The following is a 488,864-nucleotide window of genomic DNA, read 5'->3' on the forward strand; positions in this document are numbered from 1 at the left end:
TACATTATGTTTACATTTAAAAGGATGATTTCAGAAGACATGGGGATTTTGTTATACAATTTTTTCTATTTAAATCACCATGGAACACAGTTTAAGGAAAGGGAAAGGGCCTGTTTTATACAGACCAGGATATTGTCCTCCATGTTTTGGCGCTGTACTTTGTGTGAGACCAAATGAGTCTCAGTCTTTGAATCAAAACCCAAGATTCCAGCATCACAGACCCTTGAGAATGGAACAGCTTTCTCTCTGTGCTGCACACTGCCTCGCTATTTCAACGAGGTCTTATTTTCATAGCACAATACTTATAGGAATAATTGTGACCTTTCCCAGAATACCAATTAACTCCATTGGCGTAACTTTCATGGTGCCCACCCAGATAGAGACCGTTAAGGTTGGAACTGTGGCACTTTCCATACCACCAGCCTCCCTTGTACATGCTGCTGCAGTTGCAGTCACAGATGTCGTTGTCACGGTCTTTTGCAGAAAAGGAAAGATTATTATGACCTGATAGGGAATCACCTGTGAACAGAATTTAAAGAAACAATGGTGAAGACATGGGGATGTTCCCTAATTCGCTCCGTTATAATGTAAACAGCATAATTCGCTTTCCTTTACTCCTCCAGAAAGAAAGAAAAAATCACTCTGATTACAGAGCCTTCCTGGACTCTAAATACTGTAAAATAAAAGTTTAGTAAACGTTATTGAAGGTTTTACTTTAAATAGAAAATAAAACCTTAACTTAAAAATTGTATTAACTTTAAAAGTATTGTACTATTCTAAATTGGTTGAAAAACAAACAAAACATTTGTAGTATGAACAATTTGCCATCAGATCACTGAAAAATGTTTTTGTACTTTTTCAAAATCCAGGGCAAAGACGAGTCAAAACTAAAGTTATATAAGTTATTAAGAATGAAACAAACTAAATGTGCCATCCTCTGACACATGAATAACCTCTTAACATGTTAATAAACTGAGTGAACACAACAGGAATCTTACCAGCACTTCCATCCTGAAATCCACCCAGAATCAATCGGTAATTCTCAGCTTCCCCCAGAATCTTAAAAGGCAGGTATTTTGCAAAAGTGGAGGCATTGTCAAAGTCCTTTAAATCTATCCTTATTTCATAATTCCCTTCAAAACAGAACAGACAACACTACATGTCAGAAGCAGTCGCAAATGTGTCCTGTTGCTTTCATAGAAGTTTATGGTTGTAGTTTCCCGGTTGTTTTCCAGATGACACACTGGGGTTCTGGGTTCAATTCTAGACCTGGGGGGCTATCTGTGTGGAGTGTGTATGCTTGCCCTGTGTTTACATGGGTTTCCACCCGCTGCTCCAGTTTCCTCCCACAGTCCAAAACCATACTGTAAGTTTGATTGTCTTTTAGGAAAATTGGCCCTGGTGTGAGTGTCTGTGTGCCTGCCCTGTGCTGGACTGGTGTCGTGTCCAGGGTGTATCTTGCCTTGCGTTCAATGCTTGCTAAGCTCCAGTTCCCCCATAACCCTGAACTGGAAGAAGCGGTTAGAAGCTGGATAGATGGTTGTCTTCTGAAATCATAAGAAAGTGAATGCAGGGGAGGAACATCAATGTTGAACACTTTAATTGGCTACACAGTGTATGCATATTTACTGTATATGTATGTGCAACATTGCTATGTTTCCCTGTGCCACTTCCTCTCATTTTGTTTCTTTAAAAGATAGTGAGGTGTACAAAAAGATGAAAAAAAATCTTTACACGAAATAATTGTTGGGAAACAAATGGAAAAGAGCAATTCATATAGAATAAACATGCGCTGTGTATTGTACTTGACATTCTCGACCTTGGGATACTCAAAATATTCTACATTGTTCCATCAGTCAGGTCTGAAATATCTGTGCAAGAAATGATTATGGCATAATACCAAAGTGAACTTGGTCTGAGAATGTGGCTCTGTGCCTTGTAGGCTCTCATAATCAAGAGAGACAGACAAGAGACAAGAACAGCTAAGGAAACAATTCCAGTAAGAGCAAGAAAAGAAATGGCCTCTAGAGATGAAAATTGCACAGTTAGGGTAGCATTAAAAATTTAATGTTTCATCCATTCTGAATTTAACAATGGTACTGGTGATTCAGGGGACAGAAAGGGGTTCTTAGCAGATAATATACATTATTAATAATGAAAAATAAAAATGTCCATTCAACATTATTTTATTTGGACCAGGATTACTTCTTTGGCAAAATATCAGGTATAGAAAGGAAATCACATACTGTAGGTCCTTATTAAAAATGTCAAATAAATACTAAAATATTTTTATTTGTAAAGCAGATTAATAAATTTCTGATTTACAGATACAACTGTAAAGAAAGATGTTAAAGTTAAAAAGGTTGCAGATTTGGGTGAAGAAAAACGAGTTGTCTTCTTAAAATAAAATATTCAGTTTTGTGTTTTGTTTTGCCTTTGTGCAGTGATTATGTTCATGCAGTTCCTGTGCTGACCCAGCCCTGTGGCCAGGCTGGCAGACTCACCTGAGCTGGTCAGTGAATGAATGTGGTCATTCCCCAGCCAGAACTCTGACTGCTGGTTACCAAACCCTCGCTTGTAAGAGGCCCAGTCTCTGTAAAAATCTAAAGTTCCATCCACCCTCCTCTGGAATACCTGAAAAAGGAAGATTCGAGGAAGAAAAAAGAAATCTATGTGATGCACTAAAATGATATGCAGTAAGTACTGTACATGCATTATATACTGTACAGCAGTTTTAGCTTGAAGCAATTTATTTGTTTATACTCTGGCTATTCCTAATATGGTGACAGTTGCTTTGGAAGAGTGAAACATGATCTATACATGGATAGAAAAAAGCCTAGTTAACCTTCTGTTATGAAACAAAATGTCAAACACCTTCTCTGTTTTCCTAAATGCTACATAAAGTTCTGCTTTCTCCATTATGCCCCAGAAAGGCAATATTTATAGTTTCCCTCACAAGCCAGCCGCCTCCGTCTGTCTCCATGTCACAGAACACCCTGATGTCTTTGTCTCCCTCTGTCCTCACTGTGTACCAGCCACTGATGTAGTTCCCCTGGTCCAGCAGCTCCTTACAGTTCCGAGCCCCTGGAAGAACGATGACATCATGCTGGCAGCTGCCGAACCACCTCCTCATTCACTACTATGCAGTATGTGCAAGACAAATACTGTAGCTGAATTGCTTTGAAATATACTAAAGTATCTTAATAATAGTTTGCCAGAGTATTTGTGCAGAAACAACATTTTACGCTTGAGGTAATTCGTGAAAACTACATTGTTGTAACACTGTAGCTTATTAGTATGTTTTTTTAAGTCAAACAATGTCACCTGTACTTGTAACTATGAATATACTGTAATAGACAACATTGCGTTCCCACATAGAATATAGTTAATTCAATTGTTCCCCCTTGTGCTATATTAGCTACAAAGAATTTAATAAAAGTTATCATGGCAAATTTGGGAGCTTCCTATTTTTTTTCCTGAGCATTTAGGCAACATTTGAGCAGTAGTGGACCTAGGATCTATTTAAATAGAGCTTTTTTATTTCTGAATACTTTTTCTGAAAAGCAAAATACATGTGTATCCAGAGTTTGAATGGATTAAATTGATTTTCTTTACATCCAACTTGCATAAAGTTAGCTATCATGCAAATAAACCTATGAAATCATTTTTTTTCCTGCAAGTGAGTGTGCTGGACCTTATAATCATTGTACCTGTGCTTCTCTGATCCCCTGGTTCTCCTTTCTGTCCTGTAAAAAGATAAACACATCTGTAACTAATTTTTGCTGGCAAGTATAGATTTATCAGTACTTTTTGTGATTTTTCAGGCCCGATGCTAAAAACAAACTTGTGTATCCTGTACTGGTGAGTTGCTCCACAGCAAGAATAAAGGAAAAGGTAATAGCTCTCTCTTCCTGCTGTTTAATGTCTTACCTCCTTATAAGTGTAAAACATTTTCTTCCCCTTAAGTAGCTTAATCTTCTTTATTTGATAACTTCTTTTGTAACAAAAACAAAGTAAACATCCCATAAAGTTCACTTAAAATAATCAGGGAAGGAGTGTCTGACCACATATAGGCAAATTAACTATCTAAAAGGTTTTGTGTTTTCTTTCCCTATTTGTTATCTTTTTTTTTCCTTTTCAAAACTCTCATCTTTCAAAGATGTCATTGTGCTAGGCTGTATGATATGTGTTTAAATGAAATATTGACTGCTCTGCACATGATCAATGTTACAGACTCTTGTCTTGCAGATCATTTGTTTCCAGCTATTTCACCCTACAATGAGCAAATTGCTGAGCATCACCTAGAGAGCAGGCATTGTATAGTATTGGAAACGTACCTTTGGATCCAATAGGGCCGATCTTTCCAAAAGCTCCTGGTTCACCTTTCACACCTGAAATGTAAAATACAATTGAGACAAAGAGCCCAGTAGCGTCAGACCAGTGGGCACTGATAAGAGTAAACCATGCTAATCAGGAATTAATAGTTTGAGTCCAGGCTGTCAGCCATTTTTGCTTGCAAAACTTGTGAAGAAAGCAAAAGACAATAGGAGAATATGAAGGACTCAAAAAATTTTTTTGAAGGGCCTTTTTAATTTTGAAGCATATTACTCCAATTACTAAACTACTGATGTGTGTGATCTCCATATCTTTAAGCAGTGAATAGCTTTAAGTCTTTCAAAGCCTATGACTGATCACGACTACAAAAATGGCAGCTTTGGTTTAGAGAATTCTAGTTAATATTGAAATGTGGGGGGAATCTACTTTGAAATCACATACTTATTAGTTAGATGCTGGATCAATGCAGTTCTTACCTTGAGGGCCTGGCAGGCCTTGTTCTCCCTTCATGCCTGGAGCTCCAGGAGTACCTGGTATCCCTGGGTGTCCTGGGCAGCCCTGAAGGATGGTCAGTCTGTCCTTGTCATTCAGGCCAATAACCTTCACCTCTGTAACACAGAAGAGCTCAACTTCACTAGGAAATCATGAGGAGGACAAGGATTAGAGGAGACAGATTAAAGCAGTGGGACAAACCCATTTTGTGTTGATGAAAAATTGGCTGTTATGAACATAAAATGGCTCATTAAAGGACTGTAACAGTCCCACTGGGACAGATAATAATGATAATAATATCACTTTATTAACCCTTTATAATTTCTTGCATTAGGAACTTGTCTTTTTGCATACCCCAGCTTGCTCTCCATGAGACACACAGACAGGGAGAGAAGCCTGGGGTCAGAGCACAGGTTCAGCCATTATACAGCACCCCTGGAACAATTGGGGTTAAGAGCCTTGCTCAGGGGCCCAACAGAGTAGGATTCCTCTGCCACCTGCAGGACTTGAACCAGCAACCTTCTAGCCACAGGTACAGAGCCTTAGCCACTGCTCCACCCCAAAACAGGCTTGTCCCTGGGTGGGCTCGAACCACCAACCTTTTAGTTAACAACCAAACACGCTAACCGATTGCGCCACAGAGACGCGCGAGATGTTAAAGTCTGTAACAATGAATCAACCACTGTAAGTATTGGTGTAAAGACTGAATGTTTAATGCTTAAAACAGTCGAGAAGAATTCATTGGTAAAATGAGATGTGGATAGTTGAACCAAGCTTTTGAAATAGTCTGTCGGTTCATCACAGCAAAACAATCTTCCATCTACTTCAGGTTTAACATTTCATTGTTAACTAGATTAAGTAAGATTCTTATTTCTAGGGTTCAAAAGTGAAACAATCAAAAAACACCTGATCTAAGGCATGCTTTGAAAAAGTCTTCTGATTCTTGCCCTTTTCCATAGTCTTTCATTTGTCATTCTCATATATGGTGTGTTTATCAATGTCACAATTGTTATTTCTTAATTTTATTTTTGATGTCTGATGGAATCTCATTTCCACCACATTCCTACTACACTTTATACAATCAAACTAAAGATATATTTTCATTATAGGTTTTCATTAATTGTAGCACAAACAACAACAGGTAATAATATCTAATAATGCACAGTGTAGAATATCATAATAAAAAATGTACAATAGTTTTTACATAAAAATACAAATCATCTTAATCTGTCTTACTTACCTGGACAGGTGTTCTCTGCACCAGAGACCACAGTGAAACACAAGGAGAGAACAAAGATGGTTTTACGAGCCTTTTGGAGAATCATCCTTCTGACAGTCAAGATTTTGTCCTCGCTCTATCTCCTCTGTCAGGGTGATATCATCTTGCGATGGACAGCTGTATTTATATAGTCCAGTAGTCCAGCCTCCTGCTCAACAGCAGTTTAACTGTTGTTACGGAGGAAGGCGGGAGTTGTGTGTTTGTGTTGCTTTACTCTGTTCAGTGGGTTGCTTTCATTCACGCTAAATCACTTAAGGAAAAGTGGTAAAAAATAAGGTCTTGGATTTACCAAAATGGTACTCTTCTCCTGACCACAAGTTTTATAATTCATGTAAGCTAATAATTTTGCAGCAACTGCATAACTGTTGGCTGTTGGGTTTGCTGTTAACCCACAGAAGAGTCAGTCCCTGCTAGGAGGCCAAAGTGTCTTGAGATTTGAGAAGCTACCACGTGGCTCAAATGCAGTCAAGAGAGCGGCAATAATGTAGAAGGGAGAATGTGATGTAAGTGAGAGTTCTTAGTTGTCTCCTCCTCAGCTGTTTCAGTTGTTGTTAATACAAAAGACGATTCTCATGATGCCTTGACTTATCTGTTTTAGAACTTGGTGAACCATTGAATTTCCTTCTTATTTAGAGTCACTGTTTAGTTTTCAGTCTTCATATCCAGATTGAGGAGAGTCATTCCCACCTCACAGCCTCAGCTTCTGTAGGGTCTTTTTCAAGATTAGGTGTGGCAGCTATCCTAGAATGGGCACAGTATACAAGCAGCCAAAAGAGTTATTTTGTGTTCAAATGCCAGCTGTGCCACATTAATTTCTAGGGGGAAAATTATCAGTTATTATACCCTATTATCAGTAAACCTGGATTTTTTGTGAGTCTGCTAGGCTATAGGGCTCCTCCAGCACTGTGAGGGGAATATTTTAGCTCTTAACAAACAAGGAAGGTCAGAGGAAACACATTTAAAGAAAAAGAAACCTGCGGCCAAGAATGTGAATGGCTGTTTGTATTGTATCTACAGCAACAGTTGTTACCTAATCTACGTAAAGAAACGTGTGGTTTCGGTACAACATGCAACAGCAATATCAAGGTAAACATTGCTGGCATGTTTATTAGAAGCAATCTGAACATTTTGTTTTTTAGAAAAACAGTAATGTTCTGGGAAATTCAACCTTTGTCCTTTTGAGAGCTGTAAATTATAGGTCTCTTGGAAGGACAGAGGTGGAAGCTGGTTCCAGAGGTCAGTTGACTGATGAGAGCTGAGACTGGTGCAAATGTGGGAAACAGGCCAGTGTTAATTACCAGGGGACCTGTCCACATGTTGTTGATTTTGCTTGTTCCCGTAAAGTTGCTCCCAGAGTACAAATACTATGCAAGTCTCTTGATTAAACTGCAATCATGGGAAGAAAAAAGGTTATGTGCTCAGTCTGAACTGCTGACAGATCATGGTCCTGACAAGAGGACAAGAAAGCTCCCTCCACATCTCCCTGTTGAGCAGGAATCAGATCCCCTTTTCTGTCACAGCGCTGGTGACACTACAGAGTGCTGCTGACCATGGTCCCTGCTGCCTCCACAAGCTTGTCTGTCTGGTGTCTGTCTCCTTTTTGTAAAAAGGAATGGTAATTAATTATCCTTAATTAATGATTTAACCACCTTACAATTTCAATAATTTATTTGGATGTGTTCTGTATACAAATCTGTAATGCAAACAACTTGGTGAAATATTGTTATTACATGAGCATGTAAGCCAAACGGCATGGTTAAAAAATGTATTAGATGAGAATGAGCCACACCTTCTGTCGGGATAGGCTCTTTGTGGAACCCCTCTCCTCTGGGATAATTAAGATGCTTAGGATAAATAATCTGAATGAAATTGATTTCAGACTGTGTCTAGGCTCCAGGCTAGAAGGAGATAGAGTGCATGGTCCAGAGGCCAGTGTTCACTTGCAATGGGTTGGGCTGGTTTACAGGCCTCCGGGGGTCAGTGAACTAGGAATGCTTGAGCCAATATAGCTTAGACTGAACTGAGGGGAGTTGTGGGTGCTGAATATCTGTTTGGTAGATTTTGTCAGGTTCAACGGGGTTGAAATCCACTCCTGAGGAGCAAAATTGGCCAGTAGAACCAGGTCTGTCTGGAGGTGTTAGTACCTGGAAAAAATTAGCATTACTTTGCAAGGTAGCAGAGTATCTTCTCTCCACAACTGAGAGAGGAGGCTAGATGACATAGGTTCAGAGTCCTGAGTACACCCTGTGCTTTATCTATCACACAATTAGATTGAGGAATGAGACAGAAAAACTGTCTGGGACATAAGCGTTGGTAACAGAGAGGTGTCCTGGCCAAACAGGATCAGTCAGGATAGTTAGTGATGAGATAAGTTGATGTTTGTTACTGAAGAGTAAGAGTGAAAACTTGCAGAAGTGATTTCAGTGAAGGTTTAGTGAAGCTCGTGTTGTGTGGAGTTTATTGGGTTAAATGCTTTAGTACAGTTGGGTGTGTAAAAATGAATAGTGTCAAGTGAATTAAGAATTAGGTGACAAAGAGTTAATAAGATCGTGTTTTTTTGCCGTGTGACTAATGAAGAGCTAATGAGAAGATGGAATATGACCAACTAAAGAATGTCTCAGAAAGAAGAGGACTGTGCAGTCTTAGAGACCATAAAATAAAATTAAAAGGCCAGTGAAAATGCAAAAAACAAAACAAAAGTTGTATGCTTCTAGTGAAGGATTTTTGATAGTGTATGTGATATCCATTTTAACTTCAACTGTAAAATATTTCCTGAATCACTTGTTGGACACTTTAGTCAGTCAACTTGAATAATAATGCCAGGATGCAACGAGATGGTCTTTCTCTATTGAACAGATGTAATGTGTTGATTTACTGGTTTGGTAAATCATTGGTTTTGGTTTCTTTGGGTCAATTGCAGTGAATTGCGATGATCATCCCCTGCTTCACTTTCTATTGCAATGAGTGGTGTGTCCAGAAAAGAGCTATATATGTGTAAGGAATTATTCTTTATATAATAGTATGGCAATCGGTACCCCCCTTCTATCTGTTTCCCTTTATTAAAACAGGAAGCAATCCATAGTCTTTCTTTTTCCCCTCCTCTGTGTCCAGTCCAGAGCAAGTCTGCTTTCCCTCTGCCCTCCCATTTTACTGTACCTGCTCAGTTACAGGCACGCCCGCTTGATTGACAAGGGCAATTAAACTGACAATGAGCCTGTACTGTAAGTCGTCTCTACTCTGTCTTTCCTAATGCCGCCGCTGCCAAAAAGTGGTTTGTAGTAATGGGCTTAGGTTACAGTTACTGTATGTGTATGAAATACGACAAAGGTAAACCTTGCACACTTTCAATATTTATCTCAATATATATCTCAGAACTTTATATAGCATACTATAGGCTCCACGTGCACACAGTAAGAAGGTGTAATATTGATGGCACCCTTCTTTAAAATTAGAACATGAGAGAGAAGTTGGTCAAGTGTATTGTGGTTGAAATCCAATTTTAGTTTAATTTTACAATAAATTTCACACCGACAGACGCTTATATCATCATGATATTTCAGTAAGAAGTTGCTACTACATTCTGAACTTTTATCCTGCTTAGTATTATGCTAAATTGCTTAGTCTATTAGAGTTGTCCTTAGTCCTGTACTTCAGATTCCTCTAGAGGACAGCAGCTGTTATTTTGGGTTCTCTGAAACTGAGAACATTTTTTAGACGTTTATTGCAATTGGTATTAAACTAACATACAGATCTGCGTACTAATTATGGGATGATCCTTAGAGCACTGCAATTAAAGCAATTGTTGACCACATCAGCAAACATAACTCAATCTTATACAATATGACCTACGTCTCATGATCTAATTATAAAAAAGTGTCATCATAATAATACACCTAATAATGATACATGTAAAACCTGTAACATGTGATAGAGAGCTCTGAGATACAGACTGAGATAATTATTCTGTGGATGGAAGTGAACTGAAATCTAGGTAAATACACAAGGGAGGTGACTCTTAATGTGTCTAATCACATCTGGTGCCACTTAAGTCAATGTGTTGTGATAGGACTACACATGGTGGTTCAGCGGGGATATGGGGGAACAGGGGCACTGTAGGTAGAATGTTATTTTATGTACAATAGTTAAGTTTAAGGGTATATTAAAGGAATCATAGACTGCAGTTGAGGCTCCAGCAACTTAATTTATGCCAGATCAGGGTCATTATCGAAACTGCAGCGACCCAGCTCCGAACAGTCAAGATCCAAAAACATACAGTAAATTAAAAAACACTCTCAGATTAAATCCAACCAATGTAGCGTTTTCCGTGGATGAACATGTACATGTAGCCTGCCATAAGAATTATAATTCGTGTTCATTTAAGCCTATTTTCACAGTACTGTGCTGTATCATTTCTAAATGAAAATTAAAGACACTGTGATATGCCACAAGATCAAATTCAAACCCATAGCAGCTGTACTCATTTCATGGAACATTAAAATTAATAGCATATCACTTAAGTAGTTACCCTGCCCTTATTTGGAGTATTTAGCTTACATATTTTAAAACCTAACATTAAATTACCACGAGCCTTCAGCAATATACGACAAAGTATATACGGTCACATTATTATACAGGTCAGTACAATAATTCTGAATTGGAGCCTCCTTCAGTTTGCACTTGGTTGAACAACAGCTTGCTCCTTATTACCCTACCAAAAACGGGATCAGTTAGTCTCTGTCACACCCTCTACATCTAGAGGGCGCTCCTACTCTGTCCTGTTGCTAGTTCCCCTGTGCTTTCTTTGTCCTTTGTGTGGGGCTATATATTTCCGGTTCACCCTTTGTTCCTTGCTCAGCATTGAGGGTTCGGATGTCGAGACCCACCTAGCACCATGTCGCCTCCTCCGCGGCCTGAGGGCATAGGTTTCTACCCGACACCATCTGACCTCCTGAGCCCGGGCTAACCTCCGTGTTGCCCCCCTTTGCTGCTACACATAGGGTCTTTATCGCTCTCCTGGCCATTCCACGGCATGCCTTTCCGACATCAGTGACAGCCTCAATCTTTGTTCCTCAGGTTTTCAAGAAATTATGCATAGATAGTACATTACTAGCTGGTATTCAGCTTAGTAAGCAGCTTCAACGCATTACTAAGTCAGTACATAAATGAGGGCAGTTTTATAGTGTGGAAATACATTCAGAACATAGATCACTTCTTCACCCAGAGTGTTGTGTAAGTGTGGAACAAGCTACTCAATCATGTTGAAGTTGATAACCTGGGTTCTTAAAGAATCAGATGGATGAGCTATGGTACTTTGGTTATTTAGGTAATAACTACTAAATGGATTGAAAATCCTTCTCACTTGTAACTGTTCTTGTATCTTTGTAGTTATGTCTGATTTAATCAATCTTATTAACTTAACTTCCTGACATAATATTTAAGTACTTCTGATTTTGTGTGTGTAATATTAAAGCACAGAAAAGCTTCAAGTTATTCTGGTGCTGTGACTCACGGCCTCTATCCTGCGTTAGATCTAAAAAAAATCTGAGGAGTTTTACAGAAGTACAATCTTGTGCTAAAGCTTATTCCAGAAATCTGGGGGTAAATGAAACAGCTGTCCCTGGAACTGAAATAGAAGCACCATGCAACCAAATTTACGAAGCTCAATTTGATAACGTGGGATTGCAAAATTGTCTTGGCTTATGTTTGCCAAGCAGATGGCACAGTTGTTAGCTTTGCTGCCTCATAGCACTAGAGCCCTTGGTTCAGTGGGCAATGTTTATCAACGACTGCAGCCAAATAGTACTTGGTTTGCTGAGTTCATCAAGTCTTAGAGTGAGCAAGGGTGAGCCTGGTCAGCAGTGAGAAGGGATGACTTTCCCTTGAAAAACATGTAGCTTTGTTAGACCAGTAGGTGCCGCTCTTCTGGTCCAGTATGGTATAACTTATACCTGTATACTAGATTATGTATACATCTGGACTGTAGAAAACGCTGTCCTTCAGATAAGAGTTTACAGAGTGGTTCTTGATGACCTCTTCATTAAAAATCCCATGGAATTTTTTAAAAGGGTACAGGTGTCAAGAGCAGTGTCCTGGTTAAATTTCTGAGATTGCATGACCTGGCCTTCCTCAAATCACCTTTTAATTCAATTGCCAAAGCCTGTTACAGCTCTTTCCTTCCAAATGTCAGTTTAATAATTGACTGAGGACATGCCTCCTCCTAGTGGCAAGTTAAAGAAATTGTCTTCCTCTTGGTAATGTTTGTTCAATAACTCAGAAATGCAGCAATGCTGACAGCTTTCCCAAAGTTTCTTCGGAGTGATTTTAAAATATAATACCAGGCTGCTGAGCATGTGCTAATGAAAAGTCTGTCAATTTCACCTCACATCTGACTGAATATCACGTGATATTTGCGTAAATATCAAATGTTCTTAGAAACAATTCTGATTCTGTGTTTAAAATGAGTGATGATAATTCCTTCCTTTTTAAACAAAAAGATATAATACCTGCAGCATCTTTCTGTTAATGAGCCAAAATGCATAAGAAGCCACTGAATTTTACGTTTATGAAAATGCCACAAAGTAATGCAAAAATAATAGTATTTGGATATTTTTTCTCCTCAGTAAACTTGCTCAGTTAGGCCTCATTCGCTGTTTCCATACTAAAGTGCAGTACCTGCAGTTATAAAGGCCATAAAATGTACCATAGAAAGTTGTAGCACTGTTTTTCTAAAATGCTTCTGCATCTGATGGTTTGTTGCATGTTCAGTTAATATATCATGAGTACATGTATATATTGTAGCGCCCACATGGGACACTTTAGTGGCTGTCCCCTTTAGCTATGCACATGCAAGGCATGCTGGGAACAGCGCCTGAGTGGCAGGACTTAGGACTTAGCTAGTATTGTGGCTTTGAAATGAGAACAAAAATCCAGCAATTAACAATCATTTTGTAATTAAATGTAACTTGTTTTACATCAGACATTGGCAATTTCTTATTTATTGGTCTCTCTCTTCCTTCCACATGTGTAAGAGTTCCCAGTAAGGTCATTGAGACTACAGGAATTACTGGGGTTTTCATTGTGTCTGAAAAATTCGTACAAAAACCAGGAGGTGTGGGGGTCCCCCAAGGTCCAAATTGGGAACCTCTTGAAAATCGTCTTTGAACAAATCAAAAATGTTTCTTGCTGAGTAAATAGTTCAGTTAGTTAAATAACAGACAGATTTAGTGAAACAAAACCAAGACGACAGTCGCTCGGGACTTTGGTGTTAGGTCCAGAGCAGATATAGTATTAAGTTCTCACACTCTATTTAAATTACGCATTTCTTTCTTGGTGCTGTATTACTTGGAGTTTACTCAACTCTTTTATTTCATATCCATTTTCCATCAGAGCTTCCAGCAAAGTAAATAAGATTTTTGGCCTCCTAAGATAAAATAATTAATCTGCTGCAACTAATAATTCAATAGTTTTAACAATGCCGTATAAGACAGAGGCAATAAATTAGATCGTTCTATTGGCTGAAGGAATGGAAGCCTGACCTGCAGTGTGGACAAAGTGACCAGAACCTTTGTGTTCGTCTGAAGGAGCCCAGGAGCTACTGCAAGAGTGATGGGCTGAGGGGCAAAACATCAAGTACAAAGACCATAAAACATAATTGATACAAACTGTACATTACATTGTAAATTGCACCACTCCGTAGCTGTGCTCCAAAAATGAGTCTGATGAAAAGTGTTAGGAAAACCTGTTCTACTAGGTAATCTCTATTACTTTTGTCATTTAATGTGCGACTAGATGTATAAACTGAGTCAAACTTTAGTTGTTGACTGAAATGCACGCTCATTATAACACCATTTTTACAACAATGTTCAGGTGATTGACAAATTATCTAAAGAATATACAGTACATGATTGAAAAAGATACATTTTAAAGAACTTTTTTCAATGGTTTCCATTGTTTCAGAATGATTTGTTGGGGTGAGGAACATTTTAAAATCTGATGACTGCAGTGCTTCAGAGATACATTGCAGAATTGCTCTGTTGAAACCCCAGCTAGGGTTAGGGTTAACATTCCAACACTACTTAGACAATTTTAACTCTCACTGCTGGATTTTGGGTCCCAAGTGAACTTTAGGATGAGTGGTAATTTGCTCCTATCTGAAACTTTTTTTCTGTGACTTTTGACAGCTTACAATATATTGTAAAATGCACCATTCAGTAGCTAAGCTCCAAAAATGAGTAAGATGAAAAGTGTTTGAAAAACCTGTTCTACTGGGTAAGCTCTAAAATGTTGTCATTTAACGTCGCATCTAGATGTACATTATGCTTAGGTGAGCAGACATGGTGGAGTTCTGTATCTGCCCTTTTCTTGATCCTGTATATAAATCTCCCTTAATGCAAAAGTTTTTAATCATACAGTATGCCCCAGACTTCATAGAGTAAAGTATCACCTGGCCTCTGTAACTGTGATTATAAAGAGCGAGAGTATCAGATTTGTGAGGATGAAAGATGTTTCCAGGCTGGTCGTTCTCCATTTTACCTGCCTCGGTCGTCATCATACTAATCTTTCTTTTTGTGTTCTTTCAGGGGGATTCTGAAAACCGTTCCAAGAAAGATAGCAGCAGCCGAATTCATCCTTAGCATGGCCTCACACATTCTCCCACCGCTCAATGGTTTAATGGTGCTGTATTACTCAGCTAATTTCTTTTTAAATCCTTTCAGTTCACATATTGCTGCCTTTCACACTTCCCCTCGGATCTTGTTTCTTGGCATTAACCTCTAGACCTTTGTCAAAGCTTTTTCTTTCACCTAATTGCTCCTTCTTCTCTACTAATCCATTTAGCTGTTTAGGACAAAGTTTTCTGAAACTTTTTCTTTAATTTAGGTATAACTTGAATACCTAAATTTCTAATTTACTAGTCTCCTTTTATCCCACTCTTATTCCCTCAAAGTCCATTTTCCTGCATTAGTAAACCACTGGTTTAAACTCTAGGGTATCTACTAGAAATGTTATAGTGTTTACAATTTCTTGGTATCTCTTACTCATTCAATTGCTTGAAACAGCCTGATTCATTTTTATTGGAAAACAGCATTTCAGTGTTTTCATGATTTGATTATATTTATAAATATTTCAGCTTCCGGATTTCTGCTCTAGACAGGCCTGTCTTGCACTAAATGAGGAAAGCTTCAAAACTGTCATATGAAATATTTAAATACATTAGTGCACAACAAAAATACAGCATTGTGTTTTGTAATTGAAAAGCTCATTGGGCACATTTGTATTGTAATTTGCATTTTAAATAATGGGCAGATCAGTTTGCTGATTTTTAGTGATTTCTCCTGTGATAACAATATACCGTACAGACCATAGATCCATCCCCCAATTATTGTCAACAGTTATTGCATGGGAATTGTACAACACCTCATCTGAGATCTGGTGATCTGTTTCTTCTGATTTAACTTAAGTCCAGGCAACACACAATGGGTCAGTGAAACTCACTGCCTGAATATTGGAGATTGTTAACAGTTTCAAAACCCAATTAATGACATATCTTTTCACTGCAGCTTGTAATATTTAATTTTGTCTTGGTTTTAATGTAACTGAGTTTCTTTCTGCCTTTGTTGTGGATTATATATGTTCCACTGTACAGCCTTGGATTTCTTGACAAGATTTTACAAATAAAAGTCTTATAATAAAAGTAAACTATATTTTAAAATACCTAGCATGATGAATGTCAACTTATGCAATAGCATTTTTAGATTGTTTTACATGTTCTCTAGCACCACTGAAGTAAAATCCATTCTTCTTTTCACCTTAAGGTGACCTTGATGTGGTTGAGGCTGTTGATTTGGAGGGTGTCATGGTGGCACAGAAGTTAGCAACGGTGCCTTGGAGAGCTGGGAGCTTGGGTTCAGCTCCTGGGGGGCTGTCTGTGTGGAACTTTTATGATTTCTTTATATTTTATATTGGTTTCCTCTGGGTGTTCCAGTTTCCACCCACAGTCCAAAAACATACGGGTGGGATAATTGGCTTATGGAAAAATTGGCCCAGAAGTATGAGTGTGTGTGCGTCTGGCTGCACTGCAATGGACTGGTGTTCCATCCAGGGTATAGCCTACCTTCTGCCTGTTGCTTGCTGAGATAGGCTCCTGATCTTCCGTGACCTTCAGTTGGAAGAAGATGTTTGAAAGTGGGTGGATGGATATTTACATACATTTGTGCTTTAGCCTGCAGGTAATGAACATGCTATTTCTTTCTTAGCCACAAGATGGAGTCATAGCTGCAGGAAAGAAGAATAAAACAATGTTGTTTGCAATCTGTATGCTGTTAGGAGAAACATCGTGATCTTGCAGAATGAAAATGGCATGGAAAACCTTAATGAAAGCCTTTTTCCCCTGGAATGGTTGTCATTCCTTGTTATTTTTTTTCTTCCCTATTGCATTTGAGTTGGCCCCATCTCGGATTTCAATTCCTCCTGAGCTCAAAGGGCGGGCAAAGAAAAATCTAAGCAGCGTGACTTTTGTTCTCCCAGACGTTGAACGCAGCAGTGAAGTATCCCTTCAATCGGCCTTTTCATATTTAAAAACACAACCAGCCACACTGGGAGCTTCTATGTCTAGGATTAAAGCTGACTTTTTTAGAAAGGCCTTTTATCTTCGCTATCTGCTTTTTTAACTTTTTTTTGTAATGTTGCGCGATGTGCTTATTACATACTGCAAACACTTTGAAATGTGTGCTTTCAACGGTATTAAATAAAATAAAGTTTATTCATAAAATATTATATATAGTATTATGTATATTATTAATACTAGATTATATACTAATAATGTAACTAATGATATATTACAGATGATGGATCTGAATTACTGTATATACTGCAAAAAGGCTGCCTGTAGCAAGTGCTTTTTATTTTGTCTTTACTTTTGTGTTTCTGTTCTGACACCTCGAGAGCCCCTGCCCTCACTCTGGACAAAGAAAGAGTTTGCAATTTTGGGCTCGTATTTTGCTGTGGCGTCTCTCTCTGATGCCAGATCGCCTGTGCGCTGGAAGAGCCTCTGCACAGCTGTGTTTAATGTGGTTTCAATGAACTCAGTTTCCACAGAGACATACAATGGTCACTGTGACCGCACCTTCGAAATGCGCTCACTGCACAAACAGTGACACCCCTATGCAGACAGCAACAACAAAAGACCCAGACTCGAGTCTACCTGCAGCTTTGTTAAAAATGATAAAGCATGGGAGATTAGCGATATGGCTTTCAAACTGTCCTTTTGGTGTTTCTTTAAAGAAACAGCCTTTGTGTTGGAAATATAGCAAGATATTACATGAATCCATTTATCTGTGATGTGTGTGAGTGCTCAATCTAACAATTGAACTGGTTTATAAATTGCTTTTCTATTACATTTTTCATCTCAAGGGATCACAAAGTGGGGTGGCACGGTGGCGTAGTGGATAACATTCCTGCCTCATAGTGCTAGGGCCCTGCATAGAGTCTGCATGTTCTCCCAGTGTTTCTGTGGGTTTACTCTTGGTGCTCCGGGTTCCTCCCCAGGACATACTGTACTGCTAGGCTGATTGGCTTCTGGGGAAACTTGCCCCGGTGGGATTGTGTGCGTTTGTGTCATGGACTGGCGTCCTGTGCAGGGTGAATCCCACCTTGTGTGTGTTGCTAGGGTATAGGTTCAAGTTCCCCGCGTCCCTGCATTGGCCGATGTGGTTCGAAAAATAGATGGATGGATCACAAAGTGCTTTACATCCAGGAGGAGGCCATATCACCCTGCTGCACATGACTGGTAGCCCACTAAAGCTCAGCAGGTGTGAGCCTGGCTAGTACCTAGCTGGGAGACCTGGAAAAATTAAGGTTTCTGCTGGAAGAGGTGTTAGTAGGGCCAGTAGGAGGTGCTAGTGCCCCAGTATAGTGACAGGCTCCATCCCTTGAATAAGATGTAAAACTGAGGTCCTGACTCTCTGTGGTCTTTAAAAATCCCAGGTTGTTTCTTGAAAAGAATAGTAACCCAGACATCCTGGCCAAATGTCACGAATTACAAACTCCTTATAATCCCGGCTTTATCACTCTGTTCTCCCCACTGAAACTGGTGTGTGGTGAGCATACTGGTGCAGTATGGCTGCCATTGCATCATCCAGGTGGGGGATGCATATTGGTGGTGGTGGAGGGGGGTCTGTAAAGCGCTTTGAGTGGAGTGTCCAGAAAAGTACTATATAATTTTCTACGCAGTGGTGTGCTGGGGCTCTGGGATTAGAGCAGTAGATTCCAAAAGGCTGAACAAGCTCATCAGGAGAGCGAGCTCTGTCATTGGGTCTGACCTGGACCCCTTGGAGGTAGTGGCTGAGAGGAGAATGATGTCCAAACTGGAGGCCATCATGGACAACTTCTCCCATCCCCTCTATGACAGGCTTGCAGGAATGAAGAGCACGTTCAGCAATAGACTGATTCATCCACGGTGCGACAGGGAGCGCTACAGGAGGTCATTCTTGCCGTCTGCCATAAGACTGTACAACGCATCCACCTTGCGTCTTGGCAGAGGCAACAGCGACAGTGACCTGTTTCTGGACTAAACGCATATACACATATACTGCTACATCTGTTCTCTTTCTTTTTCTTTTTCTTTTTCCTGTTTACAACCACTTTTGTGCAATATATGCCAGGGACCTGTGCAATACATTTATATTTATATTTATATCTATGGTTACATCTATATTTATATTCATACGTGTGATACGATTTTCTGTGTACTGTTCTGTTCTAGTTTCCTCTTGTGTGTCCGGACTGTGAGTAACTCTTGTATTGTATTGTATGTATTGTACTATTAGTATATAATTCGTTACACTGTGGCTGTGTTGTGTGTGTTAAGCTGCTGTTGCACTGCAATTTCCCTCATGGGATCAATAAAGTATCTATCTATCTATCTATCTATCTATCTATCTATCTATAAGTGTTAGGAATTATTATTATACACCAGCAGCCTAACTATATAGGAGATCAGGAGGAGATGTAACCTGTTGAATTATTGGGGGAGATTTACAAAGGCCTGAATGTTTAGTGGAATATACTGTAGCCAAGGACACCATGCTAGCACCCCTAAACTTTTCAAGCTGAGTCTAATATCCAAGTGCTAAGGATCTAGAGAGGCACCTCCCCTGTCAGCACAGTGAGGCATTGTCTTGGAAACTCTTGTCCAGAAGGAAAAACACCACCTACTGGTCATTAACACCACATACAGATTTCCCATCCCAGTATTGCACTGAACAAGTTGAATTAAAAATATTTATATTTTAAAATTTGAATTCTAACCAATTCAAAATGAACATGTGCCAAGAATTAACACTTGGATAGTAAGGGAAAAAGGAGGTTGTCTCTCTACAACCAGGGCTATGAGCTGGCATCATTAACTCTGTTCTCCTCCCCACTGATAGCTGGTGTGTGGTGAGTGTACTGGCGCACTTTGGCTGCCATTGGATCATCCAGGTGGGGGCAACACTGGTGGTGGAGGTTCCATTACCTGTAAAAGCACTTTGAGTGGAATTACCACAAAAGCGCTATATAAGTTTGAGGATATTATTATTATTATTATTATTATTATTATTTTATGGTAAGTCACCAAAGATAATTATTTCAAATTAATATTAAATTCAGATAATACAGAATGCTTTGGTTTTAAACACTGCACTACGCACTACTGATTCTGACCAATAGGCGTCGACAGCTGGAATTTGCTCAATACTCGCAAGTAATCAGTCCCTTTTAAATCCCACAGGAGATCAAGTTATTGGGTACAACATTTTTGTAATTGCTTAAAAGATACGTCCTAAAATGTTAAAAGATATTCAAATTATCAAGCGCAAATATTGTTGAGCTATAGCATAAAAATATAGTGATGAAAACACGTTTCACCAACTTGGTGAAGTTCCTGTAGTAAAATAGGTAACCTTCCCTCCCCCCGTAGCAATCAAAGTCCTTTGCATCGCTAGACCCCGTGGGTGACGAGGGTAATAATGAAATCACAAGGACGCCTGCCACTCTGCGCTGTCCGGCTAACGTCCAGTGACCTGTCCTCTCCCCAATTGCTCGTATTGAAGGCTTCCCATGCACGGTTCCCAACAGGCAGCCTTTTGAAAAAAAAAAAACTCCCAAGTCTGCAAGTCTCCCTTAAAAAAGGTGGAGTCTGGAGCCGGACGGGATAGTGGGAGGGACGATTGACTCAGGGGAGATTTGGCCAAGTGACAATGATAGAAGTGCCAAGCAGAGTTTGGAGTTTTCAACAGCAAGCGGTGGAGAATGAAATATTGGGGCTTTCTGTTATGAAGGACCTAAATCCAGTTCAGTAACCCTTCAAACACTGAAATTGTAAACATGGCCGGAGCCGGGGACTCGTGGATTGGGTGACTTTATGCAGGAATTTCAAATGAATAACTTGTCTGGATGTTTTTGTTGGAGACGAGACGGCTTCCCTGGATTTAATGGAAACAACCAGTCTGCGCACCACCTTGACGTAAATTGTAATCGTACTTGGCAGATCTTTCAGTCCGGAGGTGAGTCCGATAGGAATTGTACAGCGTGCTGTGGCGTGTTGCGAATTCCAATTTTCGCTTTACAGAGTTAAACATTTCATGGAAAAGTTAAAAATCACCGGCGGGGATAGGTTGCGTACCTGGTTGAAGTCTTAAGGGAGGCACGTTTTAATCTTGCTGTTCCAGTAAATCCGAGTTATTAAAATGATGCCATTAATTGTATTTTAGGAAGAGTACAGTATGTCAGTTTGGTTGTCCAAGACTCCTTAGACACAGCAGCGAGGGTGTGTAGTTTTGTGTCAGTTAGATTGTCTACTGATTCAAAACGGAGGAAACTGTTCACGATCCATATCCTAGTGGATTCCTTTTTTATGACCCTACCAGAAGGTGCCCAAGAGACGTACTACTGTAATATATTTGGGGTCGGGTACATCCATCCATTATCAGAAAGTCCCTAAAATGTAATAATTGAATGAAAAGATCGAACTGCAAGCCTTTGATGTTAGCTTTGTGGTATTGACCTGTTAAATCTTGAATATGTTAATCATATTGAAATTTACACGACCAAAAGGAGGACATAAATATACCACTTGTTCGGCGTGTTATATGACCTCTGTCGGAGCTTATCTCTAGAACGTGAGTTAATCCGCGTGTTTACTCTTCTACTGCCTTTAACATTAAGGTGCAGTTTTTCTCTCAGTTTACACGCTTCCAATGCAAGTAGAACAATCGCTTTCGGACCATGCCGTTCATGAATAATACCACAACTAGAAATGATTCTTCAGCTCTACTGATCTCTCTACTTAAACAGTGTAAGCACATTTTTTCAGCTCAAAACTGTCATGTGCGGCACGATTTGCCTTCCCCGCAACTGCTGTGTAGTAAATGTCATATTACTAATGTGTAATTTCCCGAGAATTCAACACGCTATATACTGTAGGTGTGTTCTATTTATTTAAGACATGAAAATCGCATTCCCAACCCTAGTAGTATACGTGTTCCTGGGTAGAGTGGCCAGAGTCTGGAATTGCGAAATTTGCCAAAATGTAGTATTTTGAATGTGGAGAAACGATTGAGTTAAGAACGGAGTTTATTTCAGGATAAGGTACTGTAGTTCAGTTTACATTGAGCTACCTCGCTAGTTTGTTTGAAAGGATCGGATACCCAAGGTGCATTGGGTATTCTTGAGTCGCAAAACTAGTATCTGACAAAAAAATCTGAGTCAGTGCGCATCTTGCGGATGATGGACTCGTAATAATGTACAGTAGCGAAGCAGCTGAGAAGTTGATGTCAGCAGCGTAAATTGCTGCCTGCTTGTTAAAATCAGCTGACAGGCTCTGCGTCAGCGTTATTCCCAATTGACACAAAAAGTGGCAATACTATAGCATCATGATTAATAGGGGTTATCACTAAAATGTTCTCAGCCTGACTTTAGTTCTGAGGCTACTGTTGTGTCACAAAATAGCCTCAAACAATAATCTAAGAAGCATTACTGTTAGCTTTGAATTGATGACCAAAAACAGCTGGACGAAAATCTGGCACGTAAACTGGTCGGAAGGAAACTCGAAGGGTGACTCTGATTGCTTTCATTAACAACACAAAAAAAATTGTCTGTTGCTGGAATAGAGTGCAATTCAATATCGAGGAAGTTGCTACTTGTTATTGTGCAGTTGCAATTATACAGAACAGCGTGCTCGCAATTTTGTTTACATTTTTTAATACGGAGCATGAATTTGCAGAATGGTGTGGAATGCTTTAGATAATAAATAACCAACTGGATTTTGAAAGTTCAGGAGGTAACCAGGCAGATATGAGCATTTCTTTATTTAAGGCAAGGTTACATCACCAGGTTCCTCCTTTACCAATCACCAGGTTACTTAGGGGCAACAATCCTAACCACAGCACCACTGTGCTGCCCTTCTTCTTGACCCTCTTTATCTTATTTGGTTGTTAGCTGCATATCTGTCCAGAATAGCATCACTGGCACCCGACACCATGCTCCAAGCTCTTTATAAGCACTTCTTTTAAGTACTTCCTGTTTTAAATCATAAGAGCACCCGTTGTTAATTTACACTTGCCTTTTCCTGTTCTTTTCCCCTTCTTGAGACTGACATAGATTAGGCCAGCACAGTGATGCAGCCCGTAGCTCTAGATTCCTGAGTTTCCATACTGTGTGGGGTACCTTCTGTGTGGAGTTTGCACGTCTTCCCATGTTCATGTCCGTGATTCTCCAGGTGCTTCGGTTCCTCCCTCTCCCTCCCCCTCCCACAGAGAGGTTAAGAGGTTTATTTCAAGCCTGGCCATGAGCAGGAACAGCCTCTCAAGAAGCCGAGTTTAAAAGTAGTTATGGGCTTGACTTCGCCAGTGCTACACTTCAGTTCAGTTGCAAATGCACCTAAAAGTATATTTAAATGGAAGCTGTGCTGCTACTTGTGTTTGAATATAATGAACTACAAGTATTTGCATTTATGTATAAAATAAATGATTAGCAAAGGGGGTGGGATGGCGGTGCATTGGTTAGTATTTCTGTCTCGCAGAGCCAGGGCCCTGAGTTCAGTTCCTGGGGTTCTATCTGTGTGGAGTGTACATGTTCTCCCTGTGTTCTCATGGGTTTCCTCCCACAATCTATAGACATGCTGGTTGGTTAATTGGCTTCTGGGGAAATTGGTCGTGGAGTGAGTGTGTGCATGTCTGTGCCCTGTGAGTCCCATCCGGGGTGTACTGTACCCTGCCTTGTGCCCATTGCTTGCCGGGATAGGCTCCAGCTTCCCCATGACTTTGTAATGGATAAAGCAGTTAGAAAATGGATGGGTGGATTAGAAATGGTTGGATCCGCCTCTGTTTATTCATCAAGATACCATGCTGTCATTTTCAGTTATAACTAACTATTCTCAACCTGTGAAGTATGACGTTATGACAGTTTGGCAGGTAATTGAAATTATGTCGCTGCCATTTAGGCCTATTGGATACTTTATTCTCCCAAGTAAATCGCCAGCTGTACTTGTTAATGTCTATAAATACCTTTATGGAAGAAGGCTTTAGGAGGCTAAAGAATAAATAGATGAAGCACAGCAGTGCGTTATGATAAAATTCTGTATCTTGCTTCCTAATTAAACAAACCTGACACTTATTGGCTATATGATTACAGTGTTTATGTTATTATTTTATAAACTGTACCTCTTTTTATGATTTGCAGATTTATCTACTGTATTTATTATTGCATTCATGTACTGGTTAGAATATTTCTAATGCTCTAAACCAGGGTTGCCAAGCACCCGGTTCTGCAGGACCGGATCCTGTAAGGTTTCACATTGTAGGTCTCTAATTCATTGTTACTAAACGCCGGGGAATGATAGTAATTATGACCAATAAATTGAATAATTAGCTAAATTAAGGCCTGTCGTCAAAAGCTCAGTGAGAATGAAAAACCAGGAGCTTCGCAGAGTTTGGGTGCCCCTGCTGTTAACTGCTTAGTACTCTTAATTGTATACAGTATGGTTATCGCTTGCTTCCCTGTTTACTGTTCCCATACTCTTCAGTGCGGTTTTATTGAAATGGCTAATTGTTGCTGGAACATGCCTACTGCAATGAAATGTCTTTGCCTAATTATAAGCCTCTGTATTGTGGTATAGCACATTTTGGTCATTTTGGATGTTTTTCTGTTTGTTGCCAGTTAGGATTTGGGAGTCTGATTGCATGTCTCCCACTTCTTCAGAGAAACTTGATTTTTTTTTTCCCCAAAATGTCCTTGCGACAGTTACCACCCAGACATGGAGTGTTTCAGAGAGCTGGAGTTCGACAGTTCCTGATTACAGCCCCAGCATTTGGCTGTGGGATGATGCATTTCCATTGCATGCTCTCTAGGCCCATGTGAGGTAAAGTGTGGAACTGTCTTCCACAGAACCTCATACCGCAGGAAGTTTTGTTTTGTGATGAGTCTATGTGGGTTGTTTTTTAAGCACAAATTTGATACTCACTTGAGCTTTCTCCAGCTGCACGTTTTACTACTGTATGTCCGTTTCCAATTTCAGTGTTGCTGCTGCTTTTAAGTGTGGCCCATGAACCTAGTCATTACCCTCTGTTCTTTTATGGAGTAGTTCATGGGAGTTCAGTTTCTGACATTTTAAAGAGTTAACTAGTTAACATATTCCTTAAAATATGGTCAAACACACTAACATAGCCAGTAGCCAACTGTCCAATATCTGAAACAAAATCTTTCTGGCCAGCTTTAGGGATGTTAGATTGATTTCATGTTGTTGGCTTCAACTTAATTCTCAGAGTCCAAAAATAAAATTGAGATACTGTAGTTGTAGCTAAACTAGATCTCGAAGATCCCTAAGCAGCCCAGTCACCTATTTTCCTAACTCTTAAGCAGCAGATAATTTAAGACATACAGTACGTTTAACCCAGACCCTGTAAAACGTTTTCAAATCTATACTGTATATCCTACAGTATGTGAGGCAGCAAAGTGGTGCAGTAGTGGACCTGAGCTGGGGTGGTATCTACAGTATGTGGACTGTGTTTGTTCTCCCTGTGCTTGCTCTCTGTTTTCCTCCCGTAGTCCAAAAACATATTGGTAGATTAAGTCGTTTCTGGGAATGTTTGGCCTTGGTGTAAGCGAGTGTGTGTTTGTGTCTGTGTGTGTGCCTTGTGTGTGTTGCTTATCCAGATAGACCCTGGCTCTCCTGCGACCCTCGAATTGGAAGAAGCAGTTCGAAAATGGATGGATGTCCTATACAGTATGTAGACCAGTTAAGTTAAAAAAGTCTTAGGTGGAAAGAAGAGGAAAAGACACTGCAGTCCTAACTGAACCAACAAAATAAATACTTCAGATGGATAAATAAATATCAGCAGTGTCTGTGTGCTTAACTCTTAAAACTGCATGGCCAGTGCAAAGACGCCTACAGGAATCTTTGCACAGACTCGACTATCATCATTATTACAGTGATTTATAACCCCAATTCCTGTACGGTAGACCTCCAGGGTGCTTTTTGATCTTAAATACATTACGGTTCTTAGGAATTCCAAAGGAAAACATGCAAGAAAATAACCATGCTCGTTATGATACCTTTTTTAGGAACATGCAATGCAACAATGCATACTGTACTCTAAATGGGCAGAGCGGGTTTTTTCCATGACTGCAGTGGATGACTGTGGCGTGACTTGATGAATATCTGAGGGAGCAAGAAGTGGAGGAAAGAGCTGAATATTTCCTAATGGGCCAGTATTTCTGGCACAGCTGTGGCGGTATTCAGTCCAAGATAAGCTGCATCTCATTACCATTATCGCAGTCGTCAGAGCTCTGCCCATCAGTTTAGGTAAAGGTAAAGTCCACAACAGAGCCCAGAGGGTCATCGAGACAGAACTCATCCTGGTTACTGTAGCGTTAAGCAGACTGAGGACATGTGACAGATAAGACATCAGTCCAGGGTTTTTTTCTGTGCTGGTGCCACCTTATACAGCTGGGTGGACTGATTAGGTACCTCACTCAAGGGTAATTCAGTGGGGACTCAAACCTACAACCTGTCAGTCATGAATCCAAAGGCTCACCCACCATGCTGCGCTGTCCCTCACCCACCAGTGTATACCGTAATGTATATTGTGGGATAAAGATGTTCATAGCTTTACCCAGCTTGGTTTGTTAGTTTCGCAAAGACTCAGGTAGAAAATGATGAAACGAGGTGGAAGAAAGCTTGTTCTTCTCAAACTGTTGCATAACAATTCCATAAAATGTAAAGACAAGGAAAGCTCACACACACTCTGTTTAATCCAGGGTGGTAACGAGTTGGAGGCGATAGATTCAGATGTCATAAAGGCCTCCTCTGAGTGTGCTGTCACATCTGTGTCGTTTTGCCTCCTTATTAACTTTTGAAGTGACAGCGTGCACCATTACAGAGTGTATAGCCTGTCTGTTAAAAGTGCAGAATGGGAAATTACTAGTTGGCACCATCTTACCCATCACTACTGGTCCAAGAAAGTGAGGGGGTGATGCCGTGTAGAGGGTTTCGAACTTTCGGGAGAGAAAGTGGTGGATTTTATTGCAGTATCTACATGTGCATTGGAATTCTTATTCACTACCACTTTTTCATGCAGAAATTATTACTGGTACACCTAATTTCATCCTTCAGGAGGAGGGGAAGGGTGCTGGATCCACCATTCCTTCCAGTAGGAGGGCAATAAAGATATGGAGAAAGGGAGTGCTGTGTATGGGTGTAGTGGGAAGCTATGGGGGGAAAAGGGGGTGAGTGGGGTTGGGGAGAGGGGTATGGATGAGAGTCCCCAGAGTTCGTAACTGGTGCGATGCACAAGCATCGGTACCCCTAGCACAGGTTGATCTGCAGAAAAACACCAGTGATGTCTACTGGAACACAGACTGTTTGGGTGTGGTTGTTAACCAGAACACCCTTCTGTGTGTAAACATACACATGCAAGCAGGTCTGTGTAAAATACATGTGCAGTTAATGTGTGTTGCAAAGCAATTATTCTGGGCATGACTGGAAAGACCTCCCTTTGTTTTTTACCATCCCCTCATCCCTTCCGCGGTTGAAAATCAGTGGTCTGCGTGCTGCCGCTCCTCTTGGGTAAGTTATACCTGCTGCCTTCATGCATGGACCTGGCATGAAGTACGTCTTTCTTATCTTTTGTTAATGAAAACATTGTATCCAGAAACTCCACTGTTATTGTCGGAGCTTCAGTGAGCATTCCCTTTGAAATCCGATATGTGCCGAGTACCCAGCAGCTCCAAAATCAAAGGGAAGGGGATTTTTTTCTCTCTCCAGGATATTATTCTTACACACTTTGTTCGTGTTCTGTGAGTTGAACAATGGGAAGTCCGGGAACAGGTCACTCCTGTAGGCTTCCTGCAGGAAAGAATGCTTTTGCCAGGCATTCAGCCAGCTTCTCTTAAAGCAGGGATTAATTTCTTGGTAAGATTCCCAAATGGTACAGGGGCAAGGACTTGGGATTTTTTGTCTCTTAATACAGCATTAAAAATAAAATAAAAATAATGGTGCTATTAGTAATGTAAGTAGTCCTGTGTAGACCCTAGTTTCCATCTTTTTACACAAGAGTTGTCTGCAAAGAGTTGGAAAATTCCTGCGTATTTTATGCGCACAAGTTGTTTTATGTTTTCACAAGAACCGATGAAGTCCAAGGGAAGTGTCTTGTATTTTTACAGATATTATGGTTCTAATTTGATGGGTTCAGGTGTTTAAACTGGTCCATTTGTACTTCAGCGCCTGTTCAGACTCTGTCTTTAGATTATGGGATTCATCGTTAATGTCTGTGTCTTGTACCACATTCCATGTGTCTGGTGCAGTGCTGGAAGCCAAGAAATTATTTCATTTTCCCTTCAGGATCAAAGTACGGTTTCCCACCACAAATGTTAGAAAAAGAGCATAAATATAAATGAGAGCAGCTAGTGTAAGATTCAAAAAGTTGTAATTTGCACTCGTTGCAGCTTTGCCGTGCCGTACTTATCTTTAAGTGGTTTTGCAGCACTAAGACAGACTCCACCATTCCGTACGTACCATTGTGTTTTCTAATCATGGTGTGTCAGATTATAGGTGAGGATGACACGTTTCAAACGTTTATGAGTAGCTGTTGTAGACCAGCATTTATTGTCAGCATTACAAGTCTGCAGTCTTGAGGTTTCTCTTATAGGACATCATTTTTAAGTGACGTTTTTCGTTTTTTCAGGGTTTTTGTTTTTTAGAAGATATTGAAAACCGGGAAAAGGAGCCTTGCTGTGCCGCATCCCCAAACCTGGTACCTCTGGGGCAGTCTGCACTGAGGCCAGACCCATTCGGTGTTCCAACCAACACCTTTTCTGGATCAAAAAGGGAAAGGTGTTGGCCTGCCAAGGTATGCGATTGAAGGCGACACAGTCCTGCCATTTCAGTAATTTAAGATCAGCTGCTTTCCTAGTCCCGTTGCCAAGACTTGCCAGCATCTGATCTGACCTCGGAGATTTCCCAGAGAGTTTGAGCAGCCGCCCCTTCACCATGGCTCTTTGAGGAATTGGTTTCTGTGCTGCGGAGAGAGACTGGGATCTACTACACATCGGGATCATGGGGAAGGAACAGGATCTCCTTCAGGCTGTGAAGAATGGGGACCTGCCATCCGCCCAAAAGCTGCTAGCCAAGATCAAGGCCGGCCGAACTAGTAAGTGCTCAAGGATCTGTCTCTTTTCGGTACTAGTCAAAAATAAGGTAGCTGCTGCCATTTGTAGCCTCTGTAGATCAGCACCGAACAGCCCATGCGCTTTGCAAATGAAAGTGTGCACCATGATCCTTCTGGCTCTGAGTTTTGAGTTTACTCACCTTGTTGGTGATGGCAGTCGTGATGTTAACAAACCAGTGTGTTCACACTTGTGTTCTCCCTGTGCCTCCTTAGATCCCTGCTCCACAATGACTCCTTCTTCAGCTGACTCTTGATCTCTTTGGAGTTTGGAATTTAAGGTTCTAGGCTAAAAACTGTCAATGAACAGTATAATTAAGCAGGAAAACTAAAAGGCGCTTGAAAAAGGATGTGGGGCAGATTTTATGAGATGCTTTGTGAATGAAGCTGGATGTGATACAAGTGCTGTCTTGGCAGGTTTTGAGGTTAGAACAGTAGATGGGAAGAGCTACAGTATGCGAGAGGAGAGTTCTGAATGGTCGGCTTTTGTCAGCGTGAGAGAGCAGGAATGCAATGAAAAGCTTTCAGGACCCCTGTTTTTCACCCATCGAATTTTTTTTTTTCCAAAGCTGAGAGATCAAAAGTTTTTCAAAGCACATCAGGACAGTGTGTTAGAGGTACTGTGAAAGTGCCAGCTCTTCAAAATTATATGCTTCCATTCCCTGTAACCCTTGCGATGAGAGGTGTCACAAGTGAGTGTTTGCCTGTTTAACATCTTCGGGGAAACTAAAACCTTCTTGAGATGAAATCAAGGATTAAAAATCTCACAGAATGTTTTAATTGTTTTTACCCCAGGACTGGTCCCTTGTAGCATTTATTGAACTCTGATCAGCTGATTAAACATTTTTTCACTTTTCATTTGAGAGAAATGAGCAAAATAGATGGATATATTTCTCCCTGTTTTCCTTTAAAATTAGTGTAGACTAACCTAAGCATTATAGGTCAGCTGGTGATGCCGAGTTGTAGGAAATCAATCTTTTTGGATTAGTTTTTAATTGCTCTCCTTTGCCTCATGATCCAGTGCTAATTAGCTTGCAGTTTAATGTAGTCTTGACCTTCTGCTTTTAAGTGCTTACCAAGCAGTCAGCTCATTCCTTTCTTCTGTTGCCAGTTATCATACAGTTTAAATGAGAGAAACAAAAAATCCCAAGTGCTTTGGGTATTTTACTGTACACCCATGTAGCAATAACCAGCTGAGCAGTTGATTGTATGCAGTGTGTTCTCATATTCTATTGGCAAACTTAAATGGCTACTGTGAGTGGGGCTGGACTTTGCTGTTTTGACATAATGAGCATCAGTATTTTTTCTTTTTCTGACCACTAGAACTGGGCTTCAGCCCTGTGTATCCTCCCATACAAGACAAACAATAACTTGACATTGCCACCTTTTATAAAAAATCTGTTCTTCTGATTAAAGGAATAGGCCATCCTTTAATAAGAATTAATTGTTGGAGACATTGTTGTTTTATACTGTAAATAGTGGTTAGAAATGGCTGAAAGCAAAATGTTCTCCAGACCTACAGTATTTGCCCCAATCATTTTTCACATCATGTCATTAGAAGTCTTTACAAAACAGTTCAAGTCAGCATCACAGTGGTGCATCCTGCCTTTGTGGAGCTCAGACAGCCTTTCACCCTCGTCTCCTCTCAGTATGCGGAGTAAACTCTCCTCGCGTCAAATGACCCAGCTCTGATCGGCTGGTGAGTTTGGGGTGGTGATACGCTCACTGCCTTTCCCCCGTGTGAGTCATGCTACCCTCCCTTACCATCTCAAGACGGACTCCTTATGAGCCTTTGTGGAAATGTCCAGGAACGTGTCATTTTTCATAAATATTCGGCCCGCTGATTGAAGATGCCTAAAAACTGCAGGACCGGAGTTCTGCAGGATCAGGGTTGGAGATTAGAGCTGTAATCGGCATCAGTGTGGATCTGGTGTTTGAGTCCTTATTAAATAATTTATCCCTTCACACTTTCGAGAGCTTTTCCCCAACGTCTTGTATAGTGGTGTAAAGAATGACAGCTCATGACAATTTTATTAACATTTTGAACATGGGAATTATGCATGCCAGTGCGCTGCTGTTACTGAATTATTGATCTAAAAAAATTCCTGCAGCGAAAGGGTGCAGCCTGGGAGACAGAAAGGTGCCATATTGATCCTGCCTTATTCCTCTCTCTCTGGCGGGGCGCAATCTTGGGAATCTGCGGGGGGATTGTAGCAGCAGAGCCCCAATCGGATTACAGCGTGGATTTTGAAGTGCAGCAGCTAAGAGCTCAGCAGCCGGCCTGACAGGCACGTCACTGCAATGACAAGGCCCACACCTGCTGGGCGCTATTCTGGGTCAGGGATAAGCCACCTTCCTGCAAGATGGAGGAACCATTGACTGAGGTGGGGCTCCGGGGAAAGTGGAAGGTGGAAGGGAGGCTTGAATGTGAATAAATCCTCTGGCATGGCAACTCTTTGGAAGGGGCTTGGCTCACATGGTGGAGTGCTCGCTTTACTTGCGAGAGGTAGCGGGATCAAAGCACCTCCGGGTGTGAGTTTGGAGCTTTGTGTGCCAAAAAGTCCCCTTTAGCTCTTTGGAACAGTTGAAGTTTAAGTCTGGTTAAACATAGACATAAGAATGGTTACAAATGAGAGGCCCTACGGCCCACGTATCCTGTTTGTAGCTTGTCGGTCACTGATCCAAGGATCAACTCCAGCCATTTCTTTAAAATGAGCCAAGGTATCAGCTGGGCAGCTTTTTCCAGATTCCCACAACCCTTTGGGTTAAAAGGTGTCTCCTGTTCACTGTTTTAAATGCGGTTTCCACTTGTGCCCTCATTTTGAGTTTACCGTTTGAGTTGAGGCTCCGATTCAGATGATTCCGTAGGACTTTCTTCCTCCCTGTCAAATGCCAGCGTAATACAGTAATGCATCCTCAGTAGAATGCCTAGTGTAAAATTCAACAGACACTGTTGTAACAGTGAAGAAAACGGGAAGATTGGTGAGCCCGGGTTGGATGCTCTTAATTGCAGTGAGGCTCAGTGCATCCAATTTTGAGTACAGGGAGGTAACGAAGTTATCTGGCTCACCCAGCTTGCTAGTGAAATGAGGTGATTGGGAACATGTTCCCATAAACCACAACAGTGGACACTGAATGGCTTTGTACGTTCATGTCCTGTGTTGCTACACACCCAAGCAAGCCATTAAGAGCACATGTGGTGGTCCTGCTGTGCGTACTGAGGATCTCTTTCATAATGGTGTTACTCCAGGTTTACCAAACATCATCTTCACAACTCATTTACATGATATCATTGTTTGCCTAGGCCAGGTAAGGCTATAAATATCCTGTATGTACATCTTTGGTATCCTTGTGTTGACTTTTAGCTTATTTTTTCCTGATAACTGCTCATACCAATGCCTGCTTTGCTACATGGTTAAGACTTTATTGAGGGGGTTTGTTCCTTGCAGGCTTAAAGAAATGTATACTTCGCATCTTGTAAAACTTTGGAAGTGTGTATGTTTACTCTTTTTCTTAACATCTTAACTGGCTACCCCAGAATGCTGTGAGTGGAGCCAGGTAAGATGTTAAGATAAAGAGTTTCAAATAAGATTATTTCTAACAAATATTTTTTAAAATAATACTCATTAACACATTCTAAAAAGGATTAGTTGCTTGGAGACATAGAGTGACAGGGGGCTGGAGCTGCATTCACCAAGCTCTTTCCAAGACATGACTTTGCAAGAGACATAACGTAACAAGCAAAGTCGGTTAAATGACCTCCATTCGTTTGCTGGCTGTCTTGTGTTCTTATATTCTTAGGTCGTGCGTGCCCCAAGCTGCTGGAGTGCCAAGCACTGTTTGGGTATTGGCACAGACAGCAATTCAAGACGCTGGCTGTCCAAGGGCCTGTCGGTGTAAGGATTTCAGCCCATTTTTTAAATACATCTTTGGCATCAGGTTTGCAAGAAAAATAAAACCACACACATTTGTCATCTTGGCTTTGGGCTACCCTAGTACACTCGGAAAGCTGATGAAGGAGTGATTTCCTGCAAAGCTCTGGGATATTTTGTTTTGCCTCAAGCACAGCTGCCTGTGAGCAGATTTAATGCGTGTGCTTGCGTCCTTCCCCTCTTTGATCAGAGCTCTAGGAAGCCAGCGAAATCCCTCTTTTTTTTTCAATTACAAACCACAGAAGGTAAGCTCCTCCAGCGTACACTTTGTTTTGACAACAGGGTTCTCTCAACAATCTGTTTTGTTCCGCTTTGATTGGTGAATGCAGACGCAGGGCCCAAAACTTTGAAAAGCACAGAACTATAATCATAACTCCTGGCGGTTTCATTTAACAAATGTCAGGGCACTGTTTGGGAAGGAGAAAAAAATAAAAGAAAGCTTTAAATCCTGTGATGATTCCTCCTCGCAACAAAAACCCAGGCAAATGTGGACCTGATGTAAAAGAGTAATGCTATGGTTGAGAGTGGGTTGACCCAACCAATATGTCAGTACCAGTCCGTTCAAGGGCCCAGTCATACAGTGGTCTTGAAAACGTTTCCCCACTGTCGCCGTGTAGTTCAGCTTGCATCACCAAAGCCAAAGAGTCAATAATGAATCTTATATCATATTTAGACCTGCTTTTCAATGGTAATATTTATTTAAAACAACTCGGTATTTACAAAGGTAAGCATGAAATAACGTGGTGTATAATTATGTTAATGTACATTAAATTGAGATTGAATGGATGGTTTGAAACGCATCTCTGCTTTTCGTGTGTTTTAGCTACCTCGCTCATGTATTTTACATGGAATTTTATTTCTGCTGGAAGTTTTTTTTTATTGATTTTTTGTCGACAAGACAGGAGTGTGAATCAGTGGTTCCTATTTCATTTTTTAAACATTTTTAGTAGGCTTGTCACCTGGATATCTGTGGTTCTGGGCAAGACGTTTGCTACCATACATAAACACACACATCACTGAGCCCTTCAGCTGTGCTCTGTCTGTGCACAGAGTTCATTGAAGTCAGCCCTGTTTACATTGGAGGAGAGATAATTGCTGGCCTCTCAATAGTCTGACAGATTACCCCTTTGTTGAGATTAATGCTCGCTTTAATTTACTGCCATAGGCTTACATGTGTACTCAGTGCTCCTCATAGTATTTATGAGAAACAAACCTCTTTCACCCTAAACACCTCCATCACTAACACCCTGCCTTTGACATCTGGCACTGTGGGGCTGCCGCCCCAAAACAAAGATTCAGCCTCCTCCTCTTCCCAAACTCCCAGTGGCGTACTGGGGAGACCACAGATGGTGGACAGTAGGATTAACGTACGCGGTGGGTGAGTCGAGAATAAGAAGGAGGTCGAGCTCAGACAACTTTCATAAACATGAGCCCCCTGTCCCCCTCCCCACCCCAGCTTCTGAGCTGTGCAGGAGACTGAGGGGGTGGAATTCTGCCTGCATATTGTGGTCTTGTCTCTGCCCATAGCTTTCTTTCTGTTGGTGGATTAAACCGGAGCTATTGTATTTCACAGAAATGAGAAATGAGAAAATGAGAAATGATGAAAATCCGATTTTTAAATATGCAAGTGGTTTTAAATACTCCGTTCTCTCCATCACAGCAGATGGCGTATGTATTTATGACTATGGGAGAATTTCTAGAAGGGGTTAAGTACGTGATACTGTAGCTTAAACCCCCATGTAATCCAGCATAACTCCTCTTTTATTAAAGCTCTAAGGCATGTGATACTAGAAATCCTTTTGTTTTTGTAGGTCTCAGTTTGTGTGCTTCCGAATCTTTTTATTTGGTTATAAAAGAAGTGATTATTTAGACTATGGACACAATTTTATAACTATACTGGCTGTCTCTCGAAGCAGCCTTGTGTCCAAGCTGCATCATGGGATACCTCTTTTGCTCTTGAAATCCCAATATGGAGTTTTCCATTTTAATTTTCCATCTTTCTGCTGAGAAGCTTTGTATATTTGGTCATTAAGTATCTTATGGCATGATTTGGAGTGCTATGCAATTTACTCTGGGTCGAAAGGTTGAGTTTTTGCAGTGGCTTTCCTGTGTTATAGATGTTAATCAAGACTCAGTTATTTTAACCAAAATTATGATCTGAACTAATAAATACAGGAGTTTTTTCCAGTCCAGATGTCTATAAAAACCATAACATTCACATTTCTTTAGAAGATCAATGTGAATTGTTCCTTAATCACCCATACCACACGACACCATCCAACCAAGAGATCACCTCTTTCTCAGAAGGATTGGAGGAGTGAAAATGTCTTCTTATCTGTGCGTGGGGACCTTGCTGTAGCATCTTATTGTGGAGCAGATCTGCATCCTTACCTAGGCTGACTGGTTAAAGCTACATACAGTATCAGCCATAAAAAAGGTTTTGTATTTGAATAAAAAGATATGACCTTGTCATCACAGCACTATTGTTCTAATTGCAGTCAAGCACGCAGAGAAGCTCTCATTGGCTGGTTTTGTCTTGAATTTGCTTAAATGTAAAGTACACGAGGTGTGTCTTGCATGTGATTCTGATAAGTTATTTAAAAAGAGCCTGTATGTACACTAGTAGGTTACGTGGAGAGCTTTACAGGGACATTATTATTAATTTGTCTGGCAGATGCTTTTATCCAAATCCACTTACATTTTGTAAGTTGTATTACAACTTACACTATTTATACAGCTGAGGATTTTACTGAAGCAGTGTGAGTGAACTGCTGTGCTGTGTACTGCACAACAGCATCTCCCCAGACAGTTCTGAATCCAAAGAGCTGGCCACTCTTCCACACTGCTGCCTATCCATCACACTGACACTTGTATCAATATCTGTGGAAGCTGCCATTAATCAGCAGTCTGAGGTGTTCAGTGTGGCAGATGTCTGTCTCTTACATCTGAGTTGCTCTGAGTATTTGACCGCTTTCTGATGCATCTTTAAAGACCAGGGTCTGTGTCAAAATTAATTTGGAATTCCAAATGCCACTTGAAAAAAGGTTTTAGATTACATGGAGGCATATTAAGCATACAATATTTTTGCTGCATATTTCTTTATCTAAGACATTTTTGACACTTCTATCAATTTAATTCCCAAATGTGTTTTAATTTATTTGTAGAAATGTTGGCGTTCTGGGCTTCATGCTCACAGAGTTTCTGTCTAATTGTCACATTTGCATCTACTCGATGTACTTCCAACTTTGCTCTTTTGAAAAAGAGGTTCTGTGGAGGCCTGAGGACTGATTGTTTATTTAAGATTATTGAGTACAGAGACTTACACGTACAGTATGCTGTATCTGTCCTTCTGACCAAGGCTGCAGTGCTTCTCCGTCACGGAGTCCGAAGTCTGCCATGAGAGAAATCTGTCCTAGTGCTCCATTGGTGAAGCAGCTGCGGCATGTACAGAAGATGATATGGGAGGATACTGCAGGGAGTGACTTGTCTCTTAGTCTGCAAGACCCAGGATAAAGCAGCTGTCACATAGTCGTCCTGGCTGCAAGAGGCTGGAACCAAACCAACTTGCTGAAGAGATGAAAAGGCTCACACTGTGCCGGTCATTTCCCCTGTCTCCCTGTCCCGCCTGGTTGCTGGTAAATTATTTATAGACCTGATGTACTGTTTCAGTACTCTCCCTCTCTTCCCAACTGGCACACCTAGCCTGGCACGCTTTGGATAGAAACTGCAGAATAACCGCCAGGTCACAAGTTCACTGCTCGCCACGCAAACCTGTCCATATGGCATGCGTTCAGTTGTGTACAGCTGATACGACTCGATTAATTTATTTTACTGTAATTTGCTTCCCAATCATCCAGGCGTGTTGCAAAGTCTGACCTCTGACAACCAGCCCAGATGATTAGTGAGACGAGAAGCAGGTTGCTTAGGTTTTAAAATCTTATCTTGCTGTCTGCCACATGGAAAACAAACACGTTTAAATAAATTAGGCCTTTTTTGTCATTTATCCTTGGGGAAGGATGAGGAGACCATGAGAACCACTGAATAATGTGGTGATGGTCCTCTTTTAGTAGTAAGAGTTTAAAAAGAGCTAAGCTTGTTTTCTACAAGGCTTTCAAATATTTACTGTATAGATGACTGCTATCCCATTCTTCTGAAAGGGTTGCTTGTAGTCGGGGATATAATGAGAGTAATGACGCACAGGCACTGGGTTCCTGTGTTCAATTCTGGACCTGGGGTGCTATATATGTGGAGTTTGTTTATTCTACCCATGTTCATGAAGGAATCCCACAGATGGTATGGTTTCTTCACCACAGTCCAAAGCCATTCTCATTTTGTTTAATTGGCTCTGGTGTGATTGTGTGTTTGCCCTGTGATGAACTTGCGTGCTGTCCAGAGTGTATCTTGCATTATGCCCATTGCTTACAGGGATAGGCTCTGGCTCCCTCATGACCCTAAATGGGATGAAGCAGTCAGAAAATGGATGGATGATGCACAGGATTGAACTGCACATTCTGTCGGTTCTACCAGTTTTCCCATAGCATTGCTTTCTGGGAATAATATTTCCTGGGAAAGGGAATGGAAGTTTGTCTCCTCTTCCTCAAGCCAACCAAGGCTTGTCTTTTCCAATGTCTTATAGATGACTGTGTCCTATAATAAGAAGTTGTAATATGTACTGTACATTGTGGAACCAAGCCCACAAGACGTGCACAGCAAGTCCTGATATGTGTGTTCTGGGAGGGCGGCGGTATAACCATTGATGGAAATACCCTCCAAGCTCAATACATTACCACACAATTATGATCACAGCTGAAGGAGTGTGAAGTTACAGTGAAGGTACAGCCATTTAAGTATCGTAATACATCATGACAGTCTTGATGGGCTTCCTTGCCAAATAAAGAGATAATTACTGGTGGCTTACTCTGCCACAGGGGAATGTTAAGTGACTCGGGCAGATAACATCCTGATGTTAATGATGAATTTGTGTTTGTTCCCTGTGCCAGCACTGTCTCACGAAGGACAAGTGGATACCTGCTGTGCGCAGGCCTGTGGAAATGCACACATCTTTTATTGTGGTCTAATGCATCATTCAGGAGAGATATCAGAATTCACTAATCTTACATTACAGCTTTTTACAGTATAGTTGTGTGGGGGCACTGAGGCATTGAGTGAGGAGGAGCTAGAGGAACAGTAAAAGCACAAAAGTTATGAACACCTGGTATTACAGTTAATTACCATCATAAAAGCACGTACTGGGAACTTTGTGGCTTGCCTAGTGGCTGTATGATAGAACAAGCAAGAACTGTGCTGTTCGGTTCAGTTCCGTTATTTCCATTTGTTTTTTCATGTTTGTGCTCTGTCACCGAAACTGAGAATTAAAGGCTTTGCGATACACCTGACTCCCTGGGGTTAAACAAAACATAATTAAAAAGCCCCAGTTCCAGAAGGGTTAAAATGTTACGAATGACTGTGAAATTCCTTTATTAATGTTGCTGCTGGTGTGTGGGTGCTAACTTTGCCACTGATGCAAAAAATTTCTCAGCGGGAAGTTAAACACACAGATCCTGTTGCGTTTATACAGGATCAGTGGACCAAGACTAATTTGTTGCCAATCCATACTGCTTCTTCTGTAAGTAAAGATTTTGTGATAGGAGCTAAAAAGAACAGAATTGACTTGTCCACTTGAGTCCTGTTTGAACCCAGGTTACTTGAAATGTAACAGCATCTTTGACCTTTTTACAGCTTTCACCCTTGAATTTAAAAGCAAGTCAATTTGAAATGAGTTTGTCTCTGTTGGGGATGGACAGGAGAGTTTGTAGCTGGCTTTGATCCTCATGTGATGTATAAATACTTTCAATTAAGTACTGGCTAATATAAAAAGATAATAGCCTTGACAGATCATAGTTCCAGTCAACAGATGCACTTAGCTTGAACCCTTTTTAGGTTTGTTTTTTTAAGCTTTGTTTTTCTATCTGTTTGTTTTTTTTTGCTTGGCTGCTAATTTATCACATCAAAAGGGCAACTAAAGAACATTGCTTTTTCCAAACTTCCTTTTGAACCTGGATAAACAGTAGATGTCGGTTTCCAAAAGAATAAAGCCTGCACTGTCTGTACAGGTGCACCCGTACAAGAAAGAAAGGAAGAAGGTTATTTCTGTCTCCTTTCTGTTTGTGTGCATGAGATATCAATCCTTTTATATCATCCTGCTTGGTAATCAGAAAGACGGTCTGTAAAGCTTCAGATGATACAGTTGTATCCCGGTCTTTGTGTCTTTCATCTGTTTTGGATGATGAAGCATTTATGAAGGTTCATGCCGTAGACAGGTTCAGTGCCAGCAGAACTGCAGTTCAGCAGTCACTCTGTACTGTCTCTGTTCTGTGCTGGGTTTCTTTCAGAGCTCTTGGCTCCACTTCTTTCACACTAGCCATGACCCCAGCAGCTCCTGCCCAGCTTATCCACTCTGCAGCCTTCAGTCCCCTGTCGTGGGTGGATCTGTAGAGTGAAACATGTACTGTAGGTTTCCCTTTTGTAAGACTCCGAGTTCCACGAGGGACTTCATTGAATGTAGTCCTGGAAATCCAGAGTAACCTGCGTGATTGCTTTGTTTTTTCGTACTGCAGTTTCCCACTAATTCCTATACAGCCCTTCTTTCTGGTTTTGCTGTTCTTTGGTTTCACTGTTTTTAGAGTAAGATATTACACTAGACTAACCTAAAACTAAGATTTGTCAAAAGTTTTAAGTTTTAATGTATTGAATCATTGTAATGCGATGGTTTATTCTAGTATTTTTTTGCCAGTTAAGTCCCTATATTTAGGTTTCTGAGGCTTTGAAATTCTCCAGCCAAATGACATCATTGACTCTCCTGGTATGCTATACCACAGAAAGTGCATCTGATCTTTAACTCTGCCAGAGGCATGCTCAGATCCTTTGTATTTCACAGTTAAGTGGAATTTTAATGCAAGCTTGAGGTATGAGCCAAGTCTAAGGAATACAATGGAAAGAAAGCTCAGAGTATTAGAGATGGCTCACACTTGTTCTATATATTATAAGTGCTAAAACCTTGGTTTTGGCTCTGATCAGTGTTGCATTAGACTTGCGGTTTCATTGAAATTTCATGGTTGAAAGTATAGGTCTTGTGATCTGCATACATTTAAAGTCACCAGTCCTGTTCTCATCTAATTATTCAGAATATCAAATGCTGATTTAAGATGGGATGGAAATTGCTGAGCTCAGGCTTGATGTCTGGGTCAGTCACAGCTTTTGTTTTCAAGACACATTGCTCCCCTGCACAGAGTGACATAGATGTGGAGGTACACAGTTTAATTCAATTTAAACAAAATTTCTTTTTTTGATTGCATTGACTTACATTGCATCTTGGGATCAGCAGGGATGTATGAGAGCAAGTTTTGTGCCATTCAGGAATGCAGTGAGGGGCTGTAGGCCTGGGGCTTCTCTTAACACAGGCAAAGGTATCATCTTAAAGGACTTGCAAAGCCCTGTGATGGGTCCCACTGTAGGGAAACAGAGAAATCAATCTGTGTGCTCTGTCCTGATTACAGATGCTACAACTGTAAAGGAAGTATTGTGATGGAAACACAAAATACAAAAAACGTGACACAAAAACACCTGCTTCTGATAGTCTGATGTTGTGCCTACTCAGGACACTGACATTTGTACCATGTATGTTAAAATTGTTGATTGCAATGTTTCTGAGAGCATCCAAGGTTTTGTGTCTGCATTCCACAGCAAGTATGATATTAAAGAGGTCATCTGGCATACTTCAGTTGCATCTTAAGACAACAGCAAGCATTGTAGCTCCGAGAAACTGTTGCTGTTTACCCAGACATAAGCACTCTGAGAAGGGAAAGGTCAGAGACAGGCTGACATGCTTAACTAGGCTGTTAAACTGTCACCTCATCTACTGTAGGTACACGAGCTGCTGAGGAATTGCCTGTGGTGTCCAGATGAGACAAAAACAGATCAGGTTACTTGAGTGGGATTGTAGGGGTGAACCTCACCGCAGCTGTGAATAAAATAGGTGTAGAGGAAAAGCCTATTATGACAGTGGGATAGGGTGTTGTTTCCTGGTATCCTGAGAACAAGCGGGCCTTGCTGCAGAAGGCTTTGTCTCTCTCTCTCGCTCCCTGGCTTTCTCACGCACTGTCCCCAGCTCCGGGAAACACGCCTTCAAAGGGCCAGGCTAGCTCTTCCGTGTGCTGAATGAGTGCTCTCCAAATCCCATTCCACGCCAGTCACAACACTGCGCGGAAAAAGCTGGACAAATAGAGCCAGTGACTTCATTCCTTCCCTTTTGTGGGAAGAGCTCACCACTGCGCTGCCTGGAAATCAATTTCACGTTTGCTCGGCTCCTAACAGGCCCTGCCTGTGTATGGAGAACTCGTGGCAATACAGTCCCTTCGAGCTGTAGGGTCTCCGATAATCTGGCAGTGGCGGAAAGTGGGGGGGTCTTTTTCAAGATGCCTATTTCAATGGGGACCCCTAACTGAAACTGACACAGTTTAAATCGTAGGGGAAGTAATGTTAAAAGATGCAGTGTACTAAGAAGAATGGTGCGGACAGTTCTGTTCATTGTGATGCAGTAAGGATGCAGCTCCTAAAAGGACTAGAATGAAAGCAATTGGAGCAGTTCCTCCTCTCAAAGGTGTCAGACGTGGACAGGTTATAGGAAGTGAATTTGTTCGGACTTGGAACTAAATGGTGCACCTTGAAAGTGAATGAGCAAAATCAACCCAAGGGACTGTTCCAAACCCCGCAAACAATGAAGAACTCCGAAGGGGGGTACACAAGACTAAAAACAAGACATATTTCTTTACACAGGGAGCCAGGAGATTCTGGAACTAACTTTCAAAGCTAAGGAACACAAAGCTATGTCCTTCTAGAAACAATACAGTATTGTCCAGCAGACGATGGGAACCTGGCAGAATTCAAGCGTCTGCCCATGACAGGTCGCCAGTCCTTCACAGGACACAGGCTGAAATGTTATTAGTAGTTCTCCAGGAATCCCCAAGTTTATCTGATAAAACAAATATCTGATAAGTCTTTTCCTCAGGCATCGTTGCCTTTGGGTCTTTGTCATTGCTGTTTTAAAACTGCCTGCCCAAAATTCAGTCGCTTCCCACAGACAGACCCCACCTCGTCACTGAGGTACCGTCTGGAGAGCTGGCTGCAGGAGACGCTTCGCTGTTTCTACAGCGGCTTTGTGCTACAACACAAGGACTGAACATGACACTGAAGGGAAAAGCAAGTCAAAGCAAAATGTCACACAAGCGTCTTATGTCAGATTGTGTTGTTGTTTACATGTTTTAAAACAAAACAACGTACCAGAATGCAGCTTTCGTTTGGATGCTGTTTTGTCTAGTGCAAAAACAATATTTTTTTATTCTTCTGACCACAGATACAGTATATTGTGTTGGAATTGTGCATTAGGAGTACAGGAAACAGGAATGCTGTTTCTAATCTCTGATACAGCCCTTTCAGTAGCTGCATGTCCGACCAACTTCTAAGCCTCTGTCTAGCTGCTGCAGTATTTTGCTGCTACAGCTGTGATTTGATCAGTGCTTGGGGATCACCTGTAGCCACTGTAATCTGATTTTAGTTGGCAATCAGTTTTCCAGTGTCTCATTTAGCCTGTTTACTAGTTGTGTGACCTGCCCAGGAAATCGTTTATACAAGGTTATACAACACATTTGCAATGACATATAATTGATTCCTGAGACATTCTGTGCATTATTCCTGTGCATTATTGTGAAAAACGCTGTCACCTTCAGTGTTCGGTGTATTTTTTGTTCAAGACATGAGTAAGACGACACTAGGTACAAGATGATATTGCCTAGTTTTAAGTACAGTACTTATTGTCTTATTTTAAGTACGTTTGTGGAGAAACATATGGAGTAGAAATATATGGCTTGCCGTATATATGAGTAGAACTATAGTAGAAAGTGGATTTGTATTCATCTATGTGTTCAATTGAAAATCTGGCGTTTGTGGATCTGCAGAAGTTTGCTTTTGACAAACGGGCATCTTCTGCAGTTCGATAACCCACTGAATTTCTGCATTAGATGCTCTCAGTTTAACAGCAAAGAATATAAGTGCCTCTAGGAGAGGCTGTGTCTGACCCCCCCCTGCTGGCAGTGCTGTGATAATATTTTCACAGTTTGTCAGCGCAGCAGTTGCTGTGCCAGGGGGTGACACCCCCCACCTTGTTCCTTTCGGAAGAGACGAGTTCCTGCCGGTCGCGGGGGCCCAGCTGGGTAAACGCACATGGCGCAGGCCTCCGGGCCTCCCTTCTTCAGTTACTGTTTACCCCGGCTCCATAGCAAAGCGCCAGCCTGCTAAACGCATTTAATGACCATTGCGGCTTCAAGGCTCACAGTTTAAAGTGAGTCACAAGCATTGTTTGCGATCCCGATTCCCACAAGCCGCAAGCTCACTCTTCTGAGAGTGTGTACCTCTGTCTCCAGAGGAAGCCAGCCTTCCAGGGTTTCTTCTTCTGTTTTCTCTTCCACATCGCGACTTTAACCAAGCCACACCGTGGCAGAGAGATCCTTTTTTTAGATTATTCTACAGCTGTGCCAAGGAAAAAGATGCCTATTTGTGACCTCCTCATTCTGTTATAGAAAGTGCCACTCTGTTAAGCGATCTGTCGAGTCCTCTAACTTCACAGATAATACTTTTTTATGAGCTACAGGAACTGCTACAAATTATATTGACAAAGCTTGTTAAAAGTATTTTACAAGTATGTGGAGGCCTTCCGCCCCAAGTTATAGGTGCTGGCAAGCATCCTTCAAGGTTAGTTGCACCTGCATAAATACTCCAAAGGTTCTTTTTTCATAGATTCTGAAAAGTGGGCGTCTCCGGTGTGTAGCTTTTAGCTGGTAACCGTAGGGCAGGAGTGCTGTGGATTGACGTGCATCTGCTGGGACTTACCTGTCTGTCATCAGCATCTCTGCAGAGCATGCTGTCAGGAGCCGTGCTTGGCTGTCGTGAGGGTGTCCAGACTGTGTTGTGATTTCTGTCCAGAGTAAGAGTGATATTTAAATGAACAGCCCTGTGATGGATAGTACAGTTTGACTGAAAGCCAGCCACAAAATGGAGCACCCGTAAGCACAACAGTTTTTGGTAGCTATATGTTGTGCATCAACAGAAGTGGTGTAGAGGCTAACTTTTAGATTTTAACTTTTATTCATTTTAACACTTTAGCTGCTGCATGACACAGGCTTAACGTTCATATTTTGGGAAAACGCAGTTCCAAATGTGGAAACGCTTATGCTTTGACACAGCTGATTTATGGCACTGAGACAGTTGCACTGCAATTTGAAGGGGGTTGATCTGCTTCATTAGAAAGTTCGATAACATCTTGCAGTAGGCTGTGCTGAAGATCTTTATTATAATACAAGGTGGACTTGTTATATAATAAAGAACTCTCTGGTTCTCTGCATTCCTCAACCCAGAATAAACACTGCATGTGGTGCCTTTCCTCAATCTCCACCTTTGCAAATTGACTCTCGAGCCAATGAGTTCTGATAAGGCCCCTCCGTCGCGTTTTGATTTGAGCTTGATGTGTGCCTCACGGCTCATCCCTCTGTCATTTGATTGTGGGGATTCAAATAAATCTAAACAGGTGATGCAGGCCAGGAATAGCAGCCGCATTGCTCGCAGGAGTTTTCCTGCTTTGGCTTCAGCTCCCAAGTGAGAGAGGGCTTATCGCATCTCTCCTGCTTTAGAATTTGTGCAGCTTCCTCCTTTAGTTTTGAAGTGTGTGTTTATACGACATGTCTATGGGTAATGACAGATGCCAGCAGTGTAATGAATGCATTTGTAGCTTTAATCATGTCACTGCTTTGCTTTAGATCCAGGCCCACTGTCCACTGCCAATCAAGAACATTTCATATTTTAGCTCCACTGCATGCCTTGCATTTTAATAACCAGTGGTCTGATTCTAATTTGTTTTTCTCATGCTTTCCATAAACACACCTGATTTTTAGCATCACCATTAATCTTCTTTGACAGTACACAACTCACATTTTCTGTCAAAGGAATATTTGTGTAATTATTGAAAATAATTTATTTGATTTTAACAGTTAAGTTAATGGTTTTTTTTTCCATTTCCAGGACCTGCCTCATTGCTCACACTCCTTCTGTTCATTTGTCCTCTCAAAACACATATCATGTAGGGCAAAATGGTTTATAAGAACTGTTACCACACTAGAGCTGCGGTTGTATACATACTTGTACATTGTTTCTCTTACAATATACTTAATTGAAGTGACGCATTTATTCATACCGTATAGCTGCTGTTTCAAAATGTTTGAATTGGTCCTTTGATGAATACTAAACCACGATACACACCTTCTATATTGCAAAATAAGCCCTTGATAAATAGGTTTCTATTAAATTACTTACATTACATAATGACAAGGAGGCTTCAAGTGTGTTGACAAATGGGGCACAGGGAAAGAAGGACCAATTCTGGCTGATGGCAGACAGGAGACGAAGAGCAACATGAATCTGACTAGCTTTCAAAGCAGCTCTGATATGAAATTGCTCAGCTCTGTCATTCTGTTTCCTTCCAGCACATTGTTTATGGTATCCTTGAATACATCTGACATTTTTGCCATAAATGACTAAACTTATTTAGATGCATCTGAAGTAAATCTGATTTTAACAAGCATACGTGTGGGAAGGAGCCTCCGGATGACACAGACGGGACGCCTGTTCTAGTCGAAAGACTAGGGGTGTGTGTCAGCATAGATTAGTTGACCTTCCAAAGCTGTCACCCATTTTGAAATTTCACAATGGCTATAAAGTTTTAGCATCAGGCACATACCTGTACCTGTATAAAATGTTTATGATTTTTTAAAACAAAATGTGGTAACAATCTCTAAATATCTGGCACCTGGATTATGAACAAGAGCCTTCAGTCGGAAACAAATGGGTTACTTCTGTAAGCTTTAAAAGGGTTTCCTTGAGCATTCCAACAACTGTAAACAAGGGATTGGACTGTGAAGCAGCATAAAGCAGAAGACTTAATCAGGGGAATTATTTTACTCTGTTATTTTTTTTTAAGTCTCAACGATGCTTAAGATCTCCAAGGTTAAAACAGGCGTTCAGTCGTTTCACTGCGACGGTGAGTGCACTGCCGTCACAGAGGAATATGGTCAGCAGACATAGATATTGTTTTCCAGGCTTGGTGCCAGTGGTGTGTGTTTATATCTGGTGCCCACGGAACGTGTCGCCTTGTGTTTGTTCCATGACGAGAGCACGTCACAGCTCTTAAACACACGCACAACATGACAGGTGTGGAGAGGTGCCACCCTGAAAAGTGTGTTCCTGACTTTCTATATGTCTTATTGTTGGGTTAACAATGCAGTTTTAAGCTTGGATTTGAAACAAAAAGCTTCCAGTATACAGTACCACAATATACAGTAACACCATAGTTTAACTCATTCAAGTCAGGAAACAGAGTGTATTCCATCAATTCAAACCGATGATCTATTAAAGCTGGCCTTCAAACCTAGGCTGGAGAAGGGCAGATGTTTTTTCTTTGACTACATTCTCTCATCACTTTATCGCAGTTGAGCCCTTTGCAATAAAAATAATAATTTAATCTGGACAAACTGTTTGATTCTGAATTCTATTAAGTGTAAGAAATGAAAAGCAAATTGCCTGCACAACATATTTTCTAATATGTATAGAATGAGTTAAAATAATGACTGCCTATTGTTTGAATATTAATTGAAACTTAAATACTGTGAAATGGCTAATATTGTGCATTCTTATATACAGGTAGGGATCATGTTGGTAGTTGGTAGATGTAGATACGAGTGTAGAGCAGAAAGCACTATAAATGCAAAAGAAGATTCCCATTTGGAGCAGAGTAGAAGCACCATTTTGATCATGGCACATTCGATCTGAATTGGATTTGTAATTACAGGGAGCAGAACCCGTGTCCTTTTCAGATAATAGCCCCCTAACCAGGGGGAGGAGGGGTCAAATCCCATGTGTGACACTCCTGCTATACATTTGACCAAGGCATTTTATCCAATTCACTACAGCAGACCTGGCTGTAAAAACCATTTGTGAAATTATAACTGCTTATAACATATGTCTTCGGCAAATATGAAATTGTCACTTTGAATATAAGCATTAGCCAGAATAATAATTCTAATAAGGGTGGTAGAAAATTGAATTACAAGTCCTGATGGGAATCCCAGAGTCATTTGAATTCTGGGAGCAGGAGCCCATGACATCTCCCAGCTTTCAGGTGCTACCTAATGAAGTCATTCCTCTTATCTGCTGCAAGAGGGGACAGCTAGTCACAGGTGGTTGTCTGCACCACAGCATCATTCTTGCATTTAGTGTGATTAACACTTGGGAGTTAACTTTTTATCGGGGGTAAATTCTGTCTTGATTGAAAAGTGTTTCTTTTTCTCTTTTGAGTGGCACAGTAGCAATGTGGTTATTGCTGTTGCCTGATAGCTCATTGGTCTGGGATTCACTTCCAGACTGAGCTGCCTTCCATGTGTCTGTGTGCTTTTTTCATGCATTTCTCTTAGGTAATCTTTTAAAAGAATGCCGCAAATCATTCAGACAAAACTCACTCTGTGTCCCTTTGCTTCTTATTTTAGATTGGAGACACTCGTTTAAGACTGCCGGTACTGCAGATCTTACTTCAAAGATTGTTTAATACTAAGAGACCATTAACAACCCTGCACTGAAGGCTACATCACGTATTCCCTACTCTTATCACAGTCAGTCATCTGGGGACTTTGTTAGCAATGATGAAGATAATGAATGACATGTCTAATTGAACATACTGTAGTGGTCCATTGGGCCTGTGTCTGTGGCTTAAGGGAGTGAACAGAAGGAGACACTAGCACATTGCCAAGGGATTTGAACCCTAAAACCCTGGAATTATAAGAACTATCCTTCAATGGTGTGACCATATTCTGTACTCAGACCACATGAAATAGCATGTCAGTTTAAACAGAAACTGTAACAAAGTTAGTTGATTGGCAGTGTAATAGCATCAGCACCAAGTCTCTAACAAATGTGCTGACAGCATAAACTTCTTCCCTGAGGATACTGGACACATGAAGTCCCTCTTTTTTAATAGGGTGGAAGAGAACCACATGCAGACTTCCCTCTGTGGCACAGTTGCGGAGTCCTGTAGTAGGGTCGCAGTCTGAATTATTTAAGGAATTCCTCCAAAACAACCAGGCTATTTTCAGCCACATTTCCTCAGTCAAGTCCTCAGGCTGTAGTGAGGTAGTTCCTTTGTCATTAATTCGCTAGTCTGGAGTGCCCCATGTAGAAGCCAGATGTTTTTCTTCAGCTATATTTCCTTACTACTTATTTTTAAGGCAAAAAAGGATGTGGCTGAGAAATTACCCCCTGTTCTTTTTTTGGTTTGGCCCGTCTCTCTGCGGTTTTCAAGCACACAGCTGGCTTACAGATCCACCCAAACTGTGTTGGGTGGGGGGGGGGGGGGTGGTTTCATACTGTTTTGCAGGACTGAGTAGATTGGGGGTAGCAATTGGGAAAACTGGCATCCTTATCTATGTGACTTGTACCTTGGACTGGACAGTTATCCCAACTGGACAATTCCGCAGATGCGCCAGTTGGAACACGAGTTGTGCAGGATTTCTGAATATGGAAAAGCAAGACATATTTAACACAGGAATGGAAATATATACCAATTCCCTCAACCATATATCGCTGTGTTAATGTTTCTTGAATACGTAAATCCTTCTTCGCCACAGTTGAATGAAGAGACAAAATGTCAAAATGACTTATCCAGTGGTAATCTGATGATGTGGAGTTGTCAGTTCTGTATGAGGTTTCCATGCAGTGATCTAGGAAAGGAAAACTTTCCTATTGGAATTGTAGCTGTGGTCATTCAGTTCCTTTAAATGTCATTTCAGCATTTTCGGTTTTCCAAACAGCAAGATAGAAAATGTTACCCCTTGTGTGAAACGGGAAGACTGGAATGCTAAACTGTATCTGCGGTTTCAAAATTGGCAATGGAGGAGTGCGACATTGCAGACAACTGCTTTACCCAAGAGGTTCCTTAACAAATAATTATATAAATGTTGTTTTTTTACTACTGTTTAAGTATCGTAAGTTAGGGAAATAAGTTTTAAAGCCAGGATATTTAATTTTTGTTGCCTAAAAGATGTTTTAAGTGACAGGGTGCAGTGAGTGCACACTTCTGAGTCAGAAAAGTCAAATCAATTTCACGCTGCTTGAAACCACAGGAGTGTATGTCATATTGAGCATAAGTGGGTCCTGGTATTTCTATTGGGATGGACAATGTGTGGCAGGGATTTTCTATCCTGGAGAGGGTTTCTAGTTGATCATTTAATCATCTAAATCTTACGCCTTTGAGCAATGTAATTCTAGTGGGTTAAGTGGGAGATTTCTTAAATTATGCAACCTGGATATCTGGTACAAAAACTACCCACCAAGGCCAGATTTCTTTCATCTGAAGTGTTTAATTTTTAAAGTATCCCTCATCTTTAAAAGCAAAGTGACTGAGAATTAATTTGCTTTCAGATGTGTTTGTCTGGGGAGGCACAGCCTGGGGCCCTGGGTTCAATACCAGACCTGAGGTGCTATCTGTGTGGTTTATATGCTTTCCCCGTGTTGCATGGGTGTCCACTGAGTGCTCCAGTTTCCTCCTACAGCTCGAAAGACATACTGGTAGGTTAATTGGATTTTAAGAAAATTGTTCCTGGTGTGAGTGTGTGCGTAACTGCATTTGGACTGATGTCCCATCCAGGGTGGATCCAGCCTTGTGCCTGTTGCTTTCCAGGACACAAGAAGTGGTTAGAAGATGGGGGGACGGATAGATGTGTTTGATGGCAATTGTGCTGAACCCCTAGTCTCTTTCTTTACAAAGGCTCTCAAGCTACTGTTAATCTTCAGGCTTTTGTTTGTGGGTATAACTTCAAGGACACATCTATGCTGCAAAGTTTGGGTGGAGACGAAGATACCCTCGTATCGTGCTTGATTGCATCAGTATTTAAGGAAAAATGTCTGGCCAGGTTACATTTTGCCTGTGTGAAAATTGTCAAAAGAAATGCTTAGCACCACTTCTGTGTTTCTTTTATAAACTGGCATCTTTACAAGGCCTTGCATCATGACTGTCGTCTGCTTCAAGTTATTGTACTGGAATGAATGTAGCAAGTGACATAGTGACATCTCTGTATTGTTACACCCCTAGTAATTGTGTTTGTGTTGGGCTTTGTGAATGTGTTGGAGCAAGGACATTCGTAGATTACAATCTTTCTTTAGTAAAAAAAAGTCGGCAACAATATTGTTATTGTTGCTTTACATTCATTAAATGCCTGCTCTGCACAAATTGTTTTCAAAGGAACACACCTCTTCAGCCTGGCTATGTTTCTCCTGACAGGCCTAAGCAGCTGCTGAGCTCTGTCAGTCACCACTGAGCTTAACTCTCAGTCTTTCTCTTTTTCAGTCTTCCTGGCTCTTTGTCACTCTTTACAGTCTCTCCCTCTTGCTAACTTTATTTTCCCTGCCTTTCTCACTCTGATACTCTTGACACTCTTACTCTCTCTTTTTGAACTCTCTCACTCGTTCTACACTGTGTAGACCCCAATATACGGTTGCTGTGGGAACTACAGTACATTAAGTGTGATGTTTACTGTGGAAAATACATGGCAGACTAAACAGTTTAACTGTGTTGTAGGATTTCTTTCTTTTCAAAGGCAGTGTTGACTCCTGTTAAAGAAAACAGTCTAAATTCAAAACCTCTTGCCTGTCATTGATGTGGATGTTTTGCAAACATTTGAAAACCTGACAGTGATTTAAAATGAGTCAAAACTATTTGAAAGCTTTTGTGGGATGGCCCTGTATTTCTGGATTTGACTTTGTTAACAGGTGTCTTAGTTTTCTGGTCAAATCACAAATTCAGGCATCACATTTTGGAATCCTCATTGGAGCCAGTGAAAGAGAATGAAGTTTTCTCCCCAGGAAAGGTGATTTCTATGCATTAGGAATGTTTTTCCTTGGATTAGCTGATGAGTTTATTTTTACCAGTTCCAACCTGTATGGGATACAGCACACCCCTGGGTGTTAAAATGTGTTTCTGACAAGGTTTTTAAAAACGTTTGAGTGTTCAGCACTTTTGTATATAGCACATGATTCATTTTTGTGGCTTTTTCATCCTGTGATAAAACTTGATAAGTAGTAGTAAAGTCTTTAAAGGTCTAAAAGGCTGGACATGTTCTGCTGACTCCTTATGATTGGGATAAAATTAAATTTCACGTCAGGAGCACTTAATATGTCATGATCTGTTCTTTGAGGTTCTTTGCTGCACCATTGAAAAAGCTGTAACATTACTTACATCACAGTATCCTCATTTGTTTTAATATCCCCTGTTTCTTATGTAGTGTTTCATGCTCTGAATGGCGTACCTGCACCTGCACCAGGATTTTCAGAACTTCCTCTCAAGTGTTACTACAGCTTGAGCAGTCCGAATGCAGCGGGCACTCTGGGAGGGCAGGCTACAACAGAGACCACAATGCCTTCTTGCACTGTGGGGCTGTAACACCTATGAAACAGATGAATTTCCAGTCATTCAAAACTGAGTTTTTTGCTGTGAAGAATCACTCACAAAAGCACAGCACATGGAAATGGGCCTGGGAAGAGACTTGTACTGCAGTGCTGAAGTTGGTTTGAAGTGTTGGAGGCAGGGGTTGGATGAAAGCCTACTGAGTGACAGTCAAGTTCTGTGAGGGGCAGTCTGACACCAGCAGTGATCCATCAGAAATCTTCACCAGGCCTGGAATCGGTTTCTGCAGACATTGCTGTTTTTTCTTTCTTTTCCTTGCCTATAAAAGTTCTTATTCATGTGGTTTTAATGTCCTGGAATATAAGAGAGCGATTCATAGTTTGGCCTTTTGTTTTTTTTAAAAAAAAACATTTTCTTCTTTTAAGAACACAAGAAAGGTTCTACTTGAGTAAAAGCCATTCTGTGCGTGAATGGATCGTTGGAGCAAATCGTCCTCTGTAACAGGTCACATCGCTTTCAGTTCTCAAAGCAACTTCAGAAGGAGGCTTCAGTGGGGGTTTTTGTTTCCCTTTTAAAAGAAAATGGTCCACTTACAAAAAGACTGAGTGTAAGGATCAGAGGCAGAATATTGAGTCTGTTTAAGCACCACAGCTTTTCAGAATGTCTTTGTAGGATAATAGGTGACCACTTTCTCATTTGTTTTTTAAGCGAAAGGGGTAAGCTGCTTGTTTAAAATGGGACATGTCGAGTTTGTGAGACAAACCTTTCTTTTTCCTCCAGCTCATGATGTCTGACAGGGAAGTCAGGTTGCAAGGTTAGCTCAGCAGCCAGTCTGTGACATTCACAGAGGTGAATTCTTTGTTTGCTGTAAATACATGCGCTGTTCTTGTCATAGGACGTGAAGCAGGTGAGGTGGCACAGTGGCCTGAAAGGTCTGAGGTCACTTGAGGCTTGAGACAGCTGCTGTATGGAGCTTGCACATTCTCTTTATGGGTTTTCTCCTTCCTCCCAGAAACATACAGTAATTATGATGTTCAATGTTGCCTCTAAGTTGTGTCTGCATGTGAACTTTGCTATGGGCTAGTCTTGCACCTAGGAGTACAATGATGACCTGGAGAGTGCCCTGGGTATTAGCATTCTGAAAGAAGTACCTGTAGGGTATAATAGCAGTGCCCAGCTGGGACTTGGAACACTTCTGGTCTAGAATCCTGGACACTGCTCTGCTGTAGGTGCAGCAGTGCAGTAGTTATCTAAGGCAGTGATTCTCTTCCTAGTCACAGTTTTATTTCCAGTAGTTTCTTCTAGTCAATCTCCCGAGCTCATGGGCCCAGCTAGAACATCACCCTGCCGTGTTTTTATACAGATATTCCCAAAAGTTGAAATCCAAAACTTACTAGTGCTAAATGAATTAGTGTGTCTGCTTCTCAAGGTAAAAGGTAAAAATCACCACAAATGATGTATTTTTGTTGTAAGGAAGCTGCATCAAGAAGAATACAGGTAAACAAAAAGAAATTGAAGCCATTCTGCAGAATAGTAAAGGCGTTTAGGCCTGCTTTGATAACCCCCAGAGACACCATTACCAGAGAGTAAGAAGCTTTCTATTCGATTAGCTAGAGCAGGGATTCCCAACCGGGGGTTCATGACAGTACTGCAGGGGGTTCATGAGATTGTAATGGAAACGTCAATGTCAAATTAAATTCAATTTTTAAAATATATATATGAAAGTAAAATATATTACATTAAAACAATCAAATGTAACACTTTACCGTGACTTTATATGCAAAAACCGACAACAGAATTAGCTAATAGAATTAGCCCTACATTTATTGAAAGGTTTGATTTAGTTAAAATCTCAGTGGGGGTATTTGAGGCAAATAATTTAGGTTGAAGGGATTCAGCTGACAAAAAACCTTGGGAACCCCTGAGCTACAGAATGGGAACTTATGTAGAATAACCTCCTATTTTATATGAACAGGCTCTTCTAAGAGCAAAAAAATCTATTTCTGCTGAGATCTGTCCAGCTACCTTCTTTGCTTTTGTTTTCAGGTTAAATTCCTTTTCAAAAGCATGGCAATGAAATTGTAAGTTGAGCATACTGCCAGTCGTTGTCATTGTTTTTAATTCTTCCCTTTGCTATCAAATTTCATTTGGGCCAATGTGCGTGTTTACTGTACTGTGGCCCCACTCGCATTGCAATTAGAAACCTGTAATTTTCTTCTTTCCAGAGCTGTGGGCCCAGGAGTTAACCGTCATTAATCCACTAAACTTTCAAAGTCAACACGCTTAGTGGGAAATGCCTCCCACTGTTTTTGTGCAGCTCTGTCCTCTGTATTCAGACTGAAGGGTTCATGACCATTATAATTTTACTTAACATTTGCAGACAGTGGAGTATAGAGATGTCCACTGCTAAGGACATGTTTTCTTTAAGCTTCTTTATATACAGATACATCTGGAAAACAGTTTCATTATTATTTAAAGACATGGCAGTAATTGCTCCAACCACTAATGCTGGAGAGATGTTCACTACAGGCTCTTGTTGGATGTGTGTCCATCATCAGTCTCGTACTGAACCAGCAGCAGAGAGAAGTACCTGATGGAGGCCCAGAGCAGCTCTTGCTGATCAGTAAAATCAGTTCTAGCAGTGACTGAATTTTAAGTAGCTTCAAGAGAGCCAAAATGTTTTATTTGTAGACAAGGTGTGAGCTCCTTTCTCTTGGCACCAGAGTTCAACTACAGATCAGGCATTATCTTGACGTTCTTTTTTTTTGTATGAAGGAGATTGTTATCCCATTCTGGCTCTTTCAGCGTAACGATCCATTTTGCCACACCCATGCAGTGGAGCCTTGTACAGTGTGAGAAGTCATCAGGCACTGTGGAACTGTGGAACAGCGATCAGTCTCACGAGACTGAATTATTTTTTCATTTTAGTGGTGAATTGAGAATGAAGGAATGCTGACTGAAGTCTTACCTGAGCTACTGGCAACACCAGGTTCTGCTGTAGATTGGTCTAATACAGTACATGCTGCTAGTTATAAGTCTAGTTTGGGAGGTTGGTGGCTTCTTTGATTAATTTTGACAGGGCTAATCACAATGCAACATGTCCAGGCTCGCTGGCAGGCCCCTGGCCTCCTGAAGCTGAGTGTTGTTTGTGTTGCAGAATGTCAATAGTATAACCACACTTTGAGATTATCTTCAGTTTTTGGGACTGTTCATCTGCAAATGGGTTGTAAAAAATGTATAGAGGACATGCCTTATTTAGCTTTTTTCTTTTGCAGTGTTTTGCCAGGCTGGCGCAGTGGCAGACGATGGGCCAGTTTGGAAAACAGCCTGAGTTCATGCTGCTGGTTTCGTTTAACACCCCTCAGTGAGGTTGTTTTTCCAACAAATTAGACAGTCGTGCAGTCTAATGGCCCAAACAGGCATTTTTGCACATATAGCAAAGACTGAACTGCTGTTTCCTGTTAAGCTAAATAGACAAAATGTTGGTTTTTATTTTGCGTTAACGTGATTTAACAAAATGGTATGGTATTTTCTTTTTATCATTATGTTGTTTTGTTTACCTTCAATTATGTCCTCAATACCACAGTTTAAACATGTTTTTCTTTGATTTCTGTACTCACAATTCCCATGTGTCTGTGAAAATCCTGTAGGCCAAATCATTTTACTCTCATTATATAGTCCAGCTACATGTATAAGAATCATGAGATCAATGTTTTTTTTACCTATGATGGCCATTTTAAAATACGATCTCATATTTTCAACCTTATTCTGCACTGTAATTTGGGCTAACAATGTAGAGGAGAGGTTAGAGCTCTGGACCCTGGACTGGAAAACCCCAGGTACAAATGCTTAAACAGGTACTTTACTTTGCTTACTGAATTCCCTTTTCAAGTTGATGTGTCAGATTAAATAAAGGGTTAACTTAAAAAATACTTAAACAAAAATGAGGAATAGTTTCTAAACCAAACGTGTAGTGCGTCTTCATTCTTCATTGATTCTCAAGTCAATTTTAAATCCAGTATTCAATCTGTATTTTTAGTGTATTAAAAGTAATATTAATTTTTTAGCCATGTTCGCTGACCAGTGAATGAGAAATCTAAAGAATCTGTACCTCAGGTAGGATCCTTATTGTTGACTTTGACAAAGCATGGCCTGGAGAGATTTCAAGATGGTGAAAGAAGACAGAGGCAAGTGGAGGCAGAGGAGAACTGCATTGCAGAGGAAACTGAAAACTTACACGAGCAGCTTTGTTCCTCATTGTCACGTGATGTCATGTTCAGGTCTGCAGGCTCTGGGATTTTCCACCTTAAATTTATTTGCATGCAAACACAGTATAGCAGCATAAATAACTACTGATTAACTTCCCCAAGCCTGTTACCAAGAAGTACTCAAAGGGAAGCAAATATGTAGTTACTCCAAGCCAAAGTAATAAACTCTTGTTTTCTGATACCCAGTGCAAGGTGGAGACTCTTAAGGAGCTGTTTGGACTGTAAAAGTAATAATATACAGGGTTGAATATAAGACTGTTGTTGCAGAGCAGTTTGTGTTGACAGTGGTAATTTAATCCCTGCCAGGCATTCCAAAAAGCAATTCAAGCAGAACCAACAGAAGATGATGCATGACACACATTGTGATATGGAACATATATCAAATCTTAACTACCGTAACAGGAAATTGTACAGGATATAAAGTATTCCATGAACAGCTGCTTTTGCAGAGGACCTGCCTGCAGGTATACAGTGCCAGCTCCAGAATACTGAAGGAGATCTCACGATTGTCTGTCTGCCAACCAGCTATGAGCAAGCACTCAATCTGAATTTTTCAATACATACTTTTCATCATGACATTTTTCACGAAGTTCCACTAATAGGCAAAGTTATCATCAGGACAATTATTATTTTTTCTTGTAGCAGATGCACTGGCATTTTAATGAAGACCTAATATACCTAATGTAAGTTCATTATGCTGATTACAATTTGTCATCGGTAGAGGTGATCAAAAGGGGCTCTAACGTGAATGTCCCAGGCTAGTCATCATTGTAGCCACTAGTAGACACAACACAAGTGTGACTCATGCTTTACACCAGATTGGGTTCTTTCCCACTTCTCTTCTAGAGCCTGGTTACGCATGAGTCTATTCACTGGTCTCTGAGCCCCCGTTGTCACCAGTTGCCCCAGCTCATCCCACAAATGTTCAGTAGAGTTCATGCCTAGTAAGTAGGCACTCATGACATAACCATCACGTTCACCTGGCAGGAAAGCTGCCGTTACACAAGAAGCACGAGGATGTGTGTTGTCCTGCTGGAATGTTGTTGCAAGGAAACCCACGGGAAGAGGAGCAAGTGACGTCCCAAGACATGCGCAGTGTAGTGGCATACTGTCAGGTTGCGCCCTACTGCTCCACATGGAGATCTGTAGCAACTAGACACTCCTGCCCAGGCCATCCCACGGGCCCAATGATCTTGGAGTCATGACGCGAGGTCTCCCACACCGTGGGCTCTCACAGATAGTCCGTATGTGACCTGGGAAGTCTTGCCAGAAAAGAAATTTCTGGCCGTGAAAACTCCACATGGCAAGCAAAAGTGCTCTGACTAAGCCTAACTTAGGCTTTTCTTGGTGGTCCAAAGTGATTTTTCCTTTGTTTTCAGTAATTTTCACCATGCTTGAAGTTCAGTGGGTTAAATGACTGTGTCACCTGTAACCAATCAATTCTGTCATTAGTGAGGCCATTTAATACTCAGGCAACAGTCAAAGGCACAGTCAGCCATGAAAGATCAGTTAAACTAATGGCAAACATATGATTGACATCTATACTTTTTTAAAAGCTCGCCTGTGTAAATAGTGATCAGTTTTTGTCTTAGGCTCCGTATAGTTTTCCCAGTTCAAGACTAAACAACTTCCTTGCAAATGAGATGCAATAAAGAAAGGAAGCTGGACAACACTGGGTAGTAACTTAACAGTACTGTCGGCAACAGGGACTTGCATCCATAACTTGTCGGAATGTCTGGACTCACAACCGACAGGTTATGGCTTCAAGTCTCTGTGCTGAGACTGCTGTGGTATCCTTGGTTGAGGTGCCAGGCACCGGTGTGGAGTTGTTGGTGAGGATTGTGGACTCCAGACCAGAGAGTTTTGGGTTCTGACCTTGGGCAGGATGTTCCTGTTGCACCCATTAGGTTTGTGCTTCATTCACATCGCATTAGTTACTGGCCTACTATGCTAAAGGGTCTCCAGCTCATCGGTTTAAATGGGAACCTGTTCTGAGCTGGTATAATTAAGGAGTGCTAGAATGTCACAAACACAAAAACTATTTTTTTTTCATCCACCTAGCTGAATAAACAGCGACTGGCATTTCTGGTATGTATTTTTCCTTTTTCTAAATTAATCATGTTTTAGCTTCTGTGTGTACCTGGGAGTTCTCTGTACCTCCCTGAGTGTCTGCAACACACTGGAATCAGTCCAGCGCTCTCTTACTCTCACGGAAAGGTCACTGCTGTCTCCCCCCTCAGGTGATGTTGTGTCTGCAGTTAAAGCGAGGCTGTCAGCTGCCTGCCTCCCTGTGGAATCTGACTTCCAAAATAAAGTTTTACCTCCATTGACGGGTGTTGAATCCTTAAAATACTTTGATTAGTGCTATGGACACTAAACCTTACAGACTCAGTGATTCCTTTAACACTGACCTTTCTACTCTGCAACCACTAATTTAGTTCTTCTCATCTCCCAGAAATAAAGTTAACTTTAGCAGTGCAAATGGCACATGGGAATAGCCTGTTTTATTCACCATATAAGGTATTGTGAATGTTAGCTCTACAGGCCCACATGGTTCAGAGATGATGTGGTCCATTTGACTTGACCAAGTGGTCCAAGATTCCCCCATTTCATTCATCTTTAGAACCCCAAACAACCACAGAGAATCTCACTACATGGCAACAAAAACACTGCTTTTGGTTTCTTAAATTTCTATTGCTAAGCTGAAGATAAAAAATCTTAAAATCTTACATGCAGAAAAATGGAGACTGGACTATTCCACCATTACCCTGGCAGAATTATTTTTGCAGCATTTTTTACAATCAGTAATATTATATTATCAGCACTGGGGTTCCAAACCGAGGGTGCTATCTTTGTGGAGATTGTATGTTCTCCCCATGTTCACATGGGTTTCCTCTGGGTGCTCCAGTTTCTTTACACAGTCCAAATAATGTTACAGTATGTTATGGGGCTTCTGGGAAAACTGGCCCTGGTCTGAGTGTGTACGTACTGTATTTGTGTCTGGACTGACATCCCATCCAGGGTGTATCCTCCCTTGTGGACGATTCTTGAATGATCTGGTTCTTCTTCATCGCTGTACTGGATAAGTGGTTAGAAAATGGATGGATGTAAACTAGATCTCCACGCTGTTAATGGTCCCATAACTCTTCCTCTAGGGGCTAACTCTTCCATCCTGAGTCCAGTGCACTAATGCACCCTTACCTCTGTCCTTACAATGTGTGATAAGCAAGGACATTCAGAATCCTAAATGGTACCGTTAACTTCTGTCAGGTTATGCCATGGTGAGGGATGAAAAAAGTTCTTGAGCTGAAATTCTGAAACATTTAAGGCTGAAAAGAGGAAATTAATCTTTTATTCAGAGTGTCATGTGGAATCAATATACAGAATACATATATTGAGCGTGTAGAACAAACCACAAAGCCCTTTTCCTGAGATTAGTCTTGAAATCACAGGAAGAGGCCTTAGGATCAATAACTGTGACGATTCAAACATTCAAGTTGGGTTTTGTTTGAAACCTTTCAGGTGTTCTTAAGCATTTCTAAGTGTATCCTTTACTCAATCTCAGTTGCTAAATTAATTCCATAAATTGTATAAATTAAGAAGAGAACTGTAATTTCTGGATGAGGTGTTTACTACTGTATATCTTTGCAAGGGCTCTGACAGAAAAGTCTGATCAGAACAGCTGTTTGTCCCTAGAAGATGTCTGTGCGCTCTGTTTAGCGTAAAACTCTGCACCCAGGCCCTCTGTATACTAACACTGAAGGGACCCCACAGCAATCTGAGATGTTTACTTTCTGAGAGCTTCAGGTATCAGTTTGTCATCCAGGGTGCGCTGCTTATCGGCTCTGGAAGGGTGAACGCACAGGGAATTTCGAAAGCCCCCAGTCAAAAGGAATACTGTGCCACGGAAGAGAGAGAGAGCAAGAGAGTGGTGGGTGAGTAATGTCAAGAATGTTGGCTCATGTTTTAACTTGAATTCTTGGGGCGCCAACAGCTAGTTTAGAGCCACTATCCTCCTCCCCAATCCCCCTGCAATTTGTAAAGTTTAGGTGCTGGCGCAGGGCCCGAGTTATGCCTGCAAAGGCATGTGGAAATGAGTACGCCTTTGTGTATCTCCTCACTCATCTGTAAGTGACTGTCTCGGAATGGTGAAGGATAGTGTCCAGCAACGCGGTACTGAACCAAGACTTTTCTCGAGATTTTTAGAGTTTCACCGAGACTCAGTTTCTCGTGAAAGCGGCTTGAAAGGTTACCCACTGCAAAGCTGAGGTACCCTGGAAGCTTTCTTCTTGAATAGCATTTCTTACCACTTAGAAAACAAGGGCCATGATGATAAAGTGTTTCTGTTTAAGAAACCACTCGCACTCATCCAATTGTATCTAATTTTGCAATCTAAATCTACATTCTAGGGCCCCTGCTTGTGTATTGTAAAAGATTGTGCAGTGAGAAATGGTGTGTAGCTCAGTCTGGGGTTGTGTGTGTTTGCATCCAGTGTTTTTAGGATCTTTCAGCTCCTACTGTAAGTGTTTCAACCCACCCAGGAGCTTGCTCACAAATGTATTGACTACATTCATTCTTTCCTAAAGAATGTTTATTTTTAGGCTTTTAAGAGCTAATCATTGGATTATGAAAATCCACTATACAAAGAAAAAAAAACAAGAACAGACCTGAAACATTTGTGAAACTGCACACTAGCGCCTTACAGTATTATTTACATTCTGGCTTTACTATGGACCAAAACCCAGATTCCACTGTGGCTTGCAGTAAGCTGGTCTCGAGAGACACATTGTGAGAAAGCTTATTAGAGTCATACAAATTCCTGCACAACGATGGTGGAGCTTGTGGGATGGGTAACTGTAGAACGTTAGGACGTTTTTTCAGAAGTCTTTGTTCAATTCCCCTGGAGGTCTGCATTTTACGATATTAATATGGTGACCAGTTCTGGTTTACAGCAACTGACTTGCTGCTTTCACTTACCCTGCTGTATCATTTCTATGCTGTCCACGGTGCTTTACTATAGTAAATGGATAATTCCGTGTTAGTATGCTGTGCGTATTAGTGTTTCTTCTGCTATGTTAGTGTAGAACTTTGCCAGTGAAACGTTGTGAAAGAAGGTAGAATTGCTGTAAGAGACACATCGAAAACATGGCAGAATTGTGAAATTACCACGTCAATTTGCCAGGGAAACTCAAATCAGGGCTAAACTGAAACAGCAAATGGCAAACTGAGCTGTAAAGATAAATCATTAACAAGATGCAGGGGGATGTTAGCCAAGTGCCAGTTATAGAGTAACAGGAAAAAGCCAGTGGCTTGCTCCAGTAGTGTGCTTAGGTGTACTCTAGACACTGGAGCAGGCTGTCACTTGGGGAGAGTGGAGGTTTGTCTGACAAGTAAGTGATTTGGCGTCATAGCCTAGGGGCAGCGCTGAGCTTTGCTTAACAAGCGCCAGCCCAGCGCTGAGAACATGCGTGCGCTCTTGTTTGTGTCACTCGGTCCTAACAAGAGCTGAAATTGATCCTGACAGCTGGGCCAGGTCTGGCCTTTCCTCCCGGCACTCTGGAGCAGAAAGGTAAAAAGATTTATTCAGAGTCTGGCTCGGCTACACCCAGATACCTGTCGTGATGCAGACCTCGCTTCAATAGCTCAAGTGTTTGTGGATCTTTGAAGGGCTGGGTTAAATGTTTAATCCCTTGCTTAATATTTCCATGTTTGCCCCAGTGAAATGGATATACTGTAGATGCAGTGGCTACTGTTCCTTTGTGTATATATAAAGAGAAGGTCTAAGAATACAACACATTTGTCTGCCAAATCTCATATTCTGGAAACACAATGCAAATCATCTGGTTTTCAGGGACAATAAATTCAAATACTGTGTCAGAACTGTGGACATTCCTGTACTCAAATAATTTTACAGTCTAATGTTTTTTTTAGAAAGATGATTGATGATGAAAGGACAATGAGAAATAATCTTTGTCCTGTAGAATTAAAGATGGAAAGATATAAATCCCTGAGGAATATCATTTGTGAAAGAAATGGGACGTGGAATTGGGAATCAGCAAACCAGTGCTTGTTGTCTTTGATGCAAGTGTGCAGCTGCTGTGTTGTTGCTGGTATTGGGCTGAACAGCTCCAGGTGAAACAGCAATAATAAAGCAAAGTCTTTTCTGTTGCATCACCAATACGGGCCTGTACATATCAGCATTGGTTTAACAAAACCAAAAGCACCACTGAAACATACCTTAGACTACATATGGGTACTTCTTTACTATGCAAAACAAATTAATTAAGGACAACAGTTTGTCTTTTGGTGGTATTATAAAGCACCACTTAAAGCAATTAATTGGCATGTTCAATGATTTTGCAGTGTAGCAACACAAGTTATACTTTGTGAGATGCATACACAGCCAATTCTGTGATGGCACATAGGATGTGGAACTGTGGAAACTGTGATCCGTTTGTATGCTGAAATACTTATCACTTTTGCTCTGTAACAGCATCAGGCCAGCGTAGAGAATTGATTCACTTTTCTTGGAACCTATTCATGTTGTATGTTTCGAAATAATGATTTTTTTTCACTTGCTTGCAAAACACAGGTTTCTGCATGCTCAACTAAGTGTGTGTGTACTATGTTTTAAGTGAGAATAATGGTTAGTACATACTGATGAATTCTCTGTTTAAACTTGGAAATAAAAAAAAAAAGTTTTTCTCAGGCTCCAAAGCATGATGCTTTTTTGTCAATTAGAGCTACTTGAAACAATAACTTGATTGTCTAGTTTTAGAAAGTGTTGGATTAAAACACAATTCAAAGCATCTATGAATCTTAAAGTACAGTACACATCTTGTATTATGATAACACTTTTCCAAAGGCTTTTTATTTCTACCCTGTTGAAAACAGTCTTGATGTATTGGGGCCATAATTTACATTCTAAAGATGAAACAAAGTTTTGGTTTTATTGCAGTGCTGATGTCTCTGTGTATGCTTGATGAGCCAGTAAATTCTGTTGTATGAACTGGAATAATTAGGCTTATTCTGTGTTTCTGTAGTCTTGCGTGACCAAAGAGTGCAGAACTTCTGGATGGAGCACAGACTAGTCTATTTCAAGTTCGCCTCCAGCTAGGTAGGTACAGCTGGCAGCTAGGTGGACTGGAGCAATTAGTGTAGAGCGTTTTAATCAAGTATCCCACACCAGTATCTGTCCATGCCTTGGTTGCTTAGAATACCTTAATTGCTCATTATGGATATTCTTTACTGTAACTCTTTTGCAACCTCCTTATGCTAAAAAAAAGGGTTAAATTTAGTTTAACTTAAATCTAAACCACTGGTCATGCTGAAAATTAAGATAAAAAATGGCTGATATGCTGAAAGAATGATTGGAAGTTAATCCATCCGCTTGATCATTTTCAGTAACCATTTAATTCTTAGAAAGTCCAGAAAGGGCTGAGTAATTTCACAGTTTTTTTGTCAGGTTGTAATGGCATATCATCTCAGTCAGGGTCCCTCACATTGAACTGCTACTTCCTTTTAAGAAAGCGAAATTCAGATTCCCAAATCATCTTTTCTGCCTCATTGCCATTAGTCTCATCAGTCTTACCTGGAGATCTGGTTGATTTTTCCAGACGATGCAAAAAATATAAACACTCCCATTGGGAGTGAATGCTAGACACATGGGGGAAAAGGCCCATGGATAATTGCTTCCACTGCTGAACTACTGTAGTACAGAAGATATGCTGGCAGAGTCTGTGCTGTACCATAGTAAGTGCAGCATGAGACAAATGAATGTTTTGCTCCATTTCAAGAGCTTGAGGCCCTGTTCTCACTCAGCAGGGCCCATCTCAAGAAGCGCTTACCCGCCAGAGTGTTTACATTTGATCCTTCTGGTAAGAAAAACAACAGGTTGAGGCTGTAAAATGTTGCATCAGTCTTGGGACTGGCAGCAGGAAGCTTAGACTAAAATGGTAACATCGGAAATTTTGTTTTTCCACTTTGCAGAAATGAGCAAATAAACTTTATCGCAGTGGAATACAGGTCGCAGATGTCTCACAAGTGGATATGGCATCCTTTGCCTGATGGGCACTCACTTTTATCTCCGGATGTTTAATCTCTCCCTTGGTGCGGGTTTGGTTTAAGTGAGGTTCAGTTTAGAGGAGCTGTTCAAGGCCCAGGAGGAAAGGGAAAGGGGGGGAAACTGTGGTGTGGGGGGGGTTCGGTTGATAAAATTTGGAAGGGTCAGCCAGCCCTGTGCTCAGAGAGGCCTTGTCATCAGCAGGCTTGCTGTTTTCTCCCTCTCTGGCCTGTGTGTCTGAGTTGGCCTGTCACCTCTGGAGTTGCCAAGCAGAGTGAATGGGGGCTCAATTAGGGGCTTGCGGGCCTCTCAAATTTTTTTTTTCAGCCACAGTTCCTCAGCAAAGGAGAGGGAGAACAAATCTCCTATAAACAGGAGCCGCTCCAGGAAAGCGGACAAGTTTACACAGGCGAGGTTGGAGGCAGTTTACAAAGGGAGCTGCCTTTTTCAAATCGTCTGCCGTTGTGGGGGGGCTCTCACAAAAGGCCATTTTTCAATTCCAACTTCCCAACCCCCTCGCCAGATTTCAAAGTAACCTACTCCTTTTTTCTATCCTTTTCAAGGAAGAGGAAGAAAGAGGAGAGAGGGTTAAGAAAAGAATGGCTTTGCTGTTGGTTGTAGAAAGGTTGTGTCAGTGGAACTGTGGCGCTGGTCTGTTCCTAGATGCGTTGGATGCCAAATATTCCACTGTCCGCACATTTTTGTGCAGTTTTTGTATAAACGGGAGCCAACTAGGAGACACTGAGTTAGTCTGAGGCAAAGAGTGTTAGATGGGGTTGTTTGCAAAGCTGTTGTGGAGTCCAGGCACAAGGAAAGGAGAGAGACTGAGACTGAGGCACAGAGGTGGAGTTTGATAGCTGGTCTAACTGGGACAGGAGGCACAGACTGGTGTGGGTCAAACGGAAAGTGGGCAGGTGGCATTGCGGCCGTGAGAACCATGGGACAGGTGGCGTTGTGTGCGCATGAAGGTGAGTGATCTTTAATCCCAATCCATTGTTTCAGCACTACAGCATTGCAAGGAATATGTGGGAACATTCCTCACTTTACCTGCTGCAGAAGCCCCTGCTGTCTTGCATTACAGTATTTCTGCCACTTACTCCCTTGGGTGTCAGCTATGTCTTTCAGTCAGGCAGACCACCCTGCTTAGTACAGCACTGTACAATTTAGTTAACTGGTGAATGTACAGTATTAATGATGTTACATTATGCAACTGTATCAATTGCATTATAGCAACATAATGCAGCTGTATTATTAACTATGGTTTTTAGCTAAAGATGGCAAAAAGATGAATCATTAGTAGTCGGAGATACATTAACACAAGTACTTTTCATTATGATACCCTGCGTGGGATGTATTTGATGCTGATCTTGATTTAAAATACACTTCCAGTGCATCAAAAATGTTGTGGGTCCCCTAGTTTGGTCTTTATTTCTGTATATTTTAGATCCATAACATATTTAGATCTTCATGAAAGTCTGATTTCATTAACAACAGTAATTATCCTAGTGTGAATAAGTATGTGATCAAGTAAGTGGTGGCACCTCTTTGAACAGCGATCACTTCGGCTAGATGTTTCCTGTGATTGTTTCTCATTGTCTCACAACAGCTATTAGAACTTTTCACCCATTCTTGTTTATAGAACTGCTTCTATAGGGATTCAAGGGGTTCCTTGCATTAATATTTCACTTTAGGTATTGCCATAAAAATATTATTTCATCAAAATATTATTTCCAGATATTGACTCAAGCAAGCCAGAATATCAAATTTCATCTTCTTCATCCAATCTGCTTAGATCAGTTTGTATGTTTAGAATCACTGTTTTGCTACATAACCCTCTTTCATCTCAGCTTCAACTGACAAATGGATAGCCAGATCCATTTGCCATCTGGAGTCTCCTCCTGAATATGCCGATACAAGACTGAATTTGTGGTTCTGTCACTGACGTCAGGCTGAACTGGTCCTGAGGCAGCAAAGCAGCCCTAAGCCATGATACTACTACCACCATGCTCGATGGCTGGGATGAGGTTCTTCTGTTGGTAAAACCAAGTGCTGCCTTTCACTTAAAATGGTTATCATTGTAACCAAAAGGTTCAACTTTTGACTCAGTATTCCAGAGAACATTCTTCCAGTAGTCTTGTGGTTTGTTCAGGTGTTTTTTGGTGACCTTGAGTCGGGAAACTGTTCTTTTTAGTGAGCAATACTTTCTCACTGGTTATCATCCTGTACTGTAAAAAATATTCCTGTCCAGTCTTTTTCTCATGATTAAGCCATGAACACAAGCCTTAGTGAGAGAGGTCTGTAGATCCTTAGGTGATACTCTGGGCTTCTTTGAGATTTCCTGGATGGTTTTCCCTGTCGCTCTTGGAAAGATCTGGGTAGGATGACTGGTGCTGGGCAGAGAGATTTTCTTGAAAATTTTAATCAATAGACTGTTTGACAGCAAATATTAAGAAATGCTTTTGTTACTCTCCCCAGACTCAAGAACATCAACATTTTTTCTTACTTCCTCTAAAATGTCTTTACCGTAGCCCAGTGTACTGTATTTATGCTAACCTGTATGATAATGACCAAACCACTTAAAGTTTCTGGCCATGATATAGGACGGGGCCTGTGCATCCTCCATTCTTGTTTATTTGTCACCCATGTATTTACCTACCCGATTCTAATCACCTTAATTGTGCTACATAAACTATGGGTTTACATATTACATGATTCTTAATTATTCCTTTTTTCTACTTCATACACTGTTATGCATCAAAACACTCTGAACTGGTCGATATACAGTAAACACTTTAAAGGATTTTAAGAAAAGTTATCAGTGTAAGAAACTGTAATTCCTACAATTATATTGGGGATTCAGAAATGTTTTAATTGCACTGTGTATAGATATACTATATTTTTGAAGTAACTACCTTGAAAGTGGTTCTTGCTGGGTTTTCACTGTGTGAGAGTGTAGCTCTCATTTCAATTTGACCTTCTCCCTCCTCTTTACTGTTCTTGAATGTGCGCTGATGAAAGCTGTGCCCAGTCTATAAACTGTCAAACCTGTATTTTCCAAACGGCACATTGTTGTAGGAGGAAGTCAGTGTCGCCAGGCCGAAGTGTAAAAAGATGTTGAAATGAGGTTATCAGCCAGCTGCTTGCTTGGTTTTGTGCTGTGATTGACTGATTGAAGGTGTTGATAATGAATACAGCCAAGCCCACATTGTACAATGCTGTTCCTGATGACTAACTCTAACTAGCAGGTATAAAAATATCTGCTGTGTGCTTACTTGCCATTCTTTTCAGTTAACAAAATACATCACTCAGGATAATCATGTGTATTGTCAAGTGAAATTCTAAGTATGTATCTGAAGTACTGAGGTAATCCTAAAAAAAAAAACAGGAAGCTGGTAATTCTGTGTTGAATATGTGGCGCCATAGGCTGTTTGGGAATGATTGAGTCCTGTAATTCGTTATATTGTCAGGTCCTCTTGTTGGAGACACACATATGGGCTGCTGAGGGGGGCTGCCACCTGTTCACTATTTTAGGAAGCTGTTCCATTATTCAGTGGTAACATATCGTGTTTTCCGTTTAATTCAAAATGCAATGAAGTGTGTTCCATATTGTCTTCCATTTTAAATTTCTAGAAGGATGAATCCCCAGATTTAATTTTCACAGAGGACATTGCACCCTCCACCCTCAGCCTTTATGGAGAAGAGCTGACAAGTGTGTTCCTAATTTTAAAGCTCTTCAGACTTGCACCAGAGTGGCTTAGTTAATAAAAGCTCTTGCTAAAGAGTGCAGACAAGGCGCAATAGTTGTTGGTTTCAGCCTGAGTTACTGGGGTGTAACTTCTGGACTGTGACCATGATTCCCACAGTAATGGTTCCCAAGTGGCTGAGTGCTACCAAGGTTGGACTGGCCAGGAGCTGCTTCTCCAAACAGTGGACTTCATTCTTAAAACAGCACTTGGAAAACTGCTGTGTTATAAGGGAAAAAATAGAGTAGGTTCCTTGTTATTCAGTGAAAGATTTTTGTTTTACCTGTATTTTAGTTTTGTCACATGTAGTCAACGGGACTTCCAGGAATTATTTATTTCTGTAATAACACCTTTCCCAAGGCCATGTACTTTAAATAATGTAAAGTGCCTCAGGCAATGCTATGATCATCATATCAGAAATAGTGCTTTGAATTGTGCAGTATGAAGTACTGTAGTTGTATTTGCAGGCAAGCCCCAAAATAGGGACTGTAACATTAAATCAAATCCATAAGTTCCATAGTGAAGGAGAAATACTGAGCGAAATACTGGGTGATTACAGGAAAAATAGTGTTACCTATAATACAGCGGACTTGACAAGCTTGTACTTGAATTCAAAGTTCAGGAGAAGGTGTTGGTGAACTTTTTTTATAACTGTTCTCAATAGGGTTTTGATTTACAGAGCTCTTTCATGTTGAGCATTGCCTCAAAACTCTTTAAAATATGAGCTTAATTGCATAACAGGGCACAGTACAGCAATTGTAAAGTACTACAGACAAGTGCAAAAATGCAAGGTTTTTAAAATTTCAATGTCAAGAACAAAGTTGAGCAATATGTCATATTTCTACAACTAGGTGATGGATTTGTAGATAGAAAGACAGTTTCTGTCTCTTTGTGCTTCAGTCATGTACTGTATTAGGAGTGAATTAGTATAGTTTCTCTATAGTTCCCTGTGGCAGTGCTGACACAGGGAACAGGTCTGCAGATGTTCATGTAAATTAAAGATAAGCAATGGACAAGTTAAACAAAGGAAATTGTGCAAAAGTGATTGGTGGTTTACTTTATGGTCTTGACATGTTCATGTGAGTCATTCCCAAAAATAAAAATCTAGAATCAGATTTGTCAGTAGATAACCTTGTGTGATTCGTTGCATTTTGTGTGATTTTATTACATACTGTGTACTGCATACATACTATAAAACTGCTGCATACGTTCCACAATTATAATAGTGAACCTTATAAGTTTAAATAGAGCATCTGGTGGCTTAGCCCTGTGTTACATGCCAGGCGAGAAGAAGATTGTTTTGCAGATTTCTAAATTCTGATAAAGATGATAGGTTTGGATTGTGAGACTTTTATTATTCCTGTCTTTTTGGAAGGTACTCGATTCTACAAGTCAATACACCATCATAGTGATTTGTGAAGAGTGAGTACCAGCTGAACTGCAAGGTCGGTGTCAGTGGCTTGCTGTCCCCCTTTCCTTGACTTCCAGTGGAGTTAAGGAAACAGGATTGGCTTACCCAGCAGAGGCTGGTGTTGATGTGATCACGGGGCTGAGACCGTACAGTATATCACTCACGTGACCTGCGCGGAAGGGCCCACGATGGGACTTTCCCATTGGGGTTTATTTTCTGCCCCGGTAACTGGTCGGATCTGTGGTTTTCCAATTGGTGACCTGTAAAACAAGCAACAGGGACGTGGCTTCTCGGAGGGGTGAACAGGCCAGCAGGCAAGGACTTTCAACATTAATCCAGAAGCAGGAACACCTTGGTGGTTGACCACCCTGCTCCCCTCGTTCTTCGAGCAGATCTCACACAAGAGTGATTTCGCCGGCATCTGTTTCTGACCTGCTGCACAAGACTCACAGGGCAGACAGATGAACAGAACGTGTGAATGTAACCACCACACATGAATTGATTCAAGGGCTTCTTTTCTTCTTTTTCTCATTTAATTACATTCTCTCAGCAGGGCTGGGACTCTGTCTGACTCAGAACTGCAAACCAACAAAAGACAAAATCTCTTTTACTTTATTTTCCCTGTAATAGGCAGCCAAATGTCTACATAAAAATGAAACCCTTTAATGTTCTCTCTTAACAAGCTTACTAACTTAGTTCTGGCTTTTCAGTTTGCTTAGGCTAACTGGAGTGGGTCTGAACCTATTCTTCCATGGGCCTTGCCCCATGTGATTGTGGCGATGGTGATGTGTTGAAAACTTGTCACTCTCTTTACTTCAAAAGTGCTATGTTTCCCTAATTTATACAGAGCGTAAATAAAGCTCTGGGTGGTTTGTAATTCCAAGATTTGTAATATATCATAGCTGATCTTAGAAATTGCATTTCTTTAATTAGGTTTTAACTTCTTTCAATGGCAAAAGTGCTGTCCTGTTTTATTAATCTACCACAACAGTCCCATAGACAGCACAAACTAATATGAGAGTAATCTGATCACGTCGGCCCTTTTTTAGAGTTAATTTCATCTTAAAACCACAAAGAGGCCCTCAGAACAGTCATTCCAGTAAGCTTCCCTAACTAGACATAAAACACAAGCATGTGGATGATTGCTGTTTTTGTACTGGGTTAAATTACACAACTATTTCTACAATAAATGGAAATGAAACACAGAGAGATTGTATTTACTTTGTACAAAAAGTAAGGCTGGGAATGCTTTTTCTCAGATGTTTAGTTATTTTCCAGTCTAACTTTAGTTTCTGTGAATATCCAAATATTTTTACGCCGTTAACTATCCTGCAGTCCAGTCCATCCTTCAGATCATATGTTTCAGCAGTGAGGCTCTCTCCTAAATTCAGACTTGGTTGTCCTGCATTTTTGTGGCTCACAAACCAGCATCCGATAGTTTTTTAGTCTCAACAACTGTTGCAGAGAACAGCAAGAAGCCTTTTTCCTTTCCATAAACAACATTAAAAATAACTTTGAACAAATGTGTAGCAGATGGAAAGTTCAAAAGATCAGCTTGCCGCAATATTTAGGGTCAGAGTTGCGTTTCCTCCTCTGAAGACATTCCTCTTTCAGAGAGGGGAGGTTGTTTTGATTGTTTTGCTAATTGATGAGTAGAAGTGCCTCCTAAATTAAAGTTTATGTGGCATGTCAGGATCAAATCGCAGATAAAATGACACGTCCCCAGTTTACTGTGGAGTATCTTCCTATCTTTTTGTTGAATCTTTCCTTGTTTTGTTTCTTTGAAGTAGGCCTATTTTTAGGCTGCAAAGGAACAAATAATAGGTTTATTCCATGCTGAAAAGAGAAGAAAGAATACACAATGTTTCGGCCGTGTAGCCTTCTTTAGGTCGAAACGCTGTGTTTTCTTTCTTCTCTTTTCAGCATGGAATAAACCTATTACTTGTTCCTTTGCAGCCTACGCATGCTGGGACAGCTACCCACCTGAACTATTTTTAGGATGCTCTTTAAAATGTACCACTAGTTCACGGACAGGGGTAGCTATATGGTCCTGCCCCGTGTGCAACGGGAATTTCCATCTCCACTAAACCAAAATTTCAGAATACCCAGAATACAGTTTTTCTCTGTGTTCAACTGGATGCTGCAAAGAATACAAAACCATTCATTAAGCAACATGATCAAAGATGTAACCGCCCAGAGCTGTGTGAAGTTCACAGAAAATGTGTTTCTGGGTATACTGCTGGGTATACTGTAGTTACTGGCTCTTCGGTGCACAGGAAGAGGGTTGCTCCATATTTGGCTCCATCATAAATAAAAATGGATCAGGAGATGTGCTGCTCATCTGCAAGAAATAATTCAGTCAAGTCACCAATTTGATCTGCTGGATTTTATTTAATGCAGCTCTGTAGAATTTACATTTACTTTGACAAATAAGTAATGCAGTGGCTTATTCCATGGAAGAGGTATTGTATTTTTGTAATTATTCAGATTGTAAGTGTCATCATAGCATCCTGTGTTGAATGTCATTTTTTAGAGGTGTGTGTACACTATTACTGTTTCCATGGGATTCAGGCCAGTTTTGCTTAGTGCTTTGTATTGTTCACTTCCTTTTTGATTGTCCCCATTTGTTGTGGTGTGTTCATGGTGTAAGACTGAAAGTACCATTCCAAGAAATTGCATTCCAGATTTCCTGTAAAACATTTCGCAAGGCTGTTAGGTCTGTTGTATTTCTCCTGTTGTTTTCTGGATTTACCCACATGGCCTTAAATGTTAATGTCAGCACTTTGTGGTGGCCAATGAAGTACTTTTAGAACACCAGGTTCCACTTTGGTTGCCAAATACACTTTCACTGTATCTGAAGGTGTCATCCACAGATACGGTGTACTATTCAATGAAAAGTATCTTTTTTGCAGCAGATTGCGCTGCCTGGTTTGAACTAAGAGCTATAAGAGTTTGGTGTGACAGCTAGTGGCTACAGAAGAGGCAGTTGTGAAACTTGTGCAAGGTGTGATTAGTGAAATCCTGTCCAAAAGGTCTGCCACCTCACGTTTTAAGCAGATCTTTTTGTAGGTGCGTTTATGCTAAGTAAAAGACTAGCTGCCTGGTGTAAAGAGAAGCTACTCTTGCCAGGTCATTTAGAGCTTTGTGGGAACCGCTTTTTCATCGGTTTCTGTGGAGCAAGCATCTGTGTTTGAACCCCTTGCATCTGTGTTATCCCTAAAGCCATGCACATGAGGTGGGGATAGTGGACAATAGGTGTAGGCGAGTAGGAGGAGTGACGCGTAGATTAATTATATCCATCCTCTGCTTGTACGTGCCTTCTGTCCCATCAACATTTCTAACACAGAGAAGTGGAAAATCCAAGCTGACAACTTGATGCTTGCAGATGCCAGCTATTAAATAAAAGAAGACCAGATAAATGTCATCTGAACACAAGCTTTCCCTGGGAAACTTGGCATCATTTTTTGTTCCTTGTTTTTAAAAGGACACAAAACCTGCCATTTAATTGAATCTGCTTTGAACAGGGTAGGTTAATGTAGCTGTTTTGACATGCGATATTTGTCACGAACTCAATTTGATACTCAACAGAAAAAGAACACAACGTCCCACTTTCATCTTTATCTAATGACATGGAATGGGGAATGGAGAGGGCTCCAGGTTGATAGAGTTCTGCTAAGCCTGTTATTTGTTTATTGAGTTTGTATTTGGCAAGCCAACCCCAAACTATGCAGCACATATCTGGTTTCTAGATAGAACAAGGCTAGACCCTCTCTGTAGTGCAAAAGAAAGTTTTCAGGGTTTCTTTCCTTGCCTGAGGCTGTCATGTCATAAGTAACCCTGCTTTGACACACCCAGTCTACCACAGGGCATGCCAGCACCACAAATAGTAATTGTTCACTATGTAGAGGTTAATTAATGTGCTTTCTTATCTGCAGAACAATCAATACAGGATATATCTTGAAAACTCTGGACTGAAGCCCATGTGGTCACATCTTGATGCTGGCCTAATGTTGTGCGGCTAGAAACTACGATGTGGACTCTCTGCATCGCTCTTCTGAAGGACTGTTTATTATACTTCACAGTACCTGGATAGGCTCCAGTACATTAAAATATTACTGTCGGCAGACTAATGTTCAGTTAGGATTGTCATTGGTTTAGATTCAGTGGGTGGTTTCCCTGATTATAATTATTTAAGAAATAAATAGGAATGATATGAGTTCTTTTTGCTGTAGGGTTGTTAGTAATTTAATGATCCCATAACAACCTGGAGGGTACTCAAACTGAGCACAGCTCAGCACCCAGACTTCTTTTCTTGCCCTTAACATCCAATGAACTATCTGTGATTACAGTTGTGACTGTTTGAAAATATAGACCATTCATGCAACTCAAAACAGATCATTTTTGGCAGTATACACCCTACCATCATTGAATTGACTTATGTTTTTGGCTGCCCCTAATCTGTACCCCTTGAATAGAGTCAGGGAATGAGGAGGGCTTCTACACATGTTAGTCTGATACTTCTGATAGCTTTGCCATCTGCAGTGCTTGGTGTACGCTCACAATATCTGCCAAGTCTTTCCACAGGTCCCTAGAAACAATCTACTTTGAGGACAGTTTGTGGGTTTAGACTTTGGAAGCAGAATGTATAGTAGCTAATCTAAAATATAATATATTTCTGCAACTGTCATAACGGTCACTGGATTTAGAATAGCTGCAAGACAGATTACATTTCACACATGCAATAGGTGAAACCTTTCAAATAGCACCCAGTCCAACTACTTGAGACTTCATGTTCTTAAGCTGTTGGCTGTAATGTCAGTCACTGCTAACAGGCGCCTTAACAGAGAATGCGCCTTCAGATGTTTTTTTTTCCCTTTCATCTTGAAGAAAGGGTTAAGTTGGCATGGATGATATAAAGCTGTCTAAATGGAAATGGCATGAGTGATCCATGCAGACCACACGTCAAACAAGGAAAATAGCATGAGTGCAGTTATGAAAGAGTGAGAAAGATTAAGTTGTTCACTTTGAGCTCATTTAAGTTCCAAATCTTTCTAAAGCTGGACAAAAGAGCTTCCCTGCTGACCGTGGGAATGGTTACAAAATTCTGTCCAGCAATGGGATTCATCTACAACCATAATGGCTTTGATTAAATTTAGAGGTTTCGGAGCAGGTGGAAATAGTTTTAATCATATCGCAGCCAAGAAGAATGTCCAGGCAGGGAAGTATGTGCCTGTGTTGAGTCAAAAGAAAGTGTGGAGAAGGGAAGGAGAGAGACAATAAGATTGATTATGTCTGGCAAGAGTGAGGTCTCCTAACAGCAAGGGAGCTTGAAACCCTTAGTGAGCTGATATTTCAAGAACCATTGAGCCCCTGCAGGGCTAAGTGACAATATTGTCTTTAATTAAAGCAACAGGACTCTGATGGATTGGAGCCATAATTACAGCAGAACAAAGTTTGAGTGCACAGCCCAGTCCTTATCTCTGGGCCAGTCCCTTCAGCCTGGCTTTTAATGTGCCCTGACCTGGCAGCAGAGGTCGAGCCCTGGTCATGGGGTCAATCAACTGGCCCCAGTGGAAGATTTAAGATTTGGAAGCAGCCAGTCAAATCAAAGCCTCGCAGAGGAAGTGAAGTTGCGTGGGAAAACCAAACTTAATGCACCTTGCCGGCGAGGCAGGAAAACACACAGCACATTTTTCATCAGTTTCCCAGCTTCCTCTGCCGACACAGCACATTCCTGTGAGCCTGCAGCTCTACCTGTTGGTTTCAGAAAGGAGTTAGAACTTGAGGAGTGCGGTTTTTCTAATATCCAAAGAAAACAGAGTGAGAACCTTTAGATCACAGAGTTGGACCTAATCTACATTTCAAAGTTAAACTGGCTATTGGTATTTATACTGTACAGTATGTGCAGGTGACCATTATTTTTTCATTCTTACTGTACCTCTCAGATAAATGAGTGGATAACGTCTGTCTTGTGCCATGAATTGTAGTTGCTATTAAAGTCCTAGCAATGATGGCAATAATACGCTGACAAGTGTAGATCAGGGGAAAGTGTTGGTAATGAGTTTGTTAGTTTCTAAGTACTGTATGAAACCACCCTAAACTAAGTGTTGCTCATTTCTTTAATTACCCGCAGTGCAAGAAGAGCCAGGAACTTTTCATTTGCCACAGGTGCGTGGGTAACCAACACTACACTGAAGAGAACTTTTGTTGCATGTGTGTGTTTGTGTGTGTAAATTGTCCCAGACCACATGGTTGGCTGTGTGCATGAGAAAAGCCTGCTGTGCCTCATTTCACGTAGTCGGCTGACTGGCATTTCCGTCTCTCAGATTGGCATCTTCAAATGGACTGAGAAAGCACTTATACTTAGTGCTGTTATTTTGACAAACATGAGAGCAATGCATTCAATCAACAGTAAATGATCTCCAAGAAATCAATTTAGCACTAAGGACTTTTAGTTAAGAAAAAATTAGCCTAAACAAGACTGCTCAATTCTTCTGCTAGTAAATTAGCACTCTGTCATGTTTTCAGGGTAAAGGTATTTGGGGTATTCTTAATTGTTTCTTAATGCGTATTAGGGTGTCCCAATGGAGAACTGTAAATGGGAGCTGTGTAATTAAGTTCGCTCTTCCCAGCTGACACAGGGTGAATGCTGTCTAACCTTTCCCTGCCAGCCTATTCAAACCACATTCCTGCTAGGAGCCAGCTTGTAGTGACAGCTCATAAACCACACACATTCTCAGATGTGAGTGAGAGAGAGCTGGGTGTTTGTAACACTGTTCCACACTACTAAGAAGGTGAGAAAAACAGCAATAGGTCTGTGAACTCTTGGCTCTCCTGTAAAAAAAAGATATTACCCCACTTATGTGAAATCTGTTTTCCATTAACGTTAAATGGTAACTGTCCATCATACTTATAAAGCAGAAAGCACTGGCTCTCCAACAGTAAGTGTCCCTCTGTTTCTGGGGCAGTGCTTCCTGTACCAGCTAATAGTAATACCCTGCCTGCATCATGCTGTAGATTCTGGAAACTCCTGAATACAATTCAACCAAAGGAATTTAAAGAGAAATGAAACCTCTCTTTTTTCAGCCAATGTCTGGGGAAGATGATGGCTGTTCTCTGTGATTGCTTCACGCCAAGTCATATTTAGGACATCATTGTCCAGTCCTCATGGATCTCAAACTATGCTACACCTACCCAAGAGGTCAAGCCATGAGGACAGAAGAAAGATTAGCAAAATGAAGAACCTGGTAGCTAATATGCTTACATTTTAAACAGCGCTTAATGAAAACATGATTTGATTACATTTTTCGTAAGGAGAGAGAAAAATAATTGATTGGGAAGAGTGATCCTTCCTTTGTGTAGTTTGTCAGGCTATTCCAGTTATTTAGATACCATAACATTAATATGCAGTGCTGCATTTAATATAAACTAAGAACACAAAGCTTTGTTTAAGTGCAGGATTCCTATCCTCTTGTGTTGGGTGGATTCATTTCTTCCCCCAATACTTGTTCTAACCTCCTCAAAGCCAAAAAGTACCAAGCAGTTGTAATCTGAAAAGTTTTAACACTGATTAATGAGAAATGAGTAGGTGAGTTTTGTCTGAGAGCTTGGTCAGATTGATTTTGTTTGCCATCTCTTTGTGACTTCTTGACGAGAAAGAACAGATAGAGAGCAGAGAGAGGTCATAGCTGCTTCCTCACACACCAGCACCCTGATCATTCATGCTGGGCAGCTGTCATGATGATTTGGCATTGCTCCACAACTTTCAGGATGCAAGCACACCTTCTTATCTCCAGCTTTAGGCCTGGCTCAGACAAGGCGCTTAGATCATGAAAATGAGTAGACTGTCCAAAACGTTGCACCTTTTTCCATGTCCCAGTAATACAGGATCAATGTTTTCATCAGGGTTTATAATTTCTGCTTTGGTTCCAGTCCTCCATGTCTGTGGATCATTATTTATAAAACAAGGATGTGTTCTTTTTCTAAGAACTTTAAAAGTTTAGTTTCTGCTGTACAATAACATGAACCTGCCTGGAACAATATGAATTCTGTAGGGACAGCAGTCTTGTACTTTTACAAGGCTTGCACTGATCAAATTCTGCAAATAAGACATGGATTATGTTAAAGTTAAGGTGAGAGTGTTTGAGAGTGTCCAGCTGAAATTATGTTTTAGAAACAGGTTTCCTCTTTTTTGACCCATCATTGTAAACTGGTCTTACTTGCTCTCATTGCTACTGTACAGCCCTGTCCTTTCACTAGAAACGGATCTGGCTGGCTGGCCTTGCTGTAGCTTAACAAGATGTTCGACAGTGTTGGGAATCGCAGTAGTCCCTCCTCTGGCAGCAATGGCTCCTGTCCTACCTCAGAATTATTTATGTAGGATTTCTCCTGCAAACCATGATGCCAAGGGCAGTGAGAGGGAAAATGATTTATTGTTTTTCTTTGGTTTTCAGAAAATTGAAAATGAATAAAAATTTGGTTTATGAAAAAAGGCAGCCCCTATAAATCAGTGGTGGGTTCCGCGTCAGTAAAGCAATCAAAGGTGTCATACCAAGAGGAAACTGGAATGCTGAAGTCGGTCAGGCTTATTACTGTGGCTTTGAAATGTGTTTGTTGGGTTTGTGACAGATCTTTGACAGATACTTCACATACCCTCAGCTTGTATGCCTTCTCTTACTTCCATGCAGAAAACACAGATGTTCTTGTGGTGTGAGCCTCCAAAAACAACAGCCCACTTACTCCATCAGACTTGGATTTTAATTTGTTTGCACTCAGATGACCATCCATTGCAACGTGCGTCACTGTGTGTAAAAATCCAAAAGAAATGAGAAAGCAGACAGTAAGCCTTCATTCAGTAATGCAAGCAGAGAGATTCCTGCCACTGCCCTGGAAAAGGATCAAGGAAAAATGCACAGAAAAAATCCTGGTCCACACACATACTGTAGGTGAAAGGAACTGCATGTGTTTTATATCTGTGACAAGTGTTTTAATTCCTGAAAAGCACTGACAAGCCCACCCAGCAAATTCCTTAATAGTTAACAATGAGACAAGGACTTCGGGGCAAAAGCGGAATTAGTGCATTTAGGATTTAGAGTAGAAGGCACCTATTTACAAATAGAGAGGTAGGTGTCAGGAACAAAGTTCCCAGTAGTGTTGTGTTGTGTTGTGTTGTTGAAGCCATCTCCCTGGGATGTTGAAGCCATCTCCCTTTCGGGGATCTTGGAAAAATGAATTACTACTTGAAATCGAGCAAGATGGATGGCCTCCTCTTGTTTCTTGTGTCCTCACGTTCCTAGGAGTCTGTTTACTCAAGCATTTAACCCAGCACATGTTATTGATTTCCATGTAATTGGCTGCATGAGATCTAATTCCAGAATCCTCAGGTGTGTATCTGGCTTTGTGGGTGGTCTTCCGTTCCGCACATTCAGTGATAAGTTCTAGGACTCGCTTCTAAATGACCATGTAAAAGTGCTTCCATTGTGCTTCCATCCTTCCACTACTTTGAATAAAAGAGTTGGAATAACTTTGAAACCATGTGTTTTTTACTAAAGTTAAAATGTATGCATTGATCATAATAATGAACATATTACAGTGTAAAATTATTTGTCAGTGTTATAAAACCCGTGCAAATCACTTTTCTTATTTAAGAAAAACATGACCCGAGTGCTGAAGCAGACCCAGTCCTAAACAATGACTGTGCATTGTCTTAACATACCACCATGCGAACATTTTTTTTAGTTTTTTTTTATTTTAAATGACAAAACTGAATAAAAGAATGTAAAAAATCCCAGTTGTCGTAAGAAAATAAATTGTTGTACTAGCTCATTGAAGTTTTCAAAATGTTTTGGTCCAGATATCTGTAATTTAGCAGCATTGTTTCTTTTTGTTTTAGATGAAGTTTCAAGGCTTTTTGCGGCCTTAATAAGATAAAGATACCAGAAAGCCAAGCTCTTTTTACTCTTTTATTACTGCATTTCTAGAAAAAGTAGCTGATCCCTTTGTATTTTACATTTTGAAAATCTGGGTGAGCTAAATGTAGTGGCCACCTTGTCTTTCTCAGTGCAGGGCGCTCTTAAAAAGCCCCGTTTCTTATTTCTTTGTGAAACACTCTTACTCAAGATCTGTAACTACACATGATTTTGCCATTAAAAATTGCCATTGACTCCACTCTGTATTTTTATGGCTGTGCTGGGCTTTGTCATATCTGCAGTAGTAACCCTTTCCCCCTGTTGTGTTTTTCCAGAGTTGCTGGGCTCCACAAAGAGACTGAACGTCAATTACCAAGATTCTGATGGGTGAGTCCACAACATACTCTCTGAATTATACTGTACCTAGCTGCTGCAGTATATCATCTCGTCCTACATGTCTGTTCTAAAGGAATGTCTGAATGCCTTTTAGAGAACTATGATTTTAACCTTTCTAGCTGCAAAGTGTTAGTTTCATTTCTCCTGGCTCAGTCTGTGATATGTTCTTCTTAAACAAAAATGAAAGGCTGGATTCTCAAAGTACCTGTTTTAGAGGTCAAACCTCCCATTATTAGTGGTTAAGGAGATGAAAGACAAAGATGTCATCAGCAGATGGTCTCTCTGTTTTTACAACTGCAGGTGTGTACTGTAAAAGAAAATGTCAATGTCATAGTGTGAACATGTGAACTTTTCTGTCAGGCTTCTGAATGAAACACCTGTGACCTGTGAGCCTTGCTTGGAAACCTTGTAGCGGAGGTGTCCTGCCATTGTGACACTGCAGTGTCTGGCTGTGAGCTGCATCTGCCTTCCTCTTGTTGTGTCTGAGCTGTAATCACAGAGCCCTTCCTCTTGGTGCTGCAGTACTAACAAAGGAGAACTCCCAATTTGTGCTCTTGTCATTATCTATGAACTGAGTCTTTTGTCCTGCACTGGCGAACCCAAATAACTGAAACTTTGTAGTCTTTAACACAGGAGACTGCAAGGAGACCTGACTCAAGGATTTTACAGTAAATACTAAATAGCAACTTCACTGCCAGGTGAGGGGAGTAAATGACTACATTTATCATAGCATATGAAAATATCCAATCTAATAAGGCATCCTGGGTAAATGGATTCATAGATAGAGGATGTACTGTACTATCTTTAAAGCATTGTTTTGTCACAAGGACAGTGTCCTACATTAAGTTGTTTTCATTAGTTAGGTCCAGTTGATTAGCTTTTTAAAGTTAGCTTGTTAGGAGTCTTTTAATATAGATTCTAGAAGAACACCACCAGGCAGCTCTTATATAGTGCCTTTCATCTATTCAATCACAAAAAATATACCGCAGTGACTCCAACTGGAATATCAGCTCTCCACTGCAGTGCAGGTACCAGTTTAGAATGGGCAGTGGGAGGGATAAGATAAATGTTATTATTCCCTAGGGTAATTTTTTTATGGACACACAGCACTTTTGTACATTTTGATACATCACAAAACATTATTCATCACATCTGTTGCACATTCATAACTTGTTACAGCAATCATGACGTTACACATATGTAGTTTGTTAAGATTTAGTCCGTTTATACTGACACAATAGCATTCTTTGATTTATTCCTTTAATAAATTGATACATTTCTTTGTATTAATTCCTTTAATATATAAGGAATATTTGAAGGAGTTCTGGTCTGCATTGCTGTGAACAGATCCTGTTTACTCCACTGCATGCTGCTTCACTAAGGAAGAAAGCACTGCTTATCTGTTAGTGCTTGCAAGCCTCGTGCTCTTTGTGCTGAAACCCTTGTAATGACAAGGCTGTCAGAGAGCAGTACCATGCCTTCCTGGGCACTTTCAAGTCATGAATTACTGAGATGTGAGTCTGGGAAACATGCATTCACTTAAAAAGGATAAATGTTAATGTGATTCATATTCACATCCATATGGCTGCCAGAATTTTACTTTCTGTTTTTTTTCTGGCTAGAAGCTGCCTCTGATTTCTCCAAAAAGAGAGAGTGGCGTGCTCCACCAGGGGATCTTGCAGATCTAAAATGGGTAAACTGAAGTGTCAAGCCCAAAAGAGGGGATCTTGTGCAGTTTAGATTATAATGTTGCCATTCACACCACTCCTCTGACATTCCTAGCATGCACGGTAATCTTTCATCAACTGCCAAACAGAGCCTGATTCTTCAGACACTTCTGATCTGGTTAAGAAGAGTTGGAAAAATAATTGGGGAACAGGAGGGAGCAGGTAGGAAATTGTGTGTGTAGACAAATTGGTGTTAAAGCAGGAGCAGGAAGCTGTGTTATTCTAACCCCAAGGCACTGTACTTTCCCCCTTGTACAGAATAAAAATGCTGACTGGGTCTTTTTATCTCTCATTACTGGGTACACAGTTTCCAGTCTTCCCCCCCCTCCCCATTCCGTTATAACGTGTGTATCCAAGGAAAGAAAAATTAACATCTTGCTCCCAGGCACATGCTTGATGGCTTTGATGGAAGAAAAAGACAGCAAATGAAATGTGATCACATCTTTGCCTTGCAAGCCACAGAATGCCCTGCTTTTGACTTTAGGTCGGCAGTCTCAGTCAATTTGCAGAGATGACGAATCCACCAAACTGGACAGTTGCTTTTCTGCATTCAGTGTTAAAGGCTGACAGTAAAGGCATTGTTCTCTAGAGCTCTGTTGATATTAAAATGAGCCCCCACCCAAACATACGATATGCTGCAGTTTTCTCACGACATTTCTGTGCCTCATGGCACAAGTATCTGGAATTAGCAAAACCAGCTAGATCGGGACCTGCATGATGACCAAGTTAGTAGTCACAAGCTGCTGCTGTGTTATTGTCTTCTCCATTTGTGCTTGGTCTTGTCTTCCCATACTCTTTCTGTCAATGTCACTCAAGCTAGCATTGAATGAATAATGAGGGTGTCAGTCGACTGTACAGTACCGTATATGCACTTGTCATATTCAGGGCTGGGCTTTTCTGTGTAGGTTCTAAATTTTGACGTCTTCAGTTCTTGCTGTTTCTTCCCACATCTGAAAGTATACTTCGGAAGGACTGATGAGCAGGTTGTGTCCTTCAATGCACACTGTCCAGCCCTGATTGTTCTTGATGTTGATCTGAATCAGTTAGGGGTGTTCTGATTCCTTAAACTCAAGAGGGGACAGCTCAGCTTGGGCGCTGTCGTCTGACCTGGCATTTTTTAGAGTGTAAGAAAAACTAAGGAGCCTGGCTATTTTACCCCATGCTGGGAAGTTCTTCATTATCATCATTATGATTAATAATCACTTTGTATTTCTAATTCAAGGGAACACAGCCTGTCTTCCTTAAATCAAAGCTATTTTGGGCAACACTTCCACATGTTTCCCAACTGTTTCCAAATCTAAGCCTAAGGGAGGAATAAAAATCTCATATGTGACTCTTTACTACTTTAAATGAGAAACCAATATAAAATTGAAAACTATGACTAGACATAGTCATCTCAGACCCCTCTCACCCAGCTCATCATCTCTTTCAGCTTCTCCCTTCTGGAATACGTTTCAAATCCTTCCTCTCAAAGACTGCCTGCTTCAACCTCAGCTTCTTTCCCACTGCCATATGAACTCTGAATTCACATTGAACTCTGAATTCCATTGTATAATTTATGCTGCTGCACAGAAAGTTGTTTACATATGTACTGTGTGTGACGATGTTTGTCTGTCTTCTTTCCTATTTAAATTTGTACTGTATATGTTGTATGTATGTCTGATCTGTGTTCTTGCTGTACCGATAGCAAATTCCACCAATGTGGTGTGTGGCAATAAAAGATAATCTAACATAGTACTGTAGATGGCTGAACTTTAACTTATTTCACTGATGATTTCTCCTTTTATGTGCAGTGCTTGCCATATCTAATAGCTTCCTAAGGGGCAACAGGCAGGAGCATAGTACTTTTATAATTCATCAGTGTCCCTGGCACTCATTCCTCTTGCAAACTCAATGCACTACAATCTGACCTGCCTAGTAAGCACACCTTTTTTATCCTCAGCTCAACACCATTGCTGGGTACAGATCTGCACTGACAGCTTCATAAGTGTTTCCAAAGCATTTAATCAGTGAGGAGTGCTGCCAGTGGCAGTTTAGAATCCCTATGCTTCGGAAAGCACTAGGCTCCCGAATTTCCAAGGAACTGGTATCCCATTTAAGGTATTATGATTGCCATCAGTATAATGGCAATTTATAAAAAAGAATTGAAATGCCAATAATGGCATGTTACATTAACTGTAACTGTGCTCCTGCTACATTTTGAGCTTGGTAAACACATGCTTGTGCCTGGTGGCTTTGCTTGCCTGTGAGGGCAATGCGGTGGCTCTGTGGCAAAGGATCTGTGCCTGTGGCTGGAAGGTTGCCAGTTCATATCCCGCGGCTGGCAAGGCCCCTGAGCAAGGCCCTTAACCCCAACTGCTCCAGGGGCGCCGTACAAATGGCTGACCCTGCGCTCCGACCCCAAGCTTTTCCCCCTGTCTGTGTGTCTCATGGAGAGCAAGTTAGGGTATACGAAAAGACAAATTCCTAATATAAGAAATTGCATTTGGCCAATAAAGTGATCTTGAAAAAGAGCCTGGTGCAGGGGGTTATACAGCACTTTGAGGCTGGAATCACAGGTGTTGGAACTGCTGTGTGAAGTTGGACTGTACCCCTTGTCTTTTATGATGGGTGCTCTCTGTGTCTGTTGTTGATCTGAGGAAATACTGTTACTATTGGATAAAAATACATGTCACGATCCGCTTTGGGAACCTTGCTAGAGTTCGTGAAATCCGACAAAATTTGTTGGAATCATCTTGTTCATCTGTTAATTAGTAATTTTTTACCACCTAGCCTTTAAGAGGATTTTTAATAAGCTTGTTCCACTGAAACAAAGTGGTGGTGGTCCCTTCAGAGCCATTTAAACTAGTCCTGAGGTTTCCCTCCTGCTCTTGAGTGCAGGTTTGAATGACTCAATCTTTCTATTTCGTTTAGCAGAGACTTCATCTAATTAACAGAGGAAAGCTGAACAGTAACTAGCCTAAGATTGTGTTCAAACAGGCTAGTAAAACCAGTTTTACTATTGACACTTCATTTAAAATAGACATTTTGCCAGGTTCTGTAAAAATGTTGGTTTTTTTTCTGAACTGGAAAAAAAAACTGACTGCTCCACCCTCTTTAACTCCATGAATTTGATTTGGATTAGAGCTCCAGTGTATTTCCCAAGGCATTCTGCAGGGCTGTCCCAACTTTGCTTTTGTCATTATGTTTTGGAATACTTTATTTTCCTGTTGAAGTGTTTGGATTAAAAAAAAATATATATATATTTATGGCTCATCATACTGTAGCTGTCCAGGGGTAATGATGAGGGTTTAAGTACATTTTAACAGAGATAGCTTCTCTAATAGGATTAGGAGCAGCATATTTATGGGAACATGGTGGGTTGGTACTGTAGCTTTGCAGCCTTACAGCTCCAGTGTTCTGGGTTCGAACGAAGCCTCAGGCACCTGTTTGTGTAGTTTGCATGTTCATCCCATATTTTCCCTGGATTTTCTTTGTTGGTCCTGGGATGGATTGATGTCGCATCCAAGGAAGGAAAAGTTTCTACATTAATCTGATGAAGGAAGGATAGAGCATTATATTTAAAAATGTAAATAATATCTTGTGCATGTGAAAATATAAACCTGCACACAAGAGAAAAACAAACATGGTTGGCATTTAATCAAATACTTTAAACAAGGATATCAAATTAAACCAAAGAAAGTAATAATACCACAGTATAACATAATGCCGTAATAATAACATGCAACAATACCACAATTTAAATAATCATTTCAAGGAAGAATACTACAGAACAAAGACGTTTTAAGTATGAACCATGATACTCTGTCAAAATAAAACACCTTACTGTCGGTGTTGGAGATTGACCATCCTGAACATTAACAAAATTCGGGCAGTACTGATGCAAAGACCTGATCAGCCTCTGGACAGACTGCTGTGGGATGTTCTGCTTCTGTGCAGCTGCAGCCAGCAGGTGAAAGTTGGCCAGTTGTGGTTGTATTCTGTTGATAGTATTAAGCTGTGTGAACACCAAAGCAACATTTATCAGTGAATACAATCTTTTACCACTCCCCCTACCATTACCACAGATGTTCTGCGGCCCACAAAAGATAGAAATTACATCTCTTAGACATTAACATGTTACCCCTGAATTACCTCCGAGCAAATTAATCATTTTCATGTACAGGTCTGGAGCTACAGTACCATTGTTCATTCTACTGATGCATGGGTAAAGTCTTTCTGGGATTTCTCATGGCATAGTCTGAAATTAATTCAGTAGATGGATGTGGTTATCCTTGGTCTGCGTCATGACTCCCAGCCTTCCAGGACTAAGTCTGTCTATCACAGCGCTGGTGCTGATTTGCGAAGCAGAACATCTTATTGTCCTGACAAGTTCTCTTACAAACAGTCCACCATTATTCTCAATGGGAAGCAGGAAATCTTCGTTACCCAAAATATGCAACGACAGACTTTAAAAGATTTAAAATGATGCCTCTTAACCAGTTTAATGTTGAAGAGTTATTTATTGGCAATAAAACTGGCATTTTTATTATATCAAATGACTTGACCTCAGAATTTTAGGAATGCTAATATATCTTAGACAGTCAACAAACCTATCTACTCGCTGTTTAATGTGTAAATAAATGCGTGTGCTTAATGAGCTGTCTCTATAAAGCTTAGATTGTTTTCTTTGTTCAACTAAAGATAAACTAATCCTTCAGAGTACTTAAAATCCTTAGTACCTGCAGTTTTCACAAGTATGGATTTCCTCTTCCAACATTGAAACATACTGCCATTTGTAAGTCCTGAGTGGATTCCAGTGGATGATTTCTCATGCAATAAAACACTGAGTCATGGCTCAGGAACAGCTTACAAGGCCTGTGCCAGCTGACACTGCCTGGAGCTGTACGTGGTCATGTATCATAGTGATACATCATGTGCAGTTTGTATCATAGATTATGAACTGAAAATGATTACTCACCACAGTGAATGGGTAATACATCATCATTCAACTGGGGGTACCCCTTTTGTCCCTCAGAGCTCTTGGTTATAGAAAAATGTGGTCTGCTAATTGTCACCTTTTAGCTCACTTTGAGCTCTCAGACCTCAGAATAGCTTTTCTCAAAAAAAGTGTTCAGTCCGTGTTCCCAAAGCAACTTTTATTTCCATTTCTTCCCTCAGACCTAAAGAACGTTGTGTTTTCTAACTCTTTGGACTGAAGTCCAGTGCGTTTCCATGGAAAACCAGACAGAATGCTGCAGTTTGAATTGAGAATGCAGTGTGTGGGAGATGGGACCAACTGTTGTCTGTCCAAGAGCCTAAAAACTAAGTGTTAAGCAGGGCTTTCTGTAGCTTTCCAACAGCCAATTTTTTTTCTTTCTGTGACAAACACACCAACCATTTTTGCTTTGTTCTGTTGCCCTTACTTGTAGCACTGCTACATTTTCACATAATGTTTACATACCTTTGTTTATATGTTCTGAGTCCTTTTTTCTGGACTTCTGTCTACACTAAGCATAGACACTGTTATTTGGCAGTTATTCGTGTTTTGTTGCCTGAGTATTAAGCACCTTTAATACGAACAGATGTTGGAAGACTCCAGTAGTGGAAAGTGCAGCATTACGTTACATTGTAAGTCATATTGTACGGCACTTATATGGCAATTTTATAAACACTCCACTCAAAGCGCTTTACAGGTAATGGGGACTCCCCTCCACCACTACCAGTATGCAGCATTCACCCGGTTGATGCGACAGCAGCCAAAATGTGCCCTTACTCTCACCACACATCAGCTATCGGTGGGGAGGAGAACAGAGTGATGAAGCCAATTCATAGAGGGGGATTATTAGGAGGTAAAGGCCAATGGGAAATTTGGCCAGGACGCCAGGGTGACACCCCTACTCTGTTCAAGAAACACCCTGGGATTTTTAGTGACCACAGAGAGTCAGGACCTAGGTTTTATGTCTCATCCAAAGGACGGCGCCTTTTATAGTGTCCCAATCACTAAACTGGAGCGTTAGGACCCACAAAGACTGGAGGGTGATCGCCCCTCCTGGCCCCATTTACACCTCTTCCAGCAGCAACCTTAGTTTTTCCCAGGAGGTCTCCCATCCAGGTACCCAGGCTCACACCTGCTGAGCTTCAGTGGGTTATCAGTAGTGAGTTGCAGGGTGATATGTCTGCGGTTCATTATCAGAATAAGCTCAGATATTGTACATTGGTAATTAGTATTGTACATACTGCATATCAATCTAATCTATGTACTGTACCTCTGTCCACAGGGCAGTTTTTTTTTCTGGAGTCTCCAAAAAACTTATACTGGTTCCTGTTTCCTGGTAGTAGAAACCTAGGGATTCCCTAAGTGGGAATCTCCAGTTCCACATTGCTGGCCTCACTGATGGGATGATGCTCAGCTGAGCTTGATGCGGTGGTAGGTTAATAGCCCGTTGCTGAGCAGAGGGAGTGCCCGTTGCTCCCGTTATGTGCTGAAAATGTCCAAGAATGTGGACTTTTTCCTGGGCCCAGGTCCTAGTTTCTCCCGATTCCTTGTGACGTCAGGGTAGTCTGCTCAGGCCCTTTTGTGCGTTGCCATTGAACTCCCTGCGAGTGTTCGAATTCCAGGGCGCTCTGCTATTCAGGGCTCCCTATTCACAGCCCCCCCTCTGCGTGGCAGGGGCTCGCGGACCTCTGAGTGGGAGGAGGCCCAGGGAGACCTCTGTTCTCCAAACAGTGAGCCCTTTCATGGGGCCGGAGACCTGCCAAGGCTGGGCTGGAGAGGGGAAGGGGAACAGACAGAGGGGGGATTGTACAGCCAGCCTCACACCTCCATCCTGGCCTGCTGTGGCTCTAGTTCCCATGATTCCACCTGTGGACCCTTCATGCCCTTCAGCTTATAGAGCGCCTTTCATGACAAGCATCCCTGAGAATTGTCCAACAAAACTGCACTGAACCAATTGTTCAACGGAGGAAAAAACCTTGGTTGAGGAAGGATTTGATTCCTTGTGTATCACTTGTCAAGCTGTTTCCGTTTTGCAATCGAGTGGGGAAATGACTATTGTATTGCTTTGAATTCCTGCCTTTCACATTTGGTCCTGTCACTTAATGCTAGTTAAATGCATTAAAGGAAAAAAGAAAAGAAAACATCAAAATCACAATAATATTTAAATCTCAAGCTGAAATGATTCAACTGGCTTAGAACTCGTAGTTTTTCTTGTGTTTTGTTGTTTGGCATGCCTGTATTCCAGTAATTAAGACATCTGTATTTCCTGTCTGACTGGCTTTTAACTGCAGACATTAAGTGTTTTGGAGATTTAACTGAAATGCGGTGATTTTTGTTTCCTTTGCATTACCATAATGAAAAAGATCTTTTCGTGCTGTGGAGCTAAACGCAGCTGAATTGAAGCCATGAACAGAGCTCTCAAAATCTGCTATAAGATAAGCTGACAAAATAGACCCACCTGATACTGTTGTGTTTCCTGGTTTTTGGGGTAATGCAATGTTTTTTGGGAGGGGGGGGTTATTCAACAGTTCTTTGTTATTCAAACTTTATTAAGCAGTGTCTCTTAGCGCATTGCCACGCCATAGGCCCAGCTTCCCAGTTCATTTTACAAGCTAATACTTACATAAGAGAAAAATGCAAATGTGTGTCCGAGCTCCTCAACAAGATAAATGTTTCACAAGCACTAGAACTGAAAGAAGAAAAATGCTGCACTTGATTAGGAAGCACCTACCTCTGAATAAGCTCCACAGCTGTTTTCTATCTTTTAAAATAAAGGGCTCATGAATTCATGGTATTTTGATGAAGGAGGATTGTGTGGGAATTTAGTACCAAAGCCTGAGGAAGGGAGGTGACTCAGATTCTTTCATTTCTTCAGACAGAGTGCTGATGAACTGTTTTTAAATTTTTAGCATCATTCTAACTCCCATCGAAAAACATCAACCAAATAATTCCAATTAGTATTTTAGGTAATTCAGATGCTCTCACTGTAAATAAACTGTCAGGGTATGAAAGGGAGTTTTAATGCTCAGAGCCTGTAAAGTGCCTTTTAACCATGTATTTGCCATTTATTTGCAGGTGGGATTTGATTTAACCTTGAGGCCTAAAGCTACTTTTGCAGTGTTTGCTTTTTTAAACACTTGCCATTGTGAAGCAGTATCTTGAAAGAAGGCTGGCACTGTGCATTATCCCTGTGCATGTACAGTGTGTACAGTTAATATACAGTAAATTGCTTATACTGTATTCGTGCTCCTCCTAGTTTACAAAATCCCTCCAGTGATATTGGAGTTGTGTGACCCTCTCACTTTTAGGGAACACCACAGTAGTCCTGATGATTGAAATGCTGAGCCCAGAAGAGTCGCAGTTCTTTTAGTTCAAGCTCAAACTTCTTATTCTAAACCCAAACCTACAGTACAGTATGTGCTCTTTTTATTATATTGGGTGAATACTAACTTTTAAATCTGTCTACAGTGAGTTTCTAACATGTCAGTCTCTCATCATGGAGGCAGCACATGGTACTTCACAGACTGGTCCAGTAAAATACCCAGCTGTATAACAGAGTGCAGATGCTTATTTCAGAATGAACAGTAAAACACAAACCGGAGGGCCCACGTGGAAACTACATGGAAGTGTTCTGAAAACCAAGAACACCCCCAGTCATGATGTTGAAATTGGTACTCTGATGCCTCTCAATAAACAAATGGGTGATATCATTGTATTAATTAACTTCTAACCACCAAACTGACTACATGGGCTGAATTGTATCATGAGTCTGAGACTTATTTTTAGACCTCAGTTAGAAAGCTATTCAGGGACTAATGAGTATTTTTGGTGAGGAGTGGGAGTGGACGCTGTTTGTTGCTTTGTTCATTTCCTTAAAATTACTTCTGTCTCACTTAAGATGTTAGTTCAGTTTCATGTGAAGTATCTGAAAATGAAATCGGCTGTTAAGGACATGAAATGCAGAAAGGGACAATATGGTGCTTCCTATTGTTCAGTCATGGCTTTATCACCCCCATGAACCGGAAAGCAGAACCCACCACAATGTCTTGGCTTGTTCCATTTTATTTATGCTGCATATTGGGAAGATACATTTAGTTGTATGTACATACTAATACTTTGTATATAGTTATATACATTACTCTGTATATAGAAATGTTTTGGAATACTTCAAAAATTTACCCTTATACTTTTGTTCTCATTTCTTGAAAAACATCTGAGTTTAAAGAAGGATGACATAGGCAATGACTGTTCAGTATTGGGTTACTTACAAATAGGAAAGAGTGCCCTTGATTAGATAGCAGTTAGATTTGCCTTTGCTTTGTGTTCAGCAGATACAATATCTACAGGTTTTCCCCAGGGGTTATGTTCTGGACTGATGCGTGAAGGTAATTTTTGCCTTTAAAGTGGGCGGTAGGTGCTTTGTTCAGTAAAGATAAAGGTATTGCAAGGTGGGAGCAAAATTAAATATTCTGTGAAGAAATAATCAGGTAGTGGAATATATTCAGCTGTGGACTCACCAGAACAGCTCTGTGGGAGAGTGAAAGTGGAGGGAGCAGCCTTGTAAAACTGTTGATTTTCAGCTCTGTGTACTTTTGTCTGCTAGCGTCTCTGTCGCTTCTGCAGGTTACACTGCAATACTCCCTCGGATATCTGTGGAACATTTTGTTCCGACAATTGATTGAAATATTCTAGATGCTGATATATTTAGTAAACTAATCAAGTTTCCAGATGATACAAAATTAGGAGGATCAGCAAACGCTGTTAGAAGCAAATGAAATAAAAAAAAAAGATTTAGATAAAATTCAACACTGGGCAAACATCTTGCAGAAGATCTTTAGTGCAAGGTTTTGCATGCAAGTATTAAAAAACAAACTGATTTCTAACACTGGGCTGGAAAAAGCAATTTATGAAAAAGGCTTGTGTGTTTGTTTTGACACATCCTTTACATCTTTTAGACAATGGTGGAAAGCAATATACAGTAAGACAAACAAAATGGTAGGCTATATAGTGATGTGGAATTGGATTAAATGAATGTTGTGTTAAATTTATACAATGCACTAATGTAGAATGTGGAGATGAACATGTGAATTAGAATATAATGTACAGTTTAGGTCACCATGTCACCGAGTCTTGAACAGAGGAGTTTAGGAAGAGACCTGATACAACTATTAAACATCCTCGAAGTCCAGGCTTAGAAAAGAAATATAAAATGAATATCTTTGGACAGCTAGCTGCAGTTTATTTAGTTTTATAAAAAAAAAGCACTAGAGCTAAACACTGAAAATCATACTGACAGTATTTTACACCCTTCACTGTGGTTATTCCAAATGTATCTGTGCATAAGAAATACAGTAGGAAAGTCTTATAAAAGTGTGGGGTGATCATAGCCTTGATCAACAGCCTTGATCCATTTATTTTTAAATTTTGTCTGATATGGTCAAAGAGATTCATTCAGGAAGGTCTTCCTGTACAATTTAATAGTTCAATAATTCCATAGCTACTGTATGGAGATGTATGGTTCAATTTATTCTTTATTATAGTTTCTAATGATTTTGTATAATGAGCTCTTATGTCTTGGACAATATAATCTTTACATTTTTATAAAGGGCAGTATCTCTGTATTTGTTTTTGTGGGTCTTAGGTCTTCAGTAGTCCAGTAGTGCAGCCGTTTGAATTGAATTCCAATTTGTGTGGGATTGGACAATCACAGGAGCTGTCTTTTTATTGCCCACCACCTTCAGTTAATTTTAGTATTAATGTGAGCTGAGCGTTAGTGTACTCTGCGTTGTGAGGGAGTGAGGATGGTTGTACAGTACATGTGTTGGCATGAGTTGGCCATTGACATGTACTGTAATTAGAAAGCCTGTCTGTGCAAAGCCATGGAGGCTGTCATGCCATTGCGGTGAGTGTCGGCGAGCGGCGGCGCAGTCACTGAGTCAGCAGGAGCCCGGGAGAGCAGGTGGAGTGGGAGAGCTGTGTGAGTCACATGGGCGACATGCTGTGAGGCAGGAGCAGGCCTGCCCGTCTCCGCAGCCCTGCCAGGCACAGCGCAGCCCGGCGCCCTGACCGCACTGGCTGGCAGTCTTCTCAGAGACTAGGACAAAGGCTTGGTTCGTGTACGGAGAGCACTCCCAGTGGAACTTTCCAGCGGAAATCAATGCTCAATGTAGTTAGAAGCCAGGCTTATTCAACAGCATGGCTGGGTAGTTTGCTCCAGGGATCCACAACCTACCCACCCATCCTCCGGTTCATCCATTCCTTCTCGAACTGCTTCATCCAGTTCAGGGCCATGGGGATAGGCAGAGCCAGTGCAAGACAACCCCCTGACGAGACGCCAGACTATCACAGGACAGACAGACAGAGATGCACGCGCTCATGCCAGGGTCAGTTTCCCCAAGAGTCAGTTAAACCAGTAATACATCTTTGGACTGTGTGAGGAACCAGAGCACTCAAGAGACAAACAAACTCCACGCAGATAGTACCCCAGGTCTGGCATTGAACCCAGTACCCTAGCGCTGCAAGTCATTAATGCTTACCACTGCCCCACTCTGCTACCTCCATTCTCCTGTCCTCATACCTAAATTCATTTCTTCATCATGTCCTCTTGTGCCCTCCATTGGCCCTTGTTTCGTTCACACCTTTATACCTGGGGATAAAGGTCAAATGAATCCCGGAGAAGCTGCTAGACAGGGACCAGAGGTCACAGTGGATCTGAAGTATGACCTTGGACTGAATGAATCCAGCTGCAGGGCTTCTCTGCCCTGGTGGTCACAGGTGCAGTTTAAGGACTAGATGGACAGGTTGTGATCTGCGAAGTGGAAGAATTGTGTCGATGCAGTAGAGGAGCTGTAAGAGGGGAGGAAGTTCTGACTCCACCAAGATAAAACACAGCAGTTCTCTGGACTTACAAAAACTATGAATTCAGTTACCACTGCTTGAACAGTTAAACAGTTGTTACCATAAGTCCAAAAATATACATTCCCATGAGTTCTGGTGATTTTATTTTTACAGTGAAAAAGAGCAGTCAGGCAGGTGGCCATCTTACCCATTATCAGTCTGCTAGTCCTCATGGTTTCTAGCAGTTGTAAAGTTTAAAAATAAATTGAGGTTAAAAACCTCAAAAAACATCCCAAAAACACATTAAGGAAAAGCCAGAGAGAACAGATGTACTGTACACTTGGTTCACATTAGGCTTGCCTGTAATCAGCATGTAAGCTTCTCAAGACAGCTCTTTCTAAATTAAACTCCAGGAAAGAGGGGTTAAGCATGGCGTGTTACCTGAGTATTCGTCTTAATTGATGCAAAAGATACCCTGAGAGCCCTGTCTTGTCTTTCGCTCCTACAAACATTTGCTTGTTAGCTGTCATAGAGAGAGTCTGAGCGGTCTAATATGAGACCTGCGAGTCTTTAAAGGGGGATGTCTCATGAACGTCTCTAGTACTCAAGCAGAATTCTTATCTTCCTCCAAAAGGTTGTGTAACAGAGAGCATTCAAAGCAGCGAATGTGTCCCTTTGGTAATGTTACCATTATAGCCCCTCTTCAGAATCCATATCTGCAGCTCAGCCATCTAATTTGAAGAAGCTTCTTCAAATGAAGTGCCCTTAATCTGAGTAATCATAAAAAGCATAGGCTTTTTATGACAGGTTGTAATGTCTTATCATATTAAAAAAACTGTGTAATGTCTAAAGCTTGTTTTGAAAATAATAATTATCCCGTTTCTTATTTTATTTTGTGCATAATTGACTTTTGATTTTGTTTTTAAAAGCATATAGAGGCTTTTCTATTTACTGCTTTGTGATTCCTGAGTCCTGTAGCATAGGAGACTCGTCATAATTCCGAGCTGTGATATTGAATTTTATAATCTTGCAAAAAGAACATCATAAAGGTTACAAATCAGAATAGACAATTTGGCCAATCTAGCTCGTTTGGTGGTGAGCAGCTAATTGATCCAAGAATCTTATTCAGCTGTTTCTGGAAAGAAACTGTTACATTGCCTTCAAGAACATAGCTGGATAACTTGTTCCAAACGCCCAGAACCCAAATGAGCACTATGCAAGAGGGTGGTTTTGATTCATCACACTCTGGGTTATGGGCCCAGTGTTCTTTTTGATGCGCCAATCTGCTGTTTTTAGAAGAGAAGGCAAGAAGTCAGCATTTTCAATGACCCAAAAACAAACCGGTTAGAAAAAGGGATCGTATCTGTCAAGATAGTTTAAAAACATAAAGTTCAGTTAAGATCCCTTAGTGGCGTTTCATGATTAACGCTTTTCATGTTGGGTCTCAATGCCCAGTCTTAAATTATACATTATTTCTAGTTTTCTCCTTCCACTGGCTATATACAGTAGCCATATGCCATCACCCTTAGATGTTAAAATCTCCTTTTTATGAAATGTGAAAAATAATTGCTGGATTGGAGGAAGGGAGGGGATTCAGCCCAGAAGAAATGGATTCGTATATCCAGGGCCAGCTGTTTTTGTATGAGGGTTTAACAGACAAAACACACTGGCTGAAAATTTCTTAGTTTATGTTACCATGTTATGAACATGACTTAAGTGAAGATGTGAATACAGAGTCAGAAGAATGTTAATGCCTTTACCATATCTGAATGAAGCCCTCCATAGTAGACCAGGTTTTAAGAGCATTGGAACCAGACAGGGTACAATATCCGGTAGTCAGTTTTAAAATCCCCAGGAATGTTATTTCAGCAAGTATGGATGTTCAATTTACTCTGTCTGGAATAAAAATAAAACATATTTACAATATTGTAGGGAGATTTGTGTGCCTTTTGGCTTTGAAAAGGTGAGGTGATGCTGTAATTCAGCATAGACACAATAATTGGTGTGTTCAGACCAATACGATGTTTTTTTGTAGTATTTATGGTTTTTCATTTATCCAGGAATGACAGATTCCTTCCCAGAAAGAGGTTAACAAAACACGGCTCATAACGTGAAGAACTGTCTGTAAGAACTATGCACAGTTTGGGCATGAATAACATTATAGTAGCCGTGTTAAATGCTACAGCACTTGTTCTCAACAGTCATTCACCATATGGAGCCTCTTCACTGAAAAGAATATACCGTTTCTATATGTGTTTGTCTCCTTTAAAAGGGAAGATGGTGGTGGGAATTGAGGTAGGAAGCTTTATGCAGGTTTGCTTTGAGGTCATTGTGGTCTGTATAGATGACAATGCAAAAGTAAAAACAGGTTAGCAACTTGACTGGCACATTGTACTAAGACATTGTGTTAGGAGGTGGCTTTAAACTATAATACCAGTGTTAATTAACCAATTATGGGTATTTACCATCAGTTTTTGAATTTACAATAGGTCACCATGTGCATTTAATTATTAAGAAAATGTATCAGTCAGATTTGTTTTTTTTTTGCTCTTGAATGGCGAGCTTCAATGGCTAATAATATTTAGGGCTATTTGACACATTTGCATGAGAATGTAAAAGGAGGTCATTGCAAATTATTGTGGGTTTGTTTTCCGGAATAAGCTTTATTTATTCACACCCCCAGATAAAATGGGAACAAAAATCATCATGAAACAGAATGATCGTAAAACAATTCTAAAGATGTTACTGTGTCATCATCATTTCTCAGACATGTTGGAGTTTGTCATAACGGAATTTCAGAAAATCAAGATTCACATTTGTCCACACCTTTTCATATCTCTCAAAATAAAATCCACAAAGAAAAAAAAATTCACAAACAGAAACATTATTTTCTTGGTAATTGTAATGGGAGCCTCTAGAACTATATAGAGCCCTCCAACTGAATTTTGTGTCCTTATAGTTATTCTGAAAACGGTTTTGGCATATGTTGATTAACATATTCTAAGAAAAATGGTGTCTGATACCTTTTGTATGTTGCCCCAATGACACTATGTTCCAGATTCCCCTCATTATTTCATGAGAAGCCCCAATTGTGCAGTTTTTGACCATAAAAAGCCATGCTTTGCAGTCCTAAATTGAAGTAGCCTATAGCCTATATAAGATACAGGGGGTCAGAAAAAACTTTTGAAAGAGCAAGAGAAATCTACAAGCCATCCCTTAACTATTTATAATTTTACACTCAATGCATTTAATACTTTAATTCCGAGTTCCTGTCGTCTTGGCTGAACTGATGATATAATGCTTTTTCCCTGATCCACAGCATTGCAGTGATCCCATACTGGCCATCAAAATCATGGAGCATGGAAGGCAGCTCCTTATCCATGAGCCCAGGTCTCACCCTTTTCTCTCCCATCTCTCCAAAACCCACAGGTTTTCAGCACTGCACCATGCAGCCCTCACCGGCACCACTGACCTCATCTCACTGCTCCTGGAGGCCCAGGCCACAGTGGACATCAAGGACAGCAATGGTGAGACCAGATCTCCTGCCGGAGAGCCACATCATACAGGTCACAGTGGAATAATACCGACGTAAAGATCAGGAAAGGCCACACAGCCCATCAGTTACATTAAAGAGCTGAACCTCTGGCAATTCAAAACTGTTCAGATTGCGCTTAATCCACACACTGTAAGATACTGTGGCTAACGTCTTATAAAAATGAAAGAGAGGGTTTTTTGCCAGGTCTATTCTAAAAAGCAATGACACATGTCTACCTGGGAAGCAGTGTGGAGCAATGGTTAGGGTTCTGGATTCCTAACAGGAAGGTTGTGGATTCAAATCCCAGGTGAGACACTGCTGTTGTGACCTTGAGCAAAATGTTTGACCTGAATTGTTCCCACAAAATATCCAGCTGTATAAATGGGTGCAAATGTAAGGAGCACCCAAGCAAATACATTTTAGAATATGAATTCCTTTAAGAATCAGGGGCAGTTTTATTATTGAGCCAGATACCAGTTTGAACTGTACCCCTTGAAAGAGTATTAGAACAGCAGGAACTACAGTAGCAGTAGTTTCACAGACCATCTCACTCATCTGTGCCATAGAAGTAACCAAGTGACCTAGGAGGCTGGGGCTACCTTTTATATTGGAAATGTCTTCCTATGGTGCCATTTCACAGGATACAACTTATTCCTCAGTCGGGGGATTAAGGTCAGGTTATTCTGTGTTCTTCATGACACTATCTTCCTCGGGATTTAGACGCCTTGAGCTCTCATAACCCTAAACAGTCCAGAAGTTAGATATAACCAGGTTGTCTAAAACTACATCAAATGAATAAGTAATAATGCCAAATCTGTCTTTGTTAAACTGATTTTCACAATTTAAAATTAATAGAAATTCATACAATGATTAATACATAATAACAAAAGTTGTTTTCTTTAAAGAGAGTTATCCATCCATCAGTTTTCAGGGGACTTTATCCAGTACAGGGTCGGAGCCTCTCCCGGCGAGCAACAGGCACAATTTAGGATACACTCTGGAGGGGATGCCAGTCCATTTCAGGGCACACAGACAGATAGAAACATGCACACACTCAAGCCAGGCCCAGTTTTCCCAGTATGTCTTACTGCACAAAGGAAACCAGAGCACCTGGAGGAAATCCACACAAACATGGGGAGAACATACAAACTCCTCACAGATAGCACCCAGGAACTGATCCGAGGGCCCCAGCACTGCAAGGCAGAAATTCTCACCACTGTGCCATCGTGCCTTCCTTAAGAGACTTGTAAAAGTCATAATGCATATTTGTTAGATATATTTTGTGTCTGTTCTCTGAAAGTTTGATGCCTTAATCAACCAGGACTTGAAGGTTTGCTTCATAAAAGTTTTTTTAAAGGTGTGCTTTTGCAAAAGTTCAGTTTTATCATTTTAAAACTTTTATTATTAATTATAGTGGGAATTTTTCTTTTGATTCTACTGTTTTTAGATAAAGGCCTCCTGTTTTTTTGTTATTCATCCGTCTACCTTCTAGTGCATGATTAGACAGCACATGTTTATTAAACCTGAAAAAATGATTCAACACTCAATTGCAACCATATCCTGATGACTAATTCTATAAATTGCCTAAATCTCTCTGCCCTGTTCTCATGTTATGGAATTGGTTTCATTTGGATAACTACTCCTTGCTCTAAAACAAGGATCATCTGGAAGAATTTTATCAGGACAACCTTAAATGCACAGCAATCCATCTACTTTCAGACATGTGGTAAAACTTTGCGTCAGCATTCGTGAAAAAGCAGACAGCTAGACAGACATCAGTTACGGCCTCAAAGGTCATCTGTCAGAAATAGATGCTGAAAAACAGAGCCTTCAAATAGAGCCAGCTCAGACCTCATTAACTACTCCATCTTGTTTTCCCACCAAACGTCAGCCGTGCCTTTGAAAAGCATTAGACTGGGCTGTTGGCAGGCTGTGATTCTCAGTGAGTGAGAGGGGTTTCTGTGGTCACATGCCACTGGCACAGCGTTGCCCGGAGTGGCCAGCCCTGTGGTCAGCTCGTCATTAACGCAGGGCGGGGCAGGGCTGGCGGGGCTGAATATGTGTCTTTGCTGTCCCACAGGAATGAGGCCGCTACACTATGCTGCCTGGCAAGGGAAGGCCGACTCTGTTTTCATGCTGCTGCGTGCTGGGGGCTCTGTTAACATGCCGTCGCAGGATGGGCAGATCCCCTTGCACCTGGCTGCCCAGTATGGACACTATGAAGTGGTAGGTATACACAACAGCACTGTCTTATTGAGGGCCCCTGCTTGCAGGTAAGAGTCTCTCAGTGCAGTGTGCCAGCATGCAACTTGAACCTCTTTAATGTGCAGTTCAGCAGCACTCTGTTTCATCCCCACTATTCTGACTTCTGCGACAGAATCTGTGCAGAAATCAGGCAGAATCTGAGGCCCAGATTCCTTAATTCCCACATGCGTCTTGGAAGCATCTTTCAGGAATCCTTCCTTTCTTGTGCGTGAGAAGTCCCGCAGCCCCTGCGTTGCGTGATTTCAGTTTTCACCGGCATTGCTGACTTTTACTGGAGTGTCATGAATCCCTAAAAAGTGGACAGATTGGAGCTCTCTAGTCCAGGACCCTGAAGAACTTGCCAGTGCTGAACCAAAGAATTGGCTGAACCACAGGAGGTCACTATTGTAGCTAACAGGTTGCTTTTTAAAAAAGTATTTATCCATGGCAGAAAAACAGAAGTATTGCAGCACGGATTAATAGTCATGTGTGACAGACCTGTTCTGTACACCTACATACTGTACACTTTACTACAGCCAAGGCATGCTGGCTCTTATCATGACAAAGCATTGGTATAAGGCAATAATAAATAATGGTCTTATTTCAGAGGGATGAGTGCCAACCACTGGTCTTCAGGTGTTGTGGTTCTCATGCTTATTCTTAGAGATCTCTTTTCCAATAACAACTGAAGCCCAGCCTTGCACAGCTCCCAAAACCTCATTAGCTCATACTAGAACTTGATAAGCCTGATCTATATATAACAATACCTGATTAAGCTGCATCATTTTTTTTAATTGAATGATAATGGGATCCTTAAATTTTGGGAATAAGATTAAAGACTCTAATTACGAAAATACACAGGAGAGATGGCATCCCATTAAGCAGCAAAGTTTTTAACCTTGGGGTAGCCAGAAGGTCTCAGTCCTTTATAATTAACTGTAAGGGCTTGAAGGCTTGCAGGGCTGGGGTCTGTTGGCTTGTGGTGTAGTGCGTTTGGGTGTACACTAGTGGAGTACCGTGGAATATACCCAAGCTCCTTAGCTGGTGTTAATTGCAGAGCTCAGGAGGAGCAAAGAGATCAGATTGCTTGTGATTCACCAAACGGAGCTTTCTCAACCACAGAAGACTCCCCTCCGTCTAATCCCAGTGCCCCATACTGAAGCTGCATCTGTTAAAGGGGGTCTGTGCTGGAATCCTGTCACACACGTGGGGATTTTCAGAAAAGGTCCTTAACAAGCACAATGCAGGCATGGCTGGAATGAGGCCAGACTAGAGCACAGTATCAAATGGCTTATAAAGGTTAAAGAGACAGATTATAGACAAGGAAATACATGATTTTACACACTTGAATCTAATCAGTGATGTCAGCTATGTTGTTTTTACAACTAATGTTAGAGATCTAGGTCTAGATTTGACTAAATCTCCCCCCTCCCATCAATTGAGTATTCTAGTTACTGTATATCTTTCGAGTGGACATTCTGTTTGCCCAAAGTTGGTTATATCTATGTAGTGGAGAACCACCATCGAAGACTCTGTTTGTTTGGTAGGTGACTTGAAGTTTCAGACTGAATTTGGGTCTTGTTTTAAAAAAGAGTAAAAGCTGTTCTTCAACAGCCTGGTTTCTCTTAAGAAAAGTGTAAGAAACATAGTATTAAGAAATATTTTGGAAACTGCTGTTTTGATATACGTCAGTATTATTTCACAGTCATGCAATTAAGTAATACAATACATTGTTAGAGGTCCAGATCTTTGTTACAAAAAAATACTCTTGGAGAGTTTTTAATAAAGAAATTCTCATTTGTAGTGATAAGTGGAATGTATCATTGTTGTTTCTTTATTTGCAGAGAATGTTTCACTGGCATTTTCACCTTTTACAGAGTATTTGTTGTTTTTTTTTGCTAAGCATTGTATCTTTAGAGTGGGGTCTCAGAATAGTCTAGGTGTCTGGCTTGGCTCCTGTGATTCACACAACCCTGGCTTGCGTGTGTTAATATTTTTGTTAATGGCATGTGTCAACACTCCTCTGCCCCTGCTCTCTCTTGCAGTCTGAGATGCTGCTGCAGCACCAGTCCAACCCCTGCATCGTCAACAAAGCCAAAAAAACGCCCCTGGATCTCGCCTGTGAGTTTGGCAGGCTGAAGGTGAGCTGAGTTTTATCAGATCTCTTAAGTGCCAGCGCCCTGATCGTGCATATTTAAAATTCCTATATGATACGATAATACTTTCCTGATTTCCCAGAAATTTTACACCCCTGCAGGTATGTTTTACACACAAGAAGCTCATCAAAATATATTAACAGTACAAGTAAATATCACATTAAAAATAAATATAACGTAAAAAGAGGACATCAACCTGTACATAGTCATTACGCAATACTACACATCTAACAAAAACCTGCAGATTTACATCTTCCGCAATCACTCCAAGCTCCTATAATTGATTGCACTTGCCCATACCCAGTACTGTTATTATTAGACATGTGTAATATTCAGTTAATAAGCATAATCTGCTTCAATGCTGATTATGAGAAATGCTGAACTGTATTAGAAAGAAGAAATCGGCACTGTTAAGACTCATACGTAAACAGCCATGATGCAAAAGGAGAGGAGGTCTCTCGGCTCATCTAGCCCCTTTGGTAGTCAGTAGTCAATTGATCCAAAGATCTCATCAGCCAGACTTTAAAAGAAACCGAGGTATCAGCTGATGTCATAAGATAGGGCTTCAGTCTGTGGTGTTGCACAGGGAGTTACAAGAGCTGCTGCACGCGTTATATATTTTGATTAGGGCCCCCAATTTGTTTTTTCATTAGCCATTTTTAGATGACTTACTGTCAAACCTAGCAGAAAAGAAAGAAGGTGGATAATTTAGCATACAACCTTTATTGTATGTAGAACAACACGTCCTGGAAAAAAGAAACAGTAGCTTTTAGGGTTCATATCACAGTAAGCTTGAACACAGTACAGTGCTTCAGCAGTAGTCCTGTGTGTTTAGCTGTGTGTGATCAACAAAGCCGGTGATTGATTCCATGACCAGTGTTGACGGGAGGAGAAAAGGGGTCTGGGGGAAATTTGCTGGGGATGTGGCGTCTTCTCTGACCTGGGTTCATCCTCACCGTCTGTGACAGCTGCTCAAACAAAGCCTGAGGTCGAGGGATGGGCTCCATTGTTCTCCCAGTCTTCCTGAGACAAAGGCTGTGATAACGAGAGCCTTTCCATCTTCCGTCAGGCCTCTGTCGTGAACTTTAGCTGGTGAACTGTGAGCTTTCGGATTCATTTGGAAGCACAACAGACACCAGCCATCCTGCAGTCTGGTTTTGTAGAATCAGTCATTTCTTTATTGCAAAAGGATAATTAATTATTTGGAAAGCACATTTTTATTTCATGTTCTTCCTCAAATCCCATTGTGGCCTTAAACGTGTCAGATTGACAAGCTAGTCGTTCTTTGCCAGCTGTCAATGGTATTGATCATGAATGTTTGCTGTTATAAGGACACAGACGGGCAACTAGGCATGGTGCTCTGAAGAACTCCACCAGAGATTTTATTATGTCAATAACCCTGGTTTACCAGACTTTCCTATACTTTCCTATAGGTTTGACATGCTTTCCAATTCAAAGGGCTGTGCCATTTATCTCCTTCAAAGTTCACCTAGAACTACAAACAAACAATTCCCAGAAGTATAAGAACACAAGAAAGAATACAAACAAGAGGGTGGCAAAAGTCATCTTGCTAGTTTGGTTTCTAGCTGTGTTCCAGAAATAAAGCTGCTCAGTGCATTAGAATTCTGGCTCATGATGGAAACTACAAGAAAAATCAAAAACAGAAGCTACTTGGTTGGCAGAGTAGTCTGGTGCTTAAGTTAAATGGCTAGTCTTGGCAAAGTCATTTGGAGAGAAGGTGTCTGCTAAACAATTGATTATATTTTCACAGAAAGTCTGATTTGCAGATGACTAACAATGATGTTTTAAAAATGGATTTGCCGAGAATAAAATTGCAAGTTACCATTTCCCAGAATGTACAACATTTATCCAAGGAATGTGAGAATATACAACAAAGCTGTTAAGAAATTGTAATAACATAATTATATTACAACCTTAAAAGCTACATTCTGGGAGGTGACAAGTTATGTGAAAGTCTACAGCATATGGATAGAACTGAATTGAGACCAGAGGAGGGTATAGAAGTGAATACAATTGCAGATTCAGTCAGTGCTGTGTTCAGTCTCCTTCCTTGCTATTTTAAGCCCAGGCTAAAGCCAACACAAAACACAAATCAAAGTGGTTCAGAGCATTAAGACTACATTGTATATTTATTTGTTGCACATTGAGGTCACAGGTTTATTGATCCAACTGCCCAGCCCTGCTGTTGAAGCGCATACCCCCAGGGACCCCTTAAGAAACAGCTTGATGAGATTCTTGCACCCAGAACCTCCTGGCAGACAAATAAACAAGATAGCCCATATGGCCTTTTCTAATTTGTAATTTTCCGTATGTCTTTGTGTTCTTGAAATCATAAGCCAGCAGGGCAAATAACACAGAAATTCGCATTGATGATTTATGGTTGATCTATAGGACCTGCTGGACCAAGAGTGGCCATTCCTGCTACAGTACCAGCAGGCACTGGAAGCACAGAAAACCTGAATGACTTACTGTTTTTTCCAGTATCATGCATGACTGTTCTCAGACCCATCACATGCTCAGTCTTGTCTGTGTCTAAACGAAAACAGCATATTTTCAACACCTTTCCAATCGTGGACAAAGAATGGAGGCCAAACAAGTATAGATGTGTAATGGAACAAGTAGTAGGTTTATTCCAATACTGAAAAGAGGAGAAAGAATACAAACGTTGTGTTTTCTTTCTTCTCTTTTCAGCATGGAATAAACCTATTACGTGTTTCTTTGCAGCCTGCGCATGCTGACGCAGCTACCCACCTGAACTAGATGTGTAATGGTTTTTACGAAGAGGAAACAAGGTTGCAGGAATTGCTTTCCCTTGGGAAAATTGAGTTTATGGAAAGCGCAGCATGTTCCTTTGCATTCTGCCTTCTGCTTTTGCTGTGATCCTTTAAGAAATGTGTTTTTGAAATTTGTGAGATCAAAAGGCTAGTGTTACAAAGTCTGATTTCCTCTTGCTCATTTTATTGGCCTTTACGAGCAAGAAAGCACGTAGGATCTGACAGCGTGGTTTATTTTAATTGCAGTTGTTAGGGATATCTTTAGACGTTGGCACATGTTCGCTGACCCACTGTGGTATTTAATATGTCCAGATTCTATCTCCATGCTCTGTATCAGCTGCTCCGTTCCGTGCCAGGCGTGGTCTAGGAAGCTGTAACCCAGTGCTCTGTGCTAGAATCTCCCTTCAATCACAGATCAGCCTCCCACACCAGCATTCCCACTGAGTCCTGTCAAACTCGGATGTCAATTATTGTTTGCCTGAAGATACTGTTTAAAAATAAAAGAACAGTGACCAGTCTGACCAGTAGTCACTACAATTGACTTAGTTGTATAGTGGTTAAATAAGTAGCCTAGAGAAAGAGGCAGTTTAATAGTGCAACATACCAGGAACAAAGTGTAGCAAGCACAAGCAAATCACATGGGTGAATCACAAAGCCTAGGGCCTGCAACTACTGTGAGTAAGACGCATACAGTACTTCAGCTATACTACTTCTGGGATATTCGGTAATACAAACACCTTCTATATTGCCAAGGACTTAAATAAGCGAATGGGTCATTGTTGGTGCATCATTGTCAATAACCACTCAAGGACATACTGTATACCGTGTCCAGAGTTTTGCTGAAGTGACGCAAAGAATTGAACTGCAAAGGCCTTGATTATGAGACTGACCCATTTCTAACTCGTAAAACTCCCTTTCAATGAAAGTAGCATGAGCGTAAGACAGAAATGTGAAAAATGATTGTGATGAGACTACAGGCTTCAGTGTTACTTTCGGTTTACCTCTGTCAACGGGACGGGGTTGCAGTAATCCTCTCCAGACTGCAGTGATCCCTTCTTCCATCCTGAGAGCATCGATATGTTAATCAGATTTTCCATGGATACGGCCTGTTGTGGCAGGGGGAGTGGGGGGGTTTATTGGTCTCAGCCTAAGCCCAAGCTCAGCAGAATGCTGGGATATGAGCCGCCCGTGGCGCCAGGAAGAATGATCTTGGGCCAGCCCTGCCCGGCAGCTGTGCCCATTCGGGGGATTAGCTAGCGCCAGGCAGAACATGGAATGAGTTTGTCCTGAGGCCCTGAGCTCAGCCATATCATTACACTCACATGTGCAGAGAGGCATCAGGGGCAGCGCAAATCGATCCCCCTCCCCACTTCATAAGCAGCTGGAGAGACCTCATGTACTGTATACTTCAGGAGACTTGCTCAAGTGCTTGAGTCACAACAATTACTCAACAAGAGGTCTGCCTTTTCAAAATGAGCACTACAAAAAATAGTAGCATTGTCTAGTTTGCCCACCATGTCCCTGAAGGTAATGATCTAAATATGCACCTTTTACATTACCTACTGCATCAGGCCCTGCTCTGCTTTGCCCCGACAGGCCCTGCGTAGCCATGTACTATACTCTACATCCCTGTAGAGTCCTATAGAGTACAGCATATGTCTAAGCTACCAGATAATGCTGTCGTCTTATATGGGAATTTTGTTTTAATCATGCTTGGAGTCCAGGTTGTCACCCTAATTTGGGAAGTGTCCTGACTCCCAGGAACAGCAAGGCTGGTATCGCAGTTCTTGCAGAACCCTGACTGTGACTTGGGGCACATTCCTGGGCCTCAAGCTGATGATGAGGAGCACACACAAACCTCCCAGCAGATGTGTTCAGTAGAAAGCCAAAGAAGAATTCAGTCTGAATAGGATGCTTTAAGCCTGAGGAAAGCGTTGTAAGGTTCCTGAATGAGCTCTTATGACAAATGAGTTACACAACAAAACACATTTTCCTGAAGCAGACAGATGGAAATCTTAAGAGTTAAGAATGCAGATGTAAGGCTGGTCAGAGCTGATGGGAGATGACAGATGAAAACGGTGATGAGGTATGTGCTCCTGGGTTTGAGCTTCTTGCAGCTCTTGATGTGATAATATGGTTAGTATTGGTTAGCCAAGTATGGAATTTCATAGAACGGGGCCACGTCTGCTGACTGATCAGAGTCAGGCTTTGCTTCGTTGAGAGGCTCAGTGCGAGTTTGATGAAGAGTCTAGAATGAAGAGGGAGACTCCTCTGTAGACTGACCCTCTCTCTCTCTCTCTCTCTCTCTCGCCCCTCCCCCAGGTAGCCCAGCTGCTGCTAAGTAGTAACATGAGTGTGGCGCTGCTGGAGGGAGAGAGGAAAGACAGCTCCGACTCCAGCTTCAACACTCCCCTGCACCTCGCCGCGCGCAACGGACACAAGGACATCATCAGGTGAGCGAGCCCCCCTGTGCACCCACCCCTTCCTCTCCTTCTGCCCTCCGGTTCGTCTCTCTGTCGCCCCTCTCGCCCTGCTCTCCCCCCCCCGTTTCCCTCTCTGTCTGTCTCTCGCTTTCTCACAGTTCAACCTAATCTGTTATTTCACCAGCGCAGGCTCTGGGAAAGTATTTTCCTCTGCCCCAGCAGTAAATCTAGGATTTGGCGTGATGCTAATGCAACTCCCGAGTGAGAGAGGGAAGGGGAGGGAGTATTGTGAAGAGCAAATTGCAGTAACGTAATGCTTATCAAGAAATCCCTGTGGGTTTAAACACAGGGCTTATGCAGACTATATAAGAATTTAAGCACTGGACTTGATTCTCAAACCATATGAGGCAGTTGTTTACATAGTATTTGAAAGAACTGAATGCGTGTTTTGGTTTGGCTGTCCTGGCCGTTCAGCACAGCAGTGACAGTTATGATTCTTGTACATTGCCTGACTGATGCTGCCTTCTTTACACAAGACTGCCTGCAGGTTAAAGAGAAAAGCCTGTTCTTGGCACTGCCTTTGACTCCCTCTGAGTGCACCTCCTGGTGTTCTGTCCTTCGCATGAACCATTTCACAAACCTGTTGTTGCTCTGGATGAAAGTGTGTCGCGACTGCTTAATTGCTTGAATTTTCCTTGTCTGCTCCTGAGTCTCGCAGACTACATCTGTTCTGGTTTTAATGGAGCTTTAATTTACGCATGGTAATGGATATCTCTGTTGGACTGTTTTCTTAATCAAATCTCTTAGCGGATTTTTATGCACCCAATCCATAGTTTTAGTTTACCTTAATATAGTTCAATCAGGTGCCAAGACATTTGCTATCAGAACTCTCTTTGCTTTATCTTTGTTTAAAATAGGTTCCTTCCTTATACAGTAGCTGTCTACTCGATGAATGTCAGACAAGCAGTGAATTAAGTTAAATGTTAATTTCTATCCCCACCTGTTGTAAGTTGAAAATAGATTAAAAAGTCAAATGATCTAGCTGTTAAAAACAAGGAAATAATGTGTTTTAGCCTGAGAAATAAGGAGCAGTAGTTACACTGAGAGAATGAACTGTGATGCAACACTCTATATGAAATGAGAGTAGATTGATGGCTATCTATACTAGTTGCATTTTTTATGTTTTTTATGCAGGTCTTTTGTGTGTAAATCAGCAGAGCACGTCCTGTTCTGTGTGTTATGTTTGTTTTTACACAACTCTCATACTGCTGCAATTTTTGTGTGACCACCTTTATTCTTTGTAGAGGTGATAGACTCTAATTTCACTTTCTAAGCTTTCTAGGTTATCAAAGCACCTACAAAGGTCAGGTTTGCCTCCCAATTTGTTTTCCCCAGAACCAATATTTGCATTTCCCACTTAGTTTGTGAGAGGTTATATTATATAATGTATTACACAGTTGCTCATTTGTAGCATTTTTCGCAGAGAATGTGGTGGAGGGGAGTGCCCATTACCTGTATAACGCTTTGAGTGGAGTGTCCAGAAAAGCGCTATATAAGTGTAAGGAATTATTATTATAATTATTAATCTCCTGTCTTACCTACTGTTGCATTCTTGCCGTCCACCTAGTCCATGCAAAAATATATTAATTTAAAGTAATCAAAACCAGGCCTCTCTCCACCCTCAGATGAAGTACACTAACTGCTGTGTAAAGTGTGACGTCTGTTGATAGCTATTGAATAACTAGCTAGACATTTTAGCCAGAAAAGAAGTAGTATCTTTTTCAGTGTCATATGGATGATTCCTATTCTTATGTCTCTCCGTATTTAAGATATTAAAGCCTTGGCTAACCACAAAGCACAGCTACAGTTTTAATAGGCAAGGTCAGGATCCACTTACTGAGACCATTATGGTGATGTCACTTAAAAACCATTCAACCTAGGCTTGCATAGGCTCCCTATGTTAGAGAAGTCCTGTTTTATGTACAGCAGCTTTGATACTTGTTTCAAGCTCTTGAAGGTGAGCCTGTGGTTTGCTCCACAAGCACCTGCGGTCCTTTATGCAAAGGATACACTGGTTCAGTAGTCATATACGTGGTCTGCTCATGTCGTCATTGTAAGGGCTGGTTTCTGACACAGCAGTCTTAAGGCTTGACCTAATTTACCCACAGGGCTTTGTTCCAGAGGCCTGATGCATCCAGGCAGAGTTAGTCCCTGTGCCACTGAAGCTTCTCTGCATTTTGTTCACATCAGGAGAGCTTCAGGAATGAGGTGGCCGCACTCCATTGGAGTGTTGTCTGGGCAAGGTCTACAACAGAGAGAGAGAAAATAGGACCAGAGCAGTTAAAATATAATTACCATTGTTGTTCCTTATTCAGCAATAAAATTGGTTTATTCATAGCTAGTATCAGATGCAGGTGACACGGAATGTCAAATGAATGATCCCACAGTTCTCCAGAACCAAGGTTTCCACATTTCTGGCCTAGAGATTTCATAGGTCTCAAAAGATCAATTAACAGACCTGTTTGTGGATGATTGTCAACTATTCCTGCACAAAACTACATGATTTCCTGCTTTCTTGACCATTTTTTTATACACTGTTTTTAATTTATTCCTTTTGTACGTTAATATTTAAGAGGAAATGAAATGCTATACAGCTCTCCTATATGAAAACGGACAAATCTGATGGAGAGAATCTTTGGCAATCTCCATGTTGCAGTCCCAAGTGTAGACATTGCGAGGGGCTGCAAAATTCTCTTGTTTTAGTATTGAGGGGCTTCTTATCACTGAGAGAGCATGGACGTTGCCAAAGAGTCATAATGCTGTGTTTGGAGAAGTTCCAGGAGTAAAAGTGAGGTTCATTCTATGTGATGTTTCACGGTCTAAGAAGTGCTTAAAGATGGGAATATATGGAAAATGCTTTAAGTAGCTGATGCACCCACCTCTTGAGAGGGATAATCTTGTCCATCCCAGCAGAAATGGATTTTCTAAAGCTCTCTGATCAACACACTTGGTATGTACCGTATGATTATTATCATTCATCTGAATGGTGATTTCCCCCTTATTCTGAAAGGTCTTCAGGTATTAATTTCCTACTGGCAGCTTCAGTACAAAAAATCCCCCATAGTGCCCAATTTCGGCAGCCATTGTTGAAACATGAAATCAAGTGATGGGATGACTTAAAGATCAGAAGTCAAGTAGCGGGCTTTTTCCCAAAGCACTCCCTTGAGGATTTAAGCGATTGAGCTAAAATGAGATTTTCCACCTCCTCGATCATCTCCTTTTCTCTGCACACCAGCTCAGATGGATATTTTGAACTGTGTGATACTAGATGGCAGATTTCCTAAATAAAATGATCTGTTTTAAAGTACAGAATTTCATGGGACCTAGTTAAACAGAAGCCTGACAGGAGCTCTAATGTGCTATTACCATCTGCTGCAGAGTAAATACCTCAAGATAAATGTCAATATCTTGCTTTAATGCTAATATTTCAGTGCAGAAATTAGGTGAGGTTGGAGTTATTGAAGTTATATCATTAGTTAAACATCTCAGAAATACAAAGAGCCTCCGAGATCCCCTTGCCCAAATGGGGCTGCATTCTCCCTTTCCCAAAAACAGCAAGAACACTGAAATACAAGTGTGACAAAGCTGATAGTGTGCAACCTAGGTCTGCTGGTCCTCTTCGCTGCTGTAGTATAATCTGTAGCTGATGCAGAGGGAGCTCTGAAGCCTGACATATTCTGGGGGCAGCCGGAGGGGGGTTGAGGTACAGCTGCCTAGGGCTAATGTGCTGACAGCATTCCTACAGCTCCAGCCGTCTGCTGCAGAGCTGCGTGTGATCCAACACTCCTAATTCTTTTAAGTGTTAATCTGAGATGGCAATGTCAACAGAGCACTAAGACAAAGGTACATTCCTGCCACCTCTACATTTCACACAAAACAGTATGGAAAATCCCGGTCTTTCCTTAAATAAGGAAGAACGGAGCATACGGCTCAGAGCTCCTACTGCACTGCTCTCATGTCGGGAAATTTTTGGTCTGGTTGTTGGGCTTTGTTTAGTGTTTCTGCTTGAATGTTTTAATTTCAGTGACAACATCAGTCCAGTTTTACTTTGAGTAATGCCTTTTCACAGTGAGCACTATCTGTAAAAATGCTTTCAGCATCACAAGCACGGCAAGTGTGCAGTTCACAGAGGGCAAGTGATCTGGTTTCAACCAGAGAAAAATGTTGTAATTCCTTGCACAACTAGTTTATATCAAGCCCAGAAAAAAAAAAAAACCATATAAAGAAGTTGTAAGAAGGAAAGGATATAAAAATGTTTTAATGGCCTAAAAGCTTGAAGGAAAGAGGCATAATGATAACAAACACAGAAATGATTGTAAAGGTAACAAATTACTGTCATGTCAGGGAGAGTGCAGAAGATTTATTCCTTTTCTTGGCAGAAACTTTAACTGCTTCATAAAATCCAGAGTGTGGAAGAGACACAGCTGCGTCAATAGCATCAAATGTCCTGTCATGTCTGAGAAAACGGGTGTGGAAATATATTATCATCGCAACAGATATTCTCCAGTAAACATAGCAGCTCCTGATAACGTATCGTGCCACACTTTCAAAGCTTCTCTGTGCTTTTGGACAGTTGGTTCTGAGACATCTTCTCAGAAGCAGTTTCATTATAGAGATGTTGATAACCTTCTGAGAATCAGGAGAGAAATGTGCAAAGTGCGAAAAGAGTAACTATTGACTTAAATGACCTATTTAATGAATTTTTGTGGCGCAGGAAGACATTTTGATACATGTAAGAGATCTTCAGGAATCTGGATTAGTCAGAGAAAGATGTTTGTATAGGAGGAAAAATTGGGGATCTTGAAAACTATTTCTCAAGATGAAGGAATGCTCCAGTATGACCCTGAGCTCCTCCTTGTTCCCAGGCTGCTGCTCAAAGCGGGCATCGACATCAACAAAATCACCAAGGCTGGGACGGCCCTGCACGAGGCCGCCCTCTATGGGAAGACCGAGGTAGTGCGGCTGCTTCTGGATGTAAGTACAAACAGGCTGCCGTGTGCTTTGCTGACAGGTCGGGCTGCCCTAAACCCACACAAAATAAATCTAAATATCAGCACTTATTTTCTTGTTCATTTTCCTTGTCATTACCTCCTGAAGTACATGCCTGGTGGCATTGTGAAGACAGCTATGGTATCATGAACTATATTCATATAATTAACATTTGATGTTAAAGTAGGTAGAAAATACAACATTACAGTGGCAGTTGGCTCTCAGTAGTTTGGTAGTGCCACTGTAACATGTCTGCTACAGTGCTCAAGCCCTGCATTTGCACTGTGTTGTAATGGGCTGTCGGTAACACACCAGTCTGGCACCACCATGCAGACTGGTATGAGAGTCATGACGCAGTGGTTAATATTGCTGCCTCACAGCTCTGGGGCCCAAAGTTGAATTCCAGACCTGGGGTGGAGTTTGTATGTTCTCCCCGTGTTCACGTAGGTTTCCTCCACATGCTTTGGTTTCCTGCGACAGACCAAAGACAGTGGTAGGTTAATTGGCTTCTGGTAAAACTGGTTGCGTGTTAATGTCTGTGTGTGCCCTCCAGTGGACTGACATCCCATCTAGGTTGTATCTCGCCTTATGCCCATTGCTTGCTGGGATAGGTATCAGCTCCCCTGCAACTCTGAATTGGATAAAGCAGTTAGAAAATAGATGGATGGATAAACTCTGCTCCCCTTGCCAGAATTTGTGAAAAGGAGAAATTGAGGTAAAGGAACTTGCTCAATGGTACAAAAGTCTTCTACATTGTGAACTTGAACGTAGTACCCTACAGGCCAGAGCATAAACCACAACTCCACAGCCTGCCATGTCACCTATCCCTGGCTTGCTTAGATATGCAGAACATATCTAGGGGCTCCAGCAGAACCTGGCACTGCTGGAGCAGTACTGTCAGACCTGGGCACTGACAGTCAATCTGGACAAGACCAGAGTTATGGTTTTCCAGAAGAAAGCCAGACCTCAGGGAAACAGGTACAAATTCACACTGAACAACAACACATTGGAGCACACATCCAGCTACACATATCTCGGTCTCACCATCAGCTCTTCCGGGAGTTTTGACCTGGCAGTGAAGGCACTGAGGGAGAAGGCACTCAGGGCTTTCTACGCAATAAGAAGGAGGCTCTTCAACATCAACCCACCAACAAGAATCTGGCTCCAAATATTTGAAAGTGTAATCCAACCCATTGCCCTATACGGCAGTGAAGTTTGGGGTCCCCTCACAGACCAGGATTACACCCAATGGGACAAACACCCCACAGAAACTCTGCACATGGAGATCTGTAGAATCATCCTCCGTGTGCAGAGAAAAACTCCTAACAACGGGTGCAGGGCCGAATTAGGCCAGTACCCACTATTGATAAACATACAGAAAAGAATATTAAAGTATTGGCTACACCTAAAAAACAGTGACCAAAATTCCTACCACCACAAAGCCCTGCTGAGCCAAGAGCTGAGCCCAAAACAGAGCCCCCTGAGCCAGCTGGTCCTGAGGCTCACCGACCTGAGCCACACCAACACTAACCAGCCTCAGGACAGCACTGCTAGAGCACCACAACCCAGACTCAACCACATCACAGCACAGATCAAACAGCAATATCTCACACACTGGGACACACACACACAAACACAACATAAACTGGAATGCTACAGAACCTTAAACAGACAATACACACTAGCTGAATATTTGACCAAAATAAAAAATAACAAACAGAAACAGACCCTGACGAAGTACAGGCTCAGTGACCACAACCTGGCCATAGAAACTGGGCGACACAGGCAGACCTGGCTGCCCAGAGAGGACAGGCTGTGCTCCCACTGCCAGCAGGGAGAAATAGAGACAGAGGTGCACTTCCTACTGCACTGTGACAGATACTCTGGGATTAGAGAAACTTTCTTCCCGAAATTCAGAAATCTAATCCCAGAGTTCCCACACCTGCCAAAACCACAACAGGTCCCAATCCTACTGGGAGAGGGAGGAGGGAACTCAGTTGATCTGGCAGCCCAGTATGTGATCTCCTGTCACAGCCTGAGGAACAGTGAGTCTGTCTCCCAATAATGCTCCAGCCGAATACAGTATATGTCGATATTATATAATATGTCTTTGCTGTAAATGTCTGTAACATGTCTGTAGATTTTATTTTACTTCTATTTTTTGTTTTGTTCTATGTTAATTTTATTATTTTTATTTGCTTTGGCAACACTGATTGTACCTATCGGTCATGCTAATAAAGCACCTTGAATTGAATTGAATATGCAGAACATATGCAGTATTTATATGATTATGTAGAGCGCTATTTTTGCTCTCTCAATGCAGTCTTCACTATACAGCTTCACACAGTATGGAATATTTCTTGTGAATATGACCTGTGTTTTGGGCAGATGACTGCCAGTATCTCTGGAGGGTTCGTTATTAAACCAAATTGTCTCCTGGCAGGCGGGCATTGACGTGAACATCCGCAACACCTACAACCAGACAGCCCTGGATATTGTCAACCAATTCACCACATCCCATGCCAGCAAGGACATCAAGCAGCTCCTTCGAGGTGAGGCTTTGTCACAGTGCTGCCCTCTGTGGGATGGAGGGCAGTAGTCCTGTTTTGTGTTAACAGTGAGTTCGCCTGGATGGAGCAGGCATGGACCCCTGACTACAAAACCTCCAGCAGTGATTTGTCAGTGTAGTACATGGTTTTATTACCACCTTTTTTGTTTTGTAAGGCTAAATTATGGTCACATTCAAAACCTACATAAATGGTTAGTTAATTTTTAGACAATTTCCCAGCCACGGAGTTGGCATGCTTCTTTCATTTTATTTTCACATTTGGCAGTAGCGCCTTGAACCACCATTAAAACTGAAAGAATAGAATGCTGTCATGTTTGTGTATGAGAAGCTGCCATGTCCTCCTCTAAACTCTAAACTGTGTACAGATGTCACACTTTGTTACTAATAGGTAATAAACAGGAATGAAAAAACAGCCCAATCTTTAACAGCCTCCTTTCTTGTATACTTCTCTTGCTTAGTCTTTCCTTCTTTTCTGTCTTCCTCTAGTCTTTGGGTATTATTTTGTTTTTTCCCCACTTTGTTCTTCATTGATCTTTCTTTCTTGTTCTCTCTTTCCTTCATCAACAGTATCCCCTGTCATGGCATTTATATGGCTGGGGCCCCAGTATCACTTTGTCTTTGCTGCATCACAGTAAACCCTCCACTGCTGACTGTAATTTGAAAAGCAGCTGTCTGTAGCCCACTGTTAGGTAACGCTGCCCTTTCAGCTACTAGGCAATCAGAATCCATGCTTTTGGGCAAGTGTGTTTGGAGAGAAAATACCTTCTGTGGCTCACTATGTGTTTTCTACTTCACCTTACTAGTAACTTTGATGTCTGTCCTTTGATATTTGAACTAAAGGGGTAATCAGCAGTAATATTAGAGTCTAATAATCAGCACTAATAATAAAGTAAATATTAAAGAGAGTGGAGTTTACCAATCTGAGGCAGAGGCCCTAGGTTCTTTTTCTTTAAATTATTTGCTGTTTCTTTCAGCTGACAATGTGCTCTTTTGATGAGCTCAGGAATTTATGTTTTACTGAAAAAGTGCAAGAATGACAGGATTTCTCGTCAAGTAATAAGAGTTATGACGATATTAGTGTTTGATGGATTGCTGGTCACTGATGTGAATGTGTCACTGGAAGAGTATGACCACTCTAATAGACCGAATTGGTCGTCATCTGAGTTACCTCCTTTTTTTAAGAGATACATTGTAAACAATACACTCAGCCGTGTTCAGCCAGCAATGTTATCACAGAACAGGGCAACAGTCAGTTGAAATCTTTGGGTGACAATCAAAACAGGATAGGATTATATATAATAAAAGCTGAATTCCAGTCATGCTATTAATGAATGCTCACCTTCCCTCTGCCTTGCAGCGGCTTGGTTGGATGATTAAAAACATTGTTTTCCGCCTGCATTTTCCAGAAACTGTATTTCATGACCTCATGTGTACTAAGCCTCCCCTGCGACTGTGATAGTTGCTGATGGTTATTCTTGTCAATCAGGCTCTCAGGTCCTGTACCCACGGGCATAAACAAAGGTTTGATGGACAGCATTCTGAGAAGTTATTGCACAATTCCCCTTTTGAGAATGTATCCTCTTTCATGCTCTCTGTCTCCTTCGCTCTTGCTCTCACAGATGCATCTGGAGTTCTGCAGGTGAGGGCCCTGAAAGACTACTGGAACCTCCACGACCCCACAGCACTCAACATTCGTGCAGGGGACATCATTATGGTAAGCACGAGCACCAAAGGCATAATTGCATCTTATGGCATTATTAAAGGTCATACGTCCTGTGCAGAATCAGTACTTGGGACTGCTTTGAGTTCAAATGCTTCTCCTTACAAGCCAGTTCTCCTGATGTGTTTTGCACGCATTCAGTGTTCAGGTTCGGAAGAATTTCTACACAAGCCAAGGCGTCTTAGCCGTGCAAGTAGGCTTAAGCAGAAGCAGGAGGTTAGGATCATAGTGTGTAGAGGAAATCTCTTCCAGGCTTCCAAGAGGCTCACCCTTTAGAAACAGGGTCCTGTCCAGAGTGCTGAATGAGTCCCTCAAATGTGGAGATTGCTGATTCAAATCCAGACCTTTAACACTCATTGACATACTGCCCCAGAGGTGCCAATAGTATTGATTGGGATTGGTGTTCTGATTACACAAATGCTTTCCAGACCATTTCATGTACAGTATAGTCTTGGCGTATAATGTTTAGAAACTTTACAATAGTAATGTTTTATATATGTTGGTATTGTCTTGGTATGTTTTCAACTGTAACTCACTATATGTTTCAATGTGTTCTTTGTAGAGCTCTTTTATAAAAGCTGGCAGCCAGGGAGATTGTTGTTTTATTATATAGGTAGACCAGAGGACGATTTCTGTTCATTGTTTTTGTTGTTTTCGATCCAAAGCTGCAACCTTTGCTTCAGAACGTTGAAATCTCTCCAAGGTCGTTTGCTCTGAACACAAGGCAGGCGCTGCGACTCCTTTCTTGTGACATTTGAACGAAGAGATGCTGCAGGAGATGGAATATTTTCTCGCCAAGTAATTTTCTGTCCAGCCCGGGCGTGGGAGGAAAGAGGTGCGCCTTAACAGGGAGAGACAGGCTGTGGCAGGCCCAGGCCATCAATCACTTCAGCAGCCCTTCACTTGCTAGTTCTGTAGTGCAGTTTCTAGTATGATTATATACAGTATCTTTTTCTTTCAGTTCAGCTAATTTCTGATTTTATGGAAACAAATTTAAAAGCATGTCCTCAAGGCATTCAGATGTATATGTTGTAACACCTTGGAAGGAAATGAACTGCAATAAATTTGTATTTTAACTGTGCTTGTCCATTTCTGGGCAGAGCGGGGGCGATGCATTAATTAGCCTTGCTGCCCCACAGTACTGGAGCCCAGGGTTCAATGGCGAACCTGAGGTGCTGCCTATGTGGAGTTTGAATGTTTCTCACCATACAAACACACGTGTTCTCAAGGGGTTTCGCCAGACTCTAAGGTTTCCTCCCACAGTCCAAACCATGCTGGTAGATTAATAGACTTCTGGGAGAATTGACTGTGTTTCTTGTCTGTGTGCGTCCTGTGATGGACGTGCATCCAGTGCAGGGTGTGCCCTACCCATTGCTTGCCAGGAAAGGCTTTGACTCCCCTGTGATCAAAGATTGGCTGTCGTGGGTGGAAAATGGATGGGTGGATGGAGTGATGCTCCTGCTTTAAGGTAGCCTGGCTGTCTGTGCACTTGGACGCATTGTGGCACTGGTTTCAGTAGCATGGAGACCTTTGCAGATAGGGCTCATTGGCTTGAAAGAGAATCTAGCTATGGCTTCTCGAGTCTTATGACCAATATTAAAATCATCTTCTGAGTTCATGGTGTAAATACTGTATGGTTTGTCTTCCTGTGCAGAAACGGCTGTGTGCACGCTCTATTCCCTACTTGGTGTTGTATCTCATGCATTCTCTGTTCACCAGAGCTGCCTGCTTCTAATTTATAAGGGCTCAGCAGCAGCAGTGTGAGTCCAGAAGCATATCTCGGGGTTCTCTGGTTGATATACGGGCTGTGTTGTTTGATCACTCAAAGACTGTTAATAAAACTCTTCCAACAGTCACTTAGGACAGGGGTAATACCCCTTGACTGGAAAATCACAAAACATAACATCCATTCATAAAAATGGCCGCAAAGTCATATATCTATTACATGTAAGTCATTGTCATCATAATGGATACTTATCTACAGAATCACCTGTATACAGGAGCTTCTAGGATATAATCAGCAGAGAAAGAATACTCATATTTAGTTGATATAATTAGCAGCATACTACAGGGATCTGTATTAGAACTACTGATCCTCCTTATTTACTGTATATCGATCTAGATCCTGGTATACTTGATAATCAGCCAATGTTCAACAATAATGTCAGACTAAATCCAAGACTGAGTAAAAATCTGACCTTTTTTACCGAATGTAAAAAAGTGCAGTGTTTCATGTGCAAATAGCAGAGATATACACCAGAGCCGTAAAACAGAAAACACTGCCCGTGGACCCATTGGAAATTCAAATCGACAGTGAAACAAAAACCAGAGGACACTAGCGGAAACTAGGGGAAAATGCATTAAAGCTGAGAACAGGAGGCACAGTTTTACACACAGGCGTTAGGGAGTCTGGAACAAATTATTGAGCACAGTTGTCAAAGCTGATATCCTGTTCTCTCAAATCAGTTAGCTACTAGCAACCAAGCAAGCTGTCTGGGCTCACTAGCTGCTTTTCCTCTTTGTAACCTTTCTTATGTTCTTACCAAGGAAGCCTGCAGGAGTGCAGAATCCAGTTCGCTTTAAGTCCAACGTCCATTGTGGATTATAATGTAGAAAGAAATAAGAGAGCACAGTTCCAGCAGTTCTACTTTTGCATAACTGTGTAGTGTGTGTGTGTGTGTGTGTGTGTGTGTGTGTCAGTGTGGGATATGCGTATCGTTGTCTTTCCAATTTTTTTGGCAAGGCAGCATTGCCCATTCTAAAGGTGTCTATCATGTCCACAAACAGAACCTGGCTGGGCTTCTGCAATTAGGAAACAATGCTGGATGCACTAAAACTAATGAGGGAAAACATAAGAAAGCAGGTTATTCACTGGGAACCTACACATGAATGGGCTTTTCTGGCACGAGTTTCCAACTAAATAGCGTCAATGGTCTGTACTGAATGCTCTGTGTGTGCTGTGCTGCAGTCTAAGTGCTTTCTTCCTGAGCTGTGGCTCTGAGAACAGGAAAGCCGTTCTTATCACACCATTCCTGCATTGAACCGGACATTTAGCTGATGAACTGGGAATGTGGCACCTATGCACGTCCTTGCACTCAGCAACTTCCATGGGCCTCTCTGCTTCCTTATACAATAGGAACTTCTTCCCCCCACCCTCTCCTTCAGCCATCAGTGGAATTTGAATGGCCTCAGTATTCCCACTCGACATACTGTATAGCACTGGTCGGGGTATTTTAAATATGTGCTGTCTTTCAATGAGGTCAGTAGTCATTTCTCTTGGTACATCAGTTGAGTCACTCATAGCAAGCCTGTCTATCTGAAACGACCGATTGAGAAAAGAGGGAGTGCGAGTTAGAAGGAAAACGGTACTGTCAAAGGGGGCATGTTCCTAGGGAATCATTTGTGAGGTAGGCTTTAGTCGTAGCGTCACAGATTAAAAAAAATCTAAACTAGAAGCAAGGGTGATTTGGGAGAAATGAACTGTTCTGTTGTGTTTCATGAAAGTTAAGAAATCCCATTGAAAGGTTAGGGAATTCTTAGCAATAGTGGCGCTCGTGCTCTTTCTCTGTGTTTTGAGAGGCGGTCTGGGGGCCGGTGTGTTTGGGGAGTTCGGGGGCTGGTAATGCCTGTTGGCAGAGATGGCCTGTCCTAACCCTTAGTGCTCTGTGCTTTCCTGCCTGCAGGTTCTGGAGCAGCACATGGATGGGCGCTGGAAGGGGCACATTCATGACAGCCCAAGGGGCACTGACCGCGTGGGCTACTTCCCCCCCTCCATTGTGGAGGTCATCAGCCGGAGATCAGGTCAGCGGTCCCCACGTATCCCGCAGGGGGAGCCCTTCCCCGCAGAGGATAAAAGCCATCAGGGCTGGGACATGTTCAGTTTTTTTTACAGCTCTCCATCTCTATCTGGAGGCATCTCCACCTCTAGTTAACGTCATTGTTGCCATTCGGTACAATAACATCTACCCGTCTGAAATGTAATCAGTGAAAAGGTGGAAGTCTGCTTCTGTGTGTTTCAAAAATATCGCAAAACCATATTTGCCAAAACAAAACAGTGAAGGAAACAAGGAAACTGAGAAGAAAGTAATAATAATTTAAAATCAGTTACTGTATGGTGACAGTAAGACCTTTCATATAGTCATATTGTTGTTGCAAAACCTTGTTTGGTCCAGTGGAGGAGCACCTTTGCAACACTGATTCCTCTATTCCTTTCTTTCTTTTAGCTTAGAGATCATTTCTGAAACTGCTATGGTTTGTTTGCATGAATAACAACAGTGTCAACAGATCAATGAGCAGTGAGCAGCCACAAAGAAGAGATATGGGACTTATTGTGAGAAAAAAGAAACATAAAATGTGGTTCTGATAACCATGTGTTGACAGGGGCTGTGAGCTGTTCAAAGAGGAATAAGATTTTTAAAGTAAGGACAAGAGTCATAATGCATAAACAGCTCCCTCCATAGAGAGAGAGTCCGCCACCCCTCATGCACTAATAAGATTAGCAGGGCCGAGACAGGAGCTGTCAGGAACTAAGATCACTTATAAAACTCACTCCACTGGGAGGCTTAAGAAAATGCACCACCCTGTTCTTTTTCCTTTAAAAAGGACCATATATTTTCCCGTTTTAGTAACACACAAAAGCAGACAAATCATTTTTGGTGTCATGGGACATGTCGTAACATTGACAGCAGCAATTTCCTGTAGCCATAAAGCTAAGAGGCCTCTGGCAATACTTTACAACGGCTTTGGAAAGCAGAAAACCCATCAAATGGCTTACATGAGTATTAAAATATCTCACAGATGTGTGTTTGAAACAATTCAGTGGTGGTGCATCTCTGACTGCTCTTAGAAACGTTTTCCAAAAGCCGGGCTGAAGATGACTCTGTGCTTTTCATTTTCTTGTTCTGTTATTAGCAAGAGAAATATTTCTATCCATTGTGCCCCCATCTAAATCTCCTTAGATGATAATGTGATTTCTCACAGTCAGTCTAGAACAAGGTTAATGCATGTTCACTGACAGAAATGAATGAGTTCTAATACACAGAACTGGTAAGCTGAATAACTTATGAAATTGCCTGGTTTTGCAGCCCAGTTGCTGCTTGCTGTTTTCATTTCTGACTTTATCAGTTTGAATTGGGAAGCTGCTGTGCCTCAGTGTTTTCAAATTCATACAGCTTTATTGACATGACTGGTAAATTACAGTGTTGCCAAAGCATATACAATCAATATAACATCTACTTCCATTTCCTCTCACTAGTTTTCTCTCACTAGTGGTTGCCCAGCTCCCAGGGTGACCTCTGTAGCTTGCCCAACACCTGTGTATTCAGCTCATGTGACAATGAAGAGTTAAAGTTCTTCTTTAATGCAGTGAATTTCACTAACAACTGTGGAGGCATATAGACTGGATGTAAATGAAAACTGAACACGATAAGCCCTGAAGAAAAATGCACATCTTGTGATTTGGTGAATAAGCAGTCCAGCAGGCAGCCAACAATCTGTTCAGACTGTAAATGAAATATCACTTTGAATGGCAAGATTAACATCAGAGGTGACATTTAATTGATTATTGTTCATTGGTGGTCTCCTGAGTGTCTTACCTAGTAAAGTTGCTCACTTATAACCCAGGTTGACTCTCATAGTCAGCTCATCACGGGTTCAAATCCTGGCCATATCCTAAGCCTACTGATTGAGATTGCCTAAGCAGTAGCAGCAGCAGCACACTGGGCTGAGTACCACCATTACTGATAACGTGGCCATTGTATCCTGCTGAACTTTGATGTCTGCAGTGTGCCATGTGTCTATGAACTTGGAGTGTTGTCAGTGAGAGCTGTGTTGGTTCTCCTTTTAATTCTATTATTAGCTGCTGTAGGTTCAGTAGGGCTTGCAGTGAGGAAAATATCTGGCCGTTGCAATGAGCTGAGTCAGTTGAAAGTTGGTGGTTCCAAACTAATGGAAAGGGCTGGCAATCTCATACATAGAAGAATACAAATTAGTTTGCATTTCTTTAGCAAGTCCCCCTCCTGCATATTTTCTGATCCACCATTTCCTGAACACCTGCTTCCCACTGATCTGTTTTTCCTTCTTCCTCCAGCGGGGGGCACCCTGTCCCGCCACTCCTCCCTGCCCACCCATCGCCAGCAGTTCCTCTCCAGACCCCCCCCTGCCAGCCTGACCTCCCCTCAGACTGACGACTCCTACACGCTGTACACAGCCCCCCCTCACCTGGCCTTCACTCGCACTGGCGGCCTGGATGACAGCACAGGTAGGCCAGGAGCTGACAGGGAGACCCACAGAAAAGACGTGCAGAATGACACTCTTGATTTCTAGACACCTTGAGTGTGAAGAAGAAGTGCTTTTGGCAGAGTTTGAAGGATATTCCCTTTGAAGATTTCTCAGCATCGTCAAACTTTATTTTTACCAGTGTCTTCTGGTTTTGGACAGACATGAAGTATGGTATGTGTACAAAATACTCAGTGTCTGCGAAGTTATTTACATATTTTACACACAGAAACTCACAAGATTGTCCGCTCTGTGTTCACTTAGCTTTTCTTTTAGGCCTCTGTACTTCAGTTCCTTTGAGTTCTGTGTCAGTGCAGCGACTGAGGCAAATTCAGCAGTCTAGTGATATGAGGACTGCAGCATTTCGCATTGTACAGCCTGTAAGGACTGAGTTAGTGTGAGCTAGACCTTGAGAACTCCAAACCAGGTTATATCCTGGTCCTTCTGTAAGGATGACAGTCCTCCCCTTTTGAATCTGTTCCTTGACCTCCCTTGGGAAGCAGAGTACAGATCTCCAGGGTTTGATTGAAGCCCAAACATCTCTTATCTTTCCCCCTTTGAGGTCAGGCTGCAATCATGATTGCATCTACAGCTCAGAAGCAGTAAAAATTCCAGCAGCTTTATTGCCTTTATCCTTCTGCAGCTATGTGGCCCATGTCATGTTTTTATGTCTCCACTCAGAGTTGCAAGGAAAAGACTCGAAAAGCTGTCTGTGATTTTGTGTGCCATCTTCTGTCAGTGTGTGCTCCATTAGTGTCTGTGGAACTGGGTCACAGAAATCTTCTACTGCTTAAGTGTAAATGGCTGCTTAATCTCATCTGCTGCCGATCTTATTGATCTTGGCTGCTTCGTGGGTATAAGTAATAGCTATAGTCACAATACAGCTAAACAGAAGGTAAATGTATTATTATACCAGCATATATTTTGTGCTTGAGATAACCTTAATAACTATGGACATTTAATAAACTGTAAATGTGAAAGACAATTCATATGAGTGATGATAAAGGCATAGTGTTTATTATGATAGTAAATCTAATGGATGCAATATTCTGAGCTATTATTAAGAAGTACTGTATATACAGCTCTTTTTTGTAGTTTTCAACTCTTGAGTTCTGAGATTTGAGTACTCGCTCTCTGACAGACTGCTTTTGAGATAATCACAGATGCTCAGATTGAGTGTCTTAGGTCTGATTGGTTTGTCATCCAATCATGAAGACTAATTGCTCAGATGCTTTTCCTACAGCATGAGTAGAGCCAAGGCACTGTGACAGGAGAGTCCTCTATGTATGTGATGCAGACTATGTCATTAGTAATCACATCTTTAAACTACCTATACCCTCATCAATAACATCTTGGGATTTGGGAGTACCTGTTGTCATCATTGTCGCAATCTGTGCCATCACCACTCAACCCTGTTCTTTGATCTCCTTTCACTAACTGTATTTAATGATTTATAACAAACAATCAATCATCTGTTTGCCCAGCCTTACACTCCTGGTCATCACTAATTCAGACTTTCATGTGTGGGTTAAATGAAGTAGACCTTGATCATATCACAATACAGCATACTTGAGCTATGGGTTGGGCTTCAAAGACCCTGTGGGTGTCCTTGGGAGAATGCAGACTTCAGCAGGAGACTTGCATCCAGTCCTATATTACTGCAAAGCTTCTGTTCTTTACATTGTTCACTAATCATGTTTTCAAGCACTGTACAGTGGCACACTTCCCAGGGTTTTAGTAGAGTAGTAAAAGGATTCATGAATCTGTTGCTCCAGGACCACATTTTGGAGGATCCTTGATGCAGGATTATAAAACAATAATAAAATACCTTGCACAAAAGGGAGCTGACACAGACATCCGTTATTGCAGCTTGCCCATGTGCAGAAACCTATAGCCATCCAAAAGTAGAAAAGACTTACAGTATAGCCATCTGAAAGTGTCTAGAAGATGGTGCACTTAAGCATCTTATGATTTCAAAATCTCAGTTTTATCTGCAGGCTGTCCAGGAGAAAATAAATAAACAGAACACCTTTATTAAAGCAGGAGAAGGAAATGTTTGGGTTTCTAGCAAGACCATTTACACACTGACACACCTGCAACCTGGTATTCTTAACTGGAGAAAGGGGTTAATACATCGCCCCCCCTTTTTTGTGCAGGAGGAAAGCATGTGGCCACATGGGACATGCGCTTTTGAGCCCCCTGTGTCCCCTCCCTCCTCCCCAGCCATGCCCATCGTCTATGAAGTCTTTGTGTTCAATAGGTACACCACCTGACAGCCCCAGTTTCCTCCTCTCTGAGCCAGCCAGTCCCAGTGAGGACGTCTGGGTCCTGAGGAGCTCAGTCATTGGTAAGACACTTCCCAGTGCCCTTCAACCCCACCCCTACCTGCCCCCATTTCCATGGCTGCCGTGCAAATCACCCCCAGGGTAGGTAGATCTGCCTGAATTGCATCTCCCTGACACCTCAGCTTCCTGACGGGTACCACCCAGCTCCCAGATCCCAGGATATTCTGAGTGTGATCTGCCTCTTAGCACCACTGTTCATCAGCATGCTAAGGCCTGTTAGAGACCCAATAAGTCATTACTCACTCTCGCTCACTTTAACTGTACTTATATTTGCATGAGATATTTACTTCATTAAATAGGAAATAGGTCATCGAAGTAACCTAAAACTAACTTTCTGTCATGTTAAAACAGCAAAGTGTACTGTGTTCTGGAGCCTCATAACTGTGGGAGAAAATAAAAATGTCCACATGCTGATTATAGTCTCAGTAGTTTAGTGGAAGCTGTTTATACAGTACTGTACATACGGATTGTTTTATACTGTACATAAGCAAGCGGCAAGTTCTCAGTTTCTCAGAGTTTCCTGGGATGAAAGATTCAGGTGCCCCCTGCGCTAAAGTGTCCCAGCCTGGCTGTTATTACCCCGCCTGCTGCTGTACCCTCCTTTCCTGTGGTAGTCCCCTCCTCTATCCCCCAATTTCCTATACATCACTCTCTCCCATGGAGCGAAGCTGTAGAATGTTCCTGGTATTATACTGCTCCTTGGAGACACAGGAGATCACAGTATTGGTGTAGGGGACTGGTGCATCTACATGATTGGCTGATCAACATGTTAAGGCCAATAGTAAACCACTAATGAAGTACTGTCTTCACAAAAGAGTGCCAATATGCTGATTTAACACTCAAGATAAGGGTGTGGTCGGCTAGCACCTGGTGTTTATAAATGTACTTTTCTCTGTGTATTTAATAATAGTGTGCCTTGGCATTCTAAAGCAAACAGACCAAAAAGCAATGTTGAACTCCATACTGAATCATACTAAGGATTGAGGATGTACAGAAGGAAATGACAGAATAAAGAAGATGAAAGCTGTTGTTTGGGCAGAATTTGGGTTGGTTATCACAGGTCAGATACATAGAGGTGTTGTGACAGATAAAATGAAGTTTGCCAGATTGTGGTCAGATTTCATTACTGTGTTCAAGAAAAACTAATTAAGCATAACAGTCACAGAATCTATAATATGACTATACTATAATCAATATGCTCCCATGCTTATTGTTACTGTTAGCTTAATACTTCCTGTAGTCCAGTTTAGGTGACCCTTATTATTTCATACTGTTTCCTCGTAAGACTTTAATTCAATACCGTACCTTATTAATTAGCTGACTCATAGTTACTTATATTAAAGTTGCCTACTGGCTCTGAATAATTTTACTTCCCAACTCCACAATTATGGGAATCTGTTAATAGCCCAGGTGGGTGTTTAATGAAGTTCTTTTATAATCAGTTGCTGTAGTCTTCTCTCCTTTAAAACAATTTAATTAAATCTTAAATATTAATTAGTGTATCCAGACCCACTTTAGATTACTGGGGAAAAGTCAGACCCAAACTCACAGTCATATCAGTACTGTTCTCAAATCATCTGAGCCACCCAGTCTGTTTGTGCTACACCATTTAACAAAAATGATAAGAGTTTCAGAACTTTGCTAAATATTTAAAAACCTGTTTGGTTGGTGAGTTCACTTAATGAGGGTGAGAAACTGCTTTTTTGCATTGCATTTAACACACATTAGGCAGTATAAGTTGGGCAGAGCTGCTTATCCAAGACAGCAATACTTACTCAGAGAAAGTCTTCTGTGTCTCTCTGGAAGAAGTGACTCCTGGCCTTCTAGGAAAGATTAAACTGCTAGCAAAAAAGCAGAATTATTTTGCAGACAAATCAAGGTCATTTGTTCTCTGATTGAGCTTCCTAGGGCTGTTGGGAGCAGTGCTCCCACACACTGAGGATGAGGTCAGGTTGTGCTCTCCTCCGAGTAACTGAAAAATCCACAAAGAAATGCAATAAGTAAAAACGCCAAAACATCAAAAAGGCTTTGAAAGTTTTTGGCTGCTACTTTCAGTCCACAATGCTGCTTCCTTGACTCCTCTTGAAAAAGCAGCATCATTTTTATAAGGCGTAAGGGAAGCTATGTGTCCTGGCCATTGTGGGGCTGGGCTTGCCTGCCAGCTGCTTAAAGGTGTCAGGGTAACTTTGATCCACCTGGTTTACAGAGATCACGGTTTGGCCTTAGACTTGTCACAGGGCAAATGGCCCATTGGAAGTGAAGTTCAGTTCAAGGTACAAGTACATTGGAATTCCTATCCGTGCTTGTTCACTCAGTGTACAGACAGGTGAAGACAACACTCCATAAAAACGGTGATCGAGTGGTGCAAAAAGACAGTGTCTTTGTAGTATGTGGTATACAATGCACTACAACATACAGTACAGTATTGAAAACAATATGCAATTTACAAAATATAAAATACAACTTTCAGCAGTCAATGGCTATTAGGTTTACATAACTGTTTCTGAAGCTGGTGGTTGAAGTATGCGTGGTGAAGTGCATTTTCTGTCCTGCAAGCTGTGGCTGGATATTATTTAAGCGTTGTTCCGGCTTCGAGGCATGTTGACCGAATCCCTCGCAGTGCTTGTGAGGGAGCCCGGCCTGGCCAGCATGTGTCTCAGCCTTCTCCTCTTTCCTCTACCTGTTAGCCGGAGACCGGAACAGCGTGGGCAGCACAGGCAGCGTGGGCAGTACCCGGAGCGCGGGCAGCGGGCAGAGCACGGACAGCAACAACGGCCAGGCGCCTGGGGGCCTCACGGATGGTGCCAAGGTGAGGGAGCACCATCGAATGCTGGAGACTAAGGGAATAGTTCATCGTCATAGTTTCACTGATAGGGAATAGTTCATCCTCATAGTGTCTATTTTGGTGCTTTAAACGAGAGCATCGGAGCACAGTGCAGGCCTAGTGGCTTATCGCTCATGTTAATTGCACTCAAACAGCCAGGTCACTAGACTGAATCGGTGATGTACTGATGATTTCCCTTGTTTTGGGGGTGGTTCCATAAAAATAAAAACAAGCAGGAGGATGCCATTTGGCTCCTCTAGTCTGTTTGGTGGTTAGTACAAAATTGATCCAAGGATCTCATCCAGCTGTCTTTTGGACTTATTCTTTCGGGTAAAGAAGTGCTTCCTGTTTTCAATTTTAAATGTACTTCAGTGTAATTTCTGCATCTGTCCTCCGATTTCTGTGTCACTGTTCTTCCTGCTGCGTTGACTGTCAGTACCTTTGAGGATTGTGAATGCTTGTATCAGGTCCTCTCGTCAGTCTTTAGCGTCCGGGATGTTGTTATGTGCTTCTGAGCGATGTTTAGGAAGCCATCTCTTCAAAAACCAGTGGGAGTAGCATTTTAAATGTTTCTATTTGACCTTGATTATAAAGATGCCAGTTTCCCTTTCATTGTAATGCGGTTATCTGGTGTCCATGATTCCTCCAGCACCCAGCTGTCTCTCCCTGATAAATGGAAGTGATTAGATCAGCTAACAGGCTATAAAGCTTTAGTGAGTCCCTACACCATTAAAACTAGGGGCTCTTTGAATGGGGCAGCTTGAAGGCAGATGCTGCATCTGCTCTGTTAGTGTGCATAAACTGGTTTATGACCGCCTTTATTTATAAGTGACTTCTGCTCAATATTTAAGGGTATAGCTGTAGTGTAATGTCACTGATCCCCATTGAGTGCTAACTGGCTTGTGAAATTAGTGCCCGTGGAGTGATTTCCTATAAAGCTCTCAGTCCACATTTGCTGTGATCAAAAATAGTTACTTTCCAGCACATAGCCAAAGGTCACGGTATTGTTTCACCGGCACTTATATTGTAATAAAGATTAGTTCATTTTTAAAGTTTTGAAATTAATTTCAGAATTATCATTTGTACTATTTCAGACAGAAAACATGACATTTTATTGGTTGCTGATAGCAAACATCAAGATGGAAAGCTGAAGGTTTATCCCTGCTGTTCTAAACAACTATTTTTCAATGCAGCCAGCGCCCTCTGTTGGAGACCAAGTGCAACAAATCAGTGCTGGTTCTGACATGGCAAAACAGGGGGAGCAGCCATCAGGTAAGCAATCCTTTTTTTTTTAAATACAGGTATGCATAAAAAGGCTTTTTTTTCTGTGAATAGTCAGCAGCCAAGAGAAAAACTCACCGGGACTGTCCAATATTGTCCTGAATTTAAAAAAGTCTGCTGTGCACTCTCGCCTCTGGAGAGTGAGAATGAATGTTACCATTCATCCTAAATCCAGAAACATAAATTATTGGCTCATTGTGGGCATTTGTTTTCTGATTGTTCTTGGCAGATTGGAACAAAATAAAATGTAAAACAGGTTTTCTCTCAAATTATTCCAAATTAAAACCATCATAAGCCAATGGAATTCCAAGTGTGTATAATATACATATCTTTGCATTTGTTGTGACATACATCTTTAATAGAATATTGCAGATTTATTAATAGGATTAGTAGTCTAATTGGCTTCTAGGAAAATTGGCCCTGTTGTCAGAGTGTGTGTGTGTGGTGTGTGTGTTTGTCTCTGTGTGCTCTGCAATGGACTAGTGTCCAGTTGAGGGTGTATCCTGCACTGTGCCCAGTGCTTCCCAGGCCACCTTGACCCTGAACTGGATAAGCAGTTATTGAAAGTAATGTGATGTGGATAGTAGTTTGTAAGGATTGTAGTCCACAGCAGCAGCTGATTGGTCATGTGGTTTTGCAGCCATACTGTATAAAGCCTGTCACCCGTACTTGTGAAAAATGAGCTTAAACTCCATAAAAAGACAGGATAAAGGTTACTGTGAAACACACTTAGGAACCCTTATGTGCTTTAGCAAAACAGCCCTTGAAAAACTCTTCTTGTAATTCTTTATAGACCAGAGATAGGAATATATGGTTATAATAGAACACCTATAGGGAATCATATGTTTAATAATAATAATAATAATAATAATAATAATAATTTCTTACACTTAAATTGCGCTATTCTGGACACTCCACTCAAAGTGCTTTACAGGTAATGGGGACTCCCCTCCACCACCAGCAGTGTGCAGCCCCACCTGGATGATGTGACGGCAGCCATAGTGCATCAGAGCGCTCAGCACACATCAGCTATAAGTGGGGAAGAGAGCAGAGTAAAGAAGACAATTCATAGATGGGGATTATTAGGAGTCCATGATTGATAAGAGCCAATGGGAAATTTTGCCAGGATGCGATGCCTTTTCATTTATCATGAAAAGGTTCTTATTTATTGCCTTTGACTTTTTGAAGGTAAAATGCTAAATTGTTACAGTAAAAAGATGCATCAATATCAATTTTGCCACCAGTAACTGCTGCTTGCAACTAGATTTGATTATTTTTGGTGCAGAATTTCCTTTTAATCTGCAGTGTTTCTTACCCTGTCTCATTAAAACAAATTCAATTCAATTGTATTCAGACCACTTAATATCTACAATACAGACCACAATGAAATCAGATCTGACCGGCTAGACAGCCATGGAATAATTATACTGCAAAGAGCTAAGACTTTAGAATGACAGTACTTCTTGATGAACAGGAAAGTAAAGAAAAATGTGAAATTCATGCCACCCCTTTAAGAAAGTCCAGTGAAGTCGGCTCTTTAAGACCACCTCGTAGGCCGGGGCTGTGTGGGAGAGTTGTTTTGGGCTGCTCAGACAAATACAGTGTCGGGTTTCCAGCCCAACTTCAGAGAAGGAGAGAGGGTGCCGTTCTGAGCACAAGTCTTCCAGGTATACTGTAGTCATCCAAGTCATTTGTAGGCTGGGATATTAATCACTGGGGCAGTCGGGATGCGTGTGGCATTTTTTAGGAATGGTAAGACTCTTTACTGTCCCTTCCATTTCTTCCCTAGATGGCTTCTTCAGGTTTTTTAGAGGTTTTTGTTCTTATTGTGATGAGCTGTCAGCTACTAAGAGGCAGGTCTGTTGCTGCATACAGATTGTGATGCTGTTTGTTTTCAGTCCTGTTTCTCGTTATGGTTATCATGACAAAGGGTAAAAAACAGCTCAGCCTCAACTTCATGAGTTTACCAGTTTACTGAAAGTACAGTGAGTAGATGTATTTAACTAAATCTAGCTTTTGCCCATTAAGGGGGTCTTGTTAGACTTCATTTAACTTTGCCTGATTGTTGCACTTGTTTTGTGAAATCCTGCATGGCGCTTTCAGGATATAATCTGCACGTTTGTTGTTATTTAACACACTTTCCTTTCACCACATAGCAATTGGCAACTTTCGTTTCTGTAATCCAGTGGCTCTCAATCCGAGAGGACCCCTGTGTCTGCTGGTTTTTATTCCAAATAGGCCCTTAATCACCAGTGCTATGTTTACGGTAACTGATATGCTTGTGAATTTAGACTTGTGTTCTGCACTCTCTTTGGTTAAAAAAATCCCCTAATTAAAGTGCATCAATTTAAAAACTTCCAGCACACTGAACTCTATACAGTCTCTCCTCAGCTTACAAGTTGAGAATTGGCTCCCTTATTTCCTGCTAAACAGCTTTTAACTGGTGATCAATTGATGATGAACAGACCAGTGGGAGTAACACTATCAGACTATCTCTCCTAATTAGCCCATGCTAAAGTTTTGGGGTGGTTCAAAAACCAGCAGACGCAGGGGTTACCCATGACCAGGATTGAGAACAACTGTTACAAACAGTGTACCTGAAAGACTGTCCTACAGTATTTATCATGAGTTCCCTTGCTGACTGTACTGTGATTCAACACTTGTGACACTGAAGAGACAGCATTCCCCTCTGATCCCTACTTCCCTCTTTTGGAAATGTTCATTTTGTTTTTGGGTCATCTTTTGGCTAAAACGAAGTTCATATACCACCGATCTCTGAGAACAGTCTGTCATTATCACATTGATTTCTTCCCACATTGCAGAACGTGGCACAGGTCCGTTTGTTTACAGTACGTCTGTTTGCCTACAATATGTGTAAACAAGGTATTGTTTTAGTGCGGAAATATTTAAACTGAACATAAAATTTCCTTCTACCCTGAGAGTGTCAGGGAGGTGGTAGTATGTAAAACCAGTCGCATCAGGAAGTGATGACATGGTTAAAAGAAGAGATGACACCATGTGACATCATTGAGAGTGAAGAACCTATTAAAAGGAATCAATACAGGAGCAAATACTGAAAATTCTGAACCCGAACCAACAGGGTTCCCTTAAGAAAGAGAGGAAGGTGGAAGCAGTAGATACTACTACTAGAAGATAGCAAATGTCTTTATGGGAGCCTTCAAGATGACGTCATCCCATAATTGATGAAAAAGGGTTCTTGTTTCTGCTGCTGCACATGATTCCTGATAACATTTTTAGATTTTTTTCCCATGTTGTGGTCCATATTAATTATTCCACATTCATGCATCTTAGGGAAATGTTAGTATAGGATGTGGTAATATACTGTAGTAACTCTTTACCAAGAGCTAGTTCATAGATGCATTTAAGGGGAAAAATGACAAAAATATTTATATTCCATTCAGTATCGAAGTCCAAATTGAAAAATTGAAATGTACAATCGTTTGTATATCCTCAACTTATTTTCCAGAGCTACAGTGCAAAATACTTATTGTATTTTTTCATGATATGCGCAACACAGCCTGCAAACTATTAACCTAGCCAGTCTATGACGTTCAGAAGTGAGAACAGTCTGTGTCTGTGGGCTTCTCTGTGCAGGATGGCCAGATTGTGTTATTGTGGATGAAGGAACACAAAGTCATGTTTGGTGTTGACAGTCTGTGCCTTGGGCTCCTCATTCCTGTCTGCAAAGTTGTTTTCCTATGAAGGTGGAGACAATTTGTTACCATGGCGAAAGTTCAGAAAACCTGACATGTTTACAACGGAAAACACAGCCTCAGGTAGTTACGGCACATTCCTGTGGACCAGGTCTCTCTTACTGTTTTCTGGATCGCTTTATACACAGAATCAAAGTGAAATGATTAACGTTTCCATTGAGGGAGGGAAGAGAGATGTACATTCATTAAAACTTTAAATGAGTAGCTATCCCGGGAATTGACAGAGCTTTCATCCCCTCTGAAGTTAGGGCCGAGGTCAATTCTTTTGTTTCTAGCTATCTTGTTTCCCTTCAGAATAAAGCATATTCTGCTCTTTTATTCTTGCAAAGTTGAATTAACCACACATATGAAACCTATTTAAATACTTTCCTGTTTTCAACCATAATTGTTCTGTTGTAAGACATTTTTCATAAATGGGGAAAACTAATTACAGCTCTGTCCAGTTTATGGAGACACATTTGTATCTTATTGAAGATATACAAATAAAAGTACTGCACAGTTGTTGCTGTAAAGGTCCTGTCTACAGTATGGCCAGGCATACCTGGTCAGCTGTATTATACCCCCTGTATCAACCCCTGTTGATTTGTAGTACAGACCAAAAGTCACACAAACAGAATGTGGCAATTCCCTGGATCTTCCTCGGTGGAAATACTATGTAAAATATTGTGCCTATAAGAATAGTTACACTGTGATACTAAATTCATTAAAATCTAAGGCTTTCCTACCTGTACTTACCCAACTTACAGTAAGTCAAGGCACCAGTTACACAAAATAGTTATTGCAATACCTACAATAAGTAGTAAATTAAATACATTTTCCCTCATCTAAAATATTGCATTCAACGTGTTCAACTACTCTGTGCAACAGCCTTAAACTCTTTGAACACTTAAGGGGAAAGCTAAAGACAAATGTATGATGAAGGACTGTATAACCGGCCTGTGTTCCTCAGGTGAGATGCTCTTGCAGTCGTTAGGGACCGAATATCCATTACTACAAAGTGTGCTGGATGTGCATCTTATCCAAGATGCTGGCTCTAACCAGGGGAGTTTTGAAAGTCAACATTGCAACCTTTCCCATGACTGAAGGCACCTCAGAAGTGACTGTTTGTTCATTATGCTTGTACCAGATGTTAGCCATAGTCATGAAACAGAACTCTTGTCAGTCTTTGGCCTTTAAATTCAAGTAACATTTAAGGGAATATATAAAGGAAAGTGTAGTTGAAGGCACCTACTGTAGCTTGCCACTCAGTGTACTAAGAGGGCACAAACCAGAAATGATGACTCTGTTATTGTGCTACAACTAGTATTGTCAATCAATCCGAGCACATGATTAACTAAATGGTCAAACTCCTTTGCTTCCTCCAAGTTTAAGAGCTGAGCAATATATGATGGTTGAATGAAGGTTTTTGTTGAGGCTCCAATCCATCCAAGCTCAGGCTGACTATTTTCATGTTGTTTTATTTCCATCCATCCATTTTCTAACTGCTTTATTCAACACAGAGTTGCAGGCCAGCCACAGTCTGGCAAGCAGCAGGCACAAGGCAGAGTACACCCTGGACGGGTTGCCAATCACACAATTAACACTCACACCAGGACCAATTTTCCCAGAAGCCAGTTAACGTACCAGGATGCCTTTGGACTGTGGAAGGAAACTGGGGAACCTTGAGGAAACCCCCATAACACAATAAAACATGAGGAGAACATGCAAACTTCTCACAGATAGCGCCACAGGAATTGAACTCAGGCAGCAATGCAACAATGCTAACCACTGTGCCTTCGTGCCTTCCTATTGTTTTGTGCCCTTTACAGCTTTGGATTTCCTGAGAATTGAACAATCCTCTTGTAATCCTTCAAAGAAACATTTTGAACCCTAGAGAGACACATAACAAGATCCATTAGGAAACCATGGTGGGGTGAAACACTGCACAGAACACTCATACTGCGAGTGGCACAGCAAGATTCTGAAATCCGAGGAACTTTGTGAGTCTTCGGTCAGCCTCGGTTGCGAAGTGGCATTGGCACAGGTTGAATGAGATAAGTAGTGAATTCACTGGCAGTGAATCTGGACATTCTGGGGTTATCTGCCAGAAAGTTAATGTCTTTTGGCTCGATGTCCTTTGGAGTGATCGTCCTGTAATGAACTGTGGGTCCTGTGATTTCAGGGGGGTTGCGACGGCAGAGTCAGAACAGCTTGCGGTCCGGGGAGCAGAGCTTCTCGTCCCAGTTCATCCGGCCAGAGCAGCTCCTGGAGGGCAAGGTGAGAAGCAGCGCCAAAGCACTTTTCCTTTTCTTATCATTCATATACTGTCGAAGTGTGCCTCTACGTCTACATGAAGACTATGCTTACGCCATCCACACTGTGAACTTTCATGCCCCCTGCTTATTTTCACACGCAAGCCTGTAGTACCTGTGGGTATATCTTGTCCGAGCATGGAGAGAACTCGCTGGCAGAGGCTATTGCTCCTAGTCTTTGAGGGTTCTGCCAGCCCTTCATTGCCTCTGTTCCTGTCCTTTCCCTGCAGGATGCCGAGGCGATCTACCAGTGGCTGAGCGAGTTTCAGCTGGAGCAGTACACTGCCAACTTCCTCAACGCCGGGTACGATGTGCCCACGATCAGTCGCATGACCCCTGAGGTGAGCAAGGAAGCCAGACCATACTGCCCAAGATAAACTGGCAGTGACTGTGGACACAGTCAATAGAATACAAGTTATTCCTGGTCCTATAGGACCGTGCTGTGTGTGTTCAAGTAGAGTTGAAAAAAGTTAATTGAATTTATGCACAGGCTGACTTTTCTCTGAAGGGCACTTTAAAAATGCATCCCCTGTGTCTTAACGGATGGTGTCTGATTTTCTGTCTAGGACTTGACTGCCATTGGAGTGACCAAGCCAGGCCACCGGAAGAAAATCTCCATTGAAATCAGTAACCTGAACATACCGGAGTGGCTGCCAGACTATATTCCAGTAAGTCCAAGATCATTCAGTCTTAGAGATGTCATTAGTAGTTAAAAAAGCAAGGATTTGGTGGAGTGGGATGTATGCTGAAGGGTATAGATAAATATGATGAATGAAAGTTTATCAATGTAGCTCTTTTCTTTGGCTGAATTTTGATTCACATTCTGTACCCTGAGCTCTTAGATCACGTCAGCCTGTGCATTTAAAACACATTTACTGCTAAAGCACTGCTTTATGTTAAGGCGGTCTGAAGAAATCTCCTGTTCTTCCCGTTCATCTGAAAATGAAGCAATTATTTACTAGATTACTAGATCTTAATCGTTAGTCCTAATAATAGATAAAGATATTCTGATGAAACTAATGACACAAAACGTGATTCTCTTTCAACAATATTTATCCTCAAATGATGCAACCTCCAGTATCCATGTGTGACAAAGAATGTGAACCTCTAGATTCAGCAACTGGCGGCTCCCCCTTGAGCAGCAGTGACTGCAGATAAACTGCAGGTAGCTGTTGATCAGTCTCTCACATCAGGTTTGAGGAAGAACTCAAATTTAGTTATCTAACAGTTATATCTGGGGTTCACAAGCTTTTTCTTGGCACTGTTTGCAGTAGAGTTAAAGATGTTCTTCCCAGGCCATTACCTTTTCAGGACTTTCCTTTACTGTCTTCCTATTACATGGCACCTGCTGTCACTACAGTACTGCTCATAAGTGGCAACACACCTGTGCCCAGCTGGCAGCTGAACACTATTGTGATCTGTCTGGGATCCTTAGTCGTACTGCAAAGTGCCGTAAAAAAGCAATTACAAAGTAACAATATATTGAGCAATAGGAAGGACAGTTTTTTTACATGAGATTATAAATCTTTCACAAAACAAAGAAGAAAGTAGTCATGACTTTTTAGCTTTTTTCTCATCCATAAAATATAGTGCCAACATCTGGGGATGCATTTGGGGATGCAAGGATGGATGACTGTTGCTTTGCTGTTGTAGCATCCTCTGGATTTTATTTCACATACACCCTTAATTATATAATCAAATAATTTGTTTGGATCAGATCAGGCAGTTTCTGAAGTCTTTGCCGATTGAAAAAGTTCCTGTATACTTTGCAGGACATAACCAGGTGTTTCGAGGACTAGAGCCCATCCTAGTCCTAAAAGTTTAATAAGATAGGGTGGAGTGATGGTTCTTCTTCCCCGCATTCTCGGTTTCTGAAGTGTCAGGTGTGAAACTGAGTGTCAAACTGTGTGGTATGGAACCGTGTTCTACAGTATGAGGTCCGATTGAGAGGACCTCATTGTGCCCATGTAGCCCCTTTGATAGTTCGTACAGTATTTAATTCCAGTAGTTGATCCAAGCATCTCATCCAGCTGTTGCTCAATGAAGTCAAGGTGTCATTTTCGACAACATGGCATGTCTGCTTGTTCAACACTCCCAAACCCTTTGTTTAAAGCTAATGAAAGCATTTCTAGTAGTGTTCTCTGGTATATGTTTTACATTACATTTACAATCCCCCTTAATCCCTGCTCCCTGCCTGTCACAGAGTGACCTGGGCGAGTGGCTGAGTGCCATCGGGCTGCCCCAGTACCACAAGAAGCTGTCGGAGAATGGCTACGACTCCATAAGCATTGTCCGGGACATCACCTGGGAGGACTTGCAGGAGATTGGCATCACCAAGCTGGGTAACATGAGAAGAGGGGTGACATTTGTACTGTAGATCTTTCCTGCTTTGTAGCACAGAAAGTGTGCTACAGTAAACTAGTCAAGCACAGGACATCACAGGAAATCACAGGACAGTATGAAAAAGCACGGAGAGCTGGGAAACTCTTAAGAACACATGGTATTACCATGAGAAAAGCCTGGGATCATGAAAGAGCACTTTCCTAGTTAGCATAAGAATAGCGCTACATTTGACCCAAAATATAGTCAAACCTGTTCAGATTGTCCATGTGTTTTTGTCCGGTAAAACATTTTATATAAAGCACATTGTGTATTGAAGTCTTTTATGCACCATAACAGGAAGACTATAGGAAGAAGGAAGTATTTTTGCATCCCTGTACTCAATTATTATAACTGTATTTACTGATCAAGATCATTAAAAAATGTTACTATGGCAATGCTTTGATAGTAGAACATTTGTTCATGGTACTGTGGGAGGTTTTCATGTTTGTTCTGTCTCCAATGAACATTATAATATATTACACTGGCTATGCATCTGTCAGTGTCTAGGGCCACAATGCGATGTATATTCATCTGTGATTACAGCTTTGAGCTTTGCCTTTCAGAATTTGGAGTTCCTTGTGTTTAAATAAAGCTTCCCTGTGTCCATCCCATCAGGCCATCAGAAGAAGATGATGCTGGCGGTAAAGAAGCTGTGTGATATCCAGAAGGCACAGAACCTGGCAGAGGCAGGAAGCAGGACCTTGCGACGCAAGCTGCCTGGTGCCTTGGAGCTTGTGACCATTGAGCCACTAGAGGGTGGGGACTGCCCTTCCCCCCACACGCAAAAGATGCTGACTTTTCAGGACAGCGAGCTGAGTGCGGAGCTGCAGAGCGCCATGTCCAATACCTACAGTGGCTGCCAGGATGGGCTGGTCATCAAGAGTGTTGCTGGTATCTCCTGCAGCCAGGAGAGCATTGGCACCCGCTCACGTGGCTCTGGGCACTCCCAGGAACATCCGCTGGCACGCTCTGCCCCTTCCAGCCGCTCGCAGGAGAGTCTGGGCAGTGGGGACAGCAGCAGTGGTAGCAGTGGGGGCCGGTCCCGGACGAATCAGGACACTTTCCGCCTGGAGGGGACCAATGGGAGAGCTGGGGGTAGCCCCGTGAAGGAGCGCAACATTCCAGAGGGACGGGACCAGCGCCCTCTTCTGTCCTCCAAGGTGGGGGTACCGTCCAAAATGGCCCTGCTCCAGCAGAACCCTACTAGCATTACTCCACCACATACCCCGGGGAAAGTGCCAGGGGGTTTTGTGTACCCTCCTGTTCCAGTGAAAGCCAAGCCCAATGCCTCTCCAGTCCTGCCTTTCCAAGGATCACCCCAGGCATCTCCAGCCCAGAAGGCCTTCACCTATCTTCACTCCCACTGTGGCAGCACAGACCTGGACCGCAGCCCTTTCACCAAGCCTCTAGCAGGTGCCGTGCCTCTGCTTAGCCAGCGTGGGGCTCCCCTGAATGGAGATCTCTTCAGGCCCAAGAAGCGCTCGCAGAGTCTGACTCGCTATGCCCTGTCAGACGGAGAGCCGGACGAGGAAGAGATGGCTCCCACAGGAAACCTGGCCTCTTACGCAACCTTGACCCGCCGCCCCGGGCGCAGCCAGCTGGTGCACCTGCAGGCCGGCCCTGAGCGCAACGTCAACCGCAGCCAGTCCTTCGCCATCCGGGCCCGTAGGAAAGGCCCGCCTCCGCCCCCACCCAAAAGGCTGAGCTCCGTGAGCGGTGTTGTCACCTCCGAGCTAGCAGATGCCATGACACCCGGCGGCGTGGAGACGGAGAGCGTGGGCAGTGTGAGAACGATCACCGCCATGCTGGAAGTCTCGGGGAGCTGTCCAGTTGGAAAGGCTGTCAATGACGTTCACTTCCGAAAGATTGACAGGTCCCTCCAGGACCCAGCCAGCCCTGCTGAACCCGGGAGCTTGCCTCTACCTAAGCCAGCCTTGCCGCAGGCCACCAGAGAGCATGTAGGGAGCAGAAGAAGGACACTCAGTGAGCCAGGGGTCTCAGAGACAGACAAAGTTGACATGGATGGTGAGGCGAAATCTGACACAGAGGATGAGAATAAGTGCAAGCCATCCCTGGACAGCTCCTCTTCGCCCCACAACAGCTCGAGCGAGTGCATACCTTTCGCTGAAGAAGGGAACCTCACTATCAAGCAGAGGCCCAAGACAGGTGGACCTCTTAAACCCGAATCCTCTGCTGAAGCAGCAGAGAAGGCCCGTGCTTCTAAGACCCTGGAGGTGCCGGAGTTCAACTTAAAGGAGTCGGACACTGTGAAGCGGAGACACAAGCCCAAGGAGAAGGAGCAGCAGCATCAACCGCCCACTGAGAGCAGGGAGGAGGCTGCCTCTGTCCCCATTGGGCCCCGCTATGCCGAGGCGCAAACCGTCAACATTGTGCCTGCCTCAGGAGGTGCAGACTCTGGGAATAAGCGAAATTTTGAGGATGATGACGACGTGGGCTTCCGCATCGCGGAGATCGAAAAGAGCTTGCAGTGCCTTGAAAAGGGCACATCAGGGAAGCCACAGAAGCCACCTCTTTCCCCCAAACCGGCCAGCCCTCAGAAACCAGTGGCAGACAGCAGCTACACTCGACACAGCACCCTAGCAACCTCAGGTACTTCCCCGGCTACTTTCATGCCTGGAACAATGTTCTTTCTTGTTCAGCCACCATGCTGACTTTACACCTGCTTCAATAAAACAAACAAACCAATAAAGCCTTGTATCTCATAAAGATTTCTGGTTAAGAGTCTAGACTCTCACTTTCTCAGAATGAGATCAAAAATCACACAAAGGTTGTTTTGGTGCTTTTGTAGCTCATAAAGCCAGAAATTGTTTTGATAGCTGTGCAGTAGGAGTCTTTTTTCCATCCCTACATTTTGGATTTTTATAGCTACATTTAGCAGCAGCAGTGATAGACATGCCTCTACTCCTCTTTGCAGAAGCTGGGACCCATGCAGTAACCCTCAATGTTGTCCAGAGCCTGGCCTTTGCAGCTCCCACAGCCTGCAGCCCACGATCGCCAGTACAGACCCCTGCCAGCAGCCTTCAACCACACATGGTACCCCAGAGTCAGCAACTAAAAGCAGGAAAGCCCCAGGCCTGTCTGTTGGGCCCAGCTCCGGGCTCTGTCTTGGTGCAGCGGCGGCTGGAACAAACCAGTACATCTCTTGAAGCAGCGCTGAAGGCTGTGGAGAGAAAACTCACCCTGGAGGACAACACTGATGGGTAATGAGAACAAACACACCTTCCCTGTACTGCACTGAGAACTACAGTATGCTGTGTGTACTGCAGTTACTACATAATGCTGCCCATCTGAGTTTTATCCATGAGATACAGAAATCCTTATTATTTTTTGTTCCAGGTTAAAAGATGCAGTATTGTTGCCTTACTTAACAAAAAGATTCCAGCAATATGGGATGTGATTATTCAAGCAAATACAATTATTCTAACAAAATATCAAACATAAGGGGCCTATATAATGTATTGCAGAAAGTCATATTAGCAAAATGGCTTTGTAAAAATAAACGCTTGTCTCTCAAATTCAGTGTCCTTTCTTGTGCTAGTTCAATATCTACAACCAACAAGTATGAAGGTGTCAAGTGAATCAAAGTTCAAAAAGTCACTTTCTGACATGAATGCATATCTATATGGCCCGACTCCATTCATATCCCCACAATCCATTTTAAGGATAGTAAACAAATTGGGTCTAAACTGGACTGGCATTACAGTATATACAGTATAGCACGAAGGCCAGCTATGCTATGTGCATACCTATGCTGTGTGCTACTAGATACAATAAGACCATACAAATGTACACGACTGCTGTGTTCCAGGTCTCAATAAACACTGTTTAATCTTACTGAGGAGTGACTGAACAGTAGTTAGAAATGTACAAAATGTCTGTACAACTAAATCAGTCTGTACAGGCACAGTTCATTTAATCAGATTGTACTTTTTGCTCTGTATTTATAATACAGATTCTAAGAATCCCTCAGCGATTCAACAGCCTCTGTAGGAACTGACTGTATTTCTTTGGCAGTTCATGTTCAACAAATCACAATCATTCAATGGACTATTTAATATTAATGTGGGTAAGCATGTCTAAGACTTTGTTGTCAGGATCTATAAAACTACACCTGTCTCTGAGATGGATGTACTGCAGGGATCATTTCACCTGCAGTCTCATCATTCTAAAAATGAGCTGCTGTATTGTGTATACACCCACAGTTAGTACAGTAGATGTACAATAATTCCTCATTAAAATATCTCTGCCTGCTGAATGTACCTGTAGTTATCTTTGGCACAACCACTAGAAATGTTGACCTGAGTTTTTTTTCTATATTTTAGTGGCACCAGCACAGTCAGGTCAGCCGGGAACATTCTAGATGACATTGGAAACATGTTTGATGACCTCGCTGATCAATTGGACGCCATGCTGGACTAAGACAAGGGGTCACCAGGCGCGCTGAACTGGCTGAAAAGCCCCAGGATACCCCCACTGCAAAACAGCTGTCCTGCCTGTGGCAGCACTTAATGTCCTCTGTATGAGTATAATTGCAAAGGCTTATTCATTAGAAGTTCTGCCTCAACCCACTTCCTTAGAACAGACCAGTAAGGAGGGGATCCCTAAAAGCATGGAGTATCCAGAGTTTGGGCAGCAGATTGAGAGGATGCCCCGTGTGACCTGAAAGACACTGTCAAAACAGAGAAAAGGGAGAGTAAATTTCTGACGATGGGAGATAGAATGTACCCCCCACCCTCCTGTTTTTGGCAATACGTCAACACAAGCACTTACACAGTTCTGTATCATGCTATAACATGACCAGAGCTGTCATGATTTGAAATACAGGGATTTTCCTAAAATGCTACATTGGGTGTAGACCACCGAATGTGTGCTTGCAGATCAGGAACAAAAAAAAAAAGCCTTCATTTTAAGGACGCATTAATTTTTCTTATGTGAGTCACTGCTGCCCTAGTTCCTTGTAGAATTGTGTTTTCTTTTGAAAATGTTGGCACTTAAATGCGAAAAGACTGAAAATGTGTTCTTCTGATAGTTCCTCATTGAAAGGTATTCTGCCAGATAGATGAAACCTTTTTAGCGAGCTCCGAAAGAATCCATCCCATCCTTTTTTCCTGTGTCAGACACGTGCTGGATTCAATGCACTGAGTGACATCACACTTCTAACTCTGGAGGGGGTATCAGTGGTGATTTTTACTTTCTGTACTGAATCCCATCTCTTTTATACAGTTTGTTCCCTAGCTGAAGTTTTTGGGGCTCTGTCAGGACTTTTCTATTGACTCTCCTGCTAAGACCAAAGCGTTCACTTGCTATTCTACTGTGCTTAGTATAGGTTGAATGGTCCAGAATTTCACCTTTCCCTTCTCAGCTACAGTAAATGGAAATTGAGAGGGTATGCCAATTCAAGCTTGAAAAGAATCTTGAGCTTTTGTATGTGTCATCTCATCCTCTAATCCTAAAGTTGCCTCTTTTGTAAGATGATACAGTATGTAAACATTTAAAGCAAATATCATTATTTTTTAACAAAAGTGATCCATTCCTTTCCGTTAAAACGTGTATTTAACTTTATTCAATGGATGAATTGCACAATGGACTTAAAAAAGGACTGTAAAGGATAGCAGTTCAGAAGAAACAATAGTAAATTACTTTTGTCTTTGACATATGTGTACAGCATGTGTTCTCTTAGGGCTAAAACTGAGTCACTAAAATAAATACTTTAATTAAAGCTACAAAAATATATTTAACAGGGTAGCGTGCTGAGCTGCTAATTAATTCGGTCGACTGAAGTGCTCTGTGCCACCTTGCCCATGGGCACTGTTCAACATGACATGCCAGACTAGTTTATGAAAGCGGCAGAGAACAATATCTAATATGTTGAATATACACTTATTTAACTCTTTTATTTTTAACTTTGAAAGAACGTTTTCATCTTTATTTTGGCTTTTAAGTAAAAGAATTTGAAGCATACTAGATAGGGTTCAATTGCTCAGAGATCTTTTTAGATCAGGACATAATAAATATTGTAAACGAGGCTGTTAGGCTTACAGTACCTTGCTCGTTTGGTCACTCAGTCATTCCCTGAAGCATCAGAGAATTGGCTTCAACACCTCACATGCAGCATAGCAAGAAGAATTTGAAACATGGGTCTGCAGAATCAGAATGTCAGGGAATTACACTACCTCTACAGCCTCACTAATTACCCTCCCAGATAATCAGAGAACCATTAGGTCCATCCAGTCCAAAGTGGTGAGAAAAGCTGAGCACACAGCATGTTTTAGGACCCTACCACATTCAGGTTATTGTGATCAATTTTGCTGTCATTTAAAAATGGCTACATTACATTTATGACGTATAAATCTTAACAGATTTATTATGTTATTTTATGTCACAGTGCTATAATAAAAAATGAACTTGTGTTGAAGAGCAGCAAAAAAACTGTAGTTAACGAAAGCAATGCTCTAGTTTCAATGGTCATTCATATGCAGAGGAACATGGAATTATTGGCTATCAAAAGATCACACTGTGCTTCCTGACAGTGGCTAATTAACATCGTTAATAAATGCATTATTGTAAGAGGAGACCATTTGTCCCACCTAGTTTCTATTTGGTAGTTACAGTAGTAGCTAGTTTATCCAAGAACCTCATCCAGCTGATTCTTGAAGGAATCTCATCTTCTTTAATGATGCAGCTGCTTAAAATGAGCAGAAATGAAGGATGACAGATTGTGCAAAGTACTATACCTTGACTGAAAACGTCAAAAGGCCCTGTCATGATATTATCTCTTTTTCTTAATGAATTGCATAAAAACATGAAACCTGGAACCAGCATATGAATTCACTGGAGCTTGGTGTAGGAAAAAAAAAGATTCAATTTCATGGTCTGTGTTATATTTTTATGGCATTAAAATTGGTAGGGTCTTAAGTAAATCCAGCAGTTCCTAAGGACTGTAAAGTCGTAGCGGAAAAGTCTTTTCCTTTATTTTACTTGGGTTTTGGAAAAATGTCTAATGTGAAGGACATCAGCATGAGTGTTAGTGCACACGTGACTGGTGCATTTCTGAAAGTAACAGCATACCCGGCTAATGTGCCTCTACAGAATGCTTCAGGGTTTCATAGGCAGAGGCTGTAAGATACAGTAAATGCCATGAGGAAGTGTAGTTCTATAGTACCTACAAGAAGCTACTGAAACAAAGGAAGAGACTACTCTTACTCAAAAGGATATCTTTGAATGGTTATCAGAATGAGTGCTGTAAACATGCTGGAGGTAGACCAATATGCTATAAGCATGGTCTCTAATGTTTTGATCAGGCAGTGAATTTAGTGTAAGTATGCTTCCATCTAGTACTAAGTTCAGATAAATAATAGAACTGACACCATTTTAACCAACTGTGAGCATTTGAACGTCCGTTAAAAGTCACTTCTGTTCCTGGCTGATACTGGTAACAATACTTAATTTATGATTTTTTAAAATAAATCTGTACTATCAAGTATATACTATACTATATCTCCTTATTTATAAGCACATACTGTACAGTACAGGGTCAGTTGTACAGTAAACTATAAAGACCATGTTGGTAAATCATTTACATCCTTTTTGCTTTTACACCTATTTTTCTGATAATAATAGGACACAGAAAAGCTAAAACAGACAGCCTCCAGCTATTTTAAACATTTCTTTTAGGTTAGGGTTTGTTAAGAAGAACTTGTTTGTTCTTGACACTCGATTGTGCTAAATGCAACATGATGTAAAAATCTTTATAAATGTGTCCCAAAATGCTCTATATTTCTGTGCTGGAAGAAAAAAATATTTTCAAGAAAATTCTTAGTCTTTAATAAGTGTCAGAACAGGTTCTGTAAATATTTACCATTGTACACAAAAGTACACAAAAGACAAGGGCCAACAGCCGAGCATTATATAATCAAACAACAAGGGTTTTAAGTCACCAGGAATGTCATCTGATGAATCTTACTTATATTTATTAACCCAGATCACAATGTCTGATTATATATTAATTCTATGAAATGTATGGTTACTGTAAAAAGTTCACAGAATTTAGCCAGTTGAGAAAGGCTACTGATTACAGTTTTTTTTTTCAGAAACAAGATCTGTTACTGATGGTACCATTGTGGTACTTAATGACTAAAATTATCAGGCTGACAACAGTGTACAGTGTGCTGTTAGATGAACTCACAGCTGAGTAAGTAGCAATGTGTAAATGAGCTTTGTGTCCAAAATGGTGGTAATTCACAAAAATAGAAAATTATTTTCCTGATGTACTAGGATTAACACAGGGTGAGTGACTGGCTCAATGTCATATAGCTGATTTTAAAAAAAGTTGACATAGTGAACCAGTTATAACTTTCTTAGTAAATCACAAATTAATTTCCTTTTAAAGCAGAGGGGTTTTGTAAGCCTTGTACAGCATATACACTATCAGGCCATCCAATCACCTGTTCACAGATCAGAGTGGGTAAAACTCTCATGAACACTGCTATAGAAATATACAGACTGGCCATTAAATAAACATAATCCAGTCTCTTTAATGCTTAAGTGCTACAACTGTTATTAAGATGTATCCTATTAGTGAAGCTTTATATAAATCATACGCAGAATTTAAATAATTTGATTAACATTTCTGTTAATACTTAGTTTATGTACTGTAAAAGATACAGTTATCAATCCTGACATGAAACATAATTTCATTCCTGAACATGACATAATGCTACAGCATTGAAACTGATGTGCTTTGAAGCTGGATAGCTGACAATAATAAAGGCCAGGAATGACAATTACTTCTGTGTAGACAGAGCACCTTATTTATGAAAAGTATGTTCGCATTCAAACCTGCATGTAAACATATTCAAAGTCAAAAGAGCTGAAGAACACTGTATTGACTGACTGGCTTATTTAACAACTAGCAGCTAAATGTTTTCACCGTGAAAGATTTTTTTTTATTGTGTTATGTTTACTGTTTACCATTAAATGAGATTTATATTTCTAACCTCATTGTATCATTTGTTAATTAAGGAACACACAGTGGTTCCTGGTGTTCACAGCCCAATCTACCTTGTACATACAGTATGGCTAATCTTGTAAAATAAGTTATAACATGCCATGGGATTAAGTGTTTTGTGTATTTTTTTCCAAAATATGTATATTAATTTTGGCCCAATATTTCTAACCAATGTTTGTAATTGACAGTCTTTTCTGACGCCTTGTTTTATACACTGAAATTATAAATAAATAGAATGAAAAGGGTATGGAACTGAAGTTGAATGTATTGCTGTTGCTAAGAGCTATAAGGTTAATGGATCTGGATCATTTTGTCTTGACACTTTGGGTTATTACTCAGGACATTTCGGCAAACAGCCCAGTTCTGAAAAACACCGTCCCTACCGAAATCCAGGTCTGGCCCCTAAGAGTCCTGTTGTGAAGCAATGTGTGTGGCCTCTTCACCCAGGGATACTCTATTGGACTGAGGGCCACTATAAAGGAGCCTTTAAAGAAAGTGTAGGAAAATGACAGTAGCCCAGATCCTGCCATTACTGTGCTAAGGTATAAAAACAGGACTTCAGACTTTCTTTTTCCAGCGTTGTTTGCTCAGGCAGTCCTCCATCAACCCTGCCACCTCAACCACCTATGTGGCAGACCTTTGTCTCATTTTGTGAACAGAACAACCTTCTCATCACAAGGCCAGCTTGTTGTCTATGAAGTCAAGTAGATTCAACCCAAATACATTTTTTAAGTGTTTATTTTATTGCTTCACTTGTTGGGGGTATTGTCTGGATCTCCTGAATTATTGATTGGAATTTCTGTTCTGGTGCTTCCAGACAATGAATATAAGCACCTATCCCCTATACCCCCCTCAAAATAAAAACTTTGCAGTGGATGCAAGGCAGGGTACACCTTGGATGGGATCCAGTCCATTGCAGGGCACACACACACACATCAGTGTCAATTTACCCAGAAGCCAATGCTTTGGACTGTGGGAGGAAACCAGAGCACCCAGAGGAAAACCCACATGATCACCGGGAGAACATTCAAACTCCATGCAGATTGCACACCAGGTCCAGAATTGAACCAAGGGCCCCAGTGCTGTGAGGCAGTAATGCTAATCACTGGACAAAAGTGCTGTCCCTTTCAGGACCCATGTTATTAAAAAGTTATAGCTGCTCTGGAAATCAGTTCAGAAAAGAGTACCCAAACCTGGTACATTCCCCTCCCTGAAAGGAAAGTCCTACATGGACAGCTCCTGTAAATATTCAACGTCTGAAAAAGTGTTAAATGTCAACTGCATGGACTTTTGCAGAAACCGGCAGTAAAACCAACCAGAGGACGAATGAAAATTATTTACAAGTGTTTTTAAAACTGAGAACAGGAGGCACTTTGTAGAAACAATTGTGTGAACATGGAACATGCCACCCAGCCATGTTGTCCAAGCCCATACTCTTTCAAGAAACAGCTACACTCTTGACAAGATCCTCAGATCAGTTAGCTACTACCAAGTGTGTTTTGTCTGGCTTCCTCTCGTTTGGAACTGTTCTTAGCTAAAGTTTTGATTGAACCAGTATCTAATTTTCCTAGTTAAAATTCTAGCAGAAAAGGTTCAACTGCTACTTGCTGGTGATCAGTGAGTTCTGTTGTGTCCTCTTTAGAGAAAGCTCATTAGAACTGAAAATAATTAGACATCAAACAGAGTTAAGTGCCAGATTCAGCTGTTTATTTTCTGATAACACTAACATTATCCTAAAATCTTTATCCATCCCAAATCCTTTCAAACGTAATTAAGGCAAGCCACAATGGACGTACTGTAACATACTCCTTCCCCATGTCATGGACGGCAATACAACAAATATAATTATTGATCATTTCCTAAATCTTGCTGCAAACACAAATAGCTTTGGTGAAAAATGTGTCTGCAGAATTTCGACTTCATATGATTTTGTGGCCCGGTTGTCCTGGTAGCACCACACTGCGAAGCAAGCGGAATGTTTTCCTCACACGCTTTAAAAAGTCTTTCGTCTTCAATTCCGTTAGCAATGCCAAGATACTCAGTTCTCTCCGAAAACAATCTCCACTGCTCTGCAATTTCAGCAATATGCCACATACAGTAGGTCCCGTTAAAGTGGACACAATTTTACTTTTGTCCACCGGCAATATCTACTGTAGCTTCAATACATGAGCTTCCAAAGCCGGCAAGCAACAACTAAACTAAAACTTTTCTGTACTTTTTAATTTCTCTCCCTCAACCGCGAGTCCTTCTTCCTCCTCGACAATTTTAATGTGCTCTTATAATGATCGTTATTAAACCAACATAATCGCCAAAATCACAATTTTTTTTATTTTCTGACATCCCAGTCACCAACATACAATCTTAATTTACCCACAATCCTTTCAGCACTGGTTAGGGTTAGAACAAATTTAATGCCTGCAATCCAGAATGTTTTAAAAACCCTGTAGCGAAAAGTTCATTACAGCGTCACCTTTGGCAAAACATATTACATTCTGGCGTACACACGATGAACTATTTCGTACCATTAATTCCAGTTCGGAGTATTGAAACCAACTGCTAATTTATACGGGACTCAATTGCAATACGTTGGTTATTGCACCACTAATTGAACTTAATACAGGAATGTGGGAATACTGATTCTAGTTGATGACACGTTTTAAATTGTTTTCTGCTCATTTTTTCCAATTTCCTCATGAATACACAAGTAAATGCAATATTTGAGCCTTGTAGAAAAGTGAAAACATTTAAAGGGTCTGATGAATAAACTATTACACAAACACACGCCACATTTTTCTTATTTTGACTTCTCTTGCAACAGATCGCAATCCTCAAGATTTAGTATCTCAAGAGTCATGGAGCATCCTTGAAACGTCTTTGCTGTTCACACGGTAACTTCCTGCTTAGAATAATAATTGAACGACAAGATGTTGGTTCTGGGGGCCTAACAGGAAGAAGTCTAGTGGTACTGTATTTACGAGAAGAGCATTTTCAGAACCTGTCAGCTTAGTCTCGTCACCTACTGTACACCTGTACCGCGAAGCGCGTTTACCGTGGAAATGTAGCTTTTATTATCTCAACAATTGCTGCCTTAGCTTTGCATCAGGAAGAAACTACTGTTTAATTTTGGCTGTTGGCTTTACCGTGATTAAAAGAAAATATTTTATGTTTATTATCCATAAACTACAATGCAGGACTAAAAATATTTACAGCCACCTCAATATCTTTTGAGTTTTTTTATTTTAAAAATGTTAATTTTTAAAAAATTAAATTATTCCAGACATTTAAAATTAGGTAAATCCGCTGTTCTATGTATATTCAACCTAAAAATCCTCCGAATTGAAAAGGCTGCTATTCCAATCTTTTTACCATTGGATAGGGATAACTGGGATTTTTTTCGTGTTGCACTGTGATTGGTTTCCGTACACCCATGCCCCTTTCTGATTGGGTAAGGTGTCAAGGCAGGCGCGCACTGTGATTGGCGATATAGTCTTCACGGCTCCTCGAACACGATTGGCCGCTTTTTTCCTGAGCTCGAAAATTATTGGTCAGCTCTGTCTACAGGTCTGATGGAAGGCGTGCTGGTCCATAGAAGTCGCGGCACAGGCGCTGCAGCGGTTACTGAAAAGCAAAAGAGGTTTGCAAAGCGAGGTTTTGATACTGGTTAGTGTCTGTCAATTCATTTGTTTTTTGAATTGCTGTGTATCGCTATGAAAAGGAGGGGGGCAATTGGAGGGTGCAGAAAATACTGTCAAGGTGACTGTCTTTCTGTTACATCAGCGGACGCTGCGGTTCTGAGGTCCTAAGCCTTTGCAAGGTTATTCACTTTGATGCTCCAGCTTTGCAGTTGGTTAATGCCACTTAAAAAGTCAGGTGTGCCAAAGAAGGACTTCACAGGAAACGGCAGTGGTTGTAAGTTGCAGTTTTTATGTCGGCTGTTTTGCAGTTGGGTGGATGAGCGGTTTTCGTGCTTGCCGCAGTTCAAAACAGCCACCGCTGAAAAGTGCAACTGTGGAGTCTTCTCCCTTAAAGCTGAAGTGTTGGAAGACCGTGAGGATTTTCAGATTTTAGAACTGTAATTTCTGTGGTGTTTTTAAAGGCGATAGTAGCCCATTGGTTAACTGCCCTTTGAAGTTGTTTAGCGGCGTTCATACACCAGGTGAATGGAATTGTCTAAACAACAGTGAATTCAAATGCTCCAAAGCCACTGGTCTCTGCATCTTATATTCTTAGTTTAAGGGTTGGGAAGTTCCCTGGCTGTTTTTAGAGCGTATAATACAAAAATATAAAGCGTGCCTCTAAATACCGAATACCGAGGTCACGAAGAATGCTCTAGTAGCATCAAAAGAAACGCTCAAATCACATTATTCATCTATTGAATACATTGTTTGGTTAGTGTTTAAAATGTTTGGGAGTCATTTTGATTGATCGTTCGTGATTAACGGTGATGCATTTGTGGTGTTTTGACTGAAGAAAGACAAACGTGGAAAGGAACCAGTTTGGTGTGCCATTTATCAACAGAACAACACCTTCATATAATTGTGCCACTATCTCAGATGGGCTGCCTGGTACTAAGGTTCTCATGTCTGGTTTAATAAAGGTTTTGTCGACAATCAGATGGATATCGGTGAGTGTTGTACTGATGTGCAGAACAATATGCTAATTGTTGTGTACAACAGGCCAGTGTGACGATCTGGGTAGGAGTGTGGCTACAGAGCTCTACTTGGTGGGATTGATGGAAACCTGTCTGCACAAAGCCACATTACTCAGGTCTTATGACGCCACTTCCTGTGAGCTCATCCTGAAGTGACAGCATCCCAGCAGGACAACACACGTGTGTGTGTGTGTGTGTGTGTGTGTGTGTGTGTGTGTGTGTGTGTGTGTGTGACAATGAAGCTCTTCCACGGTCCGAGACCAGTGAATGTGCTTGTCCAGCCTGTACGAGAGAAATGGTACAGAATCCCAGTGGCCAGCATGAGTCACAGGTGTACAGTGTCCTGCATTGCTAATAGCCTGTGATTTTCCCAGTAGACCCCCTGCTGATCAGTCCCTGTTGACAAATCTAAATAAGCATAATAAATGTGGTTGTCTTTTCAGTAAAATGCCACTACACAATGAAAGCAATTATGTACCTGATAACTTTGTGAATTTGATGCAGTTTTAAATACGTTTCTGATGCTTTGTATAAGTGTGAGTGTGGAGAAACTTCTGAGCCACCAGGTTTGTAGGTAGTCAGTTTTACATGCTCAGCATAGTCAGCTGTGGAGAAAATATAATGAACTGTAAGACATTGGCAGGGCTAAATAGATTATGTAATACATCATTTAAAAATTATTTAAATGGATTATTGTATGTGTGACGCCATGGCCTGTTCATTTCCACTCTGAGGCTTAAGTCTCCTGAAGGCTCTGCAGTTGACGTCTATGCTTGCTCAATCATAAAGATTGTCCATTGTTTGGTGATTATAGTAAAAACCTAATGAGCACAGCAAGAACGGCTTTGTGGCACTACATCACAAAGAGAGCACTGTGTGCCTTTCAACACGGAAAATTGTGAATAGCTGATTGCAAAGCAGTCTTAATTTCCAGTGTACTTTATGCACGTTGCTTTGTCCTACATGTTATTCATGTACTAACAAGTAGAGGCTAATTCCTGTCTAATTAAGGCCCTACAGCCAAAGTATTCATTAAATTTCAGCTTTGAATTGACCTCAAAGTGTTCAGTTGCATCTTGTAAGCAGATGCAGGTATCCATCTAACAGTCACCTCTATCTAATCTCTAACAATTGTCGATATCGTATTGAAATTCTGAAAGTCCAGAGTGATGACAATCAGCCTGGAGCTTGGGTTTCCAAATCCCAGGAGTTTTCCCACTGTAGCCCAGGCAGGATCTTTTCCAGTTGCCAGCCTTGCATGCTCCCACTAGCCAAATCACCAGTGGCTTCATTTTGTGTTGAAAAATGCATTTTGTCTCGCTGGCAATGAGTCCAAGCTCCTGGTGGCATAGCAGAGTAAAGCTCATATTATTTTATTTCTGGACGGCCTGAGGTGTGCTTTGCAGTTGGTGAATTTCAGGTTTGAAAACGGCTCATGTACTGGCTGCATGTTGATTAGAGTGTGCTGAGTAAACAACTGAAGAGGATTGTTAATATTTCTCATTTAAAGGTTTGAGTGGACTTTTCGGAGGGCCATTTCCTGTGTGGGAGTTCTTGCTGTTTGCTCCCCTGTAAAGCACCGTGGTGCTCCTGCTGTTACAGGTGGTGTCTCCCTGGCGTGGTGAGGGCCATGGCGGTGGCAGGCGAAGCCTCCTGGAACGGCCAGTCCCTGGGGAAGAAATTGACTTTGGCCCTGGGGCTCCCCGTTGGGGCTGCCATCGGTTACCTTCTCTACCGGCGGTACAGGAACAGCCAAGGTAAGCACTGTCCTGCCCGAAACACTGTGTGGGTTCCTGGGATCTTCCATAAACATTGCACTGTAGGTTTAACATCCGAATGAAATGCATTTCTGTTTGTAGTGTCTGATAGCGTTTGTGTAGCTACAAAACCCTTCTGTGTGACGCAGCCTGCAACATGTTTACTATTTTTCATTGATATAGGGAGTGGAAGACTTGTAAGTTCCTTAGAACTGAGCCCCGAACTACACAAATAGTTATCCCATAGTCTGGAATGGTATCTCCTCTGGGTGTTTTTCTGTGTCTGCCCAATGGCGTGTCTCCCTTATGTACAGGCTTTGGGTATTTGATGTGTGGTGGTTAGGTCTCAGGCTTTGGATTTGGGGAAGGTGAGCTGATGTATTTCTGTGAAAGAAGGGGTATGTATTTAATTTCAAAGGCAATAGCAGTGTATCTCATCACTGAGTTCCTATGCATTACTTCTGTGAAAGTACTCCATTGGAGAGCTTGCGATTCCTGGAGATGTAAACACAGGTTGAGTTCAAGCCTTGATTGTGGCCTTGGTTGGCTGTTGCTGGGACTTATCCTGTTGTTTCCACTAGGGTTGTGCTGGGATGAGTCAGCAGGGACTTGCTCTTTTCCAGCAGAACAACTTGACTGACCTGTGGATTTCACCTTGACTGGCTCAGAATGCACAGGCTAACAATGGGGATTTTCAAGAGCATGCACTCTGCACCAGCATGCATCATGCAGGCTGTTCTCCTCAGGGGGCTGGTTTGTGAGCTGTGTTTGTGCTCTCCAGGAATGAAGTGCAGTGGAGAAGGAAGCACCAGAGCCACAGTGACCATTCCGGTGGAGGCATACAAAGCCATTGCCAGCCGCAAGAGCTGCTTCCTCAATCTGGTACAGTACAGCTCTGTTCTGTAGAGTTGCACTTGGGCCTGAGCATTGTTCTTCTTCAAAACCCCTGAAAATCTGATTTCGCACACTGACAACACTTGTGCATGTGTTCACAATTCCTAAAGTCCTTAAGTGCATTGCACATTTCTTAGCAAGTCAGGTAAGTACAAAACACAATTTAATATTGTAGGTTAAGATTTATCACAGCTGAATGTTGGATTAACTTTAATATTGATTATATTGAATGTAAAAGTGATGCATTAAATGCTTAGTATGTGATTATTAAATAATTTTTTTTAAAGCGACTAAGAAAAACAACATAAGAAAGAGATTACAAACAAGATGAGGTCATTGGGCCCATCCAACCTGTTTGGTAGTTAGTACTAGCATACTACACCACAACAACATAAAGAAAAATATTTTTAAAAATAGGAGCTCTCAGACTGAAAGGTAAAAAGGCAAAAGGGAGGCTAAATAAGATTTGAAGATGAAAGAAAGCTGATGAGTTTGTTGCCATTTTGGACTAGCAATGTACCCTGGCTGTACTTTTTTTCTGCAAACCATTTCCGCGTGTCAGTACGATAAGTGCATCTCGGCTTCAACCCAGTCTTTTAAGTGTTTTTTTGGCTGCAGTTACAGTAGGTTGGCCAGCAAAAGACTTCATGACTGCAGCTTACTAGTAACTCAGGAGAGCAGTTGGGGATTCAGAGGCATTGTCGCATCTGAAAGCTCCATTAGTCAGGTACACTAAACATCACAGCACGTTCCTCAAACTTGATAGGTAGGTAGACCCCGAGGACGTCTGTGACAGAGGGTTAGGGTCTTCGTCTGGAGCAACTGGCATGAGGCTCTCCAACCCGAGAGTGGAGTGAATGGACGGATTGTACAGTCGGTGCCAGGAGGAAGAAAAGAGGGTGCAACTGTACCAGAGTCTATAGCTCAGGGTGGCACCCAGTTTGCATGCTGATTTGGTGAAATAGTGATGTGTTTTCTCCCCAGTTATTTAAGTAGTCTTCAGATACTGAATTCATTGCAATTTCAGAGGTTAAGTGGATACTGAAAGGGCCCCAGGTACTGTAAGTTGACGGGCCATGTACAGCTATCCTCAATGTTCTAAGCAAGCTATCTGCGGTCTCTCCTAGAGTCTGGCCATTGAAGTGCTGCCATCCAGAAGAAGTAGGAGGAGCGTGCTGCAGTCGTGCATGTAGGCAGTGCGTGGGCTGTGTTGTGTTGAGTGTCCTGCTCTGTGTGTCCAGCTGTGCCAGGAGTCGGGGGCTCAGGTGGAGGTGGACACGGAGATGGCAGGGAATGCTGAGAGGACCTTCCTGATATCAGGCTCTGCTGAGCAGGTGTGCAGAGCCAGGGTTGCCATCGCACAGCTCGTGACTGACTGCGAGGCTATCACAGACATCATTGAGGTGCCTCAGACTGCCTTTGGACGAATCATAGGTAAAATACATTGTAAGCTTACCTGTCCAGTGTGCTGCAGACCTCAATTCTGGAGCTTGCAGCACTCACTCAGAATTGACTGTAGGACAGAAGGGGCAGAGTGATACTTAGCTTTCTCATTGATAATTGATAAGTTTACATGCTGTGCTATAAGCTGTGTCTGTTCTGTTACTCTTAGCTGTCTGTATGCTGATTTCGGAGTCGAAAGCAGCAATTGACCTGATCACATGCCTCAGTGGCCATTCCATTTGATATTTAAAGTTCAAATAAGTGTGTAAAGAGCCAGAATAGCTCAATGGGTTAAATCACTGTCTTGGATTCCTGTAAGAATCCAGGATTCAGGTTCAAATCCCATCTCCAGCTTTCAAAACTAATAATTTTGAGTGGTGCATTGGTTATCATTGCTGTCTCATAGACCTGGGGTTCCATCTTCTTGATTTGTTTCCTCACACAGTCCAAAGATACAGTGGTAAGTTAACTGGCTTCTGGTAAAATTGGCCCTGTTGTGAATGTACAGGTACAGTATGTGTCTGTGTGTGCCATGTGATGGACTGGAATCCCATCCAGGTTATATCCTGGCTTGCACCTTTTGCTTACTGGTATAGGATCCAGCTCCCCTGCAACACTAAATTGAATGAAGTGGTTTGAAAATGGGTGGGTGGATAAGTGTGTAAAACAAAACTAGAGAGTCGGTAAAACTGCTTCCCTTCCCATCTGTGTTATCGGAAGTTGGTGTAATTGATAATTATCCTATCCAGTATATGATGTGTGGGTTGCCTGGACTATTGTCAGGAAAATGCTTGAAATGTGTGAAACAATTTTCCGGGCCTGACAAAGTAGTGAGAGTGTGCCAAAATTTGTGGGCTGTAAGTCTTTACGTCACGTCTCCAGTCGTCTCTTGATTTGTACACTTCAAATCCCACTTGACCATAAATAGACTCTCAGTGCAAGCTTTGTGCGCGTGATCATAAATGGCAAATGTTTAGATTTGGGCATTTCTGTGGTCTGTTTTTTACAAGGTCTCTGAATTTTGCAACGCAGTCCCTGGCACAGATAATTATTCCAACCTGTTTGTATAATTTTGAAATGTAATCGGGCAGATCGGTCAGACATAGCTGTATATTCTTACTATATTTATTGCTTGCCAAGAACCTTCTGTTCTGTATCTTTTATGCTACAAATGGACAGACTGCTTCCTTTAGACTGTCATACGTCATACATTGTAGATGTTACGCTAATAATCTTTTTCTTTCAACCATCAATTCTTAGAAGACCCCTAAAATACCTGCAGGTGTTTGTGACTCTCTGAGTGTGGAGTTTACCTGTCCTGTACTATGTATGGTGATGTCTCTTTGATTGCTCTCTTGCTTGATGGCTGTTTACAATTAAAATCTTAAAGTGCTGGACTATGGTTAAAATGGGGAAATCGAATACGCCAAATCCCATAAGTATTAAACACAATTATAATTAAGACCATAAAAACACGTGTGTTTAGATACAGTTTTCTGTTTTTTTCTGATTTTCTACTTTTAATTAATTTCCTTGTTTCGCAGGACGTGGGGGGGAGTCCATTAAAGCTCTGTGCCGGAATTCAGGGGCCCGAATAAATTGCCCCAAAGAGAAGGGAGGGCGTCGCCTGGGGGAGAAGGGCTCAATTATCATCACCGGGACCAGGAAGGAGGTGGAGATGGCAAAGGTCAGAGACACCGGAGTGCGCAGTTCACACACACCATGTTTACGCAGGAGTGACACACCTAGAGCAGGGTTCCCACGGTCATTGAAATCCTGGAAATTTTTTCCAGACCTGGAAAAGTTTTGAAAAATGATAAAATATCCAGTAAGTTTGGGGAGACTCATGGAATTTTTTTTATTGACCCAAAATTTTCATGGCTATATCATGTAATTTTGTTCGGAAGTTAGCAAACTTTTAAAAAGAGGCTGCGGCTTTGCCGTTGCTGACATTACACCTTATAGTGTCGCGTCAGACCCTCTTGCGGGAGTTTTATAGTGAGCCGTAAGTTAGCCTAGCGTCCGTGTCTAAATGCCAGGTGAATGTGTTTTCAGTGACCTCCGATTAGCAGATTGGAAAAAACAAGGTATGGCTCCAAAAAGAGGAAGACCCAGAACCTGCGAGATGTAAATTATGCAGGAAAATAAGTTAGGAAAAGTTTTGGAATTTTGTTGATAAAAATAAGTGGGAACCCTTCTCTAGGCCGGGGTGCCAAAGCAAGTAATCTTTTGAATCTTTTTGGGTCATAGGAAAAGTCACACACATTAAGCTTTAATGTACACAGTCTTTATTTACTGAGTGGGGGCAGACCAGAACAACAAAACAAAGAAAAACAAAACCCTACGCCCTTCTTTGAGCTTCTAACCAAATTTACAGTAACTCACTAGCATCATTGCACTTATGTCACACAGACTCATAGCTCCACTGTTTAACTAGGATTCTGTCTCTTGCCTCTGCTTCTCTTCTCCCTGCTGGAGGCCTCAGCTCCATGGGTTTTAACAGCTGGCTAATGGTGTTTTCCCAGCTGGTCATGTAACTGAGGGCAGCAAGACATTCCCCACAACTTTTGGGGGGAATATAATTCAGGACAGAGCTGTCATTTTTTCTTGAATCCACCATCCCCTTTCACTAGTCACATGGAAATAGCACCTCAGAACTGGAGGAGTCTGAGTTACAGTGAAGAAGACATGTTTGTAGTCTGTCAGGCTGTTTACTGAATACACTTCACTTTTACTTCACTATTATGATACTGATTAGTTAACATAACATGACTTTATTAGCCCTATACAATTTCTTGCATTAAGAATTCATCTTTTCGCATACCCCAGCTTACTCTCCATGAGACACAGACACATTAACATTACCACGCACTAATATATGCTAGAAAATCTCCTAAATGATAAAAAGTATAATCAGGATTGTGTGCACTCTTAAGTTTTATCTTATCAGTTTATCTTTTGAGCCCAATCTGGAGCTGCCAATCTGTATTGACTAATTCCAAATCAAACACCAGCACGGAGCCAATTGGGCACTGCTGTTTGGAGTGCCACAGTCCCAAAGTAAATGCTTGGTACGTGATCCAGGCCCAGACGTGCAGTGTCTGGACAAACGGAGCCCACCTCCTGCATGGAGCCTTTACAGGGCACGAGTTGAACAATATTGATTGCTGGAGTGAGTGTATTTAGTGCGATAGGTAAGTGTTGCAGTCACGGTAGGACATAGTATTTGTTTCATCAAGTGGACCATCATTCTCCTTGGGGTGAAGAGGAATATCATTGTAATTAATCTGATGCATTGTCTTGTGAACATGACAGCAAGCTTTTTCAGCCCAGGGGTATTCACAAGACAACATGCACCACGCTGTGTTCCCAGGAGCTGATTATGGAGAAGGTGTTGGAGAATGAGGTGATCCGCAAGAGAATTGCCAGTGCCTCTGCCCAGCGGCAGCACAGGAAGCAGCCGGTGGGACTGAAGCAGCAGGAGGAGGGCTGTAGCAGCTGGCAAGGGCTGCCCTCCAAGGGGGATAAGGGCGGTGATCGAGTCGGGGTTCCCCAGGCTAATGGGACCCTGGCGGCTGCTCAAGTGGGCCAGACCGATGCCAAGAAAGAACAGGCCAACACCAACGCAGGTCTCGAGCTGGTGAAAGAGCCACCCCAGCAGATCTCCAAATTTGAAAGCAAGTAGTCGCCTACCTCAAAGTCAGCTTTCTACAGTTCATGCATGGGAAGGGAATAGTAATAAAGAATTCATTCATCTTGGCGGAGAGAAGATCAGCCTTTTATGTAATTTTTGGGGGCGAGAGTCAAATAGCAAAACCAACTTCAATTTAAAATTACCATAGTTACATTGTTGAAGAATGTTCTTTAAAAGCATCTTATTTAAGCAACTAAAAGCAACAGCCTAGTTAAAAGGGGAAAGGCGTACTGGAGTATTATATTAAAATACTTATCACATTTGCTGAAGCTTTTTTCTGTAACAAGTGTCCATATCATGGACGTCAAATCCTGATAGCTGAGAACAAACGGGCTTTATTTTGAATCCTAGAATTCTGTGTTGATCGATGCTGTCATGTCCGCAAGAAAGTCAGTAGTTCTCTGCTCCCTCCCTGGCAGTTCCCAGTCCAGACCTGAGCTTCCAGCCGGATGAGCACCTGGAGGTGTACGTGTCGGCCAACGAGAATCCCCAGCACTTCTGGATCCAGATCCTGGGAGTGCGCTCGCTGCACCTGGACCAGCTGACCAGCGAGATGAGCCACTACTACAATAATGGAACTCAGGATGTAAGTGCTGCCCTACGGTCCTGAGCATCCAGAGTATGGGCACCCCTAGTATTCTTGGTAGATCAGGGACCTCCAGAACTCCATTCAGCTGGGTCTCTGCGTGTATCACTGAAATGACCGGTCTGACACCTGTTCAGAGATTGTGAGAAGTGAATACATAAAGCTAATGAAGGATATTGCTGTGCTTATTCATGTCAATAATGATGCTTCGACAACTTTTATTCTTCCTGTTAATGCAGCATAAATACATAACATTTTCAGTAAGCTTAATCTTTAATTGAGCCATGTGAAGTGTTTTTTTTATCAAGGAATTTAAGATGTTTGACTGTGGCAGAGTTAGTGTATTCAGCTGATATTCCTAAACTTTACTTGATTAACTTTTGCATTCATGAAAATTATAGAGTCAAGGAAAAATACATTTTTCAGTAACCTTTTATGGATCATTTGTACCATTTTAGTAATTCAAAGGAAATTTAATTTCTCTCTTGCCAAGTAAATTATTTCCTTTTCTCTGCAGACACCTAATTGGTCAAAGCAAAATCTGACCACCGTTCTTCACCTATACTGTATGTCTCTCTCCCCATCCTGGGGGAAATGGAGTCAAACCATTTCTGTGGAAATGGTGCGGCTGTGTTTCTTGGTCTTCAGGTTTTGAAAGGCTGCAGTGGAAGCTGTGCAGGGTTCCCACAATGCCTCGAGGCTGAGCTGCTGTTTGTTTGAGCCCTTAGGAGAAGATCCGGAGCGTGGTGGTGGGTGACATTGTGGCTGCCCCATACAGACAACATGGGACTTGGCACAGAGCGAGAGTCCTGGGCTTCCTGGGGAATGGGCTGGTGGATGTGTACTACGTGGACTATGGGGACAATGGGGAGATCTCTCCTGACTGGCTCCGGAACCTCAGGTGAGGAGCTAGGCCGACACTGCAGCATCGGACCCAGGGAAGAGTTGAAGTGTGAACAGGATTTTGTACCAGCTGACAAGAATTGTCTGAGAATTGAGTTTAAATCGTTGCCTGCCACTGCAGATTTAATGTGAATAAAAAGTCTACAGTTTGTAGGACCCATAAGTCAGACTGCTATGTGATGAGTCAGCACTTCAGCACTTCTATAAGTTACGATTAGTATTAGCTAAAATATATGCCAAAGAGTTAGGGAAGTATGAAATCATTTTTGTTGGAGGGAAAACAGTGTGCTTGTTTCTGGTTCACGTGACAAAAAAACAAGAATATATGATTGCATCCTGTTTACATTACCATTGGATCTTGGTCTTCTAGTGTAGATCTGTGTATACATTTAAATTTGTTAGAGTGGTCTGGTTTTATTGTATATTAAAGCTCAGTTTACTCTGGAACATAATCTGAGTCCTGGTATGTGACTGAAGGAGCAGCCTCACCCCAGGGAGTAGTGCTGGTCCATGGGACAGGGGGGAGAGAAACACTGAGCATGTTACAGGGTGCTTTTAATTTGTCTAACCCAGGGCCTCTCGGAAGTAACGCATTCAGAAACCATTTGCATGCCTTCTTTGCATTAAAATAAGACGGTTTACAGAATCAGACACTGAAAAATTTATAATCCCTTCACAAATACCTGCCTTTGGAAAAGATCCAGATATGTCCATGCCTATGTTCCCAAGATATGGAATGCTGATCCCACAATAATCAGGGAATCTGCTATTTTAAAGTCAAATTTTTAAAGTCTAATCAAAAGTGCTTTGAGATTATTCATTGACACTACGGAAGGTGCTTCAGAAAATTACTCTTGATGTCACTTTTGGGGATTTTAAATTTCCAAAATGAAATTTCTATATTAGTACCTCAATGTAGCTCACATGTTGAGTTTTGTTCTAAAGACGCTTCAGAGTTTCTCCATCCTTTTTCAGGAGTGATTTCCTGAGCCTGCCTTTTCAAGCCATAGAGTGCAGTCTTGCAGGGGTGTGCCCAGCAGGTAAGCTTGCAGCCACAGCCCAAGCACTGGGCTGAGCTGATGCCACAAGAGGTTTGAAAGTGTATTGTACTTGAAAACAAATGCTGATGACACCTTGTTGGTTTCAGGGGAGACGTGGACAGAGGAAGCGCTGGAGGAGTTTGACCGCCTGACCTACTGCGCACAGTGGAAACCTCTCCTGGCCAAACTGTGCAGCTATTCCATGACGGGAACGTCCACCTGGCCCAAAGTCCAGCTGTATGACTACAGTAACGGAAAGGTCAGGGCCTTTTCCGGACTTAAACTTTTGACTACATTTTCTGTGCCCTTTTTTGTGTATTCTACTGCCCGTGTTGTACTTTGGGTTCATTTGAGGAGATAAAAGGCGTGCAAATGCCTTGTAATAGGTTCTGTTACCTCCTTATACATATTTATATCTCTCAGATCTAGCATTTCCATTCTCATTATTAAACCATATAAGAAAGGTGATGGGTCCAGGTTGTGGTACTCTCTGCCTCCCAGTGGCTGAGCAGCCCTGGCTCCATGTGTGATAACTGGTCCCTGCTGTGCCTCTTCAACCCTGCTTCGAGTAATGTTCCTTCAAGCTCGGGTGCGACCCGTGTACTTCTCAGCGCTCCCCCTCTCCTTCCTTCGCAGGCGCTGGACCTGGGTGAGGAGCTGATCCGGCTGGGTCATGCCGTGCGCTGCCGGGACATGGGGGCCAGTGAGGAGGGGGTCCCCCTGGAGAAGGGGGAGAACATGTCTCTGCAGAAGGTGCTGGTGAGTCAGGCCGAGCAGAAAATGGCAAAAAAGCTGTTAGTTTTGGGCATGGAGGGTGTTTTTTTGGAAATTGTAATGTATAACCAAGCAATACAAATTACATGGTATTAAACCATCACCTTTGCATCCTTATCCTTAATAACCACACATTGCAGAAGCTGAGTTTTTCTTTTTTTCAAATCCCGTGCTCAGCTGTATGTTACATTTATAGCTGCATAACTGTCTATACCCTCAGAGTGGTCTTAGTTACTTGTTTCTTCCTCTAAACTTTTTTTTTTAGTTCTCACTCTGCACCAAATAAATGTGAGCACATTACCTTGGCACTAGAGTTTGGTTATGCAACTGTGCGCAGAGCTTCTTCTCTTCCTTTAGCATATGTTTTTAGCTACAGTATGAATTGCATTTAAGTTTTCTTCAGGCTTTAGAAACATGATCACTGTAGGTAATCAGATAACAAGAAGGAAGGAAGGAGATGGTTAGTTTGTTCCAACACTGTCCCTTGACCTACATGTTTAATACACCAGTGCCTTTTTAAACTTGATGTTTTTGTTTGCTGTAGGACGATGTGACAGGAGCTGCCTCTGAGTTGAGCTTGTCCTGTCTCAGTCTGTCAGGTACAGTCCCCTTCCTCACCGTCACTTTTATCACATGAAAAGGTGGTGCTGCTTTTTGATGCAACATTAAATTAGTTTCTGAATGCTAGTGCTGCATGCCAGGCGTAGTTTATCAGTTGAATAGGGTATAGAGTCTCACATTTTGGTATTTCTTAGAAATAACTTAGATATGCTAAACTGTGTTACTTATGTCCCGTGAGATTTATTGGAATTTAAAATTCTGATACAAATATCGTTGACTTTCATTTTCTAATATCTTCTTGTTAAAAATAATAAACATTTTAAGTTTGCACACAATTTGAAGACTAATGCAAAATCACTTTGGATTTAAACAAAACCCATTTTCACATACACACTTAGACTCTTAAAGCACTTTGTTTTAATTTGCTTTCTGCTACCTTTCTGCACTAAGTAGTGCTTTAGACTTCTGAATTCAGTTCCGAATTCATGGCAATACTGTATATTTGTCTTTTGTTGGTGTTCTGTATTTGTCAAACAATTCCAGTGTGAAGGTGCTTGTGTTTCTTTACAAAACTCTTCTGTTAAGCTGCTCCAGGTCAACACTGGGCCACACAGACTCTAAGTATGAAGACGAATGGGTTTTCCTCCAGTCCGATCGTCCAGCCGGAGGCCATGCGCAGCGATGTGGAGATCACCTCTCCCATCCTCCTGAGCTCTTTCATTGGACGGCTGGAATCCACGCCTTCCCGTGAGGGCATTAGCAAGTCGAGGGAATTCCTTTCCCCTAGTCCTGTGCATCCTGGGACCAGTCCAGGCCTGTTAAAAAGGCAGCCAGCCACTCCTCAGTCCCCTGCTCTGCTAAAGAACAGGAAGCCAAGGCATCCACTTCCCCTGACTTCCAACACTCTTGAAGTCAAAGACTCTCCTTCTGAAACATACAAAACCTTCGACCTTCCAGATCAACAGTCCAACGTGCCAATGTCCCCCTCCTCCGCTGTGGAGACTGTGACCTCCATTCTGCATTCCGTCGTTCTGTCTGATGAAGTCTTTGAACACAGCAGTGTCAGTACGGTATCTGACTTGGACACTTCAGCTAGTACCTCCCTAGGCCCTGACAGCAGCTTGTACTCCCCCCGAGGATGTCCCTTCTTCATGTCGGCTTCTGAGGATTCCTCCCTCTCCTCCAGTGAGACCTCGGCCTCTCTGGGGGACTCGGAGCAGAGTGTGACCAGCACCCACTCTTCCAGTGGCTTGAGCCCAGGCAGTTACCTTGTGGAGAGTCTGGTAAAAGAGGGTGACGTAGATGATGTTGAAATCCCGAGAAGAGCAGAAGGAGAAAACCAGGAGATCTTGGGCTCCTTCCTATTTCTCGAGCAAAAGGTTACAGTATCACCCTTGCCGAAAGCTACCGTCTCAGGTCTCAGCCACATCATCCTAGAAAAACAAGAGGTTTCTCATCCAGAAGGGGCTTTTTCCGGCTGTATGGAAACTAATTCTTCTTTCTGCTTTGCCATTGAGAAGGTAGTTGAACCAAAGTATTCTGGAATAGAAGTGCAAATTGAGGAGAAGGCCATTGCTGGTGAACAGGTCCTCTCTTGTTTTCCTGTTAAGACTTTCACCATTCCAAAAGGTGATGGTAAAGGATTAAGGGATCCAAATCTGAATGGTACAGGGGATATTTCTGTAAGTTTGGAAATTGCAAAAGCCCTTTGTAATGAAAGTTTGGAGGTTGCCAAGGTCGAAATTGAAGAGAAAGATCATTTATCAAGCAAGGGGGTGTCTTGCACTGAAGAACAGACTGCCTTCAGAGCATGTCATCAGGATTCACGTGAAGAAGTGAAGGATAACGAGGGGGTCATATCTGCTTTAAATCTGACGGACATTGACTGTGGGAAAAAAATGGAGAAAAGTGATGTTGAGAAGTCATCTGCTGCCTTTCATATGAATGAGGAATGTAATGTACCAGAACTGATGGCAAAAGTCCCTGGTCCTTCCTCTTGTGACACTTACTTAAGGAATGATCTGTCTTCTAAGCTAAGTACTGTGCTAAATCTTAATTCTGGAGTTTATCAAAGACTGGATGTATATGACCCTACAGACAGTGAGGAAGGTGATTTTGACATTTCAGGACATGTCAAGAGAGATATACCTGTAGCAGCTGAAGATATCAACAGGGACATTGAAGAGGAAGATCTCAGGAGTACAGGAGGAGGTGATTTCGAGGAGGCAGTGGAGTTTAGATCAAGCTTTCCTGATTTAAGGGCAGGTTGTGAAGAACTTGCGCTTGACAATCCTGAAGCTGCTTGTGAATTTGGTGAAGGTTTGGATTGTGGACCAGTTGAGCTTCCTTTTGAGATTAAAGCCCAGCCTTCTGAGGTCCTCCTCCAGGAGATGGAGGCCCAGATTGCCCTTGATGTAGCATTTTCATTCCATGGAGTCGATGTGGGTGCCTCAGGTAAACACTGGGTCCTAGTGTAAGTCACGTGTGAGCACACATTGGGTGTTACACAGAGGACTGGTAGCCTGTCTCTCTTCATTATCCAGATACCTTTTTTGCCACCTTCACCTTTGATTCAGGATCATCAGTTGTCTAGAGCAAATATTTGTACCTCTAATCACCAATTGTTTAATAAAAGTGTGCAAACGTCTATGTGCTGAAAAACTGCAATGAGAACCATTGTTATGGAAGGATTTAATGTATTTGCATTTGATGGACTTTTCGGTTTTAAAACTCTTTTACTGTTCTGTACTTTGTCTAGCAGGTTACTACTGTATGCTATTCTCTACTTCATTAACATGAAAATTTAGTAATGAATGCACTGTAATTTGCCATAAATTAAGATCATGGATTACTCATGGTGGCATAGTGGTTGACATTGCTGCCTGGCAGTGCTGAAATCCTGAATTCAATTCCCAGGCTGCTATCTGCATAGAGTTTGTGATTCTCCCCAAGTTTGTGTGCAGATCCTCCAGGCGCTCAGATTTCCTCAGAGTCTACAGACCTGCAGATAGGTTAATTAGCTTCTGTGAAAATTGGCCCTGGTGTGAGGGTGTGCATGTCTGTGTGTGTGTGTGGCCTCTGGACTGGTGTCCTGTCCATGCGCCCGTTGCTTGAGGGTATAGGCTCTGGTTCCCCCACTAACAAAATGGGTGAATGAATTAAATAGTGGAAGTTAAGGGAAGTGCTGTACCGCTTTGAGCATTTGTACAACATCTGTAATGCATCTGTAAGCATTATTTCTCATTTTTTAATATACAGTGTTAACATAGTTAAATTTGTGTACACAATCAGGGGAGTACAAGTGAAGTTTATAAGGCTGTTTGAAGTATGGTAGCCTTATAATGCCATAGTAGCCTTAGTGCTCATTAATTATTTTTTTTCACAACCCTGAGCACTCTCGACTAGATGAACGTTGCTACTCTGCCTAATTATTCCCAGCTATCTATACCAGTAATTGCTCATACTAATTCATGTGGGGAGAGCTTGCTTAAGTATCCGTAATACTTGGTAATTAGGAGGCTTCTCTATGGCTCAATGAACAAAGTCAAGTTGTGCAATCCAGATGTGATGAGTTACTGTGCTCTCCCAAGTGTCCCAATTGGCTGAGCTCTGCCAGGGATAGGGTTGGAGTTGGCCAGGGTGCTCATTGTTGTCAGTAGCTGTGTGCTGCTCCTTTAATTGTTGCTAAATCTCCTGTGAGGTATTGTGGAGATCTTAGTGTATCAGATAATGACTAGCTTGAATGATTGGGTGACAGGAAGGAGGAGCACGTCTGCCTTACTCTGTTCTTGGTGCCAGAGCAAGTATTTTTCATCAGTTTGATATTCTTGACTATCAGTGTTGACCAAACTGGTTTCTACTCATCATCGTATAGCCTGTTCTGTGAAATATGCTTTATCTCATAGGATGTGATATGTTTACCTGCAGAAATGTATACTGTTGAAGTGTTCCCATTTCTAGCACAGGTGAACTGTGCTTCAGTTAACGTGACAAGTTCCTTAAACTAATCCTGAATCTGTTTAAATAGTTGTTGACAGTCTGTCTACAAATGTTTTATAGTCTGTTTCTTTAATATACAGTAGCCTTTACCAATAAATCAAATTGCAATTCAGAGGATCATCAGGTCAAGAGGACTTACAGGAAAGTGCAGTTAGAACTGAAACAGGAAGGTTCTTTTTTCCAGTTAGATGGTCTGGAAGTTTGTTTAAAATTTGTATGAGAAATATTGATTCTGAGAGTTCGGTCAGTCCCAGATTGGTGATAAAAGTACAGTGGGTGCCATTTTGCTAGCCATGCTACCAAATAGAACCTACTTTTTCTGTAGTGCCTGGAGCTAGCCTGTGTGGAGGTTTGGATTCAGTATTAAGATAAGTTTTATTATAGACAGGGTGCATGTAAGAGACACTGGTAAAAGGTGCACTGAGGTTGGGCTGTGTAGAATACCTGGGGTGCTCCTTCTCATTGTGTCGTGTGATTTCCCTTTAGGGTCCCCTGCACACCTGAGCACAGATTCTTGTTCCTCTGAATTCCATAGGAAAGCAGCACACTGGAGCAACCATGATTATTTTCTGAAGATGTTCTCCAGTCCCCCCCATGCCTAGTGTGTGGGGCCCTTTCACAGGCCAGGTGAAGGAAGAGATTGGTCTTACCGAGTCTTGTGTCTTTCAGAAATCGCCTCCATTTCCGGGAGTGGGGATGATATCATTGAAGATGAATCAATCTGAAACCAAAGACCAAAGGTATTTGTTCTGGTTTTTTTTTCCCCAGGGAAAAATTGTGCTCTGTACGTATCCATGCCGCTGTAATTCTTGTACACAAAGACTTACTTCTGTAATAAATGCAAAGGGTGCTCCCACAAAGTATTAGTTGGTGGGGGGGGGTGCACACTTATGCAACCAGGGTCTTGTAGGTTTTTTAATTTCAATTATTTTTCCTGATTATCTACTTGTTTTTTCTCTTTAATTTTGTTGGTTGCAAGGTCACATTAAAGATGGAAAAATGTCTGACATGATTTATTTTTATTTCTGGCTTTACATCACAAAAACCTGCAATTTCAATGAGGGTGTGTGGACTTTGTATATCAACTGTGCCATATTTGTTCAAGTTCGTCATTATACTCATATACAGGTATATGGTATAACGAAATGCTATTTAGCTAGCTCTCGGACATAAGTAGTACAAAGAAAAAAACAAAAACAATACAATTGTATAACAAAGAAAGACAGAGACAACAGACGATGTGCGAGAAACAACAACAGCCGATGTGCAAAACAGCAAAAAGGTAACAGGTTATGTGCAAAAACATGTATCAACAGAATGAAATAAAGGGATAGAAATGATGGGGAGTGAGCTTTTGACATGTATGGTAGAGGTAGATTTTCATCGTGTGTTTGGGTTTTTGGTAAGAAAGAAAGAAGGCACTGTGAGGTTCAGATCATAGGTGAGAGTGAGAGAGGCTGGGATTTAATAGTTTGATAGTGTGGGGGTAAAAACTGAGTCTGGTAGTCCGGGCCCGAATGCTCCGGTACCGTTTTCCTGATGGTAGCAGATCATAAAGTCTGTAGCTGGGGTGTGTGGGGTCTTTGATGATGCTTAGAGCTTTCCTCAAGCACCGTCGGTCATAAATGTCCTGTATAGATGGGAGGGCAACCCCAGTGATGGACTGGGCAGTTTTCACCACCTGCTGTAGGGCTTTGCAGTCAGCAGCAATGCAGTTGCCATACCACACTGTGATGCAGCCTGTCAATGTGCTTTCTGTACTGCATCTGTAAAAGTTAGTGAGGATCTGGGGACATATCTTAGCCTGTTGCGCTTTCTTGATCAGACAGGTGGCGTTGAGAGACCATGTGAGGTCCTTGGTGATATGGACGCCAAGGAATTTAAAGTTACTGACCCTTTCCACTTCAGTCCCGTTGATGTGGATAGGGGCATGTCCGGTTTGCAGTTTCCTGAAATCAACGATCAGCTCTTTGGTTTTGCTGATGTTGAGGGTGAGGTTGTTGTCATTGTAAGGAGATTGACCTCCTCCCTGTAGGCCCTCTCATCATTGTCTGTGATCAGACATAATTTGTGATTACACTGTGTGTAATGCTGCAATACAGTTGTGTTAAATCTGTTTAACATCTACTGTGTTACTAGATAGCCAAGGCTAACTAAAAAAAAACATTAAAAAATTAAAAATGGCGATAAGTGGTATTTTTGGACATATAGTCCACACAAGGCTAAAACATATAATAATTTCAGACATAATTTTTTATTCAGCACTCATTTATTTTACTCATGAATTGTACATGTACGTCCATCTGTATGTATTTATGAAATAATTGCTAGTTGCCAGATCGATTTTTTTTCATTGAAACACCATAAAATCAGTTCAATATTATTTATATAGCTACTGGATTGAACATTAATCACTATTAGTATGAAGACGTAAAAAGCCAACACATATGGGATTTATACTGAGTTTTTTTCTAAATTAAAATTACAAATGGAGCCCCAGAGCTCCATGGAATCCTGTGAGTTCCCATTAATAACTTAGCTCCGTTATTATTATTTCTTATTGTACTTCATGAGTTGTTTTGCACTCTGTCTAGAATGCTGGGATAATTCTACAATAATGCAGTTATAGCCAAAATCTCATGAATTGTGAGTTAGATAATATTTTATAACATTGATAGTTTCTTGTTTATATGTATAATGTTTTTACATTCAGAAGCAGTTGAAATATTTGTGCTGGATCATTCAGTGGTGTGATTTTATAGCTGAACAACTGCATTCATGATGAGCAGGATTTTCCTTGTCCTTGCCTCTGTCAAATTATATTTTTGGGCAAATTATATAAAATATATTTTTTTACTTTGTGCCTCTTTTATACCCATCACATCCAGGCAGCAGACAGTTTACCTTCAAAACACTTCTCTTCCTCTCTCCAGTGTGTCGGGGATTCCCACGGCGCCCCCTGCTGACAACAAATGAAGTTTTGCAGTCTGACTGAACCTTGACCCCAGCGTGCTTGTGCCACAGCCATGGCAGAAGAGCAGAACCAAGTGCACCTGAGGCTCGGCGCTCTCCGTCTTTTTCTTTTTGGACTTTCAATCGTGAGAAGTGTTCCCTCGTTTGCCTGTGGAACCTCCTGTGTCGGCCCCCTGTCCTTCAGCTCTGGAGCTGTGTAAGGCCAGTCCCTGGGGCTGCAGTGCAGGGTTTCAATACTGCCATCCCTCACTGTGAAGCAGGAACCTCTTGAGAGACAGTCACAGGCAAAGAGTGTGTTCGTTTTGTTTACTGTGCACAATGGGAAGGGTGTGCCTCTGTGTGTGCTTTACTCTAAAGACACATGGAAGTCGTAATGGAGCGACTCCACTTTTCTTCATTTCAGAACAGATTGTTACAGTATTCCATCCTGTTGTATTGGTCTTCACTGTGTGAAAAATATGAGCTGCTGTACATGCAAGTCTTTAGTTTTATGGTTCTAATTATCCCACTGCTGTGTTTTTGGCAGTGGGGATTTTTTTGATGCGTTTTGTTTCTCTCATTTTGGAATGTTTGAATATATACGTACTGTAGGCAGACTTGCTGCCTCATCCGTCTGTTTCCAAGATTGGCGTTCCAGGGCTCAGCTCTGGGTACCTCTGTCTCTGCTGGTACACACTCCATTCTTGTTTCCTTAGAGACCCTTGCGGTTGTTTTGTTGCAGTGATATTAGTAACACATGAATAGTTGAGAATTGCAGGAAAGGTCTCGCTAAGGAAAAATGCACCACTGTGTACATGAGTCGCAGTGTTTATGGTTTGAATTATCTGTGTGCTGGTTGGCAGTGGAGATGTTTTTTTCTTGTTCTTTTCCTCTTGTTTGAAATGTTTAAATATAATTATATACAGTACATTGTGTGAGAAAGTAATTGGGATTTTCTTACATGTTTTCTCCATGTTTTTATTTATGTTGCTCAGAAAATACCATAGAAAACACTTATTTTTGGGAAACTTCATTTATAATTGTTACCATGTGAATAGTCTGTTACATCTAAATCTATTATACCTCTGTTAATTAATTCTTGGGGTTTGGATTTATTATAAAATGTGTCTCAAATCCTCATGTTGGGAGGGATGCATCTCTTGAATTGTCTGAAAAATTGATAATTTAATGCTTAATGCAACAGTTGTTGTAAATGGTGAACAGATTTTAAACTGCTAGGTACAAGCATATTTGGCAGAACTTAACATTAAAATAGAGAACTTTGTTTTAGAGTAAAAGGAGGGTGTTTATGATGGTGCACAGCAAAACATTTTGAAATGATGCTCGTCTAGTGATGACCTATGAAAAAGCTCAATTTTGATGAAGGCAAATGCCGAAAGGATTTTTTAACTAAGAATTTTGATTTTAGGGGAAAGTGGGCTTGATTTGTGGGGACAAGGGTGGCTAGTTACAGTACAAGTTTTTTTGAAAATCAAATGTTCATGTCTTCTGCTGTGAGAAGTTCTTCAATGAGGTTAATGGCAAGGTTGTAGAAGGTTTAAGGTTATTTGCACACCTTGTGATGAGGCAAACAAAAGATTGCAGTGTTTTATTCAAAGCAATTTGGTTTATCTCCCTTGGCTGAAGGCCATCCTCCTGGCAAGAAGAGGAGGGGGCTTGGACCATGCTGAGTGAGGACCAAGGGGTCACATGTACAGCTGGAGATGGGATAGAGGAGGGATGCAAAAGATAAATGGCAGGAAGAGAAGGTGATTATGTAGTATTTATCAACTTTTTATGTGCAGAAATCACTATCATCTCTCCAGAACCTTTGTTTCTAACTCCATTGAAATGTGTTAAGCGAGTGAATAGCTTGTGAGTGAGGCATTTTCCCCACCTGACCATCATGGCTCATTTGTGAAGAAAATCCCTTGCTGAGCTATCTTGGTGAACCTACAGGAATAGATGCAGATATCTCCAAACATGCTGGAGTACATTGCTTCTCCAGATTGCCTTTTCTAGTTATAGTTAAAGAGGGGCTTCTTACAATTTAGTGTTGAGTGTATGAGAAAATGTATTCTTGGTTGGCAACAGAACCAGAAAGATACTGTAGGTACAGGGGTGTTACCTAACTCCTGATGAGGAACAGCCAAGAGAGATAAGAAACAGCCACAAAAATATTTTATTTGTAAATAAAAAATTAAAAAGAACCATCTTTATTAACATTTTAAACAAATTCTTAATCATAAAATTTTACACTGAGACTTTATTATAAAATATACACCATTTTTTAAATCTATCACATGAACAAAATTGTCATTGCAGGTTTTGTGCCTATAATCCTGTACAGTACATCCCTGCTAGAATGACACAGCAGCATAGCCTGTTGAGCCTGAACAGAGGTCATGGTGGGACAAGGCAGAGATTTGGAGCTTGAAGCCTGAAGTGCATGTGTGGCTGATGTATCTTTGTCATTTTTAAAACTTTCTTCTGGTCCTATTTGTCCCCTAACTCCTGCTTTATTTCCAACACTTAAAATAACATTGAAATAGTGGAGTTTCTGTTTATTGAATTGTTGATGCAGTTTAAGGAACTGAGACCTTCATTAGTGAAGCATGAATGACAAAAGATCAGGCACATCAGGTCAAAGGTGAATCTGGTTTTTGCATGTTCCAGCATCATAGCTCAAGAATCTAAAATGTGAAGAATGAAGGCAAGTAGAAGAGGAAAAGGGTTTGTGCAGCGTGGGCTCCAGTATCCTTGACAATATGCAGCAGCATACAAGAAGGGTAACCACACTGCCCAAAGATGTCTTTTTCATAAGGAGCTGAAATAAGATTTACAAGAGCTGTTTTTTTTTTCACCTCTTCATACCCATAGCCAACATTTGAAAAGGTAAAGGACATGATATTCCTTTAAGAATGCAGTACTATACCAGATGCCCCATGCTTTGCAAGTTTGAGAGCTTTGATTTTAAAATCAATTTATGGTGGAGGTATTAATGAGATCCTGGCTCAGATCTAGATCAGGTTACAAATTAAGGAGAGCACATTTCATTGAAAACTAAATTCTAAAAAAATCATTTAACAATCTTTATCCTGTAATTGGCAAAGAAATGAGACCATGTAGCAAGAGCATCAAAAGAGTCAGGAAACAGAGCTGCTACTGCCCTCTTTTTCCATTTGAATATAATGTATGTGCTGCATTGCCCTTGCTGCTGGTTTATTAAAATATCACAGGAAGGAAGCAAAGAGCTGGGTCAGCTTGTCTGGTACAGGGACACCTGCCACCATTAGTCAGCCACGGCGGAGTCTTTTGCACAACAGGGAATCGGCACATTTCAAACTGACATTTTCAAAACATTTTACTGCGGTAGCAGCACAAGAAAGTCCAGTAACAACACTAACTTCTTGCCAACACCTTTGTAATGTCTGATTGAACAATGCTTTTCCCAAAAGCTGTGATCAGCTCGTAACTAAAACTCTTTGCATTTAAATGAACACATCTACCACAACCCATGTGGCGGTCATCACATGACAGCTGGCAAATGTTGCAATAGTACACGAACTCTGCTGTAGTCTAGGTGGCTTCTAGCCAGGCCAAAGCTTCTGTGTAAGGGTTATAAACCATATACATAAATTGCCCAAAGACATTAAAAATAGCAAATGAAAGTTCAAAATATACCTTAAGTGAGAGCATGTTTTCTTTTCCAATTTTACCAAGTATGGCAGGCTGAGATCATAATCTTTACCGATACTGTGGTGCAATGGTTAGTATTGCTGCCTCACAGCACTGGGGTGCTGGTTTTCAATTCCTGGGCTGCTATCCCCATGAGTCGGGGCATTTCCTTCAGGTTCTCCGGCTTCCTCACAGTCCAAATAGTGGTACAGTAGGTTACTTGGCTCTAGTGTGACTGTATGTGCGTCTGTCTGCCCTGCGATGGACTGGCATCCACTGCTTGCGGAGCTAGACTCCAGCTCCCCCTTATCCTTGTATTAGATATTGCCATTTGAAAAGGAATAGATAGCCTTTTACAGTCTGAAGTCAAGTCAAAGGATTTATCCTTTTCTCATTTTTAAGGGTTATTTTGGCATCCCTCATTAAATATTATTTATAACAGCCGATAAAAACAGCAAAACATGCCAGCAAAGCAAAAAATAAAAGGCTTGAGAGCTCTTGCCTGAAGGTCCCAATATACAGTACTGATGGACAGATGCATGCAGAGGCAAACTAACTCTCAAATACAGTACAATATAAACTGAGCTCAATTCCACTGGAGAGAAAAGAAGTAAAAAAAAATCATGCACGATACTCTAAGTGGTACTACCAACACAGTGAAGGACGTGTACTTCACAGAGAACTTTGCCTTTTGTTGTCACTGTCTGTTACTAACCTGTTTAAATTTTAAGGAACTTGAAGGAACTTTGCAGGAGTTTAAAGACTTCCATGATGGAGAGTAAAGAGATTAAAATCCAAAGCCATGAAAGGGCTTTTTTTAGTTGGCATGTTACTCAAGTTTTTTTACATTTCAAAGTTCATAAAATTTTAACATATTCAAATAAAAGACATCAACCTATTTTACAACATCCTTGAAAGTTGCAGTAAGACAGATCCACAACTACTGTACCGTAGATCCAAATCACTGAACTCAAAAGCCTCCAACAACCAGAGACCTTTGAGACACAAAAATTACAAGCTTTGAGCTTGTAAGCACTATACTTTCCCCTTTGGTAGCTATAGCTCTTGCAGTAACAATGCCCGTTTCTTTGCAAATAACACCATGATGATCTATTTCCAGTTAAATATAATACTACGCAACAAAAGATGACTTCTCTCAAGTTTTCAGTATCAATAAATATATATTTTTTGCAACAAAATTAACAATTAACATTCCTCAACAAAAAACACATCAATCAGACAAATCAATGCATATCTTGAGTCTGTGTTGACATTTCATCTCTATAGTACAATTTACTGGAGGCACTGCCAGATTTGAGCCTTAGCCTGAACCCACTAGGGTATGCGCTTCATGAAATGATTGACAATGCCCAGGTAGATATGGTACTTTGTGGAAAAGAAACTCAATGTTGAAAGCTACAGAAATGATCTCTTGATGTACACTTTAGCTGGGATGAGGGGGCCACCACTATTCCCAGTTCAGTATAAAAAGTGCATGAGAGAAGACGTCTTTGAAAATGAAGTAATTTAGACTTCAACCCTTTATGGTAAAAATCTATCAAAAAATGACAGAAAAGTTAATTACCACTTGCAGGAACAATAAGCAGTGCTTTCAAGATAGTATAAGGCTCTATTTTACATTTACCCTGCAAAGAGTCGTATTTCCAAACCAAAGGAGAGGTATGTAGAGTGTGAAACATTCAGAGTTCTTTCAGAGAGCTGTGCTTTACTGCATCACTGACTGGGGTTTGAAAAGCTTGATCGCAGAGCTACAACTCGGGTATTAAACTAACGCCAGTTTCACAAAAAATGCATTCTCTGTGAAGTGGCGCTCATTAATCTGTGCACAGTTATTAAAGAGGAAAAGACCTAATTTCAGGCCAGCGTGGCTCAGAAACTAGTTTATTTCACCCAATCTGCTCATGAGCATGAGTCAGGGCTCATGCCATCAGTCATTTACCACTCCATGCAGTACTCAAGCTCTCCTCATGATGGGGCTGTAAACAGGCAGTGAAGACAGGAAAGAAGGAACAAGCATTTGCAACAAGCCCCATTCTTCCCCTGAAAACATTCTGGATTCATTGGCTGTTTTTTTTTTCCTTTATAGAGACAAAATATAGGTTTTGGTCAGAATGCTTTGGGCTTTTCCTCTACAACCTAACAATTGTTAAAATACAAAAAAATGATATATCACGTAAAAATACCAACAGCGTTACTCTCCCCTCCTCCCTCTGGCAACACGGCATCATTAGTGTTCAGTGTGTGGAGAGCAGAGGAGGGCTGGGGCGGACTCTGTTCTGGCTGAGTGAGAAACAGGCGGCTCTCAAGTGCCTTGGACCAGCTGCCCTCACTGCCAGTGAAGGCAGCAATGCAGCATGAAAGGGGGGAGTCTCCAGGCTCCTCAGGGCCACGCCGTGTCCCTCATTCCTTCCTAGTCTCTCAAAGATCCTCAGAAGGGAGAGTTCATCCCCAGCTTGGTCTCAAATTGTAGCTTCTGCCTCTTCTGGTAGCGTACTCGCACCCTGCAGAGGGAACACAGAGAGATGAGAGGTACTTCACTTAAGTCTGTCAGAACACAAACCACAAAAGACACTGGGTATTTTTTATTTTTTATTGGACTCTTCTAAACCTTCACAAAGGGAAAGCACTATTTTTAAATTACCACTAGATTCGTGTTTAACACAACGGTTGCAGTATGCAACGTGCAACACTCCTAAACAACCCTCAAACTGTCCATCCTATAATGATTTGAGGCGGGGGTGTCCAATCCTTGTCCTTGCAGATTTTCTAGATCTTGGTACAGCACTATCCCTCAACCAATTCAGACAATAATAAGCTGATAAGGCAATTAAGAGCTAAGTTGAGATAAAGACCTGCAGATGAACCAACCCTCCAAAATCATACCAGGCTTTGACAACCCCTGGTTTGCAGCCTCTGAAAATTGTAGTTTTTTTTTCCAATAGCTAACGCAAGTAGTTAAAATTAAAGCCCCACTTTCTCTGTACTTGTCCCATCTCTCCAGTCCCCCCCTCTCGATCTCTGTATCGGACATCTCTCTGCATCATACCTGATCTCATGCAGTTTCACCACCTCATTCAATAGCACCACCAGCAGCAGAGACAATGACATCAGCAGCCACACCAGCAGGGGGATATCTTCCAGGGTAAAGGTCACAGAGGACTGGCGGTTCTTCCACACCTGGAAATCCACTGTGGCCTGGACCACCTGTCCCAGCAACCTGCAACCCCACAGTAGACAAGCCAGTTAAACGGACCTCGTCGTTGACGTCTACACTGTTCATTAGACAGACTTTTAATGCTATTTAAATCTGAAACATGACAAATATACAGTGCACTGCTATGCTGACTTCTTAGTATTTGTTTTTTGTACTGTTCTGGTCTTTACGCTTTATGTTTTTCATTCTGTATGCAAAACATTCTGTAATTGTCTGATATTTTAGCCATTTTACTTTAAAGTTTTTTTTATTTTGGATTTGTATTGAAGGTAGTTTTTTTTTACTTTATTGCTGTACTCAGATGACCCTGTGATGATAAACCAGACCTGATCCAACCAATTCCCCAAACGAATTACAGTACAAAAACACCTATACACAGCCTCTCATTAGCAACCACAGCACTTACAAAACACGATCGTGCTGCTTAGTTCATTTTTATTGGGTATTTCCCAAAGAAAATTAATGAAAAGTGTTTTAACTGCAAGTACATAATGTTATAAGGCTGTTGTCTGAACCAAGGTGAATGACAAAATAATGCTCTTGATACATAGGTCTGCGAGTCCTAGCAAGGCTTTCACTCTTGCTTTATCCCCTCTGAATCACTGTCTTAGCAGTACCTTTTCCTACAAGTGTCTGGCAAAATCTTTCAGGAGCTTTACATTAGCAGCAGCTTATGATGCCCTATCAGTGGACACAGACGTGCTGGACAGCCGACAGTCTCTGTTCAGGTGCAGCTGTTGTCTTGGTAGATGCTAGTGTGAGGTGAGATGCCTTGTGCTAAACAATACCTTTCCTCATACAAAATAGGCATTTTCTTAACAAAGAAATTAGAATCTTTTACCCTAGGTGCTTGCATAAAATAATTGGATTCTGTAAAACAACAAAAAGAATACAACAATGGGTGGCACAGCTGTGCAGTGGTTAGAGCCACAGCCTCGCAGCTTTGGGACCCTGGGTTCAAGTCCAGACCAGTGGTGCTATCTGTATGGGGTCTGTATGTTCTCTTCTCTGCCAGGTTAACTGGCTTCTGGAAAACTTGGCTTGTTTGTGTAATGTTGCTGCAGATATCAATTCTATCCAGGGAGTTGCATTCTTGGAAAAGTATAGGAAGTGCTTTTAACTTTAGACATAATATGCGAATAGAGTACAGCACACTGGCAGAAAAACCCAGAACAGGCACTGACAAGTACAAGCTCACAAACTCACTGTATACTATAGCTGTACACAGGCACAAAGAAACAGCAGGGCTGGTGCTGGGACATGCATGACAAGATTGAGACCAGAAGGAGAATACAGAGAGACTTACACCACAGGAACAGTCAGGCACCACCAGGTGTTGCTGAAGGGGCTCTTTCTCCAAAGGGGTTTGGAGCGGTGGACGTGACTGAGGGAGATCACCACTGAACCAGAGAGAGAACAGAGAGAGAGAGGTAGGGGAGTCACCAGCAGAACAACATGGAAGAGCACCAGAATTCGTAACAAATGACCCCATGCACATTGCAGTCAGGAGAAGGAGATGCTCAAAGAGATCTTCTGAAAGCATCCATCCTGAATGCCTTCTCTTGTGAAGCTACTGTAGCTGAGAAGTCCACACAATTGTATCTGCATTTTACAGGGGTTTGTAGGGAGAACCATGAAGACCTGGCTCTTCCACTGGCACAATGTGTGTCACCCTGGTAAAGTTACTTGGTCCGTCCTTGGGATGAAGCATCAATGTGTCATCAATATATGGTGGTCAATATCTCTATTGCTGTGACTGTTATTGCTTAGATCACTTTCTACTTTCTTTACAGTATTACAGTAAACTCATTATTGCATTTCTGAAGCAGTGCATTTAGATGATTTATTGGTTAGTGACTATGGATCTCAGCCAGTTTGCAAAAGTAAGGCACTTTTAGAACTCTATCACTTAGATTTACCATTTGACTACTGGTATTAAGGACGTGCTTGCTGCTCAGTGCTGTGTCTGTGTTAAGGAAGTGTTTGCTGCTCAGTGCTGCATCTCTTTTCAAAAGACACGTGAGTCAGTGCTGTATCAGTGTTATGGTTGCACTTGCTGCTCGGTGCAGTGTCTGTTAGGAAGGCATGTGTGGCTCAGTGCTGTGTCTGTGTAAAGATTGTGCTTGCTGCTCTGTGCTGTGTCTGTTTTCAGAAGGCACATGTGGCTGATTGTTGTGTCTGTGTATTCTGTAATAATTGTGGTCTTTATCGAGAGGTGCAGCACCTGTGTGAAGTGCCAGGAATCCCGCCATCACCTTCTGTATTAACAGCAAACCATTGGAGAACTCCCCATACCACTTGGGGGCATCCTGAACAGAACTGAAAAAACAGTGTCAAAACACACAGCGATTAGCAGACACACCAGACCACCAAAGGGGGTTTGCTGTGCCTACTGCAGATATACTGTAGCAACTTCATGTAGCAAAATCCTTTTCTAAGATTTCTAAAAACTATAAAGCTCTGTTGGGAAATCCATCATAATACTATCAATACTAAAACAGAAATATACAGCAGGTGGCCTGTTCTTCCCAAACCAAATTGATTTTGATTCTGGTAAATAGCTCAGTTTCTTCTTGAATGTGCAAAATAATCCACATTAATATGCTATCTATGACTTTTTAAAAGGCTATAGTAGAGCTTGTCCAGTTGGTTAATGACCTTATCTACTGAAGCAGACCTCCAGACTCTATAAGAGGGACAGCAAGTCACATCTAGCAAATGGCTAGCTACTGTATAATGTGACCAAAATAGAAGGTAACATACTAACAGGCAAAATGTCCCCAGTGCAGGAGAAGGCACTCACCTCTTGGAAAGGATGGAGCAGTTGGTCGAGTTCACACTGCCAGTGTTGCAAAACCCCTCCAGGGTGAAGCCAAAGCCCACCAGGTAGGCACACATAGTTAGGCTGAACTTCAGCAGGAAACACACTAGGAAATACTGTTGTGTCTGTCAGGACCAGTGAAAAACACACAACGTTCCCTTATTGTGCTGCAGAGCTCATCTATCAACTCAAAACTTGGGTGACATTTTTTGTGCACATCAGTCCAATTACTGCAAAGGTTGCACCCAACACAATGTGCCTATAGTTTGACACCAGGGTCCTTTACTAATCCTTCCACGGCTACAGAGAAACTATGCAACTGCTATGAGGTCTTGCACAATGTACATAAACATTACATATACCCTATTTACAGTGTATACAGTAAATGAACCGACATCTGTCACTGCTAAACTCCCACCCCAGGAAGAGCCAATGATCATTAGCCATCAGAAATAAGTGAGCAAGGAAACTCAATTGCTTTTTCCCCACAGCTAGATGAGCTGGTTCTAGAGAGTACAGTAAATGCAGCACACTGTATGGGCAGTGAGTGAAGGGCCACAAATTGACATTTGCCTGACATAACAACCAAGATACCTGATGTCCTATTAACTGATCACATACATTGATTAACTATGTGCCTCTGTCCACCACTGAAAGCCCACATGGAGCGAGTGAGAACAAAACAGAAAATGTACATAATCACAGCTCAGACACCAAACAATATGACAGAGAACATAACTGTAGATGGAAAACTGTCAAAAATGATGAACATTTCTTGAGCAGAGCCTCACAGTGTCCAGGTGTAAGGGCTGAGGAGTAGAGAGACAGAGTTAGTGTGCGACCCATTGCGAGTAAGAGGACTCACCTTCCTGGGAATGGAGTCCAGGTTCTTCCCTGTGGCCACAGTCATCACCAAGCTGTCAGCAGGCTTTCCCAGGAACGACACACTGCCACAGACACACACAACACAGACTCCCTTTGTTTTCAAAAGCATGGGGCACCAACCGTATATCATCTCACACTTTTTGACAAAAAATGTCTTGACAGAAAAATCTGTATTGCAAACATGTCAGTGATTTTATTATCTGCTGTGTATTTTGTGCTTACTGAACAGAGTACAGTTTTCAGTACAGAGTAATAAAATGTACAGTACCGTACATCTAAAACTGTTAAAAGGTAACTCTCTAATGTTTATTTTATTATTTACTGCACTGTGTACTTTTAAGTGTATGGTATATTTTGATGATTATTATTTTATTAAGCAAAATGTTTTTATGGTAATTGTTTACCGGATGGTAATTCTCTATATGCGTTTCGCGGCTCAGCTAAAGGTTACGCCCGACTTGGATAAAATTAGGGGTGTGGTGTACTTTAATTGGATGCACTGAGACTTAGAATTCAGTCTTGTAAATTACAGTAATCTGCTGCTGCAATGTGGTGCCACAGGAGGTAAAGAACTCAGGTCCCTCTTTTCTCAGCCTTTTCATTTCCAGTGGATCTCTAAGCTCTTTGCAGGGTCTCTCACCTGAGAAGAGGGTAGCAGAAGCAGGAGAGCCACAGCAGGTCAGTGATGTTGATGGGAGGAGGGAGCTGGAGGAGACAAGCCAGGAACTAGGCAGACAACAGACACTACTGTCAGAGTTTTTACACATTACCGTACATCAGTGCTCCGTGACAGCTGGAGATGGTTTCTAGAATAACTATGCAGATCTTACTTTTAGTCCTTTAAAAAATCATATGATCAGGAATGGCTCTAAACCACCAGAACGATGGGTCTTTTGAAATGAAAATGGTAAAATATCCAGGGCCGTGTTATCTCTGAGCCACAGATTCTTGTGGAATTTCCTCCATCTGTCCAGTGTCTAGAGTGGGGCAATCATTTACGCATTTCAAAAGCACTTTAAAGCTCTTCTCACAGGGCATAAACTTGGTAAATTTAAGTCTGACAGACTGAAAGCACTGAGCTCTGAGGCACATTCTCCTGGATCCTAGCCGTACTCTCCTAACCATTGTATTCCACATAACCAACATTGAAAAAGCAGACCTGACAACACAATCTGGCACCTGCTCACATCTTGCAATGTCAAACCCTCCTAGATTCCCTTTCAATGCTGTGCCGCACTCACCTGGATTATGACAAGGGTAAGCTGGCACTGCAGCAGGAAAAGGAAACATTTTCTGATGCCATAGGTGGTGTGGCGAGCCTGAAACAGAGGAACAGGGAGCTACTATCCGAGCCTGATTACACTGCAGTACCATGGCTCCCATGAGCTTCCCCAATGTATAATTATAGTTAAGAGCATCACCATATTCTTCATAGGTATGTGATCCAGTAACGTTGTGGCACTCCTGCTGATTTCCAGCAATGTTGTGCTGCAACATTGTATGGTCAATATTCAATGCACAAGAAGATCTTCGCCCCCACCTGAAGAGTGCCTGGTCTACCCAGCTCATGCCTATACAAGTCACTTAGTCCCCACTGTGGGTGAGGATTGCGGTCTTAACCCAGCAAGAGGATGGAGGAGTTTGAGAAGGTCATGAATAGCCTCAACATTTCCAAGCTTAGCCAGACTGCTTTTGCTCTACCTGCCAAACTTGTCCATAGCACAGACTAACAATGTACTGTGGCTGAATTGAGTTCAACCACACCAACCCTGCAGTGAAGCCTGTATATGTATATATGTGTGTGTGTTTTGCGGACATATGTGTTAATGGAAAACTTCATGAGTTTTATTAGTTCAAGGCTGTACTGTGTTCATGTATTATGATATTTATGAGGACCAACTTTAAAAAACAAATCCTCACAAATCAGGATGTTCTCATTAAGACACAAGAAACAAGGCACTGCAAGGACCAGTCATGACGTTTTTTAAAAGGCAAGTTACTGTTTTTTTTATAAACTAAATGTAATCATCTTTAAAATCTAAGAGAGCCAACAGAAATTATTATGTGTCTTACAATGGAGAAAGACTGAGACACAGTGGGAGGTCCTCCCAAGTGCAGAAATACATCCCTGTGTGCTGATACAGGTACCTGCTCAATGAGTTTGACCACACTGACACTCTCCTCCTGGTGGAAGGAAGCAGAGCAGGCCAGGCTGTTGAGGAGGCCGGACAGCTGCAGAGGGGAGAGCTCCTCCGAATCCACAGCCAGGCTATTAGTGGCTGCGTAGCCAAACGTCTCCCAGGAGCAGCGAGAGGGGTACAGAGGGTCCAAGGCAATGCTGTCAACACACATAAGTCAATGAGCAGACTTGCAGGCTTCAAAATAACTTTTTTATCCTTGTAGGATATGTTAAAAGCAACAATTGGTAGCAGAATGCAGGATCAGTGTTATTTCTAGGCAGGTTTATCTAGGAAAAGCCAAAATAAATCATTTGCTAGAGTTTTTCCAGAGTTTTTTAATACATTACTTAAAACTATGTTTATACTTGAAAATTCATACTTGCATCGCCAACTAGATGACAAATGATGAGCCAAGGCCTGCAGTGAAAACCACATTAACATGATCATATTTAATTTTATTAACCAGATTAGAATTACCAATTGTTTCTTTAGGCCATCATGCAATATGTCAATACCTCCTGTCCAGCACCGGAAAAACAATCATGGGCAGACATCATCCTCCAAACTGCCCCACCATTGTTCTTTTCATCTTTTGTCATGCTATGAGCTTCCCAGAGCACAACTGGACACCCGATGCCTACCAGCTTCCCGGAGCCCTACGGGACACTCTATGCCAACTGGGGGAGAGGGGTGTTTCTCACAGAGACGAGAGTTGCCATTTGCGAAGACTGGCTAGCTAATCCCAAAGATACCCTTCCAAGGTGTTCAGCCAATTACAGTACATGCCACCACCTGGAAAATGTTGGTCATAGCTGACTGATGACATGATCCAGGCTTGAACATGTATTATCTGAGCAATTAGGGACACAAAGAAGTTTCCATCCTCATCTGGGATTTCCTCTATATCCCTCCACATTTTTCACAAACTGACTATGGTTTCCCATGTTGTAAATTTACCAGTCTTTTACGTCACAGGCAGTAGCCTCTATACAATAGAAGACAATTACAGTGCCAATATTGTAAGCTTGTATGTTGTACACTAGTGTAGTAATGTGCAATGAAAGCACTGTAAAATAAAAGAAGAGTAAAGTTAAATGCAAAGCAAAAACCACTGCAAAAGAGGTTTATATGTGTAACCTTAAATCATCTTCAGTCCTTGATGACACGTTTCCCTTATTGAAAGGACTATATTCTTAATTGACCAATTACAAGTTTATCTAGCCTACAGAAATAGGCGATTTTTTATGTAATGAACCAGATATGAACACTGTACTTTCCGACTGCCTCAGTTATCACCAATAACGAAAGGCAGGATGCAGCCCTTCAGCTGCTCCAGTGCCCATACCTGACATCACTCTGCAGGAAAAGACAGCTGTTCCTGAAGTTAGCTGAGCTTCCCAGGCAGCAGGTAACCTCACGGTTCTCCTGCATGATCTTCATCATCTCACACATGGCTGCAAAAGGCAGATGTCACGTGATTATTAACCTAGAACCCCCCCCAGGGGACTGAAGAGGAAGGAATCCTCTGTACTCTGCACTGGGTATTCAGAAACAACCAACCTTTAAAAAAATACAGTCATGTTTTTTAAAAGAGTTCAGTACAGGGAAACAAAGAAGACTGTAAAGAATTGTGGCCTACTGACACTTACTTTCTGGGGTGCAGTCAGTGAAAAGGGGCACCAGCAGAGGCACGTTGTCAATGTTCTTCAAGTGGGGACGCACCTGGTGGATCCCCCGAGGCAGTTTGGCCTGGCAGGATAGAGAGTGGTGACGGGGGATTGTTGCACTCCGTCACTGATGCAGGCTAGCCAGGACACACAGTCAAAGACTAAAGCAGGAGATCATGGTACACACACTATCTAAGGCACGGAAAAAAGCAAATCCAAAGCAATCCTAAGGACTGGAAGATGCAATAACGTGTTACCCCAGGCAATTTGAAAAAGCAGAGCTTTGGAAAAATATTCTTAGAAATTGTTTGTAGTTTGTTACTGGAAGACTAAATGATAAATATCCATAATCAAAGAATTTGGGGAGAATATGACTGAGGCATTCAAATTCTTGAAAGTCATTTTATAAAGAGCACTATGAATTCACAAATGGTATTTAACTCCAATTCTAAAGTTGTGGACAGACAAAACTGGAAGGACTGGTTTATTGACTGGTTCCAATAGTAATTGATTGCATTTCAATGCCTCAAAAAATAAAAAGTTACAGGTTTGGTGAACAAACAACCAAGACATGACAGAGAACCTTCTGCAATTGAGCCTCCAATTTGTGAATTAGAACATTACTGGAAACCAAACAAGCAAGCTCTATGTAAAAAAAAGGATTGCATGAACTGCACTGTCATTTAAAACCTTTATTGATTTTCCAGAACCACACAGTCATATGTTTCAAGGCTGGTGAGATTCAAAGAGTGAGCTTCACGGGGCCTACCCGATTACAGTCCTCCAAGAAGCTGGGTATGTCACTGTCTGTTGGCTGGAAGCTGATGAGATCTGAGTGACCTTCCTCCTCCAACAGCAGAGGACCCTCTGCCTCATCACGAGAGTCTGCAAATAGAGATTAGAGACAAACATGCCACTGAGGCAATCAGAAGCACAGCTCAGACTACACTGAAGAAGGAGCACTAAGAATGACAACCTGTTCAAAGACAGAGAACTATGAAGAAGAGAGAAAAGATACAATGATGAGGCACCCAGCTCACAGCAGGCAGGCGGACAGCCTGCCCGCAGCAGAGAGGGAGAGAAAAGGCTATTAAGAAGGGAGCACCTTGATGCAAGTCATCGTGCAGAGAGCCAGCATGGCTGGGGCTGGAAGGAGGGAGGTCACAGCCTTGGCCATCACCATTCGGTGTCAGGGAGATGTGGCAATTCCAGCCCGTCTCCAAACCCATCTTCTCAGCAAACACCTGAACAACAGGAACAAATTGAAGGGGGCAGTCATAGCTTCCAGAACAAGTTCAAGATACTCTAGATCTTCCTTGGGGAAGAATCACAATTCAGAAAACATTCTCTGCATATCTAGTCTGTGCTGAAAGAAACACATGCAGAGTGGCTCGTCTTTTTATCAACAGGTAGCTCATGCAGTTTGATGTATGTAGTATCTACCACTGTTGCTTAGCTAAGGAACACCCTTTTCACACTTATTGAACTTTTGAGACTGAAAAAAAAAATTGCACATTACAGAAATCCTGTCATCATACAGTAATACAGGTACTCAAAACTTTTTATTTTCTTGTTAAATACTGAGGACTTTCAAACTACAACCACACACATTTCTGTGGGAGATCCTGAAAAAACAAGGTGACTGATGTCAGTGGGGTTCCTTTCAAGAATTAACCACTTCATGCATGAAATACAGAAAAAAAAATTACCCATAAATTTAAAATGACGGAAACTGTGGTGAATATTTTAATACAAATCGTACATTTTAATAGAAAACCTGGCATCCTTATGTGGGTCAACATCCAGAAAAGTACAAATGTTAGTAATAACCATACAAGCACAATGGGTCAAACTGCCTCTTCTCATTGGGAACTTTCTAAAGTTCTTCCTCTGAATAAAAAAAAACACTACTGATCTGGGTGATAAATGGATCTTGGGAGAGGAAATCTAGATTACCATTATCAAAAGTAACACACAAGAATACACAACAATTCAGCAACAATTGAGTATTTGATGAAATCCATCTCCATATGTGTTTGTGAAAGAAGAAAGGGTGAAACAGAGAGGTGACTGACAGCTGTTGTAGCAGTATGACTGTCACAACACGGCTTCTCACTGGCTCTGCCTCCCCGAAGGGTGCAAGGATGCCTCATTCCCATACTGGTACAGTACCTTGCTCCGGAGCTCATCCTCCATGGAGAAGTAGACAAAACGGATGCATGCATTCACAAGAGCATCGATCAGCCGCACGGTGTCCAATCGTGCCTGGAACTGCGAGGATACCATGCCCATGAAGATCTGCCCGCTGAGCGCCTGGACGCAGTCCTCCCGCTCCATCACCTCCCCGATGCCCTCTACACACATATAGTACACACAAGACACAGAGTCAGAGTGGGCAGTCAACACACGCACGCACGCACGCACGCACGCACGCACGACACAGAGTCAAAGTGGGCACTACCATAATTATTAAACAATTAACATTACATTACTGATTTCTAAAGTAAGTATGAGCTCCACTAATGAGTAAGGATCATTTTACCAACTAGCGCAAAATAGTGCCTGTTCTCCATACCATCAGAGCTCCAGCTGTTTCTGCGGCTGCCCTGCTTAATGGGCGTAGTCCCAGGCAGCTCGAAGCTGGTGAAGATAGCATTCTGGCCGGGCATCTGTGCCAGCTCCACACACTTGCCATTGAGCTGCGGGGAGAGTGTGCACTGCATGGGTTTGTAGGCGAAGGCGGAGCAGTACCCTGACAGGCAGGCCCTCTGATAGAAATCCAGCACCTTCTTCCTGCAAGAACATGGCAGCAGCATAAGAGGAAAACTCCAACTGAGGCCCTTCAGTACGGGCTTTCATTTAATTAAAAGAACAGATTCCATTTCTGAAATGAAATGAGAGACCGATGTTAATGTTGACCACTGTACTTTACGTCTGTCAGCCTACATCATCAGTCAAAAAACTACACTTCCAAAACTCAGCAGAATATACATGACAATGAATACTTGGGCAAACAAAACCACAAATCTCCAGTTTAAAAAAAAAAAATGCTTCCCAATATTGATTTAACATGTTGTACAAAGCCCCAGATGGAAATTGTTCTCCTACCCCTGTCCCACATTCTGAGCACCCAGGGTTTCTGCCTCTTCTAATAGAGCGGGCAGCGAGTCAGTGGACAGTGGGTCTCTTAGACATCAAGTGTCCTACACATGTAACTGGATTGAAACATCATAGTCTTTGTGTTTTACACAAAGGTTTACAAAGGTACTGTACTGTATACTGTAAGTATGCTGTAGTTGATTTCTGTCACTTCTATAAACATGTTTTAGCCAGAGGGTAATCTTTCTTTTTAAAAACATGCAATGCTGGGTACTGCAAAGGGTAACACACCTACATATTGTTAATGGTCACTGGCAAAGGAAAGCTAAGAAGGTGCCAGTGGCTGGGGCAAGATTGTCAGACAATACATCGAATCGTGAGGCCCTCGCGGTTCAGGGTTTCTCCGTCATGTGTCAATGACCAACTTAAAAGATTGCATTACATAGACTATAGATCTCAGTACAGAAACCTGCAGTGAACAGCCTACTCTTATGGCACAAAGCTGTAACCTTCTGTGTCTGCATCACCCACCTGTCGGAGCCAGAGAGGGGGTAGATATCTGCACCATCCCAGAAATCCGTGCAGGCCTCCAGGATGAGGTCAGCCGAGCCATGAGAGAGCATCTGAACATTATCTAGATGAGAGAAGGAGGTTGGGAAACAAATTCTAGGAAACACTAGATGGATTTTTTCCCATAATTGTTCTTCGACATTTAATGATTTCCTAATATTAAGATTATTAATAAGAACACTTAAGAAACTGTTTCCTCTGCCCTATTCATTATTGTGCATTTCCTGCTTTAATCACCCATTCCTCTTCCTAGAAACGCAAAATTAATTACTAATATCCCTTAATAGCTTATGCACAAAGACAACTGAAACATGAACTTTCATTAATAACGAGTAAAGGTTAATTCCATGCTGTAAAGAAAACGCAACATTTCAGCTGTGTTGTCATCTACACGTTCATGTCTTTCATTACCTTTAACAGCAGCAGTCACACCACATTACAATCCTGAAAAAGCAGAAGACAGCAAGCAAGAAAGAAGAAGAACAACTAAGTCTTCCCTAAAAGAAAATGTTTTGGGGCAGAAAAACTCCCAGCTACTGAAAGGGTTCACAGGACAGGCTACTCATGCAAATTCTTAAGGTCAGGAAGTGCTTATCTTGTAAAAGAACGCTACAGCCCAGAATCACAGAGGGAGACGGCCTGAGATGGACAGACCATGGGAGGAGGATGGAGGGAGGGAGGGGGGGAGAAGACAAGGGTGTGTGTCAGATGAGGAAAGAGGCATAGAGAGAAAAACATGCAAGGGGAGGCAAGCAAGCATATTGTTCAAAAAAGAAGGAGGAACTGAGCAGGAGGCACGGGTTCCAGGGCAAGGAGAGTGGTAGCTTACTGGTGGTGGTGTCCCTGACGAAGAGGCTGATCAGGTGGCTCAAGGGCGGCTGTCTCTTGTTGAAGTGGTTCAGTTTCCGGGGAATGGCCTCCTTGGTGGCCTCGGCGGAGGGCAGCTGGTATAGCACCAGGTGGTTTTCCAGTTTGAAGAGGTCCTTGGCTCCAGGAGTGAACCCTGTGGTACACAGACACAGGAGACGAAAATGGGACCTAGGATCAAGGACAAACTCATCACAGTCTTCAGGCCCTTGCAGCATTTCTCAGCTCCAGTCTTAGAGGTCTATTAACCTCTTTTTCATGTTAAAAGAGAAAAAGTTTCAGACATGATGGCAGATCCTGTCTGAACCATATTCCCCATAAAGCAGTGAGGAATGGTCTACCACCTTCTGAACTGCTGGTAAAAGAAATTGGTTGCATGACAACTGTATAAAGCAGGTATTTTGTGTGGGTTTTTAGAAAGTCTGAACTTTGAGAGAAGAAAGCAGACCATTTCACTCTGCTTTTTCTAAAGAATTCAGAGCCGCCATCTTGACTGAGCCTAATGCTCAACTGAATTTAAAAGGATAACTTTGAAATAACTTTAAGGTATGTTATTTAGCTATACAAAAAAAAAAACTAGAATGTTGACACTGAGAAAAGTGGGTTTGCAATGAACCAGAGTGATAACCAGAGTAATCTTCAACTCTGCTAAAGCAAAACGAGATACAAGACTATGTCAAAACCTGATATGCGATAACATAATAGTTTTTCATTGTGCAGCCCAGGGTTTCTAATGTTGGTCAAATGAGGTCTTATCTTGATTATAATATTACATATATATATTGCATCTGCATTTTAAAATGTTTCCCACAATAAAAAAAAGGCTTGTGTCTTATTGTCAATATATTTGCCACAAAACTTTGCAACAGGACCATGAACATTGTGTTTCACATATTCTTAAGTCACTACAAGTCTTTACATTAATAGTTAAAGCTTTGCAGACACAGGTGAGGATTGATATACATGGAACTATCCAATAATATTCTTATCCTCTTATGTGCCCAGCTTCTAAAATTAAGGCACCTGGCCAATGGAACAAATCTAAATGAAAAGAATTCAGAAATCTAACACTTGCACTCTATCTCCTTAACAATAAAAAATACCTTTTAAGGTTGAATTCAGGGAAATCTATCAGTTTAACTCTTTAACCTGCCTAAGGAAGTAGTAGCTCTTGGGGAATGAAAACCACAAAGCACAGGGGATCCAGAAATCAAGGACTGAGAAGCTCTGGGGTGCTGTCCAGCAAGTAACATTCAAAGCCCATGAAGCGTGATGGGTACCTATGAGGCGTGAAAGCTCACAGAGCCCCCAGGGCACGTGCACAGGCAGGACAGTGCCGTGTGTCTCCTGCAGCGCCATGTTGGACAGGTGGTCGGAGAAGCGGCACAGCTGCTCGGTCACATTGGCATTGCACAGGTTGAGCAGGATGTTGAGGCCCAGGGGCTTGAGGCTGGTCAGGTGACACTGCCAGTTGGAGTCATCAAACTGGATGCTGACGGGGTTCTGTTGATCTTGGGACAAGCTCAGCATCTCCAGGTGGTAATCGCAGACGAAGTCCTCTGCCTCACAGCCCAGGCCATCACATTCGCCACACACCTGAATCGTGCACACATGAACACCAAGTAATGTCTGTTTCCTAAGTTTCACACCAAGTACCTCCACTGCTACTAAGCTAATGATTTATAATACCTCGTTAGTAAATCTTCCTCATGCCAAGCAAAATTTAGGACACTAAGTCTTCACACAACTGCTTCTAAAATTATCTTCAGATGAATGCGAACCCAGAATTACATAAGCACGAGACACAGTGCAGTTTTATGTTTCACATTCAAAAGAATGATGCTTCTGGAATTCTGGAAATTAATGTGACTTTAATAGGTCTTCACCTTGCTCTTAGCACAGCCCTAATTTCATGGTAATATTTCCTTTCTGTCAGAATACTTTTTGTATTTTATAACCTTTATCACATGCATCATCAGCTCCTTCTAAAAGTTCTACAGAAAACTGATTCCATACAGTGAACTGCCAGCAGTTAATTATTATATAGAACATGTATTATTTAAATAGCAAAGCTTTTGTGCCATGAAAGTTATGCATTACTAAAACAATGCTTATCATGAAAAGTACCAGAGATTTCCCAACAGCTTCAAAAGGCCCAGCAAGCCCTATTACCATATTTACCAAATCACTGTTTTAAGAACAATTAAAACAAGTTGAGATGTTAATGATAATTGATGCAACTTTCTGTTTCTGGGCTACAAAGTCCAGTCAATGCACTTTGGGTGAGTATCAGGGTATCTTGCAGGGGTGGCTCAGTACCATGGAAGCTAGCACTGCTGCCTCAGAGAATGTGGGTGCTGGGTTCACCTCTGTCCTGGGGCACCTCCCGTGTGGTCTTATCCATGCTCTCCTGCATGGATTTTCCTGGGGTGCTCCAGTGTGTGTGTCCTGAGAAGGACTAGGATGCGGTCCTGCCCCAAGCATTTACCAGGAAAGAGAGGATTTCCAAAAATGGATGGATAGTACATTTTAGGCAACACCCATATCCAAGGTAAAATCAATGAAGAAAGGATGTGCTTATTCATATGTAACTTAGTGAGTGAAACCCCATAGGTATTAAAATTTCAAGTATGATCAGGTGTCACTATTGATAATGCAAATCTAGTCACAACACCAGTGACAAGGTTTGTAAGGAAACAGACTTAGCAAAACTGTTAACTGTTCATCCAGGTGGATGCTGCACATTGGTGGTGGTGGAGGGGAGTCCCCATTACCTGTAAAGCACTTTGAGTGGAGTGTCCAGAAAAGCGCTATATAAGTGTAAGCAATTATTATAATTATTATTATAATGTGACCTGATGCCAGATCTGGCCCCTGGTTTTGTTGTCTTGTTAGAGCAGGGTGGCTTTGGTACCTGTATGGGCTCCTCATCACCCCCCTCGGTGTCCCGGCTGAAGCTGACGATGGAGCCCGAGGGGTGCTTGGTTCGGCGGCTATCAGGGGGCCGTTTGGGTCGCAGGGGGTCCGAGGAGCGGGCAGTGTCGTGGGAGGTCTCACTGGGATCCTGTTCGTTGGCAATGTGAAGACAATCCGGGGCAGGCTGACACAGCAAGGCATCTGCTTCCTGGGCCTAGGAGTACAGCCAAAGTCAGGTTAACCCCTCTGTCCAGAGTTGATTCACCCAGGTGCAAGTAAATCCCAGCTCCCTACACACAAGGAAAACCTTTGCTAATGAGTATCTTATCTAATGTCTCTGCTATGTGTTTTTCTGCTATAATTCAATTCCACTAAAAGATCTCAAAAGGGGCCACCATGACTCAGATACAGCGCTGTGTGTATATATCCATCCTTACATTATTTTTATTCTATGTGCACAACGATATCTAAAAGTAAAGGAATCATTGATGTCCTCTTTCTTCATTTTACTTTGTTTTTTTTACTGCATGACTACAATGGTGATCTACCAAACACTACATGGCTTCCGTTGTGCTCTGTCCACACTGTGCCCACCTCATCTCGCTCCTCCTCTCCCTCCATTCGGCACATGGAGCCCACTGAGAGGTCATCTTTCAGGTCTTCCTGGCTGTCATGGGGCGGCTCCACCCTCCCGCTGAAGAACAGCACTGTCTCGGGGCTGGGGTTGGGCCAGGACAGGATTCCCTGTTTGTCCACACAGCACAACACCTGCACACAGCCACACAAGAACATCTGAAAGGTTACGAATTAGAGAAGACCCTCTGGGCCCACTTTCCTTCCTGGGTTAACAATAAACAATTGTTCCCAGGATTCTATTCAGCTGTTTCTTAAAAGATACAAAGGGATTAAGTTAAACAATACGGATAGACAACTTGTTGAAGACACCCAATCACCCTTTGTGCAAACGAATGGTTTCCTACAGTATCTTCTGCCTCTTAATTGCTTTTTGTCTCTTCTTGGTCCTTGGTCCTTCTTTTATTTTTAATCCTGAAGATGTCTACTGAAATCCAGTGAACAGAGAACATGCTCAGTTCATTAGAAGGTATCACAAATAACAGCATTATAGTAGTCAAACATGCTCTCCCTTCATCTTCAACCTTGCACTGCTAGAAAACATCCTTCCCAAGATTCCTCTACAAATGTCCAACTACAGCTATGTCCTCCAGCTCCTGCAAATTTAAGGATTATACAGCATCTTACCAGTTAACAGTAGCTGTTCCTATATCATTTTGTATGTGTTAATGATCCAAACATCTCCTTGGTCCAGGCATGATCTGTTCTGGTTCCAGTATATTTTCACTCATGTTAGTATGACACCGCATGTTCCTGTCTGTGCTAATCCATTCATTTCACAGTCTATTCCGTCATATCATTCTTTCCCTCCTTCTTTGAATTGTTTTTACTTTTTGTACCATCACTGTATCACGTTCACGTTTCACATCCATTTGTTAATACAGGCCAGATGAATACTTAGCTGGAGAATGGCACACCCTGGCTGTAATAAAAACACACTGTAGGCTGTAGGACTAAGAACACAGAACTGCTACAGAAAAGAGGTGATTAGATGTTCAGCCAATCTAGCCTACTTTGCATTTAGAAGCCAATTCATCCAAAGATCCCAGCAACTATTTCTTGAAAGAAGCCAGGGTATCAACTTCAACAACAAAGCCAAGTAGCTTGTTTCACACTCCTATGCCCCTTGGATAAAGCAGTGCCTCCTGTTCTCAGCTTCAAATACATTTTTGCATAGTTTCCACTTGTGTCCTTTAGTTCATGTTTCACTGTACTTTCTGAAATCTTTGGGTTGACTCTGTTAGTGCCTTTGAGGATTTTGAATACTTGAATCGGGTCTCCCCTGAATCTTTTCCCTTCAAGACAATAAAGGTTCAGTTCCTTCAGCCTGTCAGTGTAGGGCATTCCCTAAAGCTCTTGATGCTCTTCTCTGGATTGATTCCAGAGCAGCAACAGCTTTTCTATAACATGGAGACTAAACTATATACAATTTTAACATAACATCTGTTATAAAATGTACATTTTTGACTACATACTGTAACATTTTATTTGTCTTAATTGCTACCCCACATTCCTCATTATATATAATATCCACATTATTTGTAGATTATATAAATAATGTATCAACATAATCACCTAAGTGTTTTTCATAATAGCAACTACACTATTGCAATTATTACCCCTGCTTGAGTGTGCTTGATGTCTTCTGGGATACTCACAGTGACAGAGCCCAGGGTGTGCAGCAGGCTGGAGGTGTAGCACAGTGTCTGGGACTGGTCTCTGAGGACGCTCAGGAAATGCCTCCACACGCAGCGCAGCACCTCCTGTCAATCCACCAGAAACGCAAGACCGTCAGCTCGGATCGGGCCGAAGAGCCAGCACTTCAGCCTGTCTCTCAGCCTAAGCGATATAGACCCATAGGTTCTGAGTAGTTTACTGACAAAGCAAGAGCCACATGTTTGCCTCAGTGCTGCATGAATATCTGCTGCAGGTCCTGCAGCATGTGCGCTGGAAGAACAAGCCTAAAAGTAAAGCCTAAAGCGTGCTTTTCTGTTAAGCAGCTATGTGTTGCTCTCTTTTTTACAAGGGTTTGAAAGGTTTGCATGACCAATTGAATTTCTGTCTTTTCCTTTGAACTCCTAAGTCAAAGCTAGGAGTGGACTCAGCATTCCAAACTGTCAAGACCACTCAGCAAACTCTGTAGACAATCAGCGCATGAACATAAGGTCTACTTAAGAGTAATTGTGTAGCTTCGATCTCCTATAGGCTCATTGTGTGGATCCTACTGTACACGCCCAGCACCTACCAACGATTCCAGAATCACTGATCTCTGTAGTATCAAAAATAAAGCATGGTATCATCCTGCTGACAGGTTCTCATGCTCCAGGAATATCTGCAAAAACTAGATTCTTCCACAATGCAGAATCTAACAAATTGAATTCTACTGCAATGATGTTGATCTGGTGTGGTCTGGGAAAATGCATTCAACTGGACGAGAGACAAACGTGGTTCAAAGAGGAACATGGTAACAATGGCATTTCTGGAAAGGAAAAGGGGACGGTTAGACATGAACAATGCAGCGAGAGTTCTTTCAAGAGGTCTCTGTAGAGCAGACATCAGTGTTGTTTCACTGTCACAGTCGGTTCTTAACAACCAAAAATGAGCAATATACATGACACGTATACTGTACTGTATATAGCAGTCCAGGGCATGTTTAAACTAAGTAATTAAGACATCGTTGGAAAACAAGCCACACTACTATAAAAGAGGGAGCAGCCAATCCTGACTAAAAAGAACAAATTTACTTGATAAGCTGATCAAAACCGAGATGCGGAACAGATCTCATTGGCATGAGGGGTCAAATGGCTTTCCTTTATCTGTAATCTTCTATTTGTCTCTATACAGTACAGGACCAGGAGGCATCCAAACATGTCCAGATTTAAGAGCACTTTGTGGATTATAAAAAATAACTGGGAATTGCATTCAGAGATGAGAGCATCCATTAACCCACCCCGACTCGAAAGTTTCCCATTTGCGGGAATTGATAGTGATAGGAATTGCCTGCAATCTGCATGAAAGAAGTATATCAGGGCTCAGAAATGGACAATGCAGTTCCAATACTTACCATTAGCCATAAAGGTTGTTGGTTAACACATTTTGCTGCTTTTTCATATACGAGTTCAAGGCCAAAACCTAACTGTAATCATTTTCCACACAAGGAGAGGAGCACACCTTGGCCGAGACAGGACAAGTCCTTTCTGAGGTAGCAATCTAATTCCTAATGGCTAAGCAAACAAACAAAACTGCAGGCAGCCAGTCACCTAGCCACCCACCCTGACAAGAAAACGCCATTGCTGAGCTGATCTGGAAAGCCTGGCTGTCCTATTCAAAGCCAGCATGCACAAAGCAGATAACACAACAAATGATCAATATGAAAAATGTAGCTACAGTTATTTAAGTATCAGGCAGCACTAGGTGTTTTCTCCCATTAACAAAGAATCTCTCAAGATGCTCAAGACGTGCTTCCACATCCAATGCAACGTCAGGAGATGTTGAGCTGGTCACCACTTTTCATTTTCTGTTCAAGGTTTTCAATGAAGAAATTAGTCAATTTTTAAATGTCCAGACAACAGTGTCCATTTTGTGCAGAACAGCTACAGGCACACTTCCATCAACTGGCAAACCACTGAAGTTAAGGAGATGTGAGCCTGGTCAGTACCTGGATGGGTGACCTTCTGGGAAAGCTAAGGTTGCTGCTGGAAGAGGTGTTCTATGAATCAGCTTCTTCACTCTGTTCTCCTCTCACAGCTGTTCCCCTCTAGTTGTGATAGATGTGTGGTGAGCGTACTGTGCGCTCTGGTTGCTGCCATATCACCCAGATGGGTGGTGCACATTGGTAGTGGTGGAGAGGAGTCCCCATTACCTGTAAAGCACTTTGAATAGAGTGTCTAGAAAGATACTTTAGAAGTATAAGGATTATTATTTATTATCAAGGTCTAGAGTAAGGTGCTGTCAGTGTCATCAGAAATTTAGCAGCCTCAAAAGACAAGGTCTTGGTAGGCAGCATGGAAGTTTACATCTTAGGAGAAGACAAACTGGACTTGAGTGTTTCTCAGAAACAAAAACGGCTTTAACTGCAGCCATGTGGTGATACAAAGCACTCTTTAGGGAACCCAGCCTTCAAATATTAAATCTTGGAGAACTATAGATTGAGAACATATAGATTGAGCAGCCCTGCATGCAGCAGAGAGTCAAGAAACACTGGAGGACATGAGAAGCAAGAAATAAAATGCAGAGAAGTATGACCAACCTGTTTCCCGTTTAAACAGGTTTCTCTTCAAGGGTAGGGCTGTGTTTTGCTTCATGCCCTCTCAAGCTGTCAGTACTTCTGTCTTCTTTAACTGCTTTGACTCACACCAGGCTATTTAGCTTATTTCCCTTGTGTGTCTATAGCCTTAATGTTCAAGTTTTGCCCACCTAGGCCATTCTGATATGTCTGCAAGTTAGTTCTGAAGATGGTTATTTAATTCCTAACATCACGTCTCATCAAGCTGTAACAAGTGTTCTCCTTGTCATGTCACAATAAACTAATCTGCTGTTCTTTCAATTTTAACACTGTTGTTTTTCCTGTAGTGTTTCATTAATCACTGATTCTTGTGGGTGAGATTTCAGTTTCAGCCCAGGTAAACAGATAAAATGATTAATAAATATAGAGACCACAGATTTTAACAAATCCATATATAAATAACAATAAACAGGTGGAAAATGAAAATCCATTTGGTGAGAAATACATACTATACCTGTGCTATGGTCCTTATGATAGCGCTTTCATTTTTCAGTCATTTCCAACAATATTAACTAAAATAATGGGAGGACTAAGCGCTACAGGATTTAAATTGAGAAATTCATCATGACTAGAGTGCTCTGCAGGTCATGGAACAGTTTATGTTTATATACTGTGCCCATCCAATCTGTTGAGGGCCTTTAAAGCAATGCCTGGACAAAGAGTATCTGCAGACACGCTCACCTGTCAGAGCCCTTAACCTTTTGACACTGTCTTACAGAAGAAACAGCACTGTCTGGAGGAGTGGTGAGTCTCTCATTGCAGTCAGAGCTGGCTGCTTGCAGGTAATCTGCTGCAACAAGTCACAGGACTCACGATTTCTCTGACAACCAAGAGCTCCCTGGCTGAGTAGTAACAGCTACACTAGTCTGATAATTGTAAGCCGCTTTCTGGATAATCCTGGTCACCGTCAGGACATGAGCCAGGCTTGAACCAGCAAAGCAACAACTCTGAAGGGAGTGCAAAGACAGGGTGAACACACATGGTAGACCCAGTTTCACATTAAAATTGTAATGCCTCTTCTTCCTATACAAGCTGCTTTTCAGCCTGAACTACGGACAGCATCAGCAGCCTAAGACTACACAGAAAGAGTCCATCTGGGACATAAGTGATAATATTCATCTTAAGAACAGATCTTCATAATTATGTGAAAATTTATGAAACTTAATCACCAAGCTTATATCCATATAGTTACATGCCTTTATAGTTGAAATTCTAAAGCTGGAGCCTAGCATCTCATCATATTTCATACAGGTGTCAAAAGCAGCCTGTTTTACCTCAATGGTGTATTCAGTTATAAAACAAACAGCTCAAGATATTCAGCTCTGGGTGCTAAGAAGCCAAAAGAAAACAGATAAAAACTGCAAGCTGTATCAACAAGACAGAGGGACCCCTCTGAAGGGCCTATGTTGCCTTGCTCTGTATATGAAATAAAGCAGTTGTGCAGTTCCATCACCCATCATGATAACATCATGCTGTGCAAAGCCATGCAGGTATGAAAGACAAGCCTAGGGGAGGCAGATCTGAGGGAGCTTGAGTAAAAGGGGGCAGTCTAGAAAATGATGGGCACGGGAGGGTAGAGATTGAACTTTTGTTCTGATACAAATTGATTTAGACCTATTATTTGTCAAAGGGAAAGGGAAGGCTTTCCACTGGGAACTTTAAAGGAGGTTGAAAGTAGTTTTGGACATACAAGATCTTGATATTTTCTAACACAACGTATCAACCAAATATGTATAGCAAAAAAAAATAGTAATTCCTTGCATTTGTACAGCATCCAAAAGAATGCCAAATCACTTTATATATAGGAGGGTATCCATAGAAAGGCAACACGCACATGGGTGACGTGTGGCTCCAACTAGGCACCGGTAGTTCAGTGCATGGTAGACCAAGTGGAGAAGTTACAAATTAATCCAATACTAGAAACTAAGAGGCTAGACTGAGAAGGCCTGGCACAATCTCCAGTGTGGACAGAAAACTAATTAGGAGTGGGTCAAGATGAATACTTCATAAATAATGAATTCCATTCCTCTGTCTTACAGAAGATCGTCAAGTAAAAAGAATAATACACTGAACACAACAAAATAATATGTAGAAAACGCAGTGTATTAGATCAGTCACGAATTATGCAGCAGAACAAATGTTCACTATGAAAGGCAAGCAAAGAAATGAGTATGTAGGAACTAAAGACCCACTGAAAATGTAGATTAAATATATGATCTGCTGACACATGACTACAGTTTGTAAATTGAACTATGCAACGAAAACTGTCAGACTAGTGTAAGCAGAGCATATTCTAGTCAAAGTTGCGCATGTAAGCAGAAAAGGAACAACAGGTAGGCTGCATATGCAGACAAGTGCTCAACTTGTTGGGGTACAGGCAGGCAGAAAAATAGGCAGCTCTCTGACTTGAACCTTTGTCACTGAACAGCTGGTAAAGAACACAGAATCATGCCATAGAACCTCAAGACTCTTAAATCACCTGGAGTAGCACTCAAGACACTTAAATCAGCTGGTGGCATTTCATTTGAGTGGAAAAAACAAATAGCTCAAATAATTTAGGTGGAAAATACATAGGCACATCTGAAGTTCAAGAGGACTTGTAATGGTACATTAATAAAAGAGTAAAAACAGCATTTCTGTTGTGAGCACAGAAGAAACATATACTGTACACATGGGCTTTGAAGGCATGAGAGAAAATGGAGGCAGACACAGGCAGCAATCCCAGCTAAAGACAAGAGAAGTCAGGTAGAAAGGGAAACCTAACCAGGCTATGCAGCACAAGATCACACAGCGCAGCTGAGACCCTTGGGGCAGAAGAGTGGAAGAGCTGCAGGCAAGGAAGGAGGGATGAACAAAAGGCAGGGGAGAGGGTGAGGAGGTGAGGGGCTGGGTTGGATTGGGGGTGGGGTTATTCAGGGCATATACCTGTGAAGACACCACCTCCGTGTAGCTGCTTAGAGTGTCCTCTGAGAACTTAGCCAGCTAGAGCGAGAGAAGAAGCCGGTTAACAACACGGGCAGTGTGCTCCTCTGGGCTCTCTCTGGACACCAGCCCTGCCAGCAAGCAGGCAGTGTCCCAGCCATGCTGCTCCCAGCACTGCCACAAAACACACACACAATCCCTTTATCTGGATCATTATCCAGCGGTTTCTCTGGTTTTGCGCTCCCATACTTAGTTCGAAAACCCAATGCTTATGTCATTGTACTTTACTGAAGAGACCCACACCTGAGCCACAATCAATGGAGTTTAAACACTTTAGAGACTATAACAAATGTAGTGTTAAACTGAAATAAAAAGGTTAGGTAGTTCCTTTTGATGTCTTTTTTTTCAAAGAAAGAAGAAACAAAGACACTAATTTCCTGTTATTTTTAAAAGCCCAACACATTTCTCTGGGTCTTTTAAAAAAAATAGTTCCTGACTCAAAGGAATATTCAGTAGTTGTCAGTACTATTTACTGACTTGGGAACTCCATTCCTCAGTATCACTGATCTGTGGAATTCAGGAATGAGGCTCATAAAAGGCCAAAGGTTGCCTTAGGGAAAATTGCACCTATGAAGTCAGGAATGTCAGTTCCAACATGCACATTTATTTCCCATGTCCCATCTGAGATTTGCTGTCTCAAGACACTGCCACACCTGTACATTTAGATAAATGTCCCAGCCACCACTAAATCAACCCAGTCAATCCTAACCACCACTAAAGCACAGCCCTAGAGAATCAGACAGTAAAGATGTTTTCTCTAGGATCCAGGGATCAAAGTTCAGGACTGGGTCATGTGACTAGGATTCCAATCAGCACTGCCCAGGACCTTTGAACTTGTAACATGGGAAAACATGAACAGTGCGATGAGTGGGCAGGTCGGAAGAGCCTAAGTGCAAGCTTCCTCTTTCTCCCATTGTGGGTAGAGGGCCTATTTTATAACTAAATTTGATAAGTTCTATATTATAAACATAAGTACCGCCACTAAAAACAAATATTGCAAAAGGACATGAGACATAAAGGTACCCGTGGAAGGTATCTGACCTCTGAGGGTCACTGTGGTAATGGGAGATCAAGCCTATTTTTGATGACTGTTCCTCTCAACCAGCACCGAAGGCCATGTTAACACATCCTCCTAGCGAACACAGGCAATCCAGCATTGAGTAATCTGAATCCTGGAGAATTTAGATTGTTCACCAATTTCAGCAAAGAACCTTTCTGAAACTGGCTCATTAAAACTCCACCTTACTGAGTGTTAAAGAGAAATATAACACATGAAACTTCCAATCCACTTTCCAACTAGTATAGTTAAGCTGAAAACTTAAGTTCTTTACACTATGATGCATTCCGGTAGCAAATTTGTCTTACTGCGATTTTATATTCTTCTGTATTTATAAATACAGGCCCCAGCCCTACCACTGTTGGGAGAGCACGGGGCTGAGACTGAAGGGACAGGCAGCTCACCAGGCCAGTGGGAGAGGTTTTGTTGGACTCGGCCAGGACACGGGCCTCGCCGTAGGCGTTGACCAGGACCCACATCACAGGGAAGAGCAAGGGGAGGATGGGCAATACTCCCATCACCTAGAATAGGACAAGCGGGAAAGATTCAGGGAACAGCCAGCTCAATATTGCTACACACACACCCACTAATGCAATGAGGTTCCGGTGAAGCATTTGCACATCACTGTAATAATGGCTGAAGTAACATACAGACATGTTTCTTATGGTCTCTGAACCTGAAAGTCATGGGTTCAATTCCAGCGTGAGATCATGTTGCTGTACCCTTGAGCTTCACTCTCCGTATAGGCATCACAAATAAGAATTTGTTGTCAGCTGATCCATTCATGCATTTTCTCACCGCTTCTTCTAATTCTGGGTAGTGGGGGAACCAGAACCTATCCCAGCAAGCAACGGGCACAAGGCAGGGTACACCTGCTCAGCCCCTGCTCTGAGCAGCAGTGATGTTGACCACTGTATCACTATTCTGCCCATCCAAAATGACGTTTCTGGTTAAATAATGGACTCAGTTATATATATATAAATAATCAGCGTTCCTACACTCATGTGACATTTTTAAACTTCAGTGTCTAGCACTGATTTTTAGGTTCTCTTCCCCTCGTGATCCCTGAACACACCTGTGTGAAACAGATACTGGAGAAGTTCCTTTTTTGAATCCCTGATAGGATGCTGGCATCTCTCCACCAGGGTGACATCGACCTTGAGATCGAACGCCCCCAAGAATAAATGCAACCCAGCTTCAAGAGTGACTTAAAATGTTCAGTATGCAAACAATGTACAGCAGATTTATTTTTTTACTTCAAAAGCTGAAACAAGGAGCTAAAATTAAAAACCTGAGGCTGTCACTTAATTCAAGATTATTGACAACAAATGTCCTTGTCAAAAAGTTTCTAGACAGGTCAGGCAGATGTCTCGATGTCTATGGTTCACCTAGCTTCTATACACCTAGACTGTATAGTACTTTGCCTGTTTGGATAAGAAACTCAGTCTGTAAAAAAATCTAAATCTTTTAAAGATTATAATGCATAACCATAGCTATTTATTTTTACTTATTTTGTTTTTAATGTATGCAATAATGTGCAGAATCTTGAGATAAAATCTGAATGGCTGAGGAGATCCAGACATGTCTGAATCAGGTACCTGGAGCTGGAAGAAGTTGAAGCGGCCAGGTGTGAGCCCAGGGGCATCAACAAAGTACCGCACTGTGTTGGTAATCAAGAAAGCCGCCTGAGAATAAAGGGAAAATCACTGAGCCACAATGATAGACAGACTTAGTCCTGCACTGGCAGAGACAATCAATACTAAACAACAGAAAATCTAGTGACACAGAGGTCAGGATTCAAGCAAATCATACCTGCCTGCAAAGTGTAAACTTCTACTCATTGTAAAATTGAAACTTTCAAAACTTCTAAGCTGCTTTATGATGACACAGCTAGCAGCTTCATAAAGAAACAGTTATATATAGTCTCACTGTATGAGTCTAAAATACAACCATTAGACTCACCAACATCTATAGACACAGCTCTACGTCAGCTGATCACCAAATGCCAATTAATTGCTAGGATTATAAAGGATACCCATTTGTCTTCATTTAAAGGCAAGAGAATGGTAAGAATAAAAGCTTTAATTTGTGAAATCTTACAGCCTGATGAGTTCATACAAAAACAACTAATCAAAAAGAAGTAGGATTTGTTTGTCAGCCACCCACATCTCTTCAAAAGGTGTTCATTCTTCTTTAAAGTAAATGCCAGAGCTCTTCATCTCACAGAAAATGTAAAGGTGTGGAACACAGGAGATATATACAGTACATGCAGGAAGCAGCTCAACTTTTTACTTAAGCAGAGATACTCAAGTCATAAAGTGCCCGAGCTCAGCTCAGCACCTTTTCTAGGTCTCTTCAGTCTTCAGCAGCTTAATAAAAAGACTTAATCTCACTTCACTATGAGCTTTAAGGTCCACATATTGCTAGTTTAAGCTTAAACCAAGAACAGGAGACAAGCTTTTACTTGTAGAGTTGAAGCTTAAATCAAAGCTACCTAACCATGTAGTTGAAGCCAATGGAGTCTTTTAAGACAGGGTTGTATGGGATTGAATGACGAGCGGAAACAGAGTGCAAAATAAGGCTTCCTACCAGCATGGCGGGGCAGGCGAATTTGGCCATGATTGTCTGCACAGTGTACCTCTCGTTGTCAAGAGCAGTCACGGGGCGGCTCAGCGCCAGGTCCAGGCTGTTTCTGCAACAGGAGGCAAACAGGAACCGCTCAGCATTCAAAACACAACAACACTGTGGAATCTCCCCAGATCCACCATTACACCTGAATCTTACAGCGACCCTCCCTTTACACCACAGGGCTGAACAAAGGTTTGCCTCCTCTCTGGATTTCAATTTAAGGCAGGGATGTTTAAATTCAAGCTAATTGAAGCCAATGCTACAAAAACATTGGGACTTTTTTAACAATGTTAAGAAATATTGTCCAAATTGTGTGAATGAGAAATTACTTATTGTGAAAAATCATATTAAGGTGGCGTGACAGCACAGTGGTTTGCATTGCTGCTCTTCATATCTGGGGCCCTGGGCTCAATTCCAGATCTGAGGTTCTATCAGCATGGAGTTAATATGTCCTCCCCATGTGGGCTTCCTCCAGGTGCCCCGATTTCCTCCCACAGTCCAAAGACATACTGGTAGGTTAATTGGAGTATGGGAAAATTGGCCATGGTGTGAGTGTGTGCATGTCTGTTTTCATGTCTGCCTGCCCTACAATGGTCCAGATTGTATCCTGAATTGCACCCATTGCTTGCTGGGACAGGCACTAGCTCATCCGCCTCCTTCAACTGGATGAAGCGGTTAAAAATGCTGGATGGATGGATGAAAAAATATTGGAAATATTAGATTTCTTTCTGTTGCTGATCACTGTGGCGCTGCTGTAGAGAGTCAAGTGTTTTTTTTTGTTGTTGAGTTGCCAAGGCTGCGTGTGGGATCCTGAACAGTTGCTCAGCTACAGCTTTTACAACCGTGTGGGGATGTGAGTTATGATGACAAGGTTGGACTTTCACTTCATTTCTGAGGAATTTTCAAAAGTACTGCTGAATATGATGAAATGGAACCGCATAGTGCTGCAGTGCAGATAACACAGAGCTGCTGTTCTGGTGTAAGCTGAGACCTGGAAAGGAAAAGACTGCTTCTCTGTCATACACATGAGGTTGTGGGTGCCCACCTGACGCTGTCAAGGACCGGGGTACGGACCACCCTGAAGAGGCGGAACTGCTGGGGGCTCTGGGGACCCTTCTTCTCGTTGCCCCGGGGAGACGGGGGAGGGGAGAAGGGGGGAAACAGGTCCCCCGGCTCCAGGACAATGTGCTCGTCATCCTGAGAACAGACACAGGGCGCAGTGAGTGAGGGCTATCCAATGGTGTTACCATATACAACACACTGTCTTTGTTTGCCATGGCTGCCTCATGCTTTGCCTATCCCTGCTTTACCATGTTTTACCACCATTTGACAGTCATCTATTTTACCTATGAACATCACAGCACAAGTTAACAAGTTTGCCACAAGTTTCTTCGCTGTTTTAGAATCTCCTGCAGCTTGTGACAGCTGAAATGGATCAAGTTGATAAATTGCAGCAAGCCAATTTCCTCCGCAGTGTTTCAAAATCAAACTACATAGACTGACATTATTCATCTAGCTAATGTATTCATTTTAACTTTGCAAGGTAGGAATGAACAAACCAGAAAAACATGTTTTGGTTGGAGCAATATTACAGTATCGTCAAAGTAATTGAAGTACGGTATCAAACAATCATACGTCGTGAGTAATTACTTGTTCCAAATACCTCGTTCTCCTGCAGCATCAAAGGAAGGGAAAAAAACCTCTTTGCAAATGAAAACCATGAAAAGCCACATTTTGCCTTTATGGAATCAAAGCTTTTATCTTTCTGGTAGAAACAGAAGTAGTTTCTTTATATTCAACAAAGCCTTGGCCTTTAATCAACAGAGGCTCCTCAGAGAAGCACTAGGGAGGTACAGATCCTTTCAGCTACAGATCAATGTTACCCTCAGGCCTCTCTACACTCCATGTTTCCAGAAGCAGCTTAGTTGGCTGATCTAAGTGTGTCTCAGTACTTAAAGAAATGAGTCAACAGTCTACCTGTATTCTCCTTCGTATACTGGAAGTCTTTGAATTCAAGTACTGTGCAGCGAGAAGTCATTGGAAATTATTAACAATTATTTATTAAACAGGTAATCCATTAAAGCTCTATAATGATCAGAAGGATGCTTTAACATGAACAGTGTAGTTTTGCTACTGTACACTTAAAAACAGAAATGTTAATATAACATGATAAGCAGAGGTTAAATTCTAGTGTGAGGGAGAAAGACGAAAGTAGCAGGGATGCAAAGTGCAGGAGAATAAGGAACAGAATATGTGCTGGTGAGAATGCTCATAGAATGATACTCATTCCATTGTCATATGTCCTGATACCCAAATACTCAGGAGGAAAAAAATATACTCCTACAATGATCCTATTTTTTATTTACACAACTTATATTTATAAATGTTCCTGATAAATTAACCAAATTATGCTACAGTTTTAAAGATGGATTCTTCTTCTGGCTCAAACAGTTATTCCAGCGGCAGAATGGAAAAGTTGATTGGGCTGGTGGAGGAATGATACAGTGTGAGCCCCAGTGGAGACACACTCCAGCCACACCTCAGCCAGAGTGAAACTGTCCATGGGTAACGGGAACAGTAGAGTTCTCCTCTTTCCTTCCTCCAGGTGTTGCTCTCTCCTCTACCTTGTCTTTAAGTGTATCTTCATTAAATACTTCTCTTTAATGAACCCTATTTCACACAGGGGAAACACATGCAGGTGGTGGTGATGCAGCTGCCATGGTAGGGAAGGCACTGTCATCCAGGGAGCCCAGCCTCCCAGCAAATGGTAATTACTGCAAGCTCGCAGTGATATCAGCACGAGGTGCCCCACTCCTCTGAACGGTGCCAAGTCTCCTTGACAATCGCTCAGGTGCTTAAAACTTGGCGCTGGAGAAAGGCATGGAGGAGTGTCTCATTCTGGCCCGACCGCCACCGCCGTGAAACCAAGACGGGCGGAATATAGAACCGGAGACTGCAAATGTAACGGCTGCTGCAGAGAGAAAGGACATACCTTGATACCTCGCAGTGAGGCGAAGGACTCCTGGCCAGGTCGGAGGGCGATCACGTCTCCCTCCACCAGCACACTGATGGGAGTATTCACCAGCTGCCCATCCCGGTACGCCCAATGTAGAGACCAGGAGGGAGAGGAAGGTGTGTACAGATCTGGGTACAGTGAGGGGACCCACTTCACCGAGTCCCCACTGCGGAGCATGTCTGAACAAATCAAAAATGAACACAAATCACAGTACTGAAGTCTAGGGGAAAATAAGAGATTGGCATATATTCGAAACCTCCCTCTAGTCCTTCCCATAACCCCCCTTGTTGGTTTTGGATTTTGCTTTCCTTTAAGTTGGTGTTATGAGAAATTCTCATTTCAGACCATCCTGAACATTTCAGCTTTCAAGTGCTCTCCATTTTTAAGGGCTTCGTAATTAACCTTGAATGAGAAGATCTGTTTTCTATATAAAAATCATGGTTACACAAAACAGAAGTATTCTAACCTTTTGCATTGAAAGATAAAATTGCTTGCTGTCGTCATCTTTAATCAATTTATGTCTTTTGAGAATTTTTTTTACTCAAGGACAGCCAGATATGTCCTTGAAAAGCCACAGAACAGAGAGGCACATCAAATTGAAAAGTTAAGAAAAATTAGAAGGTTCTATAATTACAGTGCCTTGAAAAAGAATTCAGCCCCCAACTCTTTTTTTCACATTTTGTTGATCCAGATCCTGAATTTGAAAGAGAATTAAGTTGTATTTTTTGGCACCGATCCACGAATTATTGACTACCATGTTAAAACAAAATAAATGGTCCAAAACCTTTGAAGTTTACTAAAAATGAAAAGCCGTAATGTATTAAATGTAAAAACTGTGCAGTCCCTTTGTAACCGCAAACTCAAATTTGCAATAGATTGCCTCAAAAGTCATACAATTCGTTGATTGACTCCAACTGTGTAAGAAATTAGTGGATCACCCATTGACAGTTATCTTGTAAATATAAATGTAGCTCAGGGCAAGAAGGGCACTTATCAGAGAAGCTCCTGTGAGGCCAACTGTGACATTGAATGAGTTACAAAAGATAATGTACATGGATCAACAATCTCCAAGGAACTCCACAAAAAAGGCTTTTCTAGAAAGATTACTAGGAAGAAGACCTGGCTGAGAAAACCCATGTTCTTGCCCCCAAAGACTTTGAAACACATCATCTAGAAGATACTGCAGAGATGAGACAGAAAGTCTTGTGGTGTGATGTGGTTTGACGAGACTGAAGTGAAAACTTTTGGTGTTAATGCTAAGCAAATTAAAACACTGCACAGCAGCCAGGTAACACTACTCCCAGCACGAAGTATGATGGTGGTAGCACCATCTTATGTGGGTGCTCAGCAGCAGGGACTGGCAAGCTTCATCAGGATTGATGGGAAGATGAATGGTGCAGATTACAGACAAATCCTGGACAAAAACCTGTCACTCCTTGCCAAAAACCTCAAACTGGCAAAGATGTTTGTCCTTCAACAGCACAATGATCCAAAGCACACTGCAAGAGCAATACTGGAGTGCCTTAAAAGGAAGAAAAGAGATGTCCTTGAGGAGCTCAGACAGAGTCCCGACTTTAATCTCACCAAAATTCTGTGGCAAGACCTAAAGTTTGCTGTCCATCGCCACTCTCCAACTAACCTGACCCAGCTGGAGCTTTTTTTTTGCTAAGGAGAAATTAGCAAATATTGCTCCATTTCTATGTACAAAGAGACTTATCTATTATCTTACCAAAGACTCCTGGCTGTAATAACTGGCAGAGGTGGTTCAACTAAGTATTGACCAAGGGGGATGAAGACTTATTAAATGATGATATGTCAGTTTTTTATGTTTAATTCATTTATGGTGTACATTTTTTGAGGGGGAGGAGGGTGGGTGTTGGTAAATATGAATGTGTAAGACATGAAAAATAAAAATCCAGGCTCTGAGATTCATAAGTGTGGAAAACAGGGATTGGGACCGAATACTTTTTTAAGGCAATGTAAGTGCTTTATCATTTTAATTATGAGAAATTGTCACAGCTGCATACAGACGTGGCTTTAAATGTATTTGCAAACACTGTTTAAATACCTTTAACATTTTATTATCTCTAAGGTGAGCTCACCATCACAATCACACCAATAATCGTCCTTTAGCTCAGACTCAACTAGTCAGGATTTTTTAAACCTCTGAAGGCAACAATTGTGAAGTGGGTTATTTGATTTCATGCCTATTTGCATAAAGCTTTTGATGTAGGTTTAATCCAAAAGCACCTTACATATAGGTATATATCTTACCATGAACAGAAAACGCCTCCCATTACTTCCTTTTCTGTTGATTTTAATTGAGAGAAACGAATTGCACAAATAATGCATCAATTTGCAGTTCCCCGACCTCGCTATGCCAGCTCACCGCTTAGCCTGTCGATGATGGTCTGCAGCCGCCTCACCATCTCGCTCCTTTTCAGCCTATCCTGTCGCCCGATGAGAAAGAGGTTGACGAGGAGGAGGAAGAAGAGCGCCCCGGCATTCACCAGCTCAATCCCCTGGCTAGACAGACAACAGAACCACTGAGACACATCATGTGCATCTGCAGTAAAAAGCACTCAACACCTTTGCAATGAATGCCTTTCCTGCTATCAATGTTTGTAACGCAATGAGCAAGACTTATTACTGCAATTGTAAGTAAGTAGGCTTTTGTGTTCTATTTTAACTTAATACAAAGGTTATAAATTTTGAGCGGCAAAGTGGTGAGGCAGTTAGCAATGCTGTTTCACAACTCTTGAGCCCTGATTTTAATTCTGGACTTGAGGTCCTTCTGCGTAGAGTTTGCACAAGTTCACATGAGTTTTTGACAGATACTCCAGTTTCCTACCACCATTCAAAGAAATGCTTGGTTAACTGGCATCTCTAAACTGTCCCTGTGTACTTCCAAGTGCATGCCCAGTGCCAGACTGATGTCAAGGGTAGACATGCCATTTATCCAGTGCTTCCAGGACAGGTTGTTCATTGCTACAACTCTTCACAGGAATCTGTTCTGTGATTAATGGGTTCTACACTTCTATGCATTTTTCTGTTTTTTGACTGTGACCTCAAAACTGTTTATTCAAAATGTCTGTTTAACAAAAGGCATTTTTTCTACTTCTGTAAATAGTGACGTACCACTGAATTAACTAGTTTACTAAATAATTATGCTGTAAATTAAAGTTAGGAAACAAAGGGAAAAAATAAATAAGGGGCAACTCTAGTCAAAACCTTTGGACATCTAACAGGTGAAAAGTCCAATTTGATCAACTGACCAAACAAATACTTTATAATATGAAACACGTTAGTAATGTCACATTTATCTTCCATCTGCATTCACAGTGCTTGGTTAAAACCCTTAATCTGGTGCTGAAGTACCGATACATGCCTCATATACTGTACTCATACAGCATATCCATCAAGATTAGACTACTGTAGCATCTTACTTACTTGGGTATCTTGTGAGGTACTAAATAGCATTCAGCATGTCCAAAATCTACTCCTAACTACTCTTCTTCAGCACAGAACTCCCATCTACTGACGATTGCACTGGCACCCTGTGAAATATAGTGTGGACCTCAAGATTCTCCTGCCCATGTATAAAATACCCAATAGTCTAGCTCCAGATTATCTCAAGGATTAAGTGCTTGGGTGTCGTATAGCAATCTGAGATTTGGTGATTCAGGCCTTCTTACTCTGCCGAAGTCCAGGCTCCACGCATTGAGCTTAAAGACCCATAGTTGCAATAACATTTTAAAGTTGTAATTTAGATTTGTTTTTAGTTTCACTAACACTATTTGCTAGGCTTTTTTCAGCTCTTTATTATTTGTGAGCCTTTGTACAGCACTAGGTGTTTTTTTAACTGCCCCAGAATAGAATTCCTTCACAGTTTTTAAAGATATAAAACATGGCACCATTATTATAAAGTCGGCAAACTAAGTGCACTTTTCTCATTTTGTGTCATGAACAGTCATTTTTCCTTTGCTATGCTTTCTTTGCCAAACAATGTCAGCAAACCTAACACAGAAGGTCGTTAGGGCAGTGTGGTGGCTCTCGGGCTAAGGGTCTGTGCCTGTGGCTGGAAGGTTGCCCATTCAAATCCCGCTGCCGGCAGAGGAATCCTACTCTGTTGGGTTCCTGAGCAAGGCCCTTAACCCCAACTGCTCCAGGGATGCTAAACAATGGCTGACCCTGTGCTCTCTCCCTGTCTGTGTGTCTCATGAAGAGCAAGCTGGGGTATGCAAAAAGACGAATTCCTAATGCAAGAAATTGTATATGGCCAATAAAGTGATCCTATCTTATCTTACAGAAGATGTTTATTAATGAGACCTATATCTAGATACTATTCTGTTTTTCCTGACAGTGGTGCAGAATTCAGAAACACTGCTGTCTGCAGCTCCACGCTGTGCCTTACCTGCCCTGCGGCTGGCTTCCATGGCAACACAGCAGCCCAATCACCGCCACCAGTGTGAGGGCGGCTCCTGGCCAATGGAAGCTGGAGTAACGGTTGTTATGGTGAAGGAAGCTCTTCTCCCACAGTTCCTGCAACACAAACACAAACAATCACACATGGCAAGCAGCAGGTCATACAAAAAATAGAGTTTTTCAATTCACAGTATTACTTCTGTTGGGGAATATACACAGAGCGGGGCTTGAGAACTATAAAGTGAAAAAGAAAGTCCACAGATAAATTAACTTTTATTTCTGAAACCTGAATTTCTTCCTCCATCTCTCAGGCCTCCTTTTGCATATTTTCTGATTTCACTGATGTCTTTGCTCTGTGTCAGTGCCAGCATTCTCGTGTTCTTTGCCTACATTTAACTGAACACCCTGCCCTACTTGTGATTTCTGCAGTAGGTAACCTCAATAAACAAATTCAAGGTTGGCTTTTGGCTTCTCTCAAACACACTTTAGTTAAGGTCTTCGAAACCATTGTGAGGGCAGCGAACAACAAGGCCTTGCACAAGGAAATGTGGGTGTGTGCTGTATATGGGGGGGTTAGTGTGGGGTGTATAGTTTGCGTCTGTGCCAGTGGTTAAAATAATGGTGAGGAGCCAAGTGATAATAACTGGCAAGTGATTAAGTTATGCTTTACTAATGATTTTATTAATTATTTATTTATGATTTATTAATTAATTATTTATGATGTATTAATTAAATACTGTATAATGTTATTTTAATATATAGGGCAGCCCAGTGGCACAATGGATAGGCTTTGTGTTTAATTTTGAGGGTGCTATCTGCATTCTATATTCTTAAGATATGTTTTTTTACGGGGGTCAGCATGTTTTGAGTCAAATTGTTGTGCGAGAATGTTATATTGTGCAAGACAGTTCAGTGGTGTGTCTGTGTGCGAGTTGTCAGAGTTTTGCAAGTGAGGCATATTGCGAGTGCGGCCATACCCTAAAACTGCTCTTCCTGTGGCTGTGCTTCTGGTGCTGCTCCAGCAGCGCAGACAGCTGGTCCCTCAGGGTGGTCAGGGCTTGTGCTGTGGTCAGACCAAGCTTGGCAGCCACCTCCTCCTGGAAGACAAAACCCACTCTCAGCTCCAGAGCTCCGATGAACCACTACAGGAATAAGATTGTATTAGGGATTGTTCCCATACAGGTATTGTCCAGCTTTGTAAAGTGCAAAGCAAAAATCCATCCATCTGTTTTCTAACTATTTCATCCAATTCAGAGTCGTGGAGGAAGGTGAAGCCTATCCCATCAAGCAACAAGCACAGGGAGGGGACACATGCAGGGCAGGATGCCAGTCCATCTCAAGGTACACTCAGACACAAATGCACACACTCACACCAGGGCCAACTTTCCCAGAAGCCAATTAACCTGCCAGTTTGGGTTTTGATGGTAGGAGGAAACCACAGCACCTGGAGGAAACCCACACGTAAACTGAGAGAACGCATAAAGCAGCGCAAAACTTGAACCTAGAGACCCAGAGCTGCGAGGAATGACAATGCTCACCTCTACTCCATTGTTTCACTCAAAACAGAAATCCTTGAAAAAACTTCACTATTCACTAAGTCACCTCCAATGTCTTTATCTTGCTGCATCACAAAAAAACTTCCGTAGGATGGAGCTTACAGAATCACACAGCTTGAAAGGTTAAGGCAATTACAATATCATTACAATGTCTGGCAATGTCAGCCTCCCCAAACCTTTAATAAACAGCATCTGTTTTTTGTGCAAGGTGCTTCTGAACTTGCAGTCAAGAATGTCCTATGTGGGGCTTATCATCATTTTCTAAACGTTAACCAAGGAAACTAAAGACAAACCAAATGTTCTTTGCATTTCTCAGACCCTTTAAACTGTTCATTTGTTATTGTGTAAAAGTGTTCCTGCCTGGAATTTTCTGCAGCTGCCAAAAAGTCTCTCTTGTGAAAACCCTATTTAATTTCTTTTGAATCCTTGTGCAAAACATTGTTCTGTCCTTTGTAAAGTAATCAGATGATGAAAAAGTAGCTCTGACAAGTTTCTCTCAAAAATATATCTGTCGGAAACGCCCGTTAATTTCTTGCACAAACTTTCTAAGTTTATGTCTACACTTGGCCGCAGTTTGTACTGTAGATTATCTCTGGCAGCAACACTACGAAAACTGGTTTAGGACACTACTTGATTGCTATCAATATAGCTAGGCTATCACTTTTCTGTAGACTAGATACTGTTAAGTAGTTACAAACTATTTGGCAAAACCACTACTCTACACAATAACTCTGACCGATCACTGGTTCACTATTTAGCTTGGAAGCTTCACAGAGCTGCTAGAGGAAAATCCACTTTATTAACAAGAGCCACTTGAGTGGCGTAGCACAGAATGCAATTTATGAAGCAAGCATGAAGCAAGCATTTCACAGCACTTCAAAACCCTGCTAACAGCTGATCCTATTTTAATTAAAATCTAGCCATAAATAAGAAAACGCAGAGTCCGGCTGCAACTTAAAGACCAAGATCTATTTCTGCATTCCTCATGATAGCAGGCACTGTGCCAGTTCCCTGTCTCACAGCTCGCTTTTCCCAGCTCCAAATGTTCCTACATGCCAGAGAATTATCCTGAGCTGAGCACTGGAAGTGCTGGGAACTGTAAATGGAAAGGCTGCAGCAAAGATCCCACTGACACAACAGTTCTTATTCTTACAAGCTGTTTCAAATTCTTTTTACTCCAGAAATTCCTCATTCCTGCTGCTACCCATACCAAATATGAGCACTGTTCTTTAATTTAGCCCTTTTTGCCTTTTATGATTTAGAAGCACAGAAAATTAATTAATGTATATAGCATAGCTCAGCACTTAACAAGTCAGTTTGTTTTCCGTCTGCTAAAATCATTGTCCTCATATTGTACAGTATGTCAAGAGACCCCTGCAAAGTAAAGCCAGAAAATCAAATGGCTAACTTATAAATATTAATTACTGTAGGAACAGATTTCAGCGAAAAAAATACAGGTATGTTTTTCAACCATTTAAAGCAATTTTTTTAAAGCTCTTCTACTTGTTCTTTAGAAAACAACGAAAACTTCAGCATTCAGTGATCACTGAGAATATTTCCCCATTTAATGCAGTAAAAATACCCCTGAAACATCATTGTTCTTGCACTCAGCAAATGTTTCAAAGTCATTCCTGAATTTTGTGTGAGGCCAGATGTGATGGCAATAGACTATAGAGTATAGTATAGATTATAATACTAACTATAGATCTTCAACTAGAAGCCACCGCAATGGACCTCCCTCACCATGTGGGGTGTCAGGGGAAGGAAGTTAAGTTTGGTTCCGGTGTTGAATACATGTCCCTGCAGAGCCAGTTGATCAGCAATGGTGGAAAAAACTGCATTTGAGAAGCCTCTTTGTTTTGTTTCCCCCCCATGTCCAAAAGACCCACGAACTCTGTTGTAGCAGCTTCGCCCAGTCAGCCTGAAACATACAGTACCTTGTGGGATATAAGTTGTGTGTGCGGTCTTCCTGTGTGGCCACCATAGCCCCTTGACTTTGAGCAGCAACTCGCTGCTACACGAGGATACACATCAACCAGCAGAAATGTATTTGAAAAATGACAAGTTTGAGATCAACTGACAGCACAGATAATGAAATCAGCAGCTTTCCCTGCAAATCTGTTTCCAGGCAGCTGGTCAGTTGTGGGCTAATCAGAGGCGATTACTGGAACTGCCCTCTTCAATTAGGCTCCAGCTGAAATGCAATTAACCTCCTTCAGGCACAGCACAGTTCGACAAGTCACACATGCTGGCAGCCACACAAATTTTACAACTGATTGTACAGAAAATCTTTCGACTCCCGGGGAAAGTCTCTTCCCTGTAATTACTGTGATTACTGAGCGTTTCCAATAGAAGAAGTAACAGTAATGAAACAGACAGCCACTGGCTCTGAAAGGGCCTGCAGTCCCTTCAGAGAACTCGAATGATGGAGATAAATACTCCTCCTTCTAGATTTGCTTATACAGCTTAAGGCAACAGAAACTCGCTCTCAGACCACAGGGCCACAGAACAATCGTGTGTGCTGGCTGTATTTCTATCATTTGCCCTTCCTGGCGAGGGACTTCTGTAGCCCAAGAGCGGCAGTACGGATCTAAGGAAGACTGAAAGAGGAAACGACATCACCAGTATAGCACCATAACACCATCACGGACACTCCTCCCAGAGCCATCTGAGGGGTTCCTGGCATGGGGCATCCGGAGGCAGCGACATCTCCATCCCAACAACCCCCTTTAAACTATGCCTGTGATGAAACCTTGGTGCAAACCATTTTGGGGCAGCTGTTTTCAGGAATGTTTTTTCTTTAGTCATCTGAGTGCATAGCACCAAAGTTTATTTCTATCTTGAGATAAATGAGTACTTCTGTACAGGTCACCAAAGGCAACATCTATTTTAAAGCATTTTCAGATCTTTTGTCATTCATGGCACTTGGTTTTACAAGGATTTTTAAACTTGAACTTATGTGGGTGCTCAGCTCTGTTCTTTGTCAGAATTCTGTGCGCACCTGAATTATTTTGGCCTTACTCAGAATGCAAAAATGCCCACTGATGACAAAGGACACATTATTGACCATAACACCTGTGGTCTGTCTGTTGGTGGCTTACATGTCCTTGAACTGGGCTTTTCAGATCCTCTGGCCGTTTTTTATCTACATATCTTTTCAGTCCTATATACAGTATGTTATTACGTTTCACAACATCAGGTCTGATTGCATTTGCTAATCCATTTTAAAATTCTCCTGTCGGCGGCTCTCAGCCAAATGCTGGGATTCTATTATGCTGTACATTATGTGTTTGTTTTGGTGACAAACGTTTAATTGTACATAATTAACTTAGACGACAGCTATCAGTTAATTTAATTGACTTCAAGCAACATAAACAATCTATTGCAACAGGCTGTCACTGGGACAATACTTTTTGGGATCAACCTTTCTTCACAGCTCACAATCTCTTAAACTACCTCATCTTAAGAGGTCAACAGACCAATAAAATCAATCTTGAGTTTAACTCCTCACAAAACAGACCGTGTTTTGCGAAGCCTCTTCCAAACCATTACACATATATTTTATTTTAGTGCAGCTCACCATTTCATGCAATAGTTAGATATCACCAGATATCTGTAGTGATCACTAAAACCAATGGCAGACTCCTTGAATATTGCTCCCATGGAAATTATTTGTTAAAACTGTTGCAACTTCTCCATCCTCACTGAATTAATCATTGAATGAATGAATCACTGAGAATTGTTCCTTCAGCCCTTAAAACTACAGTTATTATTCTTTCGTTTAAAAAGAAGACTTTAACTTACTCATTATCAATCAGTATATAACTTACAATTTTTGTTAAAGGTTCTAGAACTAGCTATTGCCATTCATTTATAAGATCGTTTAAGGCTGGGTTCTGATGGTTGTATAGCACTGAAACAACTCGTTAGGGTTGCTAAAGATTTACTAATGACTGCTGCCTAGATAGGTTTTTATCCTTTCATGTCCTGCTGGAATACAGCAGGCCTTTGATGGTGTCGATGTATGTAAACTTTGCATACGCCAGAAAAAAAGAATAAAGTCCTTCTCATTTTCCAGTGGCACATTGATCTGGAATTCATACAAGTATTGGGGAAAGGGCAGAGAAGAGGAACAAGACTCACTTCACGGGATGAGTTATGAAGACAGGCTCAAGGCATTTAATACCTTCAGTTTCAGTTTAGTTTGGCAAGCAGAACAGGGACATAACTGGAAACATGTTGAAATATTTTGGCACCAAAACCATCTTTTTACACAGCTATGAAAGCACAGAATAAATGATCAAGATGCTTTGTGGAGTCACAGACAGTGGGAACATTCAAGTAAAACCTTGATGCTGTGATTCAATCACTTAGCATACAGAAAAATGTCAAGCACCGATGTCCCATTCTCATCAATAGCTTTTCTTTGTTCTTATCCCAGTTTCTGCAGTGCTAAGGGACCTGAGAGCACCAGAGTCCCTCCAGATGCCAGGCTAATCCACTCCAGGTTGGGCCAGGTTCACATAAAGCAGTCAGGACAAAGTACCTTGCTTCAGGATGCAACAGTAGTGTCTGCACTGAAACCATGACACCCAGGAAATGTGTTTTACTTAATTATCCCTTTACTTACTAATAATTTACTAATTTACCAATCCCTGCCCCATACACCACAAGGGAGACTCTACTAGAGGAGGGCTTTTTAACCTGAAAGACCAAAACAAACATCAGAGGAAAAAAAATCCAAACTGTCAAAAACATGAAAGGGATCTTAAATGATGGAGGGTTAAAAGAAGCATTTTTATTGTGGCTGTTTTTAAAAGACGATTTCTCACTAACTCCTCTGCATAATGATGGTTGTCTAGCAAGGGATCGGCAATGAAAAGCTGGTTCGAAAGATTTACGTGCACTGGCCTTGCCCGGAGAGGGTACATTGGCAATGGCTTTGGGGTGAACAGGACCCTCCGCAGACAGAGTCCCATTCACAGGTGAAGTAATAAGCGCAGATGTTCACTGGGAGCCAGATTCCCTCCTCGCACATGCAAGCTGTGCTCCCGTTCTGTCTCAGAGACTGCAATCCTGAGTCTAGTTACAGCACTGCGCTGTGCCACGCGCTAACAGCAGTGGCTAAAAATAGCCCTCTCCCACCGGGGAGCTTGGCTCTGTGAACCTCTCCAGCTAACACGCGAGCGCAAGGCTTGCCAATGCAGAAGAAAATGCAAATGCAAACCGGTACAAAGGTGTTCACCTGCAAGCATGGTGGATGCTCAGTGCAAGCCTACCTGCTCCATGAGAAGCCTCAAGAGACAGCCCCCCATGCCCTCTCCCAGATATAAAAGAAGGTATGCTGCTCCTCTAGCCCCGGCCAAGAACTGAATAAAACACCACTTACATCCTTTTTCCAGAGCCCTTGCCAGGCTTTTGTCTTTTTGAAGATCATTTCTGCAATCGCTTTCTCTAGCGCCGTTGTTCAGGCTGACGGGGTGAACCTGCTCGCTCAAAGCATCTCAGCGTCTGCCACTCAGCCTCCGTCAGAACTTGGATGCTGGTCCCCCACACCACCTCCCCCTGCAGCGCCAGATCCCACTCCCCGTTCCGCTGCTCTCAAATTTGGAGCGCCAGCGCTACGAGCACGAGGAGCAAAGAAGCGCACATCAGCTGAGCTCAGGAGCTGCGTGCGTGAGAGGGGTGGGACGGGTATCTGCAGTCGACGGTGTCTGGCTCCCAGGTCCCACAGAACAATTCATCCAATGAGCTGACTCAGGGAAGATCCGATGGTCAGCTCTAGAGCCCCGTTGACGCTGCTGCACAATGAGAGCAGTCCTGGATCCTGATTAGCCCTTCCCCTGCCTCCAGACATGTGCTGTTTGCATCGAGACAAGAGGATAGGAGAGGAGAAAAGGGGAGGCAACTGCTTCCCAGGGCTAGCTGCCCATGCAGCCAGCCATTAATCAATTCTAGCCAGCGCAGCACTTCGGCTTCCAGAGAAGAAGGGCAGTCGGGTGAGGAGAAAAGGAAGGCCACCCAGGGTGGGTGCCTGCCTGCAGGTTTCAGACACTAATGCTCCATTTTCACGGCTGTTTTCTGGCTACAGCTGAGCTGCCTAGTCTATACAAGGTGTACATTGAAAATATTTCCACTGCAGCTCCTTTACACTTCAGCAGGTGCAGAAATGGGGCCAGACAGCTCTGGGTGGGTGTGACTTCAGTCGACAGTTATAAAGGGAGGCACTCAGATTTAGGTGCACTTCACCCACAGTTCAAAAGCAGTGGAACAGAGGCAGGAGCTTTGGTCTATTCCAGCACTTCACTATATCATTTTGCTGACTTGCAAAGTATGCAACAGACTACGTGGACTAAAACATCTACTCAGCTCTAAAGAAGTCATTAGAACAAATGCAGGATGACAAATCACTTGGATTAGATGACTTTGTACACATTTACATAGTTTTCTTTCTGAGGATAAACATGACCACCCTTAGGTTTTATCCTTAGGCCAAGAAAGAAAGAAAACGTTTTTGAAAAGGTTGACAGGAAAAACCATGAGGGTGGGACTTCTGGATTTTTTTCTTGTTTCTGTTTTTTCTGTTTCAGGTGTGTGAAGCAAAGAAGATTGAACAAACAGAACAAACAGTTCTTGGATTTTGTGTCAAAGGTTCAGTGCTTTAGTCAAGCTGTGTTCCTTTATGAAAATAACACAGACTAAGAGCTGTGGTGTTCTCTAGGCTGAAGTTGCTGGTCAGACATATGATGGGGAATCAGGGGGCTCTGCTACAGTGCTACAAGTTGATGTTGGATCTTCCCAAAGTTCTGAGGACAGCGCGCTTCCAGACATCTGTGAAAAAAAGTACTGCTCTGCTTTGTAAACACAGCCCAGGACAGACATTTTATATGTTTTGACAACTGTTTGGAACAGGGCTGATATGTATCCAGGGACATGACAGTTATTTCCTCCCATGTGAAAACTTCTTGAAAGTTGTTCCCAAATGTCCTGCAAATACTTGGGGGAAAAAAATCGCAGCACCCAATGAGGAATGTGAACAGAGGTGCCAAGCAAATGAAAAATGCTTCGCTCTTTGTCTGTATCACTGCTCATGATGCTATTGCTAAGATATTATATACGCTGAAAAATGCAAGGTCTTTGTCGGCCATAGTTATAAAGCGCTGCAATCCTAGTGTAAGCGACAGGCCAGGATGCTTGTGTGCCACTCAAACCGTTTTCTTTTCTGAGGTTACCATGAATCAGTTACATTCAGTTCCTTCTGAAGCACTTTTGTAAGAAGACAAGAAAGTACAGGAACATAAGAAAGAGGACCCCATTCAGCCGATCGTGCTCACTGAGCTGCGGGTAAGCAACTGATCCGAGGATCTTATGCAACCTTCGATACGACACGGCTGAGTTCAAGTTGCAGACATCCCTGTCTATAGAGAAAACAGTCTTCCGGAGTCTTAAATCACTTCTCCTTAGTTTACATAAAATGAGTTAAATAAGCCATAGAGCAGTCTTAATTAAAATAATTACCTCAATAATAGGCAATCTGGCACACAAAATGGGCAATCAAATGGCACAATGGGATGTTTCAATTGAAAGGAATCAACAAAAAAGTGTAGTTCTGAAACAGGCCTATACTCTTTTCAGGTTCAAAGGACTAAAAAAACATTTCACAATAAAATATATTGCTTTTAAGACAGGAACAAAAAAAACTGACCTCTGGAACTGTGGTAAATGCTTTGATGACCTAATGTGAACTTCTGTTCTACTTCATCTCCACACAGATCTGAGAGCCTGATCATTTCAACCATCTTGGCATGTCTATCCCACAAGGACAGCAGTCCCACTCTCACACTGGGCGGGAAGCCTCAAACTGTCGCCTCACGGCTGTCAGCAGCTTCGAGACACTTTCAGCAGATGAGCAGCAAGCTCAAGGAACCTCTTGTGTTGCTACTCATTCCATTAGTGGCATTTCCTCAGCAGAAAAACCAAAGACCACCTGCCTTTTAAAGCAGTAAGTGAATTTGGCACATCTTGAGCCTCACCAGCCAGCGCTTCAAAAAAGTTTCAATGTACAAAGTTTAGCACCTGGCATGTGCTTTCTGAATCTGTGTATATGTTAGGATTTTTAATGTTTATCACGCCAAGCATGGTAGGGTAGTCCCTTATCTAGTGAGCTTGTCAACTCCACAATACAGGAGGTTTCCGGAGTCTTATTAAACTGTCAGATGTTTAAGAACCGAGTTAAAAGGTTAACTGTTGATCCTGTTCAAAAAGGTTACTCCTTTTCCATAGGTCTAATGCTCTAAATATTGTCTTCCAGGTACCCGAGACTCCTACTTTAACAACACATTTTACTGGGCTACATGGCAAAGGAGCACACAGGGAAGGACTTCAATGTTGCACAAGGGGCTAACACCCAGCAGAATAGCTGAACATACTTATTTCTGAGCAACAATCAAAATTTAACCCCCTTATTTTACTTCTTTTGGCTTTTCAAAACTTTTTGAGTTTAAACAAGCAATGCTAGCAGGTGAGTCAGCAGGCAAAATAACAAGCAGGCATTAATTCAAATAGCAGGTTTCAAGATCACTCCAAACCTCATGCGCATGCATCTGAAAAGAATCACTGAAGAAACTGAATAATATATAAAACACTCAATTCTGAAAAACTTCAAAAATCAGTCTTTCCAAGACAATATTAAGTAGTCGGAGGCACGTTAACCTACTAATTAACCTATTGACCACCCTATCTTAGAGCCACTAAGTCTTAAGAATTTAATTGTGTCCAACTTGTGACTTAATTCAATCAATTACTGATTTAATTTGACTTAAGTATTTACAGTATGACACCAGTTCGGCAGCCACTGATGGCGTTGAGTGCCCCACATAACAAAAATGATGTAGAGGGCAAACTGATTATCTAACCTTGTCAAATTGTATTTTGCACAATATGTTCCAAGTCAATATAATGAAACACACTTCATATGGAGAAATACCTTTCTCTATAGTATGCTCCTGAATACAGCTTATGCCATTTAGTTAAACACATTAGGCAGTCAGGAGCAGCCACTAACGTGTTTATCCATTGGTAAGCATAGTTGCAATGGCCAACGCAACTGCATGATGTCATTGATGACTATCCAATTTCAAACAAGGCTCTATGAATGAGAATGCTGCAATAGTACAGGAGATTCTTCTAAGAAGTTGAACACAGAAAAAGATGATGATGGTCAACTCACTTAGCAAGTAAATCAGTCTTCACAGCAACATCAATATATATTGGCATCCAAGAACTGATCTTGTAATTTCTGTTTACAGGGCAAACCATCACCATCTTCAAACTACAACCGAAACTTCTACAGGAACTATGAGGAGTATACAAAGACTGCATGCATGTCTGAAAATGTACAGAAAGTCGCTCAGTTCACTGCACTCAAGTCTTTGAATTGTCAGCACGAATTATAAAACAACATCCCAACCTAAGCAAAACAAAATGTTAACTGGGAAAGAGTTGAAGCAAAAGATTGAAAAAGTAACTTGAGTTGCAGAGACAAATTCTCCAAAACAGTGATATGTCCATCCTGCATGGCCTCACCTGTCTCTTATCCAGTTCCATGGCGGCAGTGTGACATCAGCATGCTCTGCCGCCCGCTGCGTTCCGGTCTCCGATGTGCACGGCTGCTCCTCCAGGCTCCGATCCCGGCAGGCAGGGGCTCTCTGACAGCAGGCGCCGGAGTCCGTGAGCCAGGACGGAGTGCGGCTGTCCTTGCCCCGCGGAGACCACCACGCCGAGTCGCTACGCGCAGCGCCGGGACACCAGGGCGGCTGTCTTCATGTCAGGGTTGACGCAGACCTCTGAAAGCACACGGTGGGGGAGACCAAGAGGCTCAGGTCAGCTCTATCTGCTGAGCTGCTACCGGAGGCATTCGGTAAAGGCCAACACGAGTGGAGCCTGCCCCCGCAGCGAAGGTCACCGAGCCAGAGATCGTCATGCCCCCATCTTTCCATGTAACACACTCCCAGAACTTTGTAAATCAATGCAATTTTTTTTTCATTGAAAAAGGAAGTATTTTCGTATGGGAAATCCATCCTGCAGCTATTTTCTAACCACTTCTTCTAATTCACCGTCGCGGGAGAGCTGGAGCCTATCCGAGCCAGCAACAGGCGTAAGACGGGGCACACCCTGGCCAGTCCATCATAGGGCAGATATGCACATACTCACACCTAGGCCAATTAACCTAAGTACCAGTATGTTTTTTTTGGGTCTATGGGAGAAAACGGTCTGGAATTCAGCCCATTATAGCACTGTAGCAGTGATGAACACTGGCTAGCTCCATCATTTTTTTTAGAATTAGTATTTTGGGTGCAACTTCTGGCACTTGAGTGCAACCAATTCGATTCAATGTTCATTATTCTCGTTCATGAGATGTGTAAGCCTGCGATGCACCAAAACATTAAAATCCTATTGCGTGGGAGCGAGCGGTCAACCGTTCCAGCTGAAGCGAAATTACAGCTCAGCTTTCAGGGAAATCACGCTTGCTGCCACAGTAGTTCGCACTTCATATTAACCGCTCATTTATTTTCAGGGAAAATGTAACGAGATGAGTTATCCCTAAATCCTAAATTGTATGGCAAAGTACAGTAAACCTCATAAATCAGGGAAAACTACTCATCTCTGATTGTTCATTCACGTTTAACAGCAGAAAAGCCTAGCGAGTTAGCCTACAATTTCTTTTTTCATTGTATGAAATGCGATGAAATCAGAAAATGTATTTTTTTACTTCTAGAAACGGGACATCAGCTGACACGTTCGGTGGGTTATATTTAGTGCATGTTTATGAGAAAACCTTTCCTCCACACACATGTCATTAAAAAAAATTAATGTCTCGTAATGTTGCTAAAACATGGTAGCTATTGAGATGCTTAAACGTTCGTCTGTCGTGAACCAGACGTCCGACGTCGTAACCAGCTCTGTACCTCGGAACATGCGCATTTTGAAGGGGGATACTGATTTTCAATAGTAACACCGGCGCAAAACAGGGAAAGCACAAATGTGGCATTCAGGTTCCAATCGACGGTGCAAGCGAGCACCTACAGTACGAGCCGCGTTTCCCGGCTGAACGACGAAGAAAAATGCCTTTCCCTAACGACCCATATATTCTATTCATATTCTGTTTAGAAAACGTTAAAAGAAAGGTGAGGGGTATAAATGAGTTTTCTTTTCATTTCGTATGTTCTGCATCACTGTGCTAATAGCTAGGAAAAACAGCAAAATGTCCAGTCCTGCTCCTGGAGAGCCGGGATGCCTAGCTTTTCTTTTTCTTATACCCGTCAGGACCTGAAGATGTTAAATTGGTCCATATAACACATGACAACATCTGTATAGGTAGTTAAGCTAAGGTAGCTGAGCTGGAACTTCAAAGACTCTGGCTCTCCGGCACTGGATAAACTTGTACAATGGACAGAAGACGACGACTCTCTACAGCCACGCCTGTTGTCCTACTCATCGTAACATAAACACCGCTGGTGTAGGCTACCACATCCCAGCGGTCAGAGAGCAGGTAAATGACATATCCACAACACAAAATACGAGAAACTACTGTATATACAACCTCAACCACAGACAGCTACTGTATGGTAGGAGATATCCATAATAAACACAAAGCAATGCTGTGTGCTTCACTAGTAACAGGCAGTGCCCCGAGGGATCGCTTTCACGGCGACTTAATGTGAGAAGTCCCAGAAAAACAAGCAGCAGCTAAGATGTAAACATGTTATTTTGTGTTTACACGGGGTAACCGTATCCGAGGAGAGTATTCGTATTCTGAGCTGCAATACTGTGGCACAGCTGTAGACAGCCGCGATATTTACAGCATAGTAACCGGAGGGATTGCAAAGTTCTGCTTTTACATGGATATATGCCTAGTCAGCCCAAACCAATTTATTTTACTGCTATTGTAAAAATCTGTTTCCTATTAATTAACAACTATGCACAAGCGATACCAACGTCTGTGCCCAGATGATATTAACTGAAAAAAATAAACCCAGCTGTGAGCCATTGGACAGGTGAACCTAATAGACCTCAGAACAAAATATACTGAGCCACAAATTACACTTTAGGAATCAGTCTGCCTTTTGACGAATGCTGTGCATTTACAGTCTTTTGCTGCTACTTACCCAGCATGCACGTTGACATCTATTTGACATTTATAGCTCTCAGGACTAATACATTCCTTTAAAGACCACTCGGTACACTCCGGCGACTACCATATTGGAAACTGGCAAATGTCAGGGAATAAGGAAACGCAAAGGCAGATGGATGCCTTGAGCATCTGATTGGCTGATGGGTCAGTAATCTCAGGCATGATTGGTCACAGTGGAGGCTGCATCGGTTTGACTTCCGCTACCTACCAGAGAGGGGCGGGCGAGTGTCGACAGTCCGAGTTCGTGCACAGCGAGTGAACTTAATAATACTGTAATTGTAGACAAAGACATTGAGAAGAAGGGGTATATTGTTGATCTGGGACTGCTCTTACTCTACCTCTTAAGCAAGACATACCTGCACAGTCAATGGGACGAAAATATTTTTTAAAATGATGTTTAACTTGATGTTTACGTTAAGTAGAAAAAATAAAGTGAACACATTTTCTGTATTAAATATCATGGCAATTTGTCTTTTGTCAGAGAATTCAAAATCCAAAATGCTCTTTTCCCTCCCTGTCAACTTCTAACTATTCACTCAGTCACAATGGAAAGCTGCACTGCTGGATACTGTATTTCCTGCAAATGATCTATTTTTAACAATGACCTTGGGGAGCAAGGCGACCTACGTGGCCCTGTAACTCCGTTATACTCACTGCTATGCAGATTTTTGAATTTCGACCAACCACTCTCTGGATCACCGGAACATGGAGATTACATTATAACTTCCTTCATGATAGATTAAAGTTTAAATCTCATTGTTCCCATTATGCAGGGAAGAATGCACATTGCCTGTTTGCTTAATAAATCTTGACAAGAGTATAATTAGAAACAGTATTGGTTCAAGGGAAGTCTTTAGAGAAAGGAGCCTATACATTTTGTTTCAATTTTTGTGCTTCAGGGAGAGGTAAATGAAAAACTTGTCCTTTATTGCTGTTTTACTGGAATTCCTTTAGACAGATAAGGGGACTGGCATCCCATCCAGGCCTTGTTTGCAGGCACAGACTCCAGCTCCCCCAAGACTCTGTATTGGATAAATTGATCAGAAAATGGATGAAGGTATGCATGATTTGCTACACTTTGAGCACAATAACATTTAATAAGATCTCACAGCATGTTTAAAGAGTGTTTATCATACATAATTAACAAATAAAGAAAGCCACAAGGTATCATATTCATCTTTATTAATTTAAATATAATATGAAAATAGGATAAATATAAGTTTGCACACTGGACATTAAGACAGAATCAAGTGGCATGTTATTCTTTATCACAAATATCAGTGTTTAAACAGCCCAAGAAATTAGAATAAAAATATATTTTTATGCTTACAGGTGCTTTTTGAGTGAAAAGGAGGAGAGAAGTCAACAGCAGTCAGCTGTCTAGAAGACCCTTGCAGGGAAAAATGTCCAAACACCCCCTTTTTTCCCAGAGAGACCTGTATAAATCACTTCAATTCAGGCATAGTTCTCTCACAGATCAGGTTCTTGGGCTTGAGTGACATTGATCCCATTTCTCAATAGAAATAGTTGACAGCATCATCATCTAGGGCACTCTGCTAACAAACCTGCTAAGCCCTTTAGAACAGGAGGGGCATTTTATGTAGATCTTCATTAGGACAAGGTGAGATTTGCCTATGCCACTTTAACTGCACAAATACACTTCTGGGAGGTAATTAGCAGGGATTTTCTCCTCAGGTGGGTGTGGGGCGTGAGCATACTACAGACCTTATCAAAGGTCAAAGTGTGGGTCTACCCATGGTCTGTTAAGGCACTGGGGGGGTGAGCATCGTTCACATGGTATGTGGGCAATACACCTGAGCAGCAGGTCAATCTCCTCCCAGGATGGACTCATGGTACTAAAAATTGTGTTTTGTCTCTGGTTTTCTATTTCTCCAAGAGTAAATCCTTTCCACCAATGAAGTGTCTGTGCTGTTATGGTGCCAACACAATTATATATAAAGTGTTCATGATTCTTATACACTTTGAGCAGAGCAGCACATATGTCCAATGCCAGTACAGATTTAACATTTTTAATTTGTAACACTTACTGCACTAAAGAGGGAAAGGGTATACAGATCGACAGTGGTACTGGACAGTCAGTGTCTCTGCTGGTTTTTGGTGAAGCTGAGCTTTAAATCCTGGAGGCTAACTGAAGATTTAATCAATTTGCTTGTTACACAAGTTTGGTTAAAATGTTTCTGCATTCAGTCCTGACTTTCGAGAACATTCTGTGCCAAGAGTACTGTTTCCAACACCTTCAGCACACAGCGGTTTAAGGCTCTCAATTTGTGATGAAAAGATACAAGCGGGGTTGACAAATTATCAAAAACTCTCACAATATGCTGTTGTTTTCCTTCTGGAGAGGAATCGATTACATTTCAACACAGCTGAATAAAGGGACTCCCCAAACTCAGGAATTGGTTCAGAGTAAATACCATTGCAAAGCCCAATTAAGAGCTAAAAGCAAATTTAACAATGTTGTTGCATGAAACAAAAAGCTGAAATCAATTAGCCTTTAATTAAGATCTGGGCTGGGGAAAAACCAGAAGAGACAGAGGTCCCTCATGTCCAGGGTGGGGAACCGTTGCTGTACTCTGTATTAACATACTGCGTAGTGGGCTGTGTGGAACAGAACTGAAGCCTGAGTGCAGTGTCAGGGCCTGACATTCAATACATTGAGTACATGGCAGCTTCCCGGGTGTCAGGCAGACTGTGGGGTGGGCTGGGGATTCGCGATGGGGGCTGGCGGGAGGCTACAGAAGGCACGGGCTCACGGTGGGTGTCTGCCAAGCTGGGGGAGCCAGAAGCCGTGCCGGCGGTGGAGCTGCCACTGGGGTGGCACACCAGCTCCTCCATGATGACGGCGATGACGTGGCACAGCTCCTTGGCCTGAGCACATGACACAGCACAAGCACAAATCACTGGTTAGACTGGCACTCCATTCACTGCCGGTTTCATTGCAGTCACCACAATGCACAAATAACACTCAGGTGCTTCTGAAGTACGGCTCAGAATCAGCCTGGCTGGGTTATGTGCAAGCTACATAAACAGTAATGTGTTTTTATGTTGAATATCTACCGTTAGCAAATATCTTAATTTGGACCATAATGTATGCTACAGAATAGTAATTTAAAAACTTAAAAGTTAGGTTTAGGTAAAAGTAAGATGAATTTAAAAAGTTTTTAAACTACTTTTAATTTGAAAAATGAATTCAATAACTAATGGGTAACCAACCCTTTATAAATCACAACATTAAACAGTCATTCTTATTTTCTATTCAGATATAGCTGTTAGTATTTGATTCTTTAAGGAATCTTCACCAGAGTCTTCGGACAGAGGTGTTTTTATCTAAGCACAACCAAAACTGCTGCTAAAGGGTCAAAGCAGTTTGTGATTATAAGGTTCCAGACCCTTGTTTGGTGAAATATGTATAAAACCAGGATGACTTTATTCGTTGTCTGCTGTGAATTTCAGATGATTTCAAAATAGTCACAATGACTTTGTGGTGGTTCCAAAATCTCAGCAAGACAGTTTTCCATATGTCCTGAAGGTGTGTGCATCTTTTATTGTTTCAGCATACATTTAGATTTATAGAATGGTCAAGCACACCATAGCCCATCTATCTAGCTACTCAAAATAACATTATAATTAATTTAGTGTGATTTGATCATGCGCAACATCACAACTTGGAACAGTCTATTTACAGTATCTCAGCTGGGTTAAGGCAAGACATTCAGTGCCTTTAGGGCTGTCAGATATTTTCCATATCATAACCAGGATTTTGTGAATCATTGGTTCTCCCTAATTTCTTAAACAATTTCAAATTCTTATGCGTGTTTAAAAAATTTCCTTTTCTTGTTTGCAACCTTTCTTATGTTGTAACAAAATGAAGATAAAAGTGAGACCTACAGTATATTGACAAATCCTCTTAGAATTTACACAAGTAAAATGATTGACATTATTGATCTTCGACCATCTGACTCCTTTACCTCTTTGAGGTGGCATGTCATCTTTTTGGGTGCTCTGAGTCCATAGTTGATCTCAACCCCTGGCAGCTTCTCATCTCTCCTAGGGCGCAGGGACCTTAGTGACTGTACCTCAGGCAGGGGGATCACCAGTAGCGTCTCCTGCAGGGATTGAGACATGAAGGCTTTTCAATCCCAGTCGAGAAGATCATGTAAATCAGGACTGAACTACATTTTTAACAAATAACAATTTGGATCAAGGGCTGAGGTCAGTGTGTGAGTGTTACAGGCAGGGCCTGAGTGAGTGTGAGGTCAGCATGTGAGACTGATACACGAGTGGGGCAGCACTTCTGTCATCGGTAGTGTGAGAGAGATGGTTCTTTCTGCTGGTACCTGGGAGTTGGGGTCAGCGAGAAGAATGCCCTCCTGGTTGACAGCCACAATGCAGGGTGAGGGACAGTGGTGGTGACTGACTTTGCTCGCCAGGAAGATGTTGGAGCCGAAGAGAGGCAGGGACCTGACGGACTCTGTGACGGAGAAAATGAGCATGAGGTCAGGGAAATGAAACGGAGAACTCGCACCACAGGTCAAGTACCTCTTATAAGAAACATCCTTCAAGGTTATGCTTTTTGCTCTTAAAAATATCATAACCCAGAACACCTGAAGGGTGTTTCCTCAGATCTGTAAGATCCATATTAATCCTGTTTCACTTTCTTAAATAAGACTTGAAATTAGTGAAAGAGCAGAGTTCATGGCTGCTTATTTCTGGTGAATATTTGTAAAGCTGGAAGACTTTTCAGGTGGTTAAGCTTTCAAATGCTATTAAAAAGTCAGTGCTAATTAATGTTCATATATCCCAAAATGCATTATATGTTCCACAAATATACATATAGTAATACATATAGTATACACAACAACTCATACACAACAACTTAAAAGTGAAAAATATTTTTTATTGTAGAAAATAAATGAAAAATGAAAAATAATGGAAGTAACTTGTTAACTGAAGTCTTCATCCTCCTGAGTCACTACCCAGTAGAAGCACCTTCTGCAACAATTATAGCCTTGAGACTTCTTGGGGATGTCTGTATCATTTTTACACATGTGGATTTGGGGACTTTTGCCCATTCGTCCTTGCAAATTTTCTCAAGCTCAGTCAAGTTAGATAGGAAGCATCAGTTAACCACTGTCTTCAAGTCCTTCTACAGTGGGGACTCCCCTCCAACACCACCAATGTGCAGCCCCAGCTGGATGGTGCAGCCATAGTGCACCAGTACACTCACCACACACCAGCTATCAGTGAGAAGGAGAACAGAGTGAGGAAGCCAATTTACCGATGGGAATTATTAGGAGACTCTGATTGGTAAAGGCCAATGGGAAAATTTGGACAGGAGGTCAGGGTTACACCCCTACCCTGAGTTTTGGAAAAGAGTTCTGAATGAAAATGTAGTCTCAGTGAGGCTTAGCTGCTTTGCCATTTATAGAGTCTATAAGAAGATGTGCAGTTGGAAGCTCAAGGAGGAGTTTAGGGTTTTGGTTTGTGTTATTTTCCTCCTATTGCAAATAAAGAAACTATTTTTTAACATGCGTGTATGTTTGTCTTTTTCTCCGATTCCTATTTAAATCAGAGAATTCCTGTTACAGCATTCCTGCCGCAGGTAGGCCACACTGCTGTTCTTTCTGCTCTCACATCCTTACTCCACCAGGGTACGTGTAGAGTATAAGCAAAAGCTGGAATTGACATTGGTTGATCAGTGGGACTACAGCAGAAGTCAATGCTTTCAGTATGGACATACAGTACTCACCAAGGAAGCGGATCTTGGCGTCAGTGGAGCTGAGTGTACGCAGGGAGCCCAACTGGCTGAGCAAAGCGGAGTGAAGCTGTTGGGTGTTCACACTGAACCCCACAGGCAGGTACCCCTTCAAATCATGTCTAGACAGAAGAACACAGAGCAGCTCTGAACATTGAATGGCAGGGTGAAGATGTGTGCCCACAAACACATTCCAAATCTAATGTTCTCTGCATTGTGCAGCAATTTGGGGAACACGTTTGTGGACCTGGAAGCTGCTTTCTTGTGTCTCAGGCTTGGCGGTTTCACACAATGGAAGAGAACATAAGCAGTAGGGGAAACTTCTCCTGCCTGACTTCAGGCCTGTGCACAAGATCTGTTTATGGCTGTGGTTTTCTTTGTTCGTATTGCTAAATCTTACCATCATCATGATGGCAATCTTGACAAAACAAAATAAGAACATTTGATCCAAGCACAATTTCTTTCACATTTTAGTTTTCATTCCATGACAAAACAATGTTGGAGCTGAAGAGTCTTTCAAAACTGACTAAAACTGATATAGAGAAATTCAAGATAATTCACATCCAGCATGTGCTTCACAAATCCGCTGTCCTCACACTAATAAAAGCTGGAGATCAGCCAGCTCTTGTTTAGATACCAGAAAATTAAGTCAGTATTTGATACTGGAGATCAGAAAATAAAAACATGCCCCGTGCTTTATAAGGAATCAATGTTACAACCAGATGTTATGCAACTCCCAATTAGCATTTGCTGGCACCAACAGATGCAGGTTTCGGCACTGGCAAGAGGAACAGCAGTCTCTTCATGCTGGTGTGGACACTTACTGTGAAGGCTCTGCACCCATCCCATTGGCACAATGCTGCAGGGCTGCCAGTGCCACCACCTGGTGGTCAGGCGAGGATTTATGACTGGGGAGCAGGAGCTTGCCTTCCAGGTAATCACTGAGGACCTGAGAGGGGAGAGGAGAGAGAATCAGCACACTGCCCGTTAGCTTCCTTTCACTATGAGATCCACATGTGTTTGTCCTGAGAGCCACCGTCAAGCAGCTGAGCTCAGAGATGTCAGGGGCACGCCTAATGTCACAAGCCTTCATCGTCAGTAAGTGTAAAATCATAGGCTCCGCATTCAGTGACATGGCAGGTCAAAACTGACATTTCAGAAATGTGTTTGTATTTCAGAAATGCAGCCTGGGACCTAAAATAACATGCATCCATACATTTTCTAACCGCTTCAACCAGCTGAGGGTCACAGGAGATCTGGAGCTTATCCCAGCAAGAAACTGGTGCAAGGCACATTACACCAGACTCAAACCAGGGCCAATTTCCCAGAAGCCCATTAACCTTCCAGTATGTCTTTGGACTGTGGGAGGAAACCGGAAACCTACGAAAACCCACGAGAACACAGCAAGAACATATAAACCCCATGCAGACAGCAGCCCTGGAATTGAACCCAGGGCCCAGGTGCTGTGAGGCAGCGATTCTAACTCCTGCACCACTGTGCCACCAGTAAAATTACATAGGAAATAAAAACACATTGAAAGTGAAATGCTGGTATTATTTAATTTTGAATTTGTACCCATTGGATCTTGAAAGAAAAAATGGCAGTTTGGACATACACAGAAAACAAAGAACTCTAAATGCACTGCATGTAACCACTGGGCCGCAATAAGGTACCTGTCTATAGTGGATATCCACATAAAACTCATTGTCAAAGTGCAGGGGCTCTCTCCAGATTACCCTGTGGAACCACAGAGTGATGGAGCCATCGTCCAGCAGGAAGTCAAGCAGGTACTCGTTGGGGCGGATGGGCCGCATCACCTTCCCTGGAGAGAAGGAGAACACACAGACAAGCAGAAATGAAGTTGAAGTTGAGGTTGAAGTTGAAGAGGTTAGTCAGTATATCAAAGCTTATGGTGATAACCTAGTTACTTTGATTCTTAGAGTGCAAAGCAGTGGTCATTGTGACGAGTTGGAAAAGAGAGTCTTCCAACTCTGGAAGAAAATGTCCTCTTCTCTCCAGGGCCTTTGGGTGGCTTCCAAATGGCTTAATAAAATAGAGAAATGTAGTGAAAGGGGACCTCAAAATACTGGGTTGGCCCCATCAGTATTTAGTATAAATCTTTAGGCTCTCTGTTTTAAACTTGAAATTCCGACCTGTCTTTCAGTCCTACATCTTCAAGAACAGCTATGTTTGAAATGTTTTTTGACAGTTGTGTTCAGCGTACAGTATCTGATTTTGTGTAATTAGTTGCCATGTCACTGCAAAGCGTTACTATGCGGGCTTTACAAGCCAAACTGAGTTTTGTAATAACCCCTGAAGAATGTCATTGTACTCCTTGATTATGTAACTGCCATTGTCGGAGACAAATCCAGTAAAATTAAAAACCTTTCAAATGTTCTTAAGATATTACAAAATGTGTAAAACACAGCTCATTCACATCTCATGACTCATCGTTAATGACACATACATGATCAGACATTTTGATTCAGTTCATGGATTTTCTTTTTTTTTTCAAATGAGCAATTCTGGGGAAGTAACCCCTCCGCAGTTCATCTGCTGTATGAATTTCGCACCAAATTATTACATGTTTTATAACTGATTTTGTTAAGGGAACATTGGCACAAGCCACATGTAACAGCATTTCAGCCTCTTTTTCTTTATTCTTCTTTTATATTTTCAGGTAGCTTCAAGCATTTTTTTAGGTGGCTCCATCTACAACTTTTGCCAACTTTTCTTGTTTTGAAGGTATTTGATTTCTCAGACATCTAGTGAATTATTCTGAATTGCTGATTGTTTCAGCTCTGCCCAAGACATTCTCATTTTATGCTTTTAAAATGGGATAGGTTGGCATGTGCCCATCCAATGGTCTACTGTGAATCTTACCCTTGTTGCTGTTGGCGTAGATGGCGAATTCCTTCATCTCAGAAAGCTGCTCCACACCCATCTCAGCACACAGCTCCATCATCACCTCCAGAGCCACCTAACGGGACACAAATACATAGAACACATGCAACACTCAGTGTCCTTCGGCTTCCATGTCTGCAGAACATACCACATGGGAGAGACTGGCAAAGAGCACAGTGTGATAGAAGAATGCTGGGAGAGACGCAGAGAACAGAGATGATTCCAAGGTACACTGAGAAACACCCTATCAAACTGTGAAGTGAGAAATACTGTTGTATTAAGTGTGACCGTCGCAGTTCCGCGCGGGCTTGTGCCCTAGCCGCTCCACCCTGTCAGTTTGTCCAGCAACACCTGGGCGTGAACCCGGGAACCAGCCAAGTGAGCTAAAGGAGACCTCCCACAACCCAGGCGGCTGAGGTCCCTGCTACGCGCAGGGAGGGCGATTGTGTCACTGTGCTGAAACTATCTCAGCTACAAAAGGAACAGAGTGAATATGAGTTTATAGGCAGAAAGGGCCTAGAGAGTGAGACGGGGAGAGTGAGTCTGGGACAGAGTAGACACTCACAGTGAAAGTGCGAATCTTGCAGGGGTATTCCACCCCCCCAGGCAGATAGATGGGAATCCTCCTGGAGGTCTTTCCAGCCTGTGGAGAAGAAGCGACAGTACAGACAGCTGGAATCTCACTCTATGCTACAAAGACGCTTCATATTTTATAACCCATAATACACCTCTGCTTCACTCACACTCAGAGGAGGTGTTGATGTTGATTTAGAACTCAGCCAGGAGGCGATCAATTTTTTTTATAATCCAACAAAAGATTTGTATTAAATTGCATGTGAAAATGAGAAATGACAACTTAAAACCTTAATGAAAACTCCAGTTAACAGCACACAATCGTGTACACGTCTGTTAAACAAGCCTACCATGCAACTCCCAACACCTTGTTGTTCTGTGTGTAGTCTAGTATGAAATATTCTTATGTACTTGTATGTAGTTTAACTGATTTTCTAAGCTTAATGTTTCATATATCTTAGTTTGTTACATTGTGACATTCAGTATTCAGATTTTGATCTGCTGAGACATCAAGGGCTGTACAAAAACAATTAAGCCTTTTTTTAAAAACTCTTTCATAGAATAACAAGAGCCAACACAAGTGAATGAGCTGCTGTTCCTCCTTCATTTTCAAGAGATGTTTTCAGATTGGCATTCTGTTGTAAGTTTGATGTACCCAGTGTCCTGTCTGAGTCCAAGTCCAGTGCTCATTTTTTGAGACTTAAAGATCCATCCACCTGCCAGCCACAAATGCCAAATTAATAAACTTAGGCTCACGATGTTTATTTTGATTTTGAACCCTCTCCTTTCAAAATCAATAATACATTGTCAATTTGACTTGATGGGATAGGTGCTAGCTCCCCATCAACCCTGTATTGAATAAAGTTGGATTGCATGGCTTGACACAACCACAGGCCCCTCTGTGTCACCACAATGTGAAAAAGACTTGAGCACCATCTCCGCTTACACTGTGCCATGCTTCTCTGATTGACACACTGTCATGCCTTGTACTGCCCCATTTGGAAGATCTGGGGAAGCAGGATCTCTCTCTCTCTGAAACCACTGCAATCTTAGCACATTCAATCCCAGGGGCTATGTGGGACACTTGGCATTGTCACAGCATCCTTGAGTAAAAGCAAATTCTATATATGATTTCTGTCAAGTTTTCCAAGCTCCCCTCTCACCAGGAAGGCTTCCATCTCCAAATTGGAAGGAACATATCTCCGACCTCCGTGGATGAGAGAGCGCCTAAGGTTCTGCTCACAGTTGCGAGCCATTTCTGGAAGACAAAGAGAGAAGATACTAAGCCCAGTGTCAAATCCAATAAAACAAAATACTACAGTTGTATTTATTTTTATTAATTCATGCTTATGCATAGTTGCTGTGTGGATTTAGGTAAATGTGTCCTGATTATTGAAAACGTAATAGCTGCAATTCTTATTCCCAGCACAATGTACTTTGTCAGCATTCTAGCATCTTTCAATAACTAATAACGAAACAGTAAATATTTGGGGCCAGTGTTTATTATGTTGTTGGTACCTAATCATTTCCTAGAATCATCTTTCTGGTCAGAAATCACAAAGAACAAGTGCACAAAGTTCTGGAAGCAGTAGAAAATGGCCGCCACTCTGGTCGAGCTACCTTGGAAACTGTGTCCGGGGTCACTGGCAATGTCACGCAGATGTCGGGTGACATATGGCCGCAGCGTGCTCGAGCAGGGGAAGAAGCCCGTCACTAAGTTCAGGAGCCGCCAACCCCGGGTACAGCTCTCCCTGCAGACATAATAGTGCCTACAGTCATTCACGCGCTTGGAAAGCATCGGAGTCAATATACCCAAAAAAGGTGCCAAGATCTCTACAAGGGTGCCTCACACAAACACACTGAGTCAAATACACACACTAGAGTGCACACATAAGAGTGTTATAAATACCATTAGCGTGCACATAGAATTGACTGCGCTGAACTGTCACAGTCTCCGAAGATCTTGATTACAGCACAGTAACAATTCTGCATTGTCAGAGAGTACCACTATAGAGTACAGACGCACACCAGGAGTGTGTGCAGTGACCGTAACAAATCCACATTGTCAGCAGTTCTTGCTGTGCTGCACAGTTACACAAAGTGTCCAAGGGTTGGAACTTACTTGTGAGGGTTGAGTGTGGTCTGCTTGATGATCTGACAGTAGATCTCATCCCTTAGACTCTCTTTCTCCTTGCCGAGCTACACACACATAGTTAGGAGGCATGTTGTGAAACTTGCAGGCTGTTTAAGGCACCAAGTCAGCAATATGCTCAATTTTAGTGAGCTGAGGATGGACTGGTGGCAGACAACTAATGGTCACTTACTGACTCCAATGTCACTACCTGGTTAGATCTTTACATCTACTAAAAAGCTCGTATGGAGGCCATTTAAAAAACCTGCACTACGGTTTCATGATTGGCATACACAATTCAGAGGACAAAGGAAAAGTATGGCCTATATCAAATCAAAACGTCAACACACCTGCAAATCACAAATTCTAAAATGTACCTGGACAGTGGTTCATGCTTTCCCAGGGAGTTCATGCATCTACCCATTGGATGGATGTTAGCCCGTTATGCCTTCTGGCAAACACCTTGCCCTGCCCTGTCCTTAGCTGCAGCCTAACCCTTCATCTAAAGTCAGTAGGTCAGAGATAGGCAGCAGTGATAGTGAAATTAGATACTGGATAGTAAAATGACAAAGAGGCAATATGAAAAAAGAGACTGACCTGCAGGATGCTTTTCACATAGACTCCCTCACCCTGCTGCTTCATCAAGGGCTGGTCCCCCATGAAACGCATCACATCTGCAAGGAAACACAGAAGACTGGGATGAAGAAAACCTGAAACTATAGAAATGCCAAGTGAAGCTCACCTGTAAAGGATTTTAGAAATGCAATCACAAAGCTTATTTAAATGATGGAACAGAACATACACTTGTGGAGAGTATTAATAGCATTGATGAGCAGGCCTGATATATAAGGGTTTCAGACTGTCAATGGGCGTGTACTCACTTGAGAAGCATTGTGCCGCCAGCTCATTGAGTTCATTGTCTGAGTAGAAGATCAGTGACTCCTGGATAGGAACCTGTGAGAGAGAAAGGGAGGAGAGAAAGAATGAGAGAGATGAATTGGATTCACAGAAGGCTAAGTCATTAATACAAAGAGGTGAGATTTTGTAAAGAGGGTATGGTCCTCTCAACAGGGTTACTATCACATGATCCTTCTCACAGATCTTTCGTTACTCTGTCCTGGACATTACTATAATTCTGTGAGAGACCAGAATAATCCTGGTGGGAACGATGAGTGGAGTTGAACTTGGAGATAGGAGAAAACAGAGGTGGCTGGAAATGAACACAGAGCAAGAGGAGGCCAGAGAAGGAGACATAGAAGGCACTTAGGAAAGAGCCCTTCTATTGAGCAAGAGATGATATACAGATGACAAGGCACTTTCCCTTCATTCTGTGACACTCTGATGCAGCCACTAATTCCTGTATACTTCCTACTGCAGATGATCACTTTAAAAATTGCCATTAGGAGGAACAAGGTCTTCTAAAGGAAAGGAATGTAAGCACCAAGTTTCTCCTAGTTAGAGGAAGATGACACAGCATTCATTAAAGGGCCAATATCCATTAGAAAATGCTGCCCCAGTTAAAGGAAGACAACTGAATGAAAGCAAAGGTTCTGAGTTTACATGCAGAGTCTGGACAGACGTACTGAATGAAAAATGTGCAGGGTACATTTTGGTCTTGGTCACATGGAGAAACGGAGCTGGTGAAGGATTCTAAATACAAACAAGAGATAGGCTCCCATAGAGGATGGGAGACAAGAGACTGAAAAATGCCCTGAGTAAGAGTGGCTGATGATATGGATTGGGAGATGCCAAACCTACCTTCGTGTACTGGACCATCTCAGATGAGCTCCTTCCTTCAGCACTCAGTCCCTTCCAGCCCATCCTGCAGACAGAAAAGGAAAACTGCTATGAGCTGACACTAACTACACTCAGAGCGCCACTGCACGCAAGAACACAGTTGGATAACAGCTAATCTACTAGGAAACTTTCTGATGCTTCAGCAGAAAATCACAAATCTAATAAGTTTTTGTAATTGTGATGAATGTTTATGCCATTAAAATATATGTTTTTAATTTTGATCGGACCTTCCTGCAAGAAAGGCAATCTGTTGAAAATCATCTTTCTTTGCCCAGGTCACATCAGTGGACCATTATTCTGTGGGTGTACCTTCCAATCAATATTGTCCTCCTCTTGTATAAATTCTGAACAAATTAAGCACTCACTTGATGGCAGCCTCTCTGAAGTACTTCATGGCGAATTCAGTCATGATATACTGGTTGACATCACTGTCGGATCCTGGCAGTGACCCCTCCCTCTCAAGCCCTGATGCTATGCTGGGAGCCTGAGTCTGCAACAATAGCCCACAGGGGTCAGCACTGGCCAGACATATTCTTTAAGGTAAAATGTCACTGTCTCCACACCTATTGAAGAATATACACTCTTCAGTAGGAATTCTGAATTCACTATCTTTCCAATCTATTGCAGATTTTTGCCACAACCAGCAGACCTCTACAATAGAGTGGATTATATAAATAATTAAGAAATAATATGATCCATGTAGCGGTTGAGGTACTGGTAGTCTTAAAGTTCTGCAACGGAGTGGAATGGAGGGACAGGCAAGCCCTGATGTACAATTACCTCCCCTCACAAGAATTACGAGCCGATATTTCTCCTTGCTTCCTGTTTCTGCCTAGAGGAGCAGCTTTTCAGTTAATGCTGCCATTCTTCAGGAACGACTCACTATACCTCACCCATCAGTCCTATGAAAGCTACTGCACTTGTCAAGAGAAAATATTTTAACCTGGAATTCTACAGTACTTTGAGGTTTGAGAGCTATGACTAATCCTGGATCACACCAGCTAAGTATAAGGGTAACGCCTTTCAAATGGTTAATCGTCTTAATAACATTTCCCATCACCCCCAAGCAACAGCCCCTTGGATCAGATTGGAGATTCTAATAGCCTTGTTCTCATTTTATTTTATTGCATTTACTTTTGCAGGAGCAATAATGCTTCAGTTTGACGAAATAACAGTTCTTAATGTTAGTAGGTGAACGTTAAGATATTCTAGTGAATAAGGTGAGTTAGTTACTGTGTGTAAGCTTTGTCAACATGAGGTCAGATCAAAGACCTACACTGTGCACGAGGGTCTGGTCCATTATTTCCCTGTCCCATGCCTAACTGAAGCCTGAGTGGAACCATTTTGCAGAAAGCCAGTCCTGTCTGAAGGGCTGTGGGTAAGATGGTTGACTCACCAAGGGTTTCTCTGGGTCTGCTTTGCCTTGTGTCTGTTTGGGCTGAGCCATGGGGGGTGCTGTCCTCAGGCTTTTCCTGAGCTCCTCTCGTCGGTCCAAATGGGAGCTATAATAGTCTGGGGGTGCAGCAGGCTGGGTGATCTCCGAGGGGAAGAGGCCAGAGCGCCCACCGATGGAGCCAAACTGCCAGCCTGCCAGCAACACAGGACTCACATCACTGCCACTGGATTGTGACAAATGTACTGAGGGTCTTTGAAACACTAGACTAAGTGTTTGTTGGTAGCACTGCGGCATGGTAGTTAGCACTTCTTCATAGCACCTGGGCCCTGGGTCCAATTCCACCCTGAGGTGCTTGCCTGTGTGTGTCCTCCCTGCATTCTGGGGGATGTTTGCTAGGTTCCTCAGCAATTTAATGTCAGAAATAATGCTATGGCCATCCATTAGTCTCAGTAAAATCAGGGTCAAATGCATCAGCGTGCAGAGTTCTGTGTTTTACAGCAGTGTGTTTGTGTGAAATGTGTCTGTTAGATGCATACAAGAGCATGGAAAGTGGAATGTGATTATTGTCACAGAATACAAATGAGCAGAATGAGGAAAAATAGTAACTCCTCACCTGGCTCCAGCCCCTCCATGTGCAGAAGCTTGATGATGTCACCCTTGCGGAAGTTGAGCAGACTTCTGTCATCCGTGACAAAGCTCTGGAGAGCGATCACATGATCTGAGTCCTGGGAAATGGGAGGAGAGATGGGGAAACAAATCAGGGCTTCTCATGCTGCATCACCAATGTGGGTGGCTTCTACAGCTTTGTTTTTGTAATTTGAGCTTGTATGCACTTTTATCAAACTATCAAACAACTAAAAAAAAAGATGTTTGTAAAATGCACCTGATTAAAACACCTGAAAACTACTTGAGCAATTTCTATTTGTGGAGTTTGTGGTGTTAGAGCTGCAGGTGTGTGCTAACTGACTAGTGAATGGGCACTGTAATTCTGGGTACGTCTGTGCCACCTTCTAGAAGAAAATGGGGTAAACATGAGTATAATAGTCCAAAGTGATGCTTGTCCTCTTAACATCATTTTATGCATTCTGCCTCTTAAAGCTTAAAGCTTCGCATTCCACGTTTTAGGAATTTGGGCAGCATGATGGAGTAATGGTTTGCGTTTCTGCCTCGCAGTACTGGGGCCCTACTTTCAATTTTGGACCTGGGGTGCTATTGGCATGGAGTAATTGGTTTTTGGGAAAACTGGCGCTGGCATGAGTGTGTCTGTGTCCGCGTGTGCTCTCGAGATGGATTGGAGTCCCATCCAGGTTGTATCCTGCCTTGCACTTGTTGCTTGGTGAGATGGATTCCAGCTCCCCTGTGACTCAGAATTGGATGAAGTGGTTCGAAAATGGAAGGGTAGATGACGAAGTGGTTGATGGACTGATGTGAATGCAGGGATCAGGTTGCAAAGCTAGAAAGAGGACCTTCAACACAGAGAGATCCAGATCCAGAGATCCAATCTGGTCACCAGGTTTACAGCATAGTGCCTAGCTTTGAAATTGAAAGTGAAAGGGCACCATCTGCTCAAGATGTATGTTGACCCCTAGGAAGAGAGGCATGCACACCACAAGAGGTGAAGAGCGATTCACAAGGCCACCACCATCAACAGGGGAAAAGAGGAACAATCAGTTCTCATATTAAAACCCACAGAGCATTTCATAGTCTTAAAAGTACCACAATGAAATCTGTGGAGTACTGAGCACAGAGATCTTCCAAGTTTAGGAAGCCGGACGCGCGGGGTGAGAAAGGGTTACCTTGAGCAGTTCGGAAAGGAAGAGGCGGACCATAGCATTGATCTGAGGGGCACGGTGAGAATGAAGCGTCAGCTGGTCGTTCTTCAGAGCAAACTCTACAGTGTTACTGCCTTTCAGGTCCACCGACAGCACCTCTGCATAGCTGAGCGCAGAGGAAGGGGAGACAGTCAGGATTTCACAGAAGTTCGACCCAACAGTACAAGAGACAAGATCTTGGTTATTTTCTGCACTTCATTTCTAGAATTCCCACAACTATCCAACATGTGAAACAGGTCACTGGACACTCACAGTGCAGACTGAGCTCTAGAGTCAAGATATTGCTGATCTCATGTCTTGCTTGTCTCTTCTAGGCTATGTTATGAACTGCATGTGACAAGGATTCGCTAGGTGATGTGTTTGATTGGAGCAGAAACGACTGAGTAATATGGAAAGGTAAAGGGAGAAGGAGGTGGAAGACAGGGTGTGTAAGAAAGACAGTGTGAGAGGTATGAGAGAAAGAGAAGTGTTGTGAAAGAAAGAGTATGAGAGAAAGAGTGTGAAAAGGTATGAAATAATGTGGGGCGAGGGGGGTTGAGGGTGACAGAGAGAGTATTTGACATGGAGAGAGACTTTGATATACAGAGACAGATAGTGGGGCATATAGGTGCCACTGGAGTCTGACCTGTAGCTGCGCAGCACCTTGAGGTGTTTGGGGTTGATGCCTGAGGCCTTGACCACCCGGAGCAGCCGGATGCCACGGTGCGAGACCCCCAGAAGCTGAATATCGCCTCTGTTCCCTCCCTGACAGAGAGACAAGGATGTAGGGGATAAGGTGGCATAAGAATTACAACAGAAAGGATGTCACGACTTTCTAAATCCTAACCGTATATCGGGCACCGCCTGTACATATCAGGCCATGGGCCTCATGGTACTAGGACAAAGATAGCACACAGCATGATCCAAGGGTCTGAAAAGTCAGATGCTCTCAATGGGTTTCACCCAGGATTCCACTTATATGTGCACTCCATTCCAGTTGTGGAAAAGCTGATGCACAGCCTTGGCACTCACAGTAATTGGGAAGAGGCGTGAGAAGTAGGTGGCCCAGTTGTCCCGGGCTGCCAGCACGATCCTCTTCTTCATGGCATCGTCCTGCAGGGAGCTGATGCTGCTGCCCACGTGGAAACTGGCTGTAAGCAAGAAGGGAAGAGGTTACAGAGCAGTATCCCCTTGTGGGCTTCGCTTCATGCTGAGATCTCGTGGCCAGCTGGTTGCAACACAATCGTGGTGCTTCAGAGGAGATATTATATTTGGAATTTACTTTTCCCCCCCCCCACAAGCATGGTGGAAGATGTAGTCCAGCAGACCTACAGAGACTACCTCTTGAACCCACGATCTCATTCATTCGGTCACTACCCAAAGCTCATGACCATAGGTGAGGACGGGATCAGCTCTAAGCATTAACATGGAAGCTCAGTGGGACTTCACTAGTCCAAGAAAGAGTCACCATAGAGCAGCAAACCAGAAAGGTTGATAACCTCAACCCCACCCAACCTTTTGTGCTCCAGTCCCAGTCATAGGTGAACCCAAATCCACAGTTGTAATTTGTGGTCAACAGGGCAGAACCTCAGCTCCCATTTAGACCCTGGATCACTCAGGAGCTCCATCTGTATATTTTTCAGTGCCCGTCCCTCCACTCTCCCAAAAGGCAGAGTTCTCACCCAGCAAGTCCCTCATCTTGCGACGCTCCTCTCGGGTAATGCGGATGCAGGAGTCCGAGAAAGTGTCCCTCATGATCTGTTGAAGAAAGTTGTCTTGAATTAAGTGGGCCCATTAGGCTCCCATTTGCTTTTTTATCCAATTGAAAGAGCAAGCTATAAAGTTACAAAAAATGCAGTGTACAATGGCACCATGGTTTGCTAAAGTATTTTAAGTCTTAGCAGAATCTGATCATAAACCTTTGGGGATTTAACTCTTGTAGCTCTTGCACAATAAGTCATTTTCAGTTTGCCCATCAATCAAATAAATAAAAATGCCAGTATCAATCACAGTCTACTCCTTTTTCCAACAAATGTCCTTCAAATGTGTGTTCCCACTATACACGCCTAACAGTAAAAGGATTGTTACTAGTTTTTGTTACTAATTTATTTGACTGAAGCTTTTGTCAATAGCAACTTTTTGTTTCCATTCACTGTACATAGAGTTTGTTCTTTTTTCTCAGATGAAGTATTTGTTTCACAGGCTCAGCAGCAGTGTCTCATTTGGTATTTTAAACCATAATCTCCCAGTTATGGATCCAGAACCTTAACTACTGCTGTACATGGCTGCCCCAGGGCAACATGGATTGCCTCTTACCTGCTCACATAATAGGTTTAGAATATAGGGGTTGTTGAACTTCTCTCTGGGGTAGAACACCTGGAAAGAGAAAACAGGCAGCATACTGACAAACAGTCCATTAGACACCTGAAATAGAAACCTGTCATAGAAAGAGATGAAGACAAAAATCCATCCATCCATTTTCCAAACATTCTATCCAATACAGGCAGCCGGAGCCTATCCCAGCAGGCAGAGGGGTGCAAGGCAGGCACGCTAGACGGTCCATTGCAGGACACGCAGATACACATGCTTACATTCACACCAGGGCCAATTTTCCCAGAAGCCAATGAACATACCAGTATGCCTTTGCACTATGGGAGGAAACTGAAGTACACAGAGGAAACCTATACAAATATGGGGAGAACATACAAACTTCACATAGATAGCACCCTAGGAATTAAACCCAAGGTCCCAGTGCTCTGAGGCAGCAATGCTAACCACTGCAGCACCCTGCAACCCACAAATACAAAGAGCAGCTATAATTCCTGCCACAGGTATTCTTTGTTTCTCTTTTCCTATACTTACCTCTTTGCGAAGAAACAGCCTGCCTGGCATGTTGTTGTAGGAGAAATACACACTGGCTGAAAACTTGTACAGCTGAGAGCGGATGTTGTCATCACGTATGGCTTTAGGCACCTGACCTGTAAAACGCATCAGAGAGACCATCACTTCTGCATGCTGCTTCAAAACATTTACCTCAGGCCTTTAAAACATTCATTACACAAAATAGATATGCAGTCTGAATTACATTTGGAGGTCCAAAAGCTTTCACTCAGGCCAGCTTAGTTTACTTGAGATCACAAGGAGTTGTAAATGGTTAATGAATAACTTTTACTCTTTCCTTAAGTAGATTTAATAGAATAAGATCCAACTCGAAGGTTTAGTTACAGTATGTTGACCGTTTCTAGAATCAGTAAAACATCTGCCCCTTCTATGCTACTCTTATTTGTTACTAAACTTTGTCCTTCTTCAGCCCAAGGTGTTTTTCCGTTTCTTACTTGGCAAATGCTAAAGTACTCAATAGCTTTAGTAAAAAAAAATTTTAAACATCATCTACTTCCCTTTCATTTTCCATAAACATCTCATTATTAACTTTGAGACTTAATCTGTTAGTGTTTCAAAATGTCTGCTCATAGAACATTTAAACCAAGCCCTTCTAAAGTGGCAGGCTGCCAAGTCTAGTTAAATATTAAGGAATACAACAAAACCTGAGAACAGAAAACAAAGCTTTCAAGGTCTACAAAAATACATCACAGTAATGTAATAGTGTTTTATGAACACAATAGAGATTCCAGCTGAAATATCTATGCACTACCAGCATGCAATCCAACAGATGTCAGATATACTGTATAGAGGAAGGGTCTGGAATGAGACTTAATTAACCTCTCTAATACATGCAGGAAGTTCTGTCTAGGTCTTATAATGCAGGAAGACCATTTTCAAACCCATGACATTTGCTTTTTTTCACAGAATACATTCATCGAACATCCTCTTCAACATTACGAGCAATGGAAGAGAACAGTAGGTTCAGGCAAATTTTGTTTTAGGTGCCCATAAGCAGCTTAGCCGACTGGTTATGACTGGTTATGTGTAGAGGGGAAGGTTTTGAAGAACTTTAGTTAGAACTTGAAGAAGAGTTACTGTAGGCTTCTGTTTGTGTTTCCCTTTAGGTTTCCCTCAGTAAATAAATAGCACATTTACCACCTTACGCTGTGTATGTGTTGCCTGAGACAGCCTATTTAAAAGAGACTCATTACTGTGTGGCTTTTTGGCAGTATCACAATAAGTAGATGCCATCCTGCTACATAACAAAAACGTGTGATAAACTGTATTGAGATCACATGCAATAAAGAACTCTAACATTTAAAATGGAGAACACAGGCCACTTATTTACACTCAAAGGGCTGTGGGTATAAGCTACCCAAGGATGCTGCTGTAGCGGATGCCCTGACGTCCTCTAAGAAACAGCTCAATAAGATCCTAGGATTGATTACTGGGCTAGCAACCAAACAAAGTGGATCTGATTGGCCAGTTCTTGTTTGTATCCCTTTCTATGCTACAAGCTGAATCTGTGCATTCTGTTCTGCTTTCCCCTCCCTGTCCAGAATATGAGAAGAGTATATCCTCTCCTGGGTATTGCCACATTAGGCTCTCTCCTTGGTCATTGTGTTGAGTCAGCAGGTCAGCAGTGACATTGTGCACAAATCAATGCTAGAATAGCTCCAGTCATGCTTTGTCCTTTTACAGGGTATGAGCAAGACCTGAATATTATGCCTACAACCTTAAAAACAATTTTGGAGCAGGGGTAGTACTGAATCTGAACCTGAACCCCATTTAACTGGAAATAGAGGAATTATTTTACGGATTTCTCCAAGACATTCTTGTGACCCTGGATGAGTGCATTTCATTAGCAATTGAGATCCCATTACATACAAAGAAAAACTGCAGATAAAATCATTTTCCTTTTCAAACGGACACTGCTTCAACATCTAGCACCATCGGTCGTTTTCTCATGACAAGAGACCTGCTCATCCCAGGTAAATTTGTGCGAAGACGCAAATGATAAAAACTATTTTAAAAGTGAAGATTTGCCTGTAATGGTACTCACTTGGGGCTGGAATTGCTGGTGGGGGAGGGATTGGAATGTCAGGGGGTGGAGCCTGTTCTGCGTTTTGAAGGGGTGAGGGAGGAGCTGAAGAGCGAGTGGAGCCGAAAAGGTCAGCCAGTGAGCGCTGCTTCTGCTTCATACTGCTGGAGATGGACCGTGGACCCCTGGTAGGCAGGGCAGGAGCAGGAGGTGGAGCGGCAGGGGGCGGGGCTACAGGGGGCGGGGCCATCCGTTTTTCAGGCTGTGCAGGAGAAGATCCTACAAACTTCTGTAAGAGCAAGAGATGAAAACAGTTGACATGGAAATCAACCAGATCCCATCCACAGAAACAGTAATAGGTTTGTCAATAGTACGCAGATCTTCCATGTACACCATAACAATAATAGAAGTGTAGAAAGAACTGCACACTGAACATTTTAAGTTGGTAGCTTAAACAAACCTTATTCTCAGAAGTTTAACATTTTTTTTATCAATTAAAAACAAATACTTCATGTCATAAAGTTGGCATCATGGAATTTGTTTACCTTTTCACCAGCTGTCTGTATGAAGATCCTCTCACATCTTCCTTACTGAGATTAAAAGCGATTTTAGCATGCTCTCGATATAACACATTAAGGAGAGAACAGATGAGTGAGACAGCACTCACCTGGGGTGGGACAGCGGGTCCCTGCATCCTCAGAATGGCCAATGCCTCCTCCTTGGGGTCTTTCTTCTTTACAAAGCACTTGGCAGGCACTCTGTAGGAAAGTACACAGGTGCTCAGATGTAGATCCTTCCCAATTAGCAAGCACAGGGCCTTCCAGCTCTTGTTCATTTATCCAAGATAAAGGTTTTACATGCTCCTATCAATATAACTGTAAATGCTTTCACTTAATTGTCAGGTTTCCAAGATGATTTAATATGATTTGATTGTTTCCCACTGTTGCAATCAGGAACAGCAATTTTAAATGATTTCTAAATATGAGTAAATGCCTGTTAATTCACTCCTCAAAGAACCAAGCTGCCCGTAGGATGTGACCTTAATGTTACCTTCTGCTATGAGGATGAGCAAATATTAAGGAAAGAAAGCAGAAACCTCTTTATTACTGTCCATTTACAGTACAGTAGTTATACAGTATTACATACTATAGTCAAAAGTCAGTTGTTACTTCTTTCTTTATTGAACAGGAATATTTTTCTGAAGGGCTATACAATTAGACTGGTCATGTCTACACTAGAGTTCACAAGGTCATGTGTTATAATGCAGTTTGGTTTAAGATTCATTTTTAAGGACAGGTTCTTTAAGTTAATTACAGCATATTTAACACGAAGGAGAAACCCCTGCATTCACGTTTTTTATTCAAAACTGTATTTTACACATAATCCCCTTGAAAGGTGGATTCTGTCTTTGCTTTCAGACAAAATCTGTTGCACTGTATTAATTCTGTGATTCAGGCCAAGCGAAAACTTAATGTACTGTATCTTATACAGCTTTCTGAATCTGTTGGGGAAATTAGCTCTTCCTTTCCCTTGTGACTTCAAACTGACCTGACAGGCTCAAATGGTTTTGGCTCTGGAATAGGACGGTTCTGGTACTGTTTGATAATCTCCCGAATCTCACGGCTAGGCTCAGGTTTAGGGGCGATGGCTGGTGGATTCTTCTTTGCAGATATTTTTGTGCTTTCCTTCTTAGCCTCTTTCTTTTCTGGTCTTTCAGCTGCTTTTTCTGAAGATGGCAGAGAGAAAAAGACAAGAAAGAGGCATTTTGTAACAAAGCCATTTCTACACAATAAAACCTGAAATACCAACTTCAAAAATTGTGATAGGGCAGCAGATTCAGACAAAATGGTAGCTTCTGTCAGAACGACATTCCCCAGAAAGCTGTGGGGGAATAACCTGCCATCCTCAGTCATCTGACCAGCAAGAAGAAGGTCATTTAAACACCAGAAAGGAGACTTACAGGGTTATACTGTACCTCTGCTGTCTTGTGACAGAGGGAAGATCCATGTGAGTGTGTTACCCCACTGGAAGAAGGAGATGAGTGAATAATGAATGGCCAACAGATGGGTCCATGGAAAGTGAGTTTTGCAAGAGTCTCAGGAAAAAAAGTATTTAATTGGGAAAGAGTTTCAAAGAGAGAAACCTGTTTGGAGGTGGTATGTGTCTTAACTGCCTGGTTAATATTAAAGAGGGACTTTGAAGATGTCTAGTTAGTAGCTCATTGGGGAGCTTGGATTTTGTTTTTCTAATTTGTTTGAGCTTTCACTGTAAATAAAAGAATACTATTTTTACCTTTAAGCTGCATTTGGGTCTGTTTTCCTCTGACTCAGCTATTAAAAGATGGCTGTTACAGAACAACAACTGGGTTGGTTTCCCATTTGAGATTACTGATCACATACTGTAGTAATCAAGTCTTGTAACCAAGACCTGTAGAGGGGACTCTCACCTTCTGGTTTTAGTGTCTCCTGGAGATTAGGAGGCTCTGGAGGTGTTTCAGGAGGGTCTTTCTGCTCCACTTGGATGGCAGGAGGTGTCTGGGACCTTCTGGCTTTGAAAGAAGGGTTGATCTTTGCCACACGAACTTCCTGGGCACCTGGAGGAGGAGCACCAGGAGAAACAACACTAGACATTTTCCACTCCAAGTGCAGGCACACCAGAAGGGAACCCATTTCAGTTTGTAATGGAGAGATCTGATGCAGATGCACTACCCTGACGACTGATCATGTCAAAGGTCAAAAACTAAGAACGGATTTAATCATTATCAGGACACATCACCCACCAATCCTCTGGAAAAACTCTCTCTTCTCCTGAAAGGAGTCCAGCTGTTCGGGGCTGGACAGATCAAGTTCTGGTACCACCTGTGAAAACAGATACAAGTTACAGATATTGAGCTCTCTACATTATAAAAATGTTGTTTGCTGATCTTAACTCTGTTATGTTTGGTAGCTGTAACAGTTTAGGCCTTTATAAAAAGAAGGTTAAAGAAAGCCCAAGCAACACCGTTGTGGCAGTTTCAACAGATAACATGCTACAGCTGCTACAGCTGATTATTATTGGGGATTTTCTTGTGCTGCAGAAGAATTTAAGCTTCAAGAAAGAATTTTGGAAATTATTTTTCAGATTGTCTTGGATGATGATCCTCCCCAGCATCTTTCCTAGCATGATTCAATTGCAAAGGCCAAGGGAGTTCATGTTCAACTGCCTCTGAATAGATGTTCTCTGCGGCCCACTCTTGCAGTTGTTGGAGAGTTGTAGGAGATCCATGCCCCAGCCACAGATTTCTGCACACCGAAAATAAATGCTTTCTGTCGTCTGTCCTAACGCAGGAGGCACACGTCATGTGCAGTGATGCCCTCTGGTGTAAAGTGGTCTCACCTCAGGCTCTGGGCTTCTCCGCTGGACAGATGGGGGCTTAGGGGAAGGGGTCCTGTTCCTACTGGTCTTTGTTTTGGGGGCAGTGGGGGGTGGCGGGGGTTGCTGCTGCGGTTGTCTCTGCTGCTGCTGATCTTCCTGTTGTCGCTGCTGCTGTTGCAGCTGTCGCCGTTGCTGCTCCTGCTGCTGCTGCTGAGACAAGGTCATTGCCTGGAGGGTCATCTGCTGAGCCTGTGGAAGACACACAGATGGAAAGGCTTATCTACGGTCCATACGAGGACTGTGCAAAAAAAAAAAGTGTATCAACTAGTTCAAGCACAACCACAACTGGGAGCCAGTTTTCTTAATATAGAACAGGCTTAAATATTTTTTTTGTCTGTTTTCTCTAGGGATCCCATATTTACAATTGCCATCAATTTATCTATCTAAAGCTTTCCTCTGTTAAGAGGGTCTCTGTGAACTTTGAACACACTTTTCCTGCAGAAGATGCAATATTTTGTAAGGTGGACATTCAGATCTGGATTAGAAGAATGCTGGACACAAGGGCTACTATGTAATTCTATCCTGTTATAAAGGAATGCGTGCTACGAAACCTAAGTAACCAATTGTATTAAAAGAAGTTATCTTTAGCAAATAGGGAGGTAGGAAGATGTGTGTGATTTTGGAACACTGCCAATCTTGTAAGCACAGGGAAGCGTGACAGATAACAGAACAATATTTAAGGACTGTTCTAGTTAAATTACCTTGAGAAAAATACACTGAGCATCCCTGTATGTTTCGCTCCCATATGCATGAAATAAAAACTTTTTTTAACTTTTGAGACGGACTCCTTAAGGTGAAACGGGGAAAACTTTCTCCAACAAATCCAAGGTGATTTTGAATCAAATTATACCATTGTATTTCCAAATACAAAACTGTGAGGAACAAACACAAAGTCCGAGATGTAACCACAGTAAATGAGGAACAAGAATGTGATACACTAATCCTGATCAGGTTTATTACCTACACATCACAGGAAAGTCTAGTAAAGGTGTTAGATTGTAAGGGGCTGGTGATGCCAGCAAACAGAAGACACAGATTAAAGATCTTAAAGACCTTGAAGAGCTGATGATGCAGTAAAATCCCTTCCAAAATATGTCTCTTTTTGTGCTAAGAAGTCTTTCTTTTTCATTTAGGTTTGCTAGAATAGCTTGTTTGAATGGCACGTAGACACTAAGAAATTCCTGATTGTAGACTCAGTGCAGATTCCTGCTGTTCTAATAGTCCTGTACCACAAATGGGTAGTGACCAGTCTGGGGCAGCTGCCTGCTGCTCACACCCACCAGGAGTAGGGCCTGCTGGTTGATGAAGGCCTGCTGTTGTGCTGCTACTTGACTGGGGTCCAGGGCTGGCACAGCTGGAGGGGCAGCCGCAGGCATCATCATAGCTGGGGGGAGAGATTCAGATAAGTAAAAGTGGGAAGAAGTGGTAGGAAGATTGAAAAGAACCTCTGTAAACCACCAGTGGATTCTGTATTCCCATTAGCAACATTCTGAGACAGGACTGGGGTCGTAAGATGTCCCTGGGCTGAGAGAAACCTGCTTTAATCTTTATTAATCTTGATGAATTAGCATCTAATTGAAAAATCAATTGGTGGTTATGGGTTGATAACCATTGGATGCTCAGGCATTTGAACATCTCTACTTAAAAAAACGTATAATCACAGAGCACATTCAAATGAACTGAATCCCAGCTCAAACTGAAGCATTTGACTGTGTTCCCTGAACAAAGATGTATAGTATGTAGTATACACAGCATCACGCATCAGATTTGCATTCCGAAGAAGCTGAGATCAGCAATATTTGGCGGAAAACATTTTGTTAGATATGAGAGGAAAGCACTTCAAGTTAGCATATCAAGGTGGCAACCAACAGACCAGCTGCAGCTCCAGCCTCCAGCATCACATGACACACCATCACGCCTTCACAATGTTGGCAATTTCCTGAATGCATATTCTATAGGAGCTGATGCACAGGAGAGGTATCTTATACAAGCATGCCCATACAAATGGAGTGCAATTGCTCAGGTTCAATGACTGGGCAAACACATTGCATGATCAGGCTTACATGGTTGCATCACTGGCATAGAGGGCATGACTGGCATCATGCCACCCATTGGTGGAATGGAGGAGTAAGGGGGCATTTGTGGAGTCACTGGCATACCTGGTTTGAAGAGACACGGCAGACATGAAGCACAGGTTAGAGGAGAATCATCTAGGCACAGACCCTTTCAGAAATTACCCATCCATAGCTAGAAACTGCTGAAATCCTTAATACAGACTGTGTTATTACAGAAACTCACAGAAGGAGAATGCAAACAAATGCAATCCCATTTACAGTATCCACAGTAGATAACAGTAGTATGAATGCAGCATATAAACATGTAATTAAAAAAAGCATATGTCTTAGAGAAAGACTAAAATCAGAACAATATAACAACATGCCTTGTAAACAGTAAAACCAAGGATGGTTGAGGCCCCCAAAGTACTGCAAGGAACACCACATACCTCCAGAAATACAACCAACTGGGAGAAGCAAAAATATAAGGGTGTGGTTGGAGAGCAAAAGATCCATGACATGCTTTTGGTTTCAAGTACTCGAATTGCTATTATACCCTTAGCATGGAACTTCACTGCAATTAATTCAGCAGTATATAATAGATGTGTGTCTGTATTCACTGGAGGAATTCTTTATGATGGATCAGCTCTCCACCTTCCCAGACAAGTCCATTACCAGTCTAGGAACAGCCTCTCAGTTAAATCTTAACTGAATGTTTTGAAGATGCCTGATGTAAAAACTCCGCACTCACCCATAGGGTAGCCAGGCATAGTCATTGGAACACCTGTAAAAGAATATCAGTCTGAGAACAATGGACAAACTGCTCCATTCTGATCTGTTGAGTAAAATGCTGTTTTGCTAATGCTGAATGTGTGGGAAAATGTGCATAGTGTATTAAACATATACATAAATGTTTATAAAATAATAACAGATTTTTGTCTATTTCAATGACAGGAATTGAATCTCTGATTTAGACAGGGTAGTAATTTAATATCATACCTGTAAACACTAGTATACAAAAACTAATGGAAAGACAAAATGAAATTTGTGGGAACTAAAAATTTGTCCAATGTATGACAACTTCCCAAAACAGAGCGTGGCACTGGGTACCTGTGGTAGGAAACATCCCAGGCTGTGTGGGGCCTATCCCTCCTCCTCCTTTCATTCTGTGGTTCAACATGCTTGCTCTCTCCATGTCCTTGAAAAAAAGTCAAGGTGCAGAAAGACTGGATAAATACAACTGTTCCTGGGTGTCTTGGTGATTGGACTGCACACACAAAAAGGGCTTGTGGTCAGCAGGTTTTAATCTTCTAGCTTCAGTGTCTTAAAGCTCATGAATTACTGCCAGGCTAACTGTTTTCACATCATAGTGTACAGCAGGGCTTGTCAGAAGCCCACAAAAGACAGTTGCTCTAAAATCTAGAAAAGGAAACAGCTGTTATAGGTGGACCTTGTGCACACCTCAGGTGTTCAGTAAGGGGCAAATGGTGTGAGGTGAGTTGATAGTGTTTGTTTTTCTGGTTACTGTTACCAACCGGAGGCCCTTGGCCAAGCACAGGATCAAACAGGTTATCCAGATAGGAGTCCATATGTCCTGGGGGGCGTCTCTGGGGGGCATAGCCTGTAAAGAGAATGGGAAGGGTATTAGCACATCATCACAGCACTATCATCCATAAAGTAAGAATTAAGTAAGAAGTTACTGGAACTCTAAGATGAATACTGTATATTTATACAGTATATCATATGTCTAAGAATCTGCATGGGTCACTGTGTCACCATGGTGGGGACTGCACTAGAAAATAAAATGTCATGCGAATTAAAACTGATTTAATGCTATCATTTCAGAGATATATTACAAATCTAATGAAATGAAAATATATTTCCATTGTCACAGCAGTACCTAAGAGCAAAAAATCACAATAACCTTATGGTTTTCAGCTTCACTTCCATATATTTGTCTCCCTATAATCTTTTGCGTCAGAGTAGCACAAGTGGCAATACAGGATAAAAACATAAATCAACTGAGTGAAGAGCTTTACCATCATAACCAGAGGAGGAGGTCTGGGCATCCCAGGTGCCCTCCTCTGAGGGGTACAGATCTGGGGGCAGTGAGGGCGCTTGCATGGTTGGTGCAGGAGGGATGAAGTCATGCAGGTCTGAGGTCATGTCCCTGACAGGGAAACAATGCACAGCAGCAAAGACAACAAGAGTTCACAGCTTGTTTCACAATAACTCCTAACCTGCTGCGAACTGATTCTGAGGAATTGATACACGATTATTCAAGATCCATTAATCATGCAAAAGAAAATCCAGGTATGTTAATTGTAGGATGGCAAGACGTGCAGTGATTAGTACTGCTGCCCTGCAGTGCTGGGGCCTGGGGTTCAATCCCTGGGGTGCCCAGACTTTGTATGTTCCCCTTGAGTTTGCATGGGTTTCCTCAGGGCACTCTGGTATCCTTCCACAGTCCAAAATCATACTGTTAGGTCAATTGGTTTCTGGGAAATCTGGCCCTAATGTGAGTGTGTGTTTTAGCGTCTGTGTGTGCCCTGGAATGGACTGGCATCCCATTCAATGTGTATACTGCCTTCCATCTGTTGCTCGCCAAGACAGGCCCCAGCTCCCCCATGACCCCGTATGGGATAAAGCGTTTAGAAAATGAATGGATGGATTTTACTTGTAACAGAACAGCTTGTGCAAGGTATAAATGTTTTTAAATCTGCTAGCATTTCGGAAATAGAAACATTCTGAGAGAGTTTAAGAGGAAACTTCCATGAACACCTTCATGATGGACACTTTTTAAGGTACAGCCCTGCTATAGTCTGTCTGTCTGTCTGTGTGTCTGTGTGTGTGTGTGTGTCTGTGTGTGTGTGTGGTGGAGAACGTACATGTCTCCTTCAGAGGTGAAGAGGTAGTCGGGGACAGGGCACTGTATCTGTGAGCTCTTGGCCTCCACCTCCCCGATCAGGTCCATTACAAAGTCACAGCCCGCCATGTCCTTCCAGTCCTCTCCGGTGAAGAGAGACAGTGACCAGCCCCTAGGGGGCTCTGGCAACCCCCTGAAAAACAGTCGGCTGGCAATGAGAAAGCAGTTTGAGGACTGTTTACCCATGCCAAAATAATGCCCAGCCCACATCTTGGGCCAATGTGCGGTGCCCCATTTGGATTGAATTTCATCAACATCGATCATAACGAGATTACTCGATCAGTCCGTCAGGTTCAACTGTTGTCACTTTAACAAACTTTTTGGGTGATGTAAGTCAAAGGAAACAGGCATGCCCATTTCAAAACTGCTTACATTTTGCCCATGCTTTTTACAAAATAACATTTTCATCGTTAGGTTTTAGGATTTAGCACCATGGCATTTTTTCTTTTACGTCAGACACGCAGGAAATAATTTCTAAAGCTACAATTCAACTCCTTTTTCTTCTTAATAGGCACTGCTATGTTTTACAGAGGCGTTACGATGCTTGAGTATAGCTGTAAAGGTGGAAATAAAAACCGCTCGCACAGGGGCCCTACTGAAAAGAAACAGCACCTTCACTTGTTTCACAGACACCAGTGTGAAGTGCAACTTTGATTAAAACCAGAGACTCTGAGTTAAGAAGGTTGACAAAAGAAGCTGACAAGGTTGATCAGGCTTACCTGAAGTGGAGGACCCAGGAGCACAGCTGCTCTCCTGTGGTCCAGGACTCCACTTCTGCTGTCAGCGACTCTTCTATAGAGGAGAGGGACAAGAATGATGTGGTGTACAGGATGGCCAGTACCCTCATGCTGACATGCAGTTACCATTTGCAACCACTGGAAGCACACAAGTACTCTGAGCTAAACAATTTTGCTATAAACAGATTAACTTGGAAACTCCGTACCAGGTCTCTTGCTCAGCCCTTTTTTACATAGCTAAGTGTCTGTTGATCATCAGAGTTCATGTGTAAGAATTCTGCATAATACTTTGGCAGGTTTATGGTATTTCCAGCTTTCTTATAGTTTTTACCATGTAATGACATGCGACACTTGAACACGTTCTGTGGAATTTGTCAAGGTGACGGTTAATGAAATCCTCAATGTCCTAAATGAGGAGTAACCAAATGTATATTAATACCATCCATTCACTTGGTGTGGTCATGGTTTCTCACAGTCTGTTCACTGCCTCACACTGCCATACATACTGTAGTGCTCAATACTCTAACTGTAGTTCACTGCACTTTACACTGTTTTTACCATAATAAAGCACAGTACCCATTTCTAAAGCCCACTCCTTCAGCAGACTCAATCCAGCACCTGAGCGCCTCTCACCATTGTAAGTGTGAACCTCAAGCACCATCTTTCCTTTCCTGTGATTAGTTGTCCACTCCAGCTGCGTGGGCGGCTGCTCTCTGCAGGCAGGGGCCGGGTGCTGCAGGCCGGTCAGGACCTTGTGCTGGCAGACTGAGCGGTACTCCCCCGGGGCCTGGTCCGACACGTACCTGCGGGCAATGCCACCACCCCACACAGGTCACGGCAGCAGCATCAAACCCTCTCCACCAATCCCCCCGTCCTCCGCCCCTCCAGAGCTGTCTGCAAGCTGCTAAGAAATTATTTACAATTCCTCCGCCTTGCTAAGAAATGTAACTTAGCAGCTCCAGGCATATCAAACAGTTTTCATGATCCTTGTCGCAACTCCATATCTTATCTTACAAGGTCCACATTAATAAAATAAACACCTGACAGCATGCATTAAACCACACCGGCTGCAATAGCAGCTCCATTAAAAAACGAACTGGAAATTATAAATCTAGGAGAACCATTTATGTGCATCACAGGACAAGTCCTGTTCTCAAAAGTCAGAATCCTTCAGGTTTCGCCCCCCTGCTTTTCAGTTTGCAACTAAATCTACTGGGTTTTCCAATGGATTAGCTCAATTGTGCAACCGATATCAGAAGGGGAATGAAAGCAGAGAACCCTGTTGCGCTTGAGGAGTGGGTTTGTTCATACATGGTGCACAGATGGGCATGAAGCACAGTACCCATTTCAACCTAGCACCTGAGCGGTTCTCACCATTGGAAGTGTGAACCTCTTGAAAGTTCCACAGTAATGATATAAACACCTGCCAGCATGCATTTAACCATAATGACTGTAATAGCAGCTGTGCCCAGCTTCCCGATCAGAATGATGTTCTGCAAGTGTGCTCTTGACCAGACCTGATGGCACCTGTCAGGCACAGAGAACATCAGCAGTGGGTGATGCCTACTTGAGCAGGGGTTTGTCCAGGGCTGGTGAGGGCATGAAGGTGCCCAGGGAGGTGGCCAGGAGCAGCCAAGCCCGCAGCCTCCTCTCATCGTCCGCCTGGCTCCAGCTCTGGTGTACCAGCTGGCAGAGGATCTCGTCCCGCAGGGGGGGGCGATCCAGACCACGCTTAACGATGTAGTTCCCCAAGATCATCTCCCGCCAGTCCCGCAGGTCTGCAGCCCCCACAAACCGCAGGATCTATGAGGAGCCGGAGGCAGGAAGAGAAGATAAAAACAGAGAACGTTACAATTTGCTCTCTGCTTTCTGAGAGAAACAGCAAACAGTCAAAGATGCAAATCTTGCAATAGATTTTAAGAAACATTTTTGCAGTTTAACAGCTCAGAGGAACTAGTTTCAAAGTTAGACTGGAACCAGTTGTTCCTTTAAATATGCTTAATTACGTGGCTGATTTAGGAAAGAGAATGGATTAAAACAGTTTCCACTGTCATTCTGAAATCAAAATCATTACTAAAGAAAAGACTGCTGTTGAGGCTGTTATTTAACCCAATATTTTAGTTTTCTCAAACTTCAATAATTCTCAATCAAACAAACAGGTTTGCCTAAATACTTATATTATGTTATGTAATTGATTAGACCAAATGTACTTGTGTTTCTATTAATTTAGTTTGCACCTTTATCCAAATCAATTTCTATTCAATAGTAAAAATGAACATCAAAACATTAACAGAAAACAACAACATAATGATGCAGAGATCACTATCTTGCTTAATAGTAACCAAAAAAGATACAGAAATTACTGCAGGTAGAATAAAAATTAAAAATTGGTTCTAAATACACAGTCAGTTTTAAATATTTGAGATTGAAGAGCAGAAGACCAATTTGATCCAGTCTTCAGTAATGTGCTGTAGTGGATGACCTAATTCAGCTGTTATCTTTGCCCAGGTCTTCAAGAAGTTGTGTCACACTGACCAGTTTATAGATTTCCAGTGCACTGCGGGCATCTTCTGGGTCCAGAGGGGTCAGGGGACTCTGAAGAGGGTAGTCCTGGGACTGTAGCCACCCATCCTGAGTGAGGGAGAGAGAAGAAGAGAAAGGGATAAAAGTGGAAGAGAGGGAGAACAGAAGACAAGGAGATGATGACGGAGACAGTGGCTGTGGGGAAGAGAGGTACACCAGGAATGTCATGGAGAGAGAAAGTGATAGCATGAGAAAGACAAATTGTGACCGTGGGACAGCACAGGTGTGGGCTTTACCTTGAGATGGGAACTGGCGTATTTGGAAAAGGGGTGGCTGTTGATGTCATGGGGCAAGGACAGGCTGTGCTCGGCTTTGACCTGTGGGGGCGCTACTTCAGTCACCCTGCCCTCCAAGCCACGTTGCCGCCCTGTGGCACAGACCAAACAGAGACATCAGTACAGCCGGCACACAGCAGCATGGCCAGTTTCACTGCTTCACTGGACAGGGCTATTGTCCAGGGTTACGATCATAAATAAGGTCCCTGAGGTGGTCCTGCACAACTGGCTACATCCCACATGAGCTGCGTCTGCTGGGACTCTGATAGGCTGTCTTACAGCATTCCATTGAACTTGAAGGGCTGCAAACTGGAATTTGCCTTACAGCAAAAGCTGCCAGCTACCTGAAAGCTTATAACCAGATAGTTCCATAATATTGCACATAACACAGTCTACATAGATGAGTTACTTTAGTGCTAGCAAAATGTTCTTTGTGTGTGAAAATTTTAATTATATAAAATTGTCTTTTAAGAACATAAAAAACATTATAAATCAGGAGGCCATTCAGTCCATATAGCCTATTTGGGATATAGTATCTAACTGACCTGAGGATCTCAACAGCCATGTAAGAAGCCAGGATATCAGCTTCAACAGCTTAGCTGAGCAAATTGCTCCAGACTCCCACAACCCATTTTATCTCTGCCTGTGACACTCTTGACCTGTAAACTAGTCACTAAGAGTCGTCAAACAGTGTTTTCTAATACAAATACGCCCTACAACACTTAGACTCGAACATGCGATTTAAATATTATGTTCTTAGGAAACAAATGTAAGTTACTCACTACAATAACTGCCATCTCACTATAGCACAATTACAGTTTTGCTGGCTCAAAAGCCAAAAGGGCATCCCTTAAATCAAAAAGAACACCAAGGCTTTTAACTAAAATAGCACAGCTGGTTTCTGATCCATGGCTAAAAACTTTTAATGTTGCCAGCATAGCTATCCTATAAACAGTAGATGACTGAGCTAAGGGGCAGCAAAGAGAGGTTAAATATGAAACTGACTTCTTTTTAAAAACGGTGGGCCTACTATTTTTCTGTCAGATTACTAAACTCTGTACAAACAAATGACAGAGCCACAAATATCCATGAAATTGTCTAGGCAGAAAAAAACTTCATGATCATCACTATCAAAAACGCACTCAATACAATGAGCACACTGATAAAACCATAATCAGCTGAGGGATCTGAATCATTCTGAGCCAATTCTGGGTGGGCTTGGTGTGGGCCTTCTCAACATGGGGTCTCAGCAATTGATTCTAATCCAGTCCTTAATGCTTAATCACTATATGCTGATTATAGACTCTTCTGTCAATGGGTACTTCTGGTCAATGGTACCACTAGAGACTTTTTCATGAACAATTACAGCTTTCCAGCTATACTTTCCATGTTATAACAAGTACCTTAGTTAAGGGACCAACTAGTTTAATCAGAAGCTAAGCAATGCATGTTCCATCCTGTACTGTCAAAATCTAGAGCTCTACCACAACGAACCTCTGGACATTTCAGAAAATTGGAACGGATACAAACCTAACCCTTTTTCCCTGGAACTACAAGATAACCACAGTGCCAAGCTTCAGTTACAGTGAAATGGACTTTCTCAAATACAAAGACACACCAGCGTCACAAACAGACTGACACAGACAGGCTCCCACACTCACTCTCAGCAGTCCGCAGCTGGGCAGAGAGTTCAGCCGGAATCTCTAGTACACTAACATCCTGAAACAAATGATAAGGCACAGGTGAGGGAGAGAGACATCAGGCATCAAAAGTAGGAGGCCAGAGACATTATGAGACAGTGATTTCATTGTGGTAGAAGAAATATATTCAAGGAAAAGAGTCCAGAGACTGAGTGTGCATGTAGACAGAAACTATAGACTGTATAGAGAGATATACAGTACATACAGAAGGAATGAGTCTTAAGAAATATTATTTGTACAGCTTAACCATGTGCGCAGGTGAACAGGAGGAGAAAAAGTACTCTTAAGTATTTATCCACACTGATTTTTAAAAGATTAAGGAGGTTCACTCAATGCTCTCAAAGCACAGTGTTCATGTTTGAAAGTGCAAGAAGTTTTCAACCCATTTCACAATCCCAAACACTGTTTTCTTAATTGCTGTTTGATATCTTATTGCTTTCATTAATTTGCTTTGTTTTAATTGTTTTAATTTGCATTCATATTTGCTGTTTTTTTTGTCAAATTTTCACTTCTCAAACACATTAAGGACCTGATTCAGTTCTTGAACGTGTGGAATGTTTTGACAAATGGGGACGTGCAACTTCAGTATAGGTGTTGTTCTTCAGTCATATTTTAACACTATATACAATTCAATTCAATTTATTTTTATACAGTATAGCACCTTTCACATCAAGGTTGCCCCAAGGCGCTTAACAATACAATTGACAATACATTTTGAATGAACATCAATGAGTTACAAATACTTTCCTTATAGTTTTGCTTAATTTCTTCAAAGTAACTGGCTGAATGAAACTTTAGATTCTACAGAATATTATCCATCCTTCTCATCACCTAAGAAACACTTTTTCCCCAGTAAGGGGAGCATGAACCCAGAGTCTATTCTTCAACACAGTGTTCGAAGACTACACCCTGGATGGAACACCAGTCAACACACCCAGGTATACTATAACAAGAAAAATACAAATGCAGATGCCAAATTCATGTATTATGATCTAAAATGCATGTTACTGAGTCGTAGTGCTGGCCACGTGAGAGACTGAACACCCTTACCATCCCTGCAGTGGCAGGCTTGGCTCTGCTTCGGGACCTCTCTTGATTCTTCGCTGTGTGTTCCTGGGAGGAGAGATAAAGGGATCATCACTCACACAGACACGGACCAGAGAAAACCAAAAGAAAGCACAGAGAGGCAGCCACCCCTAGAGAACATCAGAGCCATTTAGGATTCTGCATCAGCCTCTGCTTACTATCCTGCCACAGAGAAACAGTTGCAATGAAGAGATTTCATAAAAGAACGTTTGGTATGATACTCAGAAATAATGGCATGCATACACTATGATCCATCCATCTTCTTACCACTTCATCCAGTTCAGGGTAGTGGGGAGCCAAAGCCTATGCTGGCAAGCAATGGGCACAAGGTAGGATACACCCTGAATGGGTCAGTACACTGGGAGGCACACTCACTAGGGCCAATTTTCCCCATACCCAATTAACCAACAAGAATGTGTTTGGGTTGTGTGAACCTACAAACTCCACACAGCTAGCACCTCAGGTCCAGAATTGAACCCAGGGCCCCAGCGCTGCAAGCCAACAATTAATCACCACTGTGCCACTGTGACGACTCCATACAGTGCAATGTTAAAAGAATGAAATCTCAGTACACATTGGAGAGCCATACTGAAACATTGTTAAAGAAAAACAAACTAATGAGAAAATGTGTCAAACTGCGTGCAGTTACCATACAAAAGTACTATGGTACACTTTTTTAAAAAGGGAACATCTGTCTGCCCTGTACAAAGATATTCCACTTTGCAAAAGAAAAGTGGACACCCACCCATTTCTCAAATTCCAAATCCCACGAAAGGCAAAAACAAACATTGAATAACGTGGGAAACTTATCCAGACAAAAGATTTCAAATGTTAATAATGATGAATAACTCTAAACTGAAGTGCTTTGTTGAGTGCTGCTTTAACCAACTGTAGAGTTCTGTCTTCAGCAGTCGATGAGATTAATATGACCAAAACAAATCAGTCTTTTAAGTCTTAAGTCTTTAAGTCTTTTAAGATGGTCATTTTAAAGATCCAATTGATTCAATGTTCTGTTGGTATAAAATGTTTTTTTAGATCTAGACAAAATGGTTATATTTTCCAGCTAATCCTAAATATATCTTAAAATAACTGAAATAATTCTTAATTAAATAGAATGAGTGACAGCAGATTTACAGCAAGACAATGCAATTAATTAACAATTATGATTTAAGACTTGACAATAAAATAAGAGTGCATTGGTTCCCAAAAGAGATATAGTATCAATTAAGCCAATTTGACTTTAAAACTTTATATTTTCCCACAGTATATACTTCTTTAAGATCTTATATTTTCCCTGTCCGCCTTATCTAGAAGACAGCTGATGGTTCAGATCATCAACAGCAGAAGCTGAGTATCCTGCAGTCCTCTAGTTTATCATATCTGTTCTATTAGCATCCATCCATCCATTTTCTAACTGCTTCATCCAATTCAGGGATGTGAGGGAGCAGCGGTCTACCCCAGCAAGCAATGGGCACCAGGCAGGATACACCCAAAAGGGCATCAGGGGGCACACACTCAATTCAAGGCCACTTTTCTCAGAAGCCAATTAAACTACCAGGATGTTTTTGGACTGTTGGAGGAATCCGGAGCACATGAAGGAAATCCAAGCGAACACAATGAGAAAATACAAACTCTACACAGGTAGCAACCCCAGGTCCATAATTGAACACAACTGCCCCAGGGCTCTGAATCAGCAATGCCACTCACTGAGCCACTATGCCACCCCTCTCTATGAGCATGTACTGGGCTATTCCAGCATGTACTGGGCTATTCCAGATTCCATCTGCAGAAAGCTATCAAAATTCCTTGGCCTATTCAAACAGCTCTATATGAAAACTGCAGCATAGTGGCAATACAATTTTGTTTGTGGACAAATAGGACTGTGTGGTTAATGGGCACTGAACAGCTTCAGAAAGCTGTGCCCTGATTCGGCAGACCACCATTGGCACAAATACTGGACACACTGTGTCAATATAACATTCCTGGTGTTCGCTTTGTTCCCCATTGTCTCATTTACATGAGCATGAATGTTTACATGTATTATTTTTCACAATAACCTATGTTGTTAACATTATTTCACTGTCATTGTCAGCAGTGTATGCCAGCAGCCATATCACCCTGCAACTCACAACTGGCAACCCACTGAAGCTAAGCAGGTGTGAGCCTGGTCAGTACCTGGATGGGAGACCTCCTGGGAAAAACTAAGGTTGCTGCTGGAAGAGGCGTTAGGGGGGCCAGCAGGGGGCGCTCACCCTGCGGCTCATGTGGGTCCTAATGCCCCAGTGTAGTGACGGGGACACTATACTGTAAACAGGCGCCGTCCTTCGGATGAGACGTAAAACCGAGGTCCTGACTCTCTGTGGTCATTAAAAATCCCAGGGTGTTTCTTGAAAAGTGTAGGGGTGTAACCCCGGCATCCTGGCCAAATTTCCCCATCGGCTGTTATCAATCATGGCCTCCTAACAATTCCCCTCTGTGAATTGGCTTCATTACTCTGCTCTCCTCCCCACTGATAGCTGATGTGTGGTGAGCGTTCTGGCGCACTATGGCTGCCGTCGCATCATCCAGGTGGATGCTGCACATTGGTGGTGGCGGAGGGGAGTCCCCATTACCTGTAAAGCGCTTTGAGTGGAGTGTCCAGAAAAAGTGCTATATAAGTGTAAGCAATTATTATTATTATTATTATAATTATTCATTTTTGCAATTGAAAGTTAATGTTATTTTAAAATCCCATAGGCTGACAGCTCTGTATGGACAAGTTAACAGGTGTCTATACATCTCAATAGGGGTTATTCTGTATTGCTTTCTATGGTACAATAACATTTATTTCACCTGGGTAATCTTAAAAATCTTCAGAGCTGCCAAAACTGCACTGACGAAAATCTAGATAGTTGTTCCTTATCTTATCCTGTCATTATGGCTCCATTCCGTGTAAGCTGGGTTGGTAAATTGCATTGTGATTTGATCATGAAAAAAGCATTTCTCATATTCTGAATCTCCAGGTGTGTGTTGTGTTACTAAATGTAGAACATTACATCATAGACAGTTCTAAATAAATCACTGTAATTGGTACAGGGCGTATTAGGGAAAGTTATCATTGGTGTTATGGCAACAGATGGCCAGAAAATGATGCCACATGTTGACACAGGGAGTCCATGGACTTTGTTCCAATTAGAAACCAGGATGTTACCAGTTCACGCCCAAGTCTTGCAGACATTCATCCAGAGAGAAAAACAGACAGAGACAGAGGTTTACTCAGAATCAGAATGTGACGACCAGTAGCTAGTGTCATGGAGCCCAGAGAAATAAAGACTCACCTGAATGCCAGGTCCCACATTGTCATCACATGATTTAGTGTCAGCAGAAAAAAAGGGAGGCACATAATCGATAAAAATATCCACATCCAATGTTACGTTTTGTCTAACTGGTAAAATCCTTATCAGGATTATGTACACCAGCTTGTGTTGCTGGTGTAGCAGAGCTCTGCTTGCTCCACGTTCAAATCGAATCAAGCAAATTTGTGATTGTTTGGACCCAAACAAGTGGGAGGGACATTGTGTTTAAGTAAGTGTCTGTACCCTGGGTTAGTAGTTGGAGTGAGAGGAGTTGTTGGGGTAGTTGGAGTTGTTGACAAGAAAGGAATTTACTGTAGAGATAGCTGGAGAGGACAGTAAGTTAATGGTTGATGGAAGTGGCGAGCACAGTGGAGCTGGAAGACGGTGCTGCTATTTAGTTTTGACACACTACCTAATTAACCCTGGTTTTCATCACACTCAGTCATCAAATAACTGGTGTCTATTGTGCCACCTAGCATGCATGGGAGCTCCACATTATCCAGACCATTAGAGTTGTTATTGGAAACCTGCTGGCCATGGTTATTAGGATTAGATGGCGATGTAAGGGAGTCCCCATTACCTGTAAAGTGCTGTAAAGCGCAGTATAAGTTTAAGGAATTATTATTATTAAAATCAATTACTAGAGGAACCTGAGATCATGTTATTTTTGATCCAAAGAAAGCCCTTAATTGGTACATAAATGATCTAATTAACAGTTGAAGATTTTGCACATCTTGGCAAGGTCTCGACAAAATAGATTATTTAAAACTGCTCTAGCTCCAGGAGTAGTAGATTTGAAATGTTTTCATGTCACTCACTAGAAGTATTAGATGTTTTAAGCTTGTCAAAAATCTAAAACAACATTTTTGTATAAAAGAGACAGTGATGTGGGCTGTGACAAAAGCCAGAGGACCCCTCGGGGTCTCCCTAATGTGTGAAATCCAGTGCTTTAGCTGTTGCAGTTTCATATGGCCTGTATGCAGGTCTATAAGTGTGGCCGAATCATTTCAACAATAGAGATCTATCTGCGTGCACTTCCAATGAAAGTGCCACTGTATGAGTCCTGACACAGTGGCCTTTATGACTAGACAGTCACCTGCAGGAGTGTACAGTGTGCATAAGCTCTGCCTTTCCAATCACTACTAACACAGCTAGAATTGTCCTTCTCTAGTTCACAGTGTGTGCAGCAGAGGCTGGATTCTTGACACACTCTGATAATGCTACTGTATATTAGTCTTAACATTCCCAGGCTGGGGTATCTATCTATAAACAAAGTTTATTTTGTCTGGTTGCTCAGTAACTCACACGCTCAAGAACCTCTTTATCCCAGAGTCCCAGGGCTCCTCCTGCTGGATTCCAGAGAATCAGCTTAACTACATGGCAGTGCTGCTTATTCCAGTCATTTTGAAAAAGTGCACACTCAGCTTACTTTGTTAGTCTGGGCCCTTTTTTTCAACGTTGAACATTATGTAGTCCTTAGAGTTGACATTGCTGAAGATTCCTGAGTGACCAAACCAGTAAACACGCTCAGCTGATGGTTGTGACGCAGATGTTTGAGCCTAGGTCATGTCACCAGATAACTTTGACTGGGTTTCCCCATGTGGTGGCACACAATTGGCAGAGCACTGCTTGACAAGGGCAGTGAGTAGTTGGCCAGAAACATCTTGGCTTTTGACAAACTTGCATGTGATGTCAGCGAGAGTCATGCTGCTCCTCCAATCACCTCCAACCCTCCATGCAAGGAACTTTGGAGCTTGCAACATGTCAAGAGAGAAATGTTTCTGACTAGTAGGTGACTGGATGACCATGTCTGCAGAGACCGCAGGTTCTCCACAGAATGTAAAGAGTCTTAAGCAATGTAGCAATGTGCAATTCAAACTGAGTGTGTACACTCTGTAAAGTAATACTTGCTGATGTTAAGTTTTGTTTTTAGAAAATAATGGACTTTTTTAATATAAAAATATCTATTGAGAGGGCGGCACCATGTTGCCTGGTTTTAATTCCTGGGAGGATATCTGCCTAGATTTTGTATGTTCTCCATGAGTTCATGTGGGTTTCCTCCTTGAACTCCAGTATCCTCCCACAAGCCAAAGATGTACTAGCAAGTTAATTGGCTTCTGTAAAACCAATGGCCCTGGTGTGAGTGTGTGTCAGTGTCTGTGCCTCTGTGCACCCTGAAATGGACTCACGTCCCATCCAGGTCATTTCCTGCCTTGCACTCATTGCTTGGGGGGTAAGCTCTGGTTCCTCCATTACCCTGCACTGGATAAAGCTGTTAGAAAATGGATGATGAATATCCATGGAGAACCAGATAATTCCTATTTTACTCCACCTGTTTTCAGCACTGGGGAAGCTGAAAAACCACAATCACAGCCAGCAGCCAGTCCTCGAGTACTATCCTCACTTCGTCCTGTGTTAGTGAGGATAGCCCTGAAGGCCACCGTACACCAGACAATCAGAAGACCCAGTAATCCCAGGTGACAGCTCTGCATCACATTTACAGTGTTACTAAATTTGTCCGAAAATGTTTATACTGGGATCACTCCTTCACACCTTAAAAGATAAGTTTTAAGTCTTATTGGTAGGAGTCATGAATATAAAAAAAAATATTCCCACAGTTTAGTTCTGTGGGACAGAGCTTGTCAGTGAGACAAAAATTAATATTGAAGAATACCCTTAAATATTCTGGGCTTGGGAAAAGCGGGGCACATAATATTTCAATTAATAAAGCTTTCATTAAGAAATTAATTAAGAAAGCTTTCACTTTCAAGTTTGCAATGCTTTGGATCTTATGCTATTTTCTTTTGCTGTTTCAAAGAAGCACAGATACCCATTAGCAGTCCAGAGTGCACACAGAAGACTAATGAAAAAACTTGGCCAAGAGCTTTTCATGTGGAATTATGGAAACAAACTACATTTATCAATCAGTACACAGAACCACTGCTTGGATATAAACACAAACAGCGGTTTCCATTTATTCTTACTGAGTGACAATGTTAAGCTACAATCTAGTTCAGCTTCTCACAAAAGACATTAGTGCAACCATCTTCAGTCTTTTCCTTCTGTACAATAAAAACAATATCCATCCACTGCCCCAGCCCCTAGGAATGGATGATAAGGACACTGAGTGTAGATGCCATCTAACATCACTCTGCTTCCAGGTAAATGACATTACACAGAGTCCTCCAGTAAGGAGATCTATGTTCAGCCACTACATCAATGGTAAAATACATTATGTCACAGTAAAACATGATCCCATTTTTAATTACACTAGTTTATTCTTAAGGCTAAAATGACCTAGCTACTGAGAAGGTCAAGGTTTTTTGTACTGTATTAATTCTTGATGATTTCCCCCCCTCCCAACGTCCACATCCCTCTGAAATGTCAGAACAGGACCCTCAGAAAGCCAGCAGCTACCAGTAGAATTGAAGGGTCCTACCTGTCGCGGTGCTGTGAGATGGCAGGTCTGTGTGAAGACTGAGTGAGGCAGGGCAGGGCAGGGTGCTGGCGTAGTGTCGCAGCAGGGGCTGAAGTCCATTGGGCTGGTTGACAGAAGGGCCAGATAACTCAGGCTAGGAGGAGCTTTCTAATTAGCCTGTGAACTTTACACTGCAGCTGGGACTGACTTACCAGGAGCAGGTGTGCAATTGACTGAGGAAAATAGAGAGGGGGCGGGGTGTAGGAAGGGAGAAGGAGAAGGACTAAAGGACACACAGGTTGTCCAGTTTGTCATTAAGGGAAACAGACTGCTACTACACGGCAATATATTTTCTTGGTTCGTCAGAGCTCTTAAATATAGCATGGTTATAGGACACCTCGTTTTTTCCTGGTTCGCTGAAGCTCTTAAATAGAATATGCGCGTAAGACAATTCATTTTTTCCAGTAGGTCATGCATGATTTTTTTTAAAAAGGTGTTAAATGTAAGTCATGTCCTTCTGCTTCAGAAATGCCATATGTACCTTTCCAAGAACCATGGTTCACCTGCTTAATGCTATCACGAATATACCAATCACCTGGGTCATAATAAGAAATCATACAGAAGACAAAGTGACTCCTACAGAGCCTGGGTGTTGAACATGCTCACCATTTCACATCCCATCTGTCTGTATATTCACTCTCATTTTGAACAGAAAGATTTCATAATGCCTAATATGCAAGCAGTCTCTAATTAAAAATGTGAGATTCGATTTAAACGAGTGACATTCTTTTGATATTGCTGTTTTGAACAGTGAATCTATAAAAACCTTTCACGAAGTCTCATCAGATGAGTTGCCTATCTAAACTGCTGGAACAGAGGGATAAAAGTAGGAACTCACACACTGTAGCAGTCTTTTGTGTCTGCATTGCTTTTCTTTTGCTCTGTGTTTGCACATCTGACTACTATAATGGGCGCATTGTGCCTCCCCAGGATCTGCTCATTGAAAGCAAGCACGCACAAGCTACACAAAGCACACAAAGAGCAGAGAGGCAGGGTCGTGCTCTAGCAAAGCTGAAGGAATGATCACTGGAATCCTTGACAAAAGGGGGAAGATAAACTACAGTTCTCACCAATCACCTGGTTCGGAGGCCTTTAGATCATGATTTCCCAGCAATCATCATGCTAACACCCTTTTCCCTCCACAGCACCATCACCAATGCAGCATCATACAAGACTTCCTATCTCATGAAATTCGAACATGAGAGTCAAATTTATTTGGTATCCTCTGAAACGTTATTTAGATCATGTTTCAATAATTGCACCCCTGCTAAACCTCACAGGCTACGATCATATTTGGTTTCTGTTTCACCTGAGCTTGAAGCAACATGGGCATACTTAAAGAAAAACTAGATAGATTTGCTTCAATCCTCCAAAGCCACCACTGTTTGATTAACAGGTTTGATTGCTTACAGTTTTAGGCATGCTCAAGTGCTTGTAGTATTTTACAGTAAAAAGTCTCAATATCTCCAGAGAGATCAGAAGACAAATATCAGATACCAACATATATAGCAGCCACTTCAGAAAGAATGTAAAGAACCTCAGAGAAATGGAAGAAAGAAAATAAAAACAGCACAGAGAACCACAGAACCAACTGAACAGCATGTGTATAATTTAGATACCTTGTGCATATTAGTGGACATTGTGAATATCGACCCCATTCAGTGTCATGTTCGGTCATACATTTTTACATCCACGTCATCTTTTTCATGATTAAAATGAAATTTTCTGTTTGTGGTTCTTCAGTTTTGGAAAAAGTAAGCGACAGGTTTAAAAAAGTCTATACCAGAGTGACAGTGACTCAGTAGGTCAGAGAGGATTTCTACAGGTGTAAGAGGACTAAAGAGCATGTGAGTCCCCACTGGTTGGGACACGATATATGGATAGATCTGTTCTTAATTTTACAGGGCCTCCTGAACAACATTTCACTAGCCCTGAGTACTGAGTTTTATATACAAATGAAGATACACATTACTGAAATATTCACTTTATTTTCCTCTTTATTTGCACAAAGGACCTGTGCAAGCTACATTGATTCAAAACTGCTACGTTACCTAATGGAATTGATTGAGCAACAGTGAAAATGATAGTTTAAGACAACAGGAGATTAGTTTACAACCTTGGCCTTGTGTTAGAGAGTTAACACAAGACCTTGGCAGAGAGTTATGTGCCTCAGGCTGTCAGGTACAATAAAAACCTGCAGCAGTGACACTCATTTCTGACCCTAGAAAGCCATAGCTGTACCACTGTAAAAGATATGCAATCTAGAAGTCACCATGTCTAAAGCAGTCCATTCTCTTAACAAGCTACTGTAAATCAACTCATTCTTGGCTTAGTGGGACCAGTTTAATAGCCTCTTCTAGCTCTCAGGATGCTGCTGCTTTGAAAAGACCTGGAAAACCTGCAGACACACCAGCCCTCCAGGACCAGGACTGCCTATCCCTAATTTAGATCTATTAATCCTATTAATGTCTCAATTTCCATGTCAAAGACTCATATAGGAAAACAACCAGAATATCCTGTCCAGAACAACCAGTGAATGCCTCTGGGCTATAAGAATAAAGACATATAAAGACCTGTTACAGCACTATAAGGAAAACACCTGATGGCAAGGGCAGGACTTGGCATGTACTGATTCAACTGATAGATGATCAAACGATTCTGGATGGAGAGGTGAAGAGATGAACATTAAGGGGAGAGAGGGGGTAGACTTTCACAGCACTATTCCCATAAGTCATACATGTCACTTTACAAAGCAGTATCACTTCACACAGCGGAACTTCACTGACCATTTACAGCACTCTCATGGGAACAATAACACAGCACAACAGACATTAATAACAGGCACTCACAGGTACCAAAGGTTATGGCAGCCACTAAGGAAGATTGTAAAGAACAGGGTGGAAGACTGGAGAGCTGCACTCTCCAGTGTATTAAACACTGAGTGGGGAGAGAGGAATTCTTCTTCTGTATATCCAGCATACATAGCTTCTGTAAGAACATTTAATGAAAATTCACTGCTCAGATACTGTCTGGAGGCACATCTTTTCGTTTCTCACTGATTTACACAAACACCTGTGGAAAGTAAGCTTTCAGTTTCTATTTCCCAACACACTAGTAGCCTTCACAGCTATATTAACCAGGAGCTTGCAGTTTGTACATAAGGTGTACAGTAGAATGCTTGATGATCAACATTTTTTTTTCTGGCTGCAAAGCTAAAGCAAGATATGAAAGGGCCACAGAAGTGCATGGCATGTAGGAGATGCGTCTCTCATTTGTCAAATTCATTCAGCGTTTATGTATCCAGATTTCCACTTTCTCAAGACAATGAGAGCAGTAGGTTCTTTTCAGAGCTTCAGACACACAGCCGTTGTTAAAAGCCTTTTCTGCTGTAAAAAGTCATCAGATAGCGTCTCATTCCTTAGTTAAAAGACTGAACTTTTGTCTGAGGACAAAGATGTCTATGTAAAATCAGACAGGCTAAGAGGTTAACAATTATTCATAATGTTCCCTCAAAAATGTGTTGCCAATGGACAGAGCAAAGGAAGTCACTTGGTGAAGTTTTCAAAAGGATGCAATGAATTATGGATACAATTATGAATTAGTTCTTCACCTAATCTCAGAGCAATGTGGTCTTATGTCTTATCTTATGTCTTTTTGTGCATACAGTGTATGTTTTGTAAGCTGAATACACACATACTGATATGGTCTCAGTTTACATCTACTGTACTACTCAGCAAAAATAAATAAATGGTAGTAAATTAAAGTGGTAGAAAAAAATGTACTTACTGTAGCAACAATGGTGGGCAGTGCTTTAGAGGATGATTAGCTCATTATTTTATTAAAATAGATTTGGGGATAAGCAGTGAATGGGTTTCACATATAAAGAAAAGGGTTGTAGATTCAGATCACAGTAGAAAACGTTGCTGTATCTTTAAGAAAAGTTATTTTACCCTGACTGCAGTAAAACCTGCTATATCTAAAAAGTAGGTAATGGTAAACACAGTTGTGCTAGCAATATTCTTCACTTCTGCTTACATATATGTGATAACCCCAGATCTCTGACAAGTTATATACAAACCCATTGTTTTCTGTTAACTAGTCCTCTGGCCAACAAGCCAAAGAGGTTGATCAGAATGAAAAAAGAACAAGGAATTCCAAGCCCTCCAGACCTTGTCAGCAGGAGTTAATATGGTGCTTTAATGGACAGATCTCCTCTGCCAAAGACTACTGCCTCCTACCTTCCAGCATTTCCTCTTGATGGTGTTTCTCGTGATCATCATGGTAGCCCAGAACTGGTTGAAGGACTGTTTCAGCCTCTTATAGTACCTCCTGTAGGCCCAAAGAGAAGGCAGTCATTGCTCCTCTGCAGAGCTCCTTTTCAGATTAGCATCTCCCTTAAAAATAACATTTGGGAGCTCCTAACTGTAGTTTACATTCACCTGCATTTTGTTTCATGACCCACACACAGACAACACAAACAACCACAGTTGGGTTTTTTTCTTGACAGAAATTAAGTACCATCAAATTAAGTAACCTGACAACTAAAAAGACACTGGAAACTAACTTAAGCACACTGACGACCTACCACCCAGATGAGGATGTGCATTTTTTAATTGCACTGCTGGTATTCATGAAATTGGCATATACAATACCACATTAGTGTACATCCAAAACACCTATTTTCTACAATCATGTGAGAGCTGTGGACTCCAGCCTTGTCTTGGTGTTGTTAAATATTCTCAGTTGATGGCTACAGATCAAGATAAACTTCCTAATTTGTTCAATGAGTTAAGAATTTAATTCAGCTGGAACTATATCATGAAGGCCCTAATGCACTCTGGGAATGTGTTGGAGACTCACAGGTATACAGAACAGCTGACCCCCGCTGGCCAGAGGGAAAAAAATACTAAGAGGCCCTGTCTGTCTACAATAGTCCTGCTATTGGGGATTTTAACTGTCTTTTCCCTCCAAACCAGGTTAGTCTCATTCCATCCTTGCTGGGGTTGGGTGATATTCTGACCAGATGACTTCTCTCCCTGCCCCACCTCAACACACTCGATCCTCAGCCCACTGATCTGAACAGCTCCCCCCTCCCTTCTCACCTGGCCTGGTGTCCGCGGATGTGGGCCTGGATGGTGATGGCTTTCTGCTTGAAGAAACGGAAGTTGCGGCGGCAGATGAAGCCGCGGATGTTCCTCTGGATGGTGATGGCTGCCCAGGTCTGGGTGTGGCTCCAGCGCTCCTCCAGCTTCTGGTACAGTGCCTCCTTCAGGAACACCTGTTCGACAGAAAGTCATGCCCAAGACCTCCCTCACAACAAATTCCCCACTTTTGCGACACAGGTTAAGTGTGAAGTTCAGGTAAATTTTGTTTGGCCACCTAGTCCCCTCTGTATTTATTTAAATCAGAGGTACACACCAGGTAGCATCAGCCCAGCTACTGTACCTTGGTGAGCCCGAACTGATAGTGTCCTGGTTCTGCACCTGGCAGTCTCTCCAGCAGGGCTGTACACTGTTCTCTCTCAGACAAGTCTGCAGGACGCTCTGGCAACAAAGGACCATACCTGAATGGGAGGGAGGTACTGTGACTCTTATGATGTGTTATATATTGCAGAAATGTGTATGGGTTTAGACAAACATGCAGTAAACATCCCCATTCCCAGACATCAGTCAATAACCTACTGTATTTCTACAGATTTAAGATCCAATGGAAGAGACTCCACTACATATAGACCTATTATACAAAAACAGATCATTTTGCATTTGTTTGTTTTGGATAATTGATCACTACATTCGTATATTGGCATATGAGGACTATCAGTGTTTTATATCAGTGTTTTCAGGATGTACAGTTCTGAGAATGGTCTCACATATCTCAAGCTGCAACAGTATTCACTGAAAATGAATGATGTAAAAACCCCATTGTGAACCATCTAATCTGATAACGCTTATGTCTGAGACAGTCCTATTCCATGTTCATGCGATGCTCCCATAAGCCTATTATGGGTTGAGGAAACAACAGTTGATTTAAAATCATTATTGGGGACAATAATTGCAGTTGATTTTACTGCTACAGTCATAATATATGAAGTTGCAAAAATCAATATACAGTTAATGCAATCATGCAATGAAAGAACTACGATTAACAGAAGGACAATAAAGGAATTTACTATAAACTCAGGCATATTTTTCTGATTTTGAATTAATTTCTGACTATTTTATTCATTCAATACTGTTTAATTTTGTTAACTTTTCTAAATGTACTGATAGCAGTCCATTCAAAGTGAATGAATCTAAAATACAGGGTACAAATACCTGTCTATAACTACAGTTAGTCAATGTTCTATACTGTGTATGGCACTGGAACACTAAGATGACAGAGACAAAGACAAGACTGGGAAGTCAGCTCCAAGAATTACCTGTCTATGAAATAAGAGTAGGAGAGTCTAAGAGGATAGCCCTCTTTCCTGATGTGGATGGTCTCCAAAATCCCAGCGTGCCTCAGCTGCAAGGTCACATAATCGACATCAAATATTCCAGGTAGCTGAGGGAAAAATGGTGCAAGAATTGGAAATTCTACCTTCACGTCTGCAATTCTGAAGATTTTTCAGGTCTCATCAAATAATCAATACCTTGAAACATTAGGATAAGGGTTTAATGCTCTTATAAACCTAAGTTGGACCAATTTAATCTTTATATTCAGTGTCTAAACTGTTGGTGACACAAAAACATATATACCTGTAGATAAGCTAAATGAGTTGTGATTGTGTCTGCTTTGCTTTGAAGGTGTGTGGTGTGGAATATAACAAGAGAAGACAGATTTTAGAAGATACTATCTATATTTTCATAGTGGGACAACATTGAAATCCATCCCATGTGAACAACACAAAACCTACCTTTTTGGAGTTTGGTTTGAGGCAGCGGATGAAGGTTGTTTTACACCTGTCAGCAAAGAGGGAAATAGGTGTACATTAGACATCACTGAATTAGATGATAGTAGTACAGTATGGGTAAGGTTATAAAACAAGACTGAGTATGCTGGACTCTTGACAGGCTCAAAGCACAACGACAAAGAGGATCTTTCTTTCAGTAGCTAAATATTGTTTGAAGTAAATAAGTCATAAAAAGAGACATGGACACTAAGCCAGCGACATGCCCCAGAAGCCTCACTACACAGCAGATCAGTAGGTAAATTCAGAGGGGTGACAGTAGCCACACTGCTCTCTTTCAAGAACAGGATCAATGGACAGCCAGAGGCCTTCTTCAGAAATCATGTGGATTCAGTTCAGAGCCAAAGAGCTTTGGTCTTTCTAACTGGAACACTGGAGATAGTAAACAGACCTGACAATATATCTGCAACGTTGGCATTGTGAATCACTGTGAATTCAATCAGATAGCTTCCTGCCTACCAGGCTGACCAATAAGGCAATGAAGAAATGACACAGACAACTTGAAGAAAACGATGAAATGTGCAAGGTGCTTGCTTATAGTTATACCTGTTGTATACAAGTGTATATCATAAAATGATATACATGGTGAAAGTCAAACGCTACATTCTGAAATAGCATCTGTTCTCTGTTTTCAGTGTTATTTATGTAACAATACATACCGTACAAGTTGAGTGAGCTGCTACAATTATTGAATACTTAATGTGTGCTTGCCATGATCCAGCTGCTCAGAAACCAGTTTATGCGAGGCTGTTCCTGTGAGGAAACCTTTAAATTAAACAATGCCCCCCAACGTGTGCTACCTCTCCAGACGAGCGGTCAGCTCGGATAGTGACTGCTGAAACCGAGACGCCACAGTGGGGGGGTGCTGGCGGTGACCTTTGCCCCTGACCCCCAGCTCTTTCTGCTGCGCATAGCCTTCCTGTACCTTCATAAACAGCGTGGAGACCATCTGAGCAGATGAGAGGACACTCAACACATCAGGCCACACTCAAGGACTGGGTTTGCTAACTATTAAATGGACACAGTTACAGCAAGCACCCTGCCATTCACACACCATGGGTGTAGCTAGCTGCTGTAAGTATTCCCACACTAAGATGGTAGGCATGCCCACCATTTTAGGGGCCAGAGACTATGTTATGACATAGAAAAAACACTCAGGTGCACTTCGGAAATTCATATTTAACAATGCAGCCTCTGTTTCAGTTCCACCACAGCTTCTTGGTGAGTGCAACAGTGAAGGGGTTTGGATTACTCATTTTATCATGATGGTCACCTTGAAAACAGGCTTCTTTTCGCAGTTTAGCAGCTGGGCTGTTTTTTTAGAGACTGCAGTCTAATAGCAAGCATCATAGCTCACCTCTCTTTTCTGAGCTCCTGAGCAGAAAAGCAAAGGTGAATTATGAGGGGAGATGAGAGGTTCCATTCCCAATTATAGCACTTTATTCTATGAAAGGCAGGTCCCAGTGATGGGACTAACACAGCCATCTGCCTCTGTTTTTGAGAGATGGAATATGTACAGTTTTCACTTAAGTACCACTGGCCCATACAAATGAGTTAGTTGCAGACTGTTATTCACCACTGTTCCAGGCAGAGATTACCTTCAACCGGCTGCGTGCGAAGAGCTCCAGAACTTCAGGACGAAACTGGTCATGGTTCTTATTCAGAAAATTGTGAACCTGAGAGCACAGGAAAATAAAAAGAAAACCCTGTCCATCACATCACTAAACTGCTTGTAGCTTTCTAAATTTAGGATGATCTGTTATCTCCATTTGAAATTCCTTGAGAGCACTTTCTCAGCTATTTCCACCAGCTCTCAAGCCCTGCTCTCTGGCTCTGTACATCCACACATTTTTTAGAGTTTCAGTGTTCATTTTTGTATTCAATGTTTTCTTTCAGACATATTGTGTTCCAGATCACAATTTATTAATTGATGAAAACAATACACCCTGGATGGGCACTCACAGAGACACATGACGCTACCAGCATGTCTTTGGGATGTAGGAGGATACTGGATAACATGAAGGAAACTCATGCAAACATGGGGATACACATACACACTCCATGCAGATGGCACCCCAGGAAATGAACGTAGGACCTCAGTGCTACAGAGCAGCAATGCTAACCACTGTGCTACCGTGCTGCTCTACATTACATAATATTTTAACTCTTTCTATATGGTATCAATATGTCTTTTGGCTGTGGCTCTGCTCCTTGTGTAGACAGTGCTCATGATTTCGAAGAGCTGGGCTAGGTCACACGTACCTGGTAGGTCACAGCGCCGGCGTAGTGGTGTAAAGTGAAGACGGGCAGGGGGATCTTGGGCTTTGTGTAGAAGGGGCTGTTTCCATGGTGATAGTGGCACTTCTGCAGGAAAGTGTGGTCTGTGGCCTGTGATAGAGAGAGAATCACAAAGTGTTGGGTAGGCAAGTGTGGGAAAGTGTTCCTGTGCTCCTAAAATACTTACTGCCTACTTCAATTAGGACATTTGGATCTTGTGGATTGGGTTCACATCAGTTTGATTAGGCTTTAAAGAGCAAGTAGCAAAACTCTGAAAACATAAGCTGTAGACTTAGTTGCATTTAATTCTGCAGTCAACATTTAGACAGCTTTTTTTGGCAGACATAATTGTAGCATCAGGCATGAAAGCTGGGCAGCTTGCTCCAGACTATGACAACTCATTGGGCTGACATTGTCATTGAATATTTGTATAAAGTTCTTTCATAGTCTTCCTCTCTGCTTAAAACTACACACAATCAGCGCTTTCAACTTGTCAGGGTACTATTCTAAAGCATCAACATCTTTTTTGCGCTATGCTGTGTAGAAGACCTTTCTCTGTTAGATTATTGTTTAGAAGAAGAGTACTAATTCTGAATTACATAATGTGGGTATTCACAATATCTTTTACCACAGGCTGTTTAGTGGAATTTAAATCAGTGCCCAGGGCCATGCAGTTCCCACCTGAGGTAGGCTGGTCTGGTCATCCAGGATTCTAAGGATACCATGTGGTCGAGCACAGATGAGGTCCAGGCAGGACTGACAGTCCAGCAGGGGTACTGGATACCACTCAATCTGCTCTGCGCTATACTCTTCCTGCAGGCATCAGGACACAAATAGAGTACTATACTGACTGGCACTCAGAATATAATCTATATTCTTACATTAGCTCATGTGAACTATGTAAAATGTACAGGGAGAGAATAACAGGGAGGAACTTCAGAACTCCTTGCGCCAGCTGTATGAAAGCTGTTCCACAGCTATACCTTGTGGAACAGCTATATGAAAATGTCAGGACTGGTTAGATATTAAGCAAATCCAACACACCTGATTGCCTTAAACTTAAATTAAAAAATGGTGCCGGCACTTACAGATTATAGCATCATATTGGTATTGCCTCCACAGCTTGACTAGCATCTGAATGAGAACTAGGTAATTCTTAAAATGCAAAGAGAAATTAAATGATGGGTGGCACAATAGCGCAGTGGTTATTATTGCTGCTTTGCCTGTGCAAACAGCTAAGGCAGGGTTCAATTCCTGAGGTGCTATCTGTGTGGAGTTTGTATGTTCTCCCACGTGTGCATCAGTTTCCTTCGGGAGCTCTGGCCTCCTCCCACAGTCCAAAGGGATAGTGGATGGTTAATTGGATTCTGTAAAAAACTGGTCCTGGTGTCTGACCACTTTGACCATCTCACCTGCTCCTGTGAGACCACCGCCTTGTTGACGAAATGCTGCAGCTGCTCGTTAGCATAATTAATACAGAGCTGCTCAAAGCTGTTCACCCCCAGGTCCTGCAAGGTGAGAAGGGGTTGTGAGTGGGCAAAGCCTTCTTCACTTGGGAGCTGGAACCTACTCCAGATCCCGCAGTCAGGAATCCGGTAGGTATTCTGTGTTTCTTTAAACAATCAGTAGGTTAAAGCTTTGAAGAAGAATTAAACTGGTCCAGTGAAAGTTAAATCAGATCAGTTATACACGTTTCTCTAACGAAGAGTTTACAGTATAAAATATAAGGGGACAACCTACTAGACTACAGACCCTGAGAACTGTAGCAGGGGACTGCCGATATACCGTCAGGCAGTGGTACAGTGCGAACATGAAGAGACATGATCACAATTATACATTGGCAGAGGCTTTACCAGAGCTGTTCCTGACACACATACAGCTGCCAGATCACAGACAGACAGGACCTAGCTCAGGCACGGGCAATCAGCGTGCGAAAATCATGCCAACAGACAGCATAGTATTCCAACAGCCCCGTGTGTAGACAGACAAGAAGTCAGGAAGACAAGAGACAGCACCTCAAACCCATAGATGTCCACAATGCCCACAGTGCTGTCCATCTCTGCGGGGATAAGCCATTCATTGATTCGGGCCAGAAGCCAGTCAAACAGCACCGAGTACAGGGCCTTGGAGATGGCATCCCTGCCAGCACAAATACAACAGATCTGTTCATAGGCGGCTGCAGCTGGAGCACATCTGCAGTCACATCCTGGAATTCAATCACATCCATTCATTTTCTAACTGCTTCATCCAATACAAGGTCGCAGGGGAGCCGGAGTCTCAAGCAGGCAAAGGGCATGCAGCGGGATACACCCTGGATGGGATGCCAGTCCATCACAAGCTATCGTTAATTTATTGATTAATTTTAAATTGATTCATGAATTGATGTCATATGTCCAAGTGCTGTTAAACACAAAACAAAATTCTTATGCTGAAGTAAGAATACATTCATAACCTGTAGTTTTTAACTCCTCTTCTTCTATAAGAGAGCTTTATATCACAATTCAGTTCAAATGTTTTCGGTCCCAGTCTTGAATAATGTGTTTTTATGATCTAGACAGGAGCTTTGAAGGTGACTGGTTGGTTACTTAGTACTTATAAAGTATCTTCAGGCTATCTAATAATTTGTTATCTTTTGTTTAATATTACCAATCTTAAATATGACTTACATATGGAAACCTCCGCAGAGTTAACCTAGTTTATCAGGTATGCTTGACTCCATAAATAAAACAAATCTCACAGACGTTTCTTCAAAAACTCATACTGCTGCTACTCCTTTGCTCATTGCACCTAACACTGTGGGATCCATTTACCTTCCTTAATCATTCCTTTCATCCAGGCCAAATCCCTTTCTCAAATTCTTCATTTACCAAAGTGCTCAATGCTATGGAGGTTACCTGAACCTCCTGGAATGTGGTGATAAACTCTGTTTAGACATGGCCAATGGACATGAAACTATCCACTCCTGCAGGAAGGCAATGAGGAAAGGCGTCTTCAGCATTCCAAGGAGATACATACCTGGACTCAATGGCACTTTCTACAGACAGGGGGCAGTAGATCCTGTCATACGATGTCTCCTGGCAAAAGACAAAGATAACCCATGCAGAGAAGTGCAAGCAAATTCCTTCCATGGTTTGAGAGTAGGGCTAACGACAGCAGACTGAAGGACCTTGAATCTTTTTTTGGTCTCAGTTGATAACAGCTGAAACGAAACTAGATTTTGTTTTTGTTTTTTTTCCCAGATTTTAACAGAAATATTAATAAGGTTGGGGAAGCACAGTGGTGAAGTGATTAATAATTGCACTGGGGCCCCGAGTTCAATTTCAAGAGAGCTATCTGCATGGAGTTTGTATGTCTTTTCATGTTTGTATGTCTTTTCAGGTTCTTCCCACAGTCCAAAGACATACTGGTCATATACATCTCTTCTGTTTTATTTGTACTGCTTGTTGGCGAATAGTTGTTTAGTTCCCACCTTGTGCCCAATGTTTCCCAGGGCAGGCTCTGGCCTACTGTGAACCTGAATTGGATACGAGTGTATTGAAAGTGAAGTGGTGATGTGATGTGAGAAGCAAGCTTGGAATTAGTTTCAAATAAAGTTCAGCAAGTGCATGGTGAAAACTGTTTTTATGCCAAGAATTACTAATACATGGATCAAATCGCAAAGCCATATTGGGGCAGCTGACACTAAGAACTTTTAATAATTCAGTGTGACTGTGATGGGATGGAGACAAGCATGCTTTGATCTGCTAAATTAGCATTTATTGCTTAAACCACGTTATGTTCTTATAATTGGTTATTTTCTGAATGCTCTCAATTTCTCAAATATCTACCCAAAAGAAAAAGTTTAAATACTCATATGTTCTCGTGCATGTTTTTCCAAAATATTTGCTCCAGGTTTATTAATCCTGGAGATGTAGTACAGGATTTAAACCAGGAAAGGTGGTGTGGCAAATTCCTCCACTGTGACTTTGACCCCTTCCATAAAAACACTTCTTGCCTTCCAAGACCTGCCTGCCCCACCCGTGTCTTACCGTAATGCGGTGAGTGATGGCTTTCTGCAGGGCGTCCGCCGAGATCTGAAGCAGGCTGCTGACAATCCGCGTCTCTGCGTCATTAAAGATCACCGCCAGCTCATACGAGTCGCTCTGAGGACACAGCAGACACTGCACAAGTGAGGGAAGGGGTACATTTCACTAGCCAGAGCTCCACTAGGTCCTCTTCAACACAGCTACCAAAGGATTTTGACATAAGACCCACAAACTCACGTTTAAAAGAAAAAAATGTTCAATAGACTTCTAAATTTCTGAGCTTTGAGTCAACAGTAGGGTTGGGCTTTACTGAAACAGATTAAATCTATTTCCCCTTTTTCAATTTTTAACTTCTCAATTATTGTAATTCAAGAAAGTCTTTATTGTAATTTCTCCTTAGGCTTTGACATGCTATCCTTCCTTATCATGTAATCTTTAATCTTCTGATGTCTCTTTGAATGACTAATAACTCATTGTAATGCCGACTCTTCAAATCTTTCAGATATTTTTTAAATGTGCCATTATTTTTACCATCTTTACTGTTTGTAAAATCTGTTTTCTTTTTACCACACAGTATGACTAGATATGTTTTTACACGTCTGTCTTGTATCTTGTTAGTTGTGTCCAATCAAACCAATTATGTTTCAACCATTAAAGTCTTGTAACTTCCTCTTTTCACCTTCCATGTATCATTCCTGAGGCCGTTTTTAAGTAACTAAGCAGCACCAACAAGAAAGAATCTCATAAATCATCCAGAATCCCACCTATCCAAACAAGAGATTTTCCAATCCCCTGAACCGCTTGTCTTTGGTATAGAATAATAGCTCTTAGACTCACATTTTTCATCAAGCCCTGTGTGATGCGTAAGACCAAGTTCTATTCCTGTCTATTTTTGCTCGGTATTGTGTCAGTTATATCACCACAACACAAACACTGCTAATTTTAATACTCAAATGGTTGCTTTGTGGGAAAAATATAAATAAGTACAAATCTGTTTCCAGAAGCATTTTTCATCTGCTGTCAACTTTATCAAATTACTGTGTTGCAGATAAAAAAATATGAAGGATTTGTAAGTCTGCAAACTACAATAGAGCTCAATTGCACAATGATCTCAAGTGTAGTTTGCATACTTACAAATCCTTCCTCTGCAGAATTCACTCAAGATGGCGTCTCTCCTGCTGTATCCTATCATGTCTGAGTGGGTTTCTGTGACTTCCAAATGCTGGAATTGCAGACTCCTTCATTAACAACGCAGGATTAAGCAGAAGAGATCTCTTCTGGAACCCACTGGTCTACTGGAAGCAATACGAGATATAAAAACATATTAACTATGTACAGCATGAGTATCAATAACTTACGTTTTCTGTAGCTGTGCTAGTTACCTTTAAATGTAATGGAGCTCTGTATAATAAATAATGGAAATTATAAGTAGAGAACTGGGAAAGAGGAGATAAACACAACCTCTCCTTGAAAGCTGCAATATAAAAGCTGAGTGAGGCTCCAAGACTAACTAACCTCATAAGAGCTAAAGCAGATGTTGCCCAGCTGCAGAATGGAGGACAGGATGGCCCAGGTGATAGTCAGTTGATCTTCACTAAGGCCAATTGTCTCCAAGCATCTGAGCAGAAGCAGGAAGTCTTGGTCGTCCCACTTCTCTTCCAGCTCACAAGCCCCCCCCTGTCCACAAAGTCCCACATTCAACCACAGGCCTCACTCAGCCAGTTACAAAACACCAGCCAAACACATTGTGCACTTGTCACTCTTCCATTAAAGATCCCACATTTAACAGTGACACTTTAAGGGGATTTTAGAAGGCTTTTCTTTTTGCTATCTTTGCTGTTATTCCTGCAAATCTGTTCAAAGTCCCCCATCTCCTCAGCATGTATAACCTTAGAAAAAATAACAGTATACTGTATCTATCACGACCATCTTTTTTGTTAAAATGTGGAAATACCTCATGTGGGATAAATGCAAGCAGGTAGTCTCTGCAATGCACAATCGCCATCCCCTTTCTATTGCAGACTGCCAGCTGACTGTGTACAGTCTGTCTACAAGAAGCTGCCAGGACCTAAATGAAACTATAGCCACCGGACCACTGCTCATTTACTATAATGTAAAGACACAGTCTTGATTAGGTAAATCAAGGACACAACTGGCTAATGAAATAGCTCAGATTTGAATTCTAGACAGAATTACCCATCTCACTACAAGCAGAAGGAAGCCTTTGCTAATTCGGCCACTCAAAAACTTTTTGTAAATGACAATATTGCTCCAGGGCAGAAGAATTCAACACTCTACCAGTTCAATTGCTTGATCCTCAATTCTTCAGCACCAATATTTAAAAAAAAAAATCTCTCATTGACTGAAGTATTGTCTTACCTGGTTGACATAGTAGTAGGTCTCAGCGCCCTGCAAGTAGAGCTCCTGCTTCTGCTGCTCACTCAGTCCGTCCAGCATCTCATAAAACACATGATAGTTCCTCTCTCCACTGGCCTGAGGATAGAGTGAAAGAGAACTAAGCCCATGGAGAAAAGATGCAGCATAATAATGGACCAACTATCAATTTATGGGATACGTTAACAGAAAAGTCAAAGCCGGAGCGGTTCTAATTTGTGGCTTTATTTTGTTCACCATATTCGCGTTTCCATCAAGACTGTCAAGAGATCTACTCTAGTTATCACTTTTATTTGGTTTAGCATGCAGGCAAGGCTAACAACGCAAGAGAGAGAGGAGACAATAGCAAAGCAGACCTGGCAATGTCACCTCTCATGTGCTGGAACAGGACACTCTACTGGAATCATTTCATGGCATGGTTTAAGAGTGCAGTTCCACAAGATGCCCGATCGTACTCAATCACTATAAATGCGATCCAGGGCAGAGATAGGGTCTTCTGATATCAATATACCACCTTTCAGTAACACAGTGTTTGATTTTACATTCATTCTAAATACAATGCATTTTCATATACAAAAGAAGATCCTAGATAAATACATAGAACAAAGATACAATATTTTGCAAAAGCAAATCAGGTTATATTAATAAAACTTGAAAGAATGTGTGTGACTTATTTCTATTCAGACTTCGATTACTTATTACAGCCTTTCAGTCCACGATTTCATCACTACAGAGAACCTCTTCGGATTTCTTCAGTAGTGATGTCACTGTAGCAATCTCAACTCACACATTATGAGTTGCCAGTTACACAGTTACAAAATTAGCTTTGAAGCCGGGGCACCAATTTGACCTTTATGTGATAACCATATGTGGTAAAACCTTCTGGCCAGGCATGTGCAACTTAGGACCCACCTGGAATACAACACGAGATTTCTCGAGGAGATACTGTGACAGCGAGGTCCCAACCACCAGGCCACTGTGGACAAACAGCATGATCAAGTGACCTGTTAATCCATGACAACTATCCACAGCCTAAGTGTTCTATCCTTTAATAAACACTAACATACAAAATCTACTGTAAAACATGAGATGCTCACTCAGTTTTCTAGCTACAGTTAGATCCCTTCCATCATTAAAACTTTATTTCCCAATTTCTGGTGTTAGATTAGATGGGAAGAATGTATATTAATATTGATCATATTAATTAATGTTGATATTAATATTAATAAACACTTATATTAATATTAAAGAGTTTGAATTATTTTGATAGCATCAAGCCAGCAGTGATTCTGTACTGTGTGAACAATGAAACATACATTACTTAAGTAGTGATTGTTGCATATGACCTGTGACATACCCTGTACACACATGGCACTACTGACATCCATCCATCTTCTAACCATTTTATCTGATGCAGAGTAGCAGGAGAGCCAGAGACTATCCTGGCAAGCAAATGGCTCAAACTGAGGTACATCCACACAGACAGACACAGTCACACCAGGGCAAATTTGCCCATAAGATAATTAACCCACCACTCTGTCTTTGGACTGTGGGAGGAAACGAGAGCACCCAGAGGAAACCAGTGGGGAAAACATACAATAGATATCATGGCAGGAATTGAACTTAGGACCTTAGAGCTGCCAGGCAATAATACTAACCACTGTACTACCATGCCACCCTGCATCACTGACATTGAGGATGGAATTATTTGTATAACTGCATGGACTGCATCTTTAATAGAAAACTCGCCATGCTGACAGGAGAGAGAGGAGATGTTTCAACAAAAGGCCCTGGGTCTTTGGAGGGAAGCATCAGGAGTCGGCAGCAGGACTCACTGTCGAATGTGGATGTGCAGATATTTCCCGAAGCGGCTGGAATTGTTGTTCAGGATGGTCTTGGCGTTCCCGAAGCTCTCCAAGATTGGCAGAACTTCTGTGGGCTGGGGGAAGGACAGATTACAGAGACGCCTAAGAGAAAAACTCAGAACAATGAAATATCCTGAGCCGACAGCACAGATTAGGCCGTAAGGGGGGAAAGGTTTTTAAACATAAAGATAGAAGTAATGTCTTTGCATTAGCAGTCTATTATGATACTACATTACAATCGAATAACCCCCTGCATATTATTTCTATTATATCCTGACCTAAAAGTGGTGCTGTGCTGCATCAGACATCAGACTGACCTGTCGCAGGCCCTCCACATTGCCCTGGTACACAGTGCTCAGGTACTGGACAATCAGTTTGGCTGCCTCCGTCTTCCCTGAACCACTCTGACCACTGTGGAGTGAGGAGACCATGACTCAGTCAGACCAAAGAACATCTGAGATCAGCTGTGCTAGCATTTATATCGCACTTTACAGACCAAAGTAGCAGGCTGATAAACAGAGCAGCGGATCTGCCCAAAGCTAGACAAAAACAGAAGCGATCATAAAGACAGAAGATCAAATACTAGTTCCTGAAAGCTTTCTTTCAGTTTAAGGTAAATTACCTACATTGATTGTGTGTGCCTAGAGTGTAATGGAGCCATGATCTCTTTTGTGAGGTTAAGAACACAGCTGATGAGCATAATTCTGCTCTGTGGAAGGGGTCATGACTGACATCCTACCTGATGACAACACACTGCTCCTGTGCAGAGCTCTGGGAATGACAGTAGGCAGCATCAGCAATGGCAAAGACATGCCTAGAGAGAGGAGAGACACACCCTCCAGTCATCACAGTACTGCAAACACTAGCACTGCAATCACGCTGGCACTGGCTTCTCTGAGCACACGGCTGAATCTTCAGACCTATTATAGACATCTTCAAATATGGTAAGAAATATTATACTATATTCATTTTCAGATATTTTTCAGAAACATGCTACAGAAAAATGTTTTTGCTAAAAACCAAGAACCCAGGAAAATACCACTACCAGTCCAACTTTGTTGCTAAATATTTCCATTTCTGCATTTTTTTTCCATTGCTAATATCTCAGAACCTTTTACCGTAAAAGGCCACTTTCTTGGATTTTTAGTATGGTTGGTAAGGGTGTCCTCTCACTCCCTGTAAAATAACAAGGATGGCACCCACATTGGCCTGCTCTTATTATCTACATCTCTGAGCTGGACCCATGGTGACAGAAAAGCCAAAGCAACAATTATTTTGTTTAAATTGCTATCCTGGAAGAGATAAAAGATTTTCACTCCAGAGCAGGATTTGTTCTTAATTTGCCCTTAAGTTCTTAAGGTAAATATATAAGTTTAAACTTTTGACTGAGCTCTGAGTAGAAAGCTGTCTCTCTGAAATTTGCCTTACAGAACCGGAGAAAACGTCTGTACTCACGGGGGGTTGCCCTGCAGCTCCTTGCCCTGGTACTGCTGGCTAATCTCCTCTGTGTAAATCCTCAGTGGTTTGAATGGATTCACAGACAGCAGCATGTTCCCAATGTAGGTCTGGAGGCAAAAGAAATATTGCTGTATTGCCTTGTGGTTTCTAATTCGGGTGATTTTGGGAACACTTTGTTTGAAACATTTGCTGTTAAATGAGTAGAACACCAAGGTTCTTTCTGAGTGCTTAGCTTTTCTGGAAGAAGTCACTTCACTGCCAGAGTTGGCTTTTTTGGCATAGGATGATCCCTATAGTCAACAGACTGCTGTTTGGAATCTGAGCTGTCTTATAGTTGCCTGACCAGGATGTCTTCAAGTCTCTGACAGAGGTGGTATTGAGAACTGCTTCTGACTTCCTTCTGATGCTGGACTGTGCTGTTTGCACAGTTTACCGTAAAAAGAAACCCAAAGCTCAAGATTATACACTTCAGAGAAGTCCTAAACTTTTCTCTTCTGACTGAAAATGTGTGAATCAAAATGTTGGCACCTGGAGCTCGGAAAAAAAAAAACTTTGTAAAAATAATCAAATAATGAATCTGAGAACTCCTGCTTTAGGACGGAAGAGATGTATTTACATACGTAAATGGTGTCTCGATGAAACCTCTTCTTCAGATTGAGAAGCACTGAGCTCTCACATACCTCCCTGGAAAAAGAGAAACGTGATATTGAGCAATCAACAGGCTGGCATTGTGAGAGCAAGAAACCAAGTAATCTTAAAAAACTGTTCTGCCACAAAAAAAATTGTTACAGCGAGAAAGACATCATAAGCAAGGAGTCCCTGCTGTCTTTCTCCAAAAAACATGCCTTTTAACATAAAAAGAGAGTATTTTTAAAACATGTTCCTCTGTCTTTACAGCATACAGTATATATGGGCTTCAATATACACTGCTCCCACTAGAAAGACAAAACAAAAAATCAAAGGCCATGGAACCAGAGCGTGACAAAGGAGTGTGTTGCTTCTCAAGGGCTCCCCTTCTGATCAGGACTTTGGGGGACCCAAGTGAATGGCTCCCCATTCTCTTCAGTTGGATTCTGACTGTTCATTTTTGACTGCTTGTGCCTCTTTCCATAATCTCCCTGCTATGGATCTTCACAATTATCTTCTGCACTTATTGTAGTCCTTGGTTTGATAAACAGCCACAGTTATGGCTTGGACAGCATGGATGGGTAGCTTGTCCCATACTCCCACAATGCTTTGTATAAAAAAGTGCGTCCTGTTCTCGGTGATACAGGCACTTCCCCCTAGTCACCATTTGTGCAAAAGTAGATCGTGCACCTCCTGTAAACTGTGTATCCCAAGAGAGAGAACAGTGTCTTGGGGCAGATAAAATGCTATGTGCAGTTTGAGGAGAGAGATATCATGTGGGAAAAAAAAAACTTATTGTGCGCTATCTGAACATTCCCTTTCAAGGTGCCGTACAGTTTTATGGTACTCTGAACACTAATCATACAATAGTGTACTCAGTAGACCTTTAACCTATATCACAGACGGGCAAAAAAGAGACCATATGAGCCAGCTGAAAAACCTTATCCTTCACCACTCACTCCAACTGGGACAGATCCTCGACTGCATCCACTTCCACAGAGTGGGCACTGCCTGGGACTGGAACCTGCAGCACGAAGCACACAGAGGTCACAAAGGCATCTACATAAGGTGTCGCTTGGATTTTAGGAAAGGAAGAATAAAGATGAACGAAGTTTCCGCATCTATATGATGTGGACTATTGACATACCTGGGTACTGGAGAGCCTGCTTTCAAGGAGGTTTTCGGCTGCATCTTCTGACTCCCAGGTGCTTCCTGAGGCTGGGGGCTGAGGAGGCTCAGCGTCCTTGTACATGGCCCACTTGCTGAGGTTCTCCACCGTGGGGTGAGGCAGCAATGTCTCAGCACGCAGCCAGTCCTCGGGGTTGCACCGTAGTGAACGGCTCTGGGCCCAGTGCACCTCCATAGAGGACTGATATACCCCTTCACCCATCAACTGGGCCACTTCTTGATCGGCCTCTTCCTCGTAATAAGAAGAAAGAAGGACCTCTTTTTCTGCATCTTCGTTGTCACAAAATCCTGCCATCTTTTCTCGGTTGCCCTCAGTTCCCCTTTGGCGTAGCTTAAATTCTCCTCCACTGCTTGGCTTAGAAGACATCAGCTTTGCCACTTTAAACTGAGAAGGTCTTCTTTCTTCTTTGCTCTTATAAGCATCTTTGGTTTCCACTTTTCTCCCTCCTAACCCTGTATTCCTCTCCCTGACTTGCTCCCTCTCCCCTGCATTTTCCACATTGCTCTGCCTTGTGGGATCCCCTGTCTTGAAACTCTTCTTACAGGATTTCAACAGTGTGAGGTCTGGCTGTACTGGGAGCACCAAACGGGCCCCAGGCTTAGGAGGGGTTCGAGGGGGCTCCTCGATGATACTGGCGGTGGGTGATGCACCTTTGGACTTGATAATCTTGTGGACCCTTGGGAAGACAATGGCATACTTTGCATCGCCAGGACTTGCCTTCTCCTCTGGCTCACTCAGGCTCTCAGAAGGTGGTGGTGGGGAATTGGGATCATCTGCAGGGGAATCAGAAGAGTCTTCACAGTCTCCTGTGAGAGCTTCTCTCCTTTGAGAGCCTGTCTTCACTGTGGATTCCACCTCCTCTGGCCCTGGCTCAGATTTGGGACCCTGGATGTGGATTCTTTTGCCTGCCAAACTGGCAGTGCTAGCAAGACGGATTGCCACCCTCCTACGGAACCGACTCTGCTTGCTGCTGCTGCAGTTCTTCTTCTTTGCCCTGGCAGACAGCCAGCCTGAGATACCAATTGCCCGGCTCACTGAAGCCAGCTTAGCTCTCAGATTGAAACTCTTGGGGATCCTTCGATGAATCCAGCCAGATACACGGCGCAATGTAGTCATCCCTTTCCTCTTGGTGATAAGATTGCCAGCTGAGCCAGCAACTGGCTCTGGAGGCACCTCAGTAATCTCTGCTGCCTTGTCACGCTTCCTCCTAGCCTGGTACCGAACAGAGGCAATCTTTACCCTTCCAAGCACCAGTCCAAAATTCTGAGTATGACCAGTGCCCTGTTTCTCTTCAGTGTCTCCTTTACTGGTTCTTTGGTCACCTGTTTGCACTTGCTCTTCTACAACAGATTTACTGCAAGACTTTACAGAACCTGCATCCAAAACATTTTGATTGACTTCTTGCTTTGAATTCTGTTGCTGTGTGGATGTGAGTCTGGCTTTAGCCTCTTGTTTCTTGGTCCTCAGTGTCAAGATCATATGAGACTGTCTCAGCATAAGACCTTGTGGGGATTTTGGGGAAGGAACTTCTAACTCCTCATTCTTTTTTCCCCCTACATCTGGTTTCCCTTTGGAGATCTTTGCCACTGTAGCCACCTGAAGTATCGGAGATTTACTTTTTACTTGACCCTTCTGCCTAAGAGCAATCCCTTTCACCTTGGTGGTCTGTACTGGTGGTGTCTCTTTCTCAACTGGAGATGATTCTTTATTTTGCATTGGCTTGGACTTCACCTTGACTCCACCTAGTAGTTTCGTTGTTAACTTGAGTGGCATGTCCTTTCTGGCCAAGGGAGTGCTTTTGCTTGCCTTTGGAGGTTCTTCGATATTATCATCCTGTATTTCCTTGCTATCTGATTTCATATCTTCCCCAGAGTTGGTTTCTTTCTGAGGTGACTCTGATGTTTCCTCCTCCTCACTGCTTTCAGCTTCCTCGCTGCTGGGTTCTTCTATCGGTTCCCCTTCTATTGTCTTTGGCTCTTTCCTCACATTTTGCTCCTCTTCCTCCTCCTCCTCACTGTCTGTTTCTGTGCTCTCATCACTTTCACTGGTTTTACTGGCTTTGCTCTCTTCCGTCCCTTCAGAATCCTCACTGCCATCAGACTTAGTATCACTGTCCTCCTGATCACTCTGCTTGGACCCTTCCCTGTCCTCCTCTGAACTCTCCACTTCACTGTCCTCCTCCTCTTCCTCAGTCTCTGTGCTGCTGCCTTCCTCTGATTCTTCCTCTATCTCCTGGGTCTTCCCTCCTTTTGGGACCTTGCGAAGCTCTTCCTTCAGGTTGACAACATTCTTGGCCACTTCCTTGGCTTGGGATTTTGAACCACTACCTTTTAGCTTCACTGCCTTCTCTGGGTTTCCCTTTGTAAGCCTGTCTGTGATCTCCACAGCATTTGTGTTCTCTTTTCTAATATCTTGCTTCCCAGCTACTTTAGGTTTCTCCTCTGGTGACTTTTGTTTTTGTATTAGTTCTTTATTACTTTGTATCCGTCTCTCTACTTGCCTCTCACAGCTCGGCTCTTTCTTCCCACCCTTACTTCCTTTTGTCTTCTCTAGCTCTTTTCTGCTTTTATCTGCTGCTGCTTTACAGTCCTTTTTCAATTCTGTTGGCTTTGATTTGGTGGATTCACTCTTCTCGGGTTTAGAGCTGTGAGCGGGCAATTCCTTGAATCTCTTTTTCTGTGTGTCACGCTTCTCTTCTTTTGTAGATTCGTCTCTGGAGGATTTTCCCACGTGACTCTTGGATTTGTGCTCATTCAAAGGTCTAGGTTCTTCCGCCTTATCTCTTTTCCCAGTCTCTGCTTTCTTGTCTGCACTCCTGGACTCAGAGTGGGATGCTCCGTGTCCTTTTCTTTTCCCACTGCTTTTCCTGGCTGGCTGGGAAGGAGCCATGGCCTCTCTCTCTAGGGATCAGAGTGCAATGATGTCCTTGTTCATCTAATACAAAAACGACAGTGATCATTTAGTTCAATTCAAAGCGAAGAATATTTAGGATTGCTTAATTTCTAAGGGCTATGTTGCCATAGCAAAACCCAACTTTAAAAGTTATGTTCAAGCAAACTCTACACCGAACAGACACTGGGAGATGTCTTTCTTCAAGGTGACTGAGAAATTAAGCAGTGACATATAAAACAAAAAAAATAGTCACAGTGGGAGAACTGTGTCTTTTTAGTCTTTGAAAGAGAAAGAGTGTGAGATTTCACATTGTCGTTTATCATATATATATCAATATTTCATTTGCAAATATTAATACATCAAGACTGTTATTCGTTTTAAAAGATGAAGAACATATTTTAAACTGCGAAGCACTCAACTTTTCCGTAGCTCCATTGGTTAAAATAAGCAAGTTAACATAAACAATTTATACTAGTGTTTTAATACAGTTTTTGCATGAAAACAAAATATTACATGCAGTAATTGAATAAGCCTAAGAATACATCAATAAAATCTCAAATTAAATATGCTTTGTATCTGCACAGACACACATACAGTATACACAGTACATCACCTGCTACAATTGTGGGGTTCCCAGATGCAACAATTCCTGAAAAAATGTAAATCATTATTATATTATTTTTAAAAATTCACTGAAACGCAGACATCTCTCAAAGTCTGTTTATGCCTGAGGCACCCCAGCATCAAGATCATTCACCCAATGTTATTTTGAAGAGATTTTTGACATAGGGCGCACTGAATAAAATGAAATTTAAAAGCTAGTGTTCATTTAAAGTAATTTAGGTTTTAATATGACTAGGTGTTTCAAGTCGTTACCATGTTGAGAAAAATTCAAATACCAAATCAAATTTACTTTCCTTGGATATTTACAATATTTTGAAAATGGATTGAAACTGTGCCGTTGCACTGCCTCCTTTCTGATTTGGTTATTCAGCAGCACAGCACAGTCACTCCTCTTCTGAATAGATCTGCTGCTTGAAATCCTTAAGCAAGTGGAATAAAACATAAAAACTTCTACAACAAGTGGTGTGCCCTGTTAAAACCAGCTGAGGCTGATCCAGCACCGCTATATTCCCGTGGAGAAAAACAGCTTGGTATGAAAGCCACACAGGTAGTTTTAACTGCCCAAAGCTGTGGAGCTCTGATAATTGGGCCATCTCCTGGTGGGAGTCCACATGGCACAATATTCAGATATTCAGATGAAAAAGGCAAAAAGAAAAACACATTTTCTTATTTTAAATCCGTAACCAAAAATTATTTATTAAAGAAAACACAATATCTCTTTCAAATTGGTGTGTGCCAATTTCAGTCTAATTTCCAGTCCAACCTGAACAAACTAAAAATGTCCTACTGACTATTTGAATGACACTTTCAAGAAATTCTTTTCTTCCCTTTATGCTAACAATTCAGAAAGGAGCAGCCACTTTTCTAAACTGCCGTCACAAATTCTTCACGCATACAGAAAACTCCAGGTTTTTGCAGGACACAATGAATTTAAAGGGAACAATGTTATAAAATATCCTCTAGTGCCAAAACTCAGCATATACAAAAATATTTTTTGCAAATATGATGTCAACGTTGATGGAAGATGTCCCCCTCTCTGTATAATATATCCTTGCAGGTGAGTCGTAGTGTGTTCTTACCTGTGTGCTCAGCTGCTGGGCAGTCATGACCGGGACCCCCTGAGGGAGGCTGACAGTCAGAGCGCACAAGGAGGCTGGCTGTCACACACACGGGTCAGCTGTGAATTATTCAGTTTCTCTACACAGGCCATGGAATTGTGCTCCCATTCATATCAGCAGCTGGCCGACAGGACCCAGAAAGGTGAGAAGAGCCAGGGAGAGACTGACAATGGGTGCTGACAAATGCGTGACGGGGATGGGGGGGGGAGTTGGGGTGAGCTGGGAACCGAAGTGCTCATCACAGTCCAGAGTGGCTCACGCAGCCCTTGATGTAGTGAGGACCACCTGCACTCGAGGGGGCTCGGACTGAAACTGCTGTCCTGTTTTCACAGTAGGATCTGGGAGGTTTCTGAGGCCCCTAAAAGTTTACCAAAGGAGTGCATAGAAAAGCCAGCACAGATCTTAATTAGGCAGTCAAATCCACAGCCCCCATCAATTCGTTGCACAGGCATCAACAGAGACCACCTGGATAAGACTAGACTTTTTGTTTTGAAGTACAATGCAATTTTCAATAATAAAAAGATAAGGAGGATCTTCTGTATTCAGAAACTGTGTAATGCACTCATTAGACAACATCTAGAACATAGCATAGAGTTCTGGCACATACAGTAATAAAAAATAATAGATACCATAGAGAAACTTAAAGGAAGATCAACAGGACTCTTTCCCGAACTAAAGGTCATGATTTACAAGAACAGTTTTAAGGAATTTTATCTGGTTCAACAGCTGTTTCTTAGAGGATCTTGGGGAAATAAGTTCAATGACGTGCTTAGGCTGTGCATTTAAAACCCACTGACTCCTGTGTGCAAAAGTGCCTCCTGTTCTTGGTCTTTAAATCACTCTCACCTCATTCACTTGTATCCTTATTACACTACCGAGCATAAAGTAACCCAGTGGGTTTGGTGCATCTAGTATCTTGTGGGATTTTGACTGACTGTATCAAGGTCTCAAATAATTTTCTTAACAAATAACCTAAACGATAATGTGTAGGGAACACCTGAAAGAAAACTGCTGTTGTCAAAGGTTTTGATTCATATCTAAAATGTATTATGAGTCTAATTAAAGACAAAATTCTTTGTTGCCTGTAACGTGTAAAGCTGTCACATCAGGACTGCACCTGATCTGTGCATCTGTAACCATCTCCTCAACACTCAGCTGTTCATCTTGCGATTAATCCCCTACTTGCTATAATTTCCATACACTCTGTTGTATTTTGACACCATTGTAGTCCAGTGGTGAGCATTGCTGTCTTGCATTATTGTGGCAATGAGTTCAGTTATGGACCTGGGGTGCTGCATGGAGTTTGTATGTTCTTCCTGCATTTCCATGGGTTCCTCTGGTTACTCTGATTTCCTCCCACACTCCAAATACATTGGCAGGCTAACTGGCTTCTGGAAACATTGGGCCCTGGTGCGAGTATGTGTGCCCCTATACTGGCATCCCATCCAGGTGTAGAATGGCTCAGCAATATAGAACAGTTGCACTTTCAATTTTTATAGGTAAATAGGTGCTCTACTTGGAAAAAAGCCTGAGAGATCACCTAACATAATGATGACATATATAAAATTTATGAATTTATATATATATATATATTGAATATAGCATTTCCAATTCTAAAACTTCCAATAAGCACTAAAGAAATTCTCCAGACCAGAACTGAGCACTCCTGAGGTGAATAATTTGATAAACCAGGGCAAGCTGCTGCTGTAAAATGAAAACCAGGAGGCATAGGGGATCTCCAGGAAGAGGATCAGGGAACCCTGCCTTACCTGCCCCGTAATATAACCTGCTCTTCCAATAACAACTGATCAATACTGAATATAACACCAGTAATGATATTGCTGACCCTGCATCTGGGCCTCCTGCAGGAAACTGTGTTCTGCACTGTTACCCACCCCTCTAAGGGTGTGTTCAACTTGGCTGCCTCTCTGGACCTCTTCCTCGAATCATGTTACTGCAGAACAAGAGCTGCCGAAGCCAATTGTGCATAGTCAATTAGCGGACAAAGCGTCTCTCAATTATGCATGACGGAGAGCTTGGCCGTGCATGTATGATGACTGATCTCTCTTTTGTCCACCCTCTGCATAATTCAGCAGAGGGTTCTTCTGCTGTCCACTGCTACAGCAACTTCCATAAAGCTACCGAAGTTCCTTAGAAAAGCTAAACCTTTACATAATTGACTTTTTCTTGTTTAGCTACATTTGTTTTACACCTTTGTCTTTTTATTCTGTCTCCAGAGATTTTTTGATGGGTGAGATATTAGTGGTAGGTTAGTTTGCCCTGGTGTAAGTACAGATGGCTGTGCGTCTACCCAGCAATTGAGTGGCATCCAAACCAGGGTGTATGGACTCCTGCTCACCCACAGTGGATAGTGCAGTAGGAAAATGGATGGAGAAGCTGGATTGATTTAATCCCATCTAAAAATGTTGCTGAATAGTGGTCACACTCCTTGGGCAACAAATATTGGCACAATTACGCAATAAACATTTAATTTGCCTGTATAGGCAGCCAAACCTGAACATTACAGAGGGTTGCCACACTTGAGGATGAGGTATATTGGCTACACCAGCAAAAGACCAAACCTGAAACACTGTGGAAAGGGACAATTCTCTACAAGAGAGAATATTAGGATGATCACAGTTTCACTCCTATTCCCAGCAGTCACTCATCAGGCAGTACACTGTAGAAGGTGTCCTCCCCCATCCTGTGGTAGACAAACAGGTTCACATAAGGAGATCGGGATGGGGAACAATGCAGCCAGCCCGTAGTTTGCAGTAAAGCCGAGATGCAGATCTGCAACTGCATTCCTATGTTGTTGACCCCAGGAGCAGACATTACTTTTTCACTCCATCCAAGATCACTCCGTGGTATACATGTGCTTTCCATTTAAGGGAAAAGTTTCCTGGCATTGGGCGAAAAGAGATCCTAGACAAGAGCGAACACATCACATCTTAAGAACTAAAAAACACAGTAGCAAGGCTTTTCAGCCCACAGTGCCAATTAGACTGCACTTCTTCTCAAAGGCTTTTCAGAAGCTGTCCATGCCCTTTCCTCAGGGAGCAAGAATAGCCCAAGAAACTCCTGCATTGAAAACAGGCCCAGTTCACACACCCCATGTCTTAGACTGCCATTATAAGAGATCACTACATTTACTTCAGAAAAACCTACCAAACCTGCAGTGGTGGTGGGGAATGTTTTAAAGAAATGGTCAAATAACAGGATATAGAAGGAGGAAGGCTATAATCTTACAAATGACGGGGCAGCTGCACTCCGGAGGGAAAAAAAGTGAATAGACCAAAAACCAGCAGTTCCAACCCTTGAGTGATAAAGAAGCAGGGCCTCCTCTGTGCAATACATCACCTGGTGCTCTTCCAGTTGTCAACGGAACTCAAAGCAAGGGATCGCAGCATCCAGAGGGTCTTCAGAACCCGTCGGCCATCCTCCTGCACAAAGCACTGGCCCACCCAGGAGCTGGTGGAGCCTGGAAAGCAGAGCAGCGAGGCAAGATTATCCCAGCTCGCTCGAGATATAAAGGGGCCCAGACAACAGCTCTCTTGATCACATGGCTATAGCTCTTATAAATTTGGACTGGCCATTACAGTGCAGAGAAGCAGTTAGAACTCTGACTATTGACAGGATCTTGTGAATCAAGAGCTTGAGGGATACATGCTAAATTCATTTAAGGGCGTTTACACACCCACCCCTCCCCCCAGCACACAACCAAATGTGTACTGCACTTCACTGATGAAATAGAGTGGGTCACCTATTTATGAAGCACTTGAGACAGATGAAATGTTCAACTTTTGCACAATTTTCAATCTCCATTTTGTATTATGCGTGTATGCATTTCTTCCCCAATGGTCTCCAATATGCCAACCGGCAACTGAACACTTAACATCACTTCCGCTCTGAAGTTCTGTACTTTCAATGACTAGCTCTTCACAGCTTCCTGTATGGTATGGCCCCAGCTACCAGAGCTGGCAAGATACCCACCTCCATCCCATGCCACAGAAAATGCAAAGGAAGGGCGTGGCCCCCGATTCAGGATCCCCTGCACATTGCCCTGCCGCATACTGCCCGCTGCCCCCTTCACGGTCTCCACAGAGCTGGTGAGGAGCCCCCTCAGCTCGGAGTCCTCCAGCACAGCCAGCTTCAGGACCGAGCCTAGGTCACTCACCCACACACCGGTCATATTGCACCCGGTGCCCTGCCAACAACCAGAGAGCCCCCCCGTCACCCAACAGTATCCATTCGGTCAGCTCCTGCACACTACAGACCGGGAGGTCTGGAGTTCTCCTCTGGGAAGAGAATAGATTGAAATGGACTAAAGTGGTTCACGCTCAAAATGAAGAGCAGCCCACATAAAAAAAGATGGCAAACGGGTCATCTGCCGACTATGAAAAGTTTTCCCTTCCCCCAACAAGGCCTTTGATAAAGTATTACATTAACTTACAAGGCAAATCTTCCATTGCATAACGAATGTATACAGTGCATTTAGTTAGATCCTGTAAACCTTTTGGGGATATCCAATTGCTGAATTCTCAATAATGTTCCCACCCAACTAATCATAATGCAGTGTCGGCTACTTGAAGCAAAACGTAGAGCAGAAGAAGCACATCATAACTCATTTAGGGAGAAAGTTTAAAATTACTAGCACCCAACACCAAGAAAGAACACGTCACATTAACATTAATAAAAAAAAATCCGAAGTTGAAAATGATCAAGGACTGCTTTAGCCATCAAAGTGCACGTTTCTCTCGAATTAAGATGATTAACATAAAAATAAATACCTACCGATAGTCCAAGAGTTCTATTATTGTGAACCGACTAAATAACCAAATTTAAAGAAGTGAAACATGAATTCACCTCAACACACAGCGTCCACACAGAGAAGAAAAAGACTGGCAGCACGGCGGATATCATTAGAGCCATTTCCTCGGGCTGTTTAACTTTAATGGGTCTCTGCGAAGACTTTTTTGGGAACTCTCACAGCGAGCACCTCCGCGGCAAGCTTTAAAGATCATAACCTACAAAAGTCAATAAACCCACCGCGCTCTCGCGAGTCTTTTAAATCGAATCCGTACAATTGAATGATTTCTCTTCATTATGCAGTGAATCAAGATAATTGAAGTTGCGAGCGGACAATGAATATTACCGCATTAGTGTCAACTGATGACAGGATTTCGCAGGATGTTGGAGGTTCACCTATAAAACATGGAAATATACAGTACTGCCGAAATACGTACAGTACCTTCTGACCCTGTCTTAAATTTACTGGAATCAATCAGCCTCATAAATTTCATGAAACATATTAGAAATACCGTCATCACCTAGAAACGATTTAATCAGCTGCATGTATGATTTGAGGGCGCCACAGGGGCACTGGGTTCAATTCCAGACCTGGGGTGCTATCTGTGTGGTGCAGGGGCGTAGCCACCCTGATTGATCCTAGCCCTACCCAGTCTTGATTGCGTTACATACTATGCTTTCTAATGTTACGTGTTTTGATTTTTTAATCGTATGTGATTTGCTTTTGTGACCAATAAGAAAATTATGTAAATATTGTGGGGCGGTGCATGCGTAGCCGTAGCCTAATTGCCTATCGTTGTCGTCAGACTCTCTTTGAGCTATCTAGCGTTAGGTTTTGGTTTATTAGCCAACATGGCCAAAAAATGCATATATCTACGTTTTTCAAAAAGCCGACTGTAGATGTCTAGACCAGTCCCGAAACAAATAAGACACATTAGATGCTACAGGCATCTTGGGCTTTAAGGAGTACAGCCTGGCTTCCCGAATACAACGTGCAAGCGTTTGCTTGAAGCAGCTCGATACATGCTTGACCTGTGGAAGTTGAGCACGAAGAGGTTCTAAAATTTATCCTGTAAACAAATTACAAGTTTTGGAATGCGTGAATAACATTAAGATAATATTGACGGATAGATGGGAGTGTGCATTGTGTGCAAGTATGTATTTGACGCTTTTATTAGCAGACCATTCTTGCAATTAAAGGTACTGTAACGCAACGGGGGCTCAGGCGGGCGCCCTTGCCGCATCTGTTCGACCCCCTCCCGACTGGAGGCTCGAACCCGGGACTTCCGCGTCTCTCTGCAGCGACCTAGCCCCGTGAGCTAAAGAGATCTCTCCACAGCCCAGTAGCTGTGGTCCTGCTATCACAGGGAAGGGCGGTGACATCACCTGCTCTGGTACGCCAGCTCTTACACAGTGCCTGTCGGCCGTAAGCGTTACACTCTCCCCCGCTTAAATCGCCGTCCCCGGCGAAGGGCTATCCCACCCCGCTTCTGACACCAATGTAACGCAACAGGGGCTCAGGCGGGCGCCCTTGCCTCATCTGGTCGGCCCCATCCCGACTGGAGGCTCGAACCCGGGACTTCCGCGTCTCTCTGCAGCGACCTAGCCCCGTGAGCTAAAGAGAGATCTCTCTACAGCCCAGTAGCTGTGGTCCTGCTATCACAGGGAAGGGCGGTGACGTCACCCGCTCTGGTACGCCGGCTCTTACACACAGTGCTTGTCGGCCGTAAGCGTTACAGTACGATGAATTAGCACTGTAGTGCGACTATACCAATTCAGTGTTAAGTCTAATTTCCAAATTAGGTGTCTTTTGGCATTAAAAATAGATTAAGATTACTAATTTTGTGGGTTTCATACAAGTTTAAAAGCATCATGAAGGATCAAACAAGATCTTCAGAGCTTAATTTTTTAGTAACTTGCAGTTTGTATTCTCATGGCGCCTCACTCGATATTACCCTTAGGGCGATGCATTTACTCCAGCCTCTGAAACCTATCCTTGCGTGCACGTTCTTCTGGTATATTATGCTCAAGTCTGCCGAATATTTAAGGCAAGGTAAAAGCTCCGTGAAGTTGGCAACCCTACAGACAGCACAAACGATTAAACCCACCTCATTCGTTAGTGCTACGTTTGTGCCGGTTTGTGCTGCTTTCGTTTCTGAGAAATAGCACCTTGTTTTTCGGGGTCGTGGCGTCACTCAGCCCCCCTACAATGTCGTAGGGAAACCAAACCGGTCTCATTCGTTTGTGCTATGTTTGCTGCTTCCGTTCCCGAGATATAGCGCCTTGGTTTTCCGGTGATTACATGACCATGCACGGTGACTTTGACCTCCAGTGACCCCGTCTGCCGAGTTCAAGCGCTCTGTTACAGTTTAGCTCGTACCCTTAACATTTTAAAGATGATCAATATCTATAAACATATGAGCCTCCTTAGATGTGAATAATACTGTAACGCACGGGGGTTCAGGCGAGCCCCCGACGGTGGGGGGCCGACCTAATCCGGCAAGGGCGCCCACCTGAACCCCCGTGCATTACAATACTAAGACATGACGCATGCCAACAAGTTAACCATCTATGACATAAAACTGTGGTTGTAATGTATGTAAAATCATCGTGATTATAAGATCTATGGTTTATATTTTGTAAGGCACGTTTTCTTTTTCGTTCCCTGCCGTGACATGCTGTTGCCAAACGCGTAACTTGGATACCATTGCGACAAGACCTCCGCAGCATGTGGATATCGCGGCAGTGCATATCACGACTGGCGCCTTGCTTCCATGCCACCCTGCCACCGTTGTCGTAACAAAGGTCTCCTATCAGGACATGATATACTCAGATAGGACCTGTCGCGATATATGGACTTTGTGTCGCGAGATGGGGTCAGCATATACAGTAAGGGTATGTCCTATTGCAACACATGGACTCAATGTCCCGACATGGGGCGGGGCATTTTTGTCGGGGTATATCATATCGCGATATATGCGCTTCATGTCCCAACATGGGGGTGACAGTTTTGTCATATCGCGATATACGGGCTCCATGTCACGACATGGGGGCGGGGGCGTTTGTCATATCGCGATTTAGGACCTTTCATGTCGCGACATGGGGGCGGGGCATTTTTGCCCGGGTATATCATATCGCGATATGCGGGCTTCATGTCGCGACATGAGAGTGGGGGTATTTTGTCGGGGTGTGTCAAATCGCGATATATGGACTTTATGTCGCAACAGTGGCGCCATGACAGTGATGCGCCAGTCGCAATGAGTATCGCCATGTGATCGTGATGGTCCTATTGTGACATGCTATCGGAGTCGTGAACACGTTCACTCTCTTAGATTGATTAGTAATTGAAATCCAATGGATGTGTTACTGTATATCCAGCGTGCTCATACAGCACACACCGTTAACCCTGGTTACAGTATTTGGACCAAGAAGAACATCCATCACCTGTGTATCTACATTTTCTCGGAACTTCCGATGTGACGCTTTACCCAATCAGAGTATCGATTCTCACTCTTCACCCAATCGCGGCCCGAGCTGTTCGGGGGTTTAGCCAATCACGGCTCTGAGAGCTGTTCAAGCTAGCAGCGCCAGGTGGATCGGCTTGTTTATTACTTATTTGCAAAATAACTACATCTGCTTATTTTTTAACGTCTTTATTTATTTACAATGTCCCGTACTCTTCGAAATAAATACATTTTATTTGCAATTTAACTCTCCGCTGCTTTCTGTAATGTATACATCGTTTTTGAACAATTTTAATCGTATATTTAAGCACCTTCTGCTTTGTACTTCAAAAATGAATAGAAATGTTAAGTCAATGATCATTATATTATTATGCTAATGCTTTTTTAATTTTGTTTTTTATTGTTAAATTATATCGATCTTGAAACTAATACCTAAAAACGTGAATATGGGCTCTCGTGTTGTACCAGCGGTAATCTGGAAACTGGTGTCTCTTCACCAATGAAAGAAGTACACAAGCAATACATTTTCGAGAACATGGTTAAAAATTAAAAGAAAACACCTAACCCGAAAAACCAAGACGCTATATCATGGAGACGAAAGCAGCACAAACGCTGTCTATACGCCCATACTGTATAGACCATTTATTATACAAGTACAGAGAACGCACACAACCTTTGCCTGCTTTCTTTCGGGTGCATCTGCCTCGAGTTAAGGTTTCATTCACACGGGGGCGGGAATTTTTTCACATTACTTTAATCCCTAGCAACTGTACTGAACACACCGAGATACCAACATAAACACAAAAACGTCGGGCTGCGTTTTATCCGTATCGTAAGAAGCAAAAGCACACACATGCACGCAGGAACTGCCTGCATCGTTACGGATCCTGGAAAGATATGTGGAACCTGTGCGCTTTACGGAGGGAGGAATACAGATTTGCAGGGGACAATGAACTGGATACGACTCCGGGACAGGGGCTCCAGCACCCCGCGACCCTGAGTTTTTGGAATAATTGGTTAGGAAACTGATGAGGGATGTCATTGTCTTTTTTGCGAATAAGTCTAAAAGGGATTGTGAAAGGTAAACAAAGTTCCGTTTGTGGAGCCTTCTTCAGGTGTGAAGAAATACGGTTCTTTTTTAAGAATGAAGGTGGCCTATTTTTATCAAGCAAAATAACTGGCAGGTTTATGAGGTTACTATCGGTTTACAAAAGTAAAAGTGTTTTATTCATAAAACGGGTGTTGGATAAACGACTCTAACGCCAGGTTAGGCATGGCGTTTGCCGTCACTCTTATCGAATTGTACTTGTACAAATGTGCGGCAACCATGAATGAAGTTCCAGTAAAAACAAGAACAATTGTGAGTGAAAGTACTGTATGTGACAGACATGGCTTCGTTCCCTAATCCCCGGGACACCTAAGTGGGCCGCACTGGGTGGAGACTAAGGGATTGTTACTCTTGAGAAAACCTCAGTGCTTGAGGACTAACACTACAAACTGGATTCACAGCCTTTGCGCCCGTTTACGTCCTCGCGAGAAACTGACCTCAAAATGTGTCGGAGATCCTGCAGAACACTTGATAGGGTTGAGTGGATAAACTGTTAAAATGTTTTTCATGAAACTGCAGCGGAGTATTTTTTCTCAAAAGGGGCGGCAAACTAAACATGAAACATTTTGAAATGTATTGGAAACTTCAAGCAAAACATTACGAATGAAATGCAGTATATCAAGGAAGCCTGTTACTTTGTCAGTAGGTCCAGATGATTTCACCGTGAAAGCAGGCCCTTACTATAATCCATTCGTTTATGTTTTAGCCACTGCTTGAAACACCAAGTCTGTCACAGGCCGCAGCTCAACTAAAAACTGTACACAGGAGTAAAATAGTACTCTACAGGAGACATTCAATACAGTTCAGGTACTCAGACTGACGGAGAGAGAAACAGTTGTGTTGTGAAAAACATTTATTCCTGCAGCAGGATGTAGTGTGTGAAGTTAGAAGTCATAATTAGGGTCTTCCATTCTCATTGATTCGCTACAAAAATATAATCTAGAAAACACTAAAAAAATTCCCCACATTTTGAAAAGACAGTACCAAAATATTTGCTTGTCAGATTACTAAGAGAATAGCAGCCACCCAAAAACCCTTTGTAAAAACAAGTACAGATTTTCATACATATACTGTATATATTAAAAATTTGCCTAAAATATTAAAAAGTACATTCCTAAATTACATTTTCCATTGTGAAAAAAATAAAATTATCAAAACAGCCCAAGAAGGTCTTAAAAAAGTCCCCCAAAAATACAAAATATGTGCTACACAGCAGTGAAAAAGTACCTCCAAGAATAAAAATCTATGGACTGCACTCTTAAACCACTAGTGTGACAGTCAGGACTTGTGAGGCCAAAGGCAGACTGGAACACTAATGCTTTGGGAATACTGTCCGGTGTGCCTAGTGGCAGGGAGAGTAGTACATACATCTGCATTTCTCCATTTTGTGTTTTTCTTTCCTTACTTCATATCCTGTTAAAGGCATTTTGTGCAGCTCTCTGCTACTTCTCAACAGATTTGTCCAAGTTGGTCAGCAAAAGTGAAGAGGTGTCAGGAAAAAATGTAAAAGAAGTACAAGGGATACATATTGTGGACTAAAGAGTGTGCAGCACATAAACACTTCCCCAAGGCACTTCCCCTTAGTTTGAGAAGTCTTAGATTAGAGTTAAGGTTCACAAAATCTCAAGTATCCCTTTTCCCTTAAACCTCAGTTTGGTCCGTTCAGCAACCACTTTAACCAAAGAGGGGGGTTTAAGTATTACCAGCTTCCGCCAGCTGTTTGTGCAAAAGAAGCCTATTGTACACCTTAGTCACTCTTATCAGTTGTCTCTAGGACTGCTCCAGATAATTTAGACTTGATCTCTTTTTCTATGATTTGTCAGTCGTTTGAAGCAGTGGAAGTCAACCCCCTCTTGTTATTTTTTTTCTTGAATTTAGTCATCATGGCAAACGATGGCACGCATGAAGGAGCCCAAGTAACACATCGGCCTTAGAACAGTGAAACGCAGGCAATATGAACCACTCTTCTGGATACACAAGACAGTCTGGAACGATTCCTCCTGGATCTCAAGAGGGCAGCAGTTGTGCAAATCCAGCCCGCAGGCTGGGCGGTCCAGGGTGGGGTGTACAGTGGTTCAGAAGGCAGGCGGAGACAGTTAGCAGAGGCACTGGTGGTGGTCCCTCCTCCCTCCTCCCTCCTCGTACAGTAGCAGTGTGATTCGTACCCACTCCAGGACGGTGGGGGTGGGGGTGGAGTCAGTAGTGTCGTGAGAATGGCCAGAGCAGGTTAACTCTTCAGCCAGGCACAGAGCAGGTCACTCTGAGGGGCAGATAAAAGGCAGGGTCAGAGTTCAGCAGTTAGAGGTCACAGCCACATGTTCAGAACAATCTGACAAGTCTCTGAGAAGTCACTGATCTCTCTGAACACAAGCAATGATTCCAATCAGTATCTACATCATCAGTGAGTAAACTTACTTTTCAACGAATTAAAATAATAAATGAAGTTGTTGTACAGGGCACTTTCATTAATTTAAGCTAACACTATAGAGGAAAAGCTAGCCATGTATAACAGTACTTTCTTCTTGAGTAAAAATAACAATGACAGTAAAAAAGGCTGATGCTTTAATGTAAGACTGAAAACAAATTACACTGCCTTATAAAGAAAAATAATTAAAATGTTTCAAAGGTCATCCATTTATTAAGGGCAGGGGTTTACACAGTGCCAGAAGCAATAGGGAAATACAGTAAATGGAGTTCAGGATATAACCTATCTGGTGAAAGTAGGGAACAGCAGTGTGCAGCCATTAAAAAGCGGCAGGCAGAAAATTGAAGGATCTAAAAGTGAAGTCAAAAACTTGTTTGATTTACATTTTAAAGCCCTTGTGTATATATTTACACATTTTCAAGGATTTGAAGGATGTTATGTATTTTTACAAATTTCATTAAGGTCCTTAGTGTTCCATCTTACAAGTTCTATCTCCTTTAGAGGAGCACTTGAAACTATTTGCACTATAGTCATGCTAAATATCAGCAGAAAATAAGTCTTTAGCTCCCATTGTTTTCCCATTAGATGCACCATAAATAACTGAGTGTTTGTCCTCCGCTTTATAAGATTTATGAAAATGGAGGAATTTTATATTTTTAGATTAACTTGGCAGCAGGGTGATATAGGGGTGTGGCATTTCTGCCTCAGTTCTTGGGAGTTCAGTCCCTGGGAGTTCAGTCCCAGTGTGGGTCAAGGTCTGTGGATGTTCTTCCCATGTCAATGTGGGTTTTCTTTGAATGCCCCAGTTTCCTCTCCCCTCTCCAGGACTGCTGGTTTAGCTAGTATCTCCAAACTCTTGTCCCTATGTGTACGTAAGTGCCCTATGATGATGAACTGTCATTCTGTCCAGTGCCCCTCAGTGTACACTATATGGACAGGCTCTAGGTTGTCTCAGCCTTTACCAGGAATACATTTCCTGGAAACAGATGGATGGAACTTGGCAGAGGTTCTGATCTCAAAATAAGTTGTCAACAATTCAACATGAGCAAAAAGATCACAGTAACAAGGGCAAACCTCAGTGTCCAAAATGAAAACCAATCTCCAGAAGCAAAACTTGTCAAAACTGTACTCAAGTGTACAGAATTGAAGTCAAAGTGAGTATTTTTCTTGTTCCAGACGCACAGTCCTCACCTCCGTTAGTGACCACCTTCCCTCCTGCACCTTTGCTTTTTGCATTGTTTTCCATGTAACTCCTACAAAGAGACAAATAGATCAACTCAGAGTTATCTCCCAGTGCACTGCTTTCAACATTTAAAGGCATGTCTGTTTTCACATTTTAACTTTAAACATATTATCATGTAGCAACAACCCTGCAAATGCCCAGTGACTTTTTAATTGCCTCTATTGCTGTATGGAATTATTTGAATTTCTGAAACTCAGCCATATCGGCACCCTTGACTCTCCCTAAGTAAGGGTTATCTCTAGGTTTAAATCAGGGGTGCAGGGGTGACTGCAGGTTTTCTGGGTTTCTTTAAAGCAGCAGCACCTGGAGAGCTGGAAGTAGCTGTCAATCTGGTTTGATTAAGCCAACAGTGATCTAATTTAGTTTAAGGGATAAGCTGGAAAGAAAACCTCCCAGGCACACTACTCCTCCAGAAACAGGACTGAACAGTACTGCTTCAAAGCTTTCCTGGAATCATTAAATGATTCTCCAGAAGCGGACTTAAAATGGCCCAAAGACTCTTCCGGACTGCAGCTAGTGAAGATAAGAAACAAGCTCTTCATCTTAAACTAAGAGACATAAATATCAGATTTCTTTCTTCTGTAAACCATTTTGTGAACTGGAGCAGCTGATTGAAACAGAGTTTCAAGTGGAGTATTTAATTATTACACTTGCTTGCTTTCAATGTGTAGATTTTTCTGCAGCAAACAATGATAAAACTGACCAGTTCATCTAAAAGATTTATGGGAACTTGCTTGGCATAACCAGTTTAATTATCCAGCTGCAATACATCAAGTCTTGCATGTTAAAGTGTGGTTTATATTAAAGTAAAAACTGAAATATAAAGGAACGTACAAACAATCCGGTATCTGTTTAACTGTTTCATGTCGCCCCTTTCAAGAGAACATTTAACTGAAGACAAAGGCCTTTTGGGAAATAAAAGTAAAATAATACACAATGACTACATACAAAAACATTAATCACCTTTACATTTCAATAATTAATTTCTAATTTGTTTCCTTTCTAAGAAATGTATGGCAAGCAGGTAAAGTTCAATGATTTCCAGTTTTAAGCAATTCATGTGCCCTGGGTGAAGTGTGAAACCAAGGTCTCCCACAGACATGCAGCATCTGAAGGGTTTCTATATTTCACATTGAAAATGAGCTAAATGACTACTGTTCTTATTCCATTTCCAGCTACTTTAGTACAAATAACAGAGAAGATATCTGTTTACATTTTTTAATGCCATTAGGTCACATTAACAGGACAGCTCATTAAAAGTGATAACACCCCCTACAAAGAATGATGCAGTCCACCCTTTAAATTTAAGCACATTAATTGCATTACTCTGACTATGTGGTCAAAGGTGGAAGAAATAGGCACTTACATTTGATCTCCTTCCAATGATCTCTGGATCTCCTGCAGCACTTCTGTAACATTAAAAAGGTTGGGGTGAACCTGTGAGAAAGAGAGACTCTCCCCCTCCCAAACCCCCCTTCTCCCAAGACAGGTATTCAACACTAGAGTGGGGTAAACTATGAAATGGATGCTACTACAGAGATGTTCTTTTAAATATTTCCAGAAAAGTACTGACAAAGGCAGACAGGTAGAATTTATGTGAAGGTAAAGACTGAAAATAGGAAACACATTATACACAAAAGGATTTTGGGAGTTTGGTACAATCTGACGAGCCATTCTATTGAACCTGACTCACCGGGGTCCATCATGAAGATGCTGTATGGGCTGTGAATGTCACCCATGTTGTGCAAGTCATTCTGCTGCGTTGACTTACACATACTGCTCAACACAAGTTCTAAAGTAAGGGCCTGAATGCGACAAACTGGAGGACCCGAATCCCTGGTGAAAACCCTGCTCTCCGTCTGTGGAGTGAATAATGCTGAGCAAGAACTGTTGATTCACTACAAACACCAGAAGACCACAAGCCCTGGAACCAAGGCTGACCCTGGGTCCCAGACACAGTACTCACTCTCGTCGTTGAGTAAGGCGTGCTCCATCACCTTCGGGGACAAACTCACTGGAACACAGACAGGAAAGACACTAAGTATACAAGCCCATGATATTTTTTTCCTGTGGTTACATGACTGAGACGGAAGGGATAGTTTTCTAAATAGATAAAAAAAGACAACTCACTATGTTCATTATCTTCATCGTGGCCCCTGGATTTCCTACATGAAAGAAAAAGAGAAAATGTCAATCATATCCATTCCATGTCCGATTCTTTTGGAGAAGGTCTATTTTTTTTTTAAATACTGGTTTTGGCAATAGTATTTTTTAAAATGCATTTCTCAGGAATGCTTTCCAACCAGGATATAATGCTATAATTCTCGTTATTGGTTATCTGGCCTTTTGCTGTTTCACATACAGATTCCTCCTTTATTGGCAACATAGTATCTACAATTTTTTTTGTCTGTTTTCATAATAAGTCTTTTTTCTGTGAAAGGCGTGGAGACTGAGCACTCCCAACAGCCTTTAGACTGGTTTTAAGTGCATGTGACAGTGTCATGGCAACTCCTCTCCCATAATCCTTTGTGGAGCGCTCCCACTTAACATTCACCTTTGTGCGCAAGGAACAATTGTGCAGATGCAGTAACGTAGGTAGATAGCCGGAGAACATGGTGCACTTTGAGCTGAAATGTAATACTTGACCTACTGTCCGGCGCCGTGCTCTTATTACCTGGGCTGGATGGCTGCGCCGTCAGGCTGAGCTCTGGACAGGGGTTTGGACGCAGAGGGGGCTGGAGGAACCTCAACAAAGGAGCGTGGCTCCACCACCCAGCGAGCCGACAGGGAGAAGCGTTCAAACTCCGAGGGGGAGATCAAGTAAAAGCCTGTCAAACAAAAGGGTTTGGATCATTGTATAAATCATATGGCACTGAAGAGGAAAACTGCAAAGAAAGAAGCATTTCCAAACCAGAAAACGGAACAAGATCCCAACAGGATGGGTACGTTTTATTTTCCTTTAAAAAATGCTAACAGTTTCAGAATCAGACCACTGTGTTAAATATCTAGATGAGCTCCCTCCAAAAACCATTGCAATCAGGTAAACATTTACTATTTCTCTACCCTTAGTATTAGCACTAGCATTCATGACAGTCCTTGTAGCCAGGACAAAACTACCAGACTGTTTCTGCTTGCATTTAGTCACAGTTCTGTCAAGACATCTTGTATCCATTTTAAGATACCGTATTCTTGGACTGCAGATAGAAATAAGGTACAAGCTTCAATATCTTTATCCGATTGTCCATGTAGCAGAAGAGAGTTCTTGTTCCAAATGCTGAAGCCAGGACTCACCTTGGCCGTATTTAGTGAATACGCAGGAAGCGATGCCACTGACGTCCTCGCGGCGGATACAGGGGTAGCGGACCTGCATCTTGAGGTTTGGCAGGGAGATGACGTGCAGGTCTCCCTGGTTGGTTAGCACCACCAGACCACTCTCGCTGTAATCTTCCACGCGGCTGCTCCCGAAAGACGCCACCCCCACCTTGCGCACCCGCGACCCATCCAGCGCCGTCAGCTTCAGTTTCATCTTGGAACTCACCTTGGGGAGGGTGAATACCTAGGGAGGAGAGCGCATGAGTGTGGGTGGAGAGGAAGGCAGGGAAACAATGATGGGGGCAACCCCATGACAGTGAAAGATTTGGGGGAGTGAAATATTAATTTCAAGCAACATCTAAAGAAAGCATGGTGTCTCCAGAAATTAGTGTGCATTAAATCAAATTAATGAGATGGTCACTGAGCCACTCAGCTCTGAACAGGCCTGACTGTGCTGCTGGGGCTCTCTCACCTTGAACTGTTCCTCGGAGATGACCAGCAGGTGGTGTGACCCGTGCATTTCAGGGGTGCGTGCTAAGTCGTGTGCCACCTCAAGGGGCTCAGGCAGGGGCACCCCTCGACCATCCAGAACCACGATGCCCACTACTGGAGCACGGTGCATCAGCTGGATCTCCTTTGCTATGAGGCCCAGAAAGAGACACTGGATTTAATCATCCCATCACAGAAAGCTACCTAAATGTGAAGAACTGACTGTACATCAGGCTTGTTTCAAACTGAAAGTGGCCACTTCCTTCTGAACCTTATCCAAAGAAAAAAGGTAACAGGCCCATTCACAGGCTTAAAAGAATGCCCATCACTGAGAAGTTAAAAGAACCGAGTCTCTTTAACCATGAACAGAGATAACTACAAATTAGGATTCAAATCTTCATACAATTCTTTAAGGCAATGACAAAGTTATTCCAGTCAGGATCAACACTGAAACACGAACCACAAGACACAAAGAGAAACTAAGGGAAAGATCATGTAAGACTTATAAGAGTGAAAACAAGCGTCACTTCTTTACTCAAGGGGCTTTGTCCAGAACAATCAACTCAATTAGATTGCTGGGACTAATACAATTTTTTCTTTGAGAAACAGCTGGATAACATCTTCAATCACTATCAATCAAACTAGAGTGGCCAAAAGTGTTTCTCCTGCTTGTGCTTCTATGTACTTTAAGACTTGTGATCTCAACAGAGCCAAGCTCCACCTACATTTTTATTCAATTAACACAAATTTGCTAATGTATTAAGATGATTTTATAATATTGAAATGAAGAATTATTTGGATTACGTCAAAGTTGGACATTGGTTAATTGTGCTTGTACCTACTTGTACTGTACCTCCAGACCACTGTCAGGTCATATATGCCTGCAAGGGTACGGAGATACAATTCCCTATGCTGGCTGGCAATACAAGTGCTGAGAGGGCACAAATCCCAGGCCTGACTGTTCTCTGTGCTGCCCCCCTGTGTTCGGATGACCTACCTGCCACAGTCAGAAGTGCACACTCACGCCCCATCTTCTTGAAGTTACTGAAAACCCATTTCTTCAAGATATCCCTAACTTCAGAGGCCCATGACTAACTCCCACTTACTGATTATGCGCTTATGCTAGTGCGAGCGACCAATCAACAGCTCCACACCCACCAGCGTGTGCGGTGATTGGATCCTCCGTCCTCTTCTCACTGGATGGGATGCGGAGAGTGTAGGCAAAGACAGAGCCACCGTTGGTGCCAGCCCACAGAGAGGGGGTGTTGTGTAACCCTGCAGCAGGAACAGCCGAACTGTTTTCAGCTTTTAAATTTTTCAAAAATACACAAAAATGATAGAAATCCAGTATTTTTTATTATATTTTATTTCTGGAATCAGCAGTTGTCAGTTCAGCCTACCACTAACTGTCTATAACAGCACCAGGTATGAATTTCTACATGCACACATCCTCCAAAATGTGCCCCAAAGTAATTTCCTACTTTTTGCATCAGATGTAATGTTCAACATACTGCATAGTGAATCTACAGCATGGTTTGGCAACGTATGGCACACTGTCATGCAGAGAGATTTTTAGCGGTACATGTAAAAGAAGTCTAATAAGCCCAGTGGAAAAAAGTGTGCATATAAATAACATACAGCGATTAGAAATCTGAAAGTGCTGAAAATAGTGTATTTCTGTAGTACTCCATCTGCGTTGACGCACAGGCAGTTTTAAATGGCTTCAGGAGAAGCACACTGCAGACTCTTGACTTGTGTCAAGAGTCAAGCTATGAGCTCGAGACTGCAGAACTCAGCAAAGGAAAGCTAGGGCAAGAATCGCACTTAATGGTAATACTTGCATGTGTTATTTTAATATTAATCTTTTATCAATAAAGATGTAAGTAGGACTACTATACTTTTAAAAAGTATCAATGGCACGCAAATATGTGGAAACAAATGCATGAACTAACTCCTGGCACGTCCTTTTGGAAAGGTTACCATCCCCTGATCTATCAAAGCTATATGTTTCTGTCCTGTCCAACCGATTTTGGTATGTTTTACTAAAGCAATGGTGATCTCTAGTGGTAGAACAAAGAAGCATAGCATTCTAGCATAGAATGTAGGCATTCTAAAAATGTTTACAGTGCTGCATGTGAGCCATTTAAGCCATCTGTTTCTTTTTTAAACTCCCACAGTGAAAACAGCGGGCAGTGGCTGGTGGACTGGCACAGGTCTCTGACAACACCGCCAGCCAACCGGCCCTCTGCAGGCCACAGGAGTCAGTGTGGAAACAGCCACAATGAGGGAACCTCAACTGCACGTCGGCCACACGATAAAGATTTGAACCAGTGATACACGAATTTGTGCCTAACATCGTACAAGCCGAGCTGGGCAGCTTAGCCCCTAATTATCTCATTCCTTGATAAAAAAAAAACAAAACAATTTGTCCTTCTTGAAGGAAGAGCTGAAACAGGATAAAACGGGCTACTGTAAACTGCAAAGCAACCGGCACACCCTTTCAGGCATCCATTCTAACTCAAACAGCTTCTGTCCCCCGAGAGCTCACCATCGCTGAGGAAGGAGTCCGCGAAGTAGAGCGTGCGCACCAGGCCTGTGAAGGAGTCGTCTGAGGAGCGCGCCTCGATCTTCCTCTGCACCGGAGCCAGCTCCATCTCCTGCAGCGCCTCCGCCTCCAGCCGGGCATTGAGCTCCTGGATCTGACCAGGCCGGGGGCAGAGAAGGGGGGGGTGAAAAACCACTCCGGGCAATTAGACAGGGGCTGGCAGCCCAGTACGTAATCTCGGCACTACCTCAGGAGCAGAGCGCGAGCCTGTCAAGTAATAAAATTGTGCCTTTGTTTATTGCAATTGCTTTGGCAACAATAATTCATCAGTCACGCCAATAAATCCGTTAAGGGGGGGGGGGGGGAGAGAAAGAGTCACACTGGGAGTTGGATAAAGGGAAGGGGGTGAGTCAGGATGCTGAGAATAAAGACTGAACACTGAGTTTTACCAAACAGTGGTTAATATGACGTAATTTTTCTTTATGCAAGAATTATTAAATATACCTACAAGGTATTTACACTGGAACAGCTTGGCATTGCTTGAATTTTCAAACGTTTTTAAATGTGTGAGAAAACCAACTGTTTACTAATTGTTATAGCACTTGCAGCACTAACTCCACTAACTCTTTAAAAATGAAAGAGAAAGAGACAGGGAGGAGTTGAGATGGCAGTAAAGAGAAACAGCAGTGTAGTTCCAGATGTACTCAGGCTGGTGTGGAAAGAGCCTGATGCCAACCACTTCAATAAAAAGGTTTTGGGGTTTTCAGGGACAGCTGTGCCTGGTACCTTGGCGGCGTTGCTCGCATGCTGCTTCCTGACTGATACGCGGCTGCGGCGGATCCGGCGAAAGGACTGGCGCAGGGACTTCTTGATGGACTTCACACGGGACAGGGGCCCCTCCAGCGCCAGCTGGTCACTGGGGTTCAGAGTGCACCTGCCAGGAGACAGCATACTATTACAGAGGGGCAGCAGAGCAGGGGAGCCCCAGACAGGGATGAGCCCCAGAGGTCTTGCAGATAATGGCACGGGGTTCCAAGACACAGCATTTTTTTTTTAAAGGAGATTTTATAAATGCTAGACTTGCGATCCATTTCAAATTGCATTTTTCTTAAGAACTAAAACTCTTTAGCCTTGAACCAGACTGTGGAGAGCTTCTAGCTCAAGTACTCCAGCAGAAATAAGTACTGTACACTGTCTGAACCAAGACTGTGACTAACACATCAAAGGTATTAATGGTTTAACTGTACTTAGCCAATCTGACCTCTTGGGTTTTGCAAACATCTGAGCATTTGTTCGGATTTGTGTAAATTTAAGATGCAAGTCCTTCTCTCTCAGAAACGTCAGCCCCTCTCTCCGAGAGGCCTGTGGATAGACAACGGCTCTGACCTCACGAGGACGGTGTTCTTCTGTTGGTAGTCGTACAGGCCAAAGCCGTGGCTGGTCCCGAAGGCCACCAGCTTCCATTCGGAGTGCAGGGCCAGCGAGGTGACCACTGCAGGGGGCTGGCACTGCACCAGAGCAAAGGGCTGGAAGCCAGCGGGGAAGGGCACGGCCTCCTCGCGCACCTCCAGCCGCGTATGCCCCTTCCAGCGGAAGCCCTCCTGGCCCTGCAGAAGGTCTGCCAAAGAGCCCTCCACTACCTGCTCTGCAGCCTCATCGTTCAGCTCCAGCACCAGGATCTGCCAGCAGGGGGAGATAAGTGCTTGAGGTCACTGCTTGACACTGCATACAGCACATTAGTACCCAACTTTGCTTGCTTGAGCACAACAATGGGATACATACTGTACTTCTTCCAAACTCCTCTTTAGCAATACGTTATAATGAAAGTACATTTTAATTGCTTAAACGCATTTAGTTCCCTTTACTGGTTATCTCGAGCAGTAGTAATCATTCTATTTATTCCCCTCTTGTATTTCAGGGGACCCATTTTATACACCACTGAAGTTTAGCAACCTGTTGAAGTGTAGCAACCACACAGATAAGTGCAAAACTACATCATCAATTTAATTAAGGGGCAACTTTTAGTAGGCCCAACTGTATAAATCCTTACTGGTATTTAGCCAGGACAGAGGTCAACTCAGAAACTACTCTTGTTAAATCTCCCCTAACATAGGCTTTTAATTTCTTCCTGATTCACAAACAACACAAAACACAGGTGCTGTGTCGGTCTTGCAATAAATGTGATAAAACCTAGAGCCAGCATCAAACAGCACTTTGGCTTGTTTTTAAAATGCTGATTTAAAAAGCAAATAATGGATATATACACATATAATTCCATTTTTTAAAGCAAAAGGTAGACGGTAACTTCCACTGTTTGAGACATCTTATCCTATGCACAGTTCATTTTATTCGCCAAAAAAGTGATGTCCCAGGATTCCTAAAAAGGTGTGCTCCCTCCATATTCCAAAAACAGCATATCCCTCCCCACCCCAGCCTGCTCACCTGTCCGGCAGTCCCAGCCACAGCCAGGTACCCGCTGTATTTACACAGGTGGATCTTCTGGATTCCCAGCCTGGGGTCATCACTGTAGGGGTCAAAGCAGCCCACCTGCCAGGGAGAGGAGCAAGTCAACACTGGGGTGAGGAGAAGAGGTGAATCTGCACTCCCTGATGGCTGTTGACTTCCACACACAGGAGGTAGATGGACTACATACTGGAAGTCAAAATGCCTCCCAGACATAGGTAAACCACAAGTGTAAATATATTTGTCTATCTAGACCTCTTCCAAAATAGAAGATACAATTAGGTAACTGAAAACAACCTCTTTCAGAGGAAGAGCAGGGCTGACCAGACAAAGAAAGACTCGCACTTTTGTTCGGAAAGAGGCTGATAAAAGAATTTTATTAAAGCCAGTGCATTAAAGCCCACAATCAACCAGAAGCAGACAAAGTTACATTAAGACCACATTCAGCATGACTGTCAACTGAAATCACACTTAGAATTACAGCAAAGACTTTTTATGCTGCAGTGGGCTTCTGCGTGTTGTTATACAGTTGAATCAGTAGCTGTAATTTAAGGTTATTATTTCTGAAGCCCAGAGGAAACCACAAGCATGTGTTGAGTGCAGGCTCTTCTGGACTGGAACACTGCCGATGTGTGTTGGGAATGGATAGGAAAGGGATATTATTCTGAATCGGACAATGACAAATTTTCACAATGGGACGTCTCGACGAGCACACCTTCGCCCCCCAGGTCCGTACCTTGCGGAAAGGAGGCCACTCCCCTTCACCCCCCTGGTTCATGTTGTCATTGGGGTCGGCGTCAGTGTGGAACGCCCCCGCTGTGCTCAGCTTGTATAGAGGGTACAGGCACACCCCTGAGGCATCCCAAAACCGCACAGTGCCATCTTCGTGTCTGCATTATGGAGGGATAAACACGTATCCCTGTTATTTACACCATAGTTTACAATATATAACTGTATAAATATATAATTATTTACTCCTTACAACTGGAAAACAAAGAGACAGATGATCTCACAATAAGGCCTCCACATCTACATGTTTTATGCTCTATGTTACAGAGCTCCGTTACTCAGTGGGTTCAGTCAGTTTCAAGAACTGTTACCATCTCATTCACACACAGACAGACAAATTACAAGTCAGGAGTGAGACTCACCCAGTCAGAAGCAGGTCTCTCTGTGGAGGGTCTGGGGCCACATTCTTGCCTCCTCTCACTGGCCAGGGCTAGAGAGATGGATGCTATGAGACTTAGGATTTGCTAATTTACTCAAAATTAAGTGATCCGAGATGTCTTGTAGTGTGCAACCAAGGGTTTGGACGTTTTGTCGATGGGAATCCTTTAGCTATTTCAAACCAGCTAACCTTAATCTCTAATACAAAAACATGCTAGAAGACTTTTTTAAAGATTTCTGAGCTACTTGTTTAAGGCAACAATATGTGCGGTTTATGGCTGAATGCATTTGATCAAGTCAGCACAATGGACAAAAAACCTCTAAACTTTTAAAACTTGTCAGGATGTTGAACAAATTAAAGAACAATTCCATGCACACTGTGTCAAAAGCTGCAACGACAGATGTTATGCATCATGCTGTAAGCTTTCACAACCCAGTTATGCAGTTTAAGCCCTACATCACAGTGCCCCAGGTCTCAGAGCAGGTGGCTCACCCTGGGGGAATAGTGTGTGTACTGTTGTCGGCCGGCTGCGCCGATGCGCTCCCACAGCTTGAGGGGGATGTTGGACACATGGTGGGAGCAGGTGATGGCCGAGCAGTGCAGGGGGGCCAGGTAGGGGGTCTGGATCACTGGCCAGCCGTCTGTCTCCAGGTCCACCACGACCAGTTCCTCTTCTACCAGCACCACCAGGGCACTCGGCTCTCCTGAGGACACAGAGGACACAGGGTGAAGTTACGGAAAAAGAGACCAGGAAACAGGTCGAGTGAAAGCAAGAAAGAAGGAAACGCAGGGAAGAACTAGAAGAAAAAGTTTACTTTTTTTCCCCCCAACAACAAAAAGGCAGAAGACGATGAGGCAGAGATGTGGGGGAGACAGCAGGACAGGTGAGAGAGTGCACATCTTAGTGTTTATGTAATCATTTTTACTATTTCTCAATTTTGGAAACATTATTAAATCGATAACTCTCGCCGTAACTTCTCCATATACATGTAATTTCCTAAAAATATTCCGACCACCTGCACCTTTTGGCAGTGTACAGGAACAGACATTTAAGATGTAATCAGACTTTGAAGTGTGATCTATTAGGCTGTCCATTACTTGGATAGGAAATGAAGTGCCCATGATAAACCAATAGGTGGCACTCTTCATTCTGGATCACAAATCACAAACCTGATCCCAAGTATGGTGATAAGCAATACTGTGCTGAGAGTGCCAACATTTGGAACCGAAACATTTTGTCCACGTATTGCAATAGCATATTTCACTGCAATAGCATTTTGTGCTGTGGGACAATCAAACTCAAATTTAAGTTTATAAGATTATCTAAAGCCTATTTTAATCAATTTCACAGTTCGCAGCACACACCACGATCTCACCTGAAAAACAATTAATTTAATTTCTTTGCAACCCAGGTTAATTAATATGCATTTACAATGTCTGCAGAAATACCTATATGTGCGAGTGATCTCTTTGCTACATGAAGGACCTGTGTTCCCAGTATAGCTGAATGCACTGAGGGCATTCATGTGCCCATACCCTTGCCCTGTGCTCCAGCAGTGATGACGAAGAAGTCAATAATACGAGAGGTGAAGTCCAAGGCCACATGTATCTTGCTGTGAATGATGGAAATACAGTGACGGTCGCCATAGCTCGCCCGCGGCATCCCCCCACTGAAAATCAGGAAGGGAAAACTGGAGAGAGACAGACAGGTAGAGATCTTAGAGTCAGAGGAGTTTCAGTGATTCTTGAGAGGCCATCAATTAAAGGCATGTACTGTTGTGAGGTAAAAAATGTAATACACTAACACACAATTATCAAAAGCTAATCTGAGTAGTCCACATTATTAATATGCCATCACTATCAAATATTCACTAAAAACATCAGCTTTTTCAACTAATCCCAAAACACTACACTTTGCACTCAACAGGCCTTAACAAGCTACCAAATTTACATTTAATTCTTTTCTAAATTTAGCTGTACTGTTTTAAGCATTTTAGTCCAAATCCAATTTAAAATCTTCAATAAGTAAAACAGCCTTTCTATTCAGAAACATGTCAGCGTACTTCACAAGAGAGGAAAATGCTAAAACACCAAAATAAAAAGAGGGAGATTCTTAAATATATTTCACAAGAAAGGAGTGACCGACTATCATTTAGTATGTTACAGTATATTAATATAATAATATCCTATTAATATCCAAACATTCTGAAGATTTGCCAGTTGGAGATATTAATTAAGACAACTGGAAATGTCATTGCACTATTCTGCAAAAGACTAACACAGACATCCAATAAGCTGTGAGCAGTCAGGTAGGTCAATTCTTGTACTGAAAATCGATTTTGGAAACAGGATGGATTACTTATTAGCCAGAGATAAGATACTGTAGGAGTCCATCCAGAGATGGGACACCATCTCTTAAAACACTGGCCATCTTAAACTCACTTCTCAATGAAGAACTGAAGCTGAGAAATCCATCAGAAGATCTGGAAACTGCCAGACAAATGGGTAGTAACCCTTGTCTTGGAGCCAACCAACCATCATTCCAAATTTCATGACTCATCTAAACCAAAGTGCCACACAGAAGAACACTCACCCCTGTTTGGTGGGCAGCTGGACAATCTTGGTAATAGCTTTACATGGGAAAGTACCTGTAAAGGGGAGACAGTAGGCATTAACCCAAGAAGAATTTTAAAAAAAGGACAGAGTCAAGACACATATTGCTTGGGTGGTCAACCAAGTCCAGTCTTAGGGGTTACCCTTAAAACATCACCTTGCACAGACTTTTTTGCAAAGTTTTGATAAAACCTAGGAACTTAGGTTTAGTCTGGAATAACTAGCGGTGGGGTGTTGGTTGCTTTAAGTGATCATTAAACTACTTGAAAAAACAATCCATTGCTTAGAACTTATTTAAAAATAATTAAAGAATACTGTATTGTACATCGCGAAGGCTGACCACCTTAATACACTGCCTCCTATTTATGTTTTTCTTCAACGATCGCTAACATGTTAGTAAATGTTGCACGGTTAATGATCCTCCCCAGTAATGGTCTGGGAAATCTGACCAGCCCTACAGAAGACCTCACCATACGGCGTCTCCTGCTTGTCTGGCTCGGGTTGGTCATCCCCACTGGCCACCGTCCACTGGCAGTAGCTGCCGTCATTGTGAGAGCTGAAGATGTGTCCATCTTGCGTCCACCACACACTCTCTAGCTGCTAAAAGAAGGAATAGAAGCATTAGGGCTCTGCAGAGCTCAATTCCTGCCAGTGCATTTACTTTTAAAGGTGCAATCAACAGTCACTAAGCCACCTCCAATCAGCTCAATGGAGAGATGTCAGAAACCTGTGATACACAAACAATCTGTAATGTATGTTATAGAGGATAATATGTCGGCAAATGCACTTAATACATTGGAAAATCAAAAACTGAGAAGTTTTACATTTAAGACAGTCCCCATTTGCCTTTTCACTGTTATTTAGTCTGCACATTTAACTTACATCAACATGTTTTAACACAAAACAATACATCAAACAGAACATTTCCTCAAGCGTCACCCAGGTGAATTTCAAACATCTTTACTCAAGAGCAAAAAATGTTCCTTGGTTTTGAAAGAAATGATCAAAGTTAACATTGTGTTAATGTACCAAAAACAAAGGATACAAGAATAAGTATACAACCCCCAACTTTAAAGCAGTTTTGGAACTTCTTACGTGGAGAAAAAAGAAATCCTAGGTGAAAACAAAGGGGCTTTAGAAGTCACCTTGTTGGCAATTAAACTTAGTCCTGCAGGTCAGGGACATGAAACGAAAACAAAAACAGTTCACCAACTGTCAAAACAGCGAAAAGGACTGATCCAGTTCTACATGTGCCTTCATCTTTCCATTAAGCCGTTGTTACATGTAACAGGCAGGAGGGAGGGGAGGGTGTGCACCTCTCAGTATCTCTTATCTTTAAGGTAAACAATGGACATTCTTCAGAGTGTTTGCTGAGGTAGAGTAGAGCTCCATAACTGTTCTTTATCTTGTCACTGGCTCCAGTCACAAAGGCCAGATTCCCAGTGGCCTGGCAATTGTAGGAATATTTAACTATGATCAAACCTGGTAGGTCATTAATACCATCTTCCAGGGAATATTTTGAAATCAATGTGGTAAAGACTGTAAACACAAAGGGGGAGATAAAGACTGAAGAGAAGAAACAGAACTGCAAGAGGGATCCCCCTATTCTGCAGACCAGATAACAGAACATGTCCAGTTAATTGGAAGGCAAGATTTCCTTTTTGTGGTATTCACCAAGCTAAAGATCTCTCACTGGTTTAGTGACAGGCTATTCAGAACAGGGAAAAACATTTCCATTTGTTTATCATCCATTTATTGAGTGATTTAATCCTTTGCATGGCCTGCTTATTTTATAAGACACACTTTCCCCTGTTCCTCTATATTTATCGTTCATTTGTGGGACTAGAGTTCTCTTTCCTACTCATATAAAATTTGCTGCCTTGTTTATGACCTCCCAATCCAGCTTATCACCTGCCTGGAACTGTTAATTCTTGGTAACCCTAGGCAAACAGTGTATGTGTAATTAAGTTTTATAATATATGCAAAAGCAAACTGGGGTCAGCACCTGATTTTATTTGTATTTTTAGAACCTTCAGTTATTTACATCCTTTCCAACAGGACCATTAGTCTCTAGCTCATAAGTCTTTCCAACTGACTCTAGTGCTGCACAGAACAACTGAGTCATGGAAACAAACTCTAGTAAATCATGTGACCATATATGTATGTTTTCCCACTTATAACTCTGTGTACTGCTCAAAATACACAGATTTTTTAAAAGTTGTCCACATACCACTGTTGTTCTGAGAAATACATTTTAGCACCCTCACTGGAATTAATTTCAATTACACAGGATTACATATTTAGTATTCAAACTGAAATGTCTTTGTACACCTGATCATTGTGAACTCGACCGCTGTCACCCAGCGATAGATCGAAGTAGAAGCCTTGCAGAGAAGACAACAGTGGCTCAGAAAGCTTAGGTTATATACATACAGTTAGGTTATATACAATAGAGTTACATTAGAAAACCTAATAAAGATAAACTGCTTCAGATAACCCACACACATCAGAAGCGTGCCACAGACAGAACGGCACTGCGCAGTCAGATAACCTGTGTCGAGGAGCTTGCGGTACCTGCGTGCCAAGGAAGTGCCTGGTGGCACGGTTCCTCTCCAGGTCCCAGACGACCATGAGCCCGCGGCTGTAGCCAATAAGGATCTGGTTTTCGTTCTGGGGGTTCTCCTGCAGGGCCTCCACACACTCCAGATTTCTGCGCCCCACATAGTCCTCCGGTACCCTGCACAGGGACAGCGAGAGTGATGGATAGAGGTGGGAAGATCGGTGGAGGAAAGATCCTGAGAAATGTGGCAAAGGCCCGTCTTACTTATATGGTGTTCAGTAACCAAAAGACACCATTTCCAGACTGAAAGTTGGAACAAAGGGACACAACAAAACTAGCAACTGCTTATCACACAGATACTCAATGGTGTTTTTATTAGTTTTTTATTTTTTATTACTAATGCTTTTTTTAGGCACTGTTTCAAATGCATTATCTAAATGGTTATTAAAAAAGTGCAGGAACACCCAATTTCAATTTTAATTAAGACAATGCACTTAAATGTTAAAGGAAAATCAGCTAGCCCAGAAGAAGTTACTCTGAACTCTGGGATTCAAAGACAAGATGACAGGAGGCACTGAGCTGAAATAATGCAATCAAGAATCTGAAAATGAAATGATTAAGAATGATCAAGAAAAATTACTGGAAACTGTTCAAAATTCTCTTTTGCCATTGGAAAAATCAATGACCATTAGGATGGGCACAAGTCTACTGCAGTTTGCCAGCATTAATTAATGCTGCAAGAGTAAATCATTCAATTAATGGGTCCAAGCTGTCAGAGTGTCTGTGGTCACGTAGACTCACTCAGAAAAATGTTACAAGAAAATCAATATTTTTAGAGTATTTTTTATATTTCTCAATTTCTGTAGTCCTGCCATCTGTGTGATCCAGATGCAATGTGCTGTGTGAACAATATGCAGCTTTTAATCACTTAGGCTTATTGATCGCTTTAATTTAATGGTTTGCATAATTAGAAATTAGTACTTAAGTTTCAGAAATACCCTGCAGTAAAGGCTTGACATACTGTTGCCAGTAAATTTAGCAAATGGAAGTCTGCTCAGACTGTTCTAAGAGCACTTTATCCTCTCTTGCTGTTTAAATAATTTTTAATAGGCTACAGATTAATAACGTACAAACACTGCTTATCATGGGAGTTGTAAACGGTGTTGTAAGTTGTAAACTTAGCCATAATACTCCATTTCCAAACATCTGTTCACTAAAATATACCCGGATGAGAAGAGCTCTGAAGGAGTACGTACTGGGACTCATGCTTATCCCCATCTGCCAAATCAATAGCTGAAAGTGGTTAACAAATTGTTCAGTAAGCATTCAGGCAAAAGGTGGAAATTAAATCTGAAGACACAGCAGGACCTAACCCCAGTCCCTGCAGTGATCCCTTGCTGTACCTCTGCTGCACGGCCTCCACACTGATGTTACGCTCCTCCAGCTCCCTGAACACGGGCACCTCCACCACGAAGACGTGCCCACCCTCCGTGCCCAGGAACAGCAGCTCCCCTGAAGAGTGTGCCAGCACTGCCGTCACCCGCGTCACACTGGGGGGGGCACTGCAGACAGTCACAGGGAAGGAGACAGGATTATTGCCTGCTGCAGGGGTGCTGGAGTGTCACGGGTTTCTTCAGCAACTCTCAACAGCGTGACGAGACCTGCAATTATGTACTAAGAAAGCAAAGCAGCAGTTCGTGTTCACTCAGAGTAATGCAGGAACGGAAAAAAGTTCTCATGGGAGTGAACAAAAAATACAAAGCAAAAATTTTTTGCAGTGTTTTCTGTATCATGTGGGAAACAGTACTGATGGAGAGAAATAGATTAGACCCCAATTGCACAACACTTTGTAAATTAATTTAAGATTTTCCAAGTTGAAGCCTTTTACTCATTGGGTGTTGGGAAAATACAAGCTAGTTTCCATATGAGAACTTGAATCTACCAAATTCATTCATGACTAAAATAATTCAGGCACTGGAGTGCAGATTTTGCCTAATAATAGTCTTTTCTTTTCTTTTTAATTAAGGAGGCTTATTAGGTCTTATGTATAAACTAGAAAGATATGGCGAGAATGTGACTGAGTCATCACTGACAGTGATGTCTGTGCATGTGAGGAAAAGTATTAGTACATGGATGAGTGTTGACACAGCAAGTAAAGTGATGGTCTGTCACCATCCTGCGAGTGTGTGTCATTGGTGACAATACACTCTTCAAGTTGATCAGAATGCGCGTCAGCAAGGCGTGCACTGTTTGACTGTGTATGAGTGTAGGGCATGAGGGCCTCACCCCGGTGGGCCGGTCAGCGTGAAGCGCCCAACCTCCAGCAACTCTGACAGGCCCTGGTGCGCCCGCAGGGTCCACATGTGGAGGCTGTTGTCATCCAGCAGAGTGACCAGCTCGCCCTGGAGAACACAGGCACACATTGCTCACTCAAAGAGTAACTGGGAAAGAGAGAGATGGGTCGACAGAGGATGTGACAGTAAAGCCACACTGCTCACTGAGATTTGATCTTTGAAGTTTTAAGGTTCATGCAGAACTTTACTGGTTGAGCTCCTTTAGCACCCCTAGTATGTCATACATTTTCTGTAAGGCTCCATGAATTATACACGTGGCAATACAATGGTAGTAACTCAATGTTTGTTTTAAAAACTACTTTAATCAGCTTGTTTTGTCATGCATTACACACTAAAGTATAACTAAGAATTAAAGATGGTTAAACTAACCATTAACCCCAATCAAGAATAACATGCACCCCAGGGTACGTTCACATGACATTAATACTATAACAGTAGGTTGCTCCTGCCAAATAGTCATCATCATTATTAAAATTTTCCAACCAAGATTTCTGTTCTTACTTAGGGTAGACTCATATTTTAGAAACAAAGTTCCAAAAAAACAAAAATGAGTCATTCCTTTTGTTTTAGCTTGTGCCAGTTAAGTCATAAAACTCTTCTGCACGTGATTTTAAATTTGCTGGTTTCATCAACATTCACTGCTGAACAACAGCCGTAGCCTACTTGCCTGAAAGGGGAGGAAATGTATCTGTGTGACAGCGGCGTTCTCCTCATGCAGCCCCATGAACTCAACGCCTGGAGCTCCATATCTGGCGGATTGCAGTGTTAAGTAAAGTCTGGATCTACTTGCAGAGAAAGTCCTCATTTGTGAGTAAGTGCAGTCTGGTTTTGAGCTCAAGCATAAAACCAGCCTCAGATAAGAGCACACCAAGACGAAAGCAGTTAAATATTCAATATTATTCATTGTGCTGTATTCACTACCTGTTTCGAGCAACACTATCCAATGTGCTAATACATTTATTAAACTTTATTGCTGAACTGTACCTATTGAATTTAGAATCAATGCAGTTTTGTTCATAATACCATATTCAAATCATTAGAGATTTTTTTAATAGGTAAAACATGGAAACTTATTTCTGAAGCTATGAAGACTTTAATGGAATAGGTATTCATATCCTAGTCTTAATTAACCTGAATGCTTGCAAGGACAAACCAGTCATATAAGGATAGTTTTACCATTACTTTCAACAATTAAATATGCAAATAGCATTGTTGGAAATGGGAGGGTCAAAGCAAGTAAAACAAGTTTTTTCAACAAGCAATTTTCAACCTGCATTTGCTTATCAGCAAGGTTTTATTTTGCTTTTATGTAAGAAAGAAATTCAAAGAGGTATTTCAGATCTGGAAATGCAGGCTTTTCAAAATGTTTTGAAGAAATTACCCCCCAGACTCAGAGATGGGGCATTCTATAAGGTTACGATATAGATTGAAGTGTTCACATTTCTATCACATGTAAAACCATTGGTAGAACAAGTCACAATCAACCATTGCTTTTGTTATAAAAGAGAGTGCCTGACCGCAGAGTTCCCAAAGAAAGCACCAGCCAGTTTCCCTCTGTTAAGAGGCCGCAGGTATTCAGACAGGTTCCCCTGCATTGTGTGAGTAATGCAGACACACCCCCTGCTCTCAGAATTCACAGCAGTGACAGCCGACATGCTAGACCCAGGGATTTGCACAATCCCATGGGAAAATACGCACAAAAAGACAAAGCCAGGCATGAACACAAAGACGCACTCTGACGTACACCAGCGTGTATTCTTCAAGTCACACAGAAAACGGGCTTGGACCTTTTCGGCATCCAAATTTTAGATGTGTGGACATTATCCCTGGTGACACCCCAGCCTTCCACACTCCCCAGAAGTAATTTTCATAAACTTGTCTTGAATAACCTGCAAACTATACAAGATATTATGGAATTTAAATTCAGAATTTCTCCATCAACTAAAAAGCTCAAAATATCACCATAATGGATTCCTTATGTTCATTAATAATATTTAATAATTATTTAATAATAGTAAATTAAGTAGAAAAGTGTGAGATTTAATAAGTCTCTTTTCTAACAGCATAACAGATGATAAAGCAATGTGAGAATGAACTAAACGTAAGATTAAATACCATTTTATTTTATAGGAATTAAAAACAAGTTGAAAGGGATCACATTAAATAATGTCATTGTCCCCTCCCAGGAAGAATATCAGCCGTTTGTCAGATTGCTCAAACATTAACATTCCTGCACTCCTATGTAATAGTTTAAAGCATGTCAAGCCTACATATACACGAATATAGCCAATGGCCAAAAAACAGAAAAAAATGCTAACACCTCAGGTACAATTTGCTCACAACTAAATACCTACATGATTTCTAAGCTATGCGATCCAGAGGTTACACAATTTCCTAGGTTCAAGCCCCACCTTTGACCAGGGTAGGTGTGCTACCTGGTACAATTTAACCTTGTTGTGAAACCAATTTTCCCACTAGGAGAGACTCTGCAGCCATTGGCATATAATGACATTAACGCATCGTCAACTCCATAGTCTCTGCACGCTATTTACATAAAAGCCCGATAAATGACTAGAGTCACATTACTATTGTAAAAGTCTTCCACACATTCCAGTTTGGAAAACCTAAATCCTCCTCTCTTTGCGTTATAGCACATATATACTCCCGAGATGAACGTTGAGGAATAATCAAAGCTGCACATCATCCAAGTTGGGACAAATATTTACCACGATTACACCTCAGCTGAGAGCAAGGCCACACACATCTGCCTGTGGTGTGCATTTGTGGATACAGTTTGATGGCTCCTGATCGGGTTCCGATGGCCAGGAGGTCCAGGCCGGGGCTGTACCCGAGGGCGCTGGGCTGGTGGGGGAATCCATGCTCCACAGTCTGCACATGGATGAGACACGGGACAGAGTGAAACAGAGAAAAGTCAAGGAAAGCTATGAGAGAACGGATCCATCAGTGAGCACGTTAAACATTCCAACAAGTCTGAGGACGGCAGCAAAAAGAGCAAAAATGAACCCAAATATGCTGGTTACGTCTGACAGGGCTTTAATAATATTAAAGCAATGGAAAAAAAAACCTGGCAGGAATTGGTTACACCTGCCATGGCAGAAAGACAAAGATTGTTCTCCTCCCAGCAGCAGGTAGCCTCATACTCTGCAGAGTACACCAGGTGAAATTTTCACTGCTCCTCTCTGCATCTTGTGCAAAAGACATCACTAAAATCACCATCACAAATCGCTAGGTTTCCCTGAAACACTCAGTGTTGCGTTTTATAAAAAGCTGAGAAATAGTGTGCAAACAGTTACTGAACTGGCTGTGTGAAAAACAAGGACTTCATTTCTCTTTCCAATGAGATCCCTCCCCCCCCCCCCCAATTTCAGAACTTAGAGATAAGATCACCATGGGGAGGCGTGAGGCAGGGCAATCTCAGAAGATGCACCTTGTGATACACACCTGTAAATCCCACAGACTGCTTTAAACCAGCTCTCAAAAAGAGGCATCCTAGTCCAGGTCCTGGTAACCCAACCATCTTTTTATTCCAATTGAGTTTTTGATTTAATTGCACCCCTTATTTAACTTAGTCAATTAAATAAAGCAGTAAAATTAATTTGCTAATCAGACATGCTAGATGCGTTATTGTCTTGCAAAAGCGATAATGGGCACATTTGGTTCAACTGTTTGCTTTGCACGTTTTTTCCTGCTATAGACATCCTTGGATAATACAGTCAAACCACTCTAACTGCAAACATCAGCAGTATAATCAAGAACTGAAAGGGAAGCAGTAATTGTTTTCACATGGTGGGGAGGCTGCAGTGTTGTTACTGCTATACAGCAGGTCGCCCAGGCCTTGCACCTTATTGAACTGGTAGAGCTCTTGTTTGAGGCGGTCTCGGTGGGATTCCTGACCGTGGCGACGGAATTTCTTCATCCTCCCTCCCCGTTACCCCCCTGGCAAGCTGCGGATCCTGGGACAGACAGACAAGGAGAGAAGGAGAGGGACAGTCAGAACACGCATTCAGTTCTATATCAGTGAACCTGACCCCTTTCAACTGTGGCAACAGATCATGATCTACCGTTCTGGTCCTGCAAGATTTTCATCCATTCACAACTTGATTCCAGATCTTTAAACAAACCCAGACACATGTTTTGATTAGGTTCTCTGCCTATTTTTGGATAAAAGTACTACAGTGTATGTATGTCTGAGTGTGCTCTAAAAATCCAGCAAGTGTTTTATGTTTTTTAAATTGTCAACAGATTAAGGCTGTGGAGAAATGATAAACTAGTCCAATTAAACCTTAAACGGATGAGTTTAACATTCCAAGGTGAAAAGCAGTTTATACCATATGGAGACACAAAACCTGCTATATTCCAGACCCCGAGGACCAGAACTGGGAACCCATGCATGAGGAGATTTATCATATATTCATAATTAAAGAACTTCAAAGTCACAAAAGGAAAAGTGTGAAGTTATTAATTGCAGAATTGTGCAAGAAGATTAGAATACAATGGTTCAATTAGTTACATGAAGCAAAAATATACGTCTTATAGAAAGTTTGATTTTTTTCAGCCATTGTACAGAAAATATTTTGCAGGTTTCTGGAGATGTAACCTAATTAAATGACTTCTGTTGACTCAGATGGTCACAGCAGACCATGAACACACTACTGCAATGAATACACCTATATTTTGAAACGCCCAGCTTCAAAAAATCTTCAAATAGATATGTACTATGTGATAGTGTATAGAGGCTGTAATCCACTCCAGGTTTTGCAAACTGTAGACTGAGGCAAATATCATTCATTATCATCATCTTTAGCACCACATCTGTTTATGCAAATGTACTTAAAAATAAGGTTAAAACCTTGAAACACACAAGATCTGTTACTGGCTTAAACAAAAAATCTCCAGTCTTCTTTTCATTCTCAATGAGCTCACTGCAGGTCATTCAATGCCTCAAGCATTGCAGTCTTACACATTAGATACTTGTTTGATTGCCCAGTCGTGGAATTCAAAGCATCAGTGAGTGTAGCACAGCTTTATTTGGTTCTTCTTAACTTCACAGAGGACATGAGGTTATCAAAACACAAAAAACACCATCTGATTTCCTATGGCATTGAGTTCACTTAATTAAAAGAAAATAATCCTGTCATGGACCCTACGGAGGAAAAAAAACTAAGTAGAATCATACCTTGTTGGAAAATCCAAGAATAATTTTAGGACACTATCATATTTAATCTATCTGGACATTTGATTTGGACTGCAGCACAGATGTTTTGAATTGGAGTTACATATGTACAGTGCCTTGCGAAAGTATTCGGCCCCCTTGAACTTTTCAACCTTTTGCCACATTTCAGGCTTCAAACATAAAGATATAATTTTTTTATTTTATGTGAAGAATCACCAACAAGTGGGACACAATTGTGAAGTGGAACGAAATCTATTGGATTTTTTAAACTTTTTTAACTAATAAAAAAATGAAAAGTGGGGCGTGCAAAATTATTCGGCCCCCTTGCGTTAATACTTTGTAGAGCCACCTTTTGCTGCGATTACAGCTGCAAGTCGCTTGGGGTATGTCTCTATCAGATTTGCACATCGAGAGACTGAAATTCTTGCCCATTCTTCCTTGCAAAACAGCTCGAGCTCAGTGAGGTTGGATGGAGAGCGTTTGTGAACAGCAGTTTTCAGCTCTTTCCACAGATTCTCGATTGGATTCAGGTCTGGACTTTGACTTGGCCATTCAAACACCTGGATACGTTTATTTGTGAACCATTCCTTTGTAGATTTTGCTGTATGTTTGGGATCATTGTCTTGTTGGAAGATAAATCTCCGTCCCAGTTTCAGGTCTTTTGCAGACTCCAACAGGTTTTCATCCAGAATGGTCCTGTATTTGGCTGCATCCATCTTCCCCTCAATTTTAACCATCTTCCCTGTCCCTGCTGAAGAAAAGCAGGCCCAAACCATGATGCTGCCACCACCATGTTTGACAGTGGGGATGGTGTGTTGAGGGTGATGAGCTGTGTTGCTTTTACGCCAAACATATCGTTTTGCATTGTGGCCAAAAAGTTCGATTTTGGTTTCATCTGACCAGAGCACCTTCTTCCACATGTTTGGGGTGTCTCCCAGGTGGCTTGTGGCAAACTTTAGACGAGACTTTTTATGGATATCTTTGAGAAATGGCTTTCTTCTTGCCACTCTTCCATAAAGGCCAGATTTGTGCAGTGTAAGACTGATTGTTGTCCTATGGACAGACTCTCCCACCTCAGCTGTAGTTCTCTGCAGTTCATCCAGAGTGATCATGGGCCTCTTGGCTGCATCTCTGATCAGTCTTCTCCTTGTCTGAGCTGAAAGTTTAGAGGGACGGCCAGGTCTTGGTAGATTTGCAGTGGTCTGATACTCCTTCCATTTCAAGATGATCGCTTGCACAGTGCTCCTTGGGATGTTTGAAGCTTGGGAAATCTTTTTGTATCCAAATCCGGCTTTAAACTTCTCCACAACAGTATTACGGACCTGCCTGGTGTGTTCCTTGGTCTTCATGATGCTCTCTGCGCTTTCAACAGAACCTTGAGACTATCACAGAGCAGGTGCATTTATACAGAGACTTGATTACACACAGGTGGATTCTATTTATCACCATCAGTCATTTAGGACAACATTGGATCATTCAGAGATCCTCGCTGAACTTCTGGAGTGAGTTTGCTGCACTGAAAGTAAAGGGGCCGAATAATTTTGCACGCCCCACTTTTCATTTTTTTATTAGTTAAAAAAGTTTCAAAAATCCAATAGATTTCGTTCCACTTCACAATTGTGTCCCACTTGTTGGTGATTCTTCACATAAAATAAAAAATTTATATCTTTATGTTTGAAGCCTGAAATGTGGCAAAAGGTTGAAAAGTTCAAGGGGGCCGAATACTTTCGCAAGGCACTGTACATAGCTACTGAATCAATCTGGTCCATTGAGAATGGAAGTCAACATTTGCCACTTTGCTCTTTTTCAGTTTCAGTTTTTTTGCAATGTGAAACCACATGCATGCCAGGAGGCAAAGAATACATGTCAAACGGTGACCAACCTCTAAAATACCCTTACTTGCGCAAGTGCTTCACCGTAGTCACACACACAAAACACAAACGTGATGTACTGCTGTAGCACGTGCGTGAACGAGCATAAAAAGGATACAAGTCAAATTACTAAATTCTTAATAATAATGGCTCTTTTGTGTTGACAATGTCAAATTTTCTCACTCAGATCATATGGTAAGAGGTCACATTCTCAAGAATGTTGAAAGCATAAAGATGTTGTGGTTAGATAGGTACAGCAAAAACCATTTTACTTTAACATTTGGCTTCTATGCTCTGGGTAGCACCCGTGAATTTCCTACAAAAGGACAGAGCTCTCCAAAGGAACACACAATGCCTTCTACTGCTTTTTCAATTTTCTTATGTAACCAGAAAATTAACAGTAAGCAAAGCTGGTGGAATGAAGTGTTTTATGCGACGGACAATATTTTGTTCTCACGGAAATATCGACTCTAGTGAAAAGCAAAAGAGATCACAGGGCCCTGGGGAAAGTGCCAAGAAGAAATAAACAGACTTGAAAAGTTCAAAGAATTTAAATGATCTTTTCTGGTATGCAACGAACACAGAAAGAAAAACGAAAGTGAAGCACTAAATACATCTTAACCTTAAATGGCTCAACCTTAGGATTCTAAGCACTGTAATAAGCACGTACTGTAGGTATAATTACACCCTAACAGCTTTCAAGGGGAGTTAACTGTTGTAAGGCCAGCCACAATGACCTTCCAGTCAGTGGGAATTTAAGATTTCTGAGCAAAGCTAGTAGCACAGTGTTGGAGTTGTGAGTACTACTGCCTTGCAGCTCTGGGGCCCTGGGTTCAATTCCAGACCTGGGTGCTATCTGTGTGGAGTTTGCATGTTTGCCCCAAAACATACTGGTAGGTTAACTGGCCTCAAGAAAAAACTGGTCGTGGTGCGAGTGCGCGTTGCAACGACTGGCAATCCCGTCCAGGGTGTAACCCCGCGACCCTCCCACGAACTGGATGAAGAGGTTAGAAAACGGACGGGGGACCAGAAAGACCACAGGCTTAACAACCACCAGAAAAACCTGAGAATGTGAATGAAAAGCACAGGTGGGTCCTGTACCAAAAACAGATTTATTTTTTTTACAGAAAGATTATAGAGTGGAGGGAACAAAGCAGAGGAATAATATTGAAGCAGATTCTCGGGGATCCCCCAAAACACATGGAATTGAGACACTGTTGTGAGAACAGTGAAACCACGAAGAAACATTAACAATGTGGCCACCGCTAATATCCTTCTCTACTGGTAATTGACATTTATATCCTAAGCATTAAGACCATTTGCTCTGTGATGGTCACACATTACAAATAGAGCTCTCTGACTCTACTGCAAACTGAAAGACGCTCATGAGAAATGAAAACCAAAAATGCCTGCCCAGGTTGAACATAAGGAAACCGATCAAATTTGGGGGGAACTGCACATTGTGACTCATCTGCTCTCCCTTCATTTAGACAGCAGTGAGGGTGGGGGAGTGACAGGTCAGTACTGGACTACCCTAAAGGCCCTTTGGTCTCCTGCAAACAGGGCAAGAATTCCTGTGCTGCTTGTCAATAATAGCTGATGGATTAACCTGGGCTGCTACAGTAGTATATTGTGACAGAGGAAAATAAGCACATAACACCTATTGTACATCACAGAGCAGGTGTAGGTGTAGATATAATTAGAATGAGTTAAATGTTTTAAATATTTATATGGAGCAAGGTAAACTAGGACAAGATTTTGAGAGATTTTAGACATGAGTCATGTTGCTTGTGGTATTAATTTCTGGTCCTCAAGAGAAATTATGTCTTCTGGTTTTCAGTCCATTCGGGTCTTCTGAAAGTGTGAATCAGCTGTTTATGTTACCACTGGTGCCATGACTTTCGGCGGTGCGGTGGCTCTGTGGTTAAGGATCTGTGTCTGTGGCTGGAAGGTTGCCGGTTCGAATCCTGCGGCAGGTTGGGCCACCGAGCAAGGCTATTAACCCCAACTGCTTCAGGGGCGCCGGATAAATAGCTGACCCTGCGCTCTGACCCCAAGCTTCTCTCCCTGTCTGTGCGTCACATGGAGAGCAAGTTGGGGTATGCAAAAAGACAAATTCCTAATATAAGAAATTGTATATGGCCAATAAAGTGATCTTATCTTATCTCCCCGATGATTACATCAAAACTGCAAAAGGGCCTGTAGCTCTCCCAAACCAGGTGAATATCACTGGTCACCATCACACCTCAATTCTGCAATTACACATAATGAAGCTATCATGAATGAAACAGATGGTCTAACATGCAAGAACAGTTTATAAAGGAGAGTGATTAGATCAAACAGTACCACCAAGCTACAGAGACAAATGGGAGCAGTATTTCAAAGAATATTGACATCAACAGTGCTATCCATATAGACCAGGTGTTACAACATTGTGCTCAGATCATACACATTATGAAATCAGGATAATCAAACAAAACCCTACACTAACACCAAGAAACATTTCACATTATAAGATTCCTTCTTATCAACCAACCGTAACAGGGAGATGCAGTGGAATGTATGATTCCTGCACACCAGACAAACTGATCTTTGCCTTATCATAGATTAGCACCTGGTACAAGAATGAATTCTAAACCCGGAATCAAACAAGTGCAACTTCATAGCAAAGGAGAAATGCACCAGGTGACAGATCTACTGTGACTTCCTGTAAAGAGAATAGCAAACCCACAAAGTGCTGGACTACAACCGTCCTTCCTCTTAACGTGCATAGCTAACTTCCCTTCTTTCAAGCAGAGGTGCAGGTGCCTGTGAAAGAGATCTTCCAAGTGATGCCTTTCAGCTGCGACGTACGCTCCGGCTTTCTCGGGATAAACTTACCCTGCAACCCCTGTTGCCACTTGTTCAAGTTTCTCTTCCTCCGACAGCAAGAACAAACACGTCCAATCCATTCCAAAAGCAATGGGGAGATTACAGCACAGCCAATGCTCGGCCCATTCCAGCCATCTCACACAAACTTTCCTGGCACAACCCTCACTAATATTTCTTATTACGAGTCATCACTCCTGGCAATACCACTTGAGATGCATGACAAGCCAATTAGGGGTTTCCGCTCACTGAACTGGATGTGGACAGAGGAAGCTGCAGGAAGCTAGGGAAGATGTCCGCTTTGCTACACACATGAAACTTGCCTCCAGTTTAGTGTACCGTGGGGTGCAATGGACTTCGGTCACAATATGCAACTTACAACTCGGGGCACTGCATCATTTCAAAAAGGTACGGCACCTACTGCTGTGCTTTAAAACAAACTGACCCTCCAATTATTTTCCCCCTTTATGCCCACCAGCTTGGAAAAGAAAGACTCAACACAGCAAATCCAAACCACTCCCTTGCAAGCTCAGGAGCGGAGGGCTGAACACATCCTGAGCGCCTTCTCGCAAGGATGAGCCAGTCTGAAACATCAAGAATTAGAACATCTCCAGTAACTGCAGCGGGCACAATCCATGGCACAATTAAAGCACTTTGTTCTTTTATTTGCATGGTTTCCCAACAGCTGTGTAAATTTTAGCCTGTGCCAATTGCCAAGATCTACCACACCAACAGCAATTATCAAGCAGAAAAAAAATGTTATATTTATAACATTTATAACTATAGTTCCGGATCTCCAAGGTCACTGTGTAATGACTCTATGCTTGAAAAGGTAATTTCACACTGCCCATGTCCACATCGGATTTTGCCACTGGAGTCTCCCGTGCCAGAAAACGTACCATTCCCTATTGCAAGAAGGAAAGGTATTTGTACTGCCATATGGGGTGAATACACTGAAGTGAAACAGACAAAGAACTGGCCTGTGATCAACACAGGTTAAAAAGTTCATATTTACACCTGAGCAGCCATGTGACTTTCATGCTATAGATCAGCAAAGATCAATGAATTTTGGGATGTTTCTCAAATAGCAGGTTGAAAAACCCTGGACTTGCTCTCTTGCCGTCAGTGAAATCTACGGCTTCTCTCCCTCAAGTTGGAAAACAAAAGTCCTGTGGGACCAAACATGGGCTTAAAGTTTTCAGCAGTGCTCACAGGAAGATACAATTAACTCTAGAAGATATTTCCCTTTCACGGTAACTCTACCTTATTGAATATCCCATAGGGCTTCAATCATAACATGTATTACCACTTGTTCCAGAAGAAAGCTCATTTTGGATGAGACTCATCTTACATCATTAATATCCCTACCCTAAATTAGGGCTGTGGTATGGATACCTATTTTCATAACTCAACAGAAGGCCACTAAGTTGTAGAAATAAATAGGCCTACACTCCATGTCTTACTACATATCTCCAGTATTTGTTTGTTACAATGAATTTAATAAGATACATATTCATACCTCCTGTTTGCAATTGTATGCCCTAAAATGTAATTTCATATTACAGAAGTTTCATCAGGGTTGTAAAAGAGAAGAAGCCCTTAGCTCAACTGATGTATTTGGTTGCTAGAAACATATTCGATTCAAGGATCTCTTTCAGCCTCTTCTTGATGGATCTTGTAGAAATTGGTTCCTACAATGTAGCTGGGCTGTTTGTTCTGGACTCCTACAACCTTTTGCGTAAAGAAGCACCAATTCCAGTTTCAGTGTCCTATAGTTCTGGTTCCATTATTGGTGCTACAATACTCCTCCAAACTGGCTTTGCAAATATCTTATTGGATTTTTACTTTTACTCCTAACAGACTGAGATGAAATGACCAGTTGAGACACTGTATCTAACTGCATAAAGGAATGGAACAGTATCATCATTATCATTAACATAACTTACAATTCAAGCTAAACATGGGCATGTTAAAAATCATCAAAAAGCAACCCAGTAAAGATGATGAGAAAAAAAGGTACTGACCATTTATATTACAGGATTTAAATTAAATTAACACAAAATTCACAGTCACTCACTTATCTTACTCAAACTCTCCAAAGACATCCATTTCCCATCTTTCTAGTTATTGTGATGCACTATGTTTCTGCAATAGCAGGAAATGGGATTTCTGCCAAGGTAACTAGGCCATCCCAGTTTGACAGTTTCTAGTCGTTCATTAACTCACACAATTGTAATCAGTCCCAGCACTGTTTCACATGGGTGCAAGAATAAAAATGTGCACAACACATGAAATGATAAAACATCTGTCCAATGTAACTAACCTGCACAATTCATTATACATAACTGGCATTACTGAACACTGTTAGTGCTCAATGAAACTATATTTAACCCTTTGTTAGGGGAGAAATAAACTTAGAGAAGTGGAAAGGGGCTCACTGGCACCATAATAATGGAATTGTAAATCAACACATTCTGCTATTCTGGGTGAAGAACATCTGAAATGTTACAAACCAGGGGAGATTTATAACCTCATTCAGTCATTCAGCTCATCAAGACCATTTGTCACTAGTGGTGAACTGATCCTAGGATTTCATCCAGCCTTTTCTTGAGAGAAGCCAGATTATCTATCAGCTTCAACAACTTGATTGGGTGGCTTAACCCTTTGGGAAAAGACACGCCTCCTGTTCTCATCTTAAAATGGACTTCCACAGTTTCCACTTGTTCCTGTTTCCCTGTGCATTGTGAAGATCACTGTGTTTCTGGACTGTCTGTGCCTTTGAGGTTTTCAATGCTTGTATCAGGGCCCCTGACTTTCTCTGTTCAAGGCTAAAATGGTTCAGTTCTTCAGTATGTCAGTGTTAGACATTCCTTCAAGATCTCTAGATGAATGTCACAGCAGCAAATTATTTTCTACTGTATAACACGGGAACCAAATTGCACATAATATTGTAAATCAGGTCTTACTAATGCATTAGACAATTTTAACATTCGTGGTTTCAATTCTACACTTCTAAATTCTAAACTATACATTCAAATTACTTTCCCATTTTATATAGAAGATATATCAACAAATATGTTTTTCATATGAAGCTTCTTGTAGCTCAGGGTTTCCCCATCTTCTATTGGTGTTGAGCAGAGAAACATCTGGAATTCAAAACTTTTCATTTTAAAAGCTTTTTCATGCTGTGAATTTCGCACGCAAGCCCAGTCTCTTCCAGCCTGCAGCAGGGGAAGAGGCGCCAGCAGATGTGATTCAGCCTCGGCGGCCACTGAACTTGGGCCCAAGGTCACTCTGAGCCCAGGCAACAGGCAAAGCTGGGCCCTGTCACATCGGGCAGACACAAAACTGGCTAAGGAAAAAACTACATTGGAAATCGGTCATATTGTCAAAATAAAAGGAGCAGATATTCCAAAACCTAGCCGGGCTGAAATGCATTTGAAAACAGAAAGAGAGGTAGGGCATTCAGGGTCAGAAATGAGGTGGGCCTTTGGGAAGCTTCCCCTAGTGACTCAATGGCAGTGTGCCCATTGCTAACCAGACTCGTGGGCAATGCATTGCTGAGGCTAAAATTGGGCAGCAAAATAAATAAAAGCTCACGCAATGGAAAAATAAATATGCAGAAGATTCAATGTGCCTGAAATGAAGAGGCCACACCACATTCCTCACAATGGGTGAAAGAAATGACCATGGAGACATATCGCCGTCTGCTCTGTGTAGGATTTCAAGGCCTACAAAACTGAACTAGATAGCAATGGAGGCACATAATTATGTGGTTTTGCATACAGAGTAACAAGCCAATTCGGATCTTGCGAACAGTCTTCAGGGAACGAGGAAGACAAGCAAGAACCGCTCACGTCTTGAGTGAGGATATACTGCAGATAATGACGGTATAATCAAGCCCAAGTTTAAATGATCAGTTTGGTGTGCTGTCCGCAAAACCGGCCATACCGCAGATGATTAATAAAAGATTTATTGTTAAAAGGTTTTCAGGACCGTGTTTAAGTGGCGCCGAGGCTCCGATCTGGAAAGAAAGCTCACTCTGTCATGCTGGTGGACACGTGAGCCGTCCCGCTCCAAACACTGGGGGGTCTTATTGTGCCCTTCACTGCAGGACCATCCCAGAGAGAGCCGGCCAGCCACTCCTTTCAAACGCCTGGCCGGCCCATGCAGAAAAACCTATTCAGGATCTGATGCGAAGTGGAAAATGTTCTGTGCAACTGGCTCGATACCAAAACCTGAATAATGGTTAAAATCTTTGGAGATTTTTTTGTGGTGGGGTTTGTAAAAACTTCTAGGGCCAGTAGCCCTGACCATGTACTTCAGCAGATTTTAGAGAACACAGGAAGCATAAAACTTGTGGCCTTAGAAGAATGAAAACATTGAGCTTCCACAGACACAAACTACTTTGTTTTCGACCAAATGGGCGAGATGAGCCAAAAGGCCTCCTCGCCTTTGTATCCTGTATATTGTTATGAAAATGTATCTTTAATTATATTCAAACTCAGAAAATTTAAGGTGTGTCAGAGTTGTTCCCCTTTTTCAAGGGATACATTGCCAACCAACGTTTCCTTTCAGTCAGACCAGGGGGTTGGGTTGATCTCTTGGCATTTCTTGCCATTTTTGAGGGGCTCTTTAAAATTAGTTGCAACTTCTGTATGGTGTGTTAAAATTGCTAGTGAAATTACAAAAATCAGTAACGTGTCTGTTTTAACTCCGGCAGAAAAAGTTGATTTCGTATGTGCATTAATCAAAACTTCAGAAACAGTGGACACAAAGAACAATAAAAAATAGAATTGTTTAGCTAATTAGAATTATATAAAAGTGATTTAATCCTGACATCAAGCCAATTCTAATCTATAGCATATTTGCTGGTGGTTTCTAGCTCTCCCAAAACTTCTTGTTCCCACCATAAAAAAATCTGCCATCATGCAGCCTAGTGGTTTTGGAAATTGCAGCTGTTGAATGAGTCAAGTGTTTTCTCACCCCGGCCAGCCTGATGATTGGTACGTCAATTGGTGGATTTTAAATTAACAAGGTGATACCTGCAAGACTAAAAACAATGGCGCAGTGAAACAACTCCGCAGGCCAACAAGAGACTGACCACATTCATGCAACCAAGCAACTCCTTCAGGGGATCTATGTACAGAAAGATTTGCCATCACTCCAGAAATAGAATAACCACACATATGGTACTTGCACCTCTTTTTATACTGTGAAAATTGTGGTCTACCTGCAAAAATATAGAATGTTTGTTAGTTTGTTAGACTCAACTAAAAACAAAAAGCAGATGAAAAGGCCGAGACAGAATCAGGGCCAGTTATGTTACTGTCCAGCTCTGTGCTTGTTTACACAGACAATACCACAGCCTCGCAGGAATTTCAAAGCAAGCAAGAAAAACGAGAAAGAAAGATGAATTGGCATCTTAAAAAAATTCCTTCCTCCTAGCCTTACGTTACACTGTGTAAATCAAAGGCCTTTCCACTTCAGAATTACCCCTCCACTCCCACATGACTTCATGACTCTAAAACATGCTCTCAAAGAATGCTATGAACAGGTTTCCAGGACTAAGCTTGTACACATATGGTTTGTAACCAAATTCTCAGCATATACAGGAGATAAGAAAAGAGTGTTGCAGGTACCAGCTTGTCCAGACGAGGAACAGAAACCCAAATAAAGGACTTTCACAGTTCCATAACTCTCAGGAGTTCTTCCAATGGATAGTTCTGGAAAGAACACTGTGTAGGGTTGTTTTGTTTTTTTAAGAGTCATCCAAAAATTATCTCGCATCAAAAAAAAATACAACAATGACCCTGTAAAGGAAATCCCCCTGTTAGTTTAGGGGACTCTTCAGAAATACTGTCAAGCCCGGAAAGAGTTAAAACTGAATCTTGCTCGCACACAAAAACACACGTAGAAAACCAGTTCGACCAGCCCGCACAGACCACAGGCAGCACAGCCAGGGAGATGATGTTGGCACCTCCTTCTGCCTTTTCTATCCTTCAGCCCTGCTCACAAAATCTCAAGCCCTCTGCGAAATTCACAGCAGCATTTTTCTTCCCTACAGTAGAAGCCAGGTAGCTTAATCACCAAGCTGGGAGGGTCAAAATCAAAAGCTCAACGAGTCTCACCAACTCCTAGGTGCACTGGACTAGTGTCTGTCTGTAGAGGAAGTGCTGTGCAGCTTTAAGTCGGCGTCTTCAAGCAATATCCGTTTCCACAGACGGTGTTTAGTGTTCTTATTGCAAAAGGTACTCCCACACAAACAAACAATACACCCCGCCAAATACTACAAAGACTACAAAGGAACAGCCAACAATAATACAATGACACAGTTCTCGAGCATCTCAATCTTGTTGTGTATGTTTTCAATACTATACTTCAATGTGGGTTTGTAATATTAATTATGAAAGAATACAGATGTCTTCCGGGAGCCTTAAAACAAACCTCCTTTTGTCTTGAAGCAGACTTCTGATTAAAAAAAAGTTAGTTGTGGAGGTAAGGTTTTCATCAATTCACTTTTCTGTAAATTCTGCAGATTACACACAACTGTTTTTGTTACACGCACAACCACTTAGGGCTATGGAAGTAATACATGAAAAATGCCAAGCCCCAGACTCATTTGTAACACTAGATAATCTTAACCCTAGCAGCATGATGCCAGTTTTCATACTGTTGCAAATGTGAGCATCACCCTGCAATGTCCAGCCAACTGCACAAGCCTCCAATCCCAGCTAAAAATATAAAAAAGCAGCCTCTAATGTCTTGCATTTTCTCTTCTCAAAGCTGTGGTGTTAAAGTTAGAGCTCTCTATGTTGCAAACATAAACCTTAGGTTTAAGGTTCACAGAGTTCACAAAAGGCAAGGCCTGAAACTCAATATGCAACACAGGCAACTGTTAAAAGATCCTACCAATAGTGGTATCCCGCAAAACTAGAATTATTGTCACCGCTAAGCCACAGATGGGAGAAACAAGGAGAACTACTTAATACTGAAACCATCCATGTGGGTACAATTTCAGAATTGCACAATTCTAGCAGAAAATGAACATGGGAAAGAGGTCACTAAAGACGTTGTTGGTCTTAAGACTCAGAGCACCAAATGACAGTGGGATGATCTTTCAGAGGAAGCACAAGGGCACACCTGAGGATTCGCCCAGTACTGCTCTCCAGTTGGCAGCACAGTAAGGGGCTGCAGTGCTACCCTTCACATCAATGGAGAAACGGGACACCCCACGTTCATTACTTTCTGTCAAGGGGTGTGCCTGAAGCAGGCTTTTAGCTTTGAGGGGACAGACACAGCTTTCTTGTGTAATTTTTGGAAAAAAATGCTTGGTCATCTACCTCGAATTCAGGCCAATGTCAGCAGAAACCCAATTAGTTCATTAAATAACAGGAGAATCCAGGTCAAACCCTGAGAACTCGTAAGTAAAGGCATGAAGAACAAGTGCAGGAATTCAGTTTCATTCACCCCTACAGCAAAAATACAGTCCCTCATTGCTCCTGTGTATCATAACCAGATGGATTTGCATTGCCTGCAGAAAACTTTGTAACGCAAGCTGCTTTTTAATCCACTAAACATAAAGGACACAAGAATACCTGCACTTCACTTGTACCTAAGGCAACCAAATGCAGTAATGATTGTACAGTTTCTGTCCTGCAATCGTTTTCTTTACTACAATATTATATTTCTCAAAAGAACAGTATTTAGGGATCCATCAGGATATGTGCTTTACCAAATGAAATGGCTGACAGGGTGCAGTTGCACGTGAACTGTTTGGGGTGGGGTGATTATTTTGTGATGTCATTTTGACTAAAAACCTGAAGAAGGCTCCAGAGCCGAAACGTTGCGTTTTCTTTCTTTTCTTTTCACATGGAATAAACCTTGTTCCTTTGAGGCCCATTTCTTGCTTTCAACATAAACAGAGGGTGGCACAGAAATAGAGAACTTTCACTGTTATAACACAGATTACAATGCTTCCTATCATATGTCACAAAATAATTAAACATTCCCAAGCTTAGTTCAATGCTAAACGTGACAGTTTACTAGCCCACACATTAAGATGGTTTTCAATTATAGAATCAATTAATGATCGTGCAGTACAGCTAATAAAAAGTTAAGCTTTGGACTCTAGAGTGGTTAAATCACTAATGGAGTCTGTACAAGAGTGTGTTGTAAGCTCTGCAATATACCATACCATATACCATTTACACTTACCATATAGGGTTGAAATAAGCAGAAGAGGCCCATCCGTCTTCACAGGTTACTAACTGTTATAAATCAATACCAAAATCTTGTCCAGTTGCACCTTGAAAGAATGAGCACTGGATTCAAAGACTTGGCTGGACAGGTTATTCCAGACACCCATGACTTATCTTTTAAAAGAGCAGCCTGTTTTCTTCACCATATTTTCTAATGTGCCAAAACCATTTTAAAATTAGCTTTAGTACAAAAACTAATCCAGTAAAGAAATGATTGATGCACATACTGCAGGTATAATCAAAATACCTTGGACAAGACAGAACAGAGTTGCCTTAAGTATATTAATTGCTTGATTTATTATTAACTAACAAATGTTCTCATTTTTTTTAATGGATTGAGGTTCTTGAGGACCGGGTTTGGACAACTTTGATGCAAGTACAGCTAAACTATATTGGGAATGGCAGTGGACCCATTAAACATCTCTGTAGAACACTGCTAACATGGATAAATAAGAGGTTTCTCCTCTTGATATGATTAGAACTAAATGGTGGCAGAGGATGGTAATACAGTCACCCCCCCCCACTTAGGCGTACACTTCCAAGACAAATTGGTTAAGTGGTCATTAATGGGTTTATAAAACAAACAAGTGATTCTATTATTTTAATTAAAAGGACTGAAAATACTTTCAGAGATTAAGACACATCATCAATGACCTAGGCATATTTTCCATCCATCCATCCATTTTCCAACTGCTTCATATAGTTCAGGGCTGCAAGGAAGCTGGAGCCTTACCCGGAAACACACTGATACAGACACACACACCATGGCCAGTTTTCCCCAGATAGAACCCAAGACAGATAGAACCCAAGACCCCATCGATGCAAGACAGCCATGCTAACCACTGTGCCACCCACTGATTCTTCAAACATTTAAAAGTCTCTACCATACCTTCCTGTGTTTTAAAAACTGTTGAAAAGCCCAACTTATGTCAGAACCATGCAAGAGCCAGCCACTCAACTCCTCGTTTAAACAGCTTCCCGTTTTACCAATCTCTCACTTCTGTAAACTTCCCAGGACAAAGATAGTATTGTTCCGCTCCAGTTAACATCAGTCAACCAGGTGACAGGTAATCATACTGTTATTGTCTTGTGCAAGATCAGGCAGCACAAGAGCCATGTGCGACCACACCACATGCAGTAAAAGGTATGCCAATTTTATCAAAGGCAACCAAATGCTTGCCCAAAATTTCCAATACACCGCCAATTATGAAAACACGATCTGGTGTTTTCTCTGGTTTCCTTTGTTAAAATGTCTCTATACCACTCACCTTGGATACTCATTTAGTCTTCATGGTTATTCTGACCTACCACTGTAACCCACAAGGGAAAGAGGCTCAACTGAGGATGGGTGTTCTACATAATCCTATCTATTCCCAGTGAAACTTATCGGCAGAGGTTACACATTGATCCCTGAAGCAGCAGAAAATATCAACTCAAAGATGTTTGAGTTTAAGTCATGCAATCCTATCATCTAAAGTGAGTAAACTTTCGACACTGGTGCCAATCGCAGTAACTAAGTAACTTGGCAATCTGAGCTTCAGTCCAGACCACAACGTTATTCTTTCTGTTGCCCATATCATATCGTCTCTGCGGCATTCAGCTCCCGATAGAAGGACTAAACATCAAAAAGTGTCCTTGCCCTGACTGGACCAATTATGCTGGTAGTCCTAAGAGAACAGACGATGTGGAAGCCAAATGGGCTGCCAATCACTCTCACTGCAGAAGTTTCAGAGAACCAGCTCCTCAGTCAATGCAGTTTGAACATTAAAAGAACAGTCAATAGGATTCTTAACAGGTACCACTCATGTTTCAAAATACTATGTTTTCATACTATGAAAGACCCTAAGGGCTTGACTTGTGACACAACCTGTTCTTTAATTTCATGAGCTCTGTAGATTGAGTCTTAGTCCATCTGAAACCATGAACAACCTATGACGCAAATGGGAGCTTTGACAAGACCAGTACAAAACAACTGCTAAGAAGCACCATAGCATATCATTTTTATTTAAAAATGGAAATACATGCCAACTTGAGTCAATAAGAAATTGAAGACAAATAAGCCATAGACACTTTCTCACTATCTGTGACCATAAACCCTTACTTAGGATCTCAAGGGGCGATACTATTAAACACACCCACAGCATGATTCACTTCTCACATTTCACACTACTCACTCGTCTGGGTGTCTTCCTATTCAATGACAGAGCAACACTGACTCATTTTCCATGGCACTCTGCTTCTAAAAATTTTTTCCCCCCCAAAAGAATTTATAAACTTCCTATTTGGGATCCAGCAATCTGACTTTGTCTTACACAATTCAGCCTTCCAAAATCTGCAATCCAAATTGCTGAAGAGAGAAGCCGTCACTCTGAGGCACAGAGTTTAAGCATCTTAAAATAATAATCCAAATCTCAACATGTCGTACGCTGCAGTATGCGGAAAAGCCGGAGTAGCTCAGTTAAAGAATGTAAACGTTTTCCGATTTCAGAGAACAACCCTCTGCCTTTGATCAGGCTCAGCACACAACCACCACCAATACTTAAGAACAGAGGTCAATTCAAACCAGGCTAGTGAAAACTCAAGTCCACTTTTAAACAGAGCACAATCTAATAATCTAACGCTTAACCCTAGACCAGACTAATATTATTACGCGTTCAAAAGCAGTCTTAAATTTAGGAAAGTCACCATTTTAATCTGAATTAACAATGACCAAACTCTGCACTGCAGAACATGTATTTATTGAAGAACTATATATTGGTGGTCTATATCTAAAACAGTTACCAAACTATAATTTGATACATCAACTGGATGTGTTGGTATTTTAAATTAATCTACAGGGATAACAAGCACTTAACTACCACCGGCTGGAACATCAGTATTCAAAAAATACAGAACCACTTACAAAAATGTAAATGTTAGGAAACGCAAGAATAACCTTTTACCTCATCCACTTTGGATAGTGTAAATACTAAGGTTGTGCCGTAATATGTATACCTGTACAGATATTTTTACATAATCTGAATGAAATATAAGCACTAAAAATGGTTGTCCAAGAGACACAGTAGGCTCTGTGCAGAAGAAATGTGGGTGTCATTGGTTGCACTTTAAGCCGAGTCGTTTTGTGATCCTTTTTAGGAAATAATTGGATAAAAATCCTCAAATTAGTTATTAGCATTTAAAAGAGCTTGATTAATCCGAAATGGTCTAAAACTTCTTGTTTGGATCAAGAAAAATAAAGGGATCTAGCTGCAAACGAATAATTTGTCAGCAACACTCGATAAAGGGAGGTTCCATGTGTGCCTTCAGAATTTGGTGTGTAAAAACTCAAGCAAACCCCCTCCTCCAGCAGCAATCAGAGCTGCATCATGCTCAGCCGCAGCAGGTAAACCCTCCTCACGACAGTGTGGGCTTGGGGCAGTGAACAGGCACGCCCCCACCAAGGGCATCAACGTCTTATAGTGCTTAGAGACTTAGAGACACTGTCCAGCTGCAGAACTTGCCAGGACATAACGCGTATCCCAGGGGCATTCCTAAAGGCACATCTGAACTCACTTATAAGTTTTCTTTCTTCTGACCTACTGAATGCAATCTTGCATGAGCTGTAACCCTCAAACAGTGCCTCTACCAAAATGCCCTTTTATAAAGTTAACTAGGCATATTACAGCATGTGCAACAAGTAAGAGTAAACCTGCTGTTTCTTGCCGCAGTTACACTACCATCACAGTAACCAGGTACTAGGCTTTAGCAAAACACTCACTCATGTTTTTATACCCCTAATTCTATTATGTGGAAGATACCATTACAACTGACTTAAGAAAGGTCTGTGAACCCTCTGCTAAATTGCTGAAAGGTCTGTATTGCATGAAAGCATTAAACTCCACAACAGATCCTAGGTCTGCAGTGCACTGTTATGGTTGCAGGTATGAAGTGTGATTTATTTCTATAGAAATCATCAATCATAGTTATATATAATAAATGATAGTAGTTCAGGTGGGTAGCTGCGTCAGCATGCGTAGGCTGCAAAGGAACAAGTAATAGGTTTATTCCATGCTGAAAAAAAGAAGAAAGAGAACACAACGTTTCAGCCGTGGAGCCTTCTTCAGGTGTCAGAAGACCTGAAGGTCTATAATAAATGATGCCTGCCTCCTATGCACTGCTTTCTGAGCAACTGCAGGTTTTCTGATTTTCAGGCTGTTGTATAATACAAAGCATCATGGGGTGCAGAGAAATCCTGATGCAAGAGACAATGGCAAGTGTAGGCCGGATCAAAATATAAAGCTTGTGCAGTGTATGTACTCTTTGCTTCGCCATCCATTTCCAGAGGCACTGAGAACCCCACAGGGGACAAACTGCTGAACAGCAGGTGTCCAAGGCAAAAATAGGCATTCTAGGGTGGAAAAAGACAACTGACTCAGCACTCCGGTCACCTGACACTCCACAGCCGCCATCTCCTTCAGAGACAACGCTGTTTGACCGCACCCAGGTTAAATGACAAAAGAAGCGGGATGCCCCTCTGCTTGGGCTGGTAACCAGGGTGGGCACCCCCACCTCAGCAAGCAGGAAATGCAGGATTCGCTACGAACGGGCGATACCCATTGAAAACAAGCCACAGCGGCCAAAGACAAAAAACCAAAGCAGCAGGTTGTTTTGGCCCAGTGTCTCTCACGGTTACGCACAATCTGTATTTTAAATTAAAAAAACATTTTGCACAGGTTTCTAAAAAGGGGACGTAACCTGTCACGCATAAAAGAGCTACTTTTAGTCCAGCAATGCACACTAACAGTCCATGATCCAGCTGGTTAATGCGAATCTGATTTTTTTAATCTATAACTTTTTCCCCCCAACGTTAAATAATACAAAGAAGCAAACCCATCCAAGGAGACACAGGAACAAACAAAACACACAAAACAATGGGCTGCCAGAGGTAATTACACATTTGAACATCAAGTTAACATGTTTTACATACATCAATTGTGTTGTTGCCTTGATAGTTTTCAAGTTTCAATGGGGCTTATGTAGTAATATTGCTTTTCCACCTATTAAGCATTAAAGGAAGGAAGAACATTAGACCATTTTGTTTGATATCTGTGATGTGATATCTGCCCAGTATTACTAAAATATAAAGGAAAATATTCCTTTTCCATACATCTTGCAAACTATAACAGAATATGAAGTTAAATAAATCTAACATTCATATGTAAATGTTTGAAGATAAAGTTTTGCAAATCTATCCAAAACTATATATATATACCGGTAAGAAAATGCTTGGTTGGCGTGGTTATTGAACAAACGGATGAGGTCATGCTGTTACTGCCTACCTCCAGCATGTTACCTGCAGTTAGGGGCGGGTGCCGTTTCGCTATGACGTCTCCCCCCCACCTCTCAATTACAGCTGGTGGACATCCGGGGATGTCGAAGCAGGGGGTCGTCATAACCCACCACCCACCGATACATGTATGATAGTAACGAGAAAAACTCACTCATCTCCTGCTCCCTCCGCGTTCGTTTCCCTATTCTAAGTTGAGCACCTGCATGGTCGGCACGCCTCGCCTGATTTCTGCTGGTCATCCCAGTTTCTCCTTTTTTTAGGGTTGAATTATTTGAAACTCACATTAATACCAAAAATAACACTTTCCCCTCTGGGTAAACACTACCTGTAATTAAGACTCTTAACATTCGTCCATCTTTACAACCCGTCAGAATGGAATTCGATATGCTTGTGATTTTTTACCAACCCATGCAACTTTTTGGTAGACGTTTCTCGCTTACATACATTATTATATACTCCTTGTCTTTCAGGTCAACAACTGGGGTAGACTCCTGACAAAAGTAACGATGCCTACCACTCATGTGCCTAAATTATTTTAATTCCTTTTAATACTCTCTTCGGAAGAGAACGTTTTCAAAGAAATCTATCCCTACTGAGAAAATGAGTGTTTGCAGGTGGATTAGGGCGGTTCTTCGTACGATTCCCCACTCCTTCTGTTAACCGTAACCAGATACTTCTTACGGAGTACCCAGCTACCTGTATGCAGACAACCCTGAGTTTTCGCTTCTTGCTGGATGCCCGCCATATATCCAAGAACAACTTTCGACCCACTGCATCCCGACCCACAAGTTTCACCTGTGGAGGAGGAAACACTGCTGCCGTGGCCCAGCAAAAACTCACCTGGACCTCGACTGCGTTTCCCCGGGGCCAAACCAGTTACTTTCGCTCCTAAAACCTGCGGGTCCTTGCTGAGGCCTTCTCCAGCTTTCTAAAATCCAAAGCCGCGTCCCTGTGCCCAGTCCCACTTCCTCCTCCCAAGTATTCCCTGGTGTTTACCCCCTTCGTTACTTTCCCAAACTGCAGCCTCGATATTTCCTGCTGCCCTCTCCCGGGTTCAGCTGTCTGTTCTCGGTGACTCACCTCGCTCCGCCCCTCCCCAAGAGCCTCTTTCCGGGGTTTTTTTCCTCCTTGTGGGAGGGGACATCACTTATTCATGAAGTTTCGGGGACTCCCTACAATTTCTAGGCAGCGATCCACAATTTGAGGTGAAAACCTCCCTCCAATACCGAAAATTGTATTGCACAGTGGCGGTATCGTAGCCTATGAGGTTTAGCCGAGGCGCGATTATTGCTAGTTGAAAACTTTTATTCCGTTGAACGCTCAGATCCCCCCGAAAGAATAGAAAAAAATCTCATTTGCCTGCTGGTTTTGAACTCCCACATTAAGGTACCGGATTCAAAATGTACAGTTATTCAAAATTGTACTACGTTTCGACGTGTTTTGCTTTTCTCGTTTTTTCGTAGGGGACAACAAGGGACAGAAGGCTGATACGCATTTTACAAGATTGCAGTTGTAAGCAAAACAAATGTAAAGTCTTTCAAAAACAGTAAAAGTGATTTTTAATTGGCGTTGCCCATTGTCGGTGTTTCAGCAGCATGCTTACATAAGGTTTCGTGGTTTAAGATCGTATTCGACTGTTGAGGAAACTCTTTTGTTTACTATAACCACTATTCTCAGAAAAGATGAATCAGCGATCACCTTGATCTCGTTTGACCCTTGTTGGGAGATTATGTATATCCATCTTGCTACGTACTATAATACAACGAGCTGCACACTGCTTCAGCTCCAATCTGTCTCCTCAGAACCCCTTAACATAGGTTTAGTTTAATAAAAGTTTTAAATATTGCTAGTTTAACACCTCATCAATTATTACATTTGCTTTTCATTTATAACCACAAAAAACTAGGACGTGAAATCAGCCATCTTTCTGAGAAGGAATATATGTTAGGATAATACACTGACCTACAGTAAGTCAACATCAAAGTCAATATATTGTCACTAAAAAAACAGTAGTAAAATGTAAGCACAAATACAAAATAAGACAGATGACTACTGTTATTACACGTGGGAGTTGTGTCATGCAGTCTTTTGAATATTTTGAATTTAGCTAAGGATTAACACTCAAGCTTTACACTCAAGTTAAAGCTTTTAAAACAAATGATTAAATCAATGATAACTCAGAAAACAATTGTGGCTGGCTCAGAAACAAGGATTAGTCTGCAAACTAAAGAGATTGTTGTTCAGCAATCTAGACTTGTGGTGACGGCAGTACAGAAAGTATTTGCATATAAAACAGCAATTTTAGTTTTTCAAAGTCACTCCACCACCTTTCATGTTTGTTCTCTGGTCTAGTTCACGAAGTGTGTGTGCAGCACTGGCTGGGAAGGGAATTAATTATTCCCAAATCTCAAGTGATCCTTTACATGACACCGAACAAGGGTGGGACAAATTCAACACATCACTGTCACATTGTGCTCACAGGAAGCAATGCAAAATAGTATTAATGGAATGCAAATGTCAAACTGACAAAGTGTACATGCCAACGCATCTACTCTGACAGTAAACAACATGTTAGAGATGGCAATCTAAGATTATTTATGAACCACACCACCATACCACGTAGGACTAGGGGCATGAGGCCTGTCAATGTAGCAGAACAGTATTCTCTCCTGATGTCTTGAATGGTTCGTCAGTGGGAGAGTGTCCCTAAAGATGGACACATCAGACCTCATCAAGACACCTTTGACCTTTTACAGGGGTCTTAATGAAAAGAAGGTGACCTACTCCTGGACTAGAGATGAATTCCTCTGATGGATGTTTCAAGCCTGTTAGCTTTATTTTAGTACTGTACATCTATTAACCACCTGTATTTTAATCATATTTAATACATTGTTTGCCACTGCACTTGGAGTTTGTATCTGTGCTAATAAAAAGAGATCTATGGTCCGTTTTCATGTTCACAATTACTAGAGAAAAAATAATATTGTGCCACAGGTAATGGCACTTCAGTGAAGGCAAAAAAGAAATGGTTCCATAATAAAACAAATGCTGATTTATTGCTTTGGCAGCCACAGCAGGGCGGGTTGCATTCACAGGCTCAGGACTCGTGCTCCCTCTGATGGGGTGGTAATGTAGAAGGTCGGTGTTCCAGTGTATCGCTCCTGTAGAAACAAACACAAGGCAAACTCAGTTCCTCTCTTCACCTGTTTGCAGACAGTTACATGTAAAGACAGAATACATAGTCCCTCCTTCAGTTTTCTATCATTTTATATTTATATTCAGATAAAACTCCATTTATACTCTTACAGTTACTACAAATCCTGGGTGTTATACGAGAGAAAATGCTGTTTGAAGTCCCAATTGTCTACCCTCACAGCAAATACAGCTATTTCTAAACACTACCACTAGTTTTCCTGGAGGACCAACATGCACAGAGTGTAAACACACAAACCTGTACAAAAAAACTCTAATCAAAATTAGATCATTGCTATGGTTTATCCATCCATTCATCTTCTAGCCGCTTTATCCAATTCAGGGCTGCCAGGGAGCCAGAGCAATGGCCACAAGGCAGGATACATCCCAGACAGGATGCCAGCCTATCACAGGGCACACACAGACACAAAGTAGCACACACTCACACTAAGGCCAATTGTACCAGCAGCCAATTAACCTACCAGTTTGTCTCTGGACAGTGGGAGGAAACTGGATCACCTAGGGAAAACCCATGCAAACACGGAGAATATACAAACTCCACACAGATAGCACCCCAGGACTGGAACTGATCCCAAACCCAGAACTCCAGCATTGCAAGGCAGCAATGCTAACCACTGCCCTACTACTACACTGCCCTCTTATTTCTTATGTGTACTTAATAAAAGACACTGCTTATTTCAGTAAGGGAGAAGAATACTCTCGAGGACCAGACAGGTTGTTTGTGAGTAAAATCTGCTCCTCTGTGAGTTCAGTTCCTATTCTGGTTCCTATCTGTGCTGGATCACGTGCCAGACAGCAGGGTGGGTACCTTTAGGTGCTGTATGACTCTGTCCACAGCCGAAGCCTCCAGCAGGGTGACGGTGCAGCCCCCGAACCCCCCGCCCGTCATCCTGCTGCCGTACACCCCCTCCACCTCCATCGCCGCGGAAACCAGCTGGTCCAGCTCGGGGCAGCTGACCTCATACTGGTCCCTGGTGAGAACCGCAAAACACCGCGCAATCACTTCAGCTGTTTCTCCATTCGGGCTCAGTGCGAATCAGACTGTAACCCTTCCTCATCCTGGCTCCCCCCTGTCTTGACCTGTGCCACCCAGCTCACCTGAGAGAATTGTGACTCTCTACCATCAGCCTTCCACACTCGCGGTACTCCCCCTTCCTCAGCGCTGCCGCCGCCTGGGCGGTGCGCTCGATCTCCTCGATCACATGGCGTGCCCGCCGGTACGTCTCCCCGTCCAGTAGTCCCTTGGCACCTGCAGTGTGCACCACCCAGGTCAGAGTTCACAGAGCAACCATACAGCGGAAGGAGCCCATTCTATTGCCAAATCGGTCAAGGGTCACTGATTCCAGCTCTCCTGGCACTCAAACATCCCTATAACAGTGTGCATTTGTCATTGTGAAGAAATCTCAGCGGAGTTTATATGGTACCTTTGGAGTCCAAAAAATAATTCTTTCCACATTGTGGAAATCAAAATGTTAATCAAAATGATTTTAACTTCTTAAATTTTGTCTTTGTGTTCTATGTTGTACCGCTAGCTGCTTAAATTGCCCTCCCAGGATGAATCAAGTATAGTATTTTGAACTAAATTGAATTTATGGCCAAAAAACGTCTTGCTTATCATCATTACTGTCCAAGTTTTTTTTTTTTCCCAAAAGTAAAATAACTCTAATCCAGGACAATGTGATGCCTTGTGTTGTCAATTTTAATGGGACCTCATTGTCTTTCACGGTACTATTGGATGGATAATCACAATAATCTGTATTAGTCACAGTTACTGCATTTTCTTTAGTTGATTGGGAATTTCTCATATTTAACATATTATTTTTTTGTATTTAGCCAGTAATATGGTGTCTGCAACCCTGATCCACAAGAATCACAGGCTCTTCTGTTGCGGATTTCCATCTACATTTCAGCTGAATTAATTGGCTTTTAATTAAGTGGCTTCCTGCCTTCCTAATGGAGTCACCTTGCTTTGTATTCTTTTCTATAAGTCCTTCTTGGCCAACAGTTTTCTTTTAACCTGCTCTATTTTGCTCCAGTTTACAAAGTACACAAGGTTCTGTTCTGGTATTACTGTACCAGGGACAAGTCAAGGCAGTCTGATCAAAAGCACAGCTGGAGTGTGACGTCACTCTCCTCTCACTCACGCTCCAGGTCTGCCAGTGTGGCCTCCCGCAGACTGCTCTTTCCCAGGCCAGCGGCGGCCTCCTCGCACTGCCGCCTGCGGCTGGGGTACTCGCTGCCCGTCAGAGAGTGGCGCACGTTGGAGTTGGCGACGAGGACAACCAGTTTGGGGTCTGTGAGGGGCACAAGAGTGGCCTCTAGGGACCTGGGGAAGAAATAACAGGGCGACTGAAATACTGAGCTCAGGACACATGGATCTTGAGCTAAGAAGCACACCCGGGCTGTCCCCTCTCACAGACCTGCAGTCGATTAGGAGCGCATGTCCTTCCCTGCCCAGTACCGAGATGAACTGGTCCATGATGCCACAGGGCATTCCAGCGTGGGTGTGTTCTGCCTTCTGACAGGCCAGCGCCTTTGCAACGTCATCGCCATCATCTGGGGACAGGAGTCACAACATAGCAGACTTCCAGGATCTCTATTTTAAATCCTAACATTTCTAAATATATATATTTTAATGGCCTAATGGAGCTGAGCAGTTAGGTCCAGTTAAATATCAACTGGAAATGCTTAGCGACATTTACATCAAGAGAGTTACAAACCCATAAGCAGTACATCATTAACCTTGTGTCCCATTTCTTCTGAAAGAAGCAAAGCTGAGGCTTAAATGGTAAAAACCCTCAGTCCAAGAGCAGGCTGAGCAGAATGATCCAGATGTTAAGAATGGCTACCAAGCACCACACATGTGCGCATTTCAGTGTTGGATGATTTGGATCCTATATGTAAAGCATTTGGGGATAATTTAAATTGGATGAACAGTGTTATGAATGTGCAAGCAATTACTATGCACAACTAATTTCATAATAAATTGGGTGGAGATGTGAGTCAATCCTTACCTAGCTGAATTAAAGGAGAGCTTTGAGAATGTTGGATTATACAAACCCATATGGATAAAGTTGAAATTAGTCAGAACACTGAGGTAGCACCTTTCCTCCTCGAACAAATGCCATAGGGTCTTTAATCAAGCATCTCAGAGAGCACGGTGTTCGCCTGTCACCCTACTGGTGCACTGGTTGGAAATTCTGGTCGAGGGGGAAGAGCACCACCTTCTGGTCCACCAACACTACTTGCAGGACCTGGTTTACTGTGAAGGTCTTCCATCCCAATATTAACCAGACCCAGCCTTGCCTAGCTTCTGGGATCAGGTTATAAGACACTGCTACTCCTAACCAGCACATTGAAATATGTGCAGTTGAAAGTCTCATTGTAAGAATGAATCCCTTCACCACTCAGCATCAATACAAAGATAAACTGTACCCTGCTGTGCCCCTTTTGCATTTATGTATGGATAAACAGAAATTTAAAATGCATTATATATATAATAGAACAGATCCTTTCATTTGGTCATGCTTGACTGTCACATGAAGCATCTCTTATCCATGCACCCATCTTCTAGCTACATCTTCCAACAGAGCCTATCCTGGCAAGCAACAAGCACAAGGCAGAGAAGACCCTGGACAGGGTGCCAGTCCATCAAAAGAGGACACACAGACACACTCACACCAGGGTTGTCTTCACCAAAACACAGTTAACCTGCCTGTGTGTTTTTGGACTGTGGGAGGAAAACGGAGCACATGGAGAAAACCTACACAAACAGGGGGAGAACATACAAACTCCACACACATAGCACCCCGGGTCTGTAATAAGCCCAGGTAGCGATGATAATCACAGTGCCTCCATGCCACCTAAACATGCCTTATCAGAGTTGCCAATACCCCTACCTGGGCAGAGCTGCTGGAGGAATGTATAAACAGCGACTTCCAAAGAGGCTGAACTGGAAAGTCCACCCCCCAGTGGCACACTGCTGGCTATCACAGCTCTCAATCCACACAGGGGCCCAGCTGGAGAAAGAAAGAGATGTTGTAATGCCATCCTGACTCTGCTGTAATACAGTCAGGTGCCCTGCTTAATGTGAGAATGGCTCCCTCTTCTGGATGGCTGTGAAGTTAACATTCAATAACATTTGGTGGTTATTTAACCTGATACTGTCTGTTTCTATTAGATTTTATAGGCTATGTATTTATAACCAATCCTGTCTGCAAATACCTGTTAATTATGAACAGAAAGAGCTATACAGATCAAGAGATGCTTTGCAAAACAATAATAAGTTGCTGTCTGCTTTCGTTTGAATTTGTCTCGCATCTAAGCAGCTATGTTTCACACAGACTTACAAACTGTACATATAAACATTACATTAAAAATAAATATAAATGATATTAACCCATACACAGTCATTAAACTCCACTCCTACAGGAATACACAGAAGTTACCAGAATCTGTAAGCTTACTCCCCCTACAATCACTCTCAGCCCTTATAATTGCACATACAGTAAGCCTTCATTTTTGCACCTAACCACGAACTGCAGTGTAAGGTTAAAGGGTGGAACAAAATGGTCAAATCAGCAGAACAGGAATATGAAGATAAGTACTCAAGTGGAATTATTCAGTGTTTGTGGCCAGGAATGTAAAACCATCTGTGTATTATTGCCACACTACTCTTACTCAGTTTAGAAAAAAATCTAATTGAGAGATAAAATTTCCTAACAACTTGCTCTATGTTTGACTATGATTTCCCTCCAGGAAGTGAATTCCTGCAAATGACATCTTAAAACTTAAGCAGCAGGGAGTGAGTAAGCCATATCTCTTTTATAAAGCCTGTTACTTTGAAGAATTGGGTCATACTTTTGGAAAGCAGTGAGCTTTCACATGTAGAACAACGAGCCAGATCTCAACCTAAAATTAAAAGGAATGGGGAAAATGAACTAGCTCTTTGGCAGAGTTGGTGTTGGAGACAGAATACAGTGCATCTGACAGTCATACAACTAGGAATTGTTGTTTTGGCAAAGTGATTCATAATAAATATGGATTTAAAATGTTGACTTTTCTGGCTGTTGTGACTAAAGGGGATCGTCTGTGCGCAGTGTGGAAAGGAAGCAAACAACAAATGTTAATACGTCCACTGTCATGCTGCACAAATCTATTTAATACCACAGTGAACAAATATGTCACAGTGTCAAGTTTGTCTGTCAGTGGAAAACAGTGTAGTTTGTCTGCAGTTGTTCACTTGCTCATCGCAGACTGCAGAACCACTGGGGTCTGTGTTACTTCTCCATCTGCTTTAAGGGTGAACCAGATTATCAAGCAGCTTTATCATAAGATCTCCGAACATGCATATTTTATGTTTCTCAATCTACACAAAAAGCTTCATTTTCATTGGGTGATCCAGTCAGTCCCATAAGAGTCTTCTATATGTCATTTCTGACGTATTGTAGAGGAACACCTCTCATGCTGGGGATTCCCAGGTTTGTGCTTAAATCAACCCCAAAACAAAAGGGCTCCTATTCCCTGCAACCAACTGCAGCTCTTCCAAAGAAAGTCTTTTGTGTGTTTGGATTCTTGGTGACTTCCTTATCCATTCAGCTAGCCAGTCATTCATGTCTGAGTGAATTTATGCGTGCCTCAGAATATCTGGCCACATCTACTGAACTATACTGTCATTCACGACTCAGATGTGCATGTGAGTCTGTGTGCATGCAGAAATCACTGTATCCATGCTGTATTTGAGAAAATGTCCACACAAGGGTAGTTACTCCTGAGAACCTGTGAGCCCCCAACATCTTCTCATCAACGTGAACTCACCACAAGGTCTGTGGTAGGTCATTTTTCATTTTGGCACAGCAGAGAATAGGAAATAAAAATAAGAGTCAGTGCAAATCAATGGGAGGTCACAAACATGAGTGTGCTGAGCTGTACTGAGCTGCAAATGATAGCCTTTTACCTCTGTAGTGCTGGAAGACTCCCTTGACATAGTTGGCCCATTTGGGCTGTCCAGGGGTCAGGGCATTAGAACTAGATAACTCAAAGTCCACTCGCTGCGGGTCATCGGCCCCCTCAGCTACCGTCACTATGGAAACGCTGCGGTCAGAGGTCTGACTACCCACCATCACGGTTACCAGGGGCAAAGCCTGCAGAAACACACACAAAACACCATAGTGCTGAGAATCACGTTATTGCACATTATGGCTTTCAGATATATCAACAGCTCCTAACCCAGCCTCTTCTGATTCTCACAAGTCATATTTTATTTCTGTATCCGTTGTTCCATGATTATAGTGTCCATATATTACTATAGTAGTTCAGGTGGGTAGCTGCGTCAGCATGTGTAGTCTGGAACAAGTAATAGGTTTATTCCATGCTGAAAAGAGAAGAGAGAAAACACAACATTTCGGCTGTGAAGCCTTCTTCAGGTGACAGCTGAAACGTTGTGTTTTCTCTCTTCTCTTTTCAGCATATATTACTATAAACATTTAAAATTGAGACTGGGAGGCATTTACAGTACCTCCCATATTGTCAAAGCAGATACTCTGGCTTCTTTCAAGAAACAACTGGATGAGAAACTAGGAAAAATTAGCTACTAACTACCAAATGGGGTTAAATGGACGAATAGCGGCCTATTCGTCGGTAACCATTCTTATGTTACCACAATAATTTTATTACACCAAGAGATAATACACGGCATACAAGGCACTATCACTGCACTGGCCCTTATAGCCCAATCCAGAATTATTTAAACCTCATCTAAGAGTAAAGTCAGATAATTCTTTCAGTTTCAGGAAGTTAAGTTTCTCAGCAACTATCAAATTATTCTGTTCTTCAGTATTTAAAGCCCAGCCAAAATAAAGCCGCCTGTTTTCATCATTTTAATGAAGACTCCGGCAAATTCTTCTGCTCGCTAATAGTCACATTTTTAGGTATTAGTATAAAGATCGATATAATTTTACAGAAAAAACAAAATTTAAAGCACGAGATGCTAATATAATGATACATTTCTATATATATATTCAAGATATAATATAATAATACATTTCTATTCATTTTTAAAGTACAAAGCAGAAGGTGTTTCCCCTACCTTAAATATACGATTAAAATTGTTCAAATATCATGTATTCATTACAGAAAGCAGCGGAGACAGTTAAATTGCAAAACAAATGTATTTATTTCGAAGAGTACATGACATTGTGAATCAAAAAAAGACGTTAAAAAATAAGCCGATGTAGTTATTTTGAAAATAAGTAAAGCATTTTACAAATAGATTCTCATTGACATAAAACAAACCGATCCGCCTGGCGCTGCTAGCTTGAACAGCGCTCAGAGCCGTGATTGGCTAAACCCCCGAACAGCTCAGGCCGCGATTGGGTGAAGAGTGAGAATCGATACTCTGATTGGGTACAGTGCCACAGCGAAAGTTCCGAGAAAATGTAGATACACAGGTGATGGATGTTCTTCTTGGTCCACATACTGTAGCCCCGGTTAACACTATGTGCTGTATGAGCACGCTGGATATTCACTAACACATCCATTGGTTTCAAATTACTAATCAATCTAAGAGAACTCGCACTGAGGTCAAAACTGAAAAGCAGAAAAAGAATGTTATGGTGCCATCGGTCATATCGCGATATGACATACCCCGGTAAAAATTGCCCTGCCCCATGAAAGGCCCTATATCGCGATATACCAAAAACCTGTCACACCCATGTCGCGACGTGAAACCCGTATATCACGATATGACATACCCCGACGAAATGCCCCTCCCCCATGTCGCGACATGGAGCCCGCATATCGTGATATGGCAAACGCACCCGCGGCAATGTCGTGACATGAAGTCCGCATATCGCGATGACATACACCAGCAAAAATGCCCCGCCCCATTTCGCGACATGAAGGGCCCTATATCGCGATATACCGAAAACCTGTCATACCCATGTCGCGACATGAAACCCGTTTATCGCGATATGACATACCCCCGACTAAATGCCCCGCCCCCATGTCGCGACATGGAGCCCGCATATCGTGATATGGCGTACCCCCGACGAAATGCCCCGCTCCCATGTCAAGACATGGAGTCCATATGTTGCGATAGGACATACCCTGACTGGATATGCTGACCCCATGTCCTGACACAAACTCCATATATACGTCCTATCTGAGTATATCATATTCTGATATGAGACCTTTGTTGCGACAGCACTGCCAGGATGGCATGGAAGCAACGCACCAGTCGTGATATACACTGCCGCGATATACATGCGATATACATGGGGTCTCTATCATGACATGCTGTGGAGGTCTTGTCGTGATGGTATCCCACAGTTACGCGTTTTGCAACAGCGTGTCACGGTAGGGAAAGAAAAGGAAAACGTGCCTTGGAAAATAAAAACCATAGATCTTATAATCACGGTGATTTTACATAAATTACAACCACATTTTTATGTCATAGATGGTTAACTTGTTGGCATGCGTCATGTCTTAGTATCATTCACATCTATGGAGACTCATATGTTTATGGAAATTGATTGTCTTTAATCTATTAAGATCTTAATCTAGACAAAAACATAGCGCTAGATAGCTCTGACACCAACGATAGCAAAATAGACTACGGTTAAGCATGCACCGCCCAACAATATTTACATAATTTTCTTATTGGTCACAACAGATACAGCGAGCCAATAGCAAATCACATAAGATGAAAAAAATCAAACACGTAACATTAAAAAGCAAATCATGTAACGCAAACAAGGGGAAAAAAATCTTAAATTACTTTGGACTGATTGGGTAGGCCTAGCATCAATCCCACCCAGGACCACCCCTGGCTACGCTCCTGATTTATTTTACCTTGCAACTTACATGTCATATCTGTAGTGGTCACAGCGCCCAGGTTCCCTACCGTAGAGAAATGTGTCTCTCTTACCATCGGCAGCACAAATCCCTGGTTGTAATCCGTGTGCTCGCCAATGAGATTGACCCTCCCGGGTGCGCATGCTGCCACAGTCGGCTCCTGACCCCCAAACGTCTCTCGGTACACCCGACGAGCTTCGTCCAAGACAGTGGACACTCCTGAAACTTCACCGGCCATCGCTGACTCTACTGCTCCCGGCCACCGACTCCGTGTGTGGGCTCCGTGTCAATCTCTGCCGTGCCGCCGCAGAGCTCGGAGTTTTCAGACTTTAAACTGGGCGTTTTACATTAATCTTTGAAAGGAGATGTTTCGCTTTATTAATTATAAAACGTGCCCAAGTCTCTAACGACAGCACCTGACTCTTTTGCTTGGTTCCTGGTTTCCAACTTTTCACGCCCACCTCTAGTGAGCCGCAGATTTCATTGGCCGCGGAGGGGAGAGTCACTGTTTAGCAAGGACCTCGCTTTGAGAGGTCCGCTTCAAAAAGCTAGCGTCGGCTCAGCGGTACTGTGTACATACCGATAGGGAGAAAAAACAGGCAGATGCTTTATGTCAAACATTTGCCTTCACATGCGTGGATATAATTGTTACGCACAGAAAACTCTCGTTGGGTAACTCGCATGTTATCGTTGTAACGTTATGCTACAAATTGACTCCACTTAATACTCTAATACAACGTGTAAACCAGCCCAGTTTTGAGTTTCACCTCGGCGTTTTCTCTCAGTATAAAAGCCGTGAACGGGGGCTACTACCATTTCACTTAAGTTAAAGTTAACTATATGCACTTAACTCTTCTGCCGTTTTGCTCAATTATTTCAGAACATCGCACACATTTAAATCGAGTTCTGTGAAAATAATTAGTATATTGGCATTAGTGTCTTTAACTGAAATATTTTGTCGCCACTTTTGAAAGACCTGGATGACTGAAAGCGATCAACGGTTTTTCTCGTCGGGGAATTAGCTCAAATGGTAGAGCGCTCGCTTAGCATGCGAGAGGTAGCGGGATCGATGCCCGCATTCTCCAAAGAAACTTTTATTTGTCACTATTCTTATGACCAATTCTTTATTGAACCATTTCCTTTGGTTCCCTTGGAGGGTTTTTCGGTAATGTTCTAAGGATATACTGTATTTAACTGGTGAACATTCAAGGCAAAGCTGTTGCTTTTTATTGATATTTCAGCTGGTTAATACACATTTATCTTTACAAATGCGTCAATACGAAATGTAAAAATACAATTATCGAAACGCACAACAACCTAGTTTTGCATTATGTACACTATTATTGCAATTCCAGCTTCCTTTACGCCAGTTCCCTTGAAGACTTGAGAGTCTGTTCAATCTTGGTAGCCTTGGCCAATCAATGCCCGCATTTCTACCAGGAATTATCCAATTACAGGGTCGGTTCTCATTCTTAGTAAGTTTCGCCCAATCAAATGTCAGTCTCCTACCAAAAGGCAGGCAGTGATTGGGCGAAAACTACCATGAATTAGACCAGGCATAGTAATTGGACAATGATAAGAATAAAACATTTTGACGAGAAACGGTATAATACTAAACACTTTAATCAAATATACTGTCAATTATTAAGATTTTAAACCCTAAACACCTTAGGAAATGTAATGTTTCGGGGAGAGATTAACGTAAATAAGGGTTTATTTTTATTTGGTAACAGATGTTTCCAGATCTTGGGATGTGGGATGTTAAACCACCACCAATCAGCCAAAAGACAAATCAGCAGTCCCTGAATTCAGTGAAACAGCAGACTTGTTAAAAAATACCACCTACCGATTTAGATTGATCTCGAACAACACCTGAGAAGCTGAGTCAATAATGCTGCTAAACTGTTATTTTGCGAATAAGAGACCTGACGTATTTTAAAGTGGACAAAAAAAGGATAGATACTATATTCGCGATTCCTGGCATTTAAAAGTTGAAAAACCACGTAATTGATTAACTAGCTCACGATTGGCTAAACTCCCGGCCTAAAACTTAGTAGCAGGGAGGGCTGCGATTAGGCGACACTTATAATGAATGAGACTAGAGACGGTAATTGGACTGTTTACTTGTCGTAGCAGAGTGGCGCAGCGGAAGCGTGCTGGGCCCATAACCCAGAGGTCGATGGATCGAAACCATCCTCTGCTAAAGTTTTTGTTGTAGTTTTAAATATGGTGAATTTCAATGAAAACAATCACAGGCTTTATCTCTCTTGGATCTGACAAGCAGTTCATTTTAATTTGTGCAAGGGCTGTTTGATGTTTGCATCAAACGTACCGGACACTGCACTAGACTGTTGTCCATTCAAATGTTTCTTGTAGTGTGGTCGTATTTATTGGTGCTGTGGAAAAACGTAATTACTTTTCTCTGCACATCGTTTTATGTTATTTCAAAATATAATGCAAGAAACTTTTAAATTAAAAAATGGGCATATTTTACCTGATCACATGAAAAACCAAACAAGGACGAAGTTTTCCACTCACCTGTGTTTCAAGTCCGATTACTGTACTGAAATAAACACCATGCTCCACTAGAGAAACACAAGTTACACAATTGTGTGTTGGGGCCTGATGTGGTTGTTTTTCTGGCAGCTGTGTAGCACTACGACTCAGCCTGCCTTCGATAGCTCAGTTGGTAGAGCGGAGGACTGTAGCGGATATGTCAGACATCCTTAGGTCGCTGGTTCGAATCCGGCTCGAAGGAGGGATTTCTTTTAATAAACGGAAGAATAATCTCTCGAATCTTCCCACGTAAGTTTATACCTTACGTTTAAGCTTTTGGAGCTTGATTTCGTACTGTATATAATCGAATATTTTGAAAGTCATACAAATTCCTGTCATATATATTGCAAAAGTACTCATGCATACATATGTATGTTACATTATACCCTAAATTATCTTTTATTATTAATGATAATGTTGGACACAGTTTAAAAGCGTGCGATTCTTACTATAAATTGAGCATTAAGTTTTGTTCGCTTCTCACAAATAATTTTCAAAACTTGATATCAAGCATATGCTACGGGGAACATTATCTTCTTACTAGCTAGAAATCTTTCTTATCACACGTATATCTAGGGGATTGTTTCTGTCCACCTCCTTTAATTGAGGATGTTTCTGAATAAACTGAGCACTTTCAGACGTCAAGACACGCTAGTCTAAACACGACCGGTGAAGAATGACACAAATAAATCAAAGAGACATGCTAACATTCTAAACCACAAATACATCTTATTAATTTCTTTACTCTCCGCCATCATCGTTACATCGCTAACGATGTAACATGTTTCCCGCACTCAATGACACATGACGAATTGATTCAACAGTGACATTATGAATTGAACGCAGTTTCCGCAGGCTGAACACTCATGAGTGCTTACATGCGCATGACGTTTACATGACCGCGTGGCCTAATGGATAAGGCGTCTGACTTCGGATCAGAAGATTGAGGGTTCGAGTCCCTTCGTGGTCGGTTTTAGCTGCTGATAGCGAATATACAGCATTAGTCTTTTTTAAAAAATAAATTGACTTTAAATCGGGCATTTAATCCCAAAGTGGGGAAAATTACATTCATGCCTTTCTCAGTATAGTGTATAGTCAGTATACACAACTGTCAGGACTGTGTGACCGCGTGGCCTAATGGATAAGGCGTCTGACTTCGGATCAGAAGATTGAGGGTTCGAGTCCCTTCGTGGTCGGTTTTATCTCTGAATATAGAGATCAAAGTTCTGGTTGTGGCCAAAACAATTATTTTTAAAGTTCTGTTTTCAAATATTCCATTTAAGTCCATCCTGCAAGCCCATGCCATGAAGCTTAGCTCCTTGGCTCATTGTGTCTTCTTATGTTGCATACATACTGCAGTGGTATCCAAACATGGCTGGTTTAGGCTGTTTTAGTCTATGCCGCTAAGTTAACTTTAAATGACATTGAACAGTGCATTCCTTGATGATTATGTGGTACAGCTTGGGTTACAGATTTCATGACATTATTTAGAAAACACTTCATACAGGCATTGGTGGTTCAGTGGTAGAATTCTCGCCTGCCACGCGGGAGGCCCGGGTTCGATTCCCGGCCAATGCATGCTCTTTTACTCGTCCTTGGTACATTGAGACGAGCAAAGTTCATTGTGCCGAGGTTGCATACATACAGAAGCGGTGTACAAAGATGTCTGGTTCAGACAGTTTCAGTCCATGCCACTAACCTTACTTTAGATCACTTTAAACTGCATTCATAGCTAAATTACAAGAAGGCTTGGGTAGCTTGGGTAGTTATTTGGGAGCACTGTTGTGTGGGAAAACATTTTTCAGTGTGACCCAGGTTCAATGTTCAGCCAATGCAGGTCTCTTTTATACCTCCTTGGTACATTCAGACATGCAAAGTTCATTGAGCCTTCCTATGTTGCAGATGTACAGAAGCGGTGTGTGAACAGGGCTAGTTTAGCAAGTTTCAGTCCAGGCTGTTAAGCTTACTTTGAACAGTGCATTCATTGCTTATTTACAGGAAGGTTTGGATTACAGATGTGGTCAAGTTATTTGGCAAAGTTCTTGTGCATGCTTTGGTTTTTCAGTGGTAGAATTCCCGAGGCCCGGGTTAATGCTCTCTCGCTAGAAAGTCCCATAATTCACGAACTTGAAGAGGCTCCTCAAGTTAACGTAGATTTTCAGCTGAACCAGTTGGGTTAATTCTAAAGGAAGAATGGCAAGTTCCAAAGTTAAAATTCACCAAGCTATTTTGTATTCTGTCCCTTCAAAAAGAAGTTTTAGTGAAAACGCGAAAGGCGTAGCATCAGGCGATCACGACTACATAAAAAATATCACAGGAATGACCACCAATAATGAGATAGAAAGGCAAAAGATAATTAATATGCCAACTAAAGTTTGTCAGCGAAAAAAATCAAAGGTAGCAGGAATGACAGGCACTACTAATTTGGCAATTTTGGAAGCAATACAAAATCTTACAAAAAGGTTTCAATTCTGAGGATGATAAGAATCCTAAATTTACAAGATCAAATGAAACAACACACAGCGATGGTGGTTACACTGTCCAAATCTCTTGAATTCATTTCTGCAGAGCTGGAAGATCGTGAATTGAAAATCTCAGATCTAGAGAAATTACTTAATCTACTCCCAATAAAAACAGGTTTTAAAAAAATGTGCTCGGAACAGGAGAGATACAAATGCAGATGGGGTCTTCGGCTAAAAGGACTGAATGAGGAAAACCCTGAAAACGACAAGTCTTTGGTCAATTCGGTATGTGTGTCTGCAAAGAGCTGGGCATACGGTTTTATGAGGACTTAACTAAAGCAGACAGAGAAGCCAGAGCTGAACTCTGGCCACAGGTGGAGCAGACGAGGAAGAAAGGTGAGAGGGCCTACTTCCGCGACAGCCCTGTGGCTTATATCAATGTTTCAGTAAAAGAATAATGTCAAACACTCTGTTTATTATCGGAAATTAATATAACTGTGGAGCCAGGGACACTTTATTCTACTACCTTGCTATATTAAGTGAAAAGTGTCTTTGTTCTTTATTGTTCAACATTTCTTTGTTCTTCGTTCTAATGGAAACTCAGTTATCGTTAATGCTAAATGCTATCTTTAGTGTTCATGTGTCCTGATGAATGCCTTGAGGTCCACCCAAACATGACTCTCCCCACAAAACAATAGTAAATGATTTTGCTGCCAGCTTAGGAGTTGGCCATATTTGGAGGAAAATGCACCCATGTAGTAAAATATACACTTGTTTTAAACTAAATGCTACGCTTAAATCAAGACTTGATTATTGGCTTGTCTCTGATTCCGTGTTTCAATTTGTATCTTGAACAGAAATTTCTGCAGCCCCACTCACGGACCATGCAGCAATTTCTCTAACTCTGAAAGCAAATAATGGAAACCACTCCAAGAAATATTGGAAATTTAATAATGACTTGCTAAATAACGATACATTTTCTAAGCATATAAAATCACTAATTGACAATGTTTATAATAAAACGGATCTAGGTACACCTACTGGAAAATGGGAATATTTACATTTTTAAATGAGAGAATTCTCAATAAAATATACCAAACAATTATACCAAACAATTTTAAGACCTTCTAATTAAATACATTAATACATACTGCACTAAACCTTGCTTAAATGAATTTTAGAAGTCAAATCTAAGTAAATGTCTCAATGAATTGAATGATATATTAGAAAAGCAAGAGGGGTCTATATGAGATCAAGAGCGAAATGGAAATGGAAAAACACACTATTTCTTCAAATTAGAACGCGACAGGCTAATAACAAAGAATTGATCACATAATTGGTCTCAAATAATTGATCATAGATGGAGAAAGTGCAGCTGATCATAGACAAATTTCTGTGGAAGTATATACATTATTTATAGAATTATACAAATCGGAGTTCTCAGAAATATTACATTTTTATCCTCGGAATTTGTTACGATGTAGGTTAGGTTAGTAAGCTTCGTATTTTACGTAAAAAGCATAGTCTCATTGTATATCAAAGGGGAAGAGGGAACGTCATCTTGTGGTTCCATGGTGTAATGGTTAGCACTCTGGACTCTGAATCCAGCGATCCGAGTTCAAATCTCGGTGGAACCTGTGTGCTTTTTATTTTTTACAACATCCTTGTTTCATCTACAGATTGGTGGACATGTGTTTAGATACTATTTTAAAGTTATAAGAGCATGTTTTATGTAAAAGAAACAACTCCATTCAGGTTTCGATATTAACTTTAAATCCATACTTTTAGCAATTATAACGACTTGTTAACATAAATTACACTTTGATGTAACTTGACTTTCCTAACTAAAACGTGCATTTACATGATCACTCGCACAAACGTCTGAGATTTCGATTTCTCAAGGGTCACGGGTTAATAAACCCGAGACATAGTGCCGGAAATTGAAAACAACTGCTGTAAAAGTGACGAGAAGTGTCGCACAGAGACCCGTTCAAGATGGCAGCTCCCATACTGAGGTGCTTGTGTGCGCGCCCTGTTCGGTTCACTCTGGGATCGGTTCGAATTCATACTGGTTTCCTCCATAGAAACCTTGGGACTGAGTTTAAGAGCGCATACAGTTTGGATAAAATATATCCCAGTTCTTGCTTCGACTATGGACGCTCAGCAGCAGATTATTCTCGGGTACGTCATATTAAAGTAAGGCAATTCATCGTCATCTAATAAAGTCATAGGGACACTCATGTAATCGGTATGATGTTTAATATCATTAACTTTGCTTTTTGATGCTTTGTGGCGTTATTGAACATGAGTAACACTAAGCAAATCATTGCACTGAATGACAGTGTTCCGAGGTTTTAGAAAACCTAGGGGTGACTTGGTGTATTGTCTGCAGGAGCACGCTTAACAGCCCTGTGATGTATTCTGATACAGTTGTATGGTTTAGTGAATTGTTACCACTATTAGCATATATAGTTTTAGCAGGCTCAGAAAATCAATTTATTTTGAGGTAAAGATAGGTATTCTAAATCATTTATTAAAATTTTATTTTCACATCAGAGTTATAGGTTACCACCTTATATAAAATTTGTCCTACAGATCTTTAGAAATGTCACTATATGTTTAATTCATTTTTTACCTTTTTATTTTTAAGGATTGCAGCCTACAGAATTCTACTGACATTCCTCTTGGTATGTGTTGTGTATCTATTGTCACAGCTGCTAGTTTTAACATATCACGAATTATAAAAATAGCTGCACTCTTAAAACATTTTGTTTCTAATAGCAGACTCTGTATTCACATTATATAAAATATCAGTTGTTCTTTTTCTCATAACACAAAAGCTAAGACGTTTTTATTGCAAAATTTTACCTAATTTCATGTAGCCTGCAAGGTCAAGATGAAGATTGTAACATACCAAATTCTGTGTTTGTACTAAATATTTATGTGCATGTTGAAAACGTTGTCTTTTTGGATATGACTTTGTATTATAAATTAAATGTGGTTTTAATGGAAATTCTTGGCTCTGAGGGTTTGAGAGGTTAATCTTTTTATTGATCCCTTTTGATTCACTTGCTATGTACAGCTTTTGAGTAAAACGAAGTCACTGTAAAGTAATGCCCTCTGGTCAACCCAGATGGGATGCGTCTGGGCCTTTTTACATAGACAGATTTTGTTTCTCCTTCAGATCGGCTCACTGTGACGTACAGTCGAAGCAGTGGACCAGGCGGGCAGCATGTGAACAAAGGTAATTAGAAAGCTCTTGATTCATGCAGTGGGATATGGGCCAGAAAATAGTTTTTATCACATATCCAATGAAGTGTGGTTTCAATAACTTTAGAACTAAAGAATAAGGTAGACTCTTCACAAGCAGCTTAAACCAGCAGCTTATTCACCTTGCAGCTCACATCTTGTACCACACTGAAGCTAAGCAAGTGTGAGGCAAGGCAGTACCTGGATGGGAGACCTCCTGGGAAAGTTAAGATTGCTGCTGAAGGAGGTGTTAGTGGGTCTTGTGTGGGTGCCACAGTATGGTGATGGGGACATTATACTGTAAAAAGGCAGGCACCATCCTTTGGATGAGACATAAAACTGAGGTCCTGACTCTCTGTTGTCAATAAAAATTTCAGGATGTTTCTTAAAAAGAAGAGGGGTGTTTACCCAAAATTCCCCTTTTAATAACCATAGCCTCTTAATAATCCCCCTCTATAAATTGGCTTAATCACTGATAGTGACTTTGGCAGTGGAGTGTCCAGAAAAGGGCTATATATGTGTAAGGATTATTATTATTATAACCAAGGTAAAACACACATAATGTGCTTTTGAAATTAATGAAGAGAGTGTTACCAATTAGGATGTGTATAACATTTAAATTGAACTGCACACGCCATAAAAGAAGTTAATAAACAATTCTTTTGTCACAAGAACGGCCACCCTAAAAAAAAAAAATCTGTTTTTTTTCAGTTAACACAAAAGCAGAAATTCGCTTCCATGTCCAAACAGCCGACTGGATACCAGAGGATGTACGACAGAAGATCATTCTAAAGGTAAGTAGCAGTATGCGGTGCACATGAAGTAATTTTTATGAGTTACAGTGCCTGCATGTCTGTGGAATCTGGATCATGTTTCTTCTCTTTTGAAATTTTGAAACATATGTTTTCATTGACATTGTACTGTAGCACCTTCATCTGTATTTTGTGAATCCAAAATATAATTGCTACATTATATCTTTATTTTCAAGGAGTCTGCACATTTCAGAATCTTTTTGAAATCTTTGCTAGAAGCCTCTGAGTCTCTTGATGTGTGCCATTCAAGAAAGTTGAAATTTCCAAGAGTCATATTCTCGAAATTATATTCACTGAATTCTTAATGATCAATCTTGATCTTCAAGAGAATGGTATTGGAGAGTTTGTTTTTGCAGGTATGTGACATTTAAAGGGGAACTACAGTCCTAATTTCTCAGACCAATTATTGCATCTTTGTAACAAAATAAATTAACTGACATTCTAGAGACAAAAAACTAATTTTGAATTAAGGACAAAATTGTGACCTTTGTGAAAGCACTGTAAGTTGCCACGTTGTCACAAACCCCAGTCTCACCAGGGGCGAGAGCAAGAGTTCCCGTGAATTGTGACGTGATGCGGCTCTTCTTGCTCACTAGTCACCATAATGACTAATGCTCGATGTACGAACGCTTAAGTACAGGTTGTACAGCCGACATTTCACTGCAGAAATGTTCCAACACGATCTGTGTGCACAGTTAACAAGTAAGTAGTCTTTGTCTGCAAAACCGTCTCAAAATCAAAAGCAATATTTCTATTGGATTAAAAGAGATGTATTCACAAGCTTGTTTATAATGTTTACGATGTCATAGGGCGGCACATGTTGGCAGAAGTTTTGTTGCCTCGTTCTGAATCACAGCTGTGCATAGCTGGAAATGTCGTATATTATGTGATGTACACTGATGTTTATACAAGTTACTGTGTACATTTTACTTTTATTGTGGTTTGAAATGCACTCATCAATGCTGATTATTTCTAACCGCAAAATATAAAAATAGTATTGCAGTTCCCCTTTAAATTTCCCTTCGGAAAACTTATATACACAAACGATTTGGCTTTCTGTTAAATGCCGTTATCTGGCAACTACAGCAACCCTGACATGAGATTTCAGATTAACACAATAATCGAGTTTCATAAATTCAACAAAAAGGGTAAAAGGAAATGTTATGTGGATTTGTGGATGACTTATTTTTGATGTGTTGAAGAATAAAAATCGAATCAACAAATCCGGGGAGCTCATTGTGACTTCAGAAGCCAGTCGGTATCAGATGCGAAACCTGGCGGATTGTCTGCAAAAGATTGGCGACATTATAGCGGAGGCCAGCCTCAAGCCCAAGGAGCCATCAGAGGAAGACAAGGCTCTTCGAAAAACCAGGTACCCCCCCACAAGACACTGGTGTTAATTCTTGTGAGAAATTAATTTGAACAGTGCCAACACCGGCAGAGAATTTTTAACTGGGGAAAACAAAGCTACAGGTTTTTCCATTTGAATCTTCAGCACTTCAACTGGAAATGTATGCTGTTTTTCCACTGTGTACATACATATTAAATACTAATCTTTGACTGTTTTTGCAATATGACAGTTCTGCAAAACATCCCATTAGAAAATTAAGCTCTTATTGTGTGCTAGAAATAAGTTTCAAAATGGATCAAATGATGTTTATTAAAAGTTTGATCTTAACTGGGACTGAGTTGTGTGACTGAAATGGCACTGAATTTGTTACCTCTCTGGAGAAAGCCAGAAACCTTGAAAACCTGTGCTACATTGCACAGAGGACAAATATCAGATCTACTCCGAATTCAGCATTTGTGGTCAGTAAACAACTTCAAACTTTTGGTTTCCAAAGTTCATATTATAACCTTTGCTTTACAGATTTCTTTTTCCTTGATCAGCTTTATCTCTGATAAAGAGCTGTTCTGCATCAGGTCAGAGCTTAGAAGTAGACGGATTAAATATTTCCTCGGAGCAGATATTGAAATATGTATCAGTGACCATTCTTGAATCCTTTTTTAATTGATCAAGTGAGAAATTGAGAAGTGTTTTCACTGGTACTTGCTGGACCTGTTACTTCCAACGCCACACTATTAACACTAAAAACTGTTTAGATGTTACAGGGTCTTTTGTCTCCAATGCTAAATTGAAAGACAGAAACAGGACTGGTAATATATAACAAAAAGCGGAGTGAACCAGTTACCTCTCGGAGAGAGTAGTGAAAAGCTGCTCTTTGAGACTGTTGTTTCCTAGAGGTGCTCCAGTTTCCTCCCACAGTCCATATACATACTAAAAGGTTAACTTGTTTGTGGAAAAGTTGGTCTGTTTTGAGTTTAAGCATATCTATGTGTGTGCCTGCACTGCGATGGACTGGAGTCCATCCAGGGTGTATCCTGCCTTCCGTCCATTGCTTGCCTGGACAGGCTCTGGCTCTCCCATGACCATGAATTGGAAGGAGAGGTTAAACGGTGGATGAATGTGTTTGCTTGCTTACGAAAAAAAAAACAAACTTTGCAACCTGCCCAAAACTGCCATTTTGTGCCATTCTTTTAATTTCATGGTTACTTTGCACAGGTTAGAGAAGATGCACCAGGACCGGCTGAAGCAGAAGAAGATGCACTCAGATCTGAAACAAAGCAGGCGTGTGGGTTTGGACTGAAAACCCTGTCCTGAAATGAAGACAGGACCCGACTTGTCCTGTTCTGCATGTGTTTGGCATATTTGGGCGCAAGAGTTTTCATCCCACATTATATTGTCCTGACAACAGATTTGTAAAAATATATCTGCCAAAATAACAATGTAATAAAATCTACTCTGTGTTTGGTATATCACATTATTTCTACATTGACCCCATGTGCAGTTCATTGTGCAGAAGAAGATGGCACTGCATCATTGCACCTAGTTCAGTGCACACAAGTGCAATGCTGTTGTAATAACTGCCCAGTTGTCATCGTTTAAGTTAAAAGTAAGTTAAGACATAAGTTAAAGACAATTTAGTTATAGAGCCTTTAAGAGGACACATTAGATAGCAATAGTTGATCCCAATTTTCAGTGTCACAAAAGAACCGTCGTTTGAATGGGCAAAATAGATCCTAAGAAACAACATAGTATTAATTGGATTAGCCTTGTGAACAGATGTTCAGATGCTTGTACAACACCAGGCAAATGGATTCAAGCTTGTTTTGGGCCCTATTCATTGGGGGAAGACTTTTAAGTAATTTCGAATTTTTGAAGTCTTTTACTGAAGATAAAAAGTGATTTTTGATTGTTATTATAACAACGGCACCTGTAAATGAATGGGAGGTGGTTAGAAAGCCTGGTCTTGGAACAGACTGCTGTGAAGAAACATTTCTGTTCTGTTCCTAGACCAAGTTTTCGATAGATCCTATTTCTGATTTAGTTTGGCTCCTTAATGTCCTTTATAAATGCAATAATTTCTTGTATTGTGATTATAATCGAACAGAATATTTCTGTAGATTGCTGAACTAGTTAAAAATGAAGCCCTGATTTATTATATAACCAGATGAATGCTGTCCGTAAACCAAAACGATTGGGAGGCAACGCTTTAAAACGGGATTGCATACATTATTATAATAACCGAACAGTGGAAATCGACTCGTGAGTAGAACTTGAACTTTATTGCCGTGTGTAACCGGTACATGTTCTTACAGAAAGTCTCGATTGTTAAAAAAAAGTGTAAAAACACAAGAGTGCAGACAGTGCATCAAGACAATATACAAACAAACAGTAGACAATGCACAAGTAAAGAAGTAAACAGTTGGAATGTAAACAATGCAGACGTGTAAGAACAATGACTGGAGATGTGCTATAAATAAAATTATAATGATGTAGGTGTGGTCCGAGGGACATGGCTAAATGTGTTCGCATATCGCAGTACTTGTAGATAAACGCTATTGAAGAATCTGGTGTTAAGTGTCCGTATGCTCTTGCATCTCTTGCCTGAGGGCAGTGGCCTGAAACGGAGATTAATTCGTTCAATGCGCTTTCTAGTTTCATATTCACTTTCAGAAATCTTACATTACATATTTCCGGTCGCATTCACGGATCTTCTATCCACAGACTTCATTTAATTATATCATTGTTGAAATTGTGAATAATTTAAACTGACAGGTAAAGAGAAAAAGGTTATCTTTACCGAAAAAGAAACACTTGCGCTTCGATGGCATACCGATGGTTAACTCGTACACGTTACAACGTACCTACCTATAGTTCTTTACTTTATATTGTTTTGGGAGACGTTTATATTCCTTTTCAGTTTTGCTGCTGCGATTCTCAAACTCCACGAGCCGATTCCTATCCACAGATTTTCTGTACAGTAGCAGATTATTTCGTTTGAAACGGTTTTGGATCATTGATATCCAAACATCTGTGCCTCGAGCGAGATGTTTTTTTATAAATGTTTTAAAGTTATATTTTTTATATTCATTGCAAGCATGAAGTCTTGATCTATATTAAAATATAATTTCGTTCAAAATTGCGAAAAAATGTTTCACCCCAGATGGGACTCGAACCCACAATCCCTGGCTTAGGAGGCCAGTGCCTTATCCATTAGGCCACTGGGGCTCATACATGAAATAGTATCCATTTTATCCATTTTAAATTTCAAACTGTTTAATTCTTCTTTTTTTTTAAAATATTGATGTGTTTTTCTTATACAAATAGAGCACTATAAGCTTTCCTTAAAACCACTCTGACGTATCCAGGAAAACAATGGTAAAACTATCACCAGCCCAGGTGACGAGGAATGTCCCGGATTGTCTTTAGGTTTAAACAAAGAGTTCGACATTACGTATAAAATTTTTTTTTGGAGTAACAAAGCTAAGTAGGGAAACGATTATTTCTAGTTTACCTTTATGTTTAATGAATTAAGATATTTTTTGAGGGGGAAAAAAAAAACGACCACGAAGGGACTCGAACCCTCAATCTTCTGATCCGAAGTCAGACGCCTTATCCATTAGGCCACGCGGTCACACGGTACAAGCCTCTTTTTCTTGATAGTTAAACCTGCCCAATCCAACAGTCCCGTTCATTTTCCGGGCACGAAGCGGGGAAAAACGTCAATACTTAAAAATATTTTTGTGTAGGAGAAAAAGCTCTAAATAAAAAGGGATTCAATTTGTAGGGAAGGATTCATAACAAAACAGCTAGCAGAGGATGGTTTCGATCCATCGACCTCTGGGTTATGGGCCCAGCACGCTTCCGCTGCGCCACTCTGCTCACATAACCTCTCTCTCAATCCGCTGTATTTACCACTGCACGCACAGTCTCGGAATACAGTCTTTCCGTTTTCACCAATTCCACGTAATTAAACAGATTAGCAAAAATAACCGCAATTCATTGATTTAAATCTTTTTGCAAACCAATCCAAAGCTACTGTTTCCCGTGCTCTCCTGATGAAGCTCGGGTGTGTAGGGAAAGCAATTTGGCGCCAGCGATACTGCTATTAAAACATCCAGTTTTCACCATATGCAACATAGGGTTGCATTTTATTCACTTTGCAAGTTTGTTTAACTCATTTTGCGACTTAAAAATCAGTTTCTTATTTTGACTTGGAGAAAACTCAAGATAATATAAGAAAATGTACTTTCCTTTTAATACAAGACCTAATAAAATACAAGACTCTTTTATAAACTGTTATAAACGTAATCTGAAAAGTACAGTAGTTGATACATGCTCTAAATTAATATGTATTACAAAGTCGATCAAATTTATAAAAATTCGTTCGAGAAATAACAGGAATTGTCGTTGTTTTTTTTTTTAATTTAACAGAAATTTACTTACAACGTTCCAGTTTTCTTCGTGACTCCATTTCAGTTGTGAAAAATTCCAACGTTATTTCGTTCGCATTTTCTTATGTGTGTGTGTGTGTTTTTTTGTGCTTGTGTTTGTTATTTTTTTCGTTTGCATGTTGTACTTGAGCTACCTAGAAAAGCAGTAAATGCTACACGCTGTTCCACTAGCGATGCCTGGTGGGATAGCGCAGTCTACCCGGATAGTGAGCACCTGAAATTATACACAGCTGAAATTATACACAGCTGTAGTACATTAAACTCGGATCACTGCAATTTCTGATCGAATGTAAGCATGCAGAAACATGCGGGATTTTCCGTGCCAGTATGGAAATGGTCCTAGACAAAACTAATCTGTGTTTGACCTTAACGGCTTCTTATTGATGAATGAATACACCGTACTTCTCTAATAGAACATAAGAGAAACTCTTTCAGTTTACATAAGAGTGTTTGAAGAATTTGTAAACTGCAATTTATAGTGGGCATTTTCAAATGGGAAAGACCCATTGATAAATGTCATCTTTGCATAAATGGCCATGTCATGTTGTTATATCAAGTTCAGAAACCAGACCCCAATGCTGATTCCTTCTTTTCCTTGTCTGGGATTTACATAAAAAACATTGTAAAAGAGGTTTGCTTGGAAATGCTTTAATATGGCAGAGACAGAAGACAGTGGGTTAAATACAGACATTTAAATTATTACACTATGGGACAGCATTAAACTGGTGAGAGCTAACTTAAATACAACAAGCTTATTTACAGATTTGAAGAAAGTTTTCAACATAATTATATGGCACCATTTAAGAATGTTTTTCAACATGTAGGACACAGCAAGACAATAATAAAATTCAAACTTTCATAAGCCATCACATTAAGATTTTCTAACCAATTCTCCTTGTAGGTGTTAGTAAAGGATGTGGGAAAATGCTTTTGGAATAAGAACACTCATATACACAGGGAAGCATTTTGTTAATTCTGTGAGTCCAACAGTATGGAAATGCTCAAATTAATACAATACATGAGACATTAGGAAGCATTTCTAAGTGCAATTTTGAAGAGTCCTAAACATTGCTATATCCTGAAGTATACCGTTTCAAACAAAATTGTTCCTTATTAAGGCAGTGGGGAAACAGCTCCACTACACAATTTGGCAACTTTTCCAATGTCTCCCTTTATGTCTGCGTCTGTAACCTCTAAATGACGCTCCCAATTCCATTCTCAAACAGTGAAGTTACCCTGAGAGAACCCAGACCGACCATGGATAAGGATGAGGCCTTATTTCTGCCGTGTTGTTCTGTGCACACAGCCATTGAGCTGCAGCCTGGGTTAGGTCTTAAGCTTTGGTTAAAGACCCTGCAGATTGTGACTGAGACCTAGCAGGTCAGTAGCAGCGTGCTTTACACTGCAGCTGCTAAAAGCACATAAGCACCCTTTTGTTCTTCTCATCTATAAGCAATTTGAGTTCCACTGCTACTGCTTGGAAAGCTTTCACATTGTGTTGTTCACAATGATTTTCATTTCACCCTGGTTTCAAATTGGGCTCATTCCCCACTTTTGTACAAGGGCTCTGAAAAAGTTGCCCTGGCTAAGGCACCAGTCTACAGCAACTACCTCAAGGCAGTGACCAGAGCTTGGGTTTTACTATGGCGAGACTCAGGGTTCCATTTTAAACTCATTGTGACATTAGAATATGTTCATTTAAATGGCAAAAGGCTGTGGATTTTATTTTCAAGGGGAAAAAAAGGAATCAGACAATAACTGAATGACAACAGTAACTCAACAGCAACCTCCTTTACTTTTTCCATCTTAAAAATCCCTTCCAATTGTAAATGAGCTGGGCTCCAGCATACGGAGGGTGGAATATTGTTACTATTGGGAAAAGGTCCTTGGACCTCGGTCCTTGTATAGCTTTTCACTAGGAGCAAGAGCAGTGTGTTTGATCAAAAACAGACCAAGGAAAAAGGACTGTGGACAGGGATTTATTTAAGCATCAATCATGTGCATCTGCCTTCCATGACAAGTTGGGAGTATTAATAAAGAACTCAGAAGACCTGTTTTGCAGCTGGTCTATATTTAGCTGTTCTATATTGCTATTTACAATACTGCAGCATTGCTTCACCAACTTTCAAATATGATCACAAATCCCCAAGGCATATAAACGCATCCAGAAGACAAAAGGGTCCTGAACATAGGACATTAACCGATATGAGATGTATTGAGAAGATTTTGCTCATCAGGTCTACATGTTATCAATGCGACATCACCATGTTTGATCTGGTATAGAATTACTTAATCTGGTTTTGAAATGATATCTAACATCTAATTTCTGACTCAGTTGTTCTGAACTGGCTTGGTAATGGATTTGACACTTGCATATAGGCCTTGCTCTGTTTAGTCCTACAACGCGGCTTTGATATGTACAGTATTCAGTAAATGTATGGCAATGTAACTAGTGCATAGAGAGATGCTAGGCAATAGAGCTTGCTTGCACAGAAGGATTCACAGTCACACTTCCTTGTCCAATCCCAAGCGCAAGAGGAACACTGTTTTGGCAGGAGTTTTTTAAACCTGTTAGGTGCCAGCATCAGCAAGGCTCAGTATAAACAGCAATGTTGAAACAAATCACAGTTTCCATGGCTTAACAGTGAAAGGCTAGCTCTGTAAGGCAGAGCCTATATATTTTTTTACAATAGAATAAGTATGGTATCAAAAAAGTTCCATCAGGCTTAACTGGGGCCATCTACTGTATTAGCAAATGTAAGCTTCTGTTGATAGAGCATCTCCAGAGGTCTGCAAGTGAATTCAACTGAGTCACTGCAAGTTCTTTATAAATCTAAATAAAATCCAACTGTGTTCTCTGTACTGCTGGATCTCTTGCATTATCATTAGCTCCAACCCATGGAGCTGCCTCTCAGCAATATGAACTCGGCAAAACTCCTAGAAATGTGGCCATGTTCACTGTGGGAACTGGATCTTGAGAGTGGGGCTGCAGTTGTGTTATTGCTTTCATGACTCTTTCAAGGATTGTCACTCCCATTCCTGGAGCAAAAAATCTCCAAACTGATATTCCCACAGAGCTGAGATTCATCCAAGTGCTTCAAATCATACAGAACTACTTAACAGGTAATGAATTCATTTTATTAGGCAATTTTGTAATTTATTAATAGTTCCAGTAGCTCCTGAAAGCAGGGAAGTTGACATCCACAGTCGAGTGTTATGGTAAACTGCTTCATGCATCCCCCTCTCTCCGTGAATTCAGCAGGAAAGTCAGAAACAGCTCCAATTCTGAAGTGCTGCAGTGCAGGGAGCTATTCTGTGCAGCAGGAGGCCAGATTCTTACTAGTGCAAGTCCCAGAGAGATGGCAGAATATACCACCAGCAAGAAAAGACAACTTGTCACAAAAGTGAAGAATATGATGTTTCCTAATCTCAGTTCATGGCACATTCTAAACCTTCCCATTTTTGTTCCAGCCAAATTGGAGCTTTCATTGAATCATCTGGTTAATGAGACCTTTATATAACTGTTTTCACCAATAAAAAACGGATAGGTTTAACTAACTCTACAATTGGTGGATTTAAATATTTCCTTTTCTTAGTTATATTGGTACAATAACCAAATGTCTAGAATTGATACAGATAAGTTCTTACATAATAAAGATGGCTTATTAAAGGTGTGTGATTCCCAACTGTCTGTAGGTCATTAAGAGGTACCCTTTTAAGGCAGCTATAGGGGTGTAACTATTTCCTGAAAATGTATTAATGACAGATAGAATTCTGCATGTTATAAGTAATAGCAGCTATACCTTATAAGTAATTGTTATAAGTAATAGCAGTATATCTGAAACCAGGAACTGAGCCGTGAAAATAGCTTCTGAAATATCTCATTGAGATAGTTTGGTACAATGTTCGAATACCACATGCAATAAAGATCTTAGCTGCCACCAAAGCTAGGAGACTCAGGGCACAGACCAGGCCTGGATCATGCTGGTGTAACAGGCTTTCTCCAAGAAGTAGCAAAAAGAGCAAGAAAGTGTGGAATGTTGAAACAGGTCTGGCAACAAAAATAATGATACACCCATCTTACTGCAGTGCGACTTAAATTGGATAAGCCTCCTTATCTGAACTGTTCACATTCTGAACCCCTCACAGGCCCTCAGGTTCTTAAGAAAAGTGAACAAAAGAAAACGTTTTCCACATCTGTCTCTGATGTTGTGATTGACCGGCTTAAACATGCCAATCTGTACTAACACTAAACTTTCACACTAAAATTAACAAAAGGAAATCTCATACTGGACTAGTGTTCTGAAAATTCTGTAGCTGTGCACTGAAATTAAAAAGAGTATAATAAGCAAGATGTGAAATGTTTCAGTATCCTGCAAATAGATATATAGAGTATAGTAAAATACTTAACTGACAAATACTTGAAGAAGCTGCCCTCTTAAATTACTGAAGCTACCCACCCCTGGCCTACATGAAAGTTATTGGCGATTTATAAGTGGTATTGTAGCTAAAGCAACAGAGTCAGTTGTACTACCCTATTCAGGTAGCAAATACGTATAGCTACAGTTGCCTAAAGCTAGGAAGCTCACTTAAAGCTATGCAAATTTAGCTACATCAAGATACAGATACAACCTTAATTGTGCAGGAGAAGGGTGGGAGTTAAATTTGCAGAGTTGAAAGAAATGATAACAGTAGAATAGGAAGTAAGCCTAGTCCAAGACTGAACAATACAAGAGGTAGCTCTAATTCTCAGCACATTCCTTGACATCACTTTGTTTCTCCCCATTCTGAAAGTAACTTCCACATGGGACTGAAAGGAATTCGGCAGGGTGCTACAATCTGCCCCACCCAGCCTTTTGCTCTAAACTTGGGGTAGCCAACCCTGGTCCTGGTGAGGCTCAATCCAGTTAGCTTTATTAGCTTCTCAATGGAAAGGCTCACATTCATTACTTGCAGGTTTGTTTGGAATTTAACAGTATTAGAATGTTTTTTGCAGTGCACATGCTGAGTGGTTTAGGAAATGTGTAAATGTGTTCTTATGAAGAACTACAACTGAGCTGCAGTACAAGAGAGATGACAGTCAAATGCCTAGCTAACGGAGCCAGTGAACACGTCGGAGTGAAAGTGACATTTAGAATTGTACAGAAATCTCTCAGTAGTGCTGATGGCTGTATACAGTTCTTGAGACTGATACTGTAAGTATTTAAGTCATTCAGACATAATTGAACCAGAAAATAACATGCATATAGACAGTAATATTTAAACTGCATTTTCTGTAGAAAAAGCCAAATCACCCTTAATTAACCTTTGTTCCAAAGTTTTAGAAGAAGAGTCTGATGCCCAAATCTTCTAGAAACCCCTGAGAAATTTCCTGAAGATACATTTTGTTTTCCTTAAAAATAAAAAAAAAACAAATGGCTGCTTAGTGAGCAGAGCACGCAATGCTGTATGATTAGTACCCACGACATCTGCAGGAGGCGAAAAGAATGCTTTCACAATGCAAGGCCTGCGATTACCCACCACTCAGTCACTGCTGCCCTGAAGACGGGTGCTTGTTACCAGACTCATTTACAACACTCCCCTTCCCCACTCTGTAGGCATCTGCAATCAGCTCGTCGCAAACAAACTTTCAGGTTCCCGACTCAGCATTGGACTGAGGCAGACAAAGCAATTAATGCATATTGCAGTTAAATCAATAAATGTCACGGATGGGCTGCTGTCTAACAGAGTGAACTAAACTAAAGCATTCTACGACAGTAGGTCCTGTCAGTCTCCTAACATATTGGTCAGCAGTCCTCCGTGTGGTTCAGCCTGGCTGGTTTTCACTTGCTGGTCTTTCCGGCTTTGGTGGAGTTGATATCCGTTTTGGTTTTCTGGATGCGGGAGAAGATCTCCTTGAAGAGCGCCTTGTACTCGGGGGTGTTCTGACCCAGGCGCTTGTCCACCGCTTCCACTTGCTTGCTGATGCTCTCCACAGTCTCGGGGAGTGGGGGCCCCGCGCTGTCCGGGGGACGGCAGTCCTTCATGGACGGGTCCCGGGAGACGGGGCGGGAGGTCTGCACGCCGGCGTGGCGGAGGCTCTCCTCGTGGCGCCGGCACTTGCCCAGCAGCTCCTCGTACTTCTCCAGCAGGGCGTGGTACTGCTCGTCCACCTCCCGCAGGATGGACATGCCTCTCTTGCGCACGCTGTTGGCGTGGAGGGCGTAGCTGCCCTGCTGGCGCCCACAGGAGTCCTTGGCCACAATGGCGTTGAGGGCCGTGTCACTGCAGCTCTTCCGTACGGGGCTGGAGGAGGGCAGGGCCCGGCTCCGACTCGCCTCCTCCGCCAGGGGCTCTTCCAGAGTGTCGCTCTCGGGGGCGCTGTTGAGCAGGGTCTGGGCCAGGCCGTCCTCTCCGCTCAGCACGTAGGTCTTGGTCTGCCTCATCTGCTGCAGCTCGCGCAGCTCCGTCTCCAGCTCGCGGATGCGCAGCTGGCACCCCTCCGCGCTGTGCAGCCGGCGCTCCAGCTGCGTGTACTCCTGCAGGACGGCGGTGCACTCCCGCTCGGCGCCCTCCTTCCGCTGCCGCTCCCGCTGCACCTGCGAGCGCAGAGACGCCACCGTCTCCCGCAGCCGCTCGTTCTCCTGCTCCAGCGGCTTGGCCTCCAGATCCGATGCCGAGTTGCGGATCACAAAGCCATCCTCGTACCTGGGGGCGGGAGGGACAGAGTCAGAGGTCTGCTGGGCGTGAGGATTTTGCACAGAAGGGAAGACAAAACCTCAGATTGGCTGATAGGCCTGCTGAGCAGGGGGTCAAATGGGGGTGAAGGATGGATCAGGTATAGAGGGGTGAATTTAAGAATGATCTGGGTTGAGACAGGGCAATGATCTGCACATCTTCTCTTAAAAGGCCACTGTGCAGCTGACACAGAATTTCTTCCTGTTTCACACCAGTTAAACTCAATTTAACAAACTAAGAGCTTCGGTGGGATGAAAAACAGAGGTACCTGTGGGCCTCAGGAATTTGATGGGAAGAAGGCTGGAAAACAGAATTGAAAATTCTGTTGTCTGGATGCCGTTTTAGAGCACGCAAATGAAATTAATTAAGGCGCAGCAAGTTGCATCGGGTACTGTTTGTGCAGGGTGTCAGATGTCAGCAGTAAAAACGGAGCAAAATGTCCCTGATGCTATCAGGAGGCCAGAATGTGCTGTGGGGGGTGTAGCCTTGCTTGAGGAGGAAGATGTATCTGGTGTCACATATGAAGAGTGGCAGAAAACGTGATAAGAGGGGATGTTAATGCCTAAGCATTGTGGTGCGTAAGCTGGGTAGACCCACAGCAGAAGGTGGTTTTAGAGAGGGCAGGACTACCTGGGAGCAGAGCAGAGCTCCTTGAGGCAGGGGAAGGAGTGAATGGTTTTGCGTCTTTCCCTCTTCTCTCTGCGGACTCTCAGCTGCTCCAGTGAGCGCATCTCCTCCACCTGAATCTGCAAAGCATCGACCTGGGCCTGCAGGGTGTCGATGGTCCCTGTTAGGCTGCAGGAGAAGAAAGACACAGAGGAAATAAATCAGACAGATGCTCACTTTCTTCTGTAAAACACCACCAGGAAAACTAGAGGTTACGTTTTTTTTTAATTCTGTGAACGTATGCAGACAGATGTGTAAAATACAATTATTGTATGCAATTATTTATACAATTCATTTCTGAATAGGGCTACAGAATGAATTGTATGTAGAACAATGGAACAGTATTTTCTTAAATCTATAAAGTCAGGATTGCTCCCTGATGCTGTTTATTCCAATATCCCCAGAAATTCAAAGGTGCAAAGACAGCCACAGGAGATGTCGAGGAATCTCTGACCAAGTTCAAAATGTCGTGCTGCTTGACTGAATGGGTGAGGATTCCTGATCATAGCCAAAAGTGCTAATGACACAGCTCAAATTCCAGCACGTGACCTGTAGACCACAAGATCCAACCTGCACTGACTGAAGACCACAAATCAGTTGAGCCTCTCAGGAGCCTCCAAGCCATTTCCCTGCAGACTGGAAAGACGAGAGCTCTTTACCGTTCTATCTTCTGCTGTGAAGCCTTGCTCTCCAGCACAAGCCTCTGGTTGGTGAGCTCCAGGTCTCTGGCCGTCACATCCAGCTGCTCATAGACCTTGGCGTGCTGTTCGTTCATCTCCCGCAGCATCTCCAGTTGCTTGGAGAGGTACTGTGGGCACAACACAGAGTAAACCATAATTTCCAGCCTTCATAAAGCCAATAGGCACTCCATAGGCTTCTGATTGCCTGTTGCCTCTTCTCTGCACCCAATGAAAAGTTTCCATCAGGTGGATTGAAGTTTCTGATTCGAGGCCTTAATTTGGGAAACAGCACATAAAAGAGGATGTAAAATCAGAAAAGAGTACTATGTGACTATTGGTTTTTTTGTTTGGGAGAACCATGAGCTATATTTCTAATCTCCAAATACACCTAGAAGTTCTAGTTTACTAACCCAGTACCTCATTTTGGGTGTTATGCAGTCTGTCTTTTCTTACTTGTTTTCTTCTATTTAAATAACCTTCTGTTACATACATGAACTTATGTTAGGCCATGAAAGCTCATCGCAGCTCATGAAAAACTGACACTGTCATTAAAGTTGCCAAGAGCATTTACTGCCACCCACAGAGACACCTTCCATTTGCTCCGTGTCAGGTCTGTGCATTCATTTCCAAACGCACTGTGCCATTTAATTGCTCAAATGAAACACAGAGGGGATCAGGTCACACAGGACATAGGTGAGCAGAACATTAACGCAATCTCTGTTAATAATACAGGAACACCCTGGAGCACAACAATGACCCATTTAATTCTGTTCTCAGATCCAGCTCTGCTCTAATTCATGGGCCTGCTCTGGGGATCAGCCCTCCATCTGCAATGCTGTGACAATCTGGCAACTGGTAAAGCTTGGTTAAGCTATGCAGTACTATTATAGGATTCACAAGAAGATCTGCTAATTCAACATTAATGTCCCTGCTGATCAACAGACATAAGTCTGTATCTGGAATTCACTGTAAATTCTAAAATAAGGCAGCCTTTTCAAAGTATTGCATAATTAGAAGTGCACCACATATTTCAGGGAAATTTGTCACAGATACATATGGGCCCAAGGGGAGCACAGTACTATGGACTCTGAGTTGTGCTGGCAATTTAATGCAGTAAACCCTCAGTTTAACAGACTAATGGGGGAAGAGTTGTTCAGCACTGTCGAACGTCTTTTAAATCACTAGTGATATCTACAGTATTCAGCCCCAAAACACACTGTTATAGGAGAAAGAGTAGATATGCTAAATATGCTTCCTGGATCATTATTTAACAAATGCCATCAACACAGTCAATGAAAACTGTTCCTGTGCCTTATCATAAGTATTCAAGCTTTCTATTTCATGCATCGGAAATATACTGCATGAAAGCATACGAAATACAAGCAATGGACCTCCCCAGTAGTATTACTTTTTACCTTGTTTTATTATTTGTGAATTTTAGAGCTTTTTTATATAGATAGCATTTTAGTGTCCTTTTTTAAATGGTCTTTTTAAGTACTTGCATTAGATATGAAATGCAAACAGCACTCATAGTAAGCAATTCGCGATTGCAGGGAAACTCCAATATTTCTGATTTTACCCACAAAAGTCCTCCTTAGCAGATTTGTTTCTCTTAAATCTGAAGTCCATTAAACCAAGGGTTTATATACCTCAGTAACATGGTCTCATCTGCCTGTGTGCCAAATGACAATGCCCCACTGTATAACTTTCACAATCCAGCTATGTGAACAGGTTAACTAACCTATTGGGCATGGGTCTACCCCGATAACCCTTTCATCCTGAATGTACATTTCACTCTGCCTGAGTATTTAGAAAAAAAAGAGGTCTTTGGTGGTAGAGTGCTAATCTCAAGTAATTGTAGGTCAGGGTACAGTGAAAGAGGCAAAGCAACGACCAGAAAAAGAGCTTTACAATAATGACCATATCTGCATTGGGTCAACAAACCATAGACAAGGGACATGAAATCCTCTCCACTGCTTGCAGTCCCCCATTCTCCAATGTACAGGATAGTTAAAAACTTACTGTGAAAATGCTGCAACAGAATTAAACAACAGAGCTGTTTCAAGCAATCATAAATTATAATTGGCCCACCAACACTTGATTTAGTTTTTCTGATGGCCGAAGTTAAATAATATACCGTGCTCAAATGGGAACCAGTAGTCCCACAACTCTATCGGCTGCACAGCACAAGAAGACCAGTTCTCCTTACCCAGAGTTTAGTGCCTTACGTGATCTTACTGGTCCTGAAGATGCTCTATTAAGGGTGCCCAGGATCTCAAGGTTTGTGGAATGCAGCAGATTTGACTAAATCTCCCTGAGCATGGGTCAAGCTAATCCACTAAAAACTACGACACAGCAGCCCTTTCCTGCCATGATGAGGTGGCGCGTTAGCAATTCTGTCCCCGAGCGAGAGGGACCGCAGAAAAATGGCTCACAAAGCTGCAGCTGCAGATGGAGAGCACATTCTCCAGTCTCTCCCCATACAGCCCGTTTGTCACTCTCCGAGATGGCAGGGCAGCACACAATGACAGCACTGCAGCTACAGCAAAGGTGCCCTTGGAATTATCTCTACCCTGGCCTTAATCTGAAGGCTAAGGTGCACCACGTGAAGAACACCTCTTTCATACCCTTTCAAGGCCATAATTCAATAATCACTTCACAACCAATTACTGCATTTTGGTTTCTGCTGCCTTCAAGCTCTGATCAATTCCAGAATACATCCTAATATGCTTAACTGCTGCATGCAGTATGTTCTATCCTGTGATCTTTCCCTAAAGACACAAAGCAGCACCTCAGAAATAAAGAATAGATATTGTGCAAAATAGGTATGTGCAATGTAACTTTGTGTGTTTTCCCCGCAATGTTGTAGTTGGCGTTTCACAATAATTATGGAATGGATTGGTTCTATTCTTAAACTAATTCAGTACTGAAGCTGGCTCCTGCGGTAGGATTATTAAATTAGGCACTGAGATGACATCACACCACAGTCTGAAAAGACAGGAGAGCAAGTCTAGTCCACTGTGAAAACACTGTTACAAACACCCACCACCTCTGGTAAAGGTCAAGCCCCAACAGAGCTGGTTGCACTGTGTCAGAAAGCAGTTTTAATTTGAAAGTGGTAGCTGTTTCCTGTTCCCGAGAGACGCGGCGCTCCTGCGACTCCATACCTCAATCTCCTGCACCTGTTCTTCGTTGGTGAGGTACATCTGCTGCAGGGAGTCCTCCAGCTCCTTGTTGCGTTCCAGCAGAGTCTTCCCCAGCTCCGCGGCCAGGTGCAGATCTGAGACGGGGACAGCATGTGTTACACATCCCCACCATGAGATCCGAACGCAAAACTAACACACCTTGGGGCTTCTCTTGGTAGCAGAAGATTTTTTAAGAACAGGACTGTAGTGCATGTCTTCACACACAACTTTCAGTATTTCCCATAGGAAAATGAGGTCATTATACTGTACTTCTGTCTGTAATTTATGATAGAATGACATAAACACACAACTAAAAACAGTGCAATACTAAACAGAGAAGTTCAATTAAAGAGCAAGATGTTATACATTAATTTAAGCGATCCAGAAAGTTACAAAGTGAAGAATATTAAGTTCTCCAAAGGCAAACACAAAGTCATGCCAATAGATTTCTTCAGAATTAACAGTAAGACATGACTCATTACGATATCCTTCTTCCAAGGATTTGACTTCAATACTGGGAAAGTACAATATTACAGATCCACTGAACTGAAGATTTTGCCTTTGAGTAAAATTGAAATCAGTATGCAGAAAACTCTCTAAAACGATGATTAAGCACAGGGACCTTTGTTAACATAAGCTGTGGCACACCCATCACATCACTCTGAGACAGCACTCTTAGTCACACTGTCACCTTCTGTTTTGAATCTTTCCTTGTATGTGATTAATAAAGACAGATGCTGCCGTCTTCAATTTACAGGTCTTGATAATTTTCTCTAAGGAACAACAAGGGCAATTGGAATTAAAACTGTCTCACAAACCAAGGGAGCCATAGCTGTTTCAAATGTTAGGGTTCCTGCTACTAAAGATGTAAATGCTGGAATCAGGCGGCTTTAAAGGTTATTTTAGAGATTGTCAGTTAAAGAAGCAAATTAACTGAAAACCAACTTGAAAGAGCTTTGTTTTCAGGACAGAATGTCACACAAATGGAATTCATATACTGCACACAGTACAACCTAAAATCCATATCCTGCATAGCTGCAATCCAGATCTTTTCATATCGATTATTTAATTTGATAAAATCGATTAAGTTTTTTCACCCTACCTTAAATATTTCATTACCATTAGATAACCATTATCTTTATCATTAGCATGTATCTCTTTGCTGTAAATACAGGCAAAATCGCTTTTAATACATGTTTTTGTCTAAACCTAGCCGCTGTGTACCCTTTGACAGTAATACAACATATCATAGCTTTCCAGTGGATACATCCTAAAACCAAAATGGCTGCAAGCTCCTATTTAATAAACTAACAGTGCTGTTTAGTGGTCAACAAAAGACTGTTAAAATATGAGTGCAATCACTGCTTGAGTGCCCCCTAGTTATCCTTTAAATAAATTCTTTACTAATGAAAAAGGGCTGCTGCACAATACCCTAAATTAAAACCGACAGCTCAGGCACTCAAGGGAGAGGCAAGTGTTATTTAGAAAACAGGCTTTTCCTCCTGGGACACCAGATCTATACTTCGGCCATGTGCTCAGGAGCTCTGATGGGCTACACACACAAGAACCCTACACCTTCCACAGCACTGACCCCCTGATTTGAGAGCAGGACAGATGGGTTGCAGAGTAAAAGGTAAAATCAGGTTTTACAAACACAAGGCAAAAAAGCACTCCCTCCAAATAAATCAATATATGTCAGAATTTTACACACAATTAGTGGATACAGCACAAACAGGTATTTAATATTGGCAGAGACTAATCTGTTTATTTTTCTATAATTAATCTACTTCCTAACGAGTATGGATTAGGCCCCGCTAGGTGCTTTGAAGTGTGCTTTGCAAGCTCTCTCTCTGAATGACAAGGTAATTAATCCCAGCCTCACAGAGCACTGCCCTGCAGAGATCACAGTCCCACAGCTGATAACACTCTTTCCCTGCCTGAGCCCATGAATAGCCAAGGAGAATAGGCATCTCACCTTTGGTTTACAGGCCTACAGTACCAGCAGTGAAAGTGAATTACTTAAACCAGTGAGCAGAAATGATATATCACCTCTTGTCTTTGAAATAAATTGAATGCTTTCAAATCCCAAGTACTTCAGATTTTCCTCCAACTTCTTCTTTGCAAGGAATATAAAAAGGGAAGGATATGATACCATGTATATTTTATTATCACAACCACCTAAAATAGTCTCCGTTTTGTAAGGCATCTAGCGAATTTGTCTGGCATAGTGTTGTCAATCATCAGTTTATAAAAACATGCACCATTTTGTAAGCAACTAGTGCAAGTTAACTGCGTGAAGTGTGTATGCTCTCCGTGTGGGTTTCCTCAAGCAGTCCAAAGACGTACTGGTAGGTTAATTGGCTTCTGGGAAAACTGTCGCATGTGTGAGAGCATTTGTGTCTGCGTGTCTGCCCTTCGATGGACTGGCATCCTACCCAGGGTGCAGCTCAACTTGCATCCACTGACTTCCAAAACAGGCTCTGACTCCCCTGTAACACTGAATTGGAAGGAACATTTGAAAATGGAGGGATGGATAGCTCATTTAAGGCCTATCAGGTTGCAGAGTTACTTACAATTGAAATGGTCTAAAAGATCGGGAGCACTGATCTTACAGGGGTGTCTCCTAAAAACAGCTAGCCTGCAGCTTTTCAGAACCTAAGCTGCCATCCCTGGTCTGAGCTAGAGAAAGGCACCGAAGGACAACTCACTTCTCTTCAGTCCTTCATCTGAAACAAAACAGGCAGGTAGAACAAGCCGATTATGGATAATTAATGAGACGCACAACCTGAAAGAGGTTAGTGCCGGTCTTGCATTGAATTTGAAGTCCGTGCCTTGCTAATTCACAGCGGAGCTGAACTGGAAGAGCCTTGGCGCAAGTCAGTGATGCGCGAGACAAAGCCAGTGCCAGCGAGAGCAGCCCTCGTGTCCGCCGTTTACCTGTGAAGCATGACTAACAGGCCTGCCACGTTTCACATCTCTGCATCACTGCCGAGCACGCAATTGGTCTAAGCGAGTTCTCTCATTACGTAAGGCTTCTGCATAATGCAAAAGCCTAAACTGGGACTGCTTTGTGATGCTCGGGCCCTGGGAGAAAAGAATAAGATAAGCACAGCTAGCTAGTTTGATAAGAAAAAGGCATTGTTCAAAGACCGGGGATGCACACCAAGGACTGCACTAGGCCATGGCCTTCACAAGTAAACGAGTATCCAATTATCTTTCAATTATACTCTTATTCTCAAATACAAAACTGCTGACTGTTCTTTAGCCCCAGTACCCATTTCATTTCTCATCTGTCCTTTAAGGATTAGAACACACATGTACAAAGCAATTTTGATACAGAGTCTCCTGTTGTGGACTCACAGTCATAGTTATTTTCTTATAGAAATGAGAGCCGGGAAACAGGCGATCAATCACCTAGGAACCAATTGAATGGTTTCAATTTAAAATAATATATAAGGTAATCTTGTGCATGCTGTTTTCACACTACAATTACTTTTTGACAAAGATTAACTCCAAGAGGCAGGCTGGCAGACTATAGGGCTATAGGGACTAGGAGTGCTTACTGCTGTGACCATCACTAATACTAAGATTGCTCTCCAACACCTCCCGTCTGAACTGGGGGCATGGGAGGAGTCAGGCAGAGAAACGCACAGCCTCCACAGGTGCCTCCCAGCCAGTCAGAGGGATGCCTGTGACACCCCCATCCTGAACAGAGGAGCCTCAAATCCTGAAACAAGTGCCTGGCTCTGTGCATTTCATGGATGCGTTTGGCTTTGACACACATAAAGACCAACATCAGTAAGGGTTTAGTCTATACACAGATCACTATCTAAGCGGATTAGAAACGTGAGCACTGAGTTTCAGATCAGAAAAAAAAGTACCTGCCTGCCTGTTGGAATGAAAGTGAACAGTCTGAACGTGAAACTCTTGCCCTGTGACGTAACACGCCGCAACTGACCTCACAGCAGGTCAGAGGTCACTGCCCCCTTTGCATTTTCCTTTTCTAACCACGCATGCTTCATCTCGTACGCTGTTGAGCATGTCACGGACAGCACTTAGTCTGAAACAAGCATCTGGCTGTTTAATCCCATCACGTCACAGCTTAATTTCAGAGAAGTCAAATATTGAGAGAGTGCAGAAGCAAAATGGGATGATTTGGTTTCCATCTTCATGCAAACTTGCTAAACCAAGGTAGATTAGCTGTTGAATACTGTTGTGAAGGCTGCTGGGCTGCCAGCAGTGAGCTCCACACAGGGTTGGCGCAGCACAACCTTAACCCCCCTGACGTGAAGGGACTGTTCTCTACTAGAATGAGAGAGGTACTCAGTCTTCATTACCCCAGAAGCCCCTTCTCTCACGTACAGTCCTGCTGTGTTCTGGGCTTGCGTACTCCTGCAGTGTTGACTGCTGTCAGGAGGTCTCCGTGAGCAGCCAGGTGGCGCACAGCAAAAGACTGTAGCAACTACATTGGCCAGACCCTGTCATCCAATTCCATGTATCGCACATACCCAGTTAAAATCAAATTTATCAGTGGTGTAACAGGGGCTTCTGTTGGATTAGCATGAAAAAAAGTATCTGTGTGTAGGCTGCAACGGAACAAGTAAAGGTTTATTCCATGCTGAAAAGAGACGAAAAGAAAAGACATTTCAGCTGTGGAGCCTTCTTCGGGTGTCATTGACATTGTTCCTATTTTCAGATGATCACTTTCACTTCACTGACATCTATATACCGAATGGACATTAAATCGTTGGTAAAGGAGGAGCTTCTATTCCTGTACAAGTGAATCAATACAGACAATGCAGCAGAGTAGTTCGATCACCCTCATTTCTAATCAGTGCAATACTGTGACAAGAATAGACCATGCAGAACATATATAGAAATGTATATCCCAATACAGAAATGAATAAAAACCACCCAAAAAGTCCTTTTCAATGTATTTTTGGAATACATTGCACGAAACCTTACACATGGAAAGTCAATGCTTAGAAGGCTTCAATTTTAAGAATCTTAAAATTTAATTACAGCAACCCTTGTCAAGAATACGTTGTTTTCTACATGGATAATGACATTATTCTACTCATGTGTGGGAGTATACAGTACATTGTTTTATATCCTGAAAGCTTGCCGTTCAGCTCAACCTCTTTGGTTTCTTGTAGCGTATCTACCAAATTGCTTCAATGTGGTTAGTTTGAAATTATGAAATTACAAAAAAAAGAAATTGCAAAACAAAATTATTTAAATATGCAAGAGATCTTGTAAAGCACGTACATCACATGCCAGGGCAGCTCATTCCAAACATAAGACAAGCTGAAACACATTCTAGATAAGGTGTAAATTAAACACAGACGCTATGCATATCTTCTTCAGAAGCCACAAGCCAGTGTCGTTTGAAGTGTTCTCGCAGGACAAAGGGTGTGTGCCGAGGGGAAAACTCACTGTACAAAGCCGAATGCCAGTTATACGTTGATACGTCACACAAAATAAAAACAGACATACACAAAAATGCGAACAGGCAGACACACATCAACACTCCCTTCAGTAGGGAAGTGGATGCATAGGAGCACACACAAATTATCAGCTTTACAATACTTAAAATGCCCAAGATAATTGTGGGAGATTATATTTTTTTCCGATTTAAACCACCTTAGCTCTAAAATCAGATACAAGCTCTGGGCAGCATTGTACCAAGATGAACCGGCTTTCACTACGCCAGCTTTTCTTCTTCTCTTTAAATGTTAAGTGTTTTTTGTGTGAAATTTATCTTCCTTCAGTATCAGACCTTACAGTTTCGCTGACAGCCCTATCCCACTTGAAAGCCTGTTAATCAACCATCTACAAAGATTACTGACAATAAATAAACACTACATGATAATCAATTCACAGCAGAATCATTTAGGCTTGTGCAAGGCTGAGGTGAAGTCCCACACTGCATGAACTTTCACAGGGTTTTGTCTTTTGGAAACAATACAGGGAGCAACAGAATTCTGTGAAACGGCAAGGTTAAAGTACTAAAAGAACGAGATTCTCAAGAAAGATAAATGCATAAAATTTTTAAAAGACATTTCTGTTGGAAACTAACTGTGTGATTAATCTTACTTAGAATCTGAGGATAACTCCTCTACACAAGCAGATCAACCTGGCAGTCTGACCCATTTAAATTGGCTTTTGTCAGCTATAACAGAGTTGGCCATTCAGATTGAGTTATAGTTCAACAAGTTGCTCAAATTCTAATTTTTGTAAGGTATAACTGACCCATGAAACTTGAGTTAAAGGTCAAATAATTACAGAAATACAAATCAGCTACATATAAGCTAGCAAAGATGAATGGTTAAAAAGCACTATTTTTATTTGCCTTACTTTTGATATAATTGTAGCTGTTATTAATGGCTATTAATTCTGTAAGAGCGAAGTGTCAGAAGAATACTGTTTCACATCAGATGCCTAACATTTTGACCCTCGGAAGGCAGACTGGTAAATGTTTTGTTTATCACGAATTGGGGTGAAGTTCCTTGCGCAAGGGTACAACAGCAGTGTCTCACCTGTCTCACAGATTGAAGTATAGCATTTGTATGCAACTATTCACATGAAAAAATAAAATTGAAAAGGGGCAGCTGTGATACTCAGTTGCTGGGTTTGGCACATGGCTAGTATAACACATTTCCCCTTGGCATGGTTCAGTCAGGTTGGGTGAGAGGTACGGAACTGCGCGTCCAAGAAAAATCAATGTCAAACACACCATCCAGCCAGCCACCCGCCAGACCGATCTCCTTGGATATACCTGAATGAAGCTGATGAAAAGAAGAATATGAGGCCAGTCAGAGAATACACCTCATTTCACAACGGGAGCTTCCCAGAGAGTTAGAATTAAGATTCCCATAGTGTAGCAGCTTGAGTTAAATGTTACAATATTTACAAGCTGCAGGCTTTTAAACATATTTACCAATGAAGCGGAAAATCTCAGGCAAGCCTAGAAATATACCAGTGAAAAGATAACTAGCATAAAATTTCCCTTCCTTGTTCTGGATCGTCTTTCAGAGGCACAGCTTGTAAAACCCAACATGACAAACACACTTCTGCCACTCTGCACCACGGGTACGATGAGTGTAGGAGTTTTGATGTCCGTTTCCTATGCTGAACTGCACGCCTGTAACCCTTACAAGCTAGACGCTGCTTGTCTCCTTGGTTGTGCCTCAGGCCAGCCTCTGGCATAGACCACCTCAGAAAACGACATGTGGGCATTTCTACACCCAAGTCAGAGCTAAACACATGACTAGACTAATACGCAGAAGAAAAGACTGGATGTAATCTGCACAGTTTGGACAAGTGCAGGCTAGCAGAATCCTACAAAAGGCCATAAAAATTTGCCTTATCATCATAAAACAAAAGAAAGACCATCAACATCTTCAGACCACCAACAAGATAGAGACTACAGAGTGGCATATGCTCATGTGTATGACAGCCAACAAGTGTGGTTCTTGGCCTTTTGGAAATGAAAAAAAATAATAATAATGGCGGCTTTCAAGAAGCACTCATATACAGGATCATGTCTGTTAATCATTGCTTTATCCTAGAAAAAACCAATGCACTAAGTACTTAATCACCACACAAAATAAGATCCATCACAACTACAACATTTTTTTAAAAAATTGTCAAAACAGCAGAAGATGTGTCACAGAACAATATATTCTAAAGAGGTTAGGCTGTTTTTATCTCCCACTTTCTCTGGGAAAATATTAATTTCTTGTCTTTTCTCCCTCTTGTTAATAGTGTCTACTGCTGGAGCTCTGAAGCACAAAGACATACTCAAGAAATCCAGGCAGAAACCAGTATCACCCAGAATACATCAGAATGCATCAACCAGTCAGCAGTCTAGAGCAGAATCTTGAACTCTAGTCTACGATAGCTAAACATATCAATCAAAGCCCAAGCAACAGTGACCATCAATATGCAAACTGGTAAGGAATCTCATTCTCAGTAAACGACAAAATGTGAGAAAATGAAAATGGAGGAGTCTCACATCACATAAACAGACTCCCTCAATATTAGGCAATGGGTAGTTGAGGAGTATAAGAAAGACTCTCATCACCTTACCCAGCCAGTCCAATCCCCAGATCTCAATCCTGTTGAAAACCGGTAGAACTGATCAAATGTACAATTCAATCCCACACATCATTACCTCAACTACAACATCAATTGAAAGCAGTTCTACAAGAAAAATGGGGCTGGGTAGAAAATAATTCCCAAGCCTCTGAAGTATATGCCACATATTAATCAAACAGTTCTGAATGCCTGCAGAAGCCCAGCCCAGTATTTGGAAGGGAGCTCCTAGAATATTGAGAGGTATTACCAATCCAGGAAATGCTTATCTGTTGTGTTAAAAATACCTCTCAGTATATTTTGGCTAGTGAGTGTATATTACAATATTGGGGAAATTTAGAACCCTAACTTGTGTAGAGCCTACATTAAGTATGAATGAACAAGTAACCCAGCAAGGCAGAAGTGAGGAAAGGGGTACACCAAGTGGATTGCAGCAAACAGCAATATACTGAAGCAAAGATGCTTGAAGGCCTACCTGTAGAACAGCACATCTTAATAACCAATACAGCTCTTCAATATCAGCTTAGTATTCCTAATCATCTGCTTTGTTTACGAGTGCCAAACTGTTAAAAAAGCAACAGTCCATTAGGTTCCATTAAATATTTTTTGTAGAGGAATATACAGGCGCAGTTCACAACCAGATTTGACTAACATAACAGTGGAACCTAACGGTGGAAGTGGAAATCAACTCTAAACATTAATCAACATGGATGCTCATTAAATTACTAAATGACTGTATGGCTTTGTTCTCCATTTGATCAACTTCTGAGTGCAGCTCTGCTGAGACAGAGAGGGAGGGACTAGGACAATGAAAAGGTCAGATCCATCAACTGAACATTTAAGAGCTTCGGCTTTTACAAAAATACTACATGCACTTGGACAATACTATCCAAACAGTTTTATAATAAAAATAGCGCTGTTTATCCCAAGAGATCCCACAGTGCTTTAACATGCAGGAGGGCACCCAGTTCATCCACCACTCAGAAGCAGCCCCATCAGGGTGACGTGTGGCAGTCATCACCTCCAGCAGCTTCACCGCATAGCAGATCAGGTGACGTGAGAAATTACTTTGCAAATTCAATTAAGGGTGAAATTTAAGGAGGGAAGATTGTTTGAGCTCCAAGTGGAATTCAGCCGGAATAGGTATTACGCAACCCTACTGATTATTTGTGAGGATTAGACAGCACAGTCATTTAACCAGAACACTGAAGTGACTACCAAAGTAGTCGAGACCTTTCGTCTAGTGTGGTCCCCAGCCACCACACTGGAGCAATGGTTTTGGAAATTCTAGCCCAGAGGGAAGACTATCACATACTGGTCCACCAAACATAATTAGAGGTTTCATTAGTGATGGTTCTTCCCAAATACTGACCAGCCCCAGTCTTGCTTAGCTTCTGAGATCTGACAAGATCGTGACAGAAGGTCATAAATCTGCCGTCCATGGGAATACACTCCTAACTGGGACGTCTTAAGACGTTTTTTCAGGTATAGATCAATAAGATGACCAGCCACCAGTGTTTAAATCAGGCTTTCTCATTGTTGTATGTTTAAATTGGATTGAATTTATTTGACCATTGATCCACCCATCCATTTTCGAACCACTTCATCCTATTCAGGGTCACAGGGGAGCAGGAACCTATCCCAGCAAGCAAGGAGCACAAGACAGGAAACACCCTGGACTGGCAGCAGTCCATTACAGGGCACACATACAGACACAAACAATATGTTCCTGGTGGAATTATGAGATTTATATTCAGAGAGAGAAATGGTGTTTTTAGGACGCCATCAATGACCCAAGAATGTCTATGGGTTTTTTATGGCCCTGTAAATAGTAACAGTAGGGTGACTTCACAGAACCGAGCTGCCAACAGGAAAAAATGAAGTCAGGCTGACAAAGGAATCAAAATCCCTCCAAAGCATGCAAAAATACCTTTCCCCAAAAAGATATGTAAAGATTTTATGAAGATTTACATATAGTAGAGTGTGCAGAGTAAACTGTAGTAAAAACGTGGTTTGGTCCTTAACCTTGAAAATCAATACTAATAAAGGTGGTTGTGACACTTCTCACTGCTGAAATGCCGCACGGCGGCAGTGAACTGAACACCATCAAAATGAGAATAAACGGCCTTAACTTGTAGTTGTGCATTAAGGTAATGCTTGTTTTAGCAAACATACTGTCAAAACTTCGAAACGTGGTAAATTTCGTCTCTCACGTTCCACCCAAGATGTATTCTCATGCAAAAAGTAAGCCAAGCTGCGCCTGTCTTTAGCGAACCCACCAAGGGGTATTTCCGTCAACGACAAATCCCACCGTACCTTAACCGCTCTGGCAAACGGATTTTCAGCTGTTCAACACTTTTGCTTTGAACATTTTTTTAAAACCCCCACTTATGCTCTATTCCTCCCCCAGCTGAAAACTACTCTACTACTGTGCATTTCCAACGAGAAGATAACTATTTAACCGCATATATTTGTTAAAAAGCAAGGAAACCCTGAAATAAATGCGTTCTTGACAGCTGTTGATATAGTAACTCGGGCCTTTTCCACACCATTGTGCCAGCACTTCGCTGTTTGGAAGTCGCTGCTGTGGTTTTCCAGTTCGTGAAGTAATTCCCGGCTTGGAGAAAAAAGGAAGAACATCCTATTACCCTGTAAAAATTACGTTTTGCTAATGCCCCTTTCTTTCTTATTTCCCTTACCTTGCTCCAAATCATGCTGATCATACCACGGCTCCTCTTCCTCGGTTTCAAACTCCTCCATTCTGCCCGAGCTCAGCATCAGGACCTCCCACGCCACAACAACACGCCTGCCAGTCCAGATTAAGCCTCTGCCCCTAGTTTGAGGAAGCGAAGCGTGTTTCAGTGAGCGAAACCGCAAAGGTTATGTCCCTTTCCGGAAGCCAGATCCCTCAGCCGAAAGGTAACAAATTACAAATATCCTGGACTGCTGAAAACCTACAGCGGTGTACCGAGAAGTCCAAATCACGTATTATGGAGAACAAAGGGAGCAGTACAGCGAAGAGACAATTCCAGACAAAATCGACACTCCTCCGTCGAAAACAGCGCTGAAACAAGAAGAAAACACAGTGCGTCTTTAAATTAACACTTTCGCGCACAGAACAGTTCTACGCACTAATAACGCAAAGGCTGTAAACGCGCTGATATCAACTTCGTGAGCTGCGTTGTCCAAGAAGTGCCCTCCGTCTGTATACAGCACGTATGCAACAACAGGGCGCTGGGATCGCCGGACACAGGGCAGCTGTGGAAAGCGGGGTCGCTGTTTGCCGAGCCGGAGATGCTAATGCACAGATGAAGTTAAATATGCGCCTAACTGCCACTGCAAGGCCGTGCCTTGCTCCGATCTCTCTTCTCTGCACATTCCTTTCTTTTGTTGTGCTTCAGTCAAGCTCTCTTCCAACATACGGACGTGGCAGCTGCAGTATCCCCTCCCTCGCCTCACACACAGCCTCACCGGGAACCATTCAGAATCAGGATTGCGGATGGAAGCTGATGTACAGCGATTCGCTGGAAGCGGAGACGAAATATTAAAATCTCGCGTTCATCATTTCTGCGCGCTGGTCTCGAGTGAGAGGAGACGTCCTACATCCCTGTGCAAACTAGTAACCGTAGTTTACAGCTAGACAACTACCTAATAGGAACAGACGATAAACAAGGGATCAGGGATCTTTTCCGATAAAATAAATTAACCAGAATTCCCAAACCTGCCAGAATCATAACAGCGTTGTATGGAAGCCCGTTTCCGCCAGGCAGTAAAAAAAACGCGCTATGGTATCTCGCAATTGCGACTTTATATGTCAGAATTTCGACTTTATACCTAACGATTGCGACTTCAAAACTTAGAATTACGACTTAAAAACTCAATATGACTTTCAAACCTGTACTTTTAGTAGAACATAAGAAACATAAGAGGTTAGTAGTCCATTTGGCCCTTTAAACTCATTTGGCTGCCAGCGGGTTATTGATCAAAGGTTCTCACCCAGCTGAGCTGCTTCTTGAAGTTGGCCAGGGCATTGGCTTCAACAGTGTTGCTGGATAGCTCAATCCAGACCCCCATAATCCATAATGCTTTGTGTGAAGAACTTCAAAGGCTACCCCCAGCTACACACCAAGGACAGAATAAGATAAAATTAAAAGTACATAAAGGCAATAAGAGATGTAAAAGACATAATTTTGCTCACCAAAATACTGGGCATTTCATGTTTGGACTTCTGTGAGTAGGGAGCACAGCAGGAACAGAAACATTACAAGCTCAACTCGATGCTGTTCCTCTAGCAAGGTGATATTCACTCGAGTGTGTGATGAAGGAAATAATAGTGTGCAAAAAAATGTGCCCTGGCTCCACGGGGTTACAGTAGGATTGAGATCTGGGGAGTTTTCTGGCCAGGGAAGGTGATGAAACTGTCTCATGCTTCCACAACCAACTGCTCATTGCATACTATTAAAAGAGTCCATTCATTTTACTCAAGCTGCTTAAGATTCTGGCCAGCGAGTTTAAAAATCTTTATTATTTGCTTTCTTTCGTTCTTTGCACAAACCTCCACAGCTAATCAGTCTGATAGACATTTTCTATCTGGATGAAAGGAAACTCAAAGGAGACGTAGCCCTCCGCAAATCCAATTGACACCCTAGAGCTAATGACAGAGCACTCAAATATATTTAAATATTTTAGTCATTGCAAAACCTAGTTTTAAATAATCACCCAAAATGCAAGGAAAAAGGTCTTAGGTATTATGTCTATTGACACAAGGACACTGAATGCACATGACTTCCCATCTTTACCTATACATCAAATTAATCATTCTGACCAAAAGTAAATAGTACACAAAGAATTATTTTGAAATCAAAATTTAAAATGAGTTCATTTTTCTGTTTTACTTCAGTATGTAAACCAATTAAATTCTGTACTGTTTGTTAAACAGGTTTTCTGAAGTAGCAGTGGTAGCTGAGTATATCCAGTTTTGTTGTCTTTTTGTCCAAAAATGTTTTGTATGTGGGTGACTTAGCTCCTGACAATTTTACACTCTTATGCTCTTCCACATAATTGAGCTTGTTTAATAAATAGAACAATTCCACCTTGTGACTATTCATAGATATTACATGTCCAAAACAGTACAGAGCTGATATAGAAATCAATCCCCTGATTACAAAGTCACTTATTCTACTGAGGGTGAGGGTCTTGGCAGGCTGGAGTCTCTCCAAAAGCACAGGGTGCACAGCAGAACTAAAAAATGTCTGAAAATAAAGAGGAATTAATAAATCAAAGGTGATTTTAGGATTTTGGGTTTCCTGGTCGTGCTGCAAGCTCAAGGTTTTTAGATTCTGTTTCCCGTGAACACTTGAACACCAAGAAAGTCTTAAAGCAAGTCCACACAGTAGATTTCTAACTACAGTACCCTTTTAACAGTGCTCTAGTTCAAGACTTAATGGTTTAAGCCTGTACAAAACTGCATGTTATGGTTGCAATAGTGAATGTCCCTGAATCGGGGTTAGACCAACATTCAATAAATTAGTCCTGCAGAAAAGCCTGCTTATGGATTTCATAAGAAATAGGATATCCCTCACCAACAGTGCAATTATGATCTTCTCTGTCAATCAGCACATGAAGAAAAAACAAGTCTGACAAGCCTACCATTTCTCATCTGTACTTGAAAAAATAAGTTAAATAAAAGTGATTTATACTAACTTATTTACAAGATCAGCTTTAAAATTAATACTTTCTTATAAAAGGAACTGTTCATGACCAACATCCTTTGTTGTACAAACCAATATATATATATAATGTACATTTGCATGTGAAGTTTTACCCAGCATTTCATCAACTGTGAGAAAATGTGTTCAGATCACACAAGTCTTTTTTAAAAACAATATCCACAAAAGACACAGCAGTAGAATGAAGGACAGGGTGTTAAAATCCTTAAAAGAGGTTGGTAAAGACTATGATATTAATTCAATGTACTCAAAAAAAAAAACAAGTGCAGTGTAAAAGCTGACAGTCAGATCTTTTGTTTTCCAAAAGATAGCCAGATCATAATAAAAACAGGTACCATTTCATCCTGGGCAATATCACTCTGAAACATTATTCCAGTTATATATATCAGATCTGAACATCAGTGTGTCTGTCTAGCAATAATGCATTAATCTAAACCTACCCGTAGACAGTCAACAACCTGTTTCAGGGAATTCAGTGACATTTTTTTTAAGTGTATTTACCTTTTCTCAAAACCCAGACAGTTTTTGTCATAGCTTGGATAATACCTGCTTCAAGTCTCAATCATTTACTCAGTGTTGGGAACTGACACCGTGTTTATCTGCTCTGTAGACTGTCAGGCTTTTATAATTGGCTGAAGAAGACCAGGACCCATCTCTCATTCATCAGGGGTCCTGTAAGAGTAATGGTTTTGTAGAGCTCAGGTGTTAGACAGGACATTTTGAATAAGCTATACAGTGCCTTGCGAAAGTATTCGGCCCCCTTGAACTTTTCAACCTTTTGCCACATTTCAGGCTTCAAACATAAAGATATAAATTTTTTATTTTATGTGAAGAATCACCAACAAGTGGGACACAATTGTGAAGTGGAACGAAATCTATTGGATTTTTGAAACTTTTTTAACTAATAAAAAAAATGAAAAGTGGGGCGTGCAAAATTATTCGGCCCCCTTGCGTTAATACTTTGTAGAGCCACCTTTTGCTGCGATTACAGCTGCAAGTCGCTTGGGGTATGTCTCTATCAGTTTTGCACATCGAGAGACTGAAATTCTTGCCCATTCTTCCTTGCAAAACAGCTCGAGCTCAGTGAGGTTGGATGGAGAGCGTTTGTGAACAGCAGTTTTCAGCTCTTTCCACAGATTCTCGATTGGATTCAGGTCTGGACTTTGACTTGGCCATTCAAACACCTGGATACGTTTATTTGTGAACCATTCCTTTGTAGATTTTGCTGTATGTTTGGGATCATTGTCTTGTTGGAAGATAAATCTCCGTCCCAGTTTCAGGTCTTTTGCAGACTCCAACAGGTTTTCATCCAGAATGGTCCTGTATTTGGCTGCATCCATCTTCCCCTCAATTTTAACCATCTTCCCTGTCCCTGCTGAAGAAAAGCAGGCCCAAACCATGATGCTGCCACCACCATGTTTGACAGTGGGGATGGTGTGTTGAGGGTGATGAGCTGTGTTGCTTTTACGCCAAACATATCGTTTTGCATTGTGGCCAAAAAGTTCGATTTTGGTTTCATCTGACCAGAGCACCTTCTTCCACATGTTTGGGGTGTCTCCCAGGTGGCTTGTGGCAAACTTTAGACGAGACTTTTTATGGATATCTTTGAGAAATGGCTTTCTTCTTGCCACTCTTCCATAAAGGCCAGATTCGTGCAGTGTAAGACTGATTGTTGTCCTATGGACAGACTCTCCCACCTCAGCTGTAGTTCTCTGCAGTTCATCCAGAGTGATCATGGGCCTCTTGGCTGCATCTCTGATCAGTCTTCTCCTTGTCTGAGCTGAAAGTTTAGAGGGACGGCCAGGTCTTGGTAGATTTGCAGTGGTCTGATACTCCTTCCATTTCAAGATGATCGCTTGTTGAGTGCTCCTTGGGATGTTTGAAGCTTGGGAAATCTTTTTGTATCCAAATCCGGCTTTAAACTTCTCCACAACAGTATTACGGACCTGCCTGGTGTGTTCCTTGGTCTTCATGATGCTCTCTGCGCTTTCAACAGAACCTTGAGACTATCACAGAGCAGGTGCATTTATACAGAGACTTGATTACACACAGGTGGATTCTATTTATCACCATCAGTCATTTAGGACAACATTGGATCATTCAGAGATCCTCGCTGAACTTCTGGAGTGAGTTTGCTGCACTGAAAGTAAAGGGGCCGAATAATTTTGCACGCCCCACTTTTCATTTTTTTATTAGTTAAAAAAGTTTCAAAAATCCAATAGATTTCGTTCCACTTCACAATTGTGTCCCACTTGTTGGTGATTCTTCACATAAAATAAAAAATTTATATCTTTATGTTTGAAGCCTGAAATGTGGCAAAAGGTTGAAAAGTTCAAGGGGGCCGAATACTTTCGCAAGGCACTGTATGTCTATGTTTGTCTAAAACCTGTGAGAGATCAGAAGATGAACATCTTCATTCAAATGAGCTAATGCAATGGGGAGAGAACAATTACAATTGCCATCCCCTCAAGTAAATTATAAAAGGGACGAACATAATATTTTAAGCACAACAGTTATGAGGTTGCCTGTACATTGCCAGAAAGATAAATGTAAACTGAGCACGGTCTTAAGAATGTGGCTTGATTACAACATGAGCTGCTTTAATATAAAATATTCTAACGAAGTAATAATTTCTACCAGTGTCATTAAGTTTTTATGTTTGTGAATAAATATATCTTCCAAACGTATAAAATCATTCCCCAAAATAAGTGATGCTTGATCAGCTGTACACACATCAGAACACAACAACTTCCATCTGCCCAAAGTGAACAAACTAAAATATTAAACACTCAGCTTTGAACTGTGTTAATTTATTTTCATTTTACAGGCAACATTGCAAACAGACCTGTCTGGTTTTAGAAGTGTCAGGTTATTGTAGGACAAGCAACAGTTCTTAAACTTGAAATATAGCCTTTTTGGGTATAAAAGAATGGAGCTTAATGATATCCAATTAATCTTTACATGCCAAATACATTCTCCACCATAAGCACTGTAAACAAATTTGAGGAAAACACTAACCTTTTTAGCTGTTTAAAATCTTAGCCCATTAATTTTAACATAACAGAAAAAGTCACTGGCTTTACCAGTTCATCAGTTATTCCATGCATTTTCACTTTATATATCTTCCAAAAGTTATTTAACACACAAAAGAAAACCTAACTGCCAATTTAGTAAACATGACCTACAAAATAAGGTTGACCTCTGTGCACCATTGCTGCTGTAATGCAGGGCTGCCCAGTCTTGAGTACTGGGGGGTTGCATTCCAGCAGCTTTTATAGGACTCTTTAAAACTAGAACATCTTGGGAACAGGGAAATACTGTTGAACTGGTCCAATTTAGTTAATCATCAATTGAGCTAGCAGGTTAATAGTCAAATTATCAAGAAATCTGCAAATTCAACACCCTCCATTAGCAGTAAAAGATACACCTGCTGTAGTGCACTTAAAGGAAGATCACACAATTTGGTATGGTTTGACATTTTACCGGTGGGGGGAGTCATGGTCATCAAGCTCACCCAAACAGCCCCCTGGTATGGCTAATGATATTCACTTCTTTAGTATTGTCTATCCAGGAGAGGATATTGTTAGGATACAGCAGGAAAAGCTTATTGAAAATGGGAGAGAGAAACCCCAATGTTTTAAAGTGCTTTATTGGACTGGAGTATTAACTCTTTCAATACTGCAAGCCCATGAAATTATATTCCATGCACAGTCCTCTGTGGCTATGAATAACATAATAACAGCAGGTCTTTCTAAGTGGTTTAAAAAGGAGACATCTAAGAGAATGCACTTGGCAAGTACTGGCTCATCCTTGACAGTGTAATAATAGCCACTGTGAAAACTAGGCTCAGCGCAGGTTGATAACAAATGGATCAAATTCAAGAATTTTCATTCTACACATGCAGGCTGCCACTGAAAATTGTGGATCATTCCATTAGGTTCATTTTAAGATACAATTCTATATATCAAATCAGGGATTTAGAAGGATGTCTTATCATTTTCGGCCTCCTGAATAAGTTATAGGTTAGCATGAGCATATTTCATAGTGAAAGAGTTAAGACTAAACTTGCTGCAGTGGTGCTTACAGTCAGTGTGCATCATTGCAGGACCCTGAGTTTGTGGGCAATCCCCTGCCCTGCGCGACTGATGACCAGCGTTAAGCCCTGCTGTGTCGAGTCACGTCCTGAGCTATGGTCAATGGTGGCTGTCCCTGCAGGGCTGTGGTGTCACCCTGTGCCCTCTGTCCTCCCCGCTGGCCCTCTTCTCACGTGCCAGGGCTCTGCAGGTGACTCCAGTCTGCCTCGCTCTCACAGCGCTGGACTGTCTTGAAGAACCTGCTGATCAGACGCCTCGCTTCTTCTTTCACTGCAAACCAAAGAAGAGTAGTTTCTGTCACCTTCCCGTGTGGGAGACTCACTCAAGGCTGTTGGCATAATGAAGCATCGTGCTTTCTGGTGTGACAGATGCCCGTATAATCTCAGTTAGCACAATGCTGCGTGCCTGACCAGTTTTAACTAGGTGGATCACGAAGTGGCTACCCACATGAGCTGCCTTCGCACAGATACGTGGCAGATATGTTTCTTATTTTAACGTGTTAAAACATGTCACTGCTTGGCACCTTAGAAAGGGAGTTCTTCAAGTTCTAAAACATCACATGTGTGAGAAGATGTGACATGAAAGCCCACAGACATCACAGCTCTCCACAGTCAAGTGAAAAGTACTACTTTAATTGAAAACAGTTCTGCTCATCATTACTTTAAATCCATGAAAGTTCTACAAGTTTCCTTCAAATATGTGAAAACTTTGTAATAAATTTATTACAAATTATTAAAATGAAGTGCTTATTAAAAAATAATATTTTAACATACTAATTTAATTGTGCATAATGCATGACACTTCTGTTGAGCATTTACACTCCCTTGACTTACTAAAGCACTCATAAAGACGTCTTAACCATGACATCTCACACACTTTAGATTAGGCTGCCAAAAAATAAAAAGAAGTACTACTGCTGTATTCTGTTATTTGAAAAAAAGTTTATGAATTAAATTTAGTTTTGTCTCATTGCCTGAAGGCTTATGTTCAAAAAGAAAGCTAACAGACATTGACACTCTTACCATTCTTCTTCATTGGAGTCTTGCCTTCTGTCAGAAAGTGAGACAGGAATCGTGCAAATGCTTTGAACAGCTCCTGTAGGAAAAGACAAATTAATAGAATGCAAGAGACAGATAACAGCTAATATTAAAAGAACATAAGTTGGCTATGAGATGCATAATTATTTAAAAATAATTTTAGAATTGCTATTTTTTATAAACATGCACTGGGAACAAGGGTCTTGGCTCCCAGCCCGTTTCCACACTGTGATCCTCACAGTAACCCCACTCAGCAATCACTGACTGCAAGAGTACTGCAGTGCCATCAATAAGGTTACACCATCATCAGTGACCAGCAAGGGTACAGTCAGCAGTGCAGAATGGACTCGACTCCAGCACACCCAATCCCGATGGCACCAGGGAACTCCCACAGCTGGAAATCCTGGTCACAGGTCGCCAATGTCATACTTTAGGATTTGTAAGGGATCCCAAAACAGGCTTAGAATAGTTTTTTTTATTAAGTTTTAAATAAAAGTAAAAATTGCATTATTCTTTTGCGTAGGATGTTAATGTGCGCAGGTCCATTGGGAACACAAAGAAATGGACTGCTTTAGTATCTGCTCCTGTATATACAAAATGACCTTATTATTAACACAGTCTTCTAAGACTGAAGTCACTACCATGACTCTCGATGTACTGTGCTGTGCCACAGCATTTCTCAAAGCTGGAGTCTGTCGCCAGTTGCCGTTACACTTCTCTTACCTTGGAGGCAAATTTGCCATCTTTGTAGAAGGGGGTCAGATATTTCACCACGATTTCAGCTGCCTCCTTGAGGGAGACCACAGGCTGTGGGGCCTGAGGCCCCCTCTCCTTTTGGACTATGTTAGGGTCAAAGGTAACCTTCTTCTTCAGAAGAGAGACCTTTGATTCTGGCTGGCCTGGGTCAGAGGGCAGTTCATCGGCACGGGTCCGCTTCGATGCAGGGTTCTCAGAGTCCAGGCTTTCCTTAAAAGAAGAACCTGGTTATTTCTCTTCAACTAGGTAACTCCTGAAGTGTTTTTCCCTCAAAATGGGAGACTAAATCAATCGAAATGAAAGGCGATGCCAGCACCATTAGTGCCATGTGTATGAGAAAAGACAATAAGTGAAAACAATAAACTTCTGCCACATTAAAATAAGAAGTGTTAGATAACCAACATTTCTACACCAGTACTTAGCTGATTGTCAAAATTTTAGAGTTTGAAACTTTTAAAGAATACAAATAAAAGTGGTAAGTTCTGAAACCCTTCACACGGTTAAAGTGTAATATTTGCTCCAATATTTGAGTAAAAACAGTAATAGTTTAAAAACAGATTATATTACAATAAGTCCCATAGAAAGTTTTAATTTGGATATACATGTAACAATACAGTGGTGGGTTTGGTTGGATAAGGTCTGAACATTCAAGCACATTTCTGAACACTGACTACCCCCACAAGACTGGTCCTCTGATACATGGGGTGAGAAAGTCCAGGAAAGTGATGCCACTTTAGCATTCTAAAATGTTGTGAGGAGCAAGTGAAGTCCTCAAGTCCCACTGCTGAGAATATCCTGATCCAGTAGTCTGGACCTCTCATACACGGTCATACTGAAGTACAGTGTGGTGAGAAAATGAGATAACAAGACCTTGTTTCAGAGCGCTCATTTTAATATAGCCAGCCCACTTCTGTTCAGATCAGATAATGAAATTCATAACTGCACATGTGAAAATAAAAGAGTGCTTTGCATGGTGTTGAAAACCAGACCTCTCTAGTGAAGATTACCTTCTGTGAGCGGGACCTCTTCCCGGAGCTGACTAGGCTGCCTGTACTGTCCTCAGACTCTCTGTCAAGCAGATCTCTATGTAGGACACATTACAGAAGAAGAAACAGGCTCATGTTCAGACAGCACTGGAAAAATGAGCAGATGAATTCAGAAAACCTAACTCTAGGTTACAAACTATATAACATTCCACAACTATTTAAACAAAAAAAAACATTACAATCACACATTTTTAAAATCAGGATCTGATGAAGATCCTAAAACATTGGAAAATGGATAATTTAATTTAGCATGGAGTGGGTTGGGGTGGGAGTTTTCCCATAGGTAAAATCTTAAACTTAAAAAATATATTTTATTGTTAAGATTAGAGTTTCCTTATTTACAGCTAACCGTTGCCGTTCACAGTCTATATGCAGGGACAGTGATGTGTATTCAATCACACATTACCATTAATAGTACTAAATTCCTCCAAAATGGAAAAACAATACCTTGGACAACAGGAAATACAGACAGAACTTTACATTACAGAAGCATGATGTATTCATAAAGCCTGTAAGCATCATGTAAACCAATTTTTTTGCAATGTACTTTAATCAGTTCCCTTAAACCAACTTTACTTTCTCTTTAGTTAAGCTGTTGCCCAATGAATAGAATTAACCGTTCTGTTTGAATCCTACACCAATAACGTACTTCAGTGCTTGTCACGTAACAGACATACCCTGATGGCTCCTGTGCTTCAGGGCCCAAGCTGTTCTCAGCTTTACCAGCACTGTCTTTAGATGAGGAGGCATCTTCCCCATCCTCTCCCCGAGCCATGGTGGCAGGAGTCGTGGGAGATGGAGATGGGAATTGGTCCTCACAGCCACCCTTACAGTCCTGCCCATTCGGAAACTGTATTTGAGGAGGCTCCTCCTCCTCCTTGGGAGCGTTCTCCTTCTTCTTGAAGAACTGGGAGATTTTCCGTGAGTCCTTTGCCGCCTCTGACAGTTTCTGCTGCTTCTTGGACACCTTGCCCTTCTTGGAGGGGCTGCTCACAGCTGGTCTGTCCCATGGAGTTTTGGGCTGGGACACCTCCTGCCTCTCCCCTCCTTTCCTGCCAGACCTTGATGCTTGTTCACTTCCGGACTCTCCCTGAGTGTCCTCTGGACTACAGAGCGCCTGCAACGTACAAGCTGAGGACTCCTGGGCCTCTTTACCCTCCTCAGCGACGCTGGCTTTCTGGGAGGTTCTCAGCAGCTCTGCAGCACTCTGGAAGGGGTTCGAGGGCCCCCGCACCCCTGCCCCCACACGCTTGGACTTCATCTGCAGAAGGGACACGTGGTTGCAGCTTCAAACAAATGGCACACTGCATGATGCCCAGATGTTTCTAAACTTGAGAATTTCATGATCTGAGAATTATTATTAACCGCAATTATTTTTTAGAATTTCAAATTGCCAGTTGGCTTGGTTGTATCTACCAAGTTTGAAACAGCGGTTAGTGTGCTGTTGTACATCTTGGCTCGCAGGGCATTGACCCTTATTTCATGTGGCTATTACACAGTGTACAAGTACACCAAATTCCTTGCTCTTTGTTCCCTGAAGCAGAACTACAAGGCACATAAACTGTTAAAAACAGAAGCATTTCACACAAGTAAATTGACTTTATAAAGGTCATGTTAAATTCCATTTTTTTCCCCCAAATATTTTAGGGAATGTTTGTGATTTGTTTTTCGCCATCTTCAGAAGGTTACTACAGCCAGAGTCTATCCACACGGTGGGATGTATGAATGGGACACCAGGTCATCACAGGCCCGTGGAGAAAGAGGGCCTTTACTACAGGCACTCAATCATAGCCAGCACATCTTTGCACGCCAACAGGGAACAGGACCACAGGAGCACCTATCAAAAACCTATGCAAAAATGGGATGAACATGCCACCTCCACAACGGCAGCCACCCAAAGCCAGTATCAAACCAAAGACAGTGGAGACAGAAGTGCTGACATACACCATGCCTCCTCTTACTATTAAGAGTTTAGTTAAATTAGGTATAATTATGTTGATAAGGTTAGACATGTATAGCTAATTATCATTAGTATCATTTAATCATGATTCCATGTCCTTTAATGTTATTTTAATTTGTGCTTAATAAGTGACTTCATGTCTCCAAATATCACGCGGCGTTTGTCCGTGAAACTTTTATAAAGAAAATGAATGAAACATGTCGATGGCTGATAATGAGGGTAAAGGGGGAGAGGGCATAAGTTTTACTCCAGTTTCACTGAAGAAGCATCAATCCCTTGCGATAAAGTGAGTCAGCCGGCGTGCTGTCTTACTGAATAGAGCTGGGAGGCCGGCACAAAGTTCTCTGAAGCTGCCGCGGACTCTGGATCGTCTCTGGCTGTAGGGCGGTTTCTGTCACTCCCCTCGGCCAGGCCAACAGGGGCCTTTGTTTTCTCCCCTTTCTTGATCTCTGTCACCTGAAATGACAGCAGAGGTGAGCTCACTGCACCAACACATCATTCAAAATTACAGACTAACAAAGAGGTCAGGTACATAGAATGTTTCAGCACTGTCCATTCCTGCCCATAGTATACCGCCCACCTTGCATTCAAAACAGTAGCTATTCCAAATCTCAGCAACAGCCTCACCTACCTTCTTCAGCATGGTCGCCTTGTACAGATTGGCAGATTTGCTCAGTCTGAAGACTTCATACTCCATGTCGATGGCTGATGACTGGGGGTCGGAGCTGGAGAAGAGGACAGGTGCTGAGTCTCGTGCTTCAGCTCAGAAGAGTAATAGTCAGTCTTGTCCAAAATACAGTAGTCACAATGTTTACTTACTGCAAGTTTTATTAGTTTCAAATGTGTATATAATTTATAAACCACTTTCACTGTATCTTGAGATGCGGTCTGAAACAAATAACAAAAAGGTTTGCACTGGTACTGAGTGCGAATGTGTCTTAGCATGCCAGTCTGATCTTTCTTGTACCCACTAATGAATGTGTGCCAGAGTATTTGCCCGTTTATGTGTGGGTTCTATGTGCCATTGCTATGTGATGGGGTGCTTGGGTTACTGAATATGGACCACTATATCTTGAGTGGTAAGTGTCTGTAAACATAGTTTTCTGACTGTTTTTGCTTGCCTTTGTATTTGTGTGTCTCTTTCTGATTGTCAGCAATCACTGAAGACGCACGGCCTGAACGAGCTCCTCATGTCAGTCACACCTTACCTGCTGCAGGCTGCCGCCCTCTGGTGGCTGCTCAGTGCCTCCTCCAGCATGGCCAGACAGTGTTCCCTTGCCTGAAACACACAAGAGGCTGGTGCTCAAACTCCCCTGCTTACACACTTAAACTTTGTAAGAAAGGTTATAATGAAAATGCCAGTGGATCTGTGCACTTCTCATAGCATACAGCCTTTTAACAGCTACTCAGCAGCAGATCGGGGACTTGAAGCCACATATCCATTAAGAAAAATCACATTCATGGTAATACCACTTGCCAGTATGCAAATATATTAGAATACTGCACTGCTCTGTTTTCTGTTTTTGCGTATGAAGCAAAACCTACTGTCATGAAAACAACTGTCTTCAGACTAGACAATTAAAATAAACATGGAATTCACAGATCTATTTGTGAAAGTAAAAGACAAAAATGCTTAACTAGGCAATACAAAATGCCAACTCTATTGTTTAAAACTTTGATAGAGGCCACTTTTACACCAGAAGATGGAATCAAGTTTCAATATTAGTACTACAGTTCCGATGACAGGGCACAATTATGCATCAAAAGATGTTAATACCATCAAATATACTTTGAAGGAAGTTGACTGTTTTAAAACTCTCCATTATTTTCAAGTGAAATGTAACAGTGAAGATCAATGAATGACACATCTCAGAGTGTTGAAGTAATCCTGACTCAGCAGAGCAGGAGGTAGCATGGCAGCTGGAGCTGCCTTCTGTGACCAGTTTACAAGCTCTCCCCATGGCTGTGGGAGTTGGAACCAGGAGGCTTCCTCACACCTTCCTCTTCTTGTCCCACATTGATAACGCATCTTCTCAGGAACACTAGATCAGTCTACCTTTCATAGTGGACAACTGAAGTGTCCCTGTAGGTCTGGGTTGGTGCCCTGTGATGGACTGGTGTCATGTTCAAGTACAAGTTCTCAAGCTTGACTTATGGGATCAAAGTGACTCTTAAAACAAACAAATGGTGTTCAATTAATATGAATTACCACTAGATGTCACTCTTCCCAATGTTTACAGCTGTCAATAATTTAAAGTGGCTAACATTAGTTTGACATTAGTAGATAAAAAATATATAAATCTAGAATCTGAACAGCTTCAATGATCAAGTATTAGAGTTCAAATCATGCTAATAACACACAGAAAGCACCCTAGGCCAGAATCGAACCCAGGACCTATGTGGCAGCAGCTCTAACCAGCATATCATCAGCTCTGTAAACTAATCTTAAAGAAAACTAAATGAAAATAAAAAACTGATAGATTTATCCTGCACATGTGTTTTGCATAATTATCTTCACAAAAATTAAAAATTTTAGTCATATCTGCTCCTTCCAAGTGTGAGTAATATAACAGTGTAGAACACAGAAGGATTAATTTGAACAGACAAAACTTACCAAAAATCCATGTACACTATTTTACTGTTTTTGATTAAGAGTTCCTTTCTTTAATCAGTTTTAATTAAGTGCAATAGCTATCATATTATTCTGGAAAAAAAATCAGAATACAGGTGAACCCTCCCTATAGTAGACCAATTCATAACTACAGAGAGAACACTGTGCACTACAATTACACAGTGATGTGAGCGAATGCAGGGCTGAATCCGTCACTGTGCTATGGCCTTACCTTCACTGTGAGCCGTGGGATTCTCTGGCAACTGGCTTCTCTCAGAGGGCAGTCTGGATCTGCAGGAGGAAACAGCGATTAGTCAGTCAGCACTTTAGAGCTTCGCCAACACACACAGCCAGCCCAGCCTTCCCCCTGCATTGGCCTGGTTTCTGGTACAGGTTAAGTGATTCAGTTCATATAAGTGTTCTCTCAAGAGCCTATGTTATACAACTGCCATCTGTACCTCCAGAATTCAGTCTTAAATATGAAATTCACCAACAGGATGCTTTAATGATCCTTTCAGTCCTTTAATTCATTGTCTTATATCCCCGGGGTGCAAAGATCATTATTTTAACATTTGCACCAGGCCCTGCATAGAGCCCAACTCACAGCTGCTATGTTCTGCTTAGACTGTGGCTCTTTTCTGCTTGGTGTTGGATTCCAATTCTCCATAACAATTTCTCCATAACAAGGCTGCTCATTTTTCCATGAAATGTGGAAAAAAGCAAATTATTTTAAGAGACAGATCATGGCTTCAACTATGAGAGAAATGAAGACCTGCAGATATTGTCCTCTAGAATGAGCCATTGCCCACCTGTCCCATAGTGTCTTAGAGGAGAGTGAGCACCAACCAGAGAAGCAAGTCAGCTCTTCTCTTACATACATCACTGCAAGCCCATAAGCATCTAAAAAGTCACAGGTGTTGTCTTTATGCTTTGAACTGTAAAGACCCTGCTGGATCAATGCCCACCCAACCCTAGAGTGCTCTGCCAGTTGTTCTTCGCTGCTTGGCAAACCCCACTCGCTGTCAGCTAATGCCAGGATCCTGAGCTCAAACTAGCAACATCTGGTCTGCCGACTCTCAACCTGCACTATTAACAGGCACTGGCTGAAGCACTCTGGAGCCAGAGGCTGCTTGTTACAAAGCAGGGCAGGTAACAATGGCTGGATTGTGCTAACATGAGTAGGACACTGACCTGGAGGGGCAAAGACTTCTTTCGTCTCCTTATCCTGAAGAGGAGTGAAAGACAGAGTGAAAAAGACAAGTGAAAAGGACGCTACCAATTATTATTTTTTCAGTCATTAAAGATCAGGCTCTTTGTTGCCAGAGATATAAACTTCCTTGGTATCTCCTACAGCATCATTAATAGATAGTAGCTCATTAAGAGCTACTGAAATAAAACACCTAATAAATGTTTGTTTTTCTGGAGTCACATTTTGTTTTACCCAATAAACACCAGCTATTTAATTTATTAAGAAGTAAATTCCTTCAGCATGAAAAAAATGCACCGAGTAACATTTTACTTCAGAGCCTTGCTGAAGTTAAAAAAGTAAAAAAAATAACTTTAAAGCACGACCAGTTTGAGGTTTTTTTGCGGTAGCTGATGTGCTGGGTATATATACCATGTGCTGATCCCTCACACCATTAAATGTGTAAAGCAGAATATAGGTCTGCAGTGTACCTACCACAGAAACCAATGAGGCAAGTCACTCATACTGCAAAACACCAGCCGGTACTATTTTTCTTATAGCCAATTTTTTAAAACAAGTGACAAGCCTTAATCCATATTAAGTGTACATTGTCTACATACAGGAAAGCAACATATTATTAGTGACGTTTGTTCCAACACAACCAAAAAACAACAATAAAGGCACAGCATAAAAAAGATTTTCAAGGTAAACAATACACATTAATACTACTAAGCAAATGGAGAAGTTCCAGTTAATATTTGAAGTTTTGTGACAGGTTAGGTCAGCCTGGGAGGCAGGGTAGCACTAGTTTGCTCACGCTGTGCACCAACCCAGTACTGACTACAGGGAGTGCAGAACCCATTTCAAGAGCTCAGCAAGAAAACTTGAGTACTGCCAACAAGAAAGTTAACCTGGAAAAATGTGCATGCCCAAACATGGAATTCAATTTTTGAATGACCCCAAAATAATTCTTCAAGGCAAAAGAGAGCTCCACAGGAAAAAAAAATATTTTTAAATGTATTTATTTTTCATTAAGGAATAAAACTCTACTTGTTTGGCTTGCTTATGGCAAAGAGCTTGCCTGATCCGTGCCTGATGTCACCATCAGGATGCTGCACATATCATATAACCCCCCTGCCCCCTCTAGCTGTGTACCATATAGAACAACAGTGATATCTGAGATCTGTGACCCCCCCAAAATAATTATGTTATTTTTTCTTTCTGGACTTAATACGTAGATCAAAATATGTGTATACTTAGCATTTGTGGTGTTAAAGTGCTGTGCACAGCATTCTGATGATAAAGTCACTAGAGACAAAAGTGCTCTTTTTTCTTCTTCACATTTTGTGTAATGCGTTTCATTCCAAAGTGTTTAACAAATCAGTATGTCACACATGCAGAAGTCATACTGCACCAGCAGCCCCACTACACAGCAGATCAGGTGCAGGAGTCATAAATTACTTCACCAAATGAATTAAGGGGAATTAAATTTAGTTAGGTCAGATTCTATTAATAGTACTATTAAGACCATTTAGGTTGTTTGATATGAATTTAATATGATTCATTTCCATCAAATAAAAAAAATATTTTTTGAGTATATGTTTGATGCTCTGTTTCACTTGTGTTTAGGTAATTTGCTTCAAAAAGCAAATTCTGTCCTTTGGTGCAATGTATTCAATGAAAGTAACAGAAACACACCCGCTGCATGCTGTAGACGTGTGCAATTTTACAGTTAGATAACTCTTTCGTATACCCACTTCTGTGCTCTTCTTTTTCATTTTAAATGATAGAATACCAGGCTCGTCCTTTAGATCCTTGTGCGACATAGATGTTTAAAGCCATTTACCATTTTTAGCTATTCCAGATAGAGCATGACTGAACCAGAAATGAGAACAACACCTCTATTCTTACAAACAGTGGGATGTTTAATGACCAATCAGTCAGGAACCCAGTTCAATCCAAAGGACAACATCACCTAGAACAGTACCCACTGTCATCATAATGGTGCACTGGTCTGGAAATTCTGGTCAGAAGGAAGGCTGCCACCTACTGGTCGACCAACACTACTTACTGAAGTCGACCCAGCTTTGATTGGCCTCGGAGCTTTGATCAGATCTGGAAACAGGGTGGTATTGCTGGTGTACCTGCCATTAGTAATATGAACGTGTCATCTCCAGCCTTCGGACATTTTTACATTTCATTAAAAACTGAGCTCTACGACATGATGAAGCAGAGAAATGACAGATGACATTTATACTATAAATAATGAAATTGAGTGGTTGGAAATTAAATTTAAAGTTTTATAAAATAGCCTTTAGAACATAAGAGAGGTTATAAACAAGATGATATCACACAGACGTCTCTTAAAAGAAGTCAGTGTATTGGCTACACCAACAAGGCTCATAATTGTAACAGAGATCTGCCACAACCCTATGTATACTCAAGTGCCTCCTGCTCTCTTCTGCATTGCAAGTGTCTGCATGGAACATGGTTCCTCTAAAATTAGTTTCACGGTTGATTTTGAGGAAAATTAAGATTTTTAATATTAAAGACAAGTAAAAACTCTTATTCTTCTCTGTTTAAGACTAGGAGGTTCAGTTCTTTCTATCAGTGTAGGCTATTCTTTCAAGCTCACAATATTTAAACCACTCTTACTAAAGCACTGCACGACCTGAGCTTCCTTTGAATTGATTTGATGAAGGTCCATGAAAATGGCTGAAGTTCACTATATAAGTGTAGGCTTTGCTTTATCTTGTCATGTGGGATATTCAAGGTTTTTTTTTTAGAAATGTTTTTCCAGATATACACAATACATTCAAGCATAGAATATACCAAAATACATTAAATGCAACTAATTCATATATACTGTATATAGAGCTTATAAGAACTGGAAAACAGCCTCCTGATCTTGAGCAGCACGTACTGTTTTTAATATGTTTTTATTAAATAAAAATCTGCTCTGCTACTTGATTCAGCTTTGGTATTTTAATATATCTACACTAATGTTATACAGACAATAGCTACAGTAGATGCCTAACCTTTTAAAATGTGTACTTATACTGGCTTAAACACAGAAGTAAAACTATTTCTCTGAGGATAAAGTATTGAACTTGCATGCCAATAAACTGGTTCCACATCTGTTTTTTAAAGGCTGTTTTCATCCAAACCAACAGCTGGCTTCCAGATGTCTTATACTTATAGTGTTCAGAAGGTGGAGCCTGTGCTGTGTGTTTCATATTGATTGTGTGGTGGGGGCTTGAGACTTTAATAATCCTTCTCCGTTTCGCAACAACTATTTATTTTACTTCCGGTCACAAATGCAAGTCAGATTTAATGGAAAAAGAAGGGAAAACAAAGTGCAGGAGATGATTTTCCTGCTGTCTATCCCGACCCACTGCTAGATTGGACAAGGTGTAACAATTCCTACAAAAAAACATGTTGATAAGAACCAGACAGTCATGGTACTACCTGGCTGTGTCATCTTCTGGTCTAGCACTACTGGTGTATGCAATTAAACCACCATTACTACATTAAAGAGTTTTCAAAAAGTATAAAATAGACTTCAGTAATGAGCAGTTGAGAAAACAGAAAAGCTTCAAAGAGCAAATTCTATCCTTTGGTGCAAGGCATGTAACAAAAGAAATAGAAACGCACCAGCTGCATGCTGTAGAAGTGTGTAATTTTACAGTTAAGTGATTATGTAATATGCAGCTATTAGCTCTTTTGTATTCTTCTTTTCTCATGACATACGATAGAATAACAGATTCAACTGATTGTGTTACTCATTTACTTTTCTTTCGCTTGAATGAATATGATGCTAAATTGTAATCAGCATTACTCTGACTATCATTTTCATATGCATATTTGCAGCTATCCTCTGCTCTCAGTGCCCGTCCAGCCTTATTTCATATGGCATGTAAGGGAATCACAGACACTGTGCAGTGTCTCTCACCTTTCGAATACTCATCTGTTTCTTGAACAGGTCACTGAACTCTTTCTTGCGCCGATCTGATTCCTCCTCCCCACTGCCCTCATACTCCTCGTCGTACCTGCCATAGACAGAGAGCCATAGTTATCATAGTCTCATCACATGAGACTCTTGACAATGTATTAAAAGGCCTTTGCACAGTATATACAGACGAGTCAGTGGTATGAACCAGGGCTTAGAACCGAAGGACCATAAGACAGGGAGACATTACAAGTTAACCAACTCGCAAGTCAAATACCAAATACCTCCCACCTTATTTTCCACACGTGTCCTCTGGAATGTGTTTCACTGTTGATTTTGAGTGTCTAATGGGTGGATTTTCAGAATTTGGGATACCTAAATAAAAACCCTCATAGACTTCTTTGTTCAAGACTATAGATTTCATTCTTTTATCCAGTCACTGTAACAAATTCCTTTAATTATGGAAATATACCAAATCCCTCTGCTATAGACCAGTCTTAGAGATGCAATATTGTTTTCATAAAGCTGCAAACAAAAATGTACACAATACTCACAATGTTTACTTAGAATAGTCTAATAAAGTAGGAACATGCAAAGTCTGGTGTTCAGTTTGGACACATGTACTCGCCGTTAAGGATGATCACTTTATCTATATTACACAGCATTATTACACGGTTTCTGGATTAATCAACCCAGTTAATTTTCACTAATTTACTTCAAAATTAATACATTCTGGTTAATTTCACAAGCACATCGTCAAAGGACATGCCTTTGAATTATAAGACTGGAAGCACATTGTGAGCTGGACACCCTTGGAATGGAGCAATGGCTAGTTTTGTTTAGGATGTGACAGCTCCATAAACATTTGAGCTTGACTTGTCAGGTAAAAGTGAACACAGACCTCTTCAATGCCTTCTATTTAAGTACAAAGATATGCCCCAAATGTCTGACCACTGAACCAGAAAGTCTTGCTTATCCACAAACAACTTAAGAGATATGGCAATTTAAGAATTCTGTCAGAGGAACATCTCCCTGCGTTCTGTAGACCTCAGGAGGAAACCGAGTTTCCTGCTCACCTCTCGAAGCCATAGCCCCGGCGGCCCCCAGCATAGAGCTCGGCATCAAATCCAAAGGCTCCTTTAGGCTCCCTGGCCTGGATGCAGGTCTTGCTGTTGAAGGTCAGGCCGTGGGCCATTTCCTGCTGCCGTCTCACTGCTGCTGGGTCTCGGCAGAAGTCACAGGACTTGTTGCAGCTGGGCCTCTCGTCCCCGAAGTACTGTGCAATAGCAGCATGGCGACACCTGCGAACAGAAAGCACAGGTAATGCCAGGGACCTTAATCTTGCCACCTGATTGCAACACTGGCTTTTTGGGGTTTCGTTTTCACTGTAGTTCTCATGTACATAATTCACATTGTTTCAGCTAAACAGAGGATCAGTAAAGACCAAGGTTTTTGGTTCGACTGCTTTAACTATACCTTCAAAAAGCTACATTTTTATACTGCGTTTACAACAGTTACTCGCTCTAAGGTTATTAAATAAAGGCTAAATGTCTGTATACAAAGTAAACCAGTATATATTTTACAATAATTAGCTAAAGGTGCTAATTAGTCTGTATTTGGGTCAAATACCTGGCCAGTTTGTGCTTGCGCGGGACAGAACTTTGGCAAACACTGCTTAACTTGCTTTAATTCTTTGCTTCAAAGGTAATTTTTAAGACCCACAAAAAGCAAAAACACAAGAGCCAAACACAAAGGCCTTTTTTTCAGCATGGAATAAACCTATTACTTGTTCCTTTGCAGCCTACACATGCTGATGCAGCTACCCACCTGAACTACTACAGCCTACACCTGCTGCAACCCACTATGCCTTCCTCCAAATCTTTTTCTAGATCTCTTCGTCATACCTTCTCTTCCTCCCTGGGCCACTTGCCCACTTTTCTCACTAAACCAGCATTCCATCTCTTCACAGCGATCTGTTCCAAGACCAGGCTTTCTAACCACCTTCTATTCCTTTACAGATGTCATCGACATAATATCATCCCTAAAAGATTTTGCTGACACCAGAAGAAGGCTCCACGGCTGAAACGTTGTGTTTTCTTTCTTCTTTTTTTCAGCATGGAATAAACCTATTACTTGTTCCTTTGTACCATACAGTACTGCCCATTGAGCAGAGCCTCCTGCAACAAACCTATATCTCATAACTGTAACACAGCTCTATAAGATAAGATCAATTTATTGGCCATATACAATTTCTTGTATTAGGAATATGTCTTTTATCGCATACTCCAACTTGCTCTCCGTGAGACACACAGACAGGGAGTCTAGCTTGGGGTCAGAGCGCAGGGTCAGCCATTTATATGGCACCCCTGGAGCAGTTGGGGTTAAGGGCCTTGCTCAGGGGCCCCAACAGAGTAGGATTCCTCTGCCAGCTCTGCCAGCCACGGGATACGAACCGGCAACCTTCCAGCCACAAGCGCAGATCCTTAGCCACAGAGCTATACAGAAATCAAAGAAAAAAGTGCTAGATTTGTTATGTGCTGAGAAAATGTGACTCGAGTGTGTCAAAACCTACCTAACTTCATTTGAAATCTTTCACATCAGTTTTGGAGGGTGCTGATTTTTTTTAATTTGCAAAGGCATGTGTCTTGATCATTGTAATAAAGTGATGTGGTCAGTGTGTTTTTTTGTGTTTTATTCTTATAGGCACTCACTCACTTTGACCACAAAAGCCAGAGGAGCAGTGACATTCAGTGTTTACTTACATCCCTCAGTAAGGATGTACTTGCTTAAAGTTCTTGATAAATGTGAATTCACTTTTTGTGAAAAGATTGATCATCTTACGTCTCACATTCACAAAGCTGCTCTAACATGTATGGAGTCAGTATCACAGGCACAGTTAATGTAAGACTTTACAGCCAACACTGCCAAACTGTCAGCCGAGAGTGCTTAAGGCATCAAAGTCCAACGGACTCTATGCAAAAATACAAATGTTCAAAACACGATCAGCGTAAGATACTGAGCTGGAAAGTACACATTTCAAAAATGTTTTTACATGAACATAAGTTCCCAATCATACATTTCAAAGTTTTTCAAAACAAAAATAAGTCAACACTACTGAAAATTATATGCACAATGAAGTGGCAAGTATTCAAATTTAAACTCAACTACTTTTAACCCTTTATGGCCCAGTGAAGTGTTTTTCTCCTTTGCCTACAACAACGACAATAGGGATGGCAATCTCTTTTTGAATGATACATTGTTCTTAATCACTGTATTGTCTTCTCTATCATCTACCTATTTAACATTTCCATTCCTTAGTCTTTTGAAATGTTCCCCTGTCTCCTAAGGGCCAAATGACAATGCACTTCAAACAGCAGAACTTCCCACAGATGCCCCATATCGCTTAGACTGATATTGACTCCCCTCCCACCCCCCAAAGTGTGTTAAAATGGATATCTTTCCCTGTTCCGATCTCAATGCGAAACTGGATAAAAAGCTAGAACCACCTTAATACTGTATTATAATTGTGGGCTTCTGGAACTACTGTTCTAAAGCAGCTTTTGCATATTTCCTTCTTTGCATCCACACCCAGAGAGGTACAAATAACAGACAGGAATGTCTAAGTTTTAACAAGACTGTGAACCTTAACACTGTTTGGAAGATAGTGATCGAGAACAGAGCGCTAGCAGGGGCACATCGTAGTGCAACCTGCAATGAAGGGGTGTTTCAAAGTCAGCTGGCTGCAAACCAGTCCACACGAAGCACCCCTCCTTCCCCCCCTCCCTCCGCCTCGCTTTCTGTAAAAAGAAACTCAGTCTCCACGGTGACCAGAAACCAAAAAAAAAAAAAAAGGAAGATCCGACAGTCTAGAGCAGCTGGCTTCAAGAGACGGAGAGAGAGAGCGAGAGAAGGAGAGTAAAAGACAGAGAGAGGCACAGCAATGCACGCGCAAGAGAAGCACACAGAGAAGATAAACAACAAGAGAAAAGCAAGCCACTTTCTAAGAGGTAAGAAACTACTGCTCCTACGGAAAAATAGCTTGCATAGGGGCCCCAGAGTCCTCCTGAAAAGGGGCCTGCAGTCTCTGTGATAAGGTTTTGGACTTTTTAAAATACTGCTTAAAGCTTTGGACAAGTTGATGAAACTCTTAGCAAGATGACCAAGACTGTAAGAGAAACGCTTGTCTGGGAAATGTCTGTTATTAACGGTACTTCAGCATGCTCGGGTTTAACTTTTAGTAAAGAGACACGGGCAGAAGAGTTAGTGTTTATAACAGCTGATTCCTGCTCTGCCAGGCTACAGTTAAGGAGGGTGCTGGATTTGTTCTTGCATTCCCATACATTTCTCCTGCACAAGCATTATTATTTGAGTCAGATTTGGCATAATTTATATCTCTGTTTTTTTATCCAAAATACTTTGAGATAGTCATATATCAAGACATTATATATATATTGTGTTGCAGGAAGAGGACTTTGGTCTTTGCCATCAGTCTTCTCCATTTAACTCTTAATGGCTGTTTTCTTTTTTAACATTTGTTCTTCCATGCGGCAGTTGTTTAGACGCTAATATCAATAATGCTTTAAGCACATGTCAAAATGTAAAACTTGCATTTGTGTAAGACTGCAATTAATGGAGGAGGGAGAAGCCATACAAAACCAACCAAAACATATAAAAACAGTCCAAAACCAATGTTTTAAAACAGGGATCAATTTAATCTGATAAGCCCTCCCATTGCATTTTCAAAACATTTTGTCCGTAATGTGCAAGTTCCCAAGGAATTAAAAAAAATAGAAGCAGAGGCACTATATTAAGAGTTTTGTTTTTGCAATTCCCAGCTCAGGAATGCCTGAAGTGCTCTGCATGTTTCAGTGACTAACAAAAGGGTCATAGAGGAAAGGCGAGAGTCTTTCTTTCTGGGAGCTGTAGCAAGGTCCTACGGGTCTCAGTGCCCCGTCACTGAACGGAGTGACACTCAGCTGGGTGAGACCCTGGCACTGTCTGCTCCTCCACAGACACAATGGTCCAGCTTGCCAATTCACAGACAGGCATAAATCACAGTACATCCTACCCAAAGACCACATTCAGTGTGCAAAAAAGCACAAGGCTAAGCTGAAAAAGTTCTAACTGCTTGAGACCAATGCTGAGGCTATTGTTGTAGCACCTATTTATACTCCTTGTTGAGCACAAACTGCCAGCCCAACAGTTTGTTTTGCTGTCTACGTGTCTTATAGAGGTAAACTTCAAAGTATACTTATCCAATATGTGCCATACAATGCACATTCGAAACAAGTTTAAAAACTCCCTTTGGTTTGGCTCTGACCACAATACTTGATTATTTTAAAACTATTCTGCATGCATGGATGAATGCATTAAGAAACAAACCGATGTAGAAGATCACAGAGTGGCTGTTTTGAGTGTATTCAGTGTAGCCTGTAAACAGATTTAATGGCAATGGTCCTTAGTACTTCCCTTGCTGTTCCCGGCAGAACAATTTAAACCACTCTCACATAACGGGGTTCCAGATTTCAGAGCTATTGAAACATTGTGTGCTTGTCTGTACTTCCAAAACACCAGTGCTGATAAAAATGCCACATGTACTGCAGACATAGCACAGACTATAACATGTCACTATTATTATACTAATTACCAATTTATTTGGCTGACATTTTTATCCACAGTGACTTACACTTGCACCCATTTTTCCATCTGGGTGTTTGAAATGGATCAATTTGGGTGAAATACCTTGCACAAGGATTCAACAGCCAGGTTTCACCTGGGATTTGAACCCAGAACCACCAAAGTCCAGCACCCTAACCACTGCTGTGCCAAATGCATCACACACAGACATACAGCAATGGGAGCTATCCACAACTCTACGGGCTCCTGCTTAAAGTGCATTCTGTGCAGAAGTAAGCAAAATCAGTGCAGCAAGAACCAGGCACAGTAATATAGATATTTAAAACAGTATACTGTATGTGATAGGAAGGAAGGATCTGTTATCAAACTGTGGTGATGCATTAGGATGGCAATAAAGAGTGCACTGATTATGGTTAATGTCTAATTGCCTGGAGGTAACACTGCTAGGCTAAAAATGTGATTAACTGTAGAACTTACAGTGATTTACTGTAATTCAGACTTGTGGATACTCAATGGTCTCATCAAGCTGTGAGAGGATCTCCGACTTTAAGCAGAAAACACAGTTAATCCAACTTCACCTCAAGCAGCTTTTTCTGAAATGTATTAGTTAAAGCTACTGGTACAGGATGTAGGAAAATTAAGTATGGCCACTGTGAGTTCCCATGGGTTTTTACTATGTATAGTTATACTTCTTCAATGTATGTTACAAACTCATTTGTAAGGAATTGTCAATATGTAAATAAAATCAAGAACCTTGCAACTGAAAGATGTCAGAAGAGACGTGAAGACAATGGCACATGGGAACTTAACTGAAAAGCTGGTATAAGTAAAATAAGGGTTAAAGGTGCCCGTTGTTCAAAAAACAATAGTTTCTAAATTCTAAATAGTAAGGATGGGAGAAATGCTAAACCACCACTCTGTTGATTTAAAATTAAGTCCCATTGTATCAGATTCAGGAATGTGACAACCAAGCCCTTCTCAAACATCTGCCACCATTGTGTTAAAAACTTCTTCCAGATCTGCCTGCCAAAACAACAAGGCCACCTTTTCTGTCAGTGAAGCCCTTCTTAACCCAGCACTAATCAATCACACCACTACTTCAAATCACATCAAACTGACATACAGCAGGAAATCAAATTCATGTAACCACAACTAGGCAGTTGAGGAAGCTTCATATAAAATACTCAAGCAGAAAACAATATTGACAAAGTCAATCCAACAAACCTCTAAATTTATTATTGAGAATAGGAAACACTAGGAGGCTACCCACTATGTTTTTAAGGCATACATTACTTTAAATTAATTTAACCTACGAACTTATACAGATATAGCACACAGATCTATCTACATTTGGTTATAAGTAAAAATGGATAATTATTATCCTGCCCAGCACAAGAAGAAATTGTGATATAAGAAAAAAGAAATTACATAAATGGGTTATTATACATAATATATACAATTATTAGTTTAAGATTATTTTGATTGCATTATGTCTTGGTCAATAGATTGCAGGCTTTTTAGAAATGAATGAGGGAATGTCTGTATCAAGGGTTCCAGTATAATGGATTGCAGTCTAACATGGTCTGCTGAACTGCTACCATCAGAGCAGCCCTCCACCTCTCTGCGCACAAGGGTGGCCCACTGTTGACCTGAACATTTCCTGAAATTCACTCCCAAACCCCTGCCAAGCCATTGTTTGCTGTTTGCTATAGATTAACCACCAGGGTTAATCTGGCAAGGCCTCCCACATTCTGTATTGGAGACAAAAGTGAAAAAGGTATTCTTTCAGCAGCAGTACAAAGGGAGGAAAGTTGGTCAACGGTCTACATTAGTTCAAAAGGACAGAAGCATTCTCCAAATGCTCTACAACGTAACTTTCTGTGAAATTCCTACAAATCTGTTCCAATAATATGCAGATGCTGTATCTCACTTTCAAGGCAAAACAGTTTAAAGTTCAGTCTGATAAAATGAGTGGGACGTATTTGTTTTTAAACCCAAATAAAGGCACAAATGCTAAGGGTGACAAAGCAGTCCATCTTATTTGTAACATTACACTACTGGCTCTCAGCTATCAGGTTAGTTTATAATTTATTAATTGCAATGTGAGACACTGTGCCAATTCTTACAGACAGCTACTTATAGAGCTGGACAGGTACTACTCCTTGGCACTGAATAAGTACACCATATGAATGTCTTAAGTACAAATATATCATCAAAAATAACACTTAATTGCATAAAGCTAACAAGCTGTACATGAGTGAGGATCAACATGTGACCCATAGGCTACAACACTGTATCTTCCTGGCGAATATAAAGGAGTCGAGTCCAAGTGACTTTAAAAATAATAATACTTCTGTTTAAATGTCCGGGAAGCTGAAGACATCTAGGCAATCTCTTAAAATAATAAAACAGAATAAATTATGGACAATGTAAAGGCATCAGCAGTCATTGATAAGAGACATAGCCAACAACAAAGCTGTGGCACTGCATTCCCCATATGCGTTATATAGGACCAAGAAATTGTAGTTCATTTCTTATGGCAAAATCCAACAGCAACATCTACATTTAAAGCAAGAAAAACACACTATAAATAGTCACTTATTTGCTGCATTAATATACATCACCCTTTAATATTGCATTTTTTTAAATAAGCACAAAATGTACTACAAACAGGAGTTAAAATCCATTTCTTCTCTTATCAGCAACTGAACCACACACTCATGCACAAATGCATGAAAAAAACCTTAAAAACAGCTGAAGATATGTTGGTGGGATGTGTTCCAAACACTACAAACTGCGACTGGAAAACAGACATGCTGTGCTGAACTCTAATACAGGAAGGACACTTGAGCTTAGCAAGTCTCTGCCCCCGACCAACTATTGCCAGTAAACTGGTTGTGAATATAGTGGCATCCATTTTAAGAAACAAAGTTCACCTAAGAGTACATCAGAGCAGCTTTTTAGGAAAATGTTAAGATTATTTCTGCAAGCAAACAATGCAGTCCTAGAAATGTTTTCTTATTTCTTGAATAGTCAGGCTATTTGAAGACCTAACCACTAAAGCTTTGCTGATGAAGGAAAATTAGAGAACAAAGTAAAGATAAGACTTTAGAAGCGGGTTTGAGCTACAAAAGTAGAACTTGGTATTTACTGTAAAGCTGTAAGCACACAGTAACAAAACAACGAGGAAGAAATATCTGTCAGACTAATTTTTTCTTGCCTTGAACTAGAAGACACAACTAAAAGATCCTGGCTAGTGGTGACTTGGCACCCTGAACTGTCACAATATAAAAGAGAAACATGTTTTTGCAGCATGTTTGCTCACAGGAAGAATCAGTGCCTGAGAATTTCCCATAACAAGTATCATGCAACAGTCCGGTCTTACTCAGTAAAGACTTAAAGCACAGCAACAACTGCAGCAGCTTTTCCAAAAGTGAAACAGGACACCAATGTAGAAAAGCTTCTCCATCCAAAAAAAAAGTAGAAATAAAAAAAACCCCAATACAATTATCTGATTAAAAGACCCAGCTCGTGTCAAGAGCAGCTCTCTTCATAACATTTCCCAGATCATAAGCTGGTCTGTTAAGACCACTTGCTTACCTATGTGGTTCTTTAGTTTTTTTACATGTTTTTTTTGGTGTATTTTCACCTTTTTCAGTCTGAATGTTCCTGCATAGTTAGACAAACCAAGGTAGAGTGGACAAGCTATTCTGTTCTGGTTGAAAGTTGGAAATTGGTAAGCAAAAGCAGGAAGGATCATGTATTGTTTTAATTATCGTACACTATCAAGCCCAGCCCCTAAAACAAAAGGTTTTTCCTCAGCAATTAAAAACACAGAATGTCTGAGATAAATGATTTGAAGAAAAAACTTTTCTGGGGAAAAACACAATCTTTCATCGTTTTAAGAGCCAGGCCAAAATTGAAATGATTGAAAAAAAAGATCATGTAGGATAAAAAGTAGCATTACTGTACTCGTGTCAGGGACAGAAGATAAATGAGTAGTTTGACATTTCAAATGTGTATTTCAAGATAAATCACCTCGCCATTTCCAGCTGAGATGACAAAACCTGCCAATATTTCAGTGCAGTCGCAGATGGGGGTGGGAAAGTGACAGACACTCAGTGATGTCTCAGTGAGTTCGTTTCTGATTCAGTACCGGAGACACAAGTGTGAAAGTCAGCACAACACCAACGGCCACACAGGATCTATGGCCATAGTTACCATTAGGAACAGCAATACCATACTTCAGATTTTGTTTGTTTCTGAAGTCTGAACCAGAACAAAGTCTGATATATTTATTTTGCTGTGACTTTTATAAGGAATATGCAGATTTCTGATAATGAATCACCATTTTATTAATTAAATCATCCAAATATATTTTATGTATATGTGTTATATGTTTAACTGCATTATTTTCATATTATATAAACACTTTCATGAAGATCTACCTGAATTTAAAATATCAGAATATGCACCAGCCTAGGAGATTCGCAAATTATTTCTCAGCACCATGTTGCTTGTCAAGTTTTGTTTAAAAAAATCCAAGGTTAAGAAAAGTGAAATCCTGGTGGTTAAAATGTCGGATCAGCAACAAGGATTTTTTTCAAATGAAAACAGTCAATCCATCCTTGCAACAGGACGTTTCTGATGGCTCTGATCAGGCAGTTAAGGCCACAATGTCCCTAATTTACATGAGTCTTGTTTCAGGTGACCAAAGTTGTCTGCATACACTGGGTAACCTGTATTCACACCTTAGGATGAAAAAATCAAATGAAAAAATTACTTCTGTAGACTGTCTGACAGTAACTGAATATAGTCCCAAATGTTTAGAAACGGTTTTGCAGCTTTCTCTAGACTGATGAGCATCAACTACTCCTTTTTTCTGAGGTCTTCCACATCCTATTGGAACATTGCATACAATGTTTTCAATATTCTGTGTGGTAACAACCAAACTCCAAGTTTATGATTATCACACAGGACAGGGTTGCCCAAACCCAGTCTTTGTTAACTTGTTTCCCCAAATATTTAACCACCTGATTGTAATTACCTTCTTAATTGTATTAAGAACAATATACTAGGAGCTCACATATTTCACATGCACAGATCACCTGATCATTTATCATTATTCTTTTTACTTAACAGAACACTGTGGCTCAAAAAAATTTCAATTGGCAAATATATACTCTTTTGGCTATTTAAAAAAATATTAAACAAGGGTATCTTGATAAGAAATTGTCAGCCATTCTACCTCTTTGTACAGTATCCATAAATAAAATGGTGTTTTTAGGTCTTTATAGAATTATGAAATTAAGCAGGATTTTTCAGTCCAAGCAATTTCCAAATTTTTCAAGAACCAGATCCTTAAGTGTAGTAAACACTACTGATCAAAACAGCAAATAAGGTGGAGTGGAGTAGGAGGGGCACAAGTTGAGCAGACCTGGTTATAATCACAGAAGATATTATGCTACGTAATTCATCTAACCAAACCATGTATGATTATCAGCATTCTATGTTTACCTTTGATCACCCCCTTAAGCTTTTGTATAGGGTACAAAATACAGTCCCGATGCATACTTGCCAATGTCATTTCACACTCGACCAATACGTACAGTAAACCACATATCAGTGTAGAGTGTCCCTGTTTGCTGAGATTTAAACATGTTGCTTCAAACCGTTGAATGGCTAGATGGGGGAGCCAGCACTGAGGAACATACTGCAAACCTCAGTCTGTAATTTGTCCTGTAATAAGAAGGGAGAAAGGGAGGGGAACACTTTAGATGAACTGCTTGCATTTAGAAAGTTATTTAGGAAACCCACACCATCAGTTCAGTCACACAGCTACACCCAAAGCCTATAAAGAAGTTTCATACATGAGTTGCATCCATGTGCTTTTCTGTAAGACCAGTAAACAATTTTATTAGCAGTTTAAAACTGAAAAGTTTTAAACTGGTATTTGTATTTGTACCATACAGTAAAATGACCATGTGGCTCTAATTGACATCTTGGGTTCACAGATAATCATTCCATTGTTAATTGAATAGCCACAGCAGACCACTATTCAAATTTCCACAAATTTTCAACATTCCTGTGCAGGTTTAGCCATTAATACTGAATATAATAATAGCCTTAATTTTATATAGTAACTTTTGTGGTACTATATCAGTCTCAAGTTTCTTTACAATAAAACTAAACAAAACAGATGGGTATGCATAAAACAAAACAGTAAATAAACAAAGTACAGTACATAAACACAATTAAATGTTAGAATATAAAGTTTTAAGTTTTAAGCTAAAGTTTTAAGATAATCAACTAATCAAATAGGATGGAGGATACATGTGGAAACTTTACAACTGATCACTTCAGTTTTAGATTTGTGACACTGATATTTTACTGAAATTAAAAGGTTAGATCAGACGTTCCTGGTCAGTGAATTGAGACTCTGCTGCCCAGGAATTCCGTGATTCTCCAGCAGACTGTATTCTTCTATGGCCAGTTATTCAAGCCTGTTTTTAACTTCACAACTATTTTTATCACAGAAATAACAGATCTCTTTTAAGCAATTCTCAGCCTCAGCATTTACTTAAAATAAACACTATGTTAGCATTAAAGAACAGCAAAGAGTGAGTGGAGAGAAGATAACTTCATTCAAATACACAGGTACTCATCCATCCATCCATTTTCTAACCACTTCAACCAGTTCAGTGTCGCAGGGGAGCTGCAGCCTATCCTATCCAGTCAAGCAACAGGCATTAGAAAGAGTACAGTATACCCTGGATCAGATGTCAGGCCATCACAGGGCAGACAGACACATAGACACACATGCACTCACACCAGGGCCAATTTTCACAGAGGCCAATTAACCTACTCTATGTATATGTTTTTGGACTGTGGGAGGAAACCCATGCAAACACAGAAGAATATACACACAGATTTTAGAATTGAGCCCAGGGCCCCACCGCTGTGACTTAGCAATGCTAAATACCTTTCCGCTGTGCTGCTACTGTATATTGGTACTCATTACAGGCCTATATGATCTAATGAACCAGTTATTCTGCTTAAGTAAAAAGGCAGCTGCCTGCTGCAGCTGTAGACTGAACGATCACTAAACACTGGGTAACTAATTTCTGAAACCTTGATGCCACGAACATATGAAAATGAACTCAAATAAGGACATAAAGTTGTCAGCAGTGAATTTATATGAAGCCATTTTTGAGAGAAGCCTGAATATCACCTTTGAAAAAATGGCTGGGTAGTTCGTGCCAAACCACCAGAACCCTTTGTGAAAAGAAAGTTTCAAACCCACTACCCAGTAGTTTCCACTTGTGTCTCTGGCTTGTGTTTCACAGTTGATTCTGAAGAAGTCTACCAGGCTGAATTTGCCAGCTCTTTTGAAGACTGAAAATTTGAAATACAGTAGGTTCCTGAACGTGTTATCTGTTCAAGACTAAAAAGTTATTTTAGCCTGTCAGTACAGTCAGTCTGAGAACATACCAGACTGCTCTTTTTCCACAGCAACAATATATTTTTTATATTTTTATATTTATTTAGCTGACTTTTCCAAAGCAACATATATTTGCACCCATGTATACAGACAGGTACTTTACTGGAACGATTTCCTTGCTCCTTGCTCAAGTTCCTTGCTCAAGAGCACAACAGCAGGGATTCTGGTCTCACCTGGGATTTCATCCCACAACCTTCAAGGTACGAGCCCAGAACCAGAACTACAGTATGAGCTGCATGAGCATTTTAAATCCATCACGGAGAGCAAATATGAACTGGGTGGGGGTTCTCACAGTACGTTCACTCCATGTTCTCTATGTAATTACACCAAAAGTGGCCATTTTTTTATTTTATTTTACTAGGTAATTCATGTAAATTAAGAGCAAAATCCCATTTTATTCTCAATAACATGCTACTACATATCTGGACACTGGCAATTTCCTATTCTTTTACCTGATTGTAGTGCATTATCGGAATGCTACTGTAGTGGTTATTCTTCCTCTGCGATACAGTATATCCACAGAGCAAAAAGATACGAGGATTAGGTGACAGTAAAACAGTCCAGTCAAGCTGGAAATAGAAGTAGAGTGTCTGCTGTTTATGCAGCTGTGCTACAAGCTATATTTATAACCTTTAAGTGACCCTGTTGGGGTGACTTGTGCATTCTGGGGGCAGTTATCTGAATTCTCCTGGACTTTCCACAAGTGTTCTGGGAACCAGGCACTGCTGGTACATAAAGACATTTGTAAAGAGAAAACTATTGCTCTCTTCTTCTTGCAGGTTTAGTTCACAAATGACACCAAGATGCCACTGTTCATTTTAAACAAATGACTTCAGACTTCTAACTTGTCTAACTCCCCAGGGGCCAGGTTCAAAAAGCATTTCAAGGTTGCAGCCTCTTGAACTAATTTTAAAAGCACTGGAAACATTAAATTAAAAACATCTTTATTTTTATTTTCTGAACAGCTGAGCTGATGTTTAGAAGAATATTGTCAAAAATCTATTTTCTCCTGAACAGCATTCAAAGAAGCTAATGTATTAAATTGGAGTTTTCCACTAGTTGCAATCTATTTCTTTGACAGTGGATCCAGAAAAACACCTTATCTTGCCAAGGCAGGAATGTCACTAACAGGCTGGAGGGGTGGTGTTAGGATAAGCAGGGTAATTGCTGATTACTGCATTAACAGGTGGATTTTCTTCTAGTTTGCAGCCCGCAAGTGACAAGTGACAAGAAGCAGAGGAATCCCGCTCTCCTGTCCAACGCTAGATCACCTATCTCCCTGTGAGGAGGGGTGTGGGTAGTCTGTCCAGCTGACTTATCGAGGCCCTGACAGCTACGCTCCGCCAGCATGTCTTGGAAAGAGGAAGTTGTCACCATGGCTCAGCGGGTGTGGACCAAGTTGCAGGGCTTACCTGAGGCCAGTCCCTTAGATCTGGGAGCTTTCTTCATCCTGCTCCTCTTCATCCGTAAGGATAAACGAAAGGGCAAGGGGGTAGCAGATACTCACAGTATTTAGGCATTGACAGTCAAGACACACTAGGAATGATGCCAGGCATTCACTATACTAGAGCAATTACCAGAGATTCCATAAAACATGTTTTCAAACAATCCCACTGGCTTTGCTTGAAAGCTGAGATTTATGATACAATAGCAGTGTCTAAATGATTATTATCATGATGTAGTTTCTAATATGAGAACGGGTTTGCTTCTGCAAAAAACAGACAGAAAAACCTGGGGGTGTGAACAAGTCCTTAAGCACACGCTGTGCGCATATGATGTGCAAACTTGAGAGAACACAACTCTTAAGCTATTTTAAGGAGTAGTAACTGCAAACACAGTAGTGTCACATGTGCTAATCTATTTACTCCCTCAATTTAATTACCAAAATTTAAAGCAGCATTATTATGGCTTATTTTAGATATCCACATAACTCCTACAATGCTTATAATAGTGAATAAGAAAAACAGATGTGGACTTCTAGAGTTTGGAGACCCTGGACAATAATTCTGGACATCCTACATCCCTGCTGCGATTGTACATAGGCACCGATTAAATTATCCCAATGTACTTACGAATAAGAAGCAGTTCATTGCTGACTTGCACTTGTATTCTTAATAAATATACTTTTTTCCAAGTATCATTAGACTATGTAATAGTGCTGTCCTCACCTATCTTTTTAAAATTGTGACTCAGTCCGTTCTGTGAAATGAGTCCCTTGAATTATAACATATATTGGTTTCACAAAGGTTTTCTCAAGGAAAACAAAGACACCCCTAATACCACCTGATGTCTATAGATAATAAATTTAAATTAGTGTGAAACTTAATTACATTAATACTAATGATCAATGGCACAGGCCTTTACCTTCTTCCAGCTTAAGTGATGCACTTGATCAGCTTGTCCTCCTAGTTGTCAATATAAGAAGGTAAACTGTTCTCCAGCCATGCCAGCCATACTTAATCTGCAATGTTTTTTTTCCCCCAGTCACATTCATCATGATGTTTGTCCTGGCCTGCACGTACTGCTGCTGTGCCAAGCCCAAGCACCACGTCGCCAGAGTCAACCCCCTGCATGCCACCTGAGGACACCATTCACCTCTGCACTGCCCCTCCCGCAGCACAGCAGCCACACTGTACAGAGCCGCCTTCAGGTCAAAATGATCACCTTACTTCCAGACGTCTGGCACCAGACAGAATAAAGCCACATGGCATCCTCTACAACACTGAAGCTGGCTGCACTGCAGTAATGCTAAAACAGCACCTTTCAACCCACTGCAATGTGGCCTAGAGACCACCCTGTACAGGCCGACCTACTGCAATCATCTTAACGCTCTGGCTCACCAAAAATATGGCAGAGCATACAGGGCAATAGGATTTTAGATATAATGTGGGAAAAATGCAACAAATCCTAGTATTATGCATTATGCAAGCAGACAACAGCAGCAGGCTGACAAGAAGATACTGAGGGTATAAAGAGAAAATTGAAGAAACAATGCTGCAGATTTAGTAATGCACAAAAATGAATAAATGGTCTGAAAAAAGACCACGAGGACGAGCTGAATGGACATATTATACGTTTGCAACTGTCCAAACATTCACTGCACTTGTCCACAACGATCATGGAGGGCCGCACCTGTTGTTTGACAATGTAGTGCACTGTGGCATGTTTATCAATGGGCACGGTCCACAGGGAATGGCCTACAGTATACTGCAACTCTCCAGCAAGTCACTGAGAAGACACTGTTTATTTAAGAACAGGTAGGAAAGCCTTTATAAGGATCTAAAAGGTTCTAAAGTTTAAAGTCCTTAAATTACATTTTCACAATTTTCCCACAAAACAACAAAGTTCTGTCAACAATCATGTTCACTTTTTCAAGACCTTGAACATGTCACTCTTTAGCACAACTATGTGTTCAATGTGAATTTGAAGGCTCTGTCACTACAGTAAAAAATGGTTGCTGTCCTGCTGTAGTATGTTTTTAAAAGGCGTTTCCTGAACATGGATTTAATCTTCTATTTTCAAAGATTTTTCAAAGCTTGAAACTTTTCAGGACTCATGGGATCCCTACCATTGTAAATACAAGCTAAGACACAAAATATTACTCCAACAGCATCTAAATCCTGGATACAAAGTCAATTATGCTTGCCATTACAAACAATAAGGAAGTGAGAAGCATAGGCAATTTTCCATTTCTAGATTTTCAGTGACAGTGTCATCATTTAAATCAGATGCCACACAGCACTGTGCCCTTCAACTGTGCTTTCTGCACTGCTGCCAGAAAATGGTCAGGCTCTTTTGGAAACTGGATCACAACAAAGTGTGTTGGATTTTTCAGCTTTCTGGAGGTACAAGATAAAATAAAAATCCTTCATAAAATGAGGAATTTTCTGTAAAAAGGATGCTCTGTTGTACTGAGGTCTTCAGTTTCTTCTGCCAGAAACCTTTAACAACTAAAACATACAGTACTGTCATGGAGCACAGCTTAATAGTGATAGACATCTTCTGCTCCAACTGTGCACAGTAGGTCTCTTTACTCACCAGTGTGGATACAGCCAAGGCTTTCATCCAAGGACTAGGCATATTCTGGACTATAGCTGCCAGGACACGCTGGATATGAAGGTAGCTCAGTAGTCCACAGTCCACATTTAAACACATCCAATGCATTCTCCTGGGTTTGTGAACAACACCTTTCAATACCCAATTCCTGAATGCCACACCAGAATAAAATATACAAATTGCAGGAGTGACATGAATCAGACACATGGTTCACCCTTCACCACTCATCTCAGAGGAATAACAGAGACATGGGGCTTCACTGCTGTCTTACTGTATTTAACACAATAAGCTCTCCCATACGAGAATACGTTCATTACTTTCTTGACTGAATGAGCAGCTCCGCGAGCAGGAAATGTCAATCCAAAAGAATGCTGGGTTAATGATTACCATTACCGTATGTTGAACAGAACACAGAACAGATTAAATTCACACAGACTCATGACCTTCGTGGCTCATCACTATTCTACTACACGTGAAAATTCTTTATAAAGCCCAAGAGTGCCTTATAGAGTGGAATTTATTTAAAAAAACTGAACCCCAGTTATAGCATCTTCCAATCTTTTGCTAGCTACTTTTACAACCAGCCCCAACGGTTAATGACATTAATATTTAAACAATGAAATTGCTAAACCACTGCCATAAATTCACAGTTGAACAGATTATAAGGTACACTAACTGAAACTGCCACCTGTAGATATTTTTTAAATGTGAAGTCACTGAATTTAAAACTGCCACAGTGCCTCTATGTTTGCCGTTTAGAAGGGTTTCAGAAGAGGGATAATGTTGAACTGTCACCTGTTTCAATAGCTTGTAATGCAGAGCAAAAACAGGGCTGGACTGCCCTCTGCTGCCTATGAGTATGATTTCAGGCCTGTAAACCAGTAACTTGCAGATGAAATGAACAGAGTATTGCAGATTCCAAGTCTGTGAAGGGATTTTCATTCCAAATGGCCTGTTTTCACCGATGTATTTAAATATAATGTAACTGCAGCACAGTATATTTATAACCAGAGCAGATGTTACCTAGTACCCTTTAAGCACTTTCATAGGATTGCTTTTAAAGGTACTACATAAAAAGGTTTTATTATCGTAGTAATAGTACAAAAATGAGTAAACTGTTAGATTACACAGTGCAAATTACTGCACTTTTTAAATTTGTGGTGCAATAAAGGATTTATTAATAGTTCTCATACATATTAAATATGTATTTTCAAAGTATTCTATGCCACTCAAACCAAAATCTCAGACAAAGTCTATCTCCATAAACCAAGTTGAACTAGTAAAAATGTACAATTATGGGACTTGAAAGGAAAATCAATGACAACAACCACAGAGCTAATAGGTACTATTAGCTAACAGATACCTAACAGGTACCTGGAATGTCTTTGTGGACCTTACAAAATACATATCATCACGACAGGCAAACTGTGTGAAACAAGCCCCCTAGCCATGTTGCTGAAACTGGATCCCTGGCTTCCTTCAAGAGCCAGCTGGATGAGGTCCTCAGACCAGATAGCCACTAACAACCCAATGTGCTAGATGGGCTGGAGGGATTCCTTCTTTGTTACCTCTCTTTTGTTCTCACCAGCATTAATTTAACTCAGAGCTCAAGATAACCTGCTAAAGACAGTGTGCATGGATGACACTAGAATATTAGAAAGATGAACATAATATTATGCATACCTGCATATTTATCTATGGAATAGCTACATCTCAAATACAGAATGCAAATAAAGTGTACAGCACCATGAAACCAGGATCATTGGAATCTAAGTAGTGCCTTAATCATCTGAACATTTTTCTCTTCTTGTACACTTTTTGATTGATAATCATAGATTACTTTAATGTTTTATTTGCTTTGTATTTAGCAAAAGCATACTGCATAAGAAAAAGTATTGTGGGAAATGAGAAAATACACATGTGAGAACTACTTTATACAACAATGTACTAGTAAAATTGGTAGTACAATGAGCATCAAGCTTTGTCTCAATGTTCCATTTTCTTTTACGTTCTTGCAATAAAGGTTACATCCAAAAACTGTCTGAGCTTAAAGGAACAACAGAAATGATTGAAATCAGACTAGCAAAAACGCTCTGGTTAATGGATCTAGTTGAACTATTTTGGAACATAGAGGTACAAGATCACCGTTATCACAACATACAGACGATACAAGGGTCTGATTCATTTCTAACTGTACATTGTACAAAGCAGATCTGCCAACCTCCATACAACATAATCATTTCTCACAGTATTTTACAAGTTGTATAGAAAAAAATGATGGTATCTGCCTAGACACTATTAGAGTTTCAAAAACATTTAAAATCAGCAATGATGGGTCTGCTAAAGAGTGGCACAGTGGTTAGCACTGCGGAGCGCCATGGGGTGTTATCTGGCAGAGTTTGTATGTTCTCCCCATGTTATTGTTATTGGAGTGAGTATGTGTGAGTTTATTTCCGTGTGTGCCGTGTGATGGACAGGCATCCCGCCCAAGGTGTTCTCTGCTTTGCACCTGTTTCATTTCCTGGAGAGGCCAATCCATAAATGTGAACTGTATTCCCTAAATGTGTGTTCGCAGTTGTCTAAATGCTGCACAGGGAGGGTTGAAGTCCACTGCCGACTGGGAAGTGCTGCCATGTGGCTCTGAGGGCTAGTTTGTTCCAAAGAATTTAGATTGAAGAAGGTTAGAGTCAGATTTGCACACGTCACGTCATCAGCTCAGTGCATCATACTGAACTGCGTGACATTGTAAAAAATCCATAATGCTCAAATTGATTGAATCAACACTATTCAGCAGAACCTCCTGCAGCAACTGCAACACACATGCCAAGAAATTGTGTTGTATACTTCTGCAAGAGCTCTCTCTTAATCACGTGCCTTAGGTGGAGCTGTTTTCTGTACCATATCTCCTGCTTATCAACTTCTGATAAGGCAGCCCATACCTCACCACTGTGTCAATACTGCCATTAACATAACACCCAGGTGCTTTTAGAGAAAGCTGTGCTGTCATCTCAGGTTTTCCCAGGATATACAAGATCAAAGACAACCAAACTTCATTAAGGAATCCCAAGACGACATTCTGACGATTTAATGTTCTAGTGTGCATTTTACAGTAATTGTACATTACAAACTTGTGTAACTGCTGAGAAAACAGATCTATACTGATATATCAGTCTCCCAAAAAACAGACGAGAATTTTTACTTTCACCTTCATATTCAAAAAAGAGATTGCGTCAGCAATAGCAACTGGCCATAAAAAGGTAAGTACTCTGAAGCAGATTTAGCATTGTACATGGATTCAAACAACTGTAATAAGAATTCAAGGCAAAACCTTTGTAAAGAGATTCTAAATCATTGATAGAATACAATCCGGCATTGGATGAAGTTTAAAATTTAACAGTAAGCAAAGGCTTTATGTTTATATTTCTTATACTGCAATAAGTAAGTTAATCATCAGGTTTTCCTCATTCAGATACTGCACTTGGATTAGGTTGTTGCTTCAATTAATATTAATTGGTTAATACCAAAACTACAACACATGGAGATGATAAGGGGTGTGGGTTCATGAAAATATTAACCTGTGGTGTGAAATCTGTAACTGAAACCATGTTTTTCCAGATAAATAATATAGAATATATTATATAATATAGAATATATTGGGTTCAGCAACAATTTTTTAAGCAACATTCAGCCATCAGGTTTCTCACATTGTGAACCACACAATTCCTGCAACTGAGTTATTCTGTATTCAGAGGTGTGATGCAGCACTCCCTAAGATACTGAAAGCTCACAGGCAGGGCACAATCTAAAACATTTTAGTTGCATTAACTGGTGTAAAACAAAACTCAAGCCTGTTTGTGTCAGTATTTCACTCTCCCATGTTAGAGCTCTTTTGCAGTGCCTACCTCAGTCAAAGCTTTGCGTTTCTGTGTCACTCTAGTACTCTCCTGCTGTGCCCGTGTCAGAGCCCTGTGCTCTTCTCCTGCTGTGCCTGTCTGTCACTTCGTGTGTCAGAGCCCTGAGCTCTGCTGCAGTGCCCACGTGTCCTTGTGTCACTTCCATGTTACTGCGCTGTGCTCTCATGCTGTGCCTGTGTAACACTCCTGTGTCAGGGCCCTGTGCTCCGCTGCTATGCCTGCATCACTCCTCTCCCCGTGCTCTCCTGTGTTCTGCAGTATGTTGGAGGACCATGTTCAGGAGGCCAAGACTCTGCTGGACAGGGTGTGGGAGCGTGTGCAGAGAGAGCCGTGGGCAGCTGGAGGCTTGGCTGTCATTGCTGCCTTCATGGTGCTTTTCCTGGCTCTTGTGCTTTTCGCCTTCATATATGGCTGCTGCACCACAAAGCCACCCAAGAGGAGGAGGAGGAACAGGGATCTCTAACCACCCCACACAGATTACGCAGTACAAGCCTCTGCTATGGACAGAAGCACGTCTCTAAGGCTAAAGACCACTGACGGAGCTGCAAGAATATGCAATTTCTAGATGCCTCAGCAAAACTACATTTTCATTTTAACTACAATTCATTTCAACACAGGTTGCAGCAATTGGTGTCACAAAAGTGGATTTAGACTCCAATGTTTCAAAAATAGTGTTTAAATGTTGAATTAAACCGTTTAAGAATTTGATTTCATATAAATACTACTGCACAAAAGAAATCCTTTTCCAGACTGCCACAGTACGATAGAGCAGCTCATGAAACATAAACACCGCCACAAAGCTAAGGAAGATGAAACCCATCTCCAACAACAAGGCACACACACACAAAAGTTGATCTACCCTGTTCTGTCGCCAGTATTGCTAAACAAAGATGGCTATTATTTGAGGAACTAGAAACATATTTCTAATGTTACTGGCAAGTACAGGCAAAATCCCAGACCTGCTGTAAACACTTCTTCTTTGTCTTTCAGTTATTTAATAATAAATCAACCTACCCATGATATGAAATCAGGGTACGAGAATGCTTTGCTCCTTACATTCATCTTGTTTTATTAAAGTATTTGGGAAACACCCTGCCTTAATTTTATTTACTTATTTGTGGGGTTTACCCATTTTGTGCTTTGCCTATCATTAAGGAACCATACTGATGGTGTATACTATCAAATACAAATAGTTATCAGTTCAGAATGCAAACATACAGTATTAGTGAACCTAGGAATTACTGAGAAGACACTACTGTTCTCCAATTATCCTCTCTCTGTGGTGTTTCAAAATTTGATTTGTACAGTATACACATCATTAAATCATTTCGCATTCAGCTTTAGGAAGCCCTTTCAAAAATAGTTTTTTGTCTGGCACTAGTCCCAGACTAAAAAAAAACATAGTCCACGTACTTGGATTTCCAATTAGCAATAAAATCTACAGAAGGGAAATAAGTTTGAGCCAAACATTTCCTTTGTCAAATTCAGGAAGCCCTTACTGAAGTGGCATCACTTACCCTGCCTGCTCACAGAAAGCCACCATGGCCTCAAAGTCCTTGATACTGGCATTATCATGTTCCTTCTTTGAGCCACGCACCTTCTACAGAAACAGGGAGAGAAGGACAATATCCTCAGACACCTACAATGTCTATTGCTCCTACAGACCCACAGGACATTTTTCCCAGGTTTCTTCTATGAGATTTTCATGATCCTCTCCAGCCCTCTCTCATCATTCCATCTTGCAACCCCTGAATTCATAAACCCTCTTTCAGTTTTCCAATATTTGATTTGAAAGCAGGAGATTAAAAGAGTTAATACAGAGCAGAAATTAAATGAACCCCTGAGACAGTACATTAAGATTATAGTGATAAGACAGCTTGACTGCTGATGCACACCAGCTACTGCCATGCACACACAATAACCTCAATAACCCACCACATCTTGTGACACTGCCACGTTTAAAAAAACATCCCACAGAGAAGACTAGAATTGCTCTGTTCCATTCAGGTACTCTTTATGAAAGATCAGGAACAGCTCTGAGTTACCTGGGTGCGAGCAATTTCTTTACCGATGAGGAAGGTCATCTTGTCTCGGTCTGAGGGGGAATAATAAATCCGGCAGCTGGAAGGTGCACCATCTCTGCCTGCGCGCCCCGACTCCTGGTAGTAGCCTGCCAGTGACTTGGCAATGTTCCAGTGGGCTACAAATCTAAAAACACACATGGCCTTTTCAATCATATCAAACATGAAAATGTACAGTTTTTTTAGCACTGGAACGTTGTTACATCTCATCTGCGTTTGACACAATAGTGACACAAAGACTTGGCAACATGAACCATCTCTCTCATTCAGGGGCAGAGAACAAATGACGGGTGTCCAAAACCTCCAGAAGGTCTGCACTGACACTCACACACTTCTGCTGGCCAGAGTGCATATGATGTTGAGCTTTCTAACAAGTCATCTCTCAGTAGAGGTGTGCTTGATTGTCATTCTTGAGACAGACATGAGACTGATGCATATTTGTACATACTTCAAAACTGCAAGCTTTACTAAAACATAGTAATACAAAATGCCACAGGAAAACTGACACGCTAAGTATGAAGTATTTAACTTTTTCAAATGCAAAATCAATGGATATTTAAAGGTCTAATTAATAGGTTGACAAGAAGAATAGTTACACCGACCTGACATTGGCCTTGTCCACACCCATGCCAAAGCTGACGGTAGCCACAATGACTGGCACTTTGCCCTCCATCCACTCGTTTTGCACAGTTGTGCGGTCATCAGGTTTCAGGCCTGAAAATAATTATAATTCAATTCAATTAATTTTTATATAGCTCCCTATAGTGAATACAGAATAGAAGACCAGAAGACAACGGAGGAGAGGAACCAAAACCTCCTTAGTAAGGAGAAAAGAAACCTCTAGGGGTCCAAGGTCAACTGGCTGTCCAACCCCTTTGGGCATGCTAACATTATAAAATAAAAAAAAGGAAATAAATGAATGAGGGTATTAATCCATCCATCCATCCACCATGTCTTCTGTATGTCAGTATAAGTAATTCCTTACACTTATAGAGCTTTTCTGGACATTCCGCTCAAATCACATTACAGGTCATGGGGACTCAATCTTCAGCCTAAGTGCACTAATACACTCATCACACATCAGCTATCAGTGGGGAAGACAACAGAGTAATGAAGGGAAATTTGGCCAGGACACCCGAGTAATACCCCTACTCATTTTGAAAATTGCCCTGGGATTTCTTAATGACCAAGGAGAGTCAGGACCTCATTTTTATATCTCACCCGAAGGATGGCGCCTTTTTACAGAACAGTGTCCACTTCACTACAGTATAGTGACCTACACAGACCGCAGGGTAAGCCCTCCCTGCTGGCCCCACTGACACCTCTTCCAGCAGCACCGTTAGCTTTCCCAGGAGGTCTCCCATGCAGGTACTGGCCAGGCTCACTCCTGCTTAGTTTCGGTAGGTTGCCAGTTGTGAGGTGCAGGTTGGGCGATATAGCTGCTGGCTGGCTTTTAGGCCTGATGAAAAGATCATCAGGCTTTTCGTTTTACTAAATTACCAGATTCCAACACCAAAATCATAAGGACTATGGAAAATTAAAGTTGCTTCCAACCATTCCATTTATTTTTTCCAATAAAGTGGAAAATATTGTGCAGAATGGAGGAAAGAGATCTTGGTCGGAATCATGTGAAAACACGAACTGTATGTCTTTAAATAGTTTAGATACAAAACTCTTCTGTGCTGCTTAGGGGAGATCCCCTAAATTTGAGCCCCTCGTACTGATAAAAGAGCAAATCAAGAAACTATTACAATCTATGTTGAACAAAAGCCTTTTCTCTCGTAGAAATAACAAGTAGTTTGTTCTGAAACAGGCAAGATCACTGATTTGGTCAATACTAGTAATAACTAAGTGTTACAGATAATCTACAGCTGAAACTTTGAGCTTGTGAAAATGCAGATCCCACACAGCTCTTGTGGACAGCCTCCTCACACATAGCTAAGCCCAGGGATTTAGCCAAACAAAGGAACTTTGTACCGCACCTGCATGGTAAGGCTTAGCAGAGATTCCCTGGCAAGTGAGCTTGTAAGCCACTTCCTCACAACTCTCTCTGGTCCGACAATAAATAATTCCACAACCCTGAGGAGAAGAGAGACACACACAGATGGATTGGGAGTTGTGTTAGAGCTCACATCTCCAATTATAGAATGAAAAAGACAAAATCCAAAAAGCATGTCTAGGATGCTGATGAAAAAAGCCATAAAAACTGTTGTTTTCACTTGGCAGACCAAATCAAAAAGCAAAGGCAATACGCTGATTAGAATTTCTGAAGCTTTTCTGTGGTTTTAGATTCCTATTAATGGGACACTACTCACATCTCAACACTGAACAAAACCATTGCTCCAGAAATCTTTTTTTTGGACAAGCGCCTGCCTCATAGCACCCATGATGGAATTATCAACATTTTTCCCCACAATATTTTACAGTTAACACTACATATATACTGAGCATCACAGGAAACGTATAATTTTGTGCATGCATGTGCTGTATATTTTTAGGAAAATGAACTCTATGGATTTTTACATGGATTTTATATATTGATCATATTTGTGACAACATTTTGATTAACTGATAAAATTGATCAATGAGTCTGCATCTGTGTTACTGGCATTCAGAAGAATATGTTAATTTTTGCATATATGGAGAGATATGCGATCATATGATGGAGAGATCCAGGTGTGACAGTCTGCGCAGGAGTCCCTAGTAATGTGTGGATAACTGCTCTCCAGACATGATTAATACTGAACATGAGTGGGCTGGCAAGACAGAAAAGGTGGTAAGGACACTGGATTTTAGGATTAAATGAAAGAGAGAGCGAGAGTGAGAGTAAAAATGAGGGAGCGTGTCTGAGACAGAGGATGGAGAGGGGCTGAATTAGTGGATGAGAACAACTGAAAGGGAATGAGGAAATTAAGGAGTGATAGAATGATAGAAGGATAATTACCCCAGCTGCAGTCTGGCCTCCCAGGGCATTCGTACAGAAGCCATGCAGGTGGGCAAAGGGGTCAGGGAGCAGGTCCCGGAAGATGACATCGTAGAACAGGTTGCTCCGGAAGACAGAGGTCTTGAAGGTGAGGGGTTGGCGCAGACAAAGGGAGTGTGCAATATCCTCCTGTACCCTCTGGTTTGCTGTGGCTGTGAGGGCCACGCAAGGCACCCCTGGCAATTGGTTGCGTAGTTCACCCAGCTTCAGGAAGCTGGGGCGGAAGTCGTGGCCCCACTGGGAGACACAGTGAGCCTCGTCCACCACCAGGTAGGACAGGAGGCAGCGGGAGAGCAGCGAGGCCAGGCAGGGCTGGAAGGATGGGGATGCTGCCATTTCCGGGGTGATGTACAGGAGCTTGAGGCGAGGGCTCTCACTCTCGAGGTCTGCCAGGACCTTCTTCCGCTCCTGCACTGAGGTTTTGGAGTTCATTGTGCAGCTAGCCACCTTCAGAGCCAGCAGGTGGTCTATCTGATCCTGTAAGTGAAGCAAGATAATAATATAGAAACAAACGTGTAATGGAGAAAGACAATATTGCTCGGTTTCTAAAAAAAAAATATCTAACACTTGAAATGATGTGGATTTTGAAGTTAGGATCCTGGAAGGGACTGAGAAAGAAACAGCAAGCTCATTCCTCTCAATCAGTGCACCAGGACAAACGCTGCACAGTGTTATTATTGTGCACAGCGTGATATTCTTAATTTTTGAAAGAAAATGTGCCTTTACAACGAAAGTAGTAATTGTTCATATCCCTGCCGTGTAGTTCTATCAAACTGGAAGTCAACATAATTACCTACGTCTAGTTAGGGCTAGTTACCATGTAGGACTATCTCTGTAGAATACTATACTACTGTAGAATACTGTACTATGTAGGATAGTAGCTGAAAGATCCAAGTATCTCTTCCAGTCACTTCTTAAAAGAAGCCAGGGCAGCTTGATCCAGACCTCCATAACCTTTTGTGTAAAGTGCTTTGTGTACTCGGTTACAAACATCCTTCCCAATAATGTCCACTTGTATCCTATGATTTGTGTTTCATCATTGATTCTGAAGAATTAATATGGATTAATTTTGTCAACACCTTTCAAGATTTTGAATACCTAAACCAGGCCCTCTAGAAATCTTCCACATTTAAGATCAAAACATTTTTTAATCTTTCAGCCTGTCAGTACCGAACGTTCCTTTTAGTATATGAATGTATGTATTTGCCCTTCTCTGTACTGATTGAAGTGTAGTAATATTTTTGCAACGTGGTGACTTAAATTGTCCACACTATTCTAAATGATGTCTTACTGTTAGGTATATTGTACAATGATGTAAATTTTATACTTTTAACTCTATATCCTAACATTTTGTTTGGCTCTTTTATTCTTTCCCACAGAATCATTTTAGGATTCAGACAAATACATCAAGGTCAGTTTAGGGATTCCAGTTTGTTCATTTGTATGTTTTTGCTTGGATACAGATAAGATTCCCAGGGTGTCAGCCATCTAGTTACCTGAATGAGTGCAATAAGAGGGGAGATGACCATGGTGATCCCTTTGGTCAGGACAGCTGGCAGCTGGTAGCAGAGGGACTTCCCAGCGCCAGTGGGCATGCAAACAAACACATCCTTCTCTCCTGCAGAGCCAGAATACAAAGTAAAGGATAAGTCACCACAGCACCCTTAAACCTCTAAGAAGACCAAATTAAGTCCAACTGCTTTTTCACAACACTGCCACAAGGCCACTGTCAAGCCACCTCCTTTATAGTACAAGGTAACAGATACTTTCTCTTCCCAGTCTGACTACATATAGATCTGCATTTCAAAGTTTTCTACGTCACACTTCATTTTCCATCTTAGTAATTCAAATAAATGAAAGAAAAATGATTTCCAATTGAACTGCCAGAACAGAAGACTGCTTTTACAGAAGAGTTGTCTTGAATGCAAATAATAACATTGCAGTCCACACCAATCCTGCGTGTGGTCTATACCATCCACGCCTATATAGTTACACAAATAGCACACAGTTATATTTATCAGAATAAGTGTCAATTGAAATAATTAATAGTTGGAGACAATTTGAGCAGACTGGATTTGAAGGACCCTTACATAATTTCAGAAATGTTTATTATATTGCTAGGTATACAGTACTTGTGTTACGTTTTTAAAAACACTTATTCACTTGTATGCTGCACTCATTACATTACAGCTAGCATTTAATACATTGAAAGATATTCTGGCCGTTCGTACATACTTCATATTGGCCTATATACAAGATCTTTTCTCCAGATAAACCTGAAAAGGCTCAAAACACTATAGAACGTGTATTTTACCTTCAGTACATCTACAAAATTAGTATGAAACATCTACTGACCTGATTTAAAATTTAAGATTTAAGAACTTGAAATTACAGTAGCTGCTTAAATAATAATAGTCTTGTTTCAATCCCATACAGACCTTTCCAGTACAATTCACCAACTACAGTTTAGCTTTTATAATCACTGGATTACCCTGCAGCACCGCCCTGGTTGCCTTCTCCTGTAGCGATGATCGGAACGAGTCAAACCCAAACACATCCTTCAGAGTCCGGAGGATTTTGCAGTTCGGGTTGATGGTGGGAGGGGCCGATGAGCTCTTCTTTTTAGCAGGATCCATTTCAAATTCCTTTGCATGTAATATTTGTTTTGGTTTATTTCTTATTCAATACATAAAGTTCTCCTTTCCCAAGTTAGATCACGTCTTTTCAAATGATAATACTTATCTGCCACAGCGAAATCATCGCCAGATAAAATGTATATTTGTCCCTCCAAAGGATTTTCTTATTTTTGTTAGAGGAACCAGAGGACACAAAATACTGAAACTGATAGTACTGTAAGCTACCTTCACCATTTCACGGCCTACATTAGCTAAACACCTTTAGTTTTCGGGAACGAAACGAGAATGGTGGTTATCCTGCTACACTTTAAGCAAAAACTGACGTAACGACGGTATAAAAATGAATGAAAACCATACAAGCTATTTGCAATGTGTTTTTTGTAAGTAATTATTAATTATAACAACAAACATTTCAAGCTATTGTAGTGTCAACAATTTAGAAAAAGTATAAAAATCTCCATTCATCACACGCCGCGTCCAACTTTTTGTTTTCCAAACTTCTTAGGCGCTTTTAGATGACATCACGCCACGTAACCTGATGAAAAATCATCTCTCTCCCGCTTAATTTAATGTACAATAAACCATAGACATTTTAAAATATTTCTGATGTGCTTAGCCTACATTTATGTGACCCTTCACCCACTGAATCGTATTTAATCGTATCTAATTTAATAAATTGCCTGGTGTTGCACATGCGCGAAGGACAACCTGTGTGACAGAGCAACTTGTGAGCTGTAGACTGTATTTGACAAAGCTTCCTTCTTGTGTCTTGATTTGAATCGATACTGTGTTGAATGATTTGGGAAACCACGACCTCCTTCGCAACAAAGTGCAACAGCCTTGCAACTAGGTCAAGCCCTGGATTACCATGTAGCAGATTTCCAGAGGCTTGCATTACTAACTCTTTGTGCATCCACCCACTCACAGTCGTATGACACATACGTAAATTAATTTTACTGTAGAGTTAAATTAAGGAATAACCAAGGTGGTGAATGTGATAAATAGTTAATGTATTGTAGGGACCTTTTCATTAATAATTCCTTACAAAATAAAAAAAATATTGATTATGTTATGTAGAAATTATGTAGTTGTTACAAATTTGGCATATCGCAAGGATTATTTGATAACAACAGCTATAGCAAACGTAATGTCTGCTAATGGTGATATTTTTTACCATTGTTGTTTATAATAATAATTGTCCTAGCATACATAAAAGATTAAGTACAAAATATCATATTTATTTACAACAAGCACACAATAAAACAAGGGCCACGAACAAACTGGAAAAGCAACGCAACAGCTCCAGACAAAACGCAGTAGGACAGACTGTACAGCATGTATAGTGGTATCTGGATACCAAGCAGAGACTAAGGCAGACTAAGGCTTTTTTTGTCCGCATGGACTTGGAGCAGCATACAATCAACACTGACAGCCTCACAGTCAAGGAAGGTCTAAATACTATGCCAAGCTAAGTTTATTTTGTTATAGACGAGTACAGCCACTAACTTCCAGTCATTTACTGGTTGCTAGGAGCGAAGAAGCTAAGGCTTGCGAGTCCATACTGCAGATAGATGACGTTAACCAATGAGAAAAGTCTTATTTTTTTAAGGCCAGCGGGGTGGCGCACGGTGATGACGCCTTTGGGGCGACCGGGAAGAACTGTGGTAAAGGCAATGGCGAGTGGAAAGAAAAGCACATTACTGTCGTCCTTAGCGGCTTACGAATCGGAACAGGAGTCAGATACAGAGAATGAGGAACCTGGTAAGGATCGAACTTCAGTGTGTCGGTGTTTTGGAGCTGTTTGTGCGCTGCACTTTGAGGTTAGCGTTTGTGATGTAGACGTAGCTGTGGCGATCGATTCACTTCAGTAGACAACACTGCAGCATGCTTCTTTTGTTTTTTCATTTATTCACTGTATGTATACCCCAAATAGGTTCTTAAACAGTGTAGAAAGATTTACGAATTATTAAGAATTTAAATTTATTTGGAATTTCTGTTTTCAAGGAGTTAATTTTTTAGGATTCTAGAATTTGTCTGGCCGACATAGGTAGTTTTCTTAAGGCCAAAACAGAAAAAAGCGTAATCATGAAATAATATATCTTAACATAACTTCAAAACGTCAAGACCTGAAAGCTGAGACAACATTTATGTATTAGGCCTATAATCAGTGCAGTTTTTGCAACAGTGGAGCGTATGCTTATAAATAGCCTTCTACCAATTGCACGCAACCTCCTGAAAAAGTTATTATTCGTTTTGGCATGAAGAAATTGTTTCAGAAACGTTACACCGGTGAGATGTAGAATGTTCCAACCTGCTGTGTTGGAATTTGAAAGTACCAAAAATAGCTTCTCTGTTCGAAAACCAACGGTGATTATGTCAGCGTAACTTACTTCCCAGATATGTTTCTACGACGCATCACGTGTATAAGTTTACCATATACAGCACCTGTTCTATTCCACACTGGAAAAATATATGTATGTTTAATAATATAAATTTCCTGTTTTTATTAATAGCCAGTGCATTTTCAAATGTAGTGTCGATTGCAAATCAAGCTTCCCTGTTTCATGACACAAAGATAAAACCATTTTAGATTTAACAATCTGCAGCAAATTCTGTTTGTTGTATGTCCTAGTTTGTTTGTGGTTGTCAGCAGTTATCTCAGGTTTTAGGCTATAGCACACCTGGGAGAAACACAAACCTGACAGGACAGTTAGCATGCGAAGGAGGAGAAGCACATCTCCCGATAATCTTTCCACAAGCCTGCAGGTGCCCTGGAAGTAAGGAGAACTGGGGTCACTACTGAGGAGATAAAGAGGCTTTACTAATCCCAGTCCCTCTTGTCACTTGGGAATCCTTATATATTCTTACCCACTGTTATTAACTTGACATGGGTCTGAACCTGTGGCATCTGAGCTGTAGACTTCAGCCTGTGTTTGGATCAGTCACCTTTTCCTGGTTTACCCATCTGGAGTGACTGTTGAAATTCTTTTCAGCCAGTTAATTACCACTTTTAAGATTTTAGAATTGCTTCCTAAATTATTCTGTATTTTAAACATAGCAGCTCTCTCAATTGTGATGTTTAATCCATTGCGTTTTACTTTATCCAAGATCTTAACTAATTGTACTTCAGGAGTTATTGCCTTAATGCTTCAGAATTATAATTATACTCTAGATCTGCAGTTGGTGGTCCCTATATGTCCATCCAGTTAATTATGTCAGCATAACTTACTTCCCAGAAATGTTTCTACAACACATCCCAAGGTGTAATTGTAACCTTTACAGCACCTGTTCAGTTCCACACCAGAACACACCATTATTGAAAAAGATAGGTTAAATAAAAACAAATCAGCCATCTTCCTTTATGGTGAGAGAAAGACCTCTGTAGTAGTTGGCAGTTCCAGAGCCTGAGTGCTTGTCTGTGTTTTCCAGACAGTCGCAAAGGACTCGTCTCAGCAGGATATGGAAAAAACAATGCCAGTTATATGGATGAAGAGGATCGGAGGGACTCTGGTGACGAGGACAGTGGAGACAGCTCCAGAAATTCGGTGAGTTAGCGGGAAGCACTGAAATGCATGAAACCTTCAAACATCTGAGCAAAGAAAAAAAACAATTTTCCTCAGGAAATAATTTAAAAAGATTAAAAACTAGCATGGGCGGAATGACTATGCTGTGCTATTGGATTGCTGCTGCATGACACAGGCTGAAGAAGTTGTGAATGTTTGCCATGAAATTAGCCTCAGTTACATGGTAACAAATATGTAATGGTAAATGATAGAAATTTGAGATAAGAAGAGCCATCCCATTGGTAGTGAGGGATAATTACAAGCTTGGGTAGTGTCATTAAAAGCGGCTGAGAGTTTGAGGGAAATTGTGATTCAGTGATCATTTGAACATTGAAAAGATAAACAAATGCAGCTTTTATAACCATCTCCTCCAAAAAGGAAAGAGGTAATATCTCTTGGATGCGTGTAGATCCTATATTCCAACCTTCTTTTACACTATATTGATTTCCAAAACATGAGGATAGGTGGTGCATACCATCAGCAACCGGAGACAATGGTTTCTTCTTTTAACAAGGGGTTTTCAAAGTATTCTGATTTTTGAATTCCTAGAACCTCGTCTAAATGATAAAATATCCGGGGGTAATAATACTTTGTTCTGAATGTAGATGTATTGTTCACTTTCCTCTTAACCTTAAGAGAGTAAAAGATCAGCAGGAAGAATAAGAGTTTATTTTATAGAACTATCAGTTTATAGAAAATGTTAGTTAAGGAATTCATGGCTTTTAGGTCTGTTCTGTTAAATCTTCATTATTATGCTATATATGATAGCAAAAGAAGTTACTGGGGCAGATAGTTGAAGGTGGCTGTTCTCAGCCTGGGAGGGGGGCACTATGAAAGCCTGGAGGAGAATGGGTTGGCAAGTAGTTGGGACAGAGATGTGGCAGCACTTGAAACGTGACCTTGTCCAGCTCCTTAACAAGCAAAGCAGGTACCTCATAAAGAATGTGTGGTGGTTGCTAGGCGACCAAGCGAATCCTGTCTAGCCCTTTCGCGTGAGAGATACGCTCTGTCCTTCGACTTGGGGCACAGTCGGTGCAAGCAGCCACGTGTGCCTTTTTCATCTTATTTCAGGGCTACAGCTAAAATATTGGGGAGGGTGAAAGCAAAAACACATTGCAGAAATGGGGCAGGAGTTGAAAAGGGCTCCGTCTCTGGTTCCTGGTAATTGAATCATAGGTGAGGGTGCTGTGGCCAAGCCATCCTTCCTGTCACATCCTGCTGTGCTAAATAAACATTGATGACTGCCTGCACCAAGCTGAGTTGTCGTACCCTTGAGCGGGGCTGTAATAGTCTGGTCATTGTAAACAACTGTCTGTTCTTCCTTGACATGGAAAGGAAAGGATTACATTAGAATTAGAAGAAGCTGTGGTCAGAGTGCAAGGGCGAGCTGTTGAAAGACTGCTGAGAGTTGAGCAGGTACTTCTTCACTCTGGGAAAGAGGGAATATGCTTGTTACTGCTATGTGATGTAAGGCAGAGAAATAGAACATGACATGAGGACCGTCACCATCACGCAGGGAGTCTCACAAGCAGCACGCAGATCACATATGCTGAAATTGCAGCTGCTTTAACATTTTGAAATGGCAAGTGGAACAGGTTTCCTCTCGCAGTCCAAAGACATTCTGATTGACTTCTGGGGAAATTAATCCTTGTGTGTGTATGTTTGTGTCTGTCTATGAGTGCTTGCGTTATGCATTTAAAAGTGAAAGACTGAACATGAGCACTCAAAATCTTAGTTCTGAGTGTTTCCTCCTGGTCTCAGCTGTTGTTGATCATTCATTATACATTTTAGAACTAAGTCTTTTTCCAGCTTCTTAAGTCACTTGGTTTTAATGTTACGTAAAGTTTGAAGTATTCCACCAGTACTGACGCTCTAGACTCTGCATTTCAAATAAGCAGAAGAACAGCTGATTGTTCACTGCAGTGTTCAGGCTTGTCTCTGACCGGGATATTGGATCCTAGGAGACAGCACTGGAAACAAGTGTGTCAGTTAAGTACCGACCTGAATGACATATTCTGTTCTGCTCTGTGCTGAACATTACCAACCATTCTGTGTGAGATTACATCACCTGAGACATTTAACTAGAAAACGAATCCCCCATTCCCCTAACAACTCATTAAGAAAAGTTTTTAGTTGTGTTTTATTCTTCCCCTATTCGTCCTCCAACTCTTTCATATATGATGAACTTAAGTAGTGCAAAACCAAAACAGAATAAAAAAAAAAAGATTAATATTATAAGCGCAAAAATGCACATGATGGGAGTACAGTGCTAAACGCAGCGAAATCCCGCTCCCAGTGCCGAATTCCATGATTACAGCATGAAGGAAATTGGCAGCCCTGCATTTGTTTTGCCTTTGAAGAATTCAACTGAAGAACATGTTTCTGCCTCCAGCGCTGCTGGCACGCTGCGCCCTCCCCTCCCACCCTGATGCCAGCGCCCTCCCCTCCTTTAACCCTTTGCATTCTTGTCTTTATAGGAAGAGGACGATTCAGACCTCGATGGCCTTGACGCAGATGATGCAAAGGTATTTCAGCCCCCACCCCCTTGGAGTTCACTGGGGTGGGGGGAACTGTAGGAAGCTTATGGTCAGCTATAAAGAAAGAAAATATCGAATGTTGTCATTTACACAACAGGCTTCTTATTTATTTTAGTATGCTATAACTATGGATAAGTCTATTCATTGTCCATTAGTCATTACACTATAAAGTTGTGGCATTGCACTGGTCTACTGCTAATGTGGACTTTAATCCATTCATCCATTTTCTAAGAGCTGATTGAGTCCAGAAACTAGTTAAGCTACCAGTATGTCTTTGGACTGTGACAGGAAACCTACATGAACCCGGGGAGAACGTACATAATCCATGCAGATGACACCACAGTAGCCAACCAAGTCTACTTTTCTTGAACAAAAAATCCATGTCCATCAGTAGTGTTCCTTAATTATAGTACAGAAAAGGAGTTGGCATGAGTTTTCATATTGCAATGCTAAACAGCTCAGTTATATAGCAGAGGTGGTAATGGACATCATTATATTCCAACCTGACGTACAGATGCCTTAACTGGTGCCCTGTCAGTATAGTTAATAGCTATGAAAGTGCTCTATGACAAGTTGTTGTGAGAGCACTAAACAAACAAATGAAAATAATTTGAAAATTGAAAGGGCAATACAAGGTTATGTCTGGCTTTTTACATTTTTGGGGAATTGTAATTCTCTTGTAGTCAAGCACATGTATAAGTCCAAAGAGGCAAAGCACTGCTTCTCAACAAAAAAGCAATGTTAATGCTTTGTCTTTCTAGAAATACTGCCTTGTGAATGTTGTACACAGTCTGACTGACAGGTGTTGCAGCAGCCAGTCTTGTGTTGCATAGAGTTTAGAGTCAACAGGTGTGTCATTTGCAGTATGTGAAAGGAACAAGAACTAAGAACTTCTAATAGTCTTGATGACTTCAGATTATGGGCACAAATTAAGTCACTTTGGCAGGGTGCTGTTGAGTATTGGTGTTATTAATGACTAAACATTTCTGACCAAATGAGATGGATCAGTCATCTCTGTTCCTATTGAGTCACAGTTGCTTGATTTGATATCTGATTGTGTATCCTTGTATCAGATCTCCACTGTGTTAACCCTGGCTTTAAACCTATTGTCCCAGCAGATGCACATCTTTGCAATAGAATGTTAGGGGTGTGGTAATCATTTTGCAATCACCATAATATGCCCATCCTTTGAACCAGCCATCAAAACACATTTTAACTATGAAGCAACACTTGACAGCCCTCTACGCTGATATACAAGCTAATTAGTTATGCAAATTAAGCTGCAAGTGTTGAATATACAATCAGTTACATGTTTAGCCTGTCAGCTAGGATAACCTTGAGCTTGTGTGGGTGGACAGTCATTATAATGATTTTTGTTAATTTGTTTGAATGTTTTTATCTTTTTGGCTGTTATAAATATATTGGCCAGCATCCTCGTAGGTGAATCAAAGTAATACAAACAATTAACAGCAAATGAATTAAGTTATTTATTGAATGCAACTTCAAGTATTGGAGAGAGTTACAAATAGAAACTGGTGGTAGATACTGTGTATATACAGAAGAAAATTTCTTCTAAGGAATATACTAAGGAAAATATTTACATACTATTAACTTGCAGTACATATAGTAGTACACCAGTTTGCTCGAGTAACAGCCTAAAAGCGACATGACCAATTATGGCTGGAATGAAGACGGCTGCGTTTGTGGCAACCTGGCCGTTCCCTTGGGGAGCAGCAGGTTAAAGAAGCTGGTTGTGGTGAAGTGGATAATTGGACAGAGGAAGGAGGTGGTCATGTTTTGTTGTTTTTTTTTTTAAAAAGCTGGAATCCAGTTAATTTTGACCTTACACCATTGGTTATTTTAATTTGTGACTTGGTTCACCTCTGCAACCTGGTAGCAATACATCAGACCCCTGTTTCACTCTGCAAGCTGTTTTCAGTTCCCCCAAAGAGCAGTTTGCAAGACTCCCCAAACTTTGGGACTTAACATTTCCTTTTGTTGGATGCAGGTGGTTTTCATTGTTGACAACCTGCCGACATTCTGCACCTTTGCTTGTCACTTATCATCAATAGCACTACTTTCTCACATCAGCAAAATGGAAGACTCTCCTGCTTGCTTGTGAAGCTTAGAAAACTGGCAGCTGTCTTCTTTGAACCCACACAAGTACAGATATCTCGTCCTGCAACTCGCCACTGGCAGCCCGCTGAAGCTCAGCAGGGGTGAGCCTGGCCAGTTCCTGGATGGGAGACCTCCTGGGAAAAACTAAGGTTGCTGCTGGAAGGGGTGTTAGTGGGACCTGTAGGGGGTACTCATCCTGTGGCCTATGTGGGTCCTAATGCCCCAGTATAGTGATGGGGACACTATACTGTGAAAGGCGACATAGAACCAAGGTCCTGCAACACCATGGTCATTAAAAATCCCAGGGTGTTTCTCAGATTGAGTAGGGGTATTAACCTTGGCATCCTGGACAAATTTTCCCCTGGCCTTTACCAATCATGCCTAATCCCCATCTATGAACTGGCTTGATCATTCTGTTCTCCTCCCCACTGATAGCTGGTGTGTGGTGAGCGTAATGGCACACTATGGCTGCTGTTTCATCATCCAGATGGGGACTACACATTGATGGTGGACTGGAGCCCCCATTACCTATAATGTACTTTGAATGGAGTGTCCAGAAAATATTATTATTATTATTATTATTATTATTATTATTATTATTATAACAAGTGAAGTTGCATGGATTAATTGGTCACTTAAATGCAGCATCGTCACCTGTTCAAGAGCTAAAAACAATTATAAAGGTCTGGTAATTCAATTATTAGTTTAATTAAGAGTAGGAATGAGTAAATGGAGAAATCCGCACTGGAAGAGTCTTTGAAGATCAGGGTCAAGAATCACTGTTCTACCATCATTGCACAGTTCCTGATGCCTGGGCACAGCCTGTGCTCTGAGCAGAGACCTTTACCACTTGAGGCGCTTGAGAGCCCCGCCCGGCTTCTGTTGAAACATGCAGATCTTTTCTATTTTATCAGGGGATTAGGCACGAGCAGACACACAAAAAACAAATCGGTCACCTAGAGAATCAGGTTTCCTGAGTGGGAGATTTCATTGCTCCCTCCCTCGCTTCTGCGCAGGAAATATATCAGGAAGTTGAGTGCCTAAAACAACAGGGAGGTGGCAGAGCGGGGCTGGGTGGAGGGCTAGAGGCAGTCCAATTGATACGCAAGGTCTTCTGTTGGCTTGAGTCTTATCTGGAGCCTGTTTTCTCAGACTGGGGATCTGCCTGTTAGCAGTTGGTGACCTTGCCACCAAAATACAGAGGCTCTTCAGAACTGTAAAACATTCCCTAGGGTCAGTTTATAGATGAGATCAGTGTCTTCCTGATTTTTCTCTGTTGCACTCATGATTGAATTAACCATTAGGTACTCCTCTCTCATTAATATTATATCTGTGTGAATATAGTGTTTAAAAGCTTATAGGTTTCACATCATAAAAGCTCCTTCACAGGTATTGATCATTCAAACGCACCATTAAAAAAATGGTTAAAAAAAGGTGCTTTTCCTAATAAACTCCTACTGTCTTAACTAGTAAATACCAGCTTTTAAGTGGTTTGTAGTCCAATGGGATTGCCAAAGGTGGTCTTGCACGAGTTCAGACTGTCCATTAGTTTGTTCACGTTGCAGGTGTCCAGGAATCTATGAACGTCAGCTGAGAGTCCCCTGCTCAGGGCCTTTCCCAGCATTATTGCATGTCCTGTGTGCTCATGGTGTATAAGGATGTTCTGAAGATGCATCTGTAATGGGTCCAGTTATACCGTGGTATGCTAAGGCCTTTGCCCCAAGCTGGGGTATGCAAAAAGACAAATTCCTAATGCAAGAAATTATATAGGGCTAATAAAGTGATGTAATGATGATGGGCCTGTCAGCCGAAATAAGACAAGGGACACAAGGGGGAGACAATGTGCAGTTTGTAATACACTGGCAAAACTGCTCGAATTGTAGCAGTGCAAGTATCTCACTTTCTAGGCACAAACACACAACAAACCAAATTCTACATCTGACATCGCAGTCAAATGCAGTGATTTTGAGATGATAAAGTGAAATTCAAATCTGAGGTTCTTAGCCACTGAAGATTGAAATATGCGTATTATTCAGGTTTGTTACTTCTAGGATGTCCTTATAATTTGTCACGTCTTTGTAACAGGTTAAACTATCGATCTCAGTATAATGTTATTTTCTAAAGAAATTGGGCTTGATGAAATAATCTGTCTGCAAGCAAGATTGATTTTAATTACCTTTTTTTTTATTAAGTCAGCAAGTCAGACTTGCAGACTTGGGGAAAACATGCACAATGTGACAAGGTCAGTGCTACAACTAATTCATCAAGCTCCATCGCATGATTCTCAGGTTACCAAGGTTATATGGGTTTATACTCATTTGATTAATTTAAATGGAAAAAATTAGAAAAGGCAATCCTCCTAATTCTTTACATTCTGGGAACAGAATCACAGTATATTTATATAGCCCTGTAGTACGTAGATCAGTTTGCGGTTGAGAATATATTGAATCGATTTTCATTCTGCTTACTTCGGCATTATCTGCCTGTTAAAACCTATAAAGGAACAAGTAATAGGTTTATTCCATGCTGAAAAAAGAAGAAAGAAAACGCAACGTTTCAGCTTCTTTTTACTAGGCAGGGCAGAATACAATGGTGATCGTTGCTATTTTACAGCACCATACAGTACACCATACCACACCAGAAGAAGGCTCCACGGCCGAAACGTTGTTTTCTTTCTTCTTTTTTTCAGCATGGAATAAACCTATTGTTCCTTTGCAGCCTACACATGCCAACGCAGCTATCCACCCGTTAAAACCTATTGCCATCTAAGCAGAGTGAAATTAGCTGAGCTAACCACTAGAGGGAGACGGCATTCAGGGCAGCTTGACCTGTTGGTTAAGTGAAAAGGAAAGTTTTTTTTTCTTAGTTAAGTCCTGAGAAACTTCTCACGTCCGATATTCTTGAGCAATTGTTTATTTTGACATATTAACTGATGTAAATTGCATAGCACAGATTTTCATATGGTTGAGTGGAACGCCGCACTTTAAGAGCTCCTGCACAACCTTGACAGAGAAATGCAGGACTGTTAGGTGCCCACATCATATCTCCAAGTACTGCCTGGCATGCTGGGCTCTCTGCTCTGCCCTGCCCTAGACTCCTGGCTGCAGTCCATTCAGTCCTGCCAGTACCACATTCTCATCTGCTGGCTTTTCCTGTGATAGGTTTCCTTGTGCAGAGCTGGAGCGGCAAATAAATCCTTTTCCCAGCCCTGCTTTCGTCTTAATGCCTCCACGCCGACATTAACCCTCTCCTGCACCCTGAGAGGCCCATGGGGGCAACAAAAAGATGCAGTTCAGTTCAGTAAGTGGGCAAGTGTTTCGTTTTCCTTGCATTTAAGCAGCCCAGTTATTCCAATCATGCGAAGACCTGCACTTCATTGCTGTATATCTGAAAAACAAAGCATGGATGTTGAAACATTTACCGTCCTGTTTTAGAAGACAAAATCAAAATTCGTGCTGATCTGTTGCGCCTGTTCTTCAGTTTTCAGTGTGAATTTCCTCCGTCAGTGACATTTGAACCTTCTCCCAGGAGGCCCCATGTGTGTATCACTTAAAGCTTTTGTAGTGAACTTTGCTGTATTTTAATCACAAAATGAACAGCTTGCAGTCTTTTCACAACATGTTTTTAAGAAAATATATGCTGTTCAAAGTAATGGCATCAACCTTTTTGTATTTAGTCCCCCACAACACTGTCATTGCACACAAATAGGTATTGCTGTTTTTATCATGGTTGTATTTAGAGTATGGTATGTAACTGTCTTCCTTGTGATTCAGTCTCCCTGGATGTTTTATAGGAAATTATTTAATTTCTGCCAACCTCAGTGGTAAAGTAACAGCCAGCAGAAGATGCTTTAGTGTCAGCACTTTGCACAGTGCAGTAATTCCACAGTAGCAGATCTCTTTAATCTAAATCTTAATGCCAGCAGCACTGCACCAGTGAACCTAAGGCTAATTCTGCAGGTCTTTATGATGTAGGACATTCCTTGTTAGAATTGTGGCACTGTATAAATGGTTCTTTAAGAATGATTGGTGTTTTTTAGCAATTTTATCAGAGTTTTTGAGCAGTTTCTGAAAAACTGCTTCTTTTATGCTGTTCTGGCAATGGGACTGCAGCCAATAGAAAATGTTGCATTTGTGCTTTTGGGTATAGATTTCTTGAGCAGTTTTTGCCAAAAAACAACTTTATTTGGCCAAACAAGTAAATACAGCCAAAGGTTTTAAGAACTCATAGAACATGCATCAGTATCCATACATTGTTAATCTTCATTTACATGTATGTTACTAGATATTTTTAAGGCTTTTATAAAAGTTTTTTAAAAGTCAGTGATGTTTTAATGCAACCTATCAACTTTTATTATCACTTTTAAAATTAGAAATAAATTTCCCTTTCCTTGATTGCCTTGGGTTGAAACAAGTGTTATTACTGGGTAGACGACATCAGCAAACTGGATTTTTAAAAATTAATAACAAACCAATTAATAAACGCTTGTTTAAAACTAGCGTTTCTAGTTTATGATGTATACATTAATATTGATTTGTTCTGAATTTTTTTAATACATTGTCACTCGGTAATAAACAAAAGCAACTCAAATGATTTTGTTACGTTACTGTCTGTATTTGTTCTCCAGTCAGGGCTTATCGAACATTTTTGCAGCCAGTTTGCTATTCCAGATATGTGCCACTCCTAGCTCACCATCTGATCTTCAGGATGAAGGAAAAAAAGCAATCGGCTTTGGAATTGTTGAAGGTTGCTGTGGTTGTGAAGGCAGCGCAATAGACAGATCTGTCTCTTCAGTCTCTTTAGCAGTTTACATCTTCTAGCAGAAATTGGCTTGCAAAGAATCGGAAGTTTAATGACCAAGCCTCTGTGGTCAATATCAGAAGCCCTCTAAACATTTGTTGTTTCATTGCATGTTTTAACGTTTGTTCTATGACAATCCTCACACTTTTAAATATATTTTAATATGCATTGCATCTCCTAACTTAGGTGAGGATATTGTTTTCTTGTTTCACTCTGCTTAAATGTGGAGTCTTTAAGGGTGATAATTATCATATAAAAAGTCTTTGTATTTTAATAGGTTATTTAATTCTAAAGTACATCAAGTGAAGTGAGCACAAACGTAGTGCTTATGAGCCATAAATTATTACATTTTGTTCTTTTGTCACCTAAAATCTTAATTGCTTTGCAGTTCATAAAGTCCTTTGTGGATCCTTGGTTCCTATTCAGAAATGTATTCTTAAATGTTTTTTTTCTTTTCTTGTTATCTCTGTTTTTAAGAAAAATAGTTTATGGCACATTGTACCTCTTTCTAAATGTCTAACACACTGCATACGTCCCAAAGGTTAACAGAATTTCCAATTCTGCAATGGCTGCTGAGAACGAAAGTCTTGTTAAAAGTTAAACCACATTATATCTAAAAAGGCAGTATTCTAGGACCCCTATTCCTTAAGGGGTGCTGACATGGTGCGCTTGTTGTTTCTTAAGAAAGTGTCAGTGTTGTTGTGTAGCTTTATTACAGCCACATTTACTCTTCTAATGCATTTGGTGTGAAGGACAACCCTTTCCAAACAATACTTGGACATGCTTGTTTGGTTGCTAGGTGACGCAGGCAGCACTGGCATTGTGTACCGGTCAGGGTGTGTGAATGGGCAAACTGTTCCTCAGAGCTGTGCCCTTTGGTGCCCGGGGTCTTGGCAAGGAGTACCTTTTAAAAAGAGCACTTTGTGCAACTTAAAAAAACACTGCCTGCTGCTGTGAGATATATTCCTTCGGAAGAAAGTTTATAGCTGCTGGGATTTGACTGAGCACAACAGGCTTTTTTTTTTGTTCTGGGGGGGGGGGGGGGGGGGGGTCTTGGGATCAAAGTCCTGCCTCAGAAGATGAAGTCTGTGTGTTCTTTTCACTGGCTTGGGGTGTTGGCTCAGTCTTGATGACAAAGTAAGCTGGTTTCTCAGTGTCATGTACTTGTAGGCAATGCTGTTTTCTCCTCCCTGGTTTTAACCCTGCTGGGGAAAGAGGCCTCTTTGCCCTTCTGCTTCTGTAAACTTCAGACATTCTGACACAGTCCTGTGCAGCCATGTGTGGGCTTGCCTAGAGGTAGTCCCATTCCCCAGGCCCAGCAGATTGGCGTCTATGCAACAGGACACCTGGGAAGAGGCAATGGGGTAGATCCCAGGATGATATTGGGAAAGGCACATCAGGTTGTTAATCAGGTTATTGTGCTGGCAGAGACGTGGACAAGTGTTACCACTTAAATATGATAAGGGATTTCTGTTACTGTGACAGTTTGCATTACCTAATCCACTTTTAATTAAAAAACAAATATTTAGTCAGCAGATATAACACCGGTGTAATTTTAGGTTTTGTTACCTTATGGTATTGTCCGTTCATTTTAAGAGTATTCCAAACATTTTGCAGGATGGAGAAAAAAGTGTATTAAGTTGGCAAATTTTGATCATTAACCTTTCTACCTTTGCTGGGCTGAAAGGTTTCATGACTTGTGAAATTGTGTGCATTCTGCCTGTTTTGCTTACTGTAGGTTTATTGTAAAAGAAGGGCATCACACTTGATTTTCTTATGAATAATGAGGATTTTAGTGAACAGAATAACTGTGAAACACTTGTAATAAGAAAATATTATGTATCGCCCTACGGGTACCTTTAGCTTATCCAAAAGAAACTGTTAAGGTGAAGAAGAAAAAGGCCGATGTAAAACATGAGGCTTCAAAGTAATAAAACCAGTGCCATCCAGGTTCTGGATTCTCCTTGTTTTATATATTATTCCATGGAATTAACCTAACTTCTCTTCATTTTGCTGTCTTCCAGGAGATTTCAGAAGGTGAAAAAAGGGACCCAAATGAGCTGGTTGGTGAGTCATCTTTAGTGAAGTTTATAAAGCTTAGTCGCAAACCTTTGGAGTTGCAATCTGTCGTTTTTAATTTGCCATCTGATGTCTGTTGTGTGAGACCTCTTTTTTCCTATTTGTTTTGGAGACGTATCCAAGCTCACTAGCTCTTGCTTCTTGTGAGATTTTCTGCAGGAGAGAAGATGAGTTGTAGTTGCATAAAATTAAGCAATGTCTTTCAGCATGAAGTAGCTCACTTTTTTGTCATTCATCATAGACAACCTGAAAAAAACTCTTTCCAAAATGAGTGTCAACCTTCCTCACAATCTTTAGTTTTAATAGATAAAGGCAAATATTTGTTTTGACACCACATACCTTTAGTTCATGGCATGTCACGACTACCCATTGCTAGGATCATTAATCGACAAACAAAAAGACATTGTCTAGTGCGTATGATATATTGGTATATATTACACTTAATAAATTATTGTGGGAGATGGAGGGTGTACATGCACTAGCACTACAAGAGACATCTGTGTTAAACTCACGCTCATCAAAAAACGCGTGCCACCATACTTCTGGTCAGGGAGTAAAGTCAGACTTACATTAACTGCCTTATAGAACAATAATTGTGTTTTAAATGACCCAAGTCCAGTTGGCCCATTGCGCTAGGTTTCTAGAAGGTGGATGTCATTCACTTAATTTCTTAAAAGCAGCGAGGGTGCAACCTTCACCAATGTGGCTGGATAATGTTTCAGACTCCCTCCACTCTTTGTGTAAAGAAGCGCTCTCTTTATTTTAAATTAACCATTTTTCTCCGCACATTTTGCCGAGTTGCCTGTTGTGCTACTGAGTGTGTTTGGCTTAACACAGCCTTCTGTGCCAGGCCCTGCTTGCCAGAGAAAACCTAGCTGCCAGATACTTCCCATGTATACTGGATCAGATTTTCCCTGTTGGCATATTGCCCAGTGGGTGGTTTTCCTTCAGAAGATCATGCTGCTCACTGCATTACAATGTTGCTTTACAAGTGAGACAGACATCAGTTAAGCACTGTGAAGATTTAGGCGATTTTGATCTTGGTTCTTGGTCCAATATTGCGTCTTACATGTAACCTGATCCAGGGAATTTTCACAGTGAGTGAAGGTGAACAATCCAAGCCAGAGGTGCCATGAATTATTAGACTGTTGTCGAGAACCTCCTCCTCTTGCCTCCACATGTGCATGTGGGCAGTGGAGCTTACCTGTACCAGGTGGGGTCTGGCACTCCCCTTTTCTTGGCAGAGATCATGGATCAGCTTGAGGCTGGCATCTCTCCAGCATGCTGAAAGAGCGCAGACACAGACACCTATTGCTAAACCCAGGGAAAAAATATTTTTTAGAAGGGTCATTGGCACTCCAAAGAGCGATGCGTTTCAGATGCATTCTAACATTTAATTCTGTTTTGTAGATTGTACTTGAACAATTGCACACTTGCTGCCTCTACCTGCTTTTTTAGTTAAAGCAGGATAAGGCTGCTGGGTCTTACATATGAGAGAAGGAGAAGAAATACAAATGCAGCCTCCAGTCAAGCAGGTGTCCCGGGTGACGATTTCTATCTTTATCCTTTGACTTTGCCCTAGGTAACAGGTAACCCTGATACATGGAGTGAAATAGTGAAAACCAATTTTAGCCATAAAAACATCCTGATCCTTATGAGTTATCTTACTAACCAGTATTAAGTCCAATAAATATGAATGTTTAGATAATTAACCAGGGCAGGAAAAGATGGAGGAGCCATGCCTGCAACATCACAGGAGAGATCCTAACAATGTGGAAGTATGATGGCTGCCAGACACCCTTGCAGCATTCTTTTTTCTAAATTCTGCACAGCGTCTCTCATACAGTGAGGTGCCTTGTTGAAAAGCCTACTCTCGGTATCAAACCTGATAATCAAGAGAGAGAAAGCAGGAGAATTGGGCTGCACTTTGGATAAGGTTATATTACGCTACTTATCCTTCCAGCGATATGTTGTTTGTAATGGCCCGCACAATTGGATCACTTCAAATCACAACGAAAAAAGAAAATTTTATTGGGTGCTGTCTGTTTACTTCAGCATTACATCAGTGTTGTGAACACATACCAGAAACTGGAATGTTTTAGATGCTGAACAGCTTTTTGAAGGAAAGAAAAATTGGAATTCCTTTGCAAAGGTCTTAAGCAAAAGCCTGAAGATGTGCTTTGTTCAGCTAGACAAAGACTATGCTGAATGCAGCGTTTTTTTTGCTGGGGTGTAATTGGTGCCTGCAGTCAGTCTTGTGGTCCACCATGTATGGGATCATTGTTTGGGGCACCAAGAAAGCAGGGCCCTGCCCAGACCACAGCACCCTAGGCTGGTCCTGTCACTGACTCATGCTAAATCCCAGATGATTTATTGTTTGGGAAAGGTATGGGATGGTATGGAGACTGCAGTTCTTACTCTTACTAATTCGTGAGGTTGTTTTGCCCCTCAATGCCTTGCTAATTCACCTTTTTTAAATACAATTTCCCACCTCCTCATGACCAGGTGGCTGCCTGGTGTTTAATATATGTGAGAAATGTGTAGCTTTTTAGAATAAACTACTAATAATCCATACTTTAAGGCTGATTCAGGACTGCTGCCGAATGCGACTACATAATTCTCAAATTAAGCATATGTTTTTAAGGGCTGTGTTGGGGAACTAATTTACAATAAAAATATTAATTATGAAGGAAATGAAAACTCTAGGTATGTAGTAACCTGTACTTGCTGCTGTCAACAGGAAAGGGAGTTGAGAAAACATTGCTTTAGCCTGTGTTAATGTGGTCCATGATGTTATGTGTAAGAGGTGCCCAGGTGAATACAAGCTTAAGCTTTAAGGTTTATGATGTAAGTGAACAAAACTGCACCTGAAATTGATTGTTTTTTTTGAAGAGATAATGATGTGAATGTCGATGAATAGATAAAATTGCTTGGTAAATGTGATGGATATTTATTACAACACTTCATATTAGCGTGGTTGACCTTGATATTGATATTTCTGATTAGTATGAATTTAAAATTAAATGGCCAGGTCTGGTTTCTTCTGTTGTTTCTTGTTTGTTCTGATACAACCCAATCTAAGTTGAATTAGCATGAAAGTTGTTGCAACATTAGAAAACACTTATTTAGGCTTTGGATAAATTGTTCATTTACGTTACATACAGTATACAGTTTATATTTCTAAGAGATGTATGAGGTTACACAGCAGTGTGTTGCTGTAGACACTATAGCAACACTCCTGGGAATACAATAACCCTTCGATAGCTCAGTTGGTAGAGTGGAGGACTGTAGTAAGAACAGTTGGGAATCTTTAGGTCACTGGTTCGAATCTGGCTCGAAGGAAGGTGCTTTATGGGGCGGAGCGGTGGCTCTGTGGCTAAGGATCTGCGCCTGTGGCTGGAAGGTTGCCGGTTCGTATCCTGTGGCCGGCAGAGGAATCCTACTCCGTTGGGCCCCTTAGCCAGGCCCTTAACCCAACTGCTCCAGGGGCGCCGTATAATGGCTGACCCTGCGCTCTGACCCCAAGCTTCTCTGTGTGTCTGTGTCTCATGGAGAAAAGCTGGGGTATACGAAAAGACGAATTCCTAATGCAAGAAATTGTATAGGGCAAATAAAGAAACATTATCACATATTTAAGAAACCCAGTACACATTCCTTTAATTGATAAATGCTGAACCCTTCTGAAGACATGAGGGCCCCATGCTTCTTTATTCCACTAAGATACGCTTTACTTGAAAAACCCAACCAGAAGTTTTAGCCTTTTTGTAACTTCTGTTGTGGAACATTTTTCTCTGAAAAACTGGTGTCTGACTTGCCTGTTCAAGAGAGGAGCAGTTTCCTGGCCCCTTGGGCTTAATTTCTCTTGCACAGCAGCGTTGAGTGCTGTTGCGGTTTTAGGGCACATTTCAGAGATTTAGCGTGAGCAGGGCTGTGCTCATCACAGAGTACGATGAAGCATAGCTGCAGGGCTCTGAGTCAGGCAAGGTGAGGCCCGGCGCGGTCCTGTGAACACATCAGTCACGTCGCAGGGAGGGGCCCACAGGATGTTAATGCAATGTTTACCTGCGCAGCTGAGGAAGCTCCTTTGAGAGCCTGAGGGAACAGCAGTCCTGTCTGGACTGGAGCGTCACTGGCGCAGGGACAGCAGATGCGTACAAGCTGCGTTCGTCTCTTTCGGGGAAAACAAGCCAACCAGTGTAGCGCCCCGTGATGTCTACCAAGTCACGATGACCGCAGCACGAGAGGAAGCTGTTCACACAGAACATCCTTGTTTCCATATCTAATCTGTTCACCTTACCTCACCACCACACCCTAACTCTTGTGTTGGTAGCTTTGCCCTTATCTGAGTCTCCAGTACCTCATGATAAACTAGTTATTTAAAATGCATTTTCATTATGTAGCATGTATTATTACTGGTTACTGTGCTTCAGAGATTGAAATACTGAATTGCTTCCCTTCTTATTAGTCCTATGCAACTGTAAAAAAGGTTTAAAGAACAAAAACACCAGTTTTTAGTAGCTCCATTAATGTGGCAAAAATGCTCTTGTCTTGATGTTTGTGCTACACTTGAACTGTTAGGTTCAAGTTTTCTAACAGCAGCAGCTTCTCAAAGATGTGTATCTGTCAATTGGAAGCTGCAGTCAAATCCATCAGGTTCAGGGGGCCTTTCTTGATGAGGCGCCTTGGTGCATTATGTACTTAGATGTGTGCGTTTTTTAAATACATGGGGTATCTGCCACGCATCTAGATGTTTTATCCTGAGCCATCCTTCTGAAGGGGCAGTCAGTGTTAGTTGCGCGTGAGCTGAAGGAACAAGAGTACGATAAAGCACAGCTTTATCACAGCTGTACATGGTCCATTCTTGGTGGAAGAGAGTGTCACTGCTATTACGTCACTGCTGAATAGTAAAAGCCCTGGAATTCTGATAGCTCAGAAGAGCAAAGTCAATGTTTATCAATCTGAAGATACACTTGCACATTTCTAAGTCTTTAAAACTGAGATTAAGAACACTGTTTTGTAAAGGCAACATAAGAAATAGGATACTGGAATAAGATACCTGATTGAAATGGGCTTTTAGTTTACTTTTTGTTTTTTTGAGCATTTTTTGAGCACTGACCTTTAATTCACAAGGAATTCAGTAAGTCTTAAGTCTGCTCCATTCTGTAGTACACAGTTATGTTATGCTTCTCACAATTAGGCTGTGAGAGAGGGGGTGATTCCTAACAATTGGATCAACGAACGCACATTCACTCGTTCTGCGTACCCAGATGCCCCGGGGATATCTGCCAGATCCCCGTCTTGTGGCGTCTGGATAAAAAGATTGGGACTGATGAAGTCATTTCTGTGCAAACCATACAAAAGCCTTCTTGAGAGATATAATGACACGCAAAAATGCGAGGCCTCCAGTCACGAAGAGCTTGCTCCAGAGACAAGTCCCAACACTCCCTGGCAGCTCAGATTCAGTGCAGGGCAGATCAGTTGAAACATGTTTGCACAGCAGATTCCTCAGGCAGGAGCTCCACTCTGCTTTGCTCAGCTAGCTCCCGATGATGTACCTTGTTTAGGAGAAATTCCAAATCCCAAATTTTCATTACCGCTTCAGCATCTGCTTTTATGTCTCAGAACTGGCTGCTACACACCTCCTTCTAAAGAAGTGCAATTAGGCTACAGTTCTGTCTTTATTCATAGATGTATTCACTTCATTTCCTGACCTGTGTCAGAACTGTATCCTAATTGCACTTTTAGAAACAGTTTGAATTCACTCACCTCTATCCCAAGGCCTTTCTCTCTCCGTCTGGCCACCTTCCTCTCCAGTGCTAACAGAGAGATTCTACTTTGTGATCCTTATTATTTGGCTTTCACCTTCCATTGTAATGCTAAAGTTATGTGTTTTTATTCATGCATTTTCTAACCACTTGTTCATGTTCGTGGGGAGAACATAGGGTTCAAACAGCACCCCAGGAATTGAACCCAGTGCTCTAGTACTGCAAGGCAGCAATGCTAACCACCTCCTGGGCAACCTTGCCATCTGTATTTTAAAGTCACTTTTTAAAAATGTGTTTTTGTTGTATACCCATCCAATTTGAAATTGTCACCTGGGGCTCTACTCTCCAGTAATGACTCATGTCGCTACACGGGGAAGATGTGGATTACCCGACACATTCCATTGACACTTTACACTTTGCAAACACTACGGTGCCTTCCAGGAGAGTTAGTGCAGATTGCAGGAGCAGTATGTCCAGAACACATGACACTGCAAGCCAGCAGGCTCTCTGGAGGTCACAGTTGCCGTTTCAGCAGCTGGACCTTGCTAAACAGTGCCTACCCTACCCAGGCAGCACTCTGCCAATTGTGCTTCTGCACTTCAGGGTTTCCCCTCACTGTCGGCTAGTGACCTGACCGAGCTGCAACCAGTGAGCCTAGCCTGCACTTGGAGGGAACACCTTTACTCGTAGCACCTCTCGGGAGTCCCCTAAAGGTCACCGATTTGTCGCTGATAGGATTTTATCCTGGTTGCTTCGTGGGCTCTGAGCATACTCAGTGTCCTCACTAGACAGTGGATAACTCCTTCACACCAAAACACACTGGGTCCTCGGCAGTGGCAGAATTTTCCTTCTGTAACTCACCCAGCCCTCAGATCCCTGTTATATTGAATTTCATATTCAGCTTGAAGTTTATGCTAGTGACTGTAGATTAATCCAATTATAAATGTAGGTGGAGGTGTCTGATGTGGAAGCTATTCATTGTATGTAAACCACTTCAAAACTTGCACTGCCCTAGATCCCACTGGCACGGTCCTCCGGATGTTTAGAAAGCATCTACAGTGAAGCCTTGCTGCTTCCTTGATGAGCACGTAGCTCCCTAGTTTCCACATTTCCAACCTGCACACCTGTAAATCTGTTTTCTAGGTTAAAAACACTTTGACGTTGTCGAGATACTGCCTTGTATTAACTCGGTCTCCTCTGGGTTTTTTCAAAATGTGTCGTGCAAAAGTTTTAGATTCAGAAGTTACAATATACAATACATGTAGAAGTATCAACAGTGTATTTGTGTCTTTACCATTTCTGCACCTTTGATTGTTGTAATACAGATTAGTGTGGTTGAGCAGAAATCAGGCTGATCATGTAATGAATGAATGTTCATATTGACGGCTTTTATCCGCACAACATAAATGATAATTAAACAGCCGGTTTGAAGTGTTGCATTAGCTACTCTATTACAGTTATTAAATGTAATACACTCATTGTCATGTTGAGTGAAAAGAGAAGAATAATACAGAGGAGTGGTTTCATTCCCAGTCTACTTTCCTTAACTGACTCCGCCCGTCTGTCTCTCCCTCTCTGTGCCCTCCTCTGGCGAAGTGGATTCTGTTTCACAGTCCTGCACGCAACAGCACCTCCAGGCAGGCAAAGAAAGAGAGGCTTTCCTCATTACACACCACTGAGTAGAGCACAGGACCCCCCAACTCATTCCCAGACATTCAAGGGCTTCATTCCCCTTCTTTTCCGAAACCTTTCACAACATGTCTGTCTCTTTTCTACTGTTGTAAAAGCACCTTTAATCTGTATTAATTCATTAACATTCTATCAGCTTCTGCTTAGATCACCCTGCAGAGAAATATTTTGGCATTTACTGACAAACATTAAGAAATAAATCACTTGGTATCGGCACATTTCCAGAATGTCCGCTTGTGTTAACCTAATTCAGACTTTCACTCCCTTAATTGCCGTAATTATTGACACAAAATTACCGTCTGTAGGCAGTGACTACAAAAACCCATAAAACCAAAAGTATCAGGGCTTTGCAAACCATGATGGTTTACCAATTGTGTAAATCATAGAAGAAAATAAGGAAAATACTTCAAGCTCCATTTATAACTTCCCCACTCCTAAGTAACCCAAAGGTCAGAAACTACATTAACCCAAAAGACTGACTGCAAGCCATTTCCTGCATGTACTGCATTGTAGAAATGATGTATTCATGAAGCTTTTTCATGAACCATGTTAAAGACATTTGCCATTTTTTTAAATTTTACACTAATTTTTTCATACTTGATTTTAATATACCAGTACCATGAGTTGTGATCACTCATTAGAAGATTTATTTTTTTCCCAGCATCCTTTTATCAGCTGAGGACTTCGGTTTAGCCAAAAAAGCTTCTCGCCAGATTGCGGACATCATCACAATGATCCTAATTTTTTTTGTTGTTTTGGTTCCGTTTTGCAGCTCAGTTCTCGGAGCGGGTGCGTAACATGTCCCCCGACGAAATCCGGATCCCCCCTGAGCCTCCAGGACGGTGCTCGAGCCACCTGCAGGTCAGTACGGCGCACCCATTGCCGATTGTTTCTGCACCTACCGAATTTGAAATCGCCTATTTTGTGTTTCCCGTATCTCGGCTCATGGCTGGTAACTCTGTTGACCACACGTGGGAGAGAAAGAGAAAGTGCTGGCAGACTCCTCTGATTCCACCTTCCAGCCAATTGATTTTTAACACCTCACTGGCAACATGGCCCACAATCAGAGGGGCAGTGCTGATTGGAGGTCTCTGATTGTTTTATGACATGGTACCTATCAAGATCTCAACTCCTCCTAGAACCAGTGTAGGGCACAAAGAACGTCTCTGATCTTGGAGTCTTCTGTGCACCCGGCAGAGCAATCTGGGGAATTCTGTTCAGGTCTGTGCTTATCTGGCACAGTCTGCTTGTTGAGAATTTCCCATTGAGAAATCAGGTTTTCTTCCTTTAAATTGAGGTATAGAAGCTACACCGGAACTATTATTGTACCAGTTAACTATGTAAAATTTAGATTCTGAATGTGTTTTATCTGATTTGTGTTATTGTATGCCCAAGTATCCTTTTGAGTCAAGTGATTTCAATGCTGTGAAAATCTTAAATGTTTTAAATCGGTTTCGTTTGTTGAATAAATTAACTTATAAGCCTACACTCCCATAACATTCCTGCATGATTGCTAAATTGTTTCATACTTTTTGTAATGCCAGCAGTAAGGACTATTATTTGAAGACTAATATACTGTTTTGGCACAAAACTAAAAATGATATCTCCCACAAAGCGGTGCAGAACATTTTCTAAACCACTGTCACATAATATTAAAGCTTCCTGCTTCTTTTATTGTCAGTGATAACTTTAGACATTTTCAGATATTTATTGAAATGTCATAACTGATTCTTAATGCATAGATAAAAAGTGAAACATTATAGGTGAATATTAATCATAGAATGGAAGACAAGTTTGATGTACACACTCCGTTTCACACCTACCTGTATGATATTTTGAAATATCAGCAGGGTGGTTTGTAAGTTTTCTTTATAATGTTAAATTATCTATATTAATGGTACTACACAGGTTTCATGAATTGGGGGTAATGTACAGAATCATAGAATGCTTGGAAAGAGCAGGAAGTGTAAATGTGTACAAGTATGCAAAAAAGATCTTAACAGCGGTTGATGAATATTCCTTTCTGAGGTTATGTTTCATAGCCCCTAAGTTTAATTCAGTTTCAACAAGTCTATATCAAGAAAGCTATAATCAGATTGTTTTTGTAGGAAACTGCTTGTAGGCAAGTATGTTTCCTTAGTTTGCTTTTTGAAAGTACATGAATGCCTTAATGTTGTGTGGTCTGTAATTTACAAGTTTTAACGTGACTCAGAGCTACAGAAGTACTGAAGTGCAAAGTCCAACAGAACAGTTCTGATCTTAATATTGATTTTTTTTATTTTTTTTTGTTCAACAGTTGATTCATTTCTGATTCATTAAATAAACAACTGTATCCTGTTTTGCGCAATATTAAAGCTTATGAAATATACTTTGATTATGCATAGTCATCAGAAAATTGCATATCTTCCTGTTTTCAGAAAGCAAAAGACTAATACATACCAGAATTTATCACCTAGATTTGTTTTTTGTGTACAGCTATAGTTTTTAATAAATGGAAAGTGATGTTGTGCCAAATATTTGAATTCAGTCTTAGGATGTAAAACGTCCATTTTAAATGTTTTATTTAATAATGTGGTAGCACTGTAAAATTATTGCCACAAGTGTAGCAATAGCAATCTTCAAGGTGCAAATTAATCTGTTACTGTTTTTACAAAAGCATAAGTAATTATCAGGTAAAATTTTACTGTAAAATTTGTGCAAATTCTAGGAAAAAATAAATAATTGTAATACTTCACTATCGCATTAACAAATTACATAATGCTAATTTTGGGCCATGGTTTTATCAAAAACTTTCGTTTTTTTTAAATTTCTAAAAAATTTTAGACATTGTACACAGTTTATTACTGTAATGGACAAATGTGTTAGAAGCACTTTTACATACTCTATATAAAAAAGAAATGTAATCTTTGTAGAGGTAATAATAACACTGAACTACACTGTTTTTTCTACATTATACGTTTTCTAATCTTTGTTTTGCATTGAGAAGACAGAGGAGTGTGCCGACATCTGCATGAATCCTTGAGATCAGTACACTTGGCGTGTGATGTGTGTTCCGCTGCAGATGTACCCAGGCCAGACTAGCAGATTCCTCAGGATACAGTCATGATCTTAAGTGTGAGAAATTCAGACTGCTGAGCTTTAAACTAACACAGCACAGATAAGCAAGAAGCAATAATCTGCATCTGGCTGGTGGTGCCGAAGTGAGATTTACAGGCATACTTTGTTCTAGAAACCAGGAATGCTATCAGGATTAGGCAATCTTTGATCTCTTTGCTATTCAGTTTGGTAAAGTCAGTCACTTCATGTTATCCTACTGAGGTGGTTGTGCTGAAGATCATAAATGTTTCATTAAAGGCGCTGATTTGGGATGGGTATTTACAGACCTGGTGACATCAAATGTTACGTTCTGCAGGATGGATTTTGTTTCTTACCTGCCTTTTAACAGAATTTTATCCAAACTCTAGTTGTAGGTCTTTTTTAATTGCACTGGTGCAGTGCCTGTACACTAAGTTTGAAGATAATTATTGCAGCTACCTGTGTTTCACCAGTTATGGTTTTATGTTTTAATTACTTTTTTATCAGTTTGTATTTGGTAGGTGCATAAAGACAATAAAATCAGTTTTTTAAGCATTGTTAAAAAAAAATATATATATAAGCTGCTGTTCTTATCTTTTGAGCAGCCACCTCTCTGTTGGGATATTATTAATGTGTTTGTAGAAGTCTGTAAAGACTAGTGTTCTTGATCTGGCACTAAATACATGCCATTACTGTGCCATTTGTCATAGCTCTATTTTCTCCCCTAATCTCTGCCGAACTCAATTCTGTTTGAATCAATCAAGTTCTATCAAATGCAAAACAATACAGCGTGCAGCAGTAATTGCTGGCAGTGACTTGTCTTTTCTGTGAGCTCACTGGGGGGTGTAAAAATCACAAAATAAAATTGACAAAATAAGGTTACATAATGAATAAAAGAATCTCAGACAGAGCTCAATATAGAGCTGCTACAGTATGTGTCCAGGGTGTATGCAATACATTATGTCCAAGTAGTGCAGTATGCGGAATACAATGAAAACTGTGTGTCCATGTAGCCATTATGGGTGATTTGCTGAAGTAACTGCAGGTTGGCTATTTAGCAGTCTTATTGCCTGGAGGTAGAAGCTGTTCTGAAATCTGTTAGTCTTTGGCTGAATGCTTCGATACCGTTTACTGGAAGGTAGGAGAGACTGGGGTCCTTGAGAATAGACCTGGCCTTTTTAAGACATCTGGCTGAGTAGATATCCTGGATGTTTGGCAGCTCACAGCTGGTAATGAGCTGCGCTGACTTCACCACACTCTGCAGTACTTTGCGATCCCGGGCGGAGCAGTTCCCATACCAGGCATCGATGCAACCAGTCAGGATACTGTCAATAGTGTATCTTGAACTTGATTCCTTTGATAATGCTATAATAATGATAATATATTAAACTCAAATAACCATTCTCAGGTCCACAGCTTCAAAGAAAATATATTTGTTAATGGTCAGAGAACAACTAACATTACTCAAGTTGTTTTAATTCTAGAAACCAGTTCCTCACAGAACATTACATCATTATAAAGTGCTTCAAGAAACAAAACAAATCACAAATTTAAATTGCTAGTAATATTTAAAAGTTCCGTATGTTTCCATCTTAAAAGATTGATAATGTACTAATTAATGTGCATCAACTCGTATCATTTTTTTTCCTTGGATACAATTCTTCACTTAAATTCTACCTAATATAAAAACTGTTTACTTGTTCAAATCAGTGTGTCACTTTTAATGTAATAACCTGTTACCTAATTAAACTGCCAATCAAATGACTGTATCATTCTGGGCAGATGACGGTTGATGAATTATTTCAAGCAGCAGTCTACCTAGGGAGCTTCTGTGAGAGCAGTATAGGAGAACACCTCAGTGTTATGACTTGGCGTAGCACTCCAATCTTTATGACTAATATCCTGTCAAAGATGAACAGGAACACCCATACAGAAAGGAAGGGCGGGTATAGGAATTGTTTTCGGAGTTTTGCAGTACAGAACTATCAACTCCAAATTGTCATGGTTACCCTTCTAGCAGAGAAGTGTGCAGCAATTGAAATTTCCTGTTTTTTCAGTTCCCTGATGTTTTTGTTTCTATTGCTCCATATATATTCTTGAGTGATTCTTCTTCTGATCTATGTGCGCCTCTGACTTCCCCTTCGACCCCGAGAGAGATCTTTCCATAGCTGAAGTCAGATCTTAAAGGAAGACGTTTGTTTGTTTTGATTAAATTTAGATTCGGCAATTGCTATTCTCTTTCCGCTGCTGTTTGGCATCTCCATTTATTTGCGGTGCTGCATCCTTTGTTCTGACACATGGGCACATGGCCCATTTTTTGAAGCTTCACTGTGATTCACACTCATGCGAGCGCTGAGGTATCAGGGGGCAGACTGGACAAGAAGGAGTTCCTTCTTATAGCAATGCAAACATGCAGGCGCCTGGCCAATGACTCTGGCCAAATGTGAGTCAAGCATGGCCAGTTCAGATCACAGTTGTGTGGTAATAACCTAGCTGAAGTTAAAGCCACTGCTCTGGTGTGCTGGTTCACCTTGCTCTGAACAAGAAGCTTGTGCCAATTGAGCTTCACAGGTGCCTGCAAAGGGTTTCAGTTTTAAGTGATGCTGATCACTGCTTTAAATGTGCGTTATGTGTGTACTGTATGACAATTCTGGACCTTTCAGTTCAACTGTTGTAGATTTTCCTTTAAGAATAAGAGGGAGAGCATTCCTTATCAAAGTGGGTACACATGGCTGTAAACCCAGTTAACCCCATTCATTTTGTTCTTTTTAAAGATCACATAATCAGTCCATCTAGTATAGGTGCCTTTAAATTCAATAAAGATTTTATTTTCATGTCCTCTGTTGCTCAGCCTAATGCAAGAGGGTAAAGGTAAGAACCCTTTTCCTGTGGTCTGGAGGCATAAGACCGAATCTTGTCTCAGTATCCGTGTTCAGGTTTAAGAAATGTAGTTTAGACTTGTGCACGTTTTCGTCTTTGAGACTGTTTTGCCGACAAATACTACTTATTTGTTAACTCTGCAGGCAGATCACATTGGAACATTTCTGCAGTGAAATGTCTGCTGCACAACCTGTACTTATTTGCCCGTACATTGTATCACATTAGTCATTACAGTCGTTAGTGAGCAGGAAGGTACTGCATCACTTCATAATTCGCACAAACGCTCGTCCGTGGCTACACCAGGGGACTGCACAAAAGTTCATGATTTTGTGCTTAATTTGAAATTGGAACATTTTTCTATACCATCAATTAATTTATTTTGTTACCAAGATTTACTAACCAGTCTGAAAAATTAGAACAGCAGTTCCCCTTTAACAAGGGAAGGAAGCTTTCTATTCTTATATTTGGAAATATAAACTATTTAAAAGTTGGTAAACTTTAAATTTGAGTGTTCCTGAGTGCCCAGAAGTAAAAAATGCTGTTTTTAAAGCTAGCTTTTGAAGATAGTATTTCATATTTCTTAAAGAAGAGAGTATTGCGTATACCTAGAGATCTCTTGAGCTTGGCTGTCAAATATTGCCCTCAGGTATTAAAATCAGTGGAAGCACAATAGCCTCTTTCACAGCACCCTTCCCAGAATGCAGTACCATGTTTGGGGTCAGCCTAGTGCAAACACTAACCTTGAAACTGCTGAAAACTAGAAGGTACCTAGCAATCTGGCATCTGTGTTGGGGGATCATGTCTGTAAGAAACCAAAAAAGCTGATTGTCCTGAAACAAATCCCTATCACAAGGGTGTGAATATTCCAAAATACATGCTTTAGAGAGATGATGTCTCATTTTGTTAGGGGAACAAATTTAAATGATGAGGCATTAGTCCAGGAAACAGAGCAAGAAAATAATTCAAGCATAAGCTTTATGGCTTTATATGTATATGCACAGGATGCCAGTAGACCTATCAGTCAAGAGAAAAGGCCACTGACTGTCCTATAGATATAACTTCAAACCAAAATCCTACTTAAAGTGACTGTTCAGTCATAGGTGTTGATATGTAGTTAATTTATTTCTCTTATTGTCTTGCCCAGTTTGGATAGGAATGCCTACTAAACAACTTATTGTACAAATGTTTTTAAGTACAACGCCGTTCCTCTAACAAGAAATAGGAACAAGGCAGCATAGCTTGTGAGGCTTGTCATGACCTCCGCGAAGGAGCTGCCAGTCCTCCAATCTCTGTAAATGTCTGCAGAGTAGTCTATCAAAACGAATGAATGGCTCACTGGGTGGGTGTCAGAGCAGCCTGTCATCAGCCTCGTAACGTAAAGGCTTCATGTAGACCTAAAGACACAAGTGGTGATACCAGTTTGGCTGGGAATGGAATAGAAAAATAGAGATTATACTTTTTTTTAGAGATGTCTCAAGACTTTCTGATCATTTAAACATTTGAATTGGTTATGAGTGAGTTTCCTCCAGTGGTAAGTATTGCTGCCTTGCAGCACTTGGGCCCTGGATTTAATTCCGGACCTGGGGTGCTGTCTGCGTGGAGTTTGTATGTTCTCCCTGTGTCTGCAGGGGTTTTCTCTGGGTACTCCCATTCCCTCCCACAATCAAGAAAACATACTGGTAGGTTAATTGGCTTCAAGGAAAATAGACACATGCACACTCACACCAGGGTCAGTTTCCCTTGTGATGGACTTGTCATGTTCAGGGTGTATCCCTCCTTGCGATCATTGCTGGCCAATATAGGCTCGGCTTTCCAGCAACTCTGAATTGGAAGAAGCGTGAATTAAAGTGATGGTCTGCAGAGCCAGTGAGTCTCAGAACTGACCCTACATAAAATACAGTTCCTGCGATGTGAACACGAGTACTGTGAGAATAAGTCTATAAAATTGTACTTCACGACTCAAGGTTCGGCTGGTGCAGATAAACAGAAATGGGGGAGCAAAGATCTGGATTTATGATTTTGGCATTATGTGATTGTTTCTTTTTATGAGGAGATGTTTGCTGTAGATATCGGACGATTTTCTCCCTTCAGTTGGTGGGCTTATAATTGTTCCTTATCTTCCAGGAGAAGATCCAGAAGCTGTATGAGCGGAAGCTTCATGGCGACTTCGACACCAACAGCCACATCCAGAATAAGAAGGAGTTCCGGAACCCCAGGTACCTGCTAATTACCATCTCTGCCAGCCCATTTCCCAGCATGCCCTAGAAACCACATCATGTGAGACTGCTGCCCACTGATACAAGCACTGCATACACTGTGTATTACTTGATCCGTTTTCATCTGAAAAGAAGTTTTCCACTTAATCAGAAACAGGATATTTGGCCTGAAGATACCTACATTGCCCTCTCTGTTGATTTTTGCCACCAAAGGGCTCATAATTCAGGGAAACATCCAGCAGCAGTTCTTCAGGTTTACATTCCATCATGTCGGTGTCACTCAGGTCCCCACCCAGAACACATGAGGAGGTTTCCAAACAATAGGTTGTCAGTTCACATCATCTTGCTGTCATGTTTTTGACAAAACTGCTTTTTAAAGTCTCTCCGGTAAAGGAAAAATCTAATTCTGATTCAATACAAACAGTTGTCAGAGACTTATAAGAGCAGAAATAGCTCAAAGTGCTGAATGCACCTTAATTACACGACAAAGACAGCCATTGTGTATTGCAGTATATACTTAAATACTCATGTTAGCAACATCTGATGTGCATCTTTCCTCATGGTCAAGGGCCTGGTTTCTGCTTTGTATTTTCAGTATTTATGAGAAGTTGATCCAGTACTGTGGCATTGATGAACTGGGCACAAACTACCCTAAGGTGAGGCATGTGGAGGTGATGCTGTCTCACTGTTAGCCCTTTCAAATCACAGTTTTTTTTTTTTTTATTTTGGCGACTCCTGCCATTTGTGAAGCAATGAAGAAAAAGTTTGGTCATTTGAGGTTGTGTGGTGTGCTTAGAATTTGGAGCTGTTTCATTCGCAAGTGAATAATGTTTAATTGGAACTCCTTCTAATCTCCAGTCATGTATTTGATTAAAATGAGTGTTGGATTGCTCATCTAATTATTTTAAATCCCCGGACAGAGGATCTTGTTACATTTATCACAGAAAAATGTGGAAATGGGTTGTTCACCCATAGCAATATGATGTTTTGTCTTGGCTCTAATTTCAAACACAAATTACATATGCACGTATTCCTGACTTTATGTGGGCTTCCTATTGATTAGCAATCAGTTTACTGTTCTACACTCCACTGGACCCGAGCTCCCACACAGGGTGATGGACTTGAAACAAATAGTTCTTGCGCTATTTAATGGTGTGTGGTTTCTAAAAAATAATCATTTACATTGTGAAGAAATCCCCACTTTGTTTCTCTGTCAGGAGTAGCTGACTTTGAGGGGACATTCTCTCAGGTTTTATCACCACAGTAATAGTAATACATGCACACATCAGCGTCTGTAAATCCATTTTTAACTGATGGTGGCCACAATTCAGTCTCTTAATCTGTGTGTATGTGCATGTACAGTGTCTGTAGACACTCGCACTCAGCCATTGAAGCTGATACTATTATGACATTCAATAATGAACTGGATGAGATCCTTAGATCAGTTAGCTACCCAAAACTAAATGAGAAAGGGGGGCCAAATAGTCTCCTTTTGTTTGCAAGCTTTGCTTTTCACAAATATTGTCCTTCTGTTTCTAAAACAAGGTGGTTTACTCAAGCTGAGTAACTATATTATGTTAAAATTATGACCTGTTGAACTGACTGATAAGGTTTCACGGTGAGCAATACTGTGTCTGTAGCTACACAAACTGTGCCAGATTCGTCATGTTCATCTGGAGACTGTCGTTAAATGTCTTATCAGATCTGTGATATTCTGTTGAAATCAGTTGTACCACACATAACTCTGCAATGAGACCAACATTCAAGCATGTGCAGCCCCATGGTATCTGCAATTTTTTATTCTTCTCAAGTGTAGGTTTGTTATAAAGCTAATCCTCTGTAAAAAGTCAAGTGGGAGGTGGTTTATTTTGTGAACCTGTAAAACTCAAGTTTTTTTTGTCCTTACCGTTTTACCGTCTTAAAATGAGTTTTATGTCACTGGTTTGTGGTTAGTCTGAAACATTCACACAAGTACAGTTTTACAAAAGTGCTTTTCTTTGGCTTTTCCTGTAATGGTTTCTCTTCTCACACAGGACATGTTTGACCCCCATGGTTGGTCAGAGGACTCTTACTATGAGGCTTTAGGTACAGTGTAACCTGTCCTATTTCTTGTTATTGTAGTGGTAAATTCAGATCTTTTCAGAGCAGTTATCTATTAATAGAGCAATTCCCTTCTCCCTGGTTTTCAGGTATTTTTTTACAGTACCATTCAAGTTTAAATTAGTTTTGTGTCTGATTATACCTAATGCATAACAACTTAGTACCTGGGTATGTCTGAGTCTGTTGTTCCAGGCGAATTTCATTCTTATACTTTCATCACAATCCTTGCAGCTTGTTTATCTTGTTAGTGTTTTGGGACACTATTGCGAGACGTTTCATTAATCTTTTGATTATTGATTATAACGTTTCATTAATCCTTATTCTTTTCTTAAAGCTCCTTAATTTTATTTGAAGGTGTTACAGTCTTGTTGATGCTCTGTCTCTCTTACCTGCAGCTAAAGCCCAGAAGGTTGAGATGGACAAGCTGGAAAAGGCCAAGAAGGAGCGCACAAAGGTGGGTGTCTCTCCTTCCCACCGCCTCTGTCCCTTGTGAGCATTTTTTGGACCAGAATGTTTTCTGTTGTATGCACAGCAAAATCAGCCATCTTGTTCAATGACATGATCTCTCGCCAGCAGCCATATCACCCTGCAACTCACAACTGGCAGCCAACTGAAGCTCAGCAGGTGTGAGCCTGGGTACCTGGATGGGAGACCTGCTGGGAAAAACTAAGGTTGCTGCTGGAAGAGGTGTTAGTGGGGCCAGCAGGGGGCACTCACCCTGCAGTCTATGTGGGTCCTAATGCCCCAGTATAGTGACGGGGACACTATACTGTAAAAAAGGTGCTGTCCTTCGGATGAGACAAAAAACCGAGGTCCTGATTCTCTGTGGTCATTAAAAATCCCAGGGTGTTTCTTGAAAAGAATAGGGGTATAATCCCAGCGTCCTGGCCATATTTCCTATTGGCCTTTACCAATCTTGGCTTCCTAATAATTCCCATCTATGAATTGGTTTCATTACTCTGTTCTCCTCCCCACTGATAGCTGATGTGTGGTGAGCGTTCTGGCGCACTATGGCTGCCGTCACATCATCCAGGTGGATGCTGCACATTGGTGGTGGTAGAGAGGAGTCTCCATTACCTGTAGAACGCTTTGAGTGGAGTGTCCAGAAAAGTGCTATATAAGTTTAAGCAATTATTATTAATTATTAATATCTGAAAATTGAGGAGAAATATTTGGATTACAAGAAACTTTTTCTTTAAGTAGAAACGATTACTGAAGCTAGCATGTATTATTAAACTCTAAATTAAATTTAAAAAGTTCATATTCTGCCTTTTATCCATTAAATCATTTAGAGAATCTCACAGCTTATCCTAGAATTTAAAAAAACAAATAGGTAATGATCTTCAATATTCACAATATTCAACTGGTTTAGTAATAATAGCATTTTGTTTAGTAATAATAGCAAGTTTCTTCAAGCTGGAAATGTGCTAGTGTGGCCTCTTATCCCCTTTATCTTTGGAATTTAGTGTAAAGCTGGTATTTGTGTCGTGACTCACGCCTCCTGAGACTGCAGACTGACCGATTGTTCTGAGGCCCACTCTCCTCTTGGAGTGGCCAGTGCAGTGCAGTGCCCTGAAGCCCAACCCATGAATATCTCCCTGGAGCTTCTCACGACACTGCCAAGCCTTTAGCAAATTCAAGTGTCCGTTATGTGTCATAATTGGAGCAGTGGGACTGACGATGACTAATCGCCTCAGAATGCTCTTGATCTGAAGCCTGCCCTTGTGAATTAGACTGTTGCAGCGAAGCACTAAACTGCGGTTTTCTCTCCTGCTGGTCACATCAGCCCAGATAAAAACAAAACTCATCTCCTTGGCCCATTAGGTGAATCTTGTATGAATCAAGTAATGCCCTCTGCATTGCCAAGGAAGTAGTTGTTGCTCAAAGACTGGTATGTACAGGCCCATATTTATCACACCCCATTACCAGTTACACAGCAGTATCTCCTGTTCAGCTAGATAGCTGGAATTGGGATCATGGTTTTTAAAGGCAAAGCTTGAAGAGGAGTTAATTGTAATTTGTATATGCATGGGATATTTGCATGGACCAGTTTGTTTTCTGTAAAAAACAGAGCATTGAATAGTTTTGCGTGCTTTAACAGCTTGCATATGCAAAAAACAAAACTGATTAAAGCGAACGTGTATCAGAACAGAGAACATTAGTCTTCTGCTGGACATAGCTGTGATCTGTGAGCAATATAGCAGCTATTCACGTAATAATTAATAGCAACTCAGAGTGTGGTAGGTTGAAAACTGCAGCCTCACATTTAATGAGTTTTCATTTTGAAAAGTGGACTGAAAAGTAACGGAAAGTCTCTTATCCTGGTGAGAGTTTCTGCCATTCAGGTAGAAGCATAGTTCATAAGACAGGACGCAGGACACAGCGTACATGTCAGTCCATTGGATATTCATGGCGAAAAAGGGCCAATCAGAGCAGCCAGTCAAACTCAGCCCAAATGTCTTTAATTAAAAGCAAAACACCATTTCACCTTGCTACCCCACTGCTTAAAATCAAGTGTTTATCCATTAATTTTTGCTATTAAACTATACTTAATTTTCATTAATGTTTTGATTCAGTGAAGGGTAAGGTATTCCGGTTAATTCATTTAAGAGACAGAGGGTGTCTGCGGGAGGTGACTGGTGTTTAGTGCAGGTCTTGGACAGACTAGAATGGGTGAGAAATATGCCCCTTCATTTTCTGTTCGATAACTGTAATCTGGAATCTTAAGATAGCACAGGGCTGCGTTCACCTGAGCCATGTCATTACCAGACTGTGACTGGGAACTCCCAAGTATCACTGTGAACAGCCAAGCGCAGCCCAGACTGGCAACCACAGGCCTTGGTCTGGTCAGGGTGTGCTCAGCTTTCTGCACAGCAGCAATCTTCAGGACCTGGCCAAGCACCTGAAAGCTTGTGGTGTTGTCTGTAAGAATCCCATCGCATCTGCTATCACTGCTAGCCTTCCTGTAAATCACTATTCATGTGTCAAATGACAGGTCGACTAGAGTGCAAGCACAGGATCCCATCCTTCTCACACATATGGGAGTTACTGTGCTAAGCTGTGCAGCACATTTACACATTAGCAGTTTTTGAAATGTTTCCCTAAAATGTTGCGCTTCCGTGATTAAAGAGAATTAGATCAAGCTAGGCAGGATAACTAATTATTCAGTTCCACTTATGCTTTTCTTTCCTGAAAGATAGTGCTTTTGAACTGGCTTAGCAGGAACCAATCGCAAGTACAGAGTAAGAAAGTGCAGGTGAAAGCAAAGGCTGGAGGTGTCATGTGGGTAGCTCAGGCTGCACGCTCCATGCAGCGGAGTATTGACTTGGGGTTTCAGGCCAGTTTTGAAACTTCCTCTGCGAAACAGCCGTGAGGAGACAACTGCTTTGTTCATGAAGTCCGTAAAGTCATCTGCTTTACTCTGGTATTAAACGTGATGGGGCATCAGAGGACATGTATCCATTAATCTGCTTTGAAATGCACTGGAATGACAGAACTTTTAGCACCACATTTAGACATATTAAGACTTTCTATATTGACACCAGGGTATCAGACTTTATTTTGTTGTCTGAGGGAAAGGCACAGGTCTCAGCAGGTTCCTAGTAACTGTTTAATATCAATAAGATGTCATCCAAATTAAATGATAAACCCTGCAGCAGCAGGTTTCAACAATTCCCCTATTAATGACATGCTGAGTCATCAGTTTGCTCACAGAGCTGTATAAGAGGGCGTTTAAACACCAGAGAACATTCCAGTTGATATGTGATTAAAGCTTACATCTTCGGGTTAATAAAAGTGAACAGACTTCAAACCATGGGTGTGTCCTCACAAAGAGAAGCAGTTTAACTGATCCAAGGGGTACAAAAGATAATTGTTTGCAGAGTGTAAAATTCACCTCTTGGATGTCCTGTTGCACCACACTCAGAAAAGGGCAGTTGACTGCAAGGCCTCTCGGCTTCTGCCCAGTCTGTCAGCCACTGGCTGCAATAAATGTCCACTAGCTGCAGTATGTCTGACTGTGGGGGAAAATCATTTGGCAGTGGGACCTACAGATGTACACATAAGCAACTGAGTGTCTGTAGTGACAACAGGGAATTTTACAGATGAACATATGACACAGCTGAGTGTCTGTAGTGATGACAGTAAATCTTACAGATGTTACACCTGAGTGCCTACAGTGATGACAGTGAGTCCTACAGATGTGACAGCTGAGTTTCTGTAGTGAAGACAGCGGGTTTTACAGATGAGACATAGCTGAGTGTCTGCAGTGGTGACAGCAAGTCTTGCAGTTGTGTCTGCAGTGATGGCAATGGCTGTCTTTCAGATTGAGTTTGTGACGGGCACCAAGAAGGGAACCACCACCAGCTCCGCCTCCAGCACCACCAGCACTGCCAGCACCACCGCTGCAGGTACATGACTTTCTACATTATCACAAAAACATCTGTGATTCCTAAAATTTAACTTCAGTTTAAGGATACTGATTTATTGTTGATTGAGTAGCTGGATTAGATCTCTGGACCAGTTAGCTGATAATGGGCTATGTTAGTCTGAAATAACTGAGCTTATATGCCTTAAAATCAATCCAGCATTATTGAGCCTTCCCTAGGAACCACAAACAAAATAGTAGCAACCACTTTTGGCTTTGAAAATATCCTTTTTCAACCACATAAGCTTGGTAGACTGTACATGTTATGTAATTTCAGAAAAGGTGGTGAATGAAGTTTACGATTTAATACATAAACCAAGAGGTTTATTGTGGAGTAGTGTCCTTGAATACAGATTCCCTTCACTCCTTTTACTCCAGGATGTAGTGTCCTTTCAGTAGTGCTTGTTTTATGGATGGGTGTGAATTGATCACACTGTGTCATTATCTCAGATAACATTAATATCACCTTAAGAATATGCACAATGCCTTCCTCTCTTAACCCTTCCATTCGACACTTAGGAGTGCGGTAGTTTGTGAAAGTGATTTTTCCGTGCTGGCAAAAAGGCAGGCTGATAACTGCTCCTGACCATTCTTTCTTTACAAGGAAGAAAAACTTCTCAATTTGATCTGCATTAACAACTAAACAAATTGCATATAGACATAATACATAACACAATAAATATAATACAATAAAAGTGAACTGCCTAATAAAATCGTCATAAAATGTTCAGATTTTGATTTGAAATTTGATTGCCATTCTGAAAAGGAGATTCAAGTGTCTTTTTTGGATAATGATAAAGTAGGCCATAAGGCTTAACTAGCATGTTCCTGTAGAAATTCTCTCAGACCACAGTCACACACACACATTCTCCAGCAGCACAGCTGGTACCGTGGGTTTACATTAAATTGGTGGTGTCACTCGTCATCAGCATCAGCCTCCGGCAACAGCAGTTTGTGTGCCAGTAGGGTTTGTGCTTCTTTTAGGATTGTCTTTTGTGGATCCCATTTCTGTAGAACATCTTTGTAATTATATCCATATATTTATTTTCTATAAATCCATCTTGTAAGTGTCTTTATCCCTCTCTCTCACTCTCTACAGAGGCCCAGAAGCGAAAGAGCAAGTGGGACTCAGCTGTGCCAGTGACCATCGCCCAGCCCACCATCCTCACCACCACTGCCACCCTCCCTGGCGTCGTCTCCGTCACCACCACCGCCAGTGGCACCAAGACCACGGTCATCTCTGCCGTGGGAACCATCCTCAAGAAGGCCAAGCAGTAAGGGGGGCCTGAATCCCAGAGCGTTGGTGCGGACTAGCTTGCTGCTGATCCTGGTGGAAACTAAAGGAAATGTTCCCGTTCCTTCCCCTGTTCCCAGCTGGAGCACTGTGACAATCTGGAATCTTAACCTTGAACCTGCGCATGTCCTGAACTCCCATGGGAGAATCTCACGCTTTTTGCCTGATCCAGCTGCTGTGGTAGCAACTCTTGACGGAAGTAGTAAAATAAAGGAAGTCTAAAGAGAAGGTCCGTGCTCTAGCTTCCACTGGTAGATCTGTGCCCTATTGCATAAAACACCTTAAACCCGAGGTCCCCAATGTGGCCACTGCATTCCAGCAGAATTTCAGAATCACTGGATCAAACTGTCTTGAGCCAGAGGAATGGGTAAATTGGTCCTGTTGAATCTGAAGCAGACCAATCTAACCTTTTCACTAAAGACTTCTGGAAAATCTGCTGGATTTCAGCCCTTGAGGAAATAATAAGGGAACACCTGCATTAATTTATTCCTCTTTAGGAAACATACGTTTCCAGGTGTTGCACAGAGCAGTTGATGTCAAATTACCACAGGAATCCAGTTCATGAATCAACCAGATTAGTCTCAGTTGTTCTAGTAAGAAGTAGGGTGTAGACTATTAAGAGAAACTTAAAAGGTTTAGCTCCCTATGTACATTAAAATTCTTTGTATTACCCCCAAAATGTTTTTGTAGCTTTCTACAACTTCAATTGCCAAGGCAAAATGGCAGTTGAACCTCTACAGACCCAGGTAGAAAAAGCAAGGCTGCAATACTGTAGTGGTTTTACAGTTTGACTGTTCACGCTGTGATGAATGATAGCTTCCATCTCCAGCTGTATTTTTTTCTGCTCTGCATTTGATGCTGTAATTTCTAAAGAACTGGCAGAGAACTTCAGGTGGCCACAGACACTGCGACAGCACTTTCCTGCTCTTGGGAACTTTTTATGACACAACTGTGAATCAGTGTTTTTATACTTGTGTATATATTGGGGTAAGTGGGAATAAAAGAGGAATCCTCATCAGTCTCACTCTCATCTTCTTTTTGTATCTGTTTAGCTCTAGAAATATTCTGTGGTTTATTGAATTTGTTAACCTGGGTCCGATGAGTTTATGCTGATGCAGTAGTGCTCTGTCATATTCCATTATGTTTCTGTGGAGCATTCTTAACTTTTCATGGGCTCAATTCTGTAAATCCTAGACATATAGTAATTATAACATTGCTGTGGAATTCTGAAACCCAATATTTATTACAGGGATGGTGCTAATTTCCAGCCCTGTCCTTCTTTTAAGAGCTAAAGAAACATCCAATTGCAGAAATGTCTAAATTGAGGGGTTCAGTTCGCTAAGTAATTAAAAGCTCAGCAGGACTGAGGTTTAGAGCAGGCATGGTGCTCCAGGCCTAGTTAAAGGTAAGAATGTTATTAATACTACCATTTAATAGGACATGTTTTGTTACCAATATGCAGAAAAGACAGACAAAATGCACTAGTAGATGGAATGTCTTCTCCTTTAAAAGGTCTTTCTGCTAAATTAAAAGGTATCCCCTTGTTTTTTGTGTGTCCTGATTTGGTTAGTAGTGTGTTGATTCTCACCTGCTTGTCACTTTAGGTTGCCTATATTCTAGTTTGCTTGTTCACAAAGCCTGATGTGCCAGTGCTTGTGCCCCCTACAATCAAGAGCTTAGCATAAGATGTTTTTCCAGCTGTCTGACAGCCATGCAAAGTGCTGTATTTGTGGTAAGAGATGGCCTAGATGCTGAGGCAGTGTGAACAGCATACACCAAGACCGTATGTGTAAATATAATACACATATACTGAAAGGTATGCTATCGTTGTGAAAGGTGTACAGTACTGCTGTCAGTCAAACAAATGCCCCCCTAAATCACTGTCTTTTTTTTTTTTCCTCCCAGTTAGGTTTTATTCTAAGTATCACTGGCTTATTCACTTTTGTTACTAAAGTCCATTTATAAAGTGAAACTTACAGTTGATAATTCCATATCGGAGGTGCAGAATGTATTGGCAAACTGCAGTGTTCAAAGAGACCAATGTGCAAGTGTTGGTTAATCATCATTCTTTGAACTTCAGTGTTCTGAACTGCCTGTATCCAGTTTCATGATATTAAGGCTTTTCTGCCTTGTGGTCATGGAAATGTACTTGTCATGCCTGTACTCTTGTCTTTAGTGTACGTGCCCAAACCCTACCTCTCTTGAATGGCAACACATGCCTGGAATTTGCAGCATTTTAGCTGTAGGCATCATCTTTGACAAAGTAACAAATCCATGAGAAATCCTGTCTCTATAAAACCTAAATCACAGGGTCCATTAAAAGAAAACAGTTTTTCTGATTATAAGCTGATTTTACAGAGCTGTGAATCTACTGTCTGAAATCAGCTGGCCCTGTTGGAGTCAACCTTTCTGTGTTAAGTTACCAAGTTCAAATGAGAAAATGCTGGACTGAGACAAGTTAGTTATTTTTAAACTTCTCTTCTCGAGAGGCTTTCAACAGTGTACTTGATACATTTGTGATTGTAATTTTATTTTATTCTTCCTACAGTAAGGAGTGTTCAAAACTGTGATGTTAGGAGCACAGGCATCTGTGAAGAGGGGAAAAAGGGACCTAGAGCCTAATGTAACAGCCAGTCAGCTCTATGACAGAAGGTGGATAGAATTAGCACAGTGGGAGTTCTTTTCTGACTGTAATTAGAACCTTTTGGTAAGAGTTTGACTTGTGGAATGCATAGACATTTCTGCATAAGTTTTGTGACCTACCACCAAGAAAAAAGGCACAAGGGACCCTCCCCAAGAAACAAAAAGTACGCAACAGGTGAGGTGAAGAAGATACAAGTAGCCCGCCCCCCTCCCCTTCATACTGACAAAAAATCCCAGCTGGTAGATGCACGTTGCCACAATACTCCACCCATCTGACTGCAGGTGAGTTGTCTAGATCTGATCTGACGTATTCCTGCCCGCCTGCACTCCACTCCACTGAGCACAAGCTCAGCCATATGCTGTCCAGGTGGACACTTGATTTACTCCGTCTCCCCTGCAGCTCCTGCTCACATCTGCTTCCCTTTAACAGGGTATAAGAGACGCCGGGTTCTGAGGGAGCGAGGGTCGAGAGGCCATTTCGGCTGGAATCGGAGAGAAAGGCTCCTTCCAAGACTGCGTTGCATTTTTTTTCTCCGTTTTATTGCTCGGAACATTAGGTTTTGAGCTGAATTTTTCTTTTTTAGTTCAGCATGATGTGGTTGAGCAATTAAAGTTTTTATTACTCCTCTGCAGTTTAGACTGGTCATGTCTTGCTGCTGCAGCCTCTGTGCTGCACTGGGGGAAGGAGGAACTTTGCATGCAGTCATCTGATGCCCAGATGTCCAAGCTGGTTTATCCTTTGACGCTCTCCACAATGCCTTCGAGGAGAGTGAGCACTGATTACAGGTGATGCATCTTTCAGATGACACTGCATGCTTGCAGGCTTTTTCCAAGGACTGTTTTGCACGGCAGACCCAACAAAAACCTGTCTAGTATCGTGGCCAGTGTAAGCCCACTTTTACATCGCTGCCTGTGGAATCCCAGCAGACGTTGATTAATGCTTAATGATTAATGCACAGGTCTGAACTGATGACATCCAGATAACAGCTCATATTGCACTCTTGCTGAGGGCCTTTAATCACTGGCCTCCAATTAATACATCAATAAGAGGAACAACATCAGTGCAGTCTTCCTTTGGGTCTAGAAGGAATGTAAGAGTTTGGCTCTTATGAAGAGTTAAAATATTATCCTTTTCTCTGTCTCTTTAGCTCTTTAAGTAGCATTGCCTGTATTTCTTTCCTTATGAATATGCTGGTCATTTTCTTCATTGTAAACTCTTGTACTGTACGTGTCACATTAAGTTTAGAAATATTTATGTTTAAGAACATGTAGAGATGTAAAATGTTATATCTTTCAGAATGCCACTCTGTGCCCTTTTAAAAGCTACCTCTGTGGGGGGGAAGAAAGGGCATAGGTGATGAAACCTGAACTCTTTAATTGTTGAGCAAATGCTAAAAGTCACTTGGAGGTTCAGTTTCTTAGTAATTCCTGTTAAGAACTGTAAACATATTAAAACAAGGTCATTAAGGGATTTGAGGACTTGTCCACTGATAAGGAAGAGAGATCACAGCGTTTGGGAATGTCCGTAAACTTTGTGTACTTGCACCAGAGCCCTTGCTGGTAGGTAATGGGTTTAAGTCTTAAGTGAGGAAACTATTCTTGTATAACCCAGAATGTTCAAGTATACCTGGTTTTATAAGTAGATACCACAATGTCTATAAAAGTAACGGGGTAAATGCAACACCTGTACATTACTGTGGCAAAAGCATGATCCCAAAATGATATCTTGATATCTACATCTCAGTTCCATTCCATTATTGCACTTGTATTACCTCCAGCTGAGACTGTGACTAAATGGTGGTGGTGGTGGAGGTATGTCCCCATTACCTGTAAAGCTCTTTGAGTGGAGTGTCCAGAAAAGCGCTATGTAAGTGTAAGCAATTATTAATTATTATTATTATAAATACTTTCCTCCAGTTCCAACAATTTTTCATAGCATTGAGATGTAGGGATTGTTCTGGACTGGGCAATGGAAATTTGTTTCCTGCTCTCCAGATCAGTCAGGTATCACCATCACTGAAAGAGTCCATTCATTGGAAATATAAACAATCACCCGGCCAGTAGGTCACGGGACAAAGAAGCAAAGACTGAGAGTTCATTAGTGAATAAGCTGTTTCTAGAACCTAAAGATCCACCACAGTGACACTGTATTGGTGTGACACACTAACACAGAGTAGCTGTGAGCTGCAGGCAACATGCCTGTTGTCACTGTCCTTGATCTGGTCCAACCCAGAAAATGTTACTTATGCAGTGCAATGCCAGACACATAGAGCAGACACAAACACGTCTTTATCTGATAAGCTGGCCTCATGAGGCAGGACCTGCTGCAGGTGAGCATACAGAAGACTGATATTTATGGTATTGAGGCTCACATACTACAGGACTGCTGGATGATTGCTCTGTTTCAGTGAGTTTTAACAGGACATGTAATTTCAACATTGTGAGCTGCACTGCCCAGTTTAGAAGGTACTGAGCAGACACACGGATTGCCGTGGGTGTACTGGGCAGTACAGTGGAATGGTGGGCAACACTACTGCTTTAAAAATTCTAGGGTCCTGGATTTGAGTCCAGCTTGAAGTGCCTTTCTGTCTGGAATCTGTTTCCCAAGTTATCCAGCACTTATGCAGGTTAGTTTTGTAAATGTATCATTTTATCATTTTGCAATGTACAGTATACTATATGTCTCATAAATGTTATCCCTTTCCACTGGGGGGGGTGGGGTTCGAGTGGGTGTCTCACTTGGGAGTTGTGTTTCTATTATAACCAATGGTGGCTATGAGACTATCGAGAAATACAACCAGATGACCACAATGGGCTGAATGACCTCCTCCTGTTTGTGGTCAACCTGATTTATGGGCAAAGCCCAGCCCAGGCAGTGATTGGTGACTGTGATTAGTCCTTCAGAGGATGAAAAGGATCATCTACATGAGAAAAGTCAGTGACTTTCTAGTTCATTTTACTGCTGGTATTCCATTTTGAGAAGAACTGAAGTGGAGCCACAGAGTGTGTTCCTTCCAGGCTGTGAGACGCCAGGTGATGCTTTACAATCACAGAAGCTGCATGATGGTGGGCACCTCTGGCAAGGACTGGGCCATGCTTTGCTGTGATGGGAGAGTTTAGGATTGCCCTTTCACCTCTACCCGATGCTAATCTAATGCTATCTCTGCTTACAGTTGCCTCTTTACCCTGCATTCCTATATTCCTTCTTTGAAAGCAATTGGTTGTCGATGGCCACAGGCTTCAACACACATCTACTCTACGTGGAATGGGATTTTTATTGGAGACGGCTGTTTGGCTTTGAGCTCTGCAAAACATTTTTAGATGGTAACTTTCCACTGGCCTCGTGCCAGATCAGATCCACCCTACGCCCAGCCCCTTGCCATTCCTGCACAATGGATAGCAGAAGAGAAATGTAGGGAAAAAATGGCACTTGAACAAACAGAACCTTTCTCCAGCAATGCCTGTCTTATCTGCTGCTCTCTCTCTTCTTGGTTCTCTCTCTCCTCCTCCTCCATTCCTCTGTCTGTGCCCCAAGGTTCTGTGCAATTGAAGATCTCTTGATGTTTATCTGATAAAAAGGTGTGTTTTAATTTTTTATTTTCCCATTTTGCAAGCTGATGTTTTGAAGAGTTAGGTAAGCCTTTTTACTCCAAAATAATAGGATTCACATTTTTTGAAGTTAACACTCCAATATATTACTTACATCTCATTTTTATTGCAGGACTAAAACAATTTGCTAACTTGAAAAATAAGAAATGTGATACAATCTGAAATAATCATGATAAAATAATAAATCATCTGAAATCCATCTTTTCAGTCTGTGATACTTTTCATGGTTTAGGACTTCTGAGCTCTGGTAGAAAAACAAACTTGCTTTTCCTTTGAGTTTTTCCAGATGAATTAATTTAGAAGACCTTCTGACTTATAATGATGACCAGGAGACCCATTTATATAGCAGGGCATTTAATAGAGGCTGTGGGTTCAAGTCTCCATTGAGGACTCTGTTGCTGTGTGTTGAGTGAAGTGCTGTACCCCAGTATTTCCAGTCCATCCAGCTGTGTAAGTGGAGACCAGCATTGCTGGGTGGTAACCCCTGCGATGGACCAATCTTGGTGGGTGGGTGGGGTGCTATGTACTACTTAACACTACAGAGACCAAGATGAGCTCTTGTATGGATTTAACCTTTGACCTTATTACTTTGCTTGATGGTACCATAGCAATGTACACCTTTCATCCACAGTCCTCTGATGTGGAATCCTCATTCTTAACCGCTACTGCTGGTGCCTTTAATTAGTTTCCTTGGTTGCACAATAACAAAGATGGTGGACAGATGGTGAAACCAAGCTGAGATCCACCAGGTTTAAGCTCTTGAGATTGTGTTCTGCTTGGTTCATGCAAAGGATTTGGCTAGATCGTTGGGTGACATCCATCTGTCGCCAGGCCTCCTGTCTGACTACTGGTGTGGAAGCAGTTAGGGGAGTTTCCAGTTGGACATTTCAAACCGGGCTAAAAACTGTAATACAGATGCTTGACTTTTGAACTAAAGAATAAAAAAAAGACTTTTGCGCTTTCTTTTCTATTTGCATGGTTTGATCTTGCA

At 41.5% G+C, this 488,864-nt stretch overlaps 12 protein-coding genes, 9 non-coding genes and 1 pseudogene across 43 annotated transcripts in view; 11 read left to right on the forward strand and 11 right to left on the reverse strand.

Moving 5' to 3' along the window:
- LOC148652576 (ficolin-1-like) overlaps positions 1–6,209 on the reverse strand; it is a 6,627-nt gene extending 418 nt beyond the window's left edge. Inside the window, exons 1-8 of the mRNA XM_088599476.1 lie at positions 6,068–6,209; positions 4,812–4,943; positions 4,338–4,391; positions 3,711–3,746; positions 2,957–3,084; positions 2,505–2,634; positions 999–1,133; positions 1–519 (exon numbers count right to left, since the gene is read on the reverse strand). The exon at positions 1–519 is cut by the window's left edge and continues 418 nt beyond it. Coding sequence (XP_088455602.1) covers positions 272–519; positions 999–1,133; positions 2,505–2,634; positions 2,957–3,084; positions 3,711–3,746; positions 4,338–4,391; positions 4,812–4,943; positions 6,068–6,152 — 948 coding nt within the window. The 5' untranslated portion in view covers positions 6,153–6,209 and the 3' untranslated portion in view covers positions 1–271. The remainder of the gene's footprint in view (positions 520–998; positions 1,134–2,504; positions 2,635–2,956; positions 3,085–3,710; positions 3,747–4,337; positions 4,392–4,811; positions 4,944–6,067) is intronic.
- trnan-guu (transfer RNA asparagine (anticodon GUU)) lies at positions 5,399–5,472 on the reverse strand. The gene has a single exon. It is a non-coding gene; the product is annotated as a tRNA-Asn (tRNA).
- A 14,043-nt stretch (positions 6,210–20,252) lies between the features above and the next one.
- caskin2b (CASK interacting protein 2b) lies at positions 20,253–145,518 on the forward strand. Of its 5 annotated transcripts, XM_088599482.1 has the most exons (22): positions 20,512–20,649; positions 28,327–28,791; positions 79,019–79,070; positions 96,051–96,148; positions 98,237–98,382; positions 100,446–100,541; positions 105,674–105,804; positions 110,700–110,808; positions 113,267–113,375; positions 115,012–115,106; positions 118,796–118,913; positions 121,201–121,371; positions 123,649–123,735; positions 126,421–126,542; positions 127,751–127,829; positions 133,734–133,828; positions 134,094–134,204; positions 134,430–134,531; positions 136,067–136,205; positions 136,861–138,855; positions 139,181–139,466; positions 140,589–145,518. In XM_088599482.1, the coding sequence occupies exons 2-22, from the start codon at positions 28,698–28,700 to the stop codon at positions 140,683–140,685; spliced, it is 4,332 nt and encodes a 1,443-aa protein (XP_088455608.1). In that variant the 5' UTR covers positions 20,512–20,649; positions 28,327–28,697; the 3' UTR covers positions 140,686–145,518. The 5 variants fall into 5 exon arrangements, with proteins under 5 accessions (XP_088455607.1, XP_088455611.1, XP_088455609.1 ...); XM_088599481.1 differs by lacking the exon at positions 28,327–28,791 and having other exon boundaries at positions 20,253–20,649; XM_088599484.1 differs by lacking the exons at positions 20,512–20,649; positions 28,327–28,791 and adding an exon at positions 64,143–64,589.
- Positions 145,519–148,805: 3,287 nt separating this feature from the next.
- Positions 148,806–169,623, forward strand: tdrkh (tudor and KH domain containing). Of its 5 annotated transcripts, none has more exons than XM_088599492.1 (15): positions 148,806–148,933; positions 151,527–151,681; positions 152,463–152,563; positions 153,817–154,009; positions 155,563–155,705; positions 157,392–157,695; positions 158,132–158,298; positions 159,027–159,199; positions 160,177–160,241; positions 160,349–160,500; positions 160,878–161,000; positions 161,560–161,614; positions 162,162–164,030; positions 166,245–166,315; positions 168,509–169,623. In XM_088599492.1, exons 2-14 carry the CDS (start codon positions 151,555–151,557, stop codon positions 166,298–166,300), a joined length of 3,528 nt encoding a protein of 1,175 aa, XP_088455618.1. In that variant the 5' UTR covers positions 148,806–148,933; positions 151,527–151,554; the 3' UTR covers positions 166,301–166,315; positions 168,509–169,623. The 5 variants fall into 5 exon arrangements, with proteins under 5 accessions (XP_088455618.1, XP_088455617.1, XP_088455622.1 ...); XM_088599491.1 differs by having other exon boundaries at positions 148,816–148,907; XM_088599493.1 differs by having other exon boundaries at positions 148,831–149,026.
- Positions 169,624–170,691: 1,068 nt separating this feature from the next.
- Positions 170,692–223,320, reverse strand: tmem94 (transmembrane protein 94). 3 transcript variants are annotated; one of them, XM_088599489.1, is made up of 32 exons: positions 223,195–223,320; positions 220,613–220,872; positions 210,449–210,568; positions 209,461–209,588; positions 207,436–207,572; positions 205,023–205,225; positions 203,076–203,227; positions 201,992–202,094; positions 201,001–201,087; positions 199,807–199,923; positions 198,289–198,345; positions 192,737–192,841; positions 191,040–191,213; positions 190,444–190,659; positions 188,810–189,125; positions 187,492–187,665; positions 186,624–186,726; positions 185,569–185,786; positions 185,166–185,347; positions 184,099–184,237; positions 183,763–183,878; positions 182,976–183,075; positions 182,672–182,780; positions 181,295–181,484; positions 180,388–180,465; positions 179,787–179,872; positions 179,127–179,208; positions 178,244–178,386; positions 177,665–177,759; positions 176,747–176,840; positions 175,273–175,443; positions 170,692–174,727 (listed from the first exon to the last, which is right to left on the reverse strand). In XM_088599489.1, exons 2-32 carry the CDS (start codon positions 220,631–220,633, stop codon positions 174,655–174,657), a joined length of 4,089 nt encoding a protein of 1,362 aa, XP_088455615.1. In that variant the 5' UTR covers positions 220,634–220,872; positions 223,195–223,320; the 3' UTR covers positions 170,692–174,654. The 3 variants fall into 3 exon arrangements, with proteins under 3 accessions (XP_088455615.1, XP_088455614.1, XP_088455616.1); XM_088599488.1 differs by lacking the exons at positions 220,613–220,872; positions 223,195–223,320 and adding an exon at positions 216,417–216,696; XM_088599490.1 differs by lacking the exons at positions 198,289–198,345; positions 220,613–220,872; positions 223,195–223,320 and adding an exon at positions 216,417–216,696.
- A 1,065-nt stretch (positions 223,321–224,385) lies between these two features.
- Positions 224,386–297,000, reverse strand: myo15b (myosin XVB). Of its 2 annotated transcripts, XM_088599486.1 has the most exons (68): positions 296,860–297,000; positions 294,899–295,019; positions 286,863–289,838; positions 286,675–286,739; positions 285,709–285,772; positions 285,086–285,195; positions 284,370–284,444; positions 283,948–284,041; positions 283,601–283,704; positions 282,678–282,741; positions 281,751–281,864; positions 280,887–281,048; positions 279,375–279,488; positions 278,362–278,420; positions 277,362–277,485; positions 276,759–276,854; positions 276,028–276,159; positions 275,332–275,457; positions 274,668–274,745; positions 273,870–274,018; positions 273,016–273,061; positions 272,539–272,663; positions 271,566–271,683; positions 271,223–271,398; positions 270,359–270,449; positions 259,272–259,334; positions 258,183–258,240; positions 256,483–256,613; positions 256,199–256,294; positions 255,231–255,466; positions 254,297–254,466; positions 253,646–253,718; positions 252,889–253,059; positions 252,040–252,170; positions 251,536–251,621; positions 251,111–251,198; positions 250,752–250,784; positions 250,010–250,105; positions 249,227–249,330; positions 247,908–248,135; positions 247,312–247,390; positions 246,979–247,125; positions 246,081–246,258; positions 245,200–245,290; positions 244,554–244,821; positions 242,471–242,586; positions 241,925–241,984; positions 241,291–241,366; positions 240,641–240,759; positions 240,255–240,373; positions 239,594–239,735; positions 238,411–238,522; positions 237,798–237,988; positions 236,767–236,891; positions 236,363–236,426; positions 235,486–235,558; positions 235,202–235,278; positions 234,596–234,672; positions 234,094–234,224; positions 233,637–233,731; positions 232,466–232,543; positions 231,880–231,976; positions 230,670–230,818; positions 229,821–229,945; positions 228,991–229,118; positions 227,579–227,712; positions 227,210–227,347; positions 224,386–226,109 (listed from the first exon to the last, which is right to left on the reverse strand). In XM_088599486.1, exons 3-68 carry the CDS (start codon positions 289,791–289,793, stop codon positions 225,888–225,890), a joined length of 10,392 nt encoding a protein of 3,463 aa, XP_088455612.1. In that variant the 5' UTR covers positions 289,794–289,838; positions 294,899–295,019; positions 296,860–297,000; the 3' UTR covers positions 224,386–225,887. The 2 variants fall into 2 exon arrangements, with proteins under 2 accessions (XP_088455612.1, XP_088455613.1); XM_088599487.1 differs by lacking the exons at positions 294,899–295,019; positions 296,860–297,000 and adding an exon at positions 290,410–290,467.
- LOC148652582 (avidin-like) lies at positions 294,200–295,730 on the reverse strand. Its single transcript, XM_088597624.1, has 3 exons — positions 295,532–295,730; positions 294,899–295,019; positions 294,200–294,242 (listed from the first exon to the last, which is right to left on the reverse strand). The coding sequence occupies exons 1-3, from the start codon at positions 295,728–295,730 to the stop codon at positions 294,200–294,202; spliced, it is 363 nt and encodes a 120-aa protein (XP_088453750.1).
- A 4,754-nt stretch (positions 297,001–301,754) lies between the features above and the next one.
- Positions 301,755–346,699, reverse strand: llgl2 (LLGL scribble cell polarity complex component 2). 3 transcript variants are annotated; one of them, XM_088599498.1, is made up of 26 exons: positions 346,455–346,699; positions 325,954–326,065; positions 324,883–324,980; positions 322,759–322,840; positions 322,024–322,139; positions 321,141–321,299; positions 319,752–319,914; positions 317,648–317,774; positions 317,158–317,212; positions 316,101–316,255; positions 315,057–315,268; positions 314,548–314,615; positions 314,133–314,286; positions 313,376–313,480; positions 312,320–312,612; positions 311,720–311,867; positions 310,937–311,087; positions 309,547–309,663; positions 308,372–308,538; positions 307,879–308,143; positions 307,262–307,415; positions 306,718–306,752; positions 306,554–306,601; positions 305,954–305,996; positions 304,527–304,597; positions 301,755–303,179 (listed from the first exon to the last, which is right to left on the reverse strand). In XM_088599498.1, coding segments are annotated over exons 2-26 (3,063 nt in total). In that variant the 5' UTR covers positions 326,029–326,065; positions 346,455–346,699; the 3' UTR covers positions 301,755–303,177. The 3 variants fall into 3 exon arrangements, with proteins under 3 accessions (XP_088455624.1, XP_088455623.1, XP_088455625.1); XM_088599497.1 differs by having other exon boundaries at positions 317,648–317,777; positions 346,455–346,698; XM_088599499.1 differs by having other exon boundaries at positions 304,536–304,597; positions 317,648–317,777; positions 346,455–346,697.
- Positions 346,700–346,847: 148 nt separating this feature from the next.
- LOC148652584 (U4 spliceosomal RNA) lies at positions 346,848–346,926 on the forward strand (annotated as a pseudogene).
- A 1,717-nt stretch (positions 346,927–348,643) lies between these two features.
- Positions 348,644–358,203, reverse strand: galk1 (galactokinase 1). The gene is made up of 8 exons (XM_088599500.1): positions 357,754–358,203; positions 354,784–354,970; positions 352,727–352,846; positions 351,248–351,383; positions 350,972–351,153; positions 349,926–350,076; positions 349,636–349,798; positions 348,644–348,775 (listed from the first exon to the last, which is right to left on the reverse strand). Exons 1-8 carry the CDS (start codon positions 357,916–357,918, stop codon positions 348,704–348,706), a joined length of 1,176 nt encoding a protein of 391 aa, XP_088455626.1. The 5' UTR covers positions 357,919–358,203; the 3' UTR covers positions 348,644–348,703.
- Positions 358,204–358,692: 489 nt separating this feature from the next.
- trnaa-agc (transfer RNA alanine (anticodon AGC)) lies at positions 358,693–358,765 on the forward strand. The gene has a single exon. It is a non-coding gene; the product is annotated as a tRNA-Ala (tRNA).
- A 1,586-nt stretch (positions 358,766–360,351) lies between these two features.
- trnay-gua (transfer RNA tyrosine (anticodon GUA)) lies at positions 360,352–360,438 on the forward strand. Its single transcript is given in 2 exon segments — positions 360,352–360,388; positions 360,403–360,438. It is a non-coding gene; the product is annotated as a tRNA-Tyr (tRNA).
- A 695-nt stretch (positions 360,439–361,133) lies between these two features.
- On the forward strand, positions 361,134–361,206 carry trnar-ucg (transfer RNA arginine (anticodon UCG)). Its single transcript has one exon. It is a non-coding gene; the product is annotated as a tRNA-Arg (tRNA).
- Positions 361,207–361,359: 153 nt separating this feature from the next.
- trnar-ucg (transfer RNA arginine (anticodon UCG)) lies at positions 361,360–361,432 on the forward strand. The gene has a single exon. It is a non-coding gene; the product is annotated as a tRNA-Arg (tRNA).
- A 311-nt stretch (positions 361,433–361,743) lies between these two features.
- Positions 361,744–361,814, forward strand: trnag-gcc (transfer RNA glycine (anticodon GCC)). The gene has a single exon. It is a non-coding gene; the product is annotated as a tRNA-Gly (tRNA).
- Positions 361,815–364,263: 2,449 nt separating this feature from the next.
- trnaq-cug (transfer RNA glutamine (anticodon CUG)) lies at positions 364,264–364,335 on the forward strand. The gene has a single exon. It is a non-coding gene; the product is annotated as a tRNA-Gln (tRNA).
- Positions 364,336–364,660: 325 nt separating this feature from the next.
- Positions 364,661–369,567, forward strand: mrpl58 (mitochondrial ribosomal protein L58). Of its 2 annotated transcripts, none has more exons than XM_088599501.1 (6): positions 364,661–364,894; positions 365,349–365,385; positions 365,883–365,942; positions 366,659–366,741; positions 367,962–368,131; positions 369,323–369,567. In XM_088599501.1, the coding sequence occupies exons 1-6, from the start codon at positions 364,694–364,696 to the stop codon at positions 369,405–369,407; spliced, it is 636 nt and encodes a 211-aa protein (XP_088455627.1). In that variant the 5' UTR covers positions 364,661–364,693; the 3' UTR covers positions 369,408–369,567. The 2 variants fall into 2 exon arrangements, with proteins under 2 accessions (XP_088455627.1, XP_088455628.1); XM_088599502.1 differs by having other exon boundaries at positions 364,661–364,879.
- Positions 369,568–371,259: 1,692 nt separating this feature from the next.
- On the reverse strand, positions 371,260–371,332 carry trnar-ccu (transfer RNA arginine (anticodon CCU)). The gene has a single exon. It is a non-coding gene; the product is annotated as a tRNA-Arg (tRNA).
- Positions 371,333–371,665: 333 nt separating this feature from the next.
- Positions 371,666–371,738, reverse strand: trnar-ucg (transfer RNA arginine (anticodon UCG)). The gene has a single exon. It is a non-coding gene; the product is annotated as a tRNA-Arg (tRNA).
- Positions 371,739–375,674: 3,936 nt separating this feature from the next.
- Positions 375,675–395,648, reverse strand: cdr2l (cerebellar degeneration-related protein 2-like). 4 transcript variants are annotated; one of them, XM_088599507.1, is made up of 7 exons: positions 395,375–395,585; positions 394,862–394,967; positions 394,603–394,736; positions 383,789–383,901; positions 380,601–380,749; positions 379,906–380,070; positions 375,675–379,245 (listed from the first exon to the last, which is right to left on the reverse strand). In XM_088599507.1, the coding sequence occupies exons 3-7, from the start codon at positions 394,679–394,681 to the stop codon at positions 378,381–378,383; spliced, it is 1,371 nt and encodes a 456-aa protein (XP_088455633.1). In that variant the 5' UTR covers positions 394,682–394,736; positions 394,862–394,967; positions 395,375–395,585; the 3' UTR covers positions 375,675–378,380. The 4 variants fall into 4 exon arrangements, with proteins under 4 accessions (XP_088455633.1, XP_088455634.1, XP_088455631.1 ...); XM_088599508.1 differs by lacking the exons at positions 394,862–394,967; positions 395,375–395,585 and adding an exon at positions 395,625–395,648; XM_088599505.1 differs by having other exon boundaries at positions 394,603–394,967.
- A 4,778-nt stretch (positions 395,649–400,426) lies between these two features.
- recql5 (RecQ helicase-like 5) lies at positions 400,427–443,719 on the reverse strand. 3 transcript variants are annotated; one of them, XM_088599510.1, is made up of 19 exons: positions 442,935–443,717; positions 441,940–442,061; positions 440,579–440,920; positions 439,443–439,539; positions 438,063–438,174; positions 437,425–437,587; positions 436,897–436,979; positions 415,348–415,572; positions 414,275–414,371; positions 410,328–410,361; positions 409,369–409,427; positions 407,734–407,804; positions 407,157–407,250; positions 406,838–406,981; positions 405,243–405,826; positions 404,527–404,602; positions 403,487–403,729; positions 402,749–402,821; positions 400,427–401,996 (listed from the first exon to the last, which is right to left on the reverse strand). In XM_088599510.1, the coding sequence occupies exons 1-19, from the start codon at positions 443,077–443,079 to the stop codon at positions 401,896–401,898; spliced, it is 2,865 nt and encodes a 954-aa protein (XP_088455636.1). In that variant the 5' UTR covers positions 443,080–443,717; the 3' UTR covers positions 400,427–401,895. The 3 variants fall into 3 exon arrangements, with proteins under 3 accessions (XP_088455636.1, XP_088455635.1, XP_088455637.1); XM_088599509.1 differs by having other exon boundaries at positions 440,405–440,920; XM_088599511.1 differs by lacking the exons at positions 400,427–401,996; positions 402,749–402,821 and having other exon boundaries at positions 403,561–403,724; positions 440,405–440,920; positions 442,935–443,719.
- sap30bp (SAP30 binding protein) lies at positions 434,441–482,639 on the forward strand. 4 transcript variants are annotated; one of them, XM_088599512.1, is made up of 13 exons: positions 434,444–434,722; positions 444,689–444,840; positions 446,509–446,624; positions 449,120–449,167; positions 458,122–458,164; positions 466,403–466,491; positions 473,710–473,801; positions 474,397–474,457; positions 475,835–475,886; positions 476,297–476,355; positions 476,475–476,525; positions 480,226–480,310; positions 481,427–482,639. In XM_088599512.1, exons 2-13 carry the CDS (start codon positions 444,711–444,713, stop codon positions 481,603–481,605), a joined length of 1,005 nt encoding a protein of 334 aa, XP_088455638.1. In that variant the 5' UTR covers positions 434,444–434,722; positions 444,689–444,710; the 3' UTR covers positions 481,606–482,639. The 4 variants fall into 4 exon arrangements, with proteins under 4 accessions (XP_088455641.1, XP_088455638.1, XP_088455639.1 ...); XM_088599513.1 differs by having other exon boundaries at positions 476,478–476,525; XM_088599515.1 differs by lacking the exon at positions 449,120–449,167 and having other exon boundaries at positions 434,441–434,722.
- The last annotated feature ends 6,225 nt before the right edge of the window (positions 482,640–488,864 follow it).

The sequence above is a fragment of the Lepisosteus platostomus genome, chromosome 11 (genome assembly GCF_059453375.1).
Source record: "Lepisosteus platostomus isolate fLepPlt1 chromosome 11, fLepPlt1.hap1, whole genome shotgun sequence".
Classification (NCBI taxonomy): Eukaryota; Metazoa; Chordata; class Actinopteri; order Semionotiformes; family Lepisosteidae; genus Lepisosteus; species Lepisosteus platostomus.

What these genes read in the sequence shown, in the direction of transcription:
- caskin2b (XM_088599481.1), top strand. Translation starts at nt 20,508, where the DNA reads ATGCAGGAATTTCAAATGAATAACTTGTCTGGATGTTTTTGTTGGAGA. An exon ending in CATCAAGCAGCTCCTTCGAG is followed by an intron (nt 113,376 to 115,011) that starts GTGAGGCTTTGT and finishes TTGCTCTCACAG; the next exon opens with ATGCATCTGGAGTTCTGCAG. An exon ending in ACAGGGGGAGCAGCCATCAG is followed by an intron (nt 127,830 to 133,733) that starts GTAAGCAATCCT and finishes CTGTGATTTCAG; the next exon opens with GGGGGTTGCGACGGCAGAGT.
- tdrkh (XM_088599491.1), top strand. Translation starts at nt 148,840, where the DNA reads ATGGAAGGCGTGCTGGTCCATAGAAGTCGCGGCACAGGCGCTGCAGCG. An exon ending in AGGAGGTGGAGATGGCAAAG is followed by an intron (nt 155,706 to 157,391) that starts GTCAGAGACACC and finishes CTGTGTTCCCAG; the next exon opens with GAGCTGATTATGGAGAAGGT. An exon ending in GTCCTGTCTCAGTCTGTCAG is followed by an intron (nt 161,615 to 162,161) that starts GTACAGTCCCCT and finishes TCTTCTGTTAAG; the next exon opens with CTGCTCCAGGTCAACACTGG.
- tmem94 (XM_088599488.1), bottom strand. Translation starts at nt 216,464, where the DNA reads ATGATCTTCAAAAAGACAAAAGCCTGGCAAGGGCTCTGGAAAAAGGAT. An exon ending in CCTCACTGCGAGGTATCAAG is followed by an intron (nt 203,228 to 205,022) that starts GTATGTCCTTTC and finishes GTCTGTTCTCAG; the next exon opens with GATGACGAGCACATTGTCCT. An exon ending in TTACCCTTGTCATAATCCAG is followed by an intron (nt 179,873 to 180,387) that starts GTGAGTGCGGCA and finishes TTGTCTGCCTAG; the next exon opens with TTCCTGGCTTGTCTCCTCCA.
- myo15b (XM_088599486.1), bottom strand. Translation starts at nt 289,793, where the DNA reads ATGGCTCCTTCCCAGCCAGCCAGGAAAAGCAGTGGGAAAAGAAAAGGA. An exon ending in GAGGATCTGTCCCAGTTGGA is followed by an intron (nt 285,773 to 286,674) that starts GTGAGTGGTGAA and finishes CTCTTTTTCCAG; the next exon opens with GGAGGTATGTGAGAGCTCAG. An exon ending in ACGCCAGTTCCCATCTCAAG is followed by an intron (nt 256,295 to 256,482) that starts GTAAAGCCCACA and finishes TCCCTCACTCAG; the next exon opens with GATGGGTGGCTACAGTCCCA.
- LOC148652582 (XM_088597624.1), bottom strand. Translation starts at nt 295,730, where the DNA reads ATGACCGGTGTGTGGGTGAGTGACCTAGGCTCGGTCCTGAAGCTGGCT. An exon ending in TTCTGTGGCATGGGATGGAG is followed by an intron (nt 295,020 to 295,531) that starts GTGGGTATCTTG and finishes TCTGCTTTCCAG; the next exon opens with GCTCCACCAGCTCCTGGGTG. An exon ending in GACAACTGGAAGAGCACCAG is followed by an intron (nt 294,243 to 294,898) that starts GTGATGTATTGC and finishes TGTCTACCACAG; the next exon opens with GATGGGGGAGGACACCTTCT.
- llgl2 (XM_088599497.1), bottom strand. Translation starts at nt 326,028, where the DNA reads ATGAAGAAATTCCGTCGCCACGGTCAGGAATCCCACCGAGACCGCCTC. An exon ending in TGGCTGGGACTGCCGGACAG is followed by an intron (nt 312,613 to 313,375) that starts GTGAGCAGGCTG and finishes CCCTGCTGGCAG; the next exon opens with ATCCTGGTGCTGGAGCTGAA. An exon ending in GGACTCCTTCCTCAGCGATG is followed by an intron (nt 309,664 to 310,936) that starts GTGAGCTCTCGG and finishes TTCCTGCTGCAG; the next exon opens with GGTTACACAACACCCCCTCT.
- galk1 (XM_088599500.1), bottom strand. Translation starts at nt 357,918, where the DNA reads ATGGCCGGTGAAGTTTCAGGAGTGTCCACTGTCTTGGACGAAGCTCGT. An exon ending in GAGAGTCACAATTCTCTCAG is followed by an intron (nt 349,799 to 349,925) that starts GTGAGCTGGGTG and finishes GGTTCTCACCAG; the next exon opens with GGACCAGTATGAGGTCAGCT. An exon ending in GAGTCATACAGCACCTAAAG is followed by an intron (nt 348,776 to 349,635) that starts GTACCCACCCTG and finishes TTGTTTCTACAG; the next exon opens with GAGCGATACACTGGAACACC.
- mrpl58 (XM_088599501.1), top strand. Translation starts at nt 364,694, where the DNA reads ATGGCAGCTCCCATACTGAGGTGCTTGTGTGCGCGCCCTGTTCGGTTC. An exon ending in CGGGCAGCATGTGAACAAAG is followed by an intron (nt 365,943 to 366,658) that starts GTAATTAGAAAG and finishes GTTTTTTTTCAG; the next exon opens with TTAACACAAAAGCAGAAATT. An exon ending in AAGGCTCTTCGAAAAACCAG is followed by an intron (nt 368,132 to 369,322) that starts GTACCCCCCCAC and finishes TACTTTGCACAG; the next exon opens with GTTAGAGAAGATGCACCAGG.
- cdr2l (XM_088599508.1), bottom strand. Translation starts at nt 394,681, where the DNA reads ATGCTGAGCTCGGGCAGAATGGAGGAGTTTGAAACCGAGGAAGAGGAG. An exon ending in TCAGCATGATTTGGAGCAAG is followed by an intron (nt 383,902 to 394,602) that starts GTAAGGGAAATA and finishes TCCCCGTCTCAG; the next exon opens with ATCTGCACCTGGCCGCGGAG. An exon ending in TCACAGCAGAAGATAGAACG is followed by an intron (nt 380,071 to 380,600) that starts GTAAAGAGCTCT and finishes CTTCTCCTGCAG; the next exon opens with CCTAACAGGGACCATCGACA.
- recql5 (XM_088599509.1), bottom strand. Translation starts at nt 443,079, where the DNA reads ATGGATCCTGCTAAAAAGAAGAGCTCATCGGCCCCTCCCACCATCAAC. An exon ending in AGAAGTCTTTGCCCCTCCAG is followed by an intron (nt 409,428 to 410,327) that starts GTCAGTGTCCTA and finishes TTCCTCCTGCAG; the next exon opens with ATCCAGACTGCCCTCTGAGA. An exon ending in AGGGCGGCAGCCTGCAGCAG is followed by an intron (nt 407,251 to 407,733) that starts GTAAGGTGTGAC and finishes CCTCTTCTCCAG; the next exon opens with CTCCGACCCCCAGTCATCAG.
- sap30bp (XM_088599512.1), top strand. Translation starts at nt 444,711, where the DNA reads ATGACGCCTTTGGGGCGACCGGGAAGAACTGTGGTAAAGGCAATGGCG. An exon ending in GAGACAGCTCCAGAAATTCG is followed by an intron (nt 446,625 to 449,119) that starts GTGAGTTAGCGG and finishes TTGTCTTTATAG; the next exon opens with GAAGAGGACGATTCAGACCT. An exon ending in GGACCCAAATGAGCTGGTTG is followed by an intron (nt 458,165 to 466,402) that starts GTGAGTCATCTT and finishes TCCGTTTTGCAG; the next exon opens with CTCAGTTCTCGGAGCGGGTG.